General features: G+C 45.0%; 17 protein-coding genes and 1 non-coding gene across 30 annotated transcripts; 12 read left to right on the top strand and 6 right to left on the bottom strand.

Annotated features, from left to right (window-relative positions):
- The first annotated feature begins 16,224 nt into the window (after positions 1-16,224).
- On the top strand, positions 16,225-219,856 carry znf385c (zinc finger protein 385C). 3 transcript variants are annotated; one of them, XM_036938244.1, is made up of 10 exons: positions 16,254-16,462; positions 106,495-106,836; positions 189,827-189,969; positions 195,538-195,648; positions 203,205-203,436; positions 209,216-209,596; positions 211,501-211,694; positions 215,839-215,937; positions 216,520-216,609; positions 217,046-219,856. In XM_036938244.1, exons 1-10 carry the CDS (start codon positions 16,414-16,416, stop codon positions 217,271-217,273), a joined length of 1,869 nt encoding a protein of 622 aa, XP_036794139.1. In that variant the 5' UTR covers positions 16,254-16,413; the 3' UTR covers positions 217,274-219,856. The 3 variants fall into 3 exon arrangements, with proteins under 3 accessions (XP_036794141.1, XP_036794139.1, XP_036794142.1); XM_036938246.1 differs by lacking the exon at positions 195,538-195,648 and having other exon boundaries at positions 16,225-16,462; XM_036938247.1 differs by lacking the exons at positions 16,254-16,462; positions 106,495-106,836 and adding an exon at positions 152,864-153,247.
- Positions 219,857-227,835: 7,979 nt separating this feature from the next.
- On the bottom strand, positions 227,836-231,496 carry LOC110538185 (NF-kappa-B inhibitor-interacting Ras-like protein 2). 2 transcript variants are annotated; one of them, XM_036938243.1, is made up of 4 exons: positions 231,348-231,496; positions 229,324-229,442; positions 228,975-229,216; positions 227,836-228,610 (listed from the first exon to the last, which is right to left on the bottom strand). In XM_036938243.1, the coding sequence occupies exons 2-4, from the start codon at positions 229,415-229,417 to the stop codon at positions 228,368-228,370; spliced, it is 579 nt and encodes a 192-aa protein (XP_036794138.1). In that variant the 5' UTR covers positions 229,418-229,442; positions 231,348-231,496; the 3' UTR covers positions 227,836-228,367. The 2 variants fall into 2 exon arrangements, with proteins under 2 accessions (XP_036794138.1, XP_021480501.1); XM_021624826.2 differs by lacking the exon at positions 231,348-231,496 and adding an exon at positions 229,729-229,813.
- On the top strand, positions 229,912-241,661 carry LOC110538184 (dnaJ homolog subfamily C member 7). Of its 3 annotated transcripts, XM_036938240.1 has the most exons (15): positions 229,912-230,145; positions 230,662-230,745; positions 235,387-235,475; positions 235,624-235,748; positions 235,972-236,085; positions 236,287-236,361; positions 236,478-236,596; positions 236,710-236,863; positions 237,131-237,295; positions 238,593-238,684; positions 238,817-238,890; positions 239,140-239,286; positions 239,427-239,579; positions 239,936-240,016; positions 240,125-241,661. In XM_036938240.1, the coding sequence occupies exons 2-15, from the start codon at positions 230,672-230,674 to the stop codon at positions 240,160-240,162; spliced, it is 1,500 nt and encodes a 499-aa protein (XP_036794135.1). In that variant the 5' UTR covers positions 229,912-230,145; positions 230,662-230,671; the 3' UTR covers positions 240,163-241,661. The 3 variants fall into 3 exon arrangements, with proteins under 3 accessions (XP_036794135.1, XP_036794136.1, XP_036794134.1); XM_036938241.1 differs by lacking the exon at positions 229,912-230,145 and having other exon boundaries at positions 230,634-230,745; positions 239,939-240,016; XM_036938239.1 differs by lacking the exon at positions 229,912-230,145 and having other exon boundaries at positions 230,634-230,745.
- Positions 241,662-241,953: 292 nt separating this feature from the next.
- On the top strand, positions 241,954-263,448 carry odad4 (outer dynein arm docking complex subunit 4). 3 transcript variants are annotated; one of them, XM_021624822.2, is made up of 11 exons: positions 241,957-242,157; positions 258,972-259,103; positions 259,387-259,540; positions 259,670-259,731; positions 259,845-260,001; positions 260,258-260,482; positions 260,575-260,782; positions 261,567-261,653; positions 261,815-262,011; positions 262,790-262,890; positions 262,983-263,448. In XM_021624822.2, exons 1-11 carry the CDS (start codon positions 242,041-242,043, stop codon positions 263,010-263,012), a joined length of 1,470 nt encoding a protein of 489 aa, XP_021480497.1. In that variant the 5' UTR covers positions 241,957-242,040; the 3' UTR covers positions 263,013-263,448. The 3 variants fall into 3 exon arrangements, with proteins under 3 accessions (XP_021480499.1, XP_021480497.1, XP_036794137.1); XM_021624824.2 differs by lacking the exon at positions 258,972-259,103 and having other exon boundaries at positions 241,954-242,157; XM_036938242.1 differs by lacking the exons at positions 241,957-242,157; positions 258,972-259,103 and adding an exon at positions 258,623-258,920.
- hsp70a (heat shock protein 70a) lies at positions 249,921-253,482 on the top strand. The gene is given in 2 exon segments (NM_001124228.1): positions 249,921-249,999; positions 250,786-253,482. A coding segment is annotated over 1 exon segment (1,935 nt). The 5' UTR covers positions 249,921-249,999; positions 250,786-250,808; the 3' UTR covers positions 252,744-253,482.
- Positions 263,449-264,247: 799 nt separating the features above from the next.
- Positions 264,248-270,588, top strand: LOC110538182 (protein P200). 2 transcript variants are annotated; one of them, XM_021624821.2, is made up of 4 exons: positions 264,248-264,535; positions 265,954-267,882; positions 267,996-268,123; positions 269,051-270,588. In XM_021624821.2, exons 2-4 carry the CDS (start codon positions 265,974-265,976, stop codon positions 269,513-269,515), a joined length of 2,502 nt encoding a protein of 833 aa, XP_021480496.2. In that variant the 5' UTR covers positions 264,248-264,535; positions 265,954-265,973; the 3' UTR covers positions 269,516-270,588. The 2 variants fall into 2 exon arrangements, with proteins under 2 accessions (XP_021480496.2, XP_036794132.1); XM_036938237.1 differs by having other exon boundaries at positions 264,350-264,535; positions 265,941-267,882.
- A 3,955-nt stretch (positions 270,589-274,543) lies between these two features.
- Positions 274,544-302,067, top strand: LOC110538180 (ATP-citrate synthase). 2 transcript variants are annotated; one of them, XM_036938235.1, is made up of 28 exons: positions 274,544-274,939; positions 280,944-281,123; positions 284,892-285,014; positions 287,274-287,336; positions 287,734-287,924; positions 289,162-289,241; positions 290,080-290,210; positions 291,533-291,651; positions 292,262-292,460; positions 292,570-292,687; positions 292,863-293,017; positions 294,299-294,392; positions 294,871-294,900; positions 295,591-295,732; positions 295,948-296,116; positions 296,214-296,318; positions 296,424-296,620; positions 296,712-296,793; positions 297,042-297,152; positions 298,778-298,905; positions 299,039-299,132; positions 299,351-299,505; positions 299,653-299,803; positions 299,951-300,094; positions 300,181-300,294; positions 300,388-300,470; positions 300,629-300,705; positions 300,847-302,067. In XM_036938235.1, the coding sequence occupies exons 2-28, from the start codon at positions 280,965-280,967 to the stop codon at positions 300,939-300,941; spliced, it is 3,309 nt and encodes a 1,102-aa protein (XP_036794130.1). In that variant the 5' UTR covers positions 274,544-274,939; positions 280,944-280,964; the 3' UTR covers positions 300,942-302,067. The 2 variants fall into 2 exon arrangements, with proteins under 2 accessions (XP_036794130.1, XP_036794131.1); XM_036938236.1 differs by lacking the exon at positions 294,871-294,900 and having other exon boundaries at positions 274,545-274,939.
- Positions 302,068-302,583: 516 nt separating this feature from the next.
- On the top strand, positions 302,584-306,607 carry LOC110538179 (kelch-like protein 11). Its single transcript, XM_021624817.2, has 2 exons — positions 302,584-303,185; positions 303,490-306,607. Exons 1-2 carry the CDS (start codon positions 302,623-302,625, stop codon positions 305,072-305,074), a joined length of 2,148 nt encoding a protein of 715 aa, XP_021480492.1. The 5' UTR covers positions 302,584-302,622; the 3' UTR covers positions 305,075-306,607.
- A 1,985-nt stretch (positions 306,608-308,592) lies between these two features.
- Positions 308,593-310,575, bottom strand: LOC110539166 (kelch-like protein 10). The gene is made up of 4 exons (XM_021626127.2): positions 310,144-310,575; positions 309,412-310,029; positions 309,176-309,325; positions 308,593-309,076 (listed from the first exon to the last, which is right to left on the bottom strand). The coding sequence occupies exons 1-4, from the start codon at positions 310,558-310,560 to the stop codon at positions 308,708-308,710; spliced, it is 1,554 nt and encodes a 517-aa protein (XP_021481802.2). The 5' UTR covers positions 310,561-310,575; the 3' UTR covers positions 308,593-308,707.
- Positions 310,576-311,569: 994 nt separating this feature from the next.
- On the top strand, positions 311,570-315,896 carry LOC110538178 (cytosolic 5'-nucleotidase 3). 2 transcript variants are annotated; one of them, XM_021624816.2, is made up of 9 exons: positions 311,570-311,747; positions 312,566-312,664; positions 312,793-312,862; positions 313,003-313,049; positions 313,240-313,325; positions 314,115-314,204; positions 314,383-314,545; positions 314,741-314,941; positions 315,167-315,896. In XM_021624816.2, the coding sequence occupies exons 1-9, from the start codon at positions 311,745-311,747 to the stop codon at positions 315,275-315,277; spliced, it is 870 nt and encodes a 289-aa protein (XP_021480491.1). In that variant the 5' UTR covers positions 311,570-311,744; the 3' UTR covers positions 315,278-315,896. The 2 variants fall into 2 exon arrangements, with proteins under 2 accessions (XP_021480491.1, XP_036794129.1); XM_036938234.1 differs by lacking the exon at positions 311,570-311,747 and having other exon boundaries at positions 313,185-313,325.
- A 2,664-nt stretch (positions 315,897-318,560) lies between these two features.
- On the bottom strand, positions 318,561-323,659 carry LOC110538177 (peptidyl-prolyl cis-trans isomerase FKBP10). Of its 2 annotated transcripts, XR_005035128.1 has the most exons (11): positions 323,119-323,659; positions 322,233-322,378; positions 321,868-322,057; positions 321,636-321,781; positions 321,104-321,293; positions 320,848-320,993; positions 320,501-320,690; positions 320,001-320,143; positions 319,693-319,856; positions 319,130-319,485; positions 318,561-319,048 (listed from the first exon to the last, which is right to left on the bottom strand). XR_005035128.1 is itself a non-coding variant. In XM_021624815.2 (10 exons), the coding sequence occupies exons 1-10, from the start codon at positions 323,310-323,312 to the stop codon at positions 319,297-319,299; spliced, it is 1,698 nt and encodes a 565-aa protein (XP_021480490.1). In that variant the 5' UTR covers positions 323,313-323,659; the 3' UTR covers positions 318,561-319,296. The 2 variants fall into 2 exon arrangements, 1 of the variants encoding a protein (XP_021480490.1); XM_021624815.2 differs by having other exon boundaries at positions 318,561-319,485.
- Positions 323,660-324,331: 672 nt separating this feature from the next.
- LOC110538176 (prolyl 3-hydroxylase family member 4 (inactive)) lies at positions 324,332-337,465 on the top strand. 2 transcript variants are annotated; one of them, XM_021624814.2, is made up of 7 exons: positions 324,332-324,948; positions 333,338-333,487; positions 334,064-334,235; positions 334,390-334,518; positions 334,651-334,796; positions 335,740-335,823; positions 336,610-337,465. In XM_021624814.2, the coding sequence occupies exons 1-7, from the start codon at positions 324,481-324,483 to the stop codon at positions 336,754-336,756; spliced, it is 1,296 nt and encodes a 431-aa protein (XP_021480489.1). In that variant the 5' UTR covers positions 324,332-324,480; the 3' UTR covers positions 336,757-337,465. The 2 variants fall into 2 exon arrangements, with proteins under 2 accessions (XP_021480489.1, XP_036794128.1); XM_036938233.1 differs by lacking the exon at positions 324,332-324,948 and adding an exon at positions 328,451-329,028.
- Positions 337,466-340,702: 3,237 nt separating this feature from the next.
- On the bottom strand, positions 340,703-368,660 carry LOC110538175 (disintegrin and metalloproteinase domain-containing protein 11). Its single transcript, XM_036938232.1, has 26 exons — positions 368,215-368,660; positions 367,587-367,810; positions 361,110-361,186; positions 360,128-360,194; positions 354,667-354,749; positions 354,397-354,460; positions 354,171-354,231; positions 353,831-354,003; positions 353,649-353,720; positions 353,274-353,440; positions 352,896-352,980; positions 352,583-352,673; positions 351,961-352,012; positions 351,509-351,608; positions 351,128-351,199; positions 349,433-349,525; positions 349,090-349,170; positions 348,925-348,975; positions 348,542-348,605; positions 348,231-348,336; positions 347,761-347,880; positions 347,328-347,496; positions 347,033-347,144; positions 346,039-346,129; positions 343,052-343,069; positions 340,703-342,659 (listed from the first exon to the last, which is right to left on the bottom strand). The coding sequence occupies exons 1-26, from the start codon at positions 368,270-368,272 to the stop codon at positions 342,644-342,646; spliced, it is 2,367 nt and encodes a 788-aa protein (XP_036794127.1). The 5' UTR covers positions 368,273-368,660; the 3' UTR covers positions 340,703-342,643.
- Positions 368,661-373,074: 4,414 nt separating this feature from the next.
- si:dkey-208k4.2 (C2H2-type zinc finger protein) lies at positions 373,075-376,777 on the top strand. The gene is made up of 9 exons (XM_021624810.2): positions 373,075-373,300; positions 373,538-373,638; positions 373,736-373,832; positions 373,970-374,058; positions 374,217-374,290; positions 374,446-374,526; positions 374,931-375,160; positions 375,818-375,871; positions 376,259-376,777. The coding sequence occupies exons 1-9, from the start codon at positions 373,169-373,171 to the stop codon at positions 376,556-376,558; spliced, it is 1,158 nt and encodes a 385-aa protein (XP_021480485.2). The 5' UTR covers positions 373,075-373,168; the 3' UTR covers positions 376,559-376,777.
- A 24,273-nt stretch (positions 376,778-401,050) lies between these two features.
- Positions 401,051-421,301, bottom strand: LOC110538173 (SH3 and cysteine-rich domain-containing protein 2). Its single transcript, XM_036938230.1, has 10 exons — positions 420,656-421,301; positions 410,301-410,395; positions 408,980-409,070; positions 407,977-408,095; positions 407,539-407,608; positions 407,306-407,394; positions 407,117-407,205; positions 404,533-404,584; positions 403,861-403,998; positions 401,051-402,871 (listed from the first exon to the last, which is right to left on the bottom strand). The coding sequence occupies exons 1-10, from the start codon at positions 420,972-420,974 to the stop codon at positions 402,773-402,775; spliced, it is 1,161 nt and encodes a 386-aa protein (XP_036794125.1). The 5' UTR covers positions 420,975-421,301; the 3' UTR covers positions 401,051-402,772.
- A 34,962-nt stretch (positions 421,302-456,263) lies between these two features.
- On the bottom strand, positions 456,264-476,407 carry LOC110538170 (F-box/LRR-repeat protein 20). Its single transcript, XM_021624807.2, has 15 exons — positions 475,927-476,407; positions 470,816-470,877; positions 466,530-466,584; positions 466,341-466,415; positions 465,593-465,687; positions 465,383-465,451; positions 465,170-465,265; positions 464,674-464,800; positions 464,135-464,209; positions 463,159-463,289; positions 462,821-462,881; positions 461,496-461,540; positions 461,342-461,398; positions 460,918-461,130; positions 456,264-460,774 (listed from the first exon to the last, which is right to left on the bottom strand). The coding sequence occupies exons 1-15, from the start codon at positions 475,966-475,968 to the stop codon at positions 460,667-460,669; spliced, it is 1,311 nt and encodes a 436-aa protein (XP_021480482.1). The 5' UTR covers positions 475,969-476,407; the 3' UTR covers positions 456,264-460,666.
- A 4,557-nt stretch (positions 476,408-480,964) lies between these two features.
- LOC110538169 (cyclin-dependent kinase 12) lies at positions 480,965-497,891 on the top strand. Its single transcript, XM_021624806.2, has 14 exons — positions 480,965-483,026; positions 486,019-486,726; positions 487,277-487,456; positions 487,677-487,816; positions 488,182-488,352; positions 488,465-488,654; positions 490,472-490,528; positions 491,316-491,417; positions 491,765-491,842; positions 492,622-492,738; positions 492,878-493,009; positions 493,243-493,466; positions 493,662-494,105; positions 495,976-497,891. The coding sequence occupies exons 1-14, from the start codon at positions 481,759-481,761 to the stop codon at positions 496,398-496,400; spliced, it is 4,236 nt and encodes a 1,411-aa protein (XP_021480481.2). The 5' UTR covers positions 480,965-481,758; the 3' UTR covers positions 496,401-497,891.
- LOC118937922 lies at positions 487,012-487,148 on the top strand. The gene has a single exon (XR_005035331.1). It is a non-coding gene; the product is annotated as a small nucleolar RNA SNORA5 (small nucleolar RNA).
- Positions 497,892-503,273: the final 5,382 nt, after the last annotated feature.

Here is a 503,273-nt window from a genome sequence, read left to right as displayed (position 1 = left end):
TGCCTTTCTACAGCCACTCAGTGCCACAGAGTGCAGTGGAGAAGGTACGTGACATTTCAGAGCAACCTTGCCACTCTCCCCTGTGTCAAATAAAGCTTTATTTAATACAGCACATTTCAGACATGGAATGCAACACAGTTTGTGCTTTACAGGTTGTCTTTTTTGGCATAAATATTTACTACACAACAAACATAAGATGAAAAGCAAAAGAATGACAAAACTGAACTACTAAAAAGCGCCCTAAGGAAAAGAAAAGCTAAAGGCTGCCTCTCCATACCTCTTGGACCTAAGCTTTAGGATAGTTAAAAGGCCAGTGCCTTTTAAGGACCTGAGGGACCTACTGGGTACATAACTTAAAAAGCATGTCTGACATGTATTGCAGTACACAATCGTGGATTTATTTAAAAACCAATAGAATCATCGTACAATTAATTCCAAAACTCACACGTAGCCAGTGCAGAGACCTTGTGTAATGTGTGCTCTCCGTCTGGTCTTGGTCAGTACCCATGCTGCAGCATTCCTTTCTGTGTGTTTTGCAGTTGACCAATGGCTTTCTTGGGTAGACCTGACAGGAGAGCATTACAGTAGTCATGCCTGCTTGTAATAAAAGCATGGATGTGTCTCTCTGTATCAGCCTGAGAGAGAAACGGCCAGACCGTGGCAATGTTCCTCAGGTGGTAAAAAGCTATTTTAAAATAACACCTTGTTTTTTACCTGGTGTTTTATCTTTACTGCCCGTGAAATAAAATGTGCGGCTAGATTCTCTCTGTGCTTTGGCTCCAACAATAAGTACCTTGGTCTTGTCTTGATTTAGGTGGAGGAAGTTGTGAGCCATCCAACTTTTTAAATCACTAATACAGTCAAATATTTGTCCGTGGAGATAAAATCCTCTGCTGAAACAGTAATGCAATGATGTGTATCGTCTGCGTAGCAGTGAAAATCAATATAATATAATAATATGATAATGCTGCCAAGTGGTAAGATATATAAATGGAACTGTACCGGACCCAAAATCGAACCTTGTGGAACGCCACATGTGATATGTATGTTCTCTGAGTTATGTTCACCAAGGGTGACAAAAAACTATCAACCAGTTAAATAGGGGGAGCAGGTAGCCTAGTCGTTAGAGCTTTGGGCTGGTAACCAAAAGGTTGCAAAATCAAATCCCTGAGCTGATCGAATCCCTCATTATGTGTTGTGTATTTAACCCTCTGTTTCCCCCATGTCTTTGTGTGGTATTGTTTATCTGTTTTTCATGTATGCGCACATTAGGCTGGTTGCGCTGGGTTATGTTCAACCCGTATTTGTATTTCGTGTTCATTTGTGCCGTGTGCTTTTGGTTCGCCAAATAAAAGGCTCCGTTTTGCTACCAAATATCTGCTCTCCTGCACCTGACTTCCTACAGCCCTTCACGCATACTTTGACACCTAAACCAATTTAGAACTGGACTGGAGAGGCTAACCTGTCTGTCCAGTAGGAAATCATGGTCAAATGCAGCACTTAAATCTAAGAGTACAAGGACAGAGAGCTGTTTGGCATCTGTGTTGGCTCTAAGATAATTTACCACTTTAACTAATGATGTCTCTGTGCTGTGGTTGGCAAAAAAATGGATTCAATTTTTATAAAAATAGAGTTTCAACTAAAAAAAAGTATTTTGCTCTTTGAAAAACAATTTCTTCTGAGTTTTGCTTAAGATTGGACAGTTGGAGATTGCCCGAAAATTGCTAAGAGCTGAAGAATCTAGATTATTTTTCTTCAGAAGGGGTTTCACGATAGCAATTTTTAGTGCAGTGGGGAAAGTGCCTGTGAACAGGGAGTGATTAACAATAGCTTGCACTTCTTCAGATATGCCATTAAAAACTCAGACCATTGAGCCTCTAAAGCGCAACACTCCACGTTACTTAGCTTGCATTTAAACAGGCCTTTATCCAAATGGCTTGAGAGAGCATACATAAGATTTTCTTACTGTGGAATAATAAAACACTTTTCCATATTTTGAGGACACTTTTGCTTCATAACCGTTTTCTGTTCTCTAGGCCACTTCATAGACTGTAGTGCAGCTCTGAACCCCTTATTTTCAGGTGTGGGAGTATACATTTCTGCTGCTTATTCATATGTATGTCATTTTGTGAGCGTTTCTCTCCTGGCGGAATAAAAAGCTGTTGATGTATAACATTGGGAGCACAGCGGCTCTGTGCTGTTCCATACCGTACCTCCAGCTGGCTCTCTGACAGACAGACACATGGCTGAGAAGGCTATGTCCCAAATGGCACCCTGGTACATGTACCTACATAGTGCACTACTTTTAACCAAAACCCTATGGACCCTTGTCAAAAGTAGTGCACTACAAAGGAAATAGGGTACCATTTAGTTTATAGATAGCGTGTAGCTGTGAAAGTCACATGGAGTCTGCGGGGAGAATGCAGCTCTGCGCAATTTGGTTAGGATACTAATGGCCTGCCATACATCACAGTCTATATGGCCATTGTTAGTGGACAGCTTCAGTACTTTAGTTTAGGGCCCTTTTAGTTGCCCCATCTTGGCTCTCTCTTGATCAGTCACCTTTAGGAAGCTGAAGGATCCGGCACAGTGAGTCTTTCTGTCTAATCGATTATGTTTATTACACAGTTTAGCAGAAAGGTTCTGAGCCGGGGAGTAGCAGAGCTGCTGAGTCAAGTTTCAAGTTTGAATGTCACATGCACAAGTACAGTGAAATGCCTTTCTTTCTAACTCAAAACCTAACAATGCAATAATCAATAACAATGTAATACTAGAAAAAAACACATGAGAAATAAGAAGAAATATAAAGAACACAATAAGTAAGTAAATAAGCATACAGGGTCAGTTCTAATACCCTATTTATAATGTGCAGGGATACTGGAGTGATGGAGGTAGATATGTATAGGGGAATGGTGACTAGCCAACAGGATATAAGATAAACAGAGTAACAGCAGTGTGTGTGTGTGTGTGTGTGTGTGTGTGTGTGTGTGTGTGTGTGTGTGTGTGTGTGTGTGTGTGTGTGTGTGTGTGTGTGTGTGTGTGTGTGTGTGTGTGTGTGTGTGTGTGTGTGTGTGTGTGTGTGCGTGTGTGCGTGAGTGAGTGCGTGCGTGCATGCGTGGAGTCAGTATAAATGTATGTGTGAGTGCGTGGAGTCAGTATAAATGTCTGTGTGAGTGCGTGGAGTCAGTATAAATGTATGTGTGATTGCTTGGAGTCAGTATAAATGTCTGTGTGAGTGCGTGGAGTCAGTATAAATGTATGCGTGAGTGCGTGGAGTCAGTATAAATGTATGCGTGAGTGCGTGGAGTCAGTATAAATGTATGTGTGAGTGCGTGGAGTCAGTATAAATGTATGTGTGAGTGCGTGGAGTCAGTATAAATGTATGTGTGAGTGCGTGGAGTCAGTATAAATGTATGTGTGAGTGCGTGGAGTCAGTATAAATGTATGTGTGAGTGCGTGCGTGTGTGCGTGCGTGCGTGGAGTCAGTATAAATGTATGTATGTGTGCGTGTGTGGAGTCAGTATAAATGTATGTGTGAGTGAGCAGATGATGGAGTGAGAGTGTGGGTAGAGACAGTGCAAAAATAAAAAATTAAAAAAGGTCAATAAAGATACAAGGTTAACTCAGATAGTCCGTGTATCTATTTTGTTAGCTATTTATCAGTCTCACTGCTTGGGGATAGAAGCTGTTCAAGACTTGATGTCAGACTTGATGCACTGAGTCAGTCCAGTCCTCCTGAGGTATAGGTCAGGTGTTTGATTCACACGTCAGGGGTATGCATCCATTGCCTACTTGCAGGACAAGGTCAGGTCATGTGTGGATGCAGGTGATGAAGATGTGTTCTGTGAGAGAGAATATGTTACAGTACTCTGTTCCAGCTTCAGCCATACTGACTGACCTGCCAGGCACAATTCGGTGTGTTTATGTGCTTTCTCGTCCTACACAGTGGCAAATGACAGCAACTCCATTCAGAATATAGGGTAGGAGCCTACCTGTTGGCTCTTGGTCCTTCTCCTTTAACTTTTCACTCCATAATTTTAATTCCATCTTCCTCCATTGTTTAGATATCTCCTAACCTTTGCCCCACACGGAAGCTCTAGAACTGTAGCCTATTGCCTATAGCCTATTGACTTATGATCGGCTAACAATAAGCTACACACGCCACTCTCGTGAAAAGCAACGAGCATTAATATAATGTTAGGATCTGTATTGGTCCTTCCGGACAAGTCAGTTATTCCCAAGACTGACAATCATTTCAGATCCGACCCAGACCCGGGACATTACTTTAAATTCTGGATCCGGACCCGCTCGGATCGCAGATCGGGTCTCGAGTATTTGGTACAGGTAGATCCGTGACGACCTCTAGTTCTTATCCAGAGTTTTATTGGCTCTTGGTCACCACCCCACATTAGCATACTCACACAGACAAGAAGTGATCTTCATGGTTATTGCAGATGCACACACAACACTTCTGGATTAAAACACACTGGTTGGCAGCCAAACTTGCGTCTTGCGTCTTCATCTGTCGACAACGATAGCCACTCTGACCTGGAGTGGGAGCGGTCAGAGTCCAAATGTGCATTCGGGCATTCTGATTGGTGGAAACCAGGAAGCTGTGCTAGATAGCTGAGAAGGAGAGAAAACACCCTAACAGGGCTGTGTGTAAAGTCATGTGCACAGGCATGGCCTTTTTTACAATGATTGTGTGTGTGTATAAGAGAGAGAGATATGTAGGTGGTTGGGTTCCATGTTAGATATACCAAGGGTATTCACATTGCCTCCTGCTCCATCTCCAACAATGATCTCGCATTAGGTACCTGTCAGTAGCAGATGAATCTGTCACTGTGAGCTGGTGAGCTTTTGCAACTGTGTAAATTGATTGAACCAGAATGGGCGCCTTGAGAGCGATACAGAGACACAAGATGGTGAGAGACACACGGGAGTAAATGAGTAGCGACGGGGGTGACTTAGAGAGAGGTTGAAAGAGCATGCTTTCCTTTCTCTGTAATGTTGTTTGTGCTTGTTGTGTTTTTCCTCTACCTGGGTCAGTGACTCCTGCTCTGTGTGTCCTTGGACCAGGCTGGTCGGCCATTAGTGGTTCCATTGGCAGCTGTTGTAATTAGCTGCATAGTGGACCCACCGGACTCTGCTAATTAAAACTATTGCCTAGCCTACTCACCTAAACACCACCACTACTGTACTGTAGTGCAGTCCCGGCCTCTACTTATGAGAGACAGCACTAGGTCTGATATCATCATCTCACTGAGTTTGGTGGGCATCCTGACCTGGAAGGCAGGACAGGACTGTTACCTATTTCTGAGTCAACAAAGGGTATTTTAGTGGGGAAGCTTCGACAAGCAGTTATATTAGAAGCTCTTGCTTGATTTCATCAAGCATGAGCAGGGCGTTCTTAGAAACTAGAGTTAAACAACTATACGGATTGTTGCAAAACTTCTGTAGAAAGATGTCAAACTGCATAAAATCATTCGAAGGTCAAAGGACGGACAAATTTAGGCTAAATGGAGAGAGAGAGAGAGAGAGAGAGAGAGAGAGAGAGAGAGAGAGAGAGAGAGAGAGAGAGAGAGAGAGAGAGAGAGAGAGCAGAATCATCCTTTCTCTCTCCAGCCAGCAGTTTAAAATAACATTTTCATATTCCAGTTTATATATTCCATTTTCCCTGTACTCACACTGGAGTTAATCAACTGCCTGAAGTGCCATTGCCTTTTTCTATCCTCTCTGCATCCCTTAAAGGCTCCATTAGAGAAGAATGTTATGCTGGATGGACCCTGTGCTGTTTTGGAGATTGTTACTGTGGAAACCAGGTCAATCCTAATCAGCGATGGGTGTGGGCAAGTGGCGGGGGAGTTTGAAAGGCAACAATATTTTTCATTTCCATTGTAGTGAGTAATTATGTAAATCCAAAACTTACATTGTGAAAAATAGATGCTGTTGTACATCATTTATTTTGTTTGAGAACAAAAGCACTGAACACAATCAGCTTAATTTAGACTTGCTTAATTACTCTCAATTTAGTCCTTATGAAACAGACAGATGCAATATTGTGAGAATAAGACAAGGGAAAATGTCTTCAACCTCCGATAAGAATACGATTGATGTTTGACCCCTATATCTGTACAGTATAGCAACTACTGCCGTCTTAAAGCCACAGTATGGGTGATGACTGAAGAGGAGGCGTGTTTTGACACAAGTAGACCTTTAAGGTCTTTTCTTTGGCTTTCATCCTCCTCTCCATGCTCCTAGGAGCTCTGATTGGAGGACAACCACACAAGCTTCTGAGGAACCTGAACAATGTAAATGTCAGAGAGAGAGAGAAATGTCAATGGATGGAGGCCTATAGGCTTAACAGTGAATTCTCTTTTGTCATAGTATACCATCAGTGGTGTAAAGTACTTAAGTAAAACTACTTTAAAGTACTACTTAAGTAATTATTTTGGTGTATCTGTACTTTACTTTACTATTTATAATTTTGTCAACTTTTACTTTTACTTCACTACATTCCTGAAGAAAATAATAATTTTACGCCATACATTCTCCCTGGTACACAAAAGTAAGTATGTTTTTCCATCACCCTCCGGCTGATAAGCCTCTCGCGGATGCTGTCCGCTCGCACCTTGGAGAGTGAAAACGATCCTTGGCATTTTGCCTTTAGCCTATAAGCATTTTAATATACATACTTGAAATTACAATGTACCAGTCATTTATTTGAAATATGCAGGATGTCGAAGCAGGGTATCGAAGCAATCTTATTTTGATGAATTGTTATTGTATCAAGCAGATGCAAAACGCAAAGAATTTAGCCAACAGAAGACATTAGCTTCTGTCAAACGTCAAGTTATGAATCATTTCACCTGTCTTTCTCGAGACAAAGCAATAAACAGATACTAGTTGTTGTTCCTATCCAACGGTCGATAAATGACTGTCCAAATCTGCCAACATGAACACCTCCAACAGAATACATATGGGCCTATCACATTAGATATTTCCTAGGAGTGAATGCCGCTTCCTGACATAGGACACCATGTGGATAGGGGTCCAATTCCATTTTTTATATATTTTATTTATTTCACCTTTATTTAACCAGGTAGGCCAGTTGAGATCAAATTCCCATTTACAACTGCGACCTGGCCAAGATAAAGCAAAGCAGTGCGACAAAAACAACAACACAGAGTTACACATAAACAAACAGTCATTAACACAAAATAAAATAAAAATAGAAAAATCTATGTACAGTGTGTGCAAATGTAGAAGAGTAGGGAGGTAGGCAATAAGTAGGCCCTAGAGGTGAAAATAATTACAATTTAGCATTAATAATGGAGTGATAGATGTGCAAGTAGAGATTCTGGGGTGCAAAAGAGCAAGAGGGTAAGTAATAATATGGGGATCAGGTAGTCAGTCGGGTGTGCTATTTACAGATTGGCTGTGTACAGGTATAGTGATTGGTAAGCTGCTCAGACAGCTGATGCTTCAAGTTAGAGAGGGAGATGTAAGATTCCAGCTTCAGAGATTTTTGCAATTTGTTCCAGTCATTGGCAGCAGAGAACTGGACGGAAAGGCGGCCAAAGGAAGTGTTGGCTTTGGGGATGACCAGTGCAATGTACTTGCTGGAGCGCGTGCTATGGGTGGGTGTTGCTATGGTGACCAGTGAGCTGAGATAAGGCGGGGCTTTACCTAGCAAAGACTTATAGATGACCTGGAGCCAGTGGTTCTGGCGACGGATATGTAGTGAGGGCCAGCCAATGAGAGCATACAGGTCACAGTGGTGGGTAGTATATGGGGCTTTGGTGATTAAACGGATGGCACTGTGATAGACTACATCCAGTTTGCTGAGTAGAGTGTTGGGGGCTGTTTTGTAAATGACATCGCCGAAGTCAAGGATCGGTAGGATAGTCGGTTTTACGAGGGTATGTTTGGCGGCATGAGTGAAGGAGGATTGGTTACGAAATAGGAAGCCGATTCTAGATTTAATGTTAGATTGGAGATGTGAGTCTGGAAGGAGAGTTTACAGTCTAACTAGACACCTAAGTATTTGTAGTTGTCCACATATTCTAAGTCAGAACCCTGCAGAGTAGTGATGCTAGTCGGGCGGGAGGGTGCGGGCAGCAATCGGTTGAAGAGCATGCACTTAGTTTTACTAGCATTTAAAAGCAGTTGGCGGCCACGGAAGGAGTGTTGTATGGCATTGAAGCTCGATTGGAGGTTTGTTAGCATAGTGCCCAAAGAAGGGCCAGATGTATACAGAATGGTGTCGTCTGAGTAGAGGTGAATCAGACAATCACCAGCTGTTAGGGCGACATCATTGATATATACAGAGAAAAGAGTCGGCCCGAGAATTGAACCCTGTGGCAACCCATAGAGACTGCCAGAGGTCCGGACAACAAGCCCCCCGATTTGACACACTGAACTCCATCTGAGAAGTAGTTGGTGAACCAGGCGAGGCAGTCATCTGAGAAGCCAAGGCTATTGAGTCTGCCGATAAGAATGTTGTGATTGACAGAGTCGAAAGCCTTGGCCAGGTCGTTGAAGACGGCTGCACAGTACTGTCTTTTATCGATGACAGTTATGATATCGTTTAGGACCTTGAGCGTGGCTGAGGTGCACCCATGACCAGCTCGGAAACCAGATTGCATAGTGGAGAAGGTACGGTGGGATTCGAAATGGTCGGTGATCTGTTTATTAACTTGGCGTTCTAAAATTTTAGACGGGCAGGATGGATATAGGTCTATAACATTTTGGGTCTAGAGTGTCTCCCCCTTTGAAGATGACCGCAGCATCTTTCCAATCTTGGAGGATCTCAGACGACACGAAAGAGAGGTTGAATAGACTAGTAATAGGGGTTGCAACAATTTAGGCTGATACTTTTAGAAAGAGAGGGTCCAGATTGTCTAGCCCAGCTGATTTGTAGGGATCCAGATTTTGAGGTTCTTTCAGAACATCAGCTGTCTGGATTTGGGTGAAGGAGAAGCGGGGAGGAGGGTTTGGGCAAGTTGCTGCAGGGGGTGATGAGATGTTGGCCAGGGTAGGGGTAGCCAGATGGAAGCATGGCCAGCCGTGGAAAAATGCTTATTGAAATTATCGATTATTGTAGATTTATTGGTGGTGATAGTGTTTCCTATCCTCAGTGCAGTGGGCAGCTGGGAAGAGGTGCTCGTATTCTCCATGGTCCCAAAACTTTTTGGAATTAGTGCTACAGGAAGCAAATTTCTGTATGAAAAAGCTAGCCTTAGCTTTCCTAACTGACTGAGTATATTGGTTCCTGACTTCCCTGAAAAGTTGCATATCGCGCAGACTATTCGATGCTAATGCAGAACGCCACAGGATGTTTTTGTTTTGGTCGTGGGCAGTCAAGTCTGGGGTGAACCAAGAGCTATATCTGTTCTTAGTTCTAAATTTTTTTAATGGGGCATCCTCTACTGTCGGGATGAGGTCAATATCCTTCCAGGATACCAGGCCCAGAACGATTAGAAAGGCCTGCTCGCTGAAGTGTTTTAGGGAGTGTTTGATAGTGATGAGGGGTGGTCGTTTGACCGCAGACCCAGTACGCACGCAGGTAATGAGGCAGTGATCACTGTGATCCTGGTTGAAGACAGCAAAGGTGTATTTAGAGGGCAGGTTGGTCAGGATGATATCTAAGAGGGTGCCCATGCTTACGGATTTCGGGTTGTACCTGGTAGGTTCCTTGATGATTTGTGTGAGATTGAGGGCACCTATCTTGGATTGTAGGATGGCCTCGGTGTTAAGCATGTCCCAGTTTAGGTCACCTAACAGTACGAACTCTGAAGATAGATAGGTGGCGATCTACTCACATATGGTATCCAGGGCACAACTGGGGGCCGAGGGGGGTCTATAACAAGTGGCAACGGTGAGAGACTTGTTTCTGGAGAGGTGGATTTTTAAAAGTAGAAGCTTGAATTGTTTGTGCACAGACATGGAAAGTATGACAGAACTCTGCAGGTTAACTCTGCAGTAGATTGTAACTCCGCCCCCTTTGGCAGTTCTATCTTGTCGGAAAATGTTATAGTTAGGGATGGAAATTTCAGGATTTTTGGTGGCCTTCCTAAGTCAGGATTCAGACATAGCTAGGACATCTGGGTTGGCGGAATGTGCTAAAGCAGTGAATAAAACAAACTTAGGGAGGAGGCTTCTAATGTTAACATGCATGAAACCAATGCTTTTACGGTTACAGAAGTCAACAAATGAGAGTGCCTGGGAAATGGGAGGGATTCTGGGGACTGCAGGGCCTGGGTTAACCTCTACATCACCAGAGGAACAAAGGAGGAGTAGGATAAGAGTACGGCTAAAGGCTAAAATAATTGGTTGTCTAGTGCGTTCGGAACAGAGAGTAAAAGGAGCGGGTTTCTGGGCGCAGAAGAATAGATTCAAGCCATAATGTACAGACAAGGGTATGGTAGGATGTGAGTACAGTGGAGGTAAGCCTAGGCATTGAGTGACGATGAGAGAGGTTTTGTCTCTAGAGGCACCATTTAAGGCAGGTGCGGTCACCGCGTATGTGGGGGGTGGAACAACAGGGCTAGCAAAGGCATATTGAGCAGGGCTGGAGGCTCTACAGTGAAGTAAGGCAAAAATGACTAAACAAAACAGCAATAGACAAGGCATATTGACATTAGGGAGAGGCATGTGTAGCCGAATGATCATAGGGTCCAGTGAGTAGCTAGGCGAGCTGGAGGCACGGCGATTCAGACAGCTGGCAGGCCGGGGCTAGCAGCAGGCTAGCAGATGGGCCTCAGGGGGACGTCGCAACAAGAGTTTGTTGAAACCCCCTCGATTAGGTCAACAGACCAGTTGTGATTGATCGGCTGGGCTCCGTGTCGGCAGCAAAGGGTCCAGGCCAATTGGCAGAAGAGGTATTGAAGCCCAGGAATTATCTGATGGAATTCTTTGGCTAATCAGGAGAAGGGCCTAGCTCCAGGCTAACTGGTGCTTGCTTCAGGACAGAAACCCCCTCGGACGGTTACGTCGGTAGAGTTCAATCCGTTGATGGAAAATGAGATGTAAAAAAAGAATACAAATATATACTAAATATATACGAAGAAAAACTATATATACAGTGCCTTGTGAAAGTATTCGGCCCCCTTGAACTTTGCGACCTTTTGCCACATTTCAGGCTTCAAACATAAAGATATAAAACTGTATTTTTTTTGTGAAGAATCAACAACAAGTGGGACACAATCATGAAGTGGAACGACATTTATTGGATATTTCAAACTTTTTTAACAAATCAAAAACTGAAAAATTGGGCGTGCAAAATTATTCAGCACCCTTAAGTTAATACTTTGTAGCGCCACCTTTTGCTGCAATTACAGCTGTAAGTCGCTTGGGGTATGTCTCTATCAGTTTTGCACATCGAGAGACTGAAATTTTTTCCCATTCCTCCTTGCAAAACAGCTCGAGCTCAGTGAGGTTGGATGGAGAGCATTTGTGAACAGCAGTTTTCAGTTCTTTCCACAGATTCTCGATTGGATTCAGGTCTGGACTTTGACTTGGCCATTCTAACACCTGGATATGTTTATTTTTGAAACATTCCATTGTAGATTTTGCTTTATGTTTTGGATCATTGTCTTGTTGGAAGACAAATCTCCGTCCCAGGCTCAGGTCTTTTGCAGACTCGATCAGGTTTTCTTCCAGAATGGTCCTGTATTTGGCTCCCTCCATCTTCCCATCAATTTTAACCATCTTCCCTGTCCCTGCTGAAGAAAAGCAGGCCCAAACCATGATGCTGCCACCACCATGTTTGACAGTGGGTATGGTGTGTTCAGGGTGATGAGCTGTGTTGCTTTTACGCCAAACATAACGTTTTGCATTGTTGCCAAAAAGTTCCATTTTGGTTTCATCTGACCAGAGCACCTTCTTCCACATGTTTGGTGTGTCTCCCAGGTGGCTTGTGGCAAACTTTAAACGACACTTTTTATGGATATCTTTAAGAAATGGCTTTCTTCTTGCCACTATTCCATAAAGGCCAGATTTGTGCAAAATACGACTGATTGTTGTCCTATGGACAGAGTCTCCCACCTCAGCTGTAGATCTCTGCAGTTCATCCAGAGTGATCATGGGCCTCTTGGCTGCATCTCTGATCAGTCTTCTTCTTGTATGAGCTGAAAGTTTAGAGGGACGGCCAGGTCTTGGTAGATTTGCAGTGGTCTGATACTCCTTCCATTTCAATATTATCGCTTGCACAGTGCTCCTTGGGATGTTTAAAGCTTGGGAAATCTTTTTATATCCAAATCCGGCTTTAAACTTCTTCACAACAGTATCTCGGACCTGCCTGGTGTGTTCCTTGTTCTTCATGATGCTCTCTGCGCTTTTAACGGACCAGACTATCACAGTGCAGGTGCATTTATACGGAGACTTGATTACACACAGGTGGATTGTACTTATCATCATTAGTCATTTAGGTCAACATTGGATCATTCAGAGATTCTCACTGAACTTCTGGAGAGAGTTTGCTGCACTGAAAGTAAAGGGGCTGAATAATTTTGCACGCCCAATTTTTCAGTTTTAGATTTTTTGAAATATCCAATAAATGTCGTTCCACTTCATGATTGTGTCTCACTTGTTGTTGATTCTTCACAAAAAAATACAGTTTTATATCTTTATGTTTGAAGCCTGAAATGTGGCAAAAGGTCGCAAAGTTCAAGGGGGCCGAATACTTTCGCAAGGCACTGTACAAGGAACAGGACAAGACAATCAGAACAGACATCCCCACTGCTACGCCATCTTGGTATTTATGTTTAATTTATAGACATCTCTCAGTGAAGGAATACTACATGGTTGATATCTCACAAAGATATATTTCTGCCAGGCTCTGACACGTCTGAAGGGGTCATAGATTTATAATATCAGTTTGCTATTTCAAACAACCTGGTGGTTTCATCTTCATAGTCAAATATGTAGAATGTTTTTATTACATATGTGAAGGAAAAGTAAAATAGAGTAAAACTCAATAGAGTTCAACAAGTTAAATTAATTTCGGCATATTATAATGACAGGTGATTTTATTTTATTTTATTATATTCTAATAAACTATAGTAAACTGTATAAATTCAATTTTAAAACATATACTAAAATACACTACAGTATATACAGTACATTCGGAAAGTATTCAGACCCCTTCCCCTTTTCCAGTTTGTTACGTTACAGCTTGTTCTAAAATGGATTAAATAAAAAAAATGTCCTCATCAATCTACACATAATATCCCATAATGACAAAGCGAAATCAGGTTTTTAGAAATGTTTGCTAATTTATACAAAAAAAAATCTGAAATACCTTATTTACACAAGTATTCAGACCCTTTGCTATAAGACTCTAAATTGAACTCAGGTGCATCCTGTTTCCATTGATCATCCTCAAGATGTTTCTACAACTTTGTTGGAGTCCACCTATGGTAAATTCAATTGATTCCTCATAATTTGTAAAGACACACGCCTGTCTATATAAGGTCCCACAGTTGACTGTGCATGTCAGAGCAAAAACCAAGCCATGAGGTTGAAGGAATTGTCCGTAGAGCTCCGATCTGGCACAGATCTGGGGAAGGTTACCAAAACATTTCTGCAGCATTGAAGGTCCCCAAGAACACAGTGGCCTCCATCATTCTTAAATTGAAGAAGTTTGGGACCACCAAGAGTCTTCTTAGAGCTGGCCGCCCGTCCAAACTGAGAAATCGGGGGAGAAGGGCTTTGGTCAGGGAGGTGCCCAAGAACCCGATGGTCACTCTGACAGAGTTCCAGAGTTCCTCTGTGGAGATGGGAGAACCTTCCAGAAGGACACCCATCTCTGCTGCACTCCACCAATCAGGCCTTTATGGTAGAGTGGCCAGACGGAAGCCAGTCCTTAGTAAAAGGCACTTGACAGCCCGCTTTGAGTTTGCCAAAAGGCACCTAAAGGACTCTCAGACCTTGAGAAACAAGATTCTCTGGTCTGATGAAGCCAAGATTTAACTCTTTGGCCTGAATGCCAAGCGTCACGTTATGGGGGAAACCTGGCACCATCCCTAAGGAAAAGCATTGTGGTGGCAGCATCATGCTGTGGGGGATGTTTTTCAGAGGCAGGGACTGGGAGACTAGTCAGGATTGAGAGAAAGATGAACGGATCAAAGTACAGAGAGATCCTTGATGAAAACCTGCTCCAGAGCAATCAGGACCTCAGACTGGGGCGAAGGTTCATCTTCCTACAGGACAACGACCTTAAGCACACAGCCAAGACAATACAGGAGTGGCTTCAGGACAAGTCTCTGAATGTCTTTGAGTGGCCCAGCCAGAGCCCGGACTTGAACCCGATCTAACATCTCTGGAGAGACCTCTGTCATGTTGGACGCTCCCCATCCAACCTGACAGAGCTTTAGAGGATCTACAGAGAAGAATGGGAGAAACTCCCCAAATACAGGTGTGCCAAGCTTGTAGTGACATACCCAAGAAGACTCAAGGCTGTAATCTCTGCCAAAGGGGCTTCAACAAAGAACTGAGTAAAGGGTCTGAATATTTATGTAAATGTAATATTTTTACATTTTGATAAATTTGCAAACATTTCTAAAACCTGTTTTTGCTTTGTCATTATGGGGTATTGTATGTAGATTGATGACGGAAAAAAACAATTGAATCCATTTTAGAATAAGGCTGTAACGTAACAAAATATGGAAAAAGTCAAGGGGTCTGAATATTTTCCGAATGCACTGTATAATAAATATGTGGACACCACAAATGAGTGGGTTTGGCTATTTCAGACACACCCGTTGCTGACAGGTACATACAATCGGGCACACAGCCATGCAATCGCCATAGACAAACATTAGCAGTAGAATGGCCTTACTGAAGAGCTCAGTGACTTTCTATGTGGCACCGTCATAGGATGCCACCTTTCCAACAAGACAGTTCGTATACTTTCTGCTTAGCTAGAACTTCCCCGGTCAAAAGTAGTGCTGTTATTGTGAAGTGGAAACGTCTAGGAGCAACAACAGCTCAGCCGCGAAGTGGTGGGCCACACAAGCTCACAGAATGGGAGAACCGAGTGCTGAAGTGCGTTGCGTGTAAAAAATAATCTGTCCTCGATTGCAACACTCACTACCGAGTTCCAAACTGTCTCTGGAACATCAGCACAATAACTGTTTGTCGTATGCTTCGCGATATGGGTTTCCATGGCCGGTGCAGCCACACACAAACGTAAGATCACCATGCGCAATGACAAGCGTCTGCTGGAGTGGTGTAAAGCTCGCCGACATTGGACTCAGGAACTGTTGAAACACGTTCTCTGGAGTGATTAATCACGCTTCACCATCTGGCAGTCCGATAGATGAATCTGGATTTGGAGAGATGCCAAGAGAACGCTACCTGCTCGAAAGCGTAGCACCAACTATAAAGTTTGGTGGAGGAGGAATAATGGTCTGGGGCTGTTTTTCATGGTTCGGGCTTGGCCCCTTACTTCCAGTGAAGGGAAATCTTAAAATGACGGAGTACAATGGCATTCTAGGCGATTCTGTGCTTCCAAACTTGTGGCAACAGTTTGGGTAAAGCCCTTTCCTGTTTCAGCATGACAATGCCCCCATGCACAAAGCGAGGTCCATACAGAAATGCAGGGGCGCAACTTTGGTTTTAGAAGTGGGGGGATATAATAAATATTATTTTTTTTCATCCAGTTGGATAAACACTCCAAATAGCCTACCCAACCCCTCAGAGGCATCTGCATGGTACTAAAGCACACCGTTGCCTCATTTTTGATCACATTCCAATGTTTTATCATTGGGGACAAAAGGGGACAAAAACGCAATTTCAGAATGTGTGTGTGTGTGTGTGTGTGTGTGGGGGGGGGGGGGGGGGGGGGGGGGGACATGCGCCCCTGCATAAATGGGTTGTCAAGATTGGTGTGGAAGAACTTGACTGGCCTGACCTCAACCCCATCAAACACCTTCGGGATGAAACACCGACTGCAAGCCAGGCCTAATCGCCCAACATCAGTGCCCAACCTCACAAATGCTCTTATGGCTGAATGGAAGCAAGTCCCAGCAGCAATGTTCCAACATCTAGTGGAAAGCCTTCATAGACGAGTGGAGGCTGTTATAGCAGCAAAGGGTGGACCAACTCCATTTTAATGCCCATGATTTTTTTAATGAGGTGTTCGACGAGCAGGTGTCCACATACGTTTGGTCATGTAGTGTATATGAATAGAATTTCGACCTTCTTTCCTGTCTTTCAAAATAATATATTCGATGACAAAGTGATAAATAGCATAAATCAAATTGTATAGGCGCGGCCGTGATAGCGTTGAAGACCCTTTGAGTGCGCATTCGTGTGTAGAGTGGCTGCGCGCTATGACACCCGTGACTCCAGAGCGCGAGCTGGGCTTTCGGCTTTAACAGTCAGTCTTGTCACACAACGTTTCGAAAGATGTTGGGTACGGACGACCACAGGGACAATCTGAAACGGAACGGGACAGGTAGGCAGAAATACAACATATACAGTGTAGCGTTTGTTTTTACATATTGACGTATTGCTGTTTACTATTCAAAGTTTGTGGCCCCCATGTGACAGTTCATCACACACAATTATCAGTCTACCGGTAGCGCGTGTACAGTAGCCTATTTTCCATTGTTAATGGAATGATTAGCTATAAAGTTATTCTGAGATGGCCAAATTATACATTTTAAACGAGGCAGATGCATGTATAGACCTAGCATTTTTATTTACAATGAATGGACAAACGACCGATTGTTAGATTTGTTTATGTCTGACATGGCAATTTGTTGTCATGGGCAGACTAGACTTTTTTATATGCATGTAATATTCATTTTGATTTGATTGTTAATCAAAACACCTTTAGTAGTTTTATATGATTACAGCTTCGAGGTAATGTATTGTCGTCTGTAACTTACGAAGCAAATGTCATAGGTAATTGATACACTGTTGCGCTTTGAGGCTATTAATTGAGCGCACGTTGATCGTTTGAATTGCACATTAGGCGATCTGAATGGGCTTATTTGTTCATACTTCCTCCCTCACTGAATAAAATATGATATTGCTCGACCGTTCATCGTCCATCCTGTCACGCAACCGGGCTGGGTGTTTCCGCGTGGCATGTGGTGAGCCGGTGCTTGTGGTTCTCAATGGCCAGATGCAGGCAGGCATTCCCTCAATAGAAAACTGTAACCATGGAACTGTAGTAGACTATTTAACCCACCCGAATTCCAAAGCCATTTCTCAAGTGTATGACGTGGTCCAATAACGTCTAATCTGGCAAAACATCAGTTTATGTATATCTTTATACCTGGATAAGGGCTTTCGATAAATGTAGACCCTAGAATTGAATGAATGAATCACGTGCTGTAAGAAAGCAGTGGCTGATCATTCTGAAGAAGGGCAAACTTTATCAGACAAAGATCTAAAACTTCAAGAGGTATTCTCGACACACAGGCCTGGGCATTGCTACTCCACAGCTATCACCCACTGGGACCCATGACAGATGTTAGTCTGCTATACTTTACATTTATGTCAGTAGGCAGCAGTTTCAGTTTAAATGCCTATCTCAGTTGACCTCTACTCTTATGACATTGGAATTGGACACTTGCATTGTTTAGTCAGTCAAATGATAATAATAATAATATTCATAATATATGTAATTTATTTAGGGCTTTTCATTATAAATATCACCCTAAAGATGCTAAAAAGTAGGCATTGGGCTGGACAATGGTCTTCAACAGAGGCTGGAGCATCTAGGTCACATGACGATGATAATAATGATGATCATCCACAGAAACACCTTTCATTTCAAACATTGATCTAGGCTATTATAACATAGTCCAAACAGCAGTCAAACATTGATCTAGGCTATTATAACAGTCCAAACAGCAGTCAAACATCCATGTCCCCCTGTGAGGCCTGACTGACATGAGAAACAAGTTCAGTAGTCCCAGGAGGGCTTCTGGGAGAGTGTCAGTTGTTGGCTTGATGTAGTCTCTAATTTGTGTTTATTGTGCTGTTGGCACTCTACTCACTATAACAAGCTGAGCTGAGGGGAACGCAGATAAATCAAGGCAAATATCAACATGTTCAGTCAGGTGAAATACGGCTGCTGCGGTTAGGAGAGCATTTATGTACGCCACCTTAAGGCCCGCTACTCCTGCTGAATGCCTATGGATGAATAATATGGAGGCCCGTGTTATTGTTGCTGTGACAGACTACGTACACACTCTGTTAGTGTCACTTGTGTTTTGTCGCAGTTGTTCCAAAGATGTTTATTTTCGTTATGAAGGAGGAGCTGTCTTTTTCTGTCTTTGGTGAGAGCTGGTGAAGTACTATGAAGTGTGTGTGTACCTGTGTGTGTGCCTGTGTGTGTGCCTGTGTGTGTACCTGGGTGTGTACCTGGGTGTGTGCCTGTGTGTGTGCCTGTGTGTGTGCCTGTGTGTGTGCCTGTGTGTGTGCCTGTGTGTGTGCCTGTGTGTGTACCTGTGTGTGTACCTGTGTGCCTGCTTTGTTTGCACTGTATGTTGACAGGGATCATTTAAGTAATGCTGTGCCAAGAGACATATGTCCATGTTGTTTGTGGTCAGAGATGACTCTGCCGTAAACTGTCACTTAGGTGTCCAGAGTGTCTCTGTACTGTACTAAAGCAGGCAACAGGTACAACACCACATTCCCATCTCCAGCTTGAATGGCCACGGTGGGGGTTAGATCTCTGCTCCACTGAAGTAGAGCAACCAGTCCTATGTTATCAGAGGACCAATTCTCTCTCTCTCTCTCTATCTATCTCTCTCTCTCAAGTCCATTGTGGGGCCATTGTGCTTGGGTAAAAAATATTTTTGAGACAGTTTACTCACTATTGCTCTTCTGTATACAGTCAACAGAAACCATTCACTTACTGAGCAAAGACAACGATGCACACAACTGTCCAGGCAAGAACAATGTGTGCAATTTAAACATTTAAAGAAAAGGGAAAAGTATATTTGGACTGGTGGAAATGACAGTTTATGGACAGAGAGAGAAAAAGGGAGGGGGAGAGCAAGAGAGAGGCAGAGAGGGTGACCAAGAGAGAGGCAGAGAGGGTGAGCAAGAGAGAGGCAGAGAGGGTGAGCAAGAGAGAGGCAGAGAGGGTGAGCAAGAGAGAGGCAGAGAGGGTGAGCAAGAGAGAGGCAGAGAGGGTGAGCAAGAGAGAGGCAGAGAGGGTGAGCAAGAAAGAGGCAGAGAGGGTGAGCAAGAGAGAGGCAGAGAGGGTGAGCAAGAGAGAGGCAGAGAGGGTGAGCAAGAGAGAGGCAGAGAGGGTGAGCAAGAGAGAGGGAGAGCAAGAGAGAGGGAGAGCAAAAGAGAGGGAGAGCAAGAGAGAGGGAGAGCAAGAGAAAGAGAGAGGGCGAGGGCTGCATCTGCAGACAAAGAACAAGTCCCCATACACATCTTGATGAAGGTAAGACTAAATAGTTTGTGACACAGCGCGTGGTTTACAGTGTGGAACAGTGACACTCTCATTATGCCAATAAAGTGGATGCTACAGTAGCAGTGGTCTGGTCTCTCTGCTGGTGTCTCACTGTGTATCACACCACCCCACTTTCTTTCCCTCCACTCCCAAAGAGGGGATCATGTTGGGACTTAATCAGCTGGGCTGGTAGCTGGGCTGGTAGCTGGGCTGGTAGCTGAGCTGGTAGCTGAGCTGGTAGCTGGGCTGGTAGCTGGGCTGGTAGCTGGGCTGGTAGCTGAGCTGATAGCTGAGCTGGTAGCTGAGCTGATACCTGGGCTGGTAGCTGAGCTGATAGCTGGGCTGGTAGCTGAGCTGATAGCTGGGCTGGTAGCTGAGCTGATAGCTGAGCTTGTAGCTGAGCTGGTAGCTGGGCTGGTAGCTGGGCTGGTAGCTGAGCTGGTAGCTGGGCTGGTAGCTGGGCTGGTAGCTGAGCTGATAGCTGAGCTGGTAGCTGAGCTGATACCTGGGCTGGTAGCTGAGCTGATAGCTGGGCTGGTAGCTGAGCTGATAGCTGGGCTGGTAGCTGAGCTGATAGCTGAGCTTGTAGCTGGGCTGGTAGCTGGGCTGGTAGCTGGGCTGGTAGCTGAGCTGATAGCTGAGCTGATAGCTGGGCTGGTAGCTGAGCTGATAGCTGGGCTGGTAGCTGAGCTGATAGCTGAGCTGATAGCTGGGCTGGTAGCTGAGCTGATAGCTGGGCTGGTAGCTGAGCTGGTAGCTGAGCTGAAAGCTGGGCTGGTAGCTGAGCTGATAGCTGGGCTGGTCCCACTGACAAGTCCACTGTACAGTATGTATGCATGTGGGTATTTATAGGTATGAATATGCATCCATATGTATGAATATGTATTTATATGTTTGAATATGTATGCATTCTGGGGGGATACTGCACCTTTTCTTTGTATATTCAGTTTACAGTTTTCACTGTAAATAACAGTGAATTTGTTAAAGATTGAATCACACACTCACACACACACACAATGAGCTGCTGCTGTGTGGGAGGTACAGGTGTCTTGAAGTCAGGAAGTACTCTAGCTGTTTTCTGCATAGATGTTTTTCAACAGTTTAGTGTTTTCTCTGTACTACATTGTTGTAGATTTTAGGGATTTAAAGTTCAGATGGCTTTTTTATATTTCTTTTTTTACCCCCTTTTTCTCCTCAATTTCGTGGTATCCAATTGTTAGTAGTTAGTAGTCTCGTCTCATCGCTACAACTCCCGTACGGGCTCGGGAGAGACGAAGGTTGAAAGTCATGCGTCCTCCGATACACAACCCAACCAAGCCGCACTGCTTCTTAACACAGCGCCATCCAACCCGGAAGCCAGCTGCACCAATGTGTCGGAGGAAACACCGTGCACCTGGCGACCTTGGTTAGCGTGCACTGCGCCCGGCCCGCCACAGGAGTCGCTAGTGCGCGATGAGACAAGGATATCCCTACCGGCCAAACCCTCCCTAACCAGGACGACGCTAGGCCAATTGTGCGTCGCCCCCACGGACCTCCCGGTCGCGGCCAGCTGCAACAGAGCCTAGGCACGAACTCAGAGTCTCTGGTGGCACAGCTAGCGCTGCGATGCAGTGCCCTAGACCACTGCGCCACTCGGGAGGCAAAGGATGGCTTTTTGACAGGAGCCCGAACCCTTCACAATTCTCATAAACCTTCGTCTCTCCCAACCTTCGTCTCTTCTACTTGTTGTTCTTTCTCTCTTTGTCAACAACATCTATCTACATGTACCTTTCTTTTGTTGTTTTACAAATAGTACTTTCCCATTTTTACAGTTAAGTATGAATTGTAGGGTGTATTCAATCCGTATTGCTCAATTACATGGTAATAAACATAACAACTTGACCTACAGAGTAGGCAACCCTTATACCAGTCATGCTAGGACACATCATCCATACTTTTTTCATCAACGTAAACAGTGCTCTATCACTGTCTCGACATATCCCCTCTCTGTGTCTCTCCCTCCCATGGTGTTGTGCCACCCCACTCTGACATCTCTGTCTGCCATCTTGAGTAGACCTCTTCTCCAGACAGATGTCCTTCTCTTTTCCCCATTGTGCTGGGACCTCCTGTTGTGTGTTCCTCTATGATGTTCACCATGTGAACTGCTGAGCCAAAGGGATGGGGGAGTGGGCACATCAGTTAGCTTGCTTTTTTCTGTTTGTGTGTGTGTGTGTGTGTGTGTGTGTGTGCGTGCGTGAAGGTGTTTGTGATTTTAAGAACTTCCTGTGGGTCTGATGTCCTTCATTTCAGGCTACGTTGGATCACAGCGACCTTCAGTGTGATTCTGTGAAAAGTTTTGTGCCATCCCTGCTGGCTGCTTCTCCTCCTGCCAGCACAAACACACAGTTACATCCCAATTAGCCAGGGGATGCTGGATAACAGCAGGAGGTATGTCAGTGTCCTGTCGTTCTGTCTGTCTGTCCTGGACTCAGTGACTCCGTCAGAGTATAATTTACCTGGTGATCAAACATAATCCAAATCAGATGCCTTGTTACACGAAGCAGGAGGCTCAAAGCAAAACCATAGCATTTAGAGGAGGGGGGATGTGAAACCCCTCATCATTCCTGAGCCATTGTTGCAGATGAGCAGAGTCAGTGGAGTGGCGGCTTGGAGCCCAGCTGAGCCAGGCTGGGTGACAGGTGAACTCAAAAGGGCAAATATCTATAAACAGGCGTGAACATCCCCCCTCCGGCCGCTCTCCGCTTGCCTAACTCAGACAGATGGAGAGGTCACTCCAGCCCTCGCTGCCACCCTGATCACACTGTACTGTACGACTAGTGGCAGAGGACGGGTGTGTGTGTGTAGGAGGGCTCCAGGGAGGCTGGTGGGGGGGGGGGGGGTCAGAGTTTTTGACAGCTGCATGAAGCCTGCCTCAGGGCAAGCAGGCTGCCCTTTCCTGGAGAAAGCCACCCTCCGCCTGGCTTAATGGCATGCCCGGCCGGCAGTGCTCATGGCTGGGACCGACTCAGCAGAAGACTGCCTAGCTCCTCAGTTGGGTGCTAAAGGGTTGGCTCTGCCCTCCCTCGTATGTGCACCCTGGGCAGAGGGTATAGAGTGTTACTGCTACTAACACATGAACCTCTCTGTCCCCAGTCACTCTCCCTACCCCCTTCTGTACTTCCTCCTACCCACCAAGCTCTACCAGGAAGTGAACAGGCCAGTAGAAAGGAGCCTAGAGGTACCCTCTGAGTCAGAGGAGGGAGACAATGTTAGAGGGTAAGCTCCCATTGAACAGCAGATTGAACCTGTGTGTGGAGCTTTATCTGATCCTGTATTTTGATCCTGGCCCAGGTTTTTTTTATTCCTCGTTACAGGATAATTATCCCAATTAACACAGAGTGCCAGACCCCTACCTCACTACCTCAGAGCCGTGATCATCACACACAGACACACATACCCTCTCACACCTCCGTAATGACCCTCACACACACTGGGCCCAGTATTAGACATCCACGTACACACACATGCCCGCGCAAACACACACACAGTGGCCTGTCTATGTTCCATGGCAGTTGGCGGGTCGTGGTGCTCGTGAGCTGAACAGAGGGTCAGTGTGTGAGGCCAGGTAGGCAGGCAGACCCTCTCCCCCCTCCCAATAGGAGCACTAAATAGCCTGGTTGTTTTGAGGCCCCGTCACTATTCAACAGGAAGGGTGGAGGCCCTGTCTAAACTGATTCTATCACATGTTCCATATAAAAGACTGCCTGCATGCATATTCATGTCCAGGTGTGCATGTATGAACACGATTGTGAATTTTGACCAAAGACTAATACTCTGTGATCGGTTGATTACAGTCGAGCTCAGAGAGTCCATTGGTCACTTCTTCGTGATCCATAGCGGTTGTGGGTTTGTGAAGGGTTTGGGTTTTAAACTCACTACAAAGTGTTTGGTTGACAACGTGGCTCTCAGAGAAATAGAGGATAAGGACAACAGAGATGTATATGAAGGCTATGATTATGTTGTATGCATTTTTCAACTGCAGTGAATCATTCAGAGCCCTGTTCAGCGAGGCTTTTATCTAAACCGAAGAGTGGTTTACCTCAGTCAGTGTACGGAGTGCATGTCCTATTGTACTGTGATCTCCACAGAGAGCACACTGAACCCACTCTTCAGCCTTTGTAAATGGCTCTTCTTGATGGGGCCGTGGCGGCACTTTTCATGTAGGTGTGTAAAGTGGCAAGTTTGTCATCTTGCGGGTTTTGACTTTGGATGATAATAATACGGCTAGAAATAATGTGTTCTGTGCCTTTCTCAAACCCAAGGACATTTTCTCCAACCTAAGTCACGCAATACAATTCTGAATAAAACACAGCACGTGAAGTGAATATCCTGGAGAGAAAGGTACAGAATAAACGAAGAGCATGAAAAGCATTATACTGTAGCATTAAGAGAGAAACAAATGTCAATCGAGTTAGAAAATACAGGCAGGGATAGAGGAGATGAAAATGGAAGATACCAGAACATATTCCTATGATCAAAACAGCCTAGAGAGACTTATAACCACACATACTAACAAATATACTCTTATGGCAGGATTCAAATGCGCACACACACACACACACACACACACACACAGACCATTTCTGAGCGCATGACCTTGCAGTAGAATACAAGCGTATATATACCTGCATTTTACCATATGTGCATTAGATGTGAACCCAGCTTGTCCATGAGCTGAACAAAGTCTATGACCAAGCATGTGAATCGTTCCATAAGAGCAGCTGCTGTGTGTGTGTGTGTGTGTGTGTGTGTGTGTGTGTGTGTTTATTTGGGAAACACCCTAGGGTAAAAAGCTAAGTCATGTCGGGGTGAGAGATTGTGAGGAAGTTTCTTTAAAATGCTGGCGAGGATCCATCTGTCTCTTCACAACTCCAAGGGAGCAGTCCATCTGCATCGCCGTATGGTTGCCAAGGGTCCGTTATTACCGCAGACTTCAGCGTTTTTTTTACGCTGAAAAAAATATATAAAACGCGTAAGAAATATATTGCTACGTTTTGTAATCGCAGATCTAAAATGCTTCGGCATCAGACAAATTGTATGCTTCAGTTGCACTTTTCACGAACTGGGATTCTGTCCGCAGACAGCGCTCTGACTGATGTGTAGCTACTTTTCTCTGGTACTTTTCTCGGTGTAGCCTATTTTTACTCCGGTAAAATGCAAGATTGACTTCTAGCAAAACATTAAGAAATTGAGCTTGCTTTTTCATTGTAAGATCATTTACTTGTGTGGCTGCTAGCCAAATAGCCACATAGCGAAAATGAAGCTATTTCTGCCGAATGTGTTGCACTAATGTATTTTCTGCGAAGGAAACTACAGTTGCACGTCCCTGGTCAGTGTATTGAAGCAAAAAACACTGTTGACTTTCAATATGAAACAGCTTAAATGGTTTAAAGCGCAGATTAATCAATGGTCTGCATATTGAAAATGCAGATTTCTGAACTGTTAACGCGAGCCCTGGTTCCTCAACCCACTCTGCCTTTACATGACACCTCACCTCACCCCTCACCTCAACACAAACACACACCACTCCCCTTAGACTCGGAGCATTTGGAAAATGAGCAAGAGTAAGAATTGAGGAAGTATGGATGTGAAGAACTCTTTCAACAGGAATAGTCATATCATCCTTCATATCTGTTTTGTGTTCAGGATATAGATGTTGGTGTAAGAACTGTACATTGTTCAGTACTGTACTGTTTCGGGGACTTGTTGTATTTAAATGTACACCTAAATTCACCTTTCCAATGTTGGTTTGAGTCTAAATTCCCTAAAAGCTCAAGCACTTCCTAAAGGTTATTTCTATCCATATATTATTTATCTATATCATATCTAGGTGGAAGAAAAGGGCAATTAAAATGAAGCCAATACGCCACTCGGAGACCTCCGTGACCAAAAGAGACGATTAATAAAATAATACTCTGTCTGCTTTTAAATAGCACTTCCTCCTTTGAACAGAGTCTGTTTGAAAAGATATCCATCTTCACATTGGACAGCGTGACGTCTGTCCGCTGCATTGGCTGAGCTATAGAATGGCTGTTGGTTTGTGACGATGTGGGCGTCTTTTTAACCTGAGGCAGAATCTCTGTTTCACATAGAAACAGCCTTGAATTCATCTCTAAAGTTGATATGAACTGCACAGTGTTCACACACACACACACACACACACACACACACACACACACACACACACACACACACACACACACACACACACACATTCATACTGATACACACACACACACAGACCCTGATACACACACACGCTACAAGCCCCTGTCCAATGACTCATACCTGTGTAGAGTGACCTGATGGTGCGACAGGCGTTGGTCCGATGGCATGACGTGCCCTAATCCATACCTGTGTGTGTGTGTCCTCTGGGATCTAGGCTGTTATTTCTCTGCTGCTAATAACACAATAATCACAGCCATTCCACCTCTCTGTAGGGGGCTCCAGAACACACACACACACACGTCCCCCATCTTTTATCGATCTGCCTAAATTCACAGTTGATAAAAACTCATATAATCCAGTGGAATCTCAGAGCCTCCACGGTTAGAGGAGGCCGTCCTTGTAAAAATATGAATGTGTTCTTATCTGACTTGCCTAGTTAATTAAAGGTTAAATGAAATTAAATCAAAATCAGGAACAGTAGCTCTCACTTTGTTGATCTGTCACACTGCCGTGTGGCGACGACCACGGAGTGTTTTAGATGCTGTGTGTTTGGTCATCTTGGTTCACCATCGGTTGGTGTCGTTGCTGATGCTATGGGGTTGTCATATACACACTATTGTTGATTTGTCTTACTGAGATGTTGAGGTGTGGCAACAGCAAGAGAGCTGTTGCTGGGGTTTTCTACGGCTTTTGCTTGGTTACCTTGGTTGGCCTCGTGCTGCTGCAGGTGCTGATCCTGTGGGGTTGTCATAGACGTGGGTCTGAACTGGTCTGGACTGGACTGGAATTGCTTTCTGAAGGGCTGTGTAATATTTGTTCATCTGTCCTGGCCCTGCCTCCCTCCTTACCACTAGCTCCTCAGATTGGAGTGGGGTTTAGCTCCTCTATCACATACCAACTGACCTTTGATTACAGCTGAGATTGTAGGCCCGTCTCGCACATGCAGATACATCCTACTGCTACTCCTACAGTATGTGTGTATTCTGTCTGTGCTGTGTGTTTTTCATGTTGTTTTAGTATACATTTTCATCTTTCCAACTGTCTGTTTTGACTCTGTATTTGCGTTTCTCTTTCTAATTTATTTAAGTGTTGTTGTTGTTGTGAGTATGAGTATGTGTGGCTGGTTGTACATTCCCTCTCTGTTTGGGGCCTCATGGGTCTGTCTGTCTGTCTGTCTGTCTGTCTGTCTGTCTGTCTGTCTGTCTGTGTGTCTGTGTCTGTCTGTCTGTCTGTCTGTGTGTCTGTGTGTCTGTGTGTCTGTGTGTGTGAAGACCAAAGCCAGCTTCCTGTTCTCCAGACTCTCCTTCCACTATACCTCTCTCTCCACTGGCTGGCTGGTTGAATCACTTTGCCCTGCAGCGACTCACAGATAGATGTCTCCCTCCAGTCTGTCTGCACACCCTCATCACGACCTAGTGGAGAATGACTCACTGAATCACTTCTGTTAGGTAACAGGTTTGACTCTCTCTCGCGTCCCTGGTTGACTCTTGCTTGATAATAATTATATATTTATATAGCGCTTTTATTATGAAATTGTGCTTCACAGTGGATCAGATTCACAACAGATTCATACCTGTTGGTTTGTTCAGGGTTGGCTGGTATCACTTAACACACCAGTTTTCTGCTCTTATACTAGAGACTGTATGGATGAGACAGTGCCAGTTGAATCACTGAATCTCTGCATTTTGCAACATGCATTAGCTGGAGGATTGAATTATTTCTGTCTCTCGTCTCTCTCTCGCTCTTTCTCATTCTCTCTCTCTCTCTCTCTCATTCTCTCACTTTCTCTCTCTCTCCAGCATCAAGCTCAACTCGACTCAGTCCATCACAAGCTCATACAGGGCTGACAGACACTATAATTGAACCATATATTTTTGTCTCTCTTCGCTGTAAGGAAAGGAGAGCATAAAGCCTTTCTCTACTGTGATAAGTGTGCTGCTCTGGGGAGTGTTTTGCTAACAAAACAAGCGAGGTGGGTTCAGCTAACAATCATAATGTCCCCCACTGTCAGAGAAGAGGAGGAATGGATGTGTGTGTGTATGTGGTGGGTGGGTGGGTGTGGGTGTGTGTGCCGATGAGTGCTGGTGTGCCTGCGTGTTGTTTAAAGTCCCTCTGATATGAGGCTGTATTGGAAAATGCTTTTAGTTCTGCTGCTGTTTAACACTAATCAGTGTGTGAATAGGTGACCTGCTGCTGTGGTGATGGTGAAGGTGGCTCTCTGTGAAACCATTCAGCCTTGCCAATGAGCAACAGCTTCCCCGGCCTCATAATGGACACCATTTAGAGATCTGAATAGGCTGCGGTTTTTAAAAGCAGTATGTCCTCCCCTTCCCTCTACACCTGGGTCAGTTCTGTCAGCGCCTCGGTGTTGGAATGGAGGAGGAATGCCCACGTTCAATAATGTACTAATGCGTTTGACATCATGAAAATGCCTTTTTGATTAGTGCAGTCCTATTGGCCATGACTCACTGTGTTGATCGATGATTTTCAAGTAGACTACATGTACAGTAGGCAACATAGATATAATTATGAAATATTTCTTTCAGACATATCTACACCAGCTCTCAAGATAGTTGAGCTAAGGGATGAAAACAACTTCTAGGAGGTTGAAGCTCAAATACTATTGCTTTGCTTGGCTGGGATCAATAGATATTTGAATTGAACAAAACAAACTAGTAACATGACATTTAGGCTCTTTTCAGATGGTAGAAAGAACAGTGGAATAAAGACCCTGGGGTGACAGTGTCCACCTACACATCACGTACACTGACCTACACATCACATACACTGACCTACACATCACATACACTGACCTACATATCACATACACTGACCTACACCTCACATACACACATATACACTGACCTACACATCACGTACACATCACATACACTGACCTACACATCAAATACACTGACCTACACCTCACATACACACATATACACTGACCTACACATCACGTACACATCACATACACTGACCTACATATCACATACACTGACCTACACCTCACATACACACATATACACTGACCTACACATCACGTACACATCACATACACTGACCTACACATCAAATACACTGACCTACACCTCACATACACACATATACACTGACCTACACATCACGTACACATCACATACACTGACCTACACATCACATACACCGACCTACACATCACATACACTGACCTACACATCAAATACACTGACCCACACATCACATACACTGACCTACACATCACATACACTGACCTACACATCACATACACTGACCTACACGTCACATACACTGACCTACACATCACATACACTGACCTACACATCACATACACTGACCTACACCTCACATACAATGACCTACACATTACGTACACACATATACACTGACATACACATCACATACACTGACCTACACCTCACATACACTGACCTACACCTCACATACATTGACCTACACCTCACATACACTGACCTACACATCACATACACTGACCTACACATCACATACAATGACCTACACATTACATACACATCACATACACTGACCTACACATCACATACAATGACCTACACATTACATACACATCACATACACTGACCTACGCATCACATACACTGACCTACACATCACATACACTGACCTACACATCACATACACTGACCTACACATCACATACACTGACCTACACATCACATACACTGACCTACACATCACATACACTGACCTACACATCACATACACTGGCCTACACATCACGTACACACATATACACTGACCTACACATCACATACACTGACCTACACGTCACATACACTGACCTACACATCACATACACTGACCTACACCTCACATACAATGACCTACACATTACGTACACACATATACACTGACATACACATCACATACACTGATCTACACCTCACATACACTGACCTACACCTCACATACACTGACCTACACCTCACATACACTGACCTACACCTCACATACAATGACCTACACATTACATACACATCACATACACTGACCTACACATCACATACACTGACCTACACATCACATACACTGACCTACACATCACATACACTGACCTACACATCACATACACTGACCTACACATCACATACACTGACCTACACATCACATACACTGACCTACACATCACATACACTGACCTACACATCACATACACTGACCTACACATCACATACACTGACCTACACATCACATACACACATATACACTGACCTACACGTCACATACACTGACCTACACATCACATACACTGACCTACACCTCACATACAATGACCTACACATTACGTACACACATATACACTGACATACACTGACCTACACCTCACATACACTGACCTACACCTCACATACACTGACCTACACATCACATACACTGACCTACACATCACATACAATGACCTACACATCACATACAATGACCTACACATCATATACACTGACCTACACATCACATACACTGACCTACACATCACATATACACTGACATACACATCACATATACACTGACATACACATCACATACACACACATATACACTGACCTACACATCACATACACTGACCTACACATCACATACACTGACCTACACATCACATACACTGACCTACACATCACATACACTGACCTACACACTGACATACACATCACATACACACACATATACACTGACCTACACATCACATACACTGACCTGCACATCACATACACTGACCTACACATCACATACACTGACCTACACATCACATACACTGACCTACACATCACATACACTGACCTACACATCACATACACTGACCTACACACTGACATACACATCACATACACACACATATACACTGACCTACACATCACATACACTGACCTGCACATCACATACACTGACCTACACATCACACACACTGACCTACATATCACATACATACACTGACCTACACACTGGCCTACACATCACATACAGACACACATATACACTGACCTACACATCCTTTAAGCAGGGTTCATACAGACATTGACTATTCAAATTCAAGGACTTTCAGGGCCTTTTTCAAGCACTTCATTGTCATTTTCAAGAACCTCAATGTTATACAAATGTATTGTTTATATAATTGTACATATAGGGCCTATTATAGAACCCCACACTCCCCCCCAAAAGCATTCAAAAAGTCTACTAAAATCATTCAAAAAGTGTACAAAAAAGTAGGGCCATTACCACTTTAGGAATAAGGATTCTTTAGGCCTTTGCCAATGCATTGATATGCAAATTATTATTACATTCTAAAATATGTGAGAATAATGTGGACATTGCCTGACTAAATAGATTGAATGCATCTGTCTGTCTGTCTGTAGCCTATGTGGCTGATGCAGGGTAGCATTAATCTCACCATTTGAATCTTACCATCGCTGTTTTAATAATGAGAAACTGACCAAAAAGCAGGTTCCTTTTTTTCATTGAGGGATTTGTTTGGAAAGTCAAGTTGAAGCCGACAGATGTTGTCGTCATAATAACCACACATGGTTTTACCCCAACAGAGTAGCACAACACCCTTTAATTGAAGCTGCAGGAAACAAATTAAAATGGCCGCATCTCTCACAAAAACTGTTATAAAAATCATAGATAATTATAAGGGAGCAGGAGAACTTATAAATTGGCTACAATAATTACAAGGACTTTTCAAGCACCAAATTGAGGAAATGTCTGATTTTCACGGTTGGCCTATTCCAGTACTTTAATTACTGAGCTCCAAATTCAAGTTCAAGTAGGCTACTTCAAGCCCCTTGTTATTGTTATGAATTGTAGGTGTAACATGGAAAACAAAATGTATTTGTCATGTTATTTCATTACCAGATCATGCTGTGAGTAAGCCCACTAGGCTATGTAGTTTGTCATTATATCCAGAATAATTCATAGGAATAGCATTGGATGCTGCGCAATAGTTTATTCTACACAATTGTTGCAAAGTAGGAGTCCAATCCGAGGCACAGAAACATATGAAAACATCAACTCATTACTTTAATGTTTTCTCTGTTAAATCTAACGAGACCCTGCTGTAAATCAAACAGATGATCAACACCTCCTGCCCATACCTGGGTGTCCGATTTCGCCATGTCTACTGCTTGCTGCCACAAAATGCTTGTTTCGGCATGCTCCTTGTTTCGGCATGCTCCTTGTTTCGGCATGCTCCGTGTTTCGGCATGCTCCTTGTTTCGGCATGCTCCGTGTTTCGGCATGCTCCTTGTTTCGGCATGCTCCTTGTTTCGGCATGCTCCTTGTTTCGGCATGCTCCTTGTTTCGGCATGCTCCTTGTTTCGGCATGCTCTTAGTTTTTTTTGTTTTCATGTGCAGGGCAGTGTACATTCCAATCCACACTTTTGCCAGTTTACTACCTTTTTGCATGTTGTAGGCCAGCTTTGAATTCTGCATGACAAGCCAGGGGTTATACCACAGATAGTACAATGAGACAGATATTTCACCGGATGTATAAATGTTAAGCATCCACTTGGCGTTTCCACTCATTACCAAAAATCGTATTTATTTATATAGCCCTTTTACATCAGCAAATGTCACAAAGTGCTTATTAAACTGCACATTTGAACTGACAGGATTAGCAGCGCTGGTAGCAAAGGCATCACCATCATGAACCGTTTGCCCCTCGCTCCTCTCCTCCGGCATTGACAGTTCGCTGACTTGTTTTGGGTTCGATTCACCATATTTCTCTGGATTTTTGGATTGCCTTTTCTTATCATTTTTGTTGTTGTTCTGCAAAAAAATGCCAGATTATTATCAATGGCCAGCTGTAACAAGTTGTCCAGTTTAGGAAATCCTCACTGGTCCCCTAGTTTATAGAAAGACACACAATACACAACCTCCCTCAAACTGGAGAGATTCTGTACGCTCTCCAAATGTTAAATAGTGCCATGTCTGTTGGAAAAAGCTTGCTGAAGGTCAATGATTACGTGTCTTAATAGGGGTTTGTTGAACAAGTCCCCCTCTCCACCTCGCTCCCACTGGTACTGTCACACCCTGACCATAGTTTACTTTGTATATTTCTATGTTGTGGTTGGTCAGGGTGTGATCTGAGTGGGCATTCTATGTTTCATGTCTAGTTTGTCTAGTTCTATGTTCGGCCTGGTATGGTTCTCAATCAGAGGCAGGTGTTCGTCATTGTCTCTGATTGGGAACCATATTTAGGTAGCCTGGGTTTCACTGTGTGTTTGTGGGTGATTGTTCCTGTTTTTGTGTTTGCACCAGACAGGGCTGTTTTGAGTTCTCACGTTTCTTGTTTTTTCGTTAGTTTGTTCATGTATAGTGTCGTCAATAAATTACAATGAACAACCACCACGCTGCGCTTTGGTCCGCCTCTACTTCACAAGAAGAGAATCGTTACAGAATCACCCAACACAACAGGACCAAGCGGTGTGGTAATGGGCAAAGGAAAAAGCAGCAGCAGGAGCAGCGCGAGGAGGTATGGACATGGGAGGACGAATTAGACGGTAAAGGACCTTGGGCTCAGCCAGGAGAGTATCGCCGCCCCAAGGAAGAACGGGAGGCGGCGAAAGCGGAGAGGCGCTGGTATGAGGAGGCAGCGCGGCGTCGTGGATGGAAGCCCGGGAGTCAGCCCCAAAAATTTCTTGGGGGGGGGCTAACAGGGAGTATGGCTACGCCAGGTAGGAGACCTGAGCCAACTTCCTGTGGTTACCGGTGGGCTAGAGAGACCGGGCAGGCACCGTGTTATGCTGTGGAGCGCACGGTGTCCCCAGTGCGGGTGCACAGCCCGGTGCGGTACATTCCAGCTCCGCGTATCGGCCGGGCTAGAGTGGGCATCGAGCCAAGTGCCATGAAGCCGGCTCTACGCATCTGGTCTCCAGTGCGTCTCCTTGGGCCGGCTTACATGGCACCAGCCTTGCGCACGGTGTTCCCGGTTCGCCTGCATAGCCCAGTGCGGGCTATTCCACCTCGCCGCACTGGCAGGGCGACCGGGACCATTCAACCGGGTAAGGTTGGGCAGGCTCGGTGCTCAAGAGCTCCAGTGCGCCTGCACGGCCCGGTCTATCCGTCACCACCTCCACACCCCAGCCCTCCGGTGGCAGCTCCCCGTACCAGGCTGTCTCTCCGGCCCATCCGTCAAGAGCCTTCCTCCTCTCCAGCGCTGCCGGAGTCTCCCGCCTCTCCGGCGCTACCAGAGCCTTCCTCCTCTCCAGCGCTGCCGGAGCCTCCCGCCTGTCCGGCGCCTCTGCCGGAGCCTCCCGCCTGTCCGGCGCCTCTGCCGGAGCCTCCCGCCTGTCCGGCGCCTCTGCCGGAGCCTCCCGCCTGTCCGGCGCCTCTGCCGGAGCCTCCCGCCTGTCCGGCGCCATCGGAGCTTCCCGTCTGCCCAACGCCGCCAGCGCCGCCCGTCTGCCCAGCGCCGCCAGCGCCGCCCGTCTGCCCAGCGCCGCCAGCGCCGCCCGTCTGCCCAGCGCCGCCAGCGCCGCCCGTCTGCCCAGCGCCGCCAGTGCCGCCCGTCTGCCCAGCGCCGCCAGTGCCGCCCGTCTGCCAGGAGCCGCCAATGCCGCCCGTCTGCCAGGGGCCGCCAGTGCCGCCCGTCAGCCAGGGGCCGCCAGTGCCGCCAGTCAGCCAGGGGCCGCCAGTGCCGCCAGTCAGCCAGGGGCCGCCAGTGCCGCCAGTCAGCCAGGGGCCGCCAGTGCCGCCAGTCAGCCAGGGGCCGCCAGTGCCGCCAGTCAGCCAGGGGCCGCCAGTGCCGCCAGTCAGCCCAGCGCCAGCGCCGCCAGTCAACCAGGGGCCGCCAGTGCCGCCAGTCAGCCAGGGGCCACCAGTCAGCCAGGGGCCGCCAGTGCCGCCAGTCAGCCAGGGGCCGCTAGAGCCCCTCCGCCCGGAGCAGCTGTCCCTCTGTCCCGAGCAGCTGTCCCTCTGTCCCGAGCAGCTGTCCCTCTGTCCCGAGCAGCTGTCCCTCTGTCCCGAGCAGCTGTCCCTCTGTCCCGAGCTGTCTCTTAGGAGGGTCACCTATCTAGGGACGCTAAGGAGGTGGACAAAGACTATTATGGAGTGGGGTCCACGTCCAGCGCCAGAGCCGCCTCCGCGGACAGATGCCCACCCAGACCCTCCCCTATAGGTTCAGGTTTTGCGGCCGGAGTCCGCACCTTGGGGGGGGGGTACTGTCACACCCTGACCATAGTTTACTTTGTATATTTCTATGTTGTGGTTGGTCAGGGTGTGATCTGAGTGGGCATTCTATGTTTCATGTCTAGTTTGTCTAGTTCTATGTTCGGCCTGGTATGGTTCTCAATCAGAGGCAGGTGTTCGTCATTGTCTCTGATTGGGAACCATATTTAGGTAGCCTGGGTTTCACTGTGTGTTTGTGGGTGATTGTTCCTGTTTTTGTGTTTGCACCAGACAGGGCTGTTTTGAGTTCTCACGTTTCTTGTTTTTTCGTTAGTTTGTTCATGTATAGTGTCGTCAATAAATTACAATGAACAACCACCACGCTGCGCTTTGGTCCGCCTCTACTTCACAAGAAGAGAATCGTTACAGGTACAGTCTACTGTAGTCCAATAGGCCAGGTTTTTTCACATGGATTTTGAAACTGGAATGAAATAGAGGGGTTATTGAACTTCTGTGTCTGTAACTGTGTTGGTGAGTGTGTAAGGGATGTATTGTAATCGATGCTACTGGCAGGTCCCCCAGCACAACCCAGATCTTTTCATCCCAGTCCTGCCCACTTCACAGCCTCTCTGTGGAGAAAAGCTCCTCCCTGATGGTAAACATGAGTGTGGCACATGAACACACAACCTCCAGGCAGCCAGCCAGGCACTGACCCACTGTAAAAACCCCAAAACACACACCCGGCTGGGAGCAGGAGGCCGGGAGTCTGGCCACCTCACAAGGCACAGAGAGCGCCCCTGTTCCCCCTCTGGCCTAGCCCAGGACACAGGGACACACTGGAGCCTTTGGAGGGGGTCTGGGAGAGGGACCAGGGAGAGGGGCACACATAGAGCATGCTCTGTGCTCTGCTCGCTCCACTGGGCTCCCAAAGACACGGCTCCCTCCCTGCCCCTTCCTGCCTCACCCCCTATCCCCTTATAACCCACTACCTTCAACTGTTTCTGTTCCAGGCCGTAGCTGCCTGAGCACCGGGCCCCAATGCAGCGTATGTTTTTGGCCAGCGATGTCTCTCCTGCTCCTACTCCCTGTGTTTTCCTAGACTGGTTCTGACTGCTGAGTGTTCTCCAGTTCCCTGTGAAGTTTGATATGCAGCAGGGAAGAGAAGGCTGGCCTTGAAAGAGGAGTAATGTTGAACCCAAGACGGGACTCTTTCTGTCTGTCTGTTGCTGTGCTGAGTTTCTAACCCAGATAGTAGACCTGCCATCCTCCCAGCTAGTGTTGACCTTGGCCCACTTCAGGGGAACACTGCTCTGATTTCTTCCTAATAGGCTATGCCCAATTCTTCTTCCCACAACATGCTCTCAAAATAGCATTTGCATGCCCCATTAAGCACCCTTTTAATTGTTAACACACCACACTTCTGTCCTTGGCACAAATGAAGCACTTCATGTAAATGTCACCCGCATTTAAAGAAGCAGTGGCGAGGCCAGCGTTTAGCAGCTAGATATAGCCTAGTGCGCGGCGCTGCAACCGGCATGACCGTTAGCATGCTTTTAGTGTGGCACAGTGCTACTTGACATACTGTATTTCATATTAGGCTAGTCTTTTAGCACATAACAACAAGGATATGTTAGTCAATAATGATATTACAAAGCATGGCCTCGTTTCATAGTATTGATGCTTTTTTATGGTTTCCAATTGTCCATTGTTCATTTCCAGTCAGTGGCCTCCTAAAGAATGGTTGGACTGGCTTCTCGCTGGAGGGATGGCTGAGGGAAGCTGGAGCCCTAAAGAGGTGTTTGCTCCAGTAGCCTACCTTCTTTCCATCACCCTCCACCCCTCGTCCTGAACATCCACCCTCAACCGACCTCCCGTTGTGTCCCCTAAGGGACAACAGCACCCCCCCCCCCCCCCGTCCTCCCTCTAACCTGTTCAGCTGTGCTGGGCTGTGTTTTGGGCTGTGTGTGGCCCCCCTGTCGTGTCCCCTGGAGGCCCTTAATGCTAGCGCTAGCATTAGTGCTGAACGGTGCCAGCCCAGAGGTCTGGCTGGCGTGCCACAGTCAGCTGCTGCACACACACACACACACACACACACACACACACACACACACACACACACAGAGCTGTCTGGACCAAGGCCCGGTCCCACGGTAACAGATGGATGGCATGGAGGGGTGCTCCCGGGTCCAAATCACTTTCCTGCAGCTGGGTGAAAGAGCACCATGAGGGAGATGGGCAGGAACGGGGACCCAGCTTTGTGTGTGTGCATGTTTGTGTGCGTGCTTGTGTGTGCATGTGCGTGTGTGAGTGAATGAGGGAATGTGAGTGAGTGAGTGAGCTAGTGAGTGAGCGAGCGAGTGAGCGTGGATACCTCTGTTGCTGTATTCTTAGTAGCTACAGCTTCAGTGTGTGGATACCTCTGTTGCTGTATTCTTAGTAGCTACAGCTTCAGTGTGTGGATACCTCTTTTGCTGTATTCTTAGTAGCTACAGCTTCAGTGTGTGGATGCCACCCACCTTTTAGTTTGTTGTGGGTTCATAATGTTTATTCATGTGGTTCTACTTTCTTTCTCTCTGATACCTGATAATACTGTACATGTAGTGGCTTGCTGCCTAATGAATTACATGGAGAGCTCAGGTTGAGGACAAGACTGGTTGTTGTCATAGAAACCATGACGTCCCTGTCTATCTGCTATGTTCTAAAAGGACAGGCCACTGTGGAGACCAGGTGAAGTATGCTCTGTTCATATGACTGACAGCCCACAATAAAACACCCACATTTGGGTGAATCTCTAACCCCACTCAGAGGGCCTTATCAGTCACGAACACAGCCTACGAATCATAATCTGTCTCCTCAGTCGTAATCATTATTTATTTTAAAGTCAGACATGACTCACTCATGGAACGTTTGGGTTTTAATATCTGAGGTATTTGTGATGTTATCTATGATGTTATTGAGTTTTAGAAAAGGACTGGCTGCTTCAAAACATGGTGCATTTCAACATCCCCTTTTAGTGACCTCATTTTTGTTTTGAGGAAAATCTTTCTCTCGCCCTCTCTCTCTCTCTCTCACGTTCTCTGTCTATCTGTCTCTCTTTCTCTCCTCTCTCTCTCTCTCTCTCTATCTCTCTCTCCATTTGTCTCTCGTTCTCTCTCTCTCTCTCTCTCTCTCTCTCTCTCTCTCTCTCTCTCTCTCTCTCTCTCTCTCTCTCTCTCTCTCTCTCTCTCTCTCTCTATCTCTCTCTCCATTTGTCTCTCGTTCTCTCACTCTCTGTCTCTCTTGGTTTCTCTCTCTCTCTGCCTCTCTCACCCTCTCACCATGCCTCCATGTCTCCATTAGTTGAGGAAATGAGGCGAGGCGCAGACTCACATATCTAGACCTCTCGCTGCTCTATGAGCCATCACCCAGAGAGGAGACAGCAAGAGACAGAGAGGGGGGAGAGAGGGAAGAGAGATCGGGAGATGGTGAATGAGACAGAGAGGGGGGAGAGAGGGAAGAGAGATCGGGAGATGGTGAATGAGACAGAGAGGGGGGAGAGAGGGAAGAGAGATCGGGAGATGGTGAATGAGACAGAGAGGGGGGAGAGAGGGAAGAGAGATCGGGAGATGGTGAATGAGACAGAAGAGAGGGGGCGACGGATGGAGAGAGGGAAAGGGAGAGAGCAAGAGTCGGGAGGATAGGGGAAGACGTAGAGATGGAGGGAAGAGGAAGAGGAGGAGATGGGGAATGAAACAGAGGAAAAGATGTGGGTATTTAAAAATAGGTAAATTGGGTGTGGGTCTGTGAAACGCTGACTCTGTGTATTATAGTGCAGAAGGCTGTTCTGGTAAAGAACACCATAATGAACATAAATTACTGCACCATCTACATCATTCTGCTCTTTCACTCTCTCCGTCACTCTCTCCTCTCCATCTCTCTCTCCTCTCCATCTCTCTCTCCTCTCCATCTCACTCTCCATCTCTCTCTCCTCTCCATCTCACTCTCCATCTCTCTCTCCTCTCCATCTCACTCTCCATCTCTCTCTCCTCTCCATCTCACTCTCCATCTCTCTCTCCTCTCCATCTCTCTCTCCTCTCCATCTCTCTCTCCTCTCCATCTCTCTCCTCTCCATCTCACTCCTCTCCATCTCTCGCTCCTCTCCATCTCACTCTCCATCTCTCCTCTCCATCTCTCTCTCCTCTCCATCTCTCTCTCCTCTCCATCTCTCTCTCCTCTCCCTCCTCTCCATCTCACTCTCCATCTCTCTCTCCTCTCCATCTCTCTCCATCTCTCTCTCCTCTCCACCTCTCTCTCCATCTCCCTCTCTCTCCATCTCTCTCTCTCTCCATCTCTATCTCTCTCTCCATCTCTCTCTCTCTCCATCTCTATCTCTCTCTCCATCTCTCTCTCCTCTCCATCTCTCTCTCCTCTCCATCTCTCTCTCCTCTCCATCTCTCTCTCCTCTCCATCTCTCTCTCCATCTCTCTCTCCATCTCTCTCTCCATCTCTCTCTCTCTCCATCTCTCTCTCTTCTCCATCTCTCTCTCCTCTCCATCTCTCTCTCCTCTCACTCTCCATCTCACTCTCCATCTCTCTCTCCTCTCTCTCTCCTTTCCATCTCACTCTCCATCTCTCTCTCCATCTCTCTCTCTCTCCTCTCCATCTCTCTCTCCTCTCTCTCTCCTTTCCATCTCACTCTCCATCTCTCTCTCCATCTCTCTCTCCTCTCCATCTCTCTCTCCTCTCCATCTCTCTCTCCTCTCCATCTCACTCTCCATCTCACTCTCCATCTCTCTCTCCTCTCCATCTCTCTCTCCATCTCTCTCTCCATCTCTATCTCTCTCTCCTCTCCATCTCACTCTCCATCTCTCTCTCTCCATCTCAATCTCTCTCTCCTCTCCATCTCACTCTCCATCTCTCTCTCCTCTCCATCTCTCTCTCCATCTCTCTCTCTCTCCATCTCTATCTCTCTCTCCTCTCCATCTCACTCTCCATCTCTCTCTCCATCTCTATCTCTCTCTCCTCTCCATCTCACTCTCATCTCTCTCTCTCTCTCAATCTCTCTCTCTTCTCCATCTCTCTCTCCTCTCCATCTCTCTCTCCATCTCTCTCTCCTCTCCATCTCTCTCTCCATCTCTCTCTCCATCTCTCTCTCTCTCCATCTCTATCTCTCTCTCCTCTCCATCTCACTCTCCATCTCTCTCTCCATCTCTATCTCTCTCTCCTCTCCATCTCACTCTCCATCTCTCTCTCTCTCTCAATCTCTCTCTCTTCTCCATCGCTCTCTCCTCTCCATCTCTCTCTCCATCTCTCTCCTCTCCATCTCTCTCTCCTCTCGCTCTCCTCTCCATCTCACTCTCCATATCTCTCTCCTCTCCATCTCTCTCTCTCTCCTCTCCATCTCTCTCTCCTCTCTCTCTCCTCTCTCTCTCCTCTCCATCTCACTCTCCATCTCTCTCTCCATCTCTCTCTCTCTCCTCTCCATCTCTCTCTCCTCTCTCTCTCCTCTCCATCTCACTCTCCATCTCTCTCTCCCTCTCTCTCTCCTCTCCATCTCTCTCTCCTCTCTCTCTCCTCTCCATCTCACTCTCCATCTCTCTCTCCATCTCTCTCTCCTCTCCATCTCTCTCTCCTCTCCATCTCACTCTCCATCTCTCTCTCCTCTCCATCTCACTCTCCATCTCACTCTCCATCTCCATCTCACTCTCCATCTCACTCTCCATCTCTCTCTCCTCTCCATCTCTCTCCTCTCCATCTCTCTCTCATCTCCATCTCACTCTCCATCTCACTCTCCATCTCCATCTCACTCTCCATCTCACTCTCCATCTCTCTCTCCTCTCCATCTCTCTCTCCATCTCTCTCTCTCTCCATCTCTATCTCTCTCTCCATCTCTCTCTCTCCTCTCCATCTCTCTCTCCTCTCCATCTCTCTCTCTCCATCTCTCTCTCTCCATCTCTCTCTCTCCATCTCTCTCTCTTCTCCATCTCTCTCTCCTCCTCATCTCTCTCTCCATCTCTCTCTCCTCTCCATCTCTCTCTCCTCTCGCTCTCCTCTCCATCTCACTCTCCATCTCTCTCTCCTCTCCATCTCTCTCTCTCCTCTCCATCTCTCTCTCTCCTCTCCATCTCTCTCTCTCTCCTCTCCATCTCTCTCTCCTCTCCATCTCTCTCTCCTCTCCATCTCTCTCTCCTCTCCATCTCTCTCTCCTCTCCATCTCTCTCTCCATCTCTCTCTCCTCTCCATCTCTCTCTCCATCTCTCTCTCCTCTCCATCTCTCTCTCCATCTCTCTCTCCTCTCCATCTCTCTCTCCTCTCAATCTCTCTCTCCTCTCCATCTCTCTCTCCATCTCTCTCTCCTCTCCATCTCTCTCTCCTCTCCATCTCTCTCTCCTCTCCATCTCTCTCTCCTCTCCATCTCTCTCTCCTCTCCATCTCTCTCTCCATCTCTCTCTCCTCTCCATCTCTCTCTCCATCTCTCTCTCCTCTCCATCTCTCTCTCCTCTCAATCTCTCTCTCCTCTCCATCTCTCTCTCCTCTCCATCTCTCTCTCCTCTCCATCTCTCTCTCCATCTCTCTCCTCTCCATCTCTCTCTCCATCTCTCTCTCCTCTCCATCTCTCTCTCCTCTCCATCTCTCTCTCCTCTCCATCTCTCTCTCCTCTCCATCTCTCTCTCCTCTCCATCTCACTCTCCATCTCTCTCTCCTCTCCATCTCTCTCTACTCTCCATCTCTCTCTCCTCTCCATCTCTCTCTCCTCTCCATCTCTCTCTCCTCTCCATCTCTCTCTCCTCTCCATCTCTCTCTCCTCTCAATCTCTCTCTCCTCTCTATCTCTCTCTCCTCTCCAGCTCACTCTCCATCTCTCTCTCCTCTCCATCTCTCTCTCCTCTCCATCTCTCTCTCCTCTCCATCTCTCTCTCCTCTCCATCTCTCTCTCCTCTCCATCTCTCTCTCCATCTCTCTCTCCTCTCCATCTCTCTCTCCATCTCTCTCTCCTCTCCATCTCTCTCTCCATCTCAATCTCTCTCTCCTCTCCATCTCTCTCTCCATCTCTCTCTCCTCTCCATCTCTCTCTCCTCTCCATCTCTCTCTCCTCTCCATCTCTCTCTCTCTCCTCTCCATCTCTCTCTCCTCTCCATCTCTCTCTCCTCTCCATCTCTCTCTCCTCTTCATCTCTCTCTCCTCTCCATCTCTCTCTCCATCTCTCTCTCCTCTCCATCTCTCTCTCCATCTCTCTCTCCTCTCCATCTCTCTCTCCATCTCTCTCTCCTCTCCATCTCTCTCTCCTCTCAATCTCTCTCTCCTCTCCATCTCTCTCTCCATCTCTCTCTCCTCTCCATCTCTCTCTCCTCTCCATCTCTCTCTCCTCTCCATCTCTCTCTCCTCTCCATCTCTCTCTCCTCTCCATCTCTCTCTCCATCTCTCTCTCCTCTCCATCTCTCTCTCCATCTCTCTCTCCTCTCCATCTCTCTCTCCTCTCAATCTCTCTCTCCTCTCCATCTCTCTCTCCTCTCCATCTCTCTCTCCTCTCCATCTCTCTCTCCATCTCTCTCCTCTCCATCTCTCTCTCCATCTCTCTCTCCTCTCCATCTCTCTCTCCTCTCCATCTCTCTCTCCTCTCCATCTCTCTCTCCTCTCCATCTCTCTCTCCTCTCCATCTCACTCTCCATCTCTCTCTCCTCTCCATCTCTCTCTACTCTCCATCTCTCTCTCCTCTCCATCTCTCTCTCCTCTCCATCTCTCTCTCCTCTCCATCTCTCTCTCCTCTCCATCTCTCTCTCCTCTCAATCTCTCTCTCCTCTCCATCTCTCTCTCCTCTCCAGCTCACTCTCCATCTCTCTCTCCTCTCCATCTCTCTCTCCTCTCCATCTCTCTCTCCTCTCCATCTCTCTCTCCTCTCCATCTCTCTCTCCTCTCCATCTCTCTCTCCATCTCTCTCTCCTCTCCATCTCTCTCTCCATCTCTCTCTCCTCTCCATCTCTCTCTCCATCTCAATCTCTCTCTCCTCTCCATCTCTCTCTCCATCTCTCTCTCCTCTCCATCTCTCTCTCCTCTCCATCTCTCTCTCCTCTCCATCTCTCTCTCCTCTCCATCTCTCTCTCCTCTCCATCTCTCTCTCCATCTCTCTCTCCTCTCCATCTCTCTCTCCATCTCTCTCTCCTCTCCATCTCTCTCTCCTCTCAATCTCTCTCTCCTCTCCATCTCTCTCTCCTCTCCATCTCTCTCTCCTCTCCATCTCTCTCTCCATCTCTCTCCTCTCCATCTCTCTCTCCATCTCTCTCTCCTCTCCATCTCTCTCTCCTCTCCATCTCTCTCTCCTCTCCATCTCTCTCTCCTCTCCATCTCTCTCTCCTCTCCATCTCACTCTCCATCTCTCTCTCCTCTCCATCTCTCTCTCCTCTCCATCTCTCTCTCCTCTCCATCTCTCTCTCCTCTCCATCTCACTCTCCATCTCTCTCTCCTCTCCATCTCTCTCTCCTCTCAATCTCTCTCTCCTCTCCATCTCTCTCTCCTCTCCATCTCTCTCTCCTCTCCATCTCTCTCTCCTCTCCAGCTCACTCTCCATCTCTCTCTCCTCTCCATCTCTCTCTCCTCTCCATCTCTCTCTCCTCTCCATCTCTCTCTTCATCTCTCTCTTCCTTTCTTTTTAGGGGAGCTGCTCTATTACTCAGCATGGCCATATGTCCTTTTTCAGCAGTTCTGAATTCACTTCCTTTTCTTTCTCTCCCTCTCTCTCTCTATCTCTCCCTCCTCTCAATCTCTCCCTCACTCTCTCCATCTCTCTCTCCTCTCCATCTCTCTCTCCTCTCCATCTCTCACTTTCTCTCTCCACCTCTCCCCATCTCCCCACCTCTCCCCACCTCTCCCCATCTCTCCACCTCTCTCCATCTCTCCCTCCTCTCCATCTCTCCCTCCTCAATCTCTCCATCTCTCCCTCCCGCCATCTCTCCCTCCTGTCCATCACTCCTTCCTCTCCATCACTTCCTCTCTAGATGGGCCCACGACCCACAGATAACTGGCAGTAAAATCCACTCTATTGAATATGGAATTTCCATACATATGTATTGTGGGCTATTGGATTGCTTGTTTGCACATGCCCAGATGGGCTACTTGAGATGACTCGAGGAAGTGCACAGAAGTGGTAGGCTCGTTCAGGCTGGGTGGGCGGACTGAGAAACAAATACAGACTGATGTGCCTGTTTGTGCATGAATGTGAGCCAGTGTCAGGGAAAAGGCCAAAGGCTTCAATGTAGACAGATAGTGTAGTCTAGTGTGTGTGTGTGTGTGTGTGTGTGTGTGTGTGTCTGTAAAGGTTTAATAACATGAATATGCATTGATATATGAGAGAGAGAGAGAGAGAGAGAGAGAGAGAGAGAGAGAGAGAGAGAGAGAGAGAGAGAGAGAGAGAGGCTCCATGCATAGTCAACAGCACATTTCACTATCCTCTTTCTCTGCACATCTGTCATTTTTAAATGAGTCCATGCAGTGTTATCAGTCGTATCCTTCCCTGATAAGGACTAAAGGAGTATACAGCAGGAGAGCTTCTATCTGCTCTGTCTGATGAAGGTGAGGCCGGGAGTGGAGCTGACTACATTTAGCTTGCTGCTGTTGCGTTGGCTGGAGCTTCCGCTTGACTGTGACCTTGCTCTCATGGCCAAATCTGTTGCCTTGAGAATGTAAATTCTTTGAAAGGTGTGCCGCTATTGTGTGAGGGTGTATTGAATCCTGGGGTGGTGGGACCAAAACCCACAGCGTTTCAGGAGCAAGGTGCTGAAAAGCAGCATCATTTTCTCCACCCAAACAATCTTCTCTACTCAGAAAGAGGCCAACGTTGTTTGGTGCTCCCAGCCTTCACACTCAGCCTCATCTTCCCAGCCAGGCTGTACTGTAGATTGTGTGGTGGACGGCGGGCGGCGGTCCTTCCCGGTGTCCCTGCCTGGCTGTACTGTAGATTGTGTGGTGGACGGCGGGCGGTGGTCCTTCCCGGAGTCCCTGCCTGGCTGTACTGTAGATTGTGTGGTGGACGGCGGGCGGCGGTCCTTCCCGGTGTCCCTGCCTGGCTGTACTGTAGATTGTGTGATGGACGGCGGGCGGCGGTCCTTCCCGGTGTCCCTGCCTGGCTGTACTGTAGATTGTGTGATGGACGGCGGGCGGCGGTCCTTCCCGGAGTCCCTGCCTGGCTGTACTGTAGATTGTGTGGCGGGCGGCGGTCCTTCCCGGTGTCCCTGCCTGGCTGTACTGTAGATTGTGTGATGGACGGCGGGCGGCGGTCCTTCCCGGTGTCCCTGCCTGGCTGTACTGTAGATTGTGTGGTGGACGGCGGGCGGCGGTCCTTCCCGGTGTCCCTGCCTGGCTGTACTGTAGATTGTGTGATGGACGGCGGGCGGCGGTCCTTCCCGGAGTCCCTGCCTGGCTGTGCATCCCGTAATCGCCTCTTATCACTCAACGATTGGCTGGCACGCTGAGCAGAGGGCTTGATGGGACGGTAATGACATCGGCGCTGTGTCTCTGTCGCCATGGTGCCACGCTCTCAATGTCACACCGTTCTCTCTCACACAAGCTGATGGGACAAACACTCCTGAATTAAAGACAGGTTAGAAGAAGTGCCTAATGCCCTGTAACATGGTGTTACCTTTCCCTTAATTGAGTCATTTCACAGACCAATTTGTGACCTGTTGGAATGCACCATTCTGTTGGAATGCACCATTCTGTTGGAATGCACCATTTTCATTGTCTGTGTGGAGAAATGCAGTGCTGTTTGCCTAGCTTGGCTCTTCAACTTCTTACTCTAGTCCTGCTGTGTGACCAGCCCTGTGTGTGTGGAGAGACAGAGATCCCTTTCTCTTTTCCTCGTTCTTAAACGGAGGAGATATGTCATCCTGACACCTGTTGGGTTGAGAAACGGGTGTATTGTACTGCAGTGTCTACTGGGAAGCCGACAGGCCGCCACAGCAACGTGCTCCGTGTAGCAGCTCACTTTGTCTCTCTCTCACCTGTAGGCTCCAGCCATGTCGCTGTGTGCTTTTCATTCATTTTCTCTTCTTCTCTTTGCCTCGCTGGCTCTCTCTTACTGTCATCATAGTCTCTCTCTCTCTCTCTCTCTCTCTCTCTCTTTCTCTCTTACTGTCATCCTAGTCTCTCTCTCTCTCTCTCTCTTACTGTCATCCTAATCTCTCTCTCTCTCTCTCTTACTGTCATCCTAGTCTCTCTCTCTCTCTTACTGTCATCCTAGTCTCTCTCTCTCTCTCTATCTTACTGTCATCCTAGTCTCTCTCTCTCTTACTGTCATCCTAGTCTCTCTCTCTCTTACTGTCATCCTAGTCTCTCTCTCTCTTACTGTCATCCTAGTCTCTCTCTCTCTCTCTCTCTCTCTCTCTCTCTCTCTCTCTCTCTCTCTCTCTTACTGTCATCCTAGTCTCTCTCTCTTACTGTCAACCTAGTCTCTCTCTCTCTCTCTCTCTTACTGTCATCCTAGTCTCTCTCTCTCTCTCTCTCTCTCTCTTACTGTCATCCTAGTCTCTCTCTCTCTCTCTCTCTCTCTCTCTCTCTCTCTTTCTCTTACTGTCATCCTAGTCTCTCTCTCTCTCTCTCTCACTGTCATCCTAGTCTCTCTCTCTCTTTCTGTCAAACTAGTCTCTCTCTCTCTTACTGTCATCCTAGTCTCTCTCTCTCTCTCTCTTACTGTAATCCTAGTCTCTCTCTCTCTTACTGTCATCCTAATCTCTCTCTCTTACTGTCATCCTAGTCTCTCTCTCTCTCTCTCTCTCTCTCTCTCTCTTACTGTCATCCTAGTCTCTCTCTCTCTCTCTCACTGTCATCCTAGTAGCTCTCTCTCTTACTGTCATCCTAGTCTCTCTCTCTCTCTTACTGTCATCCTAGTCTCTCTCTCTCTCTCTCACTGTCATCCTAGTAGCTCTCTCTCTTACTGTCATCCTAGTCTCTCTCTCTTTCTGTCAACCTAGTCTCTCTCTCTCTTACTGTCATCCTAGTCTCTCTCTCTCTCTCTCTCTCTTACTGTAATCATAGTCTCTCTCTCTCTCTCTCTTACTGTAATCAAAGTCTCTCAATTCAATTCAATTCAAGGGCTTTATTGGCATGGGAAACATGTGTTAACATTGCCAAAGCAAGTGAGGTAGACAACATACAAAGTGAATATATAAAGTGAAAAACAACAAAAATTAACAGTAAACATTACACATACAGAGGTTTCAAAACAGTAAAGACATTACAAATGTCATATTATATATATATATATATACACAGTGTTTTAACAATGTACAAATGGTTAAAGGACACAAGATAAAATAAATAAGCATAAATATGGGTTGTATTTACAATGGTGTGTGTTCTTCACTGGTTGCCCTTTTCTCGTGGCAACAGGTCACAAATCTTGCTGCTGTGATGGCACACTGTGGAATTTCACCCAGTAGATATGGGAGTTTTTCAAAATTGGATTTGTTTTCGAATTCTTTGTGGATCTGTGTAATCTGAGGGAAATAAGTCTCTCTAATATGGTCATACATTGGGCAGGAGGTTAGGAAGTGCAGCTCATTTTCCACCTCATTTTGTGGGCAGTGAGCACATAGCCTGTCTTCTCTTGAGAGCCATGTCTGCCTACGGCGGCCTTTCTCAATAGCAAGGCTATGCTCACTGAGTCTGTACATAGTCAAAGCTTTCCTTAATTTTGGGTCAGTCACAGTTGTCAGGTATTCTGCCGCTGTGTACTCTCTGTGTAGGGCCAAATAGCATTCTAGTTTGCTCTGTTTTTTTGTTAATTCTTTCCAATGTGTTAAGTAATCATCTTTTTGTTTTCTCATGATTTGGTTGGGTCTAATTGTGCTGTTGTCCTGGGGACCAGCTTGCTTAGGGGACTCTTCTCCAGGTTCATCTCTCTGTAGGTGATGGCTTTGTTATGGAAGGTTTGTGAATCGCTTCCTTTTAGGTGGTTGTAGAATTTAACGGCTCTTTTCTGGATTTTGATAATTAGTGGGTATCGGCCTAATTCTGCTCTGCTTGCATTATTTGGTGTTCTACGTTGTACACGGAGGATATTTTTGCAGAATTCTGCGTGCAGAGTCTCAATTTGGTGTTTGTCCCATTTTGTGAAGTCTTGGTTGGTGAGCGGACCCCAGACCTCACAACCATAAAGGGCAATGGGCTCTATGACTGATTCAAGTATTTTTAGCCAAATCCTAATTGGTATGTTGAAATTTATGTTTCTTTTGATGGCATAGAATGCCCTTCTTGCCTTGTCTCTCAGATCGTTCACAGCTTTGTGGAAGTTACCTGTGGCGCTGATGTTTAGGCCAAGGTATGTATAGTTTTTTGTGTGCTCTAGGGCAACAGTGTCTAGATGGAATTTGTATTTGTGGTCCTGGTGACTGGACATTTCTTGGAACACCATTATTTTGGTCTTACTGAGATTTACTGTCAGGGCCCAGGTCTGACAGAATCTGTGCATAAGATCTAGGTGCTGCTGTAGGCCCTCCTTGGTTGGTGACAGAAGCACCAGATCATCGGCAAACAGCAGACATTTGACTTCGGATTCTAGCAGGGGGAGGCCGGGTGCTGCAGACTTTTCTAGTGCCCGCGCCAATTCGTTGATATATATGTTGAAGAGGGTGGGGCTTAAGCTGCATCCCTGTCTAACCCCACGACCCTGTGTGAAGAAATGTGTGTGTTTTTTGCCAATTTTAACCGCACACTTGTTGTTTGTGTACATGGATTTTATAATGTTGTATGTTTTACCCCCAACACCACTTTCCATCAGTTTGTATAGCAGACCCTCATGCCAGATTGAGTCAAAGGCTTTTTTGAAATCAACAAAGCATGAGAAGACTTTGCCTTTGTTTTGGTTTGTTTGGTTGTCAATTAGGGTGTGCAGGGTGAATACATGTTCTGTTGTACGGTAATTTGGTAAAAAGCCAATTTGACATTTGCTCAGTACATTGTTTTCATTGAGGAAATGTACGAGTCTGCTGTTAATAATAATAATGCAGAGGATTTTCCCAAGGTTACTGTTGACACATATTCCACGGTAGTTATTGGGGTCAAATTTGTCTCCACTTTTGTGGATTGGGGTGATCAGTCCTTGGTTCCAAATATTGGGGAAGATGCCAGAGCTAAGTATGATGTTAAAGAGTTTTAGTATAGCCAATTGGAATTTGTTGTCTGTATATTTGATCATTTCATTGAGGATACCATCAACACCACAGGCCTTTTTGGGTTGGAGGGTTTTTATTTTGTCCTGTAACTCATTCAATGTAATTGGAGAATCCAGTGGGTTCTGGTAGTCTTTAATAGTTGATTCTAAGATCTGTATTTGATCATGTATATGTTTTTGCTCTTTATTCTTTGTTATAGAGCCAAAAAGATTGGAGAAGTGGTTTACCCATACATCTCCATTTTGGATAGATAATTCTTCGTGTTGTTGTTTGTTTAGTGTTTTCCAATTTTCCCAGAAGTGGTTAGAGTCTATGGATTCTTCAATTGCATTGAGCTGATTTCTGACATGCTGTTCCTTCTTTTTCCGTAGTGTATTTCTGTATTGTTTTAGTGATTCACCATAGTGAAGGCGTAGACTCAGGTTTTCCGGGTCTCTATGTTTTTGGTTGGACAGGTTTCTCAATTTCTTTCTTAGATTTTTGCATTCTTCATCAAACCATTTGTCATTATTGTTAATTTTCTTCGGTTTTCTATTTGAGATTTTTAGATTTGATAGGGAAGCTGAGAGGTCAAATATACTGTTAAGATGTTCTACTGCCAAGTTTACACCTTCACTATTACAGTGGAACGTTTTACCCAGGAAATTGTCAAAAGGGATTGAATTTGTTGTTGCCTAATTGTTTTTTGGTAGGTTTCCAAACTGCATTCCTTCCATCTATAGCATTTCTTAATGTTACTCAGTTCCTTTGGCTTTGATGCCTCATGATTGAGTATTGCTCTGTTTAAGTAGACTGTGATTTTGCTGTGGTCTGATAGGGGTGTCAGTGGGCTGACTGTGAACGCTCTGAGAGTCTCTGGGTTGAGGTCAGTGATAAAGTAGTCTACAGTACTACTGCCAAGAAATGAGCTATAGGTGTACCTACCATAGGAGTCCCCTCGAAGCCTACCGTTGACTATGTACATACCCAGCATGCGACAGAGCTGCAGGAGTTATGACCCGTTTCTGTTGGTTATGTTGTCATAGTTGTGCCTAGGGGGGCATATGTGGGAGGGAATGCTGTCACCTCCAGGCAGGTGTTTGTCCCCCTGTGTGCTGAGGGTGTCAGGTTCTTGTCCGGTTCTGGCATTTAGGTCGCCACAGACTAGTACATGTCCCTGGGCCTGGAAATGATTGATTTCCCCCTCCAGGATGGAGAAGCTGTCTTCATTAAAATATGGGGATTCTAGTGGGGGGATATAGGTAGCACACAGGAGGACATTTTTCTCTGTTAGGATAATTTCCTTTTGAATTTCTAGCCAAATGTAGAATGTTCCTGTTTTGATTAATTTAATGGAGTGAGTTAGGTCTGCTCTATACCAAATTAGCATACCCCCTGAGTCCCTTCCCTGTTTCACACCTGGTAGTTTGGTGGATGGGACTACCAGCTCTCTGTAACCTAGAGGGCAACGAGTGGGTCCGTCTCCTCTATACCAGGTTTCTTGCAGGATGACAATGTCTGTATTACCTATTTCTTTGGTGAAGTCCGGGTTTCTGCTCTTTAAGCCAAAGGCAGATGACCTCAGGCCTTGGATATTCCAGGATAATATAGTGAAGGCTTTTTGTTCCATAGTGTCCAATGTTGTTGGTCGTGGTTTGGCCTCAGGCCAGTAAGTGTGAGCAGAGCCTGCTGAGCATCTGGTACATGCCATTGGCTTGGGCGAGTGTGAGAGTGGAGGTTGGGACTGTTTGCCCGCTCACTACCTGGGCGTATGTGTGGCTTCCATGTTGAGGCCCTCTTTGCGGGGGTGGGGTGCATGGGGTGGGCAGGAGTGGCATAGGTCTGATCTGAGGGGGCCTAAATGGGGTGTGGGCATGGTTGACGTGGGGGGGTGTTGATTGGTTGGGGTGGGGGTGTGGATGTGTCTGGGTGTACTGTGGTCTTGATGTAATTCCTCTTGTCGTGGGTCCTCTATGTGTAGGTCCAGGGGGGGGGGGGGGGGTCCTGCAGATCTGGGAGGGTTTCTCGCTGGTCTGGGTGGGGTGTCTATTGATCTGTTGCTCCTGTGTGAAGTGTTGGGGATACGTTTGAGAGCGATGTCCTTTAGAGTTCGGGCAAAGGTGGGCACTGCTGCCTTGTAGAGGTGGACCTGGTCATAGAGGCTGTTCAAGTCCAGGGTGGAGTGGTGGGCCAGGAAAACGTTTGGTTTTGAGGCACAGTCACGGGAAATACTTGCATTTACCCGCTGTATTGTGGCAGGGTGGAAGTCTTTTCGTGGTAGCAAGGTGGAGATAACCACTTGTGCGTTGGGGAAAGTAGAAGAAGCCTTTTCAATCACTCCCTTCAGTGCTGTGGCCACTCTTTCCTGCTGTGCTCTCAGGTCGTTTGTGCCTGTGTGTATTATTATGTGGCTGGGTGAGCCTAGTTTGGCCTCAGACAGAAGGTCTAGGGCGCGCTGGGTGTTTGGACACCAGAGTTTAGACACACTGTGTTTGGGAAAAGTTTTTTTTCTTCTATATATTTCCCATTTGAGTCCATAAGTAGTACAATATGTGTCTTGTGTTTGTCCTCAGTGGGTGTGGGGGGGTTGTCAGAAGGGCTATCAGGGTGGCTGACAGGGGGGGGTGCTCAGAGGGGGTGAGAGCCTCTGGGCTTGGGGTTCTTCATTTGTCTGTTCTGCTGTGATGTCGACTCTATGGTCAGGGTCTGGTGTGGACTGTTCTGCTGTGGTGTCGACTCTATGGTCAGGGTCTGGTGTGGACTGTTCTGCTGTGGTGTCGATACTTTTGTTGGGTGCTGAGGTGGGCTGTTCTGCTGGCTTCTCTGTGGGGGTGGCCACCTCTCTAGTGGGTTGTTATCTGTCACACGCCGTCCCCCTCAACTTCTCCTCCATCCCCCTCAACCTCTCCTCCACCAGCAGTCTGATACTCTCCTCTAGTGCTCTGTTCTGCTCCTCTTTCTCCTGTTGTATTTGTCTCACCACTGTCCAAAGTGCAGATATGTCTCTGTCCACCTCCAGCTCTCCGGGTCTGGTTAAGGGGCTGTTGTTGTGCTGGACTGTTGTCTGGGTCTGTGCTGACTGAAGTGTAATCACCTGCTGTTCCAGCTCCACCTGCCTTACCTCCAGCTGGGTGAATTTGTCCTTCATTTCAATGAGGGAGTGGTAATCTGTGCTGGGAGGTTGACTCTTCGCTGGGGGTTGCTCATCTGTGGGGTTACATAAGGAAGAGGTCTGGTCTGACCCGCTCGGTGTGGGGGTATCTTTATCAAGGGAGAGCTTCTCCTGCTGGGCTAATTCTTTGATTAGGTGAAAGTCCAGCTGAAACTGTTTGGGGTTACTCTGTACCATTACTGTTCCGGACTTATAGATATTTATATTACTTGACTCAGAGTCCTCGTTAAGTATTCTGAGTTTCCACCCCTCGTTAACCCCCCCTCTCTTAACAAAGGGGTAGTGTGCTAATATAGCACTGTGCCATGCCAGGGGATGGTTTGTGTGGAAGATAAGGTTGCTGATGTTCCCATTTTTGTAATAGTCAGCAAAAAGTGTCTCTTGATTTTCCATAAGTAGCTTCATTTTGTAATCTTTTCTTGCCTTATCATTCTTTACATGCAAAGGGTACTGTATTTTAATTACCTCTGAACAGCGGGAGGGAGCTTCTAAGGCCTCTCCATTTGGTTGGGGTAGACTGTGTGACTCTCCTGCCATTGTTGGGCTAATGGGCTTTGACACCTCTCACTTGACACGTCAGTGCTAGTTGAAGCTGTATCAAGCTTGGTAGAATTATGTTAGAATTCAGTCCTTATAAAGTAATGTTGTGTATTTTTCTTCTTGGCTTTTGGAAATAAAATATAGTTTCAGACTAAACATTACTCACTCAGTTCCAGGTTGGATGGTGTTTTCAGGTTTCTGTTGTTTTCCAGAGAATTTGCTGTATAGGGTAATAAATCCTTGGTAGTTGTGAACTTTCCAGGTGATTCCGTAATTCCGTCCAAAATCAGGTTGTAGGTTTTAAGTTTTGATTTGAAGTAGGGGTTATGTTGTAGAGGGTAGAATCCAGTATGTGTTCCTGACAAAAAAATCCAAGTTTATCTAACTCCTAATCTATCTTTTTTAAAGAAAATGCTGAAAAATGCAGGAGCTCTGATCCTGACCACTGCTCTGCTCTGCGCTCTCCCCATAGTCTCTCGCTCTCTCTCTCTTACTGTCATCCTAGTCTCTCTCTCTCTCTTACTGTCATCCTAGTCTCTCTCTCTCTCTCTCTCTCTCTCTCTCTCTCTCTTACTGTCATCCTAGTCTCTCTCTCTCTCTCTCTTACTGTCATCCTAGTCTCTCTCTCTCTTTCTCTTACTGTCATCCTAGTCTCTCTCTCTCTCTCTCTCTCTCTCTCTCTCTCTCTCTCTCTCTTACTGTCATCCTAGTCTCTCTCTCTCTCTCTTACTGTCATCCTAATCTCTCTCTCTCTCTCTCTCTCTCTCTTACTGTAATCCTAGTCTCTCTCTCTCTTACTGTCATCCTAGTCTCTCTCTCTCTTACTGTCATCCTAGTCTCTCTCTCTCTTACTGTCATCCTAGTCTCTCTCTCTCTTACTGTCATCCTAGTCTCTCTCTCTCTTACTGTCATCCTAGTCTCTCTCTCTTTTACTGTCAACCTAGTCTCTCTCTCTCCTACTGTCATCCTAGTCTCTCTCTCTCTTACTGTCAACTTAGTGTCTCTCTCTCTCTCTTACGGTCATCCTACTCTCTTTCTCTCTCTTACTGTAATCCTAGTCTCTCTCTCTCTCTCTCTCTCGCTCTCGCTCTCTCTCTTACTGTCATCCTAGTCTCTCTCTTACTGTCATCCTAGTCTCTCTCTCTCTTACTGTCATCCTAGTCTCTCTCTCTCTTAGTGTCTCTCTCTCTCTCTCTTACGGTCATCCTAGTCTCTCTCTCTCTTACTGTCATCCTAGTCTCTCTCTCTCTTACTGTCATCCTAGTCTCTCTCTCTCTTACTGTCAACCTAGTCTCTCTCTCTCTTACTGTCAACCTAGTCTCTCTCTCTCTTACTGTCATCCTAGTCTCTCTCTCTCTCTCTCTCTTACTGTCATCCTAGTCCCCCTCTCTCTCTCTCTCTCTCTTACTGTCAACTTAGTCTCTCTCTCTCTTACTGTCAACTTAGTCTCCCTCTCTCTTACTGTAATCAAAGTCTCTCTCTCTCTCTCTTATGGTCATCCTAGTCTCTCTCTCTCTCTCTCTCTCTTACTGTCATCCTAGTCTCTCTCTCTCTCTTACAGTCATCCTAGTCTCTCTCTCTCTCTTACTGTAATCAAAGTCTCTCTCTCTCTCTCTTACTGTCATCCTAGTCTCTCTCTCTCTCTCTCTTACTGTCATCCTAGTCTCTCTCTCTCTCTCTCTCTCTCTCTCTCTCTTTCTCTTACTGTCATCCTAGTCTCTCTCTCTCTCTCTTACTGTCATCCTAATCTCTCTCTCTCTCTCTCTCTTACTGTCATCCTAATCTCTCTCTCTCTCTCTCTCTCTCTCTCTCTCTCTCTCTCTCTCAGTTATCCTAGTCTCTCTCTCTCTTACTGTCAACCTAGTCTCTCTCTCTCTTACTGTCATCCTAGTCTCTCTCTCTCTTACTGTCAACTTAGTCTCTGTCTCTCTCTCTTACTGTCATCATAGTCTCTCTCTCTCTCTCTTACTGTCATCCTAGTCTCTCTCTCTCTTACTGTCATCCTAGTCTCTCTCGCTCTTACTGTCCTCCTAGTCTCTCTCTCTCTCTCTTACTGTCATCCTAGTCTCTCTCTCTCTTACTGTCATCCTAGTCTCTCTCGCTTTTACTGTCCTCCTAGTCTCTCTCTCTCTCTTACTGTCATCCTACTCTCTCTCTCTCTTACTGTCATCCTAGTCTCTCTCTCTCTATCTTACTGTCATCCTAGTCTCTCTTGCTCTTACTGTCATCCTAGTCTTTATCTCTTCTCCCTCCCTCCCTCCCTCCCTCCCTCCCTCCCTCCCTCCCTCCCTCCCTCCCTCCCTCCCTCCCTCCCTCCCTCCCTCCCTCTCCCATTGAGCTAATATTAGGCAGAAGGTCTAATTGCTGTGTGAGCCTGCTCTGTTCAGGGACCTGGGCCGACTAAGGGCTAATTAGCCCAGGGACTTCTGATTAAGGAGATATGGGGGGGGGGGGGGGGGGGGGGGTCCTACTGGGGATAAATCACTCTATTACCCAATAGCAGGACGAATCAGAAGGGAAGAGCACCTGGGCCCTGGGAGAGGGGCAGCCGGTCCCACCACTACCAAGGAATGTGGGACAGCTTTGACTCCATGTGTACCTAGATAGTTACTGCAGACAGTTGGAAGTAGCATATTTGTCAAATGATTAACAGAATCAACAGGGTACAGTTCAATCATCCACATTTAGCTCTCTATAAAGATGAAGTGTCGCAACATGATGGTTGTTGTTGGAGATGTGCCTGTGTTTTGGTTTGTGCCTTGAAAGTGAAGCAACATCATGTTGTCTAAACATTACGGAGGAAAGGGGTTGACGGGGATTATTTATGAGGCAGTGCTATGCATTATGTAAATAACTGTACAAATACAAGTTAGTGTATTGTACCCCTCAAAACAGTTTGAATAAGAAGAGAAAGACATGGACTGTTACAGTATTTGCTTGAAGGTTCCCTCTTCTGTTCATCAAACAGGGTATTTCAGTTACATGTTGATGTTTATTGGGAAGAATCTTGTCCTGCAGGAAGACTTGAGCAATTTCCACTAGATGGGTGGGCTGCAAAGTGAAAATTGGCTATATATTGTAAAAAATCATGATAATGTTTAGGGTCAGTCATATGGTTAGCAATGTGGTTAAGGTTAGAGTCAACGTTATGGTTAGGATTAAAATCAGATTTGAATGACTTTGTGGCTGTGCCAGCTAGTGACTACCCTGCAGATCTGCCTCCGGCACATGACTCATCACAATAAATTACAACCTGCATTTCTGTCCCCCAACTCATCCATCAGATTTGGTCTTTTAGCATTCTGTCATTCCTCTGTATTCCTTCCAGTTGCATAGTCTGACAAGGTAATGAGAGACGGGGCACAGTACAGGCAAGCGTGTGTGTGCGTGTGTGTGCGTGTGTGTGCGTGTGTGTGCGTGTGTGTGCGTGTGTGTGCGTGTGTGTGCGTGTGTGTGTGTGTGTGTGTGTGTGTGTGTGTGTGTGTGTGTGTGTGTGTGTGTGTGTGTGTGTGTGTGTGTGTGTGTGTGTGTGTGTGTGTGTGTGGTGTGTGTGTGTGTGTGTGTGTGTGTTGGTTAGCCCAGGAACACAACACAGGGGCATTACACAACTGACACTCTGGGACCAATTACTAGCCGACAGCGGGGTTTGACCTCCATTTATAATATTTATTCTGTATAGGCTGTGTCTTTTCCATTTAAAGGGACTGCCATCTATCACTGACTACTGCTCTCTGCCTCACAGGTAGTTACAACCATCAAGCACTGAATCTCAGTGCCCGAGGCGTCACTACAGACCCTGGTTCGAACCCGGGCTGTATCACAACCTGCGCCCAATTGACACAGCGTCGTCCGGGTTAGGGGAGGGTGTGGCCGGGGTAGGTTGTCATTGTAAAATAAGAATTTGTTCTTAACTGGCTTAGCTGGCCATTTTGAAATATAATAAATAATTTAAAATAAATAACTTGAAATCACACATTTCAATAAATAGTCATACACTACCAGTCAGGGGCAGACTGGGACCAGAGATCATCCCGTGCATTTCTAACACACTGGCCCGTTTTTGGAAATGTCCTGAGAGGGACTGAGAACGTCGATATACGTTGTTCTCTCGCTCACCAAAAAAAAAAAATGAGGGTACAACACAGCTCAGAATGAGAGCATGCTGCTTAGACCACTGCACCACAGCAGTTCACAATGCTCTACAACTGTGGCTGCCAAACGTTTTATAGCCCCGTACCCCTTCAAACATTCAACTTCCAGTAGAACCAGGGTCAGCACACTCTCAAATGTTGTTTTTTGCCATCATTGTAAGCCTGCCACACACACTATACGATACATTTATTAAACATAAGAATGAGTGTGAGTTTTTGTCACAACCCGGCTTGTGGGAAGTGATAAAGAGCTCTTATAGGACCAGGCCACAAATAATAATATAACAATTATCAATACTTTTGCTCTTTATTTAGCCATCTTACATATATAACCTTATTTGTTCATCAAAAATTGTGAATAACTCACCACAGGTTAATGAGAAGGGTGTGCTTGAAAGGATACACATAACTCTGCAATGTTGGGTTGTATCAGAAAGAGTCTCAGTCTTAAATCATTTTCCGTACACAGTCTATGCCTGTATTTAGTTTTCATGCTAGTGAGGGCCGAGAATCCACTCTCACATAGGTACATGGTTGCAAAGGGCATCAGTGTCTTAACAGCACAATATGCCAAGACAGGATACTCTGAGCGCAGCCCAATCCAGAAATCTGGCAGTGGCATCTGATTAAATGAGGCTCTCTACCGGTAAATGGACTGGAGGCAGGGCATGAAAGGGATCACAAATCCAGTTGTTTATGTCATCCGTTTTGGGAAAGTACCTGTGTAATTGCGCACCCAACTCACTCAGGTGCTTCGCTATATCACATTTTACGTTGTCCTTAAGCTTGAGTTCATTTGCACACAAAAAAATCATACAATGATGTGTGTGTTGTCCTTGTTAATGCAGACAGAGAAGAGCGGCAACTTCTTAATCATTTTGTCCCGCACATTGAATATAGTTGCGGAGAGTCCCTATAATTCTAGATTCAGATCATTCAGGCGTGAAAAAGCATCACCCAGATAGGCCAGTGGTGTGAGAAACTCGTCATCATGCAAGAGGTCAGACAAGTGAAAATGATGGTCAGTAAAGAAAACTTTAAGCTCGTCTCTCAATTCAAAAAAACGTGTCAGTACTTTGCCCCTTGATAACCAGCGCACTTCTGTATGTTGTAAAAGTGTTACATGGTCGCTGCACATATCATTGCATAGTGCAGAAAATACACAAGAGTTCATAGTTCTTGCTTTAATAAAGGTACTCATTTTCACTGCAGTGTCCAAAACGTCTTTCAAGCTGTCAGGCATTCCCTTGGCAGCAAGAGCCTCTCAGTGGATGCTGCAGTGTACCCAAGATGGCAGAATGTCAAGTCGTTTGTCTGTGACTAGTACATTTTAACCTACTAATAACCTATTTATTTATGGTTGCGTAACTTCGTTGTTGTGTAGTGCAAACTATTTTATTTTTGCTGGTGTAAAGATCACGGGTCCTCCTCAACTCGGCACTTCATTACTTGAAGTTTACCAAAGTAACCCCATCTCTGGCTGGCCTGAGTTCCTCCTTCGTCTGCGGAGTGTCTTGTCCAAGCTGCTCCTTTTTGCTGTTCGCCTGGCTGTCAGTGGCAGCTCAACAATCTCAATGTTCTCTCTATCGACCTCAACACCCAATCTACTCACACGCGCAAACACTCACATTCAGACTCATACATACACGCTGTCTCTCTCTCCCCTTACCTTCGTTGGCCTCAATTTTTTTTATTTTTTTGGTCCGAGAAAATGACAGTTTTCGTGGTATTGCTTTGTGCACTGACTTTACTGAACTCTGGAGAAAACGAACATTGTCGCTGGGTGAGTACATTTGACAATGCGTTTTCTGAAACCTGGCTCAGCAAGTCTGTTTTTGATAAGGATATTTGTATAAGTGGTTACAATGTTTATCGCACTGATCGGGTTATGAAAGGTGGGGGTGTGGCTATATATGTCAAATCTAAATTCCATGTAAGTGTGGCAAAGGCTGAAACTATTTGTAAACAGTTGGAATTTCTTGCTTTGAGTATTGAGGTTTCAAAGGGCCTCTTTATAACTGTGATTGGCTGTTATAGACCCCCCTCTGCTCTCTATAACTGGGATTGGCTGTTATAGACCCCCCTATGCTCTCTATAACTGTGATTGGCTGTTATAGACCCCCCTCTGCTCTCGGTGATGCATTTTCTTCTTTGACGCACCTTATGTCTTAACTTATGATCTTGATTGGTGATCTCAACTGGTGTTGGTTAAAGCCGGTGTCTGATGATTTAAAAATGTTTTGTAATTCTATGAATCTTACCCAGTTGATTAACTCACCCAAATCTTAAATCCCCAGATAAATCTACCCTGATTGATTTGATATTGACAAATGTTCCACATAAATATTCTGCGGTTGGGTGTTTTTTGTAATGATTTAAGTCACCATTGTGTTGTTGTTGCTGTTAGAAATACTAAGGTTCCAAAGACAAACCCACGTTTTATTCGTAAGAGAAATTTGAAGTGTTTTAATGAGCAGGCTTTCTTTGTTTTATTTTGACTGGAGCAAGATTGAGCTTATCCCTGATGTGGAAACTGCCTGGAAATTCTTTCATTATGTTTTTTTCCCAAATAGTAAACAAACATGCAGGTTCAGGGTTAAAGGGCGGGATAATCCATGGTTTTCTTCTGAGCTGTCTTGTATTATTCCCGACCGTAATCTAGCCTGGGCTAAAGCAAGGAAATCTTGTTCTGATGCTGATTGGCTTATGTTTAGGCAGTTCCGAAACAAGTGTTATTTTCTTCTCAGGAAGGTCAAGCCTGAATATTTTATGTCTGTTACCACTGATAACCTGAATGACCCTAGAGAGTTTTGGAAGGCTATTAAGTCTGTATGGTAACAGTAATGTTAATTAATTACCATCATATGTTTTGAAGGACAAAACTGAAATGCTGAATTGTTTCAATGAGCACTTTGTATCATCTGGTAGGCTGTTTGATTCAGTGTCCTCTGTCTCTGTACAGCCCTGTGTGGATGAAACAGTGAGAGCTGGTCAAACTTTTAGCTTTTTGCCATTCTCAGTGCAGGTGGTACATAAAGCCCTGAAATCCTTAGATCAGAGAAAGCCTGCAGGTCCTGATCTTCTTGATCCCTGCTTTTTAAATCTGGCAGCTGATTTCATAGCTGAACCACTTACATCTCTGTTCAATCTAACCCTGGAATGTAATGAAATTCCAAAGATCTGGAAATCAGCATTTGTCCTACCACTTTTAAAAGGGGGAGATCCAACTCTTTTAAATAATTATAGGCCAATCTCAAAGCTGTCACCCCTGGTGAAAATACTTGAAACCCTTGTAGGTGAACAGCTAAAATAGTTTTTATTTACTAACTCTATTTTATCAATGTACCAATCGGGCTTCAGGAAGAAGCATAGCACAAATACAGCAGCCATGAAGGTTTTAAATGATATCACTGAAGCCATTGACAAAAAAACAGCACTGTGTCTCACTTTTTATTGATCATGCTATACTAAGGCGGAGATTGTCGAGTGTAGGTCTTTCGGAGCATGCAGTTGCATGGTTTGCTAACTATCTGTCTGATATAACTCAGTGATGGGCTTATGTCTGTTAAATTGTCTGTCTTGAATGGTGTGCCCCAAGGCTCTGCACTTGGTCCCCTCTTATTCACTATTTATATAAATGATTCGGACAAAAATGTCCAAAATGCACAATTTCAAATCAAATCAAATCAAATTTTATTTGTCACATACACATGGTTAGCAGATGTTAATGCGAGTGTAGCGAAATGCTTGTGCTTCCAGTTCCGACAATGCAGTAATAACCAACGAGTAATCTAGCTAACAATTCCAAAACTACTACCTTATACACACAAGTGTAAAGGGATAAAGAATATGTACATAAAGATATATGAATGAGTGATGGTACAGAGCGGCATAGGCAAGATGCAGTAGATGGTATCGAGTACAGTATATACATATGAGATGAGTATGTAAACAAAGTGGCATAGTTTAAAGTGGCTAGTGATACATGTATTACATAAAGATGCAGTAGATGATATAGAGTACAGTATATATACGTATACATATGAGATAAATAATGTAGGGTATGTAAACATTATATTAAGTAGCATTGTTTAAAGTGGCTAGTGATATATTTTACATCAATTCCCATCAATTCCCATTATTAAAGTGGCTGGAGTTGAGTCAGTGTGTTGGCAGCAGCCACTCAATGTTAGTGGTGGCTGTTTAACAGTCTGATGGCCTTGAGATAGAAGCTGTTTTTCAGTCTCTCGGTCCCAGCTTTGATGCACCTGTACTGACCTCGCCTTCTGGATGATAGTGGGGTGAACAGGGCTTCTTCACGATGCTGTCTGTGTGGGTGGATCAATTCAGTTTGTCTGTGATGTGTACGCCGAGGAACTTAAAACTTACTACCCTCTCCACTACTGTTCCATCGATGTGGATAGGGGGGTGTTCTCTCTGCTGTTTCCTGAAGTCCACAATCATCTCCTTAGTTTTGTTGACGTTGAGTGTGAGGTTATTTTCCTGACACCACACTCCGAGGGCCCTCACCTCCTCCCTGTAGGCCGTCTCATCGTTGTTGGTAATCAAGCCTACCACTGTTGTGTTGTCCGCAAACTTGATGATTGAGTTGGAGGCGTGCGTGGCCACGCAGTCGTGGGTGAACAGGGAGTACAGGAGAGGGCTCAGAACGCACCCTTGTGGGGCCCCAGTGTTGAGGATCAGCGGGGTGGAGATGTTGTTACCTACCCTCACCACCTGGGGGCGGCCCGTCAGGAAGTCCAGTACCCAGTTGCACAGGGCGGGGTCGAGACCCAGGGTCTCGAGCTTGATGACGAGTTTGGAGGGTACTATGGTGTTAAATGCTGAGCTGTAGTCGATGAACAGCATTCTCACATAGGTATTCCTCTTTTCCAGATGGGTTAGGGCAGTGTGCAGTGTGGTTGAGATTGCATGTGGACCTATTTGGGCGGTAAGCAAATTAGAGTGGGTCTAGGGTGTCAGGTAGGGTGGAGGTGATATGGTCCTTGACTAGTCTCTCAAAGCACTTCATGATGACGGAAGTGAGTGCTACAGGGCGGTAGTCGTTTAGCTCAGTTACCTTAGCTTTCTTGGGAACAGGAACAATGGTGGCCCTCTTGAAGCATGTGGGAACTTCATTTTAATGCTGATGATACTGTTATTTACTGTTGTGCCTCGTCTCTTACAAAAGCTTTCCAGAACATGCAAACTGCTTTTTATACTGTTCAACATACCTTGTGTCAATTGAAGCTTATCCTCAATACTGACAAAACTAAACTAATGGTGTTTTGTAATGCAAGAAATAGACCTCTGAACCTTTCACCTATTACTACCTGTCAGGGCAAGGAGATTGAAGTTGTAAACTCATATAAATATCATGGAATTTTAATTGATGACGGCCTCTCTTTTAAATTGCATATTCAACAACTTACAAAAAAAATGAAGCTGAAATTGGGATTTTATTTTAGGAATAAGGCCTGTTTTTCTTTTGAAGCCAGAAGGAGGCTAGTATCAGCTACATGTATGCCTTTACTAGACTATGGGGATATTTTATATATGAATGCTTCTGCTCAGTGTTTGAGATCAATTGACACCCTTTACCATGGCACTTTGTGATTTATTTTAAACAAAACCCTTACACACCACTGCACTTTGTATACTAGGGTTGGCTGGCCTTCTCTAGTCACTCGTAGGCTCAGTCACTGGTATACTTTTATTTACAAAGCCAGTTTGGGTTTACTACCTTTTTATTTGGGCATTTTTATTGTTCAGAAATGTGGTGGGTACTCTCTTCGTTCGCTGGACTTTATCCTGCTAACTGTTCCAAATGTCCGAACTGAATTTGGTAAAAGGGCTTTTATGTACTCTGCGCCATAGTCTTGGAACACCTTACAAAATACTTTTAAACTGGAAGAACTTGTCCCGATTGGTGTTTTTAAATCACTAATGAAGGATTTTGAGGCTGATTCCCTGACCTGTCAATGTTTTTACTTTGCTGTTTTATACTCTTGTGAATTCAATGGTTTTTACTAGATTGCTTTAATTTTTTTGTAATGACTTGGTGCTGCCTATCTTGGCCAGGGCGCTCTTGAAAAAGAGATTGTAATCTCAACGAGCCCTTCCTGGTTAAATAAAGGTTAAAGAAAAATAAAATTATAAAAAAGTGGCGTTGGGAGCAACTGCTTGCACGTTACCACTCCACTGTCTCCCTGTCATGGCTTTTGCACCATCAGTACAGATACCAACACATCTTGACCACCAAAGTCCATTTGATGTCACAAAGCTGTCCAGTACTTTAAAAATATCCTCTCCTGTTGTCCTGGTTTCCAGTGGTTTGCAGAAGAGGATGTCTTCCTTAATTGAACCCCCGTAAACGTAAAGGACATATACCAGCTCACTGTCAGTGTCCATGCTAGCTGAGCTAACAACACATGTAGAATTACTGATGCTAGCATTGAATGTGCTCGTGGAAGCAGAACAACGTCTGTCGTCGACAGGTGCAGGTGTAGTAGTGCTGGTAGTAGCAGTACTGCCAATAGAGCTGGTATGTGTTCCTATGGTATGTGTTTCTACTTTTTTAAAAACCATTTATCAATTTTCGAGCAAACTGAATGAGCAGCAGCTACGTTTGGCTACAAACGGACCGTTAGTGGAATTCCCGCAAGAGACTAACAGTTAATGTGATTATATGTTAATTGTTTGTCTAGGCTACCTGTATTTGACATTGTGTTGTTATTTCGATGAACACTACATGGTTTCATTTTATTTTCGGCAGTGAAACGAGGCTACTCAGGCAAGGAAAAAACCTCACCCAAATGTATAGCCCCGTTGGAAGATGTTATATTTTTTAAAATGTGAATCTGATTTTTATTTGGCGTACCCCCGACGGCATTGCGCGTACCCCAGTTTGGGAATAACTGCTCTAGAAAGCAGAGTATTTGATGATATGAAATGGAAACAGCATTGTTTATTATTATTTCGTTTTATGCACTAACCTTAACCACTCGGAATTAATACCTACACTTAACCCTTCGAGTTGTTTCTGTTTGAACTCTGTAACCACGTGGAATGAACCCTGTAACCACGCGGAATGAACCCTGTAACCACGCGGAATGAACTCTGTAACCACGCGGAATGAACTCTGTAACCACGCGGAATGAACTCTGTAACCACGTGAAATGAACCCTGTAACCACGTGGAATGAACCCTGTAACCACGTGGAATGAACTCTGTAACCACGTGGAATGAACCCTGTAACCACGTGGAATGAACCCTGTAACCACGTGGAATGAACTCTGTAACCACGTGGAATGAACTCTCTAACCATGTGGAATGAACCCTGTAACCACGTGGCACCAAACGTTTATACTTCATACAGTCCTTGTAGTGTGCTTCATGTCTTTGGTCCGAGAGGTTTTTATGTTCCGTATCTTTTCTACAGTGTATTTCATATCTCATCTTCATAACAAATGCATTGGGTTTGTTATACTAGCATGTCTTGTGTGTTTTCTGTCTATTGTGTATACCTCTTGTTGAGGTATTGTTAGAGTATTTACTGTCTCTCTATTGTATATGATGCCCTGGTTGAGGTATTGTTAGAGTATTTACTGTCTCTCTATTGAGTATGATGCCCTGGTTGAGGTATTGTTAGAGTATTTACTGTCTCTCTATTGAGTATGATGCCCTGGTTGATTTATTGTTAGAGTATTTACTGTCTCTCTATTGTATATGATGCTCTGGTTGAGGTATTGTTAGAGTATTTACTGTCTCTCTATTGAGTATGATGCCCTGGTTGATTTATTGTTAGAGTATTTACTGTCTCTCTATTGTGTATGATGCTCTGGTTGAGGTATTGTTAGAGTATTTACTCTCTATTGTGTATACCTCTTGTTGAGGTATTGTTAGAGTATTTACTGTCTCTCTATTGTGTATGATGCTCTGGTTGAGGTATTGTTAGAGTATTTACTGTCTCTCTATTGTGTATGATGCCCTGGTTGAGGTATTGTTAGAGTATTTACTGTATCTCTATTGTATATGATGCCCTGGTTGAGGTATTGTTAGAGTATTTACTCTCTATTGTGTATGATGCTCTGGTTGAGGTATTGTTAGAGTATTTACTGTCTCTATTGTATATGATGCCCTGGTTGAGGTATTGTTAGAGTATTTACTGTCTCTCTATTGTATATGATGCCCTGGTTGAGGTATTGTTAGAGTATTTACTGTCTCTCTATTGTATATGATGCCCTGGTTGAGGTATTGTTAGAGTATTTACTGTCTCTCTATTGTGTATGATGCTCTGGTTGAGGTATTGTTAGAGTATTTACTGTCTCTCTATTGTGTATGATGCCCTGGTTGAGGTATTGTTAGCGTGTTTACTGTTTCTCTTTGTTTGCTGTGAGTCTGCCGGTGGAGGGTTCTCCGCTCGGCCTTTTAAAATGCAGGCGCCGTCAGAATATTACACCACAGATAATGAATAGAGCCAGCCATAAACAGCGTCCCTTTAAATTACAACAGACTGGCCCTGCACGCCCTGCTGCCTCTCAGAGCTCCCCATCTCCTCCTCTTTCTCTATCACCCCATCCCACTACACCTCCAGTATAAAACACAACAGCAACCAGGGAGAGATGTGTGTGTGTGTGTGTGTGTGTGTGTGTGTGTGTGTGTGTGTGTGGTCCACAAAAACTTGCAGAATGGTCTGAAGTGACGTAGTATTTTCACTTAGCTCAGACTTCTTTCATACTTTTATTTTTTTATTTTTTTACCCCTTTTTCTCCCCAATTTCGTGGTATCCAATTGTTGTAGTAGCTACTATCTTGTCTCATCGCTACAACTCCCGTACGGGCTCGGGAGAGACGAAGGTTGAAAGTCATGCGTCCTCCGATACACAACCCAACCTAGCCGCACTGCTTCTTAACACAGCGCGCATCCAACCCGGAAGCCAGCCGTACCGCTTCTTAACACAGCGCGCACCAATGTGTCGGAGGAAACACCGTGCACCTGACAACCTTGGTTAGCTCGCACTGCGCCCGGCCCGTCGCTGGTGCGCGATGAGACAAGGACATCCCTACCGACCAAGCCCTCCCTAACCCGGACCCATGGACCTCCCGGTCGCAGCCGGTTACGACAGAGCCTGGGCGCGAACCCAGAGTCTCTGATGGCACAGCTGGCGCTGCAGTACAGCGCCCTTAACCACTGCGCCACCCGGGTGGGGAGGTCCGGGAGGTCCCTCTTCTTTCATACTTGTATTGGTCTGAATAGTGTTACTGATTTCAAACTGACAATTATTTTCATAAACACACTTTAGAGAGAGAGAGAGAGAGAGAGAGGAATCCCTATGAATGATCACGTCTAGTTTAAGGGCTTGACTCATCCCTTAGAAGGTAGGTGTGTGTGTTGGGCAGGGGGGTGGATGTGTGATGGTATATGTTTGTAGATGTGTATGTTTATTGATGAAGGAGGATCATTTGTTTACCATACTTGTCTTTAGTCAACACTACATGTTTACCTGGCTCTCTACTATGTACTAGCAGTGCATGGCTTGCTAGAAAGAGTAAGCACAGGTTCTATAATTACATTTTGCAAAGTTTAGCTAGGTTGAACCAAGGGATTGACGTGGTATTTCTTGTTAGAGCGAGGTCTGAAGAGTGTCTCGCCAAGTACCATTAGCTCTGTATAGATCTTCCTCTGTAAGGTGGGGGTTAGCTGGCTCTATGTGTTCGACCTGGCTACCATGTGTGTGTTGTTGAGTGTAGCTGTGTGTGTGTTGTTGTTGAGTGTAGCTGTGTGTGTGTGTTGTTGAGTGTAGCTGTGTGTGTGTGTGTTGTTGAGTGTAGCTGTGTGTGTGTGTGTTGTTGAGTGGAGCTGTGTGTGTGTGTGTTGTTGAGTGGAGCTGTGTGTGTGTGTGTTGTTGAGTGGAGCTGTGTGTGTGTGTGTTGTTGAGTGGAGCTGTGTGTGTGTGTTGTTTAGTGTAACTGTGTGTGTGTGTGTGTGTGTGTGTGTTGTTGAGTGTAGCTGTGTGTGTGTGTTGTTGAGTGTAGCTGTGTGTGTGTGTTGTTGAGTGTAGCTGTGTGTATGAGTGTGTTGTTGAGTGTAGCTTGGTGTGTGTGTTGAGTGTAGCTCTGTGTGTGTTTTTTGAGTGTAGCTTGGTGTGTGTGTTGTTGAGTGTAGCTGTGTGTGTGTTCTCTGTGTGTGTGTGTGTTGTTTAGCTGAATTAGCCATGGAATCCAGTGGAGTGTGTCTGGCTAATTTGTGTGGAAGCAGGGTTCCCTGGAGAGTGTGTGCGTGGGAGTGGAACAGAGGCCCTCCATGCAGCCCACCTGGGCCTCCGGGGGCCGGGGCCCAGCGCCTGGAGGGTGTGTGGGCCCTGAGAGCCTCCTCTAGCCCTCGCTCCGGGCCACTCTCAGGGGGACACCAGTCACCCTCTCACCCCTGCTGACGTCAGGCCCTGCTACGCTCAGCACACAGGGGCCAGGCTGGAGGGCAGGTGACACATGCTCTCAGTGTATGAGCACACATGCCCACACAGTTTATAAAACTAAAATGTGGTATATTTTAGATAGAGGCTTTATCAAACACATAGCAACTTAGCCAGCATTACTTCTCCTGCCTGTTCTCAGAGATGTCCATCTTACCTAGTTAGAACAGGAATCACATATTATGTTTTTAGAAGTCTCACAAAGCCGTTACTAGCTTTATAGAAGTAGCGTTTTTATTCACCTTTATTTAACCAGGTAGGCCAGTTGCGAACTAGTTCTCATTTACAACTGCGACCTGGCCTAGATAAAGCAAAGCAGTTCGACAAATACAACAACAGTTACACATGGAATAAACAAACATACAATCAATAATACAGTAGAAAAATCTATATACAGCATGTGCAAATGAGGTAGGATAAGAGAGGTAAGGCAATAAATAGGACATGGTGGCAAAGTAATTACAATATAGCAATTAAACACGGATGGTGGGATGTGCAGAAGATGAGTGTGCAAGTTGAGATACTGGGGTGCAAAGGAGCAAGATAAATAAATAAATACAGTATCGGGATGAGGTAGATTGGATGGGCTATTTACAGATGAGCTATGTACAGGTGCAGTGATCTGTGAGCTGCTCTGACAGCTGGTGCTTAAAGCTAGTGAGGGAGGTAAGAGTCTCTAGCTTCTGAGATTTTTGCAGGTCATTCCAGTCATTGGCAGCAGAGAACTGGAAGGAGAGGCGGCAAAAGGAAGAATTGGCTTTGGGGGTGACCAGTGAGATATACCTGCTAGAGCGCGTGCTACCGGTGGGTGCTGCTATGTTGACAAGTGAGCTGAGATAAGATGGGGCTTTACCTTGCAGAGACTTGTAGATGACCTGGAGCCAGTGGGTTTGGCGATGAGTATGAAGCGAGGGCCAGCCAATGAGATCATACAGGTCGCAGTGGTGGGTAGTATATGGGCTTTGGTGACGAAACTGTGATAGACTGCATCCAATTTGTTGAGTAGAGTGTTGGAGGCAATTTTGTAAATGACATCGCTGAAGTCGAGGATCGGTAGGATGGTCAGTTTTACGAGGGTATGTTTGGCAGCATAAGTGAAGGATGCTTTGTTGCGAAATAGGTTCTAAACAAGGTCAAGGTTCTAAACAATATCATAATCGCCATCGATAAGAGACATTACTGTGCAGCCGTATTCATCGACCTGGCTAAGGCTTTCGACTCTGTCAATCACAACATTCTTATTGGCAGACTCAACAGCCTTGGTTTCTCAAATGATTGAGGTGCACCATGACCAGCTCTGAAACCAGATTGCATAGCTGAGAAGGTACGGTGAGATTCGAAATAGTTGGTAATCTGTTTGTTAACTTGGCTTTCAAAGACCTTAGAAAGGCAGGGTAGAATAGATATAGGTCTGTAGCAGTTTGGGTCTAGAGTGTCTCCCCCTTTGAAGAGGGGGATAACCGCGGCAGCTTTCCAATCTATGGGAATCTCAGACGATACGAAAGAGAGGTTAAACAGGCTAGTAATAGGGGTTGCAACAATTTCGGCAGGTCATTTTAGAAAGAGAGGGTCCAGATTGTCTAGCCCGGCTGATTTGTAAGGGTCCAGATTTTGCAGCTCTTTCAAAACATCAGCTATGTGGATTTGGGTGAAGGAGAAGTGGGGGAGGTTTGAGCGAGTTGCTGTGGGGAGCGCAGAGCTGTTGACCAGGGTATGGGTAGCCAGGTGGAAAGCATGGCCAGCTGTAGAAAAATGCTTATTGAAATTCTCCATTATTGTGGATTTATCGGTAGTGACAGTGTTTCCTAGCCTCAGTGCAGTGGGCCGCTGGGAGGAGGTGCTCTTATTCTCCATGGACTTTACAGTGTCCCAGAACTTTTTGTGAGTTTGTACACATGAAAAAGCTAGCCTTAGCTTTCCTAACTGCCTGTGTATATTGATTCTTAACTTCCCTAAAAAGTTGCATATCACTGGGGCTATTCGATGCTAATGCAGAATGCCACATTATGTTTTTGTGCTGGTCAAGGGCAGACAGGTTTGAAATGAACCAAGGGCTATATCTATTCCTAGTTTTTAAAAAAATGAATGGAGCATGCTTATTTAAGATGGTGAGGAAGGCTCTTTTAAAGAATAACCAGGCATCCTCCACTGACGGGATGAGGTCAATGTCATTCCAGGATACCCCGGCCAGGTCAATTAGAAAGGCCTGTTCGCAGAAGTGTTTTAGGGAGCGTTTGACAGTGATGAAGGGTGGTCGTTTGAAACGCAGATCCATTACGGATGCAGGCAATGAGGCAGTGATTGCTGAGATCTTGGTGAGCAGAGGTGTATTTGGAGGGCGCGTTAGTTAGGATGATATCTATGAGGGCGCCCGTGTTTCCGTATTTGGGGTTGTACCTGGTAGGTTCATTGATAATTTGTGTGAGATTGAGGGTATCAAGCTTAGATTGTAGGATGGCCAAGGTGTTAAGCATGTCCCAGTTTAGGTCACCTAGCAGAACGAGCTCAGAAGATAGATGGGGGGCAATCAATTCACATATGGTGCCCAGGGCATAGCTGGGGGCAGAGGGTGGTCTATAGCAAGTGGCAACAGTGAAAGACTTGTTTCTGGAAAGGTACATTTTTAGAAGTAGAAGCTTGAATTGTTTTGGTACAGACCTGGATAGTAAGATAGAACTCTGCAGGCTATGTCTGCAGTAGATTGCAACACCGCCCCCTTTGGCAGTTCTATCTTGGCGGAAAATGTTATAGTTAGGGATGGACATTTCAGGGTTTTTAGTGGTTTTCCTGAGCCAGGATTCAGACACGGCTAAGACATCCGGGTTGGCAGAATGTGCTAAAGCAGTGAATAAAGCAAACTTAGGGAGGAGGCTTCTAATGTTAACATGCATGAAACCAAGGCTTTTACGGTTACAGAAGTCAACAAATGAGAGCACCTGGGGAGTAGGAGTGGAGCTAGGCACTGCAGGTCCTGGATGAACCTCTACATCACCAGAGGAACAGAGGAGAAGTAGGATAAGGGTACAGCTAAAGGCTATAAAAACTGGCCGTCTAGCACGTTCGGAACAGAGAGTAAAGGGAGCAGGGCACGATAGCATAGATTCAAGGCATAATGTACAGACAAAGATATGGTAGGAAGAGAGTACATTGGAGGTAAACCTAGGCATTGAGTAATGAAGAGAGAGATATAGTGTCTAGAGACGTTTAAACCAGGTGATGTTATCGCATATGTGGGAGGTGGAACAACATGGTTGATTCAGGCATATTGAGCAGGGCTATAGTCTCTACAGTGAAATAAGACAGTAATCACTAACAAGGACAGTAATGGACAAGGCATATTGATATTAGTGAGAGGCATGCGTAGCAAAGTGATCGTATGGGTCCAGTGAGTGGTTGGGCTGGCTGGGGACACCGCAGACATTCAGACAGTTAGCAGGCCGGGGCTAGTAAGCTAGCAGTTAGCAGGCCGGGGCTAGCAAGCTAGCATAAGGGCCTTAGAGGGACGTCGCGATGGGAGAAAAGTCTGTTTTTGCCTCCTCGCGCGGTGACGTTGATAGACCAGTCGTGGAATTAGTAGGGTTCCAAGTAGCAGAAGGGTCCAAGAAACTGGCCGGTGGATCAGCTAACAGTCCAATATCCGATAGATCCCCGTTTTTAACTGTGCGTTAAAAACAGACCGCAAAGTGAAATATTTTACTTGGCAAGAAAGACCGGGCAGCAGAGCCTACCGGTTGACGTCTCAATCGCGTTGTGCTTGTTTTGTCCAGCAGAGGGGGCTGCTCACTATAGCAGCTTCATTCACTCTTCTTCTTCTACTAACTACTTGCTCGCGATAGTTTTAGAGAAAACTGCTGTGGAAAACTCGGCCAGAAGCTAGCAAGTGTCAAGTGAATCCACAACATCACCAGACACGTCTTTTCAAACCAGGTAAGTTACAATCGTTTGAGATACTAGCTAGGGATGTTATGTCACAATTTATTATATAGATTGATGATCTGCTCTATAAGGTTTTAAATAGGTTATGCTAGCTAATGTTAGCTATGTCGACTAACGTTAAGTTAGCTAGCTACTGTTATGGTAGCTAGGTTAAAAAACATGTAAACATGCAGTGGACGGGCTATTATGAAAATATGATTATATTAAATGAATGCACAATTAATTCTGAGAATATTTTTGTAGATTACAATTTTAATGGTTTGGCATTATAAGTAGTGTGAAAATATATTTAGAAATGTTCATGGATAACATTAGCAGTGGAGAGGAAGGAGAGGAGGAAGAAGAGTGAAGGAGACAGAGGAGGAAAAGTAAAGATATGGTTACAGAGCGTGCCAATTTATGATTCCAAACGGTGTTTTAGAGATGAAATACAAAAATGAGGCAAGCAATGGGAATCTGTTAACCAAAGTATTTTATCTAATAGTATGCTGTTTATTAATACAGATTGGAGAGGAAGGAGAAGGAAAAATTAAGGGAGTGAAAAGAGTGAAGCAAGGAGAGTGTAGAAGAGTGAGGTGGAAAGGTGAAGAGAAGGAAAGGAAGACGAGTGAAGAAAAGAGGAGGAGAAAGATTGGAGGAGAATAAAAAGTTGAGTTAGAAGAGTGACACAAGGAGAGTGAAGAAGAACAGACAGAGGAGATACAATGACTCTTTCCAAGAAATGGAAATGCACGTTTTATGAAAAACATGATGAGAGAATTTCCATTTATACGCTCAGGTCAAGACGATAGAATGGTTCACTGCAGCCTTTGTAATTCCTCTCTTTCAATTGTCAGCCGGAGAAGAACGGCAGTGGTAGAACATCAGCAGATGAAAAAGCATAAAGCCTCTCTGATTGGCCGTGTTGGTATGTCCTCTGTCACCACATTCTTCAAGAAGATAGAGCCTTCCCAAGAAGAATGTGGTTTAGCTGTGCAGTCTTTGCATACCACACTATGTGACACAATCATAGTTACAGATCTATGGACTGCAACAGCACAACTGACACGGAAGCTTTGTTAGCCAAAGTTTACATGTGCTACGACAAAATGTGAAGTCATAGTGAGTAACACGTTAGCAACATGGGCAACTACTTTGCTAACACAGGACCTAGACCAGGTTGAATTTGTGTCCCTGTCCATTGATGTGTCCAATCATGGACATTTAAAGCTGCTGCCAGTAGTAGTCAGATATGTAAGATATATATGGTGGCAACACATCTGTGGAAACAAAACTGCTTGATTTTGTTGAATTGAATGGAGAAACAGCAGAAGAAATTGCAGCTGAGGTCCTGGTGGTCATCCAAAAATGTAACCTGGAAAACATTCTCTGCCGACAACAAATAAGGCCAGGACCACTATGCTGTGGAGTTCGCTGCAATTCTGAGAAACGTTGAGGCAAGATTCACTGCAAGACGTGATGACAACTTCATTCCAGTTTTGGTCAGAGGACTTCTGAGAGAACTAGAGGAACATGGAGCCATGTCTAAAGAGAGCTTTCTCAAAACATCCCAATCATTCTTCAATACGGCTGTGAACTACTTGCAAGCATGGGGAAAGCACACAGATAATCTAAAAGATTTACATCGTCTCCTTTTAAAAAGGCAACCTCTGCGTGAAGAGATCCAAAAGGCAGCAGTCACACTGCAGGAAAAATGCCCCAATGTGACCATGAATGAGGATGCATTGTGTGACAAGGTTACTGGCCAGCAAGAGTTCCTAAAGGGATCGCTTGAAGAATGGAAAACATCTGAGGCACCACTTAATCAGAGATGGAGCACGGTGGTTACACACTTCAAAGACAACGACATCCCAAACACTAACCTGACTAGATTAGTGTCTGTTGTCATGTGCTTACCTGGAAGTAAAGCACCAGTCTGGAGAGAGTGTTCTCTCAAATTAATGATCTATGGACAGCAGCAAGAAATAGGTTCACTGTTCCTACCATCAAGGCCATGCTTATTGTGAAGATAAACTTCAACCTCCCCTGCCAGGAGTTCATGGAGAAGCTGGCCAAAGACAGAGCAATCCTGATGAAGATACATTCTTCTGAGAAACATACAGATTAGGTTGGTATAAATATATTATGTTGTTACCAATCTCATCATCATCTTATTTCTTTATTATGTTGTTTAGTATTTCACGTATACTATTGTCTGTTTTTTCAATTTTGCTCATGTTTTCTTCTGCTCTTATTCTAGCAGGACCACTGAATGGCTGTTCAGATCAGACAGTTCTGTCTTGTCTGTAGTGTTTCTGTAATATAGTTGTTTTCTCTGTATCACAATGTGCCTATTAGACTAAATACATGAAACTGGAATTGTCCCCCCTTTTTATTTCATAGATAATAACATTGGATATTTTAATGGTATATTGACCACCGAACTGGAAATGTCCCCGGTTTTCGTTTCAGAAATCTGGTCACCTTACGCTGGTAGCTAGTTAGCTAGCTAGCTTCAGTTGAGGTATTCCAGTTTGGAGGTAAATAGAAATACTTTAGAAAAAAAAACAGATCCACACCACATTGGGTGAGGCGGGTTGCAGGAGAGTATTTTGAAGTTGAGGTTTACGAAAAAAATATTAAAAAGAACGCGAAGAAAAAGATCTAAAAAGATATACACATGGGACAAGACAAGACAAAGACGTCTGACTGCTACGCCATCTCGGATTGATTTCAACACAGTTCCATTAGTTTACACTGCAGCCTCATTTGAATGCTGCGGTTGCGCAGATTTGTACAGAGTGGTGTTAGTCAACAGTACTATAGTTAGCTAGCACTGGACAACTTTAGCTACAACAACTGTGCCCTAGCTACTCTTGCTAGCTAGGTTTAGCATTCATACTGCATTTAGAGTAAATATCGGGTAAATTAGACCTGTGAATTGTAGGTAGTAAAGTACATTACCCTTTTGTGATAAGGACATAATGTTTTAATCTCCAGTGTCAACGACGTTCTTCTGAGACAAAGGGACGCACACCCTTTCATAACCTGCCCCATGTTTTAAGCACAGATAGAACAATGAGGGAGACATATCTCCAACGCCTCACCTGCTGTCACCTGCTCTGACCGTCTCAGACCCAGCAGCTCCCTAAGGAGTAGTTGGACAGTTACACTGGCCTGCATCCCAAATGCCACCCTACTCAGTGCCCTATGGGCCCTGGTCAAAAGTAGTGCTGTCACGTTCTGACCTTAGTTCCTTTGTTTTGTCTTTGTTTTAGTATGGCCAGGGTGTGAGTTGGGCTGGGCATACTATGTTCTTTTTTCTATAATTTGGGATTTCTGTGTTTGGCCTGGTATGGTTCTCAATCAGAGGCAGCTGTCAATCGTTGAGAACCATACTTAGGTAGCCTGGTTTCACCTTTGAGTTGTTGGTGATTATTTTCCTGTTTAGTGTTTTTGTCATTCACCGTATGGGACTGTTCGTTGGTCGTTTATTGTTTTGTTCAGTTTTCTATTACTTCATTAAAAGATATGAACACTTACCACGCTGCACATTGGTCCTCCTCTTCTTCCACCACAGACGAGAGTTACAAGTGCACTATAAAGTGTGGCATTTCGGATGCAGACAGGTTCTAAGAACTGGAGCTGTGGCCACTTAGCATCGTGTTTCTCAACCTGGCACCAAGCATCCCCCTGAGGGTTTGTAAACTTTTTTCCTCTGCTAACCACTGGCGCATGAGGGCTCAGACTCAAGTCACTCAGCTCAGTGGTAGAGTTACATTACTTTGCCATACCGTATTGTGACAGCCAAGCATGGCTTTTTAGACCAAGTGACTGCCGTATGCACTACAGGTCTGACACATTAACATTACTATAACTGCTTTTTATCAACAAACACTCTAATGTATTTCAGTGCCATTCTCAGGAAACATTTAGCAACTTTTATGATCTGGTATGTATTTTTCCTTGACAACATTTCCAGTTCATTTGTTAAGTTCCCCCATAATGACACATGTTCAGTGGAGCTTGTTCGCCACAGTCAGGAAAGCTATTTGCATGTTAATGTCCTCGCCATCGCGGCTCTATTAAGCGGCATTTGGATGTTTGATATCTGCGTTAACTTCCACTGGCAGAGCAGAGGCAGCATCTGACTGAGCAGGCTGCTCAACAGCAGAGCTCTTTGCCCAAAGTCATTATTAAAGTGCTGGAAAAGAGCACAGAACTCCTTGAGTGTGAAAGGCCCTCCATGGAGATATGAGGGCTGTGAGTGTGAGTGTGAGTGTGTGTGTGTGTGTGTGTGTGTGTGTGTGTGTGTGTGTGTGTGTGTGTGTGTGTGTGTGTGTGTGTGTGTGTGTGTGTGTGTGTGTGTGTGATGGGTTTCGTTTCACAGAGAAGGGGATAATAGGCACTTTGGCAAGCACACCAGTGGAGCGACGTGAGCTGTTTAGCAACAGGCTATTGTTGTGACCGGACCTTACCTGGTTTCCTATTACACTGTTCATTTCCATGACTTACACATAAACATTGACTTTACATGAATAAAACCGAAACATTACAAAAACGGTTTATGAGTAAAATACATTATGTGGAGACTAAGCACTTAGAATGATAAACAGGTTTTCTTCACTTCCCAACTCACCCCCCTGGTAGGAAGCATAGAATTCCGTCTGTGTACAGTTCTACAGTCGATCATGTTTTTATTGGACTGGTGTGGCGGCCATGTTGTTTCTGAACTGTGTATTCCCATTTATAAGACAGCTGTGTGATCCAGCCACATTCACCTTACACACAGTACTGGAACTCCCACCACAATATTTGGGCTTTAGAATGAAAGAGATGAACACAGGAAGCATTCACTACTTGACAACCTCTGCTCTGGCTGGACCAGGGAGAGAGGTGGAGGATGGCTGGAGAACAGAGGGAGGGAGAGAAGGAGGGATGAATCGAGATTTGGTCCTCGTACAGGAGCTTTTCCGTGTGGTAAAAGTGGTCGAAAGCAGAGATGATAAAGACACATTTCTTCCTTATCAAGAAACCTTAAAAGTAGAACAGGACAGCCTCATTCTCTCACAAACACACACGAACGTACACACTCACATTTTAATTACTTCATTTCAATCCATAAATCGTGTTAGATTCAAGAAAGATTCAACCATTTCAGAGGTCTTTGCATACTTAGACTCTTAGACACACACACACCCACGCACGCACGCACACATTACACACACACACACACACACACACACACACACACACACACACACAAACATGGTGACATCATTCCATTTGTGTTTTCAAGAAAAGTTAGGTAAAATATATTTTCTTTCTTCGTCTTCCTCTCTCTCTCTCTCACACACATAATCATCCTCAGTCCTGCTAGTCTTAGCTTCTAGTGTGTGTTGACACTCCAAACTGCCTGCTGACACTGTTCACAAAAGGCCCTCTGTAAGTTTGTGTGTGTGTGTGTGTGTGCGTGCGTGTGTGTGTGTGTGTGTGCGTGTGTGTGTGCATGCGGGCATGCGTGCTTTCGTTCGTGTGTGTGTGTGTGTGTGTGTGTGTGTGTGTGTGTGTGTGGGGGGCTGCGTGTGTTTTTGTATAATATGACTCATACCACTAGTTTCCAGTCCTCTCTTACACATGCATTTATTTATATGTTTTCCTAATTTGAAGAAAAATATGTTTTTACAGTCCCTGAGTACTGTACATACAGTGCCTTGCGAAAGTATTCGGCCCCCTTGAACTTTGCGACCTTTTGCCACATTTCAGGCTTCAAACATAAAGATATAAAACTGTATTTTTTTGTGAAGAATCAACAACAAGTGGGACACAATCATGAAGTGGAACGACATTTATTGGATATTTCAAACTTTTTTAACAAATCAAAAACTGAAAAATTGGGCGTGCAAAATTATTCAGCCCCTTTACGTTCAGTGCAGCAAACTCTCTCCAGAAGTTCAATGAGGATCTCTGAATGATCCAATGTTGACCTAAATGACTAATGATGATAAATACAATCCACCTGTGTGTAATCAAGTCTCCGTATAAATGCACCTGCACTGTGGTCCGTTAAAAGCGCAGAGAGCATCATGAAGAACAAGGAACACACCAGGCAGGTCCGAGATACTGTTGTGAAGAAGTTTAAAGCCGGATTTGGATACAAAAAGATTTCCCAAGCTTTAAACATCCCAAGGAGCACTGTGCAAGCGATAATATTGAAATGGAAGGAGTATCAGACCACTGCAAATCTACCAAGACCTGGCCGTCCCTCTAAACTTTCAGCTCATACAAGGAGAAGACTGATCAGAGATGCAGCCAAGAGGCCCAAGATCACTCTGGATGAACTGCAGAGATCTACAGCTGAGGTGGGAGACTCTGTCCATAGGACAACAATCAGTCGTATATTGCACAAATCTGGCCTTTATGGAAGAGTGGCAAGAAGAAAGCCATTTCTTAAAGATATCCATAAAAAGTGTCGTTTAAAGTTTGCCACAAGCCACCTGGGAGACACACCAAACATGTGGAAGAAGGTGCTCTGGTCAGATGAAACCAAAATTGAACTTTTTGGCAACAATGCAAAACGTTATGTTTGGCGTAAAAGCAACACAGCTGAACACCATCCCCACTGTCAAACATGGTGGTGGCAGCATCATGGTTTGGGCCTGCTTTTCTTCAGCAGGGACAGGGAAGATGGTTGAAATTGATGGGAAGATGGATGGAGCCAAATACAGGACCATTCTGGAAGAAAACCTGATGGAGTCTGCAAAAGACCTGAGACTGGGACAGAGATTTGTCTTCCAACAAGACAATGATCCAAAACATAAAGCAAAATCTACAATGGAATGGTTCAAAAATAAACATATCCAGGTGTTAGAATGGCCAAGTCAAAGTCCAGACCTGAATCCAATCGATAATCTGTGGAAAGAACTGAAAACTGCTGTTCACAAATGCTCTCCATCCAACCTCACTGAGCTCGAGCTGTTTTGCAAGGAGGAATGGGAAAAATGCCAGTCTCTCGATGTGCAAAACTGATAGAGACATACCCCAAGCGACTTACAGCTGTAATCGCAGCAAAAGGTGGCGCTACAAAGTATTAACTTAAGGGGGCTGAATAATTTTGCACGCCCAATTTTTCCGTTTTTGATTTGTTAAAAAAGTTTGAAATATCCAATAAATGTCGTTCCACTTCATGATTGTGTCCCACTTGTTGTTGATTCTTCACAAAAAAATACAGTTTTATATCTTTATGTTTGAAGCCTGAAATGTGGCAAAAGGTCGCAAAGTTCAAGGGGGCCGAATACTTTCGCAAGGCACTGTATACCTCCTGTAATACAACACCACTATCCTCTCCTGTCTGTACCACACTAGATTCCACCCCTGGTCCAACCAATGGGCTTTCAACCTTTTCATTGGGGTCATTTGGGGTCATCAGAATGTTCTACACACAACATATAGAATGAGTGGTGCTGGCTACACTGGCCAGGCTTGGAAAAGAGTACTTCTACGACCCCTATTCCCAGAATGTCTGTTCTGTCTCATACGAAAGCTATCTGGTTGTATATATAGACCACTAAACACTTTCCTAAAATACCGAGTGAGGCTCATCTGGGGAAATGTCAATAGAGTCTTATACTCCAGTTTAATCTGATTCTGGCTACGGATAGAGACTGTAATAACCATCACAATGATTGGAGTGATTCCCTCCCTACACTTAATCCAGCCGCTATTTATTATTGTGTGTGTGTGTGGGTCTAATCCACCTAAAATAATCTCCATGGAGCACGATAGGGTTGGCTGGGGTTTGGCAGTGTTGAGGCGTTAGGATCCATGTGTCACAGTTTCTAATGGTGGCTGGACAGTAGAAGTGTCCGTGTGTGTTGCGTGCGTGTGCGCCGGTGTTTGTGTGTGCGTGCGTATGTGTGTGTTACAGACCCAAGGGGAAAAACTCCCTGTCGATATCTCCCAATGGAATTCTATTCCACCTCCTGTCTAGCGGTAAAGCTAGGCGCTGATTGATACAGCCTGGGGTCTCTGGTTTGGTCACAGAGCTGTAACAATAGATCAGTATGATAACATTATGAGACTCCTGGTTTTCTCTCAGGGTTTTCACTTCATTTACTAAAGGGTTGTTTTCTCCCACAGACTCAAGCAGCATCTCATCACTTCAGATATCTCTTTGTCAGTGTAGACTGACTTATCGCAGCTGGCACTGATTCATCTGGTCAATTTATGTTGTCAATGTCATTACTGTGTGTACTCATGACTGTGTGTGAGTGTAGGAGCGTGGTGTGTGTGAGTGTAGGAGCGTGGTGTGTGTGAGTTTAAGAGCGTGGTGTGTGTGAGTGTAGGAGCGTGGTGTGTGTGAGTGTAGGAGCGTGGTGTGTGTGAGTGTAGGAGCGTGGTGTGTGTGAGTGTAGGAGCGTGATGTGTGTGAGTGTAGGAGCGTGGTGTGTGTGAGTGTAGGAGCGTGGTGTGTGTGAGTGTAGGAGCGTGGTGTGTGTGAGTGTAGGAGCGTTGTGTGTGTGAGTGTAGGAGCGTGGTGTGTGTGAGTGTAGGAGCGTGGTGTGTGTGAGTGTAGGAGCGTGGTGTGTGTGAGTGTAGGAGCGTGATGTGTGTGAGTGTAGGAGCGTGGTGTGTGTGAGTGTAGGAGCGTGGTGTGTGTGAGTTTAAGAGCGTGGTGTGTGTGAGTGTAGGAGCGTGGTGTGTGTGAGTGTAGGAGCGTGGTGTGTGTGAGTGTAGGAGCGCGATGTGTGTGAGTGTAGGAGCGTGGTGTGTGTGAGTGTAGGAGCGTGGTGTGTGTGAGTTTAAGAGCGTGGTGTGTGTGAGTGTAAGAGCGTGGTGTGTGTGATCAGCTGCCCTCCACAGCCATCTCCCTTCTCCTATATCCCAGGCAGACGGGCCCAGGCAGCACAGCAGGTGCCCTCCCCATTGACTGGCATGTTAATCAAGTGGGATTAGGATTCAGTGAGTACAAATGTGATGGAAAAGAGTTTGAATTACATGCTAAGCCCCCCTACCCACTAATCCACTGTCCTACACTCACATATGTCACCCACAGGGCGAGGACTGAGAGGGAGTGTGTGTTATTGTGACCCCTACCTAGCCTCCTAGTATCACACGATTACACGATCACACACACATGGACACGCACGCACCCACACACACATTCCCATTCACTGGCCTCTACGCACTCATCCACTCTCACATTAGGTCGTCCCCTCGGAATGACATCATCTGCTTATGGAAGTGCCTCTAAATACACACTTTAGTTAACAAGCATAGCAACATGGCTGTGGGAGGGAGGGAGGGAGGGAGGGAGGGAGGGAGGGAGGGAGGGAGGGAGGGAGGGAGAAGTGACTCTTGGCATTGAGTGATATCTAATCAACGTGTTTGTCCCACAGAGACAGTGACGTGAGGAGGAGGGGAACATACTCTTCCTCTCCAAAGCAATAGATCAGTATCTCTCAAGAACAGTTCACCCTCACACCCATCACACAGTAAATACCCTGACAGACAGTCACAGCACCAAGAGCATCGCGCCCCACCGGGACAGTTGTTCTTACCGTTTACCTGTCACTTTAAAGCCCTCTCCTCACCTCTCCTCCCCTCCCCTCCCCTCCCCTCCCCTTCCCTCACCTCATCTCTCCTCTCCTCACCTCCACTCCCCTCCCCTCATCTCTCCTCAACTCTCCTCACCTCTCCGCATCTCTCTTCACCTCTCCTCATCTCTCCTCACCTCTCCTCATCTCTCCTCACCTCTCGCTTGTTGTATTCCTGCTCCCTTGTTTTAGACTGAGCAGCATCCTACACTGCAGTTTTGCATCCTATTGCTAGAGTGACAAAGTATTGTAGTATGTTGTGAAAGGTAAGCTGCTTTCTCTAAATCCACCCAGATCCCTTCAGTTAATAGAAGCCAGGCAAAACAAGTAGCACCCTCTCTTTCTCGTTCTTTCTCTCTTTCTCTCTCTCTTTCTCTCTCTCTCTTTCTCTCTCTCTCTTTCTCTTTCTATCTCTCTCTCTCTCTCTCTCTCTCTGTCTCTCTTTTCTTCTCGCTCTCTCTCTCTCTCTCTCTCTCTCTCACACACACACACAGCTCTGGTGAACAGACTTGGCGAGGGCCATTTGTAGTGACAGCGTGGCCCATCCCATGCTGGTGCTCGGTGACTGTCCTCTGTGGAGGCGAGGGTAATTATCTTTCACGCACCATTACCCCTCCTGATCTCCGCATCTTCCCCCTGTGTGTATTCCCATCAGGACTAGCCAATAAGAGACACTCATCTCCTCCCTGTGTGTATTCACCATCAGGACTGGCCAATTAGAGACACTCAACTCCTCCCTGTGTGTATTCACCATCAGGACTGGCCAATCAGAGACACTCATCTCCTCCCTGTGTGTATTCACCATCAGGACCGGCCAATCAGAGACACTCATCTCCTCCCTGTTTCTATTCACCACCAGGACCGGCCAATCAGAGACACTCATCAACACAGAGACACTCATCTCCTCCCTGTTTCTATTCACCACCAGGACTAGCCAATCAGAGACACTCATCTCCTCCCTGTTTCTATTCACCACCAGGACTAGCCAATCAGAGACACTCATCTCCTCCCTGTTTCTATTCACCACCAGGACTAGCCAAGCAGAGACACTCATCAACACAGAGACACTCATCTCCTCCCTGTTTCTATTCACCACCAGGACTAGCCAATCAGAGACACTCATCTCCTCCCTGTTTCTATTCACCACCAGGACTAGCCAATCAGAGACACTCATCTCCTCCCTGTTTCTATTCACCGCCAGGACTAGCCAATCAGAGACACTATGATGACACTCTATCCCTCTCCCTTTCTCTCCCTTTCCCTCTATCCTCTCCCTTTCCCTCCGTCCCTCTCTCTTTCTCTCCCTTTCCCTCTATCCCTCTCTCTTTCTCTCCCTTTCCCTCCATCCCTCTCCCTTTCTCTCCCTTTCCGTCTATCCCTCTCTTTCTCTCCCTTTCCCTCCCTTTCTCTCCCTTTCCCTCTATCCCTCTCCCTTTCTCTCCCTTTCTCTCCCTTTCCCTCTATCCCTCTCCCTTTCTCTCACTTTCTCTCCTTTTCCCTCTATCCCTCTCTCTTTCTCTCCCTTTCCCTCTACCCCTCTCCCTTTCCCTCTATCCATCTCCCTTTCTCTCTATCCTCTCCCTTTCCCTCTATCCCTCTCTCTTTCTCTCCATTTCCCTCTATCCCTCTCCCTTTCTCTCCCTTTCCCTCTATCCCTCTCTCTTTCTCTCCCTTTCCCTCTATCCATCTCTCTCTCCCTCTATCCCTCTCTCCATCTCCCTTTCTCTCCCTCAATCCCTCTCCCTTTCTCTCCCTTTCCCTCTATCCCTCTCTCTTTCTCTGTCCCTCTATCCCTCTCCCGCCCTTTCCCTCTATCCCTCTCCCTTTCTCTCTCTCTCCCTCTATCCCTCTCCCTTTCCCTCTATCCCTCTCTCTCTCCCTCCATCCAAACATGGAGATGGAACAGAAACAGTGCCTCGTGCTGCTGGTCTTCAGTCTACAGCCCATTTCCTAATGGAGATAAGAGGCTGTCTCCTGTCGTCGTTCTGCAGCCGTCAGGAGCGGGTTATCAGTGTTAGCGCACGCTAGGTCATTCTGACCCTGTTGTCACTCTCTCCTTCCTGGAGTGCTGGTAGTAATATGCTTCAATTAGGTTATTATGATGGAGGGGCAGGCAGGGTAATACCAGAGTCCTGGGAACAGGATTTGACTGTTCTCTATGTATGGGCTGGCTACGACTTGTTTATTGGTGGAGAGTGGGAGACGTTCTAATCTTGGGCATATGGATTGGAGACTCATCTCACCATCATCATTATCATCATTATCATCATCACAATGGTTTCTCTTTCCACCATTTGACCTTTTGTTAAAAGGGGTTTATGAATAAGATTGAAGTGCTGATATTTTGGGTTGGTCGGGGCAGGGTGGGAGTGAGACGCGACTCCTCTGGCATCTGCCGTGAGGCCGGGCTGAAGTCTTGTCCTCTCTCTAACCAGCGTGTGTCATATACAGGACAGTCTGACCCACACAACAATGTCCGGTGTTTGACCAAAACAGATGCACACACACAAACACCAGACATTGTTGTGTGGGTCAGACTGTCCTGTATATGACACACGCTGGTCAGAGGTAAAAACACACTGACCAAAACAGATGCACACACACACAGTGTGTTTTTACCTCTGACCTCTAGTGTGACACACTGACATCCTTGCTCGTCTCCACGGTCTGAGCGGATCCATCAAAACCCTCCACAGACCAAACAGCTGTAGCCTGAGCCTGTCTGGGTGGAGGCCAAGACGTTAAGGTGAGAAAGTGACCCTGTGAAGGAGAGACCTCACCTTCCTGAAAAGCCACAATGCCCTGAGCACTGTCCACACCTTCTCTCTCTCTCTCTCTGGCTCACACACACACACACACACACACACACACACACACACACACACACACACACACACACACACATCTTGCTGTCACCTCTGTCCACTGCCACCAGACAGTACTTGTCCTATCCCAGGAAATACCTCTGACTACATCACTTTGCTGCGTATAAGTGCCAGTCTGACCCCGTATCAGATTCTAACATAACCATCAGTATCACTTCTGGTTTATCAGACCTCTGCCAGACTAATAGCTCCTGCCCATGAATATTGATGGACATGGCTTGTGTTACATGGATGGGCAGGGTACCATGGTACTGAGCGACGGATGAGCTCCAGGTATCCCTGTCAGTGTCCTGTGATACGCTGTGTACCAGAACAGATGCACAACACAAGGTACACTACACTGTCTTTACATAAAGAGCATCAAGACCGGTGCCCTGGAGGAGGAGAACCTACGCTACTGAGATCTGTGGCGTTGATAGTGAGGATGACTGTTTTCCAACTCGTGTCGTAGTGACTGACAGCTCGATGGTGGTGATGGACGCAACTGTGGACACTGTTGTTATTAATAGGCTGGAATTGTGAGTAGCAATATGATTGATTTGCACCTGACCCAGCAGGGGCATGAGACATTAACACACGCAGGCGCACACACACACACACACACACACACTTTATTAGCCTGGTTTGACAATGTTAATAGGCTCCTGGGGATCTCTTTCCAACTGAGTTCTGAGGGAAGAAAATGTGCTCCAGCTATGTGCTCAGTGCGTGCGTGCGTGCGTGCGTGCGTGCGTGTGTGTGTGCGCGCGCATGGCTCTTATGGAGGGTTACAGACAGTCCTGTCAGCACCCGTTCACTCCTTTATTCACACACCAGCTGAGCTTAACACGTATCCCTGCACCTCATACCCCTACCCCAGGGTTAGGTAGATCACTTTGGATCACCCAAACTCAGTAACGTAATCTGATTACTTTCAGTTACTTTTGGATGACTTTCCCTTTAAGAGGCATTAGAAGAAGACAAAAAAGGATCCATCAAACGCATTTGGTGTGTCTTCATAGTGGTTTCTGGTCTCTGGTCTCTGACTCGCTCAGGTGGAACAAACTTAAACGTGCGCCTTTCTTAAATGCTGAATTAATTGTCATTGAGAAATTGTCTCTAAAAGTCATCCACAAAGTAATCATCTAGTTTTCCAAAAGCATCTGTAATCCGATTGAAGTTTTTTGTAATCAGATTACATGTAGCCTAATCAGTTACTCCCCATCCCTGCCTACCCCACAGACATACTCACCCTACAGTATTCCTCAGGGGGCAGGTCACATTTCAGTCATTTAGCAGAGCAACTTACAGTGGTGAGTGATACAGTTTCCTCCCTTTTTTCCCATATTGATCCCCCATGAGAATCGAACCCACAGCCCTGGCGTTACACCCCCTATGCTCGTCTAACTAAGCCATTTAGTTGGTTCGGAGTGGGCATCCTACACCAATGTTGGGCACAGTGGCTGCCAGGGCAGACCAGGGCAACCAGCATACCTCATTTACTGTGTTGTACTGTACCTCTAGAGCTCCTACATCTGTTGACCTTTTGACCCACCCGCTGGCAGAGTGGGTTTACACAGGCACAGCCACCGACTGTGGAATGTTCTCGATTGAGTCCACTCACCACTCACAGGTCAGAATCACAGGTCCAGAGGTCTTCCTTGTGTTTTTTTTCGGGCTCATTTGTGTGTGCGCGTGTGTATATATGTCTGTGTGCAGTGTAGGAGTTTTTCTGTATGCTATGCTAGTTGGTGCATTTATGTGAACACGCTCAATCACTGAGCAGGTTCCAGTAGGACCACAGTAGAATGTCTCTAGCAGTAGGTAGCATGACCCTGGCTGCGTGATAGAGTTCCTGTGACCCAGGTACCACACATGTTATCGCTATGTGATTTACGGGGTGAATGTGTGAACAGTCGGAGCACGTCCGTTCACTTGTTGCTCTGCTCGGTCTTCTTCAGCCCCCGGGTCAGTGTTTATGGCCTGCTGGGCATGGCTCCAACCACACCGTCTGTCTGCTGTCTTACACTGTGAGGATGTGTGTGCTGGCTGTGTACTCTGCCACTTGTTGTATAAGACAGCGAGCTGTAGGACATGACTGCCACACAGTCATGGTTCCATTGTACTCAGTGACAAAGGCTTCTGGGTTGTGTGCTGTTGTCAGCACACAAACATCAAGGAAGAGTGGGTTGTGGGTGTGTGTGTGTACTCAGCTATACACACACACACACACGTTCCATGTTCCCTGCACAATGAGTGGTAAAAGCCATCCATACTGTAGAATTTGTCCAGCAGCTACCAGACAGACACAAGACGTGGCAGAGGAGACCCGACACTCTCGACCTTCCTGGCTGTGTGCCTTCATTGTCTTCTCTCCTTATTCTCTCTACTCTCTACTCTCTCTATTTCTCTCTATTTCTCTCTACTCTATTTATCTCTACTTTCTCTATTCTCTCTCTCTATTTCTCTCTACTCTATTTCTCTCTACTCTATTTCTCTATGTATCTATACTCTCTCTCTATTTCTCTCTACTCTCTATTTCTCTCTACTTTCAACTATTTCTCTCTCTACTCTCTATTTCTCTCTACTCTCTATTTCTCTCAACTCTCTATTTCTCTCTTTCTCTCTACTCTCTCTATTTCTCTCTACTCTCTCTATTTCTCTCTACTCTCTATTTCGCTCTACTCTCTATTTCTCTCTACTCTCTATTTCTCTCTACTCTCTATTTCTCTCTACTCTCTATTTCTCTATACTCTCTCTATTTCGCTCTACTCTCTTTCTCTCTACTCTCTCTTTCTCTCTACTCTCTATTTCTCTCTACTCTCTATTTCTCTCTACTTTCAACTATTTATCTATACTCTCTATTTCTCTCTTCCTCTCAATTTATCTCTCTCTCCCCATCTTTCTCTCCCCATCTTTCTCTCCCCTTCTCTTTCCCCTTCTCTCATCCCTCTCTCCCCTTCTCTATCTCTCTCTCTCTCTCTCGCTTTCTGTCTCTCTTTCCATCTCTCTCCCCTTCTCTATCCCCCTCTCTATCTCTCTCTCTCTCTCTCTCTCTCTCTCGCTTTCTGTCTCTCTTTCCATCTCTCTCTCCCCTTCTCTATCCCCCTTTCTATCTATCTCTCTCTTGCTTTCTGTCTCTCTTTCCATCTCTCTCTCTCGCTGTCTCTCTCCAGGGTTTGATTGCAGAGGAAGCAGAGTGCGGCTCTGATTGCTGTGTCTTTGTTAGGCACAGTGTGGAGCCTCAGGGCACGAGAAATAAAGCAGCCTCATCTTTAGCCGCTAGCTAGCGCCCAGTAGCATAGTCCTCATTATAGGATCTCAGCACGCTCTCTACACGTGTTCAACTAGCCAGCTTCATACAGTATACTGTACGTGCTATGTCCATCGTTAGCTGTTGGAATACTAGCCAGTCCCTTTCTATACAACTTCCTTTCTTTAGGTTGTCCAATCATGCTGTGGGCATCCACATATGGCCTGTCCAGAGCAGGAATGTCAAGAGCAAGAAACAGCCTTTCGTACAGATATAGAATCTTAATTTGATCACCCTGTTGCGGGTGATCAAATTGTTCTCTGCAATGCAGGACAATAAAAAACTTAGTGTAGTGTATTTGATGTTTGAAAAGGCTTCTGAAGTTAATAATTTCCACTTTGACTTGATTTTACCTCATCAACGCCTACAAAAATGTCCATTAATAAAAATCCACATTAAAATGTATATTTCCTATTGCTGCAGGATTATTTCCATGCTGTAACAAACTGGCTCAAATTACGATCCTACAGCTAGCTGTACATTTAGTTCATTTATTTAGCACATAAAAAACATCATAGATATAAAAAGTGAAAGGTTAAAGTGCAGGGGGACGAGATAAACCCGAGAGGGCCTCTGCTCATTAGTGTTGGGAAGAGATAGCTTTAGCCTTTAGTCCGCTTGGGTTTCCAGTAGCTGCCATAGGTGATTAGCCGGTCTGGATTCAACCCCTTTATATTTGACATGTGTTTGACATACGGCTGGGTGATAGGACTCACTGTAAGGGTGTCTATGGGATATAACAAGCCTGGTGAGAGTTAGTGTCAGGGGGAATATGTGATCTAACACCGCTGGTACAGGGTCAGTGGTGGTGAGAGAGAGTCGGTGGCTGTGATATATGGTGCCAGTGTTAATGTGTTTATGGAGCCAGTTGAAATGAACTCAGTGGGGATTTGAGGGTTCACGTCCATACTGTACACTCTGCCGTGTCCATTATAAGCCCATCTCTCCCGCTCTCTTCTCCCATCCCCCTCTCGCACCACCTATCTTTATCTCTATCCCTCGATGACTTTCTCATTTGCCACACCCTCCCATCTCTCTGTTGTCTCTCTTTTATCTTTCTCCAATCTCTCTCAATCTCTTTAACCCCCCCCCCCCCCCCCCCCCCTCGCTATCTCTCCCTCTGCCCTTTGTCTGTTGGTCATGTAGCTTGGCAACACAAATACAGCGTTCCTAATTCAGGGCCCTAAGCAGATCATCCTTTCCAGGATTGTTCCCACCCCCCCATCCTCGCTGGCATGGGGGGTTAGAGGGGGCAGGGGGTGGGGGGGGTTGCAGGGGAGACGTTCTGGCACGGAAGATTAGGAGGGCCCGCTGCATGCCAACACCACAGCTGATCCCATGGTCAAAGGGCTGCTGGCATGGCCCAGGGCACACTCCTCAAAACAAGCATGGCACGCTCACACAGACGTGGCGCTTGTGCACACACACACACACTCACACACGCGCACTGATACAGCACTTTAAGGGACGCAATTAAGCACTTTGTCTCTCTGCATTCAGCCTGCGTGCAATCCCTCACTTCTCCTCCGAGACTGATTCCCCGTGCGTGTGTGTGTGCACTATCAGCGTGCACGTCCTCTCGTAAACACACTGGGAGCAGACTTGAGTGAATTACAGTGGTTAAGTTTGATCAAATGGAGCAGGTAGTTTGTCATGGTGCTTAACTGCATGTGATGCTCCCATCTCACCTCCCTGAGTGGAATGAATTCCCTCCCACTGAGATAATGATGTTAAAGAGCAGCGAAGCAACTAGGGCCTGGGATAATGCAATCACATCCACGCTACAGCTATTACAAGCCCTGATTACATTTGGCACACACACACGTGAGAGAGAGAGACAGAGAGATTATTTTATATGAAAAGTTGTACATTATATGCTGACATTCTTGAGTATCTCTCAGAGGGCGGGAGGGAGGGAGAGAGAGAATTTGTTAATTTTTATTAGGATCTCCATTAGCTAACGCCGTATGTTAGCTAATCTTCCTGGGGTCCAACACCAATTAACAAGACATCACAAACGATTACAAATTAAGACTTTACAAACATTCAACAAGTAGACAATAGACAATTAAAATACCTGACAGGAAACACATTTAACATTCAGTTGATGTTTTCTATTTCCTGTCCAGTCAAATGGTCTCTCATTAGATGTTCTTTCTATTAACTGTCCAGTCACATTGTAACGGTTTTCTTTATGAGAAGGAGAGTCGGACCAAAATGCGGCGTGTAGATTACGATCCATGTTTATTGACTATAGCAACACGAATCTAAATACAAACAGTGCAAAATAATAAACGTAATGAAAACCGAAACAGCCTAAACTGGTGCAAACTAACACTAAGGACACAAAGGACAATCACCCACGACAAACTCAAAGAATATGGCTGCCTAAATATGGTTCCCAATCAGAGACAACGATAAACACCTGCCTCTGATTGAGAACCACTTCAGACAGCCATAGACTTAGCTAGAACACCCCACTAGCTACAATCCCCATACAAACACACCACATACAAAAACCCATGCCACACCCTGGCCTGACCAAATAAATAAAGATAAACACAAAATACTTTGACCAGGGTGTGACAGAACCCCCCCCCCTAAGGTGCGGACTCCCGAACGCACCTCAAAACAATAGGGAGGGTCCGGGTGGGCGTCTGTCCATGGTGGCGGCTCCGGCGCGGGACGTGGACCCCACTCAATCAATGTCTTAGTCCCTTCTCCTCGCGTCCCTGGATAGTCCACCCTCGCCGCCGACCATGGCCTAGTAGTCCTCACCCAGAACCCCACTGGACTGAGGAGCAGATCGGGACTGAGGGGCAGCTCGGGACTGAGGCAGCTCGGGACTGAGGGGAAGCTCAGGAGTGAGAGGAAGCTCAGGAGTGAGAGGAAGCTCAGGCAGGTTGACGAATCTACCAGATCCTGGCTGGCTGGCAGATCCTGGCTGACTGGCAGATCCTGGTCGACTGGCAGATCTGGAAGAGTCTGGTCGACTGGCAGATCTGGAAGAGTCTGGTCGACTGGCAGATCTGGAAGAGTCTGGTCGACTGGCAGATCTGGAAGAGTCTGGTCGACTGGCAGATCTGGAAGAGTCTGGTCGACTGGCAGATCTGGAAGAGTCTGGTCGACTGGCAGATCTGGAAGAGTCTGGTCGACTGGCAGATCTGGAAGAGTCTGGTCGACTGGCAGATCTGGAAGAGTCTGGTCGACTGGCAGATCTGGAAGAGTCTGGTCGACTGGCAGATCTGGGAGAGTCTGGTCGACTGGCAGATCTGGGAGAGTCTGGTCGACTGGCAGCTCTGGCTGCTCCATGCTGACTGGCTGCTCCATGATGACTGGCAGCTCTGGCTGCTCCATGCTGACTGGCTGCTCTGGCTGCTCCATGCTGACTGGCTGCTCCATGCTGACTGGCTGCTCCATGCTGACTGGCAGCCCTGGCTGCTCCATGCTGACTGGCGGCCCTGGCTGCTCCATGCTGACTGGCGGCCCTGGCTGCTCCATGCTGACTGGCGGCCCTGGCTGCTCCATGCTGACTGGCGGCCCTGGCTGCTCCATACTGACTGGCGGCCCTGGCTGCTCCATGCTAACTGGCAGCTCTGGCGGCTCCTTGCAGACTGGCGGCTCCTTGCAGACTGGCAGCTTTGGCGGCATCCTGCAGACAGGCAGCTCTGGCGGCTCCTTGCAGACTGGCAGCTCCTTGCAGACTGGCAGCTCCTTGCAGACTGGCAGCTCCTTGCAGACTGGCAGCTCCTTGCAGACTGGCAGCTCTATGCTAACTGGCAGCTCTATGCTAACTGGCAGCTCTATGCTAACTGGCAGCTCTATGCTAACTGGCAGTTCTGAACAGGCGGGAGACTCCGGCAGCGCTGTAGAGAAGGAAGGCTCTAACAGCGCTAAACAGGCGGGAGACTCCGACAGCGCTGGAGAGGAGGAGGGCTCCGACAGCGCTAGACAGGCGAGGCGCACTGTAGGCCTGATGCGTGGTGCTGGCACTGGTGGTACTGGGCCGAGGACACGCACAGGAAGCCTGGTGCGGGGAGCTGCTACCGGAGGGCTGGGGTGTGGAGGTGGCACAGGATGGGTTAGACCGTGAAGGCGTACTGGAGATCTTGAGAGCGGTGCTGGCACAGGACGTGCAAGGCTAGGGAGGTGCACAGGAGGCCTGGTACGTGAGACTGGCACCATCTTCACCAGCCGACTAACACGCACCTCAGGACGAGTATGGAGCGCTGACCCAGGTGTCATCAAATCCCCGACACGCTCCGTCGGGCGAATTCCATGTTTAAAACACCAACACAGCAACTCCCTCATTTCTCTCTCCTCCAATTTCCCCATTAACTCCTTCACAGTCTCTGTTTCGCTCACCTCCAACACCGGCTCTGGTTCTGGTCTCCTCCTTGGCTCCTCACGATAAACAGGGAGAGTTGGCTCAGGTCTGGCTCCTGACTCTGCCACACTCTCCCTGAGCCCCCCCCCAAGAAATTTTTGGGGCTGACTATGGGGCCTCCGTCCGCGCCGCCTTGCTTGCTTCGCAAACTCCATTCTCCTATATCCTTCCGCGCACTGCTCCATCGAATCCCAGGCGGGTTCCGGCACTCTCCCTGGGTCGACCGCCCACCTGTCTATCTCCTCCCAAGAAGTATAGTCCATACTGTACTCCACTTTGGGCTGTTCTTGCCTGTTGACACGCTGCTTGGTCCCTTTGTGGTGGGTGATTCTGTAACGGTTTTCTTTATGAGAAGGAGAGTCGGACCAAAATGCGGCGTGTAGATTACGATCCATGTTTATTGACTATAGCAACACGAATCTAAATACAAACAGTGCAAAATAATAAACGTAATGAAAACCGAAACAGCCTAAACTGGTGCAAACTAACACTAAGGACACAAAGGACAATCACCCACGACAAACTCAAAGAATATGGCTGCCTAAATATGGTTCCCAATCAGAGACAACGATAAACACCTGCCTCTGATTGAGAACCACTTCAGACAGCCATAGACTTAGCTAGAACACCCCACTAGCTACAATCCCCATACAAACACACCACATACAAAAACCCATGCCACACCCTGGCCTGACCAAATAAATAAAGATAAACACAAAATACTTTGACCAGGGTGTGACACACATGGTCTATTTCCTGTCCAGTCATATGGCCTATCTCATTAGATGTTCTTTCTATTTCCTGTCCAGTCATATGGCCTATTTCCTGTCCAGTCATATGGTCTATCTCATTAGATGTTCTGTCTATTTCCTGTCCAGTTATATGGTCTATCTCATTAGATGTTCTGTCTATTTCCTGTCCAGTTATATGGTCTATCTCATTAGATGTTCTGTCTATTTCCTGTCCAGTTATATGGTCTATCTCATTAGATGTTCTGTCTATTTCCTGTCCAGTCATATGGTCTATCTCATTAGATGTTCTGTCTATTTCCTGTCCAGTTATATGGTCTATCTCATTAGATGTTCTGTCTATTTCCTGTCCAGTTATATGGTCTATCTCATTAGATGTTCTGTCTATTTCCTGTCCAGTTATATGGTCTATCTCATTAGATGTTATGTCTATTTCCTGTCCAGTTATATGGTCTATCTCATTAGATGTTCTGTCTATTTCCTGTCCAGTTATATGGTCTATCTCATTAGATGTTCTGTCTATTTCCTGTCCAGTTATATGGTCTATCTCATTAGATGTTCTGTCTATTTCCTGTCCAGTCATATGGTCTATCTCATTAGATGTTCTGTCTATTTCCTGTCCAGTCATATGGTCTATCTCATTAGATGTTCTGTCTATTTCCTGTCCAGTTATATGGTCTATCTCATTAGATGTTCTGTCTATTTCCTGTCCAGTTATATGGTCCATCTCATTAGATGTTCTGTCTATTTCCTGTCCAGTTATATGGTCTATCTCATTAGATGTTCTGTCTATTTCCTGTCCAGTTATATGGTCTATCTCATTAGATGTTCTGTCTATTTCCTGTCCAGTTATATGGTCCATCTCATTAGATGTTCTGTCTATTTCCTGTCCAGTTATATGGTCTATCTCATTAGATGTTCTGTCTATTTCCTGTCCAGTTATATGGTATATCTCATTAGATGTTCTGTCTATTTCCTGTCCAGTTATATGGTATATCTCATTAGATGTTCTGTCTATTTCCTGTCCAGTTATATGGTATATCTCATTAGATGTTCTGTCTATTTCCTGTCCAGTTATATGGTCTATCTCATTAGATGTTCTGTCTATTTCCTGTCCAGTTATATGGTCTATCTCATTAGATGTTCTGTCTATTTCCTGTCCAGTTATATGGTCCATCTCATTAGATGTTCTGTCTATTTCCTGTCCAGTTATATGGTCTATCTCATTAGATGTTCTGTCTATTTCCTGTCCAGTTATATGGTCTATCTCATTAGATGTTCTGTCTATTTCCTGTCCAGTTATATGGTCTATCTCATTAGATGTTCTGTCTATTTCCTGTCCAGTCATATGGTCTATCTCATTAGATGTTCTGTCTATTTCCTGTCCAGTCATATGGTCTATCTCATTAGATGTTCTGTCTATTTCCTGTCCAGTTATATGGTCTATCTCATTAGATGTTCTGTCTATTTCCTGTCCAGTTATATGGTCTATCTCATTAGATGTTCTGTCTATTTCCTGTCCAGTTATATGGTCTATCTCATTAGATGTTCTGTCTATTTCCTGTCCAGTTATATGGTCTATCTCATTAGATGTTCTGTCTATTTCCTGTCCAGTTATATGGTCTATCTCATTAGATGTTCTGTCTATTTCCTGTCCAGTTATATGGTCTATCTCATTAGATGTTCTGTCTATTTCCTGTCCAGTTATATGGTCTATCTCATTAGATGTTCTGTCTATTTCCTGTCCAGTTATATGGTCTATCTCATTAGATGTTCTGTCTATTTCCTGTCCAGTTATATGGTCTATCTCATTAGATGTTCTGTCTATTTCCTGTCCAGTTATATGGTCTATCTCATTAGATGTTCTGTCTATTTCCTGTCCAGTTATATGGTCTATCTCATTAGATGTTCTGTCTATTTCCTGTCCAGTTATATGGTCTATCTCATTAGATGTTCTGTCTATTTCCTGTCCAGTTATATGGTCTATCTCATTAGATGTTCTGTCTATTTCCTGTCCAGTTATATGGTCTATCTCATTAGATGTTCTGTCTATTTCCTGTCCAGTTATATGGTCTATCTCATTAGATGTTCTGTCTATTTCCTGTCCAGTTATATGGTCTATCTCATTAGATGTTCTGTCTATTTCCTGTCCAGTTATATGGTCTATCTCATTAGATGTTCTGTCTATTTCCTGTCCAGTTATATGGTCTATCTCATTAGATGTTCTGTCTATTTCCTGTCCAGTTATATGGTCTATCTCATTAGATGTTCTGTCTATTTCCTGTCCAGTTATATGGTCTATCTCATTAGATGTTCTGTCTATTTCCTGTCCAGTTATATGGTCTATCTCATTAGATGTTCTGTCTATTTCCTGTCCAGTTATATGGTCTATCTCATTAGATGTTCTGTCTATTTCCTGTCCAGTTATATGGTCTATCGCGTTAAATGTTCTTTTATTTTTTTATTGAAGGTGATTTACTTTTTGCCTGAGAAATATGGATTGGTAAAGAGCCATTCAGCTATGGCTCTATATTAAACTGTAGATTTAAGGTGATTTGTCCTTGGCTTGGGTTGTCTTAAATGCTCTGAATTTCCCTGCCTGTTTTGGTGGTTGTGTGTCGCTAGTATGAACTAACTGGAGAGAGAGAGAGCGAGAGAGAGAGAGAGAGAGAGAGATCTGACACTACAAGTGTCACCATGGGTCTATTGACCATCTCCAGGGAATGGATGCCTTTAGTGTAGACAGTGTAGACATCCATTTCTGTAGAGCATAATCAGAGGAAAGAAGATATGGTTTGGACTGTGGACCTGTGGAGAGAAAGGCAGCGACAGGAGGGGTAGGGGAGAGAGATAGGGAAAGTGAAAACGAGAGCGGGAGGGAGAATGAGAGGGAGAGAGAGGGGGGGGGGCTATGTATGATCTTTCCACTGCTCTCTGACCTCTAGTAGTAGTAGAGTACTGCATGTGCTGGCCAGTTGGTGACAGCGCTGGTGCCTTTGATGCATGGTGTTTATGACGCAGCCGTGATGAGAGCTCTCTGCAAGGGGACACGTCTAGCCGATGACCTATGAGGCCTGGAGCTCCATCCCTCTCCTCTAGCTATCTCCCCCTGATCTGCACCATCAGCACGACCATTAGCACCCAGACTGAGATGTGTGGAGGGACTGGACTCTGAAGTGCACTTGCCTGAAAACACTAAGAGACCTATAGTAGGAGAACAGAAGGGCTGACTAATAAGGCCACTGTGATGTAATGTACTGGGACCAATGGCTGTGTTGCGTGGTACCAATGGCTGTGTTGACTGTGTGTGTTCAGGCCACTGTGAATTCTCTGGGTCTATATAGTGTGTAGCCAAAGCCCTCTGGATTCCTCCATTAGACATGGTCTATATCCACTATAACCGGCTGTGAGAGGGGATGTCTGCTCTTCTCCTCTCTCCTCTCCTCTGTCCCGTTGGATGTTACCAGCTGGACTGGACTAGATGAGGTGGCCCGCGGTGTCCCTGGCGACCGTTGCCATCTCACGGTGAGGTTTGTTTCATTAGGATAACACAAAATAACAGTGTGTGTGTGTGTGAGAAGAGGCGTTGTCAGAAAATAGAGATGCACCTGTGCCCAACCCCAGCTCCTTCCTCTGTTCTGTCCTTAGGCAATCCTTCCTTCTCTCTCTCTCTGCTCTTCCACAGTCACGCCACCCGAGCCAGACCCCTTCTGTTATGTTCCCAACACACGTAGCAATCCTCTAGCTGTGTCACATAATGTGCGAGACAGAACACACCTCACCAACCTACAGTGACATCCAAAAGTATTGGGACTTTAGTTGTTGTTTTGGCTCTCTACTCCAGCACGTTGTATTTGAAGTGATACAGTATATAATATGAATAATGATGAGTGAGAAAGTTAGACGCACAAATATCATACCCGCAAGACATGCTAACCTCTCACCATTACAATAACAGGGGAGGCTAGCTGTTTTTCTTTGGGGGGGGGGGGGGGGGGGGTTGATATTTGTGCGTCTAACTTTCTCACTCGTCATTATTCAAGATTCATTCAGGAATATCATTAATCATGGTAGCATCCACATTAATGTAGAAGTGTTGAGAAACATATTCTATTCTTATTTACAATCAAAGTGTCTCAAAATGACAGGACATTATTTACCATTCATTTCTATTGGGCACAAAATGATCTGAAACAACCAAAACAAACAGCAAATGCATCCAACAAGTTTAATGTAGTCATTGTGTGCTAGGAATATGGGACCAAATACTAAACTTTTGACTACCTTAATACACATATAAGTGAATTTGTCCCAATACTTTTGGTCTCCTAAAATGGTGGGAACATTTACAAAAAGGGCTGTAATCTACACGGTTCACCCGCTATGGATGAAAATACCCTCAAATTAAAGCTGACAGTCTACACTTTAACATCATAGTCATTGCATCATTTCAAATCCAAAGTGGCAAATCCTGACAAAGATCTTCCATTGCTCATGTGTCTCCCACTGCTGAGGTTAAGGCTAGCAGCCAGCCTGTCTAGTTAGACAGAAGAACATGATTCATGCTGATATAGTTGTCACAGGGGCTGTTGTGTGATGGTAAGGACTTTGTCTTATGTTACCCCAGACAGATGGTGTTTAGGAGGAGGCCAGAGGGGAGCAGCTATAACCAGGACATCCAATAAACACCTCCTAGATGAGCCTCGGAGTCATCGTTGTAGCATCTCCAGTGTCTAACCTTTAGGATTGCTAATGGGGAGATCGAAAGTGTGTGTGTGTGAGGCTTGGGGGATATACTGATTTACACCGTGTCCCGGGGTATTTTGAAATATTGATGGTATGATTGTCAATACAATTGCGGTTTTCTTTGGGGGGAGGCACATCTAAGGCGTGTCAAGTAAATTATATCCAGCTCAGAGCTCCAGCTATGCATTTGGTTTGCTAACTTGTTGGCTAAGTGGCCAGATGTCAGGATTCTGGTTACAGCAGATATTCAATCCCCTCCTGGTTCAAGATCCCTTCTGTCTAAATTGTTTTGTGCATCCCCCCTAATACCACAGTATGGTACAGAAATGGTATGACAGAATGAACATCTGGATACCCCAGACCTCTAGTGTTAGTGTGTGTGTGTTTGCATGTGTGTGTGTGCGGGTGCGCATGTTCATGTGTGGAGTGGATTAGTGCACATCTGTTTGTGGCCGTTTCTGAATATCTGTGTGTTTTACTATGTGTATATTTTGCTGTAGTGTGGAACCCCTCCCAGCAGTGGTAGTGGTGGCTGGTTGTCTCAGCCCCCAGCTGGGTGAGCCTGTGGTGGGGAGAGAATGTGGGGAATTCTGTCTCAACTGCTGGGCTAACTTTAGCTTGACCAGGGCCTTGGCCCACAGGGAGAGGAGAGGACAAGCCTTCCAGAAGACAGGCCGGGTTTGGCAAAGATTTTGGTCTGGCTGGGTCAAAACAGTCAACCACAGAATATAGCAGGAAGGAAAACAACATGAGCCTGAAACAACATCTGTATATTTGTGCACAATTTTCACATATGTGATACTTACTGTTGTCACGGCCGTTGTATGGAGGAGACCAAGGCGTAGCGGGATATGCATACATTCTTCTTTAATTAAGAAAGAACACTGAACAAACTAACAAAACATGCCGCTAATATGAGAAGTGCAGACAGGCAACTAAACATAGAATAAGAACCCACAAATACCCTATGGAAATGGCTACCTAAATATGGCCCCCAATCAGAGACAACGATAAACAGCTGCCTCTGATTGGGAACCAATTCAGGCCACCATAGACATACATATCCCTAGACTTACAAAACCAGTAGATATACAAAAAAACAAAAAGACAAAAACTAACATATCCACCCTAGTCACACCCTGACCTAACCAAAATAATAAAGAAAACAGAGATAAGTAAGGTCAGGGCATGACAACTGTTCACTTGTAGACACAGACAGACAGGGAATATTTAGATGATTCTCCATGAAATTGCATCTTAGGGATAGCACACTTTTTTTCAATTTTTGCCTAAAATGACATACCCAAGTCTAACAGCCTGTAGCTCAGGACCTGAAGCAAGGATATGCATTTTCTTGATACCATTTCAAAGGAAACACTTTGAAGTTTGTGGAAATGAAAATACAAAGAAAAAAACAACTGTTTAAAAAAAAATCCTAACACCATCTTTGAAATGCAACAGAAAGGTCCCAAATCTAGCCATCAAATCTAGCCATGGTTGATGGTGTCCACAAGATGGCAGCAGTTGTCATGTGCAACGTTTCAGACTGATGATCACCTGCTGATTTTGTACGTTTGCCCACTGACAAAGAAATGATCAGTCTATAATTTGTTTCATATATTTTTTAAATGTTACCCCCTTTTCTCCCCAATTTCGTGGTATCCAATTGAGAGGTGCAGACGTACAACTCCCGTACGGGTTCAGGAGAAACGAAGGTCGAAAGCCATGTGTCCTCCGAAACACAAACTAACCAAGCCGCACTGCTTCTTAACACAGCGCGCATCTAACCCGGAAGCCAGCCGCACCAATGTGTCGGAGGAAACACCGTGCACCTGGCGACCTTGGTTAGCGCGCACTGCCCCCGGCCCGCCACAGGAGTCACTGGTGCGTGGACAAGGATATCTCTACCGGCCAAACCCTCCCTAACCCAGACGACGCTAGGCCAATGGTAGGTTTATTTGAACAGTGAGAGACAGAATAACAACAACAAAGATCCAGAAAAGCGCCTTCATTAAAATGCAAATCAATTCATACAATTTTTGACATACACATTTCTGGATTTCTTTGTTTTTATTCTCTCTCACTGTTCAAATAAACCTACCATTAAAATTATAGACTGATCATTTCTTTGTCAGTGGGCAAACGTACAAAATCAGCAGGAGATCAAATACTTTTTTCCCTCACTGTACATTTGGGCAAATTGTGAAGGAGACATTTACATTACATTTTTCTTTATTTTTTATTTTTTTACCCTCTTTCCAATTGTTAGTAGTTAGTAGTCTTGTCTCATTGCTACAACTCCCGTACGGGCTCGGGAGAGACAAAGGTCGAAAGCCATGCATCCTCCGATACACAACTCAACTGCTTCTTAACACAGCGCCATCCAACCCGGAAGCCAGCCGCACCAATGTGTCGGAGGAAACACTGTGCACCTGGCGACCTGGGGCGTGCACTGTGCTCACCACAGGAGTCGCTAGTGCACAATGAGACAAGGATATCCCTACCGGCCCAACCCTCCCTAACCCAGACGACGCTAGGCCAATTGCGCGTCGCCCCACGGACCTCCCGGTCACGGCCGGCTGCGACAGAACCTGGGCGCAAACCCAGAGTTTCTGGTGGCACAGCTAGCACTGCAATGCAGTGCCCTAGACCACTGCGCCACCCGGGAGGCCCCTACATTGCATTTCTCTGCAAGAATATTGTCAAATCTGTATACTTGGACTTTGATTTAGCTTTTCCAGTATTTAGTAGCCATTTTGAAAGTCCAACATTTGCAAAACACCCACTTTTATATATCTTCATAACTCTCCATATTATTGTCATTTTTGTCCAAAGGGAAAGGCTTGCTGTCGCACAAGGTTAGCAGCAACATTTTGCGACAGATACATGGTTTCCATACTCCCATAAAGCCCAGCTCATTGGCTATCTAGCTAGCTTTGTTTGACCCCGATTGGTGCTTATTTTACAAAGTTAGTCAATCAAGTGAAGACCGCCCGTGTCATTGACGCGCCATGAAGGCGTCGCTCTCTTACCAAATTTGGTGTCCTATAAGATATACTACACTCCTAATGATATAGTGAAATCTGGTTACGTTCTAGGATCTCTGAGGAAGAAATGCGAATGTGATTTGACTGGTTGAAACAGCGTTTAGGGTTAGATTTTCACAGACTCCTTTCTTTGCAAATTGAACGAGTGGAAATACAAAATAGGTTGCGCATACCATATAAACCTTTTTAGGATATGAAAAATGATTTTATCTAACAAAACAACACTTCATGTTATCTCTGGGACCTGTTGGATGATAAATCAGAGCAAGATTTCAGAATGTAAGTACACATTTCACCTTCAGAGGTGAATTTATCAAACCTATCGCGGTGAAAAGGGTGTTTTGTTGTTAGGAGCTCTCCTCAAACAATAGCATGGCATTTTTTTGCAGTAATAGCACCTGTAAATTGGACAATGCAGTTATATTAACAAGAATTTAAGCTTTCAGCCGATATAAGACACTTATATGTACCGACATTTATTGTTTCTCTAAAATCTGCGATCGTGACACACGGCGCTGCATGATTTACAACGGCCTTTCCCTATTAACTCCCCCTAACTCCTGTCTGCTGAGTGCTGTGTGGGCGTTGAGGTTGTTTTTGGGGTCGTTAGTCTCAGCTGTCTCAACCAGGTCAACGTGTCTCTCTCTTCTCCTTCACTATGCTAATACATCGATACACTGCTATACACATACTGTATGCAGAACATGTAGCCTGTGTACACATATGCTGTCATACACTGTTTATTACACATGATCTCTCTCCGGGGCCGGTCCTGGCCGTTCTGCCGCCCTAGGTGAGACAAAATGGCATTGAAAAGACATCTAAAATACGTATTTTCCGGACGTTGAAATCAGGTTCATTTTCGGTTCTGAATTAAAGTTGAATAGACGTTTATGATTGGTTCAAATTTGGTCTGTGGACGTGGAAATTAAGGCCGGTCCGGACTGCATCAACAAAAAAAAACTTCAATCCAGACAGGGCCAAAAAAAGACATCCAAAAGATGTCGGTGTTGGTTCGTGCTTACTGGGGTGTAACCTTCATGCTTACTGGGGTGTAACCTTCATGCTTACTGGGGTGTAACCTTCATGCTTACTGGGGTGTAACCTTCATGCTTACTGGGGTGTAACCTTCGTGCTTACTGGGGTGTAACCTTCGTGCTTACTGGGGTGTAACCTTCGTGCTTACTGGGGTGTAACCTTCGTGCTTACTGGGATGTAACCTTCGTGCTTACTGGGGTGTAACCTTCGTGCTTACTGGGGTGTAACCTTCGTGCTTACTGGGGTGTAACCTTCGTGCTTACTGGGGTGTAACCTTCGTGCTTACTGGGGTGTAACCTTCGTGCTTACTGGGGTGTAACCTTCGTGCTTACTGGGGTGTAACCTACCATGTCGACCCACAAAGGAATTTTATGAATGCCCATCCATGTGGTAGGCCCACTATTTGTAAAACAGGCTGTTGCATTGGCTTTATTAGTCCTGCTTCCCGTGACTAATCAATTTGGGTTTTAAGCTCTGAATATCAGCTTCCCGACTTCATCAGGAGGAGTTATCCTGAGCCCATGTGTTTACACAGCTTGAAATGCAGAAGTCTTTTCTTTTTCGCTATGATCAGCTCGTAAAAACATGACATATACAAACTTGAAACCACTGATCTTGACAATTTAGCCCACGGGATGAAACTCATGGACAGCAGTTGTGAGTAGCCTGATTGTCCATTCCGTATTGCCCATTTCACTTTGACCTGTCCTGGTTTTAGGACGTGTTGTTTGTTAACGTGTCAGAGCCTTTTTTATTTGTTTTGGCGCCGTTGAGGTTTGGCTATTTGATCGGAGAAACCGGCATGATGTAAAAAAAGTCTCTCATTATTACATTGTAGTACATTTTATCTCCAGCCAGGCTACACTGTATGCTCCTTCAACCACAAACCATATCTGTTACATGATTTATGTTAGATCATTTTTGGACGAAACGTTGGTGGAGCGCCGCAGCGATGCATCTCTCCAACAGCACCCTGGAGAGCCGTGCTGGGAATGGACAAGATGAATATTTTGCGCCCCTGCCTTTGACAAAGTGGGCACTGCTTATCACAGGGCGGCATCAGCTCTCACCTAAAAAGCCCATATGCCACTGGTTGAGAGAATTTTGTGAGGTTTTATGTGTTGTTGTTGGAGGAGCGTCTCAGTCAGTTTAGCTCAGAAAATGCAGCCTTGGTCAATCTGCTGCCATAGGTGGCCATCTAATGTCTCTCGCTCTCTCATACAAACACGGCATGCGCACAAGCACACATATACAAACACACCGGAGGAGGCTGGTGGGAAGACCTATAGGAGGACTGCGGTGGCTGTCGATGACGTTTAAGACGAGGGAGGATGATTCTTTTTTTATGGACATGTTACAGCATATTGGAGGACTGTCATTCATATTCCCATTCACCCAGCTCAATGTAACATCGAAAGGTTTAGGCTACTACATGATGCTATCATTTTCCCTGTACCCATCAGGAGGTTGCTACAACTTACACTCTTAGAAAAATAGAGTTTGTTGGCTGTCCACATAGGAGAACCCTTCTTGGTTCTAGGTAGAACCCTTTTTGGTTCCAAGGAAAACTATTTTGGATTAAATGTAGAGCCCTTTGGGAAAATGGTTATACCTTGAACCAAAAAGGGTTCTAAATAGCACCTTTTTTTCTAAGAGTGTAGCCTACGAATTCATGTTTACAGCGTAGGTGCACAGGTTGAGAGAATATTGAGTAATCAAGGTGACAGAGTGTGGCACATTCAATACCGCCTTGCACACTCTTGCCTGTATCTAGCTGATTTAGAGTGTAATCATTAGTCCAACAGTTGCAAACGAGAGTTTCGATTGAACAAATTCCGATGTTTACCCCTATTTTGTTCTGTTTGCTTCCACTTAAAAAAACGTTTTTCAACAGAATCAGCGTAATGAATACACCCCTAATCACACGTAAACACAGTTCACTTTCATAGCAGCCACATACAAACAGCTCATTGAATATATAATTCCTTCTCACAACTATCTACGCTCTCGCCTCCTCTCACATTTTCCCTTAACGTGTGGACTTTGGTGCACAACACATCAGCTGTCTGTGACCAAGCCAAACCTTCATATCATGACCGCTAACTGCACACAGCCTACATCGTTGTCACGTCATAGTCAACATAGCTGCTACAGCTAACACTTTAGTAAACCTGCTACAATCATTCAGTACAATGTACAGTCAGCAGAAAACAGTTTAGCAGTTACACCGGATGGCCCGGTGGGAATGAATTAATATAACCAAAAGGTTACCTTGACTTGGAAGAGTTCCAGTGTTGGATAGCCATAGCTATCCAACACTCTCTGTTTGAGCCAGGTGTTTCAAATCAAATCAAATTTAATTGGTCACATACACATGGTTAGTAGATGTTAATGAGACTGTAGCAAAATGCTTGTGCTTCTAGTTCTGACAATGCAGTAATATCTAACAAGTAATCTAACAAATTCACAACAACTACCTTATACACAGAAATGTAAAGGGATGAATAAGAATATGTACATATAAATATATGGATGAACGATGATCATGCAGCATAGGCAAGATGCAGTAGATGTATAGAATACAGTACATACATATGAGAGTATGAGAGTAGTGTAGGATATGTAGACCTTATTAAAGTGTCGTTATCTAAAGTGACTAGTGATACCTTTATTAAGTCAATTTATTGAAGTGGCCAGAGAGTTGAGTCAGTGTGTTGGCAGCAGCCTCTCTATGTTAATGATGGCTGTTTAACAGTCTGATGGCCTTGAGATAGTTTTTCAGTCTCTCGGTCCCAGCTTTGATGCACCTGTACTGACCTCGCCTTCTGGATGATAGCGGGGTGAACAGGCAGTGGCTCGGGTGGTTGCTTTTCCTTGATGATCTTTTTGCCTTCCTGTGACATCGGGTGTTGTAGGTGTCCTGGAGGGCAGGTAGTTTGCCCCCGGTGATGTGTTGTGCAGACCGCACCACCCTCTGGGTTTGAGGGCGGTGCAGTTGCTGTACCAGGCGGTGGGTCGTGTGGTATAAGGACCCTTTATTGGCTGCCTCGAATGGGCAACACTCAAAGCTTTTTGAGAAAACATCTGATGGAGTCTTTGAGTGCTCCCAGACTGGCAATGTGAATAGCAGCTTTCATACCTCCTCTAATGTGTGTGTGTGTGTGCGTGTGCGATGTATGTGAGAGCGGGGGAAGGGGAAGTGTGTGTGTGTTTTAGGGGTTTAAGTGTGTGTGTCTCCAAGGATTGGGTGTGTGTGTGAGTGGTTTGTGGGTATCCAGTACTGAAATACATCTAGGCGTAGGCAAGAGGCTTTCAGGGGGCTTTTCACACGTTGATGTCTCAATCCATCGGAGGGATTCTATAGAGCTGCCTTTTCATGTATTTATGGCAGGAGAGAGTAGGAGGGGAGGGAATCAACAAACACAGGTCTTTTCTCTCTCTGTGTGGATCTAGTCTGAAGGAGAGAACCCCCTTCCCTCCCCCCACGTGTACCATAACTGTTGAGATGTGTTCAGGCAGCCTTTTTAAATCACATAGCATTTATCTGTCTGGGAAATTCCTTTTTCTGTTCTGTTTTTCTGATATAATTATTCACTAGAGCCAAAAGGGTTCGCACCCCTTTCATAAAACAGTTTGTGTTGTGTTTTTGTAACGATTGGTACAGTGCACTGGTCTTACAAATGCCTCAGACTTAACTCATACAAGGCCAGATGTACCAATACTTACTACCTGTGCTAAGTTTGCACCTGCTATTTTTAACAGGGAACGGATGACATAAAAACCATGCAAAGAAAGTGTCCCACTGGGCACAGTCAGTTCAACGTCTAGTTTAGATTTACATTTGGTTGAGTTGTCAAGTAAAGTGAATTCAGCATGTAATCAACCAACATTTTTTTCCCTGCCATTGGATTTAGGTTAAAAGGTCAAATAATTGTTGAAAAAAATACGAAATTCCCTTATGTTGATTACCTTTTGCAAAATCCGGTCAGTTTTCTACCTTGATTCAACAACATCACATTGCATTTTGGGGTTGAAATGACTAGATCATCACATTTAATTTTGGGGTTGAAATTACTTCCATTCAACCATTTTTTTTACCTTATTTGCTCCTATCTCATTCCTTAGCACAGAGTGGACAGACAGTGGTACAGAGTCAGACAGACTACAGACAGACCTACTGTTAGAGCCTTTGTTATAGCAGGCTAGCACAGCAAGCAGGCGTATAGTCACTCTGAGTGAACCAGCTGGACTGATAGACAGCACAGCATGCTCCTCAGATAATCAGAGAGTAGCACTCTGTCTCCCCCCAGTGGTGCCGTACTGAACTGCACGGCCTCCTATGTTGTTATACAATCTATGATTAGTAGGGGATTGGGTAGTCCATAGGTAGTGAGTGTTCATGTGGGTGTGTATGGGTGTCTGTGTGTACAGTGTCTGTGTGTTGGGATGTACATTGAGTAGACAAAACATTAAGAACACCACCCTTTTGCCCTCAGAACAGCCTCAATTCGTCCGGGCATGGACTCTACAAGGTGTTGAAAGGGTTCAACAGGGATACTGCCCCATATTGACTCCAATGCTTCCTACAGTTCTGTGAAGTTGGCTGGATGTCCGTTAGGCGTTGTGCCGTTCTTGATCCACACAGGAAACTGTTGAGTGTGAAAAACCCAGCAGCATTGCAGTCCTTGACACACTCAAACCGGTGCGCCTGTCACCTACTACCATACCCCATTCAAAGGCACTTAAATATTTTGTAATCCTCATTCACCTCTGAATGGCACACACACACACACACACATACACAATGTCTCAACTGTCTCAAGGCTTAAAAATCCTTCTTTAACCTGTCTCTCCTTCATCTACACTGATTCTGAAGTGGATTTAACAATTGACATCAATAAGGGACCATAGCTTTCACCTGGATTCACCTGGTAAAGTCTATGTCATGGAAAGAGCAGGTGTTCCTAATGTTTTGTACACTCAATGTATGTCTCTGCGAGGGTGTGTGGGTACTGACAGCCAGGGCTTTACTTCAGACAGGCCTAGGATCAGATGCCTCACCCACCTACACCGAACCGTCTGAATCAGAGTTCTTATTGTGCCCCTGTCTTTTATGGGCTATTGGCTTTAACAGGGGGGCTTTGTGCAGAGACACAGAGGGCAGGGGAGAATCATATCGGGAGGGCTCCATTGTTCCCAGCACACGTCTGTGCTCTAACACACTGTTATAGCACTGTGACACTGGGCACCTCAGACTCACAGAGCACTGCCTCTCTAATCCACTGGCGCTGGACATAAGCCTGGGACTGGCCCTGATCCTTCACCTCTGACCTCTTACCCCCGCTGGTCTGTTCTCGACACCTTCTCTCTCATCCTTTCTGGTGTGTCTCATCTCTATCCCTTCTCTTTCTCCTCTCCTCTCTTTCTACATTTCTGTTCTCTCTCATCTCTGCCCTCTTCTCTCTTCTCTCCCCTCTTCACTCTCCTCTTCCCTGCAACTCTTCACCGTGTCATTGCAGTGAATGGGAATGTGTTCCCCGTCAAGTTACCTGTCAAAAGAAAGGTTAACGGCACCATAAATAACAGATCCCTCTCTCCTCTCCCAGGAAGGAAGCGTCCGTTCAGCCCACCCTCAGTGTTAGAGATGGAGGAGGACAGGAGCGGGTTAGGAGTGGGGATGGGGTTGACTGTGGACAGCGAGGTGTGCTGTGACCCCCAGGAGGAGGGCGTAGTCCTGGGGGAGCAGCCAGGACCAGTTGGGGGCGCCCTGCCCTCCTCTGACCACAGCAGGCCCAAGAGAGAAAGGAAACAGCGCAGTTACACAGTGTGTGACGTGTGTAACATCCAGCTCAACTCCCCAGCCCAGGCCCAGATCCACTACAACGGCAAGTCTCACCAGAAGAGACTCAAACAGATGAGCAACGGGAAGGTCCAGCACGGCAACACAGGTAGGACACCCCACCACTTTCCGCACTATTCTCCAGCTGTACCCTACTCTACCCCTACACTGTTTGAAAAAAAAGGCTCTGGTTCTGTGGCTGTCCCCATAGGGTAACTCTTTTCAGTTCCAGGTAGAAAGAACCCTTTGTGGTTCCAGGTAGAACTCTTTTGGGTTCAATGTATAACCCCCTGTGGAAAGGGGTTCCACATGGAACCCAAAAGGGTTCTACCTGGAACCAAAATAGGTTCTTCGAAGGGTTCTCCTTTGAGAACCCACAGCCGAAGAACCATTTTTGATTCAAGATCGAAAACTTTTTTTCTAAGCGTGTACAGTACCCTACTCCACTATAACACTCTGAGGCGGCTCACCTCTGTACTCCCTTACCAGCCGAGGAGAGAAATTATAGTGTGCTCACTTTTGACAAAGTGTGAATATGAGTTCTACCCCCCAATGACACGTCCGGCTGCATTATATAACCTAGGAAGGTGCATCGGTACTCTGTTGTACCTGTTTCATCATACGTTCAGTACATTCAGTACATTTCTAAGAGGACGCTGTGATAATGAGTATGACATGTGAACATGGAGAGCTGCTACAGATGTAGGATCTTAATTTGATCGCCCTGTTGCAGGAGAACTTTCCTGCAATGAAGGAATTGTATTTCAGGTTTAAAAAGGTTTCTGACGTTTGTAATTCCCACATTGAAATTTCAGACATGAGTTTCCTTTCAAAATAATAATAAATAAACCCCTACAAAAATGTTGATTCATTAATCCACATAATAATTCACATTTCCTGTTGCTGCAGGATTATTTTCCTAAACTGTCTCAACCTGTATAGCTGTGTATGGAAGTGTGTATAGTGTAGAAGTGTGTATGGAAGTGTGTATAGTGTAGAAGTGTGTATGGAAGTGTGTATAGTGTAGAAGTGTGTATGGAAGTATGTATAGTGTAGAAGTGTGCATGGCGCTATATAGTCTTCCCTAGCCTGAGGCTGGACACAGAGGGAGGAGAACAAAGCTGAGTTAAGTCATTAATTTGGCTGACTAATTAATTGCTGGTTACTTTAGATCGTTCTGGTCCCTGCTCGCTTCGGGGTAGCTACAGCAGTGGCTGCAGTGGAGGTGCAGGTTTTCCCCGTAGATTTGAATATATAGTGAAACTGGCTACATGTTCAGAGGTGAGTCCTTTCTGTCTCCCACTCTCTCTTTACTTGTAACCCTCCTACGCAGCTCGAAAACACGCTCACCAACCTGGAGAATCTGCTCCCAAACACTCATCACTCACTCTTGAATACTCTATCTCTATTTCTCTCTCTCTCTCTCTCTCTCTCTCGCTCTCTCTCTCTCTCTCTCTCTCTCACATGCACACGCACACACATCTCCGCATGAAAACTAGTCTGACCCACTTCAGGTGCAGAAATCTCATACAAACAGCACATAATTACATAGCAACGGAGAGCACGGCAACGCTTGCCATGGCCACAGATTATTTGGCCCTGATTGGCTGCTGGCAAGGTGCTGTAGGCATGGTGGTGCAGTGTGTTTCTACTCCAACCCTGTAGGGGGCAGCAGTGGGGCCAGACCGCCCTTGAGATTGCCTGGGGAACCATGGAACATCTGACTCAGCACTACAGGAAAGTACACAAACAGTCAATAGTCATCCGCTTAGGTCGTTCAGATAACTGGCTTTGGCAGTTACTATACACCTGTGATGGCTGTGTGTTAACACAATGTAGCAGTAGTAATCTGGGAAGCAGAGAGATCACGACACACACATACAAACATACCACCTCTCTCTTCTCCCATCTCTCTCTTACTCTCACTCTCTCCCTTCCCTTCTCACCCTCCCTTCACCCTCCCTTTCTCCTCCCCCCCCCCCCCCTCTCTCTCCTCTCCCCCTCTCTCTCTCTCTCACCCTCCACCTTCCCTCTCTCCCCCTCCCTCTCTGTAGTCACACAAGGAATAGTCGGCTTAGTAATGCAGCCATGCTGCCTGCAGGTGTGTTGCTCCTGTGGACTTCCTTCTTTGCAGTCCTTCCAACCGTCCTCCTTTCCCTTTCCTGATTGCTTCATTGCTTCAGTGAGCCAGCACGCAGAGCCCAGCCCAGCCCAGTGCCTTGTGGCCAGTCAGTCTTTAAGAAGGATGGGCAGAATGAGGCCTGACGTGGCCACTGACCGTCACTGTCTAAGACCTGGGTCAGCTAGGGCATGGTCTGACTCAGACCAACACACACACACACACACACACACACACGCACACACGCAGGCTTTGTCCCCAGCACCCTGGCACAGCTTCGGCAGCAGAGAGAGATTGGGTGATAGAGAGAGAGAAGGGAAGGGAGTGTGTGAGTGTGTGTGGTGTACGGTGCAGATTCCCTCTGACACACAGTCACAATCATGCAGCCTTATCTGTGCTCACCTTCTGGTGATTCCCACAGGCCCATGGCCTCAGCTCACACACACACACACACACACACACACACACACACACACACACACACACACACACACACACATTGCAAACATGTGTGGATGTTTGCAATCTGTGTGGATGTTGAAGGGTGCGTGATGTGTGTTTTCAGTATGTAAATGTATATTCCTGTGTGTTTTTGTGTGTGTGTGTGTGTGTGTGTGTCCCAAAGAATCCTTTCCATGTCAGCTTGTGTTACCCTTCCTGTCTGCTTCACTGAACTGACAGAGGGTCCAGGCTTTTCTTCTCTCTCTCTCTCTCCCTCTCTCTCTCTCTCTCTCTCTCATTCTCTCTCTCTCTTACACACACAATCTCTCTCTCTCTCTCTCTCTCTCTCTAAACCCCAACACATGGTGATGGGCAACGACAGTGAATCGAAAAAGGCTTTCATTTCAGTTTCAGCTGTATATGATGATACAACTTTACTTAGCCCGTTCAGGAATAATGCATTGTTAGTTGTTATAAGCAAGTATAAGCCCCTACTGTGTCTTCTAAATCAATTGAAATGTGTTATTTCTTTCTGTGTTATTTTGCTTTACATATTCTAAATGGCTACTATACTTTTTACGTTCCGTGGTCCTTCTGTGGTCATTTCCAAACCTCTTCAAACTACTCCTATACCAAAATAACAACTGAAACACATGATGCCAAAACAAGTATTATTTATTAGAAAATATGATATGCAGATGGACAATGTCCTGTATGGGCACGTTATTCCTGTATGGGCACGTTATTCCTGTATGGGCACGTTATTCCTGTATGGGCACGTTATTCAGTGTTTCCCCTTGTTGGACCGACGGCGGCGGCGGGCTCTCTTCTTAGTTGAACCACGGGGGGTCACCCACACGGGAGCTGTTTGAGCATCTTTACAGCCATCTGTCTCCCTCTCAGCTCCTCTCTCCTTGTGTTCATCTCCACGGAGCTCTAATGCAACCATTATCTAGGAAAGAAAATAAACGTTGTCTCATTAGGAAAACAAATACATATTTTAATTCGTGCTCCAGGGTAAAATGTATTGATAACATTGTGGTGTTTATAGTGACAAGTACAGTAAGTAAAATGTCAGCAGTATATTTAACTATGATGGGTAAATGTCACTATTTGGACCTAGTCTAATGTTGTTCCTAAAGCCTTTCTCAGACCCCCTCATACCCCTAATCTTTCCTTCACATCACATTACCTGCAGTAGTCCTCGGACACTTAAGGTGTTCAGCAGGCCCACGCCGTACAACCAGCAGCCAAGAGCCAGAAACATGCAGCCTGCAGCCTCTATCCTCCTCTCTTCTGCCCCATGAATCACGTCCACCATCTTCTTCCACACATGCTCACTCGCTCCCGCTCTCTCCCTACTCCTGAGCTCAGCTACTCGGGTGCGAGGCGTTCTGAGGCTGGCCATAGAACCACTGGTTGTCTGGTGCAAAGCACTAACGTCTCTGTATTTCTGGTCAATACTGTTTCTGGTGTGGGTGGTGGTGGCCTTGTCCAAGCCACAATGGCCCACAGGGCAGGAGCCCATCTCCTGTTTCTGTAGCATGAGGCAGCTTGATGTATCCGACCCTGGATAGGACACAAGTCTGTCTCAGGGCCTTAACCCCAAACCGTCTCCTTAATCTGTGCCAAGCTGAGAGGCATCGGGTCCCATTTTCAGAGTCTTTGGTATGACTCGACCATGGATAAACCACCCGACCTTCCAATCTCAGGGCGGACACTCTAACGACAAGGCCACTGAGTCGTTTAGTGTTGTTTGTAGCTACCCGGGTCGCAGGTGGTTCCAAGCTGACCGTAACACAAGCCTCTCCGGTGCACTTGTACAAACTGTGTCCTGTGGTCTCGCTGGTGTTCTGTTTGGTCCAGGGTTGTTGATGGAGGTTGATGGTGCTGGTGTTCAGGTCAATGTGAGGTGTGCTGGCCCACTGCCTAATGCCGATGGGGGTCATCAGGGCGTCCCGAAAAACCGTGCCGTCCAGATGTTGTAATGCCAAGATTACATGCACCAACAAGTGAATGCTGATAGAGTACAAAGCCATCTCTCAATCAAGTAAACTGGCTGAGCAAATTCAAAAGGCAACTACTCTCTACAGTGATAGGCGAGTTGTGGGGTTCAGAATGTTTGATCGGACTGTTGTGCCGTAGGTGTCTGATGTCACAGGGGGCATCCAACATGTCACCTAGGTTGAAGATAACTAGCATGTCACCCCACCCTCCTTTATGACATCATCATTGAAAATAAGAATTGGTTCTTAACTGACTTGCCTAGTTAAATAAAAAGGTAAAATTGTGATATAGATGCGGTAAAAGGTAAATCGAACTCAACCAATCATGACGCTTGCAACGCCAGGGATATGGGTTCGATTCCCACGGGGGACCAATACGAGGGGGGGGAGACTGACGGAAATGTAAGTCACTCTCGGTAAGAGTGTCTTCTAAATTACTATAATTTAGGCTTTTGTTTAAATGTGCTTTTCACACCATGTAGATGTATAAATCGGAGTATAATGCTTGTTTGAATGTCAACCCCAACACATGTTCATGTCATTGTTCCCAATCAACTGCATTACAGTCAAAAAACGACTGACTACCATCAATGATTTCTGCATGCTAGGTATGCTAACCAGCTTACACGAACGGGAGTTAGCATTAAACAGTCACTTCTTCTAAACCTAAACAGGGACAACTTCTACATGGTATGCAACAAAAACAGCCAAATACTGTATATCCAAATCGGACTTAAGTAACCACACTGTGGGTCTGTTACGATACATAAATCATGATGGGTTTGACGAATATCCACTTTGTTGGAACAGATTTGTTGAACGTGCCCAATCTGATCAATGTAGCGTCTGCTTTCCATTTACTGCATCGATGGTCAAGTTGAAAACCATAGAATTCATGTAATATGTAATGTAATGTTGTAAACTCTGGTGTTTCTCATCCTAAAGCTTGTTCTCCATCTTCCTTTTTTCAGTGTTTTAAATGGTGAGCCAATATGTTTTGACCACTTCTATCTCCAAAACTAGTTTTACGTTGGCTCTCTCTTGTCTCTCTGCAGCAGATATATAGTGAGCAATATGTTTGGAACATCGAATTGCAATACATACAGTGCCTTGCGAAAGTATTCGGCCCCCTTGAACTTTGCGACCTTTTGCCACATTTCAGGCTTCAAACATAAAGATATAAAACTGTATTTTTTTGTGAAGAATCAACAACAAGTGGGACACAATCATGAAGTGGAACGACATTTATTGGATATTTCAAACTTTTTTAACAAATCAAAAACTGAAAAATTGGGCGTGCAAAATTATTCAGCCCCCTTAAGTTAATACTTTGTAGCGCCACCTTTTGCTGCGATTACAGCTGTAAGTCGCTTGGGGTATGTCTCTATCAGTTTTGCACATCGAGAGACTGACATTTTTTCCCATTCCTCCTTGCAAAACAGCTCGAGCTCAGTGAGGTTGGATGGAGAGCATTTGTGAACAGCAGTTTTCAGTTCTTTCCACAGATTCTCGATTGGATTCAGGTCTGGACTTTGACTTGGCCATTCTAACACCTGGATATGTTTCTTTTTGAACCATTCCATTGTAGATTTTGCTTTATGTTTTGGATCATTGTCTTGTTGGAAGACAAATCTCCGTCCCAGTCTCAGGTCTTTTGCAGACTCCATCAGGTTTTCTTCCAGAATGGTCCTGTATTTGGCTCCATCCATCTTCCCATCAATTTTAACCATCTTCCCGTCCCTGCTGAAGAAAAGCAGGCCCAAACCATGATGCTGCCACCACCATGTTTGACAGTGGGGATGGTGTGTTCAGCTGTGTTGCTTTTACGCCAAACATAACATTTTGCACTGTTGCCAAAAAGTTCAATTTTGGTTTCATCTGACCAGAGCACCTTCTTCCACATGTTTGGTGTGTCTCCCAGGTGGCTTGTGGCAAACTTTAAACGACACTTTTTATGGATATCTTTAAGAAATGGCTTTCTTCTTGCCACTCTTCCATAAAGGCCAGATTTGTGCAATATACGGCTGATTGTTGTCCTATGGACAGAGTCTCCCACCTCAGCTGTAGATCTCTGCAGTTCATCCAGAGTGATCATGGGCCTCTTGGCTGCATTTCTGATCAGTATGAGCTGAAAGTTTAGAGGGACGGCCAGGTCTTGGTAGATTTGCAGTGGTCTGATACTCCTTCCATTTCAATATTATCGCTTGCACAGTGCTCCTTGGGATGTTTAAAGCTTGGGAAATATTTTTGTATCCAAATCCGGCTTTAAACTTCTTCACAACAGTATCTCGGACCTGCCTGGTGTGTTCCTTGTTCTTCATGATGCTCTCTGCGCTTTTAACGGACCTCTGAGACTATCACAGTGCAGGTGCATTTATACGGAGACTTGATTACACACAGGTGGATTGTATTTATCATCATTAGTCATTTAGGTCAACATTGGATCATTCAGAGATCCTCACTGAACTTCTGGAGAGAGTTTGCTGCACTGAAAGTAAAGGGGCTGAATAATTTTGCACTCCCAATTTTTCAGTTTTTGATTTGTTAAAAAAGTTTGAAATATCCAACAAATGTCGTTCCACTTCATGATTGTGTCCCACTTGTTGTTGATTCTTCACAAAAAAATACAGTTTTATATCTTTATGTTTGAAGCCTGAAATGTGGCAAAAGGTCGCAAACTTCAAGGGGGCCGGATACTTTCGCAAGGCACTGTATCGAGGGTCCTTGGCAATTCCCAGACCTACTGTTCACCACTGCCCCATAAAGTACCAGCCACCATGGTCTCTCTTGGTCTGATTTGACCTGATGTCACTAGAGGGTGTGGCTTGGTCTGATTTGACCTGATGTCACTAGAGGGTGTGGCTTGGTCTGATTTGACCTGATGTCACTAGAGGGTGTGGCTTGGTCCGATTTGCCCTGATGTCACTAGAGGGTGTGGCTTGGTCTGATTTGACCTGATGTCACTAGAGGGTGTGGCTTGGCATGATTTGACCTGATGTCACTAGAAGGTGTGGCTTGGTCTGATTTGACCTGATGTCACTAGAGGGTGTGGCTTGGTCTGATTTGACCTGATGTCACTAGAGGGTGTGGCTTGGTCTGATTTTACCTGATGTCACTAGAGGGTGTGGCTTGGTATGATTTGACCTGATGTCACTAGAGGGTGTGGCTTGGTCTGATTTGACCTGATGTCACTAGAGGGCGTGGCTGCTCAGACCACAGTAAAGGCTGTGTCTGTGTCTGAGTTGCTATTTGTTATTTTCTGCTTGGCATATCTTTTCATATCTTCGAACTTTGAGAAAACATGCTATTGTGGTGTGTGTGTGTGTGTGTGTGTGTGTGAAACAGAGAGAGAGACTGCCTCTACCTCTTTCATGGTTCTGATCTTTCTCCTATCTCCACGGCCTAGGATAAAGCTTGTTGTGATATGTGAGTCAGTGTGTGTCTCTTCATGGTCCCTGTCTATCTGTCTCTATCTCTCTCTCTCACTCTGTTTTAATAAAGCGTGAGGGATTGGATTAAAGGCTGTGATTTTCTACATGAATACACATTTGCGCATCTGCCTTTTATTTTTGTGCCGCCTCGCCATTTTCCCATTTTATTTCTTCCCTGTGGAGGGAAATGACTTTCCTCGCTCACTGTGCCTTTGGACGTGTGTGTGTGTGTGTGTGTGTGTGTGTGCGTGCGTGTGTGCGTGTGTGCGTGTGTCATGTTGTTTGCATCAGCGTCGAGGCACACCTTAAGCCCTGGGTATCACCACATGTGGCAAGTCCGTCCCTGATTGGTCCATCTGAAGTGTCTGTCAATCTGTCATCTGTAGAAGACTCCAGTGAAAGAGTATCTCTAATGTAATATCTAATACTGAAACCTTTCCTGTCTCCTCATAGCATATGCAAACACTTTGGCTGTGTAGTCGTTTAGCCGTGCACTCTGTCTCTGCCCCCCCTCGCCCTGGGGTTTGGTCCTTCGTGTCCCACCGGTTTAGACTCTGGGAAAAGGTTGTGTTCTGGATCGGCACACAGGGCCCAGTGGAGTGGGAAAAGTCTGGAGCAGAGAGACCGTAGAGAGAAGAGTAGGAACAGACCACCAAATGTCTGTCTGTCTTTATTGTTTACCACTGTCTATCTGTCTGTCTGTCTTTACTGTTTACCACTGTCTGTCTGTCTGTCTGTCTGTCTGTCTGTCTGTCTGTCTGTCTGTCTGTCTGTCTGTCTGTCTGTCTGTCTGTCTGTCTGTCTGTCTGTCTGTCTCTGTCTGTCTGTCTGTCTTTACTGTTTACTACTGTCTATCTATCTGTCTGTCTTTACTGTTTACCACTGTCTGTCTGTCTGTCTGTCTGTCTGTCTGTCTGTCTGTCTGTCTGTCTGTCTGTCTGTCTGTCTGTCTGTCTTTACTGTTTACTACTGTCTATCTATCTGTCTGTCTTTACTGTTTACCACTGTCTATCTGTCTTTCTGTCTTTACTGTTTACCACTGTCTGTCTGTCTTTACTGTTTACCACTGTCTGTCTGTCTGCCTGTCTGTCTGTCTGTCTGTACTGTTTACAACTGTCTGTCTGTCTGTCTGTCTGTCTGTCTGTTTGTCTGTCTGTCTGTCTTTACTGTTTATCACTGTCTATCTGTCTGTCTGTCTTTACTGTTTACCACTGTCTATCTGTCTGTCTGTCTTTACTGTTTACCACTGTCTATCTGTCTGTCTGTCTTTACTGTTTACCACTGTCTGTCTGTCTGTCTGTCTCTGTCTGTCTGTCTGTCTGTCTGTCTGTCTGTCTGTCTGTCTGTCTGTCTGTCTTTACTGTTTACTACTGTCTATCTATCTGTCTGTCTTTACTGTTTACCACTGTCTATCTGTCTTTCTGTCTTTACTGTTTACCACTGTCTGTCTGTCTGCCTGTCTGTCTGTCTGTACTGTTTACAACTGTCTGTCTGTCTGTCTGTCTGTCTGTCTGTCTGTCTGTCTGTCTGTCTGTCTGTCTTTACTGTTTATCACTGTCTATCTGTCTGTCTGTCTTTACTGTTTACCACTGTCTGTCTGTCTTTACTGTTTACCACTGTCTGTCTGTCTGTCTGTCTGTCTGTCTGTCTGTCTGTCTGTCTGTCTTTACTGTTTATCACTGTCTATCTGTCTGTCTGTCTTTACTGTTTATCCATGTCTGTCTGTTTGTCTGTCTTTACTGTTTATCCATGTCTGTCTGTTTGTCTTTGTGTGTGTGTGTGTGTCTGTCTTTGTTGTTTACCAATGTCTGTCTGTCTGTCTGTCTCTGTCTGTCTGTCTGTCTGTCTGTCTGTCTGTCTGTCTGTCTGTCTGTCTGTCTGTCTGTCTGTCTGTCTGTCTTGTCTGTCTGTCTGTCTGTCTGTCTGTCTGTCTGTCTGTCTGTCTGTCTGTCTGTCTTTACTGTTTACCTCTGTCTGTCTGTCTGTCTGTCTTTACTGTTTACCACTGTCTGTCTGTCTGTCTGTCTTTACTGTTTATCCATGTCTGTCTGTTTGTCTTTGTGTGTGTGTGTCTGTCTTTGTTGTTTACCAATGTCTGTCTGTCTGTCTGTCTGTCTGTCTGTCTGTCTGTCTGTCTGTCTGTCTGTCTGTCTGTCTGTCTGTCTTTACTGTCTGTCTGTCTGTCTGTCTGTCTGTCTGTCTGTCTGTCTTTACTGTTTACCTCTGTCTGTCTGTCTGTCTGTCTGTCTTTACTGTTTACCACTGTCTGTCTGTCTGTCTTTACTGTTTATCCATGTCTGTCTGTTTGTCTTTGTGTGTGTGTGTCTGTCTTTGTTGTTTACCAATGTCTGTCTGTCTGTCTGTCTGTCTGTCTGTCTGTCTGTCTGTCTGTCTGTCTGTCTGCCGTCCTGTCCTGTCCTGTCTGCCGTCCTGTCCTGTCCTGTGGAGACTAGGCTGTACTCACTATCTGTTTTCATCTAGTATAAATATCCAAAGCATATCCAAGGGTTTTGTTGTCACACAGCGCTCTGTCAAATGAATAGAACATTCTGCCACTTTCTTAACCTTTCTGATCTCCCCATCCCGGATCCGGGTTCGTGAATACAGACTCAAGCTCATTACCATAACGCAACGTTAACTATTCATGAAAATCGCAAATGAAATGAAATAAATATGCTAGCTCTCAAGCTTAGCCTTTTGTTAACAACACTGTCATCTCAGATTTTCAAAATATGCTTCTCAACCATTGCAAAACAAGCATTTGTGTAACAGTATTGATGGCTAACGTAGCATTTAGCATTAGCATTCAGCTGGCAACATTTACACAAAAAAACAGAAAAGCATTCAAAAAAATAATTTACCTTTGAAGAACTTCAGATGTTTTCAATGAGGAGACTCTCAGATAGCAAATGTTCAGTTTTTCCTGAAAGATTATTTGTTTAGGACAAATCGCTCCGTTTTCTGCGTCACATTTAGCTATGAAAAAACCCCTGTATCCAGGATTGTGTAAATCTATCAGCAAGCTCATTAGCATAACACAACGTTAACTATTTATGAAAATCGCAAATGAAATGAAATAAATATGCCATCTCTCAAGCTTAGCCTTTTGTAAACAACACTGTCATCTCAGATTTTCAAAATATGCTTCTCAACCATAGGAAAACAATAATTTGTGTAAAAGTAGCTAGCTAGAGTTAGCATTTCGCGTTAGCATTTAGCGTTAGCATTAGCGTTAGCATCCAGCACGCAACATTAACAAAAACATAAAAGCCTTCAAATAAAATCATTTACCTTTGAAGAACTTCTGATGTTTTCAATGAGGATACTCTCAGTTAGATAGCAGATGCTCAGTTTTTCCAAAAAGATTCCTTGTGTATTAGAAATAGCTCCGTTTTATACATCACATTTGGCTACCAAAAAAAATCCATAAATTCAGTCCTCAAAACGCAAACTTTTTTCCAAATTAACTCCATAATATCGACTGAAAACATGGCAAACGTTGTTTAGAATCAATCATCAAGGTGTTTTTCACATATCTCTTCATTGATACATCGTTCTTGGACACATGCTTTCTCCCCTGAATCAAATGGTAAAGTAGAAGCAGCTGGCAATTGCGCACCGAATTCGACGCAGGACACCAGGCGGACACTTGGAAAATGTAGTCTCTTATGGTCAATCTTCCAATGATATGCCTACAAATACGTCACAATGCTGCTAAGACCTTGGGCGAACGACAGAAAGTGTAGGCTCATTCGTTGCGCAATCACAGCCATATAAGGAGAGAATGGAAAACAGAGCTTCAGAAATTCTGCTAATTCCTGGGTGATGCATCATCTTGGTTTCGCCTGTAGAATGAGTTCTGGGGCACTTACAGACAAAATCTTTGCAGATTCTGAAACTTCAGAGTGTTTTCTTTCCAAAACTATATGCATAGTCGAGCATCTTTTCGTGACAAAATATCGCGCTTAAAACGGGAACGTTTTTTATCCAAAAATGAAATAGCGCCCCTAGAGCTCTAACAGGTTAAATGGCACAGAATATCAATCCCTGCATTTCCTCTGTTCCCTTTTTAATGCATCTTCACTTATCAAACTGACCTGCAGTGTTCAACCATATAATTATATATATTTGTGTTATATGTAACAACCTGTTACATTCTCTGTTTGTAATGGATGTCAATTCATCATAATAGCCTTGTCTGTTTGGTTGCACCCCGCTACTGGAGTCCATTAGGAGATGTCCAGCCCTCCACCCCCTCCACCCCAGGCCCTTGGTGAGAAAGCCCAGAGAAAGGCTGTGTTTCTGGGCAGTGCACAGCCTCACTTCCCCCTCTCTCCCTGCAGCATATTATCCTTACTCCAGGCCCCATCATTTGTTTTTCACCTTTATTTAACCAGATAAGTCAATTGAGAACCAATTCTCATGTACAATAACGACCTGGCCAAGAGGCATAACATTGTAACAGTGTACAGGACAACACAACAAAAAAATAAAACTATACAGAGGAAATGTACAAATTCATCAAATATACAACAATACGAAATTCACAGTGGGTTTGAGTAGAAACATTAAAGGTGTAAGAATATTTTAAAGATAATACACAACGCAGAGGACGAGAGGTCAATAGAGTAATATCAATGGGTCAGAGACCTGGGAGGAACTTCACTCCGGGACTCATAGCTACATGGCAAGCTCTCATTGGTCCAAATTGTTTATACATTGAACCTGAAATAGGATACTTGTTAATTTGGCCATTGGCCCAGTTTCAATGCAAGGAATTCTAATCGGTCAACCACAGGCTAGTGCAGGGTTATAAAACTACATCCTGACCCTTTGTTCTGTGGAGAGATTCACTGACAGGGGAGAATGAACATCTTCCTCTCAGCATAACACCGCCTCTTCGAATAAACCTATTTTCCTCCCCCTGATTTGCTTTGGGGTTTGTGTTATTGAAGAGTAACATCAACTGCTAACCAAGGCAACACAGCAGACTTAATGATGAGCAGGTACCTTGATCAGATAGCAGCTCAGGTAATATGTTTTAGAATGAATGTGGTGGGATGATTGTGTCACCTAAGAAGACCCAGATTACACCGGAGTGGCTTATTATCTCTGATAGAGGGACAGTAGAGGAGAGAGGTGCTGGGCGGTGGGAGAGGGAGATAGAGGGTGATAAAGGGGGGGACGGAGTAAAGGAAAGACAGGGAGGCAAATGGATGAGGAATGGTGAACACGAAAGCCAAATTGAGAGGAAGGGGAGAGAGGTGGTGAGAGGGGAATAAGAGAAAGAGGACTGATCGAGAGTGAGAGAGAGACAGACAGACAGACAGACACTGTCATTTACACAGAGAGACACATAGATAAACACTGTAATTTACCCAGTGAAGATGGGCTGCCCAGTAATGGACACATGATAGATGGCCATTGGAAGTTTGTACTAGCCCAAAGTTCACACACACTTACCATCTGTCACATCTGACGTGTGGTTTTACTAGTGCCTTTGACTCATTCCTGGTTGCCTGTGTGTGTTTTGCTCCCTGGGGACTCATATTGAGACAGCCCAGAATGAACAGAGGTACAGTATAGAGGTGTGTGTGTGTGAGAGAGAGAGAGAGAGAGAGAGAGAGAGAGAGAGAGAGAGAGAGAGAGAGACTGTCTTTTCTTCTCTATGTGCTCACTGCCCACAAAATGAGGTGGAAACTGAGCTGCACTTCCTAACCTCCTGCCCAATGTATGACCATATTAGAGAGACATGTTTCCCTCAGATTACACAGATCCACAAAGAATTTGAAAACAAATCCAATTTTGATAATAACTCCCATATCTACTGGGTGAAATTCCAAACACCGTTGTAAATACAACCCATATTTATGCTTATTTATTTTCCCTTGTGTACTTTAACCATTTGTACATTATTACAACACTGTATATACATTATATAGTCTCTCTCCCATACAGAAGTTTCAAAACAATAAAGACATTACAAATGTCATATTATTTATATATACATGTGTATATATATATATATAAATAATATGACATTTGTAATGTCTTTATTGTTTTGAAACTTCTGTATGTGTAATGTTTACTGTTAATTTTGATTGTTTATTTCACTTTTGTATATTATCTACCTCACTTGCTTTGGCAATGTTAACAGATGTTTCCCATGCCAATAAAGCCCCTTGAATTGAATTGAATTGAGAGAGGGAGAGGGAGCGGGAGAGAGATGGGGAGACTAGGCCTCACAGACAGACATAGAGAGGGACTGCCATGTATAGCACAAAACAAACCCTGAAATAGATAGCTCATCTCACTGGCAATTAGTCAAGATGACAGTGTTTCTCTGTCAGCAGATCCTGTGGATGAACACACACAGCTCTGTTTGTGACTCTCTTTAATTGAACCACATGGTCACGCTCGTCACACACACATACAGATCTGGTTAGCCTGGATACTAGTCTTTTTAGCTAACATTCCACTCCTTGTAGCCTCCTCCCGTGTCATATGCCAAAGATGCTAGTGGAATGTTTGTTAAAAAGACTGGTACCCAGGCTAAGATCTGGTGACTTTGACTCTAACTGATCTGAGCTCAGTCTCCCACCACGTTGCTTCACTGTTCCTCCACTTAAAAGACAACTTTCTTCTCCCCCAGACTAGTCCACGGCCTCTTAGAGAGCTAGAGGCGACTCGCCGGTGACTTTCATTGTTATTCATGTATTAATTTATTCACTCATGGCAGACGTGAACCAGGGCTGTAATATGCAGATGCCGGTTTGTTTCTCGATGGGAATTTTCTGCTCCACTGCCCCTGTAGCTGCCACTAATAATAAAGTGAGGCAAGATGGAGAGAAAAGGAGGAGGGATGGAGGGGATGCCTGTCAGGATGCCTCCTGAGCCACCACACTTATGCACACACACAGATCGTCGCTCAGATAGACAGTGACCAGGTGCGATCGTCCTAGCAGAGGTGACCTTGACCTTGTCACAAAGACGAGGAGTCTAGCTCTCTTCTCCTCTCCTCTTCTCCTCATCTCTCTTCACCTCTCCTCTCCTCTTCGCCTCTCCTCTCCTCTCTTCTCGTCTCTTCTCCTCTCCTCTCTTCTCTTCTCTGCATCTCTCCACTCTTTTCCTCTCCTCTCTTCTCTTCTCCTCACCTCTCTTCTCTTCTCCTCACCTCTCCTCTCTTTTCCTCTCCTCTCCTCTCCTCACCTCTCTTCTCCTCTCCTCACCTCTCCTCTCCTCTCTTTTCCTCTCCTCTCTTCTCGTCACCTCTCTTCACCTCTCCTCTCCTCTCCTTTCTCTCCTCTCTTTTCCTCTCCTCTCCTCGCCTCTCTTCTCCTCTCCTCACCTCTCTTCTCCTCTCTTCTCGTCACCTCTCTTCACCTCTCCTCTCTTCTCGTCACCTCTCTTCACCTCTCCTCTCCTCTCCTCCCCTCTCCTCCCCTCTCCTCTCCTCTCCTCTCTCCTCTCCTCTCTCCTCTCCTCTCCTCTCCTCTCCTCTCCTCTCCTCTCCTCTCTCCTCTCCTCTCTTCTCTTCTCCTCACGCTTATTGATAGGACACAGGGGCTGGAGAGCAGAACTACTTTGTCCAGGAGATAGGAGAAAAGGCTAATAGCAAAACCAATGACAGTAAGTTGTGACCCTGTCCTCCGATTCAAAGTGACACCAGCCACCACTTCCTGCCTCCGTCTTCCTCTACCTCCCCAGTGCATTTATATGAGATTTTAAAAAACTACTGACTGGAAGAGACTGACTCACACACACACACACACACACACACACACACACACACACACTGTACTGTCTGTCAGGACAGAGAAACACATCAGTCACAAACTGTAGGACTTATTACTTCATAGGGAGGTGAATATTGTCAAACCTATACAATTGCATCATAGTCTGACGTGGATAAGAGGACATTGAAGAGAGATATAATGACGAAGTTACAAGTCCTACTATACCAAGCTGTCTCCTTCCTCTAGTACAGTAACTAAAGCTTTCAGTGGATTAAAGTGTTCTATTCGGATCTATTTGAATTTCAACACACACAATCGCAACGCAAATCTGAACACACTGTCTGGTTTCTTTTTGCGTGCCTACAACAGCAAACACAAGTTATATACACACACACACACACGCGCACCACAGACACACACACATAGACACACCCCAACACACACACACCTCCTCACACAGTACAGTGCACGTCAAGACATTGTGTCCTCAACCACAGAAACACATGGGCTTGCATCCCAAATGACACCCTATTCCCTATTTAGTGCACTACTTTTGAACAGGGCCCATAGGGGTCTGGTCAGAATTAGTGCACTATATAGGGAATAGGGTGCCATTTGGGGCTTAGCCATGGTTCACTGGGACCCAAGGCATGCCATGCACCCAGGCCTGAGTCCAAACCCTGAGCGTGTCCAATCAGCCAAGGCTTTACTAGAGGCCAAATCTGTAGCGTATAATTGGGTTTTAATCAGCTTTCTCATTCAGGCGAGCGCTAAAGATTAGGGCAGCACGGGCTCCGCTTAAAATAAGCATTCATAAAGGCGCGTGAAAGCCTCTGACCCGTCGCAACGAATCATACAGACCCACAGACACGAGGCCGCACGCTCTTCCTCAACCTCTTCCTCTCTTCTTCTCTCCATTTTCTCTCCCTCTCCATCCTTCATGTTTCGCTCACCCTCTCCTCGCTCCTCCCCTCCATCTCTCCCTTTTCTTTGCTCTCTCTCTCTCTTCCTCTCGCTCGTTCTCTCCATCTTTTGCTCGTGGGGATCCACACAAGTCAGGCCCGGCAGGAAAAAAGCCAGTCTTATCGAAAAGGACACATACCACCCCTACACAAAGATACACACACATACCACCCCTACACAAAGATACACACACATACCACCCCTACACAAAGATATACACACACATACCACCCCTACACAAAGATACACACACATACCACCCCTACACAAAGATACACACACATACCACCCCTACACAAAGATATACACACACATACCACCCCTACACAAAGATATACACACACATACCACCCCTACACAAAGATATACACATATACCACCCCTACACAAAGATATACACACACATACCACCCCTACACAAAGATATACACATATACCACCCCTACACAAAGATATACACACACATACCACCCCTACACAAAGATATACACACACATACCACCCCTACACAAAGATACACACACATACCACCCCTACACAAAGATATACACACACATACCACCCCTACACAAAGATACACACATACCACCCCTACACAAAGATATACACACACATACCACCCCTACACAAAGATATACACACACATACCACCCCTACACAAAGATACACACACACATACCACCCCTACACAAAGATACACACACATACCACCCCTACACAAAGATATACACACACATACCACCCCTACACAAAGATACACACACACATACCACCCCTACACAAAGATACACACACATACCACCCCTACACAAAGATACACACACACATACCACCCCTACACAAAGATATACACACACATACCACCCCTACACAAAGATATACACACACATACCACCCCTACACAAAGATATACACACACATACCACCCCTACACAAAGATACACACACATACCACCCCTACACAAAGATATACACACACATACCACCCCTACACAAAGATACACACACATACCACCCCTACACAAAGATACACACACACATACCACCCCTACACAAAGATATACACACATACCACCCCTACACAAAGATATACACACACATACCACCCCTACACAAATATATACACACACATACCACCCCTACACAAAGATATACACACACATATACCACCCCTACACAAAGATACACACACATACCACCCCTACACAAAGATACACACACATACCACCCCTACACAAAGATATACACACACATACCACCCCTACACAAAGATATACACACACATACCACCCCTACACAAAGATACACACACATACCACCCCTACACAAAGATATACACACACATACCACCCCTACACAAAGATACACACACATACCACCCCTACACAAAGATATACACACACATACCACCCCTACACAAAGATATACACACACATACCACCCCTACACAAAGATACACACACATACCACCCCTACACAAAGATACACACACACATACCACCCCTACACAAAGATACACACACACATACCACCCCTACACAAATATATACACACACATACCACCCCTACACAAATATATACACACACATACCACCCCTACACAAAGATATACACACACATACCACCCCTACACAAAGATATACACACACATATACCACCCCTACACAAAGATACACACACATACCACCCCTACACAAAGATATACACACACATACCACCCATACACAAAGATATACACACACATATACCACCCCTACACAAAGATATACACACATACCACCCATACACAAAGATATACACACACATACCACCCCTACACAAAGATATACACACACATACAGCTGGATGAAACGAGCTTATTGGTACAGCACACAAAATGACCTTCCTCCCTCCTCATCATCATATTCCGCAAGGAGGCGGGATTTGGCTAATCCAATATGGCCTGTTTAAGTGGGTTCCTTACTAAAAAGCCTGGTTGGTTTTGAGAGCGGAGCGTTTAGATGAGTTAGTCGTTCCTAATCCTGTCTGTTGCTGCCTCTCTCTGGGGTGAGCCACACTCTTTATGTCATTAATGAAGTGCAGTGAGATGAAAGCCCTTTTTAATGGGATTTAGTTAGAACTGGGACAGCTTCCAGAGAGGCGGAAAAACATATCTTATCATCGTCATACTGTAACGGCTGTTGGAAGGAGAGGACCAAGGTGCAGCGTGGTATGTGTCCATATTTATTAAATGAACAGTTCTGGCTGGTGCACCAAAAACACTAAACAGAAAACAATCACCCACACCTCAAAATGGGAAAACAGGCTACCTAAGTATGGCTCTCAATCAGAGACAACGATAGACAGCTACCTCTGATTGAGAACCATACCAGGCCAAACACATAGAAAAAGAAAACCTAGACCTACAACATAGAATACCCACCCATATCACATCCTGACCAAACTAAAAATAGAAACACACAAAGCAATCTACGGTCAGGGCGTGACACATACACAGAGCCATCACCATGGTTAACGTCACAATCATAATAACCATCGTCATCATCATTTTTCTCTTCTCTTTCTCTCTCACTTCTACTCAGTGTTGAGGCACGTCCTGTTCTCTTTGGCTTCTGTTATCACTGTTAGATAGAATGGGTACAGCGTGTGTTTGTGTTTGTGTACAGTATGTGTGTGTGTGTGTGTGTGTGTGTGTGTGTGTGTGTGTGTCGCGTCGCACGCGCATGCATGCACGCACGCGCACCACAGAAACACTACAGTAATGTCGCTTGTCAGAATCCTGGTGCTCAACCTAGAAACACCAACACTTAATTTGCATTTATGTTTGAGTTATTTAGCAGATGCAGACGGTATACTATACACACTGCAAGAGAAACCTTGAAGAAAAATATGCATATAGTGTATACGATACTTATGGTCCACATTTACATGTTTTATGTTTGTCATTTAGCAGGCACTCATCCAGAGCGACTTACAGTTAGAACATCCATCTTCAGAGAGCTAGGTGGGACGACCACGTATCACAGGCATAGAAAGTACATTTCCCCCCAATAAAGTAGCCAGTAGTAGTCAGTAGAGTCAGAGCTAGAAAGGGGGAGGCGGATTCAAGTGAATGTGCTGGTTAAGGTTGTTGTTTTTACACCAAAGTAAAATAACCTTTTAATGAGAGATACTGCAGACAGACAGTGAGAGTACTGCAGTGAAGCCGTAGCCCAGAGTGGTGACTAGTAGATCCAGTATGGATGACCAGAGTGGTGTCTAGTAGATCCAGTATGGATGACCAGAGTGGTGTCTAGTAGATCCAGTATGGATGACCAGAGTGGTGACTAGTAGATCCAGTATGGATGACCAGAGTGGTGACTAGTAGATCCAGTATGGATGACCAGAGTGGTGACTAGTAGATCCAGTATGGATGACCAGAGTGGTGACTAGTAGATCCAGTATGGATGACCAGAGTGGTGTCTAGTAGATCCAGTATGGATGACCAGAGTGGTGACTAGTTGATCCAGTATGGATGACCAGAGTGGTGTCTAGTAGATCCAGTATGGATGTCCAGAGTGGTGACTAGTTGATCCAGTATGGATGACCAGAGTGGTGTCTAGTAGATCCAGTATGGATGACCAGAGTGGTGACTAGTTGATCCAGTATGGATGACCAGAGTGGTGACTAGTAGATCCAGTATGGATGTCCAGAGTGGTGACTAGTAGATCCAGTATGGATGACCAGAGTGGTGACTAGTAGATCCAGTATGGATGACCAGAGTGGTGACTAGTAGATCCAGTATGGATATCCAGGATGGTGACTAGTAGATCCAGTATGGATGGTGGTGACTAGTAGATCCAGTATGGATGTCCAGAGTGGTGACTAGTAGATCCAGTATGGATATCCAGGATGGTGACTAGTAGATCAAGTATGGATATCCAGGATGGTGACTAGTAGATCCAGTATGGATGACCAGAGTGGTGACTAGTAGATCCAGTATGGATGTCCAGAGTGGTGACTAGTAGATCCAGTATGGATATCCAGGATGGTGACTAGTAGATCAAGTATGGATATCCAGGATGGTGACTAGTAGATCCAGTATGGATATCCAGGATGGTGACTAGTAGATCAAGTATGGATATCCAGGATGGTGACTAGTAGATCCAGTATGGATATCCAGGATGGTGACTAGTAGATCCAGTATGGATGACCAGAGTGGTGACTAGTAGATCAAGTATGGATATCCAGGATGGTGACTAGTAGATCAAGTATGGATATCCAGGATGGTGACTAGTAGATCCAGTATGGATGACCAGAGTGGTGACTAGTAGATCAAGTATGGATATCCAGGATGGTGACTAGTTGATCCAGTATGGATGTCCAGGATGGTGACTAGTAGATCCAGTATGGATGACCAGAGTGGTGACTAGTAGATCCAGTATGGATGTCCAGAGTGGTGACTAGTAGATCCAGTATGGATGACCAGAGTGGTGACTAGTAGATCCAGTATGGATGACCAGAGTGGTGACTAGTAGATCAAGTATGGATATCCAGGATGGTGACTAGTTGATCCAGTATGGATGACCAGAGTGGTGACTAGTAGATCAAGTATGGATGTCCAGGATGGTGACTAGTTGATCCAGTATGGATGTCCAGGATGGTGACTAGTTGATCCAGTATGGATGTCCAGGATGGTGACTAGTTGATCCAGTATGGATATCCAGGATGGTGACTAGTTGATCCAGTATGGATGACCAGAGTGGTGTCTAGTAGATCCAGTATGGATGACCAGAGTGGTGACTAGTAGATCCAGTATGGATGTCCAGGATGGTGACTAGTAGATCCAGTATGGATGTCCAGAGTGGTGACTAGTTGATCCAGTATGGATGTCCAGGATGGTGACTAGTTGATCCAGTATGGATGTCCAGGATGGTGACTAGTTGATCCAGTATGGATGTCCAGGATGGTGACTAGTTGATCCAGTATGGATGTCCAGAGTGGTGACTAGTAGATCCAGTATGGATGTCCAGGATGGTGACTAGTAGATCCAGTATGGATGACCAGAGTGGTGACTAGTAGATCCAGTATGGATGTCCAGAGTGGTGACTAGTAGATCCAGTATGGATGACCAGAGTGGTGACTAGTAGATCCAGTATGGATGACCAGAGTGGTGTCTAGTAGATCCAGTATGGATGACCAGAGTGGTGACTAGTAGATCCAGTATGGATGTCCAGAGTGGTGACTAGTAGATCCAGTATGGATGTCCAGAGTGGTGACTAGTAGATCCAGTATGGATGTCCAGAGTGGTGACTAGTAGATCCAGTATGGATGTCCAGAGTGGTGACTAGTAGATCCAGTATGGATGTCCAGAGTGGTGACTAGTAGATCCAGTATGGATATCCAGAGTGGTGACTAGTAGATCCAGTATGGATGCCCAGAGTGGTGACTTGTAGATCCAGTATGGATGACCAGAGTGGTGTCTAGTAGATCCAGTATGGATGACCAGAGTGGTGTCTAGTAGATCCAGTATGGATGACCAGAGTGGTGTCTAGTAGATCCAGTATGGATAACCCGAGTGGTGACTTGTAGATCCAGTATGGATGACCAGAGTGGTGACTAGTAGATCCAGTATGGATGATCCGAGTGGTGTCCAGTGCCACCTGACTAGTCAGTGATCTATCTCTCTCCCGCTCAACTCTCGCCCGCTGGAGTTGGATTAGGATGGTGTGTGTGTGTGTGTGTGTGTGTGTGTGTGTGTGTGTGTGTGTGGTGTGTGTGTGTGTGTGTGTATAGAGTAATTTTTACCCACAACCCATTTGCTCTACCCTATCAGAGCACCAGCCACAGTGAGAGAGAGAGAGAGAGGCGATCAGTTGATAACCATATTGACAGTACACTCAGCTTGACTGCCCTGCTTTTCTGTTTCCCCTTTCTTCTTCATGCTGTCGTTATGGAGCTTTCTCTCCTAGCTGGATCATGTTGTCATCTTTTCTTTGTGGTTGTTGTTGATTTCCATTGGCTTCATAGTACGGATTTGACTGTATGGTCAGACATGGTTGTGATTATTCCGTTCAAGGTCGTGTCATTAATATTATATCTGTGCTTCTTACTTTCACATATGACAGAGGGAGGTATGTCTCACACACACACACTCACGCACACACACACACGCACACACACACGCACGCGCACGCACACACGCACGCACGCACACACACACACACACACACGCGCGCACACACAGATCCATAATCACCTTGGCTAGGTGGGATATAGGGTTAAACAGCGCTTGTATGTTCCCGATCCATCCGCCCAGCGGGAATCTCTCAGGAGCATGGCAAAACGTTCCCAAGCCTCATCCAGTTACCCTAGATCTCGTTTCCCCTCCAACCTTCCCAGGGAAGAAGGCTTTCAGAAGCAGCCATGCTCCTGTGACATTCCTCAATCTCCCAGCAGTCAGACCACAGTTGGTACAGTATAAGAGTGGCGTGCTGGGGAGACCAGTACATTAAACAGGAGGAGGAAATGGGAGATCCCCTATTCCCTCCCCAAGCTCTCCGTATATAACCACAACCACTGGAAGGTCCACTAGCTGTTAAAATTACCCCTCCCTTCCTCCTCAATCACTCCCTCCCTTTCTCCTCAATCACTCCCTCCCTTCCTCCTCAATCACTCCCTCCCTTCCTCCTCAATCACTCCATCACTTCCTCCTCAATCACTCCATCACTTCCTCCTCAATCACTCCCTCCCTTCCTCCTCAATCACTCCATCACTTCCTCCTCAATCACTCCCTCCCTTCCTCCTCAATCACTCCCTCCCTTCCTCCTCAATCACTCCCTCCCTTCCTCCTCAATCACTCCCTCCCTTCCTCCTCAATCACTCCATCACTTCCTCCTCAATCACTCCCTCCCTTCCTCCTCAATCACTCCCTCCCTTCCTCCTCATTCACTCCCTCCCTTCCTCCTCTATCACTCCCTCCCTCCCTTCCTCCTCATTCACTCCCTCCCTTCCTCCTCAATCACTCCCTCCATTCCTCCTCAATCACTCCCTCCCTTCCTCCTCAATCACTCCCTCCCTTACTCCTCAATCACTCCCTCCCTTCCTCCTCATTCACTCCCTCCCTTCCTCCTCATTCACTCCCTCCCTTCCTCCTCAATCACTCCCTCCCTTCCTCCTCAATCACTCCCTCCCTTCCTCCTCATTCACTCCCTCCCTCCCTTCCTCCTCATTCACTCCCTCCCTCCCTTACTCCTCAATCACTCCCTCCCTTCCTCCTCAATCACTCCCTCCCTTCCTCCTCAATCACTCCGTCTTTCTGCTGATCTGACATGTGCATCCCCGTGAAGTCATTCCAGTTAATTCAAAGGAAAAATCTCCTTTCCTGTTTCCTATTTCTCTCCCCATCACCAGGGCTGTCGGTGCTAAGCTGTTAAAATGGCTGACAGTGGGCCTGTCTGACTCCATGCAGTGCAGAAGTGCTGTGATTGGACGAGCAGAATGTGTAGCAGAAGTGACTGGGTACAGTACGCTGAGGAACTAGCTGGAGGATAGAAGTGGAGCTTCTAGTGATTCATCTCTTCTCCACCCCCATCCTCTCAATCTCAGCCAGGCCTGACTGTGGGGGGCTTCCTCAACACACACACATACTGTAGGGAACACATGCACATCAACACTAACACACACAAACACACTGTGCACACACATAAAGGCATATACTGTACACACACACACATAAAACCCCATACACACACACACACACACACTGAGAAAACACATATACAAGCATTCAGAACATAAAACAGAGATAGATGTATACTACAGACACACAAATGCACAGATACACAGAGAGAGATCTGTATACTACAGACACACAAATACACAGATACACAGAGAGAGAGAGAGATGTATACTGCAGACACAACTACACAGATACACAGAGAGAGAGATGTATACTACAGACACACAAATACACAGATACACAGAGAGAGATGTATACTACAGACACACAAATATGCAGATACACAGAGAGAGAAATGTATACTACAGACACACAAATACACAGATACACAGAGAGGGAAATGTATACTACAGACACACAGATACACAGAGAGAGAGATGTATACTACAGACACACAAATACACAGATACACAGAGAGAGATGTATACTACAGACACACAAATACACAGATACACAGAGAGAGATGTATATTACAGACACACAGATACACAGAGAGAGATATGTATACTACAGACACACAAATACACAGATACACAGAGAGAGAAATGTATACTACAGACACACAGATACACAGAGAGAGATGTATACTACAGACACACAAATACACAGATACACAGAGAGAGATGTATACTACAGACACACAGATACACAGATACACAGAGAGAGATGTATACTACAGACACACAGATACACAGATACACAGAGAGAGATGTATACTACAGACAAACAAATATGCAGATACACAGAGAGAGAAATGTATACTACAGACACACAAATACACAGATACACAGAGAGGGAAATGTATACTACAGACACACAGATACACAGAGAGAGAGATGTATACTACAGACACACAAATACACAGATACACAGAGAGAGATGTATACTACAGACACACAAATACACAGAGAGAGATATGTATACTACAGACACACAAATACACAGATACACAGAGAGAGAAATGTATACTACAGACACACAGATACAGAGAGAGATGTATACTACAGACACACAAATACACAGATACACAGAGAGAGATGTATACTACAGACACACAGATACACAGATACACAGAGAGAGATGTATACTACAGACACACAAATATGCAGATACACAGAGAGAGAAATGTATACTACAGACACACAAATACACAGATACACAGAGAGGGAAATGTATACTATAGACACACAGATACACAGAGAGAGAGATGTATACTACAGACACACAAATACACAGATACACAGAGAGAGATGTATACTACAGACACACAAATACACAGATACACAGAGAGAGATGTATATTACAGACACACAGATACACAGAGAGAGATATGTATACTACAGACACACAAATACACAGAGAGAGAAATGTATACTACAGACACAGATACACAGATACACGGAGAGAGATGTATACTACAGAAACACAAATACACAGATACAGAGAGAGCGAGAGATGTATACTACAGACACACAGATACACAGATACACAGAGAGAGAGATGTATACTACAGACACACAAATACACAGATACACAGAGAGAGATGTATACTACAGACACACAGATACACAGAGAGAGAGAGATGTATACTACAGACACACAGATACACAGAGAGAGATATGTATACTACAGACACACAAATACACAGATACACAGAGAGAGAGATTTATACTACAGACACACAGATACACAGAGAGAGATATGTATACTACAGACACACAAATACACAGTTACACAGAGATATGTATACTACAGACACACAAATACACAGATACATAGAGAGAGAGATGTATACTACAGACACAGATACACAGAGAGAGATGTATACTACAGACACAGACACACAGAGAGAGATATGTATACTACAGACACACAGATACACAGAGTGAGATGTATACTACAGACACACAGATACACAGAGAGAGATGTATACTACAGACACACAGATACACAGATGCACAGATAGAGATGTATACTACAGACACACAGATACACAGAGAGAGATGCACACTGGTGTGACATTTGACCTGATTTCATTTGATTTAACAGGAGAGGAAGCGTGTTCTTTCGATGATCAAGGGTGCTTGTCATTCTAGAGCCCCAGATTTCTCCAGTCAAGGGGAAGAGAGTGTTGAGAGGGCAGAGTAGAGCAGAGCATTCAAGCACACACAGTTTGGTAACTTTAACAAAAATATGCTGTTCCCCATCTTCCCTCTGTCCGTAGTCTGTCTCTCTTTCTCTCCCTCCACAATCTTCCTCTTACTGTCTATGTTCTCTCAATCACATTGTCTGTCTGTCAGTCCATCCCCTCCATTTTACCCAACATGTCTGACTGTCAGTCCATCCCCTCCATTTTACCCAGCCTGTCTGTCTGTCAGTCCATCCCCTCCATTTTACCCAGCCTGTCTGTCAGTCCATCCCCTCCATTTTACCCAGCCTGTCTATCAGTCCATCCCCTCCATTTTACCCAGCCTGTCTGTCTGTCAGTCCATCCCCTCCATTTTACCCAACATGTCTGTCTGTCAGTCCATCCCCTCCATTTTACCCAGCCTGTCTGTCAGTCCATCCCCTCCATTTTACCCAGCCTGTCTGTCAGTCCATCCCCTCCATTTTACCCAGCCTGTCTGTCTGTCAGTCCATCCCCTCCATGTTACCCAGCCTGTCTGTCAGTCCATCCCCTCCATTTTACCCAGCCTGTCTGTCAGTCCATCCCCTACATTTTACCCAGCCTGTCTGTCAGTCCATCCCCTCCATTTTACCCAGCCTGTCTGTCTGTCAGTCCATCCCCTCCATTTTACCCAGCCTGTCTGTCAGTCCACCCCCTCCATTTTACCCAGCCTGTCTGTCTGTCAGTCCATCCCCTCCATTTTACCCAGCCTGTCTGTCAGTCCACCCCCTCCATTTTACCCAGCCTGTCTGTCTGTCAGTTCATCCCCTCCATTTTACCCAGCCTGTCTGTCAGTCCATCCCCTCCATTTTACCCAGCCTGTCTGTCAGTCCATCCCCTCCATTTTACCCAGCCTGTCTGTCAGTCCATCCCCTCCATTTTACCCAGCCTGTCTGTCAGTCCATCCCCTCCATTTTACCCAGCCTGTCTGTCTGTCAGTCCATCCCCTCCATTTTACCCAGCCTGTCTGTCAGTCCATCCCCTCCATTTTACCCAGCCTGTCTGTCTGTCAGTCCATCCCCTCCACTTTACCCAGCCTGTCTGTCTGTCAGTCCATCCCCTCCATTTTACCCAGCCTGTCTGTCTGTCAGTCCATCCCCTCCATTTTACCCAGCCTGTCTGTCAGTCCATCCCCTCCATTTTACCCAGCCTGTCTGTCAGTCCATCCCCTCCATTTTACCCAGCCTGTCTGTCAGTCCATCCCCTCCATTTTACCCAGCCTGTCTGTCAGTCCATCCCCTCCATTTTACCCAGCCTGTCTGTCTGTCAGTCCACCCCCTCCATTTTACCCAGCCTGTCTGTCAGTCCATCCCCTCCATTTTACCCAGCCTGTCTGTCAGTCCATCCCCTCCATTTTACCCAGCCTGTCTGTCAGTCCATCCCCTCCATTTTACCCAGCCTGTCTGACTGTCAGTCCATCCCCTCCATTTTACCCAGCCTGTCTGTCAGTCCATCCCCTCCATTTTACCCAGCCTGTCTGTCTGTCAGTCCACCCCCTCCATTTTACCCAGCCTGTCTGTCAGTCCACCCCCTCCATTTTACCCAGCCTGTCTGTCAGTCCATCCCCTCCATTTTACCCAGCCTGTCTGTCAGTCCATCCCCTCCATTTTACCCAGCCTGTCTGACTGTCAGTCCATCCCCTCCATTTTACCCAGCCTGTCTGTCAGTCCATCCCCTCCATTTTACCCAGCCTGTCTGTCTGTCAGTCCATCCCCTCCATTTTACCCAGCCTGTCTGTCTGTCAGTCCATCCCCTCCATTTTACCCAGCCTGTCTGTCAGTCCATCCCCTCCATTTTACCCAGCCTGTCTGTCAGTCCATCCCCTCCATTTTACCCAGCCTGTCTGTCTGTCAGTCCACCCCCTCCATTTTACCCAGCCTGTCTGTCAGTCCATCCCCTCCATTTTACCCAGCCTGTCTGTCTGTCAGTCCATCCCCTCCATTTTACCCAGCCTGTCTGTCTGTCCATCCCCTCCATTTTACCCAGCCTGTCTGTCAGTCCACCCCCTCCATTTTACCCAGCCTGTCTGTCAGTCCACCCCCTCCATTTTACCCAGCCTGTCTGTCTGTCAGTCCATCCCCTCCATTTTACCCAGCCTGTCTGACTGTCAGTCCATCCCCTCCATTTTACCCAGCCTGTCTGTCAGTCCATCCCCTCCATTTTACCCAGCCTGTCTGTCTGTCAGTCCATCCCCTCCATTTTACCCAGCCTGTCTGTCAGTCCACCCCCTCCATTTTACCCAGCCTGTCTGTCTGTCAGTCCATCCCCTCCATTTTACCCAGCCTGTCTGTCAGTCCACCCCCTCCATTTTACCCAGCCTGTCTGTCTGTCAGTCCATCCCCTCCATTTTACCCAGCCTGTCTGTCAGTCCATCCCCTCCATTTTACCCAGCCTGTCTGTCAGTCCATCCCCTCCATTTTACCCAGCCTGTCTGTCTGTCAGTCCATCCCCTCCATTTTACCCAGCCTGTCTGTCAGTCCATCCCCTCCATTTTACCCAGCCTGTCTGTCTGTCAGTCCATCCCCTCCACTTTACCCAGCCTGTCTGTCTGTCAGTCCATCCCCTCCATTTTACCCAGCCTGTCTGTCTGTCAGTCCATCCCCTCCATTTTACCCAGCCTGTCTGTCAGTCCATCCCCTCCATTTTACCCAGCCTGTCTGTCAGTCCATCCCCTCCATTTTACCCAGCCTGTCTGTCAGTCCATCCCCTCCATTTTACCCAGCCTGACTGTCAGTCCATCCCCTCCATTTTACCCAGCCTGTCTGTCTGTCAGTCCACCCCCTCCATTTTACCCAGCCTGTCTGTCAGTCCATCCCCTCCATTTTACCCAGCCTGTCTGTCAGTCCATCCCCTCCATTTTACCCAGCCTGTCTGTCTGTCAGTCCATCCCCTCCATTTTACCCAGCCTGTCTGTCAGTCCACCCCCTCCATTTTACCTAGCCTGTCTGTCAGTCCATCCCCTCCATTTTACCCAGCCTGTCTGTCTGTCAGTCCATCCCCTCCATTTTACCCAGCCTGTCTGTCAGTCCATCCCCTCCATTTTACCCAGCCTGTCTGTCAGTCCATCCCCTCCATTTTACCCAGCCTGTCTGTCAGTCCATCCCCTCCATTTTACCCAGCCTGTCTGTCAGTCCATCCCCTCCATTTTACCCAGCCTGTCTGACTGTCAGTCCATCCCCTCCATTTTACCCAGCCTGTCTGTCAGTCCATCCCCTCCATTTTACCCAGCCTGTCTGTCTGTCAGTCCATCCCCTCCATTTTACCCAGCCTGTCTGTCTGTCAGTCCATCCCCTCCATTTTACCCAGCCTGTCTGTCAGTCCATCCCCTCCATTTTACCCAGCCTGTCTGTCAGTCCATCCCCTCCATTTTACCCAGCCTGTCTGTCTGTCAGTCCACCCCCTCCATTTTACCCAGCCTGTCTGTCAGTCCATCCCCTCCATTTTACCCAGCCTGTCTGTCTGTCAGTCCATCCCCTCCATTTTACCCAGCCTGTCTGTCTGTCCATCCCCTCCATTTTACCCAGCCTGTCTGTCTGTCAGTCCACCCCCTCCATTTTACCCAGCCTGTCTGTCAGTCCATCCCCTCCATTTTACCCAGCCTGTCTGTCAGTCCACCCCCTCCATTTTACCCAGCCTGTCTGTCTGTCAGTCCATCCCCTCCATTTTACCCAGCCTGTCTGTCAGTCCATCCCCTCCATTTTACCCAGCCTGTCTGTCTGTCAGTCCATCCCCTCCATTTTACCCAGCCTGTCTGTCTGTCCATCCCCTCCATTTTACCCAGCCTGTCTGTCAGTCCACCCCCTCCATTTTACCCAGCCTGTCTGTCAGTCCATCCCCTCCATTTTACCCAGCCTGTCTGACTGTCAGTCCACCCCCTCCATTTTACCCAGCCTGTCTGTCTGTCAGTCCATCCCCTCCATTTTACCCAGCCTGTCTGACTGTCAGTCCATCCCCTCCATTTTACCCAGCCTGTCTGTCAGTCCATCCCCTCCATTTTACCCAGCCTGTCTGTCTGTCAGTCCATCCCCTCCATTTTACCCAGCCTGTCTGTCTGTCAGTCCATCCCCTCCATTTTACCCAGCCTGTCTGTCAGTCCATCCCCTCCATTTTACCCAGCCTGTCTGTCTGTCAGTCCACCCCCTCCATTTTACCCAGCCTGTCTGTATGTCAGTCCACCCCCTCCATTTTACCCAGCCTGTCTGTCTGTCTGGTATTCTCTCTCCTGGGTCTTGTCCTTCTTCTGTCACCATCTCTCTTCTCACTATTATCCTTTCTCTATCAGATGTGTTTTATTCCCTATCTTCGTCTCTCTCTTCCTCCTCCTCATCCTGATGCTGGCCCTCTCCTTTTAACAGACGTTTTATGATATGACCTCATCTGTCTCTCTGCTCAGAATCAGACCTACAGTCTAGGTTAGTCCAAGTCTCCACGCACTGACATGTCTCCTGCCTCAGCCTCTGTCCATGTCCCTGTCTCTGTCCATGCTGTCCAGGAAAACCAAATGTCTACGGCTGCCTTACCACACACACACACACACACACACACACACACACACACACACACACAGAGAGAGAGAGATGGTATGCAGGTGTAAGATGTGACATAGCCCAGGCTACAGGATATATAATGGCAGAAAAATTCCACTCTTTTTGTTCCTCTCTCTGTCTCCTCCAGGGTAGCCTAGTGGTTAGAGTGTTGGACTAGTAACCGAAAGGTTGCAAGTTCAAATCCCAGAGTTGACAAAGTAAGAATCTGTCGTTCTGCCCCTGAACAGGCAGTTAACCCACTGTTCCTAGGCCGTCATTGAAAATAAGAATTTGTTCTTAACCTACTTGCCTAGTCAAATAAAGATAAAATCTCTCTCTCTTTCCCATTTCATATATCTCTATCCTTTACCCTCTCTATATCTCTCTCCTTCTCATTCTCCATATCTCTCTTCTTCTCCATATCTCTCTATCCTTTACCCTCTCTATATCTCTCTCCTTCTCATTCTCCATATCTCTCTATCCTTTACCCTCTCTATATCTCTCTCCTTCTCCTTCTCCATATCTCTCTATCCTTTACCCTCTCTATATCTCTCTCCTTCTCATTCTCCATATCTCTCTATCCTTTACCCTCTCTATATCTCTCTCCTTCTCATTCTCCATATCTCTCTTCTTCTCCATATCTCTCTATCCTTTACCTTCTCTATATCTCTCTCCTTCTCCTTCTCCATATCTCTCTATCCTTTACCCTCTCTATATCTCTCTCCTTCTCATTCTCCATATATCTCTCTTCTTCTCCATATCGCTCTATCCTTTACCCTCTTTATATCTCTCTCTGTCTCCCTCTCTAGATCTCAGATCTCTCTCTCTCCTTCTCCCTCTCTATATCTCTCTCCTTCTCCATATTTCTCTCTCTGTCTCCCTCTCTAGATCTCAGATCTCTCTCTCTCCTTCTCCCTCTCCTTCCCCATATCGCTCTCTCCTTCTCCTTCTCCATATCTCTCTCCTTCTCCATATAGCTCTCTCCTTCTCCTTCTCGATATCTGTCTCTTCTTCTCTTTCTCCTTATCTCTCTCTCCTTCACCAACTCTATATCTCTCTCCTTCTCCTTCTCCATATCTCTCTCTCCTTCACCAACTCTATATATCTCTCCTTCTCCTCCCCCATATCTCTCTATCCTCTCTATATCTCTCTTCTTCTCCATATCTCTCTCTCCTTCTCCCTCTCCATATCACTCTCTCCTTCTCCTTCTCCATATTTCTCTCTCCTTCTCCTCCATATCTCTCTCTCCTTCTCCATGTCTCTCTATCCTTCTTCAGATTTCTCTCTCTGTCTCCCTCTCTAGATCTCAGATCTCTCTCTCTCCTTCTCCCTCTCCTTCCCCATATCGCTCTCTCCTTCTCCTTCTCCATATCTCTCTCCTTCTCCATATAGCTCTCTCCTTCTCCTTCTCGATATCTGTCTCTTCTTCTCTTTCTCCTTATCTCTCTCTCCTTCACCAACTCTATATCTCTCTCCTTCTCCTTCTCCATATCTCTCTCTCCTTCACCAACTCTATATATCTCTCCTTCTCCTCCCCCATATCTCTCTATCCTCTCTATATCTCTCTTCTTCTCCATATCTCTCTCTCCTTCTCCCTCTCCATATCACTCTCTCCTTCTCCTTCTCCATATTTCTCTCTCCTTCTCCTCCATATCTCTCTCTCCTTCTCCATGTCTCTCTATCCTTCTTCAGATTTCTCTCTCTGTCTCCCTCTCTAGATCTCAGATCTCTCTCTCTCTCCTTCTCCCTCTCCCTCTCCATATCACTCTCTCCTTCTCCATATTTCTCTCTCCTTCTCCATATTTCTCTCTCCTTCTCCATATTTCTCTCTCCTTCTCCATATCACTCTCTCCTTCTCCATATCTCTCTCTCCTTCTCCATATCTCTCTCTCCTTCTCCATATTTCTCTCTCCTTCTCCATATTTCTTTCTCCTTCTCCATATTTCTCTCTCCTTCTCCATATTTCTCTCTCCTTCTCCATATCACTCTCTCCTTCTCCATATTTCTCTCTCCTTCTCCATATCTCTCTCTCTGTCTCCCTATCTAGATCTCAGATCTCTCTCTCCCTCTCCTTCTCTATATCACTCTCTCCTTCTCATTCTCCTTCTCCATATCTCTCTCTCCTTCTCCCTCTCAATATCTCTCTCCTTCTCCATATGTCTCTCTCTTTCTCCTTCTCCATATTTCTTTCTCTTTCTCCATATTTCTCTCTCCTTCTCCAACTCTATATCTCTCTCCTTCTCCTTCTCCATATCCCTCTATCCTTCTCCCTCTCTATATCTCTCTCCTTCTCCTTCTCCATATTTCTCTCTCTGTCTCCCTCTCTAGATCTCAGATCGCTCTCTCCTTCTCCATATCACTCTCTCCTTCTCCTTCTCTATAGCTCTCTCTCCTTCTCCTCCTCCATATCCTTCTCTTTCTCCATATCTTTCTCTCCCTCTCTATCTCTCTCTCTCCTTCTCCAACTCTATATCTCTCTCCTTCTCCTTCTCCATATCCCTCTATCCTTCTCTCTCTCTATATCTCTCTCCTTCTCCTTCTCCATATTTCTCTCTCTGTCTCCCTCTCTAGATCTCAGATCTCTCTCTCCTTCTCCCTCTCCTTCTCCATATCACTCTCTCTTTCTCCATATCACTCTCTCCTTCTCCTTCTCTATAGCTCTCTCTCCTTCTCCTCCTTCATATCCTTCTCCTTCTCCATATCTTTCTCTCCCTCTCTATATCTCTCTCTCCTTCTCCTAAACCATATCTCTCTCCTTCTCCCTCTCAATATCTCTATCACCTTCTCCTTCTCCATATATCTCTCTCCTTCTCCTTCTCTATATCTCTCTCCTTCTCCCTCTCTATATCTCTCTCCTTTTTTTTCAAATCAAATCAAATTTTATTTGTCACATACACATGGTTAGCAGATGTTAATGCGAGTGTAGCGAAATGCTTGCTCCTTCTCCCTCTCTATATCTCTCTCCTTCTCCCTCTCTATATCTCTCTCCTTCTCCCTCTCTATATCTCTCTCCTTCTCCCTCTCTATATCTCTCTCCTTCTCCTCTCTATATCTCTCTCCTTCTCCCTCTCTATATCTCTCCTTCTCCCTCTCTATATCTCTCCTTCTCCTTCTCCCTCTCCATATATCTCTTTCTCCTTCTCCCTCTCCATATATCTATTTCTCCTTCTCCCTCTCTATATCTCTGTCCTTCTCCCTCTCTATATCTTTCTTTCTCCTTCTCCCTCTCCATATATCTCTTTCTCCTTCTCCCTCTCCATATATCTCTTTCTCCTTCTCCCTCTCCATATATCTCTTTCTCCTTCTCCCTCTCCATATATCTCGTTCTCCTTCTCCCTCTCTATATCTCTCTCATTCTCCCTCTCCTTCTTGACCATGTTTTGTTATAATCTCCACCCGGCACAGCCAGAAGAGGACTGGCCACCCCACATAGCCTGGTTCCTCTCTAGGTTTCTTCCTAGGTTTTGGCCTTTCTAGGGAGTTTTTCCTAGCCACCGTGCTTCTTCACCTGCATTGCTTGCTGTTTGGGGTTTTAGGCTGGGTTTCTGTACAGCACTTTGAGATATCAGCTGATGTACGAAGGGCTATATAAAATAAATTTGATTTGATTTGATTCTCCCTCTCCTTCTCCCTCTCTCTCCTTCTCCCTCTCTATATTGCTCCTTCTCCCTCTCCATATCTCTCTCGTTATCTCTGTTCCTCTCTCTGTTTCCACATCTGCTTACCACCAAAGCCTACAGGGAGTGATGAGGTGGGACGTAGTCACACTGTGTGACCTATAATGAGAGTGACTGAGGACTATTTGAAAGTCATTGCTTGGCTACTTAATGTATATTTGGTTCATATATGTGCACGCCTTCCTATAGAATACCAACAACCTCCTACTACAGACACACAGGAACAGACAGATGGACGGATAGATAGAGAGGAAGGTTACGCAGACAGACAGACAGACAGAGTACGCTGTAGTCTACAGACAGATAGACGCGCAGACTGCATAAGTCCCACCAATGATTCCAGGCAATACAGAACATGCATTACAAATGCATTTATGGCGGAAAACACTTTCTTTCACTTGCAAAAACACAGTTGTGCTTTTTATAAAAGCATCTTCATTCAAAGATATTACTCATGCATACAGATACGCACACACTCTCACGCACGCACACACACATGGGTTGTTTATGCATTGGTGCTCACACTGTTGCTATGTGTATGTGTGCGTGTGTGTGTGTGTGTGTGTGCACGCGTGTGTGTTTGTATGCGTGTGTGTGTGTACGCGTGTGTGTGTACGCGTGTGTGTGTGTGTATGCGTGTTTGTATTTGTGTATGCGTGTTTGTATTTGTGTGTGTCTGTTTGGGCCAGGCAGATTGCCCCCCAGTCAGAGGGGAGGGAGCTGTCTCAGCTCGTCAGCATTAGATGCCCACGCCGCCTTGATCACCGCCGACAGCCAGCCACAGGAAATGATGTGCTGTGAAGCCACCCAAAGCACCCATGTGACCCGCTATGGTCAGAGGGGGAGAGAGAGAGAGGGAGGGAGGAGAGGGGAGGGGAGCCAGTGAAGCGGTGTGCCCTCACGATTACAGAGGCGGAAACCATGGCCCTGCCTGGCACGGCAAAGACACACACACACACACTGACGAGACATAGAGACAGAGAGAACGAAACACACACGCCACAGCTACTGATATATTTGTTCAGGCTGAGTGGCAGTGAAATGTATCCCAGCATGCCTGGCACCAGATCTCTGTAGCCATGCCATTGTTCTCCTGTTCCACACTACTACCAATCTTAACAGAGCCACACACACACACAAACACACACACACACACACACAGCTCTTGTCTCCAGACTAGTCTAGATACAGATTCCAAATAGCGTAGACAGCATCTCCTGCTGACGGCCCTCCTTCAGAGCTGCTGGTCAGAGGTGAGAGGTTAAAGGTTAGTGGTGAGGTCTGTTACAGGGCCTCTGTGGGAGGAGGTATGTGTGTGTCCTTGTGTGTGGTGGCTTTTTCCAGGGCTGACCTCACTCTCTCACGTTTATAGACCCTTTGTTTTACAGATTTTCCAGGCTTACCTTCAGGTGTGTCAGAGACTGTAACATTTCCAGAGCAGAGAGAATCTCCAATGTTTCCACTGGCTCCGTCCTCAATGCATACTTTCTGGCATACTCTGCCCCTCTCTCCTTTCACTTTCGATATCCCTCAGTCTCTTTCTCTTCTCCACATGAATTGATACACTTCCTCCCTTACCCTCTCCTCCGTTTACTGCTTTTTCTCATTTTTTTCCCGCCTTTCGTCTGTCATTTCCCCCCCCCCCCCCCCCTTTCTTTCTCTGTTCAGACACACGGCTCCATTAGTGTCATGCAGACCCGGGTTCAAATACAATTTGACATTTTTCAAATACTTCTAGCGTTTGTTCTAGCCTTGCTGGAGTGCAGATGGGCGGGGTTTACGGTTTTCAGACCGTTATGTCGGTCCATTAAGCGAGGGTAGCTAAATCAATCCCAGATAAAGTATTTTTAATTATTTGGAATAGTAGTTGAACCCAGGTGTGGTGTCACGCGGGTACACTGGCCTGTTGATATAAATCTGTTTTTACTGGCATGTTTTTCCATCCATTGTGTGTGTGTGTGTGTGTGTGCGCGCGCGCGCTCTGTAGACACATTTACTGCTATAACACAGAGAGATGCCCCTCTCGTCCTTTCCACAGGATTCCCCCATTCGTTTTACAGTAACGAGAACACAACTCTACTTCCGAACACATATAAAACAACATCCTTATGGCACTTTAATGGTTGCGCTTCTATTTGAGGCATAATTGAACTTAACAGATCTAAGGACCGGAACCAATGAAAATAGTTGTGTTTATTTTTACGTTTTAATGAGAGTGACTGAGCACTTGACGGTCATCGCTCGGCTACATAATTCACATTTAGTTAGTATGTGCATGCCTTGCTATAGAATACCAAGAACCACATCTTCAAGCTCTGCACCATCCTGCTGGACCAGCTCTGCACGATTCATCTGCTAAACCACAGTTCAATATAGTGAAAGCAGGCCACTGCACAGAGACAGTATTGATTAGTATCTAGCCATGGTAGTAAACATATGCAAGCCACAATGAAGTCCTATTAGTAACAGAAGTCTGGGTGCAGTTTGTATAATTCATTCCTCTACTAACCCAGGGAGAGCGGGACCATGGTGAGAGAGAGAGCCTGCCTGCCATAAGTTGAGGGACAGTGTCTGACAGACCAATCAACCTGCACATGTCCTCTACTGTATGCTTATTGTTATTGTTGAATGTATGGTTATTTTGACCCTTGGTTATTGTTGTTACTGTTGTTCCGTTGACAATTTTGACTCTCATTTTTATATTGTAAATATCCAAAATAAGCTTTGGCAATATGTACATTGTTACGTCATACCAATAAAGCGAATTGAGAGAGAAAGAGAGAGAGAGAGAGAGAGAGAGAGAAGGTTGAAAGGATGGTACTGTGAATGGTAATATTGGTAGAGATCCTCCCTTTGTCTCTCCTCCTTATCCATCTCATCCTCATGAGAGAGGAAGAGTAGTCTGTAGAATACCTCATATGTCTGATCTGTGGCACTCCCCTTCACCCTACAGATGTAGTATCTTAATTTGAGCCAGTCTGCTACAACAGGAAAATAATCCTGCAGCAACTGGAAATTTGAATTATTATGAGGATTATAATTCATGGACTTTTTTTTGTAAGGGTTGATATGTTTTTTTGTTAGGGAAAATCCAGTCTGACATTTTAAAGTGGAAGTTACAAACTTAAGAAGCCTTTTTAAACTTTGAATATCCTACAAGTGTGCATTTCCTGCTGTGCAGGGAAATTATCAGCAACAATGATCAAATTAAGATCCTAGCTCTGTATCTTCCTCCTCTTCTTCCTCATCCCTCCCCCTCCTCCTAATCTGGTTGAACCCAGCTCCAGGGATGAAACATGCACACAGATGTTTTATTTATGTTGGAGAATCCATCTCTCTCCCTCCTCCTAATCTGGTTGAACCCAGCTCCAGGGATGAAACATGCACACAGATGTTTTATTTATGTTGGAGAATCCATCTCTCTCCCTCCTCCTAATCTGGTTGAACCCAGCTCCAGGGATGAAACATGCACACAGATGTTTTATTTATGTTGGAGAATCCATCTCTCTCCCTCCTCCTAATCTGGTTGAACCCAGCTCCAGGGATGAAACATGCACACAGATGTTTTATTTATGTTGGAGAATCCATCTCTCTCCCTCCTCCTAATCTGGTTGAACCCAGCTCCAGGGATGAAACATGCACACAGATGTTTTATTTATGTTGGAGAATCCATCTCTCTCCCTCCTCCTAATCTGGTTGAACCCAGCTCCAGGGATGAAACATGCACACAGATGTTTTATTTATGTTGGAGAATCCATCTCTCTCCCTCCTCCTAATCTGGTTGAACCCAGCTCCAGGGATGAAACATGCACACAGATGTTTTATTTATGTTGGAGAATCCATCTCTCTCCCTCCTCCTAATCTGGTTGAACCCAGCTCCAGGGATGAAACATGCACACAGATGTTTTATTTATGTTGGAGAATCCATCTCTCTCCCTCCTCCTAATCTGGTTGAACCCAGCTCCAGGGATGAAACATGCACACAGATGTTTTATTTATGTTGGAGAATCCATCTCTCTCCCTCCTCCTAATCTGGTTGAACCCAGCTCCAGGGATGAAACATGCACACAGATGTTTTATTTATGTTGGAGAATCCATCCCTCCCCCTCCTCCTAATCTGGTTGAACCCAGCTCAAGGGATGAAACATGCACACAGATGTTTTATTTATGTTGGAGAATCCATCTCTCTCCCTCTCTCTCTCTTCCCCCTGTGTCTGTCTTTCTGTGTGTGTGACTGAGTGTGAAATACATGCTAAACAGTACCTCTGAGGAGTCCCCTCCCCTGTAGGGTGTAGAGTACAGGTGTCAAGAGTACAGCATCGCCCCCTCCCTCCCCTCCCCACCCCTCCCTATCCACCCTCTCTTCCTCTTTCCTCCCTCATACTGTGATGACAGCTTCCTCTCCTCCCTCTCTCTGACTCTTCTCGACTGAGACTCATCTGAACTGGCCTCCTGGCCTGCTACTCTGCTCCAGTCTCAGGGGCTTTACTGTTGTTTCCACTGGGAGTCACAACTGACTAGTATGCTCTTCTATCATTGTTGCCATTCTTAGTAGCAGCTGTACTAATTGTATTCGTTTTAGTGGTGGTATTTGTTCCGAATCCACAATCATTGTTATTCCCATACAGTAATTACGATAATAATCAGTGGGCCTAAGGACCAGTAATCTCATAGCAGATGCTGTTGTTGTGCCACTGGGCACCTGGTGCCTCCAACCCACTGGTAATCATAGGGCTCAGGTGCAAGAGATTTCTCCTCTTAGAAATGCCTCCTCTCCATCCCATTTGAACCCTTTCACATGCCTAGCACAGCTCCATGGTGGCCTCAAGTTCACAATTTAACCCTCTGGTCACCTCCAAAACACATTTGTAGACACTTCCATCGGCATCCAACCAACCCTTAGCCACTTGCAAACTCCAGTTCCCTTGCCAGCACCCCCGGCCTCCCTTCTCCCCTCTGTCAGCCTGCCCTAGAGAGCAATCTCCCTGTCTCCTGGACCCTCCCTCTCTCTGTCCGTCCATCAGTCACACCAGTCAGTCCGTTCCGCTCTGAGGGTGTTCTGTACTCTCCTATTCATTTGTTTGTTTGGCAGAGAGAGAGAGAGAAAGACATAAAGAGCGAGAGAGGAAGAGAGAGAGAGGGAAACAATTAGAGAGAGACAGAGAGAGAGAGAGAGAGAGGTGGGTAGAGAGAAAAAAAAGAGGGGGAGAAAAAGAGAGAGAGAGCTAGCCGCTTCTCCTCATGCTGTTTTTATCTCCATTGGCTGTCGGACATCACCTGGGTGGGAACACTCCACTGCAGGTTGGCAGAGCTGCTCCTAATTGACGCTAGTCGCTTGGAAGAGAGGAGGAAGAAGAGGAGGAGAAGGAAGTAGCTTTAGTGAATCATATTGGTGTTGTTCCTCCTGTCAGTCATCCACTATCAGTTGTCAAAAGTGAGAATAAAACTTTACTGTATAGTTTCAAGTAAACTGAGTATCATGTAGGTTTGATGCTTCTATAGTGTGATGATGTGTAGTACATTTCATATCCACTGGGTTATGTCCAATGATATTCCCAATCAAAACAAATCCAGCACATACTGTAGTAGAATAGGGTTTGTCATACAGAACAATACGTAACCAAAGAGAATACGAGGAACACACGCTCACCCGTCAGTCCAGAGAAGTAACAGTTTGTGGCCGTTTGAAACACACACATCCTCCCCCCCTGCCGGGGACTGATTGGACAGTAAAGGTGAACATTAAAAGACAGTCACACCTAGACATGCATTGATCACCGCTGTCTGCATGCTGGAGAGGGACAGAAGAGGAACTCCACATAGAGACTCGCTCAACAGTGTTTGTGTTTGCCAGAGAACAGTATGTGTGTTTGTAGCAGTTTGTTGATGTGTATAGCTGTGCGTATGTAGCTAATGGATAGACATGGATTTCACCTTTAGACATTTCTGGATTCGACTATGTCTTCATCCAAATAGAACAGTGTGCTTGCATTCTTCTCTCTGATTGCTAGTTGTATTAGGCTGACACGGTATGAGGAAGCCTGCACTCCAGGACTCCAGTCGTTCCTCATGTAAAAGCTGGTTCAACTGTCATAGAGAATTACTATCCATCTCAATGCATGGCAGAGCTCTATCTCCCAGGTGACACATTTCTCAATATTCCGGACATCTTCCCCCTCCCGCCTCGTGTCTCCTGCCCTCCCTGTCACACTGTCCCACTGTGCCCACCTCTTCCGCCACCCCCGCCACTTCTGCCCACTACACCACTCTGTCTCTGACAGCATGCCACCATACAGATCCTGCATGTTAATTAATGCCCGCCCGCGACTTTGCCCGCCTGCACCGCCCTCCTCCTCGTCCGTGGTCCCTTGTGTGCTGCTCTACCCTACACACACAATCACTCACGAACACACACACTCTGGGGCCAGTTATCAGCGGCCCAGCAGCGGAGTGGAGGGCTACAGAGGATGTAATTTCACTGGAGTGGAATGTGACAGCTTGACCTTCTCATCTCTCCAGGGCCCCATCCTCATCACCATAGATACCTGGCTCCGCCGGGCTCCGCCGGGCACCGCGCTACACCCATATAGCCGTATTATTATCAACACCACTACCATCACTTCTATACTCCCCCTCCGATATCAAACAATCACGGTTGGAACTCATTTGCCCATCATAGTCAAGAGGAGCCCAAACACAACTCCACCATGGTGACTTCTCTAAGCCGTCACAGAGAGCCATTATGCCCTGTGGAGTTTCATCGAGCCTGGGTTAGACTAACTCAACTCTGTCCCGGGTGAGGCTTGCTGTGGATGTTGAGAATGTTGCGTCTAGTGTTTGGTCTTATACAATCTGACGCCTGTTGCTGGGTGCTTGTGTAGAGTAGTGGATATGCCTGGACTCACATTCTGACTGAACAGCACTCCTCTGCCGAAGATCCTGATCTCACTAGCAGTCCTGTTTCATAATGCTCTCTATCTCCCGCTGAAGGGCAATGGGCTGTGTCATGGCTGGAGAATCTAAAGCAGAGAGCCAGCCTCTCTCATTAGCCCTGCCTCTCTCATGCTTGTGTCGGCTATATGGTTGACACAGTGGTTGGCATGTGGTTGGCAGGGCTAGTAGGCTGGTACAGCTGCCCTCCAAACCCACAGTCTGCCATGAGAACTGTGGTCTTGTACACTACACTCAAGGACACCTTAGGCTAGCCGTGCTCATCCCTGGAACCTCTACTGAGCAGCTGAGGGACAGAGGAGAATCTTCTCTAGCACCGGAGTCTGTGGAGGAAATGCACTTGATTCCAAACTCCTCTTGTGGCTTCTGACGTTCTGTGTGTACCCCGTATAGTCTATCTGCTCCTAACACACTTCACCATCACCATCTCTCTGTTCACACCAACAACATCCTCTTCAACTCAGCGCCAGTCTGCCCGCCCGCCTCATACCACCACAAGAGTACAGAGAGAAGGAGGGTGAAGAGCAACAAGATGGAGGTAGAGAGAGGAAAGTCAGAGATTAGATGGAGACACCGATTGGGGGAGAGAGAGAGAGAGAGCAGAAGGAGGAAGGATGGAAGGAGGGAGGTGAGCAGAGAGAAGGGAGAGATGGAGGAAGGGGTAGAGGGAAAGCAAGGGAGCGATTGAATGGTGTAATTAAGTTCCTGATAGCACTCTGGGTGCTTTGGCCAGGCTCCAGTAGAGCTTAGCACTACACCAAGACTCTTCAGCCTGCTCTCCTCTCCTGCCTTTAGAGGAACACACACACACACAAAGTTAAACACACTCACACCGCACAAACACACAGACACATGGTTTCTAGCTCACTCTGTCACACACAAACACACAAACACACGAACACACAAACTCAGTCCATGTAAATTTGAACACACAGAGAGACACACACACTCAGCGCTGGCAGGCTTCACACAATTGCACTAAGGCGAAAGACAAAGGAGAGAGGGAGAAGCGACAGATGAATATGAGCAACTGTCACTCAGATCAGGCACACTCATAGCTGCAATGACATACACGTACACATATTACACACACACTGCTGCAATGACATACACACATTACACACACACTGCTGCAATGACATACACACATTACACACATTACACACACACTGCTGCAATGACATACACACATTACACACATTACACACACACTGCTGCAATGACATACACACATTACACACATTACACACACACTGCTGCAATGACATACACACATTACACACATTACACACACACTGCTGCAATGACATACACACATTACACACACACTGCTGCAATGACATACACACATTACACACATTACACACACACTGCTGCAATGACATACACATACACACATTACACACACACTGCTGCAATGACATACACACATTACACACACACTGCTGCAATGACATACACATACACACATTACACACACACTGCTGCAATGACATACACACATTACACACACACTGCTGCAATGATATACACACATTACACACACTGCTGCAATGACATACACACATTACACACACACTGCTGCAATGATATACACACATTACACACACACTGCTGCAATGACATACACACATTACACACACACTGCTGCAATGACATACACACATTACACACACACAGCTGCAATGACATACACATACACACATTACACACACACTGCTGCAATGACATACACACATTACACACACACTGCTGCAATGACATACACATACACACATTACACACACACAGCTGCAATGACATACACATACACACATTACACACACACTGCTGCAATGACATACACACATTACACACACACTGCTGCAATGACATACACACATTACACACACACTGCTGCAATGACATACACATACACACATTACACACACACAGCTGCAATGACATACACACATTACACACACACTGCTGCAATGACATACACACATTACACACATTACACACACACTGCTGCAATGACATACACATACACACATTACACACACACAGCTGCAATGACATACACATACACACATTACACACACACTGCTGCAATGACATACACACATTACACACACACTGCTGCAATGACATACACACATTACACACACACTGCTGCAATGACATACACATACACACACATTACACACACACTGCTGCAATGACATACACACATTACACACATTACACACACACTGCTGCAATGACATACACATACACACATTACACACACACTGCTGCAATGACATACACACATTACACACATTACACACACTGCTGCAATGACATACACACATTACACACACACTGCTGCAATGACATACACACATTACACACACACTGCTGCAATGACATACACACATTACACACACACTGCTGCAATGACATACACACATTACACACACACTGCTGCAATGACATACACATACACACATTACACACACACTGCTGCAATGACATACACACATTACACACACACAGCTGCAATGACATACACACATTACACACACACTGCTGCAATGACATACACTAACACACATTACACACACACTGCTGCAATGACATACACACATTACACACACACTGCTGCAATGACATACACACATTACACACACACAGCTGCAATGACATACACACATTACACACACACTGCTGCAATGACATACACATACACACATTACACACACACTGCTGCAATGACATACACACATTACACACACACAGCTGCAATGACATACACACATTACACACACACTGCTGCAATGACATACACATACACACATTACACACACACTGCTGCAATGACATACACACATTACACACACACAGCTGCAATGACATACACACATTACACACACACAGCTGCAATGACATACACATACACACATTACACACACACAGCTGCAATGACATACACATACACACATTACACACACACTGCTGAAATGACATACACATACACACATTACACACACACTGCTGAAATGACATACACACATTACACACACACTGCTGCAATGACATACACACATTACACACATTACACACACACTACTGCAATGACATACACATACACACATTACACACACACTGCTGCAATGACATACACACATTACACACACACTGCTGCAATGACATACACACATTACACACACACTGCTGCAATGACATACACATACACACATTACACACACACAGCTGCAATGACATACACAGACACACATTACACACACACTGCTGCAATGACATACACAGACACACATTACACACACACAGCTGCAATGACATACACACATTACACACACACTGCTGCAATGACATACACACATTACACACACACTGCTGCAATGACATACATATACACACATTACACACACACTGCTGCAATGACATACACACATTACACACACACTGCCATGATCTATTTTATACAAACACACGTACACATTGCATATAATTCACTCCTTCTAAAACTTCACAGAAATATCCCCCCCCCCCCCTACACACACACACACACACACACACACACACACACACACACACACACACACACACACACACACACAGAGCAGCCAGTTTCCCTCCCAGCTTATCTTTAATAGCTTCAAGTCCTCTGCTGCCTCCCCCTCTCTGTACAGTCTGTCTGATGTGGTAGGTTTATACTAGCTGCTTCTGGCTGGCTGGCTGGCTGGCTGGCTGGCAGCAGAATCACTCCTCTCTTATCAGCATGTGTGTGTGTGTGTATCTCTCTCTCTCTCTCTCTCTTTCTCTCATGCTCTTTCTCTTTCTCTTCCTCTCCCCTTCTCTCTCTATCTCTCTTTCTTTCTCTCATGCTCTCTCTCTTTCTCTTCCTCTCCCCTTCTCTCTCTATCTCTCCCTTTTTCTCTATAACCAACCAGGGCCTTGTCACTATTCTGCTGCGTGACAATACTGAAATTCCATTAGGGTGACATTTATCCATCAATTTAAGGGTCAGGGTTCAACCCAGGTGACCATGAAGTGTTGGACTACACAGGGGTGGAGTAGTCAACCTTTTCCAAATAGTGCTCCATCATTGTATTTTTCACCGTTTAGCCACTCAATGGGATGTCTGGTGTGGCTGTAAATGTGTGATTGATACATATAAATGATCACCTTGACCTGGCTCCTCCCTCCATCAGGGAGAGTGACATTACTCTTGTAGTCGTTTCACAAAGCCGTCATCGCGGAACCGTTATCTAAGAGACAATATGCGCTGTTAAAATAACACCAGCTTATTTTCCCATTTGCACTGTCCGCTCAGGTTAAACGTCGGCCAGCTGAGCAAGAAAGAAAGAGAGAGAGAGAGAGAGAGAGAGAGAGAGAGAGAGAGAGGGGAGGGGGGGGGGGGGGGGTTGCAAGCAACCAACCCCTCATCTCTGCATTCCCCTTCCCTCGCCTCCTTCGGGCCACGCCGAGCAGCAGATCAATATGGGTTTTAATTGAGGAGCATGTGTATCATTCTTCCTTAGTTGCAGTAGTTGGGATCTGTTGGGATTTGTCCCCGAGGATTACAAAGAGAGAGCGACAGAGACTGGGAAATAGGGCCGAATATATAGCAGTCGCTTCTTTTAGTTGTGTTTGTTTAAACTCCCGGAGCGGAGCATATGAATCTTGTGCGTCGTTGCATGCACTTCTTTTCTGGGGATACCGCGTAATATTTACGCGCTGTGAAACACCGAGCTGGAGCGAAGTCTATTCGGTCCTGGACGCACGATGCTGATCGGTAAGTCTCGAGTTTTTTACCTTTTTTATTCAGAAAGCGCGCTGATGTGGCTTCGAGGGTCCGCTTTCGGTTCTTTAGTTTCTGGAGACGTGTAGCCCACGGACGGGCATATAGAACACCTGACTCGAGCACTGGTCGGTTTAGCCTTTTTAAACATACGTGAATTTTATATAAATTATGACAATGTTTTATATAAATATAGCTTTGTAAGTTGTACGCACTAGCGGCAAGACCAGTGCGCAGTTGAATTCTCAAATATGTATGAGGGACAGTCAAATTCAGACGCAGATTAATGTGAAGTGTTGGGTGGTAACTGTAGTCTATGGAATTTATTTGTTTGTACACAAGTGGAATATTTGTCTTGCCAGACCATTGGAAGTGTAGGATACCGCAGCGACCCGAAGATTGCGCACAATGATCCCGTAAAATCTCCTTCAAGTTCGGAGTTGTGGATCATCGGTGACGTTAAGCCTGCATCATATGTATTCCTTCTATTAACAGTTAAAATGTGAGTTTTCGTTCAAATTTGACATGCTATCGAAAGTAGACTACCGATCCCTTTTGGGACAAACTCTTAGGCTGCCGCAGAATGAATCCCATTTTTGGAATGATATTTATATTTGAACATTTCTCATGTGATTTATCTTCAAGGACGAATCCAGTGTATACCAAACTTTATATTCAACAAATATGAATGTATCTGCTGTTTTGATGTTGAGCTTGAGTTGATCTCTCCTCAACTTGCCGGGTGCGTAGGCTATCGGTCTCATACCTGTGAATGCTTGAATTAAATATATACAGAAAGCGCTCCGTTAATGCATTTGAAAAACCACGCGGCTCCTTGTTGGTTAACTCTAATAACGTCATTATTCATGTTAGACCTTAGAAACGAAATCTGAAAGTGAATGATTGCCTTAATTAAAGACGGTCCTCTCCGGGATTCTGCATCTTCAATGCTGCTGGGGGGGGGGGGGGGGGGGGGGGTTGGTCTCTCAACGACTCACAGTCGCTTCAACTATATACTTTTTTTCCTATACTGTGGAATAGGCTATTGCAATAGGTTAATCAATTTCGTTTATATTGTCAATAATAATTGATGGACATCTTACATTTTGTAATTTAAGATATAGATTTAGTATATATTTATCGATTGTCTGCATAGTATTGAGGATTTTTACTTTGAGAAAGACAAATAGGCTACTAAATAGACAGCAAATCATTGATCAACACACACTGGCCAATTTGCATTGTGGGGTATCACACCATTAAGCAATCACTAAAGCCTATTATAGAAACTGCCCTCTATACATAGGAGCCACCTGCCCTCTATACATAGGAGCCACCACCTGCCCTCTACACATAGGAGCCACCTGCCCTCTACACATAGGAGCCACCTGCCCTCTATACATAGGAGCCACCTGCCCACTATACATAGGAGCCACCTGCCCACTATACATAGGAGCCACCTGCCCTCTATACATAGGAGCCACCTGCCCTCTATACATAGGAGCCACCTGCCCTCTCTACATAGGAGCCACCTGCCCTCTCTACATAGGAGCCACCTGCCCTCTCTACATAGGAGCCACCTGCCCTATTTATGTTCCTTATAGGCCAAGGTTACAGGAACATTGCAGCAACCTTGACTGGTTGTCTTACTGCTCTCCTCTGGATCTCATCACGGTTGACTCTGAGAAACTGAAACAAGATTTATGACCCTATCAGTCCACTCTAAAATGGAGGACTTTGCCATTTGTTCTAAACTTGATCCTGCAACCCATGACAACGTTGAGGCAGTCTGTGTATTGGTAGTGGGGTTGTGTGAGGGGTGTGAGAGAGAGGACAGACAGATGTACTGTATGGCCGAGTACACTGCAGTGCTATAGGCTACACTGCCTTGTAGAATTATGGCCACTAACCTAAAACTGCTCTGCTGCCATTTTACTGCCCTGACAGAGTCCCAACTGGAATGTATGTGTCCTATATGACATCAACTCTGTCTCTGCATGTATCAGGCACGGAGCCCAACAGAAAGAGAGAGATGGAGAGAGAGAGAGTGAGAGAGAGACAGAGAGAGAGACACACACGCACTGACACACACACGCACTGACACACACACACACTGACACACACACACACACACACTCACAGACACACACTCACAGACACACACTCACAGACAAACACTGACACACAAACACTGACACACACACACTGACACACACACACACACTGACACACACACACTGACACACACACACTGACACACACACACTGACACACACACACTGACACACACACACTGACACACACACACTGACACACACAAACACTGACACACACAAACACTGACACACACATACACGAACACTGACACACACATACACGAACACTGACACACACACACACACACACACACACACACACACACACACACACACACACACACACACACACACACACACACACACACACACACACACACACACACACACACACACACACACACAGGGCCCCCTCCAGGGCTGATGGATCTGTCTTTAACTGAGATTGCGGGGTGCTCACATATCCCAGCACTAGCTCTTAAAATGGCTTCGGTAAAACGCGCTGATGACTCCTGAAAATGGTTACCATTAGCATTTCTCCAGATCTTTATTCCTGTTCGTAATGCCTTCGTGGCAGGCCTACAGGGGAGACAGATGCATGTGGAGCACAAAGCTGCCAAGGAGATGTATGGTGGAGTATTTAGGAGGTCTATTTTACTGTTCTGTTCTCACCTAGACCCTCACCCTCTAGCATCGGTCAAGTCATAAACTGAAATCACCCCAACCATCAGACTGTGGTGCATAAAAACACAGGCACTTTTCAGACACAGTTTGGTGGGGCACAGCGGGATCTCTCTCTCTCTCACACACACACACACACACACACACACACACACACACACACACACACACACACACACACACACACACACACACACACACACACACACACACACAGTTCCTTGTGGATATACTGACTGTCCAATGACATCACCATGGTCTTGTGTGAGTGAGGAAAGGTTTGTGGTCTGACTGTGTGACCCTCAACCCACCCCATACCTGTTCTCCCACCTTACCCCCAGGCTGCAGAAGGCCTGATTATAGCCCTGCCTGTCAGTGCCTTTGGGAGGAGACTCTTTCCTTTCTTCTCCTCGGCTGCTCTTATCTGTGGGATCAGGGAAACGGGAGGGAGCTGAAAGGACAGGGTTAATGTGTGGTCAACAGGGGCCCAGACCGGGGCTAGGCCAGGCTAGGGGTAATTACAGGGTAGGGTTACCCTCTGGATGGATAGATGGGTGGATAGATTGGTGGGTGGGATAGATAGATAGATAGATAGATAGATACATTTGGTCGCACCCTGACTGACAGGGTTGTGAACAGAACATAAACATGCCCATATTTACATCCTGTCTTTAGAATGGATGCCTGAGCCATATCAAATCAAATTGTATTTCTCACAGTGAAATGCTGACTTACAAGTCCTTAACTGACAATGCAGTTTTTAAGAAGAAAAAAAAAAAAGTAAGAGATAAGAATAACAAATAATTAAAGAACAGCAGTAAATAACAATAGCGGGGCCTAATACAGAGTCAATGTGCAGGGGGCACCTCGACACAGGTACCCCTGCACATTGACTCTGTATATAGCCCCGCTATTGTTATTGACTAAATCCATGTCATTTTCAGTGTTATTGTAATCCACAGTACACCCATTTTACATTGACGTTTGAGTCATTTAGCAGACGCTCTTATCCAGAATGACTTACAGTTAGTGCATTCATAAGTGCATTTAAAAGTCTTGTGTTATGAATGTGCTTTACACAATCATGGCTATAGACAGTGATATAATCTATGATGGACATTTCCAGGCATAGGCTACTTGTGTTCCATAGTCCAGTCCATTCTGTTCTGTTCCCAGGCAGGCAGGCGGTGTGGAAGGCCAGTCTGTCTGTAGCGTTGGGTAATTGCATGACTGTTTGATGTCCCCAGGTGTTCATGGTGTAAATCAGTGGAGCTAATTAAAAGGCTGTGAAGTTGGACTGAAGAAAAATAAGAGTTTGTCTGAATGCCATAGTTCACTTCTCACCAACTTCCCTCTCCGAGCTCTCACATCGTCATACTCCACATACTAACATCACAGGGTATGTGACGTGGTATTTGTGGCCTGTGTGGCTGTGTGTGTGTGTGTGTGTGTGTGTGGTAAGGCAGCCGTAGACAGTTGGTTTTCCTGGACAGCATGGACAGAGACATGGACAGAGGCTGAGGCAGGGACATGGACAGAGGCTGAGGCAGGGACAGAGGCTGAGGCAGAGACATGGACTGAGGCTGAGGCAGGGACATGGACAGAGGCAGAGACAGGGACATGGACAGAGGCAGAGACAGGGACATGGACAGAGACAGGGACATGGACAGAGGCTGAGGCAGGGACATGGACATGGGCAGAGGCAGAGACAGGGACATGGGCAGAGGCAGGGACATGGGCAGAGGCAGAGACAGGGACATGGGCAGAGGCAGAGACAGGGACATGGGCAGAGGCAGAGACAGGGACATGGGCAGAGGCAGAGACAGGGACATGGGCAGAGGCAGAGACAGGGACATGGGCAGAGGCAGAGACAGGGACATGGGCAGAGGCAGAGACAGGGACATGGACAGAGGCTGAGGCAGAGACAAGGACATGGACAGAGGCTGAGGCAGAGACAAGGACATGGACAGAGGCAGAGACAGGGACATGGACAGAGGTTGAGGCAGGGACATGGACAGAGGCTGAGGCAGGGACATGGACAGAGGCTGAGGCAGAGACAGGCGTGATGAATGGATTTTCTGGACCTCCCGTCTCCTCCATCCCTCATGGTTGCCTTGGCAGTGGCAGCTCTCCAACTCTCCAGTTCATTATGACTTAACCCAGCTCCACCTGCCTTGTAGGGCCAGCACACTATGCACACAGAGAGACAAAATATACAGGACACATCCTACCTCACCCTCTATGCTATTCCACCTCCTGATCTCCCAACCCTCCTACACACACACACACACACGTTTAGTTCTTCTATCCTATTGGGGACCTTAAATTAATTTCCTTTGAAAATTATATTTTCCCTAACCCTTACTATAACCCTAACCCTAATTCTAAACCTATGTCCTAAACCTAACCCCTTACCCTAATTGTAACCCTAACCCTAACCCCTAAGCTTAAAATGTCCTCATGGGTATGTGGGAAATGTCCCCTCGAGGGAGACTTTTCCTCCTTTTTACTATCCTTGTGGAGACATTTGGGGATATTAGGTCCCCAGAAGGATAGAATAACCAACCAATACACACACACACACACACACACACACACACACACACACACACACACATAAACCAGGCTATCCTACCTCCATCACTCCAGGGGCCTTGCCCTGCTCTGTATGCCTCATGGTTGTGTATGGACAGGGGGTGAGCTGGGTAGGAGCTGATTCCCAACCCCCTTTATCCAGTTAGAGCCCCCAGGTCCAGGTGCTGCTCTCTCTCTCTCTGTATCTAATGCCTGGCTGCATCTCTTTGTCATCCCTCCTAACACGACACGGAGTTACTTACCTTGTTAGTCCCAGCAGAGATGCATGCTGGGTGATGTTTTCCTATGCTCTGATGGATCTGGGGGATGGCGGTGGGGTTGTATAGTTGAGTCAACTAATGATGGCCCTGCAGGGGCTTTAAAGCCAGGCTATGTTCTCTCCCTATTTTTCTCTTCTTATTGAGTGTTTCTTAGTGTTGTTTAGTGCGTCATACATCTGTATGTGCCCATGAGTGTGCTCTTTTTCCATGTGTGTGTGTGTGTGTGTGTGTGTGTGTGTGTGTGTGTGAGCCCCTCTGGCCCGGTTCCACTGCGGGGCTCTGCCACAGTGTGTGAGTGACAGTCATTACAGTGAAGTGACAGTGTGGGCTTGATTGGCCTGCCTGCTGAAGTGACGTGATGATGACTGTGTGTTAGGTACTGGGGGAGGCTGGGGGGAGGGCTTATGGGAGGCATATGGGGAGCCCAGCAGGGGATCTGACAACATTAAAAATGTTCCCTGGAACAACAGTGCTGAATGCTGAACACCAAAGGCACTCCACTTAGCCCCTAATTCTCCAAGGCTAAAAATGATAAACAACTCAGCCTATTACTGTGTGTGTGTCGTGCATATAGGCTACCCTTTTCATTTGTGTTATATGCCTGAGTGTGTGTGTGTGTGTGTGTTTGCACAACCTCTTGTCAGCTGCCGTCTCCTAGAGGCAGCTTGCTCTTTTAAAGTGAAGAGGGGGACTCGTCCTCCACTTGACTTTGAGACATTTAGTTAGAGGAGGAACAGAGAGGACAGACCTTGACAACAGACGAGAGAGAGAATTTGTCTTTCTTTCTCTTCCAATGTGTTTCTTGGTCATCACACCAGGCAGTCTAACTTCCCCGACCCTTAAAGATTGGGGGCGTACCATCAAAACCAGGGAGGTCAGCCATCACGACCATGTGGGTATCTCTCAGGCACTGACCTGGAATACTCCGGGGTCCACTGCACAAAATAGAGTGCAGCTTGTGTGTAAATGACGGTAGCCACCAGTATGCACAGGCACACTGGTTGTGTCCCAAATTGCATCCTATTCCCAATATAGTGCACTACTTTTGGCCAGAGCCTAATGGGCCCTGGTCAAAAGTAGTGCATTACATAGGGAATAGGGTGCCGTTTGGGACTCATGAACTGGTGGATCTGTTAGCTTTGTTAGCTGTTTGACTGCTCACCTCAGCTTGCCTGTACTGGCTCTGTAATCTCAGGAGTATTTATTTAACAGCCCACTGCGCTCTGGATTAATTAGACCTGCGGTGAATTAAATGTTTTGCCCTGGTCCTCTACCCACACCACACAGACACTACCCAGCTAGCACACACCGTTCTGAGAACCATATAGTCCTTATTTGCAAATGTCAGTATTTCAGGATAACGTTTTCTGAACGTTTCCTTATGGTTCTATTTCAAGTCATGTTCTCAAAACATTAAGAGAACTTTCCATAAAAACCACAAGAAAACATGACTAAAGTTCAAAGAATGTTATTTAAAAACATATAGATTCCGTTCTCAGCATGAGCAAAACTCTATCCTCCATCTTGTTAAATGTGTTCAGGTGTGTTGGCCGCGCCCACACACCTGATCTTAACGAGTGCTTGTTTCCTTTGAAATTGGGCCTGTTTGAATAGACTCAAATGAACAGCTTTGTATGAGTTTTTAAAAAGCATTCTAGCTCCATCCTGGTGGCACAGTGGACTAATTCCATGAATAGAGAACAGATGATCATAGGTTCAAATCTCACTGACTCTGGGTTACAATCAAAAATGAAATGAGTTTGCATGATTAATGCCTAAGCAAATTCATTTTGATTTGTGCTTGGAGTTCAAAACAGTTAACCTAAGCTAACAGTGTTATTAAAAGTCTTATTGGAACATGTTCTCGTTTGGTTATTTAAAGGTAATTAAATATAATTTCCGTTCTCAGAACGTTAATTAAACAAACCTCCCAAGAAAACTTCCAGGAAACCATATAGTGAAACGTTCTCAAATCCTCCCTGCAACTTAAACATTTGTGTTCCCAGAACAGGCCAAATTTTCACTTCTATTCCCTGAATTTTTTTTTACAAATTCAGTTCTACCGGTCAGGAAACCTATGGCTTTGTTCCCAGAACCAACGGGAAACAAAAAACGTACGTTCCCTTAACTTACAAGGAACCAAATGTGTTAGCCGGGAAACATCCTCATTCTGATATACACACATACACACATGCATAGACAGTACACAGAGGTTTATCAACCTTGCTATGATGGTCAGTCATACTGTTTCAACCCAGGTAAAATATAGTCCTACTGCAGTACTATTAGACGGGGAGTCGGTGTGAGTGGCTTTTAACTATCTTGTGTCTCAGAGCGGAGAACAGTTTGGATATACGGTAGGCTCTCATTGTGATCGGCATTTCTCCTTTGTTATTATTTAGCTATAGAAATAGCAATAGAAAGAGCCTACATCAGCCACTGTAAGGCTGACGCAAGTGTCTTTCCTCTGAGTTTCTCCACCTTCCTTCTATACCTCTCAGGTCTGGAGAGCCTGGTGACTCAACGGCGTTGGAAAAGCCTAACCACGACATGGAGACTAGTGTTGGAATGGTATTATTCTTCCTGAGCAACCAGTCCCTCACTCTCAACACTCTTTATGTATCTTTCCTCCGGTCTGTCTCTCTCTCTCTTTTTCTGTCTGTCTCTCATCTTCACCCTGTAGCCCTTCCCCTCTATCTCCAACATCTCCTCTATCTCCAACATCCCCTCTATCTCCAACATCCCCTCTATCTCCAACATCCCCTCTATCTCCAACATCCCCTCTATCTCCAACTTCTCCTCTATCTCTCTCTCCAAGCCACTCTCTCTCTCTCTGCCCCTCATAGCCGTGGGAAGTAGTTTGGGGTAGGCGTGCTCCGATTCTTTTTAGACGACGGAGGTGGGAGGGCCTGGACAAATATTTTTGCCTGCGCTAGTGCTGCAGAAGGCTATACCGGTCCACTAATACAGGACTATTAAAGGCGCATTGCATTATTTTTACGAATAATTTAAAAATATATATTTTTATATGAATCTATATTTTTAATTTCTATTTTTCAGGGGGTCCTGCAGCCCTCTCAACACCCCTGCTTCCCGTGGTTATGCTCCCCCTCCCATTTTCTCCCCCTCACTTGCACAGTGAGGGGCTCAGAGGGAACATCCAGTCTCTGTGTATGCTGATTTCTGCAGCGCTGGCTGCCATTCTGCACATTAGTGTGTGACAATGGTTCTCTTTGAAGTGGGTTATCCTAGCGCCTAGCGTAGCTCCCAGCCTCCCAGACCAGCCCAGCGCTGCTGTCTGCCTGCTGCAGAAATGTGCCAGCCAACTCACTATGCAGACAGGACCAGCTGTTAGCATGGGCACTGACAGACAACGCACTGTACACACACACACACACATACACACACACACACACACACACACACACACACACACACTGTATCACCTCATGTGCACTCTAAACAATCACACACCTTCTACACATGCTTTACACACATACAACCCACACACATACCCATTTTCTATGTGTGCTACACACCTCCTCAACACAGGGACACACACACATTCTGTGCCAGATAAGAGCCACTCCCATCCATCAGTTCTTTTAGCAACACTCCACCCATCTCTCTCTCTCGCTCTCACTCTCCCCACCCATCTTACTCTCTCTCTCTCCCCACCCCTCTCTCTCTCCCCACCCCTCTCTCTTGCTCTCTCTCTCTTGCTCTCTCTCTCTCTCCCCACCCCTCTCTCTCTCTCTTGCTCTCTCTCTCCCCACCCCTCTCTCTCTTGCTCTCTCTCTCCCCACCCCTCTCCCCTCTCTCTCTCCCCACCTCTCCCCCACTCCTCTCTCTCTCCCGCACTCCTCTCTCTCTCCCCACCCCCCTCTCTCTCCCCACCTCTCCCCCACTCCTCTCTCTCTCCCCCACTCCTCTCTCTCTCCCCCACTGATCTCTCTCTCCTCACCCCTCTCTCTCTCTCCCCACCCCTCTCTCTCTCCCCACCCCTCTCTCTCTCCCCACCTCTCTCTCTCTCTATAGTCCATTCTGAAGGAGTAGTAAAGCCGCTTCTTTCATTTGAGTAAATACCTTTATTCCAGCTCCTTTATGAGCAAGCTGATAAGGAATGCCTTTTATCCAAAGCAGATAGGCTTTTATCAACACTGTTGGTGCGTGCGTGTGTGTATGGGGGGGAGGAGGTGTCTGTATGTGTGCGTATTGTGTTCAAACATGCAGAGTGCCAAGTTTATTTAAGCATGTGGCTGTTTTTTTTAATGACATTCATGTGAGATTATCTCATGTATGTGTGTAGATCACGTAGACACACACACACACACACACACACACACACACACAAGAAAAACAGGCGACTCAGGGCGGCTGAAACCTTTCTTCTGCTTCTTGCAATTTTAACGTGACATTTCTGTGATTACACATAATCATATGAGGACAGTGGAATAATGCAGTTGCGATTAAGTGGGACAAGGTAATCATCTCGCTCCCTCACTTCAGGTGTGTGTGTGCGCGTCTGTGTGTGCGCGCGTCTGTGTGTGCGCGCCTCTGTGTGCGCGCGCGTCTGTGTGCGCGCGCGTCTGTGTGCGCGCGCGTCTGTGTGCGCGCGTCTGTGTGTGTGTTTTCCCGTGCTTGCCTGTGTGTTGTGAAGGAGGTTGTCTAGGGAATTGATTAAGACTGTGGAGTGGATTTGTTGGCGGGCACAGTAGATTATCCTTGGCTGTGTTTGACTCAGTAGCTGTGTAAACTAAGCCCTGTCCAACCTACAGGCTCCTGTCTCCTCTCTCCCACAGCTTTTTTTTTTTAGATTCAATTAGGATCCCCATTAGCCGACGCCAGCCTCTAGCATGCATAGGGTCAGACACAAAAAGACATTACAGACTAAAATACTATTTCCATACATTTTAAAAACATGACCGTAAACCTTACAGCTAGGTCCGATAGGGTATATGCTTCTTGTTTCATTTGTTTTTAAAAGGTCATGTTAATGTTTGCTTTGAGTAATTTGAGATGGGCGTTCCATGTGATCATGGGACTGTGAAGAGGCCCCTGGTAGCATGTCCTCTCTACCACAGCAAAGGTATTGACAGGCAACCCCTCTTTTACGCTGCTACTCTCTGTTGGGTCAGTCTCAGTGTAGTGATTCTCATGGTGTCCTAAGTCCTTGGCCCCTGGATTAATGTATTGTGTTGTGTTGCGTTGTGTGCTGCGGTCTTGCTCTCTGTGTGACTGTGTGTCTGTGACAGAGAGCAGGGCAGAGCCTGATAATACAATATCATGTCATCGGTTCTAGCTCTGTTCTGACCTGGTTGGAGTTCTGCTCTCTGTGGTATCGTTCCACTTTGTTTCCCTCTCTGAAGGGAAGGCTGGAGGAATGAGACGTAGGCTACAGCCCGGCCCTAACTGCAGTGCAACCGAGCACATCGTCCCCGCCATCGCCCACGCCTCCTTGGCCTCCGACCCTGCCCAGCCAGCTGCTCCTCAGTGTGCCCACTCTGCTCTGACGCCCCCCCCCCTCCCCCAGGCATAGTTGCACCGCTGTACCTGCAGTCCTAGGAGAACATTTGGGAAACTGCGAGTGTTGTTGGACCCAGTGTAACACAAAAAAATGCTCCCCCGCCCCTTCTCCCTCCCCCCCGAATCACTCTGTGTTTTTTCCATGAGGCTGATGATTCTATTCAGGAGGATGGTAGAATAGTAGAAAGGGGCTGATAGAAATCAACGAGGGTGAAGTGTTGTACAATGTTGCATCTGTTCAACCTCTGGTGGTTTGACCCCAGCAGACAGCCAGACATTTACCCAGACAGAACATCTAACAGAGAGAGGTGTGAATTCATCAGTGAGGGGAAATTGTGATCACACAAACCCCAAGCTCCCCTCCCACTCCAAGCTCCCCTCCCACTCCAAGCGCCCCTCCCACTCCAAGCGCCCCTCCCACTCCAAGCACCCCTCCCACTCCAAGCTCCCTCCCACTCCAAGCGCCCCTCCCACTCCAAGCGCCCCTCCCACTCCAAGCGCCCCTCCCACTCCAAGCGCCCCTCCCACTCCAAGCGCCCCTCCCACTCCAAGCGCCCCTCTCACCCCCCCACCCACCAGTTAAAATCAGCAGCTCATTATTACAATCAAATCCACGGTTTGTTTGTTTAGCATAATCAAAATTGTGCCAAGCTGCTGTGGCTTTGTGCTTTTGGTGTGTGTGTGAATTGGTGGGTGGGTGTATTGAGATGCATTGTGGTGGAGAGTTTAAGGAGATACAGTGGTATGGATGACCACATGGTTTCAGACCCAGATCACACCTTAGAATATTGTGTTTGTGCTTGGAGACAGCTGGCTTAGTATCTGTCTCAACCCAGGCATCAGTCAGTTCAACCCATTGACCACCCCTCTCCCTCTCTTCAGATGAATCAACAGAGTGAGTCAGAGGTCATGACAGAGATAATCATTAGGGGTTGGGTCAAGACAAACAGAGAAGGACATTCTGTAACAGAAAGAATTGTATTGCAAAAACAGGATGTTGAAGTTAGTAAATGTCGTGGCTGTGCTAGTCCTATAGACATTGCAGAGTGAACCTGGGATTTATAGAGGTATCTCTTTCTGTGTGTGTGTGTGTGTGTGTGTGTCCGACCCCCAGCCATTTAGTCCTGCTGTAGTCCAGTAGATTTACCCCTTAATCCTCTTTGTCTCGGGAGACCACCGGGCGGGGCCAGTCTGATCAGGTTTAGTCTGGATTAGGTGAAATTTACTGACATATGTTATCTAGGGGTCAAAGGTTATGGACGATTGGCTGGGCTGTAACACTCCAGTGTTAAGTCATCTTCTTTATCAGACTGTATCTGTATCATGGTAGTGTGTGTCTTGTTCAAGGAGAACATACTGCCACATAGTTACATGTCCTGTATCTGTCTGTAGGCTTTACCTCTGTTACTGTTTCCCTCTGTCTGTCCAGTCCCCTAGGGAGTCACAGTCTAAGATTACACAGGATGAGGACTTAATCTACCGTGTGTGTCCCTCCCAATGACCCCCAAGCTCATTCTCCATCTCTTTATTCCATCGTATTCCCTTGCTCCCCTGGTAGGTGGCACGATTTGACGCTTGCGAACACTCCAGTGGCTTTCAATTGGGATTTATCTCCCTTTGAAATCTGCAAAGGCCTCCGTGGCTGAACAGGAGAGAGGGAGAGTAGAGAGAGGGAGAGCGAGAGATGGAGCGTTTTGTAGTTGGTGTCTCAGCTCTGTGGTTCCACTCTCTACCTCTGGAACCGGAGGGGACAGCTCACTATATCATTCAGCTGTTTGTTTTTTTGTCAGACCCAGGAGTGGGCTGCCGAAGGGACAAAGTGTCTATCTACCTCCCCCACTGCCTGAAGGTGAATCCCATGCATCACTCGGAGCGTGTGTCCCCCCCCCCCCCCCCCCCTCCCTCTCTCGTACTCTCTCTCACTCCCTCGCTCTCTCTCTCTCTCTCTCTCCCTCACCCACTCTCTCCCTCTCCCCCTTTCTCTCTCTCTCTCTCTCCCGCTCTCTCCCTCTCTCTCTCCTGCTCTCTCCCTCTCTCTCTCTCTCTTTATTCATCTGAGTGTGTGTGAGCATGTGTGATGTGTGTGTCCCCCCCCCCCTCTCTCTGTATTCATCTGAGAGTGTGTGAGCATGTGTGATGTGTGTGCGCGTGAGGTTTATTCCTCGGCTATCAGGTGTCGGGGACCATTGTTCAAGCTGACTGAACTGAACCAGACTGAATTCCTGTGATTCACTTTTCTACTCCAGCCGAGTTAAAGCAAACAAATCCCATGTGGTGTTCTATGTTTGACTAGACTTAAGAACCATTAGGCAGTCGGTTATTTCTGTCTCGTGTGTGTGTCTCTCTCTCTCTCGTTCTCTCACTCTTTTTCTTTTCCCACCCTCTTATCTCTCTGTTCCTACACTACATATCTGCTCCGCTGTGTCCTTAAACAGTTCCTAAAGTTATTCTCTGCGTTCTGTTGTTGATACAGACCGTGGCTGTACAGCTGATAGGAGTTAATGGAGTTATTTTGGTTTAATATAGAAGTGAGTGTTTATCAGTGGTCTCAGGGGTTTTGCTGAGGGGAAATGGGGAAATGTGTTTGAAATTCCTGGTGCTTCTCTTCCTCTGGCGAGTCACACTGATCTGTGCCTCTGCTTTTCCTGCGCCGGCTCGTAAAAGCCAGGGGAAAGGTTACTGCAAATGTCGCTCAGTGTTGGGCTGATGAGCAAGGCTCTCTCTCCCTTCTCTCTCCGTCCTGCACCCCATCTCCCCCGGTACATGGCCCTCTCTCCCTGCATTTTCCCCCTACCCCAACCCTCATAGCCCTTCCTGAACCTGTGAGATGCCTGTTTCCTGTAAGATATCCATCCATAATATATTCCTCACTCACGGCATCATCTCCAAAGCCCTCTAACGGATCTACTAGGGTTTCATCGGCACTGCTTTTCACTGTCATATTACCTAGAAGAGAAACTGTTTCTCTTGCCTTTTGATCATTTTTTTCTCTTCAGGTTCTTTTAACCAAGCAGTGATGGTTAACCTAAAGCAGAAAACCCTTTATGGTGGGTTAATGTAGAGTTAGAGAGAGAGAGGTATCTGAGCAGGCGAACGAGAGGCATCAGGATGCCAGGAGGCTGTGTACTTTTCTGCTGCTCAAGTGATTGGGTATCTGTCCTTATCGCCACGCCGGCAGGTGGCTGAGGCCCTCTCTACTCCTTTTGAAAGGATGCACAATTACATAGCTGCTGCCGCGGCGACCACAGCTCGCCCATTACACCCCACACCATTCACAGCTCAGGAGTCCTGTTACGGCCCCCACTGCACCAAACATCTGCACAGACCCTGATAAGAATCCTGCTGCCCCTATGTCTGTCTGTCTGTCTGTCTCCCACTCCGAGACCAGGCAGGGTAAAGAAAGGCCCTAAACTGGAGTGGAAGAGCTGAGAAGGACTACAGGGTCTTTCATTGATTGCTTTTCAAATGTAATGGTTTATGTGTAGTCTTTATAGTGCGGCTCAAAACCATATGGGCATCTGAAGGCAGCCCGCTTTGGTCGGTGATTCTTCTGCCGTGTGTGCGTGCATGTTTGGCTGTATAAATCCACAAAGCAAGACGACGGTCCAGCTTTGCCTGGGTGTGTGTGCACTCTGTTGTAATATCTCACATGTACAATCCTCCTTCTGTGTCATCGCCTATCTTTGTAATTACACACGAGGAGTGAGAGGAAAGGTAGCCATGCCAGCGCTTTGAGAAAGGGGAGAAAAGACAACAAAGATCAGAAAGCCTCCTCACAAAGACATGCCAATTTGCAGCTTGCAGCTGTTTCTCTTCTGAGAGCGAGCATGTGGATGGCCTGTTTTCTCTCCCCTCATCCAGACAGCTCGGGATTGTTTCTAGGACATCTCTCGCTAGCCGGGGCTGGCTGCTGATTGGGGGGCTGGTGTTTTGGCAGGGGGCGAGGATGACACTTCTGTTGTCTTCACTTCTACATTGTCTGTCTGTCAGCTGGGCTGAGTGCTGTTGTTGTGAGCCATGAACAGGTGTTCAGACACCAATGTGATAAGGGAGAAGCGTAGAAATAGAGAGAGACAGAAGTCTACACAACCAACCTCCACTGCTGGGCTGTCAGCTGTCCTGTACTGTGTCAAGACAGGCTTTACTGTAGTGTGGAAGAAACCGGTTCGCTCAGGAACTGATAGCATATGTGTTATTATGTGTTTGACATTGAATTGTGTACACTGTGTGTGTGCATCTGTGTTGTTGTTTGTTTCCTGGCTCGGGCCCTCCATTTGTCCAAGCCATACTCTCACCTTTGTTCAGCTGCATATGCTGTTGGAGGTGAAACCAAAATGAGCCTAATCAATCTATCTGGCGTCCATAAGGCACGGCCCTGCCCGTTTCAAATTAAGTCCCCCAGATGTGCTTCTGTAGATTAATCTCAGCGCTCACGAGCAATTATTCTGCCAGCGACACTGAGGCATGAGGCATTTTTGAAACAATTAAAGCCCAGTTCGGTCAGAGTGAGCTCGTTCATTTTCCAACCTCCGTCGGTGATTGCGAGTGAAGGCATTTTAAAGAGCTGTAGTCACGTAATTTGTTTCCTACCGCCGCAGCATGTCCTTCAAGCGACCTATTGGGTAAATACACGAGGTGTGACCAGACAAGACACTTGACACAGTTGACAGTTGATGAGGCTGGTATTTATTTGCATGGAGTTGTTTCAGGTTTCAGTTTGGCCACTGATGACTGAGGTTTAGCTGTGGACATTTTGATGTTTTTTATTTAACTGTCAACTAACCATCCAACTGCTGCAATGAATTGCTTGGCAAACGAACTGGAATTTTAATTGACAAAAAGTCTAGATTCTGGAATATTTTAGAAGTAATTTTAGACTTCATTTTAGTCAATAGGTTATCATCAACTCTCCTCCCAAATATGTAGGACATGTCGTACTGTGGTGGCAGAATGTGGAGTTTTCCACAACAGTACTGTGCTGGTTGATTGTTCCCAGGGTTATACTGTAGTAAGTCTGTAGGAATACAGTAAGCCTCCTTCCATCTCCTAGTACCGCATTGGGCCCAGTTAAAGGAACCTTCAGAGCAGCACTAAGGCCACAGTAGGCTACGTGAAGAGAACAAGGCCCGGTGTCTCTGGCTTGCCTTGCCTTGCTAGCTTCATGTAGAGTTGAAAAAGTGAAGAAAACCCCACTCAGCCTGCAGCTAGGACTTAACAAGAACAAAGCTTTGCTTTTTTATAGCAAGTACAGATTTCCATTAAGACTTATAATTGGCCGTAGATGTACGCCTAAGAGAGGGATTCAAATGGAGTGTTAAACGGAAAGGGGGAAAACAAAGAGCCTGGAAATGGGGTGATGTTTAAGAAGAGAGTGAAAATAGAGAGGCAAATAGGCATGGAGACTAATCAGTGAGTCATTTCATGACAAAGGCAAGATATCGGTGCCTTCGGGTTCTTTCAGGAAGATGCAACCTTTCTGGAACAAACAGCAGAAGCCACGACAGCAACAAACAGTGTTCCCTAGTTTCCTATGTCATCCTATGCCATCTAAGCTATACAAATACCTATCTATTGTAAGTTATACAGTAGATAGGTATTTGTGCTTCTTAGCTTCTGTCCCATTTACTGTGATTCATTACCAGAAGGTCATATAACCCATCTATATAAACACTTTGAATGTGCGTTCTTCTTGCACGCAGAATGCTATGGCCATGTGTGTAATTGTTCATTCATGTTGAAGTACTTTTCTCCTGTTTGTTTCCTTAGTGTTCTGAGATCACTTGCAAAGAATGGCACAGAGATTGGACTTAGTCATTATGGCCTTGTTCATTTCCTTTGATGTCTGAAGTCTTATGTGTGTGTGTTTGTATGTGTGTTCGTGTGTGTGCGCGCGTGTGTGTTAGTTCATGGGTTGACTTGTAAACCACAGTCCCTACGGTTATATCCGCGGAGCGGACGGGTTAAGGGTCATTAAATATTGTGTGGCTATAGGACGGGTGGGTGGCGGGCAGTTTGAATAAAGTGAAAACAATATCTTAAAGAATCCATAAATCTATCATTCCTGTGCAGTTGATATCTATAGGCTACATAGAGGTTTTTATTTAATCATTTGATGCTATCATGCATTAGTGCATTAGCCTAAGGGTCTAACGGTACTCGATCCTAATAGCCTACACGTCAATCGCCAAATGCTTTTGGGAACGGGCAAAAAAAAAGCTCATGTCAATCCAAGGAGGCAAAAAAGGACAATGTTGGAGTATAATTCAATGAGCTGTGAAATGGAGAGTTGAAAATAAAGAGAAGGGAGGGTCAGAAAAGTAATGTTTGGAAAATATTTGGGAAGTGGTAAAAGAGGATGATGGCAGTTATGTGTGATGATTGTGAGGCGCTATACAAATTCGACCGTCACAAGACGGGACTTCAAATAGAGGTATGGCACGTCAAGGGAACTGTAGCCTACTGTTCAGATGGGTTAAATGGAAACTGAAATCTGGACATAACCTCTCACATAGCCTTTAAAATGAACTCCTGCAGAATTAAGCATTTCTTGCAGTTAAATGACACACCAAATGAAGGCAACATTTTTACTAAATATGATTTCTTTCTTTCAGCCTCTTAAAGAGAATGTGAATGCTCAGTTAGATGCCATCTGTCGAGGTGCTGTCTTTATCAGCATCATAACATCTGATAGTGTTTCAACCACATGAAATAGGCATTCAAGCCAGACTGAAATCATATCAGAATGTCGTTTTCACAGCTTTCTACTTCCTTACAAACAGTCAAGCTGATGTCATCTGTACATTTTGCACAGAAAATCATTTTGCCCAGAATATCATTTTGCCCAGACCCTAAACGTATTTGCTCTGTGAAAGAAGATGACAGAGAGAACTTTACAGAACTTTGTTCATTCTATCGATTCATGTATCTAACTATAGAAAAGTTGACTAACAAATATCTGTAACGGGTTTCTTCTTCTTCCTCCTCTGAGGAGGAGTAGTAGGAAGGATCGGAGGACCAAAATGCAGCGTGGTATGTATCCATAATGGGATTTAATGGAAAATGAATACAAAATACAAAAGAACAAGAGAAACCAAATGAAAACCAAAACAGTCCCGAATGGTGCAAACACTGAAACGGAAAAATAACCACCCACATCTCAAAGGTGAAACCAGGCTACCTAAGTATGGTTCTCAATCGGGGACAACGATTGACAGCTGCCTCTGATTGAGAACCATACCAGGCCAAACACAGAAATCCCAAATGATAGAAAAAAGAACATAGACTGCCCACCACAACTCACGCCCTGACCATACTAAAACAAAGACAAAACAAAGGAACTAAGGTCAGAACGTGACAATAGTCTACCAAAATGTTGGAAATTATAAGCAGAAACATATCTAAATCAGGCCCCAAAATGTAAAAAACACTTTATTACTTTATTACATATAGTTGGGCAGTTATTAGCAATTGCGGGTGTTTGCGGGTGGACAACCAGCTGACCCGCGCACCACTAGTGTGTGTGTGTGACTGTTCACTCTCTTTCTCTCTCACTTCTCTCTCTCATCAGCGTAGAGATATACAGTGCCTTGCAAAAGTATTCATCCCCCATGGCGTTTTTCCTATTTTGTTGCATTACAACCTGTAATTTAAATTGATTTTTATGTTGATTTCATGTAATGGTCAATAATCTAAATTGTTGAAGTGAAATGAAAAAAAAATACTTAAAAGAAATTTAATACTGAAAAGGGGTGCGTGCATATGTATTCACCCCCTTTGCTATGAAGCACCTAAATAAGATCTGGTGCAACCAATTACCTTCAGAGGTCACATAATTTGTTAAATAAAGTCCACACCTGTTCTGAAAGGCCCCAGAGTCTGCAACACCACTAAGCAAAGGGCACCAAGCAAGTGGCAGCATGAAGACCAAGGAGCTCTCCAAACAGGTCAGGGACAAAGTTCTGGAGAAGTACAGATCAGGGTTGGGTTATAAAAAAATAGCCAAAACTTTAAACATCCCACGGAGCACCATTACATCCATTATTAAAAAATGGAAAGAATATGACACCACAACAAACCTGCCAAGAGAGGGCCGCCCACAAAAAGAGTGCCGCCCACCAAAACTCACAGACCAGGCAAGGAGGGCATAAATCAGAGAGGCAACAAAGAGACAGCGGAGATTGGAGCATCTGTCCATAGGACCACTTTAAGCCAAACACTCCACAGAGCTGGGCTTTACGGAAGAGTGGCCAGAAAAAAAGCCATTGCTTAAAGAAAAAAATAAGCAAGCACGTTTGGTGTTCACCAAAAGGCATGTGGGAGACTCCCCAAACATATGGAAGAAGGTACTCTGGTCAGATGAGACTAAAATTGAGCTTTTTGTCCATCAAGGAAAATGTTATGTCTGGCACAAACCAAACACCTCTCATCACCCCGAGGACATCATCCCCACAGTAAAGCATGGTGGTGGCAGCATCATGCTGTGGGGATGTTTTTAATTGTCAGGGACTGGGAAACTGGTCCGAATTGAAGGAATGATGAATGGCACTAAATACAGGGAAATTCTTGAGGGAAACTAATTTCAGTCTTCCAGAGATTAGAGACTGGGACGGAGGTTCACCTTCCAGCAGGACAATGACCTGAAGCATACTGCTAAAGCAACACTTGAGTGGTTTAAGGGGAAACATTTAAATGTCTTGGAATGGCCTAGTCAAAGCCCAGACCTCATCTGTGGTATGACTTATTAAAGATTGCTGTACACCAGCGAAACCCATCCAACTTGAAGGAGCTGGAGCAGTTTTGCCTTGAAGAATGGGCAACAATCCCAGTGGCTAGATGTGCCAAGCTTATAGAGACATACCCCAAGGTACTTGCAGCTGCAAAAGGTGGCTCTACAAAGTATTGACTTTGGGGGGGGGGGGGGGGGGGGAATAATTATGCATGCTCAAGTTCAGTTTTTTTTCATGTTTGTTTCACAATAAAAAATATTTTGCATCTTCAAAGGGGTAGGCATGTTGTGTAAATCAAATGATACAACTCCCCAAAAAATCCATTTCAATTCCAGGTTGTAAGGCAACAACATAGGAAAAATGCCAAAGGGGTTGAATACTTTCGAAAGCCACTGTATTTAGCAAGCTACCTCTTGCTCATACTTATTTTCACCAACCTCAAATCCTATCGAGGACCCTCGGCTGGACAACCGTGGCTAATCAGTCTATAATGGAGATGTCACCGTTGGCATGACGGCAGAGTGATGGTCGACCGCTCAGCCTGAAATGTATTCATGTAAAAAAAAACATTAAGCAGTTAATGCCACTTCCACAAATGACTCAATTTGCTGAGGAAATGAACCTAATCTGAGCTCCTGTCAATCCTACAGAGATTCCCAATCCCTGGGCCTGGGAGTGTAGCCCATCTGTACGAGTGGCACATTTATCATTCCTATCCATTCAATTTGTGTGATGGGCTCCTGCTAAACATAATCCCTCATCAAGTAGTAGACTCTGTGAAACGTATTTTGAATTTGTTTTGACACACCAATAATGTGTGCAATGTAGGGTGGTAATGATGGTTAGGTAATGATGATATAAGCTATACGCTAACCACTTCCTTTATGATTGTTGAAGCTGTGTATGCAGATTACCTCTGACTTAGAGGACCTTTTAAAGGTGCTACGCATAGGATTTGATAGAATTTTTGCACTGTCATTTCAGAAAATGTACATAATATTATACCAGCTTCTAACAGCTTGTAAAAACAATATATTTTGTTATTGAAAATATATTTAACAGCGATTTAGATGGTATAATAATTCCATACACTGTTCAGTGCTTGTTTTCTCACACAAACTGAAATTTAGCGAATAGTGTAGAATTTTTGCAACCAGGAAATGACAGACTAGATAACCTAGCCACCAAGTCAGAACAGCTTTCCTAGTTTGACAACAGATGTTGCTCCTGCTCCTGAGATATCAGTCGAATATCACAGCCAATCACACTGGCAGGCAAGTAATACTGTGAAACACGATCATTCCACTGTTAGCACCAGATATGGACATTTTCTGAAATTAAAATGCTAATTAAAAAAAAGAAATCCTATGTGTAGTACCTTCAAGAAGCACCACTATTTTAGACCTATAAGCATCTGCTCCTGCCTGGAGGTAGGGCCCATCACTATCTCTCAAAAAGGAGGAGAGCAGATAAGAAACTGCAGGCATACTTACTTAAACTTATTGCCCTCAAAAAAGGAAAGAAAACATTTATTTTTCGGAGGTTGTTTTTCTGTTTATCGACACGCTGAAATTTCGTGTACAGCTGCCTCTACAGAGCTATAGCCAGCCGTGGGCGCCATTCTGCATAGATTAATGCATTTGATATGTCCTCCTTCTCCTGGTTTAGTGCTAGAAATCATAACTGTCTCCTCTCCGTGGCTGGGGCTCTGCTCTCCCCTCACGGAGCTGTGCAGGGGGGAGCTGGGTAATTTGTTTCTGGATGGCTCCAGGCTTATCGGCTCTGCTCGACAGATGGCCCGCGTGCCTGCCTTCTCTCCTCTCCTCAGGTTCGGGTTGGGGGTAGACACGCGCTGCTCTTTTTGTTGCGCCTGACAAAGCTCATTACAGGTGCTCCCAGGGAGAGACGATGTCTCCACGAGGACCCGTTACCCCCGCCGAACCCCGCGCCGCCGCTCTCTCTCGCCGTGGAGTCCCGCCGACCCGTAGCCAAAGAGACAAAAACCCATTTGGGAGTTTCAGTATGGTTGAGTGATACTGGACTCACATTCTCAAGGCTCACAGGTTACAGACGCATAGGGAGAGAAGGCCTAGTCTACAGCAATACAACACCGCTGAACAACTGGCATATATGATGAAGAGGATACTGAGGATTTCTACAAAGTAAAAGCCACAGTCACGCCCTGATCTGTTTCACCTGGTCCTGTGATTGTCTCCACCCCCTCCAGGTGTCGCTTATTTTCCCCAGTGTATTTATCCCTGTGTTTCCGGTCTCTCTGTGCCAGTTCATCTTGTCTGTTTAGTCAAGTCAACCAGCGTGTTTTTTCCGTACTCCTTTTCTGTTCTCTTTTTACAGTGCTCCCGGTTCTGACCCCTGCCTGACTCTGGACCACATTTCTGCCTGCCTGATCATCCTGCCTGCCCTGACCTTGATTCTGCTTGCCCTTCGGTACCTATTGGACTCTGATCTAGTTTTGACCTTTTTGCCTGTCCACGACCATTCTCTTGCCTACCCCTTTGGATTAATAAACATTGTAAGACTCCAACCATCTGCCTCCTGTGTCTGCATCTGGGTCTCGCCTAGTTCCTTGATAGCCGCATTTAACGAAGACGTTAACTGTAGGAAATAATATATGTATTATTTAACCTTTTATTTAACTAGGCAAGTCAGTTGAGAACAAATTCTTATTTACAATGACGGCCGACATGGTATGCTTCATATAGGCTATTCATTCATCTTAACGATATTTTCCATCAATAAATGTTCAATCAACGGCTGAGCGAAACATGAACTGACTATATCTCTGGGTCATGTTTGAAGAGACCTGCCAGCGTTTCACCTCGTAATTGAATTTAAGCTATAACCTTGTGGTTAGTCAATAGCAGCAACACAAGCAGAAGCTGATGTTTGTGTGATAACGCCGACATGGCAGAGTGGTAGCGTCACAGGCCAGGGGCTGTTATTGATCCTATTTAAACTGCTGTCTCGCTTCATCTTTTATTCATTGGCTTTGGTTCATTTACTTATGCACCTTAAAACATGGAGTAATGCTGAGCAGCCCGAGGCGTTGTTTCACTCTGATTCTCCACTCTTCTGCTCTTATCATCCCTTCTGCTCAGGGCTTCTCAGATTCTCAGATAGGGAAGATTGTAATGGGATGAAGACAGTGTGATGTCTATTTATAAAGCATAGCATCATGCCACAACAGATGGGAATCTGTCTGTACAGGCTGACAGTAATTGGTGTTGGGGGATAAAGTATGTCTTTAAACACTGTGACACTAAGGCTTTGTTCATCCTGTCTTTCTTGGGGTTTCTTATGAGGACCATGACCACGGTGGGTCACTCTTTATTAGGATAGATACTCTACAGATGGTCATATTGTTATTGTGAACTGGAAATGTCTAGGAGCAACAACGGCTCAGCCGCGAAGTGGTAGTCCACACAAGCTCACAGAACGGGATCGCCGAGTGCTGAAGAGCATAGCGCGTAAAAATTGTCTGTCCTCGGTTGCAACACTCCCTACCTAGTTCCAAGCTGCCTCTGGAAGCATCATCAGCACAATAACTGTTTGTCGGGAGCTTTGTGAAATGGATTTCAATGGCCCGAGCAGCCGCACACAAGCCTTAGCTCATCATGCGCAATGCCAAGGAGTAGTGTAAAGCTTGCCGCCATTGGACTCTGGAGCAGTGGAAACGCGTTCTCTGGAGTGATGAATCACGCTTCACCATCTGGACGAATCTGGGTTTGGCGGATGCCAGGAAAACGCTACCTGCCCGAATGCATAGTGACAAATTTAAAGTTTGGTGGAGGAGGAATAATGGTCTGGGGCTGTTTTTCATGGTTTGGGCTAGGCCCCTTAGTTCCAGTGAAGGGAAATCTTAACGCTACAGCTTACAATGACATTCTACACGAATCTGTGCTTCCAACTGTGTGGCAACAGTTTGGGGGAAGGACCTTTCCTGTTTTAGCATGACAATTCCCCCATTGCTCAAAGCGAGATCCATACAGAAATGGTTTGTCGATCGTTGTGGAAGAACTTGACTGGCCTGCACAGAACCCTTACCTCAACCCCATCAAACACCTTTGGGATGAATTGGAATGCTGCCAGGCCTAATCGCCCAATATCAGTCCCCGATCTCACAAATGCTGTTGTGGCTGAAAGGAAGTAAATCCCCGCAGCAATGCTCCAACATCTAGTGGAAAGCCTTCCCAGAAGAGTGGAGGCTGTTATAGCAGCAAAGGGGGGACCAACTCCATATTAATGAGATGTTCAACGTACTTTTGACCATGTAGTGTATATGTTGCTCCAGAGTGGCGCAGCGGTCTAAGGCACAGCATCTCAGTGCTAGAGGCGTCACTACAGACACCCTGGTTCGATTCCAGGCTGTATCCCATAGGGCGGCGAACAATTGTCCCAGCGTTGTCTGGGTTTGGCCGGTGTAGGTCGTCATCATTGTAAATAAGAATTTGTTCTTAACTGACTTGCCTGGTTAAATAAAATAAGTACAAACAAAATTAGCAACTGCTTGCTAAGGTTAGGGTTAGTGCCAAGGGTTAGGGATAATAGATAGTTAGTTGAAATGTTACTGATAATGTGTAGATAGCCTGTAGAGCATGGATCATCACCTAGATTCAGCCGCGGGATGATTATTTTCTTGAGCGGATGATCAGAGGGCCGGTATCTAATTACAAATAACTTGTAGACTGCAAATTGACCGCAAGAAGCCGAACAGATATAATATTTGACTAAAATATAATAATTCAAACCTTGCTCACATTTTATATAAGATCACATATACAGTATGTCTCTATTATGCGTGAGAATACTTTGGAACAGATTTCCAAAATTGTAATCACTGGGAACTGATTGTATGATGTTTTTACAGTCATTTATGTCTGACAATAAAAATTGGCTGGGGTAGGGGAGGGTTTGCCTGGGGTAGGCTGTCATTGTAAAATAAGAATTTGTTCTTAACTGACTTGCCTGGTTAAAATAAAAAAATATATAAAATATAAAATCCCCACCTTGCCCAACATTTGTTGCATCCTACTGTACACTCTTCTCCTTCATTGAAGGGCACTCCTACTGTGCCAGTCCCACCCTCACCTCAACATATTCCTTTAGGAAGCATCAAAAGGAGCCTGAGAGGCAAACGGACAGTGTTAGTGGAGTTCATATTCACACGGGTGACTATCTGACTTTGAACATTTCCTCTCAAAGACCCTGTAACAGGGAAGGGTGCGTTTTCCTCCCTCCTGAGTGTACCCCATTTTCCAATGGCAGGTCAAACTGTGCCTAGCCATGTGTTAAATCAGGTCGCATGGAGGCTTCTGTCACCTCCCACTAGCAGCAGAAAGAGTTTTTGGAGATGAAGGGGAAGGAGATAGGAAGGTGAAAGGAGGACAGAACGAAGCAGGGGGAAGTAGTTTTCAACAACCAATTACCTCACTGGTGTCCTGGAGAAAATGCACTAACCTAGTTTGGTTGGTGGAAGTGGTTGTGTAAATGTGTTTCTCCTTGTTGAAGAACAGGAAATGTGCTCTTTATCTGCACTTCAGTTGTCTATCTTGTGGTGTTTCAGGGTCCCTTCTAGCTTTGACACTAAACAGGGAGTGTCACTTAACAAAGTACTGAGAAAATGTAGTTCTGTTAACAACGGACAATCACACACTTGATTAAACAGCCATTTCTGAGAGGGAGGTGAGGACGGGAGATCAGTTCTGCACAAATAAACTCTGCAGTGCTGTCACATAAGCCATAAACCCCTCCCACACACACACACACACACACACACACATGCACACATGCACAGTCATAGACAAAATATACAAATAGTTATACACTGTTATAACACACATACACACACTAACACATACAGTTATACACTTAATAATACTGTGCACTACCAACACAACACAAGTGACCCAGAAAAATAAGAGAGAAATAAATTCCAAACAGCTTTAAAAGAGGGAGGGAACGGTCTGTTCAATACTCTCTGACAGCACAGCAGCATGGAGAGATTCTCTTTGACTCTCTGTGACTCTAAAGGGATTTGAGATTGCGTGTCATTCAGACACAAACAGACTAAACTCCCAGCCTTCCTCTGTCTGACTTCATTGTAATAGAATATTATGGGTGAGATCGTTAACTCAGCATCGTTAAAAGAAACAAATATACTTCTGTTAATTTCATGCAGGAAAAGAGAATAAATTGGCCAGAACACTGAGCTATTATATCCTTCATTATCCATGGACCATGCGCTGTTCCATCTAATCAACTTCAGATCACATTTTAAACTCAGGTTTTCATTATGCTTGAAGGAGAGTATGGACAGTGAGAGGGAGAAATGGAGAGAGAAATTGAGAAATAGAGAGAGAAATGGAGAGAGGGATAGAGAGAGCGTCGATGGGAGTCTTTAATTAAAGCTGATTATGCTTAATGTTCTCCGTCCATGCAGTAATGACTCCCGTGGTAGTCCTCACACAACCTCGGGATCAAGCGGAAGTTAATTGGCTGTTAAGACTCTCCCTTTCTTTCCCTCTCAGTCCATCTTTCCCCCCCTCTTTCTCTCCTTCAGAGGAAACGGAGCGAATGGCTGCTGGTGGCTTTTCAGTATTTTAATTGCTCCTATGGCTATAAGCTATGAGAACATCTCCAAACTGTCACACTGGGCTCAGAGCCACTTTCACATACAATACAGTACATGGGCTAATCTTAGGTATTTTATGGCTTCTAACGGTTGCATCCCAAATGGCACTCTCTTCCCTATTTAGTGCACTTTTGACTAGAATCCTACCTTGTCACATCCTGTCCTATCAGTGCATGGTCTGAGGCAGACTGTGGCTGCCTATTAGGGGCTCAGGGGGGACAGAGCCTAGCATGAGCAACAGCCTTGTGACTGACTGGGACTATGCATGTCACTCCTCGTCCCTTAGTGTGCACATTTGGTAAGCTATGATGAAGAGCTCCGGCAAGCACTCATGGGTTGTGTAAGAGGAGCATCTCAAGAGAACACACACACAGACGGTGGGGGTAGTGGTGGGGATGTTTTGGAGTTATAAAATAATAATTGTATTATCTTATTAGCATAAAACAAACTGGGCTCGCACTCACATGCTCTTACTGTGATACTGGCCCTTAACTAAAGGAGCATGTTTTCTCCCTTTAATGGAATCCATGGACAAAGCATCGGGCCTACATTCCTACCTGAGTTCCATTTACCCAGCTGGATATGACAGTTTATCTGACAGAATACAGGACATTACTCAGCAGTCAATATCACTGAAACATTTGAAACCTGAGTTAGTGTCAGCGGTGTATTCATGTGGCTGTGATTGTCCTTGGGGCTTTTGGCAATCAGTTTAGAGCCCATGTCTTTCACCACAGTGACTAGTCTCAGTGACAAAGCCATAAACAAAAGACACATCCAGCTCAGGATCTGAATGAATTTCCCTTCCCTCTCCTACAGTACAATACAGGACATTAATGTTGGACATTCAGTCATTTTATGTCCTATGTGGCTCGAGGACTTCCTGTCAACCTTGCTGAAGGACACAGCAGCGACAGTGATGTCCATAGGGCATTATTCCACCCCTGCCACCCTCAGGTCTCTCTGTCCACTCTACCACATGGAGGTCCTCTACAGCCTGCGGACGCATCTTTAGGAGCCTGCTGTCATCTTTGTACTGTCCTGCAGCCCCCTGAGATATATATATATATATATACACATACAGTGGGGCAAAAAAGTATTTAGTCAGCCACCAATTGTGCAAGTTCTCCCACTTAAAAAGATGAGAGAGGCCTGTGATTTTCATCATAGGTACACTTCAACTATGACAGACAAAATGAGAAAAAAAATCCAGAAAATCACATTGTAGGATTTTTAATGAATTTATTTGCAAATTATGGTGGAAAATAAGTATTTGGTCAATAACAAAAGTTTATCTCAATACTTTGTTATTTACCTTTTGTTGGCAATGATAGAGGTCTTCACAATGTTTTCACACACTGTTGCTGGTATTTTGGCCCATTCCTCCATGCAGATCTCCTCTAGAGCAGTGATGTTTTGGGGCTGTTGCTGGGCAACACAGACTTTCAACTCCCTCCAAAGATTTTCTATGGGGTTGAGATCTGGAGACTGGCTAGGCCACTCCAGGACCTTGAAATGCTTCTTACGAAGCCACTCCTTCGTTGCCCGGGCGGTGTGTTTGGGATCATTGTCATGCTGAAAGACCCAGCCACGTTTCATCTTCAATGCCCTTGCTGATGGAAGGAGGTTTTCACTCAAAATCTCACGATACATGGCCCCATTCATTCTTTCCTTTACACGGATCAGTCGTCCTGGTCCCTTTGCAGAAAAACAGCCCCAAAGCATGATGTTTCCACCCCCATGCTTCACAGTAGGTATGGTGTTCTTTGGATGCAACTCAGCATTCTTTGTCCTCCAAACACGACGAGTTGAGTTTTTACCAAAAAGTTATATTTTGGTTTCATCTGACCATATGACATTCTCCCAATCTTCTTCTGGATCATCCAAATGCTCTTTAGCAAACTTCAGACGGGCCTGGACATGTGCTGGCTTAAGCAGGGGGACACGTCTGGCACTGCAGGATTTGAGTCCCTAGCGGCGTAGTGTGTTACTGATGGTAGGCTTTGTTACTTTGGTCCCAGCTCTCTGCAGGTCATTCACTAGGTCCCCCCGTGTGGTTCTGGGATTTTTGCTCACCGTTCTTGTGATCATTTTGACCCCACGGGTGAGATCTTGCGTGGAGCCCCAGATCGAGGGAGATTATCAGTGGTCTTGTATGTCTTCCATTTCCTAATAATTGCTCCCACAGTTGATTTCTTCAAACCAAGCTGCTTACTTATTGCAGATTCAGTCTTCCCAGCCTGGTGCAGGTCTACAATTTTGTTTCTGGTGTCCTTTGACAGCTCTTTGGTCTTGGCCATAGTGGAGTTTGGAGTGGGACTGTTTGAGGTTGTGGACAGGTGTCTTTTATACTGATAACAAGTTCAAACAGGTGCCATTAATACAGGTAACGAGTGGAGGACAGGGTAGCCTCTTAAAGAAGAAGTTACAGGTCTGTGAGAGCCAGAGATCTTGCTTGTTTGTAGGTGACCAAATAATTATTTTCCACCATAATTTGCAAATAAATTCATTAAAAATCCTACAATGTGATTTTCTGGATTTTTTTTTCTCCTAATTTTGTCTGTCATAGTTGAAGTGTACCTATGATGAAAATTACAGGCCTCTCTCATCTTTTTAAGTGGGAGAACTTTCACAATTGGTGGCTGACTAAATACTTTTTTGCCCCACTGTATGTGTGTATATATATATATATATATATATATATATATATATATATATATATATATATATATATATATATATATATATAAGAGGGTAGAGAGAGGCTCCTCTGTCCAGGCTGGAACCTGGGTTGGTTGAGAACAGCCAGGGTGACAGGAGAGGGGCGGGAGGGATCCAATCAGCTGGTTCTGAACCAAGCCCACTGTGCCAAACAACACAGATAATTACAAAGGGCTGTAAATAGACATGTAGCCTTTCCTCTCCCCTTCCTTCCCCACATCCTCCACCACTCAACGGGGGTTAGGGAGGTTTGAGGGGTAGTGGGAGAATAAGTAGTATAGCTGTTATGAGTGGAAAAGTCACTGGTTTGAATCCCCTAGGTGAAAAAGCTGTCAACGTGCCCTTGAGCAAGGCACTTTACCATAATTGATCCTGTAAGTTGCACTGAAATAAGAGCGTCTGCTAAATGACCAAAATGTAAATCATTAGAAAGACAAAAGGGAAGGGGCTTACACAAAAGGCCAGAAAATACTGTACCAGTCAAAAGTTTGGACACACCTACTCATTCAAGGGTTTTTATTTATTTTTACTATTTTCTACATTGTAGAATAATAGTTAAGACATCAAAACTATGAAATGACACATATGGAATCAAGTAGTAAACAAAAAATTGTTAAACAAATCAAAATCGATTTTTGATTTTAGATTCTTCAAAGTAGCCACCCTTTGCCTTGATGACAGCTTTGCACACTCTTGGCATTCTCTCAACCAGCTTCGCCTGGAATGCTTTTCCAACAGTCTTGAAGGAGTTCCCACATATGCTGAGCATGGTTGGCTGCTTTTCCTTCATTCTGCAGTCTAACTCATCCCGAACTATCAGGAATCAAGGTAAGACCCAGATGCAGACACGTCGAATTGACAATGGTTTAATATTCCAACAGGCGCAGGCAATAGACAAGTCAAGGCAGCCAGGGGTCAGTAGACCAGTTAACGAGGGGATTGTGTCGCTGGAGCCAGGAGAATCCCAATACCACGAGAATCTGAGGGGACTTGATGAGGAGGAACTAGATAAACTCGCTGTGGTTCCCTGACACACGTATGTTGATGGGAGTGGTGTTGTGAGTAACTTGGCCTATAGAGCGCCCGTCCAGCACTCTAACGTACATGGGAATGGAGAGGGGCTGAGTGGGGATGTTCAGCTCAGACGCCAGGGTTGTGTCCATAAAGCTCTCGTTGGCCCCAGAGTCTCCCCACAGCAAAATGGCATGAAAGGGGTTCGAACAAGGGAAGCAGGAATGTTCTCCATATGGCCCACCAGAGTACCCACTCCTACCAGTGAGCCTGGTTTCTTTAAAGGACAAGAGGACACGAAATGACCAAGAGTCCTGCAATACAGACTCTTTGTGTCGATCCTGTATTGCCGTTCCGCTGGCGACAGCCCAGCTCTGCCTAGTGGCATAGGCTCAGGAAGTGGTGACTCGGTCATCTTCGACAGCCCTCGGGGCAGGTCGGGAAGCCTCAGGTTCTCTTGGCAACAAGACCGTCGGGAGCTTCCGGGATGACTCGGAGGCAAGGTGGGAACCCTGGGCGTGTGATCGAAATCCAAATTCCTCTCCCTCCTTTGTTCCCGTAATTGCCCATCGATACGGATGGTCAAAGCGATGAGGGAATCGAGCTCCGGAGGTAACTCCCTGGCTGCAAGCTCGTCCTTGACCTCCTCCGAGACGCTGTGCAGGAACATATCAAACAGTGCCTCTTGATTCCAAGCACTTACAGGAAATCCACCACATAATCAGCTACACTGAGGGAGTCCTGCCAAAGCTGGATTAGCTTTCGGGTGGCCTCTTACCCGGAGAACGGGGCATCAAAGACCTTCCTTACTTCTCCCACGAACCCCTCCAGATAGGGCATATGGCCGGCTGTTGTTCCCACACGGCAGTAGGCCAGGTGAGAGCCCTCCTGGACATCAGCGTGATGAGGCAGGCTATCTTAGAGCGATCCGAGTGGAAGGAGGAGGGTTGAAGCTCGACGACGAGGGCACACTGAGCTAGGAACGCCCGACAGCTGCTCGGCTCTCCATTGAAGCGTTCCCGGGGGGGGGGGGGGGGGGGGGGGGGTAAGTGGGGCTCTCGAGATGGTGGAGTGACCAATGCGACGGCGCTGCCAGCAGCTGAATTGCTGAGGAGCTGAGGAGCTGTGGGGTTACCACCATGGTAGCCGGCCTCCCAGATAACCCCTGGAATTGCTCCAGCAAACTGTCCAACGCCCGGTCATGGCGTTCAGCCAACGTTTGGACCCCCTCCATAAGGCCATGAAGCAATTCCTTGTGCCAACCGATGGAGGCTCCCTGGGAGAAGATGGTGTCGCGCAGCTGGCCCGGGTCTGCTGGGCCAGTCATGACCAGTTCCTACTATCAGGTGTCAAGGTAAGACCCAGATGCAGACACGTCGAATTGACAATGGTTTAATTTTCCAACAGGGGCAGGCAATAGACATGTCAAGGCAGGCAGCGGTCAGTAAACTAGAGGTGGGGCAACGGTGTATATGCATACATTGTTTCTATTAAAAACCGCAGTCTAAGGCCTCCCGTGTGGCGCAGTGGTCTAAGGCACTCTATCGCAGTGCTTGAGACGTCACTACAGAACCGGGTTCATTCCCAGGCTGTGTCACAACTGGTTGTGACTGGGAGTCACATAGGGCGGCGTACAATTGTCCCAGCGTCGTCTGGGTTAGGGGAGGGTTTGGCCGAGGGGGCTCATCGCACTCTAGCGACTCCTCGTGACGGGTCGGGCGCCTGCAGGCTGACTTGGGTTGTTAGTTGAACAGTGTTTCCTTCGACACATTGGTACAGCTGGAAGGGTGTTAAGGAGTGTGGTTTCGTGGGTCATGTTTCGGAGGACGCATGACTCGACCTTCGCCTCTCCCGAGCCTGTTGGTAAGTTGCAGCGACGAGACAAGATTGTAATTGGATATCATGAAATTGGGCGGGGTAACTTTTTTTTTTAAATAAAAAATAAACCACAGTCTCAATGTGGAAATAATGTTCTTAATGTAATCACATAATGTTTTTATGAACATCATGCTGTGCCTGATGATGGTAGATGTGTTGTGTAACTGAGCCATGTGTTAAGACGATATGTGTTGTTGTGATGGTCAGTGGAGGAAGAGGACTGTGGATTAAGTTCTAGAGACAGTCAGCACTGTAAGCAGAGTCCTCTTCCAGTCCTCTTCGGTTTTAACACAGAAGTCTTGTTGTCTGGACAGCCACTGATGCATAAACACATCAGAGCCTGCACACAGGCATGTCTTTGGACAGACAACAAACACACACACTCATTACACACCACATTAAATGAGAATGACGCAATGTGATAGAAGGAGGTTAGCTGTGGCTTCAGGGCCGAATCAGCCTACCCCTCCTCCCTAACACATGTCCACACACACATACACATGTCCACACACACACACACGCAAACAAACCCACACATATTTTATTTCCTCCTTCCCTTCTGTTGTCTGTATGATGTGTTTGTTTTTTGTGTACCTTTACACCTTAATATAGATTTCAGTGGCATACACCTAGTGCATTCCCATAGGCTTTGAGAATGTGTGTGTGTGCATGCATGCATGCATCCAGGTGTGTGTGTATGTTTATTCCCTCTGTGTGTCATTTGTTTCCTGGAGGTGCATGGGTGGAGGTATGTTAGTATGAGTTTTATGTGGTACTCACCTACCACATGTGTCTCCGGTACACGGAGAGCAACCACTCTGTTGTCTGTGGCTGGCTGTTGTAAATTCCTTGATTCCTATGCGTGTGCCTCAGCGCGGCGCTAGTCTTATCATCCAAACAGGCAAACAACCAGCCTCTGATTTAATACACTGTATTGGGAGCCACAGAGGGAGAAAGAGGAAGGGATGCACTATCAGCTGACAACTGTCCTCCAAGCTAGGCTAACCCTGCTCCCTCGCGCGCGCACGTGTGTGACATCTCGCAGTGGAAGGCAGGGGACCACATGACTGGAGTTGATGTTCGCCCTCCATGCTGTCTCTGTGGGCGGAAAACAGACAGCAGTGGGCCGTCCTCACCCAGCACCCAGCCGGGGGCAGACACAGCCAGGCCTCTACCCAGCACAGTGAACATATGCCTGGGGCTCCAGCGTTGCCCCTTTACTCCTCAGCTCCACCGACCAATTATAAAACTAGGGTGCATCTCAAATGGCACCCTTTCGCCTGTGGGCCCTGGTCAAAAGTAGTGCACTATGTAGGGAATAGGGTGCCATTTGGGACGCATCCACAACACTCGTCCTGGGGAGGGGCTGGTTGTCAATCTGATATCAAACCCTGAGGCAGACGGCTGTCAGGACTGCTGCCTTCCCCATTGTTATTCTGTCACATGCTTCATACATACATACATACATACATACTCACTTGTTGTGTTATATGGCTATATTATATTATAGGTCCTTGGCTTTGTGAGGATAGTGGTACTATGTATAAGGTCTCACCTCTTGATCTGCTGTTTGTTCAAATCAAAAACATTTGGTCACATGCAGATGTTAATGCGAGTGTAGCGAAATACTTGTGCTTCTAGTCCGACAGTGAGGTAATATCTAACAAGTAATCTAACAAATTCACAACGACTACCTTATATACACAATGTCTGGGGATGGAATAAGAATATGTACATATAAATATATGGATGTGCGACTGCCGTGTGGCACAGGCAAGATGCAATAGATTGTATAAAATACAGTATATACAAATGAGATGAGTAATGTAGGATATATAAACATTATTAAAGTGGCATTATTTAAAGTGACTAGTGATACCATTAATAAAAACATTTATTAAAGTGTCCAGTGATTTGAGTCTGTATGTTGGCAGCAGCCTCTCTATGTTAGTGATGGCTGTTTAACAATCTGATGGCCTTGAGATGGAAGCTGTTTTTCAGTCTCTCAGTCCCAGCTTTGATGCACTTGTACTGACCTCGCCTTCTGGATAATAGCGGGGTGAACAGGCAGTGGCTCGGGTGGTTGCTGTCCTTGATGATCTTTTTGGCTTTCCTGTGACATCGGGTGCAGTAAGTCTCCTGGAGTGCAGGTAGTTTGCCCACCGGTGATGCGTTGTGCAGACCACACTCCCCTCTGGGGAGCCTTGTGGTTGAGGGCGGTGCAGTTACCGTACTAGGTGGTGACACAGCCCGACAGGATGCTCTCGATTGTACATCTGTAGAAGTTTGTGAGGGTTTTAGGTGACAACCCAAATTTCTTCAGCCTCCTGAGGTTGAAGAGGCGCTGTTGCACCTTCTTCACCACGTTGTCTGTGTGGGTGGACCATTTCAGTTTGTCTGTGATGTGTAGGCCGAGGAACTTAAAACTTTACACCTTTTCCACTACTGTCCTGTCAATGTGGATAGGGGGGGTGCTCCCTCTGCTGTTTCCTGAAGTCCACGATCATCTCCATTTGTTTTGTTGACATTTAGTGAGGGGTTATTTTCCTGACACCACACTCCGAGGGCCTTCACCTCCTCCCTGTAGGCTGTGTTGTCATTGTTGGTAATCAAGCCTACCACTGTAGTGTCGTCTGCAAACGTGATGATTGAGTTGGAGGTGTGCCTGACCACACAGTCATGGGTGAACAGGGAAAACAGAAGAGGGCTGAGAACACACCCTTGTGGGGCCCCAGTGTTGAGGATCAGCTGAGTGGAGATGATGTTTCCTACCTTCACCAACTGTGGGCGACCCGTCAGAAAGTCCAGGACCCAGTTGCACAGGGCGGGGTCGAGACCCAGGGTCTCAAGCTTAACCTTTCCCCTCGCAACATTCCGCTGAAAAGGCAGCGCACGAAATTCAAAAATATATTTTTGAAATATGTAACTTTCACACATTAACAAGTCCAATACAGCAAATGAAAGATAAACATCTTTCAAGGTCAATCTCTTCTGTTTCTAAAGGTGTGTGTTATTACGAGGTCAATCGCTTCTGTTTCTAAAGGTGTGTGTTATTACGAGGTCAATCTCTTCTGTTTCTAAGGTGTGTGTTATTGTGTCCTGATATTTCCTCATCCTCCTATCATATCCATGGTGTGTGTTGTAATGGGGAATTGCATTGCGCATGCTCAGGGCAGGTCTGGTGACCCAGAGATGATACTGATGATTGATCCTGGCGATGGGATAAGTACCCAGCACAGCACCGACCCACTGAAACGCAGCCAGCTGGAAAATTAGAAATCTCTTCATCCCTGGTCCATTTGATATCCGGTATCATCTTCCCAGGTCATACGGTGCAGGCCAGGCACTCCCCTCTCACAGCCAATGAATCTGTAATTAAATGATATGTGCGTGTGTATACGTGAGCACCCGGTGCATGTCCTTGAAGGATTAGCTCTGGCAGTGGGGTGATAGGATGTAGGGGGGTCGTGAAGGTGTGACTGATGGGGGTCTGGTGAAGGTGTGTGTTTTGCTGCTTCATTTGTAAAACAAAACAAGCCAGTCAGTCTTACACCTTACCTCCCACCTTACTTCCCACCTTACGTCATACCTTACCTCCCACTTTACCTCATACCTTACCTCATACCTTACCTCATACCTTACCTCCCACCTTACCTCATACCTTACCTCCCACCTTACCTCCTACCTTACCTCATACCTTACCTCACACCTTTCTTCTACTTTATCCCCCACCTTACCTCACACCTTACCTCACACCTTACCTCATACCTTACCTCCCACCTTACCTCATAACTTACCTCACAACTTTTCTCCCCTCCCCTCCCCTTTCTTACCTCCCACCTTACCTCCCACCTTACCTCACACCTTACCTCCCACCTTACCTCACACCTTACCTCACACCTTACCTTACACCTTACCTCCCACCTTACCTCATACCTTACCTCACACCTTTTCTCTTACTTTACCTCCCACCTTACCCTCCCACCTTACCTCACACATTAACTCATACCTTACCTCCCACCTTACCTCATACCTTACCTCATACCTTCTCATACCTTACCTCATACCTTACCTCACACATTTTCTCCTACTTTACCTCCCACCTTACCCTCCCACCTTACCTCACACATTAACTCCTACTTTACGTCCCACCTTACCTCATACCTTACCTCCCACCTTACCTCCCACCTCATACCTTACCTCACACCTTACCTCACACATTTCTCCTACTTTACCACCCACCTTACCTCACTCTTTACCTCACACCTTATCTCACTCTTTACCTCACTCTTTACCTCACACCTTACCTCACTCCTTACCTACCAAACACACTGGTAGTGAGAAGAGACAGAAAAAGAGACATCAAAGCGTCTCTCATGATTGTTCTGGGTGTTTGTCTAACCCTGTTGTGTTGTTGTTCCGTCCAGGCACCTCTGCCCAGGGCAACCCCCTCCTGGCCTCCCTGCCTGTTCCGGGACGGCCCCTGCAGCCCCACCTCGACCTCAAGCACTTCCTGCCCTTCAGGCTCAATGGATCGTCCCCCCTCAGCCTCTTCCCTAACTTCAGCACGGTGAGTCACACAGCACGGCATGGCACATCAACATCACCAAGTCATATCTACGTAACTACCACACTGCTAGTGTGAACTCAAAATACATTTTTGTTTGTCAAATATTCTGTTATTTTCATGAGCTTAAGATGTCTGAAAACATGCCATTACCTTAAATTCCAATATATCTGTTGGTATTATAGAGCCACGCCCACATACACTACCGTTCAAAAGTTTGGGCTCACTTAGAAATGTCCTTGTTTTTGAAAGAATTTTTTTTGTCCATTAACATAACATCAAATTGTTCAGAAATGCAGTGTAGACATTGTTAATGTTGTAAATGACTATTGTAGCTGGAAACAGCAGATTTTTTATGGAATATCTACATAGGTGTAAAGAGGCCCATTATCAGCGACCATCATTCCTGTGTTCCAATGCCACTTTGTGTTAGCTAATACAAGTTTATCATTTTAAAAGGCAAATTGATCATTAGAAAGAGAGAGAGTGTGTGAGAGAGTGTGGACATCTGCTTGTCATACATCTCATTCCAAAGTCATGGGCATTAATGTGGAGTTGCTTCCCCCTTTGCTGCTATAACAGCCTCCACTCTTCTGGGAAGGCTTTCCACTAGATGTTGGAACATTGTTGTGGGGACTTGCTTCCATTCAGCCACAAGAGCAAAAGTGAGGTTGGGCACTGATGTTGGGCGATTAGACTTGGCTCGCAGTCAGCGTTCCAATCCATCTCAAAGGTGTTTGATGGGGTTGAGGTCAGGGCTCTGTGCAGGCTAGTCAAGTTCTTCCACACCGATCTCTACAAACAAATTACTGTATGGACCTCGCTAAGTGACCCCAAACTTTTGAACGGTAGTGCATATAAATATAGGACAAAACACACAACACTACATAAAGAGAGACCTAAAAACAACAACATAACAAGGCAGCAACACATGACAACACAGCATGGTAGCAACAACATGACAACAACATGGTAGCAGCACAAAACATGGTACAAACATTATTGGGCTCAGACAACAGCACAAAGGGCAAGAAGGTAGAGCCAATAATACATCACTCATAGCAGCCACATCTGTCAGTAAGAGTGTCCATGATTGAGTCTTTGAATGAAGAGATTGAGATAAAACTGTCCAGTTTGAGTGTTTGTTGCAGGTCGTTCCATTCGCTGGCTGCAGCGAACTGAAAAGACGAGCGACACAGGGATGTGTGTGCTTTGGGGACCTTTAACAGAATGTGACTGGATGAGGGCTGCAGTAGATATCTCAGATAGGGGGAAGTGAGGCCTAAGAGGGTTTTATAAATAAGCATCAACCAGGGGGTCTTGCGACGGGTATACAGAGATGACCGGTTTACAGAGGAGTATAGAGTGCAGTGATGTGTCCTATAAGGAGCATTGGTGGCTAATCTGATGGCCGAATGGTAAAGAAAGGGTGACAGTGACACATTGTAGGTCACTGAGCTCTTCAGTACAGGCCATTCTACTGCCAATGTTTGTCTATGTAGATTGTATGACGGTGTGCTCGATTTTATACCCCTGTCAGTAACAGGTGTGGCTGAAATAGCTAAATCCACTCATTTGAAGGGGTGCCCACATACTTTTGACCATGTAGTGTATCTGAATGGCCATTCATAATGACAGCTTACTGTCTACATCCATTCCCAATTTGCCTGTATAGTTGAAGTCAGAAGTTTACATACACCTTAGCCAAATACATTTAAACTCAGTTTTTCACAATTCCTGACATTTAATCCTTGCAAAAATTCGCTGTCTTAGGTCAGTTAGGATCACCACTTTATTTTAAGAATGTGAAATGTCAGAATAATAGTAGAGAGACTGATTTATTTCACACTCCCTGTGGGTCAGAAGTTTACATACACTCAAATAGTATTTGGTAACATTGCCTTTAAATTGTTTAACTTGGGTCAAACGTTTCGGGTAGCCTTCCACAAGCTTCCCACAATAAGTTGGGTGAATTTTGGCCCATTCCTCCTGACAGAGCAGAGGTTTGTAGGCCTCCTTGCTTGCACACGCTTTTTCAGTTCTGCCCACAAATGTTCTATAGGATTGAGGTCAGGGCTTTGTGATGGCCACTCTAATACCTTGACTTTGTTGTCCTTAAGCCATTTTGCCACAACTTTGGCAGTATGCTTGGGGTCATTGTCCATTTGGAAAAACCATTTGCGACCAAGCTTTAACTGATGTCTTGAGATGTTTATTCAATATATCCACATAATATTCCTCCTCATGATGCCATCTATTTTGTGAAGTGCACCAGTCCCTGCTGCAGCAAAGCACCCCCACAACATGGTGCTGCCACCCTCGTGTTTCATGGTTGGGATGGTGTTCTTCGGCTTGCAAGCCTCCCCATTTTCCCTCTAAACATAACAATGGTCATTATGGCCAAACAGTTCTATTTTTGTTTCATCAGACCAGAGGACATTTCTCCAAAAAGTACGATCTTTGTCCCCATGTGCAGTTGCAAACCGTAGTCTGGCTTTTTTATAGTGGTTTTGGAGCACTGGCTTCTTCCTTGCTGAGCGGCCTTTCAGGTAATGTCGACATAGGACTTGTTTTACTGTGGATATAGATACTTTTGTACCTGTTTCCTCCAGCATCTTCACAAGGTCCTTTGCTGTTGTTCTGGGATTGATTTGCACTTTTTGCACCAAAGTACGTTCATCTCTAGGAGACAGAATGCATCTCCTTCCTGAGCGGTATGATGGCTGTGTGGTCCCATGGTGTTTATACTTGCGTACTCTTATTTGTACAGATGATTGTGGCATTTGGAAATTGCTCCCAAGGATGAACCAGACTTGTGGAGGTCTACAATTATTTTTCTGAGGTCTTGGCTGATTTATTTTGATTTTCCCATGATGTCAAGCAAAGAGGCACTGAGTTTCAAGGTAGGCCTTGAAATACATCCACAGGTACACCTCCAATTGACTCAAATGATGTCAATTAGCCGATCAGAAGCTTCTAAAGCCATGACATAATTTTCTGGAATTGTCCAAGCTGTTTAAAGGCACAGTCAACTTAGTGTATGTAAACTTCTGACCCACTTGAATTGTGATACAGTGAATTATAAGTGAAATTATCTGTCTGTAACCATTTGTTGGGAAAATGACTTGTGTCATGCACAAGTAGATGCCCTTACCGACTTGCCAAAACTATAGTTTGTTAACAAGAAATTTGTAGAGTGGTTGGAAAATTTGTTTTAATGATTCCAACCTAAGTGTGTGTAAACTTCCGACTTCAAGTGTATGTGTTTCAATTTCTTTGGTCCTTTGTTTACAGTGTGTGGACAGTGTGTATGTTCACCCCCCTTTCCCATCTGTGTGAAGCCCTCTCAAGTTCCACCAACTCTAAATGAAACATATGCCTTTTCAGTCTTCTCCAGCCTACTCTTTACACTCTTTCAAAAGGACTGAGAAAAGAAGGATGAGCGGGAGAGGTGAGACACAGATATCTGTGGTGGTGCTGATTCACACAGTGGAGGGATGGATGGGTACATGTCCTGTATCGGATGGTGGTCTGGGAGCGTGCGCGTGTCTTGTATCAGATGGTGGTCTGGGGGCGTGCACGTGTCTTGTATCGGATGTTCATCTGGGAGCGTGCACGTGTCCTGTATCAGATGGTGGTCTGGGAGCGTGCATGTGTCCTGTATCAGATGGTGGTCTGGGAGCGTGCACGTATCCTGTATCGGATAGTGGTCTGGGAGTGTGCACGTGTCTTGTATCGGAGGGTGGTCTGGGAGCATGCACGTGTCTAACCCTGCCTAGCCAATCACAAAGCCAGGGAGTAAACTAGCCAACCAGTCAGAGCAGTAGTATTAGTAGTAGTAACAGCTGCATTATTCATACAACCTGCCTTCCAGCACAGAGAAAAACACACCACAAGAAAACGACAGTATCACCACACTATGAAGTCATCTATGAACCACTACTTCTCTAGCATACAGCTAGCAGATGTGCTACATAGCCTTTCGCTTGCCACCAACTCCCTAGAATTCAACCAGCCGTCAAGAGTTAATAACAGCAAATAACACCCACCTCAGACTTCTGGCAAAGAATAATTAGCCTTTAGCGGCTATGTTACCTAGCTAATATAACACACAGCAGACCAATACAGCTATGGCATTAATCACTAGGACCCTTCGCCCTCTTCCAGTCTCACCTTTCCTCTTTCCTAGGCTGTGTCCTAAATGGTACCCTATTCCCAGTTTAGTGCACTACCTGCCCTGGCCAAAAGTAGTGCACTACATAGGGAATAGGGTGGCATTTGGGACTTAGCCCAAGACATTCATGTTCTCTGGGGCCCGTTGAGGCGTGTGCAGGGGGAAGATGAATGCACCTGTCTCACAAGCTAAATAGACCTCAGTCTCCCCCTGCACCTCCTCTGCACTTCAATCATCGTTTCAGCTGCGGCCCGCTGTGAGCTCCTTTCTGCAGAGGGGGAGGGGGAGAGAGGAAGTGGGCCGGACAATAGGTGCATTTATACCGGCCCGTTCAGGATGGCTGCAGGCGAACAATGGCCACATTCTCTCAGCTCCCTAAAACAAATAGTTGTGTGCGGCGTACCCTGTGAAGGTGGCCAGAGGGCACAGTGTAGAGGAGCTCTGATTCCATAACACAGTTTTGGCTTCGGAAGGGAAAGGTTAGTTACTCCCCGAGGTAGCAGCACTGCACCGCGTTGTTTAAGGAGCCAGAATAGAGGGGTGTAGGGTTACCCTTGAGGGCAGTGTTGCACAGGGTGGAGGTTGTAAGACAGGTGTGTTTAAGGTTGTTTCTATTCCACACCCCACCACACCTGGCCTTTGAAAACAGATTTTTTAGAGTCAACACAGAAACAGAGCTGTTTTCTTTGAGTGCTTGTGAGTGTGTGTGTGTGTGTGTGTGTTCATGCCTGTGTGTATATTGAGGGGCAGCCATTGTTTAGTGTTGTGTATCAGACAATAGCCAGTGCCATCCACACACTCAGTGATGCCATGGAAGACATATGTCTGGTTACACTGAGTGTAACATGACTTGCCCAGCACATTGTTCCAACCCAGCCCTTCACAGCCACCCCCCACCTCCCTCTCTGTCTCTGAGGAGAGGACAGCGCGGGGCGAGCCAGACGCCAGGCTGGGGAAGGTCCAGGGTGATTGTTATATTTGATACCGTGCTGAATGAGGGCTACACTGAAATCAGCTGTCATCATGCAATCCAGCCACTCTAATCAAGCCCAGAGCTGTCACCCTGGCTCTGGCCTCACACCCCCTATCAGCTGTGATGGGGAGAGAATATCTTCCCTCCCTCAGGAGTCTGACGGCTTTAGGCACGTAGACAGTAAAACTCATGTGACATATCGTATACATTGTCTGCCCAAAGTCCCTTTCTCTAACTACTTCCCACTATACTGCCCTGGATCAGAGCTCACATGTCATTGTACCTCAGGCTGATTTTAGTTGTATCTCCAATTCTCCATGCAGTTTTGTTGTGGTCAAACCTAGTGGATTTATAGGGGTATCAGGGGTCAGAGGTCACGGATGGACTGATAGATTTAGACCCTGGTCTCCTGTCTGTCCTGCAGATGGACCCGGTGCAGAAGGCGGTGATCAACCACACGTTTGGCGTCCCTCAGCCACTCAAGAAGAAACAGATCATCTCCTGTAACATCTGTCACCTGCGCTTCAACTCCCCGGTAAGAGAGTGCTGTGTGTGTGTGTGTGTGTGTGTGTGTGTGTGTGTGTGTGTGTGCATGAGAGGGAGAGAGAGAAAGGAGAGAGAGCGAGTAAGGGAGAAGGAAAGTGAGTTGCAGACTTTAGTTGGTAGATTTGACAGTTAGATTAAATACAGATTTATTTGTTCCTTCCTTCTATCTTCTTTAATGTTTAAGGAAATAAAGCCGTTCCAAATTACCTGAGCTCTTATCATCCTGACTGACTCACAGCAGCTTACGTATCTGTGGCGGCTGATAGGGAGTCCAGTCGGGCTCTCAGCGTGCATGCGTGTGTATGTGTGTGTGTATCCACGCGCTCGTGAGTGTGTGCATGTCTGTTCCTCTGTGTGAAATGTTCTTATTATTAAATCGTTAGGTATTAATTTGCTTTTCTGTATTTCTGGATATCTGAAGTGTGTGTGTGTGTGTGTCTGTTTGTGTCTGTGTCTGTGTGTACGTACTGCGGTAGGTTGTTTTGGTGCGAGGGATTAGACAGCAGGGAAAGCTTCCATTTATCAGCAAAGAGCAGACACAATCACGAGCCCAGGCAGGAGCCCACATTCTCAACTCCTCTTTTGATTTCTCCCATTCCTGCCACCTCAAACACACACACACACACACACACACACACACAATCACATAAACAAACAACCAATCAAATTGAATGTCTTAAACATACAAACACCTAAGAGTTGGGCAAAGGCTGATTTAAAATACAATTTTAAAAAACCTCTCTTTCTCCCTGTCCCTCTCTCTCCCACATACACACAGAGGAACACACAAATAGTGTTTCACACACATCCTCTTGAGACTTGATCTTCAAAGAGGAGAAGAGACACAGAAGAGGGTGAGCTGGGGCTGAGGGGGAAAGGAAAGCAGAGCAGGCACTGGCAGGTGTTCTCTCCAGGCTTCACACGGTAGAGCAAATCCCATTCCCATCCTCCCTCCACACAGCGCCAGCTACAGTTGGAGAGAGGTGTCAGGTCTGGGGGTTTGAGGGGGGATGAGAAGGCAGGGGGACACTGAGCTTTAACTTCTTATGGCTGCAATCCCGTTAACGGGATCATTTTCATCAACAACCGCTGAATTGCATAGCGTCACATCCAAATAATATTACTAAAAATATTTATATTCATGAAATCACAAGTGCAATATAGCAAAACACAGCTTAGCCTTTTGTTAATCTACCTGTCGTGTCCGATTTTGAAAATATGCTTTACAGCGAAAGCAATCCAAGCATTTGTGTAAGTTTATCGATCGCTCGACAAAACATTATGAACACCTAGCATCAAAGTAGCTTGGTCACGAAATCAGAAAAGCAATCAAATTAATCGTTTACCTTTGATCTTCAGATGTTTTCACTCACGAGACTCCCAGTTACACAATAAATGTTCCTTTTGTTCCATAAAGATTATTTTTATATCCAAAATATCTCCGTTTGTTTGGTCAGTTATGTTCAGAAATCCACAGGAAAGAGCGGTCACCTGTTGACACCTTGAGGAAGCGATAGGAAAAGGAATCTGGTTGATATCCCTTTAAATGGAGCAAAAGCAGGCTATGGAACATGGAGTTTTAAAAATAGAAGCCACTTCCTGGTTTGATTTTCCTCGGGGTTTCGCCTGCAATATCAGTTCTGTTATACTCACTGACAATATTTTGACAGTTTTGGAAACTTTAGAGTGTTTTCTATCCAATACTAATAATAATATGCGTATATTAGCAAATGAGACTGAGGAGCTGTCCATTTACTCTGGGTACCTTTTCATCCAAGCTACTCAATACTGCCCCTGCAGCCATAATTAAACAGCCTATTAACCTCTAATGACTCCCCATCCCGCATGAGGGAGCGTAATCATCGCCTGACACTAATTAGCATAACGCAACGGACATAAATATTCCTAGAAAATATTCCTATTCATGAAAATCACAAATGAAATATATTGAGACACAGCTTAGCCTTTTGTTAATCACCCTGTCATCTCAGATTTTCAAAATATGCTTTACAGCCAAACCTAGACAAGCATTTGTGTAAGTTTATCGATAGCCTATCATAGCATTTTGTCCAGCTAGCAGCAGGTAACTTGGTCACGGAAATCAGAAAAGCAATCAAATGAAATCGTTTACCTTTGATGAGCTTCGGATGTTTTCACTCACGAGACTCCCAGTTAGATAGCAAATGTTCCTTTTTTCCAAAAATATTATTTTTGTAGGCGAAATAGCTCCGTTTGTTCTTCACGTTTGGCTGAGAAATCGCCCGGAAATTGCAGTCACGAAAACGGCGGAAAATATTCAAAATTAGCTCCATAATATCGACAGAAACATGGCAAACGTTGTTTATAATCAATCCTCAAGGTGTTTTTCAAATATCTATTTGATAATATATCCATCGGGACAATTCATTTTTCAGTAGGACCGATTGGAGTAATGGCTAACTCTGTATTTAACGCGAGAATCTCTCTGGGAGCATCAGGTGACCACTTGCGCAATGTAGCCGCTTACGGGTATTCTTCAACATAAATGCGTAAAACTACTTCACAATGCTGTAGACACCTTTGGGAATACGGAGAAAGAGTTAACTGGTTGATAGCCCATTCACTGCTCAATAGGGACGCATTGGAGCGCAGCGCTTTCAAAACATGAGGCACTTCTAGATTGGATTTTTCTCAGGCTTCGCCTGCAACATCAGTTTTGTTATACTCAAAGACAATACAGTTTTGGAAACTTTAGAGTGTTTTCTATCCTAATCTGTCAATTATATGCATATTCTAGCATCTTGTCCTGACAAAATATCCCGTTTACTACGGGAACTTTTTTTCCTCCAAAAATGAAAATACTGCCCCCTAGTCACAACAGAAGGAAGGAGGAAAACTTCCTCAGTCAAACTGTAAATAAACTTCAAATGGAAAATGAGGAGATGTCTATATAAGTATTTATTTACAGTATATTGTATACTATTTATTGTTAGATATTGTTTATTAGCTCTACGCTCTGTCATGTTTATTTGAAATATAAAGAATATTTGTTAACGTACATTCGATGTTGCACTTGGAATAGTCAGACAGAGGCCTTATTTACAGAACGTGTAATGATAAGAATTTATTCAACTTCTTTAGCGCTTTTCATTGCAGAAAGAGTCTCAAAGCCTGCATTCATGTCTGGTAGTGTGACGTGACAGTCAGTGCCTTTTAAAATGCTAAGTGCTCATGCTAATGTTCATTTCACACTCCCTGTGTCTCCTTGTCTCTCCGTGTGTCGCATACTGTATGGCTCGGAGTTGGACTGGAGAGCGGAGAACGTACAGGGGCTGAAAGAGAGCAGAGCTGATTTGTCACAGCACAATAATCTCATAAGCATTTTCACGGCCGATCAGTCAGACGACATGGTGAAATATTATAGTCCAAGTAGTGTTTATAGAAGTGTTGATGGCTGCTGGTGGTTTATTTATAGCCAGAGCTCCCGACACAGAACAGTAGGTACATCATTTGTTTTGTTAATACTGTACACAGTGGACATATTCAACTGCATATAGCCAAACACCATGGTTCTGATGGATCTGAGCTGCCTTGGTTTTTACTTTTACCCACATTGCTTTATTGTCGTGTGTGTGTGTGTGTGTGTGTGTGTGCGTGTGTGCGTGTGTGCATGTGTGCGTGCGTGCCGCGCGCGTGTGTGTCGCGTGTGTGCGTGTGTGTCGCGTGTGTGCAGTACCATGGCTATTAAGGTTATTATGGAAGCTGAGGCAGTTGAGAGAAGATACAAAACCAAGAGAAGCATCAGTGTGTTGTATTCATTCTAATGAGAAGGTCTCATTGTGTGAAAGAAGCTTAATTGAACAGGGTGAGTCACTTCCACGCTTCTCTCTATCACTTAGGATTCCTTCATTGGCTTGCCCATCAAAGTAGAACCCACTCTTTCTCTTCTTTCTAATTTCTTCCCCACAATTCATTTCAGGTCTATTTGCGGCTTGGATTATTGTCTGACTTATTTGCATTTATATGGCGAGATAGGAAATTCTTCGAATTCTAAAGAGGAGCTGGATAGAGAGACAGCTGTGAGGTCATAATTATGAGGTCATGACAGAGCAGAACACACAGACAGCCAGAGTGAGGAATGCATTTACTTGATTAATTCTGAGCTAACTATTTGTCTTGCTGTTTATGCAGTAGCCTTGATATTTCACAGTCACCATGGTTTCAGCCAATCAGCACCCAGGATCGAAAAGATTTTCAGTTTTTTTTGGTTTGGTGCAATTTTCACAATCATGTGGTACAATTTTCACAAGTATATGGTTAATTTTCATAACTCTTAGATCAAAGCTCAAAACAGATCGTCAAAAAGGCAGTTGTTTCAAACTCTAAACACATTTTCAACTGACTAAGAACAACACACCAATTCATACAGTCCCTTTGTCACCAATCTTAATCAGTGTTTAATCTAGAAATACATGTTTCAAATTTCAATACATCTATGTATAAAGTCATTTCACAATGCCAAGCTCACATTACTTTTGATATGATTCTCTTCTTTTGTAAAAATATATTTGACTATTACTTCATCCGATTGGTTAACCTATAGATTTGACATGTGTACTGGTTTTTCTGCTACAGATTTAGAAAACGATCAATAAAATGTGTGTCTGTAAAGTAGAAACATAAAAGATATGATATAAACTCGAATGTACTGCTTTGATGACTATGACGATTTCACTTCACAGTAAGTTGGGGAAAAAAAATCTGATCCAGTATTGACAAGATCAAGAGAAATACGGTTTGTAACGAATCAAATCAAAGTGTATTGGTCGCACATATAAGTACGCATATAAGTACACATACAAGTACACATATACGCAGATGGTACAGCAGGTACAGTGAAATGCTTGTGTTTCTAGCTCCTGCAGGGCAGGAATACATTTATCAATACAATACCAATACGTAAATCACCCTGAATGTCCAAAACAAGAAAGAAATGCATCCCCAGAATGAAGTTGTTCGGGTCTTTTTGACACTGGCTGACACAGTTCTGTAATACCTTAATATATGCCATTTATCCAAAGTGACAAAAGCCCACACATTATGTGCCCACACATTCCCCAGTGGGAATCGAACCCACAACTCTGGTATTGCTAGTGCCACGCGCTTATGAACTGAGCCATGTCCAGGACCACTACAATACATGTGTAAAATACAATACTGTAAAGTACAATACACGATTACAATACAGGTGGAAGATGTACGGTTGCTATATCCCCATAAACGTACCACCCTCCTTCCGGGCATCGGCGCGGCATGAAATAACATCAACCCAGTCCTATGTCAGGCTTGGATTCACCATACCGAAAGGTTTTTCCCCAAGTGCATGAATAATAAGGATATTTACTGCGATTTCGATGACAACCTATGGCCAAATGCTCAAGACAGGCGTGATGCAAACTAGTACCTGTTAAACATGATGTTTATGTCATTTATTTAATTTGTTACATTGTGAAAGATGTCTTTAATGATCACACCGTTGATCACACATGGGATATAAATTATGGAAATTTGATGTTCAGTCACTTTTAATGGGTAGTACAAGTGTATTGCCTAATGTGAAAACAGTGTAATGTACTGTAATTTACAGTACTGTAGCATCTACATTCAAATAGCAATTTTGAAACGTTTTATCTTACATTTTTGCTATTGCTAAGTGGTTGTTAAAATAACTACATTGAGAAGATATCATTATGTTGTGTTTTGGTGATTAAACTAATGTACTCATTATATTTCACAGTAAACGTGTGTGTTGTATCAATGGTTGTGTGGCGAAAGACGTCTGCAAACCAAATGAATGCACAATGAAAGATTTTGAATGTTAGACTGGCTGTGTTAGAAGTGTTACCAGTTGGGAGTTTTGTACTAAGAGTTTTGACAATTCATCACAAACTTGAGAAAATTGTACCAAACTGTATTCTTACAGTAATGAACATTAGTCTAGATGAAAGCTTGAATTGCTGACACCACTCCACCCAGAACTAATGCAGTTTGTCAAAACAAACATAATTTGATTTATGGTTGTAATGGGTCCTGTGTGTAGCAAGTCAGGCGCAGGACAGCAGATATGAGTAATCAACGTACTTTTATTCAAAATGTCAAACATACAAAGTAACAAATACACGCACACCATGACAGACCGAAAATCCAATAAACAATCACACACAAAAAAACATGGGGGAACAGAGGGTTCAATAATGAAACAGTAATTTGGGGATTGAAATCAGGTGTGTAAAACAAAGACAAAACAAATGGAAAATGAAAAGTGGATCGTTGGTGGCTAGAAGGCCGGTGACGTCGACCACCGCCCAAACAATGAGAGGGACCGACTTCGGCGGAAGTCGTGAAAATGCTGTGGTTCTGTTTGAGAGAGAGAGAGTCTGTCTGTGGGGGGTATGTATGTGTTTGTGGGGGTATGTAAATGCCTTGTTAATAATGAAACAATAATTTATCCTTCTTTGTAGTCATCCATCACTCCAACGAGGGTGAGGTGGTATTAATACAGGTCTCAAAGCCTGTTTACATTTTAATGAGAGATGTCTTTATCGATTCATCTGCTATTTCTATTTGCTCTGATAGCGGGGGATTTTCTCATGGATTGAGCTGGGTCATGAGAATTATTTAAATGTGAAGGTAAAATGTGCTGCGGAGTGTGAATGCCCATTTTGGAGAATGTATGTGTGTGTTTTGAGTGTGTCTGAGAATGTGACAGAATGTATGTGTTCTCTACTGGGTGTGTGTGCAGTTCATTTGTGTATGCACGTGTGTACAGTACGCTTGGTATGTAGTGTGTTGTGTTTGTGTGGTGTGTGCATGCATGTGTGCGGTCTGCAGGGTCTGTCTCAGCGTGCCTATTTAGTATTCTGATTTAGAGATAGAATCCTGTCTCTTTTTGCACATTCCACATGCAATTATACCTCTGCCCTCCCACTGTGCTAGTGCTCTTATCAGGTAGGAACAGACTCTCTCCTTCACACAGGCAGCAGTGTGTGTATGTGTGTGTGTGTTTGTGCATTTGTCAGACCTGGGTTCAAATACATATTTGAATATTTGTTATTTAAATAATTATTTTCTGTGTATTTTAATATTTTCAAATAATGTGGCCCGAATCAACTACTTCCATTTAAAAGTATTTTCAAATAATGTTCGAAATAACCTATTACAAATGCCTGGGTTAAATGCATGGGAGTGCATTTGAGTCAGTGTATTGGAGTATTTTCAAATACTTTCCATGATATTTCCAAATACATTCCAATATTCAACTACTTGTTTTTTCAAATAAAAAATATCTAAATATTCACTTCCAAGTGTCTTTGAAAGTAATTGAAATGTCCTAAATAGTATTTGAACCCAGGTCTTGTGTGTGTAAAGATGAAAATGTAATCTCTACTTTTGCAGAGGTACTGTATATTTGAGTGTTTTCAATGTGCATGTCTTACAGCAGTTTATGGATAAGTACTACTGCTAACCTTCCTGTGGTGTTTCTGCTCTCTGTGGGGTCCCTTCCAGAACCAGGCAGAGGCGCACTATAAGGGGCATAAGCATGCCCGGAAGCTGAAAGCCATGGAGACCCAGAAGAACCGTCAGCGTCGACTTGGGGAAGCCACGTCCACAGGCAGGGAGAGAGACCGGGAACGAGACCGAGAACGGGACAGGGAGAGGGCTAAGACTGCTGCGACTGTTACACTTCCCACTGAGACCCTCCCCGCACTCATGGACACAAGCCCGATGGAGGCAACGAGTAAGTTAACTGAGAGGGAGAAAAGGGGAAAACAGAAACCTATCTATATTCACTCTGTGTAGTTGATCGTTCTTTCAAATTCTCTCCTTTTTTCTGTTGATTTTTTTCTGCTTTTCCCCTTTGCTCACTTATCTTCCCCCATCCCTCTCTTTCCCCCTTTAGTCTTCTCCATCCTACCTCTTATCCATCTACTTTCTTTCCATCACTTTCCACCCCTAATCCCTCTTTCTTCCTTTCATCTGTCTCCTCTCCTCCTATTTCTCTCCGGTCCTTCCATCTTTCTCCTCTATCCCTCTCCCTTCATCTCATCCCTTTCCCTCCATCACTCTCTCATCTCTTCCGGTACTTTGTCATTATTATTTCTTGATGCTATCCTGTCCCTCCCTCCCTCTCCCCCCCCCCCCCCCCCCCCATCTCTCTCGCTCTACCCTGTGTTATTTAATGTCTGCTGTTTAAAGTCTAACAACAGGAGGGCCTGTCCCACACATACCCATGTTCCTGATCATGGTGTATGAGAGGATAGGATGGCGGTGCCTCCAAACATCCAATCATAACCCCCAGTGGTCCCCAGGTCCCTCCCAGCTGGGCCTTATATCCAATCTGTCCCCCGTGGTGTTGGATGGTGGCTCTGAGCCTGGGGGATTGTTTGCTTACCCCCAACTTTCTCAATTTACTTTCCCTGCACCCTTCCCCTCTGTTTGCCATGCTTGTAGAGAAAGGCCTGGTCCCTGTACAGGAGTTCCTAAAGAGTTCTGTGAAGTCGAGGAATGATCTGACTGCAGCACACTTGTATGTGTCCCAAATGGCACCCTATTCTCTATGTAGTGCACTCTTTTTGACCGGTCAAAAGTAGCACACCACAGAGGGAATAGGGTGCTATTTGGGACGTAGGCGTACTGTTTGTGACATGAGAGAAATTCCCCACAATGGACCTGACTAGACTATGGATGTATCTCCTGAGTCTGGGACCAATACAATGAAATGTAGCGGTAGTCTTTTGATGAAGCCAGTAGAGAGCATCCATTACGTTACATGATTGATCTCATTTAGGATCAGGAGCCCTGTTTATCCATCTGCAGCGATGGGACTCGAGGATCTGTCTGCCAGACTAGTTTCCTCCTCTATCCTGTATATCCCTCCTTCATCCCTCCCTCCCTCCATCTATCCCTCCATCACTCTGGCCTGAAAAATATTACTGCAAGACCTGAATTTCAAACTAATTTCTTTCTGATGCTAGAGGGAATATTAGTGAGAAGAGATAGGAAGGTATCAGGGTGAAGTGAGGTGTGGGTTGGGAGAGAGTCTACACTTTCCTTTCCCCCAGCACTCACTGACTGACTCACTCTCTCTCTCCGAGAGGAGAAACTGGACAAAGGACTGGGAGCAAGATAACGCTCTCTCTCATCAAATCTAATTTTAATATTCTGTCGTCGTAGAGCAAGGTCTGAAAGGGGGGATGCAGCGGCTGGGATGAAAATAGTAGAAAATGAGAGATAAGATTAAATGAAAGGTAGTGAGAGGTGGGGTAGAGGAGAGAGGGAGCAAGAGAGGCGGTGGAAAGAGAAAGTAGATAAGCTGTGCCTATTTTTTATGTTGTAAATCATTTTACAGTTCTGAGGCAATTTTGCAAGGAGGTACGCTCTTTAATAAGCCACATTGTGTGATTGGCCCGATGTGAAATTGAAATGCAGCAGAGCGAGCCAGCGGCGGCGAGCGCTACAATGCCAAACTGTAATTGGAGAACACTCAAAATTAACACTGAAATTATCTCTGTCTGTCATCAAACTCAGCATGGCAGGTGCCAATCGGACCATAATGCCCATGTTGTCGCCCATTGGGAACCAATCAAGGGCTAGATTCCATCATATCCACACTAGCCGACTTTACAGACATTGCCATTGGATGCACTAGCAGCTGTGTTACAAGTTAGAACATTGGCATGTGTCATGTAATCTACACCTCGATTAGGCTGATATAAATGATTATTATTATTTTATTGAATGATTTTCCATTTGAGAAGAGAGCGAGAGAGAGAGAGAGAGAGAGATCGGCATACTGGTGCCTAGAGACACTGGGCCGGCCGGCATCGTCAATGACAACCATCAATCACCTCAGCGTTTGATTGACTCTTTTGTTGAAGCTGTCTCCAAGGGGAACAGAACTCAGACGCCTCTGTAATGATGAAATATAGTGTGGATTTCCCTTGAGGAAGTTGTCCATTTTCTTTAAGAGTGTCACGGACTAGTGATTCTAGACAAGCTGGGGTGTGTGTGTGTGTGTGTGTGTGTGTGCGCGTGCGTACACACTGCTGGTTTAATGAACATGGTTGTGAGGGCTCACCACTACTCCGCTAGTGTGTGAGCTTGTTTAACAGTCTTCTAATCAGAATATTAATATAGCTACTAGCTCTATGACAACAGTCAGCTCTGTCATGTAGTCAATACTCTCTGACTCTACAGTTTACAGTATTCAGATACTGCACGGTTTACAGTCTGAGCCCTACACACTGATTTAATTGGACTGTTCTGCCTTTCCATGGTCAAATAAACGAATGACTCGCAACAAGACATCGATCTGAACATCGATTCTTTGCAGGAGAGGGATTTGTAGCCCTCCGCTCCTCAGACAGTGTGGGGCTCTTCCCTGCCAATACACTGGCCTTAGAGCTGACAGCCAGCGTTGGGGTGACAGTCACTTCAGTCAGGGAACATTTGGAATGAGTGAGGAGGACACTGACTGACAGAAGGTGTTGCCCAAAGGCAATCCTTGTGCTTACCCAAAGATGTATCTGTGTCGTGCTACTCTGCAACATCACTGCCATGGTCGTTTTTCTTTTTAAGACATTTGAGGTCTAAGACGTAAGGATACTATTTGATTTTGAGTTGTTGGACAATTCAAAGTCATGCTGGATCATGTTTTATATCTATCTGTATAATGTGCACCAATGTGGGAAGAACTTACCAGACGTTCCTACAGAGTTAGTCCTTATACAGTATTTATAGAGCCCCTCAGTGGAGGTGTTGTAATACCCATAAAACCTAGTGGTCAAACAGGGAAATGGTTCCAATCATTTTTCCACCATTCATTTTCCCATAGGGAATTTTAGAAACACTTCAAATAAGCGCTGTGTTTCGTGTAGGCTTACCCTGACGTTTTGATAACCATGTAAATCTCTCTCGGACAAGGGGACATAACGCTTTGTATTCAGGACATAAAGTTCATTTCTTTGCCACTTTGCAGTTTTACTTTAGTGCCTTATTGCAAACAGGATGCATGTTTTGGAATATTTTTATTCTATACAGGCTTCCGTCTTTTCACTCTGTCATTTAGTATTGTGGAGTAACTACAATTTTGTTGATCCCTCCTCAGTTTTCTCCGATCACAGCCATTAAACTCTGTAACTGTTTTAATGTCACCATTGGATTCCTGGTGAAATCTCTGAGCGGTTTCCTTCCTCTCCGGCAACTTAGTTAGGAAGGACACCAGCATCTTTGTAGTAACTGGAATGGGACCTTACAGAGATGAGGTGTCGTTCAAAATATCATGTTAAAAACTATTATTGCACATAGAGTGAATCCATGCAACTTATTATGTGACTTGTTAAGCACATTTTTACTCCAGAGCTTATTTAGGCTTGTGTGGAAGTACCACCAGAGGGCAGGCTGGACTCACGGATAGTAGCCCAACTAGGCATGTGAGTCAAGGGGACCTGAGGCAATTAAGCACAGCTGATGGTACTAATGACCTATTATCTTTTCCCTACAAGAGAGAGGAGGGAACCAGCAAGAAGGAGGATAAACCTATCTCTGGAAGATGGCTACCAAGAGAGAGAAGCTAACCATGAAGCACCATTAAGATGGTGACAAACCCGTGACTTTTGTTGTAGTTTAATGATAATCGTATTGTGTTCCTGTTTCATCTTGAGAAGATCTATGTTTTTCCTTGGGAGATTTTCATTATGTTGGAGTGTTTGTATTGACCAAAATGACTTGGTCCGCTCACACTTGCCATAACAAAGCGGTTGAATACTTATTGACTCAAGACATTTGAACTTCTCATTTTGAATGAATTTGTAAACATATTGCAAAAAATTATTCAACTTAGAGACGATGGGGTATTGTGACACAAAATCTCAATTTAATCCATTTTAAATTCAGGCTGTAACACAACAAAATGTGGAAAAAGTCAAGGGTGTGAATACTTTCTGAAGGCACTTTAAGTGAACACCGATACGATAGCTTAAACATTCTTGCTCAGAATAAAACCCTTCATGAGTTTAAGGCGTCTGAGGAGGGACTAATTCCCACAATCCTCTGTCCTCCTCTCTGGGCCTCCTGCTAAATCCATTGATCGCTATCCATCCCCTCCAGAGTCTTCTCAGGTGGCCCGATCTTTGTCTTTCACATAAGCCCAGGATCATACCAATCCCCTGCTGGAGGGGGGACCTGAATCTCCCTGGGTTCAGTCTCGCATTACATTACAGAGAGGAAGGATTATCTAATCTCAGCCTTCTAGGATTCCTTCTACTCCGGAAGGAGAACGATAAGGAAGAGCCCTTATCTCCATGATGAATTTACTCTGGGACTTAGAAGAGAAAATCAATGGGGCCAGTAGGATTGTGGAGGATGTTTGAGAGGGTGCTTCAGTTCGGCTGGAGCCTATCCGAACTCTGCTAGCCGAACCGAACGAGTGTGCTCGCAAACTCCCTTAAAAGGCCTTCACTTTAAAAACGAGAAATAACGGCAATTGTACTGTTTTCCATTTTGAGATGACATAGCCAGTATGCACTTCCTCAAAATAGTCAATCAAATCTGTCATTAATGTTTACGTTTTTGCCGAAGACATCTTAGTCACACAATTTTACATCTAACAGATGTTTGGTGCAGTATTCTTCAATGGAAAATTTGCATGAAAACAAGTCGTCTCTTGTTGAATGACAAAGACTTTGTTCAACAGTAGGGATCCTTTAATAATCACAGATGAAGGGGCGTAGATTCCGGCTCCGAACTTTGGCTTGCCTCCAGAAAAGCATTTCTGTGACTGAACAGCCGAAAAACCCCTCACCGAAGTCCAAAACATCACAAAGTGTGTGTGTGTGTGTGTGTGTGTGCGCATGCGTAATGGAGCTCCAGTGACTTATGGGCTGGGCCCGGCAGTCAATGCATTTGTTTAAATTGACTGAGCCCTAGGACCTTAAGTTGATATTTGAAGAGAGAGGGAGAGAGTGAGTGAGGGAGGGAGAGAGGGAGAGAGAGAGAGTGAGAGAGAAAATATCTACCCGGTGTTAGTCTAGTCTGTCCCTCGGGGTTAATAACAAAGACTGATAGCTTTGTGGCATTTCAGCTATACTAACATGAAATGCATTGGTAAATGTTCATTCCTATGTTTTGTCTTCAAACTCTTCATGATCATTTATAGATAAATGACTGAACAGAAATGAGCAAATTCTCCAAGTTAGCCTCAAATGAGAACAACCATCATTTGATGTCACTTTTCACTCACAAATGTATTGTTGCTTTTACAATCTGTTTCCATAATCTATAAACCTGTTGTGTAATATGAAGCGTTTGAAGGCAGTACTTGGGAATGAGCATTTACCAATGCATTTCATCGGTTAGCATTTCAGCTATACTATCAGAGGTACAGAGGTACAGACTAGATTAACACAGCAACTGTAGACCTCGGTGGCTTTCTTCAGGCATTAAGCTCTTCGCTCGTCCGTAACCACCAGTGTAATGTTCAGTGACTGACCACTGCCTCCTCTCCTTCCCCTCCCCAGATTTGCTGCCTGCTGACCTGGATCGAGTGGTGAATTGTGAGGCTGTGAAGCTGGGCAAAAGCCCCGGCAGCAGCAGCTCTGTGATGCTGACCCCTGTATATGAGGTGTCCTCCATGGAGCTGGCCACCCTGTCCCCCGAGCCCCAGGGTGAGGTGTCCCCCTCCTCACAGGCCTCAGAGAGCGGAGCCTCAGACACCAGTGGCCCCGAGCAAGGCCCAGAGGCCCCTGGAACAGTCCTGGAGTCAGGTAGCCAGCCGGACACTTCCAGTACAGAGGGGGGTGAGGATGACAAGGACCCCAAGAGGATCAAGCCACACCTCCACTGTCCCGTGTGCAAGGTCACGGTCAACTCTACATCCCAGCTGGAGGCACACAACAGTGGTACAAACACGACAGTCTCTGGCGTAGCACACCCCGCAGCCCCCTCAGATAACATAAGATCACGTCATAAGCCATGATTTATTTATTTTTATTACAGGCTATTAGCTTTAAAACTGAGAAAAAATAAATCTACAGAAAATGTGTAGAATAGCAGGAAATTAGCTTTAAAATTGCAATTTTCTCTCTCTGCCCCAATGACGAATATATATACAGTTGAAGTCCGATGTTTACATACACCTCAGCCAAATACACTTAAACTCAGTTTTTCACAATTCCTGACATTTAATCCTCGTAAAAATTCAATGTCTTAGGTCAGTTAGGATGACCACTTTATTTTAAGAATAAGAAATGCCAGAATAATAGTAGAGAATGATTTATTTCAGCTTTTATTTATTTCATCACATTCCCAGTGGGTCAGAAGTTTACATACACTCAAATAGTATTTGGTAGCATTGCCTTCAAATGGTTTAACTTGGGCAAATGTTTCAGGTAGCTTTCCACAAGCTTCCCACAATAAGTTGGGTGAATTTTGGCCTATTCCTCCTGACAGAGCTGGTGTAACTGAGTCAGGTTTGTAGTCCTTGCTCGCACACGCTTTTTCAGTTCTGCCCACCAATTTCCTATGGGATTGAGGTCAGGACTTTGTGATGGCCAGTCCAATACCTTGACTTTGTTGTCCTTAAGCCATTTTGCCACAACTTTGGAAGTATGCTTGGGGTCATTGTCCATTTGGAAGACCCATTTGCGACCAAGCTTTAACTTTCTGACTGATGTCTTGAGATGTTGCTTCAATATATCAACATAATATTCCTCCTCATGTTGCCATCTATTTTGTGAAGTGCACCAGTCCCTCCTGCAGCAAATCACCCACACAACATGATGCTGCCACCCCCGTGCTTCACGTTTGGGATGGTGTTCTTCGGCTTGCAAGCCTCCCCATTTTTCCTCCAAACATAACGATGGTCATTATGGCCAAAACGTTATATTTTTGTTTCATCAGACCAGAGGATATTTCTCCAAAAAGTCCGATCTTTGTCCCCATGTGCAGTTGTAAACCGTAGTCTGGCTTTTTTTATGGTGGATTTGGAGCAGTGGCTTCTTCCTTGCTGAGCGGCCTTTCAGGTTATGTCGATATAGGACTCGTTTTACTGTGGATATAGATACTTTTGCAGTTGTTTCCTCCAGCATCTTCACAAGATCCTTTGCTGTTGTTCTGGGATTGATTTTCACTTTTTGCTCCAAAGTACATTAATCTCCAGGAGACAGAACGCGTCTCCTTCCTGAGCGGTATGACGGCTGCGTGGTCCCATGGTGTTTATACTTGCGTACTATTGTTTGTACAGACGAACGTGGTACCTTCAGGCGTTTGGAAATTGCTCCCAAGGATGAACCAGACTTGTGGAGTCTATAATTGTTTTTCTGAGGTCTTAGCTGATTTCTTTTGATTTTTCCATTATGTGAAGCAAAGAGCCATTGAGTTTGAAGGTGGGCTTTGAAATACATCCACAGGTAAAACCTCCAATTCACTCAAATTATGACAATTAGCCGACCAGAAACTTCTAAATCCATGACATAATTTTCTGGAATTTTCCAGAAAGGCACAGTCAACGTAGTGTATGTAAACTAATGACCCACTGGAATTGTGATACAGTGAATTATAAGTGAAATAATCTGTCTGTAAACAATTGTTGGAAAAATTACTTGTGTCATGCACAAAGTAGATGTCCTTACCGAGTTGCCAAAACTATTGTTTGTTAACAAGAAATGTGTAGAGTGGTTGAAAAACAAGTTTTAATGATTCCAACCTAAGTGTATGTAAATTTCCAACTTCAACTGTATATATATATACTGTACCTGCTCCAGAGTGTATCTGACATTCTCTTCCTCCAAATCCACTCCTCCAGGTACGAAGCACAAACAAATGCTGGACGGCCAGAGCGTCCAGCCGCGGCGCCGGGGGAAGATGGCGGGGGCTGGGGGGCGCTCGGCCTGCAAGAGCAAGCGCCTGGGCACAAAGGGCAGCGTAGGGGTGCCCAGCAAGAACTTCCACTGCGAGGTGTGTGAGATCTACGTCAACTCGGAGACCCAGCTCAGCCAGGTGAGGAGGCTCGGGGTCGAGGGGAGGGTGGCAGGGGAGGACTGGGGGTTTCACAGGGTGAGCAGGGTTCAGCAGTGGGGAGAGAAGTGAAACAGCTGAGGTATAATTTCATATGTTGACTTCCTGAGTGGATCTCAGGTGATTGGACTGGACAAGATCTGGTTTCATGTTCTCTCACAGTGAGGCCAGTGTGCCACTAGTCTATGTGGAGATCTGACACACTGGGTCTCTTTCCTCCTCCACTAAACGTGTCCTGACAGTGTTCTGAATTGATGGAGCTCAAAATGGCTGGGAAGAGTGGAAAATATTGTGAACGTAGCCATGGGGTATGGGAGATAGACAGGGAGAGATATGACCCTCTGGGCTACTCAGTACTCCTGGCGCTGTTTGCGTGATATGAATGGTGAGAAGAGGAAAGAGAGGGGGTTTGTAGGTAATTTTGCACACCCTGAGAAGTGCTTGATAGAGTGCTAACCGAATAAGACTCTCATTCAAATGACCCTTGTCCTGCAGTGTTTTTGGCTTTGTGTGGGGTTATCAGTTATTCATCCTTTATTTAAGGTCACATTGAGATTGAAATCTATTTTTCAAGTGTATCCTGTCACATGACAAATACATTTTGATTTGACACACACAGACAGACAGATGATGTCAGTACAGTAGATGTTGAAAGGGCAGACTATAGAACTACCTCTTCAAACAAAATGAACACTTGATTTCTTGGTTGGACTAATTATTTTCATGGACTTTTTCCACATTTTGTTACATTACAGCCTTCTTTTAAAATTGATTAAATAGTTTTTTAGCAAATATATAAAATTAAAAAAACAGAAATATGACATTTACATACAGTTGATGTCGGAAGTGTACATACACTTAGGTTGGAGTCATTAAAACTTGTTTTTCAACCACTCCACAAATGTATTAAGAAACTAGTTTTGGCAAGTCGGTTAGGACATCTACTTTGTGCATGACACAAGTTCCTTTTTCCAATAATTGTTTACAGACAGATTATTTCACTTATAATTCACTCTATCACAATTCCAGTGGGTCATTAGTTTACATACACTAAGTTGACTGTGCCTTTAAACAGCTTGGAAAAATTCAGAAAATGATGTCATGGCTTTAGAAGCTTTTCATAGGCTAATTGACATCGTTTGAGTCAATTGGAGGTGTACATGTGGATGTGTTTCAAGGCCTACCTTCAAACTCAGTGCCTCTTTGCTTGACATCATGAGAAAGTTTTTAAAAAATTCTGCCAAATTGTAGACCTCCACAAGTCTGGTTCATCCTTGGGAGCAATTTCCAAATGCCTGAAGGTACCACGTTCATCTGTACAAACAATAGTACGCAAGTATAAACAGCATGGGACCACGCAGCCGTCATACCTCTCAGGAAGGAGACGCGTTCTGGCTCCTAGAGATGAACGTAAGTTGGTGTGAAAGGTGCAAATCAATCCCAGAACACCTTGTGAAGATGCTGGAGGAAACATGTACAAAAGTATCTATATCCACAGTAAAACGAGTCCTGTATCGACACAACCTGAAAGGCCGCTCAGCAAGGAAGAAGCCAGTGCTCCAAAACCGCCATAAAAAAAGCCAGAATACGGTTTGAAACTGCACATGGTGACAAAGATTGTACTTTTTGGAGAAATATCCTCTGATCTGTTGAAACAAACATAACTGTTTGGAGGAAAAAGGGGGAAGCTTGCAAGCCGAAGAACACCATCCCAAACGTGAAGCATGGGGGTGGCAGCATCATGTTGTGGGGGTGCTTTGCTGCAGGAGGGACTGGTGCACTTCACAAAATAGATGGCTTCATGAGGAGGAATATTATGTGGATATATTGAAGCAACATCTCAAGATATCAGTCGGGAAGTTAAAGCTTGGTCGCAAATGGGTCTTCCAAATGGAGAATGACCCCAAGCATACTTCCAAAGTTGTGGCAAAATGGCTTAAGGACAACAAAGTCAAGGTATTGGAGTGGCCATCACAAAGTCCTGACCTCAATCATATAGAACATTTGTGGGCAGAATTGAAAAAGTGTGTGTGAGCAAGGAGGCCTACAAACCTGACTCAGTTACCCCAGCTCTGCCAGGAGGAATGGGCCAAAATTCACCCAACTCATTGTGGGAAGGTTGTGGAAGGCTACCCAAAACATTTGACCCAAATTAAACAATTTAAAGGTAATGCTACCAAATACTAATTAAGTATATGAAAACTTCTGACCCACTGGGAATGTGATGAAAGAAATAAAAGCTGAAATTAAATTGTTGATCCTAACTGACCTAAGACAGGGATTCTTTGAGGAATTAAGTGTCAGGAATTGTGAAAAATGTATTTAAATGTATTTGGCTGAGGTGTATGTAAACTTCCGACTTGAACTGTAAGTTGAATACTTACAGTTGAATAATTTGTTGAAGCATCTTTAGCGGTGATTACAGTCTTGTGTCTTCTTGGGTATGACGCTACAAGCTTGGAACACCTGTATTTGGGGAGTTTCTCCCATTCTTCTCTGCAGATCCTCTCAAGCTCTGTCAGGTTGGATAGGTAGCGTCGCTGCACAGCTATTTTCAGGTCTCTCCAGAGATGTTCGATCGGATTCAAGTCCGGCCTCTGGCTGGGCCACTCAAGGACATTGAGACTTATTCGAAATCCACTGCTGTGTTTCATCAGACCAGATAATCTTGTTTCTCATGGTCTGAGAGTCCTTTAGGTGCCTTTTGGCAAACTCCAAGCGGGCTGTCTTGTGCCTTTTACTGAGGAATGGCTTCCGTCTGGCCACTCTACCATAAAGGCCTGATTGGTGGAGTGCTGCAGAGATGGTTGTCCGTGGGTCTGAATACTTATGTAAATAGGGTATTTGTTCTTTATTTTTAATAAATTGTCAAACATTTCTAAAAAACAGTTTTTGCTTTGTCGTTATGGGGTATTGTGTGTAGATTGATCAGGGGGAAAAAATATTTAATCCATTTTAGAATAAGGCTGTAGCATAACAAAATGTGGAAAAAGGGAAGGGGTCTGAATACTTTCCGAATGCACTGTGCCTATGGCGTCACTACCTCAGCCCTCCCACTTTTAAAGGTAGCACAGGACCCATGATGTAATAACAAACTTATTAAATGCTCTTTACACATGTCACAGTAGAAGGTTTACAACTCCTGAGGTGATGCTAGCAGTGGAAATGTGTGTTTGAATTCACCTGGCACAGTGCCAGCGACTGCATTTTTATTACAATAAAGCCATTCTGGAAAAAGCATTCCCACACTAAGCAGATGTATATCAGATGGTATGGTGATTCACTCAGAACTGTCTATTTGAGCCTGTGCGAGCTGTTAGACGTATGTTAATTGACGTGTTTATGGTGTGGTAATCTAGGCACATGGTTTTATTGAACTTCGTTTCTAGGCTGTTTCGGGTAATTGCTTCCCTGGTGATGTTTAGTCAATCGTAGATGTAATCGTATGATGGGATGGTTCTGGAAAGTTTTGCAGCTCTCTCAGACGAGCTGGTCATGGAAAAGATACAGTATATATATGGGCATGTGTAGCAACCTTGCCTACAACAAGCCTTAGTAGTGTATTCCAATGGCACTGTTAAAACCTCCTCTGATGAACTAGGATTAGCCAGTTGATAGTAGAACAGAGGAGAGAGAAATAGACGTGCATACTGTAGATAGAGGGAAGTTGTAGTAGGTTTTCTTTGTGGTTTTGCGTCCTCTAAATATTTTTTTCAGATAGTGCATATTGAGTGTACAATACGGTTGACTGAGTGTACGAAACCTTAAGAACACCTGCTCTTTCCATGACCATAGATTGACCAGGTGAAAGCTATGATCCCTTGTTGATGTCAATTGTTAAATCCACTTCAATCAGTGTAGATGAAGTGGAGGAGTCAGGTTAAAGAAGGATTTTTAAGCCTTGAGCCAATTGAGACATGGATTGTGCATGCGTGCCATTCAGAGGGTGAATGGGCAAGACATAATTAGTCTGTTCTGAGGGCAAAAGGAGGGCAAAAGCAACTTAATATTAGAATGGTGTTCCTAATGTTTTGTACACTCAGTGTAGATCAGGCATGGTCCACTAGATAAATCCAACATTAATAACTAGATTAGCAGACTAACGTTTCTCCTCTGATCTCCTCAGCACATGAACAGCAGGAGACACAAGGACCGTCTGGCAGGAAAGCCCCCCAAACCCAAGTTCAGTCCCCACAACAAGAGCCAGCCTACCTCCAGCTTATCGGTGAGAAACGGCACACGCGCACACACACACACACACACATCCATTACATGAATGTTCATGTAGACACACGCGCAGTTGCACGCACGGTTTGAGGTTAATTCAAGTTTAAGACCCATACATTTGGAAAATCCTCTAAGAAAATAATGAACAATCATGTTTGATCTCTGAATAAAATGTATTTTTATCTCCTGAATTGACTGAATTGTAATGTAATTGTCTCCAACCCTGACACACACACACACACACCTCATTGCTACTCCGTAGGGGGTTGTCTCTCCTGTGAAGCAGCTTGCCTGCCTGTATGCCTGTGCTGTCAGAGAGGTTAAGGACACTGCTTTGTGGTAGTGTACCTGAGACTGGAGGCTGAAATACCCCCAGCACTACCGCTACTGACAAAGCATGCAGCCTGAATCAGCACTCTATATTAATCACTTTTGTGCTCCTGTCATGTGCGCACCTCCCCTTGAACCTCTCCTTGTCCCCATCTCCTCCGCTCCGCTCCACCCCACCACCACATCCCTATTTCTCCCTCCTCTGCATCTCCATCTCCTCTACCTCCCCCTCTTCCCATCCTCCCTGCAGACTGTGAGATGGACTGGGTATGCAGGCGGGGCCGTGTCTGCCATGAAGAAAATGTTCAGCCAGTACAACCTCACCTCTCTCTCTACTCAGGTGAGTGGCAGGGCCCAGTGCAGGCAGGGACAGGGGAGAAGTGGGCTGTCAGGGCTACAGCTGGCTTAACCACTGGAACTGGCTAGGTGCAGGGAATTGAACAGCACCAGAAAAGATTGCTCTAATGTAAACTTTGTAAAGGGTTTGGAGTTTAAGCATGTCTGTGTGTCTGTGGTTCAGTCTTTTGTTCTTTTGTCTTGACTGTGTGAGAGTGTTCATAAGTCCCCTAGTTGTGGTGAGGGAACGGATATTAGTATGGAGAAATGTACGAGCATGTTTAGCCAAGGTAACGATGTGTGCTAAAAGAGCAATGTTCCCTGGGAATTCGTGTTTGCTGAGCAAATGTGTGCTCTACTTTGAGTAAATGTGTGCGCTTCAAGAAATGACATGCACTCTCTGTCTCTGTTCTCCTCTGCTCTCTCCTATTCTCCTTCAGACCAAACTGGCCTTCCAGAAGCAACTGACCAGGAGCCTGACCACTGGCTTCCTGCCCAGCCCCCTCACCCAGCCCACCTTGTGCACCATGGCAACCAATCCTCTGGCTCTGCGCCACCCGGCGGGCACCACCTTCTTTCAGACGCCCTTCCTGAGCCCCACCCTGTTCCGGCCCGCCCCGGGGCCCCTGAGGGCCACGCACCCCTCCATCATCTTCTCCCCTTATTAATGACACAGTACAGCCCCCCGTCCCTCTGTCCCCCTCTACCAACCCCCTTGCCCTGCCTCCATTACTGTGACCCACATGACGAGGGCCACGCCACGCACAAACTATGCAGACCACAGAAACCAGGATGGAGAGAACAGAGAGAACGAGGCTAACAACTGCTCATGTCATGGAGGACACACCCCCAATGCCAAGGCCCTGCCTCCTCTCCACCACACCCTATCTGTCTCCTTCTTCTGTGGTTGGTGGCCTGAGGAACAGGACACACCTCCATGGACAGACTGGTGCAGCCAGGAGGCCTCTCTCTTACACAGCCATTTCATGGGTCGATTTGGTTTGGATTCTTAATATTATTGTGTAATTTATTAGAGAACAAAAATAGATGTATCTGTTTAGTGTGGTTGCCACAAATAAGGTCCCTTTACGTCATGCTACTCCTCAGAACATTGTTTCTATAATTGGTTGGCTTGCTTTTTGTTGTTATGGGTCGATATTGGGGATGCTAGCAGGTGAGCCCAATGCTCTCTGAGCTTGTGACTTTCTTCAGCCATATGTGGCGCTGCAGATCTGCAGTCCTACGGACCCAAGTCTATGAGTGGGATCTGTCTGAACTATATGAACTCATATTTTAACACCAACACCCTTCCACCAAGCCCCTATCTCCCAAACCGTTACTGGGCTCTTGTCATTGGAACCCAGAGCTCTCAATTGATGTGTAGAATAGATGATTAAGCCCTTTCTCTCCCTCTCTCTTTCTTTTTCTCTTTCTTTCTCTCCCTCTCTCTGTCTCTCTCTCTCTCTCTCTCTTTATTTTTCTCGTTCTCTCTCTCTGAGTCACAGCCCAACATGGCCTTTCATAATTCATTTTTTACCCTGCATCCCCAGAATTAAGCACTCATTAAGGTCCTGAAAAGGTCAGCTTGTCAACTTGATTTTGTCTCAAGTTGCAGATCTGCCTCATTAAATATCTTTGCTCCGTAGCAGTGCTGGTGCATTGGTTCTGACTGTCTCTATTTCTCTCGTTGCGGAACAGGCAGCACAAAATCATTTTTAAAAGCCTAGCTGTCTTATATTATAATCTGCCATGGTTCCCTGTATCCCAGTGATTTTATAGTGCTTGATCCCCCAATTGTACTCCCTGAGCCATAGTCCTTAATTTTCTCTTGAGCTATCTCAGCAGGAGCTGATGGATAGCAGTGAATGACAATTTCCCCTTGCTCAAAAAAAACACTAAGGGGTAGAAATTACTTGATGGGTTTACAATCTTCGATTAAAGGTTTCCACTGTGCAGAGATGTATGGGGGGGGGGGTGAGAACACATTTCCCAGATCACCGATTGGATCATCAAGAATGGAGGGAAAGAAACAAAGCACAGTGCCATGGCAACCACATTAAAAGCACCTTAAACAGATTTACTTATGAAAGCAATGAAAATATGTTCTAGTTTTTTGTTCTTGTTCCTGGTGTGATTTTTCATAAACTCACGAGAGTTTGATTTAGCCTTTTTCAATCACACAAACAATCAACTTATAACGATTCAATTTTATTGTTGTTGTTATCCATGAGACAGGTCTGAATCTAAATCTCAGATCTAGTTACATTTTTAAAGCAATACGTTCAATCAATGTGTCTGTGTTTCGAACGGTTATACAGTAGGAGAATATAGGATGTGGGGAGATGGCTTTATCTGATTCTGAACAATGTATCTGTACCTCTACAGAGATGCTCTACAGCCTACCGTACTGTATTTGAAAGGCCAATTCCAAGAGTAATTTGAACTGATGGGTTGTTGTGATGCGTTTTTCCTTGATGGTCAATCTCATTCTCATGATGCTTCAGCCCTCTCTCTGTGTTGACATTGCTGGGCTTTCACCTTACAGAGGAGCAGGACACGGCGATTATATGGATTACACAGAACAGCCAGTGTTATTGATGTCGCAAGTGCAGTAGAACACATAATCATATTCCCATACCCCTCTCTCCTAAACAAGTAGACCCACCTTTAAACAAACACTCAATAGCCCCACCAGACCGGCCCCAATACTTGGGTCTCCTGATTTATCCCAATACCAACTCTCTTTGCTGGTGTATTACCAATCCCAACACTTACACCCAACCAGTCTGCTTTAGCAACAGCAAAATGGGGGAAATCCTATGCAGCTATGTTGTTCCCTTCAGTTCAGTCAGTGCAATAGTATTTCCATGTGTGTGACGCAGCAGCGCCACCTGCAGTGAAGACCTTGTTATTGCCCTTCTAGATCAAACCCAGCACTGTTTCTCCTCCATCTTTTTAAATCTCTTTGATTCTGTACATGTTTCTGAGGCCTTTGTCTATGGGAATATTAAACCAAGCCATCAGGTCTCTTTGCCATACCAATGTGATTCTCTCCAGTCACAGTAAGTTACTCAGTGAACCAGCCAGCCTATTGATCTCCAGTGTTCTCTCTGTCTGTCTATCTATCTATCATTACATGGGAACTCTATGGTATTCAGACATTTTAAGGACATTTTTATTAAATAAATACATCTAGAGAAGGCAAATGATCTATGTAGAAAATATAGAGTAAATATAGACATTTTATCAAAGTTGCTATTGTTATCTTTATCTTGATGAAACACTATCTTAGCTGAGGTTAGACTGTTGTTGTAGGCTACAGCAGACACACGCTGTACATGGAAAGGAGAAATACTTTGCTTGTTTTTTCTTGTTTGTTTTATTTACATGGTTTTACTGTACTTGTTTTTTAACCTACAAAAGAGACAAATGTTGAATCGAAGAATGGTTGAGTGATTTTTTTCCCTTGTTCAAAGTTGAACTGAATTATGGAATTTAATTATTAGCGCCACAACACAATAGATGTGGGGGGGAAAAATGCCTTTCAGATGTAATTATCCAGTATATCCCAAGAGTGTCAACCACTGGTCAGTTTCTGTCCTTCTCTGGGCTTACAGTTTCAGCTACATTAATACCATACAATCATCCACACAATCAGAGCCTCTCAAACTTCATCACCGTAGAAATGGGTCTAGCACTGTTCTTGTGGATGAAGTGAAATAATAGCCATGCAGAACAGGATTGGAGAAGTTTGGATGTAAGATGTTCAGACATGGAATATGACGATCATATAGGAGGACATTGTGGTGTGTCCGTGTCTCTCTTTTTCACTCCTCCATCCCTGTGCACAGCCAAGGGAACCACGGATAGTAGACCAGCCCAGATACAGAGCTCAGTCCTGGGTATAATAAGGGATGTGTCCCATTTATTATAGAAAGAGACACCATGGATAAAACAAAGAACTATGATCACATTCTCTTCAATTGCAGTGTGGTGAAATGTCAATTATCTATCAGTCTACCAGTGATCCATTTATTCCAGTAAAAGAACATGTGCTGTATGTAATGGCAGGCTATGAAACTACAAGGCAGCCATGTTGACTGAGGCTACAGCCTGTGAGGTGGGAGGAGCTGGAGTTTCTCAGAACTGAGTTTCCTGGTATAGGATCTGCATATCACTGATGTCAAAGCACAGCTCTCATTTCCCCCTATTTTAGAAGTTAGTCTTCACAGCAGGCATTCAACACTGCAAAGATAAAAGATAAGCGAATGGAGAAAGGTGTCGGTCCCCATCTGAGTCCTGCCTCATTAGCCCTGTTTATACCTGGTTCCAACCTGCTTCCTTTGTCCTGATCTTGTTCACATTCTGATTGTGCCCACATTTTAGAGAAGTGTAGACAATTAAAAGATGCATTGTGATCTGATTGTGATCAGGTCTTATACATGTAAACAGGCAAGATCAGGTCAAGATCAGGATGAAGGTCGCATGTTAACAGCAGGTATAAACAGGGCTATTGTCACAGAAAGGAGTGGCATGCTGAGGAACAACAGTCTGGATGATATTCTGGATTATCTGCACAGTATTCACACCCAGGTGGTTTCAGTGGGCAGAACATCATACTCTGGAGCGGCTCCAGATAATGGAGAGAGATTAGGTTCTGAACAATATCATGGAATGGTACTGGATTCTGGACCACCACCACAGCTCTGCTCAGCGCTGTTCTTCACAGCTTTTCTCTGTCCTTTGTGTACAGAGCAGGTCCTGTGTCATGTGCTCTTGTTGTCTGAACTGAAGCCAGAGTCAGTCTCCTGCCATAATAGTGCCAATCACCAAAGCCACATCTGTCTGGAGACTCTTCTGGACTGTAATGAACTGTAACAAGCATACCATAATGATGTGAATTTAGTTCAAACAGCTATTAATTTGTTGGCTTCCCATCCATGTCCTTTATTGGAAGGGGAGCCCGTTCTCTTAATGTAGTTGGACAGCAATGTTGTTCTCACTACCACTGTAGGTCCTTATGCCAGCTCTCCCCATGTGTAAACGTTAGGTAAGCACAAACACACCTCTCCCATTGCCAAAACAAGGGAAGGTCAAGTGATCATACCCATGTCTGAAGCCAGTGGGGACAGAAGAAACTTGCCAGACCTCTCCCCAAACCCCTACAATGATATATTGATCTCTACCTGAATACTTTGGAGTGACACCCATTTATTTTGCTGTGGTGGCCAGTCTGTCAGTCCCTGGGTCCTCCCTCTCTGTATCAACCCCACAGGGACACGGAGTCAGTTCAGTGTGTATGTCAAGTTATACAGTACATGTCAATATTTATTTTTTTACCTTTTATTTAACTAGGAAAGTCAGTTAATAACAAATTCTTATTTTCAATGGCAGACTAGGAACAGTGGGTTAACTGCCTTGTTCAGGGGTAGAACAACATATTTTTTACCTTGTCAGCTCGGGGATTCAATTTTGCAACCTTTCGGTTACAAGTCCAGCACTCTAACCATTAGGCTACCTGCTGACCCAATATCTGTGGCTGCTTGGCGGGGTTTAGACAGGCAGCCCAAATCTGATATTCTTTTTCACTAATTGGTATTTTGACCAATCAGACCAGCTCTGAAAAAGCTCTGATGTAAAAATCTGATGTGAATGACCAAAAGGCCAATTAGTGGGAGAAAAAAGAAACAGAATTGGGCTGCCTGTGTAAATGCAGCCCTTGTGTTGCATTTAAAACCAGTGGTACATTACAAAACATGTACTACGATGTAGAAGATATTCTATGAGGGGACATGGCCAGTATTTATTGTAACACCTTTGTCACTATGTTCACAGTACATTTGACTACAGTGATCTTTATGATGTGCAATAGGAATTGTAAGGTGGAATAGAGAGTAAGATGTCTTTGCTTAAAATGTTGTTTTTGTTCCATCTGTGTAGATAATGCCAGGTTGGATATGAATGACAGAGAAATAAATGGGAGAGAGAGAAATAGACAGAGGGAGAAGGTGGATAGGGAAATACATCGATTAGATCTTTCACTTCCTCTGCCTCACTTTGTATTTTATTGACCTTTAAGTCCAGCGATTGACTGGAACCAGACGACTTGTTGACATGTCCCGCTTTCTAATGTCAAAGCTGTTAGATCCACCACACGCACAGCACAGCACAGTGCTTTGCAGCATGATCAAATCATATTTAAAACATTGTTCAAAGTGACATGTGTGTTTACATTCATTAGGTATTGTCCTACAGCAGATTATGTAAACTCGCCCTCTGTGTATTCAGGTGGAATGAGCTGCACCAACTGCTTTGGGGCCCGGTTAATGCTGATCTGTCGCAGAGCATCAAAATCATTATGTCATAAGAAACATTTGACCTTTCTCTTGCCACCAAATCATGGCCATAAATTCATACCTCTCTTGTAAAGAGGAAGAAATAATCTCTTCTGTGACAGTTTTATCTTTGCAGCAGGCTACGGTAGCCATAGCTTTCTGGAGGGACTTCATAATCAAAAAGATCTGGCCTTATAACAGGGAACCTGTTTGGACATACTGACCTTGACTTTGGGTTGTATTGGTCCAGAGGCTGGGGGTCAAACAGTTAGAATGGCCACATGGGGCACATCATCATGCCAAATCACGAGTCCATTGTTCAACCTGTGTGCTGGCCTTTCTCTATCCAACCCCTTAAATCACACACTTCCTCTTGAAGACATAGTGCTGGGAGGGAAATGCTGCGATTAGAAGGTCACTATAGCAACTGCCAGGGTTGAGATAAATAATCTCCACTGTAAAAATAAAGAGGGAGAAATCCCATTGGTCCTGCATGTCCCTGGGGGAGCCTAGCTAGATGCTCAGCTGCAGCACTGAAGATGAATCTGGTGTTTTTTGCTATGACAGTAAAACATTATTGGAGTAGAGATAAAAGGACATTGCCTTGGTATTTTTTTGTCTTAGTGTCATCCTTGGGGAAATGGTTTTGGCGGTAGTCTAGTTGAAGAGGTGCGTTCATAAATCACAACGGGGACAGGTCACAAGTCTACTGCTCCCCTCGCTCCCACCGCAGTATTCACAGTGTGTATTTCAAGCCGTGTGGTAAATGTCACATTTTAACAGAAGATCAATATAGAGAGTGAGATGTTTTATGGTTCATTGCCCTCTGTTAAACGTAGATAAGAAAATGTATGAGAGTGTGGCGGGTTATATAGGGTCCTGAGGCTGTTTTGTGTTAAAGTTATTGTACCTTATGTACTGTGTAAGAAGACAATAAATGTGGGTTGTAACACTATGATAGTTTATAATGATCCATACATGTGACTCAGTAAATGCACAATTTCTTAGTAAAGAACATCATCAGCACACTGGCTCGTCATTAAAAACAACCTGTTTGAACTGAGACACAACATTCTGCTTGTGCTCTGAAGGTGAGTATAGTATCAATTCCAAAACGTTCCACTTGAGGTTTTCTCATTAGCTTACATTAACCTTTCCAGTCAGCTGGTCCATGTGGAACTGTTGGCAGCTTCATTTGCTCTACATAAACATGTCTGACCTTGTCTCAGTGTATGTAGGGCAGAATTCTCATCACCACGGGGACCTATCTCTACTACAACACTGTTTCAACATAAAATGGCCACTTAAAATAGGTTTTCTTTTGTGCTTGAAATATTTAGATGTATAGTTCCAACGGTATAAAATAGATGTTTCAGCAGTCTATTCCACAGAACCAATGCCATTCATTACTGGGGAAAGGAATCATACCTAACCTGACTGTTGTCAATGTCAGGTTAAATATAGACTACAAAGAATCTTGTCTGAAGTATCTTACATCAAAGGCAGAGACGAAGCCTTTATAATGGATTTGTACAGATGTACTCACAGCAATTACCACTAAAGAACAAAAGGCTAATTGCACACAAGGTCCAACCGATATTTGACTTCCACTTTTAACCCAACCCCTCCAAAAGACACACATACAGGTTTGTTGGAGAGGTGTGAGGGGCTGCCACACTCAGCAACCAGGGAGCTGTTTACAGGCACAACTGGGGCTTTGCTTACAGGCACAACTGAAGGAATCTAGGATTTGATACCAGAAACCCTCTGGTAGCCAGCTCATTTCCTACCTGATTTTCCCGTCAGTCCCAGGATTTGAAATGGCAACCCTTCAGTTGCTGGCTCACCTCTCTAACCACTAGGCTACCCGCCAGCCCCCCAGGGAGCTGCTACACAGCAGTGAGAGAAAATAAGTTGAATCGTTGGTCATCGAAGCTGCTTTAAAATGTTGCCCTTTGAAAATGCATGAGCTATTCTGTGACACTACTCTGACTCCTCTCTCTCCTTCTCCACGTTTCTGACATGGAGGCAGAGTTTGGATGGATTTGAGCAAAGTTTAGAGATCTCTGTAGATCTTTATCCTAGCTCATGGGAATGATCTGTGGCGATGGCACCGCAATCAGCAATGTAGGAATATTTTAATTAAGACATTAAAATGTTTGTATTATGTTTAATTTCTTCATAAATCATGCAAATCAAAGATACACAACAGCGTCAACTTAGACGCCGAGCGAATCTTTTTATTTGTTTACACGACATGCAAACAATTATCCAGTCTCCAGAACATTTTAAAAGATAAATACTGTGCTGTATATTGCATCAGAGTATAAATGCCCCAATATGTATCATGAAAATAATATGCACTTCAATAATACAGACATAAAGACAGAGATGAACAATGTCAAAACATAACATAAATATAAAGATCTGTGAATAGTCACAAAGCAAAAAACTACTCCAAACTAGGCCAAGGCATCTTTCTTGTTCAGTGACACACACATGGAATGTTGCACAATACAGTGCCTTGCGAAAGTATTCGGCCCCCTTGAACTTTGCGACCTTTTGCCACATTTCAGGCTTCAAACATAAAGATATAAAACTGTATTTTTTTGTGAAGAATCAACAACAAGTGGGACACAATCATGAAGCGGAACGACATTTATTGGATATTTCAAACTTTTTTAACAAATCAAAAACTGAAAAATTGGACGTGCAAAATTATTCAGCCCCTTTACTTTCAGTGCAGCAAACTCTCTCCAGAAGTTCAGTGAGGATCTCTGAATGATCCAATGTTGACCTAAATGACTAATGATGATAAATACAATCCACCTGTGTGTAATCAAGGCTCCGTATAAATGCACCTGCACTGTGATAGTCTCAGAGGTCCGTCAAAAGCGCAGAGAGCATCATGAAGAACAAGGAACACACCAGGCAGGTCCGAGATACTGTTGTGAAGAAGTTTAAAGCCGGATTTGGATACAAAAAAATTTCCCAAGCTTTAAACATCCCAAGGAGCACTGTGCAAGCGATAATATTGAAATGGAAGGAGTATCAGACCACTGAAAATCTACCAAGACCTGGCCGTCCCTCTAAACTTTCAGCTCATACAAGGAGAAGACTGATCAGAGATGCAGCCAAGAGGCCCATGATCACTCTGGATGAACTGCAGAGATCTTCAGCTGAGGTGGGAGACTCTGTCCATAGGACAACAATCAGTCGTATATTGCACAAATCTGGCCTTTATGGAAGAGTGGCAAGAAGAAAGCCATTTCTTAAAGATATCCATAAAAAGTGTCGTTTAAAGTTTGCCACAAGCCACCTGGGAGACACACCAAACATGTGGAAGAAGGTGCTCTGGTCAGATGAAACCAAAATTGAACTTTTTGGCAACAATGCAAAACGTTATGTTTGGCGTAAAAGCAACACAGCTCATCACCCTGAACACATCATCCCCACTGTCAAACATGGTGGTGGCAGCATCATGGTTTGGGCCTGCTTTTCTTCAGCAGGGACAGGGAAGATGGTTAAAATTGATGGGAAGATGGATGGAGCCAAATACAACACCATTCTGGAAGAAAACCTGATGGAGTCTGCAAAAGACCTGAGACTGGGACGGAGATTTGTCTTCCAACAAGACAATGATCCAAAACATAAAGCAAAATCTACAATGGAATGGTTCAAAAATAAACATATCCAGGTGTTAGAATGGCCAAGTCAAAGTCCAGACCTGAATCCAATCGAGAATCTGTGGAAAGAACTGAAAACTGCTGTTCACAAATGCTCTCCATCCAACCTCACTGAGCTCGAGCTGTTTTGCAAGGAGGAATGGGAAAAAATGTCAGTCTCTCGATGTGCAAAACTGATAGAGACATACCCCAAGCGACTTACAGCTGTAATCGCAGCAAAAGGTGGCGCTACAAAGTATTAAGTTAAGGAGGCTGAATAATTTTGCACGCCCAATTTTTCAGTTTTTGATTTGTTAAAAAGGTTTGAAATATCCAATAAATGTCGTTCCACTTCATGATTGTGTCCCACTTGTTGTTGATTCTTCACAAAAAAAAATACAGTTTTATGTCTTTATGTTTGAAGCCTGAAATGTGGCAAAAGGTCGCAAAGTTCAAGGGGGCCGAATACTTTCGCAAGGCACTGTAACTATGGACCCTGACATGGCATTAAATAGCTTCAGTCTGTTAAATAATCTGAAAATGAAATACATTTGCATTTCGTCTGACCAACATAGCTCAGTAGCAAAGATCAAGAATACCCCATGGTTTTCAAGGACAGTAAGGAGTTTCTGATAATGTACAGATAATTCAGCGAGTTTAGGCTGTGGTCAAGAGCTCTTCAGGGCCTGTCCAGCAGGCATGAAGCTCTTCAAACACCCTGTTCACCAAGAGACTAGTCTGTCAGCCACAATTCAAATCTTTAGACAATAATGTCATTCTAAAACTCAAAGCGATCTCAAAAGGCAGTAACATTTCTGACATCACTAAAAGAATAGAGGAATGTTTTTTTAATTCTTCAAAATATGGATTTGCGGCCTCCCAGGTGGCGCAGTAGTCTAAGGCACTGCATCGCAGAGCTAGCTGTGCCACCAGAGACTCTGGGTTCCTGCCCAGGCTCTGTCGCAGCCGGACGCGATTCGGAGGTCCGTGGGGCGACGCACAATTGGCCTAGCGTCGTCCGGGTTAGGGAGGGTTTGGCCGGTAGGTATATCATTGTCTCATCGCGCACCAGCGACTCCTGTGGCGGGCCGGGCGCAGTGCGCGCTAACCAAGGTCGCCAGGTGCACAGTGTTTTCTCTGACACATTTGTGCGACTGGCTTCCGGGTTGGATGCGCGCTGTGTTAAGAAGCAGTGCGGCTTGGTTGGGTTTCGGAGGACGCATGACTTTCGACCTTCGTCTCTCCCGAGCCCGTACGGGAGTTGTAGCGATGAGACAAGATAGTAACTACTAATAATTGGATACTACGAAATTGGGGGAAAAAAGTGATTCAAAAATAAATAAATATGGATTTGTTTCATGTACTCTAACTTAAAATAAAATTCAGATCATCCATGCTAAAATAGTTTCCATATTTCATCTGAGTAGATGGCATGCCAGTAGTGTAACAAATCTCCTGATTAACTAACAGTAATATAATCCCTTATGTATCCTCCATGATACAAACAACCCTCTTGATTATCCATTCGTTACTTTTGATGTCAACATTTACTTGTCGTCAAAGATCAGTCTAAATGGTCAAATATGAGTTTAAATATCTGTCAAAATCTCCATGAAACCATTTGTTTCAGTCGGTGTACATTTGTGCAGACATAAAATTGTCTGTATTTGTGATAGGCTAACAATCAGTCTATTGCGTTTCCCCTACTACTTTTTCACATTCTTCATCAATCCTCACTCTCTCTTCCATCCCCCCTAATCCCTCAGCTATCGACAGAGCCACTCCCCTTGTTCTTATTGCGGCTGAGGGGGAAGGATGATTTGCTCTGGGGCTGGGTCATCTTGCTGGCCAGGTGGACAAAAGGCTCGATGAGGGTCCTCCGGTCAGCCACAGACACCTCCCACAGACGCACCTTTTCTGTCTTGGCCCAGTACTGGGCCACTTCAGAGTCCACTCTCCTCTGCTCCTGCATGTCTAGCTTGTTGCCCAGCACCACTATGTTCACCTGTGGACAGATCATCTCATCCATTTAGCACAACCTCACATCACCTGTATATCAGCAAGTGGAGTGTGGTGTGTAGATAAGAACTTTAGGACAAGACACACCATAACGAATGTCGCCACGCGTAGTACATAACCTGCTGGCTGTTGATGTGCGGTGGTGATTCAACACGTAGGACCATCAGGAAATTAACAAACAATAAAGGTGGCTGACGGTCTGCAGTCAGAGGCGATAGGACGGCCGTTCATCAGCAGGGTCTGTTTTGTCCTGAAGTCTGCGCTGTTATTTAACTTGCCTACATGACACTGTGCTTTACAATTACCATTGAAATCGATGAAAGTCCTTGAAAGTCCTTGAAAGTCCTTACCTCTTTCTTATCACGGTAGCGGTCAATGTCTTTCTTGAGGGCCTCCATGCGTTTGAAGGACTCCTTACTGTCGATGCTGTAGACCAGAACAAAACCGTCCGCAAAGAAGAAGTAGTGGCGAGGGAACTCCAGACCATCACGAAGACCCCGGGTGTCGTAGAAGCGCACTTGCTCTCGAGTGCCACGGTCTGTTTCTATGGAGCCAATATAGATATCCTCCAGGGTCTCCATGGGCTCTGAGCCTAGGGGGGGAGAGCACTTTTGGATATCAAATGGGACAGATGATCTGTGTAGTCAAAACATCAACATTGTCCTTGATCTAGCTAGGTCTTACGAATTAATTGCTTACCCGCAATATGATTGGCATACAGCAGTTGCTCCAGGACAGCAGTCTTGCCAACGGCAGCCAGACCACACACCACCACTTTACAACTCTTGCCCATGATGATGATCAGTCTCTTGGCAACTCTGTAATTGAATAACAAGTCAGATGACAGATGTATCTGCAGCTAGCAAAACACACACACACACACACACACACACACACTTTTTTTCTTACAAGTCATAGAGGTAGGACGTTTTCCCTCACGTAGCAGAACATGATATTATTAGGACCCGTAGCTAGCTTGCTAGCTACATGCTAACGTGTAGCATGCATTTAGTTAGCTAACTATTATATTTAAGTGATATTGTCTATTGTTATGTTCGTACAGATAACTCAATTCAACATTTAATTTGCTTACAATATTTTTACCTTTAAAATGTAAATACAGCGCTCCCGTAAATTCCAGACACCACTATCCAAAAATACTTCCTGTTTACAATACGTAACGTCTTCATCACTACTTTTAGTAACTGAGACCTCTAGCGTCCGATGGTCGTAAGACTTGTTTGAGCCACAGCTGCAGAGGATGGAATACATTAACATTTTCTATTTTAATAGAGCGAGCTAGTTCAATGTTACTCTATTTTTACTGACAAAATAGCCTGTCCGATCATGCATTGTTTTACCCTGGCTGGGGGCCTGTTTCTGCTTTCTTGCCAATGCCAACTCCTGGTGGGACAAAAACTATTGGGGGAAAAAACATTTTAAAGTGAGACTTTACGGCCTATCTGCCACTTTCTGTCTGTAGCTTCCGAAGTGTTTGGCCTACACACTGATATGATGAAGGTGAGTCTCTCACGAACTCATGTCGGTTGTTTTGATTTAGGACGTAAGCCTCACAACACTCGCCTGAAGGTAGCCCGGTACCAGTTAAAAAAATTAATGGCAGTATATATGGAAGTAGTTTAGTGTCTAAAAATAAGGGTTAAATATGTGTGTAAAAAAAATTGAATAAAAAGTTGCCTGATCTTTCTTGTATATTATTAAGGGTAGACGATTCAAAACTTCATTTTGGCCTATGTTTTTCCATGTATAAATCTGTTATCCAATGTGTTTCTATGGGCTAATAGCAGTAAGGCCAAATACAATATGTTATTTTTGATACATAAATTGGTCCTAAAATTCCAAATCAAATATCTAAATGATCCTTGGTATGACCATCTTAAACAATTAAATATGTTAGCTTAGTAGATGCTGGTGGACCTAAAAGGTTTTGGGACTGCCAGGTTTCAGTTAAAAATACAGGACTAACTTTCAGTGATCGTCTTGTCTAGTTGTCAATCACCCCCCTCCCCTTCTCAGTCCCAGCAAAATGGCGACGATTGATGACTGCGATGTGACTATGGATCCTGAAATGGAAATACTCAGCGACGAGGAATTGGAGAGGTACGTTGCGGGAAAATGTACAACAAATGTTACACTTTAGATTTGAGTGTTCTCGTGCCATTGTCATGTTATTATAATCTTGGTCTGGCTAGTGTTGGTTTGCTTTTGCTTTGTGTCACACGGGAATTAGGCCTTGCTAACCGGTTAGCCATTTCTCTTTTTGAAAAATCCATACCAACAAATAAAGTTGACTATCTGTTGTGTTAATGTTACCTAACAAAGAAAGTTAGTCACAGTTTGTGACAAAGTTTGCACCGTCGTGTGTTGTTATGGCTAGCTAACGTTAGCTTGCTATTGTACTAGCTAGTTGGCTAACTAACGTTAGCTAAGTAGCCGTTAGCTATGACGGTCGCAAAGCCTATGATTGTTTTTGTTCCATATATTTTTTTAACCAAATGTGTTAAGCTAATTATTTACTTAGCTAGCTAACATAACTGTTAGTATTGTTATGTACCCACGCACGACCCAGAAAAGTCCCCAAAATCTTGCCCCACTCTGCCCACTGATTGTCCTCGCTGAGTGACGTTCTTCCAGAACATTCTCAGGTCTTGATGACCTGAACGAGACAAGAGATAAGTTAGGCGTTGCATGAGGTAACATACTATTGACTGACATGGTCTTCTTGGTATGCCTGAAGGGTGAGCCATTTTTTTTTACTGTGAATGTATCCGAGGTTGTCAGCTAGGCCTAGCCAGATCCATACATTAATGACGCTGGGCCTAGCTAATATATTCCTACCACTAGTAATTCTCTCAACTTTCCTCTTGGCAACAGTGGGGGCCACAAGTTCAACAACCAACCAATGTGTTATGATCAGGTGATATAGGGGTAACCGTCCTGTTTCCTCAAGAACATTAACAAGGGCAAGGCATTGTCTTGGAAAATTGCCTTTATTTTCAGTTCTGCCACTCTTGTAAATAAGAATTTGTTCTTAACTTTTTTGTTCTTAGTTAAATAAATAAAGATTCCAAGAAAATGGCAGTTGCCCTCTTCCTGGCTTGTCTTGCCATGTGCTCCCTGGTGATCTGCCTCTGTATTTCCCACTGAGCTCAGATAGCTGCTCTGTTTGTGAGCTGTGGCCACTACCTCTATTTCCATTGGCTGAGACCCCTCACTGCCTGCTGGTATGGCTCTTTCTATGTTTAGATAATTTTCGCAGCTCCTTACCCCCTCTCCCACCTGCACACCAAGGTTAACTCTTCCAGCATACATGTTTGGAAACAGTAGAATATCAGATTGCTTCCTGAACACTACTGGTCTATCATAGACCTAGATTAGCCCTGGTCTACAACCAGAGTGAATTATCATTTAAAGAAGACCTTTCATCCTAGTATTGTCTCTTGTCTGTGTTTTGCTTGTCAGCAGTTATGTATAATATGCAGTATCATGTAATATCCTACCTCCTTGCAGTCTGCGACACAGGCTGGGATGAAGTCGTTGATTACTCACAAATGCACCTAGAGGTTTTCCTCAAGGTCCTTTTTCACATTTACTTGGTCTCTGTGGATGATACAGTATGACCTGTTAGGGATGGGAATTTGACCTTTTTTTAACCGAGTACTTACATTATATTTTTTGGAGTACACTAATCCTAACTGCTAAATCTGATCATTTATTATTCAGTCAATAAAAGTGGCATTTATGATTTATTTATTGAATCTGTAATACCAACTGGTTATATTATATCATGGAACCCAATCTTCAAAAAGGTAGTAACCTCAGCTGTGTGGCACTTGCATGTAGAAGCCTATGGCTGTGCAATGTCATAGCCCTGTTGTGTTTAATTTAGAAGACAAGACGCTATTAATTTAGAAGACAAGACGCTATTAATTAAAGTGGAAAACCACACTACAGGCTGATCCAACTTTGATGTAATGTCCTTAAAACAAGTCAAAATGAGGCTCGGTAGTGTGTGTGGCCTCCGTGCCTGTATGACCTCCCTACAACGCCTGGGCATGCTCCTGATGAGATGGCGGATGGTCTCCTGAGGGATCTCCTCCCAGACCTGGACTAAAGCATCCGCCAACTCCTGGACAGTCTGTGGTGCAACGTGGCATTGGTGGATGGAGCGAGACATGATGTCCCAGATGTGTTCAATTGGATTCAGGTCTGGGGAACGGGTGGGCCAGTCCATAGCATCAATGCCTTCCTCTTGCAGGAACTGCTGACACACTCCAGTCACATGAGGTCTAGCATGGTCTTGCATTAGGAGGAACCCAGGGCCAACCGCACCAGCATATGGTCTCACAAGGGGTCTGAGGATCTCATCTCGGTACCTAATGGCAGTCAGGCTACCTCTGGCGAGCACATGGTGGGCTGTGCGCCCCCCCCCCCCCCCGAAGAAATGCCACCTCACACCATGACTGACCCACCGCCAAACCGGTCATGCTGGAGGATGTTGCAGGCAGCAGAACGTTCGCGACGGCGTCTCCAGACTCTGTCACGTCTGTCACAGTGTGAACCTGCCTTCATCTGTGAACAGCACAGGGCGCCAGTGGCGAATTTGCCAATCTTGGTGTTCCCTGGCAAATGCCAAACGTCCTGCACGGTGTTGGGCTGTAAGCACAACCCCCACCTGTGGACGTCGGGCCCTCATACCACCCTCATGGAGTCTGTTTCTGACCGTTTGAGCAGACACATGCACATTTGTGGCCTGCTGGAGGTCATTTTGCAGGGCTCTGGCAGTGCTCCTCCTGCTCCTCCTTGCACAAAGGCGGAGGTAGCGGTCCTGCTGCTGGGTTGTTGGCCTCCACATCTCCTGATGTACTGGCCTGTCTCCTGGTAGCGCCTCCATGCTCTGGACACTACGCTGACAGACACAGCAAACCTTCTTGCCACAGCTCGCATTGATGTGCCATCCTGGATGAGCTGCACTACCTGAGCCACTTGTGTGGGTTGTAGACTCCGTCTCATGCTACCACTCGAGTAAAAGCACTGCCAGAATTCAAGTGACCAAAACATCAGCCAGGAAGCATAGGAACTGAGAAGTGGTCGGTCTGTGGTCACCACCTGCAGAACCACTCCTTTATTGGGGGTGTCTTGCTAATTGCCTATAATTTCCACCTGTTGTCTATTCCATTTGCACAACAGCATGTGAAATGTATTGTCAATCAGTGTTGCTTCCTAAGTGGACAGTTTGATTTCACAGAAGTGTGATTGACTTGGAGTTACATTGTGTTGTTTAAGTGTTCCCTTTATTTTTTTGAGCAGTGTACATTTTACGGACACATTCTATTTTAGTATTATCTTTTGTTTGTTTTTAATCACATCCTTCAGCTACCCTCAACCATTCCCATCTATCTCTGAAGACCATCCCCTTTTTCTTCTATTTGCCATATATTTTTCAGCTGTAATGTTTCCCAGAAGTTCTGAACCTTTCTATTCCTTTCTACAGAATATAATTTAAATGTAAAAGTTTGCTCAAAGTATTATTGATCGGTTGACTGACTTTTTTTAAATCACCCAGTAGTGCTATTTGTAGAGTTAGCTCTGGGTAAATGTTGCAATTCTTCAGCCATTCCTGTGACCAAAAACAATCTACATGTGGACAGTACCAAAACAAATGATCTAATGACTCTCTTTGAAGCAAAATCTGCACAGCTAGGATGGTTGTAACCCCTATATGTATGTGTGTGTATTGGTTGCAATACACTTTTATAATTTTAATAAAACAATTCTAAGTTTTGAATCCAATGCTGTTTTGTGTATCAGTTTTTGCCATGGAATCGGTACATCAAATCTTTCCCTCTTGCAGTCTTGGGCCAAAAGACAAGTACCTTACTTTTCCCCCTTCTACTTCGCTCTTCTGTTTTTGCGGTAAGGCTGCAATTAGTTGGTTGTAGTTTTGGGTTTAGCAGACATTCTATTATGTTTGCTAGCTGCATGTGTGACAACACCACTCCTATTTATGATAGAATTAACAAGAAATTATACATAAAAATAAAAAAAAACAGGTTTTGATTTTTTTTTTAAAATTATCTATTAGTATATTTCAGTTTAACCATATTTGTTCTCTTTTCTGGTGGATTAAACAGAAATTGCAACAACTCTCTAAGGATTGTTTTAAAAATAGCAATATTTTGGAGTTCATTTCATTTTCAAATAACAAAGTGAGATAAATGGGAAAAGGCCACTCTGTTCACGGTATGCCTAACCTTAAATTAAGACCAAATAGCTCATTTTATTTATGAATTTTTACAATATAGACAATTTTGGCTGTGGTAACTTGTGACAACCACCAAAGTAGCCTAAGTGGAAAGTTATGCAATTATTCCAAAACGCATGTGTAGAGGGAGAGGTCCGAATGCAATTGAGTGAGACACGGGGGGGGAGGGAATTTAGGGAGCAGAACTGTGATTATTTTTCCTTTGTGTGTGTGTGTGTCCCCCACAAATCGAACACTAGCGTCAAAGCAAATGAATGTTGTCTTCAAGATGAAATTGATCAAATAGTTTTACAGTATTTGGGAAAAAAAGTGATCTCTGGTTAAAGATGGAGTTTTGATGTCAGTTTGAGTACCCGATTAGTCATGCCCGTCCCTACATCCTGTCATTATGCAGTTTTCTTAGAACTCTCTCTTGGGTAATGTCAACAAATGGCCTCATTGTCAAGCTCTTTCTGTCTTATTTCTCTGTCATCCAGGGAAGCGGAGAGCTTCAAGGAGCAGGGTAATGCCTATTACATCAAGAAGGATTACTCTGAAGCATTCAACTACTACACCAAGGCCATAGGTAAGAATTCCATCAGTGATATCAACTGCAAAGAATATCCTCTTTATAGAGAGGGGTAACATCCTTGTTTTCTGTGGGGGAGAGGATCATCTATTCTTGTTAATGACAGTGAGTGATTTTATTTATTTTTCCAATGTGTTCTCGACAGACATGTGTCCTAAGAATGCCAGTTACTATGGAAACCGGGCGGCCACGCTGATGATGCTGAGCCGGCACAGAGAGGCGCTGGAGGACTCCCAGCAGGCAGTGCGGCTCGACGACACTTTCATGAAGGTAGGGTCCGCCACCAGGCGTAGCAGGCCTTGAATACCCAGCTAGCTCCTAGGCAGACAAGTTAGTCAGACTTTCCGGTTTGTCTCATCTCATAATATGTTTGGCAGTTGGATGAGTACAACGGTAAGGTAATGGAAAGATCTGAGTCATGGTTTGTGGGTGGGTCTCCTCCCTGCCTGTGTCAGTGTTCCTGCCTGTTAACTGTGAGTCAACTTTCCCACAGGGTCATCTACGGGAGGGGAAGTGCCACTTGTCCCTGGGCAACGCTATGGCAGCCAGCCGCTGTTTCCACAGGGTTCTAGAACTGGAGCCTGACAACAGCCAGGCACAGCAGGAGGTGGGTCAGACAGTTTGTCTGGCAGACTAGGTCCTAACAGCATTGCATTGTAAAGAGCTAATTGCTCTACAGTAGTTGAAATCCTTTAACTGTGACAGATATTCCATGAGTTTTGCTTAGATTGAGGAAAACATCATGCCGTGTAGTGGCTTCCTTTATATAAAAGCATAAGTTTGATTTCAAGTTTGGATCTATTTTCAGGTAAAGAATGCAGATTCCGTCCTGGAGTATGAAAAGATGGCTGAAATAGGATTTGAAAAGCATGACTTCAGGATGGTAGGCTCTTGGCTGCATGTTGTCTTTTATCAAGCAGATTGTTATCCTTATTTGGGGGAATGGGCAGATTGGTGCTAGATTTGATAGGACCGTGTTTCTCTCTCTGGACTATGCAGGTTGTGTTCTGCATGGACCGTGCCTTGGAGTCGGCCTCAGCCTGCCATCGGTTCAAGGTGCTGAAAGCAGAGTGTCTGGCCATGCTTGGGCGTTACCCAGAGGCCCAGTCGGTAGCCAGGTAAACAAGACATTGTTGAAAACCATTAAATAAAGGCAATTTCCCTTGCTGATGCACACCATTGGAAATGTGTGTTGTCATGTAAGACTTGTTTCTTTGTCTTCCTCTCTCAGTGATATCCTGCGGATGGACGCTACTAATGGCGATGCCCTGTACGTCCGTGGTCTCTGTCTGTACTATGAGGACTGTATTGACAAGGCTGTCCAGTTCTTTGTCCAGGCCTTGCGCATGGCCCCTGACCATGAGAAGGCTCGCCTGGCCTGCAGAGTGAGTCCTCCATCCTCCTGCCACCAGGACTCTAGCCCTGCAATTAGGCTCAACTAACCTGCCTAATAATTATGCTAATGTGGACTAATTGCCTCCATCCTTACCTTTTTGTAAGAAGGAAGCCACAGAGCACTTTAACCAATTCTTGGTCCAATAATCGGTATCGGCGTTGAAAAATCATAATCGGTCGACCTCTAGTCTCCACTACTGGCTTGCTGACACATTAAGTTTGCAGAGGTTGCTAAGTGCTCTCTCTTTTCCACCCAGAATGCCAAAGCACTCAAAGCCAAGAAAGAAGATGGGAACCAGGCCTTCAAGGATGGGAACTATGATGCGGCCTACGAGCTGTACTCTGAGGCCCTGACTATAGACCCCAACAACATCAAAACCAATGCTAAGCTCTTCTGTAACAGGGGCACTGTGGGATCTAAGGTGAGGCTCAAACACACATCACCAGGAGGAGAACCCCTCTCATCTGCCATACCATGTTGTCTTGTCTTATGCAGCCATGGTGTTTCTGCCATTTTGGTCCCCAGTTCACTTCGGCCTATTATTAATATTTTAGTCTTCATTGAAAGGCTCTCTGTTCGCTTGCAAAGGAGCTATTGCTGTTTTATATTACACCGTGGTTGTTTTGCCTTTTCAGCCAGGCAGCTGATATTTGATACATTTAGGTCCCTATAAAATGTTTGCATTTTTTGTTGTTGCCTGATTCCGTTTAGTGTTTTCCCAAATTCAGTTTTGTTTTTCCAGGGTTTGGTTTTTTCCTTCAGGTTTTCGCTCTCTAAATCACACTTGATATAACATCCAAATGTATTTATTATTGTCCACAACCATGCTTAAACCACATTTGGGTATACTTACCCTTTAATTCAACTGTGCAAAGCTAGAGACCTTTTTGGTCACAATGTTTCTGTAGCGCTCATGTGATTGCAGAGTTTGTAAAACAAATGGCCGCTGGATTGATAATCCATGATATTATTCTGCCAGGTAGGCAGACGTAGGCTACTTTGTGTGTTTAATATTTTAAATGTATGTTTTTGGGAAAGCCTTTCCATATACCAGAAGATGGTTGTTGTGATATTAGCATCATCACTAACGACTACACAAAGTGGTAGACCCGCACGCACACAGGCATTCCTGAGCCGTTGCCTCTTCAGAAAGTTCACTGAATCACTGATGCATGTCTTGGACAAATTAATGCATTTCCTAATAAGTTCAATATATTTAGTTGATTTCCCAATAAGTAAAATACATTTGAGTGTTGTTGAATTCTGTATTAATGTCTGGATTCTGTGATTCCACACGAATTCTTTGCAAAACAGATTTTTAAAAGGCCTTATACCTGTATAACTCTGCTCAAAATGTGTCCTGGCAGCATGTGTAGCTTGTTAGATTGTAAATCCTCCAGGAAGTCACTCATATGGACCAATGTAGCGCTACAGTACTGGCTGTGAAGGTGGCCTTCTGCATGGGCACCCGCATACTCACTCTCTCGCTCACACGTGCGCACATACTAACAATGTATGCCACAAACTCGCACACACCTCTCATACAGTGAGGCCTCTCTTACTGTGTGTATTTTTAGCAGTGCTCTGCACTTTGCTTCATTTTCTCTATCTAGAACTAGGCCAGCATCTTTTTTTTTGGCTCGTGCTTTTTTGCACATTCCCCAGTCCTCTTACTCTCTTATTTCCTTTTTTTCTCTTTTATTTTTTTCTTCCCAAAGCTGAAAAAAATAGACCAGGCCATTGAAGACTGCACAAAGGCAGTTAAGCTGGATGAGACCTACATCAAGGCCTATTTACGGAGAGCACAGTGGTACGTCAATCTACCTTAGTTTCCTAGCAATATGTCCGTAGTTCTTATTATTAGAGAGCAAGCAAGAATATGGATATTCATTGGATATGGTTATGATCCCTCAAGCTTGTTTCTATATATCTCTGTGTTCAGTTACATGGACAAGGAGGAGTACGATGAGGCTGTGAGGGATTATGAGAAGGTCTACCAGACAGAGAAAACAAAAGGTATGTCTGTCTCATTGGTGTGACTCAACCACCCCTCTCTCCATCCCAGCCGCCACGCTACCTCTCTGTCTGGGTCCTGTTGCTTCACACTCCTGTTTTCCCCCCCACACCCTGTTATGACGCAGTGTCTCAGGTGTCGTTCTCTAAGGGGTGGAATTACTGTATAGCTCCTCCTGCTGTTACGGTGCTCTAACTGCTCTTGGTTATTAATACTATCTTTGTCGTCTCATTCTTAACTCCTTTCCTTAGAACACAAGCACCTCCTGAAGAATGCACAGTTGGAGCTGAAGAAGAGCAAGCGAAAAGATTACTACAAGGTGCTAGGAGTGGACAAGAACGCCACAGAGGACGAGATCAAGAAGGCTTACCGTAAACGGGCCCTCATGCACCATCCAGGTAGCTAAGAGAGCCCATTTCTCAGTTCAACTATCCAGTCTATTTTACTAATATAACAAAATAAGTGTCAGGAGATGTATTTCTATGCAAAGGGGAAATTCCCCTGACTGACGGCCCTGGTTTGTCTGTCTCTCTCTCAGACCGTCACAGCTCGGCCAGTGCTGAGATTCAGAAGGAAGAGGAGAAGAAGTTTAAGGAGGTGGGCGAGGCGTTCACCGTGTTGTCTGACCCCAAGAAGAAATCCCGCTACGACAGTGGTCACGATCTGGAGGATGACACGGGCAACATGGGAGGTGAGGGCTGGAGATCAGCCGGGGGGAAGGGGCTGAAACTGCTGGAATGCAAAAAATATATAATTCACTACAACGCTGGCTGCTCCTCTGCGCTGTTTCGTCAACAATAACAGAGGTGCTGGGGTGAAATGTGGTGCCCCCCCCCCCCCCCCCCCCCCATTTCAGCTTTAACAGGGACTAAATTACTATTACTTGATTTAAAAATCAACTGGGTTCAGCCATGTGTATTTCAGAGCTGTAAATGGGTGTTTACCACGTTAACTTTACAGGGTTAGTTTTATGAATTTGTGCTGAGATTGTACTGGCTGATTCCCTCAGCTGTGATGTTGATCCTCATAATGTGTTTCTGTCCCCAGCAGATTTTGACGCCAACAACATTTTCAAGGCATTCTTTGGTGGTGGAGGTGGCCAGGGCTATAGTTTTGAAGCTAATCAATGTATGTATACAAACTGCTGTAGGAAACAACAGTACTTTTTTAACAAATAATAAATTCAGCCTATTTCAGATTCTGTTGAATAATATACACTTTTGTTTTGTGTTGTAGCATCCGGACCAGGAAATTTTTTCTTCCAGTTTGGTTAATTGGAGGATCCTAGTACTTATACAGTAGCTCAATCATGGACTCTATTCAAATGGATTCACCCCCCAACTCCACCCTCATTTTTAATTTGTCTGGCTGTTCCTCAGTTGGACTCTGTCATTACCTGAATGAATAATGCTGTCAAATCACATCATGCAACAAACGAATGATGCAAGGATCCATTGAAGACTAATACTATTTTGATATTTGGTTTAATTTTGTCAAACAATAAAAACATTGAAATTCAAATTTGTATAAAAAGAATGTTGGCCCAAACAAGTATGACTCATAATGGAACTATTAAACGGGACTGTGCAGGTATCTGGCCTTCTGAAGGCTCAGGCCAAGATGTGACTTCAAGATGGGGCAATCTGAGAAGAACCTGGGGACCTACAAACCTCCTACATTTGACCTACTGTCCAAGCCGTATTCAAAGCATGCATATATTGCCCAGTATTTAATGGTGCAAAATTCCATGGGAAACTGAACAACTTGCATGTTGTGTGGGCAGCCTACTTTATACCCAACAACCAAAAGATGACTTAGCAGCTGTGGATGATTGCTTAATGAAAGTTGTCTCCATTTCATGTTATATGAACAGTTAATTATTTTCCATAACAGCCTGGGGTAAATAGAGTTAAATCCATAAACTACTGCTTAAGTACAGTCAGAAGATGGCTGTGCTGGTGTACTATGCCAGGCCTGTTGCCATCTTGTGATAAGCTTCCTCGCCACAGGTTTTATGTTTGATGTTGCCATTCACCGGTTGCTACATTGTACATTTTACTGGAATGTAAAGTGTTTATTTGTGTTGATAGTTTGACTGTTTTCTTATTTTTTTTTATGTATATTTATTGTAAATTGGCTGTCTGAGCCACTACCAGGAGATGAGGATGCTCCTCTATAATGGAAAAGACTGAAAAGGGGCACCAATGAACAACATCCTTTTGGCACAAACTCAGGAAATGAATTTGGTTGTGCTTGCCATTTTATAAGATACTGTGTGGACATCTATATTTAACTGGCTGTGTACCCTAGTATGCTGAACTTGAGCAACCACTCAGTCAACTAGTACAGTAAGTATCATCTCACTCCCAGCACACATAATGCATACGGTCTGATTGGGGTTATCTAGAACGTGCCTAGGCAAACTGTCAAATGAGTTAACATCTTATTTTCCCCATGCTGTTTAAAAGTATACCCTGGTATAATGTATAGGTTGTCTCTGGGCTATGACCCTAGAAGTATTAAACTATTCAGGCCTGAGTTCCAATGCCCTGTGTAAATTATGCCGCTAATATAAAGAGCTCATCATACAATTGCTATGCCATTATGGATGGTAGAGGTTTTGATCTTATTTTTAAGATCTCTTGGTGCACTTTTAAGAGGAAGGCATCCCCATCCTGGACTTGCTCTCATGAAGCCCTCAACAGTCTTGACTATGGAGTCTTTATCAAACAGCCATGTAAATAAAGTAGGCCTCTTGTTCCCCCCTTCACCCTTCAAATGTCCCTTTTGTCAATGTTTGTATTGCGTTTTTATTTGATTTCCTTTGGCTTTATTTTCGAGGTGTACCCCAAACTCAAAGAAAGTGCTAAAAAATTAATATTTTGGGATGCAAGACAGACTTTTTGTGGCGTTTTGGAGAGATGGCAGGTGGTGAATGAGTAAAAAATCCTATGCATATGTAACTGTTCAAGGTTAGGGTTACACAAAATATTAACAGTGTGGTTAGGTTTAAAATCACGTTTTAAGAAGATAAATTGTAGAAATAGGCTGGGTTTATGCCTTTGTGGATGTGGTAACTAGTGACGACATAGAATGACCCATCGAGAGACTTATGTTGGTTGCTAGGATACCACTGGGACTTTGTTGCAAACATGTCTGACAATGAAGGAGACCAAGGACCCAAAAGCACATTTTCTACTTACATGGCCGAGGGGGACCAGTTGTACCAGAAAGGAGAGTATGTCAAAGCCATTGAAAGCTACTCAACGGTATGGCTTTAACTTTACTCTGTGTGTTGGTAACTAGCAGCTACAGTAGCTAGTAAAGTTAGCTAGCTAACGTTAGTGGGAGAGAGGATTGGCAAAAGTAGGAAGAGGGTGGAAGCAGGAATAGGTACAGTGAGGACTATTGTATTGCTTCGTTCGTAACCAAGTGCTAAATGTGAATTTACCACATACGACCAGAAAAAAACTTCACTTGGAACACCCCTCCAACTGGTAGCTAACATAATTTTACTAGTGGGAACCTCGTCAATCAGCCTGCACTCCGGCTCTCACGTCACCTATTAAGGACATTTTCGGCAGTTGAATGATACAACAAGTCATTTATAAAATAATTGTATTAATATGGTTGTTAAACCATATAATGTTTTTACAAACATGATCGCTGTACTTTTAGTATATGGTTTATGCAGGTTGTTGGTCATTAGCCAATCAGCGTTTCTCAACGAGTTCAAAGCACGTGATCGCATCCGACTACTATTTACAACTTCGCCGTAGAGGGCTGCACACATTAGCCTGTTCTCATAGACTAGACGTAACATAGTTTACGTAAATCCGTGACACTCAAATTTGATTTTAGGTTTGGTAAGGTTACTTAAGGGATGGTGGATAGGCTTATAACGGGAACGTCTAGGAACCCAATGGTTGCATGTTCAAACCTCATCATGGACAACTTGAACATTTTAGCTAATTATGAAATTCAACTATTCACTACTTTTGAGCTACTTTGCAACTATTTAGCATGTTAACTAACCCTCCCCTTAACCATTTAACCTAACCGTAACCCTAACCTAGCTAACATTAGCCACAACAAAATGGAATTCATAAAAAAAAGGCCAGCCGTGCTTCTAGCCCCTTGGCAGTTTTGCAGTATTTTTATTTTTTTTACGTGTTATTTCTTGCATTATTAGCCCAGAATTTTTTGGTGTTATTACATACAGCCGGGAAGAGCTTTTGGAGATTAGAGCGGTGGTAACTCACCAGCATTACGACCAGCAATATGACTTTCCCGAATCGGATCCTTTGTTCCAGGGCAATTTAACTGATTCCAGAGGCTGATCCAAAACACCACCGGCGGAAAAGAGGTATAACGAGTGGACTTCTAGTCCAACTCAGGAGGTGTGCACACCACCCACTGCTTACGAGTATATTACTCGCTAATGTTCAGTCTCTAGATAATAAAGTTGATGAGCTCAGGGCGAGGATTTCCTTCCAAAGAGCCATCAGTGATTGTAACGTACCCTGTTTCACGGAAACATGGCTCTCTCGGGATACACTGTGCGAGTCCATACAGCCAATTGGGTTCTCAGTTCATCGCACAGACAGGAATACATATCTCTCTGGGAAGAAGGAGGGCTGGGGTGTATGTTTCATGATTAACTACTCATGGTGTGATTGTGATAACGTACAGGAACTCAAGTCCTTTAGTTCACCTGACCTAGAATACCTCACAATCAAATGCCGACCGTATTACCTCCCTAGCCGCGTCCTCGGAGCATGCGCAGACCAGCTGGCTGGAGTGTTTACAGACATATTCAATCTCTCCCTATCCCAGTCTGCTATCCCCACGTGCTTCGAGATGGCCACCATTGTTTCTGTACCCAAGCAAGAAAACTGAACTAAATGACTATCGCTCCGTAACACTCACTTCTGTCATCATGAAGTGCTTTGAGAGACTAGTCAAGGATCATATCACTTCTACCTTACCTGACACCCTAGGCCCACTTCAATTTGTTTACCGCCCGATAGATCCACAGACGATGCACAGACGATGCAATCACTATCACACTGCCCTATCCCATCTGGACAAGAGGAATACTTATGTAAGAATGCTGTTCATTGACAATAGCTCAGTATTCAACACCATAGTACCCTTCAAGCTCATTATTAAGCTTGAGACCCTGGGTCTGAACCCCGCCCTGTGCAACAGGGTCCTGGACTTCCTGACGGGCCGCCCCCAGTTGGTGAAGGTAGGAAACAACACCTCCACTTCGCTGATCCTCAACACTGGGGCCCCACAAGGATGCGTGCTCAGCCCCCTCCTGTACCCCCTGTTCACCCATGACTGCGTGGCCACGCACGCCTCCAATCATCAAGTTTGCAGACAACATAACAGTAGTAGGCCTGATTACCAACAATGACGAGACAGCCTACAGAGAGGAGGTGAGGGCCCTGGGGGTGTGGTGCTGGAAAATAACCTCTCACTCAACATCTACAAAACAAAGGAGCTGATTGTGAACTTCAGGAAACTGCAGAAGGAGCACCCCCTATCCACATCGACGGGACCGCAGTGGAGAAGGTGGAGTTCCTCGGCGTACACATCACTGACAGACTGAAATGGTCCACCCACACAAAGACAGTGTGGTGAAGAAGGCGCAACAGCACCTCTTCAACCACAGGAGGCTGAAGAAATGTAGCTTGGCACCGAAAACTCTCACAAACTTTTACAGATGCACAATTGAGAGCATCTTGTCAGGCTGTATCATCGCCTGGTATGGCAACTCCACCGCCCACAACCGCAGGGCTCTCCAGAGGGTGGGTGCATTCTACCCAACGCATCACCGGGGGCAAACTACATTCCCCCCGGTACACCTACAGCACCCGATGTCACAGTAAGGCCAAAAAGATCATCAAGGGCAACAACCACCTGAGCCACTGCCTGTTCACCCTGCTATCATCCATAAAGCGAGGTCAGTACAGGTGCATCAAAGCTGGGACCGAGAGACTGATAAACAGCTTCTATCTCAAGGCCATCAGACTGCTAAACAGCAATCACTAGCACATTAGAGGCTGCAGCTCTATATAGACTTCAGATCATTGGCCACTAATGTAACACAAGTCACTTTAATAATGTTTACATATTTTTCATTACTCATCTCGTGTATATACTCTATTCTATTCTACTGTATTTTAGTCTATGCCGCTCTGACATTTATATATTCTTAATTCCATTCCTTTACTTTAGATTTGTGTGTATTGTGTATATTGTTGTGAAATTGTTAGATGTTACTTGTTAGATATTACTGCACCGTTGGAGCTAGAAACACAAGCATTTCGCTACAACCGCAATAACAGCTGCTAAACACGTGTATGTGTTCAATAAAATTAGATTTGATTTCAACATATACGTTTTGCCAATTCGTAACATATCATACCAAGCCCCATCGGTTCCTGAATGGACACCCCTCCCCTGCTTTGCTAGCTGTAGACATGGTCCTTCGCACGCAGCAGGCGGGACCAACATCATGTGGTAGTTAGCTAGCACACAGTGTCGCCCCTGTCTGCCGTGTACTGGAGAAAACCGTTCCCGACAGGCGGGGGCAAAAGACACTGTCTACCAGTAGCCCCCGCCTCCCACTAGCACAGCTAGCTTGCTAGTTAGGTTCACCACATGCTAGCTAGATAGCACATGGTGTCACCCCCGCCTCCCACCTGCTGTGTACCGGACTATCTTGCTAAAATAACAGTGTCCTTCGCTCCCAAACACCTGCCCTCACCGTTGTTAACAGAACTGCGAGAAAACAGTGCCCAACAGGCAGGGACGAAGGACACTGTCTACTGGTGTATGGCCAGCTATCTACCGTTGCCGCACCTTCTTCTGTGGGGTTTATCTGCAGCTGGCATCCAACCGTATTGTGCGTCCAACCTACTGTACTGGCACACCGCCCACCTTCCGTCTCCTAGCTTAAAAGTTGACCAATATAATTATAAAGAGGGGTTTCTGCAGATATAGGAATGTCTACATGCAGGAACGCCCCCAATTGCAGGCCGCAATTATCTTGGTCCCAACAGAGATCATTGTCTCACGGTCAACATTTGTTTTCATGTAAAAAAAATTAGCTGCTTCAACTTCAGTGGCCTTCCTCTCCTAGTCGGGCATGCGAGTTCAAGTGCGCCTAGTATATGTGTGGTCTCATTGAAATAGAGTAGGCTGCCTATGCATGGGTTGAAAATCACGTGGGAGTTATCTTTCCAAGGAAATGTACTTAAATAGGATTAGACTATGATTTTATACAGTGTGTGTAAATAAATATTGATAGTGGAAAAAAGTGGAGGGCGTTCAACCAAGGTGCAATCAAAATGTTTTATCATCATCGAAAAGCGCATAGGCTAACATGGTGAGTGAGAGTTGTGCTTTTCATTTTCAATAAATACTGATTACTGATTTATTTGTCTCTGCCTGCAGATCGTCCTCCTAAAAGGTAGGCTCTATCTTATAAGGGGTGGCAGGGTAGCCTAGTGGTTAGAGTGTTGGACTCGTAACGGAAGGTTCAAACCCCCGAGCTGACAAGGTACAAATCTGTCGTTCTGTCCCTGAATAGTCAGTTAACCCACTGTTCCTAGGCCGTCATTGAAAATAAGAATTTGTTCTTATCTGACTAGCCTAGTTAAAAAATAATAATAATAATAAGCAAAACCTAGTACAAGTCTGTCGTCATTCTTGCTGCTTCAAGTTCAGTAACCATAGGTGCTCATGTGGTCTCAATTAAGCAGAGTAGGCTTTAGCTGCATGGGCAGAGAGACACAGGGCAGTTACCTTTCCAAGGAAATCTACTTCCTAAATGATTAGGTTATAGTTTACTACATTGTCTTGAAATAAATATTGATCATCCATATTAGTCTCTGTCTAAAAATCGTCCCACTCCTAAAAGGTAGGCTATACAAATAGCTCAAGAGAAAGTGCAAGTCTCTCCAACTCTGCTCTCTTCAAACTACACTGAACAAAAATATAAACACAACATGTAAAGTGTTGGTCCCATGTTTCATGAGCTAAAATAAAAAATCCCTGAAATGTTCTATACTCACAAAAGCTTATTTCTTTCATATCAAGAAGCTGATTAAACAGCATGATCATTACACAGGTGCACCTTGTGCTGGGGGCAATAAAAGGCCACTTTAAAATGTGCAGTTTTGTCACACAACACAATACCACAGATGTATTAAGTTTTGAGGGAGCGTACAGTTGGCATGCTGACTGCAGGATTGTCCACCAAGCTGCCTCCAACGACGATGTAGAGAATTTGGCAGTACGTCCAACCGGCCTCACAACTGCAAACCACATGTAACCACACCAGCCCAGGACCTCCATATCCAGCTAATTCACCTGTAAGATCGTCTGAGGGGGTGTGGGGAGGGTGCCAATGAGTATTTCTGTCTGTAATAAAGCCATTTTATGGGGAAAAACTCATTCTGATTGGCTGGACCTGGCTCCCCAGTGGGTGGGCCTATGCCCACCCATGGCTGCACCCCTTCCCAGTCATGTGAAATTCATAGATTAGGGTCTAATTAATTTATTTCAATTGACTGATTTCCTTATATGAACTGTAACTCAGTAAAATCTTTGAAATTGTTGCGATAGCGAGTCGGACAGAAAGCCAGCGGGTGCGGGCAGGTGCTGTATGACTCTACTTCATAATTGGTCAATTCCCATCTCTGGTTATGAACGGAGTATATATTTGTATCATGTTTCCATGATAGACGGAGGGTCACAAAATATTTTTGAAAGGTTGCGATCACCACCGTCTGAATTTTGTGAGCAATAAATACCTCTCATATTGATGTATTTATAAATACAACTAGCTACTGCTACATGGGAATTATGTTTACAATACAGTGCATTCGGAAAGTATTCAGACCCCTTGACTTTTTCCACATTTTGTTACGTTACAGCCTTATTCTAAAATTAATTAAATTGTTTTTTTTCCCCTCATCAATTGACACACAGTACACCATAATGACAAAGCAAAAACAGTTTTTAAAATTTAAGCAAATTTATAAAGCTCTGTCAGGTTGGATGGGGAGCATCACTGCAAAGCTATTTTCAAGTCTTTCCAGAAATGTTCGATTGGGTTAAAGTCCGGGCTCTGGCTGGGCCACTCAAGGACATTCAGATACTTGTCCCGAAGCCACTCCTGCGCTGTCTTGGCCTTGTACTTAGGGTCGTTGACCTGTTGGAAAGTGAACCGTCACCCCAGTCTGAGGTCCTGAGCGCTCTGGAGCAGGTTTTCATCTCTGTACTTTGCTCATTTCGTCTTTCCCTCGATCCAGACGAGACGCTTGGCATTCAGGCAAAAGAGTACAATCTTGGTTTCATCAGACCAGACAATCTTGTTTCTCATGGTCTGAGAGTCCATTAGGTGCTTTTTGGCAAACTCCAAGCAGGCTGTAATGTGCCTTATACTGAGGAGTGGCTTCCATCTTGCCACTCTACCATAAAGGCCTGATTGGTGGAATGCTGCAGAGATTGTTGTCCTTCTGGAAGGTTCTCCCATTGCCACTCTGGAGCTCTGTCAGAGTGACCATCAGTTCTTGTCACCTCCTTGACAAAGGCTCTTCTTCCCCAATTGCTCAGTTTGGCCAGGCGGCCAGCTCTAGGAAGAGTCTTGGTGGTTCCAAACTTCTTCCATTTAAGAATGATGGAGGCCACTGTGTTCTAGGAAACCTTCAATGCTGCAGACATTTTTTGCTACCCTTCCCCAGATCTGTGCCTCGACACAATCCTGTCTCGGAGCTCTAAGGACAATTCCTTCAACCTCTTGGCTTGGTTTTTTTCTGATATGCACTGTCAACTGTGGGACCTTATAGAAAAAGGTGTGTGCCTTTCCAAACCATGTCTAATCGATTGAATTTACCACAGGTGGACTCCAATCAAGTTGTAGAAACATCTCAAGGATGATCAATGGAAACAGGATAAACCTGAGCTCAATTTCGAAGTCTGATAAGTATCTGGGTCTGAATTGTTATGTAAATAATGTATTTCTGTTTTTTATTTTTAATAAATATGTGTCAATTTCTAAAAACCTGTTTTCGCTTTGTCATTATGAGGTATTGTGTGTTGATTGATTAAAAAATATAATTTAATCAATTTTATAATAAGGCTGTAACGTGACAAAATGTGGAAAAAGTCAAAGAGTCTGAATACTTTCCAAGTGTATTAGCAAATACTTTAGCTACCATTTGTGTTTTTTGTCATTAAAATTCACAGGAGAATGTCACAAGCAGTTCACATTTGCTTAGCATAAGCAAGATATCCCCATAATGGGGATATCTTGTTTGTGGTAAGCAAATGTGAACTAATGGGCCATCAGTAAGGAATAGGCTAGACTAGAATGGTATAGAACAGAATAGCATTGAATAGAATAGAGAAGGATTAGCTGGTGTGTTCATCCTTTGTCTTTCATTTAAAAATGAATACTGGATATCTTAAATACTCTGGCTTTAATACAAAAAAAGGATATTCCCTGGAGGCACATTAACTTGTGGTGAGTTGCTTGTATGCCTATAGGCACTCAACTGTCTTACAATACATATATATTATTCATTAGTGAGACAAAAATTATTGACTGACTTCTCGTGAACTGTTGAGGAGCTGCAGTGTAACCGATAGACTGAAACGTCGACTGAATAAGGTTGAATCGTATGCTATTCCATTTGTGTTGACATTTGAATCATTAACTGTTTTGATTATTTTAATCAAGACAAATAATGGTTTCATTATTTGTGTGCTGTGTGTGTGCGTTCTAGACAGGTCTCCGCACCTCTCGAAAGCTCTGGAAAGACGATAACTTTATTTTCCTGCGCGTGCAATGCATGCGCCTTGCAGGTGCGTCATTGCGCTGGAATGCTGCGCTCTCATTGGGCAATGTAGTCAGAGCGTTCGAGAAATGTCTAGAAATCATAAGTTATTTTTTTTCAGGCAATGGGGATGGTATATATTCTGGTGAAGTACATTCAGATTCAATCATCGACCCAACGAGAATACTAAAGGGAAAAGAAAGAAAGCAAGAAAAGAGAAGAGCCACGTCCGAAAGACCTCTACATTCATAAACTGTAAGTAAAGAGATTCCATTCAGTACCCTATTTTCATAATGGCCGTGACAGTTATAAACTTGATAGAAATAGAACATGAAGCTATGTAGAAAATCTGCTCTAATTCTGTGAAGATAATACAATATTATTCAGGAGTGTTCATAGAAAAAAAATGTAGGCCTGTTGTGAAAAGAGTTTCTCTGTAATAGATTAGCAGAAATGATTGTCTTTGTTCAACTCCACTGAATATGTGCCTGGCCAGTATTAGTGTATAACACTAATATATATAACACAAACATTGACAACAGTGTTGTTATCAGACCTGGGTTCAAATGCGTATTATTGTTTTTCAAGGACTTTCAAATAACAGTACATTTTGAAATATAAATAGTTGAATATTGGAATGTGTTTGGAAATATATTTGGAAAGAATTGGCATGTATTTGAAAATATTCAAATACACAGACAAGTGTATTTAAAAATGTAAATATTTAAATATTCCATGCATTTGAACCCAGAATTGTTTGTTCCTAGGTGTATTAGAAATGTATTTGAAAATAGTTTCAAATTGTATTTATATGAAATTATTAGAAAATACTTTAAATAGAAGTGACCAGATTATCTGAAAATATTAAAATACACAGAAAATAAGAATTACAAATACTTAAGAACGCATGTATTTGAACCCAGGTCTGGTTGTTATTCAAGTATATTTAGGATAACATCTCTGTTGGTTGAGATTGACATTACTTGCACCTAGGTTTTCATAGAATAATATCAATTTCTAAAATATTTCATTATTTTGTAGGCAACTAACTCCAAACCATCAAGATGTCATCAGCTAAAGGCCCGTCTATCGGCATTGACCTGGGCACCACCTACTCCTGTGTGGGGGTGTTCCAGCATGGCAAAGTGGAGATCATCGCCAACGACCAGGGCAACAGGACCACGCCCAGCTATGTGGCCTTCACAGACACTGAGAGACTCATCGGAGACGCAGCAAAGAACCAGGTGGCCATGAACCCCAACAACACCGTTTTCGACGCCAAACGCCTGATTGGCCGAAAGTTCAACGATCAGGTCGTGCAAGCTGACATGAAGCACTGGCCCTTCAAGGTGGTCAGCGACGGAGGAAAGCCTAAAGTTCAGGTCGATTACAAAGGTGAGAACAAATCCTTCAACCCAGAGGAGATCTCCTCCATGGTCCTGGTGAAGATGAGGGAGATCGCTGAGGCTTACCTGGGCCAGAAGGTGTCCAATGCAGTCATCACAGTCCCTGCCTACTTCAATGATTCACAGAGACAGGCCACTAAGGACGCTGGAGTGATCGCTGGGCTGAATGTGCTGAGGATCATCAACGAGCCCACGGCGGCAGCCATCGCTTACGGCATGGACAAAGGCAAGTCCAGGGAACGCAACGTCCTGATTTTTGACCTGGGTGGGGGCACCTTTGACGTTTCCATCCTGACCATCGAGGATGGGATTTTTGAGGTGAAGGCCACAGCTGGAGACACTCACCTGGGCGGGGAGGACTTTGATAACCGCCTGGTCAGTCACTTTGTGGAGGAGTTCAAGAGGAAACACAAGAAGGACATCAGCCAGAACAAGCGGGCTCTGAGGAGACTGAGGACAGCCTGCGAGAGGGCCAAGAGAACGCTGTCCTCCAGCTCCCAGGCCAGCATTGAGATTGACTCCCTCTTTGAGGGCATCGACTTCTACACCTCCATCACCAGGGCTCGTTTTGAGGAGATGTGTTCTGACCTCTTCAGGGGAACACTGGAGCCTGTGGAGAAAGCCCTCAGGGATGCCAAGATGGACAAGGCCCAAATCCACGACGTCGTCCTGGTCGGAGGCTCCACCCGGATCCCCAAGGTCCAGAAGCTCCTGCAGGACTTTTTCAACGGCCGAGAGCTAAACAAGAGCATCAACCCAGACGAGGCGGTGGCCTATGGCGCTGCCATCCAGGCGGCCATCTTATCTGGCGACAAGTCTGAGAACGTCCAGGACCTGCTGCTGCTGGATGTGGCTCCCCTGTCCCTGGGCATCGAAACCGCCGGAGGGGTCATGACCGCCCTGATCAAACGCAACACCACCATCCCATCCAAACAGACCCAGACCTTCACCACTTACTCCGACAACCAGCCCGGGGTCATGATCCAGGTCTACGAGGGAGAGAGAGCCATGACCAAGGACAACAACCTCCTGGGGAAGTTTGAGCTCTCTGGGATCCCCCCTTCCCCACGAGGAGTCCCTCAGATCGAGGTGACCTTTGACATCGACGCCAACGGCATTCTGAACGTAGCAGCGGTGGACAAGAGCACGGGCAAAGAGAACAAGATCACCATCACCAACGACAAGGGCCGGCTCAGCAAAGAGGATATTGAGAGGATGGTGCAGGACGCTGACAAATACAAAGCTGAGGATGATGCACAGAGGGAGAAGATGGCAGCCAAGAACTCCCTGGAGTCATACGCCTTCAATATGAAGAGCAGCGTGGAGGACGACAACATGAAAGGCAAGATCAGCGAGGAGGACAAAAAGAAAGTGATGGACAGGTGCAACCAGACCATTTCCTGGTTGGAGAACAACCAGCTAGGCGACAAAGAGGAGTATGAGCATCAGTTAAAGGAGCTGGAGAAAGTATGCCAGCCTATCATTACCAAGCTATACCAGCAGGGAGGGATGCCCACAGGTTGCTGTGGAGATCAGGCACGGACCAGCTCTGGTGTCAGCTCCCAAGGCCCAACCATTGAAGAGATTGACTAAAGTGAGGGACTTGTATAAAGGACTTTTCAAAATGTATAAGTATCACTGAATACAATTTGCTATTCAGGAAATACTTTGTACTTGCACTTATTTCTACTGGTTAAAAGGTTAATGCATAGCCTCCCGGGTGGCGCAGTGGTTAAGGGCGCTGTACTGCAGCGCCAGCTGCGCCACCAGAGACTGGGTTCGCGCTCTGTCGTAACCGGCCGTGACCGGGAGGTCCGTGGGGCGACGCACAATTGGCCTAGCGTCGTCCGGGTTAGGGAGGGTTTGGCCGGTAGGGAAATCCTTGTCTCATCGCGCACCAGCAACTCCTGTGGCAGGCCGGGCGCTAACCAAGGTTGCCAGGTGGTTGGCTTCCGGGTTGGATGGCGCTGTGTTAAGAAGCAGTGCGGCTTGGTTGGGTTGTGTATCGCAGGACGCATGACTTTCAACCTTTGTCTCTCCCGAGCCCGTACGGGAGTTGTAGCGATGAGACAAGATAGTAGCTACTAAAACAATTGGATACCACGAAATTGGGGAGAAAAAGGGGTAAAATTATTTTAAAAATTAAATAAAATGTTAATGCATTTTTATGGCTCAGTGCTATTTAGGAAGTGCTTTATATATTTATTGGTTGTACTGTAAAGATGACAATATATAAACATACTGAAAGATAAAAGAAAACACAGAAAATAAAATCTGTTGTTTCATACCATATTTCATTGTTGGACATTGCAAATAAAATGTATTGAAATAAGTTTCTAGGTCTCTTGGCTGTTTCCTTGAATTTCTTCTCATCATAACACATTCAGTATTCACATTTCTATAATATTTCTTACACAAAATTGTAAACAAAACTTTGATAGATGGCTAAACCACCAGAGATACCCGAATGGCCACAATGTTTAGGCTATCAACTCTTTATTCTCTGATAACATCTGATCCAATCACTACGGTTCTTCTTGGAAAAAGAGGCACAAATATATTTCTGGCACATATTTTAAAAAAATATTACAGGTCACAGTTTTCTTTACTTTGTGCTTAGTGGTGTTAAGCTCAGAGAACCAAATACTGTATAATTAATTGATTTTGAAGTATTTAAAGTGGAACTGACAGCATTTTAACTACTTTGCAGATATGAAACTAATGGGCAATCATAATATCAGTAAAACATCAAATTCACAGTTTATGCTTCAAAACCAACTTTATAAGAGGTTTTAAAATTGGTTCTATTTAACTCAAAATTCCATGAAGTAAAGTAAGGCATTGTTGGGAGAATAGATGGATGCAGTTCAATGCATGATTAATATAATTCACCAATGCATTTCTTGGTAGTCCAAAACATTTTGCTATCAGGTTGTAAATCACAGCTGGCCTGGTACTATGTTTGCTGCTGCCATTCATTCAGGATGCACTGTTTCAGTTTCAATAACTTAATATTTTGAACAAAAACAGACTTAACTAATGCTGGGAATGTCAATGCAATGAAACTATAAGGTGTTCACCCATAAAATGTATGTTTCATTCAATGAAAAACATGTTTTAAGTTGACATTTTACAACCTATAGCTAAGTTATTGTTTGGAGTTGTTAAATACTTTTTGATTAGGGTCGCAGCATATTATGCACATCTGCAAGCGTAGCAGCAAAGGCTGGACAAATGATTTATCTATTTTGTTTTAAAATGTTAAGATGCTATATACAGCATATGTACATAAGTGGACATTATAAAGGGCCATGTTTTTTTCAAATAAACAATGGCCCGTGTGAGTCGCAGTTGCACGTTTTCGTTGGGTAATTCAAAACTTCAATAATTCCAAACCTGGGAGGCTCGTGGTTCTCACCCCATTCCATAGACTTTCGCAGTAGTTATGACTACACCTGGAGTACGTCCTCCAACCTATCAGAGCTCTTGCAGTATGAACTAACAACTTTTACATCTAATCAAAGGATCCGATAATTTATTTAGTACTGAAAGCATAAGCTACAGTTAGCTAGCACTGCAGTGCATAAAGTGTAGTGAGTAGTTGACTCAGAAAGAAAGGCAATAGTTGAAGCAGCATAGATAGAGAGAGCGAGCTGGCTATATTTCGTTGTATTTTCTTTCTTCTTAGTCTATCTTTCACTTAGCTAATGCAGCTAATTTAGCCTACCCAAATATCCTGACTCAAACAGAGAGGAATGCTTTTTATGTTAGCTAGCTGGCTAAGGCTATCCAACACTGCATCTCTTCCAAGTCAATGTTTTGGTTTTATAAATGTATTGACACCGGGACCCACCGGTTTAACTGCTAAACTACTTGCTGTACACTGTGATGCATGATTGTACACTTGGGATTGGATTGTGGGTGTACCAATGCGTTGGTTCTATTTTGTTTTGTTTTACTATAACCTTAAAATGGTGACGATGTAGGTTGTGTAGCGGTTAGGGGTTATGGTGTGAAGGTTTGGCATGGAGAGGTTTTTGTGCCTAGTCACAGACAGCTGTTGTGTTGTGTACTGAAGTCCACAAGTGAAGGGAAAAGTGAAAGAAGGAAAGCTTGTAGATGCGAGAAGGAATTTTACAACAAGCAAAGTGATAATGCTCTATGTGGCTGCTATGAAATTTAACTGTGGGTGATCAGGGTGATTCATTCTGCTGATTCTTTGGCAAAAAAATTCTTAAACAGAACGAAATGGGGCGGGACCTACCTGAATTTGACCAATAGAAACTCTTGAAACGTTTTGCAACTGTTTGGACTAAAGATTACACCCCAGATGCAGGCAAGAGTGTGCAAGGCGGTATTGAATGTGTCTCTGTCACCTTGATTACTCCAATTTGTCTCTCGACCTGTGCACCTACAATATAAACTTTCATTTCTAGGCTATAGGTTGTAGCAATCTCTTGATTGGTATTTGGCAAATTTGAGTAACATGTAGTAGCCTACACCTATTGATGTTACATTGAGCTGGGTGAATGGGAATATGAATGAGAGTCATCCAATATGCTGTAATAGAAATAAGGCCATGGTCATAAAACAAAATCCTCCATAATCTTCAACGGCACAAACCGGCACTGCTGCGTATATAATGTGAAGTGGGTCCTAATTTAGTAGTTGCATTGTGCTGCAGTGCGGTATGGTAAGGCACCTTTTAAAGTGTGTGAAATCATAGTATTTTACTGTCAGCCATTGTTGCTGTTAATGCTCATTCAGACCACCAGAGAGCATTTTTGAGCACATCTACTCCAGCCTGAAAGAAATTACTGCGGACCTACAGTAAGACTACAAAATAAGGCCACGTTGTCGACAGTTTTATGGGTTTAACTGAATGAACGATTATCTAGAATAAATTAGTCGCCTTCTTTTCTTTCTAATGGGCAGCAAACTGTATTTTTTTTTATAAACTTCAGTTTCACACTGTGTTAAATAAAGATGTTAAGCCATATATTCATCTAAACTCATTTCTATTTGATAGGGTGCCATTGAGGCAGTTTATGATATAGATTATTTTGTTATAAGGTAACTGTTTGTTATGTGGCATGTGTGTTTCTATACAATCATTCAAATTAGTTTCCAGCACTAATTAGCTGTTATGAGCGTTTTGGCTAGCTATTGTCCAATTTAATTGCTCATCAAGGTGTGAACTGTAACTCACATCCATTACTACTGCAAGCCCAGTATTATAAAAAATGAAAAACAGCATCTACAGTACTTTTTCATCAACATCTTTGTGTTTTTGTTAATAAAATATATTCTAATTCGATTTTAAAAAAAATACTGTCTCAAAATGCAGATGTTTATTTGGTTACTGTACAGCAGCTGTTACCAAACTAGGGGTCGGGACCAAAGCTCCCACAGGATATCTGACACCTCCTAACTTGATATTGTCTGGTAAAGACTCTGCATCAAAACTCAGCAGGACAGACAGTATCTTCTCTGTTTCACCACGCTCTCCACCGGGTCTGCGTCACACCAAACGGCAGGCGTCACAGACACCGGGAATCTTCAATTTCAGTTTTTTCTCAACATTTAACACCACCCCAGTTATCACTCATTTCAACAGCCCTCAGCTCTGGAGAGCATAGCAAATCAAAGTTCTTGAATTTTCCGCCATGTAGCGTCGACTCAAGAAACTCTTAACAGTCGCCATTACACTTCTTCTTCTTCGATATAATATGATGATGGTCCGCAAACAAGCGTTTAAAGTGCACCTACTGTGCTGGAATGTACGATCAATCATGATCTGTCCCTATTCTGTACTACGATGAACATAAAATTAAAAACCAAATAAATCCCTAACTTTTACCACACCCCAACCCCATTAAACTTGATCTATATCCTGTTGAAACACTCCACCTTTAGGATTGTTCAGCATGTCAACAACCATTTCAACAGTAACATCATATTGTTACCCCCAATATCTCTTTTCCGACCTCTCGTCCCTTCGTCCAACATTTTTGCCATGCTTCTCTTGCCCCACCGCCATTACACGTCGCGGCCATCCTCCCCCATTGACATTTTTTTTCTTTGGATGATGGGCAAGGAGGTATGGTAGGGCGACCAGGCCCCCTAAGGCCCGCCCATAATGCTGACCCTGGTTTAAAGTTGAAAGATATCATTCCCGCAAAGTAATGAGACAGGGTGTGTAAGTATGCCTCCAGGATAATAGGCTAAAGTTGGCCTCGTGTAAAAAAAAGACCAAGGACATCCAAAATCCATCAGATTAACTGTTTTTAATGAAGCCAGCAATGCAAATTATTAATCTCAGTGAGAGACAGTATACAGGTATTATTGCATGTTGACCTACCAATCGTAGTGAAATTAAATCTACTCATGATCAGTTTCATATATTTCATAGTATATTGTCTTGATAGTGGCATTGCCGTTGTTGTTTGGCTAGCAAGCAAAACTTGACGTTAATTTACACACTGTTCACATTTGGGAAAACTGGTCCACCCACTTGGTAGCTAGCAGTGGAGGCTGGTGGGAGGAGCTATAGGAGGACAGTCTCTGAGTAATGGCTGGATTGGAATAAGTGGAACGGAGTCAAACGTGGTTTCCATATGTTTGAAATGTTTGATACCGTTTCATTTATTCCATTCCAGCCATTACAATGAGCCCATTCTCCTATAGCTCCTCCCACCAGCCTCCACTGGTAGCTAGCTATTGTTAGTTCAAATACAGCGAAATGATGTACTGATATGAAAGTGCAATTGTAAACCCGAGGGTTGCACATTTTGTTTTTTGCCCTAGCACTACATAGCTGATTCAAATAATGAAAGCTTGATGATGAGTTGATTATTTGAATCAGCTCTGTAGTGCTAGGGCAAAAACCAATAGGTGCACCCCTTGGGTCCTGAGGGTCGAGTCTGGCTGAAATGTATGAAAGAGGTCCCAGGTGGAGGGTTCTCGGTTGAACGTGGACGCTCATCGGATAGTCTTTGCACTTTGAAACCCACGCCCACCATGATGTATAGCACCGCCCACTGGGAGAAATGGTGAAAAGAGTGGGCGTGTTTGAGTGGTAAGGCTAAAGCAACCGACTGGGGAGGTATATCTCACACAGCCAAAAGTCGGACACTAATGTGGTTTTCCAACAGCAAGGCTCAGATCAACATGGCAGTGTTGCCATTGTTTATAAAATGCTTTCATTATAATGTTGAAAAAAACATGTCTCCTAAGCACAAACGGAAATCATACGTGTGTACATTGTACAATCAATTAGTGAGAGAGCGCCTCAAACATCACATTCACATCACGGCACAGTTGGTTCCTGTTTCAGTCATGTCTTTGGTCATGTAAAAAAAAAAGAAGATTGGTTGGCAATAGAGCCTCCCACAATGCAAGAGATGGATGAAGTTATGAGAAGAAACTTGCAGTTGACTGCAGTCAAAACATCATGACCTTAGATCACATGATTTTTGTAATGCTAAATCTTGGGTGTCCAGGAAGGGACTAGTAGGAAAGATGATATCTGTGGGGTAGCTCTAATGATAGCTAAACAATAAACATTTAGCCACTTATAGCTAGCTATTTAGCTATGACCATATAATCAATTTGCTGTGGTTGAATGCAATCTCTGTGTATATGCATTTAGACAATTTCTTCTGTTACTCAGCTGTCAATCGAAAACGCATGTGCTGGTTGCCAAGTCGTTTGGGCTGTCTCCTCAGTCGGTGGCTGGTGGCGTTTTTGCTACTCAAGTCTACACTACATGTATGTCAAGTTTGTATTCGTAGCTAATGACAGTTCATACATTTCTTTCAGGCATTGATTCTTCAGCCAGATGACAAAAATTGTCTGGTTGCCAGATCCAAATGTTATGTAAAGATGGGAGATTCTGGTAATGCATTGAGGGATGCAGAGGCCTCTCTCAAGGAGGACAAAGAATTCTTCAAGGTGCAATTTAAACATTGGGCATCATTATTCAGCCCTGTTCTATTTTCAGCCTTTGGTTTTATTGTGTCGCTGTCATTGTATTGTCTCTCAGCCAGTGTTATTCAGGGAAGCTTTTTATTGTCTGTTTTGTTTGGAACGGAACAGATCCCCCTGTTGGCCAGCTACTGTACTGAATTTCAAATCTTTTTTATTTTCAATGACCACTAGGGCACACTGTTGTTTCTGTTTAGTCATAATTTCCCAAGCAAAATCCATTGATTTATTTGTATTCCTCATTTCCCAGGGTTTGTATCAGAAAGCAGAAGCTTTATACACCATGGGAGACTTTGAGTTTGCCCTGGTGTTTTACCACAGGGGGCACAAACTGAGGCCAGAGCTGCAGGAATTTAGACTGGGAATCCAGAAGGCCCAAGAGGCTATTGACAACTCTGTGGGCAGTAAGTACTGGGTCAAAAAAATATTTTTGTAAAAGACCAACAGATTGAGTACCTCATTGTTCTCATTAATGCCGTTTTTGTAAGTTTTCCATCTGGTTTTCTAAATATCTTACCTTTCTACCACCTCAGGCCCCTCATCTGTGAAACTGGAAAACAAGGGCGACCTGTCCTTCTTCCACAAGGCCGATGAGGTGAGTCAGTGGTAAAGCCTTGAGACGATAAGCGGCATATTTTTCATAATTCCTCCCACCTCGACATGTATGTCATCCTCATGATGAATTCTGTGTGTGGGGTTGATTGGCAGGTGAAGAAGGGACGACCGAAGGGGCTGATTCACCCCCTGAGAAGGGAGATGAGGCAGCAGAACAAGAAGACGCCTAAGAGTGAGAAGACAGCCAAGCAGCTTCTGGGAGAGCTCTACAGCGATAAGGAGTACCTAGAGAAGCTACTGAAAGATGAAGGTGGCGCAGCCAAACATATTTTACTTAGCATGTTCTTGTATTTTCACTATTTCCTTTGAGTTTCAGTACACAATCAATACACTGTCACACTTGGGAAGATGCTCTTTTATCACGTACCCTATCTGGAGAATTGGCCTCTACGTGTCTTTTAATTTCCCTTACACAGTCATTATTATCAGCATGAATTACAGAGCCCAGTGTGTGTGTGGTAAAGGGCAAATATTCAATTAAAGTCAAAGTCATAAATGGCCTCCAGACTTGGTGAAAGGTAAGATGCGGGATGGGGAGAGACTGCAGGACCTCATCCTCAACTGCATCACCTATCTGGACACACGCACTGAGTTCTGGCGCCAGCAGAAGCCCATCTACGCACGGGAGAGAGACCGCAAGCTCATGCAGCAGAAGTGGAACAAGACCCGGCAGAACCCTCCCTCTGATCCCACCCGTTTTGTACTCAAGAGCCTGGAAGAGATTGATGCAGGTAAGACAGAACAGACCCAAGGATGAATATGGTAGTTTGATGCTTATCAATACATCCTGGTCAATAGTAAACAGATGTTCCCCCCCTCTAAGCTTTGACTGCAGGCAATGCAGAGAGCAGCCTGAAGAAAGCTCGGGAGGTCCTGAAGTCAGTTCAATGCTGGTCAGAGGAGGTGGTTCCCAATAAGAAAGAGGTGCTGGGGAACCTTCACAGCTGCATTGGAAATGCCCTGATTGACCTGGGGAAAATGGACAGAGCCCTAGACAACCATCTGAAGGACTTGGACCTCGCCAGACAATGGTGAGTGCTGTGGAGTGGACACTTAATTTCAGTCTGAAAGGTACACTCAACTACGCATTTATTTTGATAGTGAGGCTAAAACGTTTAATTTGGCTCTATACGGCAGGATTTTGGAGATCAAATGCTAACTTCCCCTCTTATGTTGAGAGGTTAGCATGTATTGGGGGCATGATCTTTGTACATCTTTCTCACTCATCATTATTCATGATTATCCTTAAGCATCCTTAGCATCCACATTAATGTAGAAGTGTTCGGAAACGTTGTTCTTATTTACAATCAAAGTGATTCCAAAATGACACAATACATTATTTTCTCTATACATTCATTTCTTTTGGGCACAACATAATCCAAAACACAATCAAAACAAACAGCAAATGCATCCAGCAAGTTTGTAGAGTCACAAGCTTGATGTTGTCATTGCGTACTAGGAATATGGGACCAAATACTACATTTTTGACTCCATTTAATACACTAAGTGAATTTGTCCAAATACTTGACACCTTCAAATGGGGGGACTAGATACATAAAGTGCATTCATATCTAAAAGGTAAAACAGATATGTATGAAAATAATCTCAAATAAAAGGTGACATTCTGTACTGTCTCCTCATATAAAACATTTGATCTCAAGTCCAAAATGCTGGCGTATAGAGCCAAAATACGTAATAAATACGTAGGGGAGAGTATATGATTGTCTAACAACCCACATTTCAAATCAAGTGCTTTTCACACACTGCATCTTATTTTTTGAACAGTGTTCTTTCACTTTCTTTGTTGTCCAACAGCAAACTCCCAGAGGCAAAGTCAAGGGCACTTGATAATGTTGGCCGAGTGTACGCCAGAATAGGAAAGTTCCCACAGGCCATCGATGCGTAAGTGGAAACTCAAAGTATATGGCATCACATCTGTGTTTTTATCTGTTTTGATTGTGTGATGAAGCAAATAGTTTTCTTTAATACAAAGGACTCCTAATGTATGGATTCACTGTGTCATTCTATTCACTGTGTTTGTGTATTTGCTTCTCCATTCTCAGCTGGGAGGAAAAGATCCCCCTGGCCAGTGGCGGTTTGGAGAGGACCTGGCTGTTCCATGAGATAGGCCGCTGCTACCTGGAGCTGAAGCGTCATACCGAGGCCCGGGACTACGGCGTTCGCTCACTCGCTGTGGCCGATGAAATCGCTGATGAGAAGTGGCAACTGAACGCCTGTGTGTTGGTAGCACAGTCCGAGAGTAAGTGCAGGTAGAAGTGTGGAGGAACCCTTCCCTTGTTTGAGTCGTTGATAAGTTGTGATGTGTATAGCAAAGGCTCCCTGGCATGTATTTTATGTTCATCTTTACAGACTCATAAAGAAAATATAATTATCTCATGTCTGAGCTTGATCAAATTAATAAAATGTATTTTTTATGTACTGTGGTTTCATTGAGGGGCGGCAGGTAGCCTAGAGGATAGAGTGTTGGTACAGTGTTGTTTCGAATCCCCGAACCAGCATGGTGGGAAAATCTGCCGTTCTGCCCTTGAGCAAGGCAGTAAACCCCCACAACTGCTCCCCTGGCGTCGATGCCGTGGACGTCGATTAAGGCAGCCCCCCGCACCTCTCTGATTCAGAAGGTTTGGGTTAAATGTGGAAGACACATTTCGGTTGAATGCATTCAGTTGTACAACTGACTAGGTATCCCCTTTCCCTTGACTTTCTGGGATTGAATGGCAAAATGTCCGTACAATTCTGATCCTTTTGAATTACAACCTGGGGACACGAGCGTTGATTTCATAGAAACTTTGGACACGAGTGTTGATTTCATTGAAACTTTGGACACGAGTGTTGATTTCATAGAAACTTTGGACACGAGTGTTGATTTCATAGAAACTTTGGACACGAGTGTTGTGTCCAAAGTTTCTATGAAATCGAGTGTTGATTTCATGGAGACTGTGATTAGTCTTGGTTTACTTGATCTTAGTCATAGCATTAAATTGGTCCTAACAGTCATTTCCTTATGTGTCCCCTCCCAGTGAAGCTTGGCAACTTTAAATCCGGTGTTGCCCACTTTGAAAGAGCTTTGGACAGGGCTAAGGTTCTCCAGGATGACCCTGCTAGGGATGCCATCCAGAAGGTTACCTGATCATCCTTGTCAATTCAAGTCACTTCTTTCCTATTGTCAAATCACAATGGCTCACTGATACAATATTTTATGCCCTTATTTAGGCTCTCCGTGAGGCAAGGCAACGTTTATGAGTGCTCATTAGAAGATGACTGAAGAGGAGCCACAGACAGATTTTCAAAGACAATGTAATAAAAACAGTCTTTTAAACATGCTTCTCTGACCTCCACTTGAGTTTTTTTGCATACTTTTATTTTATTTTTTGATTTAAGTATTTAGAAATAGAAACATTGCACACATACAAAATGTACATACCCCTTACAGAATAAACTTAGGAGATACAGCTGAGGAAAGGACTTCACTTGGGTGGGAACAAAATCGATTTATCCTATGATGTATTACTTTGAAAATCTATGATTCATCTACACAGGGATTCAATCATTACAGCTATGTAGTATAATTTGAAGTCTTCCTTTTCATTTATGTGTTTCCTGTAGTATTGCAATAAATGCCCGTTTCCAATGTAGTGTTTTGTAGTGTCTCATTAATAAAGTGTTTTGTTATGCCTTGCCTAGTGTTTTGGAGTCATTTTTGTTTGCAGTGTAACGTGCCACCGACTAATGATCCAGAAAGCAATTACTTACTGTGTGTTGAGTTGTTGGCACATGGTATTGTTAATCTAATTAAAACTATCTGAGAGACCGAGAGAATTGCCCAGAAGCTTTATACAAGGAAATATAGGTTAGGAAGATGGGTAAGATGTGTTTCGATTGCCTTATGAAACTCATGAACTTTTGCTGATCTGGCACATTTTTCTGCAGAACCTGCTAGCAGGTGTTGGGTAACTTGGGTTTAATTACCTGTGCCAATGTGCATATAAGCAGGCCATTGGAGACAAAAACAACAGACATGTACTGACTGGCACAATGCACCCAGTCAAAAGTCATCTTACAGTTCTTTAGAACTGTGTACACGTTTCGCTGTGGTGTTTTTCTATCTGATAACAAGGCTTGTTCCCTTTACTTCTGCACTCTGATATCATTGTTTCAGAATAGCATGCTGACAATGCTGTTATTCACTAGGTAGCTGGTTCCCTTAATATGGGTATTAAGAAATCCTGCCATGTTATCAGATCAGAAATTGATTAGACTCAACTAATCTCATAAAGTCCCCAAACTGTTGAGCAAATTTCCTGTACGAAACATGCGTTTCTGGAAACATTTTTATACAGAGCTTTATTTTTCATGGAGTATGTGTTGTGGAAGTGGACCTAAAATCATTAACTGCCAAAATATAAAATGACTCATTGTTGTCACTTATGCCATGAATTATCAGACTTTCTGGCATTATTGCCATGGCTTGTGGAATTTCAATTCAACTAAACTCATATTTAACTTTCTTCTCAGCCAGGAGCCAGGTCTACATTGTCATTGCTGGGCCGTTCGCGTTGATAAGAGCGGGGGCGCGCAAACGATAGGAAGCACCCCACCCTCAAGAGCACGAAGCCTTGCGCGTGCTCAAGAGACAGTAGTTTCCGTTTTGTTTCCTGCGTGTTGTGGGCAGATTTCTGCGCGGAGCGCCTACTCTCCACTGCTTGCCAGCTTTGAAAACGCTTAAATTGCAGAGTCAGCGGCATACTCCTGACACAACAGGCACGGTAAGAAACATCCGTCGGTAATCTCGTCCCATTCATAGCAATATGGTAGTTATCCTAAATCGCCCGATTAGAAGCTGCTGTCATATTGTACGATCTTGGAACTTGACTGACGTGATCAACATTTTCAGAAATAGTCGCATTTCAGACATACAATTTCTTTAGCTTTGAAATAGGCTACCGTTATTGTTCAAATGTGGCATCTAAATCTGGACATGACATTGCCACGCTGAATTAGTTTTATCTGTAGCGTGGTGATTGCATTGCAGCCACTCCCCGTTTCACCATTTCATTGTTAGATGATAGTAGCCGCGTTTACACTGTTGCACTTTAAACATTATTCTCATCTGACTGTTTTTTACTAAATATTCACTTCCTATAAATATTGGCATTTGAGCTGATTCGAATGTCGTTTTGTTTCTTGGGCAACTTTTCTAGCCTGTAACGGGATGACCATGATTTTTTTTGTTTTGTCGTCTAATTTCACCAACCAGTAGTCCATTGTGCTACTGACCGTCTGTTACTCAAAAATTATCATTTCTGCGTACTTTTCTTGGTGTTACTTGCGATTTTTATTCAAGTGCGTTTTTAAAGAGGCTATACGAGCCCTTGTCCACACAAAAGGTTGGTTTAATCAGTCGCAGGTGTTCATTTCTCACCCCGGCCTAGTCTTCGGAGGCTGAGCACGCCTCTACTTTTTATGCGCCAATTTTGCGTAGCCTATATCTGAATCTTTTTAATTAATCAATCTAATTCCGTACTAAATTGGTGATGCATATTTGATCGGTTTTATGGATGAATGTTCATGCATTCTAATTGACGTTTGTTTCTTTCCCAGTTACGTCTTCCCCACCTAACGTTACACGTATAATGCAGCCGGTTATGTGGATTTTGAGAATTGAGCCATGAAGGCATACATTACACACATCCTCGTCTCACACACCACTCCAAATATGCCAGCTGTGCTTAAACCATGTATTAATCAGGTCGATAGAGCCAAGCCAACCACCCAATGCCTTTGTCAAACCTGGCAGAGGCCTTGCCCACGATGAGCACTGAGTCGGCAGGACTCGAGGGGCGACACAGCGAAACCGCTGCAGTGCAGTAATTAAATAAGGAATCTGCTGCTCCCTTTAACGCTTATTAGAAAAACCAAAGTATATAATTTGACTCCCTCACTAAGATAAGTGTGGTATCCCAAATATTTGCACAAGGGAAGAGTTGTCAAATTTCGTCTTTTTTAACAGCTTGAAGTTTAAATGAATTCCAGCGCCATTGCATTGTTTGTATGCTGTACAGTTTTATTTTGATAAAGTTCCTGTTTTCCCTAAGTATTGAATTTGTATGAGTTTAATTTTGTGTCATATCATTGCATGTATTTTCACGTTAAGTCTTTTGTCTAAACCAGTGTTTATCATTAGGTCCATTGAGGAACCCAGATATGGATGCTGAGCAGAACCAGGTGTTGGACACCGCATCAGAGACTCGCGAGCAACAGGAGACTGGAGCAGGAGACTGCCCCCAGTCACAACACGACTCTCCAATAGATCCTGCAGAATCACCAGTGACGAGGCAAGAAATGGAGCATTTGCAAGATGTGGTTACAGAATCAGGACCGTCAGAAGACACGCAAGAGACGGCGCCTAAAGCAGAAAAATCCCCAATGAAAATGGTTGTATCTCCTGAGAAGGTTCCAGAGACCTCTACAGAAGTTGTGACTAAAGCAGAGAAGTACCCAGAAAAACAACCAGAACTAGAGAGCTCAACAGAGGTCTCTGAGCCAGCTACAGCAATGTACGTAGAACGTGAAAACATCCAGACCGCAGAGCCTAAAAAGCAGCCAATGCCAGAGAGAACACCAGAGCCTCTAGCAGAGAATAACATTGAAACTGCGCCAGAGAAAATAGCAGAACCCGTCCCAGAGGCTGTTAAACTGTCTGAGCAGGCAGCGCCCGAGCTTGTCACACAGCCAGAATCTGAGGACGTGAAACTGCTCGAACCAGAAGAGAAAGGGCCTGAGGAATCTGAGAATCAGGCAGAATCTGGTATTGTGTTGGAGGTGGTGCCAGAGATGCCAGCGGAGCCTGAAACTGTAAAGGAAGTGGAGGCAGACAGAGCGACCGACGCTGAAATTGTACCGGAACCAGAGCCAAAGAAATCAGTAGCGGCTGAGACTGTGAAGAAAGTGGAAGCAGAGAAACCGGTAGCAGCTGAGATTGTGAAGAAGGTGGAAGCAGAGAAACCGGTAGCGGCTGAGACTGTGAAGAAGGTGGAAGCAGAGAAACCGGTAGCGGCTGAGACTGTGAAGATGGTGGAAGCAGAGAAACCGGTAGCGGCTGAGACTGTGAAGATGGTGGAAGCAGAGAAACCGGTAGCGGCTGAGACTGTGAAGATGGTGGAAGCAGAGAAACCGGTAGCGGCTGAGACTGTGAAGATGGTGGAAGCAGAGAAACCGGTAGCGGCTGAGACTGTGAAGATGGTGGAAGCAGAGAAACCGGTAGCGGCTGAGACTGTGAAGATGGTGGAAGCAGAGAAACCGGTAGCGGCTGAGACTGTGAAGATGGTGGAAGCAGAGAAACCAGTAGCGGCTGAGACTGTGAAGATGGTGGAAGCAGAGAAGACAGTAGCAGCTGAGACTGTGATGGAAAAGAAACTGGTAGAAGCTGAAATTGAAAAAGAAGTCGGGTCAGAGAAACAGGCAGAAGGTGATGCAGTGGAGCAGCAGAAGGCAGAAGTTGTCGAGCAGGTCCCTGCTCCTGGCACTTTGTCTTTCGCTTTCCTGGAGCATGAGCAGACCAAAGCCACCCTTCGCACCTCTCGCACTCTAATCATCCTCCGAGGCCTCCCCGGCAGCGGCAAGAGCCTCTTGGCACGTGCCATTGCAGATAGCTACCAGGGTCTCTGCACTGTCTGCTGTGCTGATGACCATGGTGTGAAACCAGAGAGTCCAGAAGCATCGGCAGATGGGTACAAGGCTTTTGACGATGCTGTGGTAGCCTGCTGCAGTGTAGGAACATCTGCTCAAGTGATTGTGGTGGATGACACCAACCATACCCATGATCGGCTGGCCCGTCTGGGGGAAGTAGCAGAGCAGCACCGGCTGGTGGCCATGTTTCTGGAGCCCCGCACTGAGTGGAGCAGAGACTTGCCACAGTTGGCCAAGAGAACTCTGCGGGGGCTAGAGGAATCCCAGATCCAGGCCATGAAAGTTCCTCTTGAGGAGACATCCCTGCCCCTTTTCTTTGGCTGGTTCCTTCTCCCTGGCATCCAGGACAAGGTCAGGTGCACGTCCATGGATTTCCTGAAGACATTGGACACGCTTGAGGCCTTCAAGAAGCACTTGCCTGACTGTGAGTTCAGCACAACTGTCTTGTGATACACACAATTATATTGTTTATATCTAAATCAGATTTTAGTCTCTTGAGCTTGACTGTGACAACTGAGCTTGCTTTGTTTTTTTCAGTCACTGTTGAGGCTGAGAAAGAGGTGGACCTGGAGCAGTATTTCCAAGCCAATGGAGCTCTTCATTGCACTACCAAATTCTGTGACTATGGCAAGGCTGAGGGAGCCAAGGAATATGCAGACAAACCAGTAAGTCTGAAAGAATATTGAACAAAAATAAAACGCAACAATTTTACCGAGTTACAGCTCATATAAAGAAATCACTCGATTTAAATATATTAATTTAAGCCCTAATCTATGGATTTCATATGACTGGGCAGGGGTGCAGTGGTGGGCCTCCCACTTGGGAGCCAGGCCCAGCCGATCAGAATGTTTTCCCCCATAAAATGGTTTTGTTACAGACAAATACTAATCTGTTTCATCAGCAGTCCAGGTGGCTGGTCTCATACAATCTCGCAGGTGAAGGTCCTGGGCGGTCCTGGAGGTCCTGGGCTGCCATAGTTACATGTGGTCAGCGGTTGTGAGGCCGGTTGGACGTACTGCCAAATTCTCTATAATCATGTTGGAGGCAGCTTATGCTAGAGAAATTAACATTCAATCCTCTGGCAACAACTCTGGTGGACATTCCTGCAGTCAACATGCCAATTGCATGCTCCCTCAACTTCTGTGGCATTGTTGTAACACAATGGCAAATTAGTGGCCTTTTGTCTTCAGCACAAGGTGCACCTGTGTAATGATCATGCTGTTTAATCAGCTTCTTGAAATCCACACCTGTCAGGTGGATGGATTATCTTGGTAAAGGAGACATGCTCACAAACGGATATAATATAAACAAATGTGTGCACAAAATAAGCCTTTTGTGCGTTTGGATAATTTCTTATTTCAACTCATGAAACATGGGGCAAACTTGACATGTTGCTTTTATATTTTTGTTTGGTGTATATTGGTGATGGGAAATATTAGTAAAATGCATCCTCATCCTATTAACCCATTTACTACACAGCTCAAATTGGCCTTGTTTTATGAATTTAAAATCTGAACTGTGCGTTGTTTAAATGCATTTTCACTTTTCGGGGGACCATTTTGAAACGACCTCTTTCTCTTTTCCCACTCTAGATTGTTAAAGAGTTGTATGGCTCTGCGTTCGAGCTGTCCCTCAGTGCCCTCTTCGTCACACCTCGCACTGTTGGTGCCCGGGTTTCACTCTCTGAGGATCAGTTAACCCTGTGGCCTGCCGACGCTGAGAAGGAGGCAGTCCCTCTAGTCCCGGCTGCCGCCACCCTGCCCGCAGGCAGCCGTGCCCACATCACCCTGGGCTGTGCGGAGGGGGTTGAGCCACAGCAGACTGGCTTTGACCTGCTGGAGATCCTAGCGCTGCAGAAAGAGGGTCAGGAGGGAGAGCTGGTGGAGGAGATGGAGCTCGGCTCCCTGGCCTACTACGGCAAGGGGAGGTGGCTGCTCAGTCTGAGGGAGCCCGTCTCCGCCCAGGCCTGCTTCTCCAGCCTCTACGGGCCCAAGAAGGCCGACACGACCAAGAAAGACGGGGACAAGAAGAAGAAGCAAAAGTGCACCATACTGTAAAGGAGAGGGGGAAGGTGGTGGTAAAGGATGGCTCGGGATGAGTGGCGTACTAGTGTTCTGATTTGTCTGTGGGGAGGTTTGTGTTTGTGCTACTTTTGGGGTTTGGGAGGCGTCTTGGATATCCACCCCAAATCCACAAGCTGTGTGCCTTTCTCTATTGCTTTGCTGCACAACCCAAGAGGCCTTTAAACCACAGTTTAGGTCAAGCTTAGCATCTTGTTCAGTGTCTTGTCATGCGTTTTAGTGCCATAGTTGCAATTGGATAGGATTTCTGTAGACAAGGCCTGATTTCATGGCTCAGATGTAGTACTGCTGTACCTAGTACCGCTTCTCCCCGTTTGTGACCACTATTTTTCCCTACTCAATTCACGTCTAACACTATATACAACCCCTTCCGCATATGTCAGTGTTAAGCATTTAGATGTGTTTTCATGTTTGGTGTGAGTGGCTCAAATAGTATTTTCATCGCATGCCAGATTTTTCCGTTTAGCTGATGTAGTTCTAGTCATGATTAGCTTCTTTGCAAGAAGTTGCACATCTCTTTCAGTAATTTCTCGTGACACTGGTCATTTCCTGTGATTTAGTCAGTCGGCCCTGTCATGTGTTTGCATTTGTATGTGTGTGTTTAGTACGAAGGAAAGAGCTGGGTAATTTCATAAGTAGCTCATGGGCCAAAAGGGTGTCTGTGTGCTTGATTTGATGAACTGTGAATGTCATTCATCGAGGTCATTCCTAATTAACTCTTTTTGCACGATGCAGCAGAAATCAAAGGGAGAATGCTGATGAATGTGCAGTTTGTTTGATTAGCTGGCACTTACTTGGTACTTATCAAATGCTGTGAAACCAAGGCCACAATTTGCAATATTCTGTAGTATAGGTGACTGCAGCCTGGGATCATCCCTCTTTCTGTCAACCATAGTTTTCGCATGTCCAGTTGTATGTATTCACTGTCTTTTCATGACTGATGTGTAGGTCTCTTAGGGCAAAGCCATGCTTGTGTATTTCTTCCAATGAGTCACTATTTTTGCACATGTTTTGTACACTTAATAAAGGAATTTGTTTTGCGGCAAATATTGTCTAATGCAATTTCTACTGTTACACCCTGTTCAAGACTGTTTCTTCGTCTCTACACCAGTGGTGAATTAAGCATGTAAATCTCAGTGAGACATAAGTGGGATGCCAGCAAAGCCACAACACTATAAATCAAATGTATTTATATATCCCTTCATACATCAGCTGATATCTCAAAGTGCTGTACAGAAACCCAGCCTAAAACGGCAAGCAATGCAGTTGTAGAAGCACGTTGGCTAGGAAAGGCCAAAACCTAGGAAGAAACCGAGAGGAACCAGGCTGAGGGGTGGCCAGTCCTCTTCTGGCTGTGCTGGGTAGAGATTATAACAACATGGCCAAGATGTTCATAAATGACCAGCATGGTCAAATAATAGGTCTGGGACAGCACGTCCGGTGAACAGGTCAGGATTGCATAGTCGCAGGCAGAATGTATACAATACATTAATTGCACCTATACCACTGTTACAGCTGGCTATCAGCGGAGCCTTGTCTGACAGCGACACAGTTCATTCGGCCTCATTTACTGCCTTTAAATTTAACAATGTTTTAAATGGCTCATGGCTGACTTGCTTAAAGAAATGTGGTTTCTACTGAAAATTGAGATGTACAAACAATGGCATAAGGGGACGACAAGCAGATTAGAGGCAATCCGTAATTTCAATTAAGACATGAGCAGGCTAGGATGGACGTAGTCAAAACTTTGCTCAGCACTTTTGAAATGTACAGTGACAGAATTCAGAACATGGGCTGTTCTTACTGTGCCCTCCCTGTACACCAAGTCAGAACTGTAGAATAAATAAAGGCAGCATATAAGCAGACAATGAAAGCTCTTACAATATTTAATTACATTTCTCAAAAACCAGTTATGGACTACATGTGCACCACACATTACTTTCTTAGCTACAGTATACATATCTCCCCGGCATATTTAATTTATGCAGAAGAATACAAGACATTTTTGTACTCACCTTGTACTGTGCTCACTTGAACATTTTTTTGTCATCAAACTTTGTCATTAAAGTGGCATTCTCTGGATTTATGGTGCATTCAAGACAACTGGGAACTCGGGGGGGGGGGGGGGGGGGAGTTGTATCATGATGACGTCAGTGATCTTCAGGTCGTAGCTCTAGAAAGAGGCCCGAGTTCCCGATTTACAATTCCAAGTTGGATGAAATTTTAAACCGTATTTTCCCAGTCGTAGCTCATTTTCCCAGAGTTCCCAGTTGTATTGAACTCACTAAAGTCAGATTTTGCAGTTTTGAGTGCGGCACAAATCATGCTTCATTGACAGCATGGCCAATATTGAATGTTTATAATTTTAAACTAGGAAAAGAGACCCATAATCTTAGACTTGGGACCACACAGCCACTCCACTGAATAGCAGACTAATGATTGCTTTGCAATGCTAGCAGTTAGCCACTGATTCCTTCCAAACCACTCATTGTTGAATTTGCGATTTCCAACTTGTTGTGTAATGTTTATGTCCAATGGCCGATGAGCACTGATATGTTGTATCTATAATTTCTCTTCGTTATTTCTCTTTGTATGACAAGGATTAAAAAGGATTTGCCAGTAGATTTTCGACTTGATTCACGATTATGACGGCTAGCTAAGATTTTGAAAGTATGATGTTGAAATGATCAGTCCAATCAAAGCTACTGTAGATTTAACGTGATGTGACATAATTGTATCTGTGGCCAATGAGCTTGAGCCTTCTTGGATGGGCACTTCTAATGTAACTCTATGGCAGCACCCAAGGGGCTAGAATTTTAGAGCTCTACCCTTAGACTTGGTGGTGACGTAGTGTCCCCATGAGTGACAGAACACTGAGCCAATCATGGCGCAACGCTCCGTATTTTCTGCTGGCTTGCCCCACCACCACAGAAGCACTGAACTAGGCTTGAACACCTGCATTTTGGAGCTGCCTTACTCAAGAAAACAAAAAAGAGACCATGTTTGTATGCAGCTTTTTTAACTCAATGATATATAGATTTTTTACATTGTTTGCAAACATATGTGACATGAATTAATGCCAAAATAGCATGCAAAACAGGCAACCCCCCCCCCCCCCCAAAAAAAAATATCTATATATTTTGGTGCTAAAAATGTGGGACTGCCCTGAATGACTGTGTCGCCACTGCTGCGTACCCATTTCAACAGTTAGGAAGCTATTGACTCTTGACAAGGTACAGTGAGACTCAGGCATTTTGTTTGTAGATGGAGAAGTTGACCAGCAGATGGCACTCAGCCTCTGGATATTATAAGTGCAATGTATGAAGAGAACATTACCTAAAGGATATTTCTTATCAGGCCAGTCAATGTTTGAATCTCCCAAAACTGAAGTGACATTGTTTCATCCACTTTTGTGGAAGTGTATCCTAGGCCACAGGCTCTCGCACACCCACAATCCTACCTTCGTTACATATTATTCTGGAGAGGCTCTGAGTTGAATGACCCAATTGTCAGACTGTCTAGTGGTGTGCCATCACCTCCCATTGCACCATATTTCACCACAACTGTGCAAGTTTTGATATTATTAATTTACACACCGGTGTGTATGAGAGAAATAATTGCAACTCTTACCAAGGTCTGTATTGCCAGCTGCACTAGACTGAGGATTACACACACTGACTGTACAGGGCACTTGGCTCATCTGACTAATATGATGCAAAATATTCTTGCTCCTACCAAATGAAATTTTTCCACCTTGAAATGGTCTGATTTTATTACACATTTTTATGTATTACCCTGGTTCTGTTCGTCATACCGTAATGAGCTATCTATACTAGAAAAAATATTGCATTGGTTAGACAGCTGGTGTTGACATAATTTTTGTTAGCGTTATTTTATTTGGAATTTGTTGATTTGTGCACAAGGCAATACAAAACAATGTGATGAAAGGCAAGGCAAGCGATAACTGCATGTGCAGGATAGGTAAACAATTATTACGATCTGGATTCCTTCAGACTTTCCTACCCTAAACCCTAACATTAACTCCTTACCCTAACCATAACCCTTACCTAACCTTAACCCTTAACCATTTTCAAATTCAACTAAAATCGAGATTATGTACACACTAGATGATTAATAGGGCCGTTGTGTTGAAGCCACCTTGCCTCCATCTTAGCACTCCCCAACCTTTGTAAAATATATTTTGGAAGCTATAAAATGCATTTATTAATGTCTACACTCGTTTTGCCATATTTATTCCATTAAAGACACCTTAATGCATACTTTTAAATAATATTATGTGAGCTAAACATAAAAATAAAAACATATATAAAAACATTTCCTTAAAGTATATATTTTTTTAGATGACTAATGTTACTGTCCCCACTACAACTAAAAAAGTACTTAAATACATGCTATTTTCTTCCTTGAAACATTTAATTGAAATAGAATTCAGTGTATTCCTATGAAGTACTGCTCCTACTGGTGAGTGCCAAAATGGCCGACCGGCGGCTTCAAAGCCTTCTCAATAACCAAAGACAGAGCATCACAAACCATGGTGTTGTTTAAATGCATCTTTGGACGTCTCAAGGATCTTAGATTGCATGGAGCCCCAAAAACTCCTGAGGCGCATAAGGCACCTCCCCTTTCAAATATTACTAGAAAAAAAAAAAAAAAAAAAACTGTATCCTGTTTAATCAAACAAAGAAACAAATAGTTTGGAATTCACACAAATAATAATAAAAATACCAGGGGTAAAAAAGCACAATACTGCAGTTTGTACAATTTACTTCAAGGCCACTGAATGAAAATGCCTTTGGTGAATCATTGGCTACATGTTTATGTATTTATCTACATATGGTCAAGGCCAAGAGCAACGGGAAATATAAATAGCCTTAATGTAGATGGACTTCAGTTCACTGGTGCCAGAATGTACTCAGATTAATAACTATTAGTATAATTGAAAAAGGGAGACAATTTTACTATATTTTATACATGATCATGTGATTCCATTCTGATTGGCTACAATACTAAACAGACAATGCCAGCCAATCGGTGTCCTACAGTTGAATAGCGAAGTCGGTTCTTTCAACGAGAGATGGGTGTGAGCGTTATGAAGCAACAGTCATGGGGTGGTGTGACCCAATCGGAGAGCAGGAATATATCAGCCAAGTCTATCATCAGATAGGAAGAGGGGAGAAAACTGAGGAGAACCCAGAAGTGTAGTCAGTGGTCCACGCCGACAGCTAAACCACAGATACAAGAAGGAGCAGTTAGCAGTATCTTTAGCCAAACTGTCCCTTTTCTAGAATTGCCGGCTGAAATCGTTTCACATCCGAAACGATCCAAATCTTCTCAACACATAACCTGGGAGATATTTTCCACAACTCTCAAGATATAAAGGTGAGACAAATCTATATCTAGATTTATTTCGATGTTTACAGATTGCAAAGAGTAATTGAAAGCTGACTTGAAAGTTACATAAAGTAGTGTAACATGCGCAGTAAAAAAAAAAGCTAACACAAAGTGTGTGTGGTGTGTGTGTTGAGTAAGGGAAAGAAAGAGACAGGACGAGTTGAACTGGTCAATCAACAGTACCAGTCTTGAATTCATAAAGAATGAAGACATTATGAAACAATTATTGTGGCCACGGCATAGCTTACTATAGTTTATTTTAAAATGTGTCGCCTCATGGGCTGTGGCTGGTCTAATGCCATAAAAGCATGTTTATTTGTTTAGATATTTCCGTATTACCCTTAATGTAGTTATTTATTGCCATTTTAATCATTTTCACCTATTTCATTCTGGTAAAATGTAAATCATAATGAATGAATCATTTATTTATTTCTATTTAACCTTTATTTAACTAGGTAAGTCATGTCTATGGCATGTCTTTGACTAAATCACTTTGACTATTCACATACATGGTCAGCAGATGTTATTGCGAGTGTAGTGAAATGCTTGTGCTTCTAGTTCTGACAGTGCAGCAATATCTAACAAGTAATTAATCACTTCCACAACAACTAGCTAATACACACATCTAAGTAAAGGAATGGAATAAGAATATATATACATATATGGATGAGCAATGACCGAGCGGCATAGGTAAGATGCAATAGATGGTATAAAATACAGTATATACATATGAGATGAGTAATGCAAGATATGTAAACATGATTAAAGTCCCATTATTAAAGTGACTAGTGATCCATTTAATTAAAGTGGCCAATGATTTCAAGTGTGTAGGGAGGCAGCAGCCTCACTCTGTTAGTGATGGCTGTTTAAGTCTGATGGTCTTGAGATTGAAAAATAGCTTCTGTCTCTCAGTCCCAGCTTTGATGCACCTGTACTGACCTCGCCTTCTGGATGGTAGCGGGGTGAACAGGAAGTGGCTCGTGTGGTTGTTGTCCTTGATGATCTTTTTGGCCTTCCTGTGACAATTTGGTGCTGTAGGTGTCCTAGAGAGCAGGTGGTTTGCCCCCGGTGATGCGTTGTGCAGACCGCACCACCCTCTAGAGAGCCCTGTGGTTATGGGCTGTGCAGTTGTCTTACCAGGCGGTGATGCAGCCTGACCGGATTCTCTCAATTGCACATCTGTAAAAGTTTGAGGGTTTTAGGTGACAAGCCACATTTCTTCAGCCTCCTGAGGTTGAAGAGGCGCTGTTGCGCCTTCTTCACCACGCCGCCCAAACAGATCCACAGATGATGCAATCTCTATTGCACTCCACACTGCCCTTTCCCACCTGGACAAAAGGAACACTTATGTGAAAATGCTATTCATTGACTACAGCTCAGCATTCAACACCGTAGTACCCTCAAAGCTCATCGCTAAGGATCCTGGGACTCAACACCTCCCTCTGCAACTGGACTTCCTGACGGGCTGCCCCCAGGTGGTGAGGGTGGGTAGCAACACATCTGCCACGCTGATCCTCAACACTGGAGACCCCATTGGTGTGTGCTCAGTCCCTTCCTGTACTCCCTGTTAACCCACGACTGCATGGCCAGGCACTACTCCAACACCATCATTAAGTTTGCAGACAACATTACAGTGGTAGGCCTGGTCACCGACAACGACGAGACAGCCTATAGGGAGGAGGTCAGAGACCTGGCCGGGTGGTGCCAGAATAACAACATATCACTCAACGTAACCAAGACTAAGGAGAGGATTGTGGATTACAGGAAAAGGCGGACTGAGTACGCCCCCATTCTCATCAACGGGGCTGTAGTGGAGCAAGTTGAGAACTTCAAGTTCCTTGGTGTCCACATCACCAACAAACTAGACTGGTCCAAACACATCAAGACAGTTGTGAAGAGGGCACATCAAAGCCTATTCCCCCTCAGGAAACTAAAAAGATTTTGCATGGGTCCTGAGATCCTCAAAATGTTCTACAGCTGCAACATCACTGCCTGGTACGGCAATTGCTCGGCCTCCAACTACAAGGCACTACAGAGGGTAGTGCGTACAGCCCAGGACATCACTGGGGCTATGCTGCCTGCCATCCAGGACCTCTACACCAGGCGGTGTCAGAGGAAGGCCCTAAAAATGGTCAGACCCCAGTCATAGACTGTTCTCTCTACTACCGCATGGCAAGTGGTACTGGAGTGCCAAGTCTAGGACATAAAGGCATCTCAACAGTTTTTACCCCCAAGCCATAAGACTCCTGAACAGGTAATCAAATGGCTACCTGGACTATTTGCATTGTGTGCCCCCCACCAACCCCTCTTTTATGCTGCTGCTACTCTCTGTTTATCATATATGCACAGTCACTTTAACTATACATTTATGTGCATACTACCTCAATTGGCCCGACCAACCAGTGCTCCCGCACATTGGCTAACCAGGTTATCTGCATTGTGTCCCGCAACACACCACCCGCCAACCCCTCTTTACGCTACTGCTCCTCTCTGTTCATCATATATGCATAGTCACTTTAACCATATCTACATGTACATACTACCTCAATCAGCCTGACTAACCCGTGTCTGTATGTAGCCTCGCTACTGTATATAGCCCCGCTACTGTTTTTCACTGTCTTTTTACTGTTGTTTTTATTTCTTTACTTACCTATTGTTCACCTAATACCTTTTTTGCACTATTGGTTAGAGCCTGTAAGTAAGCATTTCACTGTAAGGTCTACCTACACAGGAGGGGGCTGAGCACGCACTCTTGTGGGGCCCCAGTGTTGAGAATCAGCAAAGTGGAGGTGTTGTTTCCTACCTTCACCACCTGGGTGAGGCCCATCAGGAAGTCCAGGACCCAATTGCACAGGGCGGGGTTCAGACCCAGGGCCTCAAGCTTAATGATGAGCTTGGAGGGTGCTATGGTGTTGAATGCTGACATAGGTATTCCTCTTGTCCGGATGGGATAGGGCAGTGTGCAGTGTGTAGGCGATTGCATCGTCTGTGGACCTATTGGGGCGGTAAGCAAATTGAAGTGGGTCTAGTGTGACGGGTAAGGTGGAGGTGATATGATCCTTGACTAGTCTCTCTAAGCACATCATGATGACAGAAGTGAGTGCCACGGGGCGATGGTCATTTAGTTCAGTTACCTTTGCCTTAGGTTTTCTTTTTTAAATCAGAATGTTCAAGTGTTCATGCATTTTAATAAACTTTGGAATAAGATTATTTGAGAATCTTAATTGACACAAATCATGCATTTTTAGTCCACTCTCAAAACACAGCTCTTGCTTTTTTGAAACCACTTCCTTGCTTTTCCCAAGTTCATTGTCCAGACAGATATCTTCTCTAGCAGGCAGACAGATGCTTCTTTGTAGCACTGAGGTATTTTTGTCATTTCTACCTGTCAGAGCCAGGTGCAGATGTTTTGGTGTTGTAGTATAAGGGAAGGTAATCTGGAGGTGTAGGGGACCAGGCCAGGTTAAGGTTAATTGCATTCTAACTTCAGTATTGTGAAAGACAAATTCTGTTTCTGTGAAAAGCGCGATCAGATTTTCTGATGAGAAGAAGCCTGTGTTTCTGCTGTAGGTGTCCGTGGTTTTGATAAGTGTGTGTGATATGCATATTTTCTGGTGTGTGTGCCTTCATTCGTGTGCGTTTTGTGTGCCTCATATAGCAGTCTACAAGCGTTGCGCTTCAACTGCTCTTGATCAATGTTATCCGTGTTGGATATTTCATAGCTCTGACAAGCAGCTAGCAGAGGGGAAATAGACAGATATACTGTAGTAAGTCTGTCTCCTCCCCTCCTGTGTTCTATTGGCCTCGGACCAGAGCTATAGTGACTCAGGAAGAAGAGGAGAAGAGGGATCAATACTGAAGATGCTCCAACACCACCTCCATTCATTTATCTAATCAAGGGCTAGCAGGGCAGCAGCCCAGAGCAAAGCCTTATCTGGTAGATACCAGGGCTCTTTATCTAAAAAAAAATATATATATATATATATATTTGACCCCCTTTTTCGTGACATTTGAATGTTCTCCAATTACGATCTTGTTTCATTGCTGCAACTCCCGAACGGGCTCTGGAGAGGCGAAGGTTGAGTCATGCATCCTCCCGAAAACAAGACCTGCCAAGCTGCGCTTCTTAACACCCGCCTGGGATCAAACCCCAGGCTGTAGTGACGCCGCAGCACTGTGATGCAGTGCATTAGACCACTGCACCACTCGGGAGGCCACAGGGCTCTTTATCTGATGAAGGACACAGAGAGCAAGTTGACTGGCTGCTCCATCACTGCAAGAATACTTAAGAGCAACTTGTTGTTTTACTGTCTTCCTTAGTAGTGATATTACAGAGACTACTGACTGAGTGGGTTTGTGTCAGCACAGTAACGGGACACATTTATCATCATTGATATCCATCTGGTCTGTGGTGAAAGAAATGATAACGCTCTGTCTAAGTGAGTGTAGCAGGAAACCAAGGCCAGATCAATAACAAAAGAATTGCAACATTCTGCTGTCGGAAGGAAAGAGAGGGGGGCTGGGGGATAAAGAGGGGGCAGGTGGTGTGGTGGAGGCTGGAGGTTGGTCACGTTTGGTACTGTGAGTCTGGACATCCAAGTACCACATTCTTCTGTATCATATCCAGGATGATTTCTTCATGATTTAATGAACATTTAATTTTCAAATTCAAACATATTGAATGTTCTGTTGCAGAGGCAACATAGGGAGTGATTAAGGCCTTTCTAGGTTGACGGACTGACGTGGTCCCAGTAGACTAGTCATTTGAAACTGAGTTTGTCCCATTTAGCATATGGCTTCATTTAAGCTAGCAGGAGGATGACAGGAAGGGTCACGACCCTTGTCTTTGCCATGAAAGGAAAACAACATTTGATTTACACATCCTGTTGGGTTTTGGTGTTTTTGCTTAAATTCAATGTGCAAATGTCCCCCTCAAACTTTAGCGTTGTTAAATTAACATTTAATTATTGCAAAAAGGATCAAATCCTTTGTCCTGACCCTCTCCAAATATCTAATGTATGATTTGTATACATGTGTGCTGCCTTTTGATTAGTCTCTTGGGAATATCCCTAGTATGGACTTCCAGGTCACTACGTCATACCAGGACGACCCTTCACCCATTACAGGGTTTATACACGTGACCATGACATCACAGTAGTCTGACAATTGGGCCGTCAGGCTTATCTTGTTTGTGTATGAGGCTGCACGTCTGACACTGGCACGTCTCATAATGTGTAGTTCATAGTAGTCTGACAATCGGGCCGTCAGGCTTATCTTGTTTGTGTATGAGACTGCACGTCTGACACTGACACGTCTCATAATGTGTAGTTCATAGGAGAGAGTCCTCACACCAGAAGGAGATGTCCTTTACCAACGGTTTATCCCTAGCACTACAAACAGTGACTACACCCTTTTATTTAGTAGCAGTAGGTTCAAGGTGTGTCTGTGTGGGTGATTATTTCTCTGTTTGTTTGAGACAGCAATGCATCAGCCTCTCTGAAGGTTGCTTAGTCGTGTGTGTGTGTCTGGGTATTGTCCTCTACACAAACTCCAGGCCCCCTCTATGTGCTGTCTGGTGATTTAAAGCTGTGCATCTGTCTTAGGGTTCACCTGAATTTTTTTTTTTTTTTTTTTGAGAGGCAGCCAGATGAGGGTCCATTATTCCATTAGAGTGAAGATCCTAGACCTGGGCTAATCAACTTAGCCTCAGCATTACTGGCTGCCTGATCAAGGGAGATGACTGGGCAGATCCTACAACGTAGATAGAGACCTCTGATCTGCAGTGTATGTGTAAATGAATAGCTCAGTATATACCATTATCATGTAAGAGGCTGCTGTTGTTAAAGGTAGGCCTATCCTCTCTGATGTGTCATATTTGGGAACATAACTAGAATATCTTATACTTAAGCTAGTCACCCTGTACTGGTATGCACTTGTGGTTATAAACGGGTTTACCTAATCTCTCTTTCGACCTGTCTCTCTCTCCTCTCAGACCACTGTTCTCTGATCTACCATGTCAGCCAAAGCCATCTCGGAGCAGACGGGGAAGGAGTTCCTCTATAAGTATATCTGTACATCTGCAGCTGTCCAGAACCGGTTCCGCTATGCCAACGTGACGACTGAGACCGACTTTGACCGGCTGGCACAGGACCACCCCTGGCTGCTCACTGAGGTAAGGAATAACTGACCCATCGAAGGCCCATATTATTATTTTTTTGAACCAAATATCGACCTAATACCTATATATTAAGAGCAGCTCTTATGTCATTCAAACACCAACGGTCAATGGCACGACTGTCTTTTCAGACATCCACGCAAGGTTAAATGTTTGCTCAAAACAAGGATTACATTACATTGCGGGCAGTAGATTCAGTTTGGCCACATCGTCGTCATAAATCTGACTCTATAACTATCACAATATCTACCTTCCCTGACTGCGTGAAATGCTAAAAAATGTTTGCAGACACAATCACTTAGCAGGCCCATGTTCACTCCAGCCACTCTTCTGTCTGTAAAATGTAAACAAAGCAAAGTCAATGTAGAGGAGAATGAACGTCGTCATCGGAATGAATTATGAGCAATAAAAAGTGACATCCACAATGGGAGGAGACGCTCTTTTAAGAGCAGTCATAATTACCTCAGAGATAGACCCCTCTTTCTCCCAGACTCCTAATATAATTACAGTATGACTCATCTCCGAGGGGAAAATCTCACTCTCTCTGTCTCTCTCACTCACTCACCTGGAAGGCTGTTTTAGTGCTTTATCAAGTTGGATGCAGGAAGGGAGGAGAAGGATGGAGGAGGGCAGGTGTAGGCCCAGATACACGTGACAGGATTGATTAGGGAATGACATTAACTTTCGCCCTTGGCCCTCTGCCTGGTTTTACTGGCAGCACTCCAGATGATAATGGCTCGAATCTCACAAGTCACTTCTCTCTCCATCTCTGATTGATCCAAGAGAGGTAGCAGCCAGGGGGAGGGGGGAGGACAGAGGAATGGAAGGAGGGACCGAGAGACTGATGAACAGCTTCTATTTCCAGGCCAACAGACTGTTGAACAGTCACCACTACCTTAGTCACTGTTACTAGCTGGTTACCACCCGGTACTCTACCCTGCACCTTAGTGGCTGCTGCCCTATGTACATAGATTTATTGAACTCTTGTCACTTTAATAATGTTTACATATTGCTTTACCCACTTCATATGTATATACTGTTTTCTAGTCAAGGCTCATCCTATATAACTACTGCTGTACACACCTTTTCTATTAATATACTGTCTATATAGTGGGCTCCCGAGTGGCGCAGCGGTCTAAGGCACTGCATCTCAATGCTAGAGGCGTCACTACAGACCCTGATTAGATTCCAGGCTGTGTCACAACGGGCCGTGATTGGGAGTCCCATAGGGCGGCACACAATTGGCCCAACGTTGTCCGGGTTAGGGCTTGGCCAGGGTAGGCCGTCATTGTAAATAAGAATTTGTTCTTATTTAACTGATTTGCCTAGTTAAATAAAATACAAAATAATCTATACAGTACCAGTCAAAAGTTTGGACACACCTACTCATTCCAGGGTTTTTATTTTATTCTTACTATTTTCTACATTGTAGAATAACAGTGAAGACATCAACTATGAAATACACATGGAATAATGTAGTATCAAATCAAAAAATATTTTATATGTGAGATTCTTCAAAGTAGCCACCCTTTGCCTTGATGACAGCTTTGCACACTCTTAGCTACTTTGAAGAATCTCAAATATGTCAAATACATTTGGATTTGTTTTAACACTTTTTTTTGGTTACTACATGATTCCATATGTGATATTTCATAGTTTTGATGTCTTCACTATTCTACACTATGGTAAAAAAATCAAGAAAAAGTAGGTGTGTCCAAACGTTTGACTGGTACTGTATAATATCTAGACATACAGTGCATTCGTAAAGTATTCAGACCTCTTGACTTTTTCCATACTTTGTTACTTTAGAGCCTTATTCTAAAATGGTGTGTTTACGTTTTTTTAAATGCTCATCAATCTACACACAACACCCCATAATGACAAAGCGAAAACATGTTTTTACAAATGCTTCCAAATGTGTATATATTAAAAAATAAACATATCACATTTACATAAGTATTCAGACCTTTTACTCAGTGCTTTGTTTAAGCACCTTTGGCCACGATTACAAACTCAAATCTTGGGGATGACGCTACAAGCTTGGAACACCTGTATTTGGGGAGTTTCTCCCATTCTTCTCTGCAGATCCTCTCAAGCTCTGCCAGGTTGGATGGGGAGCGTCGCTGCAAAGCTATTTTCAGGTCTCTGCAGAGATGTTCGATCGGGTTCAAGTTCAGGCTCTGGCTGGGTCACTCAAGGACATTCAGAGACTTGTCCTGAAGCCACTCCTGTGTTGTCTTTGCTGTGTGCTTAGGGTCGTTGTCATGTTGGAAGGTGAACCTTCACCCCAGTCCTGAGCGCTCTGGAGCAGGTTTTCATCAAGGATCTCTCTGTACTTTGCTCCGTTCATCTTTCTCTGAATGCTGACTAGTCTCCCAGTCCCTGCCGCTGAAAAACATCCCCACAGCATGATGCTGCCACCACCATGCTTTACCGTAGGGATGGTGCCAGGTTTCCTCCAGACGTGACGCTTGGCATTGAGACTAAAAAGTTAAATCTTGGTGTCATCAGACCAGAGAATCTTGTTTCTCATGGTCTGAGAGTCCTTTAGGTGCCTTTTAGTAAACTCCTAGCGGGCTGTCATGTGCCTTTTACTGAGGAGTGACGTCCGTCTGGCCACTCTACCATAAAGACCTGATTGGTGGAGGGCTGTAGAGATGGTTGTCCTTCTGGAAGGTTCTCCCATCTCCACAGAGGAACTCTGGAGCTCTGTCAGAGTGACCATCGGGTTCTTGATCACCTTCCTGACCAAGGACCTTCTCCCCCGATTGCTCAGTTTGTCCTGTGGCCATATCTAGAAAGAGTCTTGGTGGTTCCAAACTTCTTCGATTTAAGAATGATGGAGACCACTATGTTCTTGGGGACCTTCAATGCTGCAGACATTGTTTTAGTACCCTTCCCCAGATCTATGTCTCGACACAATCCTGTCTCGGAGCTCTACAGACAATTCCTTCAACTTCATGGCTTGTTTTTTTTCTCTGAAATGTACTGTCAACTGTTGGACCTTTATATAAACCGATGTGTGCCTTTCCAAATAATGTCCAATCGATCAAATTTACCACAGGTGGACTCCAATCAAGCTTTAGAAACACCTGGGCAAAATTCTGAGTCTCATAGCAAAGGGTCTGAATACTTATGTAAATGAGGTATTTCTGTTTTTTATGCATTTGCAAAAATGTCAAAATACCTGTTCACTTTCATTATGGGGTATTGTGTGTAGACTGAGAATGTTTTTATTTAATCATTTTTAGAATAAGGCTGTAACGTGGAAAAAGTCAAGGGGTCTGAATACTTTCCAAATGCCCTATAATATTCCAGACTCATTCTGATATTTATTTTTGACTTTTTTGCATTATGTGTGTGTTACTGCACTGCTGGAGCTAGAAACACAAGCATTTTCGCCGCACCTGCGACATTGCAAATCTGTGTACCCTACCAATAAACTTTGATTTGAGGGAGGACCCGGAAACCTACCTCCTGATCTACAGATATGGTTCTCATCAAGATGGGCTTCAAATGCTGAGGATTTGAAGTGTGTAATGGTACCTGAAGTGAACTCGCCCGTTTGTGCCACACCTAAACGTCATCGTCGGCATATAGCCTGTTATCATAAACCACAAATTAGCCTCACATTAACACATTGCTAACTACGTTATCCTGTCATGAGTAGTCTAGTCTAAGGATGGTCACTAAATCACAGTCACTTATGTCCATTATCCTGGTGTTGTGATGCTAACAGTTCGACCCGTGTCGTCTGTTCCCTAGCGGCTGGTAGTGAAGCCAGACCAGCTGATCAAGCGACGGGGGAAGCTGGGACTGGTAGGTGTCAACCTGGATCTGAAAGGTGTCCAAGAGTGGCTGAAGACCCGCCTCATGAAAGAGACCATGGTAAGTCATTACACACCACACACACACGCCAAGTCATCCTGAAGTGGATCCTCCTAAATACAGTACCTACAGCTAGGTTCTGACCCATTCCTGCTAGGCTCTTCAGTCTACACTGTAGTGAACTTTCACTCTGCTCACTGTTTACTCTGTCTCCTGCAGAGCATTTGGTTCCACTCAGCCCTCTTTTCTCTTATTTCTCTCTTCATCCCCTCATTCCCATGCCCGCTAGTACTACCCATCCAAGTTAAGTGTGTTTTTGTTTTGATGTATGTTTAACTCTGCCTCCAGAGCTGTACAGATTGCTAATCAGCTCTCGGTCAGGTGCTTGTCAATCAGGCCAGTCAGCCGAAACAGAGAGTCCTGCCTGTGAGTAAACAGGTTTCGGTGTAAGCCGAGCACGCTACAGTAGGTCCATCACTCTGTGTGCCACATAGATGTTTGTGTGCTTCATAAACCTTGGGCTAAGAGAGGGAGCGTGTGTGCTGGATAGATCACTGGCCAGACATTTTAGAAGAACATCAGTTGCTGCTGGAGACAATAAATAAGATAAATTAATTCACAGGTTTTAAAATGGTGTCTATCTGGAAGGATTATTTTATTCTGACTGGCTTGGACGGCTGTTGTTAATTTAGAATCTGGCTGACTTGTTATAGAACATGTTTCACAATATGTTGTGTGTTTTCATTGCTTAATGTGTTCATGGATAGCTGTATATGGGATAGTTAGTGTATTTGTATTTACAATGGTTCCCCCTTAGCAGGAGCTACTCTTCCTGGGGTCCAACGAAATGAAGGCAGTTAGCGAAATGAAGGCAGTTAGCGAAATGTTTACGAAATGAAGTCGGTTTACAAAAACATTTTAAAAAAACATTACAATACATTCACAACACATTAGGTGTGTTCCCCCTACTCTACTACCACATCTACAACACAGAATCCATGTGTACGTGTGTTTGTATAGTGTGTGCATGTGTCTGTGGGAAGGGTGGTACTGGGTTTTATACTACAGTATGTGTTAGTTATTTAGTTATTAGTTAGTTATTTATGTAAGTGAATGACATTCTGTAATGTGTGTGTCTGAGAGAGACTGGTTGTGTCTGGACTAGAGAGAAGAAGTGGGGTAGATTTCAGTCACTGTGAACAATTTAGCTCAACTTTTTGTTCTCGCTCTCCTCTCACAACCCATCACTCTTTCTCCCCAGCTTACCAAATCACTATTCCGAGAGGTTGAGATGACTCCATCCCTGGCTATTTCCCCCAGTCTTTGACTCCATAGCTTCCCTCAGTGATAGGGTGTAACCAGGATAGTTCATGTGTTACCAGGCGAATGGGTGTGAAAATGTCCGTGGTTATTATGCATCATATCAGTTGACTTTGACCCCTTTTTTGATCACGACTTTTAAAGTTTGTGTAAAACTTCAATCGTGTTTCACCTTCCTACTTTTTGTTGTTGAGCTTCTTAATCAATAAATTCCTCCAACCTGTTTGTCCCTCTCTTCCGCCGCCTCTTCCCCCTGTCTCCTCCCTCGTTCTCTAGGGAGCAGTGAGAGAACAGTATGGAGATTATTTGTCTAAATTGGCCTCAGCGCGTCTTTAATCAGATGGACGACGAAGGGAGAAAAGAGGCCGTCCTTTTTATTCCATCTCTCGGAAATGTCAACCTTCACTTTTTCTTCTGTCGGCTGACTGCTCTCCCGGGCAGTCCCTGGTTGTTTTATGCCTGGGGACCTTTTAACACAGGCAGTGTGACAGCCAGCTAAATGAGCTCTCATTTCCATGTTGAATCCACCTAGGACTATACTAGACTGCTGCTCTGTGTGGACGTCATCCTCTGTCAGTTTTGGACCTCCTTTTTTCAGACTTTATTCAACGGCACTTTCTTGTCCCGTGGCCTGATTATTTAGTTTGTCTGCTCTGTGGCCACTTTGTGTTCACGTTGGGGCCTTGAGGTGTGTTCATTCATACTGCTTTTTATAGCCCCCCCCCCCCCCCTCTCTCTCTCTGCTTCTCTCCCTCTTAGTCCTGAGGGCGTACCTGTAAACAAGTGCGTTGTTGCGTTATGATGGATCCTCCAGACTTGCTACAGCTGGCTCACTTCAACTGCTCAGAGAAATAGTCATTATAGCATTGTAGTCTCCTGTGGGAATTAATGATGGTTTTGACCAATTTAAATGTAACCTTTTTGCTTCAGAAGTTCTGTATTTCTCCTCAACACAATGTCTGTTTGAGCTTCTAAGTAAGTGCTGTATGTGTTTCTCAGGTGGGAAAAGCAAAGGGGATCCTGAAGAACTTCCTCATCGAGCCATTCGTAGCCCACAAGCAGGTAAAACTATCTACGTGATGCGCTTTCTCTAGTCTAGCTTCCTCACAGAGGACTGCAGCCGAACAGGTTTTCCAACTTACTTTCATTTTATTCATGAGCTGTGTGAGGTACTGCGCCTTCACTAAACAGCATGTCAAATCTCAAGGAATGGCTTTAAAGGGATAGTTCCCCCCAAAAAATTATACTTAAGTATTTTCTTCATTAGTCCATTGTTAATGTCATCCCAAACAGTGACGCATGTCAGCAAGTCAAGTTTTCAAGATTGAGTACTTTTTAAGTGCAGAACAAAAACTCTGAAGGTAGCTTGAGTGAATTATCCCTTGAACAAAATGTCTTCTATGACGTACACGTCTCTGGTTGTCTATAACTGACCGGTGTGTGTCTCCCTATCCCTCAGGAAGAGGAGTTCTACGTGTGTATCTACGCCACGCGGGAGGGAGACTACGTGTTGTTCCACCATGAAGGAGGGGTAGATGTGGGGGATGTGGACGCTAAGGCCAGCAAGCTTCTGGTAGGAGTGGACGAGAAGCTGACTGAAGACGCAGTGAAGAAACAGCTCCTGACCCATGTCGCTGCAGACATAAAAGAGTGAGTGGCGCGAGACAGTGCGTTCATTTAGAAACAGAATTCTACTTTGTAAGAGGGAGACTTTGCACACTAAAATAACAGGATACTAGATTAATGGAAGGTATATTTCTGGGAGAGGACCTCATTCATTCTGAGGTAGAGAAGTGGAGGGTTAGAGAAGGAACCTGTTGTTGCGTTAAACTAAAGCTGGTTGGCAAGCAATGGCAGCACCACTCACTACAAAACAGAGAGGGGAAAGCGATGGCGAGGTACTCTAATGCTGGAGGGAGGAGGAGGAGAAGGAGGAGGAGGGGGGGGTGAGTTCCATTAGAGAAATGACATACTCCCTCTACGAGCTCGCCTTTCTTCGATCACCCCCTCCTTTCTCCTTAGCCTTATTCTGAGCACGTTCCTGGAGCCTGACGTTTATTTTGATGGGTGTGATACAGTGACCCACCTCCCTTCGCTCGAAACAGCTCTCTGTGAAGGCAGGCAGGGCCTGGCTGGGCTCCCCACGGTCTTGGCTGACATTGAGGGAGGCGGCTCTGCACTGTTCAACCCCCCCTCCCTCTCCCTCTTGTCTCCTTTTGGATCCAGGACCGGAGCGGTGGCCCTAGCCCCATCAGAACCTGTCAGTAGGAGAGGAGCTTAGTCACTGTGGGTGTGATGCGTCGTGCCTGCCCCCCCCCCCCCCCCCCCCCCCCCCCCCCCCACTCCTTAAGGCCAGTGTTCTCCTGGCAGCTAGAGTAGCACCCCTGACAGACAGGAGACCGATGTGGTCACAAGGCCACAGAGCTGCCTGCACAGCTGACAGACAGGCAGGCACAGAGAGAGGAAGAAATACTGCCCCCACCACAGCCCTTCACCCATCTGTTTTGACAGGAGGAGGCGGGAGTAATGTAAATGTTTCCTTCGTTGTAGCGAGGCTCACCAGCTAATTTACAGGTGCAGTGGAAAAGAGCTGGCTCCACCCCTCCTTCTTTCCCTCACTTTTTCCTTATTAATGTTGGCTCATGTTTTTATGGATTTAGTGCTGTATAAAGGGTGTGACTCACTGATTGAAAGGAAAGTGCTATCACTAAGGGAAATTAGTTAGCTTGAACAGTCAGTTAGTTGACAGATCTTCCACTGAACCATATTTATTTCTCTGCACATAATAAGGAAGAGAAAGGGGCTGTCTGTATTTTAGGGAAAGTTAAACGATTAAGGTGTGGCTATAAAACAGTTGAACTTGTTGGCTGGTTATTTCTTCCTGCAGGGTTCTGGCCAGCTTCATCGTTGGACTGTTCAACCTGTATCAAGACCTATACTTCACCTACCTTGAGATCAACCCACTGGGTAGGTCCTGTCATACAATCCTACCACATCCAACTCTCCTACCAACCTCCTACCACAGCCTAAACATGATGCTCTGAACGACTCCCTCATCCAGACATACACTCTCAGCCTCGTCATTTTGTCATAGAATTAAGAGGTTTGAGGGGGGAAATAATGATCTGACGGAATCTAAAAACATCTCCTTGTAGGAAAACATATAGAGGAGCAGAAGTTCATTACAACATTCTAATTCTGAGGGGGGAAACTGGTTCAATAATTAATGTTCCTGCTGTTGGATGACTGCAGTGTGTTTTATCAGGGTGTAGTTGGTCATCAGTACCAGGTTATATGCCCTGTGGCAGCTGTTCCTGTGGAGGGGAGAGGACTGGGGATGCTGAGACCTCCCCTCCTGCTTTGATGTCTCCCCCACACCCCCTGCCTCTCCAATCTCCCCTTCCTGCAGAGTGAGTAGGGACTGGGGAGGTTAGGACTCCCCCTGGGGGTGGACATGGTCCTCTCTCTTCCCCTGCGTTCTATTTTAGAGATCACCGCTGGAGACCAGCAGGTCTCTGTGGAAACGACACGAACGAACACACACCGTGTCAGTGTTTGTCTCAACAAAACTGTGCCGTTTCCAAACATACCTGACCCCCGAACAAATCCAGTTAGGTAGGATGGAAGCAGTGAGGTACAGATGGAGAGCTGTACTCTGATTCAATCACAGTGGAAGAAGCCAAATCAATATCAAAAAGAGGATGTGGTTATTTTGCCTTCTGCATTTAACCTGTTCAATACCCCGGGCTAACAAGCTACTATTTGCCTTTCATGTCGTGTCTCTCTCTCCGTTTCCTTCTCCCAGTGGTCATGAAGGATGGCGTGTTTGTGCTGGACATGGCGGCTAAGATCGATGCCACGGCGGACTACCTCTGTAAGGCCAAGTGGGGCGACGTGGAGTTCCCTCCACCCTTTGGCAGGGAGGCCTACCCTGAGGTGAGGACAATCACCTGACTGCTAGCCAGAGGCTGCTATGTCCATTTTGTTACTTAGAAGGAACTAGAAGGATAAGGGCAGTTCCAAGGAAGTCATAAAATATTATACAATCGCTTTACAAGTAATTGTGTGTCATGTAAAGACCAGGGTTAGGGTCAATTCAGAAAGTAAATCCAATTCAACATTTTCCTCATTGAAAATAATTTGAATTTCAGGGTACTTCTGGAATTGAAATGGAATTGGCCCCAACCCTGATAAAGACTTGACATATATTTTCAAACAAGCCTCCACCTAAGTTAATCTGCATAAAAATCCCAGATGTACATACTATATCTGGTTCCTCATTAGTTATTTTTTTGCTGACTAGATGCACACCCGTACAGTGATAAAGGTTTTAGTTCCTTCCCATTTATTGACGACGACATTACTATTTTATGAGTCCTCTGGCTGTCCCAGCTATGGAGAGAGATGTTGATCAGGAAAGGGACTAGGGGAGTGACTCTGAGCCTTGACTCATACTGAGTTAGTACCATATCTCTGTGGCGATACCATAACACACCCCAGTAGCGATTGTCGTCGGGGTGTAGGGCTACTTGGACAACAGGGATGTTGTGACCTCATTAGATGTTATTATTCTACACTTAGATATTCTGTCTTCCATTTCGATGGCCCAGTCTAGATTTAAAATGTTTGACCAGGGTTTTTGTCTTTTTATTGTTGATTTAATTAGCTTGTGTTTTGATAGTTGTTTTTGGCATTGTGGTTAATGGTTCTCTGTGTGTGTGTGTGACTCTGGCTGGTCTGAGCTGCTTTGAGACAGAGGGTCTGTCTGGGTGCTGTAGGCACCAGACGGGACTGTTTAATTGGGCTGCTGTCGGTCTCGGGTGTAGCCGCGGGACCAGCGGGGGCCTTTGATTGGGTGTGTCTCCAGCTGTGTCCCTCGCTGTCACAAGCAACCAGTTCTGATTGGCAGCAGGCTGTTTTTACCGCCTGGACATTCCGTCTTCAATAGTGTCAGAAATGAGTGTTTCACCACACAGGAACATCCACATGAACAGGTGCACATACTAAAAAAAGAATCAGAGGGAAAAACACTGATATTTGGAAGTGTGGACCTGGGCTCCCAGAGATGTTTTATCCTCTGTTGTTGAAGCAGGATAAAAATGAGTTTGAAAAGGAAACAACGTGAGTGGATTATTACAGCCTAATGAAGTGGTGCTCAAACTGATGTCTGGCCTGATTTTTACTGCTGCCCTCAGAAAACCCTGCGTTCCCACTACCCCCACAGGACCTTCAGCTAACCTCCCCTTTGGCTCTTGCAGGAGGCCTATATTGCAGACCTGGATGCCAAGAGTGGTGCCAGTCTCAAACTCACCCTGCTCAAACCCCGTGGCAGAATCTGGACCATGGTGGCAGGAGGAGGGGCTTCCGTCGTCTACAGGTAGAGTCACCAATCACAATGTCTCAATCTGAGCCATGCGTCTTCACCTCAGCATGCCAAACAATGTTACTAATAACATGTTTGGAGTTTCTCCCCACACTCCCATGTTCTTTCATTGTGGTGTTGCTGATGGCCCTGTTAGCTTAGTTTCTGGCTGCCTCCTAGGCTACGCTACCTCGGTTGTAATTGGGTTTAGCATTAGGAGTGTGCACCAGCTGGTGATGGAACAATCAGATTGATGGCGCAGCCGAGGTCAGACGCTGCTGCTTGTTCAGCAGAGAGCTAAATGAGATCATCTAGCGACCCGATCTTAACGAGAGTCTGGAGGAATGAGGAGCCTTCCGTCTGTCAGGGACATGAGGCGTAACGTACACAGACACGCCTACTGTGACTGAATGCTTCTGTGGATTGGACTAGTGTCTGTATAGATTGTTTTAACAGTGTTGACAGACTTGGAAAGAGAGACTTGGTTGATCTAATTAAACTTTCACAATGCACTACTATACTGAATGTACAGTATACTGTAGATGCTATCTTCAGGTGATTGTGTATATTGTCCCTGCACCCCTGTGTTTGTGTGTTTTTATCCAATGGGATCCATCCCACACAGTGACACCATCTGTGACCTGGGTGGGGTTGACGAGCTGGCCAATTACGGGGAGTATTCAGGAGCGCCCAGCGAACAGCAGACCTATGACTATGCCAAGACCATCCTGTCCCTGATGACCCGCGAGAAACACCCCGAAGGAAAAGTCCTGATCATTGGAGGAAGCATTGCAAACTTCACTAACGTTGCAGCCACATTTAAGGTAGATATAAAAATGTATCCACAGAGTTGAACACAATATCTGAAGCAATTGTGATTTAGATTCCCATAGGGTTAGGCTACTCTGAGATCCTCGCTTGTCTCTGTTCCAGGGCATTGTCCGGGCCATCAGGGACTACCAGGGCCCCATAAAGGAGCATGAGATCACCATATTTGTCCGCCGTGGGGGCCCCAACTATCAGGAAGGCCTCAGGGTCATGGGCGAAGTGGGTGAGTAGCTCCACAATAGATAAAGGTTCATTTTGCAAGAGATGTTCATGGTCTTGTATTTCTCCTAATTTCCTCTGTGATAAAAGGTCAGGCCAATGCTATTTTTAGCTTTGATTGACACACTCGACCTTCTGAAGACATTCACTGTGTGTGTGTGTGTGCCATGTTTCTACAGGTAAGACTACTGGCATCCCCATCCATGTCTTCGGCACAGAGACTCACATGACTGCCATTGTCGGCATGGCGCTGGGCCACCGACCAATACCCAAAGAGCCTCCCGTCGCCGCCCACACCGCCAACTTCCTGCTCAACTCCAGTGCCAGTTCATCGGTAGGTTACACTGGGCCTATAGTTACAGGGCAATTCTACCACTTTTCAATGCAGTCAAAAATGTGATGTTGCTGTTTTTTTATGATATTTCCACACTGAGCTCAAAATAACACTCTGAAATTGTGAAAATGATGATAATGCCTTTTTTAATGTAAGAGATTTTGGAGAGAAAAAATGGCTGGAATTCCAGCCTGTTCAGGTGGGATAATCTTGATTATTCTGATCAATGACCAATCGCCATTTATTTGCATATGCATCCTCCTACTTTGAAGGGGTAAGCGGGGTGGGCTCTAGAGTCTAGATGATCCTATCTGCTAATCAGTGTAGGTAAATATATTAGCATTTGTATCAGCACGCCCGCACCGTCAGACCGAGCATTTCAATGGCAAAAGGAGGCTCGGGGAAATAAATCATTTCCAATGATAGTTATTTTCATGAAATATAAACACAGTGGTTTTATTAGACCTACAGTGATGATATAGAAATAAGACTGCATGGGGGCTTTAATAAGATCTACCCGATGACATCATCAAACATATGAACATTTTAAAACGTTTTTTTTTTTTTTTAAACACTGAGATTCACGGTGACGTGTTTCCCATGCAGGAACAGTGAGGTCATCTGAGGTGCGTCTTTTTGTGTGTAGGGCATTTCCTGGCTTTGTATGCTGCTCTGGTTTTAAATAGCAGCCAGGAGACAAAACACTAGGCCTGTGCTGTAGCCTGCAGGGCTCCAGTAATAATGTGCTGCACCGGGGCTTTCAGAGAGATGCGTCCGTGGTCTTGAGTGTGTTATGGGAAGGGGGCCCACGTCCATTTGATGGGCAAAAATATGAAAGCAGCAAATGCACAGGTTCGCAGAGGTGCCAATTGGGCTTCCTGGAGAATGCACCCATCTCACTCTAAACACAGCTCAACGGAATGTCGTTTTAATGAATTTGAATGAATTTAAACTGTGTGGGCCCAGCATGTAGATTTGTTTGTTTTTTAAAGCAGGTTCAACACATGAGTCTGCTGTGCCATAGACATAGTGTGTACATAGGGCCCTACTGTGCAGCTGGCATCACTGCAGGTTTATCACGCAAGGCTTCATTGTAAAGCTTGCACCGTGCTACTCTCCCTCTCTATGCAGGTAATGTGGCACTGTCACAAATAAAACAGTACCGTTTTTTTTAGGCAAGTCATTCAAATCGAGCCTGTTCTAGGAAGGCATGTGTGCATCAGGGCTGGTGTTAACCTGATTAGCTCTTCTCCTGTCTCTTATCTCCTCTGTCCTCTCCAGACCCCAGCCTCCAGCAGGACAGCCTCCTTCTCTGAGAACAAGTCTGGACCCGGGGCCTCTGCTGCCAAGAAAGCCAAGTCAGGGGCCCCTCCAGGTGAGCTCCTCGATGAGACCACACACACACACACACACGGGAAACGTAAGAATGATGCTTCTCAGGTATTTATGTAAAAGTAATGGAATGCAATTTTACAAGCCGGGTTGGGGTCAATTCCATTTAAATTCCAGTCAATTCAGATAATACTGACATTTCAATTCTCTAAAAATGCTTTTTAATTAGGAAAATTCCAGTTCCACATTTTTATTTTCTTAATGGACTAGAATTTAAATGGAATTGACCCCAACCCTGGTAGCAAGAGGCTTCCTTGAGAACCATTGCTCTCATAAAATGTGAGTTTCTGTCTCCCAGCTCCCCCTGGTGGCCATTAGGGGTCTCACAGCCCACATCAGCCCAGGATCTGTTGTGAAAAACCTTCCCTTTTAGAGGGCATAATCGTCACACGTTCTGAATGTAATAACATTGAGTATATTGTTTCTGATTTTTGTTTTGTTTTATTGTTGTGGCACCACAGAGCGACAGGCGTCGTCAGACAGTCCAGGAGGTAGGACACTCCCCTGTCAGACTGACTAGGGTGGGCCTGGGACATGGTTCTCCCCCTAGCCCCCCTGTGAAGCCCTCGAGCTGTGTCATGTTCTCCTGTCCTCTCTCATGTGTCGGGCTTTTATTTCTATGGTGTTCTAATGGTTCATCCATGGGAACAACCCTGGACAATATTGATGTATAGGCGACTACATTTCTGATCACATTTGTAGTTCTTAAAGGGGAATTTCTGACATCCAGAAATATACAGTGATAACATGTTTTGTATGGTTGCGGGTTCAGCTTCTGTCTCACTAACCCCTGTGGTTTCCTGTCGGTTGTGATGTCTCAGTCAGCGGCTGGCTGTCAGTGTTTGGTTCCTTCACTGTCTAAAAACTGTTTGCCCTGCCATGTGTCTTCTGTTGATGTTGTGTGCCCTGGTCTATCACACCTCTTAGCAGAGCAGGATATGACTTCTTTAAAGCTCGTACCTCTCTGTAGTGAGTTAAAAGCCCTTTTCTCTCCTGGTGCGGTAATAAGGAGATCAAGCTATTTTTCTCTCTCTGAGTAAGTGTGTGTGCACGCCAAACCTCTGTTCATTGTTTGAGTGACTTTGCATTTTGTAGTTAACCTTCCCCTCTCTCTCCCCCTCCATCTTTCCTCCTTTCCATCCCTCTCCTTTCCTTGTCCCCTGTGTTCCTTGTCCCTGCAGTCAAGGCGTCAACCCTCTTCAGCAAGCAGACCAAGTCCATCGTGTGGGGCATGCAGACTCGGGCCGTGCAGGGCATGCTGGACTTTGACTACACCTGCTCCAGGGATGAGCCCTCTGTGTCTGCCATGGTCTACCCATTCACGTAGGTGTCTCTTTCCTTACACCCTGTCTCTCTACTTCCTGTTTCCTGTATACCACTCTTAACTGTCGTGCCCCGAGACCACAGAGAGGTGTTGAAAATAACAAGTATGTTGATGGTCGACGCTGTGTGTGCGTGCTTGTGCGTTCACACGTGCTTATCTTATTTGTCTGGTTCATCGTTCGATACTCAACGTTGTGACTGTCTGTGTGTTCCAGTGGGGACCACAAGCAGAAGTTCTACTGGGGCCATAAGGAGATCCTGTTGCCTGTCTATAAGAACATGGGCGACGCCATGAAGAAACACCCGGAGGTGGACGTGCTCATCAGCTTCGCCTCGCTCCGCTCTGCCTTCGACAGCACCATGGAGACCATGCAGTACCCGCAGGTTGGTAGCGCCTCCATGCCATTCAGAAGGTGTCATCTAATGGTGAGAGAGCCGTAGGTCTGACCGACTGTAATTCTTCATATCCCCACCCCTTCAGATCCACACCATCGCCATCATAGCCGAGGGCATCCCAGAAGCCCAGACCAGGAAGATCATTAAGAGGGCGGACGAGAAGGGTATCACTATCATCGGCCCGGCAACGGTAGGCCCCTCCTACTCTATACCCCTCACTTACAGTATGTGCGGCCTGCTTTTTAAGGGTGTAGAGAAGAGTATCATATCTGTGTGTGTGTGTGCGCTTGGCCAGGTTGGAGGGATCAAGCCTGGCTGTTTTAAGATTGGGAACACCGGGGGCATGCTGGATAACATCCTGGCCTCTAAGCTGTACCGTCCAGGCAGTGTGGCCTACGTGTCCCGCTCTGGAGGCATGTCCAACGAGCTCAACAACATCATCTCCCGCACCACCGACGGAGTCTACGAGGGTGTGGCCATTGGAGGAGACCGGTAAGAGAGTGGCTGTGTGTGAATGGGGTGGATAAGATTACTGATGTAGGTCTCTGTGTGTGTATATAATGAATGCTTATTTCTTCATTAGATACCCAGGCTCAATCTACACAGACCATGTGCTGAGGTACCAGGACACCCCAGGGGTAGAGATGATCGTAATGCTGGGAGAGGTGAGGTTTTGAAAGACACACACACACACACACACGTCCACATCATTGCTGCTAATGGGCCCCTCCACTGAGTAAACTAACCATAGAAAAATAAACCTTATCCTTTTAACACAATCAGTTTATTTTCATCAAGCGTAGCTAATTAACATTGACCATTTATGACCAGACTAATTCCATGATTGGATGTCACCTCTGCAAGTGTGTGTGTGTGGACTTCCTTTTTAAAGCACTGTTGGTCTCCCTTCTAGATTGGCGGCACAGAGGAGTATACGATCTGCCAGGGCATCAAGTCAGGCAGGATCACCAAGCCTGTGGTGAGCTGGTGCATCGGGACCTGTGCCACCATGTTCTCCTCAGAGGTGAGTGTGATGGGAAGAGTTTGGGGGGGAGGGGTTGAAGTCATTGGATTGATATCAGAGACTTGCAGGGCAGGCATACTGGAAGAAGGGGTCTGGTTTAGAGGTCGACCGATTATGAATTTTTCAACGCCGATACCAATTATTGGAGGACCAAAAAAAGCCGATACCGATTAATCGGCTGTTTAAAAAAATATATATATGTGTATACATGTAATAATGACAATTACAACAATAATGAATGAACACTTATTTTAACTTAATATAATACATCAATAAAATAAATTTAGTCTCAAATAATGAAACATGTTCCATTTGGTTTAAATAATGCAAAAACAAAGTGTTGGAGAAGAAAGTAAAAGTGCAATATTTGCCATGTAAAAAAGCTAACGTTTAAGTTCCTTGCTCAGAACATGAGAACATATGAAAGCTGGTGGTTCCTTTTAACATGAGTCTTCAATATTCCCAGTTAAAAGGTTTTAGGTTGTAGTTATTATAGGACTATTTCTCTCTATACCATTTGTATTTCATATACCTTTGACTATTGGATGTTATAGGCACTATAGTATTGCCCGTCTAATCTCGGGAGAAGTCGTGAACAGCGCAATGCTTGAAGCAAAGCGAAGAGCTGCTGGCAAATGCAGGAAAGTGCTGTTTGAATGAATGCTTACGAGCCTGCTACTGCCTACCACCGCTCAGTCAGACTGCTCTATCAAATCATAGACTTAATTATAATATAATAACACACAGAAATACTAGCCTTTGGTCATTAATATGGTCAAATCCGGAAACTATCGTTTCAAAAACAAAACGTTTATTCTTTCAGTGAAATACGGAACCGTTCCGTATTTATCTAACGGGTGGCATCCCCAAGTCTAAATATTGCTGTTACATTGCACAACCTTCAATGCTATGTCATAATTATGTACAATTATGGCAAATGATTTGCGGTCTTTGTTAGAAAGAAATGGTCTTCACACAGTTCGCAACGAGCCAGGCGGCCCAAACTGCTGCATGTACCCTGACTTTGTTTACACTGAACGCAAGAGAAGTGACACAATTTCCCTAGTAGAAAAGAAATTCATGTTAGCAGGCAATATTAACTAAATATGCAGGTTTAAAAATATATACTTGTGTATTGATTTTTAAAGAAAGGCATTGATGTTTATGGTTAGGTACACTGGTGCAACGACAGTGCTTTATTTGCAAATGCGGGTGTTAAATCACCCATTTGGCGAAGTAGGCTGTGATTCAATGATAAATTAACAGGCACCGCATCGATTATATGCAACGCAGGACAAGCTAGATAAACTAGTAATATCATCAACCATGTGTACTTAACTAGTGATTATGTTAAAATTGATTGTTTTTTTATAAGATAAGTTTAATGTTAGCTAGCAACTTACCTTGGCCCCTTGCTACGCTCACGTAACAGGTAGTTAGCCTGCCACGCAGTCTCCTCGTACAGTGCAATGTAATCGGTGTCCAAAAATACTGATTACCGATTTATGATAACTTGAAATCGGTCCTAATTCATCGGCCATTCCCATTAATCGGTCGACCTCTAGTCTGGTTATGGGGTTGGTGACTGTCTGCTGTGATATGCTGACCCGGTCTGTCACCTGTAGGTCCAGTTTGGTCATGCTGGAGCGTGTGCCAACCAGGCCTCAGAGACAGCCGTGGCCAAGAACCTGGCTCTGAAGGAGGCCGGAGCCTTCGTACCCAAGAGCTTTGACGAGCTGGGAGATGTCATCAAGTTAGTGCAGAAAATCACACACTGATATGATTTAGAAAAACATACATCTAAGCCACAACATAAGATTGACAGTTTTTTAATAAATGTACAAAATCACTGATGTGAAATTGAAGCTTCCCATCCTCATGTACAGATCAGTGTATGACGACCTCGTTGGCACAGGAGTCATCGTTCCAGCTATGGAGGTGCCCCCTCCCACGGTGCCAATGGACTACTCCTGGGCCCGGGTGAGTAATGACAACCAGTCAGTGCCACGCTAGCTCATGTCCCCTGTGAGTTAAGTGGTGAATCAGGATCTCTTATTGGCTCTGGACAATGTTATTGACTTCCATATAAGGCAAACTTCACTGAACCGCATCAGACTGTGTTAAACTGAAACAGATGGAGAGCAATGGGAGGGTGTGGTGACTCCCTCCCTCTCTCTCTCTATCCCTCTATGCTGTAGGAGCTGGGTCTGATCCGTAAGCCAGCCTCCTTTATGACCAGTATCTGTGATGAGCGGGGCCAGGAGCTCATCTATGCTGGAATGCCCATCACTGAGGTGTTCAAGTCGGAGATGGGCCTGGGAGGAACCTTGGGACTCCTCTGGTTCCAGAGGAGGTACACGTCTGTCCCCCAAAACATGAAACCGTGAAACAGTCAATAATAATACTGCCATTGTTCACATAAAACATTAAACATACACTATTGTAATTGAATTTGAATACAATTCTATGTCTCTGTGTCCTCCCTCCTCCTTGCCCCAAGGCTGCCCAGTTATGCTGCCAAGTTCATTGAGATGTGTCTGATGGTAACTGCTGACCATGGTCCTGCCGTCTCCGGTGCCCACAACACCATCGTCTGTGCCCGTGCTGGCAAAGACCTCATCTCTAGCCTCACCTCTGGCCTGCTCACCATTGTAAGAACATAGTCAAGTGAACCTCGACATTCTTAGGCCCACTCAAACCAGCAGAGTATTCTCTTCTCAAGATAATGCCTCTAATTAATTGAGCTTTGGTAGTCGACATGTGTCTCTATCTAGTCTTTCTCTGTGTGTGCTTTCCAGGGGGACCGGTTCGGAGGGGCCCTGGATGCTGCAGCCAAGCAGTTCAGCAAGGCGTTTGACAGTGGCATGCTGCCCATGGAGTTTGTCAATAAGATGAAGAAGGAGGGCAACCTGATCATGGGCATCGGACACAGAGTCAAGTCGGTGAGCACCGTCCCTGTGTCTCTGTTTGGATACCATGTCTTTCATATTTTTTACTGTGTGTGTGTGTGTGTGTGTGTGTGCTTCAGATCAACAACCCAGACATGCGGGTGCAGATCCTGAAGGACTTTGTGAAGAAGAACTTCCCCTCCACCCAGCTGTTGGACTACGCTATGGATGTAGAGAAGATCACCACCGCCAAGGTACTAACCCTGTCATCCTCTCCTGCACCCTGGATCACCCCACTGGGATCATCTGTTCTAAACCATGTCTTCTCCTCTCTGCTGCGGTTTCAGAAACCCAACCTGATCCTGAATGTGGACGGTTTCATCGGAGTAGCCTTTGTGGACCTGCTCAGGAACTGTGGTGGATTTACACGGTAAATCCTATGCTATTTACCTCCAGTCAATGACATTCTATACAATGCAACTGTACTACTGTGTCTGGGTCATCCGGCTGTCCTTTTTGTTGGCCTTCGCCTACATTCAGTGTTGCATCAACTCACCATTGTCCCCCGGTGTTTGTCTTCCCCCTCAGGGACGAGGCTGATGAGTTTGTGGAGATCGGAGCGCTGAATGGAATCTTTGTCCTGGGGCGAAGCATGGGCTTCATCGGTGAGTTGGGGGTCAGTGGTCATGACCCTGATGAGTTTGACCCCTAGAAATGGGAAAGGGGCTGTGATGTAAGGAGCGGAGGATGCGCAATATGATATTGCTCAAATGAGAAACTTACCTACGCTTCTACTTCTCCCTCAGGACACTACCTGGATCAGAAGAGGCTGAAACAGGGTCTGTACCGTCACCCTTGGGACGACATCTCCTACGTTCTCCCTGAACACATGTCCATGTAACCATGGAAACTAGGCCATGGACCCCCCCCCCCCCCCAGTTACCCCACCACCGCACCCTAACCTCCACCCTCACCTTTACTGTGTTCTGTCAGCCCCAAGTGGTGGGAGTACAACAATGAGGACTGATATTATTATAGATGTGTCTTTACAACAGTAATAAGGACAACCCTTTTTTTATTTTTTATTAATACAGTTTCAGTTTTTTTTAAATCAGTTAGCTGATCAAACATGCTGCAACCCCGTTAATAATACAAAGGCCTGCAAAACTGTGAAGGCGCACTCAGATGTGTATGAGTCTGCTAGAGAGATCAAGCAAGCTGCAGAGAATGAGAAAAGAGGCACATTCATTAGTTGACCCTTAACCCTATAGTGTGTGAGTGCAGTTAATGCAATTCTCTTCCCAAGATTACCAGTAGGGATACAGATGATTGTCTTCCTATTTACTACTACTACTACTACTACAACAGCTTCTATACTACACCTATGCCTACAGTGAAGTACGTTGATGAGACTGTATCTCCCACTATCATCTCTCTCCATAAACCAAGCATGTGTCTGTGTATCACAGACTTCCTGTGTGTTGCTGTGCAGTTCTCTTTCTTGTGTGTTGGTGCCATATTAAAATCATACGCTTTTTACCAGGGGTGAACCGTAGTGCAACAATACTAGCTACTGTTTTACAGTTATATAGATTATAGCTTTATTTATGCATAGATGTTTTAACAGCCGAGTAAATAAATGTAATGGAAAGTATTAGCATTTGGATGTATTGTAAATGCCCATGAAACAGTTGTGTTTTAAACCGTAAGATATGTCGCTGACCAATCACATTGGGCTGTAAATACAGTGAAAAGCTCATCCTCTGTCCCCAAACAGGACGGTGCCCAGGATGGCAAGGTACCATAGAATGCAGCATTATTTAACTGAATGTTACTAGCTAGACCAGCTCCATTGTGACCGGCTATTTCTCGTAAACTGTATCTGTCCGTACCATTTGTGTTGTCATGTCAACACAATTTGTTTGACCTAATGTGATGTGAACTGAGCGTGCCTCTGTAGAGATGTGTCGTAATATATTTTCAGAACGGTGTGACTGCGTATATTAAAGATGACCCATTGGAACATAGCTCTGTCTGGTTCTTCCATAAAATACATGTGGTATATAGTAATTGTTTCACTGTGTCGTACTCCATCCATCAGTTTATTAAACCATTGTTTTTTTTACCCGATACATTAATATCATATCCAATAACAACAGAGGACGTAGCTCCTAATAGGCCACTATCTTCGTTTACTCAAACAGCCAGTACAGCTGAGGGTCTACTAGACGACTATAGAGCTTATTCTTCAGACCTCTGTCCTGTTTTATGTGCTCTGGGGGTGTCATTTCTGTACATTCATGGCAAAGTGATTCTACTCCCTTATGTAACAGAGCGGGACTATGTATTGGCCTTGCTCTTTTATATGAAAGAACATCCATCACATTAAATTAATGGAAACATCCATGTGTAGCTTCCATTCAGGTCATTCAGACACCCACTCAGAGAAGGTGAATTGATACCCTAATTTGGCAGAGAAAGCGGAGGTTGAAGAAGCACAAAAGCTTCTCCTGTCAGCCACAAGTGAGTGGGATGGGGCTTTACGTCACACGCCGAGCAGTAACGCCTTGCATCCACTGCGCATGTCAGTAATTCCGTCTGTTTTGAGTTTATGTATGTGTGTCTGCGTGTGTGTCCTTTCCCACACGAGTTTACTGCAATTCCGAATTCTTACAACCACCGCCAGAATGGCAGCTGCACCCCCGAACCCAGACGACTCTAGCCGGGGTAGTAGCGGTAGCAGCACGCCCAGCGTCCTTGTCGGGGACGGGGACACTGAAGAGGCCGAGGATTTCACCTCCTCTTCCCACTGCACAGAGCTATCTCGGCGGCAGAACGAACAGAGGAAACAGGGATTGTTCTGCGACGTGACGCTGGCCTTCAGCAGTGGGGCGGCAACCGGGAATGTTCAGAGCTGTGAGCTTTCCGCTCACCGTTCTGTACTGGCCGCTGCTACGGACTATTTCACGCCGTTGCTGGGAGGGCAGTTCTCCGAGTCGCTGTCGGGTCGGGTTGAGATGAAGGAATGGAGCGCTGAATTGGGACCAGACCCGGAGACGGTGGAGAGTGTCATTCAGTACATGTACATCGGAGAAATACGTGTGAGCACCTGCAATGTGCATGAAGTGTTAGAGCTTGCTGACAGGTTTGTTTACAATTTACATAAGTGTTCCTTTTAATGTGCATAATCCATTTCATCGCCACATGTTAGTACTTGATTATTTGTATGTAGTTCAGCGACATAATGATGTTGTTTTGGCTTACTGGAGGTGTCACAAGCATATTGGTTAGGGTTTAGGGTCGGGATGTCCCATGCTTCCCGGATAGCACTGACCATCCTGTAACCTGTCAACCCTGAATTTGAGTGTGCTGAGTTCATGGGTGTCATAAATGGCCTTGCCAATGTTTGAGTCTCATGTTCTGTTATTGATTGTGTGTTTTGGCTGCAGGTTCCTGCTGCTGCATCTGAAGGAGTTCTGTGGGGAGTTCTTGAAGAAGAAGCTGAGCCTGGCCAACTGTGTGGCGGTGCACAGCCTGGCTCACATGTACACCCTGGACCAGCTGGCTCTGCGGGCTGCAGACATGATCCGACGCAATTTCCACAAGGTCATCCAGGACGAGGAGTTCTACACCCTGCCCTTCCACCTGGTGAGGGACTGGCTGTCTGACGCAGAGATCACCGTGGACGAGGAAGAGGTGCTGTTTGAGGCTGTGGTGAAGTGGGTCCAGAGGAACACAGAACAGCGGGGGAGGTACTTTGAGGAGTTGTTCCGTCTCCTCCGGCTACCCCAGATTAAGCCCACCTGTCTGACGCGCGTGGTGAAGAACGAGGCACTGGTGGCTGCCAACCAGGCCTGTCTCCGCCTGGTGTCCGATGCCGTGGAGGGCCACGCCATCCGCTGTGAGAACCTCAAGTCAGCTGACCTGGAGTTCTGGTCGTCCTACATGGCCTCCTTCCAGCCGCGCTTCGGCCAGAACATGGACGTGATCATGGTGGTGGGCGGGGTGTCGGAGGGGGGTGACTACCTGAGTGAATGTGTGGGTTACTTCATCTACGAGGACCGCTGGGTTAACCTGCCCCACATCCACAACCACCTGGATGGCCATGCCATCGCCACCACAGAGTCCCACATCTACGTAGCGGGATCCATGGAACCGGGCTTCGCCAAGACCGTGGAGCGCTACAACCCCAACCGCAACACCTGGGAACAGGTGAGCAACCTGACCACACGTAAACACTCCTTTGGTCTCACCTGTATCAAAGACATCCTGTATAGCATCGGTGGCCACGGCAACTTCAGCCCCGGCTTCAAGGACGTGAGCGTGTACGAGCCTGAGCCGGACAAGTGGCACAACCTGGAGTCGGCGCCCAAGATCCTGCGGGACGTGAAGGCGGTGAGCGTGGAGGACCGCTACGTATACGTGACGGCGCGCACGCCGGTGGACACGGACAACGAGGACGGGCTGAAGACGGTCACCACACGTTACGACACAGAGAGCCGCCAGTGGCAGGACGTGGACTCCCTGCCGCTCATAGACAACTACTGTGTGTTCCAGATGGCTGTAGCCTCCACCAACTTCTACCACACAGCCTCCTGCTGCCCTAAGAGCTACACGGTGCGGGACGAGGCCGCCAAGCAGAAGATCAGCGCTCACATATCAGACGAGATCCTGGAGAGCTTGCCGCCTGAGGTCACCAGCGTCGAGGGCGCCGCCATCTGCCACTTCGACGAGGACGTGTTTGTGATCGGCGGCTGGAAGAACAGCGACGACGTGGACAAGCAGTACCGCAAAGAGGCCTACCGCTACTCTGCCGAAAGGAAGCGCTGGATGCTGCTGCCGCCCATGCCCCAGCCGCGCTGCCGCGCCACCGCCTGTCACGTACGCATCCCCTACCGCTTCCTGTACGGCTGCCAGCGCTACCCCATGCCCCAGAACCTGGCCCGCCAGCGGGACCGTATGCAGCAGATGCAGCAGCTACACCGGCGCACCCTCACCCTGCGCAGGCAGCTGCAGTCTCAGATCGAGTGCTGAGCTGTTGCAACCCCTGTCTGTCCATCACACCCACCCCAGTGGGGGAGCAGCCCAGTTCAGATCCAAGCCCCAAACATCCCCTGGAAGCCATCGTCATCAACCCCCACCCATAACCTGCTGGAGCAGCGGCTCCTATGTTGCTCTCATGTTGGTTCTCTTTCAAGAGAACTCTGTGCCAGATCATCAGGTTGAGACTATGGTGTTGGTTGAGATTATGGTGTTGGTTGAGATTATGGTGTTGGTTGAGACTATGGTGTTGGTTGAGACTATGGTGTTCAAGGCTGGGAGATGTGGGAGGGATGTGACTCTGTGCTGTCCAGGTGTTAGTCTATGTGGGGAGGACAGGCTGAATGTTACAAATGTGAATAGAGTGTTGTACAGTGACCAACATCGGACTACACTACGTATGTACGTCAGGCACAGGTGATGTTTGTCTTTTTATACATGCATATAGTATATAGTTGTATATGTATACTTTTATTATATATAAATATTTTCTGTCCCCCTTTTATGCTTATATGATGTAGGCAATGTGACCCTTCAATACAGCAGAATCTATATTCCTCCAATCCAATGTGCTTAGTGAAGTCAGTCGCTCTCTATGACATTCCATCAGGACACTGATGGTCTCTCCATGCAAATATCATTCATTCATACATACATACATACACACACACACACACTCTGTCCAGCTGTAGGGTCGGGACAGTACCAGTATTGCGATACTCGTTAGTGTCGTGGCAAGTGAACGTAACACGAAGCAGATTTAACTTTGTTAGGAAAACAAACATTTTATGTCATCCAGAGTCTCATTTCTTTTTCCAAGCTATAGCACACAAAATGTTACATACAGCTGGTTATTATAGGACCTAAGGGTTCGGTCTGTTTCGTGTATTCATTTTTGCCATGGAAAAATTATTGCCATACTGGTGTCATCCTGGCCCTACCAGTCAGTCGGACCAAACCCTTACCAATGCCTGATGGCTTTTCTGTGCTTTATACTAGTCTCATCTGAATGGCTCTGCTTGTTGTTATTATAGCTTTGATACAGTAGCTTAATATGAATGAAAGGAGAATTGTCTTATATTTATTATCAGATCTACGGTCCAATCAAGAGTGGACAACTTAATTAGTGATTTACCATCACTATGTGGGCTGTGGTTTTCCCCTGTTTCCTTAATGGAGCGCAGTAAATTAGACTTCTCTCCTCCCCTGGTTGCTTATTTCTGACGGTCGATAGTGTATTTCTTTGAGCAGTCAGTGCAGAGAGGGGTAGTCAAGAGAGAAATCTCCCATGTGGCATCAGTTAGAAAGATAAGAAGTTGGAAAGGAGAATGGAGATGGTGGGAGTCTGAGACAGATGGAGAGTTTATTCATCCATCCCCATTCTCTTAATTAGACTCGTGTGCACCCATCCGTCTGCAAGAGTGATGGTCATCATTCTGTTCATGTCTGAGTCTTGTGGAAAATTCTCCTTGTCAGTGTTTTCTAACAGGTATCTTAATTAAAATATTATTAATAACTTTTTTTTTTTTTTACCCAATTGGTAGTTAGTCTTGTCTCATCTCTGCAACTCCCGTACAGACTCGGGAGAGACGATAGTCGAGAGCCGTGCGTCCTCCGAAACACAACACAATGACCATTTAACCCGGATGCCAGCCGCACCAATGTGTCGGAGGAAACACCGTACACCTGGCGACCATGTCAGCGTGCACTGCGCCTGTCCCGCCACAGGAGTCGCTAGTGCGCGATGAGACAAGGACATCTCTGCCGCCCAAATCCTCTCCTAGCACTACGATGCAGTGTCTTAGACCGCTGCGCCACTCGCACGACCCCTTAATGAAACAGTCTTAACTTGGTAACATTCCATTGATAATTTGAAATACCATCAACCATTCTGTTTAATTATTCTTCAGTCTTCTGCTTGTCACATTCCCTTTGGTAGGAACATTGTGTAGAAGGAGGGAGGTGGGAGTTTATGAATGTTTCACTTCTTATTTTGTCTGCATTGGTTTTATTGAGTTTAATGGCTGGAGGGTGTGGTTCCGATCGGGGACTTGATAACGTGTGTATCTGCGTATGGTAAAGAATGCTTGGCAAAGCTGTATGAAAAGCATGCTTCGTAGTGCACTTGTCGACCCCTTAATCAGTTGGTAATATGTAAGTCTGAGTGGGTTTACCTGTCATATTTGTCTTCAGATATGGCCGATTTGCATTTTTTTTTCTTTTAATTGATCATTGAATCCAACACCAGCCGATAATCTATTCTGTTCCCATGTGAGAAAATATGTACACTACAGTGATTTGCATAGTAAACCAAAATGAATGTGATGTGAAGTGTGAGAGAAACCTGTTGCTGTACCTCAGGCTTATTCAGGGGTTCATCTGATAGATCCTGCCACATTGGTGTATGTTCTCCTCACCCTCCAAAGACGGTCAGATGAGCTGTATAGACCAGTGGTTCCCAACCAGGGGTACTTGGCCTATCCACGGGGTACTTGAAAAGACTAAGTCCATAGGGTTAGTGGTAAAATGCACAGGGGGGGATTCTGGGCAGAGCAAAATTCAGTTGGTGGTAACCAAAAAAGATTGTGAACCACTGGTATAGACTAGAGGGTATCCTTATGTTACTGAGCGGAATGACCATATCAAGGTGAATGTGTTGCCATTGAGTTCAAGAGTTCATTGATTGTTATAAGCACTATCCCTGAAGCTAATTTATAACGTAAAGCACTATAATTTTGAGAATGCAATGAAAGTGTATTTCCTCAGTTTTGTTCCTCTTGCATAGCATTTGAAAGAATATTATTGACATATGTAGGAAATATATATTTTGCTTTGCATGTGGCAGTCTGGCATTGTGTCAATATATTGGATGTAAAAAAAAAAAAAATGCTGATGTCATCACTTGCAATTAAAATGTCAATTTTTTTTATACAACCTTGGTTTCCCATCTATCTTGTGTAAGGGGTTATCTAAATTCTGAATGTCATTTTGGTCAATGTTATTGAGCAGTTTTCAAGACTAGCTTTATATACATCTGTCTTTTCCTTGGGTGGAATGTTCTCCTCCAGCGTGACAACCTCCTTTTTTAATTCTTTAAGCATAGAGAATGATAGAGAAAGCATCCCAATATAGCATCTATGAGAGCATGGGCAGTGTCATTGGGGCAATCTCCATGTTTAAGTAGTCCATTTTCTTCTTCACAATTGGCTGATCCCTCCTGATGACCATGAGGGATCAGCCAATAATGTTGGAAGTCCCACCAGGTTGACAACATTAAAATGTTGGAAGCCCTCGATGGCACTGCCAATTCTAAAACAGCCTTTTGGCCACTAGAGGCCTCTACATGGACATTAAACAGTGCTATGTACTATGCACAGAGTCATTGGGCATGAGCCAAGCACAGTTACAAATTCAGTACAGTCAATCTTCCCTTCTACTAACACAGTAGAAAAATAATAGTACAATCACCCTTGCAGATGCAATAAGAAATATAGACATTTATATAGATATATGGGATTTCCTCTGGGACATGCAGTAGTGGATTTATTTGCGCATGATAAATGCCAGTGGTAAGTGGGATACGGTGGGCAGGAAGGGGTAAGGGTGGGGGATAGGGGCGAGGGGACGTCACACAGACAGGATGCTGTTGGAAGCGGAGAGCTTCAGCTCTTCCCGGGGGGACTGGAGGGAGTCCCGGGGGGCTGCGTACTGGGCCACGTTGGGCAGCCCGTGCACCACGCAGCAGCTGAGGGCACTGCGGAAGATGCCCATGTCGTGGGCGTCGTACCACTCCTCTGTTTTCTCGTCATAGCACTCCACGTTGAAGGTAGTGGTGAAGCCATTGAAGCCCCCCACCACGAACAGGAGGTCGTCCACCACCTCAATGCCAAAGTTGCTGCGCGGGTTGAACATGGTGGGCACCGTGCGCCATGTGTTGGTCAGCGGGTTGTAGGCCTCAGCGTTACGCAGGCGGTTAGCCCCATCGAAGCCGCCAACCTGGGAGAGGACAGGAAACTTGAGTCAAATATTTCTTAACTTTCAGCTCTTACTGAATAAGGTGCTGAAATGCATTGTGCATGTGAATGTTCTGCTCACCGCATAGACCTGCTCTGCATAGGCGATGACCCCCACACCACTGCGCCTGCTTCTCATGGGGGCGGTCAGAGTCCACTGGTTGGTCTGGGGGCTGTAACTCTCTGCTGTGAACAAACACTCATTCCCATTGAAGCCACCGCAGATGTACACCTAGAGAAAAGATCATGCCAACATTTTATTGTCAAAAGTCATTATCCATCATGAAGTTCTCTCCCAGGTCCCTCTGTTCCGCTCACCTTGCCATGTAGTGTGGTAGCACTGGCATCACTCCTCTGCTCATGCATGGGTGCAATCAGGGTCCACTGATTAGTCTCAGGCTCATAACACTCAGCGGTGTTCAGTCGTACGTAACCATCAAAGCCACCCATGGCATAGATACAGCCATCCAGCACCGCCACACTGACGTAGCAGCGCCGCGAGTGCATGGGGGCCACCTGGTGCCAGGTCCGTGTGACAGGGTTGAACTTACGTACACTGTTAAAGTAGTCAACACTGTCAAAGCCACCCACACAGTAGACAAAGCCATTGAGGTAAGCAGCTCCATGGTAGGCTCGAGGGCTCTCCTCCTCCCGGGTCACATTCACCCACCGGTCAGCCCGCGCATCATACGCCTCAATGCCATTGGTGGGGCTGCCACCGCTCCAGCCACCGATGGCCAATAGAATGGCATAAGGCAGACGTGGGCGGGTCAGAGGGTTGCGGAAGTCAGTGTTGGAGGGCCCGTTCATGTTCAGGTCGTACATGGCCTTCAGGGCACTGATGATGATAGGCTTGCAGTCATCATTGTCCTTCACCAGGGTATTGTTCTTCACATTGTTCATGAAGTAGTCGGCTGTCATCAAGGACATGCGGACCTAAGCACACAGACACAGACAGACAGACGTGTGGTTAGCAGTTGACTAGCCCGACACCCAAACTTACAAAAGTTATCCAACAGTAAAACATTGACACTATTGTTCACCTCTCACCTTGGGCAGCAGCACAGAGACGTGGGCCTTGCGGTCCTGAGGCGAGTGGTTGATCCAGCGTAGGACCGCCTCAAACACAACATCCTCCTGCTTCACATTCAGGTCGTCCTTCTCGATGATGTCACAGAGCTGTGCCAGAGAGAGCTCCATGAACTCCTCCGAGAAACGCACCATCTCAAAGTGGTGCAGGATGAAGAGGTAGGCCCGGCGGCGCAGATCAGGGCAGGAGTAGAAGTCCGCAAACTTGCAGATGCCGATGCAGTTCTGCAGACAGAGCTGGGCCTCCAGATAGTCGCAGCAGGCCCTCACGATCCCCAGGATGCAGAACTGGTCTGCAGCCGCCAGGAGTGGTTCTACATTCTCTGCAGTCACAGGCACAGAACGTGTGTAGGCATACTCGATGATCAGGCGCATCATGTCTGGGTTCACACCAGGAATGCTGTAGACCCGCTTCTCCACGTTGTTCCAGCCGCTTGTGAAGAGAGCACTGTGGGTCAAGGGTCAGGGGTTATAATAATACAGGGAGATAGAAACATCCTCAAGGACTCAATATTCTTCTCACTACAGCATTGCAATTGAACAAAGTTCATCAGGACTCCCCAAAAGTAACTAATAATTACAGAGAGTTGGACCAAGGCAGAGATACCATAAATCAACGAAGTTCTCGCATTCTCATTCAAAGCCAGAATGGGAATGTTGTCTGGCCAGCACATCCCAACCCAACCTATCCCAACCAAGGGAAGCTACTCACCGGAAGTATGAGCTGCATCCACAAAGGATGTTCTTGTGGGCATTGAACTCGATGCCATTGACTTTGATGACCACATCACAGAGTTTTCCCTCGAGACGTAGCTCGTTAAAGATTGTACAGGTCATAGCACTCATTTTCCTCTCCATGTTGCATCTTTGAAATTTGATGGAGGTGGCCGTCTCTTCCAGTTCATTCATTCCTTGCGTAATAAATCTATTATAAACTATATTTAATGGGGTTTTGCTAGCTCTTCGGCTTAGACATTTAGCTGGTTTACTACGGCAGCTGTGTTCATCTAAGGATTGTGAATTGTGAAGTTCCACTTATATTATGTTCCAAAGTTGTTCATTATTACATCACAGCGATGAGCAAATGGAATCAGAGCATCAGCCTCACTTGTCATAAAAAGTTTGTGTTTCATTTGATCTATCTGATTTATATGCCTACTGATGGTACAGTGAATGTGTAACAGTCATTTAACACTAATATTTGACACGACATAATACGTGTTATTAAATACAGTCCATTTCAGATTTAGTGAGAGAGAACGTGAATTAAGAATACATAGAAGCACACAATTTGCCATAATACTTTCTTAATCTGCTCTATCAGAACATAAATTATATTAGGAACATGTAATACTGCTTTTGTGGTACTGGGGAAGATGTTAAACGCACACACTTACTTCCTCAATTTATGCCAGCAAATGCGAGCCCTCGGTGTAGACTGGTTATTGCAGCATAGCTAAATGCTAGCTAGCTAGTTATATAACTCATTGATTGAATTTCTAGCTAGATCCATCGTTTGGATCTTTGAACTTTTGTTGAATTAAACAACATCTCTCTAGAAAATGGTATGTGTACTTTATTTTCCTGATTGCCACTGAGTGAATGACTGAAATGGCTAACTAGCTATTTAAACGTAACTTTAGTTATTACAAACTACCTGCCTAATTTCTATTGCTAGTTATGTGACAGTGACATAACATTACAATCCCAAAAAGTAAAATCACAGAGTACTTGTTCATGCTTGTTAAGTATGTGATTGGGGTATTAGTTTACCCTAGTGTAAGAATCCATTAATTCAAGTCCTAGCTGTGACAACAGCTGCACATGAGGGGATGTCATGCGATAGATATGTGAAGAGTTGTCTAGGCTACAGCTCCTCAGTACAGTATTCTAACTATGTATCAGCTGGATGCATACGATGTTATCCGCAGCAGGACTGCTGTTAGGTTTGGGACACAACATCAGGAGTCTGATGTGACGTTATTGATCCAACCAATACACGGGCTCCCGATGTTGTGTCCCAAAGCTAGGCTGCTGTGAAATCACTTTAATCTGTGCTCTGTATATGGTAAATGCTGTAAACAGCAGCAAGCACAGTGGCCTTCAGTGAATATGAGGGTTTATCATCACATAAGTGTTTAGGGGTGGCAGGTAGCCTAATGGTTATGAGTGTTGGGTAAGTAATCGAAAGGTTGCTGGTTTGAATCTCTGCGCCAACTAGGTGGAAAATCTGTTAATGTGCCCTTGAGCAAGGTACTTAAGCTTAATTGCTCCTGTATGTCACTCTGGATAAGAGTGTCTGGTAAATAATAACAATGTAGTGGAGAAATATTTATCTCTTCTGTTTCTTTCTCTCCTCACTCCTTGTCTCCCTCCTCCATAGATCCCGGAGCTGTCCAGTCCCTCAGTGTGTATGAGGGACCCTCAGAGGGTGGAGGAGATCATCAAGGCCATGCAGAAGGCTGGCACCAGCACGATTCAGGTCCCACCACAGAGATCCTATTCAATTAGGATTGTATATATGATTCTATGGGTACCACACCCAAGTGTTTTGATTTATTCTGAGATGTTTGCTTGATAATAGGTTGACAATGTCTCTTGCTTTTTCAGGTGATTTCAGACTTCGACATGACCCTCACACGGTTTGCCTACAATGGGAAGCGGTGCCCTACCAGTCACAGTAAGTACAAAGTCTGGGATAGATTGTACGGAGAAGATACTAATGGATACGTAGAGTTAAGCGATCCATATCTTGTCACTGATGTTTTTTTCGACAAGCCCATGAGAATGATGATGATTGCATCTGTATTATTTTTATAGATATCCTGGACAACAGCAAGCTCATCAGTGAGGAGTGCAAAGCACAGGTATATTTAATCAGAAGAACAACTAGAGCACATGACAGAACATCCTGTGATTTGGCAGATAAACTTGTGTAGATTAGAAAAACGATGACACAAGATTCACTGCTTAAATGAGTGGAAAATAACTGTCTTTTCTAGATGCGTACTAGCCCGTTTATCCTTTCTGAGTGTTGTCCATTCTCCCTCGGTTCAGCTGAAGGACCTGCTCAACACATATTACCCCATAGAGATCGATTCCAAACGGACAGCGGAGGAGAAGCTACCACTCATGGTGGAGTGGTGAGTCACAGCTCTCTGAGCCAATCACTGCCCTTCTCGACCAGTAACACATCACTTTGCTGTCAAACTGACCAATACCCTCTGTTCTACATCAAACATAGGCGCCTCCCTGCAGTCTCATTTAACCAATGAGTCCCACTGTTATACTGACACATTTTTAAAAACTTCTAACCCGTTTTAAACATTGTATGTTTAAGCTACAGACTTATGGGTTGTACCATCGGATTCGTCTTATTCTTCAGCGTCCAAACATTCGTCTGTGTGAAAAGCTATCGATGAAAAGCTGAGACTCTCACGAACTCACACGCTTTGCTCTATGACGCTTACAAGCTACAGAAGAGTCGTTAGAATGTAAGGGGTTCTTCTACATAGAATATCGTAGGAAATTCTTGGACAAAGTGTCTATAATACTGTAATAAGCTCACGTAGCTCACAACTCCAAACAGTTGACATTGACTAGTTGGATATTCATTTGCCACTGAGTAAACAATTTCTCTACAGCATTCATATCAATTCATTTTTATGAGTTTTTTGCTTCAGCAGGCTTTCTTTTCTTGTTGACATTTGTCAATAAAACTCATGAATGCCACTGTTTATGTCAAATTGTTCTGTGTTCTACTTGTAGCCCTGGTTGTCCTGAAAATAAAATGGTAAAACACTTCATTGTGAGGCTCAATATAAGGGCTGGACATGCAGATAAATGAAAGTCAGATAACTGAAAAGGCGATTTTTGCTGGGGTCTCGGGACTGATGGGGTTAACCAATCCCCTTGTTTCATGCATCCCATAGGTGGACTAAAGCCCATACTCTTCTGGTGCAACAGCGCATCAGGAAAGACCTGCTGAAGGATATGGTGAAGGAGTCCGATGTTATGCTCAGGTGAGAAGACCCTGCTACTGTTGCCAAACCACAATTATGGCTGTTTAGTAGTGTAAAGTCATCGATAGCATAGATAGACAAATTATGAAGCCATATCAAGTCAATAATGTTAATGACGACCAGGATGATGACTATAATGGTAGTGATTACAGCGCTATCTATGCTGCTGTGTCCCCAGGGAGGGCTACCAGCTGTTCTTTGACCACCTGCAGGAGCACAGCATCCCTCTGCTCATCTTCTCTGCTGGGCTAGGAGACGTGCTGGAGGAGGTGATCCGCCAGGCCGGGGTCTTTCACCCCAACGTCAAGGTCTTCTCCAACTACATGGACTTTGATGAGACTGTGAGTAGGCTATCACTGACACACAAACCACAGTATTTACAATACAGGTAGCCTCTATGGAGTTGAGTAGGGAGAGGGGGTTGTCATGAAAACACTTAGTTTTGCGCTTTTCCTATGCTGGTGACGACGCAAAGACTGGGTAAAAGGTTAGTGGTTTGAATGAGGATTCAACCCATTGGTGTCCCTCATTCTCAGGGAGTGCTGAAGGCCTTCAAAGGGGAGCTGATCCACATCTATAACAAGAGGGAGGGAGCTCTGCTGAACACGGGCCACTTCCAGGAGCTGAAGTCACGCCACAACGTCCTGCTGGTGGGAGACTCTCTGGGGGACCTGACCATGGCTGATGGGGTGCACAGCATGGAGAACATCCTCAAGATCGGCTTCCTCAACGACAAGGTAGGGTAGTACTGGCTACACGTACACCAAAGATCTCTCTCTCCCACCCGAATAAACCCTCAACCATGCAAGAAGTCATGTTTTTACCTACTGTTTTTACTCCGAAGTTGTATTTTAAGGCAATTGACTTGTTTTAATGCACAGTCAGCTTGTTCAAGCACTGTTTAAATGTCGTTGGACATTGACCCCTTGTTAACCGTTCCCTCTCTGCATGACCTTTCTCAGGTGGAGGAGAGGAAGACGTCCTACCTGAATGCTTATGACATCGTGCTGGTGAAGGATGAGACCATGGAAGTGCCGAACGCCCTACTGCTCCACCTCACCAGCACCAAGTGACCTGACCATGAACTTCATCTCACTGGCCAATCAGTAACGAGCGTTCCGACGCTACAGGAAATATGTCGTGCTGGTTTAGAAAGCTCTTGCTCAGGAAGTGCCAGTAGTCAAATACCATGAGCCAAGTCAGAATGGTATTGTTTTTGGTCTTTTACTAAAGCTCCAATGGATGTTTGTGTGGGTCGCTGGGATGGATTCCAGACTGTGTCGCCCTTCCACGCTCCTCCAGTTGAATCCTTGTTGAACACTTACAACTTGAGAGCAACATCCTTTATAGTCCTACAATTTGATTTGAATTACTCTACTCAGCAACCCTACGGTCACATTCTCAATTGTTCAACTGAATCATCAATAGTCCAACTGAAATGGAACAGGGAAACTAGGTGACTTCCCCGTCTGGTAAATGTGTATTGGGTTTGTGGGGAGAGAAACGTTACTGGTGATATGTATGCTCTGTCTACATATGAGGAATGTACAGCACCAGTAAAACGTTCGGACACACCTACACATTCAAGGGCTTTTCTTTATTTTTACAATTTTCTACATTTTAGAATAATAGTGAAGACATCAAAACTATGATATAACACATTTGGAATCATGTAGTAACTAAAAAAAGTGTTAAACAAATCAAAATATAGTTTATATTTCAGATTCTTCAAAGTAGCCACTCTTTGCCTTGATGACAGCTTTGCACACTCTTGATATTCTCTCAACCAGCTTCACCTGGAATGCTTTTCCAACGGTCTTGAAGGAGTTCCCACATATGCTGAGCACTTCTTGGCTGCTTTTCCTTTACTCTGTGGTCTAATTCATCCCAAACCATCTCAATTGGGTTGAGGTCGGGTGTTTGTGGAGGCCAGGTCATCTGATACAGCCTGGAGGTGTGTTGGGTCATCGTCCTGTTGAAAAACAAATGATAGTCCAGCGGGGTGTAAACCAGATGGGATGGCGTATCGCTGCAGAATCCTGTGGGAGCCATGCTGGTTAAGTGTGCCTTGAATTTTAAATAAATCACAGACAGTGTCACCAGCAAAACACCCCCACATCATCACACCTTCTCCGTACTTCACGGTGGGAACCACATACGCAGAGATCATCCGTTCACCTACTCTGCATCTCACAAAGAAACAGCAGTTGGAACCAAAAATCTCAACTTTTAACTCATCAAACCAAAGGACAGATTTCCACCGGTCTAATGTCTATTGCGTGTGTTTTTTGGCCAAAGCAAATCTCTTCTTATTGGTGTCCTTTAGTAGTGTATCTTTGCAGCAATTCGACCATGAAGGACTGATTCATGCTGTCTCTTCTGAACAGTTGATGTTGAGATGTGTATGTTTCTTGAACTCTGTGAAGTATTTATTTGGGCTGCCATTTCTGAGGCTGGTAACTCTAAAGAACTTAGAGGGGGTTTTCCTTTGGTCCTCATGAGAGGACCAAAGTGTTGGTCCTCGTGAGAGCCAGTTTAATCATAGCTCTTGATGTTTTTTTGCGACTCCACTTGAAGAAACTTTAAAATTTCTTGAAATGTTCCGCATTGACTGACCTTCATGTTTGAAAGTAATAATGGATTGTAATTTCTCTTTGCTTATTTGAGCTGTCCTTGTCATAATATGGACTTATCTTTTGTATACCACCCCTACCTTGTCACAACACAACGGATTGGCTCAAATGCATTAAGAAAGAAAGAAATTCCACAAATTAACTTTTAACAAGGCACACCTGTTAATTGAAATGTATTCCAGGTGACTACCTCATGAAGCTGGTTGAGAGAATGCCATGAGTGTGCAAAGCTGTCATCAAGGCAAAGGGTGGCTACTTTGAAGAATCTCAAATATAAAATATATTGGGATTTGTTCAACACTTTTTTGGTTACTACATGATTCCATCCATATGTTATTTCATCGTTTTGATGTCTTCACTATTATTCTAATACAATATTATTCTATTAAATAGTACAAATAAAGAAACACCCTGGAATGAGTAGGTGTGTCCAGACTTTTGACTGGTACTGTATGTATGCATGTGGGTGCTGTTGTTTAGATCTAGATGTTGTCTTCTCTGTATAGATGAAAGTTGAATGAGTTATGGTTTGTTTGTCATGTGGGACCTATCTTTGTCATATAAAGGGAAAGAGGACAGGATAGAGGGCAATCTAACTTGACTTTTGCCGTGTCAGTTTGAAACGCCAGCGTTTTATCTTAGTGTTCTATACACTATACGCCATTTTTTTTTGTTTCGTGAGACTTTGTTCTCGCCCTTTTTTTTTTTGAGAAGTGTCTATTCAATGAGAATGATTACAGTAAATGAGGTTCATGTTAGGCACTTATTTATTTTCAGCTCTTAACAATAGACTACTGTTTTATGTGGATATCATCAGTATGGAATCTGATGAGACTGTGTCACAGTATTATGGCCTAGGGTTGTGTGCGTGGCTACGTTTTACAATTGACTTTTTTGGCGCCACAGTGCCACCATGTGGTCAAAGTAATAGTAATTCGAGCCATGTGTATATATTGACATTTACATCAAAAAAATCCATCCACCTTTAGCCTTGATACATCGAAAGTACATGACAAAAATAATAGAATTTTGAATATTTGCCATGTTTATATTTTCTCTGAAATGCCATCACTTTCTGTAAAACAGCAGTTTTGATTGTGTTGTATCTTTTAGAGTCCTGTAAAAGTAATGGTTGACCTATTCGGTTTATGGTGAAGAACATCTGAATATTTAGTACTTTTCATTTTTTGTATGACAGCAAAACATTTAATTGCCACATAATGGAGGTTTTTAGTTCTTGGTACAGCCAAGGCATCTGATTCTATTGCTATTATTAGTATGTTTTGCCAAATTATAGTATAACATTTTCACCCAGTTACATGTTTAAAGATTTGAAGTGGAAATCCATTCATATTAAATAACGTTGTCACTGGTACAGTACGCAAGAATCCGGTCATACATTTCCCTTGAGACGTGTGTTACTGGGGGGACAGTGTGTTTGCTACATTGTATTTTGAGGGGACAGTGTGTTCGCTACATTGTATTTTTCACCTGTATGAGATATGTAGGCAGAACAGGATAACCTCTCCACAACTGTAAATAAAATGTGGCCACTGAACCCTTGTTTCACTTCATCTAGGTCTATTTCCTTTTTGTAAAACATGCCAAAATCCAATTCTGTAATCACTACTGATGCCATTCCCAGGGAAATTTATATTAATGTTATTCCCAGCCTACACAATCCCTAGACAAGGGACATGGATCCCAAACACGGGAAACAATGCATTTTTTATAGGTTTTTATTAGAAAAACAGATGTTGTTTATTATGTGATGTATATTCTACAATGCAAGGCACTTACACAATCTTGTATTGTACAAAATAGCCACTCTTAAAATATACAACCTACAGTCTTAACATCATTTTCATGTCTGGGAAGAAGGGGAGGGGTGGGAGACAGCCATGTATTCCTATCAGCCATTTTGAAACCAACTGCATTGCATCCTGGGAAGAAGGACCACCCCAAATGGCTGACAAGGTAGTTCAATGAAAGTGCTTTTAGCTAAATGTGTCTGAGTCAAACATTTTTTGAAAACATTATGATGCAAAACTGGAGAATAAGTTATTTATAAAAAGTATAGATGGACCACATTTTCATAAGGCAATTTACAACACATGGAAGCAGTCCTTTGTTTAAATAAGTATGGACCATTTTGGGTTATTTTCAACCAGTGGAGGAGGCTGCTCAGGGGAGAACGGCTCATAATAATGGCTGGAACAGAGCAAATGGAATGGCATCAAACCATGTATTTGATACCATTCAACTTCGTCCGTTCCAGCCATTACCACGAGCCTGTCCTCCCCAATTAAGATGCCACCAACCTTCTGTGTTTTCTACATAATAAAATGTATTTAAGAGCTCCACTAGTTGGTAACCCCCTAATTGCATAGATTCTGTCTGTCAGTCTGTTGTGTCTCTCTCCGTCCCCGCACCCCTCTGCCCGGCTCGACTGTACCCCCTCACAGCTCCTCATGTCTGGCCTTGTCAGAATCCTCCTCCACCTTCAGTTTGAGCTCCTCAGCCACTATCTTGCCATCACTGTTGCGGTCCTGGTTGTTGAACATGTCCTTGATGATGCCGTCAGCATCCATCCCTGGCCTCAGGCGACCTGTGCCCTCTGCCACCTGGAGGTTTATGAAGGCTGTGAACTAGAGAGAGCAGAGAGAAATATTAGAGTTGTCCTTTCAAGAGCTACATCGTTTAAAGAATAATTGCAGTTTTAGATGATCACCTGACTTGTCCTGACCTACACAAGGATGTTACCAGTGCCTTACCAAGCAAAGGGCAGAATTTATTGGGTGAATCCTGACTTTGATTGATGGATCATGCTAAATGTCTGGCGTGTGTTATCTTACCTCCTCCAGAGGGACAGATAGATCTTTGTTGAGGTCCATGGCAGGGAACAGGGGATCCGGGCTGTCCCCCAGCCACACAAACATGTAGCCGTCAGGCACTCCCTTCTGCAGGTCCAACAGCTCCAGCTCAAAGTGCAGCACGGCACTACTGGGAACACCCTTGGCTGCAGGGACATGGAGGGGAGAGCATGATGAGAGACATAGAAACAGTGTCGGAATATTGGAATGTCCAAACGCAAGATATCGCCACGCAGGATTTGGTTCTGGGTTTCAAGATGAAAGTGATCATGACTAGTTCATTCCCTCACCTCCATTTTCTCCATGTCCCAGGTGGGGTGGGACGATCACCACTCTCTTCTCTCCCACACACATGCCCCTCAGGCCCTCGTCCAGACCCTCAATCACTTTGTTGGCTCCCAGGGTGGTGATGGGGGCATTCTCATAGTGGTCCCTGGAAGAGGAGGGAGATCTTGATCAAGGCCCCACCGATGCTCCAACTTGCTATCAGTCCGTAGGAATTAAGTATGTAGCCCTATACTTTCTACGTTGTAAGATGTATATAATATGTAAGATACAGTATATAGTTATAGATATGGCTGGTTTCTATGTCTTGGTTATATTTTGTATCATATATTTTCCTTTCTACACAACATAAGTAGCTGATAAGTCTTCCTGTCTGTTGGCGTGGAGTCCTAGTGATATCAGTCAGACAAGTAGCCAGGGGTGATTAGATTACATGACTGGATCAGGCGTTGCAGTGTGGCGTTGCAGTATGGCGGTGCGATGGACAGGAGGCGCTCCTACTCACGAGGAGTAGAGCAGGGTGCCGTCCATCAGGGAGCAGTTGTAACGGTATTGGATCAGGTCGTCCACCTCACTGGTCAGGTTGCACTTCTTGGGCTTGCTGGTCACCTTGATCTCAATGAGGTCCTTAGGGTTGTGGAAGTCGATAACGTGGATGTCGAAGACCAGCACGGCCGAGCCGGGGATGAGGTCTCCTAGAGTGGGGGAGGAGGAGAGAAAAAAAGAGAAGGGAATTTGAATAGGAGCAGGGACAAGACTCGGCGTGGCCACTGGACAGTAAGACATGTAAATGCTACTCTGACTCCTCCCACCCCAAAACCTTTGGCCAATGCCACAGAGCCACATACTCACCAGTTCCCTTCTCCCCATAGGCCATGTGAGGAGGAAGGATGACACGCCTCTTCTCTCCAATACACAACCCCTGGAGGGCCTTGTCCATGCCCTGGATCACATAGCCCATGCCAATGTAGGTATTATATGTGCTGTTGCGCTGGTAGCTGCAGAAAGAGGAAACATAGCAAATGCAAATTAGTGTCAGTCTTTACAATGCGCCTTTTCACTCACACAAGTCTTGGTTTGACAGTAGATGTATTAAACCCGTTCCTACCTGGTGTCAAAGCCAGAGCCGTCCTGGAAGGTGCCGTTGTAGTGGTAACGAATGTAGTCTCCCACCACTGTTTTACGGGTGCAGGTCTTAGGCACCTCCTTGACCACCACGGCGATGTCATCCTTAGGGTTGAACAGGTCAATCATGAAGACCTCAAACACCAGGGTGGCCTGGGATGGAATCACAGTGCCTGGAAGAGAAGGATGGGTGTTTAGAGTCAATTATATTATCTGTACACAGCCCAATGCAAATCTTACTTCCTCGGAGGGGGTGGTCCACAACATTGTTTTTCATCTGTAATATATATTTTACCTGCATTTAACTAGGCAAGTCGGTTAAGAACAAATTCTTATTTTCATTGGCGGCCTAGGAACAGTGGGCCTAAGAGAGTGGTGATTGTTCAGAGGCAGAACAAGAGATTTTTGCCTTGTCAGCTCGGGGATTCAATCTTGCAACCTTTCGGTTACTAGTAGTTACCATGTCCCTTCTCTTCATAGACTAGGGATTATAAACAGTGGTTACTAGTAGTTACCATATCCCTTCTCCTCATAGGCCAGGAAGGGTGGGATGATGATGGTGCGTGTCTCTCCCACACACATGCCGATTAGACCCTCGTCCATACCCTTAATGAGGTAGCCCATGCCCACGTAAGTGTCATAGGTGCCGTTCCTAGAGTGGCTGAAAGAGACATGGACGGAACGGGTTAACACACACACACACACACACACACATACAGCATGACTGAGAGTAGATATGGACCCCACCTGGAGTCGAAGGGCACGCCGTTCAGCAGTGTGCCATTGTAGTGATAACGGATGAAGTCAGTAGCCTCCACGAGGCGCTTGCAGCTCTCAGGTTTGCTGAGGGTGCGTGTCTGGACCTTGTCTTCTGTGTTCCAGATGTCGAGCAGAACCACGTCAAACACCAACACAGTGTCAGCAGGGATCACATCACCTAGGAGAGAGAGACAGGTTGGGAATTCATTGTGTGCCACTGGAATATACGACTGGGGACAGCATCAGAGGATAACTATTTGTGGAATTTAGTTTGTACAGGGCACACCATCTGGCGCCAGGCCCTATGTAAACTGTAAAGGTCATATAAGAGAATGAAATTAGTTGTTTGTTACCTGCTCCTATGCTTCCATAGGCAAGGTGTGGGGGGACGGTAACTTTTCTGCGCTCATTGACACACATGCCCTGAACTCCCCTGTCCAGACCAGTGATGAGACGCCCCAGTCCCACCTGCCCACTGAAGGGTGCACCACGTTCATGACTGAAAGGGGGGATGGGTAGAAGAGAGGTTAGATGGAGAGAATAGAAGAGACATTCCTCAAGATTACAAAGATTATATTTCTTTCAATGGTAGGCGGGGTCTAGTCAAGTTATTCTGTTCTATTCCTATTATTATATTAGACTATTTATATGCATTTTAACTGGTTGTAAACCATGTATCTAATCATATCTGAATGGGTTGTGTGCAAATAATAAACTAAGTAATGAACAAAACACAAAAGTAGGCCATCGTAAAATAACTAAACAGGCATTTTAAGAAAAAGCCTCAACCAGCCTATCAACCAACTGAATTCAGCTGTTCGTCTTTGCATTGAGTGTGCGTGGCATTTCGTAGTAGTAAACACCATTGAACGATATTGTGCTGAGCGCCACATAGGCCTCGTTCGAGGATGCGCATGACACGCACCAACGCACACGGCAGTTACAATGTATCTGTGCAAAAATGCATAGCGCAGGGATAAAGTTACAATGCATCTATGAAGAGCAGGATCTTCGATACAAAGTTTCAAAATGGTTGCTTAGAGGGGCTGCAAATTTAGAGGTAGGACACGTCTGCAACAGGCCAACTGCGTGAGACCATAGTTAAACGAAAATGTCCTCCAGCCAGCACAGAATGTATTTGCACAGGAATCAGATGCAGGAATCAGTGCAGAAGAGCATCAAAGCAGGGCAAGCCTATGTCAATAGACCTATACAAGCGAGTCGTGCGTCGTAGCTTACCTTGAATCGAACTTTTTGCCGTCGGTGAAGGTACCATTGTAATGATAACGAACGAAATCTCCCGTTTGCACTTCTCTGGGACAAACTCTTGGAATGTCATACCGATCAATAACCACATCTTCTAACGGGCCCGGGCTACTGCTTACATGGGTTCCCGTTACACAGAGAAATATTAACGCAAATATTGACTCCATTATAAACGTATTCCCTGGTGTTTTGTTAAAGTATGAAAAACAGACGGATGATTTCGCCGTGACTTCTCCGTTGGCTACCGTCTATAGATGCAGAAAGAGAGAAGTGCGGACGTAGCTTCTGCTCGTTCAGAAGGGGGAGGTGTGTGGCATCCAATTCACCCCCTCCTCTTTAGAGGAATTCTGTAAACGTGTAAAGTAGCCCTCGGCCACATATAATAGGCCTAGGTATCTGACTCGAGCGCAAACCAGAGGAAGCCGACCTAAAGCACAGCCTACTATGTAATAACGTCTGTGCTATACTATTTACAAAGCCTTATTATTTGAATGCCCATCGAACATAGACAGTGAGTGGAAGTTATTTGCACTGTGTGGGAATACCCTACCCGCTTCTATAGAGAAGCTCATTTAACGGGGAGACGCCCATCTGGCTGAGTCGGAAAGAAAGGCCCAGAATTATGTTCTCGCAGGTCCTAAATTCCAACCTTTGGTCTACTTCTCTACTTAAATATGAATGGTTATTTATCTAACATTTACAATGGCCTATGTTAATTTTCTGCTCATATTTTCACTGTTAACATTTTTAAAAAGCACGTCCCTCTCATGACCATCTCATCTGGCATGCGATGTTCCAACATGCTTGCTGGAATGTTCGTAGATCCAACAAACCTACCCATGCAAAAAAACAACAACGAAGAGTTGTCGAATCTGTGAAAAAGTATTTGCTTTAGATGTTTAAGTATGGAAATAATAGCATATTCCTTATTAGACCACCACACAGTCATACATATGCTATATTTACATATTTTACAGTGTGTTCAATTCCTCCACATATGTATTTCCTCCATGTATATATATATATAATTTTAATCGAAATGCAAAACATGAGTTTTGTTGTATTTTCCAGTAACTTGGTCAATGTCATTTAACCAAAATCATGAGGGCGTTATGACCCAGGGGCTAATCTAAACCCGAAATCACTGCCTCCGACTGACTCCCTGTGAAACTATTGCAGAGGAACCCTGACTTTTCTGTCCCCTCCTCTCCGTCTCTCCAAGCCTGGCCAAGGCTCTGTACGTGCAAACAGACATGACCATTCACTGGTGAAGAAAACCCTGGAGAAATTCGTGTTTGGTTGGAGAAACGGAGGGCATGATAGAGAATAAGCATAATGGCCCCTACAAACGTTAAAGAAACCCGGTTTTCATTTTGTTTCTGTGTAGTTTTGGTCGCTCCGCTTCTGGTCGAAGCCCAGTATGAGAAATATAGCTTCAAGAGTTTCCCACATAACGATCTAATGCCACTTGAATCTGCTTATGGACATGCTCTAGACCAGTATGGAGCGCAGAACTGGAGGGACAGCATCAAGTACATGGAATTGAGTTTGCGTCTTCACCGGCTCCTGAAAGACAGCGAAGCGTTTTGCAGCCAGAACTGTAGCACTGTCAGTCGGGACAATGATACCCTCTTTGCGGACTGCAGTCTCCGCATCATGCAGCATTTCTTACTCCGAGCTTCGTGCCTTAAAAAGTGCAAAACAACATTTCCAGTGTTTACAGTAGCCTACCCAAAGAGGGATGTTCTGGAAGCTTTTGAAAAGAGGATACCCTACCGATACATACAATATGCTTACTACCAGGTGAGATCAAAGAGTTATTCTGCTGAATGGGTGGACATTAAATACATTTAGTGTAAGATATCCAAATAACGGTTTACAAATAACGGTCGACATGGTCACAGTGGTTTTTCCCTTTAGTAGATAATAGGCCTATTTGTAAGAATCTTAGCATATGTGGAATAAATTCTTAATTCTAATATTATCATATAATTGTAACAACCTGTCCTGGCACACCTATTACACGATATGAGTAACTAATGTGTAATAGGACGATATTTACATAGGCCACTGTCATAGCCTGATACTTCGAATGAAATATCATATAGTAGCTTGTTTTCCATGAGCAAGACTGTGACACAAGCGTGAAACAATAACGTTTTTCCCAGACTTTCCTCAGCCCACCTGTTGAGAATGCTACAAACTCAGTAGTTGAACACACATGCCACGTCTCTCTAACAGCGCCCCGTTAAACGGTCCCCCAATAAGAACAGTCGTCTTATTATTTTCTACCAAAGCGAACACCACACGTAGGCCTATGATGCAGAATACCAAGCAGGCAAATCAACAGTGTTCCCCGTGGCAAAATAAAGAGGATTTACTTTTGAAGTGAAAGTAAGCCAAACACTCGTGCCATTGGAATGTGCATAAAATATATGTGTGCACCAATTTCTGCGGCCTGTGCGCACACGTGAGTGTTATAATTGGAATCTTTCCTCAGGCAAGCCCACTCCTCCATTGGAAAGCATCTTCTCAGGTCATCACCTCTGAATGCTCGCAGCATCTGTCTCGATTTTTTATTTATCTTTTTATTTCACCTTTATTTAACCAGGTAGGCCAAGTTGAGAACACATTCTCATTTACAACTGCGACCTGGTCAAGATAAAGCAAAAGCAGTAGGAGAGAAACAACAGCACAGAATTACACATGGGATAAACAAACATACAATCAATAACACAGTAGAAAAATGTGCAGATCAAAAGAAAGATGTGCAAGTAGAAATACTGGTGTGCAAAAGAGCAGAAAAACAAAAACAAATATGGGATGAGGTAGGTAGTTGGTTGGATGGGCTATTTACAGATGGGCTGTGTACAGCTGCAGCCGGTAAGATGCTCTGACAGCTGATGCTGTAATGCGTGTATATGGGAGGCGAAGTCAAGTGCAGGAGAGCGGAGTAAAAGAAACAGGCGCACTTTAATACCGGTTACCAAATCACAGCACATAACACATACAAGTGCCAAAAACACGGTCTAAAACAAATGTGCAACGCCTGACAAATAATCCACGTAACAAATACAAATACAACATGGGGAACAGAGGGTTAAATAATAAACAAGTGATTGGTGAGTGAAGCCAGGTGTGATAAGACAAAGACTGAACAATTGGAAAATGAAAAGTGGATCGGTGGTGACTAGAAAGCCGGTGACGTTGACCGCCAAACGCCGCCCAAACAAGCAGAGGGACCGACTTCGGCGGAAGTCGTGACAGTATGCGCAGCTCCAGCAGCGCATCGACACTGACCTCGGGGACGACCCCGAGAACGAGGCGCAGGGCGATCTGGATGGAGACAGTGGAAATCCCGCAGCATCGAAGGGTCCAGGACGTCCTCCACCGGCACCCAGCATCTCTCCGTACCCCTTCCACACCACGTGGTAATGAAGGCCCCTCGCCCGACGCCTTGAGTCCAGGATGGCTCGAACAGCATACGCTGGGGCCCCCTAGATGTCCAGTGGAGGCGGAGGAACCTCCTGCACCTCAGCTTCCTGGAGTGGACCAGCCACCACCGGCCTGAGGAGAGACACATGGAACGAGGGATTAATACGGTAATCTGGGGGAAGCTGTAATCTATAACATACCTTGTTCAGTCTCCTCAGGAATTTAAATGGCCCCACAAACCGCGGAACCAGCTTCCGACAGAGCAGGCGGAGGGGCAGGTTTTGGGTCGAGAGTCAGACCCTGTCCCCTGGTGCGAACACCGGGGCCTCGCTGCGGTGACGGTCGGCGCTCGCCTTTTGTTTTTTCCCGACTCACGGACTTAGAAAAACGATCCACAATGACCAGGATCATGGTGTTGCCCTGTGAGGGAGATAGTCAGATAGTCCACCGACAAGTCCACCGACAACGGCCATTGTGGAACGGGTAGGGGTTGTAATTTCCCTCTGGGCAGGTGCCTGGGAGCCTTGCACTGGGCGCACACCGAGCAGGAGGAAACATAAACCCTCATGTCCTTGGCCAAGGTGGGCCACCAGTACTTCCTACTAAGGCAACCCACCGTCCGACCGATGCCAGGATGACCAGAGGAGAGTGACGTTTGTGCCCAATAGATCAGACGGTCGCGGACAGCTGGACACTGGGGGGAGTGGGCTCTGTGCGTAACGCCCGCTCGATGTCCGCGTCCAGCTCCCACACCACCGGTGCCACCAGGCAAGAGGACGGAAGTATGGGAGTGTGACAACAGCCAACAGCTCCCGGTCCCCCACATCATAGTTTCGCTCCGCCAGGCTGAGCTACTTCGAAAGAAAGCACAGGGGCGGAGCTTTGGTGGCGTCCACCTCCACTATGAACGCCAAAGAGGGAACCGGATGAGCCAGCACGGGAGCCAAGGTAAACAGAGCCTTCAGGTGACCAAAAGCCCTGTCCGCCTCAGCCGACCACTGCAGCCACACCGGTCCCCCCTTCAGCAGTGAGGTAATGGGAGCTGCTACCTGACCAAAACCCCGGATAAACCTCCGGTAGTAGTTGGGATACCCCAGAAACTGCTGCACTTCCTTTATCGTGGTGGGTGTCGACCAATTACGCACGGCTGAAATGCAGTCGCTCTCCATCTCCAACCCTGACGTGGAAATGTGGTACCCTAAGAAGGAGTCGAACTGTTGGAAGAACAGACATTTCTCAGCCTTGACGTACAAGTCATGCTCCAATAGTCAACCAAGCATCCTGCGCACCAGGGACACATGCTCGGCGAGTGTAGCGGAGTATATCAGAATGTCGTCGATATACACCAATAGACCCTGCTCGTGCAGGTCCCGGAAAATCTCTTCAACAAAGGCCTGGAAGACTGATGGAGCATTCATCAACCCGTACGGCATGACGAGGTACTCATAGTGCCCTGAGGTGGTACTAAATGCCGTCTTCCACTCATCCCCTCCTGGATACACACCAGGTTGTAAGCGCTCCTGAGATCCAATTTTGTGAAGAAGTGCGCCCCATGCATTGACTGAATCGCACTGGTGATGAGAGGCTAGCTGATCTGATTGATCTGATTGATCCCTCAACAGTCAATAGACGGCCGCAGACCCCCATTCTTCTTCTTCACAAAAAAGAAACTTGAGGTGGCAGGTGAAGTGTAGGGCCGAATGTATCACTGCCCCAGGGATTCGGAGACATATGTTTCCATAGCCACCGTCTCCTCCTGTGACAGAGGATACATGTGACTCCTGGGAAGTGCTGCGTCTACCAGGAGATTTATCGCACAATCCCCCCGTCGATGAGGTGGTAATTTAGTCGCCCTCTTCTTACAGAAGGCGAGAGCCAAATCGACATATTCTGAGGGGATGCGCAGGGTGGAGACCTGGTCTGGACTTTTCACCGTTATCTCACTGATGGAAACCCCCACACACCTCCCTGAGCACTCTCGTGACCACCCCTTGAAAGCCCTCTGTTGCCACAAAATAGTGGGGTCATGACAGGTCAACCAGGGTAAGCCCAGCACCACGGGAAACGCAGGAGAATCAATAAGGAAGAGACTGATTCTCTCCCCATGACTCTCTTGTGCAACCATGTCAAGTGGAGCGGTGGCCTCCCTAATCAGCCCTGACCCTAATGGTCGACTATCTAGGGCGTGCACAGGGAATGGCATATCCACAGGAACAAGGGGAATCCCTAAACTATGAGCAAATGAACGGTCAAAAAGAATTCCCAGCTACCTGTTGTAGTGGAGCTGGTGGAGACACTGAAAAACCTCCTCCTCTCTCCCAACGATCCATAGTCTGCAGCATGCGATCCATGGCTGTGCCTAGACATTGCAACATGGTCGTGTGCTGCTGAACGCACTCCTCCACTGCAACTGGGATGGCGTCTGCTCCTGCTGACTCCATTCTTGAGGTGAGTGATTATGTAATGCGTGTATATGGGAGGCAAAGTCAAGTGCAGGAGAGCGGAGTAAAATAAACAGGCGCACTTTAATACAGGTTACCAAATGACAGCACATAACACATACAAGTGCCAAAAACACGGTCTAAAACAAAAGTGCAACGCCTGACAATAATCCACGTAACAAATAACAATCACTCACAAATACAACATGGGGAACAGAGGGTTAAATAATAAACAAGTGATTGGTGAGTGAAGCCAGGTGTGATAAGACAAAAACAGAACAAATGGAAAATGAAAAGTGGATCGGTGGTGGCTAGAAAGCCGGTGACGTCGAACGCCGAACGCTGCCCGAACAAGGAGAGGGACCGACTTCGGTGGACGTCGTGACAGATGCTTGAAGTCAGAGAACTGGAAGGAAAGGTGTCCAAAGAAGGTGTTGGCTTTGGGGATAACCAGTGAAATATACCTGCTGGAGCGTGAGCTAGGGGTGGGCATTGCTATGGTGACCAGTGAGCTGAGACAAGGCGGAGCTTTACCAAGCAAAGACTTATGACCTGAAGCCAGTGGGTTTGGAGATGAATATGTAGCGAGGACCAGCCAACGAGAGCATACAGGTCGCAGTGGTGGGTGGTATATGGGGCTTTGGTGACATAAAGGATGACACTGTGATAGACTGCATCCAATTTGCTGAGTAGAGTGTTGGAGGCTATTTTGTAATTGACATTGCAGAAGTCAAGGATGGGTAGGATAGTCCGTTTTACGAGGGTATGTTTGGCAGCATGAGTGAAGGAGGCTTTGTTGCGAAATAGGAAGCCAATTCTAGATTTAATTTTGGATTGGAGATTCTTAATATGAGTCTGGAAGGAGAGTTTACAGTCTAGCCAGACACCTAGGTATTTATAGTTGTCCACATATTCTAAGTCCAAACCGTCCAGAGTAGTGATGCTAGTCGGGCAGGCTGGTGCGGTCAGCGATCGGTTGAAGAGCATGCATTTCGTTTTACTAGCATTAAAGGGCAGTTGGAGGCCACGGAAGGAGTGTTGTATGGCATTGAAGCGTGTTTGGAGGTTTGTTATCACAGTGTTCAAAGAATATCACAGTGTTCAAAGATGTATACAGAATGTTGTTGTCTGTGTAGAGGTGGATCAAAGAATCACCTGCAGCAAGAGCAAAATTATTGATATATACAGAGAAAAGAGTCGGCCCAAGAATTGAACCCTGTGGCACCCCCATAGAGACTACCAGAGGTCCGGACAACAGGCCCTCCGATTTGACACATTGAATTCTATCTGAGAAGTAGTTAGTGAGGCATACGAGGCAGTCATTAGAGAAACCAAGGCTGTTGAGTCTGCCGATAAGAATACAATGATTGGCAGAGTCGAAAGCCTTGGTCAGGTCGATGAAGACAGCTGCACAGTAGTGTCTTTTAATCGATGATGGTTATGATATCGTTGAAGACCTTGAGCGTAGCTGAGGTGCATCTGTGACCAGCTCGGAAACCGGATTGCATAACGGAGAAGGTACGGTGGGATTCTAAATGGTCGGTGATCTTTTTGTTCACTTGGCTTTCAAAGAGTTTAGAAAGGCAGGGCAGGATGGATATACAGTTCAAGTCAGAAGTTTACATACACTTAGGTTGGAGTCATTAAAACTCGTTTTTCAACCAGTCCACAAATTTCTTGTTAACAAACTATAGTTTTGGCAAGTCGGTTAGGACATCAACTTTGTGCATGACACAAGTAATTTTTCCAACAATTGTTTACAGACAGATTATTTCACTTATCATTCACTGTATCACAATTCCAGTGGGTCAGAAGTTTACATATTGACTGTGCATTTAAACAGCTTGGAAAATTCCAGAAAATGATGTCATGGCTTTAGAAGCTTCTGATGGGCTAATTGACATCATTTGAGTCAATTGGAGGTGTGCATGTGAATGTATTTCAAGGCCTACCTTCAAACTCAGTGGCTCTTTGCTTGTAAGAATGGACAAATCAAAAGAAATCAGCCAAGACCACAGAAAAACAATTGTAGACTCCACAAGTCTGGTTCATCCTTGGGAGCAATTTCCAAACGCCTGAAGGTACCACGCTCATCTATACAAACAATAGTATGCAAGTATAAACACCATGGGACCACCCAGCCGTCATACCGCTCAAGAAGGAGACGCGTTCTGTCTCTTAGAGATGAACGTACTATGGTGCGAAAAGTGCGAATCAATCCCAGAACAACAGCAAAGGACCTTGTGAAGATGTTGGAGGAAACAGGTACAAAAGTATCTATATCCACAGTAAAATTAGTGCTATATCGACATAACCTGTAAGGCCGCTCAGCAAGGAAGAAGCCACTGCTCCAAAACCGCCATAAAAAAAAACAGACTACGGTTTGAAACTGCACATGGGGACAAAGATTGTACTTTTTGGAGAAATGTCCTCTGGCCCGATGAGACAAAAGTAGAACAGTTTGGCCATAATGACCATCGTTATGTTTGGAGGAAAAAGGGGGAGGCTTGCAAGACAAAGAACACCATCCCAACCGTGAAGCACGGGGGTGGCAGCATCATGTTGTGGGGGTGCTTTGCTGCAGCAGGGTCTGGTGCTTTGCTGCAGCAGGGTCTGGTGCTTTGCTGCAGCAGGGTCTGGTGCTTTGCTGCAGCAGGGTCTGGTGCTTTGCTGCAGCAGGGTCTGGTGCACTTCAGACGGCATCATGAGGAAGCAGAATTATGTGGATATATTGAAGCAACATCTCAAGACATCAGTCGGGAAGTTAAATCTTGGTCGCAAATGGGTCTTCCAAATGGACAATGACCCCAAGCATACTTCCAAAGTTATTGCAAAATGGCTTAAGGAAAACAAAGTCAAGGTAAAGGAGTGGCCATCACAAAGCCCTGATCTTAATCCTATAGAAAATTTGTAGGGAGAACTGAAAAAGCGCGTGCGAGCAAGGAGGCCTACAAACCTGACTCAGTTACACCTCTGTCAGGAGGAATGGGCCAAAATTCACCCAGCTTATTGTGGGAAGCTTGTGGAAGGCTACCCGAAACGTTTGTCCCAAGCTAAACTATTTAAAGGTAATGCTACCAAATAGTAATTGAGTGTATGTAAACTTCTGACCCACTGGGAATGTGATGAAAGAAATAAAAGCTGAAAAAGCTGACATTTCACATTCTTAATGCGGTGATCCTGACTGACCTAAGACAGGGAATTTTTACTAGGATTAAATGTCAGGAATTGTGAAAAACAGAGTTTAAATGTATTTGGCTAAGGTGTATGTAAACTTCCGACTTCAACTGTAGGTCCGTAACAGTTTGGGTACCCCTTTGAAGAGGGGGATGACCGCGGCCGCTTTCCAATCTTTAGGAATCTCAGACGATACGATAGAGAGGTTGAACAGACTAGTAATAGGGGTTGCAACCATGGCCGCGGATAATTTTAGGAAGAGAGGGGGTGGGGGAAGCATGGCCAGCTGTAGATAAATGCTTATTAAAATTCTCAATTATCGTGGATTTATCGGTGATGACAGTGTTTCCCAGCCTCAGTGCAGTGGGAACCTGGGAGGAGGTGCTCTTATTCTCCATGGACTTTACAGTGTCCCAAAACCTTTTGGAATTAGTGCTGCAAGATGCAAATTTCTGTTTGAAAAAGCTAGCTAGCCTATTGCTTTCCTAACTGACTGTGTATAATGGTTCCTGACTTTCCTGAAAAGTTGCATATTGCGGGGACTATTCGATGCTATTCACATCCAGACGTTCTCATAGGTGTTCCAGGCATTTGTGTCAGCCAAACGGTGATCTCATGGCTCTGTTGAGAGCATTTTTCCATTTCTTCACTTGTTCAGATATATAGCAGTATTCCAAAAACCCTCCTCCATAAGACAGACCAAGGTCACAGTTTGAATCTATATACCATGGGTTCTTGACAATTGCCAGGCTTAGCTACCACATAGTAATCTTTGAATATAGGCATACAGTATTCTTCTTACCGACAAAAGTGTTGATTGACAGTTAATCATTTCAGCACATGCCTTAGAGCCATATTGAGACAGTGGCTGAAGCACACCTCTTAGCAGTTGTTGAGGTGATTTGAGGTTAGAAGCCATGCTATTCTAAGGACTAACTAGTGTTAGCAAGACCTGCTGCATGTAGAGAACCCCTTGCTTCAGCTAGGCATTCGTTAGAACGAGAGAGAGAGTGTCTTTAGAAGTCATCCAACGATGACACTAAGTATCAGAGAGCCAAGAGCAACCAATCAAGACTACTGGACCCTATATGACCCATAACAATAATGATGATACATTCTGTATCTCCTCTCTCCCACAGTTAAACAACATAGAGAGGGCCGTGTCAGCGGCCCACACATTCCTCCAGAAGAACCCAGAAGACCCCTTTATCTCCAAGAACATGAACTACTACAAGACGCTGTTTGAGCTGGACGAGTACCTCATCGACCACGAGGAGCGTCCCTACGAGGTCAGTGTGAGGTCAGCTCACAACCAGCACCCCATACACATCACAACTAGCTCTGATACCCGTCACCTGGCACAGTACTAGAACTAATGAGAATGGCTGTCCAAGAAAAACCTCCAAAAGGACTAATTCGACATAAAAAGGATTGAGAGCACTGGAAGTTTTTCTTGGTAAGCCATTCTCATGATTTTTTTCAATGTTGTTGCTCCTTTCCTTTGTTTGCTGAAGAGCCCATCTGTCCCATCTGAACACAGTATTAGAACTATTAATTGAAAATATGTGTTGGTTAGTATGTTATCGATGGCTTTCTCAATCTAAACATGAATGGCGGAGAAACATACTGAAGTATTTTTTCACAACTGAGGTTAGAAAAACGTCTCAGAATAGAATGTAGGTTTGAATTCTATTCAAATGTTGCTTGGTGTTCTGCAACTGCATGCTATGTCCTGTCCCTTCAGCGCATATTTCAGCGCATATCTAGTGTCTCTAACTGTGCTGTCCTTTCTGACCCCTGGCTGTTGTTCTTTCAGCCCATGTCTAGTGCCTCTAACACTTTGATTGGTCCTTTCTGTACTCCAGCCTGTGTTCCTGAAGGCTGTGAAACTGTATAACTCTGGAGATTTCAGTGCCAGTGCTCGGGACATGGAGCAGGCCACTACGGAGTACCTCAAAATGTACGACCTCTGTCTGGCAGGCTGCGAAGGGTCATATGAGGTCACAGAGTACAAAGACTTCTACCCTACACTGGCAGGTGAGTGTCTGACAAACCCCCATCTACTCATGGTCCCTATTGAGAGGGCAGAGACTCTGGTCATAGCAGTATAATCTCTCTCTCTTTCTCTCTCTCTCTCTCTCTCACTCTCTCTCTCTCTCTCTCTCTCTCTCTCTCTCTCTCTTTCTCTCAGATCTTTACACAGAAGTTCTGAAGTGTAAGGTGAAGTGTGAGGAGAACCTGATGCCCAACGTCGGTGGTTTCTTTGTGGAAAAGTTTGTGGCTACCATGTACCACTACCTCCAGTTTGCCTACTATAAACGTAAGGGCATGAAAGTGTCACACCTCGATAGAGCTCCAAACTCTACTGCACTTGCATTTCATGACCAGAATTGTACAGCAACTATTCAGGTTGTTATGCAGTTGTCAGATGACCCACCCTCCCTCTGTGCAGTGAACGACGTGCGTAACGCGGCTCCGTGTGCGGCCAGCTATATGCTGTTTGACGCTAACGACCAGGTGATGCAGCAGAACATGGTGTACTACCGCTTCTACCGAGAACAGTGGGGCCTGGAGGAGACACACTTCCTGCCTCGCCCGGTGAGTAACCAGATTACTTTATATAACCTTGACGCCCAACTCGGCATCCCGATGTGCCCTGTCAAGACTTAACATGTCATTTCTGATTAATATAAACCATCGTCTAGAACAGTGGTATTCAAAGTCAGGGTCGCGACCCTGGGAACTGCAGTGGGATGGCCAATTTTTGTGGTTGTTGTATGGGACAATATACACGTTTTGGAAAAAGATCATGGAGAAAGGGGAAAAAAATATTGAGTAAATGTATTTATTGGTTGAAAATGCAATGAATTAAAGGTTGTTTGTTGATGTAAAAATCAAAAGTGACAGAATTTGGGGTGGGATCCCCATAAATGTTGGCTGAAAAAATGGGGCTCTGGCTGAAGAAGTTTGAATACCACTGCTCTAGAATTATGGTAATAAACCTTACCCAGTTTAACCTCATTCCTGAACCTGATTCCAAACAAGATGTGTAATAGTTTCAGATTTTGGGTATGACCTAGCTGTTGTTTCCTTACTAATATATGCTATGGAGCACCACAGCTCTACACAAAAAACAAGAAAAGGAAAGCTGTAACATATATATATATAGCACCAATTCCCTACAAAGGTGGTGAATTAAAAAGGATTCATTCATTGAAAAGGATTAGGTCCTATAGGTTCTTGGTTATGCTCTACCAGTACAGCACTTACAGCAGCTGCAACGCCATCAATGAAATAAAACCAACAAAGCTCCCTGAAACATATTGGCCTTTTTTAAACTGTGATCATTCAAATGGAGTTAGTGGTGCTGTAGATACTCCATGATATGCTGACTGGAGGGAAACTGAGCATTAAAACAAAGGGAAACAGCATCAAATGTTTCGTTTTCTAGCGCTAAAAACTATTTTGAACTGTATCTTTGTGTTCTCTCCTTGCACCTTGAGTCAACCAATGGTATTGACGCACCATGTTTGTTGCGCAGGAGGCACTGAGGTACTTTAACCAAACGACCAAGCAGAGGGAAATGCTGGAGTTTGCACTGAACTACCTACAGACAGATGATGAGGTAAGGCTTGCCTGCAAAGGGGTGGAGATGGAAGTAACATAGGAAAACAGTTTTTATGTGCAGGACAAATTCTGGACAGAAGCACCAAACTCAGAAGTAACAAACTGTAATAAATTGGCTGGTTTGCTTCAAATCTGGCGAGAATTTGGTTCTGGGCTGCTGAGAATATTTCCAATGTGCAAAACAATTTTTGGGTACAGTAGCTGGTATGCTATTTTGTTTTGTGGGAGGTGACTGAAAAATGAGCGGGGGGAGGTGGGGGGAAGGGACCAGTCAATCACAGTGTTTACTTTGATTCTGATTCTGACTACAGGGGATGTATGAGGGAGACTACTGTAGAGAGAGTGGGATGGATAGAGGTTGAAAGAGGGTCAGAAGCTGGAAGAGAGAGAAATGGAGAAAGGGATTGAGATTGATAGGGAAGGGTGTTGTGTTTTCCGACAGTGGAGTGTGGTATGTAGCTGGGAGGTGTCGGCCTCTGAGGCCCGGCCACATGCGTTTTTTTCTCTGGTGATCCCCTCCCAGCTAACCACACAGCCTCAGCTTAGACCTGAGAGGGGGGAGGAGGACAGAGAAAGAGAAAGGGAGGGAGAGAAAATGACAGCATGCACTAGTAGTGAGAGATTCACAGGGAAAGAAAATAAGAGCCAAGAGAAAGGCAAAGAAAGTGTGAGAACGGTGACAACGTGCTAGAAATATATCCCTGAGCCAAGTGAAATCAAGCCTCATCTTGAAGTGTAGATGTGTTGTTGTATGTCTGTAACTCAGCGTTGTGTTCCTTGGCAGGGTGTGGTGAGTCCGGAGGAGGTGGCTGCTCCCTCGGCCCCCCCTGACGCTGAGTTTGAGGGGATAGGAGATTACGAGGAGTCCTTCGTAGCAGACTGGTGGCAGGAACCCAAAACCAAGGGGGACGCTGGGGAACCTGCAGCCTGACCCCAAACACCAACTCCACCATGAACACCACCCCTCCCCCAAGCAGAACACTTCTCAAATCCCCTCTCAAAGAATATGGACAGCCCTGCAGAGCCAGACCCCGTCCAGAAATGCCAGGATATGATATTTAGTACACCCCACACATTAAATTGTTCCATGGTGTATATATACAAACACACACAGACACATCATTTCACAGCTTAAGGAACACAAAAGGGAGAATTTACATTGCCAGTTGCACACAGTTCCACCATTAGCAAGATCACACAAACACCCACACAGGACATATTGAAGGTCAGAGCTGTCCATGTCTGAACTGAAAGCTAAATTGTGCATCTGTTTTGGCATATGGAAAGGGAAAAGAAAGGAAAAGGGGGGATACCTAGTCAGTTGTACAACTGAACGCCTTCAACTGAAATGTGTCTTCCGCATTTAACCCAACCCCTCGAAAGGTGTATTGTAATTGTTAATACTGTATGACTGTTATTGTTGTTGTTACATTTCTTATTTAATGAAATGATTTGCCTTTGTGCCATAGCCCTGGTAGTATGGCACTGATCTATGCCTTCTGTCAATATCTAGGATGTTTGATGTTGAATTCTGACCTATTGGAGGTGTATTTTGTCTGTCCAGCGGTAAGATAAAAATCCACACAAAATGCTAAGTGAACAACGGCAGGAAGTGTGGAATAAAGTGACATATTATTTTACTACACCACTGTTATTGTCTCTTTCAGCACATCCATTGCAGTACAGACATACAGTATAATGGAAACGTACTTATGACATCCTTAGGATGTGTTTACACAGGCAGCCCAATGCTGATCTTATGCCCAATTATTGGTGGGATTATTTGAGATACTCTAAGGAGGTAGGGTTTGAGACGTTGTGTTCAGACCTCAACTCGGTTTGGGGTGTAGGGTTTGAGCGTAGCCTGATGGTAGGGAGGGACAGTTCCTCTTGCTGCTCTGTAGGTAAGTACCATGGTCTTGCAGTGGATGCGACCTTTGACTGGAAGCCAGTGGAGTGTGCGGAGGAGCAGGGTGACATGGGAGGATTTGGGACGGTTGAACACCAGGCGAGGTGCAGCGTTCTGGATGAGTTGCAGGGGTTTGATGGCACAAGCTGTGAGCTGTCAACCGTGATGGTGTCACGTTCTGACCATAGTTCCTTTATTTATGTCTTTGTGTTAGTTTGGTCAGGGCGTGAGTTGGGGTGGGTAGTCTATGTTCTTTTTTCTATGTTGTGTTTATGTGTTTGGCCTGGTATGGTTCTCAATCAGAGGCAGGTGTCGTTCGTTGTCTCTGATTGAGAATCATACTTAGGTAGCCTTTTCCCACCTGTGTTTTGTGGGTGATTGTTTTCTGTTTAGGTTGTTTCCCTGACAGAACTGTGCGCTTTCGTTTTCACCGTTTGTCATTTTGTTTGAGTGTTTTTTTTGTGAACATTAAATATGAACAATTTCCACGCTGCGCTTTGGTCTCATTGACGATCGTTACAGATGGAGAGGTCTTGGGAGTGTGCAGGCCTTCCCGGGAGGGGAAGCTTGCAGAGAGGAGTGTGGATCACAGTCATTCCACATCTTCATTCAAGAGAACATTTAATGAGGTGCAATGAAGTCTGAAACTAGAAATACATCTAATGGAAAATAAAAATGTGTCAGTCAAAAATGTAAATGTATAATCATTGGCCAAGTTCAAGAACATAGAATACAAGGCAATGCACACTTTTTCCTAGTCTCTTAAGAATCTTATATAGAGAATAACATTTAGGCAGTAGTTACTGAATTTAGTTATTCTAAACAATAATTAAACACACACATCTTGGCCTCAAGTAATGGCGGCATTGTCATAGCCTCCCAGATATATTCACACAATGAAACCAGAGGAAATAAATACTTTTTACTTTTATATTTTATTTCCCCTTCATTTCAATTCATCTACATTGCTTATTTCAATTTGTCTACTTAATAAAAAGTGTTTAAAAATATGGGATATAACGCGTTTCTTTTTCTCTGCTTCCTAAATTCAAAACGCAAGCAAACTGGCCACCATCTAAAAATGGTACATATTCTGTACAAATGGTGAAGAACTATAGTGCATCTGTCATAGTGCTGAATCAAACAGACCTCTCCATACATCTAGTGTACCAGACCCCAGGTTGAGTCCTAAATGGTAACCAATTACCTATGTAGTGCACTACTTTTCACCAGCAGAGCACTAAGGGCCCTGGTCAATAGTAATGCACCTCATCTCATCACATTTCCACTGAGGAGCTGTCCTGGGGTCATTTCAAACTCACTGTGTTAAAGCATCATCAGCGTAAGGCTCAGAGCCTATCAACAAGTGTCCAATATTTAGATGGCATTTAGATTGACAGCTGCAATGATAGATACAGTGCCTTGCGAAAGTATTCGGCCCCCTTGAACTTTGCGACCTTTTGCCACATTTCAGGCTTCAAACATAAAGATATAAAACTGTATTTTTTTGTGAAGAATCAACAACAAGTGGGACACAATCGTGAAGTGGAATGACATTTATTGGATATTTCAAACTTTTTTAACAAATCAAAAACTGAAAAATTGGGCGTGCAAAATTATTCAGCCCCTTTACTTTCAGTGCAGCAAACTCTCTCCAGAAGTTCAGTGAGGATCTCTGAATGATCCAATGTTGACCTAAATGACTAATGAGGATAAATACAATCCACCTGTGTGTAATCAAGTCTCCGTATAAATGCACCTGCACTGTGATAGTCTCAGAGGTCCGTTAAAAGCGCAGAGAGCATCATGAAGAACAAGGAACACACCAGGCAGGTCCGAGATACTGTTGTGAAGAAGTTTAAAGCCGGATTTGGATACAAAAAGATTTCCCAAGCTTTAAACATCCCAAGGAGCACTGTGCAAGCGATAATATTGAAATGGAAGGAGTATCAGACCACTGCAAATCTACCAAGACCTGGCCGTCCCTCTAAACTTTCAGCTCATACAAGGAGAAGACTGATCAGAGATGCAGCCAAGAGGCCCAAGATCACTCTGGATGAACTGCAGAGATCTACAGCTGAGGTGGGAAACTCAGCTGTACGACAATCAGTCGTATATTGCACAAATCTGGCCTTTATGGAAGAGTGGCAAGAAGAAAGCCATTTCTTAAAGATATCCATAAAAAGTATTGTTTAAAGTTTGCCACAAGCCACCTGGGAGACACACCAAACATGTGGAAGAAGGTGCTCTGGTCAGATGAAACCAAAATGGAACTTTATGGCAACAATGCAAAACGTTATGTTTGGCGTAAAAGCAACACAGCTGAACACACCATCCCCACTGTCAAACATGGTGGTGGCAGCATCATGGTTTGGGCCTGCTTTTCTTCAGCAGGGACAGGGAAGATGGTTAAAATTGATGGGAAGATGGATGGAGCCGAATACAGGACAATTCTGGAAGAAAACCTGATGGAGTCTGCAAAAGACCTGAGACTGGGACGGAGATTTGTCTTCCAACAAGACAATGATCCAAAACATAAAGCAAAATCTACAATGGAATGGTTCAAAAAGAAACATATCCAGGTGTTAGAATGGCCAAGTCAAAGTCCAGACCTGAATCCAATCGAGAATCTGTGGAAAGAACTGAAAACTGCTGTTCACAAATGCTCTCCATCCAACCTCACTGAGCTCGAGCTGTTTTGCAAGGAGGAATGGGAAAAAATGTCAGTCTCTCGATGTGCAAAACTGATAGAGACATACCCCAAGCGACTTACAGCTGTAATCGCAGCAAAAGGTGGCGCTACAAAGTATTAACTTAAGGGGGCTGAATAATTTTGCACGCCCAATTTTTCAGTTTTTGATTTGTTAAAAAAGTTTGAAATATCCAATAAATGTCGTTCCACTTCATGATTGTGTCCCACTTGTTGTTGATTCTTCACAAAAAAATACAGTTTTATATCTTTATGTTTGAAGCCTGAAATGTGGCAAAAGGTCGCAAAGTTCAAGGGGGCCAAATACATTCGCAAGGCACTGTAGATGGCCAGATTGCTAGTTTACTAGGCAGTGTGCCTGCTAGACAGATAGATGGACAACTAGGAATGGCTTAAAGGAGATGGACAGTTGTATGGCAGGAGACAGATAGATACTTAGTTGAAACAGATTAAATGAATCAATATTAACATTGAATTTTAAAACAATTTCCTACAGTGTATTCAACATTCAGTATTATCTTCTTGTACATACTGTACATACAAATAGATGTGCATATGTGTTCTCACATTCTGTAGGCTAGTGCTCGTTTAAGTTTGTTGTTACATATTCAATACAAACCATTTGTTTGTTAGTGTGCTATCATTGGCTCCCGAGCACAAAGCCAGGCAACAGAAAGATAACGTTTTCTAGAAGTAAAAATCTATAAACTATCTACCAGTGTTGTTGGCAGGAGTGTCACGGTGAACAAGGGCATAACTGTCCCAAACACGACAAGTACTTTTCTCATTCACCTGCTCTCTTCCTCACTCAATCTCTCACACGCACACACTCATTTTAGTAACTTTCTCAACATTCCCTGGTTTTCCAGGAATCCTGGTTGGAGGATTCCATATTTCCCTGCTAATTCCTTCACAATTCCAGGAATCTTCCAACCAGGATTTCAAATATTGGGAAAGTTACCGGAATTTTGGTAACACGCACGCACGCACGCACGCACGCACGCACGCACGCACGCACGCACGCACGCACGCACGCACGCACGCACGCACGCACGCACGCACGCACACACACACACACACACACACACACACACACACACACACACACACACACACACACACACACACACACACACACACACACACACACACACACACACACACACACACACACACAGAGTTTCAACCTCCTTTACCGTACACACTTTGGGCCTCTTAAGAAGGTGGTGAATAGAATACAGACACATACAGACAGTCTCTGTTAACTAACACTATGTGGAATGTTGTGTTGGTAGATCTACGGTTGAAAACACTGAGTTACGGTCTCTGCTGCATTTGAAATATGATCCCAAAACCATAGGGTCTCCCCCTTCCTACATCTCAACAGACAGGAACAAAGAATTAACAATCAACATAAACCCTACATCAGTCCATGATGTTTTGAACGGTCTACTGCTTTTGTTTCATAGTCATTCTCACAATAAGTTGCTCTTCCTTCTTTGGAAATGGCCTGTACACAACACGCCCAATACAGGACTCTTCTTGTTGTAACTAGATAATGTCTGAATCTGGGTTGTCATCCAGTCACCAGACAAGGCCTCTCTGAAAGGGGCAGTTCAACTGATCCAATGGCCACTTGAGTCTTTGATCAATGTTTCTTTGACAACATCTTATGATTTAAATCGTTTTTCAGATGGCAGGTCTGGGCCAGTCCAGCAATCTCAAACAGCGGCCAGAAGTGTGTTTCCAGACAAGCATTGGAAAGACATGTCTCATACTGAATTTGTCCACTGTTGACAGGTTCTTCATTGGACTGTCGTAAGCGGAAGGAAAGGGAACTACAGTACGCAGACACCGAAGTGCATACTACTTAGTCGCTGGAAAGCAGGAAGACCCTGACGCCCCTCTAGGGACCAACAACAACCTTCTCATTCTGTCCGTGGCAAAGACTTTATCCTGATTGGATAATATAATTGGCTGGTATGCAATGTGGGAGGTGCTACACTGTCCAGGAGGGGCCGGAGATAGACAGGTGGACAGACAGGAAGTGGACAGGAGAGGAGATGTTAACAGAAGAGGTCTGGAGAGGTTCGGGACAGGAGTGGAAGACTTGTTATTTTTCCCTCTTCTCCGACTTGGAAACATCACAGAGTGAGAGAAAGACAGGAGCAGACAGACAAAGACAGACAGACAGACATCTTATCCTCCTCCAGATCTGGAAAGAAAGGAAACAGTGTAAGAGACTAAAAGTTGTACGGCTGTAAATAAATTGAGCAGTTGACAGAAGGTGATTGTTGGACTTGGTGTGAGGAGAGTAAACAAGACATGAAATGGTTCTGAAAGAAAACTGCATTCTGGGTGGAATAGGTCATGAGGTGGAGAAGACAAAGGCTGAGACTGATGCCAGAGTTTTGCTGTGCTATATGGGATTAGGTCAGAGGATGAAATCAGCTGTGAAATTAGGTCAGAGGAGGAATGACGTTTAAGGTCAGAGGTGGGATGATGTCTGATGGGGTCTGAGGCCATGCTGTGAAGAGCTATGGGATGAGGAGGGGGGGGGGGGGGGTGAAGGATGTCACCCTGCAGTGTCAGGGGGCTAGGTCATACCTTCCTCTTCGGATATTCCTTCAACCAGGAAGGAGGAGGAGCAACACATTGGGAGAAGAGACAGGAGGAGGGGAGAAACATCAGTTGCAGTAAGAGACAATGAAAGCTCAACAACAGTAGATTCTGTATAGTGATGACAAAGGCATTTCAAAGTCGTGGTACAGTGCCTTGCAAAGGTATTCATCAACCCTTTAAATGGATTTAACTGTCATTCTTTTGTCAACAATCTACACAAAATACTATGTAATGTCAAAGTGGATGAAATAGTTAACATTTTAAAAAGGTTAATAGAAAATGAAACAACTAAAATATAGTCGTTGCGTTCAGCTCCCTGAGTCAAGACATGTTAGAAACACATTTGGCAGTGGTTACAGCTGTGAGTCTTTACACACCTGGATTGTGAAATATTAGCTCTGTCAAGATGTTGGAGATCATGGCTAGACAGCAATTGTCACAATTCCTGGCCACTCAGGAAAATTCACTTTCTTCTTGCTAAGCAACCAGTGTACATTTGCCCTTGTGTTGTAGGTTATTGTCTCGCTGAAAGGTGAATTCCTCTCCCAGTGTCTGGTGTAAAGCAGACTGAAGCAGGTTTGCCTCTAGGATTCTGTCTGTGCTTAGCTCCATCCCGTTTCTTTTTATCCTGAAAAACTCACTATTATCCATCATGATGCAGCCACCACGCTTGAAAATAAGGAGGCAGTTACTCAGTGATGTGTTGTGTTGGATTTGCCCCAAACATAAGGCTTTGCATTTAGGCCAAAAAGTGCATTCCTTTGCAGTATTACTTTAGTGCCTTGTTGCATACATGATGCATGTTTTGGAATATTTTCATTCTGTATATTTGTATTCTTCTTTTCACCCTGTCATTTAGGTCAGTAATTGTGGAGTCACTACAATGTTGTTGACCCATCTTCAGTTTTCTCCCATCAAAGCCATTGAACTCTGTAACTGTTTTAAAATCACCACCGGCCTCATGGTAACATCCCTGAGCAGTTTCATTCCTGTCCTGCAGCTCAGTTCAAAAGGACGACTGTATCTTTGATATGTCTGGGTGGTTTAATACATCACCCACAGCATAATTATTAACTTGACCATGCTTAAAGAGATATTCAATGTCTGATTTGTTATTGTTACACATCCACCAATCACTGCCCTACTTTATGAGGCTTTAGAAAAGCTCCCTGGTCTTTGTAGTTCAATCTGTGCTTGAAATTCAATACTTGACTGAGGGATAATACATATGTGGTATGTATGGGGGACAGAGGAAGGGTTGGTCACTCAATCATGTCAACCCCTATTATTTCAACAAGTGAGTCCATGTAGCTTATGTGATTTGTTAAGAGACATTTTACTCCTGAACTCATTTAGGCTTGCTTAAACAAAGGGGTTGAATACTTAGGCAAGAACTAGATTTTATCACATTTCTATAAATCATATTATTATTATTTTTAATTCTTCCACTTTGACATTAGAGTATTTTGAGTAGATTGATGACCAAAAATTACAATCACATCAATTTTAATCCCACTTTGTAACACAATAACATTTGAAGAAATTCAAGGGGTCTGAATAGTTTTTGCAAGGTACTGTATAAAGCCTATTCAAAGTGATGTTTAGTAGACGTTGTTGTCCCACTGCTCACTCCGACTACAGGATTTTTTACACCTTTTTTCATACTCAAATTAATGATGCTGTAATTAGGGCTGGCACAATTACCGTATAATCGTGTAACTGACGATTATGGATGAAAGGCCATCATGAAATGAAATAAACATCATAACAAACAAAAATGTTTGTATGTTTGTGTGGAACGAACAGCTGACTGAAGGATGGCCGGGGATTCGTGCGGTAGAGACCGTTACCACGGTATTGTGGGCTCTTAACAACTTGATGAAACTTTGTTGCGCCTTGACGAAACAAGCAAGGTGTTGTAGCAAACAAGTCTTTGGTTGCCTAGGCAACTCCCGCTTCCCTGCAGCAGCACATGCAGTCAGGAGCGGAGGAGAAAATGTGCGTCTTAAAAAACGTTACTATTCAAACGATTATGACGGTGACTGCAGTCATTGGCTGACTAATAACCGTCGTCCAAAATTCCATGACCGTCACAGCCGAAGTTGTAATAAACAATTGTCTTGTTTGTTCAAATGAGTGTAAAGCTTACCACCACAAGAAGATATTTAACCGACCACATTAATATTGACACAGATCATGCACACATGCACACACAGTTACCCGTGTCCCCAAAAGGATTACTCATTATTCCCAGCAAAATATAAACTATTTGGAGAAATGGATCAAGAAAATTCATTTTGATGAACCAGACAAAGAAATGTAACACAAATTTGATCATTCTTGATGCAAGTGATGACAGGGAAGTGATATAATCCTTTTGAATCAGAGATTAAGGAGTAAACAGGAATTAGCAGGCCAGGCATGCACACAGCTAGGGCTCTCCAGAGACAGCCACTGCAGCAAGGGCACTTTGGTTAGGGCACTCCTGAGTGGGCATTACTGAGCGGACACTACTTTAAAGATACTCCAAATGAAGCGCTGCACTAAGGAGAGGCATCAAAGAATGACCACTACACGGGAGGCTTCAAAGAGAACCACAACAGTTTGGGAACTTCATAGGCGACTACAGGGGAACTGTCCACTCCTGTCCCCGGTAGGAGAGCTGGGTTGGAGCCAGTCTGAAGGTGTGAAGGGGAGGCATCTCTTTCTCTCCCTGGAGAGATGTATGGAGGAGGTCAGGGTTCAATTCTACTAGATCTTACAAAGTGAAGTATCAGAGGTACCAGCCCGATACTCATACTAAATATCTCCATATGTTTCAAAGCAATTGGATGGTGAACTCAACCCATGTGTCCCCACCGTTGGTGGGGCAATGAGTTGCAAAGTGGGTGAATTCTGTTTTTTTGGAGGGGTGTGAGTGGGGGCCTTGGGGAGAAGCAGACAGGTACACAGAGGCATGCCAGAACTCTTACTTAAATCCCCATCCTGTCCCCCCTAGGACTATAGCTGCCAGAAGAATAGCACCTGCGATGGACCCTATTATGATATTGGTGCCACTGGGACCTGCGCAGAGGAAGGAGTAGGGAGGAGGGGTGCGGAGGGGAACACAACAACACCACCAAAAACACACGTCAGAGGACAGCATCAACACCACACATCAACAACATCAACATCCGGAAAGAGAGAAAGAGAGAGAGAGAGAGAGAGAGAGAGAGAGAGAGAGAGAGAGAGAGAGAAAAAAAAAAAAGATACCCAAAGAAAGAGAGTAGGAAAGAGAAAGGGAGAATAAGAAATTACATGGGGTGGAGGAAGGGGGAACGCGTGGGAGAGCGAGGGGAGATCAGGGAGGCGACAGTTAAGAAAGGAGGGTGTTTTTATTACTTATTTCTCATCCCCCTCTCTTGCTCTTTCAGCTGGACACCCTCTTGCTTAGGATGCGTTTGGTTTTTTGGGGCCTATGAGCCCTGTGTCAATGGAAAGGGAAAGGGAAAGGGGATACCTAGTCAGTTGCACAACTGAATGTATTGAACCGAAATGTGCCTTCCGCATTTAACACAACCCCTCTGAATCAGATACAGACTGGAAGATAGGAAGGAAGACACTTGAAGATAGAAGCCAGGTGTCTGTAACTTATAGAAACCCCCACACAAACACACAGACACACACATACAGTATGTGCACACATGTACACATTCAGCATACACATTCTCACACTAACTCACTCACACATGTGGACACAGTGTCAGTCAGTTTCCCTGACTTTACTCCACTGCCCTTTCACCCAAAGCATGACTAAGGCAATAGCTATTGGAAAAGCTAGACTATAGCCACCCTACACTCCATATATGTCCACAAAGAGATAAAGTGATGGTAGACAGACAATGAGAGGGTTACGAGGAGAACAGGCAGACAAACAGACAGAGAGAGAGAAACACACACACACAGACAGACAGAGGAGCTTTGGACCTTTCTTCTCCGTGCTGGCAGGCGGCGTGGGGTCAGGGATGGGGTCAAAGACACTGCAGTCCTTCCCGGTGTGGTCCCTGTCACAGATACACTTCACCTCGTTACTGCATGTCTGAGAGAGAACGAGAAACAGACAGATTAAAACAAAGGAGAACATCAACCGGTCACTGTAGTCAAGTTGAGAACGTTCACTTTTGAAAACACAAACCCAACAAGCTAGCATCCCTCTATTTAAATGCAGGCCTGCGTGGTGGGGTGGTCCCTGTGGTGGGGTGGTCCCTGTGTGTGTCCTCACCCCGTGGTCAGAGCAGGTGCGTCCCAGCGTGGAGCCGGAGCAGGTGCTGAGGTTGAAGGCTGCCACGGGGAGACAGCGGCGCTCCAGACACATCATGTTGGGGCCGCACGGCGTACCGTCCTCCACGTAGCCCAGGTCTGACCCATCCTCCAGCAGGACATGGCCCCCTCTGGACACACAGATGGGAGAGGAGGAAGAGTAGAGAGGAGATGACAAAAAAGAGAGGAGAAAAGAGGAGGAGAGGGAGGGAGAAGAGGAGGAGGAGGAGGAGGAGGAGGAGGAGGGAGAGGAGGAGGAGGAGTTGAGAGGAGGGGGAGGAGTTGAGAGGAGGGGGAGAGGTGACGAGGGATAAATTAATCAATTCATCTATTCTGTTCAATCTATGAAAGCCTCCCAAACACAAACAATAAAGGGGTAGAAAGGTACAACTCACCGGCAGTCCAGGTACTTGTTCTGGTGGTATATTGTAAGGCTGGTCACTTCCCCCTCCAGATCCCCAAACTTTGGCTTCACCGTCATATTGATACAGAACAGGAAACCACAAAGCACATCCCTGAGAGAACGAGACAGAGAGAGAGGGAGAAAGAGAGAAAGAGAGAGAGAGGAGGGGAGAGTGAGAGAGAGAGAAGGAGAGAGAGGGTGAGAGGGTGTGAGGGTGAGAGAGGGATAGAGAGAGAGAGAGAGAGAGAGAGAGAGAGAGAGAGAGAAGGAGAGAGAGGGTGAGAGGGTGTGAGGGTGAGAGAGGGATAGAGAGAGAGAGAGAGAGAGAGAGAGAGAGAGAGAGAGAGAGAGAGAGAGGAAATAAGATGGGGGAGAAAAACATTAATAATAATAATAAATAAAACTCTGGTCATGTCTATGGTGTAATAATGAGAGTGATAAGTCATGTGATAGAAGGCTCACGGCTTGTTGCACTGCAGCCATCCCTGGTCCTCAGGACTCCGCCCACAGTTGCCCTTCTCTGTGCCCTCTGCATTCAGCTTCTCATAGCAGAAGCGGTCTGCTGAATCTGAGACAGCACACACAACACAACACTCATTAGATCCGTATCACCGCCATCTGTAACTCAGATGCAGTTCCATATCAGTCCACAAGATGGCATATGACTGTCATGGGCATAGCCATAGAAACAGTACCAATATATGACTACTGGCAAGTGAGCAATTCAGGGGTGTGAAAGACATTCAAGAAATTAATGCATCATTAATACTTACTGTAGCCCCAAAGCCCCTTACACTGGCCGTCGAGAGTCCTGCACCGACCACTATAACAACGACCCTGAGTGAGAGATAGAGCGAGAGACAGAGAGGGAAATAGAGAGAGAGAGAGAGAGAGAGAGAGAGAGAGAGAGAGAAAATGAGAAAAGGAGAAAAGGAGGAGAAGAGAGAGAAATAGAGAGAGAGAAAGAGCAAGAGAGGGAAGGAGGGAGAGAGAGCACAAGAGAGCGAGAGAGAGCAAGAGATGGAGGGAGAGAGAGCGAGAGAGAGAGAGAGAGAGAGACAGGAAGATGAAAACAAAGGATAACAGCAGGACAGACATATCTCAACAACACACTGACTGCAGAGCAAAACCCCATTCAAACAAAGGTGTGCCTTACCTGACTAGTGTCACACATGTATCCATCCAGCTTGTGCACATTATGAGGGCACTGCAACAGGAGAAAATTACATACAGTATGGTTTACTTCAGACCAACTCATGCTCCCAAAAGACTCCATCTCCCAACATGCACCAGGGTAATAGTGTAGTGTAGAGTACAGTACCTGGCTGGAGTCTCCTGTGCAGCTCTCTGGGATGTCACAGTCATTCACAGCCTGTCTGCAAACCGCTCCTCTCAGCTCATACTGACACAAGAGCACAAGAATGACCTCTTCTTGTCAAAAGAGGTGGACCGTGTAGTAGCACCAACAGACTCTTAATAGTCAAGATTGTATGATTTTATTATTAAAACTGTGTGCGATTCTTAATAAAAACATTTTGTAATTAAATGTTTGGTAATGAATGAGTTAAATCCTGAAGAGGCACTAGCCTCCATAGAGTGGACTAGCTAGTGTGATGAGTAATATGTAAATGAAGCGGTGGTGGTAGTGGAGTAGAGGGACTCACCCTGCACCCACTGCAGCACAGTCCACTACTGCACATGGCATCGTGGGTCAGGGTACACTTCTTACAGCACGCCCCTCCACTACGGGCACACTCCTACAGACAAACACACACAGTCACTGAGACTATTCCTCATACCAATAAGTATCACCATGACAGTGTCTGTCTCAAATGGAACCCTAGTACCGTTATAGTGCCCTGCTTTTAACCAGGGCCCATAGGGCCGTGATCAAAAGCAGTGCACAATATAGGGAATATGGTGTCATTTGAGACGCAGGCAGAAGCTCCATTCATACTGGAGGGTTCTGGTTCCTCATCATGTATGGGTTACAGTTCCTTAAGGCTAGTCCCCTTTTTTCTCCACTTCCTGTCTGAATGATGTGCCCAAAGTAAACTGCCTGTATCTCAGGCCCTGAAGCCAGGATATGCATATAATCAGTACCATTGGAAAGAAACCCCTTTGAAGTTTGTAGAAATGTTAAAATAATGTAGGAGAATATAACACAATAGATATGGTAGGAGAACATCCAAAGAAAAACCAACTGGAAATCTTTTTTTTTGTTGAGAGACCATCCTCTTAGAAATGCAAGAGTAAGGTCATATTGAAAATTAGCTCCCTGGATGCAATTAATTTGGCTTCCACAGGGTGTCATCAGTCTATGTTCAAGGTTTCAGGCTTGTAACTTCAAAAACGAATAAGAAATATCAGTTTTAGTAGTGGGACACAGTCTTGTAAATTCGTGTTTGCGCACGCCATGAAGACATTACGCACCTGCTAAAATCGGTTTCCTATTGAACATACTTCTTTCTAAAATAAATATTTTAGTTTTTATTTATTTATTTTTTGAATTTGACCCCTTTTCTCCCCAATTTCGTGGTATCCAATTGTTTTTTAGTAGCTACTATCTTGTCTCATCGCTACAACTCCCATACGGGCTCGGGAGAGACGAAGGTTGAAAGTCATGCGTCCTCCGATAAACAACCCAACCTAGCCGCACTGCTTCTTAACACAGCGCCCATCCAACCCGGAAGCCAGCCGCACCAATGTGTCGGAGGAAACACCGTGCACCTGGCAACCTTGGTTAGCGCACACTGCGCCAGGCCCGCCACAGGAGTCGCTGGTGCGCGATGAGACAAGGACATCCCTCCCGGCCAAGCCCTCCCTAACCCGGACGACGCTAGGCCAATTGTGCGTCGCCCCACGGACCTCCCGGTTGCATAAATATTATAGTTTGATTACATTTTTGGGTATCTGAGGAGTAAATGGAAACGCATTTTGACTTGTTGAAACAAAGTTTAGGGGTAGATTTTTGGATTCCTTTCTCTGCATGTTGAACAAGTGGATTACTCAAATCTCTGGCGCCAACTAAACTGACTTTTTGGGATATAAAGAAGGATTTTATCTAACAAAACATGTTATAGCTGGGACCCTTTGGATGACAAATCAGAGGAAGATTTTCAAAAAGTAATGTTGGATGCCAACCTCAAACAATCGCATGGTATGTTTTCGCTGTAATAGCTACTGTAAATTGGACAGTGCAGTTAAATTAACAAGAACTTAAGCTTTCAGCCGATATAAGACACTTATATGTACATAAATGTTCAAAATCCATAGTATTTATGATATTTAAAAAAAAAATTGCGCTCACTCCAGTTAGCGGGACTCCTATCCCTAAGAAGTGTTAAAGAGACTCTCACCAGCTGAGACCCACAGTCACACTCCTCCCCTGTCTCCACGAAGCCGTTCCCACATTCAGGAGGGTCCAACAGCTGATAGAGAGATGGAGGGACAGAGGGAGAGGAGAACAGATGGAGGGAGAGACAATAGACAAGTAGGATGGGAGGACAAAAAGAGGGGAAGAAGGGAAAAGAGAAGGTCGTAAAGAAGAGGAAGAGAGAGATAATCAAGGATGGGCACAGAGCTGTATGTAAATATCTAATATGGAGAAATGAGGACATTGGGATAATTAATTAGGCTATATATAACAGCACTCCTGGGACCTTCAGCTTACACTCCACTCCCCACTAGAACATCAGGCTAGGCCAGCCTCCCACATCCCTCACCCACACCAACCTCACCTTGTTGGGCTTGTTGAAGAGGCAGCTCCCGCCCCCCTGGAGCAAGAACTGGATGTACTCATCAACACTGCATCGAGAGAACTTTCTGGGTAGGTAATATCTGTGCACACAAAACAAGCACACACACACATACACAGATGCAGGGAGAGAGAAAAGAGAGAGAGAGAGATAAAATGGTCAAAGCCAATGATGCCAAATCAAATGTGACAATTTTTTCAGCAATTTTGCAATCTGACTCAAATGTTACCATCTGTGGTAAAAACAAACCTGCTAATTGTAGTAGATGGATTTGACAATAGCTTGACAATAGCTTATCAAATCACCATTGTACCATCTGGTATTACCAGACTGGTATTGAATAAGCCGAAGCCAAACGCTTGTGAGCACATTGTGTGTTCTGGAGACTGATGTACTGTATGTACAGTATATGTAGTCCTAAAGTCAATCTTTACCCAGTGTCTTCCATGATACAACCAAGCCAAGAATCAGGACATCTGCAGTCTCCTGAGAGAGATGGAGAGAGGGAGGGAAAATAAGAAAAGGAGGGTGAAAGAGGGAGTGAAAAGTCCATGCGAAAAAATGAGATGGTTAATGACATTCGTCTTGACTAGAAGGAACTTACATTAATTTACTAAGGTAAATCCTTGAGAAAAAAATACAATTATTTCACAAGTAAGTTTGAAATAAACTCAATCCATCGCTGCCTGTGCCACTCCATGCATCACTTCCTTCCTCCTTTTACTGAATCCATGGGCTGCTGTCTCCTGTCTCTACCTCTCGCTTAATCTTTACACTATCTGCACCTGTTCCCCCTCTCTCTCTCTCTCTCTCTCTCTCTCTCTCTCTCTCTTTCCCTCTCTTTCTCCCTCTCTCTCCCCCTTCCTTCCTTCCTTCCTTCCTTCCTTCCTTCCTTCCTTCCTTCCTTCCTTCCTTCCTTCCTTCCTTCCTTCCTTTCTTTCTTTCTTTCTTCCTTCCTTCCTTCCTTCCTTCCTTCCTTCCTTCCTCCCTTCCACCCTCCTGCCCTCCCTCCCGCCATCACGCCATCACCCATCCCCCTGCTCTGATCGTCCTTACCCGCAGAGCTGCGTATGTTGTTCCACCTCATCCCAATGTTCTGACCCAGACTCTGGCACAGAGTGATGGCCATAGGACCGACATTCCCATACTGGAACACAAACACACACATCCACTCTGTATCAATGGTGTTCTCTTTGACTAAAGTTACACTCCTCACATTCCTCACTGAAGAAACAAAGAAGTCTAAGAAGAGTCATTCTTAAGTGTAGTAGCTGTGTCAGATCCTAAACCATGAGCCTGGACATGAGCCCATTGTTGTGAGTCACAGTCCTTTGAAGCTGAGTAGGAAGCACACAGTTGTCTCTCTTACCTCGTTGATGCCCCCTCCTCTGGTGAGAGAGCACACCCCTCCGGTGTAGGCCGTCCCACTGCGACTGCTCTGGAACGTACGCCCCCTGGAGGAAATGGAGGAGAACTGGGGTCAAACCTGGACTAAAGGACCAGGACATATTGTAGTATATATAAACCGGCTGCAACCAGTCAATAATACTGACTTTGTCCAAAATGGCACCCTATTCCTTTCATAGTGCACTCCGTTTGACCAGAGCCCTCTGGTCAAACGCAGTGCACTTGTGAGGGAATAGTGTGGCATTTGGGACGCATCCCCTGACTGCCCCAGGTTAGATACAGGAGCATATCAACCTCCTCTATTTTTCATTTCAGGGGGACATAGACAGGGGGCGCTCACGAGAAGAGGTGCACGACGTCACTTTGCTCCTTAATACTGTCCTTCCTGTACTTCATGAAGTTCTGCAGCGTCGTCAACGGGTCCGTCACCACGGGAACCATGTTGGCCGACGACCAGGTCTCCATGGCAACCAGCACGATGCGTGTGTTCAGCTGTTCCCTATAAATCTGCAGGCCAAAAGATACACTGGTGGTATACCCAAATTCATATCTAGGAGCATGGACATAATGAGTAAGATATGTTAGATTGTTCTCATAGGCTACAACCTAGCCTATGATTATTGACATGACTTTAACTTTAACAACATAACAATATCATCATAATTGACGATGAGTCTCAGCACAAAAGTTAAGTATGGAGTGAGAGGGCTCTTACTGCATCAGCCATATTGACCACTGCTTTGGCAAAGTTCCTGGCCTGGGTAGTGGAGCGTCGCAGCTGTACAAACTGCAGACAGACAGCAAACGTTAGGTACAGTGTGTGTGCCCGTCACACACATGCACGGACACGCGGACGAACCAACACACATCAATTATTTTCACAAAAGGCTAAATCACCATTTCATAGTCGTTGACCACCATCAGCTCGATGTATTTGGTCTCTGACTGCACGGTGGGCCTGCGTGGCAGCTGTCTCTTAGAGCGCCTCAGCACCTCACTGACCCGGGGATCCTTCATCTGCTCATCACCATTACCTCTGGCTCCATCCCCCTCACTGTGGTCTGTGCAGTCTGGACACAATACAACACAGAGGACTGAGAAATGACATCAAAGAGCATGGATCTACCAATATCAATGGTAAGTATGAACATCTCATTGGTAAGTATGAACATCTCATTGGTAGGTATGAACATGAATGATTGTATAAAGGAGAGAGGATGTAGGATGTTGCCAGTACCTTGACAGTCTGGGGATAGTCTGACATCAGGCATCCTACGCACTAGGTGGGCCCCCTCAGTCTGGAGAGGAGTCAATGAGACACCAGGAGAAAACAATATCATCTTTACTACGTTGCTCCATATTCCTCATCTGCATCCATGTTACTATGAATGAATGAATCAATAACATCAACACTACTCCACAGGGCTACCTATACCGCTGTCTCCCAGCCGCCACACACTCACCTGATTGGTCCCGTCGAAAAGAGGCTCAATCCCATAAGAGAACATCCCATCAGAAAACATACCACTGAGAGAACGAGAGAGAGAGAGAGAGAGAGAGGGAACACGTTCCTTATATATCTGTAAGACTCCCATTGTATAGCAGTGATATTAGTACATGAAGATCAAAGATACCATATAGCTTATCAAAGCCATAGTGCCAGTACTGTACCGAGTCAGTGTGCTGAGGCAAGGTCATTGACAGACAGTTTATAGCTATGGGGAGAGTCTCACCATAAGCCAAGACAGGTGGAGAGAGCTGCCCAGGACTCTGGTAAGCCCCTCAACCTCCCTTGGTAGTAGCAGTGCTCCCCTCCCTGTGAACACAAAGACCATACCATTTTTAATATACAGTCACATGCTCAAGTAAGTCGACTCTATAGTGGTACACTGGTTTGCAGGTTTCCACACACTGATTGAGGAGGATGGTGTTGCTCATTTCACAGTCCCCTAAAAAACAATATGGAGTCCCCAGGAGTTGTGCTTTAAACAGTTTCTACTTCTATTCCCTCTCTGTCTCTCCCTCTCTTCCTCTCCCCCTCCATTATACTGCTAGCTGTATGTACTATGTGACCTATTTGTCCTCAACTCTACTCTATTCCACTCTACTCTATTCCACTCTACTCTATTACACGGGCGGCATTCGGTGGTCAACGTCACCGGTCTTCTAGCCATCGCCGCTCCACCTTTCATTTTCCATTTGTTTTGTCTTGTTTTTCCACACACCTGGTTTAATCCCCTCATTACTCTACGTGTATATTATCCTCTGTTCCCCCTCTGTTCCCCCATGTCTGTGTGTGTTATTGTTTGTTTGGTACGTGTGTGTCGCTACAGGGTTGTTCCACTCTACTCTATTCCACTCTACTCTATTCCACACTACTCTATTCCACTCTACTCTATTCCACTCTACTCTATTCCACTCTACTTTAGCTACCGCTCTGACAATGGAGGGGTCTTCTGTGCAGGGATCTTATAAATAAATCCAACATTATGTTGCTCCACAGTGGGAACAGCTTGGAAGGAAGAACATGGAGTGAGAATACATTGGGCTGGCTAAGAATAAACCTGTATCACAACCGGCCGTGATTGGGAGTTCCCATAGGGCGGAGCACAATTGGCCCAGTGTCATCCGGGTTTGGCCGGTGTAGGCCGTCATTGTAAATAAGAATTGGTTCTTAAGTGACTTGCCTAGTTAAATAAAGGTTAAATAAAAACACAAATTGGAGCAGTGGATGTCAAAGTGTGGAAGAGGAGGACCACACACACGAGACCTCAACACAGATGAAGAAGAGGGCATCCAGCTACAACACTAATGCTCATTCTGAATAAAACATCTACCTTGCCTTCAACCACCTGAGCCCCATCCTTCATTGGTGTGAAAGAGCTGGCCTATTGTAACACTTAAAATGTTTAAAACAATTCCTTTTAAAACTGCAGAACAAATAAAACAGTTGGCAGTAAAAACATCCCCCCGGTTGGAGGACTCCCCAAACACTTACACATGGTTAGAAAGACAATGAGAACACAGTAACAACTAACAAGACAATTAGCAGTTGGGGTGTGTGCAACCAGTAATCAGGACACGCTATGGAATGTTTGAGTTGAATGGCAAATAAACAGAAATACAAAGACAAGCATATTAGGCTACTTGCGTTGACAGTTATACACTCAGTGGCCTGTTTATTAGGTACACCCATCTAGTAATAGGTCGGACCGCCCTTTGCCCTCCAGAACAGCCTGAATGATTTGGGGCATGGACACATTGCTCAATTGGTAACAAGGGACCTAACGTGTGCCAGGAAAACATTCCTCACACCATTACACCACCGCCACCAGCCTGTACCGTTGACACCAGGCAGGATGGGGCCATGGACTCATGCTGCTTACGCCAAATCCTGACTCTGCCATCAGCATGTGTAACAGTATAACTTTAGACCGTCCCCTCGCCCATACCCGGGCGCGAACCAGGGACCCTCTGCACACATCAACAACAGTCACCCACGAAGCATCGTTACCCATCGCTCCACAAAAGCCACGGCCCTTGCAGAGCAAGGGGAACTACTACTTCAAGGTCTCAGAGCAAGTGACGTCACCGATTGAAACGCTATTTAGCGCGCACCGCTAACTAAGCTAGCCGTTTCACATCCGTTACACATGACGCAACAGGAACCGGGATTCGAAGGACCAGGCAATGTTTTTCCACTCCTCAATTGTCCAGTGTTGGTGATCGCATGCCCACTGGAGCCACTTCTTCTTGTTTTTAACTGACAGGAGTGGAACCCGATGTGGTGAAAAGGACTGACGAGCTGTGCGTTCCAAGATGCCGATCTGTACACCACTGTTGTACTCAGCCGTTATTTGCCTGTTTGTGACCCATCTGTTAGCTAACCATTCTCCTTCAACCTCTGGCGCTGACCGGATGTTTTTTGTTTGTCGCACCGTTCTCGGTAAACACTGTCATGCCTTAAAAGCCCAGGAGGCCGGATGTATCTGAGATACTGGAACCGGCATGCCTGGCACCGGCAATCATACCACTCAAAGTAGATTAGGTCTCTCATTTTGCCCATTCTAACTTTCAATTGAACAGTAACTGAATGCCTTGATGCCTGTCTGCCTGCTTTATATTATAATGGCAGCCATGCGACTCACTGTCTGTAGGAGCGAACCATTTTCATGAACGGGGTGGCCACTGAGTATAAGTCTCTAGCCCAGGTGAAGGCCTCTCCTTCACAATTAGTCTCCTTCAAAAGATGAGTTTCCTGCTATGGCTGATCTAAAGTAGTCATTGAGCCACTACTGAGTATGAGATTGGGATAGCAGGAATACAAAACCACTCTAATAAAAGCAGAGATAGAGACACAGCAACCACAGCTGGCATAGAGTCAAGCGCTCGGCCTGGTCTGGCTGGTCTGGGAGTGTGGGTATGTGGCTCCATCCCTGCAGGCGTACTGTACATCTTCCCACCCACTGCTCTCTGAAGGAACCAACTGTCTGAAAACACACACACAGAAGGACTCTCTCTGATACCATCACCCATCCTGCCATTGTATTCACTGGCCTTTTACTCTCATTTTTCCTCTTCCTTCTTCTCCTCTTTCCCCCTCTCTCTCTCTCTCTCTCTCTCTCTCTCTCTCTCTCTCTCTCTCTCTCTCTCTCTGTCTTCTTTCATTCTCCTCTCTGCCAAGAACTTAATGACACTGCAGAGCTGACTTGTTGCCATGGGAACAAGCTCCTGATTGGCTAGTGAGGGCAGAGGGAGAGTTGGGAATGAGAGTGGGTGAGGATGAGACAGAGGCTCTTGCTGAGGCTGGGGGACGAGGGGCAGTTAGTAACATGTGTAGCACAATGAACCAAATAGAAAAAACACTACTTTTCCCCAATGGTTTTCTAGAGGCACTGACATTCCTGTAGTAGTCTACTGGCCACTCAATCACACTGTAGCATTCATTCATTTTGGTGAGACGGGGGTCAATACTAATGTCATTTCAATCTGATAAGTGCTGCCAACAGGATGGACGTATCTGATTTCAATAAGACACAAAACAGATCTCTGTAGCCTGCTGGACAATAGCATACAATGTCAACAGTATGTCTACAGTACGTCTACAGTACGTCTACAGTACGTCTACAGTACGTCTACAGTACGTCAACAGTACGTCTACAGTACGTCAACAGTACGTCTACAGTACGTCTACAGTATGTCTACAGTATGTCAGCAGTACGTCTACAGTACGTCTACAGTACGTCAACAGTACGTCTACAGTACGTCAACAGTACGTCTACAGTATGTCAACAGTACGTCTACAGTACGTCTACAGTACGTCTACAGTACGTCAACAGTACGTCAACAGTACGTCTACAGTATGTCTACAGTATGTCAGCAGTACGTCTACAGTACGTCTACAGTACGTCTACAGTACGTCAACAGTACGTCTACAGTACGTCAACAGTACGTCAACAGTACGTCTACAGTATGTCAACAGTACGTCTACAGTACGTCTACAGTACGTCTACAGTACGTCAACAGTACGTCAACAGTATGTCTACAGTACGTCTACAGTATGTCAACAGTATGTCTACAGTACGTCTACAGTATGTCTACAGTATGTCTACAGTATGTCAACAGTATGTCTACAGTACGTCTACAGTATGTCTACAGTACGTCTACAGTATGTCAACAGTATGTCTACAGTACGTCTACAGTATGTCTACAGTACGTCTACAGTACGTCTACAGTACGTCAACAGTATGTCTACAGTACGTCTACAGTACGTCAACAGTACGTCTACAGTACGTCTACAGTATGTCAACAGTATGTCAGCAGTACGTCTACAGTACGTCTACAGTACGTCTACAGTATGTCTACAGTACGTCTACAGTACGTCTACAGTACGTCTACAGTACGTCTACAGTACGTCAACAGTATGTCAACAGTACGTCTACAGTACGTCTACAGTACGTCTACAGTACGTCAACAGTACGTCAACAGTACGTCTACAGTATGTCTACAGTATGTCAGCAGTACGTCTACAGTACGTCTACAGTACGTCTACAGTACGTCAACAGTACGTCTACAGTACGTCAACAGTACGTCAACAGTATGTCTACAGTATGTCAACAGTACGTCTACAGTACGTCTACAGTACGTCTACAGTACGTCAACAGTACGTCAACAGTATGTCTACAGTACGTCTACAGTATGTCAACAGTATGTCTACAGTACGTCTACAGTATGTCTACAGTATGTCTACAGTATGTCAACAGTATGTCTACAGTACGTCTACAGTATGTCTACAGTACGTCTACAGTATGTCAACAGTATGTCTACAGTACGTCTACAGTATGTCTACAGTACGTCTACAGTACGTCTACAGTACGTCAACAGTATGTCTACAGTACGTCTACAGTACGTCAACAGTACGTCTACAGTACGTCTACAGTATGTCAACAGTATGTCAGCAGTACGTCTACAGTACGTCTACAGTACGTCTACAGTATGTCTACAGTACGTCTACAGTACGTCTACAGTACGTCTACAGTACGTCTACAGTACGTCAACAGTATGTCTACAGTACGTCTACAGTACGTCTACAGTATGTCTACAGTACGTCTACAGTATGTCAACAGTATGTCTACAGTACGTCTACAGTATGTCTACAGTACGTCTACAGTTCGTCTACAGTACGTCTACAGTATGTCAGCAGTATGTCTATAGTATGTCTACAGTATGTCAACAGTATGTCTACAGTATGTCTACAGTATGTCAACAGTATGTCTACAGTATGTCTACAGTATGTCTACAGTATGTCAACAGTATGTCAGCAGTATGTCAGCAGTATGTCTACAGTACGCAGAAAACACAGTAGCTTTTTCAGAGGCATGGTTAGAACTTATATTATAACGAGGGCCATGTGTTTTGTGCAATCATGTGATATAGCAGGAATTTATCCTGTATTTTATCCAAAATATCCAAAAATGAATTACACCAAAAATTAAAGCAGTTTTCTGAGGGTGGTGCTGGATCTGACATAGAAAGAAAATGGTACAGTTTGTTGAAAAAGCTTTAAATAATGGTTCAAATCCAGGCATATCAAATGATTGCGCAAAATACTGGGCCCTATTTATAACATACAAACACACACACACACACACACACACACACACACACACACACACACACACACACTCACACTACCATAGACTGCGAGGGTTTGCCGTCTTGGTGAAAGTGCCGCTCCACATAGTCTGAGGACAGGAGGTTGCTGCAGAGAGAAAACACAGAGACACCTCTGTTATTATGAACAGACACCTCTCTTATAAACTATACCCCAAGCCAAGCTCTAAGCTACGTCTAAGACAACGAGGCATATCCTTTATGTGTATGATTTATCCTCGTTCTCTGCATATCTATTCTGTTTGTGAATAGATATGCAGTCTGTGTGAATATGGTCCGTTCTTAATGTAACTCCACTTCAGTGTTCATGCATGAATGTGTTGTGTAATGCATGGCTGTAGAGTACAGCATATGGATGTGATTTATGACGTTATCGTAGCCAGGCAGTAGCCGTAACAGAGTAGCGGTGGTCTGGCTGCTGTGTTGACTCCTTTACTGTGCTGTAGGGGAGTTACAGTACATAAAGCACATTAATAATACAGTCATGACAATCCAGGCCACTCTCTCTCTCTCTCTCTCTCTGTCCCCCTCATCCCCCTCTTTCTCTCTTTCTGTCTCCTCTCTCTCTCTCTCTCTCTCTCTGTTCCCCTCATCCCCCTCTTTCTTTCTTTCTGTCTCCCGTTTCCTCTCTTTCTCTCTCTGTCCCCCTCATCCCCCTCTTTCTCTCTTTCTGTCTCCCGTCTCCCCCCTCTCTCTCTCTCTCTCTCTGTCCGCATCATCCCCCCCCTTTCTCTCTTTCTGTCTCCTCTCTCTCTCTCTCTAAGGTGGGTAGCTGTATTGATGGAGCTCTCAGGGTCTCTGTGTCCCTGATGCTCCACTAAACATTTGGTTATGTGTCATAAATGGAAGGAGCAAAGTGTATTTGCTAACGGTAGCGGTTATGGAAATGCCAACGTTGATGATTGTGGCGATTTAGAAAATACAGACTGATGGAAATGGGGAGCGGCGAATACGTCAATCAAGTTGATAACATCAAAATTGTGCACAAATCAAATGTACTCACTGGTTTAACTCCAGGTCCAGGGTGAAGGTGTGTCCGAAGGTTTCCACCTGGAAACAACTCTGGGCCAAATGGACTGGCTTAAATAGGGAGAAGGTGAGATGAGGATCGAAAGAGAGAGAGAGAGAGAGAGACATTACAGGAAGAACCACTTAAAAGTAAACCACTCTAATAGCGGTTCGCCCATTCGGTGAGTCACAATGATAGCTATCATTCTGTAAGAAGTATAACAAACCAAAATACATACTGTACAAATGCATTTCTGCCAGCGCAATACTGCATATGTATCAAAAGCACTTTAGCAGCTAACATAGTCGGATTGATAAAGTGTCCATTGATTTGGCTGGACTGAATCCATTCCAACAGGCAGTACTGAAGCCATCCAGGAAGTGCATTTGTATTCAGCGGGTAGTAATGGACGGGAAGAGGGTTTACAGGAAGGGAGAAAGCTTTAAATATCCATCTACATTGAGCTGGTGTGAAGCCAATGTGTCCCTACTGTCGGCTGCCAAAAAGAATGGAGCGGTAGGAAGAAGGCAAGGAGGAGCTTCACTGGCTGCCAGAGATTTATAGCAGTCAAAACACAGTGTTGCCAAAAGCCCAAACAGTGCCAGCATTCAATCCCAGGCCAATGTAATGCTGTCTGCAGGATAGAGGCTGCAGTGAATCATTGGACTTTCACTGAGACAAGACTCCCATTCGGAAATCATTCCCTCCAATGATTCCACACAACTCAACTTCAGCTGGAGCAGGGCGAGGGCAGTTCTGCTTGGCTAAATGAAGGATTCAAATGTGGTGTCATGGATATCAATCCAAGAAGTTCTGTAACGTTTTTATGTGTGAAGTAATCGAGACGGTTCATTTTGGTCAAACAATAGATCAGTAGATTTGTTTGAATCGATCAGTATTTACCAGCCCTGAATCATAACATCCCTCGGGATATTTAAGTGGCAACCAACAACACCCCTGTCTGTAACACCAAGGCATCTTGATACTGTTCTAATGCCAAAGTCAGTCCTCTGGGAACCTTGTGATAGCAGGTTCATTACTCAGTAACAACCAGCGATTGTAAATACATCTGAAATGTGCACATGCTGTAGAAACAGATGTATCTTCACTTCCAGTCCATTGATAAGCAAAGTCACTTGAGGAAACAGTAGGCTGTATAACTTGGAATCAAAGTGAACCTATGGAATAGTTGATCCGGCAGGGTAGCCTAGTGGTTAGAGCGTTGGACTAGTAACCGGAAGGTTGCGAGTTCAAACCCCCGAGCTGACAAGGTACAAATCTGTCGTTCTGCCCCTGAACAGGCAGTTAACCCACTGTTCCCAGGCCGTCATTGAAAATAAGAATTTGTTCTTAACTGACTTGCCTGGTTAAATAAAGGTAAAAAAAAAAAAAAAAAAAAAAAAAAAAAAAAAATCCATCCATGAGTCAGAATGACAGCTACGAATATTCCATCTAAACTTATTTAGAATCCTCTGTAAAAAAAAAAGGAAAAAAAAGGACATTATGACTACAAAAAAACACAACAGAGGCAAAACATGAAATGAAATGTAACCAACAGATCCCTCCTAATTAAGCAAAAAATATCCTCCTTTTACCAATTATACCACTTCTCAAAAACAACTTCAAAAACAACAACCCCGGGATTTTACACGATCTCCATCCAAATACCCATGAGCCTCTTTCAGTAGTTCAATCACATCACACGTTAGGTTAAACCAAGCAGTGTAATCAGAGCCAGATTTATCTCCAGACGAGGGTAATGATTCTCTCAACCAACTCAACTCCAACACTCAACCCACCAGAGGGGTATATTACAAAGGAGGATCGATCAGTTAGCCAGCTAACTTTGATAAACAACCAGAAATAGCTATTGATTTTCTGATTCATTAGGAAAGCTAGACTTACAAATGTGTTTTTGGTTGTTGAGTCAATTCCACCACACCCATTTCAAGCTTATCCTTAAATAATATATACGTCATTTCAGAATATTTAGATGAGTTATCTTGTTAATCATTGATCTCTGGTGCCCCGTTGAAAGATGTAGACCTTGCACATCATCATCTGCACATCTATCACTCCAGTGTTAATGCTAAATTGTAATTATTTTTGCCTCTATGGCCTATTTATTGCCTTACCTCCCTAATCTTACTACATTTGCACACACTGTCTTTAGATTTTTATTTTGTGTTGTTGACTGTACGTTTGTTTATGTGTAACTCTGTGTTGTTGTTTTTGTCGCACTGCTTTGCTTTATCTTGGTCGCAATTGTAAATGAGAACTTCTTCTCAACTGGCCTACCTGGTTAAATTAAGATGAAATAAAATACAATTAAAAAATAGAACCTCACCCTCCATCCCACCTACACCTTCCTCTTCAGAGAAAGAGAGAGAGAGGGTGTATGAAAATTAAAGAAAGAGATGGGTTGAAGGGTGAGGTAGAGTATAGGTCTGAGAGAGAGCGAGAGAGAGAGAGAGAGAGAGAGAGAGAGAGAGAAAGAGAGAGATAGAGAGAGAGAGAGAGAGATAGGGTGTATGAAAATTAAAGAAAGAGATGGGTTGAAGGGTGAGGTAGAGTTTAGGTCAGAGAGAGAGAGAGAGCGAGAGAGAGAGAGAGAGAGAGAGAGTAAGAGAGAGAGAGAGCGAGAGAGAGAGAGAGAAAGAGAGAGATAGAGAGAGAGAGAGATAGGGTGTATGAAAATTAAAGAAAGAGATGGGTTGAAGGGTGAGGTAGAGTTTAGGTCAGAGAGAGAGAGAGAGCGAGAGAGAGAGAGAGAGAGAGAGAGAGAGAAAGAGAGTAAGAGAGAGAGAGAGATAGGGTGTATGAAAATTAAAGAAAGAGATGGGTTGAAGGGTGAGGTAGAGTTTAGGTCAGAGAGAGAGAGAGAGCGAGAGAGAGAGATAGGGTGTATGAAAATTAAAGAAAGAGATGGGTTGAAGGGTGAGGTAGAGTTTAGGTCAGAGAGAGAGAGAGAGCGAGAGAGAGAGAGAGAGAAAGAGAGTAAGAGAGAGAGAGAGATAGGGTGTATGAAAATTAAAGAAAGAGATGGGTTGAAGGGTGAGGTAGAGTTTAGGTCAGAGAGAGAGAGAGAGAGCGAGAGAGAGAGAGAGAGAGAAAGAGAGTAAGAGAGAGAGAGAGATAGGGTGTATGAAAATTAAAGAAAGAGATGGGTTGAAGGGTGAGGTAGAGTTTAGGTCAGAGAGAGAGAGAGAGCGAGAGAGAGAGAGAGAGAGAAAGAGAGAGATAGAGAGAGAGAGAGAGAGAGAGAGAGAGAGAGAGAGAGAGAGAAAAGAGAAAGAGAGAGATAGAGAGAGAGAGAGAGAGAGAGAGATAGGGTGTATGAAAATTAAAGAAAGAGATGGGTTGAAGGGTGAGGTAGAGTTTAGGTCAGAGAGAGAGAGAGAGAGAGAGAGAGAGAGAGAGAGAGAGAGAGTAAGAGAGAGAGAGAGCGAGAGAGAGAGAGAGAAAGAGAGAGATAGAGAGAGAGAGAGATAGGGTGTATGAAAATTAAAGAAAGAGATGGGTTGAAGGGTGAGGTAGAGTTTAGGTCAGAGAGAGAGAGAGAGCGAGAGAGAGAGAGAGAGAGAGAGAGAGAGAGAGAGAAAGAGAGTAAGAGAGAGAGAGAGATAGGGTGTATGAAAATTAAAGAAAGAGATGGGTTGAAGGGTGAGGTAGAGTTTAGGTCAGAGAGAGAGAGAGAGCGAGAGAGAGAGATAGGGTGTATGGAAATTAAAGAAAGAGATGGGTTGAAGGGTGAGGTAGAGTTTAGGTCAGAGAGAGAGAGAGAGCGAGAGAGAGAGAGAGAGAAAGAGAGTAAGAGAGAGAGAGAGATAGGGTGTATGAAAATTAAAGAAAGAGATGGGTTGAAGGGTGAGGTAGAGTTTAGGTCAGAGAGAGAGAGAGAGCGAGAGAGAGAGAGAGAGAGAAAGAGAGTAAGAGAGAGAGAGAGATAGGGTGTATGAAAATTAAAGAAAGAGATGGGTTGAAGGGTGAGGTAGAGTTTAGGTCAGAGAGAGAGAGAGAGCGAGAGAGAGAGAGAGAGAGAAAGAGAGAGATAGAGAGAGAGAGAGAGAGAGAGAGAGAGAGAGAGAGAGAGAGAGAGAGAGAGAGAAAAGAGAAAGAGAGAGATAGAGAGAGAGAGAGAGAGAGAGATAGGGTGTATGAAAATTGAAGAAAGAGATGGGTTGAAGGGTGAGGTAGAGTTTAGGTCAGAGAGAGCGAGAGAGAGAGAGAGAGAGAGAGAGAGAGAGAGAGAGAGAGAGAGAGAGAGAGAGAGAGAGAGATAGGGTGTATGAAAATTAAAGAAAGAGATGGGTTGAAGGGTGAGGTAGAGTTTAGGTCAGAGAGAGCGAGAGAGAGAGAGAGAGAGAGAGAGAGAGAGAGATAGAGAGAGAGTAAGAGATAGAAGAAGAAAAAGAGGGTGATTTTGTACCAGGGAAGTTTTTGGCCCAAGTAGCACTTCTCACACAGGCCTTGTTGAATCATTGATGGGGACATACTTCAACACACCATTGAATAATAGAGGAATGGAAGAGAGAGGAGTTCTCCATGAGAGATCTGAATATTTCACCACACAGAGCCTTTTATCATGAGGAGATGAGGCCAAGCAGCTAAAATCACATTCACACAACAGGCTTTTGTTTCAGATCTCTTTCAGATACTCTTCTCTCCGGTGGACGGTAATTATAAATCTGTGGCATGGGGTGACATAGCGGGTGAGTACAGTAGGTCAGAAGGTTTTGGGTTCAAGTCCCAGATATTGTGCTCCCTCATAGGGTGTAATGCCCGTTGGTTACAGTTAAATATATATACAAAACAAAAATATAAACGCAACATGGAACGTTTTCAAAGGTTTTACGGAGTTACAGTTCACATATGGAAATCAGTCAATTGAAATAAATTCATTAGGCCCTAATCTATGGCTTTCACATGACTGGGAATACAGATATGCATCTGTTAGTCATGGATCAGACAACCAGTCAGTATCTGGTGTGACCACCATTTGCCTCATGCAGCGCAACACATCTCCTTCACATAGAGTTGATCAGGCTGTTGATTATGGCCTGTGGAATGTCGTCCCACTCCTCTTCAATGGCTGTGTGAAGTTTCTGGATATTGGCGGGAACTGGAACACGCTGACGTACACGTCGATCCAGACTCCAGAGCATTCCAAACAGGCTCAATGGGTGACATGTCTGATGAGTATGCAAGCCATGAAATAACTAGGACATTTTCAGCTTCCAGGAATTGTGTGCAGATCCTTGCAACATGGGGCCATGCATTATAATGCTGAAGCGAATGAATGGGCATCAGGATCTCGTCACAGTATCTCTATGCATTCCAATTGCCATCGATAAAATGCAATTGTGTCCGTTTCCCGTACATAGCTTATGCCCGCCCATACCATAACCCCACCACCACCGTGGTGCACTCACATCAGCAAACCACTCACCCACATGACGCCATACTGCGGTCGTGAAGAGAGGTGGACGTCCAACCAAATTCTCTAAAAACGACGTTGGAGGCGGCTTATGGTAGAGAAATGAACATTCAATTCTCTGGCAACAGCCCTGGTGGACATTCCTGTAGTCAGCATGCCAAATTAACGCTCCCTCAAAACTTGAGACATCTGTGGCATTGTGTTGTGTGACAAAACTGCACATTTTAGAGTGGCCTGTGTAATGATCATGCTGTTTAATCAGCTTCCTGATATGCCACACCTGTCAAGTGGATGGGTTACCCTGGCAAAAGAGAAATGCTCACTAACAGGGATGTAAACACATTTGTTAACTAAATTTGAGAGAAAGAAACTTTTTGTGCATGTGGAACATTTGTTTTATTTCAGCTCATGAAACATGGGACCAACACACATGTTGCGCTTACATTTTTGTTCAGTGTATATATATATATAGCAGTAACATAGTAACCACTGTTTTGCAGGACCAGAAAGGACTTGGTGGTCATTCTCTGATGCTGGTTAAAGGGGAAACTTAGTGGGCTTAGAGGTTGCAGCAAACCTCCTCCCTTCTCTGTCATTCAGTGAGGGCAGAGCATGCGGCACAGAGCACTGCATTGCTCTTGACCAACTGGCAGAGGTGCCCCCGGACATACAGCAGGAGAGAGCCAGTGGGTCTTGCATCAGTCACGCCCAAACTAGGTTTCCGACTAAGACTGACTTCATCCCTCAGTGCGAACACAAGTAAGCTGAAGACACCAGGAGAGTTAGGGCAACATGGGACTGATAGACTTGTGCAGTTTGAGATGGATCTTATGATAAACTTAGAAAACAAGACACAGGCCAAAACAGGCAAGAAAGGGTTCACAAAAGTAACTTGAGTTGAGAGAAACCATTACAGTTTCAACAATGAACTGGGAGTTTAATACAAGAGAGGGAACGAAAACGAATAAATAACACTCAAATAAAATTAGGTTGCCACACCCACTTCTCCATTATAGACAGTGGTCTATACTTACCGAGGTGCCTCCCGTGGTATTCTTCACGCGGGTATCCAAATAGCCATGGGACATTTCTTCCTTCGACTCCATCTGTTGCACCAGACGCTTTGGATAGGTGACTTCGGCCGCAATGTCGCTGCTGTCTCCCCGCTCCTCTGGCGAGAACCAATCCCACAAACTCGCATCCCGCACCAAAGGAGACCTTCCGCCGCCTGTAACGCGGGAGGCCTGATAACTGCCAACTTTAAACCACACACGGGTTATCACACAGAAAAACGATAATTATTGTTTGAAAAATGATTTTTGACATTAATAGGCTGATATGGCAGCGCATCAGGCGCTGGTTCTACAGTGCGCGCTAGCCCTGGATGTAAAGGGCGACAGCGCTGCGGTGAAAATGTGTTGATGCAGCAAATCTACCGCATCCGTAGAACTGAAGGGAGAGGGATCTTAAAAACACTACGTTCTTGGCACAGATGTAACTATCTCCAGCTGCGCGCTACCACCACACACACACAATTGTAGACTAGTCTACAGAGGAAGAAGTGATTGCAGATGCAAAAAAATTGGGGATAGCCTACATTGGGCAGGGGTAAACTTGGAAATGAAAAGGGTGCTTCCCCCCCTCTCCCGTCATCCCTCTTACCTGACACGGCAAACCTCTCGCCCACTGCAGCAAAGACCAAGCACCACACCGCCAGCATGATGTTCACATATTCCCCCGAATTAACATCGAGTGCGTTACAGTGTAACAGGCGCAGATAAAAAGAAAACCGACGCACAAACGATTATGGCGAGAGAGAAAAAACACCGACTGAATCTGGTTGACAGCTGACGCTCGTCCTCTCATCTCCCATTCAGCTCGTAGCATACAGTCTCACCGATATCAGGCAATTGAATTAAATAGCCAATCTATCACTAAATGAAAAAACAAATAGGCCTATGCCAGAGCCGATCAATAATGGAATTGACAAATTAGCCTAGATTATGTAGAATAGGTCAAATGGGGAGATTTGAGTGCACGTATGCATAAATCCTACAGGATTGTGCGTGTGTAAGCTCTATCTATATATGCATGAGTGTATGCGAATCTGCGATATGGGGAAGTGGTAGATATACAATAAAAATGATGAGGACACGTGGGACCATAGTACCCTCCCCTCATTCTATCTCCAAGCGTCCTCCCGTTGCCATGCAGTTCTATATCTCCACACAAGCAGATTCTACAACCTGGGTACCAAGGTGCCAATTGAGGTAAACATGGTAGGGTTTTGTGTGTTCATTCATTTTCTATGAGGACTTATGAATGGCAAAAGTCAACACGAGTAATTCATGAAGATCCTGAATAGATAGGTCCAGGGATAGACGAGGTGGGAAAAATGTCCTTCAGAGAAAACAATACATATCGGTCAGTATTGTGGTGCAGCTGAACTCACTAACAGAATGTATTGTAATGAACAAAATGGAGATCCACACAGCAAATGAAAAGTGGTATCCAATAGCATGACATGGTGCACCCATATTGCCCAGAGGTGTGTATGGTAAATACAGATGTCATTCTCCTTCTCTATCTCCAGTATGCGAATCTGCGATATGGGGAAGTGGTAGATATACAATAAAAATGATGAGGACACGTGGGACCATAGTACCCTCCCCTCATTCTATCTCCAAGCGTCCTCCCGTTGCCATGCAGTTCTATATCTCCACACAAGCAGATTCTACAACCTGGGTACCAAGGTGCCAATTGAGGTAAACATGGTAGGGTTTTGTGTGTTCATTCATTTTCTATGAGGACTTATGAATGGCAAAAGTCAACACGAGTAATTCATGAAGATCCTGAATAGATAGGTCCAGGGATAGACGAGGTGGGAAAAATGTCCTTCAGAGAAAACAATACATATCGGTCAGTATTGTGGTGCAGCTGAACTCACTAACAGAATGTATTGTAATGAACAAAATGGAGATCCACACAGCAAATGAAAAGTGGTATCCAATAGCATGACATGGTGCACCCATATTGCCCAGAGGTGTGTATGGTAAATACAGATGTCATTCTCCTTCTCTATCTCCAGCTGTCCACTACAGTAAGGAGACACAGAAGCTGCAGGAACACATCGAAAAATGGCACAGTGAAGAGTGTAGAGCGATGACAAGCTATTGTTGGAGGAAGTGGGCTTGACTAGCAGGCTGTGTGTGTGTGTGTGTGTGTGTGTGTGTGTGTGTGTGTGTGTGTGTGTGTGTGTGTGTGTGTGTGTGTGTGTGTGTGTGTGTGTGTGTGTGTGTGTGTGTGTGTGTGTGTGTGTGTTGGAGCTGATAAGAAGTGTCCTGAGGTGACTCCATGTAAGCTGGATGGCTTAGACGATCATACAGATAGCTGAATGTGCAGAACGAGGGCTATTGTTGTGCACAAAATAATAATCATGCCTCAATGTGCCATTTCTTTAAAGGATAATTTTGCATTTTTACAACCAAATCAACATTTTTTTAATGTAAATGCCATGTTATAGAAGGGTCCAGACTAAAGGTCTTCACGGGTCCGACTGAACCCGAATACCAGAGACCCGACCCGGGAACCGAGTAGGTCTGGGTCAAAAATTCAAACTTTTCCCTCGGGTCTGGGTCGGGTCCTGTTTGATGGTCATTGGGTCTGATAGACCGAGTGGACCCAAATGCACCCGACCACAGCTCTGTATAGCCTATAGCATATTTATTTTACGCTAATATGGTGAACTTTTTGGACCTGAGAAGATCACTTTTTTTTTTGTCAATTTCACTTGTTTTTGAGACACTTACCCCAACCAGCAATTCACTTCTTCATCCTCATTGTGCAGTACGGGGGCTCTGAAAAAAACATTAACAAATGCTCCAAAAACTACCAAATATGTCATTTTATAAATGGAATCACTCTCAGTATAGTGATGTTGGTCCCTCAGGTTTGTGGGATAAAAATGAGAACTCTATAGTGAATATCTTCTCGCTACTGTGATTATCATGTCTTTGATTGTGAATATCTTCTCCTCAGCCACCCAGGCCATCCTTCTACTTCAGAGGCGCCCATATACCTGGAGTGCATTAAGGCCATGACAGAGATGCACTTGTCAATTTTGCGTCCTGCCTAATGCTGCATTCATATTCAGAACCAAGTAGGAAGTTGGTAATTTCCAGTTGTGAAGTGGTAAATACGAGTTGGATGCATTCATGTGCTTTGAACTCGTTGAGAAATGTTGATTAGCTAATGGAAAACAAGCTGCGGTAAACATAAACGAAAATTACAGCTATCATGCTCACAAATCACAGTGTTAAAAAATCATAATTAATAGATTGCTTTTTATCATGTTTAATGTTTAATGTTTAATCATGTTTAATGTTTAACATTTAAATCATGTTTTGTTGCATTTAATTCATAGGGTAATTTTCCCCCCTTAATAAACTTGTACCATTTGAATGTAGACATAAATATAAGAATATTTTCTTTTACACATTTAAGTAAACGCTTTACTAAAATATGCAAATGAGGTGAAATCTCATTAAATATATGCATATTTTCATATTGAGCAAATCCATTTTTCTGGACACTGGGTGTAGTCAGGCTAAATATGTTTTATTTCATTTTGTTGAGACACTCCAGGACCGAACTTGTCCAGAGCAGATTGTGGATAAATAGTTTTTTCAACTTTTTATCTGTAAAATACTAAAGACATGTACGTAAAATGCATTTTTGGCGTATTTTTCAGAAGAAAATGTTATTTACAATAAACAATTTACAACATATCAACAGCCAGCTGCACCAGAAATACCGTTCAACTGACAACCGAATCAGCCTCCAGGCGCCTGCCACAAGGAGTCGCGATGAGCCAAGTAAAAATGTGTAACCTTAATTTAACTACAGTAGGCAATCCAGTTAAGAACAAACTCTTATTTACAATGACGGCCTACTCCGGCCAAACCCGCACGACACTGGGCCAATTGTGCACCGCCCTATGGGACTCCCAATCCCGGCCGGTTGTGATACAGCCTGGATTTGAAACAGGGTGTCTGTATTGACGCCTCTAGCAGTGCGCCCAGTGATGGTTGTAGCTTGTATGGCTCCCTGGGCAAACCCCCCCTTCAGCCCCCACCATAAAACACCATTCTGCACTAACTGTAATTCGAATTCACCCCAAAAGACTCCATATATCACAAAATATACAAAATATCAGCTTAACATAGATGTATTTTAAGTTAGACTACAGCATTGGAAATTCCCCTTACTGAGCTCAGGACCAATCAATACAATCATAGAAAACCTTCATGATTCACCATGGTGGTGTACAGACTGGTTTTCGATTATTCTTAACGATTTCGCACAAACCAGAAACAAATGCGACAATATGTCTGTGAAACTATATATTCACAGTATTATGAATGAATTGTGGTTTATTAGGTTGCATTTCGTTGTGTGACTGATTTTACTAATTGCATTTGTACTGTACAATGTTAGAGGTGCGCTATTTGATAGATTCCCCCGCTTCCCATACCTTCGGCTTCCAGTGGGGAGACCTGAGGTCAACCTACCCCCGCCCCCCTCCCCATCTCGTACTTCTGTGTGGGAGACCTTCCCTGGCAGTAGCCTGACCATGTCGCCTATACCTAAATCCGCCACTGGCTGCGCCACTCGGGAACCTCCCCGGCCAAACCCTCCCTTAACCCGGACGACGATAGGACAATTGTGCGCCACCCTATGGGACTCCCTGTCACGGCCGGGATGCCTTATTTCTATTATAAACTGGTTACCAACATAATAACTTATAGTAATTTTTGCGTCCAGAACTACTCCAGAGCTGACTGTAGTAGGCTAGTAGAGGCTCCTAAATCATGGGGGATGTGTTCTGTCTGGGAATCCTTGGGTTTGGGAATAATAGTTTCGTATGATCAAGGAATTAATACTCTTGCAACAAAGGCTACATCGCTACTTTTCTCTCAAATCTGATTGTAGTAAGATATGCTACCCTCTGCTGTAAGAATACAGTAGTTGCATCGTAGTGTGTTGAATAGATGCTGAACAGTGGGGATCTGTTGATTGCTAAAAATATATATATATATATATACAATACATGTTTGAGCTAACCTGGGCTGCGTTCTGTATGTGTTTACGGTCTGGAATGTTCAATTGAACGGAAACGGTGCCGTACTGAACGACCGGTTGAAAAACGGGTAGGGGTTGGTTTATGGGTTGGGAACGCTGTCAGTATGGCCACTGGCCTTTAAAGGCGTCACACGTTGCTTCAAGCCAAACCCACCAAACGTACCTCAAAGTCTGCTCAATAACATTTTGGGGGATCGTGTCGTTCAGTACAAACCGTCCCGCAACGTATCAAAACGTTCATGCGAACTGAATGCACCTCAGGCATTGTGCGATCTGACATGTCTGCAACCAGTCAGCCTGGAACACGGCCATTCACTGCAAATACTGACACCCAAATTAATTAATTCGGCACAGGTGCAACCTGGGTCAATTAACCTCAGTGCACTCTCCGCGGCTACAAGAGTAGTTGGCGCGGGGTGCAGTTTCCTCTTGATTGACAGTGTGCAACCGAATAGACGACTGTTTTCAGTAGACAATGAACGGGGTAGCCCACAAACAGGACTCGGATCCTCGACAACAGCTTTTCAACTGCAACCATGCTGATTGTGGGGCGACGTTCCAACGGGAGTGGCGTTTGAAAGAGCACGAGACCGTGCACACGGGAGCGGTAAATATTAAATGGGGACATGGCTGATATTTGAGTCATACTCGAGTTCAACTATGGTTCATGTGGATGTAACGTCATCCCCGGGTCAATATATTTCGTGTGAAAAAATGTGCAGAAGGCTTCTGCCATAATATGGCGAAATAGTTCGAATGGCAAAGTTTACTTCTGAAGTTTGAGCTATTGATTAGTCAAATATTGCGTAAAGTATCATTTATAACCCTACTGGTTGTTTTTCAGCAACCTTTTCAATGCAACGTGGCTGATTGTGGCCGTCGTTTCTCACGGAAATCTCACCTGAGCCGCCACGCACTTGGCCACACCGGGGTGAAACAATTCAGGTTGGTTAATTTCAGTTCACATTTAATTTCATACCCATGGGTTAGGCTGTAGTTTGAAAAACTTCACTTACACTAGTGTATTTTTTTCACCCAACAGATGTACCTTTGTGGGTTGCACAAAGGCATTCTTCAACGCGGACAAGTTGAAGAGACATGTCCATTATGCCCACGGAGAAAAGGACAAGTACTTTAAGGTTAGTCCACTAGATGTCGCCGAATAACCACGTTACTATGAAATGGGTTCTTGCAATTAATTTATAGGGAACCATTTCCCTTACCGTTTAAATGTGCTGAATGTCATTTTTACTTGCTTAATTGTCCCCATGTGCAGTGCAATTTTCCAAATTGCTTATTGACATTCAAGAAACGGAGGGTGTATAAATTACATTCGAAGGAGCATGGAATATCTTTTAATTTCAAGTAAGTCACAATCTTTTAATGGTCCTGTAGGCCTTACATCCTTTGAATACTGCATAAGGCCTAAACTGATGCACAAGCTGATGCATACTCTATTTAAAATGCAAGTGAATGCATGTCTCAGATTAATTGTTAAATTATTCTGTCCCTGGTTTCCTCAGATGTTCAAAGAGAGGATGTGGAGTCACGTTTGACACGCATGTCGCTCGCAAAGCCCATGAGAAGAAACATGCAGGTTTGTCCCTTTGCAAGTTTGTCAATCTTCTATTGCAGTACGTTCTTGCATAAATCAAAAATCTAGCAGTCATTTTGTATCAATACTATCAAAGGGATAGTAGCAGTTGTCATGTCCCTTAACTTAACACTGCCCATGTCTCTCCCACTCTGCAGGGTACCGCTGCACACAGACTGAATGCAATCATTTTGAACAAACCTGGGGGAAAATGCACAAACACATGGCTAAACACCCAGGTATGCACCCCACCACCAAACCCCCTTAACTGGAGCTGTTACTGAAGGATTATGAAAATGAGTTACTGTATCAGTCTAGGCCAACCTGCCTTTACACTCACTGAACTGTTGTCGGATGTAATTGTTCACATTTAGTATTCTGTTTTTCCTCTTCTACCACTTCTGTAAATGTCCTGCCTTGTACCCTGCTAGTTGTAGTGTGACAGTGTTTGAGAAACTGCTTATGATGCGTTAGCTGATTAGTAATTTAAGGGGAAGCTTATTTTATTGGTAACCTTCAGTGTCAAACATTCATACCGTTTACTCTGCCACCAGCTGCCTGCTCATGCCATCTGTTTTGGCTAATGGACAACTTGTTGGGCAGGAATCGAGTAGTGACATTTGCCTCTCTCCTGTCCCTGCAGCCACATTCACCTGTAAGCTGTGCCAGAAGGTGTTTAAGCATGTCGACTCTCTGCGTAGACACAAGCGAACCCACGCCCTGCAGAAGCCTGTCCTGCTGTGCCCCAGCAGTGGCTGCAAGGCCTACTTCTCCACTACCTTCAACCTGCAGCACCACATCCGCAAGGCCCACCTGCAGCTCCTCAAGTACCATTGCTGCTTCCCCGATTGCCCCAGAACCTTTGCCATGCGGGTATGTACTGTAGCCCTTATGGGCAGTCAGAGTAAGACTGGGGGGAGGGGGGGGGACTGTGCTGATTGTGGTCCCACTTCTGCCTGAGCCAACACTTTGGACACAATCAACTAATCATTATCTTCAGTTTAGAAGGCAATTAGTTAATCAGCTGTTTGCTAGGATGGGGAGGAAGTGACGCCACTCTGGTCCCTGACGACTAGTTACCCATCCCTGATTTTTAGGTAGTCTAGTTTGCTGTGATCTATTGAACCCACTTGTAGCATACTGCTCTAAACTTCCCCTCTTCAGCCTGCTCTTTCTGACGTTAGTCAGCTGTCTTAACTAAGAACACACATCCATAACTGTCTTGTCTTCTACACGGTGGTGATGTGCAGTTGGGCTTTAATCAATGCATGCAAAGCTGCCTCATTCATTTCTTTGTCACTGAATGTCTTGTCAAGTAACTACTAGAGGCTTATTTTCCATTGCCTCCCCATGGACAGAATTGAATTTGAATCCCAAGATAAACATTTGTCCATGTGGTGGATGGAGATGTTTGCCATTGTGGCGCTGGTACAGTATAAATGTTTAGAATAGATTGATGTTCATACTTTGCTGCTGTCATAATGTTTGTATGCCATTGTTGTCGTGACACATCACTGTTCAATCTCACAGGAGAGCCTAAGCAGACACCTGGCTCACCATGACCCAGATGCCAACCCTGAGAAGGTAAGCATGGCTTTAGTCAGTCTATCCCCTGTGGGCTTGAGCCAACAGTGGGTCTACTGTGTGTTGGCTCTGGCCAGGTGACCATTGAGCATGTTTGTGGCCCTGAACCATGTCTTTGAACCATTTGAAAGCAGCATCCTTTAGATGTCTGGCAGAATCTATAGCAGCTTTGGGCATAGTGGGGCTCGAGGGAGGGGTGGTTACTCACACAATGTCGCTCTTGTTCAGCTCTGAAGCCCCTACAGGAACTGAAGTCCTAATATAGGCTTCCTGTCTTCTGGGCAATTGGGAGTTAATGACCCTTCTGAACAGTTGTAGTGGTGATTTGTTCCCCTAGACATTTTATACCTCAAATCAATTTCTGTCCCATCGTGTTTTTCTCTCTAGAAGAAGCGCAAGCGGCCCAAGAAGGCCTGGCAGAAGCGTCTGGAAGGCCACCAGCTGCCCCTGGTGGAGGATGACCTGCGGCGCCTCTTTGCCTTGCGCATGAGGGTGTCACGACGGGCCAAGGTTGAGGTTAACCTCTCAGGCCTCTTCAACGAGCGCAAGATCCCCCACTTTGTCGACTCTGAGGTCAACCTGCGTGACCTCTTCAGCATCAAGCCCCCTCACCCCTCCTGCCCTGCAGAGCGAGTCCCTGCGGAGGTCACCCACCCAGAGGTCACTGATCAAAGGTTGAACTTGTAGCCTGAAAGTGTCATAGTACCATTATGAAGTAAAGTTGTAAATGCTTGTAAAGTACCATTGCTCTTTTAGTTGATCTAAACTGAGGTTTTGAATGATAAAATATAATTTCTTATAGTGCATATAAAGCAACTGGTCTTTTGTTTTCCTGTATAAAGCACTTGCGTTTTGTTTGTCCTATGCATGATCAAAGCTGACCCAATAAAATGTTTTTGCGGCCAAGTCATTGTTTGTCTAAATGTTTAGGTCTGGGGAAGATGGGACTGTGCCACCTAGTTTCTCTCCAACTAAATCAGTAATGACACATCAGGGTGGTCAATTACCTTGCATCAGTCCTTAGTGTAAACCACAAGTTGGGTCGTGTATCTCAGGGAGGTAATGACTGTTGTGGTTCAACCTGAACCGGTCAAGCAAAGTTTTGGAACAGAAGGCGTTTCGTGCGACGTCAGTTTACTAGTGCCATAACAGGGGTGCAGGTAGACTTGCATTGAGGTGAACTTTCCCTTCCAACACCCATCAAATATGAACAAAAAATCGGACCTATGAGTAACGAGTCGCCCACCATTGATTCATCAAAGTGCAGGGCTCTGCTCGGGCACCAGGTCCAATTCACTAGGTAACTCTTTAAACCAAACACCCGGTAGAGGGGGAGAGCTGAACTACGGCAGTATAAAATCGTCAGCTTTACAATTGTGCCTATTGAAAGACTGCAGAATAATTGAACTGCGAAGTCTGACCAGTGACATTGATTGAAGGAAGAGATTGTATCAGACATTTCTATCTGCCACTTAAACTGAATTGCTGTGTAATATGGCTAGCTTTAGTGTTCGTTCCATCAGAACCTCATATCACTTCAGCTGACTGGTAATGGCATGTCTGCTCGATTGCTTCCTACAGAGCGCTCTCCCTGTCATGATTAAAGCACAGCACATTTCCAGCTGAACTTGTCCAATAAAGCTATTCTGAACAAAAATATGAATTCAAAGATTTTACTGGGTTAGTTATATGGAAATGAAGTCATTTAACTTCATTGGGCCCTTGTCTATGGATTTCCCAGGACTGCACCGCCACCATAAACAACTTATTTCTATCGCGGAATCTGTAACTCTTCAGCTTCACCTCAACAGTTTGAACCACTTCTTACCCGGTCAACTCACCAGTTGTTGAAAATGGACTGAGTGCAGGAAGACAAACTTGTAATCATTCACATTAGGTAATGTGTACTCTATACAGAATGAATGGCTTGTACGGAGATCCTCTTTCACACACTGGCGTACCATCATATTCCAAGGTGTCTAGTTGTCCAAGTCCTGTGTTGTGGCTGTAATATGGCTGGGTCCAGTTTGACATTTCAAAGCCTTTGCTAAGCCCCCTTCCAGCCTATTAGAATCATTACTTTTGATGTGTTTTTCTACTGCTGTTGTGCTCATTCTCCAGGGCTCCTCCTGCTGCCTCAGGCCATGTCAGCTCGTAATCCTTCACATTGCCAGCAGACATATAGGCCAGGTTTAACGACCCACGCCCTCTCTCCACTGTGTTTGTGGTGGTAGTGTACAAGCGTTTATAATTACTTTGCTTTTGGTGCTTTGTGTGAAATGTGTTTTTACAACAGATTAGTCCATTAGAGAATGTCTTTGTTGCCCTGGTGTCCAAAGCGTAATTGAAATATTAATTATTCGCCAGTGTTCAGGGTGATACAGGGTTAATTATAAATTGTGTGAGTGAGGTCTTTCAAAACAATGTGTTGCTTTGATGATTGCTGATTTTAATGAGACATCAGGGGTTCTCAAGAATTTACAGTTGAAATTCAGCAGACTAGCTGTTTGGAAGACGGGCCCTGGCTGACTCCATGGTAATAAAACGTTTAAAATTCAGCATATATGCACAGACCACAGAACAGTTATTCCAATGAAAATCTTTTTATATATAATGCTGAATATATTTAAGCAATAAGGCCCGGGGTGGAGGGGGGGGGGGTGGTATGATATATGGCCAAAATACCACGTCTAAGGGCTGTTCATAGGCACGACGCAACGCAGAGCCGTGGTATATTGGCCATATATCACAAACCCAGAGGTGTCTCATTGCTATTGCAAACTTGTTACCAACATAATTAGAGAAGTGTATGTTTTGTCATACCTGCGGTATACAGTCTGATATACCATGGATGTCAGCCAATCAGCAGTCAAGGCTCAAACCCAGTTTATAAATATATATATAGTACCAGTCAAAACTTTAGATAAACCCTTGAATGAGTAGGTGTTTCTTTATTTTTTACTATTATGTACATTGTAGAATAATAGTGAAGACATCAAAACTATGAAATAACCCATATGGAATCATGTAGTTACCAAAAAAGTGTAAAACAAATCAAAATATATTTTATATTTGAGATTCTTCAAAGTAGCCACCATTTGCCTTGATGACAGCTTTGCACACTCCTGGCATTCTCTCAACCAGATTCACATGGAATGCTTTCAAACAATCTTGAAGGAGTTCCCACATATGCTGAGCACTTGTTGGCTGCTTTTCCAACTTGTTTGCCATAATAAGGACTTGGTCTTTTACCAAATAGGGCTATCATCTGTATACCCCCCTACATTGTCAAAACACAACTGATTGACTCAAACGCATTAGAAGTAAAGAAATCCCACAAATGTACTTTTAACAAGGCATGAAGCCGGTTGAGAGAATGCCAAGAGTGTGTAGAGCTGTCATCAAGGCAAAAGGGTGGCTACTTTGAAGAATCTCGAATCTCGAATCTCAAATCTCAAAAGATGAAGATGTGCAAAAGAACACAGACACTGGACAGAGGAACTCTGCCTAGAAGGCCAGCATCCCGGAGTCACCTCTTCACTGTTGACGTTGAGACTGGTGTTTTGCGAGTACTATTTAATGAAGCTGCCAGTTGAGGACTTGTGAGGCGTCTGTTTCTCAAACTAGACACTCTAATGTACTTGTCCTCTTGCTTCACACACTGTTGCTGGTATTTTGGCCCATTCCTCCATGCAGATCTCCTCTAGAGCAGTGATGTTTTGGGGCTGTTGCTGGGCAACACAGACTTTCAGCTCCCTCCAAAGATTTTCTATGGGGTTGAGATCTGGAGACTGGCTAGGCCACTCCAGGACCTTGAAATGCTTCTTACGAAGCCACTCCTTCGTTGCCCGGGCGGTGTGTTTGGGATCATTGTCATGCTGAAAGACCCAGCCACGTTTCATCTTCAATGCCCTTGCTGATGGAAGTTTTCACTGAAAATCTCACGATACACGGCCCCATTCATTCTTTCCTTTACACGGATCAGTCGTCCTGGTCCCTTTGCAAAAAAACAGCCCCAAAGCATGATGTTTCCACCCCCATGCTTCACAGTAGGTATGGTGTTCTTTGAATGCAACTCAGCATTCTTTGTCCTCCAAACACGACGAGTTGAGTTTTTACCAAAAAGTTATATTTTGGTTTCATCTGACCATATGACATTCTCCCAATCTTCTTCTGGATCATCCAAATGCTCTCTAGCAAACTTCAGATGGGCCTGGACATTTACTGGCTTAAGCAGGGGGACACGTCTGGCACTGCAGGATTTGAGTCCCTGGCGGCGTAGTGTGTTACTGATGGTAGGCTTTGTTACTTTGGTCCCAGCTCTCTGCAGGTCATTCACTAGGTCCCCCCGTGTGGTTCTGGGATTTTTGCTCACCGTTCTTGTGATCGTTTTGACCCCACGGGGTGAGATCTTGCGTGGAGCCCCAGATCAAGGGAGATTATCAGTGGTCTTGTATGTCTTCCATTTTCTAATAATTGCTCCCACAGTTGATTTCTTCAAACCAAGCTGTTTCCTATTGCAGATTCAGTCTTCCCAGCCTGGTGCAGGTCTACAATTTTGTTTCTGGTGTCCTTTGACAGCTCTTTGGTCTTGGCCATAGTGGAGTTTGGAGTGTGACTGTTTGAGGTTGTGGACAGGTGTCTTTTATACTGATAACAAGTTCAAACAGGTGCCATTAATACAGGTAACGAGTGGAGGACAGAGGAGCCTCTTAAAGAAGAAGTTACAGGTCTGTGAGAAGCAGAAATCTTGCTTGTTTGACAGTAAAAGCCCACTCTAAAATGTGCAGTTTTGTCACACAACACAATGCCGACAGATGTCTCAAGGTTTGAGGGAGCATGCAATTGGCATCCTGACTACAGGAATGTCCATTTGAGCTGTTGCCAGATAATTACATTACTCTACCATAAACCTCCTCCAATGTCGTTTTGGAGAATTTGCCAGTGTATCCAACAGGCCTCACAACCACAGACCACCTGTAACCACGCCAGGCCTCGACATCCGGCTTCTTCACCTATGGGATCGTCTGAGACCAGCCACCCGGACAGCTGATGAAACTGTGGGTTTGCACAACCTAATCATTTTTTCACAAACTGTCAGAAACCGTCTCAGGGAAGCTCATCTGCGTACTCATCGTTATCACCAGGGTCTTGACCTGACTACAATTCAGTGTCATAACCAACCTCAGTGGGAAAACGTTCACCTTTAGTGGCCTCTGGCACAAAGGAATGAATCCCCGTTTAAATAGTACCAGGCAGATGGCAGACAGCGTGTATGGCGTTGTGTGGGCAAGCGGTTTGCTGATGTCAACGTTGTGAACAGAGTGCCACATGGTGGCGGTGGGGTTATGGTATGGGCAGGCATAAGCTTCGGACCATGAACGCAATTGTATTTTATCAATGGCAATTAGAATGCACAGAGCTATCGTAACAAGATCCTGAGGCCCATTGTCGTTTCATTCATCCGCCACCATCACCTCTTGTTTCAGCATGATATCACATGGCCCCACGTCGCAAGGATCTGTACACAATTCCTGGAAGCTGACTTTTTTCCAGTTCTTCCATGGTCTGCATACTCACCATACATGTCACCCATTGAGCATGTTTGGGATGCTCTAGATTGACATGTACGGCAGCGTGTTCCAATTCCCGCCAATATCCAGCAACTTTTCACAGCCATTGAAGAGGAGTGGGACAACATTCCACAGGCCACAATCAACAGCTACAAGAGGCAAATGGTGGTCACACCAGATACTGAATGGTTTTCTGATCCTGATTTTTTTAAGGTATCTGTGACCAACAGATGCACATCAGTATTCCCAGTCATGTGAATCCATAGATTAGGGCCTAATGCATTTATTTCAATTGACTGATTTCTTTATATGAACTGTAATTCAGTAAAATCTATAAAATTGTTGCTGTTGCATGTATATTTTTGTTCCTGTGTATTTTTGGTCAGTATATTTTAAACAGCAAGCTTTTCTCTGTTGCCCCAGGCTGTGGCACATGCTGTTTCCACTAGCGTCATCGTATTGGCACAGCAGCATCATCTCCCACGAGAATTAGAATTGTTTCAAGCACAGGACACGGCTGGCTGATTTGACCTGCACGTTTGGGTTTGTAGCGCTGACAAGAGCAACAGCGCAGATCCGAATCACACACGCTGTTAGTCGCAGCCAGCCCTTCTCCCATCAGACCAGGCTAAAATGCCACACTAATTATTCCAGCCAGTCATGACCTTTGAAATAACATGCTGGACTTCAGTACTTCCCTATTTACCTCACACAGTGCAGTGGAGGCACAGAGCTCTATACTCTACTCTGGATCCATCTCAGCAGGGAAGAATAGGATGGTGGGATCCAATTCATTATTGATTTTTTGATTGTCTCCCTGCCAATTGCAGTTTTGCCGATATATGGATTGAAATGAATTTAATTGAATAGCTAAGTGGTGGAGTGGTGATTGGAGCAATTTGTCATGGTGACCTCACACATGGCAATGCATAAGCAGTGTTGTTTCTGTATATGAGATGTAGAGAGATACAGACAGGCGCAGTAGATGGAAGGAGCTGAATCCTGATTTGTGGTCAGCTCAATAAACTGAATGAATTTGCTGCTGTCTTGTCATCATGGTTCCATCCCTCACTCACACTAGCTTCTTTATAGAGATGTCCAGCAGGCAGGACAGCTGTCGTTGCACTAGATGAGTAGCTAGCTTTGCTTACAGAATGGCTGAGTGACTGGGCTGAAGTCGTAGTCGGTTTAATGTCATGGTTGGATGTAAGGATCCCTGAATTAATAGATTGTACATTGACTAATTGGTGAATTGATTGATTGGGTAATCTGGTACCACTAGGACTGACCTGAGAGCTGTAACAGAGGTGAGGAGGTGGGTTAGTGGGTAGCCTATAGTCAAATCCTCAAACCTCTATGCTCAACTACACCAAACAGGTCATCTACATTATGTAACAAGACTCTACTGAACCAGCTATCCACTGCAGTGGTGGAGCAGCACTATGACATGATATGAAGGTTTAAATAACTTTGTCCCACATCCTTCTGTCTCAGTTGGAGGTTGATTAAGGAGAAATAGGACAATCAGAGGAGGGTAGTGGCTACGGTAGAGCCGAGCATTGATTTGGAGAACCCTGTGAAACGGACAAAGACTTAAATTTAAGTAGGTTAGCTTCACCCTTATATAGCTCTACTACCTCCAGAATAGATGACCCACAACTGTGAGAGACCTCTTGTCCCTCCATCCCTGGCCCAGTTTGAGAATATAGTAGCTGTTGTGAGTAATAACATAGCTTCCTAACTAGAACCCAGAACAAATTCTTAATTTCAATGACAGCCTAGGAACAGTGGGTCAACTGCATTGTTCAGGGGCAGAACAATAGATTTGTACAATGTCAGCTCGGGGATTTGATCTTGCAACCTTTCAGTTACTAGTCCAACGCTCTAACCACCAGGCTACGCTGCTGCCCCAATTACAAACAACATTTTTTTAAAGTATCCTACTTAGTTCCCCCTGAATAAAGATGCATTCCTGGAAATGTACAGTATAGATTTATATTATTATTTATAGGATTTATTTATAATATTATTATATATTATGTATTTACACACACACACACACACACACACACACACACACACACACACACACACACACACACTGTTGCCAGTGTCTTCTGTCTGTGTTGTCCGTTTTTTTTGTTCTTTTATTTTTTTATCCCAGCCGCCGTCATTGTAAATAACAATTTGTTCTTAATTGACTTGCCCGGTTAACCCTTGTGTTGTCTTAAGGGTTAAAAATGACCCGCCACTATGTTTAACAGCAGAGAAAACACCCTAAATAATATTTTTTCAACTTGAAATTTGATGACTTTTCCTAGAGTGACCCCAACATTAGAAAAAGTGAAACATCGCCTTTGTTCATATTTCCATGAAAGCTCTATACCAGGGTACAAAGATTGTCTTAGGGTCATTTTTGACCCAGCAGTTATAAAATAATAAACACACCACAAAAACCACAAAGGCAAACACACACACACACAATGAGAAATTCAGATTATGATGTCCAACAATGTATGAAACAACTGCAGATTTCTCCTTTAAATAAAGTGATGAATTTTCAGGAAGTGCTTTTAACGATCCATATGTTCAATCCATATGTTTAAGATGACAAAGTTCATACTTCTGTCACATGCCATAATGCTCAGTTAGGAAGCCAAACTGTTCAGAATATTCCCTCATATCAACAAACTACAGTGCCTTGCGAAAGTATTCGGCCCCCTTGAACTTTGCGACCTTTTGCCACATTTCAGGCTTCAAACATAAAGATATAAAACTGTATTTTTTTGTGAAGAATCAACAACAAGTGGGACACAATCATGAAGTGGAACGACATTTATTGGATATTTCAAACTTTTTTAACAAATCAAAAACTGAAAAATTGAGCGTGCAAAATTATTCAGCCCCTTTACTTTCAGTGCAGCAAACTCTCTCCAGAAGTTCAGTGAGGATCTCTGAATGATCCAATGTTGACCTAAATGACTAATGAGGATAAATACAATCCACCTGTGTGTAATCAAGTCTCCGTATAAATGCACCTGCACTGTGATAGTCTCAGAGGTCCGTTAAAAGCGCAGAGAGCATCATGAAGAACAAGGAACACACCAGGTAGGTCCGAGATACTGTTGTGAAGAAGTTTAAAGCCGGATTTGGATCCAAAAAGATTTCCCAAGCTTTAAACATCCCAAGGAGCACTGTGCAAGCGATAATAATGAAATGGAAAGAGTATTAGACCACTGCAAATCTACCAAGACCTGGCCGTCCCTCTAAACTTTCAGCTCATACAAGGAGAAGACTGATCAGAGATGCAGCCAAGAGGCCCATTATCACTCTGGATGAACTGCAGAGATCTACAGCTGAGGTGGGAGACTCTGTCCATAGGACAACAATCAGTCGTATATTGCACAAATCTGGCCTTTATGGAAGAGTGGCAAGAAGAAAGCCATTTCTTAAAGATATCCATAAAAAGTGTCGTTTAAAGTTTGCCACAAGCCACCTGGGAGACACACCAAACATGTGGAAGAAGGTGCTCTGGTCAGATGAAACCAAAATTGAACTTTTTGGCAACAATGCAAAACGTTATGTTTGGCGTAAAAGCAACACAGCTGAACACACCATCCCCACTGTCAAACATGGTGGTGGCAGCATCATGGTTTGGGCCTGCTTTTCTTCAGCAGGGACAGGGAAGATGGTTAAAATTGATGGGAAGATGGATGGAGCCAAATACAGGACCATTCTGGAAGAAAACCTGATGGAGTCTGCAAAAGACCTGAGACTGGGACGGAGATTTGTCTTCCAACAAGACAATGATCCAAAACATAAAGCAAAATCTACAATAGAATTGTTCAAAAATAAACATATCCAGGTGTTAGAATGGCAAAGTCAAAGTCCAGACCTGAATCCAGTCGAGAATCTGTCCAAAGAACTGAAAACTGCTGTTCACAAATGCTCTCCATCCAACCTCACTGAGCTCGAGCTGTTTTGCAAGGAGGAATGGGAAAACATTTCAGTCTCTCGATGTGCAAAACTGATAGAGACATACCCCAAGCGACTTACAGCTGTAATCGCAGCAAAAGGTGGCGCTACAAAGTATTAACTTAAGGGGGCTGAATAATTTTGCACGCCCAATTTTTCAGTTTTTGATTTGTTAAAAAAGTTTGAAATATCCAATAAATGTCGTTCCACTTCATGATTGTGTCCCACTTGTTGTTGATTCTTCACAAAAAAATACAGTTTTATATCTTTATGTTTGAAGCCTGAAATGTGGCAAAAGGTCGCAAAGTTCAAGGGGGCCGAATACTTTCACAAGGCACTGTATAAAAGACAGTGATGCAAACCAATGGAGAGGCAGAGTAGCAGACGCTTCATGTTGGCATTCAGAATCAATATAAACCCTACTTCCTTCCTGTTTGTGAAATTGGCTTCGATGATTGGATATCTGGGCAGGGGGGCTGGGTTCCTAGGAAACAGGAGCCAGCATCACAGCAGGGGTCAGGACACTGAAAGCCACCAAAAAGGGGGCAGAGGTTCAGGGTGATGGTTTACTGGGGAACAGCCAATCACTTCCCTTGGAGGGGTAAATAGTGAATTTGAAAAAACATCATGTCCCAATAGAATATTGTCGATCAAGTTGTTTTTGTCTTGTCTGTGCTCACTCACCACTCACTTCCATTTTCCTACGTCACTCTTTTGTTTTGGTGCGTTTTTCTGTGGTTATCTAGTGGCTCTGGATCCTGGATGGTGTTCACATTGTTCAGCTGTATTCCTGTTATAACAAACCAACAAACTCTCCTTTCTCTCTCTCTCTCTCGCTCTCTCTCTCTCTCTCTCCTTTCTCTCTCTCTCTCTCCTTTCTCTCTCTCTCTCCTTTCTCTCTCTCTCTCTCTCTCTCTCTCTCTCTCTCTCTCTCTCTCTCTCTCTCTTTTAATTTCAATTTAAAGGGCTTTATTGGCATGGGAAACATATGTTGACATTGTGCTATCTGCTGGGGTGTCTGTGGTTATGCTATCTGCTGGGGTGTCTGTGGTAGTGCTATCCGCTGGGGTGTCTGTGGTAGTGCTATCTGCTGGGGTGTCTGTGGTCGTGCTATCTGCTGGGGTGTCTGTGGTCGTGCTATCTGCTGGGGTGTCTGTGGTAGTGTTATCTGCTGGGGTGTCTGTGGTAGTGCTATCTGCTGGGGTGTCTGTGGTAGTGTTATCTGCTGGGGTGTCTGTGGTTATGCTATCTGCTGGGGTGTCTGTGGTAGTGCTATCCGCTGGGGTGTCTGTGGTAGTGCTATCCGCTGGGGTGTCTGTGGTAGTGCTATCTGCTGGGGTGTCTGTGGTTATGCTATCTGCTGGGGTGTCTGTGGTAGTGCTATCCGCTGGGGTGTCTGTGGTAGTGCTATCCGCTGGGGTGTCTGTGGTAGTGCTATCTGCTGGGGTGTCTGTGGTAGTGCTATCTGCTGGGGTGTCTGTGGTAGTGCTCTCCGCTGGGGTGTCTGTGGTAGTGCTATCTGCTGGGGTGTCTGTGGTAGTGCTATCCGCTGGGGTGTCTGTGGTAGTGCTATCCGCTGGGGTGTCTGTGGTAGTGCTATCTGCTGGGGTGTCTGTGGTAGTGCTATCCGCTGGGGTGTCTGTGGTAGTGCTATCCGCTGGGGTGTCTGTGGTAGTGCTATCTGCTGGGGTGTCTGTGGTAGTGCTATCCGCTGGGGTGTCTGTGGTAGTGCTATCTGCTGGGGTGTCTGTGGTAGTGCTATCTGCTGGGGTGTCTGTGGTAGTGCTATCTGCTGGGGTGTCTGTGGTCGTGCTATCTGCTGGGGTGTCTGTGGTGGTGCTATCTGCTGGGGTGTCTGTGGTAGTGCTATCTGCTGGGGTGTCTGTGGTAACTAGAGGCATGTCTCGTTTTCTCCCAGTAGCCAGTGTGTAGAGGAGAACCATAGAGGTGTGTGTTTGACACAACCACCAAGGTGAGAGAAAGAAGAGGAGACAGCTATACAGGAGGCAAGTAAACTGGATCTGGAAATAACACTGTGAGAAATGTAGTAAGGATGAGAAAAATGCCAGATAGCAAACAAGCTCACATTACAGCCTGCATGTCCTCCTCCGAGAAGTTGCATTAAATCTCTCTGGTATTTTGTCACTATGTCAGTGAGGTGGTCAGGAGAAAGAAAACATTTGGAGAGGAGAGAGACAAATGTTTGTTGAGGTGTATCATTAATCAGAAACGAGGTGAGGAGGAGAGAGCAATGGAGATGGATAGAAATGGTCTTTGTAAACAGAAGAAAAGAAGAGTGAAAGTAATGGATAGAAGGAGAGGCAGAGAGATAGTCTGGAGTATTTGAAGAGTAGACTGATAAATTAGGACAGAGAGGGACTTTGTGAGAAAAAGGTAATTGACAGCAAGACAGAAACAGGGCTTGATGTGTATTGTTCACAGATTTCAAAGAGTATTTGACACCCTGGGTTGACTCCTCCTGTCAAATGTTGAAATTACCCTAAATGTAAAATTGAGAAGGTTAAGGTTTGGGATAGGGTTAAAACATAAAAGTTTAAGCACGGATCTCCTCTGGGCCCCGACGGACAGGACGGAAATTGATTCGGAAGAGCAGGAGGAGGCGAGTTTGATAAGGACTCGTTCAGAAAACAAAGGACCGAAGACAGCCTTTTAACAAAGTGACTTTTTAACATGTTTTTCACGTCTTAAAATGTTTTACTTTTGTTTATACACATTTTAAATGGCTTTTACAGAATTACAGAAAGTACTCTTACTGTATTTATGGTTGTTTTATTGGTTTTAACAACATATACTTTTGAACAAACTTATTTTTAATATTCAAATGCTGTGTTTTATTCTTTCACGCTGTTATTATGTGTATACAATTATGTGCAAAAATATATGAGCTGTTTTAAAGGAAATTAAAAAATATATTTAAAAAATATATATATAAAAAAACTAATTCCAATAAGGTTTGGGATCTGGTTAAAAAAAAAAAATTTTAAAACAAGTGTTCACCACTGGGATTAAACACACAACCATGTGATCCAGAGTGATAGTATCACACCGTCCACCACCGCTATCCACAACTGCCATAGCAAAAACCCAAGCCTACCTGATGGTAATAGTGCTCACTGTTGCCCCTAGTGGCCGGGTTTTTAAAGGCATTTCCTGACGACCTCAGGACGTCCAATTTCGAAGTCACTCTTGAGCAATCTGCATGGTACGCTACAGCCCCACGAGGAGGCTGAGGCTGAACTTCATGTTTCATTAATACAGCGCAGCACGCAGGGAGAGAGGAGGCCGGGTCACCTCCGTTAAATTAGAGGAAATGTGTTGAACAAATTACACGCAGGGTAATAATGACAGACCTGAGACCTCCAACACCTAACACTGCCCCTGGACACCACCACTACTGATCCTGACACAGTCTGTATCAGACCTACAACAACTAACACTGCCCCTGGACACCACCACTACTGATCCTGACACAGTCTGTATCAGACCTCCAACACCTAACACTGCCCCTGGACACCACCACTACTGATCCTGACACAGTCTGTATCAGACCTACAACAACTAACCCTGCCCCTGGACACCACCACTACTGATCCTGAACCAGTCTGTATCAGACCTACAACAACTAACACTGCCCCTGGACACCACCACTACTGATCCTGACACAGTCTGTATCAGACCTACAACAACTAACACTGCCCCTGGACACCACCACTACTGATCCTGACTCAGTCTGTATCAGACCTCCAACACCTAACACTGCCCCTGGACACCACCACTACTGATCCTGACACAGTCTGTATCAGACCTCCAACACCTAACACTGCCCCTGGACACCACCACTACTGATCCTGACACAGTCTGTATCAGACCTCCAACACCTAACACTGCCCCTGGACACCACCACTACTGATCCTGACACAGTCTGTATCAGACCTCCAACACCTAACACTGCCCCTGGACACCACCACTACTGATCCTGAACCAGTCTGTATCAGACCTCCAACACCTAACACTGCCCCTGGACACCACCACTACTGATCCTGACACAGTCTGTATCAGACCTACAACAACTAACCCTGCCCCTGGACACCACCACTACTGATCCTGACTCAGTCTGTATCAGACCTACAACAACTAACCCTGCCCCTGGACACCACCACTACTGATCCTGGACCAGTCTGTATCAGACATACAACACCTAACACTGTCCCTGGACACCACCACTACTGATCCTGGTCCAGTCTGTATCAGACCTACAACACCTAACACTGTCCCTGGACACCACCACTACTGATCCTGGACCAGTCTGTATCAGACCTACAACACCTAACACCAGCACTACTAATCCTGGTCCAGGGACAAACCTCAATGAACTAGGGTTAGGGTTAAGGGCTTAGGGCTATGGCTATGGTTATGGTCGAGCTGGGGTGTGGACAAAAAAAACTGACTGAGCTGATCTGCTTCCTTACACTGAAAACAATTGACATAGATTACACTTAATTCTTGTCTTTTGTTATCTGATCGTCACTGGATCAATTCAGTAGGTAGGTTGATCTTGAACTTAACAAAGGTCTTGACAGACCAAAAAAACTGTCACCAAACTGAAACCACAACACACCGAGCCCAGTCACATCCAGGCAGGATGTCTGATATAACCTGTGACTTGTGTCCATCTAAGGTACGACTTCTCCCCTGGCATGACTCCTGCTGTTCACAGCAACAGTGGGAGTCAAAGTCAAAGGGACAGTCTGCCATGAGACATTTGTCTGTCTGTCTGTCTGTCTGTCTGTCTGTCTGTCTGTCTGTCTGTCTGTCTGTCTGTCTGTCTGTCTGTGCGTGCCTGGGAGTGATTGGTTATGCTATTTACATGTACTCACTCTCCCACCAGCTGTCACACAATACTACCACCACCAGATACTCTAACATAACATTGTTAGACTGCAAAAAAATATATATACTGTCTACAGAGTATAGAGGGTCTGTGTGGCTGGTATAGAAATAGACTAAATAACGTACATACTATAATCTGATCTGTTTGTTATACAGTTTCAGTGTTGCTGCTTAGCTGAGCTGTGCTGTGCCTCTTCCTGTGCGACACTGAAACTGGTCCCTGCGGTGTGTGCTTGGAAGTCCGGTGTCACAGCCATTTCATTCCCCTTGTGCCCTACGGCTTGTCTCTCCTCCATGAAGTTAATATATCCTGCTGATATTTGTCTTTGGTCAGAAATAGATGCGCGACAGGACCAGGGGAGAGGGGAGGCAGAGCCACGATCAAAAGATACAACTATCCATTTCTTCCACTGACTGAAATGAGATCTGATTACTTTCACTGACAGATTCACTTATCGGAGAATTAAATTATGGTTGCATGTATTCGTGCGTGTGTGTGTGTGTGTGTGTGTGTGTGTGTGAGAGAGAGAGCAAAAGAGAGAGATACAGGATTGTGAGAAATATATATACTGCATTGCATGTGTTACTGTGTGGGTGAAATATGGGGATAGCCTAATGGTATGTTGTACAGGAAGAACTAATTATGCTTCTGTCAGCAGGTGTCAGCCATACAGGCCTGTGCGTGTATGTGTGTATGTGTGTGTATGCCAGTGTTTGTGTGTGTACGTGTGTGTGTTTTTATGCCTGGGTGTGCCTGTGTGTGTAACCTCTGATTACCTGCTATATTTAGAATAGAAACTAATTTAACTAGCGTTTCATTGTTGCGTTTGCTTTGAATCTCTGACAAGTTGTTGTTTCCATTGTCTATTTATTGTGCTTCCTCCTTTTCTGAGAATGGAAAAAGAGAAAATTGCATCAAGGACTATTAGCTGCACCATGGAGGGCTGTAGTTGGTAATTGCCCATTTTAAAAGGACCCATGAGCACCAACATGTGAAGTCCATAGGAGCATATCAAATCTGGTGTCAAATGAAAGCTAAGAGTCCATATTTTTGAGAAATTAAGGCATACACACATTAAATCCAATTAGCAAAATACAAAAATCCCCATAAAAATCCATCCGTTTAAGCTAGAGACATCAGTTTTTTTCATTGGTTATGTCTCAATCCACTGCATCTGCCTATGTCGCATTTTCGCATCTGTGTTGAAAGGTAACAGAGCTAGAGCGGTGTTGGTCAGACCATGAGGCATTCCGAAAACCGGTCTTCTCACAAAGCGTCCGAATGGTGGCCTACAAACAACTATGACCCCTCTGTGCAAAGGTGAGACTCTCGCGGACATGCACATGTCGGTTATTTTGCTCTAGGACCCCCACAGGCCTCACAAGACTCCCCCGGTACCAGTTGAAAAAATGAATGGATTTTTGAATATGGAGATTACATGGCTGTATATATATATATATACGTTTTTTTTGGGGGGGGGGGCGATACGTCAAGGGGTCTTAAAATTCAAAATCAAATAGCAAAATTATCCTTGGTATGACCTTCTTAAAACAATTCCACATAGTTTAATAGAACCTCCCCTCACCCCCCTCAAAAAAAACAATCATGGAATTTCAGCAGTTGAATTGCCTACAATGGGCAATCATAGAAGTCACAAACCACAATTGGGTTCACAAGTTTGGACAACACAGTACAGTAGAGTAGTGTAAAGTAGAGTTTAGTTCAGTACAGTACTGAACTATCACAATTACGTTATTGTGGAATTTCCCAGTTGTATTGAGTTGAATGACAGTGTGTTTGACACTCAATTCCATTTAAGAGACAGCAGAGAGAGAGAGAGAGAGAGAGAGAGAGAGACGGGGCACTGCTTTTTTGTCTCTAATCACTCACTATAATAAACTAGAGATAAGGAGAGAGGAAATGTACTATACTGTATAAGCACAAGAAAATAACGATGACACAACACTACTGAAGTCCCAGTGAGGTGGACACTTTGACTTTAACCTTGTAGGTCTAATGAGTGTGTTGTGTGTCCGTGTACATGTGTTTGCAGTTACGTGTCTCCGTATGTGTATTGGAGAAAGTCGTATCAGTTAATACCTTCTCCTCCCATTTAGCTTTGTCCTCTCACTCCTCTCATGCCTTCTTGTCCTCTGGCGTTTGATCTGCTCTCCCTCCTCCTCTGTTCCATTTTCACGCCCCCTTTCTTTGGTGATGAAATGTTTCTTCTGCTGAATGCAGAGCCCTGTGATCAAGTCAGTGTCCTCAAGTCCTCCATTTTGTCAGTGTCCTCAAGTCCTCCATTTTGTCAGTGTCCTCAAGTCCTCCATTTTGTCTGTGTCCTCAAGTCCTCCATTTTGTCTGTGTCCTCAAGTCCTCCATTTTGCCTGTGTCCTCAAGTCCTCCATGCACGCACGCACGCACACACGCACACACGCACACACGCACACACACACACACACACACACACACACACACACACTAAAGCAACAGTGTGAAGGCTGACAAAAAAGTGAAAAGAGAGTGTTAAAGACAAACAACATGCCACACCACACCAGATGATGTGCCATCCGCCAGTATGTCCAGGCTCTCCAGCATCTAGGACAGAACAGACACAAGCACACAAACAAGCTATTCGTCTGTCCAGCCAGTCAGTGCCAAAAGGTTGTCAGACAGTGATGGTAACAACTGCATGAGGCTTTTTGAGTAACGATTTCAGACGTTTATTCAGGGGCCACAAACAATGTGTGCCACCCTGAGGACCAGTCTGTCTGTGTGGGACTGGCCAGTACTAACACCACCGTGCAATGTCTCAGACACAACCAGATTCATAAAGCCTGATAATTGCCACTCGCTGTCTGTTTAGTACCTTTAGAGTCACACATTAGTCGAGTTGAGCCTGAACAGCATCAGGAGATGAGCTATTATTAATGAATAATTTCATATTCAGTGCCCTCTCCTCTCCTCTCCTCTCACACCTTCCTCTCCGCTTGCTCCCCCTACCCCTCCCCCTCTTCTCATCACCTAATGTGTCGGGGTGAATATAGATGAAGGCTTAACGGAGAACTCCTTTCAATAACTCCGATCACAAGTCCCATCAAGAGAAGGAGCATATTAACTATGAACAAGAGGGAGTGAGTCAGTCGTTCACAGTCAACAGTGATGAATCAGAGAAAGAGAGGGAGAAGGGAAGAGAGAGAGAGAGAGAGAGAGAGGAACAGAGAAAGAAGGAGGCTGATGTGAAGGAGAGAAACAGACATTGAGAGAGAAAAGAGAGAGACTGAATGAGACAATGTGAGGGATGATATGAGAGAGAGTGTGTCTGTGAGTGTCTGTTTGTACGAGAACAGGGGCGCAACTTTCACTGGGGACAGGGGTGGGGACACATTCCGAAATTGCATTTTTGTCCCCCAACCCCACAGTTTTATCATTGGAATGTGAAACAACACAAGTCAATTGTGTGCTTTAGGACCATGCGGACGCCGCCTCCAAGTGGTCAGGTTGGCTGTTTGGAGTGTTTATTTGACTGGACAAAAAATATATATGTCCCCCCACTTCTAAAACCAAAGTTGCGCCCCTGTACGAGACAGTGTGGGAGGGATTGAATAACATCAGTGTGAGAGACAGGCAGACAGAGACGGAAAACAGAGGAGAGGTGGAATTGTTTAACTACAGGTTTCTGTCCAGTCATCCCCCACAGCAGAGTAGCACAGTTCATCAGTTGGAGGAGGACACAGAGGGCCTTGACTCACAACAGATGGGAAGCAGGCGTCACAGTAAAGTGCTTATAGAAGCTGGTGAGCCAATGATGATGAATTACTACTGTAGTGGTGGCTCTTCTGGGTCAGGACAGAAACTTACACTGAGTGTACAAGACATTAAAGGAAAACTCCACCCAAAAACGATCTTTTGGTATTTGTTTCATTAGTCCATTGTTGACATTGTCCCAAAATGTTTTGCTTATCAGCAATTAAGTTTTCAAGAAATGTAACTTTCAAAATTCAGAAGTCAACCCTATATGATGCATTTTGGGGATGATTTCTGTATTTATAACGGTTTTGTATTTTATCCCCCTTTTCTCCCAAATTTCGTGATATCCAATTAGAATCTTGTCTCATCGCTGCAACTCCTCAAACCAAGTTTCTTAACACCCGCTGGCTTAACTCAGAAGCACCAATGTGTCAGAGGAAACAACGTTCAACTGACGACCGAAGTCAGCCTGCAGTTTCCCGGCCCGCCAAAAGGTGGTGCTAGATTGCGATGAGCCAAGTAAAGCCCTCCCCTAACCCGGACAACCCTGGGCCAATTGTGCGCCGCCCTATGGGACTCCCGGTCACAGCCGGATGTGACACAGCCTGGGATCAAACCCGGGTCTGTAGTGACACCTCAAGCAGTTACATATCTTGAAAACTTGATTGCTCACAAGCCAAACAGTTTGGACTAATGAAACAAATACCAAAAGATTGTTTTTGGGTGGAAATGTTCCTTTAAGACCAACTGCTCTTTCCATGACACACTGACCAGGTGAATCCAGGTGAAAGCTATGGTCTCTCTCTCTCCCTCCCCTCCCGGAGGACCTGAGCCCTGGGACCATGTCTCAGGACTACCTGGCCTGATGACTCCTTGCTGTTCCCAGTCCACCTGGTTGTGCTGCTGCTCCAGTTTCAGCTGATCTGCCTGTGGCTATGCTACCCTGTCCCGGACCTGCGGTTTTCAACTCTCTGTCACTACTGCACCTGCTTCTCGAACTCTGAATACTCGGCTATGAAAAGCCAACTGACATTTACTCCTGAGGTGCTGACCTGTTGCACCCTCGACAACCACTGTGATTATTATTATTTGACACTGCTGGTCATCTATAAACATTTGAACATCTTGGCCATGTACTGTTATAATCTCCACCAGGCACAGCCAGAAAAGGACTGGCCACCCTTCAGAGCCTGGTTCCTCTCTAGGTTTCTTCCTAGGTTCCTGCCTTTCTAGGGAGTTTTTCCTAGACAACATGCTTCTACATTTGCATTGCTTGCTGTTTGGGGTTTTAGGCTGGGTTTCTGTACAGCACCTTTATTTAACTAGGCAAGTAAGTTAAGAACAAATTCTGACTTGCAATGACGGCCTACTTTGTCACACCCTGTGATCTGAGTGGGCATTCTATGTTGGATGTCTTGTTTGTCTGTTTCTGTGTTTGGGCCTGATATGGTTCTCAATCAGAGGCAGGTGTTAGTCATTGTCTCTGATTGGGAACCATATTTAGGTAGCCTGTTTGGTGTTGGGTTTGGTGGGTGATTGTTGCTGTCTTTGTGTTTGTTACACCAGATAGGGCTGTTTTTGTTTTTTTTCCCACATTTCTTGTTTTGTATATTGTTCATTTATCATCTTCATTAAAGATGTATCACAATAACCACGCTGTGTTTTGGTCCGCCTCTCCTTCAACAGAAGAAAGCCGTGACATTGGCTGATGTAAAAAGGGCTTTAAGCTTGAGGCATGGAATGTTTGTGTGCCATTCGGAGGGTGAATGGGGAAGACAAAAGATTTAAGTGCCTGTGAATGGAGTATGGTAGTAGGTTTTTCACGCTCAACAGTTTCTCATGTGCATCAATAATGGTCCACCAACCAAAGGACATCCAGCCACATTGGCACAACTGTGGGAAGCATTGGAGTCAACATGGGTCAGCATCCCTGTGGAAGGCTTTCGACACCTTGTAGAGTCCATGGCCCGACAAATTGAGACTGTTCTGAGGGCAAAAAAACTACGATATTAGGTGTTCTTAACTCAGTGTATGTTTTCACCTTAGGTGTAGTAAGCTATCTTGGCCTTAAGATCAGGTTTTGCACAGGCCAGCGAATGTTCTTCAGATAGCCTTCCATGCAGCCTTCTACCTTAGTAGGGTTCCCAGGCTAGCTTTGCCCTATCACGCTCACAGAAATCCGAAGATCAATTGGTACAGTGGACAGCTTGTTTATTCCCCTTGGGAGACGTGTCCTGCATACATGCCATTCATTCATTTTGGGTTGTAAGTTATGAACAAACATGAACCCATTAGGACTCCCAAAACCAGAGGATGTTTGACAGTCAGTGACATAACATAGAGCTTGTGATTAATTTCTTTTGAGGTGAGAATTTCACTCGTTCACACTTTATTTGGATTGTCTGGATACTCCATCTGTAGATACTCTACAGATGGCCATACTATCAACAAACTATCTGTTGATAAGCAACTGCTTGTTACGGTTAGCGTTAGGTTTAGAATAAGGGTTAGGGTAACGTTAAGGTTAGGGTTAGTAGATAGTTAGTTGAAATGTTACTGAAAGTTTGTAGAGCATCTACAGATGGACTATCCAAATAAAGTGTTACCTTTCACTCTGATATGAAGCTTCCTCTGGCACCTCTTCCCCCCCCCCCCCCCCCCCCCACACACACACTCTCTCCCTTTACCTCTGCTTCTCTCCCTCTCTGGCCTGTCAGATCTCTTCCTTTCAGCAGGCTCATTGTAAACTAGGAAATGACATCACAACCCCTTACTATTTGTGTTCCTTGTATAAGCATCAAAATATTTAGCCCGTATATTTGCATTTGTGGGTGGGTGCCATTAAGTACTGTTTCACTCAGCATGCCTCCCTCCATACTCTGCTCCTTATACACTAATTAGGCAGATGATGGCTACTACAGGCAGACAAGAGGACACCAAAAGACCCCTGCTGCTGTAACACACCTCTGCCAGCGAGGGTGCCCACACCACACATTCACACACTTATACACACAGGCATGCACACACACATACAAGCACACACAATAGAGAAAGGCCAGATTGCAGTCATTGGCAGTCATAGAAGTAGGCCCCATTTCAGTAAAGCTTTTGTTATCCCTATACTTAAACAAGGAGTCTGGAATACCATTGTCTTTTCCAAACCTACTGGATTTCTGCACACTATCCTACCCTGCAAAATGAAGTGTAGAGGTTCTTTCACAAAAGAAAGAGATGTGTTGGAGGAGAACACAGTGCAGGTATTGTTGTACTTGTCGTGTATTTGAGGTTTAAAAAAGGCTTCTGAAGTTTGGAATTTCCACAAATAGAAGTCAGACTTGATTTTCCCTTGTGAAAAACGTATCAACCCACTTAACAATGACTATTTATTATAATCCACATAATAAATCACATTTCCTGTTGCGCCAGGATTATTTTCCTGCTGTAGCAAACTGGCTCAAATTAAGATCCGACATCTGTAGAGTGGAAGTGAGTGACAATGATGGAGTGAGAGCGAAGAGAGAGCAAAGAGGACATGATGCTGGTATTACAGAGTAAAGTGGCTAGACGAGGGAGAATGAGAGCAGAGGCAGTTACTCACACAACACCAGAGTTTCATTCGAGGATAAAGATTTTTTTTTTATTGAGGCATGTGTTCTTCCAGTGATATTAACTAAGGCTATATCCCGCACACACACACTAAAACATACACTCACTGTGCAGAGCCTTGTCTCCCAGAGCCTTCATCTTGATAGATCATCGTTAGAACTTTCTTACGATGTGTCTTCAGTAGCCGAGTTGTTTTCCCAGAGCCTTCGTTAGTAACGTGGCTCTTAAAAACCTTTCGCAGGCCACTCGTGCCCAAAGTGCCCTTTTGCGTCACTTTATTCACAGCTCTCTGCTTAACACAGCCTAAACATCTTGCTTCTATCTGTCTGACTGTGACAACTTCAAAACGAAGTTAACTACGAATACAAAGTTACCAAAGTATGTGTTACACACACACACGGGTCAAGGATACAATTATGCTTCAAATGAAAAGCGAGATGACTGCTTTAAAAGACACATAGCCTATATAGGCCATGTAGCCTATTTCAATCAGACTGAAATGAATGTAATGTTCAATCAATAGAGTTCTATTCTTCCACAAGGCTACTATCTGTCATTTTTTTGCCTCAATGTGTTTCATGATGTGTGACAACACTTGCGCAATTAAATGCCCACTCTGTGATTTAGTGCATTCATATTGAGGAAGCATAATAAGCCTGCATCAATAGCCTATTTGCAGCCATACTGTAGGTGGTAATATCTCATAGGAGGTGATCCATTGTCAGGATTGTGGGATAATTATAATTATAATGTTAAGGTGAGATTTGAATGGAGAAATCTGATTTGAGAGTGCTCCTTTTATTTTGATCCAATCAGTATTGACACATGGTCTAACGACCCAAACGTTATGCCTCGCTACATTCTTGTTTGGGAAACACTCTTAAAGGGCGACTGCACTTCCTAATTTGGCCTCGTTTTCGATTTGGTTTGTTAATAAATGCTAGCGGCCATGGCTGAATTCAAACGTGAGTTGGTTTCGGGGTGTGGTTTAATGTGGGTGAGTTCACAGGTGGGAATAGTTAGCCAAATTATTTAGCCAATTAGCTTCAGCTGGCTGGTGTGCGATCGGGGCGAAGATTGGTTTGCCTTTGGATAGCCTATCTCTGGGGATAGTTAGGGATGTCATTGAATTACACAATGTAAATGGAACAATAATTTCACGTGCATATTTTTTTGGTTGTCTCAGTAGCTCTTTCATGCAGCCAAATGACCTAGTGGCCTCATGAGTGGAATGTTATTCATATTTTTCATAATTTCATAATTAATCAACATTATACATTTTTTTTAAACTGCCGAAAATCTGGTGTTTCTGTGTCAAACAGTTTTGTTATATTTCAGTATTCTGTGATGTAAATAAAGTGTAATATTGGGATGCAAACTCAAAATTGAATACATATCAACTATATCTGACATGGTCAAGGTGTCTTCCTATTTTAAAGCCCATAACCATGTGTGTGAGGTGTATACTTTGTTTCAAAGTAGATTTTTGAAGACTACCAAGAAACACTCCGGGTGAACCTGATTTAGCTCACTGGAGTAAAAGTTTAAATGCTTTCAATACATGTATATACATTTTTACAATTGGTTTGAGGTTTTTAAGTCATTCAAATTTGGAGCTATTCACGTTTTAACGTCCTATTATTGTGTAATTTACTGATGGTGCCCAACTTGCCACTATGTGAGGAACAAAACACTTTATGACCAAAATTACAGAGGCAGTAGCTCTTTAAAAAATATTGGTTTGTAAATAACGATGCATCTGGTCAAATCATCGTAATGCTCAAGTTACATCGCAACTGGGAAACGAGGCCAGAGCCTGTACACAGAAATGCTACACGAAGAGCGAATCAAACAGGGTCCACAAAGGGTGACAGACTCTCAGTCTACACGAACCCTACCGGAAATGTACATCTTGTGTGACAATTCGGCAAGGAATAAGCTAACAAACAATTCCTCCAGCTGTATACCCAGTGACTGGGTATAGCTCCTGCTCTGGGACTGTGAGGACCAGATAAGTACTTGCTACACATAGGAACACATGGCCCCAGCGGAAGGAAAAAACAATATTCATCACAGTCTGTGACACATCATCCATCCACAGACACAGAGGATATAGACTCAAAGATGATCATATTACCATTGCACTATGTGAGGAACAAAACATGAAACAATGGGTGCGTTCGTAAATTTCAGAGCACTCTCGTCTGAGTGTGCCAGAGCGCAGAATAACTGATGAATTTACGAACGCTCAACACCCGTTGAATATGGCCGGTGTGAGTAAACGTCACCAAAGAAAGCATACTTAAATTGTTGCCAGCAGCACAGTTACAGTCACAAACGCTCTGGATAATATTAAAAAAGCCTAACCAGCTCTGCTAGATCGAGTAAACTGGTCCAAGTGAGGTGCTCTCTCATTTGTTTCTGGAAGTAGCTAGCAAGCTAGCCAACGTTAGCCAGTTAGCTTGGGTACTGGACTGCCTTTATGAGGTCTGAACGCTCGAATCAAGCCTCCTCCTCGGCCAGCTCGTCCAGTGTGAGCGAAATGCTCTGAATTTACGATCAGACAATCTGACCAACAATCTGAATTTACGAACGCCCAGAGCGCACTCTGGCACTCCAGATTGAATTTACTAACGCACCCAATATCATCATCATCATCACACTTCTTTAACTCTCCAGATGGCTTACTGTATATACTGTATTCTTACATTACAGGAAGCGGGAGGGGACATGTTATTAATGCCACCAGTGTGACAGCTACATGCTGCAACTCAGCAAGTAGATAGATATCTGTCTAAATCAATAAATAATCAATACATTATGGAAACATTGAAATCCAACCCATTATCCTATCATTAAACATGCTTACATCTACATGTACAATACATCAGTCCAGACACCCTTCCCACTAGCAGCAAAAATGCCCAATAGTGTCAGAGACAGAGGGAAAGAGAGAGGGGAATGGAGAGAGAGAGAGCGAGAGACTGACATTTGATCAATGTTGAATTGGTCATCCATAGACAAAGAAACTTGCATACAGACACATTGATTTATGATGGTTCTACACCTGGGTCAACCCCTTTTGTCTACTTCTCTCCACGTCCCTCCATATCCCTCGCTCCCTGTCCCTCAGACCAGCGGGACCATGTCCGGTTGTCACACTTACAAGGTCTGTTCATGTGGTTTTCCAGCCGACTGGCTCTTGGCTGTTGGTTGTTTACCAGCGGTGGACCAAACAGACGAGCCAAAAGACACAAACACACTTCCCAAGTCTTCCACGGCTCCTCAGTGCCAGTCTGCTAAATTGGCCAGAAAATAGAAACTGATTTAGAGCAGTTAAAAAAAATGGTGTTGTTGCTCCATTTGTTTCTTTTTTTATCAATGGCTCTATTCATAGATGTTTTATACAGTCCAGGCTATTCAGAACAAAAAAACATTGAATTATTTATGTAAGTATTCACCGCCCAAATCTAATTGAATCGCTTGTATTTTTCATAAATAGGACATAGAAAAACAGATTTTCTGAAGCGTTTGATTGATTCACCAGCTGTACAATAGAATGACGGGGCTTACATCCATGACCTTCTGGAACCTGTCAAGTGCGAGGTCGAACGTTAGTGAGTCAGCCGGTGAGTCAGGATCTGAGAGAGAGTGTGTCGAAATAAACCCAGTTTGTCCTGTCCTCTGCTGGCTGTCTGGTCTGACCAGGGTGTACTCTGCCCAGTGTCGCCCGCCTGCCCGCCCATCCGTCCTTGCAGAGCAGTTAAGTTTTGTGCCAGTCTAAATCAAGATGATGTCAAATCCCAGCCAAGGGACCAATGTATAGCTGAGAAAGATGGAAGGAGAGAGAGACGAGAGAAAGAGAGATAGTGAAAGAGAGAAAGAAAGAGAGAGAGAGAGAAGGTGGACCAAACGAAAGGATGAGAGAAAATGCAAGCACCTACACCTACAACCATCACCAGTCTCCTGAACATCTCACTGACACCGGGCATTCAAACAAGTACATCCTTCAGCATGCAATTATCTCCTTCACGGTCAACTCGTAAATTAATTACTATGATCATAGTAGGCGTCCACCTGTGATGATGTCATCAGGAGTGTGACGCTTGTTCTAGTTCATCAGAGAAAGAACAAATGTTTTCTTCCATGCAGTGTCCAGGAACAGGAACAGGAACTCCTGACTAAGTACCTGACTACGGTAACGTATACTAATACTAGGTTCTGTTTGCGCCTAGCAGAACTCGGCTAGGTGTGCGTGCACGACTGTGCTCTCATACGCCCTTGAAGACCTTCATTTGAAAACACTACAGTTGACCAATTACAGGCGAAAGGGCGTAGACGTCGGCTACCGAACTTCAACTTGCCCCAATACAAAATGTTGTTTGAGCGAACAGACAAAAAAAACCCTGCCAAACACCAAAACCGACAGAAACAGCACACGTTTTAGTCATTATATATGCGCGAAACGGAGCGCCACCTTTCGACTGGATATTATGCGACGGCCTTAATCCTGCATTCTTCAGCCTCATGATATCCAGCCACAGAGGACAGTGAAAAAGAACTGGTCAAATCACACACAGAGAGACCAGACTCACCAGACAGAAAATAGTCTCAAAGTTCCTTCCATCCTGAGGGAAGTTACTGGAGTCCACAGCAGCCAGTCCTTCAGTCCTAAAACTCGTACCCCTGTGGTCTGGACTACAGATAAACCCAGTTCACTAATACACAAAGTTACATTACAGCAGGAAAACATGGGGCATTGGGGGCTTAGATAGTCCTCCACAACACCTAGGCCAACCCACTGTGGAAGGGAAACCAACCCTTTCATGTCTGGGTTGTCAGCTACATTGGGGTGGAGGAGACAAGGTCAGCAAGGACAAGGCTGGGGCATCCTCCACATCACCAGGAATTCACAAGCTGAACTGTCAACGCTCCCCACTCAGTTTAGTAGGGAGGTGGGCCTCATGATGGTGGTGTTGGAGGACCTCCGGACTGGCTGGTCCTCCTCAGGCCTTAAAGGGGTGTGTGAAGGAGGTTACCGGGTGCTGGACAGAGAGAGACTGGGGGCTGGTGTTGAGACAGAGGTTAGATCTCCTCAATGGATTCAGCAGGGACCAGTCCTCTCTTCTTCCCACTGCTCAGCTTCAGGAAACCCTCATTGTCCTCACTCTTCCCCACACAGATCTGACAGAGAGGGAGAGACAGAGAGGGAGAGACAGAGAGGGAGAGACAGAGAGGGAGACAGAGAGGGAGAGACAGAGAGGGAGACAGAGAGGGAGAGACAGAGAAAGAGAGGGGAGAGAGAGAGACAGACAGAGGGAGAGACAGAGAGAGACAGAGAGAGAGAGACAGAGAGAGAGAGACAGAGAGAGAGAGGGGAGAGAGAGACAGACAGAGGGAGAGAGAGAGAGAGAGAGACAGAGAGAGAGACAGAGAGAGATAGGGGAGAGAGAGAGAGACAGAGAGACAGAGAGAGAGGGGAGAAAGAGACAGAGAAAGAGATGGGAGAGAGAGAGAGAGAGAGAGAGAGAGACAGAGAGGGAGAGACAGAGAGAGAGACAGAGAGGGAGAGACAGAGAGGGAGAGACAGAGAGGGAGAGACAGAGAGGGAGACAGAGAGGGAGAGACAGAGAGCGGAGAGACAGAGGGGAGAGAGAGAGAGACAGAGAAAGAGAGGGGAGAGAGAGAGACAGACAGAGGGAGAGACAGAGAGAGACAGACAGAGAGAGAGACAGAGAGAGAGAGGGGAGAGAGAGAGACAGACAGAGGGAGAGACAGAGAGAGACAGAGAGAGAGAGACATAGAGAGAGAGACAGAGAGAGAGAGGGGAGAGAGAGACAGAGGGAGAGAGAGAGAGAGACAGAGAGAGATAGGGGAGAGAGAGACAGAAAGAGGGAGGGAGAGACAGAGAGAGAGAGAGAGAGAGAGAGAGAGAGGGGAGAGAGAGACAGAGAAAGAGATGGGAGAGAGAGAGAGACAGAGAAAGAGACAGAGAGGGAGAGACAGAGAGAGAGAAAGAGAGGTAAGAAGGCAAAAAGAAACAAGGGTGTATTAGGAAGGTTCAAATAGAAAGGCAGTGGAAGCAGACAATAAATAGATGGTTTGGCACAACTACAGGGCAAAGGAAGACTACAGGGCAAAGGAAGAAAGACGAGAGAAAATGAGTGTCTCACCTGATCCTCCTTCACTGGCATGTGTCCCATCCCTCGGCTGGCAGGGACAGGCTGGGTGACCCTCCACACCCTCTCCCCTGGGCGCACCCTCTGAACGAAGTTAGCAGGGAAGAAGCCCACCTTGTCTCCACTCTTTCCCTGTCATACAGATGACACGTAGAGTAAATAGTAAATATGACATACATTCAAATACATTCAGTTCTGTATCCACAGAGTTGGGTGTTCACAATTATGTTCTCATTTACTTTGTCTGGGTGTGTATGATTTTCAGTGTTTTGTAAACTATCCCATAAAATAGAGACCTGTGCATGTGTTTCTGTACCGGTGCTCTATGCTGAGTGACAGGCACGGAAGGGTTAATACGGAGCCTCACTCCTCTCTGCCAGAGACTGAACGCAACCATATCCAGAACATTGAGAGTGACTGAAGCTCATTACCGACTCAGTAAAAAGCTCTTTCAGGTCGCAACGCTAGTTAAATTCATTATGTTTCCCTCTTAAAGCGATTTTCAGAGGAAATTATGTTTCTATTTCTGACTGTCTGGATGTTTAGGAGAGGCCAACAATATGGCAGGTGATACAGTTCATACTCACATGCCTAACTAAGGCACGCACGCACGCACGCACACGCACACACACACATTTACAGTGATGTAGATCATTAATTGCCCACCTTCCACCACTCTTCATTAGAATCATCAGTGACCAGCACCCGATCACCAGGCCTGTGAGAGAGAAAGAAAGACAGAGAGGAAGATAAGGGATGGGGGCGGGGGGGGAGGAGGGGAGAGAAAAAGCAGGGGGGGGGGGGAGTACATTAAAGCCAGCATTGAAAAAAGAGAAGAGACTCACACAGGGAGAGTGTGTTCATGATTTCAAACTCTGTGTGGTGCTTCTTTGTACACAGCATGCTACTGTTCACTTGGGATGAACTCCCCTCCCATGACTCAGAGGTGGTGGCTGGTATCCTAGCAGTTAAGAGTATCGGTCCATAAACCGAAAGGTCGTTGGTTCAATTCCCCGAGCCGACTAGGTGAAAAATCAGTTGATGTGCCCTTGATCAAGGCACTTAACCCTAATTGCTGTGGATAAGAGCGTCTGCTAAATGAATAACATGTAGGTAAGGAACAGGTGACTACACACAATAATGATGTTTAAAATAGCAACAATCATTGCATGTGTAACTGACGTAATAGCACCAATCAGTGGCAAGCATGGCGTCGGACAAACAGTGACTCTGTCTCGCTCTTTCTCCCTCTCAAACGTTCTCGCACGCCCGGACTGGACGCACACACACAATTTACTCATACAGAATAACTCACAGACCCCCCCCCCCCCCCCAAAAAAAATAAACACACGCAGACATGCATGCACGACATAGAGCTGGCACAACAACTGTATAACCGTTGGTGGTCTATGAGTTATTCTGTATGTGTAAATTGTGTGTGTTTGAGAGGGAGAAAGAGCGAGACAGAGTCACTGTTTGTCCGACGCCGTGCTTGCCACTGATTGGTGCTATGAAGACCCGTCTTAACCGTTTAAAGAAAAAACATTATTGTGATGATTATTATTTTTGGAACGTCTGACTGAAGGACGGGACGGCCGAGCACTCGTGTGGTTGAGTCCACATCTGTGGTAACACGGACTCTAAACAACGCAATGAAACTTTGCTGAAACAAGCAAGGTGTTGTAGCAAACGAGCCTTCAGTAGCCTAGGCAACGCCCCCTTTCCCTTGCAATGGCTGTTTGATATTGTGATGCAATAACCTCCATGGTAATGTAGAATGTTCATTCAAATGATGTTGACTGATGTGGCTCATGCGATGCAATGTATTTTTTTGTAATGTCAGTTGACTTGAATCAACTAATCACAGCACATGTCGAAGCACTTCCTGCTTTTACTTCCACCCATTACGCCACCCCATGGACTTGAATGAGGATGCCCATTCTATTAATGATATTTCTATGGCAGCACATGCAGTCAGGAGCAGAGGAAAGGAGAAAATGTGGACATATTTTTTTCCCCGGGCTATTTGAACAGTTATTGCGTTGACCGCGGTCATTTGGCTGGCCAGTTACCATCATCCAAAATACCATGACCATCACAGCCCTATGCACAAGCACACACCCCTCACAAACACATAAACATGAATCAGACTCATGTACACAGATTACGCAGTATCCACTGTCCTATACACAGAGCTAGTGTACTGTACTGTCCTGTATACACACAGCTACTGTACTGTCCTGTATACACAGAGCTACTGGGCTGTCCTACATACACACAGCTACTGTACTGTATACACAGAGCTACTGTACTGTCCTGTATACACAGAGCTACTGGGCTGTCCTACATACACAGAGCTACTGTACTGTATACACAGAGCTACTGTACTGTCCTGTATACACAGAGCTACTGTACTGTATACACAGAGCTACTGTACTGTCCCCATTACACAAGTTCTCTCTATGAAGTCCCTTGGGTGTCTGCTCTGCTCTCCCTGCTGCCCTATTTGATCGTCCTGGCCTGTCACACTCTCTCTCTCTCTCTAGCTCACTCTCACACACACACACACACACACACACACACACACACACACACACACACACACACACACACACACACACACACACACACACACACACACACACACACACACACACACACACACACACACACACACACAGACCTGTGAGACACCAGATGGCTGTGAACCATCCCCATGGCGATGTACCTCTTTATTACCTGCATCCACAGCCCTCTTCTCTCCCTAACACACATCCTGACCTTTATACTCTTCTATCTTTCCTCCCTCATCCCTGTCCTTCCTTCCTCCTCCTCTTCCTCTCACACCCGTCTACCCTCTCCCTGTTCTGCTGGCATTCTTTGCATCTGTTTTGTCTCTCCCTTCCCCCGCCTGCGTTTTTTCCTCCCTCTCTGTGCTCATGTCTGTTTCAAGCTGTTCTCTCCATCTAGACCCTCCATATTTCTCCTCATCCTTTCATCTCTAATTCATTTTCAGTGTCTTTATCATTCAGCCCCCACCCCACCCCACCCCAAAGCGGACAGTGTGTATGTGTGGGCGGTAATTGTCGCTGTGTTTTATCATCAGCAGGCTGCACCTCCTTAATGGTTCCTTCACATTGTCCCTTCTACAGATGGCAAGGATGTTTTAATCTGGAAGAAATGACAGATGCTGTAGAATACCGGGACGGACACACAAACCCACACAAACAGACCCCATTCAATCACTCACTCTAGTCCGAGGTCGTTGTGCTCCTGAGGCAGGAACTTGAAGAGCGCTACATACGTGTGGATGGAGTGAACCTCAATACGCCTGGGAACCTGGATGGACACAGAATACAGACGGAAAAACGTTTTAGTTAAATATAGTGTCTCTGAACATAAGGTCAGTTAGCAGGAAGAGGACTGTGTGTGTGTGTACCTTCACACTGGTTTCCTCTACAGGCTCCTGGAGCTGCTCGCTGTCCCCACCCTCAGGTTCAGCCTTCTCGTTTTCACACGGAGGCAGATCTGACAGACAAGGAGATGCGTCACTCAGCCTGAACGATCAGGTCAGACAGCAAGCAAGGATGTACATACTCAAGACACACACACACATAAATACACGAGGGCACACACACGCGAAGAGACACACACACACACACGTGTTCTTACCCCCTGTCTCCTGTGGCATCTCCTCCTCCATGCTGTACTGCCTCTGCTCCCCCTCCTCTCCTCCTTCACCCTGAGAAACAGAGAACAAAATGGAAAAAGTGGGATTTAAGACAAAAAAGATGGAACAGAGTGAGAGAGGACAAACTCGGGACACATCGAGACACTAAATGTGTTTCTGTAGTTTTCTACGTCAAAACCCTTATTTTACCAGGAACAGATTCTCAGGCTCTGAGTCATCCAGATATACTGTAGCTAAGAACGCTAGTTGAAGTGAGGGAGATTTGTTGGTTTTGCTAGAAACACAACAGGACAAGAGAAATAGGCTCACATGCAGGTGATGGAGATTGGGTACAGGGTCACATGAAGGTGAAGGCCCCCTCTATAGAGCCACTAATTAACAGGCTGCGTGTCCCCATGGTGCAGGTGGTGACGTCATACCTGGCTGTGCGTGGGCGACTCGGACACGCTCCCAAAACTGGAGCGGCTCATCTGTGCCAGGGACGTCCCATAGCGCAGGGCTGCGTAAATAGGGTCCACCCCACGCCCCCGGCCTGCCCCTGAAAACACATACATATATTTAAACCTTTACAGGAACACACACACAGACAAGCAGCATCAGAGATTGGGAACTGCCATCATAACTGACGTTATAAGGGAGGCCCAGCCCAGAGCTCTAAATATAGGTGTAATGACAGTCCCAGACAGACAGTGACCTGCTGATCTGACAGAGGGCACCAGTGAAGTCCAAGGCTCTTTACAAGTTTGCACATTGTATTTTCAGGAAGTACATTGTCGTTTCAGTGCTCTGTGAGATGAAAGTCAAGCATTAGTGGTAGAGGCTGTATTGAGTTGATGTTTTTTCAGTTTCGGTCAGAGTGAGAATCGGTTGGGACTGGTTCTCTATTCCAGGTAGAGCTCCATCAATTTAAACCAGTCATTTCCCTGCTCAACAGTCACTGTAATGGCAGCGAGGTGGGCTGTTCTGTACTACCTGATGTGTGTAATGACAGGTGATAATCCTAGCCTGCCCTGGCTCAGACCCAAGGTAAGTCCCAAACAGCACCCTATTCCCTTTATAGTGCCAAGGGGACAGGGTCCCATTTTGGAACACAAGCCCCAACGTCAAAGTGACAGACCTGGGGTTATGGTGGTGGGAGGGAGGGGGCAGGTTAACGGAACACTGATGGACGGAAGGAGGAAGGAAACAGGGAAGAAGGAAAGGACAGCAGGTGGAATGAGAGCTGGCCCTTATTCATAAGGATCTATTCTATAGGGTGAAGGACTTTAATCACGTCCACTTCCTCTCAGGGCTAGGATACGACACACACATGCAGATAGACACGTGCAGAATACACACGTCTTCATGCACGACACCCCACACATGGATGCCGATACACAAATCCACACACACACACACATTTTCTTTACTGGGCATGCTCACCTTGGGTGGGCTGCACCTCCTTGACGACAGCCAGCTGTTCGTTAACCAGCATGGGAGAGCTGAAGTTCCGCTTGAAGGCCCCGACCCCAGACTAACACACACAGAGGAGGGAGAATAATATGGATTTTCTGTTTACATTCATTCATTTTTATAGCCTGTAGTTCAGAGTTTTTATTCAGCTAATTTATAGAATTACATTACAGTAATTGAAGTAGAGAGAGAGGACGAGATAGGGCGGACTTAGCAGCAACAGTCTGACCAACAGTTGCCAAAAGTCAATACATGAGTATCCTGCGAGAAGTAATATTGCTAAAATCACTGTGTTTTCTCTGGCTTAATTGTAAATCAATTAAACCTGCTGCCGGGGTCTCGACACGCGCAACCATGCGCGGGCACACGCACGCCCACTCACACACACATATTGAAGCACTCACACAAGCACGCAGCCTACTTACACGTTCCCAACTGCACACAGAACACACAAACAATTTCACACTGAATTAGGCACGGGGACTGTTTCAATGGAGATGTTGATTTCCCTGTGTGCTGACATTGAGATGAGCTATCAGCACTGTTATAAGGCAGGGGCAGAGTAACAGGGATGAATGGTGTTCCTTTGTTACTTCCAAAGATATTCTGGCGTATCTATCTATCTATGTATCTATGTATCTATGTATCTTTGTATCTTTGTATCTATGTATCTATGTATCTATCTATCTATCTATCTATCTATCTATCTATCCATATATCTCTCTCCATCACACACTCCCTCTCAACTACTCAGTACAGTATTTTTCTTCTACATCCAACAGCTCCTGAGTTCCTCAGTGAATTTCAAACAACGTTGTTCAGGGACCTGACTTCCCCTGCATACCAATGACTTCTATCTGGCATCCTTGAAGGGATCAAGAAGGATCATGTGTGGTTTGAAACAGATAGGGAATATTCAGACAGGGAGAATTCAGACAGGGGAGCTTCTGTCTTCTACTAGAGGGACCACTCTGACCACTGATTAACGGACCGGTTTCAACAGCATCAGCAGTATCTATGCACACACAGCTGTACACAAATGCATACACACACACACACACCTACAAACACTGCTGCATACTCACTGCCCATTCCATATGTGTGCCCATACTGTTAGCAGCTTTTACTGCATACATGGACAGGACCTTGAGAAGCACTGATTCAGCCTTGGGGCCAGTACTGCAGGGGTTGCAGGGGGAGTGTGTGTGGTGTGTGTGTGTGTGTGTGTGTGTGTGTGTGTGTGTGTGTGTGTGTGTGTGTCCAGATCTGTAGACCAGGACAGGGGACATACCTTTCCATTGCAGGGCTGCTGGGACAACTCTGAGGTGCACCACAGGTGAGCACCCATCTTACAGGTTTTACACCGAAGACCCTGTTTAGAGTTACCTACAGAGAGAGAGAGAGAGAGAGAGAGAGAGAGAGAGAGACAGAGAAGAGGTCATGAGCAGATGAGCTCCTGTATTTTTCAGCATGTTCTTAAAAAAAAGATAGATAAACATGTTTTTGTCAGGAACATATACAGGATGCTACCCTCTACAACATAACCTTCATTCCAAATCAAAACTCAAAACCTACAACCTGATTTTGGAATCACCTGGGAGGCTTACAACTACCGAAGATTATTATTCCAAAGCAGGACAGCAAATTCTCTGGAAAACAACCAAAACCTGAAAACACCATCCAACCTGGAACTGAGTGAGTAATGTTTAGTCTGAAGCTATATTTTATTTCCAAAAGCCAAGAAGAAAAATACATTACTTTATGAGGACTGAATGCTAAATTAAGGCTACCAAGCTTGATACAACTTCAATTAGCACTGACGTGTCAAGTGAGAGGTGTCAAAGCCCTTTAGCCCAACAATGGCAGGAGAGTCACACAGTCGACTCCAACCAAATGGAGAGGCCTTAGAAGCTGCCTCCCGCTGTTCAGAGGTAATTAAAATACACTACCCTGTGTATGTAAAGAATGTTAAGACACGAAAATAGCACAAAATGAAGCTACTTATGGAAAATCAAGAGACACTTTTTGCTGACTATTATAAAAATGGGAACATCAGCAACCTTATCTTCCACACAAACCATCCCCTGGCATGGCACAGTGCTATATTAGCACACTACCCCTCTGTTAAGGTGGGGGGGGGGGGGATGTTACCGAGGGGTGGAAACTCAGGATACTAGACAACGAGGACTCTGAGTCAGCTAATATAAATCTCTATAAGTATGCAACAGTATTGGTTCCAGGGCAACGCCAAACAGTTTCAGCTGGACTTTCACCTTCAAGAATTAGCTCAGCGGGAGAAGCTCTCCCTTGAGAAAGAAACCTCCAGACCAGACCTCTTCATTATATAACCCCACAGATGAGCCACCCCAAGCGAAAAGTCTACCTCCCAGCACAGAGTAAGTACTACTCCCTCAATGAAATGAAGGATAAATTCACCCAGCTGGAGGTAAGGCAGGTGGAGCTGGAACAGCAGGTGATTACACTCCAATCAGCACAGACCCAGACAACAGTCCAGCACAACAACACCCGCTTAACCAGACCCGGAGAGCTGGAGGTGGAGCGAGACATATCTGCACTCTGGACTGTGGTGAGACAAATACAACAGGAGAAAGAGGAGCAGAACAGAGCACTAGAGGAGAGGATCAGACTGCTGGAGGAGAGGGTGAGGGGGGTGGCGTGTGACAGAGAACAACCTACTAGAGCGATGGCCACCCCCGCAGAGAAGCCAGCAGAACAGCCCACCTCAGTTCCCGACAAAAGTCTCGACACCACAGCAGAACAGTCCACCCCAGACAGACCCTGACCACGTCGACATCACAGCGGGACAGACAAATTAAGAACCCCAAGCCCAGGGGATCTCACCCCCTCTGACAGCCACCCTGATAGCGCTCCTGATAACCCCCCCACACCCACTGAGGACATACACAAGACACAGGTTGTACTCCTTATGGACTCAAATGGTAAATATATACAAGGGAAAAAAAACGTTTTCCCAAACACAGTGTGCCTAAACTCTGGTGTCCAAACACCCAGCGCGCCCTAGACCTTCTGTCTGAGGGCCAACTATGTTCACATAGTTACATAATAATACACACAGGCACAAATGACCTGAGAGCACAGCAGGAAAGGGTGGCCACAGCACACAAAGGAGTAATTGAAAAAGCTTATTCTACTTTCCCCAATGCACAAGTGGTTACATCCACCCTGCTACCACGAAAAGATTTCCACCCTGATACCATACAGCGGGAAAACGCAAGTATTTCCCGTGACTGTGCCTCAAAACCAAATGTTTACCCGGCCCACCACTCCACCCTGGACTTGAACAGCCTTTATGACCCGGACCCTAAAGGACATCACTCTAAAACGCAGCCCCAACACTTCACACAGGAGCAACAGATCAATAGACACCCCGCCCAGACCAGCGAGACACTCTCCCAGACCTGCGGGACCCCCCCCCCCCCCCCCCTTACACATAGAGGACCCATGCTGAGAGGACCTACATCCAGACCTCATCCACACCCCCAACCCAACCAATCAACACCCCCCCAAGTCAACCATGCCCACACCCCATTTAGGCCCCCTCAGATCAGACTTATGCCCCTCCTGCCCACCCCATCCCCACAAAGAGGGCCTCAACATGGAAGTCACACATACACCCAGGCAGTGAGCAGGCAAACAGGCCCAACCCCCACTCTTACACTAGCCCAAGGCAATGGCATGTACCAGATGCTCAACAGGCTCTGCTCACACTTACTGGCCTGAGGCCAAACCGCATGACCAACAACATTGGACACTTTATGGAACACAAAGCCTTCACTATCTCATCCTGGAATATCCAAGGCCTCATCCTGGAATATCCAAGGCCTGAGGCATTTGGCCTAAAGAGCAGGAACCTGGACTTCATCAAAGAAATCAGAAATACAGACATTGTCATCCTACAAGAAACCTGGTATAGAGGAGACGGACCCACTGGTTGCCCTCTAGGTTACAGAGAGCTGGTAGTCCCATCCACCAAACTACCAGGTGTGAAACAGGGAAGGGACTCTGGGGGTATGCTAATTTGGTATAGAGCAGACCTAACTCAGTCCATTAAATTAATCAAAACAGGAACATTTTACATTTGGCTAGAAATTCAAAAGCAAATGATCTTAACAGAGAAGAATGTCCTCCTGTGTGCTACCTATATCCCCCCACTAGAATCCCCATGCTTTAATGGAGACAGCTTCTCCATCCTGGAGGGGAAAATCAATCATTTCCAGGCCCAGAGACATGTACTAGTCTGTGGCGACCTAAATGCCAGAACCGGACAAGAACCTGACATCCTCAGCACACAGGGGGACAAACACCTGCCTGGAGGTGACAGCATTCCCTCCCACATATGAGCCCCTAGGCACAACTATGACAACATAACTAACAAAAACGGGTCACAACTCCTGCAGCTCTGTCACACGCTGTGTATGTACATAGTCAATGGTAGGCTTCGAGGGGACTCCTATGGTAGGTACAGCTATAGCTCATCTCTTGGCAGTAGTACTGTAGACTACTTTATCACTGACCTCAACCCAGAGTCTCTCAGAGCGTTCACAGTCAGCCCACTGACTCCCCTATCAGATCACAGCAAAATCACAGTCTACTTGAAAAGAGCAATACTCAATCATGAGGCATCAGAGCCAAAGGAACTCAGTAATATTAAGAAATGCTATAGATGGAAGGAATGTAGTGTGGAAACCTACCAAAAAAACAATTAGGCAACAACAAATTCAATCCCTTTTAGACAACTTCCTGGACAAAATGTTCCACTGTAATAGTGAAGGTGTAAACTTGGCAGTAGAAAATCTAAACAGTAAATTTGACCTCTCAGCTTCCCTATCAAATCTAAAAATGTCAAACAGAAAACCGAAGAAAATGAACAACAATGACAAAAGGGTTGATGAAGAATGATAAATCCTAAGAAAGAAATTGAGAAACCTGTCCAACCAAAAACATAGAGACCCGGAAAACCTGAGTCTACGCCTTCACTATGGTGAATCACTAAAACAATACAGAAATACACTATGGAAAAAAAAGGAACAGCACATCAGAAATCAGCTCAATGTAATTGAAGAATCCATAGACTCTAACCACTTCTGGGAAAATTGGAAAACATTAAACAAACAGCAACACGAAGAACTATCTATCCAAAATGGAGATGTATGGGTAAACCACTTCTCCAATCTTTTTGGCTCTATAACAAAGAACAAAGAACAAAAACATATACATGATCAAATACAAATCTTAGAATCAACTATTAAAGACTACCAGAACCCACTTTATTCTCCAATTACCTTTAATTCACTACAGGACAAAATAAAAACCCTCCAACCCAAAAAAGGCCTGTGGTGTTGATGGTATCCTCAATGAAATGATAAAATATACAGATAACAAATTCCAATTGGCCATACTAAAACTCTTTAACATCATCCTTAGCTCTGGCATTTTCCCCAAAGTGGAGACAAGTTTGACCCCAATAACTACCGTGGGATATGCGTCAACAGCAACCTTGGTAAAATCCTCTGCATTATAATTAACAACAGACTCGTACATTTCCTCAGTGAAAACAATGTACTGAGCAAATGTCAAATAGGCTTTTTACCAAATGATCGTACGACAGACCACGTATTCACCCTGCACACCCTAACAGACTCAGTGAGCATAGTTTTCCTATCGAGAAAGGCTGCCGTAGGCAGACCTGGCTCTCAAGAGAAGACAGGCTATGTGCACACTGACCCACAAAATGAGGTGGAAATTGAGCTGCACTTCCTAACCTCCTGCCAAATGTATGACCATATTAGAGACACATATTTCCCTCAGATTACACAGACCCACAAAGAATTCGAAAACATACCCGATTTTGATAAACTCCCATATCTACTGAGTGAAATACCACAGTGTGCCATCACGGCAGCAGGATTTGTGACCTGTTGCCACAAGAAAAGGGCAACCAGTGAAGAACAAACACCTTTGTAAATACAACCCATATTTATGTTTATTTATTTTCCCTTTTGTACTTTAACCATTTGTACATTGTTACAACACTGTGTATATATACATAATATGACATTTGGAACGTCTTCATTCTTTTGGAACGTCTGTGGGTGTAATGTTTACTGTTCATTTTGATTGTTTATTTCAATTTTGCATATTATCTACTTCACTTGCTTTGGCAATGTTAACAGATGTTTCCCATGCCAATAAAGCCCCTTGAATTGAATTGAATTGAGAGAGAGAGAGGGAGAGGGGGAGAGTGAGGAGTGGTTAGAGAGAGAGAGAGAAAAGAGAGAGGGGGAGGTTGAGAGAGGGGGGTGAGAGAGGGGGGGTTGAGAGAGAGGAAGAGAGAGACAGAATGTAGTAATAAATAAGGTTGGCATGTGATCAAAGCAGGTTCCTGTTTGATGTAAATCTCATCTCAGTCATCCAGAGAGGGTTGATCAAGCACTGCCCTACTTCTATTGTGCTGCACTGCCTGCTGAACTAAGCAGTGCATTATCAACGGTCCCTCTCAAAACATAGAGAGACTGACAACCAGCTGGAGGCATTTGGGTTCTATTTGGTTTTTAGTCACACCAATTATCATCAAGCATTGTCTTAGGAACAAGCCTAGTTAGAGTGGAAAAATGTTCTTTGTCCTTTTTCTAAGATATAATTTGTTTTGCGTTTTTCTTTTCTATGTTGGAGAGTGAGAAGACAATCCCTATGTCATTCAGCTGCATTGTTTTGAGTCATCCAAACAATTTATTTCCAGTTCAAGGTTTACTTATTCACTGGTGCCAAAAATAATGTTTAGAAGGATTTAGTCTAGAGCCCCATGATTACCAATCCATAACAAAGATGTGGAAACACTAACCAAACAATACATGAACTGAACTGAATCTTCTATTTGCTCAAGCTCAGTTCTGTTACAAACTGGGAGGGGAGGAGAGTGGGAGAGAAAGGAGAGACTGGGAGGCAGAGAGCAGAGACTAGGAGAGACTGGGAGAGAGAGACTGGGAGAGAGAGGAGAGACTGGAAGAGAGGAGATACTGGAAGAGAGAGTTGAGACTGGGAGAGGGAGAGGAGAGACAGAGGAGAGACTGGGAGAGAGAGGAGAGACTGGAAGAGAGCGGAGAGACTAGGAGAAAGAGGAGAGACTGGGAGAGAGAGAGGAGAGACTGGGAGAGAGAGGAGAGAGGGGAGAGACTGGGAGAGAGAGGAGAGACTGGAAGAGAGAGGAGAGACTGGGAGAGAGCGGACAGACTGGGAGAGAGAGGAGAGACTGGAAGAGATAGGACAGACTGGGAGAGAGAGGACAGACTGGGCGAGAGAGGAGAGACAGAGATAGGAGAGACTGGGAGAGAGAGGAGAGACTGGAAGAGAGGAGATACTGGAAGAGAGAGGAGATACTGGAAGAGAGAGGAGAGACTGGGAGAGGGAGAGGAGAGGAGAGACTGGGAGAGAGAGAGGAGGGACAGAGAGAGGAGAGAGAGAGGAGAGACAGAGAGAGAGAGAGGAGAGACTGATAAGAGACACAGAGAGAGGAGAGACTGGGAGAGAGAGGAGAGACTGGGAGAGAGAGATGAGAGACAGTGAGAGGAGAGACTGGGAGAGAGAGAGGAGATACTGGGAGAGAGAGAGGAGAGACTGGGAGAGACAGAGAGAGGAGAGACTGATAAGAGAGATGAGAGACAGAGAGAGGAGAGACTGGGAGAGGAGAGAGAACAGACTGGGAGAGAGAGGAGAGACTGGAAGAGAGAGAAAACAGACTGGGAGAGAGAAGAGACACAGAGAGAGGAGACGCAGAGAGAGCAGAGACTGGAGAGGAGAGACTGTGAGAGAGAGAGGACAGACAGAGAGAGAGTAGAGACAGATAGAGGAGAGACATAGAGAGGAGAGACTGGAAGAGATAGAGAGCAGACTGGGAGAGAGAGAGGAGAAACTGGAAGAGAGATAAGAGACTGGGAGAGACAGAGGACAGACTGGGAGAGAGGAGAGACTGGAAGAGAAAGAGGACAGACAAAAGAGAGGAGAGACAGATAGAGGAGAGACAGAGAGAGGAGAGAGAGAGGAGAGACATAGAGAGAGAGATGAGAGACTGATAAGAGACACAGAGAGAGGAGAGACTGGGAGAGAGACAGGACAGACTGAGAGAGAGAGAGAGGAGAGACAGAGAAAGGAGAGACAGAGAAAGGAGAGACTGGGAGAGAAGAGAATGGGAGATGAGATAGAGAGAGGAGAAACAGAGATAGGAGAGACTGAAAGAGATAGAGAGCAGACTGGGAGAGAGAGAGGAGAGACTGGAAGAGAGAGGAGAGACAGAGAGATAAGCGACTGGGAGAGACAGAGGACAGACTGGGAGAGAGGAGAGACTGGAAGAGAGAGAGGACAGACAAAGAGAGAGGAGAGACAGATAGAGGAGACAGAGAGAGGAGAGAGAGGAAAAACAGAGATAGGAGAGACTGGAGGAGAGAGAGAACAGACTGGGAGAGAGAGAGGAGAGACAGAGAGAGAGAGGAGAGACTGATAAGAGACACAGAGAGAGGAGAGGCTGGGAGAAGAGAGACTGATAAGAGACACAGAGAGAGGAGAGAGAGAGAGAGAGAGAGAGAGAGAGAGAGAGAGAGAGGAGATACTGATAAGAGACACAGAGAGAGGAGAGACTGGGAGAGCAGAGACTGATAAGAGACACAGAGAGAGGAGAGACAGACAGACAGAGAGAGAGAGAGAGAGAGAGAGAGAGAGAGACTGATAAGAGACACAGAGAGACTGGGAGAGAGAGAGGAGAGACTGGGAGAGACAGAGAGAGGAGAGACTGGAAGAGAGAGATAACAGACTGGGAGAGAGAGGAGACAGAGAGAGGAGAGACAGCGATATGAGAGACTGGGAGAGAGAGGAGAGACTGGAAGAGAGGAGATACTGGAAGAGAGAGTTGAGACTGGGAGAGGGAGAGGAGAGACAGAGGAGAGACTGGGAGAGAGAGGAGAGACTGGAAGAGAGCGGAGAGACTAGGAGAGAGAGGAGAGACTGGGAGAGAGAGAGGAGAGACTGGGAGAGAGAGGAGAGAGGGGAGAGACTGTGAGAGAGAGGAGAAACTGGAAGAGAGAGGAGAGACTGGGAGAGACCGGACAGACTGGGAGAGAAAGGAGAGACTGGAAGAGATAGGACAGACTGGGAGAGAGAGGACAGACTGGGAGAGAGAGGAGAGACTGGAAGAGAGAGGAGAGACTGGGAGAGAGAGGAGAGACTGGAAGAGAGAGGAGAGACTGGAAGAGAGAGGAGAGACTGGAAGAGAGAGGAGAGACTGGAAGAGAGAGGAGAGACTGGGAGAGAAAGGAGAGACTGGGAGAGAGGGGAGAGAGAGGAGAGACTGGGAGAGACAGAGGAGAGACTGGGAGAGAGAGGAGAGACTGGAAGAGAGAGGAGAGACTGGGAGATAGAGAGGAGAGACTGGAAGAGAGAGGAGAGACTGGAAGAGATAGGAGAGACTGGGAGAGAGAGAAGAGAGACTGTGAGAGAGAGGAGAGACTGGAGAGAGAGGAGAGACTGGAAGAGAGAGGAGAGACTGGAAGAGAGAGGAGAGACTGGGAGAGAAAGGAGAGACTGGGAGAGAGGGGAGAGAGAGGAGAGACTGGGAGAGAGAGGAGAGACTGGGAGAGACAGAGGAGAGACTGGAAGAGAGAGGAGACAGAGGAGAGACAGAGGAGAGACTGGGAGAGAGAGGAGAGACTGGAAGAGAGCGGAGAGACTATGAGAGAGAGGAGAGACTGGAAGAGAGAGGAGAGACTGGGAGAGAGAGAGGAGAGACTGGGAGAGAGAGGGGAGAGACTGGAAGATAGAGGAGAGACTGGGAGAGAGAGGAGAGACTAGACGAGAGAAGAGAGACAGGGAGAGAGAGGAAAGACTGGAAGATAGCGGACAGACTGGAAGAGAGGAGAGACTGGAATATAGAGGAGAGACTGGAAGAGAGAGGAGAGACTGGAAGAGAGAGGCGAGACGGGGAGAGAGAGGAGAGACTGGAAGATAGAGGACAGACTGGGAGAGAGAGGAGAGACAGAGATAGGAGAGACTGGGAGAGAGAGGAGAGACTGGAAGAGAGAGGAGAGACTGGAAGAGAGAGGAGAGACTGGAAGAGAGAGGAGAGACTGGGAGAGAGAGGAGAGACTGGAAGAGAGAGGAGAGACTGGAAGAGAGAGGAGAGACTGGGAGAGAGATAAGAGAGACTGTGAGAGAGAGGAGAGACTGGAGAGAGAGGAGAGACTGGAAGAGAGAGGAGAGACTGGAAGAGAGAGGAGAGACTGGGAGAGAAAGGAGAGACTGGGAGAGAGGGGAGAGAGAGGAGAGACTGGGAGAGAGAGGAGAGACTGGGAGAGACAGAGGAGAGACTGGGAGAGAGAGGAGAGACTGGAAGAGAGAGGAGAGACTGGGAGATAGAGAGGAGAGACAGAGAGGAGAGACTGGGAGATAGAGAGGAGAGACAGAGAGGAGAGACTGGGAGAGAGAGGAGAGACAGAGGAGAGACTGGGAGAGAGAGGAGAGACTGGGAGAGAGAGGAGAGACAGAGGAGAGACTGGGAGAGAGAGGAGAGAGAGGAGAGACTGGGAGAAGGAGGAGAGACAGAGGAGAGACTGGGAGAGAGAGGAGAGAGAGGAGAGACTGGGAGAGAGAGGAGAGAGAGGAGAGACTGGGAGAGAGGAGAGACAGAGAGACTGGGAGAGAGAGAGGAGAGACTATGAGAGAGGAGAGACAGAGAGACTGGGAGAGAGAGGAGAGACTAGGGGAGAAAGAGGAGAGACTATGTATGAGAGAGGAGAGACAGAGAGACTGGGAGAGAGAGAGGAGAGACTAGGGGAGAAAGAGGAGAGAGAGAGACTGGGAGAGAGAGGAGAGACTAGGGGAGAAAGAGGAGAGACAGAGAGACTGGGAGAGAGAGAATGGGAGAGAAAGAGAAGAGACTGGGAGCAATGAGGCAGGCTACAGGACAGCTGGATCAGCTGGTGCGTTGAAGAAAAAATTATGACGTAAGCAAACACAAGCAAAAACAAAGAGGAATAAAATAGCTTCTGCAATCAATCATGGTGACAGGAAGTATATTTAGCAAAGAGGAAAAGAGTATGAGAATGTTAAACCTCTACACACGCAGCAGCATATCAAATCAAGGGCACGTGAACACGCAAACTAGACTTGCCCTCAGCTTCTCATTCCAATCATACTGTATGCTTTATGTCTGAAATACACACAAGAGCGGAGTGTAATACCATTCCTGTGGTACCTCTGCTATTCTCCTGCATAAATTCCAATTATAATCCACCTAATGTTTGCTTCACTGTTATCAATATTACATTGTTATTGCTATTGAATAGGAATGAAATTACGTGAGTAATTTAAACTAATTATTCCAGTCATTAGCTACCTAGTCAGGTGCTGCCTTTGAAGTCTGTTCACTTAATAGTCAAGTGGATTCTAGTATAATGGATAGTGGCTGTGACCTAATAAAGTAAGGACAATGACCAGCTAGAAATACAAGATCAAGTAACCAGGAGAAATGGCTGAATGACGCAACTAATCCTACATAGACACTGAGGCCTAAGCAGGCTGGCAGTGTCGAGAGGCCTGGGAGTAAAGTAGGCACCTTACCCACGATCAGGTGCTTGCAGAGCTGGCAGTGGGTGGGCTTGCGGAAAATGTGCTCCTGGAAGCAGTGGTTCACCTGCGTCAGTGGGCGGGTTGGGGGCGGGGCCTTGGAAGAGAGCGAGGGGGAGGGGCTTAGAGACGGGGAGTGGGAGCAGAGGGAGGGGTTGGGGCTGAGTGACGGAGAGCGGGAGGGTGAGCATTCACTGGCGAGGGGAGAGCCAGGGGGCGGGGAGGGGGGTGGCGGGTCGGTGATGAAGTCTGGGGGGAGACGGGCGTCACTGTAGGACCTCTGGAAGAAGTTCTCCACGCTCTTACTGCGCATCAGGGTCTTAAAGGAGAGGGAGCGCTTCAGACGCTGGAGCTGCAGGGAGGGAGAGAGGAGAGCATCAGGAGAACATTCACAACAGGTATCAACACGTCAGGAACTTAAAGGAGAGGGAGCGCTTCAGACGCTGGAGCTGCAGGGAGGGAGAGAGGAGAGCATCAGGAGAACATTCACAACAGGTATCAACACGTCAGGAACTTAAAGGAGAGGGAGCGCTTCAGACGCTGGAGCTGCAGGGAGGGAGAGAGGAGAGCATCAGGAGAACATTCACAACAGGTATCAACACGTCAGGAACTTAAAGGAGAGGGAGCGCTTCAGACGCTGGAGCTGCAGGGAGGGAGAGAGGAGAGCATCAGGGGAACATTCACAACAGGTATCAACACGTCAGCAACTTAAAGGAGAGGGAGCGCTTCAGACGCTGGAGCTGCAGGGAGGGAGAGAGGAGAGCATCAGGAGAACATTCACAACAGGTATCAACACGTGAGGGATTTCACAGGTACAATAACAGGTGTACGTACCAGTTGTTCCCCCGAGAGGATGAACAAGCAATTTTCCATTGCCAATTCGTTTCCATAGAACATGTAGTTCCATAAACAAGTGATGTTGACTCACCATTTCATGAAAAACCAACAGCACAAAAGGACATTAGCACTCGCATGGAAAATAATCATTTGTGAAATGCCATTTAGTTGGGTTTCATGTAAGGTTGCTAGCCCGTAACCCACTGGGCACAGACGGCAATTCAAAGTCATGTCAAAGTCATTTAGTTGAAATGACATGGAAACATCATTGACTCAACCAGATTGTGCCGAGTGGGAAGGCTTTACGTTGAGGTTTGAATGTGTGTAAATACAATTTCCCTGGTTCGGCAGGAGAGAGGCTGATGAAAAGGACTGTTCCAGTTTACCCAGCAGCCTTATCACCAGCTATCAGCAGCCAATCGCATGGCTCCTTATCTGATTCAGTATCTTTACAGGGCCAATTACAGGGCCACCAGCCTACCTCTGGCCCATTGTCAGTGTGAGTGCGGGTGCTTGGCTTAAATGGTAAACATACACACATATCACACACACCTATACATGCAATGCACATATACACACACATACTTTCACACATACTGGGGCCAAGCTTCCTGCCATCCAGGACTTCTACACCAGGCGGTATCAGAGGAAGGTCCTAAAATTGTCAAAGACTCCAGCCACCCTAGTCATAGACTGTTATTTCTGCTACCGCACGGCAAGCGGTACCGGAGCGCCAAGTCTAGGTCCAAGAGGCTTCTAAACAGCTTCTACCCCCGAGGCATAAGACTCCTGAACATCTAATCAAATATTTTACACTGCTGCTACTCTCTGTTATTATCTATGCATAGTCACTTTAATAACTCTACATCAATGTACATATTACCTCATTTACCTCGACTAACCGGTGCCCCCTCCCATTGACTCTGTACCGGTATCCCCTGTATATAGCCTCCACATTGACTCTGTACCGGTATCCCCTGTATATAGCCTCCACATTGACTCTGTACCGGTATCCCCTGTATATAGCCTCCACATTGACTCTGTACCGGTATCCCCTGTATATAGCCTCCACATTGACTCTGTACCGGTACACCCTGTATATAGCCTCCACATTGACTCTGTACCGGTATCCCCTGTATATAGCCTCCACATTGACTCTGTACCGGTATCCCCTGTATATAGCCTCCACATTGACTCTGTACCGGTACACCCTGTATATAGCCTCCACATTGACTCTGTACCGGTACACCCTGTATATAGCCTCCACATTGACTCTGTACCGGTACACCCTGTATATAGCCTCCACATTGACTCTGTACCGGTACACCCTGTATTGACTCTGTACCGGTACACCCTGTATATAGTCTGGCTATTGTTATTTCACTGCTGCTCTTTAATTATTTGTTACTTTTATTTATTTTAAAAATATATTTTTTTCTTAAAACTGCATTGCTGGTTAAGGGCTTGTAAGTAAGCATTTCGCTGTAAGGCGTATGTGACAAATAACATTTGATTTGACACACACACACACACACACACACACACACACACACACACACACACACACACACACACACACACACACACACACAGGATTATTGACACAGCATCCTTACCCCACGTATTGTACATGACGTGACTATCATTCATTCCTTATCAGCTCTACTGACCGAGCTGTACCTGCATGACTGATAAATGAACACATGTCAAAGCCATCACTCCTGTATCCTGTCTCTCTGTCTCTCCAACTTGCATTGATTACCTAAATAAATACATGTCGCTCAACTGACTGATGATCTCCCCAGGCACAGGTTGACGTTTATTGTTATGAATCTTGCCCTGGAGGCAGAACTGAACCTTTTCTACTAGCAGGGCCAGCTGCAAAGTCAAAATGGGCTATTATCGTAAAAATGTATGGAAAACAAAAATGTGTTTTTTAAAGTTAAGTTAGGGTAAGGCATTAAGATTAGCAGTGTGGTTAAGTTTAAAACCCAATTTTATGACTTTGACTGTGCTAGCTAGTGACCACTGCAGAGCTGCCTCCAGGGCAAGATTTATGACAATAAATGCCAACCTGCTCCTCAGGCCAGAGATACTGATTGATGATCATACATCATGAAGAGTTAGGTGTTATGGATGGTGCTGTGGTGAAGTGTCTGTCACAGAGACACCATGGAGGTGACAGGAGGAAGAATAGCTAGCAGAGAGAGAAGGGCGTTGTCCTCTCCTCTGTCTCTCCTCTGTCTGAAATAAAAGAAGGGACCAGGGTAGGCAGACACACCATTGATCCACCACAGACACAGCTCCCTGCACTGTGCGTGCGAATGCACATACGCACACACACAAACACACACCGGCGCACACACACACTCTCTCTCTCTCTGCCCGTCGGTCTGCTGCTCTCAGGGAATAGGAGATGAAAACAGTTTGTCCAAGAGAGCGTGTGAGTCAGAAAGACAGATAGCTACCCAGTGTCCCTGTGTACGTGTTAATAGGCGTAGAAGTGTGTGTGAGTGTACCGGTTTGTGTCGAGTGTGTGTTTCTCCCCGTGTCAAATCATTTGATTACAGCTGCTCATCTGAGTCGATGACGATTGAAGTGGAGAGGCGGTTTGGTTTGACACACCTGTCAGCGCATCGCTCCCTACGTAGCGACCATAAGGCGCGGTGCAGTGCGTCATGCGTTTGTCCAGAGCATGTTAAGTCAGAGGAAAGAAGCGTTGGCGTCATAGTAACAGAATCTAGATTCTATTTCTATGGTCGGTTGTAGCAAACACGTCTCAATTAGAGCGTATCTAATCAAGCCTCTGTGCTGTTCTTCCCAAATAGCACTCTATTCCCTTTTTAGCGCATATGGGCCGTGGTCAAAAGCAGTTCACCATTAGATAGAATATGGTGCCATTTGGGACTCGGCCAGAGAGAAACCCTCGTTAAATCTATTTTAGTTGAGACGGCCGCAGCTTATTATCTGAAGTAACGCCAACATTAACCTACAGTACTGCCAGTTGGCTTCATGCATAGTAATCCACAAGGGTCCAGTTCATAATGACTGTTTGTTGTCATTTACATGTGGATTAAGTCCTTTGCATACAATACCTTATGTGACCTAGCTGCTGTACAAATCCAACCCTGGCATACATATGTGTGAACTAGTCCCTGAACTGCTTTATTCAATGCCTTTCCTTTGCAATTTCATGACAATAATCCCAGAAAGTCGAGGGATCGTTTTGCACCAGCCTCTCCACGTCCTGTGTAGTCACGTGGGTCGTGCGTCAGCCAGGCTAAGAGAAGGACTGCCTCAGAGGAAAAGCTTTCTCTATCTCTCTGTCTTTTCATTTCTCTCTCTTTCTCTTTCTCTCTCTCTCCGTCTCTCCCATCCCTCCCTGTCCATTTTTCTCTCTGCCCCCCCCCCACTCTGCCATATATCATGGGCATCCAACCCCCGCCCTCAAGAAGAATCCCTCTCTCTAGTGTCTGTTTGTCTAACTGTTAAACTCCCAGGTCAAAGCTGTGCTGAGCAACAAACACTGTTGCAGCCCTGGGAGAGCCAGAGGGTTGTTTATGGACAGCTCTCAAAATGAAAAACAAGGGAACAAACAGAACACACAAACACACACACGCACGCACACACACACATCCCTTGGGTTTTGCTCTGTCTGGAGATGCAAGAGAAACGATTGGCAGACGATACAGTATAAATAACCTGCTGGGAAACTTCCCTAAGTCCAAATGAATAATGTCGAAAGAGACACGCATGCACACTGCACACACACACACACACACAAAACACACATTTTCTCTTTCTTCTTGTTGCTGTTCACTTGTTAATGGGATGCAAGCAGCACAGGGGGAGGGGGCATTGGGAGATGTTGTGCTTTCTGTCTTTTAGAACATTATTCCAGTGAAACAAAGGTCTCTGTGAGAAGTTTGATCCAAAGCAGTGACTTATGCTTTGTGGTCTTGGAGTTGTTGTTGAATTTATCCCCCTCCAATATTTCTCCTCTCCTCAGAACCAGCCCTTCCTTACCTCTCTGACTCATGGGTGTGTTACGTAAAGATATGACACTCACTCACTTTTCCCCGTTGCCCCGGCTGGCGCATAGGGCAAAGAAGATATGACACACAAAAGTAAAGATATGACACAGCTCATTTCTACTCCAGTATTGTTTTTTTGTGTACCTAGTTATCTATTATAACTTGTTTTAACTGTCTGGTATTAGTTGGTAAGGAAGTATTGTATCGGAAGGCAAATTTCAGTGCAAGCAAACAATCAAGTATAATCTTATTTTACCATCACCCAGCAATCCCCTCCCTGACCGGACCAGATTATTGTTCAGACTGCAGCAGGTTGACTGCAGCAGGTTGACTGCAGCAGGTTGACTGCAGCAGGTTGACTGCAGCAGGTTGACTGCAGCAGGTCGACTAGCTGGCCCTGGGGACACACAGGTGTCTTCATATTCTTCACTCCCCCCACCACTCTCTGTAGACATCGTCTGACCCAATATCTCCACTACTGCCTCCACACTGGGTTACTTCCATAGCTATTGGTTTAGAGTGCACACATTATGTAAATTCAATAGAAACATCAACCAGGTTTAAGTGCTACACTAGGTGATCATTCTGCTGCAGTGATCCTGCTAGAAGCACCACAGCAGAGTGGCTCCATCCCTGACCGCTAGATCAGGTCAGGACACTGGTAGAGTTAGATAGATTAGATAGAGTGATAGGTAGGTAGGTAGGTAGGAACAGTAAGGTAGGTAGGAACTGTAGGTAGGTATAAAGGCAGATAGGTAGGTAGGTAGATAGATAGATAGATAGGCAGGCAGGCAGGCAGGCAGGCAGGCAGGCAGGCAGGCAGGCAGGCAGGCAGGCAGGTAGGTAGGTAGGTAGGTAGAAACAGTAAGGTAGGTAGGTAGGTAGGAACAGTAAGGTATGTACTGTAGGCAGGCAGGCAGGCAGGCAGACAGACAGACAGACAGACAGACAGACAGACAGACAGACAGACAGACAGACAGACAGACAGACAGACAGGAACAGTAAGGTATGTACTGTAGGTAGGTCAGTAGGAACAGTAAGGTATGTACTGTAGGCAGACAGACAGACAGACAGACAGACAGACAGACTAAGGTATGTACTGTAGGTAGGTAGGTCAGTAGGAACAGTAAGGTATGTACTGTAGGCAGACAGACAGACAGACAGACAGACAGACTAAGGTATGTACTGTAGGTAGGTAGGTAGGTAGGTAGGAACAGTAAGGTATGTACTGTAGGCAGACAGACAGACAGACAGTCAGGAACACTAAGGCATGTACTGTAGGTAGGTAGGTAGGAACAGTAAGGTATGTACTGTAGGTAGGTAGGTAGGTAGGTAGGTAGGTAGGTAGGTGGAATGTAGGTAGGTAGGTAGAAGGAAGTTAGGAACAATAAGGTATGTACTGTAGGTAGGTAGGTAGGAACAGTAAGGTATGTACTGTAGGTAGGAACAGTAAGGTATTTACTGTAGGTAGGTAGGTAGGAACAGTAAGGTATTTACTGTAGGTAGGTAGGAACAGTAATGTATGTACTGTAGGTAGGTAGGTAGGTAGGAACAGTAAGGTATGTTATGTAGGTAGATAAGTAGGTAGGTAGGAAGGTAGGTAGATAGATAGATATGTAGGTAGGGAGGTAGGTAGGTAGTTAGGTAGGAACAGTAAGGTAGGTAGGTGGGTAGGTAGGTAGGTAGGAACAGTAAGGTAGGTAGGTGGGTAGGTAGGAACAGTAAGGTATGTACTGTAGGTAGGTAGGTAGGTAGGTAGGTAGGTGGAATGTAGGTAGGTAGGTAGAAGGTAGTTAGGAACAATAAGGTATGTACTGTAGGTAGGTAGGTAGGAACAGTAAGGTATGTACTGTAGGTAGGAACAGTAAGGTATTTACTGTAGGTAGGTAGGTAGGAACAGTAAGGTATGTACTGTAGGTAGGTAGGTATGAACAGTAAGGTATGTACTGTAGGTAGGTAGGAAGAGTAATGTATGTACTGTAGGTAGGTAGGAACAGTAAGGTATGTTATGTAGGTAGATAAGTAGGTAGGTAGGAAGGTAGGTAGATAGATATGTAGGTAGGGAGGTAGGTAGGTAGGTAGTTAGGTAGGTAGGTAGGAACAGTAAGGTAGGTAGGTGGGTAGGTAGGAACAGTAAGGTAGGTAGGTAGGTAGGTAGGAACAGTAAGGTATGTACTGTAGGTAGGTAGGTAGGTATGAACAGTAAGGTAGGTAGGTAGGTAGGTAGGAACAGTAAGGTATGTACTGTAGGTAGGTAGGAACAGCAAAGGAATGTACTGTAGGTAGGTAGGTAGATAGGTAGGTAGGTAGGTAGGTAGGTAGGTAGGTAGGTAGGTAGGTAGAGAGATAGATAGGTAGAAGGTAGGTAGGAACAGTAAGGTGTGTACTGTAGGTAGGTAGGTAGACGGAAGGTAGGAACAGTAAGCTGTGTACTGTAGGTAGGTAGGGAGAAGGTAGGTAGGAACAGTAAGGTATGTACTGTAGGTAGGTAGGTAGGAACAGTAAGGTATGTACTGTCAGTAGGTAGGTAGGTAGGTAGGTAGGTAGGTAGGTAGGTAGAATGTAGGTAGGTAGGTAGGTAGGTAGGTAGGTAGGTAGGTAGGTAGGTAGGTAGGTAGGAACAGTAAGGTATGTACTGTAGGTAGGTAGGTAAAAGGTAGGTACAATAAGGTATGTACTGTAGGTAGGTAGGTAGGTAGGTTGGTAGGTAGGTAGGTACTGTAGGTAGGTAAAAGGTAGGTAGAAGGTAGTTAGGTACAATAAGGTATGTACTGTAGGTAGGTAGGTAGGTAGGTAGAAACAGTAAGGTATGTACTCTAGGTAGGTATGTAGGTAGGTAGGTAGGAACAGTAAGGAATGTTATGTAGGTAGGTAGGCAGGAAGAATAAGGTATGTACCGTAGGTAGGAACAGTAAGGTATGTACTGTAGGTAGGTAGGGAGGAACAGTAAGGTATGTACTTTAGGTAGGTAGGTAGGTAGGAACAGTACAGTATGTACTGTAGGTCGGTAGGAACAGTACGGTATGTACTGTATGTAGGAAGGTAGGCAGGAACAGTAAGGTATGTACTGTAGGTAGGTAGGTTAGAACAGTAAGGTATGTATTGTAGGTAGGTAGGTAGGAACAGTGAGGTATGTACTGTAGGTAGGTAGGTGGGAACACATTGTATCCTTAATTTATTGAAGTGTTTCCATTATTTTGGCAGTTACCTGTAGATGACAGATATATAAGATAGATAATATAGATAGATAAGATAGATAGATGATATAGATAAGATAGATAGAAAGTAGGTAGGTAGGTATGTACTGTAGGTAGGTAGGAACAGTAAGATATGTACTGTAGGTAGGTAGGTTGGAACAGTAAGGTATGTACTGTATGTAGGTAGGTAGGTAGGTAGGTAGGAACAGTAAGGTATGTAATGTAGGTAGGTAGGCAGGAACAGTAAGGTATGTACTGTAGGTAGGAACAGTAATGTATGTAATGTAGGTAGGTAGGTATGTACTGTAGGTAGGTAGGCACAGTAAGGTATGTAGGTAGGTAGGACTAGTAAGGTATGTACTGTAGGTAGGTAGGTAGGTAGGAACAGTAAGGTATGTAATGTAGGTAGGTAGGCAGGAACAGTAAGGTATGTACTGTAGGTAGGAACAGTAATGTATGTAATGTAGGTAGGTAGGTATGTACTGTAGGTAGGTAGGCACAGTAAGGTATGTAGGTAGGTAGGACCAGTAAGGTATGTACTGTAGATAGGTAGGTAGGTAGGTAGGAACAGTAAGGTATGTAATGTAGGTAGGTAGGCAGGAACAGTAAGGTATGTACTGTAGATAGGAACAGTAATGTATGTACTGTAGGTAGGTAGGTATGTACTGTAGGTAGGTAGGCACAGTAAGGTATGTAGGTAGGTAGGACCAGTAAGGCATGTAATGTAGGTAGGTAGGAAAAGTATGGTATGTACTGAAGGTAGGTAGGCAGGAACAGTAAGGTATGCACTGTAGGTAGGAACAGTAAGGTATGTACTGTAGGTAGGTAGGGAGGAACAGTAAGGTATGTACTTTAGGTAGGTAGGTAGGTAGGTAGGTAGGTAGGTAGGTAGGTTGGTAGGTAGGTAGGTACTGTAGGTAGGTAAAAGGTAGGTAGAAGGTAGTTAGGTACAATAAGGTATGTACTGTAGGTAGGTAGGTAGGTAGGTAGAAACAGTAAGGTATGTACTCTAGGTAGGTATGTAGGTAGGTAGGTAGGAACAGTAAGGAATGTTATGTAGGTAGGTAGGCAGGAAGAATAAGGTATGTACCGTAGGTAGGAACAGTAAGGTATGTACTGTAGGTAGGTAGGGAGGAACAGTAAGGTATGTACTTTAGGTAGGTAGGTAGGTAGGAACAGTACAGTATGTACTGTAGGTCGGTAGGAACAGTACGGTATGTACTGTATGTAGGAAGGTAGGCAGGAACAGTAAGGTATGTACTGTAGGTAGGTAGGTTAGAACAGTAAGGTATGTATTGTAGGTAGGTAGGTTGGAACAGTAAGGTATGTACTGTATGTAGGTAGGTAGGTAGGTAGGTAGGAACAGTAAGGTATGTAATGTAGGTAGGTAGGCAGGAACAGTAAGGTATGTACTGTAGGTAGGAACAGTAATGTATGTAATGTAGGTAGGTAGGTATGTACTGTAGGTAGGTAGGCACAGTAAGGTATGTAGGTAGGTAGGACTAGTAAGGTATGTACTGTAGGTAGGTAGGTAGGTAGGAACAGTAAGGTATGTAATGTAGGTAGGTAGGCAGGAACAGTAAGGTATGTACTGTAGGTAGGAACAGTAATGTATGTAATGTAGGTAGGTAGGTATGTACTGTAGGTAGGTAGGCACAGTAAGGTATGTAGGTAGGTAGGACCAGTAAGGTATGTACTGTAGATAGGTAGGTAGGTAGGTAGGAACAGTAAGGTATGTAATGTAGGTAGGTAGGCAGGAACAGTAAGGTATGTACTGTAGATAGGAACAGTAATGTATGTACTGTAGGTAGGTAAGTATGTACTGTAGGTAGGTAGGCACAGTAAGGTATGTAGGTAGGTAGGACCAGTAAGGTATGTAATGTAGGTAGGTAGGAAAAGTATGGTATGTACTGAAGGTAGGTAGGCAGGAACAGTAAGGTATGCACTGTAGGTAGGAACAGTAAGGTATGTACTGTAGGTAGGTAGGGAGGAACAGTAAGGTATGTACTTTAGGTAGGTAGGTAGGTAGGTAGGTAGGTAGGTAGGTAGGTAGGTAGGTAGGTAGGTAGGTAGGTTGGTAGGTAGGTAGGTACTGTAGGTAGGTAAAAGGTAGGTAGAAGGTAGTTAGGTACAATAAGGTATGTACTGTAGGTAGGTAGGTAGGTAGGTAGAAACAGTAAGGTATGTACTCTAGGTAGGTATGTAGATAGGTAGGTAGGAACAGTAAGGAATGTTATGTAGGTAGGTAGGCAGGAAGAATAAGGTATGTATCGTAGGTAGGAACAGTAAGGTATGTACTGTAGGTAGGTAGGGAGGAACAGTAAGGTATGTACTTTAGGTAGGTAGGTAGGTAGGAACAGTACAGTATGTACTGTAGGTCGGTAGGAACAGTACGGTATGTACTGTATGTAGGAAGGTAGGCAGGAACAGTAAGGTATGTACTGTAGGTAGGTAGGTTAGAACAGTAAGGTATGTATTGTAGGTAGGTAGGTAGGAACAGTGAGGTATGTACTGTAGGTAGGTAGGTGGGAACACATTGTATCCTTAATTTACTGAAGTGTTTCCATTATTTTGGCAGTTACCTGTAGATGACAGATATATAAGATAGATAATATAGATAGATAAGATAGATAGATGATATAGATAAGATAGATAGAAAGTAGGTAGGTAGGTATGTACTGTAGGTAGGTAGGAACAGTAAGATATGTACTGTAGGTAGGTAGGTTGGAACAGTAAGGTATGTACTGTATGTAGGTAGGTAGGTAGGTAGGTAGGAACAGTAAGGTATGTAATGTAGGTAGGTAGGCAGGAACAGTAAGGTATGTACTGTAGGTAGGAACAGTAATGTATGTAATGTAGGTAGGTAGGTATGTACTGTAGGTAGGTAGGCACAGTAAGGTATGTAGGTAGGTAGGACTAGTAAGGTATGTACTGTAGGTAGGTAGGTAGGTAGGAACAGTAAGGTATGTAATGTAGGTAGGTAGGCAGGAACAGTAAGGTATGTACTGTAGGTAGGAACAGTAATGTATGTAATGTAGGTAGGTAGGTATGTACTGTAGGTAGGTAGGCACAGTAAGGTATGTAGGTAGGTAGGACCAGTAAGGTATGTACTGTAGATAGGTAGGTAGGTAGGTAGGAACAGTAAGGTATGTAATGTAGGTAGGTAGGCAGGAACAGTAAGGTATGTACTGTAGATAGGAACAGTAATGTATGTACTGTAGGTAGGTAGGTATGTACTGTAGGTAGGTAGGCACAGTAAGGTATGTAGGTAGGTAGGACCAGTAAGGCATGTAATGTAGGTAGGTAGGAAAAGTATGGTATGTACTGAAGGTAGGTAGGCAGGAACAGTAAGGTATGCACTGTAGGTAGGAACAGTAAGGTATGTACTGTAGGTAGGTAGGGAGGAACAGTAAGGTATGTACTTTAGGTAGGTAGGTAGGTAGGTAGGTAGGTAGGTAGGTAGGTAGGTAGGTTGGTAGGTAGGTAGGTACTGTAGGTAGGTAAAAGGTAGGTAGAAGGTAGTTAGGTACAATAAGGTATGTACTGTAGGTAGGTAGGTAGGTAGGTAGAAACAGTAAGGTATGTACTCTAGGTAGGTATGTAGGTAGGTAGGTAGGAACAGTAAGGAATGTTATGTAGGTAGGTAGGCAGGAAGAATAAGGTATGTACCGTAGGTAGGAACAGTAAGGTATGTACTGTAGGTAGGTAGGGAGGAACAGTAAGGTATGTACTTTAGGTAGGTAGGTAGGTAGGAACAGTACAGTATGTACTGTAGGTCGGTAGGAACAGTACGGTATGTACTGTATGTAGGAAGGTAGGCAGGAACAGTAAGGTATGTACTGTAGGTAGGTAGGTTAGAACAGTAAGGTATGTATTGTAGGTAGGTAGGTAGGAACAGTGAGGTATGTACTGTAGGTAGGTAGGTGGGAACACATTGTATCCTTAATTTACTGAAGTGTTTCCATTATTTTGGCAGTTACCTGTAGATGACAGATATATAAGATAGATAATATAGATAGATAAGATAGATAGATGATATAGATAAGATAGATAGAAAGTAGGTAGGTAGGTAGGTATGTACTGTAGGTAGGTAAAAGGTAGGTAGAAGGTAGTTAGGTACAATAAGGTATGTACTGTAGGTAGGTAGGTAGGTAGGTAGAAACAGTAAGGTATGTACTCTAGGTAGGTATGTAGGTAGGTAGGTAGGAACAGTAAGGAATGTTATGTAGGTAGGTAGGCAGGAAGAATAAGGTATGTACCGTAGGTAGGAACAGTAAGGTATGTACTGTAGGTAGGTAGGGAGGAACAGTAAGGTATGTACTTTAGGTAGGTAGGTAGGTAGGAACAGTACAGTATGTACTGTAGGTCGGTAGGAACAGTACGGTATGTACTGTATGTAGGAAGGTAGGCAGGAACAGTAAGGTATGTACTGTAGGTAGGTAGGTTAGAACAGTAAGGTATGTATTGTAGGTAGGTAGGTAGGAACAGTGAGGTATGTACTGTAGGTAGGTAGGTGGGAACACATTGTATCCTTAATTTACTGAAGTGTTTCCATTATTTTGGCAGTTACCTGTAGATGACAGATATATAAGATAGATAATATAGATAGATAAGATAGATAGATGATATAGATAAGATAGATAGAAAGTAGGTAGGTAGGTATGTACTGTAGGTAGGTAGGAACAGTAAGATATGTACTGTAGGTAGGTAGGTTGGAACAGTAAGGTATGTACTGTATGTAGGTAGGTAGGTAGGTAGGTAGGAACAGTAAGGTATGTAATGTAGGTAGGTAGGCAGGAACAGTAAGGTATGTACTGTAGGTAGGAACAGTAATGTATGTAATGTAGGTAGGTAGGTATGTACTGTAGGTAGGTAGGCACAGTAAGGTATGTAGGTAGGTAGGACTAGTAAGGTATGTACTGTAGGTAGGTAGGTAGGTAGGAACAGTAAGGTATGTAATGTAGGTAGGTAGGCAGGAACAGTAAGGTATGTACTGTAGGTAGGAACAGTAATGTATGTAATGTAGGTAGGTAGGTATGTACTGTAGGTAGGTAGGCACAGTAAGGTATGTAGGTAGGTAGGACCAGTAAGGTATGTACTGTAGATAGGTAGGTAGGTAGGTAGGAACAGTAAGGTATGTAATGTAGGTAGGTAGGCAGGAACAGTAAGGTATGTACTGTAGATAGGAACAGTAATGTATGTACTGTAGGTAGGTAGGTATGTACTGTAGGTAGGTAGGCACAGTAAGGTATGTAGGTAGGTAGGACCAGTAAGGTATGTAATGTAGGTAGGTAGGAAAAGTATGGTATGTACTGAAGGTAGGTAGGCAGGAACAGTAAGGTATGCACTGTAGGTAGGAACAGTAAGGTATGTACTGTAGGTAGGTAGGGAGGAACAGTAAGGTATGTACTTTAGGTAGGTAGGTAGGTAGGTAGGTAGGTAGGTAGGTAGGTAGGTTGGTAGGTAGGTAGGTAGGTAAAAGGTAGGTAGAAGGTAGTTAGGTACAATAAGGTATGTACTGTAGGTAGGTAGGCAGGAACAGTAAGGTATGCACTGTAGGTAGGAACAGTAAGGTATGTACTGTAGGTAGGTAGGTAGGTAGAAACAGTAAGGTATGTACTCTAGGTAGGTATGTAGGTAGGTAGGTAGGAACAGTAAGGAATGTTATGTAGGTAGGTAGGCAGGAAGAATAAGGTATGTACCGTAGGTAGGAACAGTAAGGTATGTACTGTAGGTAGGTAGGGAGGAACAGTAAGGTATGTACTTTAGGTAGGTAGGTAGGTAGGAACAGTACAGTATGTACTGTAGGTCGGTAGGAACAGTACGGTATGTACTGTATGTAGGAAGGTAGGCAGGAACAGTAAGGTATGTACTGTAGGTAGGTAGGTTAGAACAGTAAGGTATGTATTGTAGGTAGGTAGGTAGGAACAGTGAGGTATGTACTGTAGGTAGGTAGGTGGGAACACATTGTATCCTTAATTTACTGAAGTGTTTCCATTATTTTGGCAGTTACCTGTAGATGACAGATATATAAGATAGATAATATAGATAGATAAGATAGATAGATGATATAGATAAGATAGATAGAAAGTAGGTAGGTAGGTAGGTATGTACTGTAGGTAGGTAGGAACAGTAAGATATGTACTGTAGGTAGGTAGGTTGGAACAGTAAGGTATGTACTGTATGTAGGTAGGTAGGTAGGTAGGTAGGTAGGTAGGTAGGTAGGTAGGTAGGTTGGAACAGTAAGGTATGTACTGTATGTAGGTAGGTAGGTAGGTAGGTAGGTAGGTAGGTAGGTAGGAACAGTAAGGTATGTAATGTAGGTAGGTAGGCAGGAACAGTAAGGTATGTACTGTAGGTAGGAACAGTAATGTATGTAATGTAGGTAGGTAGGTATGTACTGTAGGTAGGTAGGCACAGTAAGGTATGTAGGTAGGTAGGACCAGTAAGGTATGTACTGTAGATAGGTAGGTAGGTAGGTAGGAACAGTAAGGTATGTAATGTAGGTAGGTAGGCAGGAACAGTAAGGTATGTACTGTAGATAGGAACAGTAATGTATGTACTGTAGGTAGGTAGGTATGTACTGTAGGTAGGTAGGCACAGTAAGGTATGTAGGTAGGTAGGACCAGTAAGGTATGTAATGTAGGTAGGTAGGAAAAGTATGGTATGTACTGAAGGTAGGTAGGCAGGAACAGTAAGGTATGCACTGTAGGTAGGAACAGTATGGTATGTACTGTAGGTAGGTAGGGAGGAACAGTAAGGTAGGTAGGTAGGTAGGTAGGTAGGTAGGTAGGTAGGTAGGTAGGAGGAACAGTAAGGTAGGTAGGTAGGTAGGTAGGTAGGTAGGTAGGTAGGTAGGTAGGTAGGTAGGGAGGAACAGTAAGGTAGGTAGGTAGGTAGGTAGGTAGGTAGGTAGGTAGGTAGGTAGGTAGGTAGGTAGGAACAGTAACGTATGTACTGCAGGTAGGTAGGTTGGAACAGTAAGGTAAATCAAATCAAATCAAATGTTATTTGTCACATACACATGGTTAGCAGATGTTAATGCGAGTGTAGCAAAATGCTTGTGCTTCTAGTTCCGACAATGCAGTAATAACCAACAAGTAATCTAACTAACAATTCCAAAACTACTGTCTTATACACAGTGTAAGGGGATAAAGAATATGTACATAAGAATATATGAATGAGTGATGGTACAGAGCAGCATAGGCAGGATACAGTAGATGGTATCGAGTACAGTATATACATGAGGTGAGTATGTAAACAAAGTGGCATAGTTAAAGTGGCTAGTGATACATGTATTACATAAGGATGCAGTCGATGATATAAAGTACAGTATATACGTATGCATATGAGATGAATAATGTAGGGTAAGTAACATTATATAAGGTAGCATTGTTTAAAGTGGTTAGTGATATATTTACATCATTTCCCATCAATTCCCATTATTAAAGTGGCTGGAGTTGAGTCAGTGTCAGTGCCAGTGTGTTGGCAGCAGCCACTCAATGTTAGTGGTGGCTGTTTAACAGTCTGATGGCCTTGAGCTAGAAGCTGTTTTTCAGTCTCTCGGTCCCAGCTTTGATGCACATGTACTGACCTCGCCTTCTGGATGATAGCGGGGTGAACAGGCAGTGGCTCGGGTGGTTGATGTCCTTGATGATCTTTATGGCCTTCCTGTAACATCGGGTGGTGTAGGTGTCCTGGAGGGCAGGTAGTTTGCCCCCGGTGATGCGTTGTGCAGACCTCACTACCCTCTGGAGAGCCTTACGGTTGTGGGCGGAGCAGTTGCCGTACCAGGCATACAGCCCGCCAGGATGCTCTCGATTGTGCATCTGTAGAAGTTTGTGAGTGCTTTTGGTGACAAACCGAATTTCTTCAGCCTCCTGAGGTTGAAGAGGCGCTGCTGCGCCTTCTTCACGATGCTGTCTGTGTGAGTGGACCAATTCAGTTTGTCTGTGATGTGTATGCCGAGGAACTTAAAACTTGCTACCCTCTCCACTACTGTTCCATCGATGTGGATAGGGGGGTGTTCCCTCTGCTGTTTCCTGAAGTCCACAATCATCTCCTTAGTTTTGTTGACGTTGAGTGTGAGGTTATTTTCCTGACACCACACTCTGAGGGCCCTCACCTCCTCCCTGTAGGCCGTCTCGTCGTTGTTGGTAATCAAGCCTACCACTGTTGTGTCGTCCGCAAACTTGATGATTGAGTTGGAGGCGTGCGCAGTCGTGGGTGAACAGGGAGTACAGGAGAGGGCTCAGAACGCACCCTTGTGGGGCCCCAGTGTTGAGGATCAGCGGGGTGGAGATGTTGTTGCCTACCCTCACCACCTGGGGGCGGCCCGTCAGGAAGTCCAGTACCCAGTTGCACAGGGCGGGGTCGAGACCCAGGGTCTCGAGCTTGATGACGAGCTTGGAGGGTACTATGGTGTTGAATGCCGAGCTGTAGTCGATGAACAGCATTCTCACATAGGTATTCCTCTTGTCCAGATGGGTTAGGGCAGTGTGCAGTGTGGTTGAGATTGCATCGTCTGTGGACCTATTTGGGCGGTAAGCAAATTGGAGTGGGTCTAGGGTAGGGTGTCAGGTAGGGTGGAGGTGATATGGTCCTTGACTAGTCTCTCAAAGCACTTCATGATGACGGAAGTCGTTTAGCTCAGTTACCTTAGCTTTCTTGGGAACAGGAACAATGGTGGCCCTCTTGAAGCATGTGGGAACAGCAGACTGGTACAGGGATTGTATTGTAGGTAGGTATGTACTGTAGGTAGGTAGGTAGGTAGGTAGGAACAGTGAGGTATCTACTGTAGGTAGGTAGGTGGGTAGGAACAGTAAGGTATGTACTGTAGGTAGGTAGGTAGGTAGGAACAGTAAGGTATGTACTGTAGGTAGGCAATAGGTAGGAACAGTAAGGTAGGTAGGTAGGTAGGTAGGTAGGTAGGTAGGTAGGTAGGTAGGTGGGAACAGTAAGGTATGTTCTGTAGGTTGGTAGGTAGGTAGGAACAGTAAGGTATGTACTGTAGGTAGGTAGGTAGGAACAGTAAGGTATGTACTGTAGGTAGGTAGGTAGGTAGGAACAGTAAGGTATGTACTGTAGGTAGGTAGGTAGGTAGGTAGGTAGGAACAGTAAGGTATGTACTGTAGGTAGGCAATAGGTAGGAACAGTAAGGTATTTACTGTAGGTAGGTATGTACTGTAGGTAGGTAGGTAGGAACAGTAAGGTATGTACTGTAGGTAGGTAGGTTGGAGCAGTAACGTATGTACTGTACGTAGGTAGGTAGGTAGGAACAGTAAGGTATGTTATTTAGGTAGGTAGGTAGGTAGGTAGGTAGGTGGGTAGGTAGGTAGGTTGGAACAGTAAGGTATGTACTGTAGGTAGGAACAGTAAGGTATGTACTGTAGGTAGGTATGTAGGTAGGTAGGTAGGTGGGTAGGAACAGTGAGGTAGGTACTGTAGGTAGGTAGCTAGGAACAGTAAGGTATGTAATGTAGGTAGGTAGGTAGGTAGGTAGGTAGGAACAGTAAGGTATGTACTGTAGGTAGGAACAGTAAGGTATGTACTGTAGGTAGGTAATAGGTAGGAACAGTAAGGTATGTACTGTAGGTAGGTAGGAACAGTAAGGTATGTACTGTAGGTAGGTAGGTATGAACAGTAAGGTATGTACTGTAGGTAGGTAGGAACAGTAAGGTATGTACTGCAGGTAGGTAGGTAGCAACAGTAAGGTATGTACTGTAGGTAGGTAGGTAGGTAGGTAGGTAGGTAGGTAGGTAGGTAGGTAGGTAGGTAGGTAGGTAGCAACAGTGAGGTATGTACTGTAGGTAGGTAGCTAGGAACAGTAAGGTATGTACTGTAGGTAGGCAATAGGTAGGAACAGTAAGGTATTTACTGTAGGTAGGTAGGAACAGTAAGGTATGTACTGTAGGTAGGTAGGTATGAACAGTAAGGTATGTACTGTAGGTAGGTAGGTATCAACAGTAAGGTATGTACTGTAGGTAGGTAGGTCAGTTGGTCAATTGCTTGATAGATATAAGCAACTGCCAAAATAAAGGAAACACCAACATAAAGTGTATTAATAGGACATTGGTCCACCACGAGCCAGAACAGCTTCAATGCACCTTGACATAGCGTCTACAAGTCTCTGGAACTCTACTGGAGGAATGCAACACCATTCTTCCGCAAGAAATTCCATCATTTGGTATTTTGTTGATGGTGGTGGAAAACGATGTCTCAAGCGCCGCTACAGAATCTCCCATAAGTGTTCAATTGGGTTGAGATGTGGTGTCTGAGACAGCCATGGCTGTTTATATCGTTTTCATGCTCATTAAACCATTCAGTGGCCACAATCAACCTTTCAGTGACGCTAAGCATGATGGGATGTTAATTGCTTAATTAACTCAGGAACCACACCAATGTGGAATCACCTACTTTTAATACACATTGTATCCTTAAGTGTTTCCATTATTTTGGCAGTTACCTGTAGATGATAGATAGATAAGATATATAAGATAGATAATATAGATAGATAAGATAGATAGATGATATAGATAAGATAGATAGATCGATAGATAGATAATATATATATATAGATAAGATAGATACATAATATAGATAGATAGATAGATAGATAGATAGGAGTATTATTTACTGCTAGGTTCAGTCGGTGTTATATTGAGTACTCTTCTCTATCCTGCCAGAGGGAATTGGAGAGAGAATGTAAACAGAGGACTCATTTAAAATCCTGACAAGAGACCTAACATTATTCTAATGAAGATACAAATATCTGCAGAGTCTGTGTGGATGTAAGAAGTGCTGGGGATGCAGATGCTGTGTTGGTGCTGCTGCTGATGTTGATAGAAACAAGAGCATAAACAGGTGGCCAGAGAGGAAGAGAGGACTAGTGGAATAGTGGGGAAAGACACAAATGATCACGCTATGCAACAGTGTTTACTAAGGTCCAATTAAATGCAAGGGAATCCTATTGTGAGAGGATTCAAGTAGCCAATCAGGTATTAAGGGTCATCTAAATCCTTTTGCTCTTTATCGTATATGCAAGAAAAACAGAGGAGATATGAAACTGTTGAATGTCTGTAGATTTCACTGCCAGACTAAAGCTGCTCATTATGTATGGCAACGGCAGAGACCCACTTTGAATGAGAGATGCACGAGCAGTCTCTCTCTAGCTCTCTCTGCACGCACGCACACACACACTCATGCACACTCATACACGAACCCAGATGATCAAACAATGGGCACACACAGAGCACACTCACAAACATGTTTTCTCCCTCTCTTGTCTCTCTCTCTCTCTCTGTGTATTTATTCCAGACGTACTGTGCTAGGCTGTGTGAAACCAAGCTCCAGATAAAAGGATAGCTGCTCTACCTGGCTGGCACCTCCACCCCCGTCCCCCTCACATTGGCAGTACCCGCTCCTCTCCTCCCCTCCTCACCCAGGCACCCACCATCACCTTCACCCTGACAGCTCATCACCCGCCCGTTGTACTCTCCCAGTCACTGTCCACACGCTAGACCCCGTGACACAGCCTGTCAATCACAGAGTGGGAGGGAGACAGAGAGAAGGGGGAGAGAGAGAGAAAGAGGGAAGGGGGAGAGAGAGAGAGAGAAAGAGAGAAGGGGGAGAGACAGAGAGAGATAAGGGGGAGAGAGAGAGAGAGAGAGAGAGAGAGAGAGAGAGAGAGAGAGAGAGAGAGAGAGAGAGAGAAAAGAGGGAGAGAGAGAGAGACAGAGATAGGGAGAAGGGGGAAAGACAGAGAGACAGAGATAGAGAGAAGGGGGAGAGACAGAGAGAGAGAGAAGGGGGAGAGACACAGAGAGAGAGACGGGGGAGAGACAGAGAGAGAGAGAGACATAGAGAGAGAGAGAGAGACAGACAGAGAGAGACAGAGAGAAGGAGGAGAGACAGAGAGACAGAGATAGAGAGAAGGGGGAGAGACAGAGAGAGAGAGACGGGGGAGAGACAAAGAGAGAGTGAAGGGGGAGAGACAGAGAGAGACAGACAGAGAGAGACAGAGAGAAGGGGGAGAGACAGAGAGACAGAGAGAGAGTGAAGGGGGAGAGACAGAGAGAGAGAGAGCGAGAGAGAGAAGGGGGAAAGACAGAGAGAGAGTGAATGGGGAGAGAAAGAGAGAGAGAGACAGAGAGAGAGTGAAGGGGGAGAGACATAGAGAGAGAGAGAAGGGGGAGAGACAGAGAGACCCAATTGCCAAAGCACATGCTACCTGCAGCATATCTGGAGCTTTTCCAGTGAACACATAATCACATGAAATATGGATGTTTCCTTATCTTTGCACTGCTCCCTCCCTGCAGTGCACCACAGTCCTAATCAGTGCATCCCTGTCAGTGGCAGGCAAGGCGTCGCATTAATAAACACCCAAGCAGTGAAGGTGTTACACCAACCACAGCAGTGGTTTTCTAAGGAGAGAGAATGGTGGTAAGTCAATCAATCAATCAAATGTATTTATAAAGCCCTTTTAACATCAGCAGATGTCACAAAGTGCTGTACAGAACCCCCGCCTAAAAACCACAAACAGCAAACAATGCAGGTGTAGAAGCACGGTGGCTAGGAAAAACTCCCTAGAAAGGCAAGAACCTAGGAAGAAACCTAGAGATGAACCAGGCAATGAGGGGTGGCCAGTCCTCTAATGGCTGTGCTAGGTAGAGAGGAACCAGGCTCTGAGGGGTGGCCAGTCCTCTAATGGCTGTGCTAGGTAGAGAGGAAGCAGGCTCTGAGGGGTGGCCAGTCCTCTAATAGCTGTGCTAGGTAGAGAGGAACCAGGCTCTGATGGGTGGCCAGTCCTCTAATAGCTGTGCTAGGTAGAGAGGAAGCAGGCTCTGATGGGTGGCCAGTCCTCTAATGGCTGTGCTAGGTAGAGAGGAACCAGGCTCTGAGGGGTGGCCAGTCCTCTAATGACTGTGCTAGGTAGAGAGGAAGCAGGCTCTGATGGGTGGCCAGTCCTCTAATGGCTGTGCTAGGTAGAGAGGAACCAGGCTCTGATGGGTGGCCAGTCCTCTAATGGCTGTGCTAGGTAGAGAGGAACCCGGCTCTGAGGGGTGGCCAGTCCTCTAATGGATGTGCTAGGTAGAGAGGAACCAGGCTCTGATGGGTGGCTAGTCCTCTAATGGCTGTGCTAGGTAGAGAGGAACCAGGCTCTGATGGGTGGCCAGTCCTCTAATGGCTGTGCTAGGTAGAGAGGAACCAGGCTCTGATGGGTGGCCAGTCCTCTAATGGCTGTGCTAGGTAGAGAGGAACCAGGCTCTGAGGGGTGGCCAGTCCTCTAATGGCTGTGCTAGGTAGAGAGGAACCAGGCTCTGAGGGGTGGCCAGTCCTCTAATGGCTGTGATAGGTAGAGAGGAACCAGGCTCTGATGGGTGGCCAGTCCTCTAATGGCTGTGCTAGGTAGAGAGGAACCAGGCTCTGAGGGGTGGCCAGTCCTCTAATGGCTGTGCTAGGTAGAGAGGAACCAGGCTCTGAGGGGTGGCCAGTCCTCTAATGGCTGTGATCGGTAGAGAGGAACCAGGCTCTGACGGGTGGCCAGTCCTCTAATGGCTGTGCTAGGTAGAGAGGAACCAGGCTCTGATGGGTGGCCAGTCCTCTAATGGCTGTGCTAGGTAGAGAGGAACCAGGCTCTGATGGGTGGCCAGTCCTCTAATGGCTGTGCTAGGTAGAGAGGAAGCAGGCTCTGAGGGGTGGCCAGTCCTCTAATAGCTGTGCTAGGTAGAGAGGAACCAGGCTCTGATGGGTGGCCAGTCCTCTAATAGCTGTGCTAGGTAGAGAGGAAGCAGGCTCTGATGGGTGGCCAGTCCTCTAATGGCTGTGCTAGGTAGAGAGGAACCAGGCTCTGAGGGGTGGCCAGTCCTCTAATGACTGTGCTAGGTAGAGAGGAAGCAGGCTCTTATGGGTGGCCAGTCCTCTAATGGCTGTGCTAGGTAGAGAGGAACCCGGCTCTGAGGGGTGGCCAGTCCTCTAATGGATGTGCTAGGTAGAGAGGAACCAGGCTCTGATGGGTGGCTAGTCCTCTAATGGCTGTGCTAGGTAGAGAGGAACCAGGCTCTGATGGGTGGCCAGTCCTCTAATGGCTGTGCTAGGTAGAGAGGAACCAGGCTCTGATGGGTGGCCAGTCCTCTAATGGCTGTGCTAGGTAGAGAGGAACCAGGCTCTGAGGGGTGGCCAGTCCTCTAATGGCTGTGCTAGGTAGAGAGGAACCAGGCTCTGAGGGGTGGCCAGTCCTCTAATGGCTGTGATAGGTAGAGAGGAACCAGGCTCTGATGGGTGGCCAGTCCTCTAATGGCTGTGCAAGGTAGAGAGGAACCAGGCTCTGATGGGTGGCCAGTCCTCTAATGGCTGTGCTAGGTAGAGAGGAACCAGGCTCTGAGGGGTGGCCAGTCCTCTAATGGCTGTGCTAGGTAGAGAGGAACCAGGCTCTGAGGGGTGGCCAGTCCTCTAATGGCTGTGATCGGTAGAGAGGAACCAGGCACTGACGGGTGGCCAGTCCTCTAATGGCTGTGCTAGGTAGAGAGGAACCAGGCTCTGATGGGTGGCCAGTCCTCTAATGGCTGTGCTAGGTAGAGAGGAACCCGGCTCTGAGGGGTGGCCAGTCCTCTAATGGATGTGCTAGGTAGAGAGGAACCAGGCTCTGATGGGTGGCTAGTCCTCTAATGGCTGTGCTAGGTAGAGAGGAACCAGGCTCTGATGGGTGGCCAGTCCTCTAATGGCTGTGCTAGGTAGAGAGGAACCAGGCTCTGATGGGTGGCCAGTCCTCTAATGGCTGTGCTAGGTAGAGAGGAACCAGGCTCTGAGGGGTGGCCAGTCCTCTAATGGCTGTGCTAGGTAGAGAGGAACCAGGCTCTGAGGGGTGGCCAGTCCTCTAATGGCTGTGATAGGTAGAGAGGAACCAGGCTCTGATGGGTGGCCAGTCCTCTAATGGCTGTGCTAGGTAGAGAGGAACCAGGCTCTGATGGGTGGCCAGTCCTCTAATGGCTGTGCTAGGTAGAGAGGAACCAGGCTCTGATGGGTGGCCAGTCCTCTAATGGCTGTGCTAGGTAGAGAGGAACCAGGCTCTGATGGGTGGCCAGTCCTCTAATGGCTGTGCTAGGTAGAGAGGAAGCAGGCTCTGAGGGGTGGCCAGTCCTCTAATAGCTGTGCTAGGTAGAGAGGAAGCAGGCTCTGAGGGGTGGCCAGTCCTCTAATGGCTGTGCTAGGTAGAGAGGAAGCAGGCTCTGAGGGGTGGCCAGTCCTCTAATGGCTGTGCTAGGTAGAGAGGAACCAGGCTCTGAGGGGTGGCCAGTCCTCTAATGGCTGTGCTAGGTAGAGAGGAAGCAGGCTCTGAGGGGTGGCCAGTCCTCTAATGGCTGTGCTAGGTAGAGAGGAACCAGGCTCTGAGGGGTGGCCAGTCCTCTAATGGCTGTGCTATGTAGAGAGGAACCAGGCTCTGAGGGGTGGCCAGTCCTCTAATGGCTGTGCTAGGTAGAGAGGAACCAGGCTCTGAGGGGTGGCCAGTCCTCTAATGGCTGTGCTAGGTAGAGAGGAACCAGGCTCTGATGGGTGGCCAGTCCTCTAATGGCTGTGCTAGGTAGAGAGGAACCAGGCTCTGATGGGTGGCCAGTCCTCTAATGGCTGTGCTAGGTAGAGAGGAAGCAGGCTCTGAGGGGTGGCCAGTCCTCTAATAGCTGTGCTAGGTAGAGAGGAACCAGGCTCTGATGGGTGGCCAGTCCTCTAATAGCTGTGCTAGGTAGAGAGGAAGCAGGCTCTGATGGGTGGCCAGTCCTCTAATGGCTGTGCTAGGTAGAGAGGAACCAGGCTCTGAGGGGTGGCCAGTCCTCTAATGACTGTGCTAGGTAGAGAGGAAGCAGGCTCTTATGGGTGGCCAGTCCTCTAATGGCTGTGCTAGGTAGAGAGGAACCCGGCTCTGAGGGGTGGCCAGTCCTCTAATGGATGTGCTAGGTAGAGAGGAACCAGGCTCTGATGGGTGGCTAGTCCTCTAATGGCTGTGCTAGGTAGAGAGGAACCAGGCTCTGATGGGTGGCCAGTCCTCTAATGGCTGTGCTAGGTAGAGAGGAAGCAGGCTCTGAGGGGTGGCCAGTCCTCTAATAGCTGTGCTAGGTAGAGAGGAAGCAGGCTCTGAGGGGTGGCCAGTCCTCTAATGGCTGTGCTAGGTAGAGAGGAAGCAGGCTCTGAGGGGTGGCCAGTCCTCTAATGGCTGTGCTAGGTAGAGAGGAACCAGGCTCTGAGGGGTGGCCAGTCCTCTAATGGCTGTGCTAGGTAGAGAGGAACCAGGCTCTGAGGGGTGGCCAGTCCTCTAATGGCTGTGCTAGGTAGAGAGGAACCAGGCTCTGATGGGTGGCCAGTCCTCTAATGGCTGTGCTAGGTAGAGAGGAACCAGGCTCTGAGGGGTGGCCAGTCCTCTAATGGCTGTGCTAGGTAGAGAGGAACCAGGCTCTGATGGGTGGCCAGTCCTCTAATGGCTGTGCTAGGTAGAGAGGAACCAGGCTCTGATGGGTGGCCAGTCCTCTAATGGCTGTGCTAGGTAGAGAGGAACCAGGCTCTGAGGGGTGGCCAGTCCTCTAATGGCTGTGCTGGGTGGAGATTAGAAGAGTGCATGTCCATTAAGGCCAGATTGTTCTTCAAGATGCTGATAGTGATGACAGTCTGCAGCTACTAGAAGGGTGCTATTTTCCTGGCTGCTGTCCACTCCCCCAGAATCTCATCTGCTCCTCGACACACACAGACAGACGCACAAACACACATGCACACACACCTCAGCCCGTCTGTACAAGGCACGCCACTGTGAGCCAGCCCAGCGGCGACACTCTAGAGTCCTCCTCTCCTTCTCCCTCTTTGGCTCTCTTCCTTCCTCTCAATTTCTGACATCCTTCATCTAAGTTGGGACTAGTGGGAACACGCTGCAGGCCGCTTCAGGGAGCATCTGTTATCTGGTGAGAGTCATTCTTCTCCATCTCCCTCTCATCAGAATGGCCTTGTGCTTGTGTGATATCTGGTCACGTCAAATAACTCAGGAGGCCTTCATTTTTGGAGTGGCTCTGATTGTGTGTGTGAAGGAGAAACAGATGGATAGAATGATAAGATAGAAGGATAGACAGGGAGACCCTGTCTATAGGGTCCATATACCTCCCCCTGATCCAATTATTTGGAGAGAATGGTTTTGACATGTACCACAGTGCTCGACTAATGGATTCTTAATAGACTACAACTGACAAAGTGTCTATGGGCACAAAGCTATTGAATTTCAAGCAATTCATGGGAGCTCCATAGGCAATTAACCTACTATTTTAACACTGCAGGAGTCAACCTCAATCAGAACCATGGGGTTTAAGGTGAACAAGATAAATAATTGTGGCACTGACCCTTGATGCCTTTATTCTACAACCTAAGCTCCCAATAATGACGGGAGAGATTATAGTAGTAGCTGACATTGAGGAATGAAGCGGGATGTTCAAATCCCTGATGAGTCGGGTGGTTTTTGAATGGTGGGCTGATATTTTGGGTGCTGGTGGGAGAGTGAGTACATGTAAATAGCATAACCAATCACGCACAGATAGACAGACAGACAGACAGACAGACAGACAGACAGACAGACAGACAGAGGTCCCTCCCTGCATGTCTGATGAGGAACATGCTCACTGAGCTCAAAACAAAGACAGGAGACAGGAGAGGAATCATGCTACGTGAGTAAATGTGTTTTCACATTCATGAAAGGAACATGTTTTGATTGCAATGTCAGAGTGACGTAGTAAGTTGTCTGCTATAAAAAATAAATAAAGAGGGTTTCGGCATCACTGTGCCTTCTTCAGGGTGATGTAGTAAACCATAGTAATCTGGAATACAATAGAAACGTGAAGCATGTGTGAGCTGATTCAGTGTCTGTGTGAGACAGTGTGTGGTGTGCATGTGCGCGTGTGTGAGAGAGAGCGAGCGAGAGAAAGAGGGAGAGAGAGTGTGTGTGCAGGCAACCGCAGGGTGCATGTGACGCGTCTAGTGCAGTAGTGCCTAGGTAGACGTTAATTGCATGCCCGCTTCCAACGTGCTTGCATACTCTCGCTTACACCTCGCTGCTGCCGGCTAGCCCTTGTGGGGAATTGGGGAGCAGCTTCATGCACAAGTCTCCCCTTGCCAGTACAAAGCCTCTCCATGACATGTATCCACTTCTGACCCGGAAACCGGACTAAAGTCTGGCGGCGCTGGGGTGTCTGGTGACGGGGGCAGGAGTGAATGCACCGGGAGCGCTTAATCAGACCCTGCACGCCAGGGGCACAGGGCTATTACGGTCGCCAGCAGCTGGGACTTGAGTGGCAGCTGCTCTCGGCAGACCCATGTGTGACTGAGCAGCCCTATTTAGTAGCCATACTGCTCACCCCAGCTGGGGAGAGGCCTAGAAAAGGTGGCTTAAAAATCACTCCATCCTGGATAGGTTACCGCACCTATTGGGAGAGCCACTCAGTGGTCGAAAATTGCTGAAGAAAATAATTCCCCTGAAACTGGCGACATGGAACTTCAGAACTCTTGGACACTGACGACAATAGCGAAAGACCCCATCAGAGAACAACTTTAATTGCTGCAGAACTAAGGCGCTACATTGACATTGCTGCCCTGAGTGAAGACCAGGTTCCTGGATGAAGGGTCCCTGAAAGAGGAGGGAGAAGGTTAAACCTTCTTCTGGAAAGGTTACCCTCTGAGTGGACAACATCAGCACGGTGTGGGACTGGCAATTAAGAACAGCCTTCTACCCAGCCTCACCGAAACACCTGTTGGCATAAGTGAAAGACTCATGTCTCTCCGTATCCCCCAAGCCAAGATGCGTTGTGCTACTCATCTCAGTGCATACGCACCAACGTTACCATCTGAAAATGAGACAAAGGACACCTTCTACCAGTCACTAGATGAAGCCCTTCACCGCATCACCGGGAATGACAAGATCTTTCTGCTGGGTGACTTCAACACTAGGGTGGGACAGAACAACAGGATATGAAGCGGAGTGCTGGCTAGGCATGGTGTCGGCCAGGTCAATGAGAACGGCATGAGACTGTTAACTCTATGTGCCGAGCACGATCTCATTGTCACAACCACCTTGTTGCAGCAGAAGAACAAATATAAAACATCAGGGATGCACCCACGCTCCAAACACTGGCACCGGATTGACTACGTCATAGTGAGACGTTCTGACACTAACACCAGGACTGGTTCGATGAGAACTCTTCCACCATCACAGCCTTACTGGACAATATGCACAAAGCATACAGGGCTACTCTCAACAGCCCCACATCTGCCACCCTTCACAGGGATTGGCGTGCATCACGCAAGGAAGTGCAAACTGCCTTGTGTGCTCTGCAGAACTAACGTGGACGACTAAGGCATAAGAAATCCAAATTTATGCCGATAAAAACGACATGCACAATTTCTACAACTCAACTAAAGCTATCTATGGCCCAAGAAGTGCCTCCATCACCCCCATGAAAACGGCTGATGGTCTGACTCTCTTGAAGGACCAAAACCAGATCCTATGAGGTGGGCTGACCACTTTGAAGCACTTCTCAATCAGCATTAACCTACAGACCACTCCATCCTGGAAGAACTGCCTGTCCGTCCACCCATTCAAGACCTCAACCATTCGCCAACCTTCAGCTATCCGTTCCCTCAAGAACAACAAGACTCCTGGCACTGACAGCATCCCGGCAGATCTACTTAAGAAGGGAGGTTACTTCTGCACCAGAACGATCCACCAGTACATCCTTTAGGTTTGGGACATGGAGATTGTCCCCCAACAGTGGCGGGATGCAAACATTGTCACCATCTATAAGAACAAGGGTGACATCCCTTCTGGCTGTTGCCGGCAAGGTCCTGGCCAAGGTGATGCTACATGGGCTGGTGAACAACATCACAGAGGAACTGCTGCCAGAGTCACAATGCGGCTTCAGAAAGAACAGGAGTACGGTGGACATGATATTCACGGCACGGCAACTCCAGGAGAAGTGCTGTGAACAACAACAGGACCTTTTCATGGCCTTTGTCGACCTCTCCAAGGCCTTCAACACTGTGAGCAGGGAACTACTATGGGCATTCTACAACAAATTGGCAACATCCTTTGCCAGTTCCATGATGGATGATGGCTCGGGTGGCCATAGGAGGGCAGGAGGCAGTGCCTTTTGTAGTAAGTATCGGTGTGAGGCAGGGTTGTGTGCTGTCACCTGTACTCTTTAACATGTTCTTCTATGTGTCACCCAACTTCTCCACAAGGAGCTTGAGGACAGCAGCGGTGTTGCGGTGGATTTCGGGCTGGAAGGAAACCTGTTCAACATCAGGAGGCTCCAAGCAACCACCAAGGTCTGTACGGAGCGAGTTCTTGAGCTGCAGTATGCTGATGACTGTGCTCTTGTGGCCCACACTCCGCCCTTGTAGCGGCTGTGAGGGTCTATAGCAGGATAGGACTGTCTATCAACACCACCAAGACAGAGGTGGTCAGCCAATGGAGATCCAGTCCTCCACCCACCATGGCAGTCTTCACCATTGAACACAAATCACTGGCAATAGTTCCGTCCTTCAACTGAGCAGCATTCTCTCGAGGACTGCAGCATCGGCCTTGAAATTCTAAATAGGATCAAGCAAGCATCAGCTGCCTTCAGGAAACTCAGACGCAGGGTCTTCCAAAACAGGGATCTCCACCTCCACACCAAAGTCGCGTCTATCAAGCCATCTGCATCACCAGACTTCTTGACAGCTGTGAAGCCTGGGTCACTTACAGTCGCCACAACAAGCAGCTTGAGCGATTCCACATTAGATGCCTGCAGTGCATCCTGGGAATCACCTGGTGCCCGATACAGAAATACTTGCTAAGACCAACTGCAAGAGTATGGAGGCCATGGTCACCCAACACCAACTGCACTGGCTTGGGCATGTCACTAGAATATCTCAGGAGTGCTTGCCACGGAAAATCCTGTATGGCCAGCTACATCTTGGCCGGCGGTCTGCAGGGGGCAGACCATCAAACCCACAGACCTGGAGGACGCTGCTGCCAACCGTTCCACCTGGTGGCAGCTCTGCCAGAGCGGTGTACAGATGTGGGAAGAGGAGAGGAGCACAAAGACACAGCAAAAACAGCCCCTACCAATACAGACTGCAGATGCCTCACCTGCAATAAAGTTAGTGGATCTCGGATTGGACTCTACAGTCCCCAAAGAATTCAACTCAGAAGTAAAAGTCATCATTGAATACGCTGGACTACCATAAGCAAATGGTTGATGTGTGTGTGTGTGTGTGTGTGTGTGTGTGTGTGTGTGTGTGTGTGTGTGTGTGTGTGTGTGTTTAAAAAGGCACTCCAAGAAAAAAAACTTTAAACCCTGACACTATTTACAGTGTATTCTATAATATACTACTTCAAGGACATTCTTTTTAAGTACCTTTCAAAATGGTGTCTCACAATCAGGTAGCATTCTATCTAATCACAAAACTCATTTGAACAACTGGGGCTGAGCGTAGGTAGGCTACATCAGTGGCTGTTGTGTGCACTTATCTAATGCTACATGCAAAAACCTTCATACCAGCCGACATAATAGGACAAGAAAGCAAGAAAGAGAAGCAAGAAAGAGAGTGATAGCAAAAGCAAGCCAGCACGAGTGTATGCGTTGCTATGGTGATTTCAGTAAACAGTGCAAATCAACATCCGGTAGAAAACAACGCTATGGCAGAAGGAAAAAGTTGAAATAGTTTAACTCTGGCGGCAAGACCCGTCTGCAGTGGCGGATGACTGCATTCACCGCTTGCCTCAAGGCATTTACCGTCGTTCTCTCATTGAAAACGATGACACCCAGTTTGCCGTCTACCTCGTGCCATCTAAACCCAGCATTAGCCTCAATCTCAGCAAATATGTAGAAAAGTGCTGCCAACACATTCAATGACACATGATAGACAATGATAGAAACATGCACAGCAAGGCAGTCACATGACCAGAACATCAAGGGACAACATGTAATAGCCTGTTTCTATCATTTTTGACCCCAGGGGCCTTGAATTCTGGACAGTAAATTTGTTTGCATCATTTGAGAAATTGCTTGGCCCTCTGTAATCTCTTCCATGAAAATAAATGTTCTGAGTGGAGTTATGCTGTGAGTGTCTGCAGTGTTCAAATAATTTACATTCAAAACTAAACAAACTTTCCTAATGGGCCCGATGGAAAGATAACCTGGACAGGACATTTATTCTAAAACATTCTGGAACCTGCGTGTCCCTTTGTAAAGCCTTCTTCATTTTGAGCATGTGCACGTAAGCGCAGACACACGCACAGTAAGAGAACGTTCCAATCATCTTGTCCCCCTTATGTCACCTGAGTTTTTTTAGTTCGCATAGTGACGCAACTTACTGATGATGCGGTTTGAAATGCACCCCTCCTGTCTCAGCCTCCAGTAATTATGCTGCAGCAGTTCATGTGTCGGGGGGCTAGGGTCAGTCTGTTATATCTGGAGTATTTCTCCTGTCTTATCCGGTGTCCTGTGTGAATTTAAGTATGCTCCCACTAATTCTCTATCTCTCTCTTCACTCTGAGGACCTGAGCCCTAGGACCATGCCTCAGGACTACCTGGCCTGATGACTCCTTGCTGTCCCCAGTCCACCTCGTCATGCTGCTGCTCCAGTTTCAACTGTTCTGCCTGCGGCTATGGAACCTTGACCTGTTCACTGGACGCTCTACCTTGTCCCGGACCTGCTGTTTTCGACTCTCTCTCTACCGCACCTGCTGTCTCTAACTCTGAATGATCGGCTATGAAAAGCCAACTGACATTTACTCCTGAGGTGCTGACCTGTTGCACCCTCTACAACCACTGCGATTCTTATTATTTGACACTGCTGGTCAGCTATGAACATTTGAACATCTTGGCCATGTACTGTTATAATCTCCACCCGGTACATACAGAAGAGGACTGGCCACCCGTCAGAGCCTGGTTCCTCTCTAGGTTTCTTCCTAGGTTCCTGCCTTTCTAGGGAGTTTTTCCTAGCCACTGTGCTTCTACACCTGCATTGCTTGCTGTTTGGGGTTTTAGGCTGGGTTTCTGTATAGCACTTTGTGACATCGGCTGATGTAAAAAGGGCTTTATAAATACATTTGATTGATTGATTGACCTGGCTGCAATCTACTGTGTTCAAGACAGTTGGGTTTATTACATTCAAATTCTGAAAATAAAACTCTATATGTTATACTTTTAAAAAAAAACTCCAATACTGTAATAAAGAAGTAATTAACTATAATTTTCTTCTGATATGAAGTCAACAGTAACTCCATCTCAGCATCGTAAAACAAAAGAAAGATATCAATGTGATTGTGAAAGCAACAAGCACTTTCAACTTTCTTAAACCAAGTCATACAGGCTACTGGTATGTGGTTGTGTCATGGCTTTCTGGCCAAATATTATACGTGTTAACACAAATCAAACATATTCACCATGTGAAAACAACTGGAACAACCATTCAAACAACGTATTTCAAAACCTCCACTATCTAGTCAAAAGAACAGACTGCGTAAAACCGTAAACCACTGTAGACTGAGGATCAAATTTATCCCGCTGGTTATCTTGCAAGGATAGTTGTTGTTTCACCGAGGTCCGAAACAGTTGTCAGCCAGTGAGACATGTGAGTGTAGTATATAACTTGCCTTGGACACCGGTGTGATGGACATGTTGCTTGGCGAGCGTTGGAGCTGCGTCTCGGTCTCCATCTCGCTGTTCTCCGTCATCATCGGTCTCTTCACGGGATGAAATGAGACAGTCGGCTGTATGTGGTCTGGGTTCCAGAATAACCCGACTGTTACTGCTGAATTCATTCAAATGTGAGTTAGTCAAAAGTACTGCCCAGTGTAGCCGTTGAGATTGGCTAAATAAAGCGTACCACCTCACCACGTTTTAACGATTCACGCGCGCGGGGAATAGGCAGGCTGTTGAGGATCATGCGCCAAGAGATGCACCGGGTTACATCCAATTAATACACATCACAGGTCTAAAGGAATTTCAGTTCAGAGCTGCAGAAAGGGTGTAGTCTGTGGCGGTATTCGAAAGATTGGACCTTAGTTACGCATCAGCAAAGAACGGTCCTATTCCGCCCTGCGAGGCAAGTAACCTACCAACTGCTATTCTCTCTGATAGTACTATAGTAGTCAACTAAACTCTGATCCAAATACCTCAAATTGGATCAAGCAGGTGCGACTCTCCTGAAGAAGAACAAATATTGATGTTTTCGAATCTGAGGGTTTATAGTCCATTAGATTTCCAAAAACAAGTCGTTGAGACGTTCCAGGAAGGTTTCTCGCACAAGCCAGAACTCCTGTAGTAGTATGGTAATAGCATTTTCCTTTCGTCGAACCTTTTATTGGACATGTGCTGCCAACATAAATTCGACTAAACCTCAAACCCAGTCCCGCCTCCATCTGCGTCCGTGGCGCATGATTGGCGCACTCTTTACAACTATGTAAATATTAATTTACTCAAATTTCAGGAGTGGTGGTTGTCCGAATTTCATAAAGGGGGTGGTATCTTGGTGTAAGTGTAGGTTAGGATAGAAAATACTGGGCTTCAAATAAAGCTCCCATAACCGTTTTGGGAACAGGGAAATCTCTGTAAATGAATGCCATGGTCATAGAACACTTGTATTGTCAACATTTCCATTGATGGGCTATCATAAAGTGTTCTCACATGCCTAAGACGATATTGGTAAATGAAAGATACCTTTTGCATAATGATTACATTAGAGATTGTTATTTTATTATAACTGGTCAGTGTAGCGGTGAAAAAATAAAATAAACAAAAACTTTTGAAAATAATCTCCGCTACTTTTGTTTCCACCGTCACCACCTTGTTTTGTTTCTCTGTGTTAGTCATCAATATAGGTAGCCAGACTATACGTGCCCTTCTGTATGTGTCATCGAGCACAAGTCAAACAAGATCCGACTCTCTCTCCCTCTCTCTCCCCCTCCCTCCACTGGACAGCTCATGAATCAGCATGATGGATCACTTCCAAATAATATACTGTACCTTATTACACCTTAGAGCACACACCACAGGGTGCATGTAGGTGTCATGCCTGTCTATTATGAAATGATTGGTTAGGGGGCCAGGTTTTCCACACTGATGTGATGACATCTTGCCTGAAGCGTAATAGATGATTCGAAAACAGTTTCAATCATCGCACGTTGACTAGTGCACTTGTCTTGGAATGAATACAGAGAATGAAGCAGTCTCGCCAGGTATCCTACTGATAATGCGGTCTGTTTACACTTAGGCTAAATATGAAAAACACTGATCTGAATGACCCAGAGGAGGGAAGGAGATTCTGAGCAGTCAGTGTAATGCTCTAACAGGCCACTGAGGAATCTAATCCGAGAAGAGCTTCAATTCTTATTAATAGTTTTCAAGTGATTTTCCCCAGAAAGACGACCCTTGTGGGACGGGTTGGCCCATTTTCCACTGTCTATGTGAAAGTATCTACGTGAGCGTATCTAAAAGAGAGGTAGGAAGTAGGATAGAGTCAGAGAAAGGAAATAAACAGAGAAAGAGTGAGCGGACGAGTGAGATAAAGAGAGACACCAGAGCATCTTCTGGTAATGATCTTCTCTGTTCTCTTCCTGGTTTCTGTCCTCTCCTTTCTTTAACGACTATGCTCCGCTCCCAAGGTTACCTGTGCTTATCAAATGAACCCCTATGTGTTATCTTTGTTACAGCATCTTCCATTTAGAAGATCCAGCAAATGTTGCACTCCCCTTCATTTTCTCCCTGGCCTATAAGAACACAGCGGGCACAGTCACAGCCACAGCCCTATCTGTAAGGCTGCCTTATGAAGGTGAGCTCCTAATCTCCTATACAGATGTGCCTCTGATGCCTTACAAACAGGCAGTAGCCATTCATCATGGGCCATGTGATACTGACAGGGGGATGGTCATAAGGGGGGCTACGGGTGGTGGCTGTGGTTACAAACAATTTCCTTAGTCTTTCAACCCATCACATTCATCTGTTGTTTTCCATTGATTGGTAATTTGTTCAACTGTGGACTCACTGACAGGGACAATCAGAGACAAACTCTTCTACTCTCACATAGGTGAAAGGGGAAGAGTGATGGAGAGCCCGTGTGTGTGTGTGTGTGTGTCTGTCTGTGTGTGTGTGTCTGTGTCTGTGTGTGTGAGAGATTACAGTATTTCTATGTATGTATGCATGCATTCCATTATTCCACCTAAGCCCTTCATCAAAGTTCAGGCTAAGCTGTCAGAAGCCATTTAATGGAGGAGAGAGAGAGAGAGAAGAAGAGAGAGGTGGAGAGAGGAGGAAAGGTAGCCAAGGAGAGTGACATTGTTTTACCCCAGCCTCAATAATCATATTCAAATTAATTATTCCTAGTTTTCTCCAGCGTGTCAGCAGCAAGTGCCAGCCGCATGGCGGATAGTGTAGACGCAGAGAGCAATGGAACATGCTACCTAATATAACACTGGGGCTGCAGTTTGATCTCCTGCATGTGTGTTTAGGGGAGGTATGTGTGTGCATTGTTTGTCTACTGCAACATGCATCATATTTAACTATATGCCACATTAGTCTCTAAAGTGTGTGTGTGTGTGTTTATATAATGTCATTATGCTGAACGGCACAAGTGTAAGCGTGACCAATTTCCCAGGGTGTGAGTCTTAACTACAAACTTAGCCATAGGACACAGCATTCTTATTAGTCAATTGCTTTGTGTGGAGAAAACAATACACCCTCATTGAACATTCATAAGATTTTCAATCTGCCTGCTCTGCTGTGCACTCGCTGACTAATACCCCAGGTGTCTGTAAGCCAGCTAAAAATAAGGTCCCCCCCAATGACAACATAGGAGGCGAAAACAAGCCACTCCATGCCAGAGGGAAGGAGAAGGAGGAACACAATATCTCTAGCAGCAGGGGAACAACTGGAGCCAAAATGGCCCCCGTATGGCACTATGAGCCTAACAACATCACAAACTAAGTCGCTGGTTGTCATGGCACTGTAGGACGGGTAGCAGTGTGGTTACTCCCAATGGGGCAGACAGAATGATCCTGTTCATTCATCTAGGATTTCATCACGGACATCAGATATCCACACACCATTAGTATGAAGACTTGGGTAACATACATGTTTGAATTAAGTTTTGCTACAAAGTGGATTAATTGAGTAAAATAGCATTTAACTACTCGTAACAGTTCCAGCCTGCTTCTTTCAACCCCGCACAGTACTCAGGGTTGGGTTTCTTCACAGCCTTTTTTTGGAAAGTAGCTTATTGCTGCCCTCTAGTGTTGCGCTAAGGTTAGGACAACATGCATTACATGCAGTAAAAAGGAAAACATGTAGGACTACAATATACAACTACGATATAGTGGAGACTACCTGACCTGGTCAGGAAAAACCTCTGCTCCCTATTTATAGCCTATAACTGGAGCCAAGAGTTTTTCCTAGTCAGGTCAGGAAAAATTTCAGAGCGAAACAAATCAACACTTCAACAAACTGCAATTAAAGAAATAACAGACAAATCTTAATAATATAGTTATATATTTATTCATACATACATATTCATTTATAATCAGTTAATTGTAAAAAAAAAAAAATTAAAAAGATTTACATTAATTTATATGAACTACAGTCATTGTGTAAAGTAAAAAAAATAAAAAATAAAGTAAAGTAGTCCCCAGGTGTCAAACTACCAAGAACACACTTTAGATCCACCATCTTGTTCACGCAGCCAGCCAGCCGTCCTCCCCCACCCCCTCCAACACACAGTCTAGTCATAGGGACTGAGTGGAAATGAAAATGGACTGAGCCAGAATTCAGTAATCTGTCATCTTCCATGTTAACTGCTGGAAAATCAGAGGAATGAAACGGTATAATTGTATTGCATGTGTTTAGTCTTGACATTCTACAGGGTAGTTTATGACATAACCCGGTATGGACATGTTCTCGTGTTTTTGTATATTGAATCAATTCTAACAGAACCGCTTGAGGCTGAATTTGCCTGTTGTCTGTGCTGTCAATAGTGTATAGTGTATAGTATGTGTAGGCACGTATGTCTACTCTGCATACCTTCGCTCTCAACTGAGTTCTGATTCAGAGGGGACCATGGCAGTGCAAATGGTCAGTGCGTACCGTGTGTGTGTCTCAATGCGTCTGTGAATGACTAAGCGAGTACAAGTGGTGCCGGTGACTCAGCAACTGTGTGTGAAGAGGTCAAACAGGTGTTATGGATCCTGGCTTCCCCATGACTTTCCCTCTAGTAACTCCAGACCGTAGGGAGCAGTGGGAGCACAGTTGCATCCAGCCAGAGGGTGTGTAGTATGAGTACATTATGCATCTACGCATATCTGGGCTCCTGGATGTTCTCTAATCCCCCATAAACCCACATTCAAACAAAACAGATCAGACTGGATTAATCGCCGTTTGCATTATCCCCCCTCCCACCCCCAACTGACAAAATCACAAAAACAGAAAATAATCATCATTAAATGTTTTGCCTGTTAGTTGGTTTGAATCTTAGAAGGAAATATGTATTTTTAGAGAACATTAAAACATTCCTATTGGGCGTACCAACTCTGTTTTGTTTCTACAGTGGGCTGGGCTGCATCATGGTGTTAGGGGATCCCCAAAGCAAGGCATAACAAGTAAAGGGAAAGCACATCAGGAGAGGAATCTGTTTCTGCTACATCAGCACACAACCTAGGCCCTAACCCCCCCCCCCCCCCCCCCCCAACGTTCCCAGACAACGCCTTCATGGCAACACATTCAATATGTTGTATAACATCCATTATACATAAAAGCAACCTCACCGACTCGTCATCAACTTATTTTACAAATTGCACTGTCTCCAACCCTTCCCCCTGTACAAAGGCTACACTCTGGACATTAGGTAACAAGAACTCGTAATAGAACACAAACTCCATAAGACCAAAAGCCAAGGACTGCAAGAGGGCTCAAACTTAACTGGGGAAAACACTGAACTCATGACTGAATGCAAAACAAAAACAGCCCCACCCCAAAACACACCAAACAAAAAAGAGGGGGGAGGGGTGAGAACGAGATGTAGAAGTCACCAACTTGAACAGAAAAGGCTAAAAAAAGACTAAACTATAAAAAGAAAAACAGAACAGAGAATAGAAGAGGAGAGACAGAAAACAGAGAAGGTTAAAGTGTGGTAGAGGAGGAAGGATCCAAATGAAAGGCTTTGAAACTCATGAACAGGGGTCAAAGTCTTTTGGTAAGGTGGTAGTCGTGGAGTTGGGACACATATCCCTGCACTCCAACATCTGTCAGCAGGCCAGTGTTGTGCGCTCAGCTCACTCCAGGTCAAGATTCCAAACGACTTCCTTGTTTAGTGACCGCACCTATCCAATTCCAGCGGCCCCTCCTCGTCCCACGTCACTGGTCCCAGGCAGAGAGAGAAGGGCGCTGCGCTGGTGCAGGGTCAACTCCACTTTCACCCTCTCCCCTGCATGGCCTTATGGGAGTTGAAGGGGCATTACTGTCACTGACCAGATCCTGGTGCCCGCAAGCAACACTGGGCATCTCCTCCTACCCATGTGTGGTTCGCCAGCTCGCATTCATCAAGAATGTTCATCACCAAGGGGGGGAAAAAAGACTAAAAGCAACAAAATGAAAATACAGATACTTTGTTTTCGGTTGGCTTTTTCTTTCCGTCCTCCTGGTCTGTCTGGCATCGCAAACTCACAGTGACGTCAATCTTTTTTTATGTGTTTGGGTCTCTATTCAATATTTTGTTGTTGCTAAGACTAGCTTGCAGGGGCCTGGTTTATTATGTCTCCAAAAATCCAGAACTGCTGATGGTTCACTGTCCAAACTACTCGCCATAGCCCCGGAACATTCTCTCACACACATACACAAAAACACACCTGTGTGTGTACAGTATGTGTTTGGCTTAACATAGTGCGAGACCCATTGACGTAAATCTTTCCTTCACACCATGGTCTGTGGTGTGGTTTAGCTGGCCGCGGCGCTGGATTTCCACAGTACTTACATATATTACATTTAGATTTAAAAAACTAGAATTGTTACATGCAACATTTGGCATCTTCTCATGTCCCCACGTGTAAGTCTCAATTGGTGTCCTTTTTAGAAAAATATTTGCTTTTCTCTTTTTTTTTTGTACAATGAAGCTTCTGATTGTAACAGAGAGAGGGGAAGGGGGAGGTATTGAGCTGTGTGTGCGCACGTGTATGTGCAAGTGTGTGTTGTCATTTGGCAGTAAACTATTAGGTGAGTCATAGAGACTCTTTAAAAAGTGTCATCATTTTGCTGGATAAACTCAGCATACCCTCTAGCAGGCCTGCACTAAGCTGTAGCTACTTTGAGACTAGAGAAAAATAACTACTACCCACTGTATTTACAATATATTTGTGTGTGTGTGGGGGGGCTGTTTAATTGCTGTCGAAGACACCAGGACTCTGTTAAATTAAACCCCTTTCCACTGGCACTTAAAATCAGGGCCAAAATAGAGATGTTCGAATGGAATTCTCAAATTCGAACCAGCACAGCCCAGTTTCACACCTGGTGCTAGCGCGTTTAGAATTCAGGCTGGTGACGCAGTAAATAAAAAATAAAATCACCACTGGATGGTGACAACGTTGAGCAGCTCATCTAGGTGTGTGCGCTGCTAGTTAGCACATGGACAAGCAGTACTGCAGTAGTCAGACATGACACGAATTGCCACCACAGCTGGATCCATTAATTTTTGCATTCCACAATAAACTTTTATGACAACAGTCAGCCCTAAAATGCTAGCTACCATTATTAGCTAGCAAATCAAGAGTTAAAACAAGCTACTGTAGCTAGCAGGAATTTTAGCTGGCCAGTTCGTATTGAAAGCTAGCTAGCTACATCATATCAAATCTGTTGTATAAAAATATATAAATAAATAAATAAAAACACTCAAACCTGCAGTCTGGTTTGCTTGATTAGTTAGCTAGCCAATAGCGACGCTAACCGTTTAGCTAGTTAGCAAGCTAAATACATGGTTCTGAGTATGGCTAGCACTGACAGGAGTATGGGTTAAAGTTAGTTACAGCATTGTGAGGGTGAATTTAAATTCTTCAACATCTTGCCAGTTAGCAACATTAGCGAAGCCAGCTGCAGTCACATATTGAATACCTAGCAACATGACATAATTTATTCTTTGGAGGCAGTGGAAACAATTTCAGCCAGCCACCAAGGCCAGCCCATCCTGGGTTGACTTCAAAGTGCCAATGGAAACGGATCTTTAGCAAAAAATTAAAAATAAAACGTTTGGTTGGGAGTGGGCAGTCTGGAACCAGAGGCTAACAAAGAGCTACTCACATTGAAGTGCAGTTATGTCTAGAGGTAGCTTGACAGTCGTTGAAAGATTCTGAGGGCATTTCTACCAAACCAATATCCTCATAGTAGCTCTAGCCATGTTTCTGGTTATCCTCCCAACACCCACATTGGATGTGAGTTTCTTATCCAAACCCATCTTTCTGATCCTTTAGTAAAAGGTCATAGTAGTCCATAGGGAACCTTGTATCAAGTGAGCCCTACCTTCATGTAGTCCATACAGTGTATTAGGAGCCTAATCTGTAAACAGCAGTGGTTCTATTATGTAATCCTCCCTGCAATGCTGGGTGGTCTTTAGAACATGGGCCTGGGGACAGCAGGGAATGTACTGATGTTCATCTGTGGTGATGTGTGTGTGTTTATTTGTGTGTTTGACAAAGGCCGTTGTGAGTGTGTTTGGTAATGTCGTTGGGAAGGTTCTTCCCAGACCCTGTGGTGGATGGGCTCTCTCCCTCTCTCTGCAGCTCCAATCGGGGGGGCACACCAGCATGTATACCTTGAGGCCGGATCGGACCAGGCCGAGCCAGGTTGGGTGGAGGGGCAGAAGTTGGGCTGAAGGGGGGTGGGGGCGCAGTCTTCACATCATAGCAGGATACAGCAGCGACAGAATCTCTGGCGACTCCCCCCAACCGAGGGGGGTGGGGTGACGGGGGCGAAATACGCGTGCACTTTGATGTTAGGTAGATGGGTCTGGAGAGAAAGAGATAAAAAAGACAAGCGTTGGTGTAAGGGTATATACAAACGCATCTAAGAAATGTTCATTCATTTACTGTAATCTGTGTGCCTGTGCACTACGCATAAGCCGCAATGTACAATGTAGCACCAGTGCCTACCCTTAGTCTCTTAATGCCTGCGCGGGTGATCTGCTGGCAGTCGTAGAGCTCGATGCGGTCCAGGCTGTGGCAGGTCTTCAGGTGCTCCAGCGAGGCGTCCGTGATCAGGGGGCAGTTGTCCAGCTCGATCACCTCCAGCCGGTCGTGGGCACAGGGCCCGCTTCCCAGATGTCTGATGCCATCGTCAGTAATCAGCTCACAGTGAGACAGGCTCTGAGAGAGAGACCATAACAACGACCAGGGAACAGTTAAGAACAGCAATACTACAGTCACCGAACACATTGGGTTTATTTTGTTATTAACACCACGAGACTGTGGATTATCTAAGAAACAAGTTTTTCCGACATGTATTTCATAGAATTTAAATTGAACAAAGCATGTTTGAGACAAGCTCCTAGGATAGAAGCCATTAGCTCGTGCTCACCAGAACTTGCAGATGAGGGCAGTGGATGGACAACTGGATAAGTGTGCCGTCCGTGATCTGGGGAGAGACATAAACAAACGTATCCTTCTGGTGGATGGTGCTACAAGGTATGTTAGTGTGTGTGGGAACGTGCGTGTTGCGCAGGCTAGCTCACCTGCACACACTCTTCCAGGTCCATTTTTTCCAGCTCATGACAATTCTGCCAGGGAAAAAAAGAAAAAAAAAAAAAAAAAAAAAAAAAAACGTAAGACAACACATGTACACTACCATTCAAATGTTTGGGGTCACTTAGAAATGTTCTTGTTTTTGAAAGAAAAGCAAACATTTTTTGTCCATTTTAAAATAACATTAAATTGATCAGAAATGCAGTGTAGACATTGTTAATGTTGTAAATGACTATTGTAGCTGGAAACAGCAGATTTTTTATGGAATATCTACATGGGTGTACAGAGGCCCATTATCAGCAACTATCACTCCTGCGTTCCAATGGCACGTTGTGTTAGCTAATCCAAGTTTATCATTTTAAAAGGCTAATTGATCATTAGAAAACCCTTTTGCAATTATGTTAGCAGAGCTGACAACTGTTGTACTGATTAAAGAAGCAATAAAACTGGCCTTCTTTAGACTAGTTAAGTATCTGGAGCATCAGCATTTGTGGGTTCGATTACAGGTTCAAAATGGCCAGAAACAAAGAACTTACAACGCTGTGTACTACTCCCTTCACAGAACAGCGAAAACTGTCTCTAACCAGAATAGAAAGAGGAGTGGGAGGCCCCGGTGCACAAATGAACAAGAGGACTAGTACATTCGAGTGTCTAGTTTGAGAACCAGACGCCTCACAAGTCCTCAACTGGCAGCTTAATTAAAAAGTACTTGCAAAACACCAGTCTCAACGTCAACAGTGAAGAGGCGACTCCGGGATGCCAAGTCTCTTGGCAATTTCTCGCATGGAATAGCCTTCATTTCTCAGAACAGGAATAGACTGACGAGTTTCAGAAGTAAGTTCTTTGTTTCTGGCCATTTTGAACCTGTAATCGAACCCACAAATGCTCCAGATACTCAACTAGTCTATAGAAGGCCAGTTTTATTGCTTCATTAAATCAGTACAACAGTTTTTAGCTGTGCTAACATAACTGTAAAAGGGTTTTCTAATGATCAATTAGCCTTTTAAAATTATAAACTTGGATTAGCAAACACAACGTGCCATTGGAACACAGGAGTGATGGTTGTTGATAATGGGCCTCTGTACACCTATGTAGATATTCCATAAAAAATATGCTGTTTCCAGCTACAATAGTCATTTACAACATTAACAATGTCTACACTGCATTTCTGATCAATTTGATGTCATTTTAAAATGGACCAAAAAATGCTTTGCTTTTCTCAAAAACAAGGACATTTCTAAGTGACCCCAAACTTTTGAATGGTAGTGTATGTCAGAGATGTGTGTGTGTGATCTGCGTCAGTTTCCACACTCACCCTTGCTAGTGTAGTGAAGCCCACATCTGTGAGCTGAGAGCAGCGAGCCACCTCTAATATTCTGAAAGGAGACAGGATATCCTGTTATGATCAGGGTAACTGCTATGTACTGACGTGTCTGAGGAAATACAAGGTGGGTTAACTTGGGCACTAACCAGAAAGGAGAGCGGGGTGTAATTGAGTCTTAATGAATGAAGGGTTGTATGGAGTTTCTGGTGGTATTTGGAGTGAACAGTGGTTAGAAGCAGGGATGGGTGGCGTGGACACCTGAGACCAGTGTGGAGGGGTTGGAGCAGGGGTTGGGGGTGAGGTGGACTAGGAGCAGAGGGAGTACCAACCTGAGGCGCGGGCAGTTCAGTCCCAAGGCGTGGAGGATGGCGTCTGTGATGTTGGCACAACCTGAGACACACAGCGACTGCAGATGGTGACAGCCCCGGCATATAGTAATGAGACCTTCGTCTGTGATCTGCTGCTCAGAGGGAAACAAGCACGGGTCACTAGCAGAACTTCCACGGCATCAAACAGCTATAACACCATTAACAAAATGAACATAATAATACCATAACTAATGCCGAAGGCTATCAATATCCACCTCAGAACAGGGAATGAGAATCATATCATGTTTTTTATGATATATTTTCATCTCTTTTCCCTCTGTAGTTCTGATCTTACAAGATTGCAGAAAGTTGCGAGGGGGAGCCACACAGAGAAAGCACAGGTGTAAAAAGAGAGAGAGGACAGAGGATGAAAAAGAGGAAAAAGAAGAGGGAGCTGCTGAAAGATGGGAGACATTGAGAAGGAGATAAGGAAGGAAAGAGGGAGGGAGAGAGAGACATTTGGGGTGTAGACGTAACAGGAAGGGAATTTGGAGACACAAATAAAGAGGATGCCAGAGAAACAAATGTGTTGTCTGGGTGCATTTCACACGCTATTCGTTATGTAGGTTACATGGCAGGGCAGGCCTCAGTCCACACTAGTCCCTCTACTGCAGGGCAGAATGCAGACTGACTGAGCAGCCTTGTACACAAGAAATTCCCCTCAGTCCGCCAAAAAAAAAAAAACAGCAAAGGAGAGGCAGGACATGACTCATTTACCTTCCATATGGATGGCCACAACAGCTATTAGAGATTCATCATTTCTCAATGACAAGCCTATTCAGGAGTTACAAGCCCCCAACCCACCACAACAAAGCATTCAGCCCCAAACATGATGGGTGCTGAAATATCAAGCGAGACACTCACTTTATTTTGGAGCTGTGAGATCAGCAGGTTTTGCTGTTATGTGACCTAAACACTGAAAGAGGTGCTTGCTTACCGAACACGTCTGTAAGTTGAGAGTGACCAGCTCTGGACAGTGTGCACCAATGTGCTTCAGTGCTTCATCCTCCAACTAGTTAATAGGTGGAGATGGAAAGAAGCGAGAGCGAGAGATAGAGAGAGAGAGGTGTCATTTTAAATCCCATTAGCAGTGCACCAAGGTAACCCCACCAATGAGCTAGCTAGCTAACCCCCACCTGCAACTAAATGTCCTACCTGCTGTTTGGATCTACCATCCCCATCACACTGCTTGCAATACAAACATTAGCCCTGGTCTCATATCTAGACTAGCTAAGCCCCTCTCCCCTCAGTCAGCCATTCAGTCTACCTATATCTTAATGCCTCATCCTCCTGGCTACAATACTAATCATACGCGATCCATTTGTTCCTTTCACCTGCAAGGGTGTCTGAATACCTCTCACACATCCAGTCTCTTCTTCTGTTCACGCACCTTGCTTAGACTGAGGTAGAGACCTTATGCTTTTTAATGGTTCCATCTCTAGCGGACCCATTTGTTGCCCTTTGCCCTGGCCCTACCTGTGTGCAGCCCTTGAGGAAAAGGCCTTTGAGTCCGGGACAGCATCGTACCAAGGCCTGGATGCCATCCTTAGTCACCTGGTCACACCACGAGATGTTAAGCTGCTCTAACAGAGGACAGCCCTCGCTGCAGGGGAAGAAAATGGGTCAGACCACGACATAGATATTAGATAAAAAGCCGGCAAAACAACAGCAAATGTGTCCCATATTTATGCACATCCCTGAATAACCTGATCACCCTACACTTGTACAACAGATGCAACCATCTGCTCCTGCTGAGGAGACTCCCCAGTGTGTGCGTGCGAGTATTGTTGGAGTCCTGGAAAAACCTTGCATCTCAAAAAAAGTCCCAGGATATTTTGAATGGCTTATATTAGTTCTAGAGTCAACAAACTGTCACGAAGAGGGATGACTACAATCAAATCACCAAAAGGTGAGTGACAAGGTTTTTCCAGGAATGCTGACAGTATGAGTGGGAGAAAGAGAGACCCCTCACCTGAGTGCTTTGAGTGACAGGTTGGTGATTGAGGTACAGGAGGCGAGGTCCAAGTGCTTGAGCTTGGGACAGAACTTACTGAGGCTATTACATGTGCTGCATGCAAGAGAAAGAGGCAAGAGGCTTACATGTATAATAATGTAACACTTTAGTACATTAGCAAAATAGAAGTATACTAGACAAAAAAAACAAGGCATAAATGTCTGCAAATACCTGTCAGTAATCTTGGTGCAGCCATTCAAACTAAGCAGCTCAATATTCCTGCAGTTCTGGGAGAAGGTTCTGTTGAAAAACAAACAGGAACAGACATATTTGCACTGGAGTGTGTGTACTTGCCCTCCAGCTCCCACATAAATCTCCTCCCCTTACCCTACTCAGTGCCAAGAGTGCCCAGTCTAGGCCTGATTCCCAGTCAGTCCTCACCTCAGAGCGCTGTCCCCCACCCCCAGACAGCCCCGCAGACTCAACTTCCTCAGGAATCCCCCACATCGTTTCGAGATGTTCTCCACCACTCGCCCCTGCAACACACGGACACAAACACCTATCATAATCTGAGGAGGAATCTGTTTTATCATCTTCACTTTCACATACATGCAAAAACACATGTGGCAGGAGCATAGGGTAGGAGTCTACCTGTTTAGGCTAAACTCAACCATCTTTGTAAACACTGACTGCTTGACTTGAACCAATTTCGCAGAGCCTGTTGAGTGTCTGTCTTACTATTGCTGGCAGACATGATTATACTTGACCTGGCGTTGTTGATTATGGCAATGTACTAAACTTGTCACGTGTGAATACATCAGTCATACCCTTCAAATGCCTTTAAATGGTCATCTGTGGTCATCCATACAGTGACAAGGTCAATAGATTGACATGCAGTACATGGCATTGATTGTGGTGAACGCACTACATCAATAGTAGTCTAATCAAACTTTCCTTTGGTAGACAATAAACTGCTAAGGTCCTGAATTCAAATCTTAGATAATCACGGTATGTGGGTTTAAAGTCAATGTTGTTTGTGTTTATAAGGTCACAGCCATGAATGTCCACTTTGTTTCCATAAAAGATAGCAAGACAGAAAGAAAATAATAAATGGCAGGTGAGGAGGAGATGGAGAGGATAGGAGAGAGAAGAGGTGAGGAAAAAGAAGGTTTATGCGAGACTTCCTGACCTCAATATCTCTCTGAAAGTCGAAAAGGTCAATCCTCTGCCAATTACTGCCGTCCAGGGCGAGCACATTCCACGACTGAGGGAGAGAGGGGCACAAGGTCAACTTCACTGGTTTCACTATTCTGTCCAACACATAATTACACACACACACTCACACTGAACCAAATACACACTTCAGAAACAAACTCACCCGTGAGACCTGGGCACAGCGACAGAGTGTCACCACATCCAGAAAGGAGAAGATTCTGGAACACAGACAGGGATGGTTCAAAACCCCTGGTACCCAGAATCAGAACCAGAGCCCTCTATGTATACAAGGCTCTACCCAGAATCCCTGTTCGACCCTATAATTACACCAAGAACTCTGCTATGTATGCCACTTTATGTTTGATGAGCATATGACACTTATGATTGTGTGTGTGATTTTATGTTAACTCTACTATGGTTATCGTGTTTGAAGTCTAGATAAATATTTACTTTTGCAGAGAGAGATTGTGTGGTGGGGCATTACACACAAAACGTTAAAAACACCTCTTCCCATGACAGACTGACCATGTGAATCCAGGTGTAAGATATGATCCCTCATTTGTCACTTCCACTTCAAATCAGTGAAGATGAAGGGGAGGAGACAGGTTAAAGAAGGATTTTTAAGCCTTGAGACAATTGAGAATGTGTGCCATTCAGAGGGTGTATGGGCAAGACAAAAAAGGTGCCTTTGAACGGAGTATGACAGTAGTTGCCAGGAGCACCGGTTTATGTCGAGAACTGCAACGCAACAGTTTGTGTATCAACAATGGTCCACCACCCAAAGGACATCCAGCCAACTTGACAACTGTGAGAAGCACCAGAGTCAACATGGGCCAGCGCCACTTTGGAACGCTTTCGACATCTTGTAGAGTCCGTGCCCCGACGAATTGAGGCTGTTCTGAGGGGAAAAAGGTGGGTGCAACTAAATATTAGGAAGGTGTTCCTAATGTTTGGTATACTCAGTGTGTACGTACATACAATACCAATCAAAAGTTTGGACACACCAACTCATTCAAGATTTCTTCTTTATTTTTTACTATTTTCTACATTGTAGAATAGTGAAGACATCAAAACTATGAAATAACACATCATGTAATAACCAACAAATGTGTATTTTAGATTATTCAAAGTAGCCACCCTTTGCCTTCACAGCTTTGCACACTCTTGGCATTCTCTCAACCAGCTTCACCTGGAATGCTTTTCCAACAGTCTTGAAGGGGTTTCCACATATGCTGAGCATGTGTTGGCCGTTTTTCCCTTACTCTGCGGTCCAACTCATCCCAAACCATCTCAATTGGGTTGAGGTCAGGTGATTGTGGAGGCCAGGTCATCTGATTCAGCAATACATCACTCTCCTTCTTGGTCAAATAGCCCTTACACAGCCTGGAGGTGTGTTGGGTCATTGTCCGGTTGAAAAATAAATTAAATGATAGTCCCACTAAGCGCAAACCAGATGGGATGGCGTATCACTGCAGAATGCTGTGGTAGCCATGCTGGTTAAGTGTGCCTTGAATTCTAAATAAATCACTGGAAGTGTCACCAGCAAAGCACCCACACACCTCCTCCTCTATGCTTCACGGTGGGAACCACACATGCAGAGAGCATCCATTCACCTACTCTGCGTCTCACAAAGACACAGCGGCTGGAACCAAAAATCTCACATTTGGACCGATTTCCATCGGTCTAATGTCCTTTGCTTTTGTTTCTTTGTCCAAGCAAGTCTCTTTTTCTTATTGGTGTCCTTTAGTAGGGATTTCTTTGCAGCAATTCAACCATGAAGGCCTGATTCATGCAGTCTCTTCTGAACAGTTGATGTTGAGATGGGTCTGTTCCTTGAACTCTGAAGCATTTATTTGGGCTGTAATTTCTGATGCTGGTAACTCTAATGAACATATCCTCTGCAGCAGAGGTAACTCTGGGTCTTCCTTTCCTGTGGCGGTCCTCATGAGAGACAGTTTCGTCATAGAGCTTAATGGTTTTTGCAACTGCACATAAAGATACCTAAAGTTCTTGAAATGTTCCGTTTTGACTGACCTTTCTTAAAATAATGATGGACTGTCGTTTCTCTTTGCTTATTTGAGCTGTTCTTGCCATAATATGGAATTGGTCTTTTACCAAACAGGGCCATCTTCTGTATACCACCTCTACCTTGTCACAACTCAACTGATTGGCTCGAACGCAATAAGAAGGAAAGAAATTCCACGAATTAACAAGGCACACCTGTTAATTGAAATGCATTCCAGGTGACTCCCTCGTGAAGCTGGTTGAGAGAATGCCAAGAGTGTGCAAAGTTGTCAAGGCAAAGGGTGGTTACTTTAAAAAGAAACTCAAATAGAAAATATATTTGGATTTGTTTTACACTTTTTTGGATACTACATGATTCCATATGTGTTATTTCATAGTTTTGATGTCTTCACTATTATTCTACAATGTAGAAAATAGTAAAAAGAAAAACCCTGGAATGAGTAGGTGTGTCCAAACTTTTGACTGGTACGGTACGTATGTATGTAGGTAGTGTACCAGTGCCTTCATAAAGTATTCATACCCCTTGACTTTTTCCACATGGTTGTGTTTCAGTCAGAATTCAACATTTATTAAATTCTCATTTACATAAGTATTCACACCCCTAAGTCAATAGAATAACATTTTACAATTTAGCAATTGCAGCTGTGAATCTTCAGGTCTTGCCATAGATTTTCAAGTAGATTTAAGTCACTGTCTTTTTGGTAAGCAACACCAGCGTAGATTTGGCCTTGTGTTTTAGGTTATTGTCCTGCAGAAAGGTGAATTCATCTAGGATTTTGCCTGTGCTTAACTCCATTCATTAATTTTTTATCCTGAAAAACTCCCCAGACCTTAATGATTACAAGCATACCCATAACATGATGCAGCCACCACTATGCTTGAAAATATGTAGAGTGGTACTCAGTAACGTATTGGCCGCAAAAATAACACTTTGTATTCCGGACAAAAAGTGAATTGCTTTGCCACAGTTTTTGCATTATTACTTTAATGCCTTGTTGCAAACAGGATGCATGTTTTTACATTTTTGTATTCTGTACAGGCTTCCTTTTCACTCTAAAATTAAGTTAGTATTGTGGAGTAACTACAATGCTGTTGATCCATCCGCAGTTCCCCTATCACAGCCATTAAACTCTAACTGTTTTAAAGTCACCACCGGCGACATGGTGAAATTCCTGAGCAGTTTCCTTCCTCTCTGGCAACTGAGTTAGGAAGGTCGCCTGTATCTTTGTAGTGACCGGATGGATTGAAACAACATCCAAAGTGTAATTAATAACTTCACCATTCTCAAAGGGATATTCAATGCCTGCTTTTTAAAATGCTTTACTCATCTACCAATAGGTAGCCTTCTTTGCGAGTCATTGGAAAACCTCTCTGGTATTTGTGGTTGAATTTGTGTTTGAAATTCACTGCTTGACTAAGGGACCTTACAGATAATTGTATGTGTGGGATAGAGATGAGGTAGTCATTCAAAAATCATGTTAAAAACTATTATTGCACACAGATTGAGTCCATGCAAAGCATGTCACTCGATAAGACATTTTAACTCCTGAACTTATTTAGGCTTCCCATAACAAAGGGGTTGAATACTTAGTCAAGACTTTTCAGCTTTTCATTTGTATTAATTTGTAAACATTTCAGAAAACAATTCCACTTTGACATTATTAGGTATTGTGTGTAGGCCAGTGACAAAAAACATCTAAATGTTATCCTTTTTAAATTCAAGCTGTAACACGAAATGTGGAAGGAGTCAAGGAGTGTGAATACTGCCTATGCCCTTCAAGAATAGATATGCATGTGTGATGGATTCATATGAAACACATTGCACTCTGCAGCCCAGTGTGATGTAGGGTGAGTATAATGTTGCAATTGGCCTCGGCAAGCCTGCCCCTAACCCAAAAGCCCTAGTAAATCAGAGCTCAGTCTGTGGCCCCTGCACCTTCAGCACACCCCCAACCGTCAGCACCTCTATCCCAGACCATTCTGCTAGTGAGACCCAGGCTTGAGTTATGGCCTCCATTTTCTGTTTGCTCGGGGGCTTTTTACTTTTTCTTCTTTGCCTAATCGATTTCAATGTTTTATAGCCCAGACCATCTGTGTTTAATTAGTTTTAGCATTTGGGGGGAGGGGAAATTGGGGTAAGTGGGATGGGGCACATGAGGGAGAGTGGCAGATGGCAGTTGGTCGGTGATGTTGACCAAACCACTAGAGCCCCGGTATAGCGACCCTTCGTTTCTAAGGTGGCTCATGGCTCAAGTGTCACGATGTAACCTCGTTAATTGTCCGTGGCTGTGTTGTGTGGAGCAGGTGGATCAGAGTGTACATGGCTGTGTTTTGGGCAGGTTAAGATGTTTGATGGTGTTGAGCATGTGGCGTGCCATATTCTGTGTGTGCATACGGCCCAGTCATTGGAAAGCCCTCGCTCACCGTAGCAACAGCTCCTTGGGCAGCTTCTTATTGATGACGGCCTCGTCGCTGTTTGAGAACATCTGTGAGGAAGAGATGAAGAAGAGTGTGTTAACTTCCTCTGGCTCCGTCGCTCACAGCAGGACTGGCCTAGACTTCCTCTATTCTCTCTGGCCCCGCCCCAAGGAAAGCTCCAGCATTTAACCAATGATAAACGATCACTGTCATCAGTAGCGATAGGTTCAATGTCAAAGCTTGACAGGAGAAAGGGGGTGATACAGTGAGTGCGATGAAGAGAGATGGAGGGGAAGGGAGACATTTGCTGTCTCCTAATCAAACAGTGACTACAGAAGAGGTGTTTTAACACACCCACAAACAGATAATTAGGATCCATGAGATATTCAGTCCCTTGATATACCGAAAGGTGATGTCATGGAAAACAGTATCCTACTCTAGTTTGCAAACTTCCCCATATTTAGGAGCAAACCTAAATTTGTCCAAGTATGAAGCACTTAATGGGTAAGTCAATTGTATTCATCTTTGATTCCTGGGGCCACTCATACAACAAATGTTGTATGACTAAGGCTGCATTTACAACAGGCAGCCCAATTCTGATATTAAAAAAATATATATATAATCTGAAATTCCGCTCTCGCTCATTTTGTCTTTCGACTAATTAGATCAGCTCTGAAAAAGATATATGAAAAGATCTGATGTGATTGGTCAAAACACCAATAAGTGGAACAAATATCTTAGTTGGCCTGTCTGTGTAAGTCGCTTTGGATAACTTTGGTCTGCTAAATGGCATATTATTATTTTATTTTTAATGGAGGAGTATTGTAGTCAGAATAGGACCTGTCAAATGCAGTAATGCTGAACCATGCTGGTGGTCCATGTAATGACAAAGATATCAAGCATAAACAGGAATACACTTTGTAGAGACTTGAGCAACTTTGTGACAAAGTCAACATGAGTCTGCTGTTAGTCTGACCTCCAATATATGTATATTTTGAATGTGAATCTATGATTTATTTTCCGTTAACTAACAATACAAATTCAGTGGATGCACTGGGTCAATAGTACATTCAGCCTGTCCTACGATCCCTGTTTACTTCAACACTCCTAGGGAGCAGGAAAGGACAGGCATTTTACTTTTGGATTGGGGCAAATTCACTCTGACAGCTTGCCTTTCAGAGAACTACTCAACAGGTCAAATAATCCCCAGCCATTAACAAAATAACCAGATGAGCATGGCCTGGGGCATATAGACTACATTGTTTGCTGGGCCACAGTAGTTATTGGTCATTTCCATGTAAAAAGGACCCATGAGCACCAACATGTGAAGTCCATAGGAGCATATCAAATCTGGTGTCAAATGAAAGCGAAGACTATATTTGAGAAATTAAGGCATACACACATTTTTAAACAATTTTCCATCCTAAACATTTCAGAATAAGCAATGGCTTTGATTTCAGGCCAAACAGATGGAAAAGGGGTCTTAGAAAACATCTACCAGAAAATATATTTTTTTAAAGATTAGAAATACATAATAATAATGCTTAAGTAAATAAAGACCCCTGCCAACTAATATCAACATGTTTCATTTTGTATAACTTTTTTTTGCCTTGAAATTCCTTTACCAAAAACCCACATATCTTTAAGTAACAAGTAAAGGTAGACCTATCAATAAGTTACTTTTACTGATATACGTTTTGTTAATTTATTAAGTGATTAAACCCCCCCCCCCCCCAAAAAAAATGTAATTGGTAAGTGATTTTCTGCAATTGAATTGGCTAAAATGGTAAACTATACTCCAATGTTCTGTCCTTTACTGAGCTCTACTGTGCTGTACTATACTTTTAATGTCCAAGCTTGTGAAACATAGACGTCTATGATTGGTTTTGATTTGGTCCAACCAAATTTGGTCTTGTTTGGGGGCAGAGCTCATTAAAATAATAGCCGGTGTGTAGAATAATACCCAAATATGCAGAGGAGGTTATTACATATTTATACCTTTGTGTACCTATTTAGGTCACAGAACTATGAAGAGAATGACATTCATATCCATAACTATGCATTTCTGTGTAGTACAGATCAGGGACCCATGATGAAGTTCTGTTACCGCAATTCCGTTACCGGGTGTAAATCCACTTCACTTGCTGTAGCTTAATAATCAAAAGAGATGTTTCAGTCAATGTGTCATGTCATAGCTGACATTCCATTCTGTCTACAGACATCGTTGAATCTTAATTCGGAGCAGATGTTTATAGTTTCTGGAAAATGTTGACACGGAGATTTTACCGAAATTCTGTCACCAAACTTTGCATCTGCACAGTTCTTCCAGTAAATGTGTTATTGTAAATTGTTCTCAAAAGTAGTCCTTGTGCATAAACTTGTATGTTTGTTAAACTTTGAAATCAATGGTTTTTGTTGGGTATACATTTTAAGTGAAAAATCTGAATCAACACAATTCCGTTACCGTGGAACTGCCCTTATGGTTTGAGTATGTTATTATTACAAGTACCTTTTCTTGAATGGTTACAGCCTTATTCTAAAATGGATTACATTGCAGGTTTTCATAAAGGATCTCTGTACTTCGTGTCGCTCATCTTTCCCTCAATCCTGACTAGTCTCCCAGTCCTTGCCTCTGAAAAACATCCCCAAAGTATGATGCTGCCACCACCTTGCTTCACCATAGGGATTGTGCCAGGTTTCCTCCAGACGTGACACTTGGCATTCAGGCCAAAGAGGTCAATCTTGGTTTCATCAGACCAGATAATCTTGTTCCTCGTGGTCAGAGACCTTTAGATCCCTTTTGGCAAACTCCTTGTGGGCTGTTATGTGCCTTTTACTGAGGAGTGGCTTACGTCTGGCCACTCCACCATAAAGGCCTGATTGGTGGAGTGCTTGGTCACGTCCCTGACCAATGCCCTTCTCCCCGGATTGCCCTTGCCCTTCTCCCCGGATTGCCCAGTTTGGCCGGGCAGCCAGCCCTAGGAAGAGTCTTGGTGGTTCCAAACTTCTTTCATTTAAAAATGATGGAGGCCACTGTGTTCTTGGGGACCTTCAATGCTGCAGAAATGCTTTGGTACCCTTCCCCAGATCTGTGCCTCGACACAATCCTGTCTCGGAGCTCTACGAATAATTTCTTCTAACTCATGGCTTGGTTTATGCTCTGACATGCACTGTCAACTATGGGACCTTGTATAGACAGGTGTGTTGCCTTTCCAAATCATGTCAAATCAATTGAATTTACCACAGGTGGACTCCAATCAAGTTATAGAAACATCTCAAGGATGATCAATGGAAAGAAGATGCACTTGAGCTCAATGTTGAGTCTCATAGCAAAGGGTCTGAATACTTGTGTAAATAAGGTTTCTGTTGTTTTTTTTATTTTTTATAAATTTGCTAAAATTTCTAAAATCATGTTTTCACTGTCATTATGGGGTATTGTGTGTAGGTTGATGAGGATATATATATATTTTTTCATCCATTTTAGAATAAGGCTGTAACGTAACAAAGTGTGGAAAAAGTAAATGGGTCTGAACACTTTCCAAATGCGCTGTATATCAAATGGTTTGAAATAAGGCTAAATCATGTTTGAATCTCCAATCATACTCATACTATTTAGGACGTTTTTAAATAACTTGGATCCTTTCCCAGCATGATAGTTTTAAAGTTAAATGTACAAATTGTTCACTTTCCTCTACTATTTGAATATGAAATCATATCAAGAATATATCTGGATATGAATTACTTTCTAGAGTTATATTATTATAACATTTTTGGCTCTGGTCTATGAAAAACTGTTTGAAATGCTCAAGACTTACGGGATATGTGTTGCCTTTCCGTGGTTACAGTATTGGAGCTGAGCTCACTGACTGATTCACACTAAGAATTGCTGAAGACAACACACCTCATCCCTTTGGAAACGAAATATGCACAAAGCAAGATAGTTTTTCTCTCTAACTGTGGGGTTTCAATCAACAACACTAGGCCACTTGACAACAGGCAATATGTTGATGCATTAAAAAAACAGGGGCGTGACGAAGAATAGGCCTGCCTATAAATGCAACACAATTTCAATTCTACTCTCCAAACCGTTAAAGTCCATTGTTATTGGCTAGTAAACTACAGCCAGCTCACGTATCTGCCGCAGATGTCAGCTTGTCAGGCCAGAAGGTACGGCCTGAATCTTCTGAGTCGTCAGCTGTTGCACTGTTAAAAATAAATAAAACCACACAAATCCCACGCCTCCTAGATGAGGATTAAACAACAGAGTGCTCAGGGTAGACAGACCAATGTCACGGCGTGAACACACACGGGCGGCATTTGTTAATGAGACTGTATTTATCCAAAGCCATATTTCACATTTGGTGCATTCTTTATCGCTGCGTATAAAGCGACGAAAACTTTGCCACAACGTTGAATAACGATCGCTTGCATAAAAAACACAAGGCTTCTGTCAACGTAAACATCTATAGGGAAATCATAGCCTGTATGATTTTAAAAACATATATATATATATATATATTGTTGTATTTGCTGTTGATATTCGGAGTGTGGTGGTGGACTTGCCGAGTCGTGGCCGAGCGAATGGCCCATCTGTAGCAGAATCAACCCGCAGCGGCCATGAGTCTACACAACAGAACCCTAGCTGATCAAAGACAACATTCCAATTCTCAAACTCTGTGAAATAACTCAGTCACACAGTAGGATGAAGTAGGCCCGAATATTATCACATTCTATGTTTATAAAACGATGGGAAATATAGGGTTTCGTATCAGTGTGAAGCCTAAAAGTCTGTTTTTGTGCCATTGTCTTTGTTTTGACGGCACAAAGAGAAAGCTCGGATAGGATCCACATTTTTTTTTATCAGCCCGGAAACCTATGAATGCTTTATAAACACAAAATATGAAACTATAACCCCATTTAATAATTGTACATTCTGGTAGGCTATTGAAGAAATCAAGATATTGTCGATACTTGAAAACAACATGTTTGCCCTAATCCAAACATTGACTGCGGAAGCTGCATCGGTGCGGTGCGCAACCATGGACGCAGTTTAACAAACACCATAACACCAATCAAAAATAATTGTTATCTAGCAATCTCCTATATTATAAACTCACCTCAAACCGGCTCCGCGAAACACCATTAACCTCCTTCCCCATCTCGGACGGCGGTTTACCCGACTCGATCAGGGGGATAAGTAATTCGGTGTTAAAATTGCAGTAATGTGTAGATATCGGCGCTCGTCTTGCAAACCCCAGTCCAAAGCTACCATGCTACCGTTGTTTCAGCAGCTGCGACGGCGGATTTCATAGTTTTTTCGGTTTGTAACACAATTGCATTAGCCTACCTCTCGACAACTGCCCCAGCCAACAACCCGAACTCTTATATCTCCGCTCACTAGTTCGCCCTCCCCCCTTTATATGTGAACACTGCTTTTAGCATTAGCCTTCTTTATTATGGACACAAATAATTACATTTGGTAATAACCCTGGACGAAGTATAGCCTACATGCATTTTTCATCAGGGCAATATTCTGCCATTATTTAGAATTCTATAGAATTAGGCCAAGCCTATTTCTCCCTTTAGCCTAGGCCCTGCCTACATCATTGGGCTATTGGATATCAAAACATTAACCTTAAATAACTGTGATATAAAGGAGGACTCTATGCAAGAGCACTTTATTGGTAGTCCTACTGTATGTGCTATTGTGCTGTCGAGTTGTCATTGGAGCCATGTGAGGCCTAGTTTTGGACAGGAGCATAACCTACCTGCGAGTTGTTTTGTACAGTTTTTTTGTGTTATCTTTCATGCAGGATAAAGGGCATAATTAGTTTGCATAAATAATGATTACATACATAATATCATCGCCTTGTGCATATACCTACTTTGTGTGTATACACATAAATGGCCATAATAATGTAGGCATATCTTTATTATAAAATAATGCACTGTGGTGTCCATTATTTCCCATTATAAAACATATATATATAATATATAACTTCAATAGCCATTGACAAAACAATGGACAACATTCTGAAACTGCCAATCCGATGATCGAATGGATACATTGTAACTTTGTTGTTGCTGTTTGGGGAAAGAGCACTTCCGCTTTGGACTGCTTCCAGCTCGCAAGAAACCAATGAAGACACATATACGTGACTTGTCATCCGATGTCATTATAGCGGGAAATGTGTATGTAAACACAGAGTAGAAATCCATACTGAGCCATTGCATTTTAAATAAAGTTGTAGTTCTTTCTGGATTCATATTGTGGACGCACACAGTATAAAGACAATTATTACACATAATGTCTTTATAACGGAAGAAATGTACTTTGGCTATAATTTCCAACGTCGCATGCACATACGTCTAGCTGCTATGACGTCATTTATCCGGGACATGTGCCGCGTTCAAATCAACTGGGAACTCGGAAATCTCTGACTTCCGACTAGTGGTTCAAAACAGCTGGGAAATCGGAAGAAAACTAGCTCTGGCTGGGAAAAACATCGATTTGAACAATCATCCAACTCGGGCCTCTTTCTAGAGCTCTGACTTTCCAACCGGAAGAAAACAAATATCATGATTTGCCTTCAGATTTTTCAGAGTTCCTTGTGGTTTTGAACACAGCAATGGACAAGCGTAGTTGGTCGAGAAATGGCAGGCTGGTCTCATAGAACAGGCGTAACATAGTAAACTAAAAGCCGTTTGATATGGTTACAGAAAGTAAAAACGAAATTAGGGTGGTCAGTCAGGGTGGATATGACAAGAACATCTAGCAACCCAACGTTTGCGTGTTCAAATCTCATCACGGACAACTTTCGAAACTTTAACTACTTGTGTGATCATCCTGTCTGGGTTGGCGCCCCCCCCCCCCCCCCCCCCCCCCCCCCTTGGGTTGTGCCGTGGCGGAGATCTTTGTGGGCTATACTCAGCCTTGTCTCAGGATGGTAAGTTGGTGGTTGAAGATTTCCCTCTAGTGGTGTGGGGGCTGTGCTTTGGCAAAGTGGGTGGGATTATATCCTTCCTGTTTGGCCCTGTCCGGGGGTGTCCTCGGATGGGGCCACAGTGTCTCCTGACCCCTAATGTCTCAGCCTCCAGTATTTATGCTGCAGTAGTTTATGTGTCAGTGGGCTAGGGTCAGTTTGTTATATCTGGAGTACTTCTCCGGTCCTATTCGGTGTCCTGTGTGAATTTAAGTGTGCTCTCTCTAATTCTTTCTTTCTCTCTCTCGGAGGACCTGAGCCCTAGGACCATGCCTCAGGACTACCTGACATGATGACTCCTTGCTGTCCCCAGTCCACCTGGCCGTGCTGCTGCTCCAGTTTCAACTGTTCTGCCTTATTATTATTGGACCATGCTGGTCATTTATGAACATTTGAACATCTTGGCCATGTTCTGTTATAATCTCCACCCGGCACAACCAGAAGAGGACTGGCCACCCCACATAGCCTGGCTCCTCTCTAGGTTTCTTCCTAGGTTTTGGCCTTTCTATGGAGTTTTTCCTAGCCACCGTGCTTCTACACCTGCATTGCTTGCTGTTTGGGGTTTTAGGTTGGGTTTCTGTTTGAGATATCAGCTGATGTACGAAGGGCTATATAAATACATTTGATTTGATACTTACTACTTTTTATTTTTCTTTATTTATTTTATTTCACCTTTATTTAACCAGGTAGGCTAGTTGAGAACAACTTCTCATTTGCAACTGCGACCTGGCCAAGATAAAGCATAGCAATTCGACACATACAACAACACAGTTACACATGGAATAAACAACACATAGTCAATAATACAGTAGAACAAAAGAAAACAAAAAGTCTATATACAGTGAGTGCAAATGAGGTAAGATAAAGGCGTTAAAGGCAATAAATAGGCCATGGTGGTGAAGTAATTACAATATAGCAATTAAACACTGGAATGGTAGATGTGAAGAAGATGAATGTGCAAGTAGAGATACTGGGGTGCAAACGAGCAAGATAAATAAATAAATACTGTATGGGGATGAGGTAGGTAGATAGATGGGCTGTTTACAGATGGGCTATGTACAGGTGCAGTGATCTGTGAGCTGCTCTGACAGCTGGTGCTTAAAGCTAGTGAGGGAGATATGAGTCTCCAGCTTCAGAGATTTTTGCAGTTCGTTCCAGTCATTGGCAGCAGCGAACTGGAAGGAAAGATGACCAAAGGATGAATTGGCTTTGGGGGTGACCAGTGAGATATACCTTCTGGAGCGCGTGCTACGAGTGGGTGCTGCTATGGTGACCAGTGAGCTGAGATAAGGCGTGGCTTTACCTAGCAGAGACTTGTAGATAACCTGTACCCGGTGGGTTTGGCGACGAGTATGAAGCGACGGCCAACCAACGAGAGCGTACAGGTCGTAATGGTGGGTAGTGTTTGGAGCTTTGGTGACAAAACGGATGGCACTGTGATAGACTGCATCCAATTTGCTGAGTAGAGTGTTGGAGGCTATTTTGTAAATGACATCGCCAAAGTCAAGGATCGGTAGGATTGTCAGTTTTACAAGGGTATGTTTGGCAGCATGAGTGAAGGGTGCTTTGTTGCAATATAGGAAGCAAATTCTAGATGTAATTTTGGATTGGAGATGCTTAATGTGAGTCTGGAAGGAGAGTTTACAGTCTAACCAGACACCTAGGTATTTGTAGTTGCCCACGTATTCTAAGTCAGAGCCGTCCAGAGTAGTGATGCTGGACGGGAGAGCAGGTGTGGGCAGTGATCGGTTGAATAGCATGCATTTAGTTTAAGTTTTTTGCTATTTTGCAACTATTTAGCATGTTAGCTAACGCAAAGGTCTAAAACCCAAAGGTTGCGTGTTCGAATCTCAAAACCGACAACTTTAGCATTTTAGCTAATTAGCAACTTTGCAACTACTTACTACATTTGGGGCGGCAGGTAGCCTATTGGTTAGAACATTGGGTCAGTAACCGAAAGGTTGCTAGATTGAATCGCCGAGCTGACAAGGTAAAAATCTGTCATTCTGCCTGAACAAGGCAATAAACCCACTGTTCCTAGGCAAATAAGAAAATAAGAATGAGAATGTAAATAAGAATTTGTTCTTAACTGAAGTGCCTAGTTAAATAAAGGTTCAATAAAAAAGAAAATGTTTTAACTACTTTGAAACTACTTAGCATGTTAGCTAACCCTTCCCCTAAACCGTTAACCCCTAGCCTAGCTAACATTAGACACCTAGCTAACATTAGCCACAACAAATTGGAATTCGTAACATATCATACGCATTGCAAAGTCGTAACATATTGTGAGAATTCTAATTTGTAACAAGTTATACGAATTGTAATTCGTAACATATCATAGAAATGGATGATGGACATCCACAAATTAATAAATACCATACTAAATGTAACGTATCATACTTATTGAGTCCAGTTTGGAAATGGAGGTATCTGTTATCTGTCCATTTGGTTCCACATACAATTATGGATAATTTTTATAACACAAGTCTCTGATGGTGAAGACCGGTCTACGATAACATTAGTGTTGAAAAAATAAGTTAGTAGTAACGCCAATGTTAAATAAATAATATAAACTGTCTAATGTTGAGCACTGCGCTGATTTATTATGGAGCTAAATTAAATAATTATTGAATGTGCGGATACCTCATGGAAGCAATAGTTGGTCTCTGGTTGCCATTTGTGTGATTGTTGGTGTGACACCACTGAGTGATGTGGTTTTTGAGGTGACACCACTGACTAATAAAAATGCATTTGTTTTAAGTCGGTTAGTGTCAGTTTGCTATGTTTTAGGACAGAGAGGTCTCAATATCTGTGCTTACACATCATACATAGCTAGCTGTTTCTCTTTGGTCGGCAGCAGAGGGCTATGGCCACTTTCTGTTCAATTTCTCAATAAAATGAAGACATTACTCTACCCGTATCGTTTTTGTGTTCCGTATTTTGTTGTCAACTTCTGAAGTTGTTTACATTATTTACAAGCTAGCTAATGTAGTTGGAATATAATAACGTTGACATTCATGGAAAGAAAGTTATATTTAATAGGCCCTCTACAGGTGAAACATTGCGTCTCGCCAAGGGCGGAAGGCGGTGCAGCTCCCTGGATAGAGCTTTGGGATAGGCTGTTGCTGAGCTACCATGAAGAATGACAGCCGTCGAGACTTCCGGTTCTAGTCATAGGGCGATAACGATAGGAGCGCAGTTGCAGAATTTATAACAGGAGCCACAATGGCGGTTGTCGTCTCTTGAAAGGGCTGTGGATGTTATTAAATCCACTATCATCGCCCTAAAGATAGGCCTGGTTGATTCCCAGAGCCATTAAAAATAAACTGGAACATCTACTGCACATGAAAATACTATAATTTCTGATCAATATCAAATTAACAAGAGATAAAAATTATATTAAAAGGGACCATGTAAACAGTACCAACCGGGTCAAGTTTTCATTTTGTTCGAGAAACAACATCGGCTGTTAATGACGGCTAACTGTTTGTTTATTGAACTACAAAACCGTAAATCTAAGGAACAATAACCCTAAACTAAGCTTGGCACCGGACAAGGGAAGCTAAAAGAAAAGGGACTTATTTTTTTCTTTCGTTTTTTACCAAACAGCATGCTAGCTACACAGAGCTAGCTAGCCAAATAGAAACGGAGAAGAGCGCACAATGCTCCGATTTATTGTTTGGGCCTTTTCAGCCAGTTTCTCTAACTAGCTAAACGCACAGGCCTTAATTTTAGTGGCGTTTTTTGGCACTAGCAACCTTGATTTTTCTGCTTTGACAAACCATGCTGCCGAACGACTTGGATAATGCGTGAGGACTAAACCTGGGCAGACTATTTTCTATTTGTCGGCTTGCTTAGAACACTGGATCTCATTTTACCGGATTTCGGAGTACTACTCTCCCGTTAATGTATTATCTCGGCTACAGAGGCCCACGCTCGGGAGAGGTTCCGCCGCTGACGTGAGGAATGCCTGGGTCGGATAGACACCATGGGACCAAGAGGAAGCCGGAATCCAACAGTAGCATTGCCCTGCCGCCCCAAACAACGAGTGGTAACAGCGGGCCACACCAGCCCCTGGTCCTGCCTCATACCTCTGCGGGCAACATGACGAGCAAGGACGGTAACCTTCAGTCAAAGTCGTCAGTGCCATCTTCTTCCAAGCGCAAACGGCATAAATCAGCCAAACATGGACGTGAGTCCGAGGTGGCTCAGGGCCCTGGTTTTTCTGCCCTCACCTCCACAGCGCCTCCTTCCGTTAGCGCCGTGAAGCCGCTGGTAGAATATGACGACATAAGTTCCGATTCGGATACTTTTTCGGATCCGCCTGCTGAAAGAGGGTCTGGGGATCGGTTAGAACCTGTCCCAGATTATAGTAAAGGGGATGGGGCCGGGGCTGTTGGTAGAGATGGTCGGGAACATAAGCACCGACACTCTCGCAAAAAGTCGAAGGATCCCAACAAAGTTAGAGACACTGGGGAAGGGGGTCAGAGTACCAAGAAAAAAAGCAGCAAAGACCGTGAGAGAGGGAGCTCTGGGAAAGTCAAGGAGAAGGTGGCCTCCCTGTCCTCTGTAGCATCCCTGTCCTCCGGGTCACGACGTCAGGGTCAGCTGGAGGCTGACTTGGGGCCAAAGCGTGGAGAGTTGCCCCCTTCCTCCCAGGCCCAAACTGCAGCCAGTGTGGGAAGCACCACATCCTCCTCCTCGTCATCTCGCAGCAAGGAGGGTGGTCGCTCCGGGAAGTCTCGCAAGGATAAGCCACAGAAGACAGAGGGACGGGAGGGGCGTGAGGGTCGGGGGGATGCAACCGCCAGCCAGAGCACCTCTGCCTCTCAGAAGGTCCGGACGGAGAGGAGCCAACGCAAGTCCTCAAAGAGCCACAAGTCCAGCCCTAGGGGCAAGGGGCAGCCTTCCTCGAGCAGGGGGAGCCCTCGCCGGAAGGTAACAGCCCCTACACAGTCCCCCAGCCCCCCAAGGAGAGGGGGTAATGGAAGCCCCATGGCCGGTGGTTACAGCCAGGAGGTGGACAGCTACCACCACCAGAGACGCAGGCCGGCCCCACAGAGCCCCAGCCCCTACAGGGAGATGTCCAGGCGGAGCAGGCAGAGGTCGGACAGCCCCTACGCCAGCAGGCAGAGGTCTTCCAGCTATGAGCGAGACGACAGCCCCTACTCCAGGAGACGCTCCATCAGTCCCTATGGTAATCGCAGGTCCTCCAGCGCTAGCCCTGTGTCCCGGTGAGTATTCTAGCTTGGCCCAGGCACCTTCCATTCAGCCTGCCTCATATTAACATTTATGCTAGTAGTGTAATACATACCAAATCGCACTCTATTCCCTTTATTCAGCACTACTTTTGACCAGGCCCCATGAGACTGGTCAAAAGTAGTGGACTACAACGGGAATATGGTGTCATTTGAGACACAAACATGTAACATCTAACATGTAGCTATGGACTACTACTAGCCACCCAATCTGTTGGTTATTCACTCACTGTATGCATGGCATGCACCTCCACACACATAGGCATATTCACCAGTGCTGTCTAACACACACGTGGATTCTCACAAATGCCCAAGGTGCTTTTTTAGAAGCCCAGTAAGGCCGCAAACGTGATATTGAACTGTTGTTGTTCCTATTGGTCATACTGGAACATGGCCAGGCCACTGGAGGAGACACCAGGTCCACTCTGACTGTTTCTACTGTTTGTTTTCTACCCCCTTTTGTTTGTGTTCTAAAGAAGTGCTTGTACTGTGTGTTTGATAAAGTTGCAATATGTAACTTTTTGGGCGACCTGACCAAATTCACATAGACATGTGAGTTATAGATCTGTCATTCTCATTGAAAGTAAGTTTAAGAAGCAGTAGATCTGTTCAATATGCACTATTTCTATGCTTCTTTTTAAGTTTGGTTTTTGCGTCTTTTACTTTCGGTTTAGTACACTAGCTTCAAACAGCTGAAAATACATATTTTGGGTTATAGACAATATTTCACAGCGAGTTTAGTTGGTACAATGATGCATTGCTTGTTTTGTAACAAACTGAAATTAGGAGAACTATTATAATTTTTGCAAGCAGGAAATGGTGGAGATATTTCTGCATATTGTACCTTTTTTAAATCGTAAGTGGTTGAGACAGTGCGTTAGACAGCTGAGGATTGAGCCATGGGTAACAGACGGTACCTGTAGCTTCCTCTCCTGTGCTCCTAGCCTCAGGGTGTTGGAAAGGGAATGGCTAGGCCAGGTTGCAATGTCCTGCACGGGCTACTTAAAACTATGGTCAGGGAAGAGACATTGATTCTATGTTCAGATGTGTCTGTGTGACACGCAGGGCTGTTTCTGCCAGGGAGTTATTGCCTCTTGCCATGTGGTGTAGAGGGGGAAGGGAAACCTATGGAAGTCAGGAAAGGCATCACATTGGGCTCAGACAGGCAAGGCCTGTATGCTCCAGTCTAGGGAAACCCTATGAGGAGCTGTGGTCTTTGGAGCAGGAGAGGGCATGGGTTGGGGGATAGGCTACACTAGCCAGGGTGATGTTAGCTCTCCAGGAACAGGGTTGGAGAGCCTTGGGCTGGCTGTTGACATTCAGCCATTTTTATTTTGTGTTGCATCAGTGAGTGGACCTTGAGCTTCTGTTGGTGGGAGGTGGCATAGCTGTATGATAAAACTAGGCCCTCCATAGTGATTGTTAAAAGTGTCTGCAAAATCTCTGCTGTCAGTAGACTCCATTGAAAAATGCTGGTGAATTATTTTGGTGTAGTCTTTTTATTTCATTTTCTGTTATTTAACCTTTATTTAACTAGGCAAGTCAGTTAAGAACAAATTATTATTTACAATGACGGCCTACCCCAGCCAAACCCTAACCCGGACGACACTGGGCCAATTGTGCGCCGCCCTATGGGACTCCCAATCACGGCCGGTTGTGATACAGCCTGGAATCGAACCAGGGTCCGTAGTGACGCCTCTAGCACTGAGATGCAGTGCCTTAGACCACCGCGCCACTCGGGTGCCATTTAAGCATGTAGCTAACTGTAGGCTATTTGTTTAGTCTAGCTAATTAACTTCAATGTCCCAGTTATTAACTTACAAAAATCACATTTTAGATTTAGTTTGTAGACTTTTATAAGTTTTCATGCTCAGGGACATATTCACTTGCTACTAGTTATTTTTTTCCCTAACCTTCAAACAAATGATGGAATCGGAATGTTGTCTCCACAATTTAAGGGATACTTAATGATTTTCGTCAGTGCCATCTTCTTCCAAGCGCCCTTTATGAGGCCGTCATTGTAAATAAGAATTTGTTCTTAACTGATTTGCCTAGTAAAATTTAAAAAATCATCTACTTCCCCAGAGTCAGATCAACTTGTGGATACCATTTTTATGTCTGCATGCAGTTTGAAGAATGTTGCCAACTAGTGCCAGCAGAATTGCTAACTAGTTAGCATTGTCTCGCAAAACTACCTCTTAACTTCTTTCATACTGGACACAAAGATAAAAATGGTATAGATGAGTTTATCTCACTCTGCCAAAATCCCAAAGTGTAATGGTTATCAAAAGTAGGTATCGTGATGAGGTGTTTTGAATTTATGTCCCTGAGCTATTTGGCCTAATGCCAGAGGAATGTTGAGGTTAACCCACAAGACATTAGACTTCTGGGGGACGTTTGTACACACATTGCTTTAGTCTGAATTTAAAGTAGCCAAAGGTTGTCCCCATGACTGACCTAATTGTATGTTTGTATGCTGACTAAGGGAATGGGAAGTGTAACTTCTATGGAAGGAGACATAACTCCTATGTGTAAACGCAGTCAGTGTGCTATCTTAGCAAATAGCGCTACCTCTCTGAACTTGCCTCTAACTGAGCTTGGACCAGGGTCCTGCCTCGCCAACACACGTGAGCGCCAGTTGACCACTTACGAACCAGTTGAGTGACAGAAAAGGATCCAATTCGATAGCACAATTGGTGAAATGTCAAGCTAGCTGTGGAGTGAGCTTGCCGCATGGCCTTATCTCATTATATAAACATAACACACGTTCCGTAGTTATCAATTGCAGTGACGTGCCATTTGTTGTTTTTATTAACACCTTAATACACAAGTGCACAATGCCCCAGTAATGTCAAATGGCCTCCCTTCTAGTTCCTCTTTCTTGGTGCTCACTCCCAACTTAGAGAGAGAACTTGCAGCTGAACAAGGAATTCTTGTTTTCCTAACATCTTCCCTCCTCTCTCTCCAGGCGCTCAGTTCGCTCCCGGAGTCGTTCGCCGCCTTTCTCCTCTTCCCGTCGCTCCTCCTCTCGCTCTCGCAACAAGAAGCATTCGTCCTCTGCCGGGGGGGGCGGGTCTCACAGCAGCCGGCCCACCAGCCGCTCCCCACCCTCTTCCCGCCTGCCACTTAACTCCAGCCTGGGGGCGGAGCTTAGCCGGAGGAAGAAGGAGCGCCAGGCTGCGGTGGCTGCAGCTCGTCCCCCCTCCCCTCCACCTTCCTCACGCAAGACCAAAGGGTCCACCTCACGCCCCCCTAAAGCTGAGCCCGAGAGAGTACCTGAGAGAGACTCTGTCCAAGCCACGGACCTCCAGCCTCCACCCATTGCACCCCAGCCCCAGGACACTCTTGTTGGTGAAGAACACGGCTCTGCATCTCCACCCTCCATCTTCTCATCTCCTGCTCCCCCTCTGCCCCCCGGTCAAACGACCCCACTACCTCCACCTCCTCTGCCCTCCACCCCTGTTGCCCAACTTCAGCCACCTACACCCCAGGGCCAGACTGAGTCCAGCCTCGCACCCTCCACAGCCCTCTCCTCCTCCTCATTGTCGTCTCCCCAGTCCAAATCTCCTGCCCCCATGCCCACACGCAGCCCTGCCCGTTTGACACCCATCCACAAGACCTCCACTCTGCCCCCCCTGCCTTTACCACCCATGCTAGTGGGAGACTGCCAGGACAGGTAAGCCATGAAACGCGCATACACACACACCTCTCCTCTCCCCAGTTCTGTTGCTTGGCAAACGTGTAGCCATCAACAGAACAGTCATTAGGTCTTTACTGTAGGCTCAGGTTTCACCCAACAGTCAGTCTCTCTGAAACACACACCTGCCTGCAGTACAGTACTGGAATTCTGAACAGACTAACTGAATGCTCTGTAGGCGATGCTTTAGCTGCCATTAGATCACAAGTATGTCAAGTAGTAAAAACAGGCCTACAGGGGACTTAAAAATGATCACTAACTCCTTGCAGCCTTGTCAAATTCAGTGCTTCCTCTACAATGGACTGCACTGGCCAAAATGGCTGCCAAAGTGAAACTGTATTTCATGGGCCCCACATCCCTTTGTCATGGTAGTTTGGGATACATTTGTGTTACAGACATATAAGGAAAAGAAAATCCAAACTCACTAGAGAAGCGATGATGCGGTGGAGTCATGACATGCTCTTTTTCTCTCCTTCCTTCTTTACCTTTGATCTCTCGCTCTCACTTTTCCTCTCTCTCCCTCCATCAGTCCGAAGAAGTCCACTCCTCCTCAGAGGTCTTCCAGGAAGGAGAAAGAGGTGCGGAATCGGCCGTCTCTGATCGACCTCCCGCTGCCCCCCACGCTGGCCGGAGGAGAGCCCTCGCCCCCTCAGTCCCCCGTCTACAGAGCTCCACCTCCGCCCCAGTCCGCTCTCAAGAAGAGACCAAAGTGAGTCCCTATCTGCTCAACCGAACCCACCCTTCTTATCAATCCCCCCTAACCACCTATCTACACTCCTCTTTTCCACAGCCCTCCTCTCCCATCGCAGCCTATTTCCTTTCAACAAAAATAAAAAATAAGCATAAGATGGTACAAAGTTATCATCAAGGGCTTATTCCGCGAGGTAAAACATTTCCTAATAGCAAGTCTCCTCGGCTCTCCTGTCTAGGTTTTGCTGTCCACGCTATGGCGAACGCAAACAGACACAGAGCGACTGGGGCAAACGCTGCGTGGACAAGTTTGACATCATCGGCATTATCGGGGAGGGCACCTACGGCCAGGTGTACAAGGCCAAGGACAAAGACACCGGTGAGAGCCCCGTGTGCCGCCCTTTCACTGTGTTTGGTTGTTCTTGAGAGCGGCACAAATGATCACCGCGCCTGCGGTATGTGTGTATGCTATGGGGTGTTGTGACTGATCTCGCCTCCCCATGTCCCCTTTGCTCTAGCCTCTCTGTGTGTGTCTTTCAGAGGAGTTTGAAATTAAGCAGGAGACACATTTCCATTGGGCGTCTGTGTACATTGGGCAAATGTGTGTTATTTAGCACATTTATTAAACTTTTGATCTGGACAATCAACAGAGTTGGAACCATAAAGCAGACATTTTCATCCCACCCCCTACAGTGGACAATGACGTAATCTGTAATGTTCATGTTGTTCCACCTGCCCTCCAAGGTGAGCTGGTGGCTCTGAAGAAGGTGCGTCTAGACAATGAGAAGGAGGGCTTCCCCATCACGGCCATCCGAGAGATCAAGATCCTCCGCCAGCTCAACCACCGCAGCGTGGTCAACATGAAGGAGATCGTCACAGACAAACAGGACGCACTGGACTTCAAGAAGGACAAAGGTGTGTGGAAAGGGTGTGTGTGTGTGTGTGTGGGGGGGGTTTGTGCTTGGTGTATGTCTGTGCCTGTATGCGTGTGAATGCACATCCTCCTTACCCCTGCCTGTCCCGTCAGGTGCCTTCTACCTGGTGTTTGAGTACATGGATCATGACCTGATGGGTCTGCTGGAGTCGGGGCTGTGTCAGTTCTCCCAGGAACACGTGAGGAGCTTCATGAGACAGCTGATGGAGGGCCTGGACTACTGCCACAAGAAGAACTTCCTGCACAGAGACATCAAGTGCTCCAACATACTGCTCAACAACAGGTACTAGTGTAGCATGGTAATGTCACTGTACCAAAACGTCATGATACTTATGATACCAACATTTTAACATACTGTAGTAGAGTTTCGTATGATACTACTGAATCTTTCGGCCCTACCGATCTAAAGAACCTGCCAGTGCCTGTTAAAAAATGTTTATAAAGTCAGTTGAATTGAAGCATCAGCCACTGGTCTCTTGTTTGCACAGGTCCAATGCCACTTCACTTTCATGCTCATATCACGAATGGCAGCTATAATCAGCCAGCCTCATCCCCTGCCAGCCCTCACTCACCTGCTTCTCTCAGCATCCCCTCCCAGCCCTCACTCACCTGCTTCTCTCAGCATCCCCTGCCAGCCCTCACTCACCTGCTTCTCTCAGCATACCCTCCCAGCCCTCACTCACCTGCTTCTCTCAGCATCCCCTGCCAGCCCTCACTCACCTGCTTCTCTCAGCATACCCTCCCAGCCCTCACTCACCTGCTTCTCTCAGCATCCCCTGCCAGCCCTCACTCACCTGCTTCTCTCAGCATCCCCTGCCAGCCCTCACTCACCTGCTTCTCTCAGCATCCCCTCCCAGCCCTCACTCACCTGCTTCTCTCAGCATCCCCTGCCAGCCCTCACTCACCTGCTTCTCTCAGCATCCCCTCCCAGCCCTCACTCACCTGCTTCTCTCAGCATCCCCTCCCAGCCCTCACTCACCTGCTTCTCTCAGCATCCCCTCTTCATGTACATCTATTCCTCCATTAGTTTTTTAAATATAATTTATCCGTGATGGCGAGTGGGGGTGCAGACCCTGATAAGTCTCCTGTTAGATTTGTACATTTTGTTACATTGGAGCAGCGCACAGTTCGAGCAATGTTGATACATTGTATAATTTCATCGCCTGTTCTAACCAAGAACACAGGCCAGTCTGAGGGGACTTTGCAAGTTCACTGTCACACAGCCCCTGAATGTCAGAGGGGGGAAATGGACAAGGGTCTGCTACTCATGAGATGTGCTTCAAAGCTAGATTCATATATGCCTAATGTAAGCCTAAACTATATAAAAAATATATATTTCTCTAAATTCAAAATTCTGTTTGGTTCCTAACGTTTTAAAAGTTGGGAGCAGTGTGTGTGTTTGTGGGAGAGAGAGAGGTGTGTGTGAGAGGGAGACTGAGAGAGCGTGTGGGGGGGGGGGTGTCTGTGTTAACTGAAGAGAAAGGTGTCGTGCAGTGTTTTTCCCCTTACTGCTACAATAAAAATAAAAAAAACATTTTATTTTACCTTTATTTAACTAGGCAGGTCAGTTAAGAACAAGTTCTTATTTTCAATGATGGTCTAGGAACAGTGGGTTAACTGTTCAGCCTCGCGCTTCAACGCTCTTAGTTGTCGTGGAAATTGACCCACTACTGCTGTTTACTTTGTGCATCTACGTCATCTCGCTGAGTCTACCTTTTAATGTAAGCAGTTCCCCAAGGAGGGAAAAGCATAGCTTTGCCGGTCCCTGCTATAAACAATTGACACACTAACCTAGAATGTTATGGTAATGGCAACGGTAGTAGTTTGTGTGGTTTGAGTAGTGAGCACAGGGAGTTGTTTGAAATGATTGTTGTCGCTATAGTAGGATTGGGATTTCCCTTTTGATTGGTCCTGTTGTCAATGTGCAACGTTCTACCATGGGAATTCAAATGCTCTTTCCTCTGCCTCGCTGTTGTGATTTGAATTATTCACTTCTGTAGTTAGGGTTGTGTAAGGTAACAGCTGTAGAATGTAATACGTTGTCTTGTTATGGAGTTTGATTCTCTGTCTCTAACTTCTTTTATCTCTCTCCTTGTGCAGTGGTCAGATCAAACTGGCTGACTTTGGTTTGGCCCGCCTCTACAACTCAGAGGAAAGGTGAGACTTGGATTTCTTGCTTTGGCGCAACGATGACATCATCATAAAGTCAGAGGTCCTTCCTGCTCCTGGTTCAGTCCTTTTAAACTGTGACCCTCACACGGGCCTTTTCTCATTTAGGAAAAATCCCGTCCTTCACCCTCTCCTATGTCCTCTCTCTTCTGTGACCCGGAAACCGATAAGTGGTCAAGGAAATGTCAATTTGTTAGTAGGTGACCGGAACAGTCCTTCCTTGATGGCCACCTTTCATGAGGATTGTCATGTGTATCCTACCGGAGTCCTTCACGGAAGAGTTTTGATATCTGCCACACCCCCTTTGAATCCGCTTTTGTTTTTTTGGAGGAGAAAAGCATGCACACAAACAATATGCTGCTTATCGTTTTATCTATATCTATTTTTATCACGTTACTCATTTGGGATCCACCCCTGTAAACCTAATTTGCCCGATGATCCGCGAGTGGAGGAGTCTCATTTCATACAAGCACATTTACATCCACGTTCCCTCGCCTCTCCTCGATTACCTTTTTCAAAAGAAGGCGAGAGAGGACGTGGGAGTTGAGCAAATCCAAATGAGAAAAGGCCTCTTGTTGCCATTGTGGTCTGAATGAAAACATCTATCTATTCCAGTGAATCCCCACTAGGTGGTGCTGTGTCCTGTATAAAGAGGTTCTGCCTCCATCAGCCCATTGTTGAGAGATTAATTATGGGTGTTTGGGCACTGGAGAGCATAGTAAAGGTACTGTATCTGTGTGTTATATCTGAATGTCCCCTTCCCTGCTCCCTCCAGTCGACCCTACACTAATAAAGTAATCACGCTATGGTACCGCCCCCCTGAGCTCCTCCTGGGAGAGGAGAGGTACTCTCCAGCCATCGACGTCTGGAGCTGCGGGTTAGTACACACTCACCTTGCCCACACACACTCACCCACACACGGATTCTGTACATGCCCAAGAACACTCATTCCCTGTGCAGGTTTATTGGTGCACAAAAATTTCATTCACACATATATTCTCCAATCGAACAAGCTCTACGTAGGAGAACAGATTGTACTTACCTTATTTTTCCACATGGTGTCACCATAAAACTGCTATATCATTTTGACTGACGTAGTCAGTAAACCTGATGATTGGCAGATAATTATCACTCTTAACAAATCCTAACTCAAGATTTGTGAATGCTTTTTAAAAATTGTTATATGTGAGTGGCCAACATTGTCCACTGACTGTTTGTGCACAGGTGTATTCTGGGAGAACTGTTCACCAAGAAGCCCATCTTCCAGGCCAATCAGGAGCTGCTGCAGTTAGAGTTGATCAGGTATGCTGCTATTGCCCCCTGCTGCCTGGAAGACTGCATCTCCACATTACAATCCTGTCTGACATGGCAACCTATTTCTTATATAGCAGCCATACTCAACAGGCAGACCGCAGTCCAGACCCAGAATGGGGTCAATATGGACCGCGGGTCCTGACTTTCTTGTTTTTGGAACTAGGGCTTTCAACCTACTGCGTTTGAGTGCAATTTCTACATTTGGAAGTGCATGGGCAGGTTCCCTCTTATGTCATTCACTGACAGATCTTAAAGAGCTGTTTTTAACTTGTCAGAAATGTCCAGTTGATGTCCGCTAGATAGGTAAGGTGACCAGCTACTTAAATCTTGTAGTTATCATGGCCAAATTATGTGCCCAGGGGTCTCGACCCACATTGGTCCCCCATTTGAGATTTTGTTGAGTCACTCGGGTATCATTTGAACAAAACAGAAAAGGCAAAATGAGTAGAATTGCAGGCAATTAGCTTATTAAAAGTATGTTCTCTCATACAAGAGGGGAGTGAACCATTTTGGGTCATACGGGTTGCGAGGTTGGGGGTTGTTACTACGGTGATAAATGACTTCCCATCCGGACCTTTGCCGCCTTGGATATTTGTGTGACTGGACCTTCTCAAATAGGAGTTCAATACCCCTGCTATATATTGCACTACTTTTGAACAGAGCTCTAAGGGCCTTGGTCAAAAGCATTGCACTATATAGGGAATGGGTGCCATCTGGGATAGGGCCCATGTTTACCACAGCTCTAACTCTCTCCCTCTCTGTCTCAGTCGTCTGTGTGGGAGCCCGTGTCCCGCTGCCTGGCCTGACGTCATCAAGCTGCCCTACTTCAACACCATGAAGCCCAAGAAACAGTACCGCCGACGGCTACGCGAGGAGTTTGCCTTGTACGCAACATGACATACATACACACCATGGGATTTTCTTGTCCTTTCATCAATCTGATTGTTGTGGCAGTACATCAGTTGTCGATGCTATTTGTTTGACTCGCGCTCTCAAATTTGTCTCTCTCGCACTCTCTGTCAGTCTGCCTGCTCAGGCTCTGGACCTGCTGGACCGCATGCTGACCCTTGACCCTGCGCGGCGCTGCACGGCCGAACAGGCCCTCAATAGTGACTTCCTGTGTAATGTGGAGCCCAGCAAGATGTCCCCGCCCAAGTGAGGACCTCGTCTTTGCACTTTCCTTTCCTGGGCCCATTACATCTAGAGAACAACCTCTAACTATCCAACACCATACTCCCAACACCCCTATTGCTTTCTTTCTGTCACACCAACACCCCTCTCGATTTCTTTCCCATACACCTAACTTTGCCTCTCTTTCTGTTTCTCTCCCTCATGCTTTCATCACCCCTTTTTTGCTTCTGTCTCTCTCTCTCTCTCTCTCTCTCCAGTCTCCCTCACTGGCAGGACTGCCACGAGCTGTGGAGTAAGAAACGGAGGCGCCAGCGTCAGAGCGGGCAGCCCGAGGATGTGCCTGTGCCCAAAGTGCCCCGTAAGGACCCCTCAGGGGCTTCCAGTGGAGAGAACAGCCGGCCCCAAGCCAGCCCAGCTGGAGCCCCGCCCCCTCCGCCCGGAAGACCACCCTCCTCAGCCATCTCAGCCAATGAGCTAGCAGGTCAGGCCGACACAGTAGTCACAGTTCGCTACGATAGAAGAACAAACCCTTATCCAAATGTCTCCTTGGTTAGATAGTGGCTGCACAGGCAGATGAGGGTTGTTGAAAGTCTATAATGTGAACACATGTTGTCTCCATACACTCTCAGCAGGCTGCTGTCTACAGTATGTGTGACCATTGTCTCTCTCCCATCAGGCCTGGGTGCTGCGGCGGAGCAGCTGAACCAGACAGAGCTGGCTGTACTGTTGAACCTGCTGCAGAGACAGACAGACCTCAGCCTGCCTCAGATGGCCCAGCTCCTCAACGTCTCCTCCAACCCAGAGAGCCAGCAGCAGCTAGAGACCCTTAGCCAGTCCCTGTCTGCCCTGACCGAGGCCTCCCATCACCGGGGGGCCTCAGAGGATCAGGGTCCGGCTAGGTCCCAGCCCCCCGAACCTCCCCCAGAGCCTCAGGAGCCCTCCCCGCACCACAGCGAGCCGCCCCTCAGCCAGGACGACCAGACCAACCTCCTGGCCCTCCTATTGGGCCAGCTCATTAAGCCGCAGGCCGGGGGGGCTGAGCAAGGCGACGAGAGCAATGGCGTCCAATCAGAGGAGGCTGTGACTCGTGGTTCGTCTGCCTCCACTGCTGATCGCAAGGGCAAGTCTGGGTTCAGTCTCTAGGGGGAGGGGCAGAGAGCACTGGGTCAGGGGGATCTCACAGGGGACTGGTGGACGAGGGGGAGGAGACTGGGCGGAGGGTGACGCCCCGTCATAGCTTCCCTGTCATGGTGCGGATCTTGTCATCAATTATTTTTCTGCTTACCATAAAGCAGTTGTAAATTCCTTTATAAACGAGCTGATGAGATGAAAGATCTTAACTAAATGGCAAATCGGAAGAAAGATTCCACGGTTACTTTAAATATATTTTGAGGAAGATGAGTTTTATGTTGTCTAGACCCACCTCTTCTCAACAACAGTTACACACCCCTACCCACCTTTTGTCTGTCTCACCTGTCTCCCACTTCAAAGGCTACTTTCACCCACTCAGTCACACATAGGTGGAAACATACCATACATGAAGTTGGCAAGTTCTCAAGATGTCTGACCAGGGAGTGGCTTCGGATGGCCCAGGTCACATGGACTGGGCTTTGGGCACAAGGACTTTTGTCATTGGTGTGAATGTAAACTAAGAGAAGGTTTGTAGTTTTACAGCGTTAGAAAGACAATGGTTCACATTGCACTCTTCCCTTTCACTCCTGCCTCTGTCACCCTGTTTTCTTTTCCCATTCCCTCTTTCTCTCTCTCATTTCTCCATTTGTTAAAGCAGGTTTCTTGGATTGTTCTTCCTTCCATAAAAATATATTGATTTAAAACCAGTCTGTAATGTCAACATTTTTATGAAGAAAGTCTAATAAATTATCAAGCAAAAATAAATGTTTTGAACCTTAGACTTCACCTGCATGTCTTTCATTTAACTTTTATTTAAATCACACATTGTACATTTTATTTTTGTGTGTTTTTTACATTAGACCTCGGAAATCATCCAACGCTAGTAAAGCGTTCTCTGTCGACTGTATCCGTAGGCACCCTACTGTAGTCACTTAAAGCAACAACCCTGTTGCCTAGGAAACAACTGTAGCAGCAGTGTTGCCCGGTAGCCATGACAGCAGACTGAGAAGGCATCTCGCTCTGTCTCAGCTTTATGCACCCCCCCCCCACCCCCAAACGTCAGGTTTGACCCCTCCCTATCCATAATAACCCATGCTCGTATTGTTGTTGAAATATAACTTGAGTGTCTGTCAGGGTTGAACAAACTCTAAGGTGAGAATCCCCTTCTACTATGTAAAGCGCTTTGGGTGTCTCGAAAAGCGCTATATACGTCCAATCAATTATTATTATTATGAACACCCCCCCCATGTCCTGCGTCTTTCTTTTGTTGTTCACATACGTGTGTGTGAATAAATGTTATGTTGATTATTTAGGCCGCCATGAGGTCTTTTGATATTCCATCGTCTCTCAACATTACAACTTGTCTGTCAACATTCAAAAATGTTACTTAAGGATTTTATAACATACCAGTCACCAGGAACCAAGAGGGGAGAAATAACGTAGGTGGCACACCTCCAGACTAATTTAGAGAATGAACATTTATCATAATCACAATTGTGGTATTAAGTAGCAGTATCAACCCATGACAACTACACGTATTACTCGTCCAATTAAAACAGTAGCCTATTGAAAATATTTGTCCACCTGAAACTACTTTGTTGAGTGGATGGTGAGCATCCTGGTAGGAATGGTACATGATCTCCCTCTGCTGGCCAAGGTGGGAAATACAGCTGTACGTTGTCTAGACCCCACTCACAAACACTTACCTGGTTCTCTGGGATGTTTCACTAAAGGGAATTGAATAAAAATGTGTCTGTAGTGTAGATGGCACAAATGTCCAGGTGAAATCTCACTGTAACTGTGTGCTTTGTGTTTCTTGTAAATATCTGATTGACTGTCTTTTCTCTGACTTCCCTCAGACTGTGCAGTCACCAAGCGGAAGCAGCAGATCGGAACAAATCAGGTCCCTCCATCCTCTGAGCGACGTCCCCCCTCTCCGCCTGGCCCTCCACCCTCAGCCCTCCTCCCCCCTGGCCAGCAGCAGCCCAGCTCTGAACCCCAGCCCGGGCCCGGTCAGGACATTAGTCCTGCGGTGGCAGCCGCCCTGCTGCAGCTCATTTCCCAGCAGGACCCAGAGGCTGGGGCCCCCCAGCGCAGCAGGGACCACTCCCCCGCCGTGGGCACCCCTGTCCGGGGACAGCCACCCCCTGCCTGGACGACTGACTCCCCTAAACCATCTCCTGCCAGAGAGCCTCCTACTAGCATGGAATCTGCTGCCTCTGCTATCCCAGCACAGTTCCCCAAGGACCAGGACCTCCGCTTTGCCCACAGGACCGCTCGCTGATCCTGGGTGGGCCTGTTTAGAGACCTGGGGTACAGTGGGCCGACCTACAGGAACAGGAGCCAGGGACACCTACAGTACTGATAATGATGATACTATAGACCAGTCTCTCTAGGTGGGAACAGAAGAGCAGCTCACCTGAGCAGGTTGTGTATATTGGAAGATGTGAGGTAGATGGCTGCGAGATTGTTAGTCTGGAGGAAAGAGCAGGTCTTTGGGTCAGGATGTTATTGTGAAGATGGACGGTGTCGGGTTTGGCTAAAGGACAAACTAAGCCCCACTCTAGACAGACAGTCGGGGATTGGGTCGTGGTGAGGTGCTAGACCTGGAGGTGGGACAAACTTCCACACCCTTCAATCACTAACACTGCCCCTCCTGGACCACATGACTTGTTGAAGAAGTTGGATCCTAACGAGTTCCACACATGGAATGTGATCAGCTGTGATTTTCTTTTGTTTAATTTGCAACTCAAATGATTGTTATGTCTACTGCAGTGCCCTCTAACGATGAGGCTATCAGTGGGTTTTTGAGTCTGGTGTCCTCACTCCTCGTCATCTGCAGTTGAATGGGTGGGGGTTGGTGTCTGCTACGTATGACACCGGTGGAACAAAGAACATGTCTGAAATGTAGAGGTGGTTAACTGGGGGGGGTACAGATGGAAAACACTGGGATTGAGAGTTGGTTAACTACCCAGTCTCATCTCGCTAGCTGGCTCCTGACTTTTGACCTTGTGCCTCCTTTGTGACCTTAACAAACCCTGAATGATCTTTGCCCGCAGGGAAGTGTTGGGTTGTTTCTCATGTTCTGGAAGGCACATTAACAAGAGAAGGCATGGCTCAAAATTCATTAGCATACCTTGTGTGTCCTTGGCCAAATGTACTGTAAAATAAGGTATTGGGTCTCAGTCCTATCTCCCCTTCTTGTCTCTCTCGCTCAATCCATGTATGTCAGCCTCAGTTAGCTTTCCCATGTAGAAATGAACGTGTTCATTCTCGAACGTTCTCTCTCTAGTAAACAGGTACATGTGCCTCTCTAACCCTAGTACTCCCTCTGCTACACACTGACAGAAAACACAAACTCTGACACTGTGTCATTAACTGCTCTACTATACTCACTAGTCTTTCATTGACCCTCTGGTCACAGCTAGCAAGCCGGTCGCCCAACCCCGTAGCAACTGGACACCTATAGACCTACACACACTCACACACCTCTCCAAAGCTTTCCCTGACGATCTCTGATAGCCTTGTTATCTTTTGCCTCCCTGCCTAACTCTGTGCAGCAAATATGTTTTTTGTGTGATTATTTTCTACTTTAAAGACAAAGTTACATGTTAAAAAGATGGTCCATGGTTTTGTTTCCTTTTGTTTTGGGAAGGGAGAAATTGAGAAGAGATCTGACTTTGGGTTTCATGTGACCATGTGACTGTAAGAGATGATATTTTGTAATATGTGTTTTCTCGGTTCAATTTATTAAAGGAAATCATGTGACCAGAAAGTTTTAAAAAGTGATGTGCTTTATTCTCTTGTCATGTACACAGAGTATACCAAACATCAGCTCTGACAAATTGAAAACCCTAGTCATTCGCTACCCCATTACCTGCAGTATTAGACTTAAAACGAATCATCCAGAGATCATACACTGTTTACCAGGGGGCAAGGCTACCGACGTTAAGGCTAATCTGAAGATGGGGCTGGCTAAAACTGGCAGGTATAGAGATATTGTTATCCACGTCGGCACCAACGATGTTAGGATGAAACAGTCAAAGGTCACCAGGCGCAACATACTGTAGCTTCAGCGTGTAAATCAGCTAGAAAGATGTCGGCATCGAGTAATTGTCTCTGGCCCCCTCTTAGTTAGGGGGAGTGATGAGCTCTACAGCAGAGTCTCACAACTCAATCGCTGGTTGAAAACTGTTTTCTGCCCCTCCCAAAATATAGAATTTGTTGATAATTGGCCCTCTTTCTGGGACTCACCCACAAACAGGACCAAGCCTGGCCTGTTGAGGAGTGACGGACTCCATCCTAGCTGAAGGGGTGCTCTCATCTTATCTACCAACATAGACAGGGCTCTAACTCCTCTAGCTCCACAATGAAATAGGGTGCAGGCCAGGCAGCAGGCTGTTAGCCAGTCTGCCAGCTTAGTGGAGTCTGCCACTAGCACAGTCAGTGTCGTCAGCTCAGCTATCCCCATTGAGACTGTGTCTGTGCCTCGACCTAGATTGGGCAAAACTAAACATGGGGGGGGGGGGTTCGCCTTAGCAATCTCATTAGAATAAAGACCTCCATTCCTGCCAATATTGAAAGAGATTGTGATATTTCACATCTCAAAATAGGGCTACTTAATGTTAGATCCCTCACTTCAAAGGCAGTTCAAAGTCAATGAACTAATCACTGATCATAATCTTGATGTGATAGTCCTGACTGAAACATGGCTTAAGCCTGATGGATTTACTGTGTTAAATGAGGCCTCACCTCCTGGTTACACTAGTGACCATATCCCCCGTGCATCCCGCAAAGGTGGAGGTGTTGCTAACATTTACGATAACAAAACAAACAAAAAAATGCGTCTTTTGAGCTTCTAGTCATGAAATCTATGCAGCCTACTCAATCACTTTTTATAGCTACTGTTTACAGGCTTCCTGGGCCAAACACAGCGTTCCTCACTGAGTTCCCTGAATTCCTATCGGACCTTGTAGTCATAGCAGATAATATTCTAATTTTTGGTGATTTTAATATTCACATGGAAAAGTCCACAGACCCACTCCAAAAGGCTTTCGGAACCATCATCAATTCAGTGGGTTTTATCCAACATGTCTCTGGACCTACTCACTACCACAGTCATACTCTGGACCTAGTTTTGTCCCATGGAATAAATGTTGTGGATCTTAATAATTTTCCTCATAATCCTGGACTATCGGACCACCATTTTATTACATTTGCAATCGCAACAAATAATCTGCTCAGACCCCAACCAAGGAGCATCAAAAGTCATGCTATAAATTCTCAGACAACCCAAAGATTCCTTGATGCCCTTCCAGACTCCCTTTGCTTACCCAAGGACGTCAGAGGGCAAAAATCAGTTAACCACCTAACTGAGGAACTCAATTTAACCTTGTGCAATACCCTAGATGCAGTTGCACCCCTAAAAACAAAACAATTTGTCATAAGAAACTTGCTCCCTGGTATACAGAAAATACCTGAGCTCTGAAGCAAGCTTCCAGAAAATTGGAACGGAAACGGCGCCACACCAAACTGGAAGTCTTCCGACTAGCTTGGAAAGACCGTACCGTCCAGTATCGAAGAGCCCTTACTGCTGCTCGGTCATCCTATTTTTCCAACTTAATTGAGGAAAATAAGAACAATCCAAAATGTATATTTGATACTGTCGCAAAGCTAACTAAAAAGCAGCATTCCCCAAGAGAGGATGGCTTTCACTTCAGCAGTAATAAATTAATGAACTTCTTTGAGAAAAAGATCATGATCATTAGAAAACAAATTATGGACTCCTCTTTAAATCTGCATATTCCTCCAAAGCTCAGTTGTCCTGAGTCTGCACAACTCTGCCAGGACCTAGGATCAAGAGAGACACAAGTGTTTCAGTACTATATCTCTTGACACAATGATGAAAATAATCATGGCCTCTAAACCTTCAAGCTGCATACTGGACCTTATTCCAACTAAACTACTGAAAGAGCTGCTTCCTGTGCTTGGCCCTCTTATGTTGAACATAATAAATGGCTCTCTATCCACCGGATGTGTACCAAACTCGCTAAAAGTGGCAGTAATAAAGCCTCTCTTGAAAAAGCCAAACCTTGACCCAGAAAAAAAAAAAAAACTATCGGCCTATATCAAATCTTCGATTCCTCTCTAAAATTTTAGAAAAAGCTGTTGCGCAGCAACTCACTGCCTTCCTGAAGACAAACAATGTATAGGAAATGCTTCAGTCTGGTTTTAGACCCCATCATAGCACTGAGACTGCACTTGTGAAGGTGGTAAATTACCTTTTAATGGCGTCAGACCGAGGCTCTGCATCTGTCCTCGTGCTCCTAGACCTTAGTGCTGCTTTGATACCATCGATCACCACATTCTTTTGGAGAGATTGGAAACCCAAATTGGTCTACAAGGACAAGTTCTGGCCTGGTTTTCGGTGTTCGGTGTTCCTCAATGTTCCGTTTTAGGACCACTATTGTTTTCACTATATATTTTACCTCTTGGGGATGTCATTCAAAAACATAATGTTAACTTTCACTGCTATGCGGATGACACACAGCTGTACATTTCAATGAAACATGGTGAAGCCCCAAAATTGCCCTCGCTAGAAGCCTGTGTTTCAGACATAAGGAAGTGGATGGCTGCAAACGTTCTACTTTTAAACTGTTGAATCTGACAATTAATCTTGATGGTTGTACAGTTGTCTCAAATAAAACTGTGAAGGACCTCTGCGTTACTCTGGACCCTGATCTCTCTTTTGACGAACATTTCAAGACTGTTTCAAGGACAGCTTTTTTCCATCTACGTAACATTGCAAAAATCAGAAACTTTCTGTCTGAAAATTATGCAGAAAAATGAATCCATGATTTTGTTACTTCTAGGTTAGTCTACTGCAATGCTTTACTTTCTGGCTACCCGGATAAAGCACTAAATAAACTTCAGTTATTGCTAAATACAGCTGCTAGAATCCTGACTAGAACCCCCAAAAATTATCATATTACTCCAGTGCTAGCCTCCCTACACAGGCTTCCTGTTAAGGCAAGGGCTGATTTCAAGGTTTTACTGCTAATCTACAAAGCATTACATGGGCTTGCTCCTACCTATCTTTCCGATTTGGTCCTGCCGTACATACCTACACGTAGTGGTGTGGGGGCTGTGCTTTGGCAAAGTGGGTGGGGTTATATCCTACCTGTTTGGCCCTGTCCGGGGGTATCATCGGATGGGGCCACAGTGTCTCTTGACCCCTCCTGTCTCAGCCTCCAATATTTATGCTGAAGTAGTTTGTGTCAGGGGGCTAGGGTCAGTCTGTTATATCTGGATAACTTCTCCTGTCTTCTCCGGTGTCCTGTGTGAATTTAAGTATGCTCTCTCTAATTCTTTCTTTCTCTCTCTCGGAGGACCTGAGCCCTAGGACCGTGCCTCAGGACTACCTGGCATGATGATTCCTTGCTGTCCCCAGTCCACCTGGCCGTGCTGCTGCTCCAGTTTCAACTGTTCTGCCTGCGGCTATGGAACTCTGACCTGTTCACCGGACGTGCTACCTGTCCCAGACCTGCTGTTTTCAACTCTCTAGAGACAGCAGTAGCGGTAGAGATACTCTTAATGATCGGCTATGAAAAGCCAACTGACATTTACCCCTGAGGTGCTGACTTGTTGCACCCTCAACAACTACTGTGATTATTATTATTTGACCATACTGGTCATTTATGAACATTTGAACATATTGGTCATGTTCTGTTATAATCTCCACCCGGCATAGCCAGAAGAGGACTGGCCACCCCTCATTGCCTGGTTCCTCTCTAGGTTTCTTCCTAGGTTTTGGCTAGTTTTTCCTAGCCACCGTGCTTCTACACCTGCATTGCTTGCTGTTTGGGGTTTTAGTCTGGGTTTCTGTACAGCACTTTGAGATATCAGCTGGTGTAAGAAGGGCTATATAAATTAATTTGATTTGATTTGATTAGGAACACCTTCCCAATATTGAGTTGTAGCCTTTTTGCCCTCAGAACAGCCTCAATTAGTCATGACATGGACTCTACAAGGTGTCGAAAGCATTCCACAGGGATGCTGTCCCATGTTGACTCTCATGCTTCCCACAGTTGTGTAGACGTCTTTTGGGTGGTAGACCATTCTTGATGCATATGGGAAACTCGAGTGTGAAAAACCCAGCAGCGTTGCAGTTCTTGAAACAAACCAATGCGCCTAGCACATACTACCATACCCTGTTAAAGGCACTTAAATCTTTTGTCTTGCCCATTCACCCTCTGAATGGCACACATACACAATCCATGTCTCAATTGTCTCAAGGCTTAAAAATTCTTTAACCTGTCTCCCATTCATCTACACTGATTTAAGTGGATTTAACAACAGACATCAAAAAGGTATCATAGGTTTTACCTGGATTCACCTGGTCAGTCTATAACATGGAAAGAGCAGGTTGTAGTGGAGCAGGTTGAGAGCTTCAAGTTCTTTGGTGTCCACATCACCAACAAACTAGAATGGTCCAAACACACCAAGACAGTTGTAAAGAGGGCACGACAAAGCCTATTCCCCCTCAGGAGACTAAAAAGATGTGGCATGGGTCCTCAGATCCTCAAAAGGTTATACAGCTGCAACATCGAGAGCATCCTGACTGGCTGCATCACTGCCTGGTACGGCAACTGCTCGGCCTCCGACCGCAAGGCACTACAGAGGGTACTGCGTAGGGCCCAGTACATCAGGCTAAGCTGCCTGCCATCCAGGACCTCTACACCAGGCGGTGTCAGAGGAAGGCCCTAAACATTGACAAAGACCCCACCCACCCCAGTCATAGACCGTTCTCTCTACTACCGCATGGCAAGCTGCACCGAAGCCCCAAGTCTAGGACCAAAAGGCTGTTCAACAGCTTTTACCGCCAAGCCATAAGACTCCTGAACAGATAATCAAATGGTTACCGGACTATTTGCATTGGGTGTCACCCCCCCCTTTACACTGCTGCTACTCTCTGTTTACCATATATGCATAGTCACTTTAACAATACATTGTTGTACATACTACCTCAATTGGTCGACTAACTGGTGCCCCTACCCGGAATATCTGCATTGTGTCCCACCACCCGCTCTTTTACGCTACTGCTACTCTCTGTTCATCATATATGCATAGTCACTTTAACCATACCTACATGTACATA

The sequence above is a fragment of the Oncorhynchus mykiss genome, chromosome 12, assembly GCF_013265735.2.
Source record: "Oncorhynchus mykiss isolate Arlee chromosome 12, USDA_OmykA_1.1, whole genome shotgun sequence".
Taxonomy (NCBI): domain Eukaryota; kingdom Metazoa; phylum Chordata; class Actinopteri; order Salmoniformes; family Salmonidae; genus Oncorhynchus; species Oncorhynchus mykiss.
This window is presented reverse-complemented; position numbering and strand designations above follow the sequence as displayed.

Coding starts and splice junctions, on each gene's coding strand:
- LOC110539166 (XM_021626127.2), bottom strand. CDS start 310,560: ATGATGCGCCTGATCATCGAGTATGCCTACACACGTTCTGTGCCTGTG. Junction 309,326..309,411: donor CTACCACACTACATGGCAAG/GTGAGCGGAACA, acceptor TCTTTTCTCTAG/GTGTACATCTGCGGTGGCTT. Junction 309,077..309,175: donor ATGCAGAGCAGGTCTATGCG/GTGAGCAGAACA, acceptor GTCCTCTCCCAG/GTTGGCGGCTTCGATGGGGC.
- LOC110538173 (XM_036938230.1), bottom strand. CDS start 420,974: ATGCGCAGTAAGAGCGTGGAGAACTTCTTCCAGAGGTCCTACAGTGAC. Junction 408,096..408,979: donor GGAGGTGCAGCCCACCCAAG/GTGAGCATGCCC, acceptor ATGTGTTTTCAG/GGGCAGGCCGGGGGCGTGGG. Junction 404,585..407,116: donor CACAACGACCTCGGACTAGA/GTGAGTGATTGA, acceptor TCTCTCTCACAG/GCCTGGTGATCGGGTGCTGG.
- LOC110538184 (XM_036938240.1), top strand. CDS start 230,672: ATGGCGACGATTGATGACTGCGATGTGACTATGGATCCTGAAATGGAA. Junction 235,476..235,623: donor CTACTACACCAAGGCCATAG/GTAAGAATTCCA, acceptor TGTTCTCGACAG/ACATGTGTCCTAAGAATGCC. Junction 236,597..236,709: donor GAGGCCCAGTCGGTAGCCAG/GTAAACAAGACA, acceptor TTCCTCTCTCAG/TGATATCCTGCGGATGGACG.
- znf385c (XM_036938244.1), top strand. CDS start 16,414: ATGTTGGGTACGGACGACCACAGGGACAATCTGAAACGGAACGGGACA. Junction 203,437..209,215: donor AAGCCCGATGGAGGCAACGA/GTAAGTTAACTG, acceptor TCCCCTCCCCAG/ATTTGCTGCCTGCTGACCTG. Junction 216,610..217,045: donor TCACCTCTCTCTCTACTCAG/GTGAGTGGCAGG, acceptor ATTCTCCTTCAG/ACCAAACTGGCCTTCCAGAA.
- si:dkey-208k4.2 (XM_021624810.2), top strand. CDS start 373,169: ATGAACGGGGTAGCCCACAAACAGGACTCGGATCCTCGACAACAGCTT. Junction 374,291..374,445: donor CCATGAGAAGAAACATGCAG/GTTTGTCCCTTT, acceptor CCCACTCTGCAG/GGTACCGCTGCACACAGACT. Junction 374,527..374,930: donor ACACATGGCTAAACACCCAG/GTATGCACCCCA, acceptor CTGTCCCTGCAG/CCACATTCACCTGTAAGCTG.
- LOC110538177 (XM_021624815.2), bottom strand. CDS start 323,312: ATGGAGTCAATATTTGCGTTAATATTTCTCTGTGTAACGGGAACCCAT. Junction 322,379..323,118: donor GGCAAAAAGTTCGATTCAAG/GTAAGCTACGAC, acceptor CCCCCCTTTCAG/TCATGAACGTGGTGCACCCT. Junction 321,294..321,635: donor CTATGAGGAGAAGGGATATG/GTAACTACTAGT, acceptor CTTCTCTTCCAG/GCACTGTGATTCCATCCCAG.
- LOC110538176 (XM_021624814.2), top strand. CDS start 324,481: ATGGCCCCTACAAACGTTAAAGAAACCCGGTTTTCATTTTGTTTCTGT. Junction 334,519..334,650: donor CCAGTTTGCCTACTATAAAC/GTAAGGGCATGA, acceptor CCCTCTGTGCAG/TGAACGACGTGCGTAACGCG. Junction 335,824..336,609: donor ACCTACAGACAGATGATGAG/GTAAGGCTTGCC, acceptor GTTCCTTGGCAG/GGTGTGGTGAGTCCGGAGGA.
- LOC110538180 (XM_036938235.1), top strand. CDS start 280,965: ATGTCAGCCAAAGCCATCTCGGAGCAGACGGGGAAGGAGTTCCTCTAT. Junction 287,337..287,733: donor CATTCGTAGCCCACAAGCAG/GTAAAACTATCT, acceptor CCTATCCCTCAG/GAAGAGGAGTTCTACGTGTG. Junction 289,242..290,079: donor CCTTGAGATCAACCCACTGG/GTAGGTCCTGTC, acceptor TCCTTCTCCCAG/TGGTCATGAAGGATGGCGTG.
- LOC110538182 (XM_021624821.2), top strand. CDS start 265,974: ATGGATGCTGAGCAGAACCAGGTGTTGGACACCGCATCAGAGACTCGC. Junction 267,883..267,995: donor CAAGAAGCACTTGCCTGACT/GTGAGTTCAGCA, acceptor TGTTTTTTTCAG/TCACTGTTGAGGCTGAGAAA. Junction 268,124..269,050: donor AGGAATATGCAGACAAACCA/GTAAGTCTGAAA, acceptor TTCCCACTCTAG/ATTGTTAAAGAGTTGTATGG.
- odad4 (XM_021624822.2), top strand. CDS start 242,041: ATGTCTGACAATGAAGGAGACCAAGGACCCAAAAGCACATTTTCTACT. Junction 260,483..260,574: donor CCTGGAAGAGATTGATGCAG/GTAAGACAGAAC, acceptor CCCCCCTCTAAG/CTTTGACTGCAGGCAATGCA. Junction 260,783..261,566: donor TTGGACCTCGCCAGACAATG/GTGAGTGCTGTG, acceptor GTTGTCCAACAG/CAAACTCCCAGAGGCAAAGT.
- LOC110538169 (XM_021624806.2), top strand. CDS start 481,759: ATGCCTGGGTCGGATAGACACCATGGGACCAAGAGGAAGCCGGAATCC. Junction 488,655..490,471: donor AACATACTGCTCAACAACAG/GTACTAGTGTAG, acceptor CTCCTTGTGCAG/TGGTCAGATCAAACTGGCTG. Junction 494,106..495,975: donor CTCCACTGCTGATCGCAAGG/GCAAGTCTGGGT, acceptor GACTTCCCTCAG/ACTGTGCAGTCACCAAGCGG.
- LOC110538175 (XM_036938232.1), bottom strand. CDS start 368,272: ATGCTGGCGGTGTGGTGCTTGGTCTTTGCTGCAGTGGGCGAGAGGTTT. Junction 354,004..354,170: donor ACTATCCCCAGACTGTCAAG/GTACTGGCAACA, acceptor TATTGTGTCCAG/ACTGCACAGACCACAGTGAG. Junction 352,674..352,895: donor GAGGAGGGGGCATCAACGAG/GTAAGAGAGACA, acceptor TTTGTGTTCCAG/TATGGGAATGTCGGTCCTAT.
- LOC110538185 (XM_036938243.1), bottom strand. CDS start 229,417: ATGGGCAAGAGTTGTAAAGTGGTGGTGTGTGGTCTGGCTGCCGTTGGC. Junction 229,217..229,323: donor GTATGCCAATCATATTGCGG/GTAAGCAATTAA, acceptor CTCCCCCCCTAG/GCTCAGAGCCCATGGAGACC. Junction 228,611..228,974: donor GCTACCGTGATAAGAAAGAG/GTAAGGACTTTC, acceptor ATCTGTCCACAG/GTGAACATAGTGGTGCTGGG.
- LOC110538170 (XM_021624807.2), bottom strand. CDS start 475,968: ATGGGGAAGGAGGTTAATGGTGTTTCGCGGAGCCGGTTTGAG. Junction 465,266..465,382: donor TGCACCAAGATTACTGACAG/GTATTTGCAGAC, acceptor TCTTGCATGCAG/CACATGTAATAGCCTCAGTA. Junction 464,210..464,673: donor TCCTCAAGGGCTGCACACAG/GTAGGGCCAGGG, acceptor CCTATTAACTAG/TTGGAGGATGAAGCACTGAA.
- LOC110538179 (XM_021624817.2), top strand. CDS start 302,623: ATGTCAGTAATTCCGTCTGTTTTGAGTTTATGTATGTGTGTCTGCGTG. Junction 303,186..303,489: donor GTGTTAGAGCTTGCTGACAG/GTTTGTTTACAA, acceptor TTTTGGCTGCAG/GTTCCTGCTGCTGCATCTGA.
- LOC110538178 (XM_021624816.2), top strand. Junction 312,665..312,792: donor CTGGCACCAGCACGATTCAG/GTCCCACCACAG, acceptor TTGCTTTTTCAG/GTGATTTCAGACTTCGACAT. Junction 313,050..313,239: donor GTGAGGAGTGCAAAGCACAG/GTATATTTAATC, acceptor CCCTCGGTTCAG/CTGAAGGACCTGCTCAACAC.